Source organism: Chamaea fasciata, unplaced genomic scaffold (assembly GCF_029207755.1).
Source record: "Chamaea fasciata isolate MVZ Bird 193981 ecotype frontalis unplaced genomic scaffold, bChaFas1.0.hap1 SCAF_10, whole genome shotgun sequence".
In the NCBI taxonomy this organism is placed as follows: Eukaryota; Metazoa; Chordata; class Aves; order Passeriformes; family Sylviidae; genus Chamaea; species Chamaea fasciata.
Window position 1 is genome coordinate 19,363,252 of NW_027094095.1, and position 576,716 is coordinate 19,939,967.

Consider the following 576,716-nt stretch of genomic DNA (forward strand, 5'->3'; position numbering starts at 1 on the left):
ATCTGAACAATATCTATCTTGTTTTTCCATGGTTTATTAACTCAATTTTCAAACCAATAATCTACTGAATAATTAATTATTTTGTTTTTCCAACGGCATTTTACTTTTTTTATTCATCACCATATATCTTAATTGTTATTAATTACAAATATTCCTGGAGTTACATTTTCTTAAGAAAATAGTCACAGGATGAGAAATCTCCAAGGAGGAACTCTTGAAGGATATCTACATGCACAAAAATGAAGTGATAAATATATATAAAAGATGAGGGTAAAATTATAACAATCAAAATCCAGGAAAGTGTGGCTAAGTTTAATTTCAGTGGTTATGTGGTGTAGTTTGCTGAGTATACATGACAGCTGCAAATCTGTTCATATATTAATTTTTTTTATCTTGATGGACATGATGTAAGAAGAGACAAACCAAACGAAGCAACTGTTGAGCCTTGAGACAGTGTGATCATCCTTCTGAATTTTTCTGATAATGAGTGGAAGCACATGCTGTACTTCCACTTGGCCATGCATGACCCAGAGGTTGCACTAAGGATATAAACAAGAGTGCAGAGTCTTTGACAAATTACTGAAGTGTATCTTGATTAGATTGGACTCTGCTATTCTGAAAAAGATTTGACAGCATGGTGGGAGATGGTGAGGAGCTGCCAGAAGGCTTCAGGCTCAAGATGAGCTGTCTGAGACCTCCCTTTCTCCATCACTGAAGGACTGGATGAACACCTGGACTCATTTTGCAGCTGAAGCAAGGGCTGCATCTTTGTGGACATTCCAGGAGACATCTATCAAGCACCAAAAAATTCCTTCCAATACCTATAGAATGGCTGAGAGCAGGCTGATCCCATGCAGGGGTGACATTTTGTCTGGAGAGATCACACTGCAGGAGATATCTGAGGAGACAGTGCAGGCAGACATGAAGTGCAGGAGTGTTTTCTCCTGCAGCCTGGAGTCCAAACCTGTTTGAGACTCTACCAAGTCAATTGCCCTTGACCCAGTCTGGAGGTATATTTTACTTATTTTTTAAAAACTTTCACACACTGCTGCTGTGCTTTCCCAAATTAATGTTGTGTTGCTCTTCGATTTATTGAAACTTTGTTTTGTACCAAAACATTTGGTTGCAAGTGGGAATGTACTGACCAGCATGTGATCCCAGCAAAATACTTTTCTCCTGGTTTTGAGTGGGAGTATTTTTCTTGTTCAATTTTTTAAGAACTCTGAGTTCGAAACTTGGCATTTGCTGATATTGAAAACTTCTGGCTGAGCACTCAGAATACTGTATGTGCTAGGAGAAAAAAACAGCTCTGGTAAGTAAAGTGGTACAAATCAGTCCTGTAGGCATTAGCAATCTAATTCAAAGTCATGAGAAATCTAAAAAAGTAATACTTTAACAACCTGAAGAAGGGTTCCAGAGTTAATGAACAATTCAGTATATAACTGGCCTTAAAGAGGAGTGTTGAATACTTTTGATTAAGATTTAGAAAGAGGCTTTGGTCAGAAGGAAAATCTAATGCATGTTCTGCTCTTAAGTGTCACTGAAACAAGGCTACAATGAGTGCAAACCTGCTGGTAGCACTTTCTTGACTCCTCTTGTCATTTGCAATTGAATGCTACTTTTACATATGACTAAAGATTTCTGAATTATGGTTTGGTTGGGTTTTTTCTTTTCAGATTGTTCCTCAGAGCATAATTAACTGTTTTAAGTTTCAGATTTAAAAAGAGCACTCTTATTCAGTTGCTTCTTCCAGAGTATAAATGAGAAACTTTCACGGCTACAGTGTAAAAACGAAAACAAAACCTGGTCAGATCCATGGGTTTATTCAGCTATTGAAATGAACTTTCGCTAGCAAAGTATCTTCCCCTGGAACTGTGACATGTGTCTTTAAAAAAGCTCAAATTTTCTTTGCAAATGGAAAAGTCCAAGGATCTGTAGCAATCCTCCAACATTCTGTTTTTCATTTGTAGCAATGCCAAGAGTAAAAGGGGAGGAACTGTTATTTAAAAGTCTGTGGAGACAGTTTTTGGTTATTTTCTTTAACTCATTGATGAATCTGTTTTTAACATATGTGGAGAACAAAGCAGTTCAGACAATTACACTTTCAGAACAAAATGTCTGGAGGGAGGCAATGCCTTGTGCACCTGCTTGAATGTGTTGTTAGTAGGAAATACTTGTCTAGCACACCAGCTCTTCAGCTTGATTGTAATTGACTCCAAATATACCACACTGAAGAAAAATTTACTTATAAGTGAGGAGATGACATGCTATTCACTTCATTTGGTTAATTATTTATTTGATCATTAATTAATTAAAAAATCCTTCATGGGTTAAGCAAGTAACAAGTTATTCACAATGGAAAATGTGTGAACTTAAAAGGCACAAAGGCTCCTCGAGGTGCATGGTTGTTCTTTTTGCTCATTGAAAACCCTCGTGCAGGCACCTTTGAGTGGTGTGGTGTGCCAGGGTGAGCACAGATGGTGCATGATTCTTCCTGATCTGCATTCTCCTGGTTGGGGTGATGCCTTAAGTTTTAGCTTTCATATTTTCCAGATTCTGTACTGCATCAGTATGTAACTCTGAACTTCATACGAAGTGTTAGCAAGTTCTCCTCACAGTTTAGTCAGACAAAATAATCCTTTTCCATCCCAAGAACCAAGGACACTGCTGCAGCTTCAGGCCCAAAAGGTATAAAAAACATTGAATTGAGGAGAGCAATCTGGGAGGGTGGGACTTCCTAACCTGAAGCTGTAATTGGACAATTAATTCCAATATGTAAATGGACCAAAACTTACAAAAGTGTGAAAATTCATGACCTATCCTCCACCTTGGGCGTAGCCTCGGCCGGGCTCTTTTACTGCCCGAGGTGTATCCTTTGAAGATCTTTTAATAAATACCTACTTTATTCCTTTAACACTGTCTAGCCTCTGTTCTAGGTAGCCTCCCAAGGCATCAGTGGAAGGCACATTTTGAAAAACACTCATCAGAAAGTAGGGGCGATTATTCTTCAACACCAGATTCAGGTGCAGTTTTTGGTAGCTTGTCTTCAGCCCTGGCAAGTCACCATGGTGCTAATCTGAGGGACCATGGATAAGTTATCTTTGTGCTGTGTGGCTGGATTCAGTAGTTCAGCTGTGAATTTAAGTGACCCGTGTTATATGCCTTGGTCTATAAGATAGGTCTTTTCCCCTCCTTCTTTTCCCAAAACAGTCAAAGACACTGGCACTCCCAGTCTGGCCTTTGGGTTAGGTTGCACCCATTTAGCAAGTGCCTGATTTTCCCTGATCACACAGCAGTGCTGAGGGACCATCAAGAATGTGGAAATCGTGCCTTCAGTTGCTGTCTGTGCTTGTTGATTTAGTCCACATGCCTAGGAGGTATTTAGGATGGAGATAACCCAAATATTAATTGAAAGCAGAAACTGGAAGGCAGAATTCCATTCTCCCAGGTGAATGCTGAATCGCTTTAGGTTCTGGATTAATATTTGCTCTTACTTTAATGCTTTTTGTCTATGATTTTGCAGGTAGGATGTAACAGCAAAATATAGGGTTTAGGATTTCCTTTTATATGAGGAAACAAATAGATTCACTTCATGTCACTACAAAAATTTTAAACTGATTTTCACTGTATCTACTGATGCTGGGTCTTTTAATGGTGTTTTCACCATGTACAAATGTCTTACTAACTCCCATCACAAACCAAGAGCACTGCAGCCCTTCTTGTAATTATGGTTTAACAGGGAACATTGAGACTGGATTCTACCATGGGATTTTTTCCGTTTTTCACAAAATGCAGTCTGGAAAATACAGCTATCCGTTTTAGAAGTGTATTCAAAAGAAATTATATCAATAACTAAGATGTCAAGTGTAAAGAAATTAACCAAAGCCATTCAAATAGAGTGTTTCTTTTTGTCAGTTGGTTTGTTAGCTTTTTCCCTGTAAGAAGCAAATTCCTACTTTTGGTCATTATTTCATAAATAATAACTAAACATAAGCATATTTCCACATTATTTGAATGTTCCAGTACTGCTCTTTGCTTTGACTCCTCTTGCAGTTTACTGGTCAATATTAAACAAGCAATATTGATAGTTTTATATATAAGTGTATTTGCCATTCAGAGCTGGCAAATACACATTCCTTCATAAATGTAGTGATGTTTATATTTGCAGAAGTAAGGGATATGAGAGAAAAGTAAAGGCTACATGATGGAATTGAAGTTACAATATTTTTTAGGTAGTTATAGTGTATTTATTCAAGTTGAAATGTAATAGCATCTGGGCTGTGTTTTAGGTTTATTTTCAACTTCCTAACACTAAATGAAATGCACAGTACAAATAAAATCTCTACAACTATCAAAGTAAATAGGCATAAAACACAAACTGAGCATCTCGGGGTTCTTGTACCATCTTTGTCTTCTTCACTGTGCCCACGCTCTCTCACGTGCAAAAGGACCCATTCTCAGCACTTATATAACTTTGTTGTAGCACTTTAATTTCAAAATTATGTATACTGCTGTTAACGCTAGAATAAAATGGACATGCTTTTTATTCCAAATTAGGACAATGGTTTTCAAGCAGCCCAGACTTATCAGTGTGTTGCTCTGGCCCAGTTCAAGAAAGCTCCCTGCAGTACATGATCAGCAGTTAAATTGCAGGGTCTTGCAGATAAATTTGAATAAACCCATTTCTATGAAGGCATGAGGAAGAAACAATCGGAAGTTCAAAGGTCAGAGCTCCCTGATTAATTTTTAATGATTTCCAATTCTTTCTGAGGCTCCCAGTATCAACATTTTACTCAGTTATTTGCCCAGCAGTCATCCTATCCATATTTGATATGGGATAATTAGCAACTGGCCTTGAGAAGTGCAGCCCTTTCTACCATCTGCACAATCAATATTAGAAAGTGCTGCAGTTCCTAGGGATAGTCATGTATTTTGTGAACAGCTCTTGATTTATTAAAAGGGATGTAATGACATGAAAAGTGTTACATTTACAGCCTTCTATTGACAGTGGCTCTGTTTAGCTTCATTAGATGTGATACCAACACCTGTCCAGTGAGATGGAGGCCACCTGTTCATTTCATGCAACTTGTAAAAACCATCAGTGGCTAAAGACCCATATATTTAGTATATCATACAGTGCCAACAGTAAAAATTAAAGTATTTGTTGTTCCTTATCAACCTTCCAAATTCATCTTCTATTGCCATTGTTGTATTAAATGTTCTATAACCTTTTCTATCCTTAAATGTTTTATAATCCTTATAAACAGGCAAGAGTAACAGGTCCTTGTCCTTTCGGTCCTTGTCCTTTACGCCTCAATAAAGTACCAGCCTTAGATGGTGCTGCCAGTTTCCCTGGATGGTGTGATGGCCAGAGAATGCACAAGCTGTGAATGCTCATGCTTGTAGATGGTTTGTAGATACGGGAAAAATAAGGACATTAATGACCATGGCTTGCCAGAAGCAACAGGTAGCATATTAACATGAATTTGCAATTAATACCCAAAAATAAACCCATTTTTTGCTGGTCATGAACATATGAACGATGCTGCTCTCTTTATTTCCCTTAAAAATAACCATGACAGCCTAAACTCCTCTATACAGAGCAACTTACATCATATTCTATTAGCCAGCCGAATGATTTTTTAAAAAAACAACTGTTTGTTTCCTTCACATCTGGTAAGACCCTTTTCCTTTCTTTGAAGGGAGTTTATGTTATGATGAATAAAAACAGGGAGATAAATGGTATTAAAGCTTTGTCAACTGCAGCTAAACAAGTATCAAAAAGACAGACCACTCCTGAAATCTTAAAGGGGCATTCTTTTTCACAAGGCAGTTCCAACAAAACAGTAGAAAAGTCTCCTGCTCTTAAATTAGTAAACCCGTTCCAGATGCATGCATTCCAAATGGGAACTCATGCTGCATTAGACAACAATGCACTTATATGGTATTCAGCTTAATAGAAACAATGATCTTAATAAGAATATTAAACTGGAAGACACTATCTGAGGATACACATTTTATTTCGTTACTAACAAACTGAATTACATGCTAAAGGTTTGCTCTCAAACTGAAACCTAGTCAGTTCGTAAAAATGATTTAATAGCAAGTTCCTGGAGCACCGTATTCCTTTTGCTACTGTGGTTTTAAATCCAGTTTATCTCATCTCATTTATGAAAATGTTTCTCTCTCTTTTGGGCATTATGAACAGTGAAGGGGGTGCAAGTGTGTAGGTGAGATGGTGAAACCTGACACATATGATGACATGGAAGCTGACAGGATTAAAGTCAGCAGGAAAACACCACTGAGGGGGAATTCTCAGAGAAAGTACAGTGAGATAAACAGTGAAGACATTGAAAACAGGCAATAGCATTGTTGCTACTGTGCATCTCCTACACTAAAAAAATGAAGATTTTTAAAAGAAAGTGTTTTTGAAATAGTTAATCTTTGATTATTTAAAATGCATTTTATTATCATTTAAAATGCATTGAAGCAGACAGTCTCTTAATACAGAGAAGCCATAGAAAACAAGTGTTGCTTTTTGACTTTTTTTCTTTTTCCTGGGAGGATTCTTTATGACTTTATTGCATGATTTTGTCTTGTATTTAGTCATTGTATTCCGTGATTCCTGCTCTACCTTTCTTACTCTTGACAAACTCTAATCTTGGAACCCAGCTCCACGATTTTGATGTGCATATAATTTTACGTAGTTGATGAATCCAGCATGCAATAGTAAACAGCAGGGAGGGGCTCAATGGAAACTCATTTGTTAGTTTTCCCACTTGGAGGCTGTTATTTTTATAAATTACTTATATTGGACACTGTGGGAGTGCCCTTTTTCATATACACTGAAGTACTTCACTGGCCCCAGGAGTCACTAAGACTAGTGGATTTTAATAGTTATAGATCCTAAATGGAAGGTTAGAAATTGTTTCTTTTCATTACAATTACAACGAGGAATTAACCCCAAGGGTATCCACTTAATTTCATAATATATAGACTGGAACGCTAATAATGTGTCTCTCCTAAAATGTAATAAAGAAGCAACTGTCCCTTGGCTCCCTGGGGTAGGTTTTTGTAAAATGTATTGCAAAAAATGTAACACAAAGAAGATTTTATGTTAACAAGCTTTGTAATGTCACTAGCTCCAGTGCTCAAAGTGCTCTGGAGCACGTAGACATCAGGTGTTGGCACCAGTTTTACAGCAGGAATTTAGTACCAGCACTTTTGTGTTGCCTCGCTGGAACAAGGCAAAACTAAGTGAGAGAAGGAGTGCAGGGTAATTTACAATTAAGCACATAAAGAAGTGACAGTGGAGGGAGGAAGAGGGAGTACAGTAGTCCAAAGTAATTACTTCCTTCGAGGTCCACTTGGACCTATTCTCTAGCCAAGTTTCCTGTGTTGCTTTAATCTTTCATGCCCTATTGCAAAACAAACCTTGGCCTTACAATTGGCAGCAAGTGAACTCCTGTAGATCTGCTGTTACATTTGCGCTTGTGAGCAGCAAAGTAGCCTCTGACCTCTCAGTCATTATGGATGGTGACTGTGGAAACACTGGATCAGGCTGTGGGTTTAAATCTAGGTTAAAGACATTTCTACTTGATGATTTTAATGGGTTCTGACTAGATACAGCATCCTGGGAAAGCCTGACAGTAAAGGCAGTAAGAAAACTAGTTCACTAGCTGTACCTATTACCACTGGAAAGAAAAAAAAGTTGTAGATTACTTTTTTTGGTCTGATTTTTAATGGTAATTCTTAAAGACATTTCTAAGATTGTTGGTTTTTGGGGAAATCATTAAGAAAGAAATGAATGGCCAACATTTTTTCTTTAATTATGCATGATATGCACAGAATTCCATGTACAGGTTTATTTTGCAAATATTCTGATTTTAGCAAAAAATTTAAATAATATCCCTGACTAATCACAAGTATGTGCAAATGCTCAGCTTATATGTTTGTACCTATCCCCTAAGACTGAATTCTCCCAGAGTAACTTGAGTATTTTATCTATAATTTGTGGCTTATAGACACTTATTGGACTCCTACTTCCAAATACTGAAAATGCAAAATTATAATCTCTGAATTAACTTTTCTAGATAAACTGACAGGTCCCATTTAATTTATGTAAAACTTTCTATGCAGATGTAGAACTACCTGCCTTTAACAAAAGTTACTGTTGCTAACTGTAGGAGATACACCAAAACAAGAGGGAATAGAAGTCCAGAAGGCTGCCAAGAAATAGAATAGAAATAGAAAGAGTAAGATAGAACTTGTATTTTGCCTTTTCTTATTCTATCCCTTTTTTCCAAGGATAGTGATTTTAAAATTTTGTCTGATATCTCCATCTTAAAAAAAAATAAATAAATTTTTTTTAAAAAAAGGAAGGAAAACTAAATTCATAAATTTTGCCAGCTGGTTTCAATTAATTTTATTTAGTGGTGCTAAATTTGGCATTTCCAGGCTTTTTTTTTTCTTTACTAGCATTAAATTAAAATAGCAAAAAACATTTACTTAACAGATTTACATTTTGACAACTTTCACTACCTTCTCCATGCTGCAGTTGTAATGTTCTTATATGTATCCTGAAGCCAGTCTACTGAATAAGAGCAATAGCAACTGTAAAAATGTCAAGGAAGAGCAGGGGAGACAGAATGGAAGTGCAGCATGAAACTGAGTTAGAAGCTGAAGGCTGAAAGAGCCTCTGAAGAGAAAAGTTTCAGGATTAAAGGAAATGATTTCAGCCATTTCTCCCACTCATGAGTAATTACTTATATGCAGCTGAGTAATAATTGCAGCTGAAAGCATTTGAGTAACTTCAGCAGTCAGCACTATGATCATGGATGAAAATCTGGATCATGGATCATAACTAAGGACAAATTTAAAATGAAACACTATGGATCTCTTCAAGAATTTTTTTTGTAAATAATAAATCAGAGCTGTTTCAGTAGGTGAACTCAAGTTAAAATTGTGTGTATGTTAAGAAAGGAGAGCCCGTGCTAGGTTTCTACCCTTCCTTCCACCTATTCACTAGTGAAACACGAGCAAGTCATTTCAAGGGAACTCTGAGATAGAGCAAGATAACAAATGTGATGTACTTCACAAACAATGTTATCTCCTTCAGCCAGATAAAAACATGGATACGATAGGTTAGGTGCCAATTTATTTCACTGAAATTACATGCTGTAAATCACTCCTGCTGTATTTCAGGAATACCTGCTCATATTGGACCCAGCTTCTGAGACCCTAGAGTACATTCATTTGTAATGTAAGAAATGCATGGTAAAACATATACTATAAAAAATGGAAATAACCTTATGTGAGAGCTAGAAGCAGAAATCTGAAGCACTGATTCTTCCTTTCCCCCAAGTATTATAATTTTTGACCTTTCTGTACTGCCTCCATCTAGTGATAGATAAATAAGTATGTGCTTTGTTTCCCTGAGTGGGGGCTTTCTGTGATAGGGACCAGATTTTATTCTGAAATTCTTATTCATTTCATATTCATGTTCATTTAAAATAAAATATGGATTTCTACTGTTAATTACACCATGGCAATGTGTTAATTGTCCATTTCATTTGTTTTTGAACAGGCTTGAAAAAACATTTCATCATAAGTTCTGAGGTCATGTTTAAGTAAAGATTTGGTTTTGAGAAACAGGATGTAAAGTGTTTTATTTCTTTCAAAGAATAATACCAAACATGGACAGTGCCAATCATGCTGGATCTCTGCATTGGGGAGAGTGTGACAGCCAGGGACTCCTCCCTGCAGAAGGACCAATATATAGGTTATGAAAAGCAAAACTGATTTGGCCACTTGAGAAAGGTAAAGAGATAAATGTTTAGAATACTAGACTCAAGTGATGTTTTCCAAGAGGTTAAATTTTGAAAATCTCTCGTCATAAGCTTCCATAAGGAGCCCGTGTTAAAGTAATAGAATAAAATGTTTGCAGTGAACATGGGGTTAATGCTCAGAGCCCTGCTGATAGTGTGGTCACAGGCTGAAAGGATGGACATATAAAGACATTTGGGGTGCTCAAATTACTTTTTCCTTTGTCTGGGGAGGTGAGACAGGGCAAAATAATTGAAATTAGTATTATAGCAGTGCTTCATTTATTTAGACTTCTGGGTGTTCAACACTATTGCCCCACCTTTTTCTTTGCAATATGTAATCAGTTCCAGCTGGAAACACATCATCTTCTTCTGTGCATCCAGGCAATCACTTTTGGGGGATCAAAACCAAAACTGCTTTGCATTTTACCATATAATAGAGTTGAAAGCATTTAGGACCCAGTAAGCTTAATATTAGAAGCATGAGCATGTTATTTTGTAATGAATTGTGGGTGATATTTGCTCTAAGCACACGATGAAAAGACCAGCTTCAATGAAGTACATGAGAACAGGGATTCTATTAATGAACTTCATGTTCTCATAAAAAAAATCCTGGAATCATCTCAGCTGAGGCCTTTGAAAATACCTGCTGTCCCTGATCAAAAGTATCAGTAGATAAAGGAGGGTTGGAAATGGAGTCCTAGATGTAGGCTCTGGAAAATTCTTCCTGAGGTGACTTTTATTATGAGCAAAAGAGCACCCCAAACTTGCCTTGGATGCAGTTAAAAGCCTGGAGTGTAAACACCAGGTAAATGCCTGAGACAGATACATACATATATGTGTGTATATATATTTATTTGTTTGTTTGTTTGTTTATTTATATGCCTCTTTGTATATATGAACATAAGTATGTTTGTATATGTATATAGGTATATTCAGCACAAACTTCCAGTGTTATATGATTGAAGTTATGTGACCTTCTATGTAAACCTTTTCTCTACCTGCTCGTCCAGATCAAAGATGAAGCAGAATGCAAAGTCACAGGTAATCAAAGCAGTGAGCTCCTTTTTCAGCTGTTTAATTATTGAAGGAGGTTTCTACCTAACTTGTTTCCCGTAATATAATCCATGACACTGTAGTTTAAAATCAATAGTTCTTTGGTTAGGACTGAAAATTGTAACAGGACGTTTCAACATCACTGGAAATGACTAACTCTTATGCAGTGTCTCACCACTTGCACCGACTGTTAGAACTGATGATTCAACCATGGTATAGTTATGCCTGAAGCTTCAGTAGGATGCCATAGGGAGTAGTAAAGGCCTAACCTTTTTATATTCAATACCTAAAAGAATGGACAAAAAAAGAAGAAATAGTATTCTAGCTCTTGCCTCAAAATTAAATGTATTATCACAACAGTTGTCTGTCATTGCCCTGTGCAGTAGCAGAATTCACATTATAAGACAAATATCTGAGCCTTAAATAAATTTCTAGGTAGATGAAAATTCACGGGATACATGATTATTTTTCGGAAAATAGGAATGACACCTATATGGCTGCTCAAACAGTGAAAGGAGATCTCAAGTTACCATCATCAGAAAACACAAACCATCTACTAGAAAATGCCTCAAAATCAATTGTCTAATCTGTGGATTCAGACTGGACTTTTGTGGAAATTCAGGATCTATTTCATTTAAAGTTATTGAGATCTGTGATTCATGAACAAATTGCTGTATACAAAGTAGTGAAATTAATGCATCAGCTGCAGTCTCTTATGTGCTGTACATGCAAGCAATCTTAGCCATCTCTCAGTGCTGGACGAGGTTGGTTGATTAATGTTCACAAATATTCAAACCCATGAAAGCATGTACATGCAATGATCCTTGGGGGTCCCTTGCAACCCAGAATATGCTGTGATTCTGTGATTGTTCTAAGACAAAGTTTCTTGTTTGCCTGTTCTGGACTTGGAGCCAGTAAAGGAAGATATTTTCTGGTGGAAAAATTAAACGTGTGTGTCAGCCAACTGCATTCAATACTGGAGAGCTATTGAGATTGATAAGTGTACTGCAGTTTTATGTGAAGGGGTCTGTGGGACTGGAGCTGCCATGACTGTGCTATCAGGAATTTATAATTGTAGAGTTCTGCTAACGAACCTTTTCTGCTTCCAAAAATGGAACTCCCCAATATTCTTTTCTGCAATAATTCATATAGAAGCACTTGTTTATTTCTGTATATAGTTCTGGATATCCTCTGCCTCTTACTAATTTCCCTCTAGAAACCTCTCTTTGAAGTTTAGACATTTGAATAACTTAAATGACCTGCTATCAATGAATCAACGCCAGATGTAAGAGAAGTTACACAGGAGGCATGTTTACGGCAAACAAGCTAATTGTGTGTGAATAGGAGACCAACATTGTAACATGTTGACTGTGACACTAAATGTGCTACCCAACGTCTTTGTCTGTATTCAGTAGTCCACAAAATTATGATGATGATACCTATTAAACACAACAAAACAGTATAGAGAATTAATTCATTAATGTTTTCAAAGAACTTTGAGATCCTCTAACAGAAGGTAGTACACAATTGCTAAGTGTTAATTTATTATTCTCTATTATCAAATTCAATAGGATATGTAGTATAAATCTTTAAAAAAGCAAACAAAAAGCTAATCAGGAGTCTCTTATTCACACTGTCAAAGCTGGTAATGACCAAGCAGTCTTGTTTGTGGAAGTACAAAAAAAAGTCATCCACGCTACTTGATATGTTGAAGCAGCAATTAGTACACATTGTAGAGAAAAGAAGTGGAGCTAGACCAGAAATGAGCCTTGATGAGCCTAATTGCCTTTAATTATCCCTAAACATTTTCTTGTTGTCTGTCCTATAAAGGCAGAAGAAACCCTGTAGTTCTAAAAGGAAATAAGGCTTGGTTTTGTTTTCATCTCTTAGAGGGACATAATAGCCACCATGGAAGCATGTTCTTAATCAACGACATTAAACTCCTGGCTGCTCTGCTTCTCTTGAAACTGCCTAGCTTCATTATTGTCAGGGGGAAAGGGGAGGGGAAGGGGTTTAATCACTATTTAGCTTTTCTTAGCAAATTAAAATATTAATTACAATATGCATTATTTTATCTTTGCTAAAGCTATTTGTAAGTATTGGTGAATAAGAGCTCATTTCATGTTGGATTAATTTATTCTCAAAATATTCAGAGTTACTTTTTTCAATTCCTTTTAAAAAATCATTGGGTCATGAAATGCCGTTTTCCGAGAGCCAAGAAAAAACTAAAATGTGATTACTTCAGTACATTCAAATGCCATGAGAAGCTGAGCAATGGAAGGCCAGACACCTCCAGATCAATGGGCAGATGTTTCTCTTTTGCTCATATTTACATGATGGAATGCAGTATCCAGCCTGATTTTTTTTTTTAATTGTCAGAAAAATGGAAAAGAGGAAGTTTTTGATAAAATAAATTACAGGAAATCCATGACTTCTGCAAATGTACACCTCTCAGAGCTTAAATAATACTAATTATGTAGGTTTGGTTGATGGAATACAGAAGTATGAAGGGACCAGAAAAATGATTTATAAAATGAGCAGCTCAGCGTTATTGTGCATACTCTGAGAGCATCAGATGCCTTTTCTTGGTGAGCCTGTGCCAAGAGATCTTTAATTTCTAAGTAACTAACCATGAGCGTGAGAGTGAGTTGTGAGTGGGTGTGAGTGTACCTCTGTGTGTCAGTGTGTCTGAGTGTGTAAATGTGTGTGTGTAAATGAGTGTGTTTGTGAGTGTGTAACTACGGGTGTGGGTGTGTGTAAGACATGCACACTTTCACATGCTCACATCATGATCTGTTCCTTTCACCTTAAAAAACAAACTCTTTAAAATCTCAGGGTATGTGTGCAGAGAGGGTCAACAAACCCGAACAATATTTTTAATTGTAGCCATGGGATATTCATCTCAGAAGATAGACAATGAAGTCAAAGGATTTTCTTTTATTAATTGCAGAAGCCTTACACAGGCTTCCTCCTAGACATTCTTGCTGACCTACATTATTGATGTGGTCTGGCTCACTGGTCTTTATTTATTCTGTATGGCACCTGATTCTCCTGCCCCAGTGCCATGTCTTCTGAGTCTTTTTTGGTTGTTCTCTTTACTGTTCCTGTTCTTATACTACAAGAAAAACTGAGAAAAATACATTATGAAGCCTCACTACAGCACATCTCCTGACAGCAGAACCAAATCGTACTTTTCTTTCCTTCTTTCCTACCTAATCCCAGAAAAAACCAGCATTTGCTTAATCATGCAGGTCTACATCTCCCCAAATTCAATTTTCTTTTTTTTTTATGTGGGTGCTTTTTGCCGGCACATGACTGAAAAAATCTTGACCCAGACCATTGGAATGCCATTCTCTTCTTGCAACTTACTGATAAATTTGTGACTTAGGAGATGAAGCTGGGTCTCTAGTCCAAGGAAGTGATTTTTTGGAGTGGTGCAATGCTAAATATTTTATGTCTTGGAGGCTTTGAGGGTTTGGACCATTCTGTAGGACCATTAAATCACTTTCTGAGTTATGTTCTTCTCCCATGTTCAAATTAATTTTCCTTATTGCATACCAGCAAGAAATTTTCACAAGACTTCCCCCTGCCAAAGGGTACAGTTTAATGTTCATTTTTCACAGAGCATGCCTACTAAGAGCAGTAGCATGTGGGCTTGATCTAAGCGATGCCCTTCCCCATACTTGGGTTGTCACTTTAAAGAGTTCATTGTGTTACAGCTGCTCAAAGACCAGATGCTCCTTGTCACAGTTGCTTTCCCCTCACATTCAGGATGTATAGCTTTGTACAGAGATTTACAGAAGTGGCTTAAACACATACAGCTTCTGCTATTGCCTTTAAAATTACCTCCCTCTCTAGGTTTCCTGCAGCAACCCATGTAAATTCCTAGCTGAACTAAGAAATTAAGTCCTTAATAGTAAAATATCTGTATTATCTGCTCAAGGATGATGAATTGGTGGTTTTGTGTAGGATCAGGTACATCTTATGTGCAGATGTTTGACCCTTCTTTAGATGTCCTGCTTATGTACTTGGTGAGGAAAGGGCTTGTCTTTCCTGAGAGAGGTTGAATCAGGCCCTTTGAAGGCTTTGTTTGTGCTTCTCTGTGGCAGAATCAATGCAAGAGGGCAAATAATTGCTGCTATTTGCCCCTTTACCTGTGTCAGGACAATTCCCAAAGAGCTGAGAGGAAATCAGGAGTTAGAAGAATTTTGGGGGATAGAGGGGAGAAAAGTTAATAGGATCCATATTAGTAGAGCTGCTAGATGTGTAACATTTTTTTTTGCCCTGTGATCTTTGCTTGCTGTATATGAGGCAGCAGTTGAATGGAGGGTTTTGCCCTGAAATCAGGTGTAGCAGCCACAGAGTTCAGCTTGGATTTGAAGCCAGAAGCAGATGATTTTCAAAGGCAAAATCGAGCATCAATGTCTCACCAGTCCCACAGGTTTCACAGCCTAAGATCTTAGCTCTTCTTTTTTCTCAAAGGAAAAATTCTGTCTTCCTGAGGATACTGACTTTGAAGAATGACTCTTCCCAGGTCAGGGAAGACTGAGTTTCCTAGCTCCCAGTAAGCCTAGAGAGCCTGAACTGGGATCCAGTAACTTATTCTAGAAATGCTGAATGGTGAACAAAGCCTCTGCTTCTTCTGAGTTTCTGGCAATCCTCTTCATGTAGATTGTTGGGTTTTATTTTTTAATGAAAATGAGGGCTATATTCAAAATCTTTTGGTTTCGTATATGAGTACCTAAAATTGTGTTCAACTGACTTTGAGGCTAGGAAACCTAGGGAGAGATGAAGAGATCTTACTAAGTGATCATCTTAAGCTGCAATCAACAGTTTACTGCATCCTTCTGTGACAGTTGTTCTGCTAGATTGCATTTCTATTGCTTAAGAAATTGCCCTGAAAATAAAACAACCTCATTAGACTGGCTGTGCTAGGTCAGGCAAGTGGGGTCTGACACTGACCTCTAAATTTGATCATCAGCAAACCCTTGACCTTTATGCCATTTCATAATCACACAAACATAATAGTGTTGCGCTGTGATGATATAAAAAAGATAACAAAACAGTGCTAGCATTAGAAATACTACAGTGTCTGTAGAGTAGGCCTTTGCCAGAATAAATATGTTCTGTTCCTCATCAGAGTTGCTAAGTCTGTCTAAGTGCCCAGCAGTATGGCTACACAGCTCCCAGCAGTTAGGTATTTAATTCAGAGGTAGCTATTATTCACGGAAATGCAGGGAGCAAGATATCCTGGAACATCCTCTTTAAGTGGTACAGTCATGTTAATCCTGTTAGTTCCTTCAGAGCCTTCAAGCTGGTGAACCTGTGAAAGTTCCCCTTGAAAATAAGTAATGGAGAGTAAAAAGTATTCTAGTATGTAAGAGGTTAAATTAGAGAGTTCAAGGAAGCCTGACTCAAACCAATGCTGTGGTATGTCAGAGTGAATATTTTCCACTAACATAATTTTTCAAAGTTTTAATTTGTGTTTAAAGTGCTACCAACCATGGAAGCTTCTGTTTCAGGCAGGCTCAAATTGGAAACAGTACCACTCAGCCAAACAACAGCTCAGTAGTGAAAGCAGAAGCCTGGACTCTGGAGACTACTGAGCTGATATCTTAAAGTGTAAAAACGTACTTCTGAAATTGCTAATAAACCACCATCCATGGTCTCCAAAGAGCAATTTTGCCTTGAATGCTATGCTATACTTCTGCTTATATTAATTAGATCTGTCCTCATTTCTGATCTTTGCTGTATTTTCTTCCTTCACTGCTTCCATTACTCAGCAGCAAGCTTGTGTTTTATGCACAGATTAGAAGTTAGTCCTGTGTAAGCAGCTTACGAATTTCACTCTTGCACTGAACTGCAGGTGACTGAAAAGCTGCCAAAACTTGTATCCATTATCAGCCTGAGAAGTTTCCTCTTAGGCAATGCTGCATGGCCTATTGTGGCTAAGAATTAATGCACCTCTGTTATGAAATGAGTTCTCAGCCTGTAGCATTTTCAGACACAAACTGGTATCACCAAAATCAGTTGAATGGATGTTAGAATTGAAAATTATCTTCTGCTGTTGTGAAAAATAAAAAGATTTACTTTTTTCCTGGAAAAACAAGAGGTAAATCCAAAGCTCATGTGTGTGTGTATATCTATACATACACATGTATGTATACATATATATGTAGATATACATATAGGGGGCAGAAGTACCTCTGGTAATGCATCAGAACTCAGTAAAAGGTAAATGAGATGTATTTTTATATATTTCTGTAACTGTCGTATAAAACACAGACAATGCAGTTCATATCACCAAATGATTGTGCATGAATAGATCCATTCCTTCAGCCAGGGAGTGTCCCTACTGAAAAATCCTCCCAAAGACTTAAGTCCAGTCTCCTGTCTTCTCATTGGAAATGGTTTTCTAGTTCCTACTACCTGTAAAATCGACAGGTCAGCTTTTATCTGGCTTCACAGTTATCTAGAAAAAAAAAGGAATTTTCAATTGAAGCCGAAAGTGAGTTTATTTCTAGCATTTGACACAGGTTCAAGAAGTCCAGTTGTGATGAAATGTTGAATGCAGTCCAACCTCTACTCTTACAGTTGTCTTGACATTTCAGAGTTTATTGTATTTTAAATAACCTGCGTAAATATGCTTTCAAGATAGGTTTTCATCTTCACCTGTTTGACACTCTCAGCAATGAATGCTAAGTAGCCAATACTTCTGACCTAGGATTTATTTTGCAGCCCAAGTTTGGCTTTAAAATTTCTCCCACACTGTAAGAGATAAAATTGGGATAGAAAAGAAAGATGGAAATGAAAACTGAGACTCTAAAGATATCAGGAGAACTAAAGTCCATCTTTTTCATAGCATTCCTAAATACAGTGAAAGGTGGCAAGAGCACACCTGGCTAATTTTCTCCAGAGGACTCTTCTGCCCTTCATGATAACTAACAAAGTGTTAGTCCAACCCAAAACTTCCAGTTTGTTCTCTTGGCAATAAGAAAAGTAGTTGCAATGGCATAGCTTGCAGAAGCTCTAGAGCAGACATGTAGGTCTTGCTATCATTTTCCAAATCCCTTATTTCCAAAGAGGGTGATTTAAGTGTTTAAGTACTTGCTTCTTGTTGAGGAGGACTCAGCTGACACTTGCAAGTAGCCTGAATCTGTATGGAAAAGCAGACCAACTTAGGAAGATGCAGCTCGCAAGGAGAGGAAAAATCTCCTCCCTGACTGCTTCTTTTGAACTCCAAAAGTACATTCATGTTTGTCATCCCCAGCTCTGTAGATGAATAGGTTTATTATGAGACTGGAATGATCTGGGTCTTTTTCTGACAGGTAAATGATAAGATTCTGAGTTACTCTAAAACACTTTATCTTCCATTTCTACAAGGATTTGAGAAAGTAATTATTCCTTTTGTATCACTTGTTACACCTTCCCATCACACTTCTTTAAGTTCCTGTTTCTCTCTGTACCAGACCTTTTAAAAATGGTAGTCACTGCAGATATGCACACTAAAAAAAGCCACTGATGTTTTGAGAATAAAGGCCGGGACATTAAAAGTGATATGAGGTGTGTATATATGCTGTATTTAGTTTTGACATCGAACTGTAATATGCTTTTGTAAATTTGACAACATTAGTATGGTATAGCACTTGTATGATAACAATTTTATGCCTTTAAGGATATATATGTGGCTGAAACAAAGGTGAAGACCCATAATCCACAATATTTCCAATTTAAATCACAGAATTAAATACAATTATAAAAGGATTTTTGTCATTATCTCTTTGGTTGGTAGAATGATAATGTGAGTAAAAAATAGCAAAGGTTGTAATCTCACTTTTTTCTGCTAAACCTCTTCATAAGGTTGTGTGTCTAACAGAAAAAATATCTGAGAGGCAAGATGTTCTAAGATGAGGTTAAATAAATGAAAGTTCTTGTGGATTTTCTGAAAATTGTGAGCTTCATAAACACATATTTTACTGTCTTCAAATCAGCAGGATTGCCAGTCCTTACCTTTGCATATAATTTTGCTGTGATTAATATTAAATATTGTGTGATGTTTTAAGAATCATGGCCTCAAGTAATAAATAGGGAAACATTGTCAACTTCTGTTTTCTGTTTAAAAAAATTAGACATGTAATAGCAATTGCTCTGTCTCTTAGAATGGTCCCCTAAAGTCCCATCTAGGATGCTCTCCGGGCAGATGTCTTCACTCAGTGTCTAAAATGACACTAGATACTGTTGCTTAAGCACAGAATTATTTTCATTGTTTATTGCTTGGCTGCTCCTTGTGTCTTAGAGGGGCAGAGAAATCTCAGATGTAATTAGACAGCCTTGGAGATTTGCCCTGTGAGTGTAGATCCAGACTGTGGCTTTCTCCCAGCTGCTTCTGAGGCTGAAGCCGTAAAGGGCCCAGTGGGAAGCAGCTGTTTAGAAATCTTTTGAACCTTTAAAACAAACCTGCCCCTGAGACCTCCTCCCCAGTTTGCTGTCAGTGCTTATGCTGGTCCACCCACTCTGAGCTAAAGGGCTTTGCCCAACGGCCTTTGATCAAGAAGAAGGTACAAGAGACTTGTCTGTCTGAGCCTTTCTTCCAATAAATTGCTCTGGAGAAGAGACCATGAACAGCTAAACAAGATAATCATTAGTAAAAGCATCTGTATCATCATTCTGGAAAAGTATTTAACACAAAAGTCTTGAGGGAGATTTTTCTGCTATATGAAGGCTGTGTTCTCCCAAAAGTCTTCATTTCTGAGCTACACCACCAAGTACACATTAAATTTATCTGTATTCTGTGGATTAATTCAGCAGGAGAAGTGTGATTTTTGAAGCTTCCCACAAGCTTGAAGAAGTATATGAGAAGAGAATCTGTCATGTCTCAATAAAGATAGGTAAAACAAGAATTCAAATTTGAATTCAGAATTGAAAACACAATTGCTGCTAACCTGTATTCCTTCTGTTCTGAGCAGGAATTATAGAACTTCCACATTTTTTTGGCAAAGGAACACTGGTAAGAAAAAAAAGACAATAAGTATTGAAATCACTCATATCAGTTATCATTTATTTATTTGACATTGTAACAATCAGTAAAAAGATCTGCAAGGCTGATGTTATACATGCCTGACCATAACCCTAAATCTGAGCCAAGTTACCATAATTTCTAAGTAATAGTGTCATGATTTTGTAGTAGCAGGACTGTAATTATGACTCAGGCAAGAATTTAGCCAATAATTTTTATTGCAGTAAATACTTTGAAGCTTTTTAGCTGCCTAAAGACACCTCTTAAAATGCAGCTCCTTCATTTTGGCATTCTACCAAAATCCCAGCCAGAGAGATGCCTTTTTCAGCCTTTCGGAAGGTCAGCAAATTCAGCTTATTTTATAATAAAGAACATTTAGATAAGCTCTCTGTTATTCTGTAAGTATAGAATGACAAATTAGGGCATACTTTCTTTAAAAGTTTTCCAATGCTAACATGTAGTTAGCATTGTCAGGACTATAGCTCTAACACACTTTTAAAAGGCACAAATTAATTTTATAACTTCATTTTATAATAGTTTTATGCAGCCCTTGTGAGACTTTTTCTCAACAATGTCTACATAACAAATATTTCTAGGTACTCCCTTTTAAAAAAGTAAACAGGAGATTTTGAGATATTGACGTGAATTGACTGTTTTTATTAGAAATCCACCATGATTTGCTTATTTTAAAATATACCAAATTAGCTACAATAAAGATTTCCACCAGCTCTTCATTCTTCACACGAAAGAGGATCTATTTTGGATTCTTCCTTCAGTGCCATTATGTCTTCATGCTTAAATATCTCACCGGACAAATACTTATGTTTGTTTTACTCCACCATTAAAATTCTCACGGTCCTTACTCAGCATGCTGCAGTGTTTGGGATTTTTTTGATTTGTTGTTTCAATTTCTTCTCAAATTATTGTTTCTACTTCTTCTTTTGTGATTTTTTTACTCTTTTGTCATCCTGCTTCCTTTAGGTTCACTTTTATTTTTACAGGGGCTCATGTTATGTTCAGAGCACTCATTCCCCTCATATAACGTTGCAGCCACTGTGAATAACCTTACAGGACAGGTCTGTGATATTGCTGTCCTTTCCTCCTCCTAATTTTAAATGTTTCTGGGAAAAGAATAGTGTCTGTTGGTTTTACTTTTTGTTGTCTCCAGAGTGCAGATGACCCATTGTGAGGGAAGGCAATGAGCCGTGCCCTGTTACTGAGCGCTGCAGTCAGGGTATGGTACTGAACAAACTCATTCTCTGTCCTTCACAATGATTTGTACTTTCCTGCTCTTTATTGAATTAAATGTGTTAATAAAGGACTTATGCAGCAGCTAAAAAGGAGTTGGCTGTCATTTATCAATTAATAACCCATGAAAACTGGTGTTACTTAGTGGTAGTAATCGTACCCATGGTGTTAGGCATATGCTACATAAAAATGCAGTCACCTTGAAACAATATGGACAAATCAGCTTGTAACCTACAGAATACCATTAATAATTTAGTCCTAAGCATTGTAGGACTGAAGTTTGTCTCTTAGTCATCTGTGGATAGACTGTGAAATATTTTATTTTTTTGTTCAAGTTTTGGGTGATCGAATTGGTTGAGCTGCCTTTGATTCCAAAACCAGGGACTCCTCTCTTACATGATCTTACATGAATGAAATACCTTTAATATTTCTTTGGGGAGGGGGTGTGCATGTGTGTGTGTGTGATGGTTTGTAGCAGACAGGTGATAGAAAACCAAGTTCTAAGCAAATTGGTGGGATTTTATTCACTTCAACAGCTAATTCCTACAGCAGTAGAATGAAGGCCCTGATATGATACAGTTCTTATCGCTGTTCTCTTTTAAACCCAGGCTAATACAAGGTCAGCTGCAGTCATTTTATTGCCACAGGAGAAAAGGGCCTGTGCAGCTGCTGGACTGCAAGTGGTGTTATGAGCTCTGGGTCATTTGTGCTGCATTAGACACTGCTGCTGCACAAACTTATGGGGGGAACAGCACAAGACTGGAGAATATTTCTGCTTGGTAGCACTTTCCTGGGTTTGCTTCTGGCTTTGGAATGAAGGAGAAAACTTGGAAAGAAAGCAGCTGTGGTATACAATTATAGCAGTCTAGCACAGAGGTTGCATAAAATGCTGCTATGCTTGGCCTCTCCTCCTACAGTACCGTTTAATGAGACTCTATAACGCACACCCCCAACTACACCACTGTCATTTAGTCTTCTTGGATTCTTGGCTCTTTTTTTGACAAAGTCATTGATTCAATGAACTTTACCTGTTATGATGACTGGAGCAGATACTGACACTGTTCAGACTTTGTTCTGGAGCATCAGAAAAGGAATGCAAATGATGGAACGTCATAGTTTATGTTTACGTTTTCAACATCCATTGTCTTTTCTGTTCATACAGAGAAAGGTGTAGCACTTGCCAGAAAGCTCCCAGTTGACACTTCTGGGTGAGGTGTAATGAGACAGTAGTAAATAAGACCACAAAGTGGCTGAAGTAGTAACAGCAATGTGATGGCCTAAAGCCTGTTTAAATCAAAACCAATATGCTCATTGACTGCAGTTATAATCAGAGTCTGGAAAGATGATGCAAGAAAAAAAATAACCTCAACTAATGACATTTCAGATTTTATATATCAGGTTATCTACTCTTTCAAGAGGCTTTGAGCAGAAAACACAGTGAGTAACTCGGGAAGACAATTGTCTTTTGTTTTTGTGCGTTGTGGTATCTCATATGCATAGGGAAAAGGTTTTCATTATATCCTTGACACACAACTCCAGAATCACCCCCCCCCCCCTTGAAACGGTAGAAGCTACAATATATTTGTAGTTCAAAATGTTCCTTTCTCTGATTTTAACCTGCCACTTAATAAATGAAAAATAATATGTGCCACACTGAAAAAATTATGCACAGGCATTAATTTCAGAGTTGGAGCTATTTGGATGAAACTATAAATGCACCAGTTCTGCCAATAACTAAACAATACCTTTTTTCAGCTTTATTGTTGGAGCATTTTACACTTCAAGCATATTATATGCTTCTGATCATACACTGTGTGCTGTGTACTCTTTGTTATTATGTCAATATGACTAGTTGCTAAGGTTGAAATAGGTAACTGCCACTAGAAATCTGAGAAAGTGAATTAATTAAAACACTTCATTTTGTAAGAAAGCATTGTCAAAGTTCCTATTTTATGTCAAGTTCAGAGATATGCTAAAATGCTGCCCTTTGGGAAAGAAAGGTACTCTTATTCTTTCAGTTATATTGACCAAGATTCACTTCAGATTTTATTCCAAATTCATGTGTCTTGTGTCAAAATCTGGGCTGTAAATGCTGCTTCCTCTGAGCCATAGGACAGAAGTTAGTAGCCTTTGAAAGCACATCAGCATAAGAAGAAATGAGACAGAAGTAAAAATTATGTTGTCTGCAATGTGAAATCAGACCCTGTTACACTTTTTTTGAATAAGCTGCAGCAGGTAAGTTCTCTGATGGGATGTATGTTATGTGAAACTTAAAATTTGGGGCCCTAGGTAAAAGAGGCGTCTCTGTTGAGAGACTGATTCCCAAACCAGGCATTCTGCTGGTCATTTTGTGTCAGGGCTCAGGAGGGGAGCACTGGCCGTTTGTACTGGGCACACAGTGTTGTTGTAATTGGCTCACTCTTCCTGTAGATGAGGGATCTGTTAAATCCTTTCCAGGTGATTCAAAGTGGAGACATCAACCCCTGATGCCAAAAGGGTGACTGCCGTGTTTTTCCTGTTGTACCTCCATCTCTGACAATCTTTCCATTGGACTGGAGTGAGTGAACAACTGCTTTTTGCTCCAGATACTGCTTTAAGAATACAGGTGTAAAGTCTCTACTGACAGTAAACATGGTTTATCTGTATTTCAGACAGTGGGAAGAAAGCATGAGCTTCTCTAAAGACAAATGGTGTGTCAGCAGCCAATTGCAGAGAAGATAGAGGATTCCAAAGGCTGTGAATATTGCAGTCAACTATCCAGGGCTTATTTAATATCCTTTTATTCCAGCTTCTTTCATCACTTTCGTCTTTGCTAGCCAGAAAATAAGTTGTTTGGTTGAATACATTCACAGGGTTATGATACAATAACGGCTGCCCTATTCCAATAGAGAGTGGATTACTGTATGTCTTGCTTGCCCTTCTACACTTCTTCTGTTTCTATAAAACAAGTCTCTCATCAGTCTTTTCCATTTCCTTTTTTGATCATCATCTTCTTGTCTCCTTTGAGCTAGCGTGAACAGGAACTGAAGATAAAGTGTGTTTATAGGTAGCATTTTAAAACAGCTGCAATTTCAGTGCTGGACCAACCCTCTGATTAGACAAGTGGAAAAGCTATGATGCATACTCTATAATAAATGCGAGAGCAAAGAACTGAAAACATCCTATTAGGAGGTAGCAATACCCAGGAAATAAAAGAACCTGTGTCAAAAAAGCAAAAAATTTCAAAAGCAGAACAGAAGTTCAAGGGTGACAAAGAAAAGGATCACAGCCCTTTTGGTGAGTAAATACTTTTAGACAGGTATTGATCTAGTGGGCGAAAAACAGTGTGTGCTCTCCTTTGTGAAATAGCACTTACTGGGGGTGATGCATGTGGAACAAGGTGATGCGTGGTGAAGAAACAAAGCATTTTTCCATAGCTGGAAATAATTTTAAAAAACGGAGGTATTTTTTGCTATTATTTTTAATGTCCAATATTCAAGTCTAAGAGTCAACAAACTGAGATACGGAAAGATTCTCTTAGCAATTCAGAAGAGAAATCATGGTCTCACTGAAGTCAGCAACAACTTCTGCCATTGATTTAACTGGGGCCAGGGCTTCACTGCAGGCTTTATTGTTATGAACAGCAATCTGCTGCTGGTGGCAGAACAAAACATGGCAACAAAGAAATGTATTGCAAAAGTTCCTGTCTGCTGCTGTCTTCACTTTTCCATCAGTTGATAATGTTATTTATTATAGTCCAATGTTGGGCTTGGAGTACAAGGTACCTGTTATTTTCTACCAACTGAATGAGTTGACATGGAGTCCTTTACTCTTAGGGTCATTTGGCTAATGGAGGAAATTGAATATGCGTAAATATAAATGGGTGAGTTGTCTTGCTTCCTACGAGGAAATAACACACTAAATCTTGTCATTCGCCACCCCCCAACTGCTCAGTTATTCGTTACCTGTTGAGAGAAAATTGATTAAGTAGTGAGCATTAAATTTAGCAATGATTCTACAAGAAGGAGTGCATGGATGTGGAACAGCACTGGCTCTGTGATAAGGCAATAAAACAGGGGGTGAGCAGCAGAGAGAAGTGGCAGGAGATAGACAGCACCAGACGCCAACCCTCACTCTGTTCCCCTTAACTGGTGCAGCACTGGAATAATCTCACAGACCTCAATCAAAATATGCTAATTTTGGACTGGCATAAATTGAGTCAAAACCTTACTTGGGCATATCCTGCATGCTCTTCCACTCCCTGATGTAGCAGAACTCCCGCTTGTGTACTGACTCATAGCTACAAGGAAATGATTGTGATAATCTTTCAGTATTTCAGGGAAAATATTCACTGAGGGTTATATCAGGAGGCTGCAGTATTTTTCCATAATTCACCAAAGCTGACCGGGCATCTTCCTGATCTCTCAAATGTATGTTAGAGAATTAAATTTCATTCCTGATACCAGCTTTTTTCAGCTGGATGTTTTTAGTAAGTCAGAATCACACGATGATTTGAGTTGGAAGAGATACCTGCTTCCACCTTCCCTGCTGTGGACAGGGAACCTTCCACTAAACCAGGCTATGTAGAAATCATGACGTCTCTAGCACCCAGCACTCACAAACTGCAGAATTCTGAGCAGATCCACAGCTAACGAACCTTTGTTTGTTCAGAGCTACCACTTTTTTCTTGCCAAGAATATATAATACTTTATTCTGTGACACACAGCAGCATGCCTCTACAATGTCACCTGGAGAAACCTTAGATCACTTGTCCTGTTTGTGAGGACAAGTGAAGACTAAATATTTGATATGCAGAAGCCTTTACTCTTGCCTGCTTTAAGCATCATCACCATTCATTCAGCAGAATGTACCTTTTCTGTAAGCAAGTGGTGCCGGGTGTTGAAGATGTGAGGCTGAATTTAACTTTGTACCATCCATGGAATACATGAGTCAATGAAAAAAAAAAAAGTCCTTTAAATTGCTGCATTTGCAAATGGAAGTCCCTTAAATTGCAGCATTTTCAAATAGATACCTTCATAAGCCTGTTCCTGGCTGGTGTTGATGACTCTTACACTGAGTATGCAGAGCATTTTAAGAGCAGTCTTTCTGTATCTTTCCAATGAACAGAGACTTTGAGAGCTATTCTATTCCTGATACATTTAATCAGAAACATGTGGAATAGATATAATTTTCTGTATCACAGAGTGAAAAATAATCAAAAAGGAATTAGTTGTTATTGGAAGGAAAAGTTTATCTAAATAGTAAGTTGGCAAGCTTTTAGAATCTGATTGCAACTAGTTGCTGGAAGAATCCTTTCAAATTACTGAAACCTATGAATCAGTATGTAAAGACACCAATCAAACAAGACTAGTGTTATTTGAATAATTTTCCAGATCCCAATTCCTCTCCTCAAAAAAATATATTTGATGTTTCCTTTTTCTGATAAATGCAAATCAAATATTAACTGATTACATTTCAATGCAGTCATTATATTCTACGAAAGGGCTGAGAAGCAAGCAAAAAAAAAAAGATGAGGAGCTGTTTGTTTTTACCAGTGGAACCAAGTTCTTTTCTATGTGTATGTTTAATGAGTGAATCAGACTGCTTTAGCACATGATTGCCTAGATCGATAATTATTCAAGAAACAATACTGCCTTGGGAAAATCTATGGTAATAAAAAAGAAATCTGGATAGGCTGAGTTACGTTTTCAGGCAGATATTTATCTTCATATGAGGCTATTTTTTGTACAGTTTCTAGTCTTTAGAAAATCCATTATTGGTTGGTTAAAAAACAATCAGCTTGTTAGTGTTTAGAGGCTGGAGTTCAGGGTGGCAGTGAGATAAAGCACTAATGGATGGTATGCTCAGATTCATAGCTGGGAAGATTCTTAGGCTTTAAGTATAATGTCAAAGGGGCAATACGAGCTGAATCTATGTATCTGTACTTTAGTGGCAACTGTTACCATCACCAATATGAACAGATAGCAGGTTCTAATTAAAGTTACAAGCCAGAGAGAATGGGCATTAAGAAAGAAAAGAATAATTCCATGAATAAATAGCACTTGATTTATCAGTCCATGGAAAAGGTCTAAAAATTAGTATTTGAAATTACAGCATCTGTCAAACCACAGAACAATAACCAAGATGACCTAATTAGAACACTCACAGCTATAAGCACATTCTTTGCTTGACATGGGGAGACCAAGTAGTCTTGTAAGTGCCAGCTAATGTGCATCAAACTTTTGCTGAGACCTAGAAGAACCTCCCCTGTGGCAGCTACCTGCTTACTTTGGATGTTGGACTATTCAGAACCTAGCTTCGTGTACTTGCTGCATCTCCATTAAGAGAAATTTCTGTGTGCTCACCATGAGCTGGATCATGAAAACAAGTTACAAAGCTCTTTGTAGGACGGTAACTGTAGGTTTTCCTTCTTTATATATAGGTGTCACTTTTACTTACTTTTAGTATTCAGTCAGGACAGTAATCCTTTAAATATGAGACAAGCATCGGTCTCCGCAGATACTTTTAGAACTTCTAAGAATGGACATAGACCTGATTCCTCAAGTGATGCTGAGGAGTAGAGTACTGTGATATTTACAGCACCCCTGCATGGGCTACACTGCCTTGGTGGTACTAATCAGCCTCGTTCTCAGGGAAGCATGTATTCATAGCCTTAGAAAACCTGCCTGGATTAATTATGGGGAGCCTGTGCTAAGGCAAATCCCTAATCAACTTTCTCTTGCTAGGTGTTTTGACTGTTTCCTTCATTTTCTGTGATTTTTGTAAGTGGTAGAGTTTTAGTTCATTGAAGTAAGTTGTTTTTGTTAAACTGGATTTTGAAAGTGTGCTTTGAAAATTTCAGTATGTTGGAATGAAAAATTTCCTGACTGCTGTCTGTAAGCATATTGTGATCTGGCAAGGCTAGGTCATAAACATGAAACAAGTTTGAAGAGTTAGAAATGGCTCTCTGAAGTATTTTGTCAAATTACCCAGACAGATTGACACCACTGAGGTTTTTCTGTCTTGCCTTGAAGGGGCAGCAGCTAGTGGTGCTAAAATGAGAAAGGGCAAATTTAATTCTGCACCTCATTTGCTTTATATTGTCCTTTTAATTTCTTCTCCATCTGTCTGTATTCCTCTTCCTCCCCAGCTTTTGAAAAAAAAGTCCAGGCTCTTCTGGCAACCTCTGCTGTGCTTGGAAACCTACACTTTTCTGTATAAACTTGCACGTTCGGGCTTTGTCACTGAGATAGCCCTGTCATCAGTTATTTCAGCTCTGTTCTCCTCAGGAAGGACTTTAGCAGTAGCTTCACACTAAGCTACTCCTGCCTGAGGGCAGTGGAAGCTGAGAGCCCCAGCCAGCCTTTGCAGCCACAGCGTGGCTGTCCCTGAGCATGGACACAGTGGGGAGAGTGGCTGTGAGCAGCTGGGCAGTGCAGGCTGGCGGCTGCCCACCCTGCCCGCCCCGCTCTGGCTCCCGGAGCTCCTCAGCTGTGAGGGTCCTGGGTGCCCCTCGGGGCGGCAGTGCCCACCTTTGGCTGGAGAGCCCCTCACACCACCTGCAGGTCCTCTGGCATGGCCAGTGCCACCAACACGGGATGGCCCTTCTGCGGCCTTGTACCATCTGGGCATGGGGAGGGACACTAGGGCAAAACCGCTGGTGCTTCTGAGTACAGGCAGGAGTTGTGACCCTTTCTCAAAAGGAACAATAAACTTGGTGCAGTCTGAGCCTTCAGCTTCCATGTGATTTAAAAAAAAAAAAAAAAAAAAAAGCTGGGAGAAATTTTAGAACCGGTTTCCCACAGCAGAGGGAGACACATAGGCTCACAGAGATTTGGAGATTGTCTAATGCAGCTCCCACTGCAGTGATCTAGCTGGAGTAAGGACAGATCCATGGGTGCTGCAGAGCTCTGGTTGTGGCGTTTTCATCACAGAGTTACTCCAGGCTAGTTATTGTCAGGACTTCAGTTTCAGCAGGGGTCCTTTGTAACCTAATTCCTGGATTATGGCATTCAGGGGCTGCACTGGCAAGAACGCCAAGGCAGTGACACTGCCCATGGTTCCTGGCTGCAATGGCAGAGCTGCGCACACACAGTCACCAAACCTGGGCCAATAAAAAGGCTTTACTGACAAAAACAAACATGTCTTCCAGATTAGAATTAATTCTGCCCCTGAAGTAATGTCTCTTGTACCTGGGATTTGAGTGCCTGAATTCCACCAAAGTTTCACTTTGAACAGTGAAGTGCTTTTTGGGTCTGACATCTAGCAGATCCACATTTAAGCACTAACTGCAGAGGAAACATTGCCAAAAGAGTTGTAACTGCTTAGGGCAAGAAAATTGTGCCTCTCTAACGTACTAAAATTAAGTCAATCGTGCAGCTGTTGAGACTAGAGGGAATGGTTGACATAATTTATTTAGATTAAAAAAAAAATCCATATAAAAATATCCCCACCAAGAAGCCATTAAAGCAAATGCGTATTAAGGAAGTGAGAGCTAAAGCAGTTGTGCATTAGAAACTAAGAGGTAGAGCAGGATTAAATGGACGATTTTTTCAGTATGGCAAAAGGCTAATGGTATAGTGCCCCCACACTGTTCAACTGGTGCTATCTGAAAACGGGGAAGAACATGCTGCTGGGCTGGTGGCACTGTTTGCTGTTAGCAGAGAATTACTTCAGTTAATCAGAACTGGGGAAGATTGTGATTGACCTGGGTTAACAAAGTGAATAAATGGGCAGTGTGATGCAGATGAAATGCAAAGTTGGGCACACATTCAAGAGAATAATTCAAAGTATTTGTAGGTTTGCTGGGCTCTAAATTAACCATTACTATTTAGGTCATTACTTACTATGACCAGCCTAGTGGAGTAGTGTGTTGTGAAGGGATCCTATGAAAACAAAAGATAATGTGAAACCATGGTGGGGTGGGGGGTGGGAGGGTGGGGGGGGTGGGGGATGTAGCACAGAAGAGAAGATAAAACTCCCATCCATAAATCAACATGAACAAATCACCCATAATTTTATTCTTGCCCTATCTCTTACAGCATACCAACAAAAAGTAACTCTGAAGACTGGAAACTAAATAATTAGAGGTGGAGGATGCTGAAAACCAGGGTTTGTTTAGAAAGAAATTAAGTAATAGGAGACAGAGGGCAAGCATTTAAAACAATGAGTGGAGTTAAGAATACAAGCTAAGAAGCTTTTATTTGCATTGCTAGCTAAAAAAAAAAAAAAGGAAGCAAAGTGATATATTTAAAGAGAATTAAAATAAATTATTTTCATGAGAACCTCATTAACCTTTGGGAAACATTCTGTAAAGAAATCATGGAGGCCAAATATTCAGCAGCACTGTGTTATTTTAAAACAATTCTAATGCTACAATAGGACCGAACCGTTATTCCAATTCTATCTACAGAGAGCCAGCTTGTCCGTTAAAACAGCCCATACAGGTACTAACCTGCTGCTTCCTATTTGGGAATCTGAGCTTTTAATGTGCAACGATGTTTTTGTGCTCAGCTTTGCTGCTTAAACTCTGAACTGGTTGGCAATGGAGAGTCTACATTTTGCCAGGGCTCCTACTTCACCATTTTAAAGGAGGTGTGCACCAAAGGAAAAAATGATTCAGTAAACAAACTTTGCTGTACAAAAATTTTCCTTATGGAGCTACCTATTCTGAGTGTAATTTATGCAACTGTGACTTCCCCCATCTGGGATCCCAGAATGATGCCTGCAGCAGCTGGTGCATTATATTGGATGGTCCTTTAAAATCTCCTTGCTGCTGAGTTGAGGCTTGTGTGATTTTCAGTAGCATTTATAAGCACTCAGGCTGCACCATGGTGTGATCCGCTGCACATGCCAGGAACTTTGATGGGGAGCGGCTGAGATTAATGATGACATAATACACTGAGAAGAGATATTAATGCTCTTAGGCATGAATTAATGAAATACCATTGAGAATTTATCCTGCATGAATAAAAGGATTTGGAAGTTGTCGTTCTAAAAACCACATGAAGATTTTACTGAAAAAACCCCCAAACACTCTGTTGAAATAGACAGGGTCCTACTGAACCCTTACTCCAGACTTTTGGCAGAGCCAGGTGATCGAGCTGGAGCCATTAACTGAAGTCCTACTAATTTACAAAGTGTTTGTGTAAATGAAAGACACAGATCTCTTGCTTCCAGGGTTGTGACAGTGATAATTTTTATCTCCAACTCAGTGCAAAGGTGGATTACAAACTGTGGTGTCACTATGGAGCAGAGACCCATAAATCTGGGATCCTCATCCCACAGTGCAGCCATACAGCAAGATCCTTGTTTACCGAAATGGTAGCACTGCTCTTCATAAAAGTGGAAGGCGATTGTCACCATTTATTCTTTTTTAAATTAAGGAATGCTTTACTCTCTTGGGTGAACTTGCAGGATTACTGAAAAACTGGAGGATTACTGCTGAATCCCATCATTTTAAATTCTTCATTGTTCCCTAGAATTAGTGAATTAAAATGTTGTGTGTGTACAGCTACACATACGTATATGATTGTCTACCTGTAGCTTCTCTTGATTTTGAAAAGTAATTTTATTCAGGAATAAAACATTACATTACTGTGTGTTGTCATATAATCAAGTCAAGAAGTTTTGTTATTTTTTGAGGCAAAGTGGGATAACACCAGCTACAGTACACAGGGACTGTTTATTTTATGGTTGCTCTGTAAATGTCTGCTCTGAGTAATTAAAAAAAATCCTTAAAACTTAGGACATCAAGTATGACACATGTTTTATCCATAATTTATGGCAATTTGAAACACCTTTTATTGCCTACATAAGTGAATATATGTAAACTTTATTAGCAACTTCATCTCAAATTTAAAATAAGCAAAGGTGTATTGTAGAATTTACAGATTGAGGTTAGTTTTAACTAAAAAGGTATTACCAGTGTTGCATTTCTTCATGTTATGGTTCACTTATGTAGAATTGAGATGTATTTTATATTAAACAATGCATAGCACCATTATACAACAGTTCACTAAACGCACATCCCATTCAATCTTTTGTAGGAATTACTGGACTGAAGTTACAAGGAAGAATTGAACTGAGCCAGTAGGGTTAACACTGATACTAGCAGGAGATTACCAGCCATAAGAAAATTACAGCTCTTCTGAAAGACAGTGCCTGAAATAGCAGCATACCATGGGCACCATCATAGGAACCGGTGAACTGATGACCCTGAAGAAACACTTGTTTCCAGTAATTCTGCTGCCATTCTTTCACTATTCTTGAACTCTTCCTCTGAATTCTTCTGTCCTTCTGATCCCAAGACAAGATGGCAGGAATGTTAGAAGAGAACATAAATTACAATAAGCTGCCAACTATATAATTATACTGTAACCTACTACACTGAGAAATTACACCAACAAAAATTTGGCAATGTATTGGCTGCTAGCTAAACACAGGACACTCACCAGCTCAACATTAAAAAGAAAACAAAAACAAAATCCAGGCTCACTAAAAAGCAACATCTGCATTACAAAGAAGCTAACAAAAGAATTCCCTTATGATACTTAGGTTCAGATGGTTCATCTTAGGTTCATCAGCTACATTTTCTTGTTTTATGAATACTTGTTACATTTGCAATTGAATATGTATTTAATATCACAACGCTACAAGCCTTTATCCAGTATGTAGTTTTGCCACCTTTAGCTAGACACAAAGGAGTAATTCCTCGAAATAGGGTTGAAGATTCTGCAGAAAGTTGGAGATGTTATTAGGTCGTGTACTGTAATTACTTGAGTACCATAATTTTGAAATCCTTAAGAACACGATTTCCTAGGAAGAAGGCAGAAAGTATGCTTTTGCCAGACTGACTAAAGGAATAATTTTTGCTCCAAGGATTCTGGCTGTGTACCCTGAATCAGAATTAAGTCCTGTTTCATAGAGACTTCAGATTTTTAAAGCATCTCTACTAAACAGAAGTAAACCATTTCTGATAAAATTTTAAATGTTTCAGTGACTCTACTGCAAACACAGTAACTTTTAATTGTTAAGGAACTTACTGGCAAGAGTTACCAGTGACTGATGGTGGAAGATGCTTTTTAACTCATGAACAATTGATACAGTGTCACAGTCCTGAACAGATATATTGAGGTTACCTGAACCCCACGGTTCCATCTCAACCTGGATTTTAGTTTTTTTAGAGTTTGAACCTTCTCAACAATGGGAAGTCTCGCCCCAAACATTCTTCTGAAATCTAAACTTCTTAAAAATGCATTGACTTATTTTCCAAAAGCACTTTATATATTCCAATGCACTGGAAAGTAACGATACAGCTTTCAAGTGCATTTTTGCTGTTGTCATGCAGAAAGTCTCAGTGGCCACACACAAAACTGTGGCCTCTGTGATGATGTGGCATTCATTTGAATTATTTGAAAGAACACAGTTTTGGAAGAGGTGACAAATGCAGTCCTTGATGCTATCTTTGAAAGGCCCTGGATGAGAGGAACAAAAGAGGTTTGGGAATCAACACAACAAAGATTTCAGACTTCCAATTTAGCTACTGATTTGTAGATAATATCTTGGGCATCAGCTGCCTTCTGCAGTTCTCTAGCTTGATAAAAATAGGGACAGTCATGCTTATTTATCTAACACAAACCAGTGCCATGATGGATGAATTATTTAGATAGCACTCAGAGTGCTAGCCAAATGCTGCTTATTCGTGTTTTCCCCACTGCAACAATGTATCTTCATCACTAATAATTAACCACTAATTACTATTGCCAAGAATATGATAGCGGTGTTTACCACCTCACTTTTAATTTCAGTGCAGATGCCTACTTAAAAGTTATGTAAATATATGAATTTACAGTACATTTTCCTAATGACCCAGGTATGTCTGGGTTTGATCCTATTCAATTGTGAACAAAAGAATAGTAAAGATGACCTGTCTTCTGGAGCACTACAGACAGTTTCTGTTGAATTCTTGACACCTAAATCATGAAATGTAAAGATGCCATTCTTGGCAGGACACATCTGGGACAAACGGCTGCTGATGCCAATTATGCTTCGTACATAATAATGCACATTTTACCTATTTGGAAAAAAAATTCACATTTATTTACTGTCAAACAGGTGTTAAACTTTACACTGGATATTAGTGATGGGCTCATTATTAACAGGTTTACACAAAGGGATGAAAAAAGCAGATTTTTGTTGAAACAATTTACATTTCATTTGATTCTTTATCATAAAATAAATTAATTACTAAATATAGGCAGAAGGAATATGGAAGTTATAGTTATGTTTTATTTTTCTTTTTAAAGGACAGGCACCTTTTATTCACGAGAAAGCTTGTGAGAAGTGTCCAGTGTCCCCTTTACCCCTTACCACCCAACCCTGATTAAAGAATGAACAGGGAATTGAGTTACAATCTTTGTTAGCTACACCAAATTTGTGCAAGGCTTGGCATAATTGGTTTCTAAAACAATTTTCTCCCCAAATTATGGTTTTTTTGGCAATAAAATTCAAAACTTAAGAATAAAAACTAACTTGTCAAAGCAGAACACTGTTTACAGTGAAAAAATAAGTGAAAACAGGTAGAACTTGCATTTTAAACAAACTATCGTACTATGAACAGTGTAAGAAAAACAGCTTATAACATATGTGCAACCAAGAGCTTTCCACAATATCTTCTTCAAACTCTTTAAAATTATTTTTTAATGACAATTATATTTCAGTTGGACACAAATGTATTTATTTTACCCTAGCAATAGAACAAAATATAATTTCTTTAGCCATTTTTTTCATGAGAACGGTTCATTGTACAGTTGAGGAAATATATGAAATAAGGCCTGTGGCTTGATTGCTAGTGGTTAGACATGTATTCAATCTTTGCCCTAATGGAAAAGATTTGCAGTGAACTGCAAACTGATGCAGAATATCTCTCCTGCTTTTGCAAGTCTTGTCAGGAATAGTAAGGTACAGTAAATTTGTCCCACAGGATTTTAAAGCCTACGCCTTGTATATAATACAATGTAGGCCTAGGAAAAAAAATGGTGCAGCCATATTTACAAATTTAGTTCACAAACTGCTGCAGTAAAATGGCTGGAAAGTGTTTATTTCTCTTTTTTTCACAATTTTGTTAAATTCAGCAGCAGAAGATATCTTAAATACCTTGTTGGTATTTCTTTTCTTTGTAACAAATAATTCATTTTAGTATACTCTGTGTATATACAAAGTTTTTGTTTTATAAAAATTCACAGAACTGCGAGGTCCAGTCATCCCTGTTACTGGAGAACCACGGGGTCAACAGAAATTGTCTCTTCGAGCAGATATGAGGGAGCCTGCATGGGGCCAATTAAGTCTTTTTAATACTTGAATGTGGCCTTTAATATTTCTTTGCTACACTATTAAAGGCTTGTCACCAGTTGCATTTGTCCTTCTCTAACATCTCCTTCCGGAATACATCCTTCCTTGTTAATGGGAATGATATAGCCGTCGCTATTACCCCTGCTGATTTGATAGTACATCTGAAGCTGATGGCCAGCTCCTAGGTTTGGCATGCTCTTGTAGTAAATGTCCTCATTTTCACTCCTCCTGGAAGGAGAGAGGTCTTCTTCAACGTCGGGGCTGCTCTCTGGATAGGGAGAGTCTCTGAGGTTGGGCATGCTCGTGTAAAGAGAGTCTCTGTTGGGGGACTGGAGGTGGTCGTCAGCCTCGGCTGTCAGCTGGGAGACGTAGCTGTCAGTTCCCTCGGTCTTCACTTTCTTCTGGGGCTGGTATAGAAGGGAGTGAGTCCGCTGGGGGATGAGTGGGGCCTCCAGCTCCTTGTGGTGGAGCTCCAGCCCGGGGGTGTCACTGTGCATCAAAGAGGAGGCGTCGGCCACGATGGCGTCATCTTCGCTACTGCTCCCGCCGATCACAGCCTTGGCTGGCAGCGCCCGCTCCAGGTTGTGGTTCTTGCTGCTGCCCCGCAGGTTGTTGTGCACTAACTCTGAAATGATCATTTTCTCAAAAGCTGTATCATTCAGGCTTAGTCCACAGTCTACAACTTGCACGCTGTCATTATAGTCTCCGTTGCGCAGTGAGTAGCTGTTGTTGAAATTACCATTTAGCGGTAGAGTATCCATGGCACTTGTATCCCTGGCATTGTTCAGTGAATGTCCTGAAATGGAAAAAGACAGCTCAGGTTACTGCCTGACATGTTTTTACCACCTTTTTTTTCTTTTTTTTTTTTTTTTTTCTTTTTGACAAAGTTCTTTAATGTAGTTCAGGACAAAGTTGTACTTGGAAGTAAAACTTGAGAAAAGTTAGGTTATTGAACATTCCCAAATGTAAACAGTTGCACACCTTATAGGAAAGATGCATTCTAAAAATAGTAATGTGTGTTTCCTGTGGGGAATAGTGGCATTTGAATTTCTTAATTTAGTGTCAATTCTGTGACTTTTCCACAAGGAACTGTTCACTCCATGCCCTTGCATATGTAATGCAAAGCAATTCATTTGGAAACATCTATGTTTTGAAGTACATCACCATGATTTAGAAAAAGAAAATTAACAGAATTTGTCCTAAACGACACTAAATTAAAAAGGAATTAGATCACAGACATAACTGAAGGTAAATGTACAACATAAACCCACATAACTGGCAAGCAACTACTTTAACAACATTTCTAAGAATTTTTCCTGGTTTATTTTTTTTTTTTTTTTTGGAGATGAAGTAAAGAAAAGAATGAAAAAAATGGATAAATACAAAGAATTTATGTTAAACAAGGACAGCCATCTTTCACACTACAGGGACCAGGGCCCACAAGCACCATCCAACAACACGATAGACAGCAGGTGGAATGACTCACTTTGGACAACTCACATCATGTCTGTCTGCTCAGGCTATCTGGCCTAAGAGTAGCTGATATATAAAAGAAAGTAAAATGATTTATTGTAACATGATGAAGAATTACTGAGCTTCTCAGCAACTTAGTCAGAGCAAGGGTTCAGCAAATTAGATTACTAAGCAATAACAGCTTTTCTTTTCCCACTTAATGTAATTTTTTGAACTAATATTCTGTCTGCCAACAAAGGCCCCAGGCTCCTAAAGGTCAAAGTTTGCCTGCAGTCTGCATCAGTCACAGTGACAGCGCTGAATGAACCAGAATAGTTAATTAAGAGTTAGGCCCACAGTTACCATGGGCATGGAAGTCAAATGCAGAAATGTTAGGAATTTCTGTAAGTATGGGTCACAGAAATTAAACCAAAGAATAAATATTAGTTGTGGAATGGGAAGAGGAAATCAGCCATGGCTGATATCTCATAGCTGTTGAGGGAATGACAGATTGGGTAAGTCTGCTGAAAACATGAAAAGGAGTTTAAGAGGGGGAGAAAATGAAGTCTTATGATGATTAAAATCTTTATGCTTTGGGTTTTGGCTTTTTTTTTTCTGATAACTTGATAAAGAAAAGGTTTTCCTATAGACACAAAGACATGTAAACTACGACAGCACAGTGCTTCCCAAGCAAAGGAAAAAACAAAAAAAGAAGAAAAAAAAAACTTTGCAAGAACTTAAACAGTCTGAACCATGGAAATTAGATGGTTAGAGCACTCCTAGAAAAGTACTTTATCTACAGATATGTCTGGAAGTAAAGAAAGAATGAAGTGACTTTACTGAAATGAGACTGACCACTGTGAGGCTGCTGCATAATATGCAAGGCTTGGAGGAGTACAAGGGAAAAGTTTTTTGGAAAAGATTTTACATTTTCTCATTTTGTGGATTTTTTTTCATAATTAAACCTGCAGCTTATCCTAGAAAATTCAGTATTCTCTGGAAATATTGTTTTCAATTAAAAAGAAAATGCATTTTCTAATGAAAAGATTTTTGTCTTGAACTTTAAAAAAATAGAGTAAAAATTTCCAAATAAATTCTCAGCAATTTGTAAGTCATTTTGCATTTGTGTTATTGTTAACTCTTCTCCATGTGTACTGATTTTAACAGTGATGAGGGTTGTTTGAAAGGTCTCTTTAGACCTTGATTAAACAACTACGTAGTTTTGCAATTTCATGTATGTTCCAAGATTTTTCTTGCAATGGATTTAGCTGTGCAGAACATATGGCATTTATAAAAGTAGACAACACATGGACCACATGCTGGATTCATTTCCCTCATGAAAGAGATTTAATTCTGTAATTTTAATTTTCTTTTCCTCTGCTAAAGAGATATCAAAATACATCTGATAATCCAAAATGAGTTTTCTATGATATACTGCAGAGTTAAGCATGCTAGAATATATTCAAATTGGCTTGATGAGGCAAATTTTGTTGCCCATGATCAGGTAATTAATTTGAAATCTTTCATAGCCTGTAGCAAGATTACTGTAGGAATGTAAAAATATAAACAAATTGTTAAGCATTTCGGCATGACACTGCTTTGATTTTAAAGAGCAAATTATTTCAGCATTGCAAAACTTGTGTTACCAATAGGGTTTGCTACAGACCTCCTGGTGTTTCCCAAAAAGCAGTATGCAAGTACTTTTTGAATGTGTAAACATTTTATTTGCAAATTGTGAACCACTTGCCCGCTGAGTCTACTTCATGACCGCTAGTTATGTTTTAATTGTGCCCATTAAAAATCATGCTGAAAAAATTTACATTTGATAGGCAAAGTTAAGTTTTACTCCCATACTTGTCTCTCTGTAGGTTGCTAGAGGAAAGCATAAGGAAAGTAAGAAAACAAGAGAATGAAAATAGAAACTACAGTTCAGTTAAAAAGGAGACTTGAAAGAAAAACTGGAAACAAGATTTTATGAGCTTTTTCAAAGATTTATCATTCTATTTACACTAAAGCGAGCTTAGGACTCATCAAACAATATCTGCAAGATATTTACTGATGAACTGCAACGTCGTTAAAAAAATCAAGTAGATAATGTAACAACAAAATGTTAGGTAAATGATGACACTTCATTCCGACAGAACTAAACTGTTCTAACTGTTAATCTCAAGATTTTCCTACAGGAAAATGATCTCCCATAAAGCTGCACTATACTATAGTTTGGATCTGTTTGATGCTGGATACAATTTTCTACACCGGGGTATCCAAAGGTGCCAAGATGCCCTGGCACTGCTTTAGCATCTCATCCATCCCATAAGAAGGGTTTCCTCAGCAAGCTTTAGAGTCAACCTTACATTGCATAGACATGATACCTCTAAGTGATATATATCTTGAAGATGGGCTCTCGGACCATGTGGTGTCAGTCCTTTAATAGTATATTAAGATTTATGCCACCTGTGTTAAAAACATGGATAATTATTGGTAAATTCTGTTAGGGCAAAGGCATTACTATAATATAGTGCAGTTTTACAAGCGGACATTGGCAACACTGTATTTCTCAAATTTATTTCAGAAATTCAGACTGTATGGTTGGGGTATTGCAACTTGAGTGTCTGTCTAGGGAAAGCAGGGACTTTGGAGGGAGCCAAGAAAAGCAGTTTATTCAGGAAGTATAAGCACACCTGGTGAGTTAAACACAGGAGCTGAAGGGGCATTACATACAACTGTTTCTGCGAGCAATGTGTTATAGGGGTTGTTAGTGCCGTGTGGTCGAAGAAGAGGGTTTGTTAGTAGGTAATTGCCAGTCATTCCTAAAGCAAAAGAAACAGAAAGAAAAATGTCAGTTCCTTAATTTTAGCCTGACAGTTTCAATAAAGAATAATTTTTATTCATCATCAATCACGTAGGATTTCTAAAATGTAATTCAGCTGAAAATCTCTGGATGTATTTGAGCTGTGCATTGGAAATGGGAGCAGGAAAATACAGTCAGATTCCAGTAATTCACAGGTGCTGTCCAAATCCCCAAAGCAAACATCTAGTGAAAGTGATATTTACTGATGTATACAAAATCACTGTTACACAAGAGTAGCAATTAAATGTTTAGAGATCAAGGCACTACATAAAGCTATTAGAACTTTAAAAATGATCATAGGGAACACTTCTGTCCAGAATTGAGAGAACTGAATTTCTCAAACTGAAAGGTATTGAAAAACCTCTTATGACAGGATCAGAGCTGTTACTCACTTTATTAAAAACACACAGATAGTGGAAGGGAATTGCTGTTTTCAAACAGACAGTAGATGACAAATTGCAAGAAGCGTATCTTAGTATATGCAAAAGTATGCATGCTGAGGGGAAAGCAAAATATTTGCTCTAAGAAATCAGAGCATTCACATTTTCTCCTGGGACATTCATGCTGCAAACGTATCTGCCAGGTTTTAAAAAGAAATTCCTCAAATGACAAATTTCTTTAATCTACCAGTTTACAATGCAAGACATAGAAAAATACTACATGAACAGGCTCTCTTAAACTCAAGTTTACATGTTAATGCAACACCATTTAAACAACTCTCAGAATAATCAGAAAAAAAAAACAGCATGTTTTGAGAAGTTATTAAAAAGTCAATCTCTGATTTCTAGTTACCACAAGAAAAATGCTGTGATTTAAAAATTAATTTAAACATTTCATTAAGATAAAATTCAAGTTTCTTTTTTATTACTTTGCAAAGCAGTACATCAGGATTAGTGCATTACAGACCCAAGGACAATTAAAGAGACAGCTATATTTTTATAGTATAAATATTTTTATTTGGCAAGGAATGATATATATTCCAAATATTAATGCCTTTTTACTCCCAGAGCTACTTAGCAGAAATGAGCAGAAATTTCTAACACTCAGAGAATTATTGTCTGACTATGCTAATCTTATTTGAAAGTTTGTATTAGTGATCAACTAAAAAAATTATCATAGTTTTTTTCCATTGTAAAGTACTTCTTACTAGAAATAATAACTGAAATATATTTTCCTTGTTTTCGTTTTTTTTTTTTCAATTTATTTTGTGTACTATATTTAATCTTGGTTAGAATAATTTTGTATAATTTATAGTTATGATTTTTTTTTCAACCCAAATTTCTTTGTCACAAGAAAAAAAAGCTTAATTAAAAGCTTGATTTTTATTTTAAAGGAAAAAAGACACTTGTCATTAATTATTAAACTACCCTTATACATATGTATCACTGAGATAGTGACAATATTATAACTGAATATAGTTGATACCAATTTTTCTAATCATGGCAGAACATCTCCAGTGACTTGAGTCTGGAACTTGAAACAGGGAGAAGCTGCTGAGATCTCTGTTCAACACTGAATTAACTAACATTGCAGCACAGTTAGAGCAAACCTTAGGAGTCAAAGACAGCAAATTAGGGTAAATACCATATTTTATGTGGCTTGTATTTTTGGAATTTTAGTAAGACACTGAAGGGGACATGAAAAATATACATTTTCTACCTAGGAGAAGTTACTTAATTTTGATTTTTGCCAGAAGAACGTGCAGGATTCGTAAGGGCAGTGGGAGGAGCAGCAAGACACACAGGTCTTACCCACTTCCTATACACCAAATATCATAAATAGAATCATGCTTTCTGATACCTTTTGCTTTGCAAACACCACAGTTTTTACTACCAAAATAAATGCAAACATGCTATCAAATCCTGCTCTCAAATCCTGAATTTGAATTTTCTGTTTGAAACTTTCTGAGTTGAGCAGGAACTGGTTGCAGTGAGACCAGGGAGTGGAAGAAAAGGCTTCAAACCTGGCTTGCACAGAGCAGTCCTCCCTCCACTGCTGGCTCAAACTGCCTTCAAAACACACCGGGGAGGGGAGAAAGGGAGGGACACTCTGTCTTGGTTAATACCCATGTCTTCTGTCTGGACATGAGAATGAGGCAACAGATTTCAAAGTTGATCTGAGCTGAGAAGTTTTGAGTTTTGACTTCTCTGTGCCTGAAAATCAGGATTCTATCCAGATATTCTATTCCATGTTACAGATATGATGCTCTTTGAAATAGAAAAGATAAATGCTTTACAGACATCTTTTGCATAGAAATGATATCAATTAGATTTCACTGGGAAAATTTCTGCACCTAAAAATCAGTCAAATATGCATTAAAATGTTACTGCACTCATATTTCTATTTCAGATTTAACCTATAAAGGTTAGGAAAGATTTAAAATTATGATCTTGCTTTTAAGCTAAATTATTGATGAAACTAATTTAAATACATTCCCATGAATTGAAGAATTAAACTTCTATAGCAGGGGCCAGTTAAGGAAACATGGTTTTCAAAAGTGCTGGTGGGTAACTTTAAAACTCTCGTTTTAGAAAACACTTGTTCCAGATTTTTTTTAAACATTCTTTTCAATTCTTCTGTGTTAAATGATATAAAATCTATTAAATTTAAGGATTCTAAAACTGAAATGTTCCCAGTGACTGACCTTGATTAAGTGTTGAAGTGCTGTTGATGTCACCTGAGATAAAAGACGATTCTGATTGTTTTCTCACAGTGTCATTCCACATCCTCCTTATGCGACTCTGTTAATACAAAGCAGTGAGACAAAAGCATAGGTTTTGAAAAAAAGATTTTTTCCTGTTTATGTTTTATTATGCACATAATATATATTATTATATTTTTATAATAAAATAAACATTACATATTTGTGTTTATTTTAGCCTAAAGTAAACCATTCTTCTAGCACACAGTGAAAATTCCTTCTTTTTTTATTAAAACTTTAATTCATCAAACTTCATTTCAATGAAACATGATGGTATAAACCTTCCTATAAACCAGCCCCTAATTACAAAAAAAAATAAGGCATCTGTATTAGAGCAAACTAAATGTTTAAAAAGAAATAATTCTACTACGCAGAAGTATGTATTTACCATCCAAATGACAATAATGAGAAGACAATTAGTCTTTCCGATTGAAAGACATCTCAGTAGGCTTTTCATAAATAAGGTAATTAAAAGATGCTGCCAGGATCTCTGTTACCTGAGTGCCAGAGGAATAGCGAGCGCTGGTTCTGGTTGTTGAAGCCTTCACTGAGCTGTGGGGACTCTCAGTTGGAAGCCCTCCACAGCAGTAGGAATGTCGGAAGCATTTCCCATATTCCTTACGTACCTACGGGGGAAAAAAAAATATTGCTTAGCACACAAAATAGTTTTAAATATCTGCTGGCAGAAACACATGAACCTTGCATTGAAACTACTCACTTTTCAAACGCAAATAGATAATTCTTGTCTGTGGAACTGCTGGCTGTTAGCAGTACCACGTGTTTCTCCCTACTCAGTGGCGGTATTAGCAGCTACCCCAGGAGTTTTGAACTAATTATTTCCAAAGTATACACACACTTCTTAGAGATGTCCCTGAATAATCATTACTGAGTTAGTTATAGAATTGTTTTTACTTCATTTTCATATTGTATATTAATATCTTTAAGTTTATCTGAATTTAATGCTGGCTGAAAATAGTGGTTTTTATATGAGCTTTTGGTGCAGGAAGCACAGAAAGCCTGCACTTCCATCCTAGCAGGCAAGAAGGGCTTGAGCTTCTCAGTCCTGCCCTTTATGTGATGATTTCCAATAAAGAGTGCAAAACTTGTAATACCTGTAAAGGCATTTTCCTCCTCTGTGTAACTCACCCAGCTGCTACTTCACATGGCCACACCTGCCCTGGCACTGAGCAGAGCTCACAAACATCACAGCCCCACTCCAGACACAGCCCCAGCTAAGCTGGTGGAGCCACTTGTCAGTGTTCCAGAGTCACTTTTTGAACCATAAAAGCAGGGAATGAAGTATCTTTCACTTTCAGGACCAAAACATAAAATTCTAATTCCTGTTTTTGTTGAATCTAGAATTTTGAATATACATATGTTTGTGATTTTTTTTTAATGACAGAGCAGCAAAACTAATTAATGACTTCGGTATTTGGGCTGCATTAATTCACCTTCTGTTTCCAGAGACCTACTGGAAACTTCAGTTTTGTTACGTGTGATGAGAATTGCCATAAAAGTAATCAGGATCATTTTACAGAGCAGTTAATTCTCTTATACTCCATGACTGCTTCACTGACTACTATTTTTGGATAACAGAAGAGCATGTGCGTGTCTTGGCAGCAAGACTGCATCACTAAAAGGACACAGTGGACAGAATCTGTACGGATGTGTAAGCCTAAATTCATAAATCTTCTACCAGGTTACACGGGAACTTAAGTGTCTCTTCTACATCAGTGAGACTTACGAGTTTCTGTGAAAAGAGGGATTTCAGCTAATCTGGAAATTCTGCCTGACCTACGAGTATATAAGAGGGGAAGTCATGTGTATGCAAAAAGGGGAGAGGAGAAAATGCAAAAAAATAATAGTGAGTGTGGATTTACATATGTGATGTGCTGTTTTCTACAGGAGTTTTACAGAATACATACTGTGATGTTTCTATAAATCACAAGGATGAAAAAAAGTTGAATAATTTATGCTTTAACTTCAAGCTAGGTACAATAACTCAGCCTTTTATAAAAGTATATGGCACACATTTTAAGTCAACCCTTATCTATATCAGCACAAAAGACATGTAAAAAATGAAAACAGAAATAAAACAACTTAGAATTATAATTTTTTACCCTGGAAAACATAAGTCTATATACATCATCACTAGATGGTATAACACCTAAGAAAATACATTCCCGAACACTAATGGATATTAAATGTTCTAACCCACTACACAGTAGAGACAATAGCAATCAAAACTGTATTTTTACCCAAATACCACCCTTGAGGGCTGGTTTTGCCTAATGCCTATATTGCAGTGAATGTACATTATCTGTCAGGACTACACATTCCACTGTCATTATTTCTAAATTATAGCTTGTTGGAAACTGATGGAAGCAACAGCACTATCATCTCGTCAGAACTGGAAACATAATAGTTTTCACTTCCACATTTCTATTTCTCTGTTCAATTTAGTGACCAAGTAGCAATAACAGAATAAAAAGACTACATTAGCTATGCAGACAGAGGATAGGACAATATCCAGTCAAAGGCAGTGACACTTAAAAATCTTAAATGGCAGCTTTAACATTCTTTCAGGTATAAATCTTATTGCTCTAGGTTATGTTTTTTCACACTTGACTAGTATTTTAATATTGCTTTTTGCTGACTCCACTTTATATAAAAACAATGCACAGCTGTAAAAAGAAATAAAAAAAGAATCTGTTTCTGATTTTCAAGTCCAATACAAACAGTAAAAAGGAAACATTATATGAAACCCTAACCTAGAAATTATTTGCAGTTTGAGAATGTTTGCATTTTCTTCCCTATCTTCTTCTCTTAGGCACAGTCTTCTCCCTAAGTGTGCTTTTGTTCTCTCCAAATGAGTGAAGTGTCATGTCCATCTGGGTAATATCTGTCTGCAAGATCTTTTCCTAAAACACCTCTGAATGCCATTGTCTACACCAAATTTACAGATTATGGTAATGTTAGAGCTGGTACAGTTGAGAACATGAGCATAGGATTTTCGTATTTACACAACAAGACTTTATCCAGTGGTCTCAAACCATCCTGTAAATATCAGTTAAATATGTCTCTGGTGAGCTAATTATAATAGGAGTTAATAATTGCTTGGTCTCCAGCCTAAAACTTGTAAAAGTATTTAGAATCTAAATATTGCAAATTGGATATTTCCAAATGTAAGTTTGTTTGGGTGGGATTTTTTTTGATGTTCACCCTCCCACTCAACTCTCATTACTTTTATTTGTCCTGCCTTCTAACAAAGGCTGTCAGCTTTTTTTACGCATTCTTCATTAAAGTACCTCTAAGGCATCCTTGGAAGCAATCTCCAGCCACTGGAGAAGGGGTGCAGGGAACCCAAAAAAGGGTCCCACAGAGCTGTGCCCTTCACTCTCCTTCTCTCCTCTCCTGCTTGCTCCTCTCTCCCCTTCAAGCTTTCTCTCTGTCTCCCTCTGTCTGTCTCTCCTTCCAGCAGACTTCCTTCCAGACCCTTCTGCTCTCATCCAGTGAAGGGGAGCAGAACTAATTTAGCTCATCCCACTCCTGAGGGAGGCTCCAGCGAAGAACACAAAGCTATTGGGATTTCTGGGAGAGGCAAACACTTGGAAAAAACATATTAATGCTTCTTAATGCATCTTTTCCACCTTCAGAAAACTATTCCTGGTAGCAGCTGTCTAGCATTAATGACTACTTTTTAATAAGGTGTGTCAAAGTTCATAATAAAATTAATTTTTACATCCCACTTAATTTTGTAATGAATGAGCACACATAGTACAAACCCTGCCTATCACGCATAGCTTTATGTGGCAGCTTAATGGGATCTCAGGAGAGGTACTCTGCCTTGATCTAAGAAAAGGAGAGCATTTCCAGGCTGATACAATAACTGATCCTTTGTTTGCAGCACTGCAGTAAAGGCAGGACTTGTTTCATGTGGACATAAAAGACTTCTGGCTGTAAGTCCAGGCTAATATGTACCACATTACCAGTGTTAAACTTTAACATTTTCTTCACAAAACCTCCAAACTTTTCAAGCCCAGGTTGGAAATGCTGCACCGATGTTAGACCTGTCTGGGTCACAGAGCAGTTACATGACTCCCACTAGCACATACAGCAAGAACTGCATTGGAATTCTCGTCCGCTCCTCAAACTACTTCAACATACTTTAGTTCTTCAAATTGCTAATTTTATCTCTATTTTCTTAAGAATAATGTGTGGCATTTCTAAGGAGTTAGTGAACATTCATCTGTGGTTTTGGTAACTTACTTTCTTTTGAAGGGCACAATGAAAGATGAAAATAAACATTCCTTGGAAAGCATTAAATACTGTGAAGAGATATGTCATCACAACGGTCCCCTCATTTATAAACAGCAGACCAAATGACCATGTGAGGCCAAGGAGACACAGGAGAGCAAATGCACCCAGGACCCAGGATCTGTAAAAGAAAATTAATTTTAGTAGCATTACTTATGAGAATGTACTTCGCCAAATCCAATATTAACATTTCAGTTCCTGCAGTTGGCTTTTACTAGTTTCACATTCAAATGTAAAAATTCCTTGGGTTTAACCTTTTATCTATTAAAGAAAGAACAATTCCATTCAGTACTCTTAGACTCCAGTGAAAACAGCAAGAGTAGATATAACCTGTGTCTTTCTCAAGAACAGCATAGGATGTCAAAACTATTTTGAAATGCAGAAGTATAGCACAAGCCCCAGCTACTCCACTGCTTTATCTGCTTTTAGAGAAGAGATTGATAAATCTGGCTTAGCCACTAATCACACCATAGATTTTAAACAGTGGTGCTGCCATATGACACCAAATAACGTAACACAAATGCACAAAGGTTAAACAGCAGATTAAAAGCCTAGAGCCCAAATCATTAATGCTTCGATAAACTCAGCTAAACTGAAGCTAGAGGATGTAACTTCCGCATGAAGAAACCCTGCTGAAATGCGACAAAAATATGGATATTGCTTTACAGAACAATCTAAAAAAGATTCCATCATGAATAGGTTAAGGAAAAGGAATTGTAGTGAACAGCACAGAATGAAAGGGAAAGGGAATTTAGTCAGTGAATTCCACATCTAACTAATGATCTTACTTGATAAATGGCTTATTATCTTCATAGCTAGAAAGCATTATAAGCAGAAAAGAGAAACAAAATTATTAGACAGAATTGAAACAGAAATTAATAAGAGCATTTTTAAATTGTCTTTAAGAATCAGTCAAAATTAGGAAATTCAAAATGCAGAGGCAAGCAATTTAAAATTATAAAGGCATATAATAGTTTAAAAGTCTTTAGCAAATCAGGTATCTCAAAAATAGTTAATTAAAATTAAGGGAAATCCACAATATGACCGAGTTTGTAAAGTTAAAAATCATGCTAGAAGTTTGTTAATGTAGGGTTCTATCTTACCCAGGTAAGTCCGTATTATAGTAGCCATCACAAACACGGTAATTACTGGTGTGGATGAGAAGACAGAAAGAGGAAAAGGAAGAAAAGAGAGAGATGCTAAAGATTAGCTCTCTCTCTCATCATGCAACATGCAATGAAGCTGATACTGACCTATCTAGAACATCTAGTTCACAATGTCATCCTTACTGAAAGTCTCCCTTTGCCATTTCCAATGTTCAAAGCAGATCTGTAAGACCCTTTCACATCCAACCCTCAGTGTTAGAAAGTTGCACAATCCCTTCAGTGTTGGTAACAAAAACCTTGAATACAATGTAAGGCTAAACAGAATACAGCAAAAAGCTATCTAAAGAAGCAAAAGCTGCCAAAGCCCTGTTAGTTAGTTAAAACTTGTATTACTCTGCAAAAGGGATACTACAGTAGAACACCATGATCAAGTAAACATTTGTTAAATTAGCATGAAAACAGCAGATAATCTTCAAGTTAACAATAATAATAGAGTCAATTCTCTTGGGAGAACAGGATTACGAGTAGAAACTGCTCAGAATCCCTAAATCAAAAAGTCATTTAACAAAACAAACTTAATATAATCATATCAGCCATGCAAACAGGAACATCATTTTTGAACTGCATTTTAAATGCAAATGAAATTACTACAGTGCTGTGGCATTTCCGTGAAATAGTTTCTTGGCACTAGTTCCAGGCTGAAATTATCTAATTTTGACCGGCGTTTGTGACATTACAGCAACAATGTGACGAAAGCAGGATTGGCTCTGTTTGCTTCTAATTGACATCTGCAGTTGCTGGGAGACAATGGCATGTGCTCCTAATGGAGAGCAGCTTTCAATCAGTTCAGCAATCAGAAAATAATCATAGTTCTCATACTTGAACACAAAGCACTTACTTAATGTTTTCCAACCTGCTAGAGTCTGGTTTCAAAGTGTTTGAGTGCTTCACCATTTTGCACAATGTGATCACCAGGAAGATAAGATTCAGCTGTCAAAACAGATAAGAATGAAATTAAACTACTTCAAGTAATAGGTTGAATAATGATGATGTTACAGGCTAAACAAAAACTCTATAGTTTATTTCCAAGTAAGTAGTGAAAATTGGTAACTATATCAGATGGTCTGCAAGCTGTGACTGCAAATAGGAATGAGAGGATAAAATATTAGAAGTCCTTGTTTCACTTGATTTCCAAAAGGCACCAAATCATCATGAACCACAATATTTAATTCATGTCCAGCACTTGCCATTGCCAGTCTAGCTCTGTCCTACAGCATGTTTTGCCCATCATCTGATCACCTTTACCTGTCACCTCTGGCCCTGTTCCCCATCTCACTCTCTGAGGGCTATGGTCACCCCTTTACTGGGCTATACTAGTTGTCTTTTTATCACCCACCCTGATTTTGAAATGTTTTTCACCTTTGCTGGTTTCTCCTTTATTTTATTTTTTTTTTAATTCCTTTTTGTTCTCACAATCCTACTGGGGTCTTGAAAAGACCTTAAATGTAACTGCAAAAAAAGAAAAAAAGGGAGGAAAAAAAGGAAAAGAAACACAAAGATGTAGCAAATGCATCAAACTTAACAGTGCTATGGACATATGCTTGTGGTGCACCCTCCTGCTGCCCTCTTTCCCTTTGTAGTCTGGATTCTGTCGAAAGGGGACTGTGTGTGCCACTTGAAGGACTGTGGCATCTTGTTCTTGTTGTGTCATTCATACAGGTAACACCAGGGAAGGTACTGAAGGAAATTTTTTATCATTTTCTTATTGTGAAACAGAATCACAGATATCAAAGTTACTGGGTGCCTTTCTCCTATTGACTTCAAAGCCTGTGAAAAAGCACAGGCAAGCCAAATACAAGCATGCCTGCAGAATACAGGCTAAAAAGTGGTATCCAATTAATTTCAGTAATTAATTCATGCTGTCCTCTATCACATAGAAAAGTCAGTATCTTTGAAACCAGCAAGAGCCATGTCCTTTCAGCAATAAGACACACATCCTTGTCTACTACTACAATGGTCCACACGAAGTGGCTGGACCAAAAGCTAAGGAAGAATAAGAATATGCTTGGACATCCTTATAACACATACATTAGATAGAGAGCCCCATTCTTATAATCTTCCAGATATATATATATATATATATATATTTGCAACTGGCTACTGACAGAGCATGATTATACCCAGTCTCTCAATTTGGGTAGTCTTTGTTTGAGATAGCTTCAAAATCTTCACTATTTTTGTAACACTGGTGATACCAGTTCATGCCAGATGTGTTCATGCAGCTGTGCCTCAATGGTCAGAAATGCCACTGAAACCTTAATAAAGTACTGGTCTTAATCCTAAAAAGATGAGTGTTTTGAAGGCTGCTGTGGCCTCAAAATCAGGACAGCATGAGCTATAATGCAGTTCTCCACACCAGGAAAGTGTCTGGCAACTTTTGATCTTATCATGTAAAGTATAACATTTTTACAATTGTATGTTGAGATTAATAGAAAAAGGTGTTAGTGATACAAATAAGGAAAATAAGCTTTTATGATTGATTTCTGTTTGTGTTTCAAGAACTGGATGAAAATACTTAACCTTTAAGCTGATATATGTACACGGTGTAGGTAAAACATATTTCCATTGCTGCAAAATGTAATAGAAGTGTCAATAATTCATGATCTTGGTGATTATAGCTTATGATTCTTATAGGAAATGACCAACCAGATGAGAAAAACCATTTCATTATATCATTGTGATCTCTTTCTCTTATCTAGGTTTCCACTGTATGGCATAACATCATTGGATGAGAAAACAAGTTGCTTTTCTCTCTGGTCTTTGCACCAGACAGGACAAGGGCTCTGCAACTGACTTGACCCCACAGTTCCATGTCTTTGCACAGAGATTTTATTTTTCTCTATTTGAAAAAGTTTCCTGCACAGTTTGGTAGCTGACATAACATGAACTTCTTCAGCCTGCTTGAAAAATGCAACCTCAATTTGCTTTTTGTGAAAACAAACAGATTAAGAGCTAAGACACATGCCCTGTGTCAATCCTAACATGCACATCAACTTTGGCTGCAACCTATGCATGTGGGAGTGCACAATCCAGTTCAGAATAGTATTTACAGCACAGCTGGAAGCTAATCCTTGCCTAAGTAGCTACCCTGGAGTATCCTGTATTGTACTGGCATCATCATTCTTGGATAAAAACTCACAGATATGTCTTAGCCCATAAATGACTGCCTTATGAAACAAGAGGGTCTTACCCTCTGATTCTTTGTACAACTGAAGTGCTGGTTTGCCACATGACAAATAAAAACTTGTATTTACATACTGAGCTTCCTTTGGTGACATGTGAGCAGACATAGCCTTACCCCCAGAGCTTGAGCCAAGCTCCATTGTATTAAACAGGTTTTATACAGGTACTCAGCTCGGTCTTGGGTATATGTTCTCGCCACACCAGGGAACAACTCACAAAGCAGTTTTTTAAGTGACATTTTAATTGCAATTTAGGTACAGACCCACAAAACCAGCCCACCGAAATAATAATGCCATATCACAGCAGCTGAAAAAGTCCTTCCAAGAAAAAAGGAAAAATACTGTACTTTGAAGACAAAGTAACTATGACAACTGAGCATATGATACTTGTTTCTCCATCACTGTGAAATATTGCATAGTTTTCAGTTTCAGCAGTCAAAAGACCATGGTTTGCCACTTGTTCAAACATGCTGGCATCTCTGTTACACATTATATCATTATAAAAACCCTATTTTGCTTGCTTACAGATACCGTAACCAAACCTTTCTATAGATTTGCGTTTGGCTCCCTAACTGTTTTTCATCTAGAAATTGTTTTGGAGGAACTCATGAGTTAAGGACTTTTGGGCATCCTGCCCTTTTTTTTTCTTTTTTTCTCATGAAAGGCACTAAGCAGTGAGGGAAGGGAACTTGCTGGGAAATAATTACTTTTATAAGGAATAGCTGAATTACTTTTCTCGGTGAGAAATATGTAGGAGGGTGAGAAGAAAACACAGTTAGGGCTTTTGTATACATTTGCACAAGCAAAGCTTTTTCAGCTCTGAGCAATGTGGTCTGGCTCAGAGAGGAGGGTATTTTGAGAAGAAGGCTTGACCACAGACCTCCTGAACCTCCTTTCAACCTGAATTGCTTCTGTGGGACCTGAACTGTTACTGATCTAAGCAAATGAATTTGTAGATGTTTTCCAAGCTTGACAGATGGCCTGAGTAGGACACCTTTCTTCAAGAAAATGTTCACCACAAGCATGCAGTACTCTGAGGTCACAGAAAGGCCCACATGAATGGCAAGAGAGACTTTTGAGAGCAATCTTCTAAGAGAAAAAATGGGCCTCTGACAATGGTAGTGTTCTCATCACTTCATGTAATATAAATGGCTAGTGACTGGCTGGACCTCATCCTGACAGTTGGGCTGCATCCATCCCAGATGAGCCAAAATCTGCAGCTGAACAGTACCCCACTTATTCAATGCTAATAAAAATAAAAATACATTGTGCAAATATACACACAGATGCACAATGCCTACATCCTTAACAGCCCAAAAATTATACCCTTAATCAAGTCTGTAAAATCTCTTTCATTCTGCACGTCTGCAAATCAGACCAACATTCTTGAAGGCTAAAAATAAGAAATTAAAAGTCTGGTCAGGCATCAGGTTTGGATTTGAAAATTCTGCTATGATACCAAAGAGTGATAGAACACACAGCTACAGAAGGTGGAGCTATAATATGAGATCTTTTAAAAATATTAGCTAGTAATAGTAAGCAAAATTTTGAATTGATAGTATTTAATTTATGTTTATACTTGATTTAATCTAGTTTCTAAAACTTAGTGTCTACTGGGAGAGATGGCATACTGGGTAGAGAGCTAGCTTTATCTATAGCCTGATTTTAGAATTTTGTGTGAAGTCAAAAAACATTAGAGTATCTTCTAATATACTAGTTCCTTGTCATCTCTTAATATGACAAGTGTAATTGGATAGAACAAAGTGAAAGACAATTAATATATACTAAAAATAACAAGTTACTACTTTGAAATACAAAATATAAAGAACTTTTATGGTAATAATCCACCCTGGAAGATCATGCTTCTTTCACAGGCAACACACATATGGCCACGTCTCATTTGGAAATCAGAAGGAACTAGTCATGAAAGAAGGTATAAGTAGGAAATTTGTCTTTCTTGTCCCTGAAATCTATGTAATTTTGAGAGAGGGAGTGTGTCCAACTCAAATTAACTTTTTAAAAAACTGGGTGTACTAACCTGCACGGAAGACTAATCAATTGGAATTAGCTGCAGGTACAATGAATTAGTAGCCAAATAAAGCAACACTTTGCAAAAATTATTATAAATTTCCCCATGACTAATAGATAAATACCATTTATCAAGTGTCCACTATAGAAAGATTAATACGCATTATTTATAAAAATAACTTTACAAATACAGTCCATTTTCACATGTGGGCCTAAGTTATGTGTACATCTGTACATCCACTGATTTAGGTAAGCAATACTTCAACCTGGGTGAGAATATTTAACACATTCTATGTTAATGAAATGGGGCATCTCAGTAATTTTTTTTTTGGACAACCATTGGTAGACCAATACATGGGCCCTGTCTACGAGCTGGGAGAAGAAACTGCAACAGTTTTGGCTAAATGAAACCAGCACCACTCATTCCTTGGACATGAATGAATACAGATCTACATAGCAGTCAAAAGTGCTCAGGCTTTTCTGACCACAGATTACAGCAGTGCACTGTTTGTTTTAGTGCCATGAACCTGCTCAATGGAATCACGTCCACCTTGAGCTTAGCATCTTAAAATTCATTCCACACAGCCTGCAGTGCTGACATGGATACGATAAGACAGAAGAACAGAAACACCACTCTGAAGTAACCTAACTGAACTGCACATGTTCTGACCCTTTTTGAACTCCCTGGAGCTTTTGTTACCTGGCAAATGCAGCTCTAAAACTGCTCTTGTATCTCCAGATCTTTGCTCTTAGCCACACAGAAGCCTATTTCTCCCTGGGACTGGCAGTGAGAGAGGTGCTCTCTGAAGGCTTCTAAATGAGTGTGCACACTGAACTCTTACTGAACTGAATTAATTATTAAAGATGCAGATGGAGCTGTCCAAATGATAAGAACAGCTCCTGACGTATCATGATCCAAGCTTTCATTAAACCATTTCAGGCATACTAATGGTTTCCCACCGCTCATTACTTACATGCTCTTTTCTCATAGATATAATAACCCTGGTGCCCAAAGGCATGCCAGGCTATAGAAATAGTGAAGTTAAAAGTTCCTCAGAAGATGTACCAAGGAACTTCATACTTCCCCCTCATCCTTCCCATTCTCATTTTGTGCAAAAATGTGCACAGACGCAAGTACAAGTGCTTAAAAATTCAGAGATAAACTATAAATTAAAATGGGAAGCAATACTGTCAAAAAGGAGTTTATGTGCAGTACTATTAAACTGAGAAACATAGAAGTGATTTGAACAACATGTTAAAAAGCTCACCAAGGCAAAATTCTCACACGCTACTGACACGAAGTAAGATGCACTACAACTACAGCTCTTTGGTTACAGTGCACATGACAGATTATTTTTCAGCCACTACACTTCTCACACTTCTTCCTCTGGTTTCTCTTGCTTTCTCAGCTGGGACGATTAGAGGGCAAAGCAATTGCCAGAGAAGAATTACTCCCAGGAACTGTGCTGTGATTGCTACCTGCTGTTTCATATTTTTCAAGTTGGGAATACTGCTCCCAAAAGCCTTTTGCGTCTCAGTCTAAATGATTTGCTGGAGGATAATAATGTCATGGCCAGTAAATAATAGTGAACTATGTCTGTACATGGTCAATATGATTAAATGTCCTTCACCTCTATTTTCACTCTGACCTGGTTATGAGGAAGTGAAAAAGCCGTCAGCAAAGCCCAAGGCTTCCCATGGGAAATGTTATTTTAGAGGAAGAGAGAGAAATATAGGTGACTTAGCAAAATACCCCCAGTAAAAATAAAATAAGGAAGGAGACACAAACAAAAAGTAAAATTATCATCACGCAACCAGACTTGAGGTAACTTAACTATTGTAGCACGAAACTCAGAACAATTTCCAGAATAATTACAACAACTGCAAGAAAGAACTTTATGTTGCAAATTATTCTCTATCATACTGAGCCTACTAAATCTATCTTTCTAGGACTTTCAATTGCAATTGTGGGTTTAAGTGAAAAAAGATTCCCCATAATTCTGAGATATGATTAAATTTGATAGTATTTAGCATAAACTCTGTACAATTATTACAGTCTACACTTAAATCTTAACACTAATTTTTCTAATTCAAGTCATACACTCATAAATTTTGGCATCTATGCCCATGTCTTTGAAAATATGCCAATGAACTCTAACAACCTCCACATTGCACAACTATCTTTTCTTAAGTGACCGCTCAAGGATTCAAATAGTTTGTGATATAAACAGAGTAAATATAAACCAAAACATTGGCCAGGCGTATTTTTTAGTAGAAATGTCCATAATCAAAGTATCAATTTGTACTGTAAGTACAAAAAGTGCTGAAATAGTATGTCTGGCACACAGATCTATAAAAGTCAAAGGAATTTCTAAATTATGCCTGATGCATGTGCTTCACACTGAAAAAATAATACTTCTGAATATGGAAAAATACAATTCCTGAATTTGGAAATTCAAGTGAACCAAAGTTCTGTTAATATTTCACAACTCTACTACTGTGAAAGGGCAGGAAAACATGCAACTATTCAGGATTTCAGAAGCAGGAAAACAAATTAATTCATCCCTCCAAACTATCAGCAATTATGAGAAAAGGCCTCTATGTACATAGGCTATGTCCCCAGCCAGCATTCTACAATATTTCCCAAGAACAGCTGACCTTCGAAGATACAGAGCTAGTTGAGAATACCAAGGTGAGTCAAAGTGCACATCTTACATTCACTGTGCTCACAAACTCCTCCACTCTGTAGTGTAAGTATTGTTAGTCTGAAATAAATGGGAGAAGTTCTCTCCCTGGGTTGACACGTGGCTACATGCTTTTTACCTGGAAGTGCCCAGAGAATTGGTAATTGATGTATGAATGCAACATTCTGTGTTAAGGGGACACTGGGGAATCCAGCCGTGGGTGCACAGATGGGTGCAGGCACACAGTGACTTCAGCAATGAACGTGCACAGGCTTGCTACTGGTTACATAACAGCCCATTATTTATACTAAAACAGAGGAACTTCTATGTCTGACAGGCACCACATGTAACACAAATACACACAGAAGTAGGCATGGAAAAATGTGCATATGCAAATACACATACAAATACTGTGTAAGTGTAATGGAACATAAAATTTATTTAATTATCCTATGCATTAGAATACCCTTTTGAGATAATTATGGTGGATAATTAGCAGTTAAATTCTAGAATGTGTACAGTAGTGACTCAATTGGAAGCAATAACAGTGGTTCCTTTTAAAAAACCCCTGTGTTTTGTACTTCATTGATCTTTCATATGACTACACATGTCAATATGACCTTCAGAATTCAAGCCATTAGGAAAAAATGGCCACGATGAAGTGCCAGCACAGCTTTGACAATTAATCATTTGGTCAGCACTCTTTAAAGATTTCTACGTATTTATATAACCATTAGTCACATTCCAAATTGTTTATAAGCATTTTCATGGAATGTTTTGTGAATAAGGATGGCATTGAATGTAATTTTAAATCTTTTTTATCTGCAGCTGTAAGTCAACCTCAAAAGAAAGGAAAAAACCCAAAGTTCTTACCAGAATAATAAAGGTTACAGGTCCAATGAAACTCCAGATAAAATAATTATCTACGTGTAGCCAGCAACTATTATGGAAGAAAGAGAATGGAAAGTGAAAAAGCTGTATTAGCACCTCAGTCTGATAAATGGAAAGTGCAAAAATACTTCTTAAGGTAACACTTTGCCAGCAAACAATGATGAACATTGCACAGTACCACTTATTCCATGGACAATACCGAACCTGAAACTCTTCTAATGAACACTGCACAATAATACGACTGAACCTGAAACTAGATCATCAGGAATAACTAACATCAGGAGAAACAAAACCAAAACAAGCTCTCCTTGTAGTCAAAAGGTTTGGTGACAGGTGCTTTCATGGACCAATGACACTAACATCAGTAAATAATTTTTGTAGGTTTCCCATGTGATCTTCAAAGTCTGCTTTTAACTTTACATCATATGCTAAGTGCTCACGCCTGAGGAATGTGAGGCAGAAAACATTCAGATGCCATGTTTTGCCGAATAACAATATGGTATAAATAAAGCGCCCCACCTGGGAGTTGAACTGTAGAGAAAGAATACATAAGATACCAGACTAAATGACGTATAAACCTATTAGGGCCAACTTCACTTAGCAATTCATTTTTCATACAGCCCAGTTCCCTGCTGAATTCTCTTATTTGTCTTTCATCAGTAGCAAAATCAAGCAGCTTTCTTGTAGTCAACAGAATCTTCTCATTCTGTAACTAATTTCATCAAAGGACAAAATAAACACTACTGAAAGGCAAATTCATGCCTCCAGCAACTCAAATCCTCAGAAATGTTTTCTGTCTACCTTCTGTCACTTCCTATATACATCTGTATATTACTTTGTAAATAAAAGGGAGTGACTAATTTTAATCCCACTCTACTTGCCTGATAAAATATTATCAAAATAAAACATATAGGTTAGAATTAATGGACTGTCATAATTCAGGGTGAGAACTAGCCAGAGGGACAGCTGAACAAAGAGATCTAATGAAGCATTAGCTTAAAACTGGGTGGTTAGGCTTGTCAGATACTTTAAGTTGAGAAATTTTGCTTAATATACATCTGAGGACAAAAAGTTATTTATTTTTTCAATTTGTTTCAGGTCAATCCTTTGTGTTACAAGAAAGACCATAATTTAGAATTGGTCTCTCTAGAGTACAAATCCCCTGAAACCTAGAGAATTACAAAAGACTTGATTGTAATTTGTGCACAGCATTGCCATTCTCTTACCAATAAAGCTTTCAGATGGTATTTTAGTCTGTCAGGGACCCTCTGACAGATAATGGGCTTTAAAAAATTATTCATTTGAAAAACACTCAGGTCACTTGCAATTACTTACGCTTTCTCTGTTCCGTAGCTCTTATAGTCAATAGCTGCTGAGACACCAACTACTGTAGCAGGGAAGAGGTAGCCAGCAACATAATAGTACTTCTTTCTAGAATATTCACTTTCAAATACTTCTACTAACATTAGATAAAGCTGCACTCCTTCTAGACACATCCAGGCAAAGGCTGCCAGGAAGAAAAAGTGTAAGAGACCTGCAAAAACCGGACATGCAATCTGCAAAGAAAGAGAGAGATGGAAATGTAAACCACAAAACCTTCACATCATTACCTCTCCAAGTGAACAGTGTGCAATAGAACAGCAGATAGTTCTATTAGAAACTTTTCTCAAATTCAGGAGCATCTTCCCTACCTCAAAACACACGCTGAATATTTTAAAACCCTAATATGTGTTCAGCAGCTACAGAAAGTGAATTAGCTGAATAGTGTGAATGAAGATAAGGAAATTGCACCCTCATCTCCCAGTCATCAATTTCAGAGTGGGCTTCTTAATTTTATAAGAAGATTTTAATTTTGAAACTGATTTAGTTTTAGGAACTTACAGTTTAGATAATCCTAGACATGAACAGTTGGCTCTCTATGCATAATGTGATACTACATATTTAAAATTATGAACTGTCTGCCTCGCGATTTTTGTCTGCTTTAACATGGAAAGTTCTACTGTTGTAACAGAAATTGGTCTGAATTCTCTCCCTATTGGCCAAATTCTGGATGAAACTATGCTAGATTATCAGTTTCAACCCAATGAATCATGTCAGAATTAATTTTACCAATGCTACCAAAACACCTGCTTGAACGTGATGTGTAAAAAATGTGTATACACACATAAAAGGCTTTGTACTAATATATATAAAAATGTAGTCAATACCTGTTTGAATATATATAGAAAACATATATATGTTCTTAATAGTCAACATTCAATTTCATGTCCTCTTTCAAAAGTCTGACCACCTGCTTCGTTAAGAGTTAGTGTTTCTCAACTGAAAATGAAAAGCATATTTTGGATGGATGTAAATACTGTGTATGAATATATCTATTTTATTTGCATGCTGAGCTTTTATTTCAGCCTTGCTGTGTTAGAGTGCTGAAAACTTGTCAGTGTTGTCATGTTTTAATTCAAATCCATTTCAAACAGTCATTTCAGAGAATAAGATCAGTACACAGAGAGAAAACTTACCTTGTACTCTGTCTTATCGATGCCTATTAGGAAAATGAACTCAGCAATGAATAAGTTGATACAAAGGTTCTTGTGAATAGTGTTACGATCACTTTGCAGGCCACGGAAAAAACAGAATGTGAAGATGCAGATGGCCAGGCAAACAAGAGAGATGACAATTCCCACCCAGGTGATGACAGTGAGGAGCAATTCGTGCACTCCATCTTTGTACTAGAAATAACCAAGAATGGAGAAAATTAATATGACTCTTTATGATTATAAACAAAAACCTATTTTCACAGGTATCCAGAAAAGTTACTTGTTCATTACATGAGATGGGCAAAATGTACTCAGTAATTTCTCAGTCTCAGGTAAGTTTCCCAGAAAAGCAAGATCAAGGTAAGTAGAAGAGGAGCAGGTCTGAGAGAAAAATGTGACTATTTTATCCAAATCAAATGGCATTTTTACTTTTCCTATGGCTCACTGCAGACTGGTTGGAAATTTGAGCAGAGAAACATATTATTTTTAAGGTACCACTAGGATCTGATGAAAGGGAAGAGGAGAGCTTTCTCTGGGACTTCTGTGAAGGCACATGTTCTTTCCTACAGACCTGCAACTCCATGGCACGGAAGAAAGCAATGTTTTACACTGATCAGGACAAAAGGCAGAATATGCTGCACATGTAATTCTGGCTTCAATCTCATGTTTAGCTAAAGGAGATTCTTCACTTCAGTTCTTTGCAGTGACCTTTTCATATACAATGGCTTTATGAGAAGTCCCATATCCCTGCAAATATTGCATGCTCTGGGGCCCCTGACATGCAGAAAATGCTCTAAATAGACAACAAAATTTCTGACTGTGAAGAGGTGTTTAAACAATCAGTATGGAAGTTCCTTGACCTTCCTCACCAGGAGAGCTGGCACTTGGGCTTCCAGGGAACAGCCTGCACAGCTGTCTCAATAGACAATCTCCATCTGTACTGAGGGAGAGCCTATAAAATGGTTGTAAGGCTGGTCAGTAACTTTAAAATACGGCTTGTGGAGAACTCTTGTCCTTCTGTGTTTTCTCTTCCCTGTTATTTTGCTTGCAACTTTATGGATGAGGAAGAAAAGTCCTACAGAAAGCAAATTGCTTTGGAAAGAGTGGGTAGGAGCTATAAAGACTAAAGAAACTTCAACAGTTTTGGACCTTGCTAAAAATTCAAAGCTAAGTCTTTTAGATTTGCTCCCTGCTGATGGCTGGAAACATCATTACCTACCACAATTTCCCGACGAGCCATAAGAATTGCAAAGTTGGTGAGGTGACTGCAAGCACACGTTGTATGAGTTTTATTCGTGTCAACCAGTTTGCAGCCTTGAGTTGACCAGTATCCCATCATAGTCCTTTCTGAGTAGTTCCAGAAGGAGCAATTTGCATTGAAATAATTGTCAGGCTGGGAGATAAAAGGATAACATAAAATGAGGATTTTACACACTAAGATGGCAATAACAATTGTTTAATATGCGTAAAGGGTAATTTAGATTTAACTTTCCATGTTTTGGACAATAAAGTTTTTCATCAGCAAAACTGTGGACTATGCTGGACCAGGAAGACATCTAGTTTAAAAGGGACTTTATAGTCTGAAGCACTCTGAAGTGTAGTCTCAATTACCGTAGACACAATTTTAAACAATTACAATTTTAATGCATGGCTGATACATTGTAGCTATTTGTGCTTTCTGGAAAGTTAGGACTGTGAATTTATTCTGAAGATATTTTTTCCTGTAATTGACAATTTGAAACTAGGATCTTTTCCCTTTGATTCTCACCTTTGGTCAGGCCAAAGTCACATGAACAGATATCACAAAGAAATTCACTCCTTAATGCCTACCTACTTTGATGAAAAACAATCCAACCAGATCTATAAAAGCAGGCAAAAGATGGGAAAATCTAACCATAATTTCTCTATCACAGTAGTGATTGTTTACTTTCCCCACATGAGACATGAAAAGAGAAAGGGCCAAACTTCAGAGCAAAGAAACACATCAAATAAGATACCACAAGAAAATATACATAAATTCAAAGTATAACAAACCAAGATACCATACTTCGTTCTTTGCTGAATAAACGCAATTTGAACAATTTGTATATGCTCCCATAATTTGGTCCAAAATGTAGGTAAAACGTTAAAGTGCCAATAAAATTTACTACTTCAAACCACCAAGAATCTTAAAAGTTATTTTCTACCCTTCTACTAAGGTAAGAGTTAATTTTCAGTTAGAAACAAATTAGTCATTTACATTTTCATGTTGATTACTGAATTAGTTTTCATTAAGAATACACTTAAGTTCTAATAATCACTGAACCAGGCTCATTTAATTTTATGTTCACAGACTTTCGTCTCTGACCTAGCCCAACATTTAAAATTCAAATGGAGAACAAGGGTTGTTTTCCTGCATTGCTTTTTTCTCTCTTGCTGATTTTGTGACCTTCCCATCAATTGATTAGCATAACTCACATCGATGTGTTCCAGTGTGAAATGCACGGGATCAGTCAGGTACACCCGGCTCGACTCCTTGTTGATGGAGGCGGCGATGACGTGGGAGTTGACGGCAATGGTGCTGTTCTGCCCAGCCAAGTCGCTGCCTAACTTTATGGTTGCATTTTCCGTGCTGAGGAAACGACCCAAACTTTTGTAAATGATGAAAACCAGTTTGGCTAATCCTACAAAAGGAAAAAAAAAAAAAAAGCCCACCATCACGCCACAGAGGTCTACGGAAAGACAGCGACCTGTACTCTAATGACAATTAAGCATCAGTAAACTGAGAGGTATTTTCAGGCCATGGATTTGAAGAAAAACGACCACATTCATCAAGAAAAAGCCAGAGAGCAGCTTTGTGGTATTTTGCTTTGATGTTTTAACTAGGTAAGGTAAGTTTTATAGGAGTTGATGGAGTTCCACTGTTCTGTGCCAAGGCTCACCATTCCTGCTGTTCTGTTTCATGGTTCGTGCAGAGAGCTGAATCCAGTTGCCTCCTTTGCCAGCCTGAGGAAATCGCAAGTCCTGCACCTGGCCCTCAGTAGAAAGCACTGCAACATCCAAAACTAAGCAGACCAGAGGAAAAAAAAAAAAAACAAGTGTTAAAAAAGGAGAATGCAGAGAAAGCCGCTTGGCCAGATTACAACATGCCAGACAACAATTTTGTCCCCTCAGTGTTTATTTAGTTTTCTCACACAGCTGTCTGTAAGGCAGATTTGTACTGCATGCTTCAAACACCCAGACTTAGTTTCTTTAACTAAATCTATTGCACACTGCTGAAATGACAGCACTTTAGTAGTGATAACAAGACATCAAACCTTGTTCAAATTTATGCCCACAAAACATCCACTTAAAGACACTATACACATGTTGCAAAAAAATGTTAGTTTCGAAGATCTTAATGTCTATGCAGTATTCTATGCAGTATTCTATGCAGTATGCTGACAAATTTAGAACTTTAGGTATTGATTTAGATATAAAGAGCTTTTTAAACAGTCAGCAAAGAATACCTAAGTATACCCATGCCATGTATTTAGCTAAATCAGTATACGTAACTAAAGTTATTTCAGATTTTTTTTCTACATCTAATTCTGTATATTTATAGAAAACCATTTTATTAGGTCTGCTAATAAACATTTAAATTGAAAAATCAGACGCCAGTCAGCTGTACTTAAGTATTACTTTCATAACGCATTGTATATCAGGAAACTTTCATGAGATTACCACTGAATGCAAGATTTCCTTGGATAGATAAAATCATACAGGTGAGAGTGGACAATTGGCTAATACCATCTGTGTTATATTAAACCAGTCCAGCTACAGCTCTGAACTATAGACTGACAAAAGGGATGAAATTAGGAAATCACTTCCCTTTCTCCAAGCCATACATACATGTGTGCACTAGGAATTCAGTCTCGCATGGTATCAGAAAAGTGTTATTATGACATGAAGACAGCTTATCACAAGAAGTAATATTCAGTGTCTACTCATCTCCATGGAACATGCTTGTGTACATCCAAAGGCAGATCTGTGATTCTACCCACATTCCTTCAAAACAACTGGTGCAGTTCCTTTGATGACAGACTGTGAGACTTTACCCCATTCATTCCCAGTATCTTCCTACTCAATTAAAAACTAGGCAGAATCATCTTCTACAGCAACAAATAGGCAGACACTGAAAAGTCTCATTTCTGCAGTCTGTTCCAAGTCTCTGTCTTGGTACTCTGCATATTAGCAGACTTTCAGGTTCCTTGTACCTCACTGAGACTACATTAATCTCTGTAATAAGGAATTTTAATTTTATGCATAGCAATGATTTTTGCTTTAACACATCCTGCGCAACAATATTTGCACATCTCTAATACCAAACCCCTTCATTTCTCTGTCACCATTTAATTTCCAAATTACACTCCAACTATCTCCAGCTATTTTGCAGTCTCTGGAGCACAGCTATTCTGCATTATGGGAGATGTAGTTCACTGAACACATTTTTACCTGAAGGCAGTCATGTTTAATATAAACATTGGGCCTATGCGGAGTGCCTAAAATATTTCACTGGCACAGTACATTGCAAAAAAGTAATTTAAATTCATTAAGAACAGTTTATATTTAACAGAAAAGTATTTTCCGCAGCTCTACAGAAAGCAGTTACCTCAAAAAAATCCATACTCTGCCTTTTAAGCACTCTTCATATCCACGCGTTCTGCTAATGATTTTTCAGTGATAAATCAACTTTGTAACATCGACTACTTTCCATTTTATAATGTCCCAATGACACTAAAGAAGAAGGCTAATTTCAAAGAACCAAATAAGAAAAGTGTGTTTTCCCTGCTTTGGAGCAGTCATTTTTCCCTCAAATGTTGCACAGCTCAACCTTCAGAATATATGTCGCTATCTGGGGCACTTTTTCCTCCTTCTGTGTAAAGCAATAAACAGCACTTTAACTTATGCTTGAAAAGAAGTTTACTTACCAATATTTTCTGTGGGCATTGAGACTCTACTTGGTTCTACCAGATTATCAGCCAAGACAAAAGCCCCTTCCTCTAATGTATCAAGTAACATTGTGGCTGCGTGGGCTTGTTCTGAAGAATTCATGTCCTTCCAGGACTCCAGAGCTTCAGGCCTGAGCAAGTTGTCCACTGTATCCACAACTGCCTGCATTCATTAGAAAACTATCATTAGGTCTGAAGCCCTAGGCAGCTGGGGAAAATTCCCAATGTTATGTAGCGACAATTATAATACTTAACTGTCAGAATGATTTACTGTGATTTAATGGCACAAGAACACTATTTTCAACATTAAAATATTTTCCATCCGCTTGTTGGATTAGCATGAATAGAAGCAAAGCTAGCCACTAGCATTGTGTGGTCTCCAAGCAGTAAACATGCAAATTTGACTTGTTTTGTATCAGATACAAGCATGGTATTATTAATGTGCCGAAAAACATAACAATAAATGCCAGAAGTCTTGCCTGAAGTTTTCATCTTAATGTCAAAATGTATAACTTCTGTTTAAAAATACTAATGCCAAAATTAGCACTCCGCAGTTTAGGCTAAAATTACAATAATACTCCTCTGGAAACTGAGCCCCACTAGTGCAGCCATAGCACTATAAACTACTTGTCTATGACAAATAGAACTTCTTTATTACAGGAGGCATGAAATGAAGCTGACTCAGTGGATATAAATTAGATCTGGTCACTCTCACTCCCCCTCCTGCTGCTGGTACCTGTTCACAGATACTTGGAAGGATTACCAACTCCCATTCCTGCACAGAGGTCAGTTAGAAAAGGAAATCAATAGAGCAAACAAGATGTCCACTGACCATTCCTGTTATCAGTGACGGCAAAACTGTAAAGCTGAATAAAAGCTGCTATTTTAAAACGTTTTACTTGTAACAACTCTATCATCGTGCTTTAAGGTTCACTGAGCTGCATATAAGGTAATAATAAAAAAGGAAGAAGAATTCAGTGACATGATTACATTATTTTACAAAATAATCCAATCAGAGTAATCAGGTAATCAATTGAAGGCAGGCTTTTACATTAATGCATAACGTTGCTGTGCACCGAGTGTGCTGTGCATTGAGTACACCAGGCACTGCTCTAACACCCTGTTTACTCTGTCCCATTTACCTATTTCTAATGCGTCGTTAAGCATATATATATAATTTGTTTGATCAATTTAAAAGCATTGGAAATGGAAACAGAACACATTATACAAACAGAAAGATGTCAGTCTGGAGTACTGTATTGTGCAAACAAATGAATGGGAAAACTTGGTCAAGAGCAAGATTAATTAGCCTAATCCATTTTAATATCCTCTTCCTGTCTGCTTTGTGAGCCACCATGACCTTCCTGGCAGGTGGAAGATACTTCGAAGTGGCATTAAAGCCTTTTTTTTTTCTCTAATGGGAGACAGAATAGTCAAAATGCTCACACTGATACTGCTGCAGCCATGAATTAGAGTGGAACAGAAATTGGTCTGCAGAGGCCAGATTCATTAGTCACTAAGAAATACAGATTGGAGCCTCTAATCTGAGGTACAAATGAATTCTCTGTCACAAAGTGGGAACTTGCTTCATTTGCATAGTGTAAGTCAGCTTTTGATTTGTAATTTCAAGAGGTTTATTAGCCTTATCTAAGCAGAGAAGCCCATTTGAGACCTACAGAAAATGACACCAGTTGGAAATTAAGGTTCTGCTCTGGTTGCTCACGTATCGCCATATAGCAGTGACGTATGCATTCATTGACAGGATATGCTTTTAATTTATTATGGGATAGCCTAACTCTGCATTTTCCTTGTGGAAAATCATCACCTGCCCAGTTATATTTCTGAAGTGCTTCTCCTCTCAGACAGAGGCAAATGGGTGGGAAAAACCCCACAGCCTCTGTGACACAGCTGTTGGAGCAGCCTTGTTACTGCTCTTCTCGTGATCCTGCTTACTAATGAAAAGGAAGCAGAAAAGCCCACTCTACCCAAACCACACCTGCTGGATTATCCTTTACTATTGAAAAATATTTTCTAGTAAAAACCTATTACAATTATTATTACTTGAGAAGTGAATTTCTCTCCCGATCTTTGTCTTTTTTGTCAAATTTCTCTATAACTGGACATCTCCCATCCACTTCTAGGGCTTTAGGATAAAAGACAGAAGCGCCCTGTACAGAGAAAACTCTTTTCAGTAAGAGTCTGATTTTTTTTATTATGTTGTAAAGTATTTTTAAATTCTTTCCAAAAATAATTCTTACATTTCACCTCAGAGGGTACAAGTACAAATCAGTATCTTAAAAGAAGTTCTGAAAAAATGTGCAATAAAATTTTTCAGAGCCAGACATGTCTGTCCTAGGACTTTTTTCTCCCCTTCGTAGGGGCGAGGTGGCATTACTGGCATTGTACTGCAGAAAAGGGGCTGGCCACTGCAGGCAACCATTCTACAGCTGATGGAAGGAACTGGAAATCAGGTAGCAATGTGTTACACGCCTTCTATATAGCCTGGTTAATGAGACACGTGGCAGACATTTTACTAATGAAGTTAGAGAAATGTTTGTCTTTGCATTGTATCCTCAAGTCACTGAATTGCAACAATTCTTAAAACTGTAAGAGAGAGTGATTTTACTATGCATAAAAACAGACACAAGGCAAACTATATAACATACATTTTTCTTGCAAGCAAATTAACTCCAAACAGTCTTTGATATAAAATTCTACCAAGGTGAACTAATTTCTTTGAGTTGCAAGCTTTTTCCCCCTACCCAAAATTTTATTACAAGAGAGATGTTACTTCCAATTCAGATAATAATCCCTTCTGCTTTTTTAGTTTTTAACAAGTTAAGGTACAAAAGGTATGAACTTTGATCTTATTTTTTTTTTCTGAGTGTTATACCTGTGCAAAGCCAACATTTGTAAAGTTGATATGGGGCACAATACACATTTATCAAAGACTGAAATACATAGGATCATGCAGCAAGATGATAAAGCGTGGCAGGTTGCTGAAGCAGGGAGAAAGCAGGGTGACAGCACAGGAGATATACCTTAAGGTAAGCCCTGCACGTCTTCTCTCGTTTTTGGAGCTTTTTAATAAGGAAAAAGAAAATCAGAAGTTAGAAAGATTCTGGAAAATTTCAGAAAGAGAAAAAAAAATACTCTGGTGTTTCAAATCCTGATTTTGAACGATAGCCTGGACATCAATCTAGCTTCTGTCCACGATGATTACAAAAGACCATCACAACAGGAAACGTCTTTTTCCCAACTGTGGTTTAAGCCCAGCTGGCAACCAAGTACCACACAGCCACTTGCTCATTTGCTCACCAGCAGGATAGGGGAAAGAATCACAAGGGTAAAACTGAGAAAATCCATGAGTTGAGATGAACACAGTTCAATAGGTAAAATGAAAGCCGTGCATGAAAATAAACCAGGGAATTAATTCACTGCTTCCCATGGGTAGGCAGGTGTTCAGCCATTCCCAGAAAAGCCAAGCTCCATCACATGTAATGGTTACTTGGAAGACAAACACCATAACTTCGAAGTCCTCCACTTCTTCCTAATTCCCACCAGCTTTATGTGCTGAATATGATGTCTGGAATACCCCTCTTGTCAGCTGGGCTCAGAGGTCCCAGCTGCGTCCCCTCCCAAAATCCCATGCACTCCCAAATTCCTTGTCAGTGAGGCAGTACAAAAAGAAGAAAACGCGTGAAAGTGCTGCTCAGCATTAAGAAAAACATCTTTATATTATCCAAAATATGGAAGACATATTTCAGCACAAATCGAAAACATAGCCCCATACTAGAGAAAAGAGGCACTGTGAAGAAAATTAACTCTACCCCAGCCAAAAGCAGCACAGCAACCTTTACTCAGGTGTTTAGATATCTTTTGCCCAAATGGTGAGATTTGTATGAAAAGGTCAAAGGAAAAAATCCATGTGTGGGCACTTGATGTGTCTCTGGGAAAACTATTTTAAGGGCATCTAGGGACTGTAAATAAAACTATTGCCAAAATAAAAGAGAAGTGCATGGATCTCTCTCTCTGTAAAGGAGGATGAAAAAATATTTCATTTGTGGCTTGCTGACTAGGCTCACGCAAGGAAGAGGCTGAGAAATACAGCATTTCCTCTGAGAAAAAGAGGAAAGGTAATAACACTGTAATTTGTATTTAAACCACAAAGACACATTTTCTCTGAAATGTTTCTTGGAACATGTTTCCAGAGAAAACATTAATTCACATTTTAGATATGTGTAGTAAGGCATTTTTATAAAGATAAATTATAAGTCATGTTGGTGTCTTTAGAAGCCTAAGAAAGTGTTATTATTCTGCAGGAAGTTGGAATAAAATAAAACCCTGCACCTATGCAGAATTCCACTGATTTTATTACATGTTCAGGGTTAAAAAATCACTGGATAAACATGCTGATTTGTTACAGAATTTTTGAGAGCTAATACTCATTTCCCTCACACTAGTTATAATGCATTCCAGATTTTAATATGGGACACAGCTATGTATTTTAGGACCAGTCAGCTATTGTGAATTATATCTTATTCCCCAAAGAAGGTAATTACAACTTTCTGCTGTGTATTTACTGCTGTTTTCTCTCATATGCTTATTCCAGAACTATACACATGCAGGAACAAAGTACAAAGATTAATATTTCTGAAAGGAAAAAAATACCAAACCCAAGAGCAATTGTTATCCCAGCGGGAGGAGGTGATGGGAGGTGTGTACCTTGTTATAACTCCTTCCAGCAGAGTCTTTTTCACTGGGCCTTAGCTCCTGAAGCTGAGCATCCAAAATGTCCACGAGCTGCTCCATCAGCCTCACGGATGAACTAACATCACCAGCAAAGACTGGTCCTTTGGTGTGTTTAGCCAGTTCATTGGCCAGACTAGCAGCATTTTCTCCACTTCTGATCTGAAATGACAGTTTATATTATCTCAGCAGGGTCCCTTGTTCTGCTTGCGGCTCCTAATTCCGATTCCCTGTGTACCTTTGTTGTGGTGAAATAACCATTTGCACATACATTGAAATCTGTAACTAATTGAGACCAATAACGTTCTCTTTATCTCAGAAGATTAAAGGTTCTTAGATCCGTGACACACAAAAGCAGTTCTTAACAGCCATCAAAACCAGAAATCTGAGTGGGACTTTTGGGCTCAATCTTCTATTTATCCTCACTTTTATTTTACTGCCATTATCAGACAGTAAGAAATCTGTTTGTTCATACCAGTGCTTGAGGCATTTGAAAGTCAAGTAGCCTTGTACTGACAACAAATTATCCAGTTTTCATAAACTTTGTAAATCTCAGTAGGGAAAGAAAACACAGAAAGTGGTTCTGTGGTCTAATCATACTGTTATCAATGCACTCAGGCAAAAACCTATCTATTACTGTGTAATTTTTACTGAAGAAAAAAACTCTTGCTGCATACCACAGGTTTTGCTGTGTGTTTCACAGTATTTGATTTTTTAAGCAAATACTGCTCTTGGATTTTGAAAACAAGCAAAGCTACTTTTTTTTTTTTAAATAGTGATGAGAACATGTAATCACAAATTCAATGTAAGAATTTGGAGAGGGCATACTAAAACACAAATAAGAGCCTAACTGTTGGCCAGTGCTTTGCACATGGAGTACACATAACTCCTACTTTTAATGAAAAGTAATAAAGACAACCTCAACAAACTGAAATATTAATGCTCAGAGTTAAAATCCTTAATCACCAGTGTATGCCAGATTAAAAGGTTTCAACCAACCTTCTGAGCCAGCTGATTTACCCAGTGTGAGGTACAGTTGCTAAGATCAGGGCCTTTGGGGTTCCACATTCCCGTTAAGACCACGCAGAGATATGAGGCAGTTCCTACAACAGATGTAGAAAACTACAGTGAAATGGAGACCATTTTTCTGCATGCATTCAGGAAATTGGCTACACTGTGCTCCTAAACAACATTCAATTGTGAATGCTGCTAATGGTAGTACTTGACAATAATTGACAAAAACGTAAGGAAATAATGTAAATTACAAAGAGCAATAAAAAAAGTCAGTGAAAAGTACCAGACGTTTTTCTGCAAACAAACAAAAAGCCCTTGATTTTTCCTGGAGCTCATCCAGAGGGGAGTTCATAATGAGAAAGGCAGCTGTAAGCATATTTCACAACAGTCCTCAAGCAATGCCCTAAAATTTGACCTGGATTCACAAAAGTGCAAGCGCAAGGTAATTCTGTGGCTACGCTCAAATGATGTCTGCAGATTGTAACTTGACCATTGCCTGTAGATACTGCACTCTCTGGGTGACAAAAAAAAAATCATGTGATAGACAGCCTGAGATTAAAAAAAAATATTCATCATGAGAGAGCTGCACACTGCTTTTGAATGTCTGCTTGAAACCAAGATATATTTTTAAAGACAATACCTCGTGTTCCTTTGGGGCAAGGGCGTTCAACCATCATTCCTCTTTGTGTTTGAGGCCAGCTAATCCCCCTGGCCTCAGTCGGTTCACAGAATCTCTCTGGCAAAGGGAAAAAACTTGTCACGGGAGGAATTTTGGTTGTGGAAATGGGTGGTGGTGGTTTGGGTCCTCTGCTTCCTTCCTTTGTTCCTCCAGCTGATGTTGTGCTTATAGGACCTCTCTGTGACGTTGTGCTAGTGGTTGACACGGTGGTTTTGTAAAGCTCTGCTGAAGAAGTTATTGTCACTGCTGTGGTAGGCACTGCACAGGGAAAAATCAGAGTAATAATAAAGTAAATTACTTCAGAACTATATATACAAAAAAGTTACTTAAAAGTTATTTATGTAGCTTTCAAGGATTCTCCGGTGTCTCCTTTCCTTTATCTTAATATTACTCTTATTGCTTTTCTGGGTGCTTAAGATATAACTTTGACTTTGTTTGGGGCTCTGTTTTTTTCACTCCCGGCTCATACTGTTATGATGTTTCAGCACATTCTCCAAATAATCTCTTCTGTAATAAAAATTGATAGTTACATTCCTAAAAGCTAAAAGGCATACTAGTGAGTTATCAGTACATAACAAACACGCTCAAAGCAATTAAAGATTACTTAATCACATTTGCAGCAGGAACAACTCAATAGATAGAATCTGTTGAATCAGTGTGCCGTGAACAATGTAGTCCAGCTTTAACAACAAAGGCAGCGGGCTGTAACTAACGAGACCATTTTGGAAAAACAGACCCCAAAACTTCAAGTCACCCAGCACACACCTTCCAGGGCAATAATTGTGATAACATCTTCCTACCCAGCAGTCATTCTGCTTGAGAGAGCTGCATGCCTGATTAGCTCCAAACACAGGCAGCACCCAGCAGGTGCATGGCGTCCTCCTCTTTGAACATTTGGGGCCTTAACATCCTTTTTTGATAAAGCAGGTATGAAGGCACAACTCATACAAGCCAGTGGCAAGGACCAAGTTTTCATCTTTTATGAAACACCAGGACAGGCTTAGGCCAAATCCCTCATGCTCAGGATGTGCAGTTGCTCCTGCCGCTGACCCACAGCAGGAGCTCATGGCTGGAGTTGCTGAGGTACAGCCCAAGACATGCGAGGGTTTTCAGGCTTTGGAGAGATAATGTAAGTTAGTGTTAGTGGAGTCTGGAATGGCTGTGCAACACTTTCACATGTATATTGAGAAACAATGCAAGTGAGCAAAGCAACTACAACAGTAATAATTATTTCCAAATATCCGTTAGTGCTCAAAATGCTTTACAGGCACAGAAAACAACAGATGCTTGTGTTGAGAACAAATAAGCTCATGAAAAATATATTTGGCTTTTTTCTTTCTCTTTCTTTCTTGTTCTGCTAGGCCCTTTAACTCTGATTTACTGGACAATCCAGCTTCTCTAAATCTCTAAATTAAACCATAAAAAACCCACAAAAAAACCAAAAAAACAAACCTGTCCCCCCCACACAAAAACCCCAAAGAATATCAGTCTCACTTTTTTCAGCAGCTGTTTTGTAAGTTAGTGTTTTGCATATTAAGTTTCAGCAGTTTGGCAAATGATTTTCTCAAAACCCTTTTTAAATTATGCTTCACTTATATTAGAAGCTTAGCATATTACTTCATTTTTTTTTTATTTTCACAGGAATTTAGGGTGAAGTTTTGAGCATCATGATCTGTTTTTCAAGACTAAAAGCAAAGATGTGCCTATCATCCCTCTCCTGCTCACCAACTTCTGCAGAGCCTGTCTTCTCTTCATTCTTGGCTGCTTGAACACAGCCTGTGTAACTGTGCTGAACTTGTGGTGTAGCCAGCTACCACTGAAACCCCCAGATCTGTTCTGCAAGTGCTTGCCTGACATCTTGTGAAGCTGCTCTAATTTGCTTTTGATTACAATGCATCCAGCCTTCTAGTGCTTCCCCAATTAACATTTGTCAAAAGCTTTTGCAATCACTTGCACAAGTGTCAGGCAAGGCCTGCTGAATCAGGTCCACGGGAACAGGGAGCTCGTGGGGATGGAGAATAACGCAGGGGACAACCAATTATTACGATCCATCCCCTAATACACTCTGCTAATTAATACACATTTGAACATCAAAATGTGTATTAGCATTGTTGCAATTACTACTTACACCCTGTAATGTTTAGGACAGTTTTGTCTCAGGAGTAAAATATCAGTGTCAGAATTCATAAAACACTTCGAAGTTCAGCAGTGAGGTAACAATTTTCAGAACATATTTGGTGTTGCATCCTGAGCTAAAATAATTCTGATGTCATTACACAACTTTAATTAGTAAAATTTTCATGCTCTCCACTAAAATCAATTTTGAAGCCTATCACCCATGATTCAAAAATTACCTGCCTGGTAGTACTACACACTTAGAAATGGTAGCAGTATATAGTAGTAGCATGGTAGTACTTCATGCTTAGAAATATATTAGTAATCTCTCATTGTAAGACAAAAACTTTAAACCACCTCTCTCAGAAAAACTGAAAAAAAATTGGAGATAACTTCTAAGAGCTTTTCTCTTTAATCAAATTTAAAAAAAAAAAGAACCCAGCATATTTAAGAATGCACCAGGAAACATCAGACAGTGCTGGAAGTCTGGGAAAGAAGGTGGATGAAAAATAGGAAACCACCAAACACTTCACTTCAAGGAACAGTCTAGCTTTTAGAAGGCAGGTCATTTTGTCTTTAATGACCTGTGGGCACTTAGTCCGCTAGGCCGTTCTCCTGAGCTGCAAGAAGACACATGACAGCTGCCACCACCTGAAGTGTCACGTTCCGAGAGCTGAGGGCAGTGGCATCTGCGGGCTCTGCCCTGCACAGCACTTTGCCAATACAAGACAATGGCAGTGATGATTAATAGGCTGCAACTGAGAAGAAGAAACTCCATGTCAAGGTATTAACCTATTGTTCTAAGCAGCAGGGGTATGTAGATATGTAGTTTTTGTCCAACTCCACAAAGGCCACTTTTAAATTGGAGATTCTATTTTGACTTTTTGACTAGGCTTGATATGCTGAGGAGAAAACCGAAATCTCTTCTGCCTCCTTTTTTTTAATTAAGAACAGGTTCTTTCTACTATAAGCTGAAGACAGTCATTAAAATTAAGAAAATATGAGAAAAGAGTAATAAGAAGTAAATCTAAAGACTCAAATTGAGGCGTAATTAATTTGTATTTGTTTCATGTAGGTCCTAACAGCTGATTTAAACAGTAATGTATCCTATCTGTTACTAAAAATGAAGACACCACTGGAGTAAAACTCAACACCTGCTTAGCAGTGTGATGTCTATAAAAAACTTAACACAATTGCTGTAGGACAGCAGGGGAATAGTAACTTTCTTTCCCCAACTGACAGTGAAGAGCAGATTTAGAGAAGGCACACAAGCTATCTAGTACTCCTTGCCAACAGGTTTCTATTCTAGGCAGGCATAAAATAAGCTTAAAAAAAAAAAAAACTAAGCCAAGCCAAATCAAAAATATCCCCACCCAAAATGCAACTCTAACCTTAGATTTACAATTGTGTTAACTGTAGTGCCCAAATGATGTGCCACTTTCTGAAAATGGCTTCATTCTTCCCTCTGGCATCCAGGCCATTTGAGAAAATCAGCTGCATGGATTTTTTCAGTTAAATGTATATTCTTACAGGTCAGGTATTTCAATTTATTTGGACACATGAAAATCTATGTGACCACTTTTATTCTCGAAAGGTGTCACACCCTGAGCTGCCGTGTAAAGCAACAGAAACCTGTGCAAATCACAATTTTCCTGACTTCTGCTTATAACTCCTCTGTACCTGTTTTTGTGCTTCAGTGAATAGCAGGGAAGGTACTAAGAGTCACCTATAGGTTACTCCAGCTTTGTGTAAGCCAGTACTCTATTGACCCTGCCAAATCCCATTCAATTGAAAGTGAAATGTTTACACAGCCATTTATAAATTTATACCTTGAAAATTATAACACGTGACAAAAAAAAAAAAAAAGCAAAATACCTGTGGCTAAGAAATATGCTTTCTGGTCCCCATTATATTGTCTTTACATGTACAACCACTCTTTCATTTATCTGTAGTCTATCAGATTTGATACACCCAATTTACTTAATTTGCTGCAGGACTTTCTTGTGGATTCTTGGTGTTGCACTAGTTTCCTTTTACTTCAAGCCCTTGGTGATGCTACCCTCCGAGTTTCTGTTCTGTCCACACTCACAACATCCACTTCTTCCGGCAGTGATCCAATAATACCTACTGATGGGTATCGCGGCACAAAAGGGGAAACAACTTCAGTTTGAACAGTTAGCACAAATTGGGATGAGTGTAGATGATACTTCTCCCTAATGCACTAACACAGAACAAAAGGATTTATCTTCTTTTTGTTACCAAGGAAACCTTACAATGCAATGCTCATATTCACTTTTTAGTGGGAAAATTCCCTCATTCTTCTTGGTCTTTTAACTTAAAATTCCTCCAAAAATTCCTGTTTCAGCAAGGATTCATTTGGACCCTTGGTACCCCCTGTAGAAAGAATGTAACTGGATATATCCACTAAATTCACCAAGGATATAAAAACTCTGGTTTGTCTCAAAATTTTCAGGGGATTTTCGCAAGGCCTGACATATTTTATTTCATTTTTAAATTAGGGCTTTGATTTTTAAATGCTTTTTACACTAAATCTTAGAAAACATGCTCTTCTGCAACATCTGAGCGGTACTCGACAGCTGTAGCTCTGAAAACCATTTCTGCATCTGTACCAGCCACACCAGCTGCAGGCTGAACGTTTTACACATAGCATTGTCTTGGCAGACACCTTGCAAATGCATCTTCTTGGCAGACACAAGCACTGCAGAAACTGAAGGACCCCTTGCAAATGCAGTTGGGGCATTTGCTCAGCATCAGATGTGCAGACGTGGAGCTCAGGGACACGGTTCAGTGGTGGACTCAGCAGGATGAGCTTTATAGTTGGACTTAATGATCTTTCCATCATTCTATGATACATCTGTGTACTATAATTTCTAAGAGAAGCAAGGAGAAAAATAACGTAAAAAGAATAAGGTTAAGGGAGGAGTTCTGAGGGCAGCAGACCCCACTGTCTGAGTACTAAAGCAGTAGTCTCTCTCTAGCATCCACAGTTTTAGAAATCTGACGAGTTTCTCCTGAAGATTAAGAAAACAGGGATACAGGGAAAGTTGCAAGAAGAGAAAATGGTGTGGGTTTGCAGCAAGAGCAAGGTCAACTTTAGGTTAATGACAGTGGTATTTCAGAGGTGTCAACAGGGAGATTTAAAAATGAAGGAGACAACAGAGAAAACAAAGCCAGGAGTTTCAGGACATGGATGAGTCCAAGTTTTGGCCCTGAGAGCAGATTTGAAGGGAAAGTGCAACTCTAGTATGACAAATTCATCTTTCATCTAGGAAGAAAGACTGGTGTTTTTGAAGCACTTAGCAGCTGGACATGCCGGTGTAGACAAAAACTAATAACCAAGACAGATATATAGAGAAAAAACCTAAAATCAGTGTGTGTCTTATCTATCATTATTTCTCACTTGGCAACGGAGGGAACACAGATAACTGAGTTTTCCACAATGGCCCCAAGTTAACCATTCAAAAAGAAAGGGCCATGACTTCCAATTTTGAGACACTGACCTTGTGACACCATTAAATACTTGATATTAAAGTACTATGGCAAAGGACACTAAAAGAAAGTTCTAGTGTTAGGTGACTTACAGAACGTTACTGTAATTCCTATGTTGTTGAGTAGATGATTAAGAAATCTGAGTTGATCACAAAAAACCCAAACCAAATTATAATAAAAGAAGCACAAAAATGCCCTTCATCAAGCATGCTTAAAAGCTGATCTAATTCCGTATGAGACAAAAAATCCAAGTTTGTATTACACACATAGGTCTTTTGTATATTAGTCAAAAGACTGAGCTGCAATTTCTACAGAATTTATGCTGAAACAAAGAGGAACTGAAATATAATAGAAATAAATATAGAAGTAGACACTGTAAAGAATTTCTCCTTGCTTTTACAGCAGAACATCTCAAAGATGATTATGTTAGATAATTTTTCCTTTCATTTAGTAGTTTCTAACTACAGGCAATTGGCTTAGGCAAAAGAGGAAATGACCTGAAACATATTCTTAGATTTGCAATGTACATACCCATATAAAATTAAAATATTGGGTATTGGCTTTATTTAAGGAAAAATATGTGAACATATGCATCACATACTCAAATAAAATGAATGTCATTTGGTTTTTATATTTTAAAAAGACCAGAATCAAAAGACATTTATTGATGTCCTAATGCATTTAAAACCCAAACTCATAACTTACTCAAATATTCCTTTCCTGTCTTCATGGGTGAATGGGCAAATAGCTCAGAGGAGAGGCAAGTACCCTGCAGTGTGCCCTGGACCCATTCTTGTCTAGGTCTTGTTGGAATAAACTATTTCTGCTCCGGCCTTGCATGCCAGCAAGGAACCCAGGAAGAGAAAAGGGTGCTGGTGGATACCCCAAATCTGGTTTTGATAGCAGTTGGGATGCGGCCAGAACATACGCTGTAACTTAAGATCTTGAAGACTCTCTCATAATGAAAACATTATGAAATATCTTACTGGAGACCTTTTGAGGTTTACTAAAGTGAAGGATTCCACAAAACCTTTTCTGCCCCTGCTTTTCCTTTACACTTTTCCTTCTATGCAATGACTTAAAGATTAGCTTTTTCCACATTCACGGCAGCTGTCTGAACTGCAAAAGCTACTTAGAGCCTGCACCTCCATTTTCTCCTCTTACTCTTAAAGCTTTGGAGAATTTAAAATGCATCTTTGTCTCAGTTGAACTGAATGAAAAGTGGCATGCATTAGAATGTATGAAAACTAAAGCTTTAATTTTTTTTTAATTACATAGGTGGTTTATCTCTCTGCTAAGAGCAGTCCCAAAGCCTCCCTGAGGAATGGGCTTGCTCGATGTACAGAGAGCAAGGCCAGTCAGTTCCCCAAACACCTGGAACCCACCTGAGCCCAGCCAGGTATTGCCAGGGAGATCTGCAGGACACTGGACAGATCACCCATAGCTTTGGAGATCACTAACATACTGGTTCTACACCACCCTGTTCTGCTGCCTCACACGCAGCACAGCTGGAAAAGCTGTATGTGTGTTGCTATACTTGTGTGCATATTACAGTTTGCACTGCTGTGCATGAATCAGCTTCGCTGAAGCAGGACAGCTACTTTTCATGTGGAGAAGTCATTATTGCTACTTTCTTGAAGTAGAAAAAACGGCTGCTAAACATGCATAGCAGTTAGATGAGAGAAGTGAAGTATTACCTTCATTGCTCAAGCAGCCTTTGCTGCATACATCTTCCGTCACAGAGCATTTCTCCCGGTATTTACTCCCCTCTGTAGATGTTAATATGTGGCTGTGCCTGTTCCTGTCATTTTTAGGGATTTCTGACACCTAAAGACCTCAGTTTTTCTTTTCTCTTTTGACAGTTAGTATCTTTCCTTTTACGAAGTAGTACTAACTTCCAGTGAGCTGGAGTGCAATTGTAAGGGGCTTACTGAGAAATCCACTAAAAAGATGTCAGACAATCTTGTCTAACCCGACATTAGAAACTGTGAAAATAAGGCTGCGGAAAAATACTTATGCTTGGTATTGCACATTAACCCCATACGTCTCCTCTGGGACCTCCCAGCACACATTGCTTTCCACTGCTGGCGCCAAGAAGTTAAAAGGTATGCGTGTATGCTGTAATCAATTCAGAAGACAGGTAACACCGAGCGGATGGGAAAAGGCTTCTGGCTCAGCATGAAGCAACTCCAACTCAGTTTAGCTATCAGAGTCAAACTGACTGATGGTATAAAGCAAGTAATTCCCCAACTCATTCTCAAACACACAAAAGCTACACACTTATATTTAAAAAAAGAAATAAAGAAAAAAAAAGATAAAAAGAAAAGCACGAGCCTGTAAACCAAATAAAGTAATTCTATTTCTCCTCACAGGTTCTGCAAATTTGTCTTGCACTGCTGCAATGCTGCTCAGATCAGCACAGTGCAGACAAAAAACCCTTCCTCACCTTTCTGCCATGAGCTAAACTAAGACCAAAAATATCGTACCTCATTGCTCTGAATGGAAACACAAAGAGATCAAAAATGAGGAAAAAAAAGGAATTTTTACCTTGGGCAGGATCAGGTGGGCCGAACTCCAAGGAGTATCGCAGAATGAAGTTGTTATTCCACACATACAGCTGGTTGTCCCTGGGGTTGTAATCCACTGCGGCGATGTACTGGTACTGGTTGGGGAAAGGAATGTCCACGTGCTCTCCTCTGCTCAACCTGGTGTTGTAGATGTAATCGATGACGTTCCTGCCGGTCTCACTCTCGTTGTCCTGGTACACCGACCGCACCACGTACAGGACCCCACAGATCATGAACGCGTTGGACGCTGCCCGCTTGTCGTAGGTCGTTTCCCAGGTGGCTTCGAAGCGCAGGGTGTAGGGGTTCAGCTGGCTAATCACTATCATCCCGTTGTTTTGTTCAGTAGCATAAATTACCCACAAGCCGTTCTCATCAACTGCCAAGTCAATATCAGTCTTTCCTCCCCATCGGTACGGAGAGGTGTCGTGGTAATTGGCGTAATTGATTATGGCCTCTCCACTCTTAATTCTAGTCCTCAAGTCAAATTTTACTATGTTCCGAGTTCTCTCCTTGTTAAAAAAGACAGCGCCGTCATACACTACAAATCCAGTGCCATCCACTCGGTTTGGGAGTTTGTACGTCGTCTGCTGGCGTCCGTTCTGGAAGTCCTCTAACGAAGCATATTCTATCAAAGTATCCGTGCGATACGGAGTCCATGGCATGAAGTATATTTTATCTGCAGCCTGGAGAGGATCTTTGCACCAAGCACCTGCTTTTTGTTCAGCTTCATATAAATACGGTGAGTCCACAATTGCTTTCAACGTCCCCGGGCAAACAAAAACTAACAGTCACAGAGAGAAGTAAGACAAGAATTACGTCAAATTAAGACTGTCTCATAATAAAAATTAAAAAAAAAAAAATAAAAAAGAAAAAAAACCAAAAAGGTAGGTAAATCATAATGACTGTGTCAGGAAGAAAAAAAAAATCAATTTAATTGGCACTAGATTATACCTTATGTTATAATTAATGCAATTATCACCCTTTATCATCCACTTTTCTTAAAGTTACCATGTTCTTGCTGTACCAGTATGGAAAGTGGATGGGAACAGTTTTCACTAGTACAGACCAAGGCTCAATGGCATACACAGACAGCTGAAAATGTAGAGCTACTCTTGCATTTTCGTTTCAGACTTTTAGTGAGTACACATTAACGCTCCAGAGCTTTTAACTGGTGTGCAGCAGTGTGCTAGGTCATTTCAGTCCAAAAAAAATCACATCAACTTGTTTAGAACTTTAAGAAGTGGTGAGGCTGAAAAAGGAGGTGCCTCGATTAAAAATAAAGGAACAAAACAAATCATCAGGTATATAGAGAAAGCAATTAGGAGCAGAGAAAACAAAACACAACCAAAGCAATGAATGAAACAGACCAGGAAACCCTGTAACCATGGCATGCTATGGAGAGGGTTCTGGAAGCCAGGCAAGATGACACTTGATTAACAAGAATTTACCCAAGGGTGAGAGAAAGAGAGGGAAAGAAAGACAAAGAGAAAGGGAGAGAAAAAAGCAAGGGAGTCTTCCCTCCAGCCCAAGTACTTCAGACACTATACCCCGCCACCTACTTTAAGCAGCCAAGTCACTTTATTGCAAATAGTCGACTTCTTTATGAGGTGTACTTATGAGATCCTGCTGATTATCATAATATAAGAGTGTTGTGGGGAGGGGAAGGGAAGAGGTTAACATCCATAAGGCACATAACAAGGAGCTGGGGTTTGGACTGTATACGTTATTTACCTTTTTGCTCCACTTCTATTTTAAGCATCGGAAGAAAAATAAAAAAGTGCAAGGAAAAAAGAAAGAAGATTAACATAAATTGACTATTAGGCTAAAAGATTAAATTAGTAACAGACGCTAAATATAGGGAGAATAAGAACTGCACTATATTGGATAAAGAGAAACAGACAACAGGATAACCTAGCAGGAGAGAGATTCTACGGTTACACAAATGAACATGGATCAATTGTTTTAGTAGATTAAGGAGGGAACACAAATATGTTGGCATGTAGTTTCACTTAGTGAACCTGAATAAATAATGAATTACTTCACTAACACATGCTATATACACTATTCTTCTTCTAAAAGTATAATGCTAATCAAGTTGGTTTTTAAGCAACATATCAATTTATCATATATGTGCAACTGCACATATACATATTATATTAATTGATAATTAGAAATACAAAATTCAGTATATTAATTGTATAAGTTTGCATATGTGATTATTGAACCTCCCCCATCTTTGCCCCAGACATTTCCCTGCTTTTCTTTCTTATAAAGAAAGCAGCTTGCACCCTTTGGCTCTCCTTAGGCTTTGTTTTATTTGTTTTCCTGAATGTTAATCTTGAGAGCTTTTGCCACTTCTTAGTCTATAACTGCAAAATCAGACTAGGAGGAATAAGCAAAAACATCTAGAAAAAAATGAAGCAAAAGCACAGTAAGCAAGAGGAAAAGAGAAGAAAAGATTAACAATTAGCTCATTCAGATATTCTCCAGCATCATCGATTAAGGCCAAAACAGCAAGCTAGTATGCAAGGACAGCCATATTGTACTCAAAACAAACATCCATCCTGCCACCATACGTGGAAGACATAAACTGAACCCAATTAAGAAAGTTATATTACTAGAGCAATTTTTCCCCCAGGAAGTTTTAAGGAAGTTACAGAAAGATATATAGCTGAAGCCCAGCTAGTAAATAGCTTTTCAATAATTATTTGCAATAATACTTGATATTTCAACCTATTTCATATACTCTGTGGCCTTTGAAGTAGGCTCCCTTGGTTTCGTAAAATGACCTGAAAATGACAGATGTACCAATCTGTGTAACAGTAGCAGCTGATACCAGGGAAGTGTATCAAAACTATTTGCGCAGCTATTACATTTTCAATATTACAGTATTATCCTGAAGAATGCCTTTATAAGTTTCATATGAAGTTTTGGATTTTCAGTTTCATTTAATAAAATTACATATGATTATTTTGAGAATGATATTGGCTGATCTAATCTAGTGTTTCTTCAGGAAACAATTTCATAACTTTACAGGGGAACTGGAGGGGGTCAATATTTTCAAAATGAGCAGTAGTTTTCCTAGCCTTTGCACAGTTATGCATCTTTAGGTAAAAAACTCGTTTTTCCGTAATTTGTAATTCTGGATTTATCCGAGTAAACAGAAGATGTATTCTGAGGTGAATTCTTGGGTTTCACCATTAGTATTAATGACTTTCAGATGATTCTGTTTGTGAACTTCTATGCATGTGCTTATTTCTTGCCAAAGATCAATATTGATACTCTACCTGCTTAGAATTAGTAATAGGAGACGGGGAAAAAGATAGGGAAAACTAAAATCATTACTGGCATGTCTGTTCTGCATGCACTGGTGTACAGCTGTACATTTTTCAGGGACAGATGGGCTTATTGAAATAAACAAATGCTGCAAAGTCCAATCAATACACACACAGAGAGAATAAAACACTTTAAAATGTTTTCCATTGAATTCCTAAGTCCAAAACAGGCTTAAAATAAAAATGCACAGATATACAAAATAGCACTTTTGATGTTCTTCTTTATAAAAGGGCTGACTTCTGTTAGTCAAAGTGCCAACATACATCGTGCAGCATAAGTGAGAGAAATGTCAAGTATAGTACTCTCAATCTCTTCATAATTTAATCAATAACACTCTTGCTGTTTCAGGACAAAGCAATGCCTATCAAATTTGTCTGGAAATTTTGTTGGAGATCCGACTGAGTATCTGAAAAGTTGTTTGTTGGATTTTTTTTTGTTTGCACTTTGAGACGCAAAAAGGAAGCATTTATTAAGTACTTTCAAACTTAATTAAATTTGCAAAATGAAGTACTTTCAAATAAGCAAAGCAGCTATGTATTTCTGGAGGCCAGCAAGACACAGAGGAGCTCATAAACTGCATTTTGTACAAGGGTGACAGCAACTCCAGTGTGTAAGAACTCTCGCCTTTCACCACAAAACCTATTATGATTGCTGTTTGTCATCTCTCATGGACTGAAAGCTACCACAGTCAGTATTGCAAATTTTGCAGTCTTGCAGTAACTGCAATGAAATTCATGAAATAAATGAACTTTGGTTAGAAGTGCTGTGGTCACTAAACTCCCTCCTTTCTGGGCCCACAAAAGCTTATCTTACCTTCCTAAGAAGGCTCTTACACTGAGACAGCTGCTATTTGCAAATCTAATGATTTCAGTCATTCTGTAAATTTAGATAAGGAGCTCCGGAACAAGTAAGAAAATAAAATTTAGACTTGATAACTGGAGTTTACCAGGCTTCAAAAAAAGAGACCTGGAAAAAAAACAGGATATGCTTTGTGGGACAGGGAACAAAGAGAGTCAACAATCAAAATGGCTACTGAAGCACATTGTGATTTGAAGTCAGCCTTCAAAACTCATTTTAGTAACTGGCAATCTTTTTGATGACTGCTGGTAACGACAGGTGATGCCTCATACAATTCTGGAATTGGGCAGTGTCATCACTGTACATGCTGCAGTTGACAAACTCCAAAACTTATGGACTTTGAAAATAGGAAAGTATCCAGAATCCTGAATTATGATAGACACAGAATTACAGAGTTCAAAGGGTAGGCCAATGCAACTGACAGTAAACAGAAATAAACACTTTAAAGTTAAAGTAACTACACGTTAGAGTACAGGGTAGGCCGCGCTGTGGCACTATACTTCTGAAACTGGAAAAGAAAAGATTCCTGGAGATAGCAATTCCCAATCAGTAGAACACATCCACACTTCTCTTCCTAAAACAGCATAAGAAATTGTGTTTGAACATTATTTGCATTACGTTTTTTTTCCTCTATGAGCTAGCCTACTGGAACTGGAAATATAACTTCTTGTCACGTGACTGACCTCAGGTTTTGGAATCAGATGCACTGCCCTCTTTCTGAGAATTTGAGAATGAAAATAATGCTAAAGCAGAAGTGGTCTTTGTGGAACAAAACTTTGGTTAGATTGGGGTAAGACATCACTCCTCAAAAGTGGCACGAGAAGAACAGTTACAACAAGCCACCAATACTACACACAGGAGGAATGGTACTAGGGATCACTGTTTGCAGTAGGCTTCCAAACCTACAAATGGTACAGGGAAAAAAAATCAGCAAGCAACCATTTCACAATGACACAGCAGAAATGAAGAAAAAACAGATGATCTGTGCTTGGCCTTTAATAACAGTGAAAGTTCAGTGTGGTGAAGCAGTACAGAGTAGTATTTCAGTCTCAGAATTCCAAATTTTGCAGGAAAGAGTATGGACAGTTTTGACATAGCTTTGCTTATGCCAGAACTAATTTCCTTCCTTTTTCAATATATACTGTCACCACAGTGTTTTTGCATCTCAGACTTGGCCTGTTTCCTGTACCAACAGAAAATACAACTTTGGTTAAGGATTACTGCAGATCAAGAAATTCACACCTAGTAATAACTCAAGGGAAATGATCAGTGCACTGTTCAAATTCCATTGCAAGCACAGCTATTTCTCTGTTGAGTTACGAGGCGAGAGAGAAGTCACTGCAAAGAATGACCTTACAAGAAAGCAAAACCAGTTAAAAGTGTCAAATCGGCAGAACTTTCATGAACATGCATACGTGTCAATAAAAAAAAAGCATTAATTATTGCAAGGAAATAAGAAGGATGTCTAAAGCTACTGAACTTTGGCATTATAAAGAATATTGTACAAAACTGCTGAAGTAGCCACAACTTCACACTTTTCTATCTCATCATGATTTTACTATTTACTTTGTTTTCAGAGAAAAACTGTTTGGTAGCTGATTCAAGGCACAACTGATATTTTGTCTTTAAATTAAAAGCAAACACTTCTTTCTCACTCTTTTCCCCTTTGCTTTTAAAGAACACAGTGTGAATACCTTATTAATGAATTATTCACTCTGAATCTGTGTTCATTTATAACGAAGCACAAAATCCTTTCACAATGTCCCCCGACTGGGTCACTTGCCTCTGAATGTCAGTGCTGGGTTTTGCTGTGCACCCAAAGTCACCACAGCAGCAGGTAGCCTTTCAAGTAGATCATGATTAAAACTGAAGTCAATTCCTGCTTTACAAGTCTGTGAGCCAAGCCAATTTGTCAGCAACTGGTTGCGGGCAAAAGTACAAATTTCTATCTGGCCTATTGAATAGCTAATTTGAGTTTGTTTTCTGGAAAAACAGTAGCCTTAAAAGCCAAACACTTAAGAACACAGACAGACACTTGGCCAGCATCACACCATGGCTTCCTTCCACACTTTGTGAAGCTAATTGGAGGCCCTAGTCTGCAAGTGCTTTGCATGCATAATGGGTCCATGGGCCATAAACATATGCTTCTTTTCCATGTAACAGCACTCCAGCTTCAATTGTGAGGGCCAGAGGAAGTGAGCAAGAATAAAAAGATTATACTTACTATAAGGAACACATTCATACTGAACTTCTAGATATTTGTATGTTCCAGGACAAGGATCAGGAAACACATCTGACCCAGTAACTACTATACACTGTGTTCGGTTGTTGCACCTGTAATGGGAAAAGAAAGCAAGCTAATTAATTTTAAATTACATTTAATTTCCTAGTTCATACTTAAAGGACTACATTCAGTGCTAACTCTCTTCACACTTGGGCAGTTCAATACATAGGATAACAAAGTTAATTAATACTAATTAGCCAAAGTCCAAAAATAAGGCTTCAGGACAATATTTTAGCTCAGGCTTTATACTTTTAAATTTGGAGATCGATGCTACCTTAACTGTCCCCACTGGTGGAGACAGCTGTACCAAGTACCAAGTTTATACTGATTTGATAATACTGTTCAATAAAATGAAAACAAAATACATAGATGATCTGACTGAAAAAATGTGCATTTTTGAATAATGTATAATAACAACAATGAGGAATTCCTTCCATCTTTAGAGATATACATCCTGCTGAATGGTTTTACATCTCAGAGAGATTTTTCTTGTGATTCAAGGAAATTACTTTGGTTGGAAGCGCTATTGTAGACAAAGAACATTAGCATTTCCATTTTAATTATTTTAGGAGCAATTGTTGGACTCTAAGCTTCCTCTGTTAGGCTACAGGAAGCAGTAAAGAATGACCATTTGAGGAAATAAGAAAAACGGTTAAAGGAAGAACTGCAATAAAATTAATTCAGATGTATTTTTGAGGAGACATAAAAATTATTTGCTTAACAATGAAAGAAAATGCATTTTGTTTAAAAGAAGAACTTTATTAAAATGTCTCTAATTGTGAGGACTTACTGAACTTAATTTTTGAAGGGTTTTATCACCTAACCTTGAAGAGATGGTCAAAATGCAATATAGGAAAACAGTCACAAGGAAGAGGAAGAAAAAAAAAGAGAAGGTCAGGGAGTTTGGTGACTAAAAGGGAAAGAGCTTGGCTGATCTTCTCAGGGGTTAGTTTTGTGTGTCAGCAAACTGAATAACAGAAGTCTGAACTTAAGTAATAGACTAGCCTTTGACTCCAGCTGTACATCAACTTCTCCATTGCCCTACTTCTTCCCATACTCCCTGAATACCACATAACCCAAGCTAAAATAATCTGCCTTGTATCAGTGGCTTTCCACAGCTGTACAGCACCAACAGGTATTAGAATAATTCATGCTACCTCATAAAAGGTAGAGCAAACATTCAAAGAACTCTAATATAAATTACTTCCTTTTTTATATAGTAATCAAACTAGCACAGAGCCAGTCAGGACATGTTGTGCCTCTCTGCTGAGCAAACTCAGAGACAAAAGCTCTCTTGACTCAATCAGTTAACTCTTCATTCCCTTTTCCTCGTCTTTTGTAAATTCTTCTTTTTTTTTTTTTAAAGTTGCTTATTTCTACCATCATAAGCCTCATAATTACAGAGCTAATTGGAAATAGTCAGAGATTTCTGTACATACAGAACCATGGATATGGTCAGGTGGTGAGGAATCCACCTGCCACCTTTTCCAGAGGGTGAAGCCAGGTCCCCCGCACAGCTATTGCACAAAAAATGGTGCCCCAGTCCCATGCCACAGCACAGTCAGTGCAGCAGCTCCTGCAGGATGTTAGCGAGCCTGGAACAACTCTGGCACATCCAGGGGCTTCAGCCCCAGCCTGAGGTGGTGAAATGTGCACCCAGCCTGCTGAGAAAACCACGGTAGTCAGTCTGTTAGTGACAATGTACACACAGCTCCTGCCATGGAGGACAAAGTGCTGCTGCTGTGTGTGTGGTGTAGATGGAGGCTGCAGAAGCAGGAGGAGGCAGTGCGGCCCCAAACCTCACAGGCCTCTGCAATACCTCTGTACACGGGTTTTTCTGTGCCACACCTCAGGTACACTAACCAGCATGAGAAAATCTGGGACGTAAGATTTTGTAACAAATTTCTTTAAATTTCTGTTTCTTTAGCAGAAACCTTACACTGAAACCAAAGCAATTCCTACAAGACTTCTAGTGCATCATTCAGTATGATGGTTTCCACAGCTTTGAGCTGTATGAAAATTTTATTTTATACTCAAATGAGCAGCAATTAAGACAGAATTATTTATTTGTTACAAAATAAAACGAGTATGTGTTGGGAGAAATTGCTTGAGAATGAAGCTAACCAAGGTCATATTTAGCGGTGGGAAAAAGATAGACTGATTTCCCTGCGAAGAGCTGTTTTCTTCAGTTTCATTTTTCTCCCAGTAAAAGATTCATAATGCTGCCATCAGCCAGGAAACTGAGAAGAGCTTCATGCTAGGTTTTATCTAAAGGATGTTTAATAATAATTCAGACGAAAATGCAGGTCTTTTTCTTTGCACAGTAAGTGTCAGAGTCAAACTTCAGGCACTGAGTGGTGTTTACAGGAAATTGATGACACTCTAAAAACTTTTGACCTATTCCTTGATGAAAAATTTCACCTGCTGTGCATATGGTCACCTTTTGCCCCCCTTTGGCCAAACCCAAGACCTCAGTTACAAACCAATGATTTCTGCCCACTGCTGCAGCATACAGCAGCACTACCAGGCCCACCAGCGCTTCCCCAAGAAGTGGAATTACTTGAATAACTACACGAATAGTGTATTAGTGCTTTAAGTTGTAGGTTTGCACATTCAAACCACCGTTTTTGCTGCACTGTTGGCTGCATTTTATAAAACCTGAGTAACTTCCATACACTTCTAAGATTTCAAATTAAAGACACCTGGTTAGGATATTCACAGTTTAAAAAGCTGACATTCAGGTAATAATTTTTTACATATTTAGAGGTCACATTTCGATTAGTGTGAGACGTTTATGGGAAACCAACAGCAACTATAGCAGCTGTCAATCCTAATTCATGGGTTACAGAGAAGAGATGAAGAATAAGTGAACTTTGTAAAGACAGTTCTGAGACAAGTAATTCAGGGAATTTACACTACTGTGATTTGTTCTCCGGATAAATTAAAGCCTTCTGTCTGCTGCACTGTTTTTCTCTGTAAAACCAGGGATACTTCTCTGTTAGCTATTGGCCTACACTTCTGCTACTGTCTGCAAAAAAACATTTTACAAACTGGTAAGGGTTTCAGTTGAACTTCTTAATGACAAGAAGCCACAAAATCTGTGGCATATTGGATAAAAGGATATAGTCCACAAAATAGGACTAAGCAGCAGATTATCCTACATGGCGACAGATTACCAAAGCTACCTCATCACCGCTATAGCAGAATGTCATAATTTAAAAAAAAAAATTACATTTGGAAAATCTATGCTTAAGAAGAGGATATTGCACTGTTGCAGCCTTAAATCTGGTGATCCATTCCTTTTTGTTATGGGCAAGCACCTTTTGTGTCACAGGATTCTCCAAAACAAGGCTATTTTAGAAATAAAGTGCTTTGGAATTTGCAAAATTGGCCTAGACATTGTCAGGAAAAAAAAATAAATAAAAAAAACCCCTCAAAAACCTGAACTGGCAAATAACTGGAAGTCCCTCATTCATTTTAATCAAAGTTATTTTTTCTATACTGTTAATTTGGTCCATCTATTCAAACTCTTTTAGAATTGTCCCAGTGAAGGTGTGATACAAACCAGCTGTAATTTCTGCAAACTTAAGAAGACAAATCAGAAATACTTTGGTGTTTCAGGGTTTGTAATTTAGTGTTTAAGTTCTCTGTAGGTTTTAAATACCATTTAAGTGCTCTGCAATCTACATAACTGCATACTTCCCCAGCATATTTTAAAATACAGACATTTTCAGGGGGTTAGGTACAATCTTAAAATTCATACGATTGAACACTGAGAAATGTCTTCACACTCAAGAAGAATTCACAATATTCACAAAGATTTACGATGCAATGACTTTGTCATTTACAAGGAAATACAGCAGATCAGCAGAGAAGTCTGTATAAACTCAGTAACAGTTAATTTAGGAAAGGTAACGTATGAATTACATTTGAAATGCTATTTAGGAAAGGACTAACTGTAGTAGTGAAAGAATGGCAATTCAGGTTCTAGTGCTAGCAGCGACAACAGCTTTGCAAGGGGAAATGCAGGAATTACCATTATTCTCATGAATGCAAGGAGCAATTGTGTACTCTGACACTCGTTTCTTCTGTATTTTAGTATGAATGAAGAAAGGTTACATCTTCATAATGCACATGCATCACTTAGAGTAATCTAAAAATCAAATGGAGTGTTTAATTAACAGTTACAGTATAATGTCTGAACTCCTTTCACCTCAGGAAGAAGACTGTGCAAATGAGGAATGGCCCTTCACATTTCAGATGAATACAGAAAGAAAAAGGAAAGTAAAGCAGCTCCAGCAGGGCTGTTATTATCTTCTGCTCATGATGTAGCCCTGTCCCTGCTGCATCCATCCTCTCTGCTCAGCTATAAGGACAGCTGTATTTTCCATGATAATTTGTTTGTATTTCAACTCTAATCTTGACTTGTACAATTCCCAACAAATTGCTTTTGCCTTTTTTATTGTTATTATTACCTTATTCTTATTATTGCACTTTTTCATGTACAATGTATGGAGATGAGATTCTATGTGCAATCTATTGTGCGAGGTGTTTTAATCAATGATCTTGTTCTGCTGATTAAGCAGGGGCTTCTGTTTTGGCAAGATAACATTAGTTTCTCCTGTCATGCTCCCAAAGCTATTGGGAATCTTCAGCAGATCATTAGATATGCTACAATAAAGCTTTGGTACATTCTCTTTTCTTTCTTAAATTGCTTCTTCACTGTCCTATCATGCCTCGTCACTGCTGGCACTGCATTATTATTACAGCTCCCCTGAAACTTGCACTAGAGCTATGTCTGCAGGCCATAGGATGCCATTTTCAATTGAAGCTTCTGCTTGAAAATATAAATTAAGAAAATTTCATTATCTCCTGCCAAGGGCCATTATTCACCATTGTTCTAAGGAAGATTAAAAACGCACAATCTATGGACTTGAACAAATACTCCAGCATTAAAATGAAAAACACAGAGTATCATGACTAGACCAGAAAGTGAAGCACTGGGATCTGAGAAACAGATTCTGAAAGACATTAGCCCTACAGGGATCAAACCAGCTGACTGAGGGAAAAGGTCATCTTCGTGGGCAAGTCATATCTGACACAGAAATATATAAACAGATCCTTTTCAAGTGGTTCTTTCAGTTTGCAAAAATAAGTTATGTATGAAATAATGTCCACATCGCAATTTATCCTTCAAATGCTTTTGCTTTGCATACGTGACTTTGACAAAGATGGTAACATGAAAGAAACACCATGCTATTTTGAAAATGATATGGATTAATGTATAGCCAGGAAAAAAACTATCAAAATAATTTTGGGTATTCCTAATGCTGTATTTCTGTGAATGCAGTGTTTCCTTAAGTAGAGTGAAATGCAAACACAGCAAACAGTCACATGTAATTCACTAGTATTAAAAAAAAAAAAGATACAATATAAACCCACATTTAGTAAGTTAAATAATTTTTAATAACATTGTTGATACATTAAAAAAACTATCCTGGTATGTTTTGAAACTTCCAAGTCAGTTCTGATGATATTTCTCTTTCAGCATATTGATTAAATACTTAAAAGCCAGCAGGATGGCATGTTCCTGCATATTGCCTGCAGCAACCTGCTTAAACACCACTTGAGGCACATAAACTCCGAGTTGTAGCACCACATACTCCATATGGTCTTCTTGTTCCTTATTCACCCTGGGTGAGCTGCAGTCTGAGTGAAAAGATATGGGAATATGGGATGAATGCACTTCATGTGATGACTTACACTGAAAAATTCCTGAACCTCATTACCCAGAGTAAAGTAGCTGTCTTTACAGCTGTATTCCTAACGGTCTACAACTGCCATGTGAGATGTGGTTTTGCTTTTGTATGCATATTCACTAAAGCTCTGCTCCTGTCATTAAATGCAAAGTTACATATGTATGAAGATGTCAGATGTTACTTAAATGCTATGTTTTATTACAAAACTTACATATAAAACAGAGAGCAGATATTTTATTTTAGGGGTGTTTTGATACATAAGTATGCACAAAGACATGCCACAGTAGATAAATTTGAAGGAATGTATTTAAATTCTGGGTTTCAAATTCACCTCACAAGCCATATATTATTACGTACTGAGACCTAATGAGTTAGCAATTTAAGCCTAACCAAAGCCTGGAAAAAAGACCTGCTGAGAAAATCCTGCTTTCCTATAAAGCCTGGATTTGAAGGAGGATTGGCCAGCCACCACTGCTGTTTCCACAGTGCTCAAGCACTACCCTTCCCATGCAGGGTGAGTGAGTGCACGCATCCTACAGAGCCACACGCCCCTAAGGACAGATATATAATCCTGGGACTGGCCTTCTAAAACCCGGGAAGACACAATGACAACGTTGCTTATTCATTTGTAAGATTTTCTAAAAATTATTTTTAAGTTAGAAGCCCCAAAACTATTATAGGGCAACGAGCTTGCAAAAAGGAAATAGCAGCTATTTTACCGAGCTCCAAGAGGAAATGGATTTAGTGAGCTGTGCTTGGTAGTTATCATTATCTAAAAAAAAAAAGGGAATATATGAGCAGGTATGATAGCAGAATTTGGCCCTAAGAGCTGTGTCTAGATATTGGTGACTCACCTATGACTGCTAAAGCAGTGAGGCATCCTACAGCTTGGTTTGAAAATTCATGAACCAGCCCTGGGATTTTCTGTGCACTTGGCAACGTGAACATTACAGTAATAAATCTAGGGGATTTGGATAAAAAATAGGCAGAGGGAAGAAAAAAAAGGTGTTTTTTTCTTTCTGTTTTCTTTTAAAATATAATATTGATGATTTGTTGAATCTTCCAAATTACCAAGTAAACACATATAAGGAAGCTAAATAATGTATAATTAATATTGTAGGAGAAGGTGCACCATAGCCTTGTTTCCTTTTGCCCAATAAAAAAATGCAATAATATTTAATTGTGCTTTCTTTATACAGTGTAATCCTGTGGGAGTCTAAGGATATGCATTAAGCATAAAAACTCCAAACAGACAATAAAACACAGCATAAAATATGCAAGTCCCATAGGCCTTTTCTTAGAATTACCCAGCCTGATTCACTATCAATGAATGTGTATCAGACTTGTATGGCAAAGTAATTTAACTATATTTCTCGCTTTCAACCTCTTCTTACAACTTTAATACATTTAGTTATGACCCATTTGCCTTTTAGTATTCATGTCTCTAAGTTCAAAGCAGTCACTGTTAAAATGAGGAATCTTCTCACTTACTCACATCTAAGCTATCAGAAACAGTTTTTCTTGTTACAGTTCATCCTTGTTCTAATACTTTTCTTATTGGTGTAAATGCTATTATTATGGGGTTATCATTAACCTGAAACTGGAGCATCAGATAAAACAGTGAGAGGAAAAAAAATGAAAAACGAAAAAAAAAATTGGAATCCAGTGGAATACATAACTCCTGCTTTCTCTTGGTATTTTTAGGTGCTGTTACAATCTTGCTTTTCTATCTCTACTACTTTCTACCACATATACCGAAGGCCTAGAAGCCCAATCAGTTTGTGAGGAGATGGCTGTAAATCAAGGACAGTAAAACTAAGTATCAAAGACGCAATGAGGTGTGCAAAGTAAACGGAACAATCTCCTGGTGAGGTCTGCGTAGGCGCAAACCCAAACCCCGTAACAGTGTGAAGCAGAAGAGACCTGTTCCTTACAGAAAATGTATCTAATGCAATCCCACCTGAGGAATAAGAAATGGAAATACAGTAATTTTCACAATCATAATAATTGTCATATTATTTGCGTGCATGCATATTTGCTAGCAAGCTGCAGCATGGGATTACAGGCAGTGTACATCTCAGAACACCAACTAAGCCAAGCAGATCCACACAGCTGAAAAGTAATAAGTTCAAAAGATCCAATTAAATGTTTTACCATTTAGGCAAAATAAATAGCCTGCAGCTACGCTTACTTACTAATGAAAACTTTAGTAGTGCAGCATCGTTGTATCTGAGCAATTTGCACAGATTATTCACACCAAATGAGCACGAGTGCAGCATCATGCCTCGTGTGTTGAGCAGGTTTCAGGGGAGAAACGTGGGGCTTTAAATAAACCCAGAGCTTTACGAAGGGGCATTTATTTCAGAGGCACAGTGCTAGAGCAGAGCTATAGAAAATCCAAGAGAAAATCCTGAAGCACAGTGTCTGATCCTTAGGAATAACACTGCAACAGACTTGCAGGAGAAGAGACTACCAGGCAGAGAGTATAGGATAAGAGTAAAAACCCTTTAGAATTCTTCTTTTGCAGCATGGTTGATCTTTTTTATCCATGGCTTGGCATGCAGCATATTCATAATGTAGTTAAAAGTTATGTAACTTAAGACAGCTTCTGAGTCATTATTAAATTAGTAACTTGAAGAATTACAATATTGAAAACATGTAGCCTTATCCTTCACGTTAATTTGCACAGATCAAAAATATATTTTTAACAATCACCCACTTTAATTACTAAAATAAGGTATTTTAGATGACAGGTATGATTTGTTACTGCAACTTTTGAAACAGAAGCCTTCGTACACTTTCAGTGCTCACACTTCCAGCAGACCTCCAGGTCTGTGCAATGCAAATTCAGCTTGATTCACTATGGGTCTCCTGAGCTTAACACAGCTCCTCCGCTCACAGAAATGCATATTCAACAAAAAACTATTTTGTCTCTAACAGGAAATTAAGATTTAGTAATTTACAGAATTGGCCACTGAGACAAGCAGATTTCATAGAGTCCTTTGGTTTCCCTGTGCAACAAGCAGGCTGAGGACAACTTCAGATGGTGCATGCAGTGGGCGCAACCCTAACTCAACTTTAACACGTGTGTTCACCTTGAACAATTAAAAATATTATAGCCTGTATCATTTAGGAGAAATTATTTATAAAAATGTTCACCTATTGCAGTCGGCATATGGAAAAATGATCGTGTTTTTAACAAGGGAAATGGGAAATCGCTATGGGATGCCCTACTTAGATTAAATTAGCAAGATCTTGTTATCAGACCATATAAAAGATACACCATAATAAGATGTGACCTTGCAGAACCTTGGAGCTGATCCGTGATTTTTCCCCCTATAACCCCTTCTAATTATCTGCAAAGTTACAGACCCTTTTGTGGCAGGTTATTTTTCTGTGAATAGTGAGGGGTTTTGGGCTTTTAAATATTTAATTAGTCTTCTGAAATGAGAATTGTTGCACATGCCAACTGCTTCAATTTCCAAACTGTGTTCATCCCAATTATGTTCAGATTTAGATTGGTCATCCCAAACCTCTCACTCTTGTAATTATTTACTCCTTAAAGATCATTCAGCAGAGAAATATTTTTCACCCTTATGGCTCTTTCTTTCCACAAATGGCTTTTCTGGTCCGTTAATTACCCACTCAGAGGATTAGAGTTTGTAATAATGCAAGAGATCCTGCATGTAAGATGAGTTTTACAGGGTGAAAAACAATAAATTGTTTTCTGTAAACTTGCCTTGGGGAATAGCCCCTTTTTGGGTTATCATTTTCATCAACAGAGGCCATGTGCCCACTGCTGCATATCCACCAACTCCATAGGGCTGCAGAGTGACTCATTTATACAGCTCAACAGAACTCAGAGCAAAAAGCTGAGCAAGAGGCAAAAGACAATTTGGTTATTTTAAGAGATTTACAAAAGTGCTATCTGCTAGCAAAAAGGTACAGTCCTTTTTCTCATAATTTTTACTGCAGATTTCATGGCTTTAAAGTTACGCCTATTTAACTGATAACTAATAATAAAATTACAACTTTTCTCATTTGATCTGCTGATTTTTTCCAGAAATGCTGTCCCTTGGTAGATCTTTAATCAACTCTGTAACAGTGGTGTCATTTCCTATTAAAATGTGTCTGAAAGTCCTCACTACAGGAATGCCTGTCACAAAAGCACTGTTATTCGTTACCCACAGTGATGTCTGGATCTAATTATCATCTGGAAAGCTTGCAGGGCTTCCAGGTACAGGACTTCCCCTGCAAAAGTATGCTGCTTTAACTTGGAAAGCACAATTCCACTTTTTCTTTGCAATCTGAAGTTAAGGGATTGAGTTACTGATTTGAACTGTGCACTCTGTGGTTCCTGGAACTTCCAGTTTTGAGCCCAATGAAGATTAGGGGACTGCTTCGGTTTGCTTGTTCCCACATCTGCAAAAATCCTGTCTGTTCTGCAGCTGGTTTTCACACAAGCCAAACAGATTTACCACCATAAAACACATATCAGAAAATTCACTGGTTTAACTTTGTCAGTGCACAGATAATCTTTAATTGTGTCAAAAATATTCACGATCTAATCCTTTTATCAAACTGTCTACCACTGAAGGAGTCTCGTGTGCCTGCACAATTAAAGACTGCATGTTAGCCATGCATAATACTGTGTTACATTTGATGCAAATCCTTTACTATTGAAATAAGCACTGGGCTGACAGCAGGAAGTGGCTGATAAGAAAGCAACAAGGCACTGCTGATGGCATTCATGATAAGTGAGTTCCAACTCATACGTGTCCTGTCTACAGTACATTACCCAAAGTGCTCCTGTTTTAAATGTGACTCCAGGAGGTGTTCTTTTGCTGTATCCCTGTCACAAAGACAGCAAAATTATCCAAGAAAGCTAAATACACAAAGTAAATTATGTTTTTCATACCCACCAGTGATGCTGGCACCAGAATAACATACTGAAAGTAGTATCACTGCTGCTACATCCTAGATGAGAAAACACCTACAGTTTCATGAGTGTAACAGTACAGTGGAACTCAATGTCTGCAATAAATTCCGTAAACAGGGAAAGATTATGGGTTCAGAACTGTCATGTTATTGCTACACTTAAAATTCAGTCTAAAAGAAAGTATTTAACAGACAGAGCACAAACTCTTGAGTTATGGCAAAACAATTTTACAGTGGTGCAAAAAGGTGTATATTAAATGCATTTCCAAATTGTTCCTTCATTATATAGATATATATCACAAGAAGCAAGGTATCTGAGAAGCAATGAACAGCAAGGTTTAATATCACAGATTACTACTAAGAAAGGAATATGTGCCTCTACACCTACAGCAGCAAAATATACATCTTGCCAGATGAAACATTGCACAGGTTGGTGTCACTGAGAAGGAGTAAAACTTCTTCCTCCAAGGTGTTCCAAGCGCATGACTTTGGTCAGAGCAGCTTGCCCATTGAAATGACTTCTCTGCCTAACTTCTTTTCTTTTTTTCTGTTTTGCGTGTGAGCGTGTGTGTGTGTGTGTGTGTGTGTGTACAGTAGGACAACTTGAAATTCAAAGGTTCCTATAGTTACTGTATTACTGGGTAAACGTGAAAAACATGGCTTTCAATAGTAAATTTGTAGTAAAGCTTCTGTACTGCAAGTATATTGTAGATCAGGTTTGACATGGAAAAAAATTCCTTGTGGTAAGAACCTTTCCTTCCCATTGATATGTCTACAGTGGGCTAAAAATATCCTGAATACTGAGTATTCGGTCTATGTAACACTCTTAAGACTGCATTAACTTCATTGCAGTAACTTGTTTTATAGGCTCAGTTCATCATGACCTATAAAATGTTAAGCTGAAGTGCTTTAAATATCTGCTAACACCATGTGCAAGCCTGGGAGTACAAGGCACTGTGCTGTGAAGCGGCAAAGACAGTGCTCTTCTGAGAAAGTAGCACGCACTCTTATGTCACTGATATAAACAGGGTAAGCCTGCTAAATAATGTATGAAACAGGCAGAGCCAATCTTTTATATAAAACAGGAATTCCAGTTGAATTCTTCGTGTGATTTTATTTTACCAGTACGACATTAGTTGTTGAGATTGCTTCTTAAAAACCACAGAAGCTGAGTATCATCCTAGAATAAAGGACACACATGCAAACTCCTTTCATTCACAGTTATTACCCAAAAGGAAAAAAAAAAACAAAAACTTCTTTCATTTGTGGCAATAGTATTTTTCCTAATTATTGTTCTGCAATATGGAGAAGATAAAATGGAAAGAGGGAAATTATCTATGTCTTTCAGTAATCACGGCCCATTTATTAAGCAATTAAATTGCAATTTTATTATTAGAGAGGAAAAAAAAAGAAATGCTGTAAAATACCACCATTGCTTGTATCTTTGATCCTTAAACTCTTCCATTTCAGCAACCTCATTAATGTCAAAATACCACGGACATGGCCACCCCTTTTTAGAATGTCTACCCTGGGCACAGGCAGAATCTATGGGATTCAATAAAGAAGATTTTTCTTGTTGAATACAACTAAAAGCTTAATTGAGCCACAAAGGTCAGAAGGTTCTTTTTATTGTAAGTAGGAGATTATTCTGTGGCAGAAGGAAATTTACAGAATATGAGATCTGCTAATTTCCATACTACTCTGTAGATAGTTTTTAATTTTTAAACCCACGTTACTCTTCTATTTCTTTCCTCTGAATTAAACATCTTCACTGTAATAATCTTTAAATTCTATTTCCTTTGTGTTACTAATGAAAACTTTTCACTTTTATGGCTACTGCTGACTTTTAACACTATAAAGTACTCATAATTTACTTACATATATTTAATTCATATTAATCTGTCCTAATTTATGATCTATACCCTGCTCTGCCCATCTTCATGTACCTTTTCCATGTCAGTTCTGTTTACTAAGTGATATTCAACAGATTTCCTATAGTGCAATGAACCTTAACAGGCAGCTTTTAATTGCCTCACATAGGAAACCACATCACTATTAATTCCACAGTAACAGTATAAAATAAAACTATTGCTTCTCAGACTCTAGAGCAATTAGACCTCTCGGCTATTTGGCTAACTCTGCTTCATGATACCCAGTGCAGTTAATTATATTTTTTGATGTTAATAGTCTCTGTCAGTTTCAAGCATAACTCCTCTTTGATGAATATTTAAATTATATTTGAATAAAAAAATAATCTTGGTTACATTTCATATTCAGCAGTCATCACAGCTTAATAAAGGTCTCCTCAGAAAGGGTTGAGATAAATGGCTATAAGAACACATGTATAAAGTCCTAAATCAACTTATCAGATAATGTAGTGGTTTTGGCTAAGTATTATAGAGGTTTTATTGGGGTGGGAGGAATTAATAGGCTTCAACTTTTACATTATTATTCTATATGAACTAAATTTGGTGCAGCAATATATAAGTAAATCAGAACTTTTTAATAATAAAGTTCTGACTGCACCCGAACCAGGAACTTATATTGGCTAGACTGGAAATATGAAAACCATGTAAAAATCATGCAAACTCATTCAAGAGGACACAAAATTCAACTGAAAGTTGCTGAAGGTTAAGCAATGTTGTCTCTGTCAAGTTCTCAAAAAATTAGCAAATTACTAAGAGAGATAATTACATCCCCAAAACATATAGTACGTGACTAACTGGGCTAAATAGTGTGCATGCATACCGAGTAAAGCCAATTTCAGCAAGCAGAAAAAAAACCCACAACAAAATCACAGGCTGAAGCATGTATTTTATATGATGCTCAAATACACAAGCAACAGCATATAATACTTAAAAGTTTATGTATATATATGTATAGTTAGTTACATTTATTTTCACCCCATGAATAGCAAGGAAAGGCTAATGAGTGTGTATATACGATCCTGCCAGATAAGAGATACGCTGACTTAAGAAGAATTTGATTGTGGTTTTGCCAATAATAAAGGAAGAAAACTACTGGAATATAAGATATGAAAAGGCTAAATGGAATATCAAGCTACACCCTAGTAAAATAATGAATCCCATATTTTTTGAAGTAAACTAAATCTAAATTTTAAATGTAATTAGTCGGTATGAACCACCCTTTTGTTGATTCTTTTGTAGCCTGTCCAATGTCGTGACTAAAGCCAGGAGCTGGTGTGTGATGTGTTTGCACGTGTCTAGTAAAATTCCTTCTGCAGGAAATTAAAATAGAACACACTGCAAAATGATGATCAAGTACCACTGACAGCTATTTCCCCTCACCTGACTGCTAAGAACCTCGTATTATGAGGATTTGTATTTAATTTACTAAGTAATGCCATGATAGAACAACCCCATTAATAAAACCCCCTATTTTTAATGAGTAAAAGTAGACCTACTACTTTCATATTAAGAATTAAAGACAGTGAAAATACATAATGCCAGAAAAGGTTCTTCTCAGTCACGGGTATTACTGTTTTCTGCTGTAATAATACCAAGGACTGCAGTGTGTTCCAGGAACCTTCCAGGCTCTGTGATTATGCCTTGTTCATTAAAACAGTCTACACGTATTTCTGCTTTTTACTTTGTATTTGAGTCATAACTAAGTCTTGTGACTAACACATAGAAAGCAAAACAAAAATCAATCTGGCCGCAGCTCAGTATTGTGAAAAGCTTAGTTTCACAATAAAAGAGCATTTTAAGCTTCTGCTACATCAAAACAGTCACAGGGTTGACTGCTGTACTAAGACCTATTTCAGATTAATAGAAATCTTCATTTTAAAAGGATGCTTACGAAAAAGACATCTAATGTTGGTAATGTTGTATGGTAAATGTTTTGTGAAGCAGTTGTAAGCAAGCTGGAACAGAAAATGCTGGCATGCCAAAGCAAAAGGCTCTTTTCTGTGAGATCAGCATCAGCACGACAGAACTTCCGATGTGTGCAAATTCCAAGAATGTACCCGATCCACAACCTGTGCTACCCTGTCATCAGCACCGGGATTTCTCTGACATAAAAAGGAAAGACATGCAGAAAGCAGAAAAAGGCAAAGTGCACCTCTTATTCAAAAACACTTTTCACCTGATAGTATCTATAGCAAAGAGAGGCAACCTTCGGTTGCAGAAGGAAAAGCAAGGGAAAAAGCAAGGATAGCAGCAGGGGTCAGCAGAGCCCTTGCCTTAGCCTGGCAGACCCCCGAAGTGCAGTGTGCCATTACCTCAATTACAGGCAGCTCCAAACGGCAAAGGATAAAATCCAGCCCGTGAAAAAGGCTGTAAGTCATTCCAAGAAATGCCAGTCTGAAGTGTGCTGCAGTTTAAACACTAAATCAACACCAGGCCCTGTCTGAAGGAACTGTTTTTGAAAGAGGCTCTGAAATGCCTCTCTGGAAGTCTTGCACAGGCTGGAATTCAGGTCTGCAGTGACCCCCTTCAGGTTCTGCATCCTACCAGCAAAGCACCCCGTGCTGAGTTTCTTTTTGACTACACCTTTTTGCTACAACAAATGACATTCACTGGTTAGAGATTTTACCCAGTGTCCACCCAAGCCTGGAGTCCAATAGAAGATTTGCTTTATCCAGTCACATTACGGAACAGACCAAACTTGTTTTCATTTGAAAGGACACTAATACGGTGTGACAGTGCTCTCTCTGCAGACCTGACAAGCAGGAACAGGAAAGAGGGCTTGAGAGACGAGTCTCCTTTGGAATAGAACTCATTTTGTTTTCTTTCAAAAATGTCTCGTTTATATGTAGGATTTTTCCTATAGATGAGCTATTTCGTGGACGTGTGAATAGATGGAAGAGAATGAACATCTCCAGTCTTCCGATCCCCCACGGGATGGATTAAGAAAAGTAAGTCTCCGGAGAAGGAATGGATATGCTTCTTCCTCCAGCTTTTCCCTGGTCACTCAGCAGGGCAGGGGCATGTAGCTTACATTCTGAAAGCCCTCTGCTGAAGCACAGCTGTCTTGCACAGAGATGATGGACGTAACAGGTTAAGAGCATTGCCATGTGAGAAAAGTTCATGGTAACAAAAACCCAGGCGTGAACTGGTCACTGGTGTCATGATGGACACGGTAATTGAAGGTACATGTGTTGCTTGTGCTATAGATAGGACAGGAGAGATGCAACAGAAAAAAAACAAACACTGCTGAAGAGGATTTATTGCTCTTTTAATCCTTTTGCTTTTCTGCAGCAATGTTGTAAAAGGGAAGAGTATCTAAAAAAATTACAGTTGCCTAAGTTCATCTATTATACCTGACATAGTTTTATGTTTAAGCTTACCTATGGAAAATGAGCTTTGCCTTGTTTGTGCGTATTTAGAAAGCAAAATTATACTGATTAAATATGCTTAGCAAAGATGCAAAGTTCACAAAAGCCCCAGTTATAGTAAAAATTGTAAGTAAAAATAGCATTTAAAGGCTATTTCAGTGCAGAACTGATGTAACTGCCTTTCTGTTGCAGATCAAAAATCAGATCCAAAATAAACTGAATATCTCAACTGTAAGACTACTTTCTTTTAATGAAGATGTTTACATGGTCTGCAAAAGAAGTTCAAACATTTTGAATTTTCTTCTTTTCAGTGTTTACAATATTACTCTTGGTATCAGATCAGAGAACATATAGCTCCTATTAAAAATTCAAGGTATTTTAGCCTGTATGACAAGGGAAACAGTGTTTTCCTTCTGAATTTAACATTAATTTGGCGGTCAGAAGTAAATGTTTGAATTTTGCATCTATGTGAACGATTCCATAGATTCCGAGTTAATAGTTTCATTTTCTTTAAATAAAAAATACTAATTTTCTACTAGCCCCAACAATAGTTATAACTAAAATTGTTTGCAGTTAGAACTACCAAAAATAAGGTGTGCAGATCAGAACAGACCCGTCATTTTTTTAAATATGGGGTTTATCAACATTTATAATTATATTATTCCAAATTATTATCTGCCACACCATCCAAGTATATATTTAAATACACAGTCAATTAAAAAAAAAAATCTAACTGGACTGTCCTGGAATCATAAAGATCATTACCCAAGCATGACCACAAATAACCCTGAACTTCTAAACAAAAAAATTAGGACTAGGAAAAATTACTCCTACAAAACAACCCCTAATTGTAATTCAAAAAGAATGGTCCCAGCATGCAAGAATCCATCCTAGCATCTTATTATTCCACTACAGAACTACATAAATAAGAGACCTTTGATTTGAGATATATTTTAAGTACATATTTAGAAATATCTATTAAATAACTGTTATTCTTTCAAGCTAATAAAACAGACCCCCAAACGCTATGTGGTACCTAGGTAATGCTTAGTGCTTGTCCTAACAAAAACCTCTGGTCCAGACCATAGGAGATACTGGAGACAGAAGATGTTCATAAACACCCAGGCAGTTTGAAGAGAACTCACAGCATGCACCTGCAATCCGCTTGCCATAGAAATGGATATTACGAGGTCATAAGTAAATTTTATGCTGTTAATTTTCAAATCTCTGCCGTGCCTATAAAGAGCAGCATTAGCCTTATCAACTTCAAAGTTTCATGACAGTTTCTGGTACAGCCACACAAATGCACTTTATGAGCAAGCAACTAGAGCAATTTCCTCAGGCTGCTTTGCATCTTCTACTTCCCTGTTCATTTAATTTATTTTTAAATTAAAAGGAAACAGAGGAGATTTGTCCCTACTAAAGGACAGCAGAGCACAGAGGAGTCTGACTATTTTAAGAACTAAAACGTGCCTGAAACATGGGTCCTCTGCCACTCACTTATGCTACTTGCTCACCAAATATTCCAGAAATTAGCTTATTTCTGTACTGAACTGCAGCATGTCGTAGAATCTCTCAAACTTGATGGTATGCAAACGCTGGGGTTAATTATCAGAGAAGTGTGAAAGTGGAGAAGGATTTTCTAAAGGTCTAGCCTCTTTCTTCAAAGCTTTAATTTCAACCATGCCAGTCTGAAGTTTACATAGAATCTAAATACATCTGAAAGACTTCATTCTGGAATAATTGGGATGTAATTTCAATCAGGGACTAAAAATTTAATAACTACTTTACAAAGGTAAAAGCAAAGCAATGAAGTCATTAGTGTTCTAGTCAGGCTTCCTAGAAACGCATTAAGTTAAAAATCTTTTGAGAACTGCTGAAAAGAAAGAATAGGGTGAGGTAGAAAAGATTAAGTAGCAGCTCATTCTGAGAAAGAGGAGCTGATACATCAGTGGATAGTGGCAAGGTCTATGTGCTACTATCTCAAATTCTCTGGAAGGGGAGCAGGGCACGTGATCACATGGCTTTGTGTTAAACTGGAAACCTCATCTTATTTTTCAATCTTCAGATTTCACAGTATTGATCTCATTAAGCTAGTGTTTTCACCTTGTAATTGCAGCAAATCTAGTCGCTGTGCAAAAGCTGTGGATTAATGTTGCAAATGAATGATGAGTACTTAACAATTGCTGCGGAACTACATTTAACTGTACCTCCAAACTGAATTGAGTGGTCAAATGCCGTGGGGACATGGCCAACTGAAGTGATAAAAACAAGTCCTTAAAAGTAAACAGTGCAAGATTTTAAGTAGAAATTGAGAAACTACTGGTGCATTTTTCTAAAGGTAGAGAAGAAAAGATTTCATTGTCAACTAGAGTTCTAACCAATTAAATTAAAAGGAAAACTAGTGAACCTGATAGTCCTTCAGTTTAGATTTTTCTATGCAACTGCTGCCATCAAAATACAGCTGATGTGTTACTTTTATATATCAGATCAAGGACATGTGCTGAGTACCAAACAACAATTTGCCTGATACAACAAAAAATTACAATCACCAATGCAGCTATAAATAAATGAGATATAAGAACTTTTAATATTTCATAAGAAATTCGCAACATTCTTCTATGCTTGCAATTTAGCACAAATTGAGCAATTTTGGAAAAGATTAAGCAAGACAAGAGACACTTTTCCACTTAATGACAGGATCTAAGAAAGAAAACTATGAAAGCAAACTTCCAAATTGCTATATATGTCAGGCAAAGTGTCAAATGATCTCTGCCATTTGTTCAGACAAAAAAAAAAAAAAAAAAAGAGAACCAAAATGAAAAACTCTTTAAGCATAGATAAACTGAACCTATGTTCTACATGTGATCACAACTTTATAATAATGTTGAACAAAGCATAAGAGTAGAAGATGGGGGAAGTTCATATGTTCACTTTGCTAACATAAATTTACAGCTGATTAACTGAAAGGGAAAGATTGAAATTTCAGCTTTTCAGTAACAGTCTGATGTCACTTCAAGCAAGATTGTGCCTCTATATTTGTCCCTGACTACCCCAATCTGTATATTTGCAGTGAACATAAGGAAGACTTTGATCAAAACACAACATGCATTTTACACAACAAGGGAGTCTACAGAGCAGCACTACATTTACAAAAGCAATTGAAGGTGGTTTCAAAGGGAGTTGACAGATTAGAGGATGATGACACTGCTGCTGCAGTCTCGATGGAAATCTGGCTTGATCTAATTAACAACTACGAACTAGAACCACAAGAAGATAATTCAAACATGATTTTAGAAAGTTATATTACCTTTTTAATAGTGTAGTGACAAAGCCTTTCCCTTATTGATCACAAAACAAGCCACAGGTTCAACACAGAACAAGAAATAAAAGACCTAATACCCTCAATTTACCTCCAGCATTTGAAATTGAAGTCTGAGATCCCAGCCAAATATTTGACTACAGAAGTAGAAAACATCTGCATATTCACATAAAAATGACAAACAATTTTAAGAGTCCCACTCATGACAACTCAAGTGAATCGGTAAATCAAAAAGGAAGACTATTTTTAAGAGGTGACTACATTACTAAGTGTTACCATGTTTGAACAGAATGGAGGATATGGAGCACAGAAGGCAGGACAACTTGCATATTCCACTTGACACATCTGTGTACAAGTACCAGAAAGCTTCCAGGTTATTCCCATCCCCTTTTTGCTCAGACTCCTCACCCTAGGAAAAAGACACTGGGAGGAGAACTTCCAGCCAATCCCAAACTCATTAGGCTTTTAGTTTAAGCCAGTAGCAATGTCAGTGACTGATTTGTGCTGCCATTTTCACAACTGTCAGTAGTAGGTGACTGCTGCCTGTACATGGCTTTTAGCACAGATTCTGTGAATCTGAGCAATCATGCACCTTTTGTAATAAAAATACTTTTATTGACAGTTGGGGACATGATTTAGTGGTGGAATTGGCAGCACCAGGCCAATGGTTGTATTCAAAGATCTTAAAAAGTATTTTTCAATCTAAATGATTTTATTATTCTTGGTTGGTTCTTCAGTCTTCTCTGAATGTCAAAAGCTGTCACTAACTTGTGCTTATATGCACATGTATGCTCGTACACACATGTATAATGACATATAATCATCCTGGCGTGTAATCATTCTGACATTTTTCATTGGAGGGAACTACTATTAGGAACTATGGCAGGGACTTACTGCATTTACTGAAAAATACAGCAGCCATTTGGAAACATTCTCAGGGCTGTTTGACCCCTAGAAAGACAAGGAGATGGGGAATCTCCAGATAACTGAAGAAGTTATCTTTCTGCTTGAAGTTATCTTTCTGCTTTTTAATGTTTGTTTACAGAATTAAAAAACCCCCAAACCTCTAATTGCAACTGGTAGTTTTAATTGTCTTTAAATATCATTAGATAGAAACAATACTACCTGAATAGCAAAGTGGCAATTGTAACTCAACATTTCTTACAGTATATACCTCTCTCTGTATTAATGCAAGCATCTCTCCTCTTTATGTATATTTTTACCTTTGTGTCATAATTTTGTAGGCGTCTGGAAGGAAGCATTCTGTGTTCTCCATCTGGAAAGGGTCGGCATCACAGATCTTGTCATCTGTCCGTCCATAGTTCGCACTTTCTATCATGATCACATCGCTGCCTGGACACCGCAGGTCGATGGAGTAGCCTTCGCAGGAGAGCTCCCTCCTCACCAAACCAAATGGTAGTGCTGCTCGGCTGAAACCTGGGAGAAAAAAAAAAACAGGACAAAATGGGGTTGAGCCTAAAGGGTATATTGAATTGGGCTATTCTTTTTCAGCCACATAAGCATTAACTCTCGTGTGCTAGCGGAAGCGCACCTTTACACAGTTTGACCTCGTACCATGTTAAGTGAGGCATCTTTCATGGAACTGTCACATCCCCACACCATGGCTGCTGTGTCCTTAATCTGGGAAAAGAGGAAATTCCTTTTCACTGCCTCTAATCCTGGGCTGGGCAGACAGTGGTGCCTGTCTGCATGGCTACACTGCACGTTCCAGTTTCCACCTCTTTTCTCTCTGCTTCTGTCTCCATTCCTTGGGCACAGTCAGACAGCCTGTGTCTGGAAGCGGGAAGCAGCAGAGCAGGCAGGATTTGCAGAAGTGATTTTTAAAAAGAAAACAATACGACCACAAAAAAGCCCAAAGACACAGTTCCAACTTCCAACTTCATTAGCCTTTTTTACTTTGTGTCTCCCTTTCTCCAGGAAGAGCCAGCTACTTTTGCTTAGCTTTTTTTTTTGCTTATTTTGTGACCTCAGCATGGACATGATCCAATATCCATGCTGACACTTCACCTAACTGAACTCCAGTGCTCTTCACTGTGTCTTTTACATAAATTTAACTACATATAGACAGGATTTTGAAACAAATACAGGATTTATCAGTACTACAAATCGCAGATGTGTACTGCATAAAATCTCCCCATCTCTCAGAAAAATGATACGTTTCACAGAATTTTACTTTTTAACACAGTTTTTCTCCTTAATAGGATTCCTAAAAATAAGAAACTTCTCCAATTAAGCAGTATAAAATCCTTTAGAAACAAAACAAGGTTCAGCTATTCATCCAGATGTTTAATCTTTTAGAGATATTTCTTAATGCAAAACATTATATTACATCAGAATAAAACTATCTGCATACTACAGCTTCTTGTACACAGTTACTGACGGATTATTATTAAACAGTATTTCTGTTTCTTACAAAATTGTGTGACTTTTGGAAGACAAGCTGAGTAATACGGTGGTGTTAAAACCCTATTTTTTTTTTAATGGTAAATCCTAAATTTTCAGGAGAAATTCCTATTTTTTTTAATATCTTTATAAAACAGTAACACAAGGCCATTAATCTTTCTCTGCAGGCTGTTGGAGACCAGTGTGACAGCAAAGAGAAATAGTTCCTAAGTATGGAAAGTTGAAGCTCAGTGGTTTTTTGAAAGCAGAGAAAATAAACTTTTCTTTAAAAGTACGATGCATTGGAAGAAGCAAGGAAGCAAGTACGTAAAAAAATTAAGAACAGCTTGAGATAACCCCTTGATAGTAAATTTTCGCATGAACCAGAGGCCATCACCTTTTCTATTGAATTCTGTAGAATAAAACTCCTACTATATGCAGACGATTATCTGTTAAGATGGCAAAAGTTTTTTTATAATGATCACGCAAACATAAGTATACGGCTCCCTGGCAGCCAGAGCCCATCTTCCCACCCACCTCTCCTCTACCTGCACATCCCTGCCTTCCCCTTGCACCAGCACCAGCTTTTGTACAACCTGTGTAATGAACTTAGGCCAGGGGCTGGTCTGAGCCTCACCTCCCTCTACTGCAGGCACCTGAGGAAGTCCCAGAGGACCAGGTCTTGGACTGGGCATGAACTTGCCCAGCCACAAGGAGAACAGTTGGCCAGAGCCCAGTGACCAGGTCTGCCTTTATATTTTGTGGATCCATATCCTACAGGAAACCAGTACTGTTCTCTGCCATTATGTCTCAGTATTTGTTAACAAGGGAAGGAGCCACAGTGCTGTGGAAAGCATCAAGTTCCATCTCAGATTCACTCCTGGCCCTCAGTTTAGCTGCATATACCATGAGCAGTAACAAACACTATTATTACAGGCTTGCTGTGGTGTCACGGGCTGAAAGCTGGAAGGAGCTAAGCCACGAATCCATCACATTAATATCCTGCATGTTCCTCCCATGCAGCAAATTAATACAATGAAGACAGAAGTCACTCACAGCTCAGTGAGGGCGTGAAACGGGCACAGGGAGGGCTACATGCAGAGTCCCCACCACACGTGAATACAGCAACTCCTTTGATTAATTACCATCACAACAGCCATGGTGGGACCAAATATAATGCTGCTAGTCACTGCCATTCCTACATCCTACCACTCCTGTCAAATCTAATGCCATCCCCAGGAAGCTCATGACTCCAGCTGGCAGCAATGGTGTCTGTATCTCCTGCACTCTGCAGGGATTCCATGGCCTGCAGCACTACCATGGCCTGGCTGGGGGAGTCCATCCCTCCCAAACTTTTTGAATTTCCATCACCACAAAGGGGAACAGCACGTAGAGCTGTCCAAAGAGGTGTTTGCACCAGGACAGGAGGGAAGGGGCATGGGGTACAGCTGTTGAGGTGTCACTGGCTTCATGTGCAGCAGCAGCTCAGGATGGTTATGGGGCCAGGGCTGACAAACCCATGCACAGCTCCCTGTGACCAGCACTGACCCTTACTGTGGATCCTGCTGCACAGGCTCCACTTCTGCTAGGAAATACTCTGAATTCAAACACAAGACCTCTACAGTTTTGCTACAGAGAAATCAGCAGTCTGCAAATCTTACTCCATCATCTATGGCAACTGCTATAATGACTACGAATGTGTTTTATCCTGCAGTTTTTCCCCCTGCAGGCATCTGCAAAAGTTCTGTATTAGGACAAACATTAAAAATATTAGAGCAAGGTTAGATCACTTTGCAGGCAACAGAGGACACACCTGAGATTGTAATGTAGGTGTTACATTGCAAAAGCAGCAAGCAATAAAGCAAACAATGCAGCGTGCGTTAGGTGGGAATGCTGCTCTAAGGAATCTCTGTGGTGCAGAAAGAATTTTAACTAAATAAAATAAATAAATTCAAAGTCCACTAGCAGAGCTGCTATGATCTTTATGCTGAAGCTTTATTTGCAATTTTTTCCTATCACCAAAGAAAAAATAAGTGTATCAACAAGCAAAATGTAATTCAATCCATCTTGCAATCCTGACAATCGAAGAAAGAACTTGTGGGAGGCCCTGTAAGCGAAAAATCAATATTGCAGCTTTGTGCCGTGCAAATGTGAATACTGCCAAATAGCAGTGCTTAGGGTAAAATGAACTGTTTTGCTCCATTTTCTCCTCTCTGAACAAATGATTCTGAAACGACAGCTTTTTTTTTTTTTTTTTTTTTTTTTTTTTTTTTTTTTTTTTTTGAGCTATAAAGCGTCAAGCAATAACTCCCTGTGCTTTAGGCAAGTGATTGGAATAAATGCCTCTCGGCAACAGGTGCAATGACTTAGGACTGAAATTCATTTACATTCAGGAGATAATTCCCGATAAACAGATGCACTGCCACGGGATGGAAGTGTGAACAACCGGCATCTGAACGCTTCAGCATCATTGCAGAGTTTTTTAGACTCAAGTATGTGGCTCTGTCAATAGTTACTGTTGTCACCAGAAACTTTGTATCTCCAATGCAATTCTGCATGAGTATTCCCACTTCAGTATTTTCTTAACCAGCCTGTATTAAACCTGCTGCTTGTCTTACCATACCTCGAACAAACCTATTTTGTTTGGCTGTCCTCCGGCAGCTGAAATCAACATTCCTCCTCTTCCTGCTAATTGCTTCAAGGCAAACTGTGCCCTGGATGACACCTCTCCTGCTGTCTGCCGCCCAAAACGCTCCCGATTGCAAAGACCTTTCTGGTGCCTGGGCTGGGACTCGCAGCGCAACCTAAACATTAACTCAAATAAGCGTCTATTACCTAACGCAACATATGCTGTCTCTGATTCACTCATGCTTGTGTATATTAATCAGTGTTGTATGCCGATTTTTATTTTTTTTTTTTTAATGGAAGAAGATTAACACCTAAAAACCCCATTGTTTCTGTCCTGCTGACCGTTTTGATTATAGAAAAGCTTCCTGGCAAACATATGTTTCCTGCACATTTTATCTGCTCACAAATTAGTTGAGTGCAGGCTCTTTATTGAAAAGAGCAAATAAACTGCTCCTGTGAAATCACATTTCTAAGGAAAAAAGGCAGAGGGGATGTTTAGTGGCAATATACATTCTTTAATGCTTTATTGATCAATCCATATAGAAAGACAAACTGAAAGGAAAAATCACAATCAGAATCTCTCCTCTGATACTTTATTCTATGAAATGAAAAGTACAAGTCCTATGAAAGAACTATAACTCAGAATCATGCTTTGGAAATGTGTTAAATTCAAATTTGGCTAAAAAAATAATTTAAGTTTGCAAAGCCTTATTTAACATTCCATATCTTGGTTCCTTCAGAGAAACTATTTGTCTTTACAAAGACAACCTAAATTTGTCAAAGTGCAAAGAAAAGTTAATAATTCACCGCATCCTGCCCACTAGCATACCATCTTTTTGAGCTGTCAATAATAAGAGACTGTGCTAAGTTTGGTAGATAAAAGCAAAAAGGCACCACCACATTTGAATGTTCACCGAATGCAGAGGAAAAACAGTGGAATGTAAACAGGCTAACATCAGTACTCGACATCAGAAGCAAGGAACCTTTGATTAAAACTTAAAGCACAGAGAAAGTCAACATGGAAGTATAAAATTATTTCAAAGAATGAAGATACTGGAAGCACTAAGAATCCAAAACAAATCTCTGTAGAAATAAATATATATGTCTCTGTGGGCAAGGAAATATTGCTTCTTGTGTTATTTGGCTGTAACAGAAAGGTCTTTTGAAAAGAGCACATCTTTTCAAACAGAATGTTTACAGTTGTCTCTTTCACAATCTCTTTTATTTTACCATATCATGCAACATGGTGATTTAAGTTCTACACAAGATGAAGTGATGTGTCCTGGGCAGCATTTCAATAATATATGTTTAACAAATGCAAAGCCCAAAGAAAACTGTGCTGAGAATCCTCTCTCTCTCCACTGAAGTGCATGCATGCACACATGGGAGGGTGCACGAAGACAGCTGAACACACTTCGCCATCTGAAAATCATGCAAATGCTCAACATGGGCGCCTCAAAGCTTTTGTAATTCCTCAGACAAGTCTCAGCATCCTGCAGTTTCTAAAGAATCCCATGAACTCTGTCAAGGGAGACTCTTCTCCCCGACTCTCAGCACTGTATATATTTCACACAGACAAGCATGTTATTTTGTTAAACAGCTTTTAAATTATCCAGTCCTGGTCAACAGAACGCTACCAACTACTACAAAAGACAGAGGCAATTTAAATGACAACTGTGCTTTCTCATTCTATCTTTGAAGGAAAAAGTTATTCTGGCAAGCATGTCTATTAAAAGATTACACTGGCACAGTAAGAGCTTCTGACAGTGCACAGAGGTCTGGAGTTCCCAGCACTCAGCTCCTCTTTCAGGGAAACCCAGCAGCCGCGCACAGCCAGCGTGTGCTGCAGCCCGGCACACAAAACCCCACTGTTCAGTCGGGGTCAAATTAGGCAGGAAGTGATCATTTCAGAAATACTCTCCTACAGCTGGATTCTCTACCATTTCATGTATATACTCCTTCTTGTCAATTATGATGCTGAATGGAGCAGACATCGGGAGAAAAGAGATTTTTTGGTAAAGGAAAGCAAATTTTTTAGTAAGAGACATCTCCCTCATTTTTTTTTAAATTGATCCATAAAAATGGGATTATCTCAAAACAAGGTACATGAAAGTATCTCATTATTTGAACTTTAACAAAGAGGCACAGAGTCCTAAGAAACACACCTGACTATTTAAGTTGCACTGAAGCCAGGCAACGTCTTCACTGAATAAATGAGCTGTGAGGGGAGATTCTTAGCACTGGTTTCTAGAATACTGCCTCTCAGACATTTCATATTTCAATTACAGAACGAAAATCTGGAAGTCTGTCCCTTACAAAATGGAAATGTGAATTCCTAACAATAAAAGCTTTTAGAAATACCAAGTAACTAGTGAAGGCTTTTTATAGTTTTTTTTTACATTTTATTTGAACATGATTTAGCCTTTTAAAAAATTAAAATTTTAAAAAACTTTGACAAGTTTTAATGTTTTTCAAGATTCAGTGTGAGCAGCAAAATTAAAACTGCATGTAATTTTCTGTAATTACATATTTAATATTCAGTATACATAAACATAAAGCACCTATGTCTGCTTAATGAAATTCAGGAGAGAAGCCAGAGTTACACCCTCTGACTCACACCAGGATGGGTCCTGCCTTCCAGGTTCACTGAAACTTATTACAATTTTCCTTCTATGTTTTCAGTCTCCGTGCAATTCTCAAACATAACCCTGTGAGGCTCTCTTCAGCCAAAAAAAAAGAGTCAGGGCTTACCTACTTTCTGCACCTTGTTAAATGATTCAGCAAAACCTGAAGTGAGCAGCAGCATCTCAGCCTTTTAATCTAGCAGCGTCGATTCTTCCTGTGTACTGCTGGCAAGGATCTGATTTAAATTCTCCTAAACAGCTCTCACCCCTCATTCAGAAGGGCAAGAATGTGTCTCTCTGAGTCAGCAGAATTAAAGGTGTTTTTTTTTTTTTTATTGTGTTTTTGTTAGGGTTTGGGTGTGTGTGGGAAGTGTGTGTGTGCACTTTAATAGCAGGAGAGAACAGAGGACAGGGATGAGTGCTACACTGACACACCTGTACACCACAGTCCTTCAGTCACCTGGAACAAGAGCAGCCAGACAGCAGCCACGCACACATCTCCACATTAGCCCAATACGGCTCCTCGACCCTATTTTGAACGAATCGCCACTAGGGGAAAAGAGATGGTTTGGTCTTCATGCCCATTTAATCCTTCACCTGCCTGCCGAGGCTGCCATTAGAGTGCTAATTAATGCTAAACTGTGAAAATGGGCTTCTGCACTTTGAATCCAGCCACACTGAAACTGGAGAGAAACCACTAATTCCTTTAATGAAAGTCACCAAACCAGAGCCTGGTTCCTGGCAGCATTTTAGCAATGCCTACATATGGCAGATGGAAACCATGTGATCTAAACATGAAAGTCTAAATATCTAATAGAAAAATACGTGTTCTTCCGTTCTCACTTAGCACCACATATTATTCTTATATGCATGCACCTTTCCCAGTCCTTTCAGCCGTATGCATGAGAGCAAAACTTCACCCTCTTGATCTAAAATTATCCCAGTTTAAAACAGTATTCATCTGCCAATGCTATTTCTTTTCTTTTGCCAGCCAGATGTCTGTTCTCAGGCTGCAAGAATCTCCTTCCTTTTTCCTTCACATCACACACACTTGATCCTCTGCCAGCTCACAAAAAGCACTCTACCCTTTTCTTTCTTGTCATTAAATACATTGCATCTTCAAAATTTCTCAAGGCAAGCAAGTCTCATGGTCTTTGTAAACCCACCCTCCTGAAGGTTATCTCCAGTTTGCCTACTGTGAACTCTCTGGGCACAGCACCTGTCAGGAAGGAGAAGCTTCTGAATGAGAAACAACCTCTTAAAAAGGGAGGTAAGACACACAAAGGCTGATGTGTCAGAAATGTTGTGTCAACAGGATTTCCCGTTGAATTATTTCCTCTGCACAGGATACTGGGAGCAAAATAAAAATAAATATTATTTTATTTTCTATAAAAGCTTATCTTGACAACAACTTATATTTCCAGTTATCACAATCATTTTTTGATTGGAAACCATGTGTTAAGGCGGGGGAGAGGAAGAGGAAGAAAGGGGAATTTCCATCATCAGTATTCAGAGTGGCCAGCTGACAAAAGAACTATTTTCTTCCCATCGTTAAGAAACCTAAACCCTTAGGTTTTACCTCAGAGGCTGATAGAAGCCATGCAGAGATGTATCATTTCTTTGGGAATAGGTGTGTTGGTGAAAGCCAAACCATCCCAGCAGGTGACATGCTGGGTACTAATAATGAACCCTTAGCACCCTGTGTACATCACCTTCTTAGCAGGCTACACCCTAACCTATGTAAGAAAGTAAAACAATTAATCTCACCAAGATACCTGATAATTCTGACTCATTTTAAATATTATTCTACAATTGCCAGAGTTTAAAATACCAAGTACAGCTCTAGTGCAAAAAAAATCATAGATTTGATTACTATACAATTGCTACCGCATGGCAATATTTGAGATCACAACTGTAAACTTAAAAATGGGGCATCTTCTTGTTTACTAACAGAATTATATATACATTAGAAATGGAATCAAGAAACAATGTAAGAGCTCATATACTTTCTTTTGTTTCAGTAAAATGATGGGGTGGAGTCAATTGTCACAGTATAATTTCTAGTGGAAAAGTTATGTGGTTAATTTTAATGATGGCAAGCTGCTTAAAGAGTGCTTATGAGCATGCAAATAGCACAGCGATCCCCTTCTCATAAGTATGGCTTCAGAAACATTTCAGAGAACACAGGGGTAGAAAGCACAACCCTCAGAAACATAAAGGCAGGGATCCTGCAGATGAAACCAAAATATACAGTCATACTTTTTGAAAACAAGAAGAGCCATGTGATGAATGGATTTTAAGGTAAATGTGCTGTCACTTTAAATGTTCCCATAAATAGATATGAGACAAGAGTAGCATGCAATCTTGGAAAGTACCTGTCAGAGTGAAAGGCTTTCTTCCTGACCTTACCTTCTATGAAATATTTGTGGATTTTTGAAATACTGTTATAAAGAGGAGAGGGATGTACCGCACAGTTTTTACAATATACTTAAGATTCCGGCACATTCTGTGAATCATGAAATAATACTACATACATACTTAAGAGCATCCTCTGAACAATAAATTTCATGAAGAAAGGAAAACTATTTAATATTTTGCAAACAGCGAGGAAATTAAAAAACTCCCAAGGAATATATGCAGTTCTGACATGTTCCCTGGGCAGCAGGGAGTAAGAACGGCAACACAGGTACCATTTCCAGAGTAAATAAAGGAAATAGGCACCTTTTGCACCCTGTCAAACTGGCTGTTGATCACCTGTAAAGGAACTGCGTATCCGTATGCCTCATTGTGAACATGAAAGACAAGTGAGATAAAGGGACGGGATAATTAAATTCCACCTGGACTCAAATTCAGGGCTTCTCTGTTGGAATTCTGGTTTTCAGTCCTGGAATTTGTGTATCTTTCTCACCAACCATCACAATGTGCATGGCAAGAATGCCCTCAGATTTTAGAGAACCAGCTAATGAAGGTTCAAATGAAATAAATGAAAAAATCAGGATCCCTGAAATCTGAGTATTAAGACAGAAACTAAGCAATTCTCCATAATCACGTGTAAGAGTTCCATATTTAATACTATTTATATTAGAAAGTAACAAGAGGGATGAACAGACACTGTGGCACAACACAAGAAGGCAAACTTTGCATTTGCTGATTACTTTAATTTAGAAGCACACATCTAATAGCTGAAAGACTGTGTTTCCAAAGCTCAGCATTGATCTTAAGACAACCCACACTGAAGGCAAGGGCTAGGAAAGCTCTGCACCACGGCCAGGAAAAAAAACACTCTTAGGTGCTCAAATATAAACTCAAAACCAGCAAGATAGAAGCGCTGCACCATTACTACAGATGCGGAAGGTAATTTCCTCGGTAATTAATCTGCATGGTGCTTCATTCTCCCAGGTCAGAGTTTTCTTTTTAAAAAAACCTTTCCCCAGGTATTTAAAGGAAGTATCCCGGGAGACAGCTGTGAAGTATAAAAGATCTGATTGCTCCACTTTTTTCCACACCACCTAAACCGACGCCTTCCTAGGGAAAGCACCGTGTTCTCCCGATCCATTATTTAGGTGTACAAAGAGGCAGCCAGTCAGAGGGGATGGCTCCAGAGCTCCCTGCGGGGCCGGAGCTGCGGGTCCCCAGCCCTGCCCGCACCCGGGGCCCGGCGCTGGCACACCTGTCTGCACTGCTGCTGCTTTCTGCAGCCGGCAGAGCTCTTCATCAAGGTAATTTCCATATCGAGCTCAGAGCATGATCAAAGCAGCCATTATGGCAGCGTAATTGAGGAGGGAGTTGTTAATCTGCTGGGGATGCCGAGGAGGGAAGGAGAAGGTTAGGGGTGTCCAAAGGTGGCAGGAATGAGCAGGTGTTAGGGTAACTATTTGAATTAGGCGTCCTGACACAATCATTTATGACGGAGGCTTTAGACTCCCTGGAAAGCACTAAAGCTGGATATCCTATCTATTCTACTCAGTAAGCAAATAGCATTTCTTTTAGTCCAAACAGTGACTTTAGTAAGTCTGCAGTACAGCAAAGTGAGCTGCATTTAATTAAACTATTCTCTGCAACTTATACAATGCCATAGTATTACTGCAGTGCCTTTTCGATCTCTGCTGAATTTGACCACCAAATCCTTGCTGGGATTCAGCAATGTGGCCCACGTTATCTTTAAATGTACAACGAAGGCAATGTTTGAGCTCCAAAACAAAAAAGAACCCTATTTTCCACAACAGCTTTCACATATACAAACTTCTAGAAGATTACGAGGGCACTTTATGAATCAAATGCAAAATACAGAAATAGTATTATTTCCCAGCGAATTGCTGTAATCTCTGAAGGATGTGTTGAGATCCAACATTATACAACTCTTCATAGTAGCAATTTTGTAATATTTTATCTGCTTGAAAATAATAGGGAATTTTAGGTAAGCAGAATCTTAATTACCTCAATTAAGTTCTCATCCTGCGTCACTAATATCATTGGGAGCTTTGTCATTAACCTCAATGAGTGCAGGACAGATTCTTTAGAATTTAACCTGGATACTCAATATTCTTGTTCTAATGAAAAATGCATTAATGAGCTTCATTAGACTACTCAATTTTAAAGCAGCATCTTCCCTCAGCAGCCAGCCTCCCTCAACAGCCTAATGGGGCACTGGTGCATGAGTGAGCCAGAACTTGACACAAAGAGTGTTTAGGTCACTGTGAGTCTTTTTATTGACTCAAGGAGCTTCACGTTCAGCCCACCATAGGAAGAACAACACCTACTGACTGACTTCAGGAACTCCCTGAGGTGGAGATGCTAAAACGTGTACACACTTTGGAAATTAAAACTGGAGAGGTACAGCTGAAAGACTGTATGCAGTGAAATAAACACAATCGTAACAAGAATTCCTCCCTATAATTAAAAAATGACACAAGTTTTCTACACCGTCTGCACAGAAGATCCTCAATGCATTTCAAACGCTGCCTTTTTTCCAGTCATCTACTGGGACACATTATGGGAAAACCAGTGATCTTCTGTGACCTTCATTTCATTTTATTAAATGCAGCAGACTCCTCATGCTGAATACGAAATAAAAAATATGCAACTCAGGAAAGTACTTTGAGGAAAAAATGCCCTTTGGAGGACCCAGTTTCAATCCTGATGTATAATGATACATTTGACATTTGAATAAAAATCTCTACTATTTATATTATTGTGTTCAGACTTCTATTCTGAATTACTAAATTTAGAGCGGACACTGAAGATCATAATTCAGTCAATGCTGTATAAACATGGGAAATACATACTTGAAATACATCTGAAGTAAGAACAGACTAGCTGTACTCCCCAACTTCAGTAGCCACAATTTAGGGGATATTTTCCTTTTCAAATAGCTATCCAACTGGTAGTAGTAAAAAGGTCCCGTGTATCAAAATACACTCCTTGTTTACTCAACAGTGCCTGATGTATTGCTAATAAAGCCTTCAAGGAGAAAATAATGTGAATTGCCCGAGCAAGGGAAACTGACACTGGCAGATATTTTATCTTTCCCATAGCTCTAAGGACAATTGAAAAGTATCACTTGTTGCAGTCCCTTGAAAACCTGGGTGGGAGGAGAAGGTTAGGAGGCCTAGTATTCCTGATAGTAAGTGCAGATTAACAAGTCACCACCTAACATAACATCCACCGAATTTCGGTTATCTGCTGTCTGAGCAACCTCCTAAAATTCCAAAGGCCAAACACAGAGCCTAATTTGTAGCTGGTTTAGAGCCACATCAATGTGGGATAGGTGTAGCTGGTCACAGCAATAATGTGGGGGTATTCAAATTTGGAAGGGAGGGGACTTATGGAAATCCTGCTCCCTAATTAAATCAGAGAATGAGAGTTTGAAGTGGTAAATAATAAATCACAAAGAATCCTCAATCTGGTTGTCAAGGAAACCAGTATGCCTCTGCCATAATTGCTGTGAGCCCAATCTTGCCCTTTTTGACATCCAGCCTTATCATGCATTCTGGGCAGAGACTGAGAAAGTGGCTTTTCCATTCCTCTCAGGCAGGAGCTGGGGCTCTCCGGAGCGGGGCTGCACACGGCAACTCTCGGCACCATCCGTCCCCTGCTGCAGATGGGGATAGACCAGAGAGCTCCAGCACTGCTCCATCAACTCCTCACTGAGAAATGGCACAGCCACTGCAACGCCACAGCAGCTGTGTTTGCTGATTTTCTGGTGCTAACATCTTCAGCCTGGTTATCACAGCCAGTCACAAGTCCCGTGTATTTCCAGTTCCCCTGTGCTCCTACTCCCTTTAAGCACGTCTGGAGCCAGGAATCAGCCATTCATTTCACTCATGGACATGTAAGATGCTTATGAAAGAGATGAAGAGGGAAAGGGAAGTAGGAGACAAATATGCTTTCAAAAGCACAACAAAATAGATTAAAAATTGACTCTGTGCCAAGTCATTCAGATAGCTCAATGCATCATTGTCTTTTTCCTCTGTGATGATAATTACGTTCTATAAACATATCCAAACTTGTTTTTTCCTTCTGTTTCTGCTGTAATCCCACATGGCCACTGGACACGCACCAAACTTTGGGCATATGCAATTCTCAGTGTTTCAACATCAGGAAGGCCAAAAAAGGAGGATAGCTCTATTAGTGGCTCTATCTCATCCTTCAAGAAATCCTGAAGCAGATTTTAGAGGAAGTATCTTCAAAGTAAGGAAATAGGAGGAACAACGGGCAAGTACATTATGTTCCCAGCTGACTTTTAAGAAAAGAAAATCTAGAGACACAGGGAAGAATTATGAGAATGAAAAAAACCATAAAAGCTCCCTTTAAGAACTACAGAGAGAAAAAGACTACCAGAAAAATTTCCTGAAGATTCTTCTTTGAATCTTCTGCAACTAGTTGACTGGTTCCTTGCTGTTTTACCAATGGATAGATCTTCTTTTCATTCCTAATCTATTCCAAGGAACAACCACTAAAACCATTTCCTTTAGTGGATTTTTATAAATTGAATGTTAGCAAAACATGTTAAAAGTAGTAAGGCTGATACACCCTTGTGATTTTAATCTTCTGCGGTATGCCATCCTAATGATCTTTGTTTCTTTCAATAATGTAAAGAATGCTAAAGATTCAGCTCAGGATCCAAGTTTCAATGGGACACTGGGGATGCTCACTGCCTAATTCCAAAACTTTGTCTTGACACCACATTTGGGTAAATGTAATTTACTAATTTTTTTTATCCATTACTCAAAAGGGTGTGCTAACAGCACTTTCCTCTGTCTGCTCAGCTACTACTCAGAGACAGCTATTTAGTTTTATTGACTAGCAACTGGCATCTTTTTTTTGTTAAGTTGGTAGATAAACCAAACATCTCAGCAAAACTATGGTGTGACACAGTATTTCTGCTGTAATATTCAAATGTTCAAACATTAACTAAGGACATTGGCAAAATCCTTTGTTCAACAGATTTGCAGACATGCAATGCATGAAAAGCAACAACAGGCTCAATCAAAGCAAAATAAACTCTCCTCCAAACCCAATCGAAATCCCTTCCATATTCTTCCTCCAAGGAAATATGCTGGTGTTGGGTAGCTAAGAGCTTAAATTCAACTTTGACCTTTTTTCCAAAACAGTTCATAGTTGAAGAGTATCATGAGATAATTCAAGCTGAAGTAGATTCCTGCCTCTTCTTATATGCTCAAAATAGTATTTAATCCAAATGCTTCTTACAGCTATAAAACCTAAATCACATATAGGAAGAATTATTCCTACATAATTTAAAAACTGAAACCCCTCTAGTTGTCATCCCAGTTAAAAAGGTACAATTATGGATTAGTTACAACCAATTACAATAATGCACATTACTCTCTGTATGACTGTATATGCCTCTAAAACTTGATTGCCTTACCAGAAAAAAAAAAGATAATAAAAGTTTCCATCAGAAAAGATAACACGAAAGCAAATGATTGAGCCATTTGACTATAAATACATTCATTTGCAAAAGACACATGTACATCCATCAGAAAAACAAAGGCCTTCAGCTGATTTACAGATAATTTACTATGTCACACTCTTACCACTATTTTATTCTTATTTGAAAAAAAATGTCGGGATTCCTGAGCACAATGACAGGAACCAGTTTATTTTTATGTCTCTTGTTAAATTTCAGTGATCTTGAACCTTTAGGGCTAAACATCTCTGTGACAACCTGTTTTTATCATCCAAGAGTTCCACATACTTCAAGACTCAAAGAATGGTGTCACTGGCTTTCCCAGTGACACATCATGCTGGAGAAGGAGTTCAATATTACCCAGGATCTGCTCCATCATAATCCACTGTGAAAAAAACACCTCTCTCTCTTCTGTTGGTAGGACGCCGTAATAAGCTGATATTTCTCCTCTGAACAATCTTCCAGGTGGTCAATTTGATTTGTCAATTCTTTAGAATTTTTATGTCCTCTGAGCAGTATCTATCCACTATCTTTTGTCTTCACCTTTTTGCTTAGACTACTGCAATTTTGAACAAAAGCCTTCAAACCTCTTATTCTCTATAACACTAAACTCTGGACTTCAATAGGCTTTGCTATTATGTGGGGAGTTTCTGCAGAGCATTATTGGCTCTTCATCTGAAACCAACCTTCTACTCGCACCATAAGAACTGATAGGAGAGGCGGTTTGTCCTGCAACTGCGGGAGCCAAGGGCATCCCACCTCTCTCTGTCTGTGCCAGCCTGTGCCAGGCAGCAGTGGGATGCTGCTCCTGTGCTGCTAAAAACTTCACCTCCCTGTCTGGGCTTCCAACTACTCGGGAGCTGTGCTGCAGGGCAGTGCGGAGCTGAGCACTGCCTGCTGAGCACTCCCTGCTTTAGGAGCTTGGGCGTGGCACCACTAAGCTGTAGATAAGCAGTTTCTGAACAATTCCGAATTCAAACGCAATTTTAATATGTCCCTGTGTAGTATCATGCTGAAACATCCACAACTGTCTCCTGCTGTAGTTATGAAAAATGGTTATTAATTGTAATTGGCCTAAGCTACTTTTAGAGAAATTCTATCGTCAGGCTTCATCACCAATCTAAACACCCTCTTTCTGCCATTAGCACAGACATACCTCTGTTAAGAAATACAGGCAACGTGTTCTGCATTTCCTCACAGAATACCAACTATATAAAGCAAAAAGGACTGGAACCAAAACAGAAATAAAAAATTAAAGGCACTCTGAAACAAACTAGTTGTGAAGCTTATTTATAGGCAACTTATCTATAGGCCTCTTTCTGGGCGAGTAAGAGGAGACTGAAACTCCAAAACACCAACTATAATATTCCCCTTTGTGAAATTTCAAAAAGTTTAACTCGAGGGAAAAGCTCTGTCTGCCAGACAATGTTCCACTTTCTTTCCCTGTTTCATTTCTTTCCCTGGTCCTGGTCCTTCCCCTTCCAGGTCTCTGATAGGATTAGATACAGTTCACAATCCGCAATTTGAAACAAAACTTGTCTTGGTATCAGATTCAATATAAAAACATCCTAGCTACATGGGACTGATAGCTTTAAAGGCTACTATGGCTAATGATTTTGAAAGACAAAGCATTTCTCATTGTCATGACAATCCCGCAGACTTATAAATCAGAAGCCCTTCAATTTTTGAAGTTCTGTTTCAGGCACTTCCTGTTAGCCTTTGGACACTAACCCTGTAACAGCCCCAGGTGATGGCATACCAGAAGATGAAAGAAGGGTTTTTTCACCTCAGTAGCTAGTGAGAAGCTTTAGGAGGGCTTTCCCATCATCTTCCTTCACCTGCATAGCAATAAACCAGCCAGTGGAGCAGACAAAGGAGCTAAATTTGTGCAAGCCTTGCTCAGTAGGGCTGCAGGAACTAGGCCACTGAAGAACATCAGAGCAGAGGCAGTTTTCCACGAAAAAAACAAATTTGACACTAATATGAAATATCTGACAGTTTGAAATCTAAAACTTGATCAGTTCTGAAGGTCTGTGCTCTATGAAAAGTAACCACCAAGACACAAGCAGAATAATTCAATCAACTGGAACCTGTGGCTTCCTTTTTTTTTTTTCTGAAAATACCACATTTCTTCTTAGGCTTGCCAACAGTTTGAACAAGTAGCCTTAAAAAGGACTGATTTAGTAAACAAACAAACAAAAAATTAACTTGTGAATTATAAGTACTTGAAATAAAATCTGCTGTGCCCACAATTCATATTAACATGGTAAACTCCTACAGAATGCCTTTTCAAGGAAAGAAATACATTCCTTGTGTGTTCAAGTATAGAGCCATAAACCATATGAGACCCTATTTATTTCAAATTTCCCATGATGCCATTTACTCCAGCTTTTAACCTTTTATGTGACATTGAGCTATTTTACAATCATAAAATAGTAGGAAAAAACGACCTGTTAATTTGAAAGGGACACATTACAACATCTCTCCCCGGCACTATAATATTTTAATTTCTTTTTTTCAAGGCAAACCAGTTGGAAAGTGACCATCTGCTAGTCTCTTAGCACTATTCAAGCAAAGCAATGCACAAAATGTCCTCCTTTCCCAGCAAGAGTAGGACCATTAACTGAAAGGAATTTAGGATATTGTCATGTGAGTTTAACAGATTGATTAACAACAAAATTTAATCTCCGTGTTTTAAATCGTTGTTAAATATACTGACTATAAGGTGATGATATAAAACTGCTGCACATGGTGTGACATCTAGAGCAGTATAAGAAAACTGAACCTTTCCAAGAAATAAATCAGTATTATCAAATTTCCTATGCAAATTGTGTTCTTCTATTTTGAGTGTTAAGCTAAATGCAAGCACACTTTACAAGTACAGTTCTATTTCTCACTTCAAAATACACAATGTGCTTTGGACACTGGGTAAGTTTTCAGTATCACTTAAGGTTTTGAATATTTCAAAACAGTTGATAACGGCAGTGAAAGAGGAAACTCGACAAGCTCTCCATGCTGATAAATATAGAACTTTTTGGATGAGTAGAGCTCAATGGAGCCGTAATCTTGGCTGGCACCTGTACATGATACTATAACACATACAGCTAGAACTGCAAGTTTGTGAGAATAAATTAAATTAAATTCACATTCATGTTAGCACTTTAAAAGATGTTGTCAGTACAACTTTGTATGCATGCAAGCTACTGCACTTTTGAAAGTTTTACCCTTAGAATTCAAGCACACTGTCTCTCAGGGTTAGGAGATATACTGCCCGTATCTTAGTTGGCCTTTATCCACATTATTCACATCTGTATGTACATCCTCAACATGCCTAACTGAACTGCAAATTAGGCTGAAAATAAAGTAACTACACTTCAAATTGTTAAATTCTAAATGAGCTTATCATGTCTGAATTGTGAAATACAGCAGATGTCAAACGCCCTTACAAAATGTACTCCCCACAGTTGACTTTAATCTGCAGTATATATTACTTTAAAAACATTTTTTTTCTCTTGTTACTCCTCCTAGGCTCTCTCTTCCTATCAAAAAAAACCCCATCAAGCAATTCAGGAATTTATACCAGTAGCAAAATACTTGCTAAATATAAAAGACTGTTTCTTGCTGTTTTATGGAATAAATAGATCTTTTTGATCAGCTATTAATGACATAGTAGACATATCCATTTGCCCAATAAATGTGCAAGTCTTACCGCTTTCCTTATTTTTATTTATAAATTCCATAATGGCAGTAAGGCACTTTAAACTGTATTTCTCAGGGAATACTGCACTTTGGGGACTGTTAAAACTCACTCTGCCTTCAGCCTTTATCACCCTACGTGAGGTACAATAAACACTAAGAAATGTGCTGCCTATTGTGTGCCTTGCTATAAAGTTCCATGTCCAGCAATTCCCCTGTCCCTTCAGTTTGAATTTCCTTTCTTCCCAAGCCTTTCTCAGACATGTTCTTAGCAAGTCTAACTGATTCATCCTAATTTTGGATGACAGACTGGGTTGAGCAGTACAGGCTCAAGTTATGCAACAGACTTATTTACATGGCTAAAACCTCACCTACTGCTTATTCCATTCAGCTGTGGCTAGGGAGTACTGCTCACTCATATGCTAGATTCTGGACCTTTTTTCCTAAGATATTCCACTGTTCCGTAAGACATTTCCTGTGCTCTATCAGTGTCCAGTTTCCAGTAGCCACACATTACCAGGCTGCAATTAAGTCAAACAGACCTTGCTCATGATGTTTCTCAGGATCCAGAGCACACTTTTAATAGAAATTCAAGGAGGGTTGTACATCATTTATGTGATTTCTTTACCACGAGGTAAGACAATCTAGTGGCATTTTGCAAGGTACAGAGAAAAGTTCTAGTCAAGCAGTAAGCTACAAAAGGTATTCAGGAGACAGCGATCCTCTAAACTTGCTAGGATGCCATGCAGATGTTCAAAAGCCACATTATCTACAATTGCCTTGGTTCTTGGATTGGCTGAATCAGACAAGAGAAGGCCAGACAAGACTGCAAACTTGCCGTGAAGGTAGAACTGTTAATTCGCTACATGGCTCTAATGCTCATACAAGAAGCCAAGCACGCACATAAATATGTATTTATTTGCTGTTATGTTAATTTTGTTAAAAAACATCAATAGTTGATAAGCTGAATAACGTGTGCAATTTTCAAAGGCTTTGCAAACATAGATGTCTGACTTGACCTTATGACTATTTTCACCTTCAGGCAAACCAATATTATAACCAGAACAACACGAGAGGATGAACATTGCTGGGGAGTTGCTCACTGTGCCTGTCATACCCCGTTAATGCAACTTTGATTTGCCTTTGTTCTGACAGTAGCAAACAGCTGCTTGTAAATGAGCCACAGTCCCTGGGCTGCCTCCCATTATTCCACACTTTTGTTTGACAAGGTCACTTGCTGTGGGGATTTTGGGGAGAAAGAGTGTGCAGCCTATGGAATTAGAGTTAAACCACAGGCAACCCAGCTTGAATGCTCTTATTATATTTTTTTTCATAGCACCAGCAAAGCAAAAATAACAAAGAGAAAATCTTTTACTCTGTGAGCAAGTCAAACTTTTCTTTTTCCCAGTGTTCATTTCATAATCCCAAAACTATCTTACAAAAAGCAAGTCATGTTTCCATAAATCCCCTTTCATTCAAATCTTAACAGGATTTATATGAAAGATGTATTTAATTACAGAACAGGATTAACAAAAACAGATTAATATTGTTTTGTTCACCCACTGCAACAATTCATCAGGAGACAATACTGAGTTATAGCTAACAGCATCTTCGACAAACACTGCAAAACATGAAGAAACAATCTGATTTCTGCCAGTTTTCCCAGGAAATTGATTTATTTTTGATAGGAACCAAGGCACATTAGTCTTCCAGAAAGAAAAGCATCTCATAAGCAAATTACTGCTATGATAGCTGTCCATGTAAGGGCAAGCAGACATTCCTCTGACTGGGGTTTTATGATGCTGAATTAAACTGTAAGATCAGTTTACGAAGACATTAGGATAGTATCTGATGCTATCAAATCATCCCTTAACCTTCATTTTCCAATTTGACCCGTGAGCTTAAAGGCAGTGAAAGCTGTCATTTAGGATAGCCTGTTTCTTTGTGACAAACTGTTGCTTTTGAGGCCACGCATGAACAAGGAATAGGTAGCAAATATTCAAAGGGATGGTTGATGCTATGGGAGGAGACAGCCAGTGGCAGTCTGCAACCTCAGATGAATCACGGCAATGTGCTTTCAAAACTTACAAGTGAAGAGAAAAGAGCGACTGACTTTAAAAACGCCTTTCAGGCTCTTCAAGAAGGGTCACTGAAAACAATGAATGGAAATCATTCCAAAAACCTCCCCCACCAGCCGGCTAAGCTATTCCGAAGGGACAGTCCCGGACAGTCCCGATTGTTCAGATTTTTATCTCATCAACCCAAAAAGTGACTGAGCTCTTCCTGCCCTGAATCGTTTGCTTCCTAGCTCTTTGTTTCGCCACTGGAAGAAATGTCTTCATCACAAAGGCCTCTGCATCGTTAAAAGAAAAACACACATTTCTGGAATCTTTGACTTAACTTTTAAGTTAGTTGGTGTTCTCAACAGAAAAGCACAGAGGACTGTTAGACAAGTTTACACATCTTCCCTGGACTCACTGAAAATGCTGACTGAGCTTGGAACATTGGTTTTATGACAACAGGACTGGGACAGGCAGCCTTCTAGTCTCGTCTTTCTTCCAGCTACATCAGCTTAAATCTCACTGTCCACCAGAAATCTGTCAATGTGCAGGTAAGAGAAGTCTCCCCAAGTCTCAGCTGGAAGTAGTTTCCCTTGTCAAATGTAACTTACGAAATACATAATTTGTGACATACCTGAAACATTCTAACTGAATTACACTTGAATTATCCAGTGCTAACAAGCAGTCATCAACAACAACAAAGTCTAATGATAATTCATGGTGACAACACTCACTTTCCAATAAAGCAAGCTGAAAACACTCCAGTAGCTGACTGTCAGAGTGCAGGATGGGAGGTTGTTAGCCTCATTTGTATTCAAAGGCAGGCAAATCACTAAAACTCATTTACATCCTTCCATCTTTCTTAGTTCATGTCAACAGCAGGTGGTCTATCGATACTACCTTTGAAATAAGTAGGTGGCTTAAATTGCCTTCAAATTTCAGTAAAAACCCTGAATTATAGAATAGACCTTTAGTCTTAACTTTCCTGTTTTCTTTGTGTGGGCTGTAATAGAACATGAATAAGTACAGCATGCACTTTGTTCATATTTAATCTACATTAAAAACTAAGTTTTGCACATAAATCTAGGTGCCTTAATCTTGAGCCTTAGCAGACAGGCGCAGACACGACCATTTGTCAGCAAAGTGAGTTACAGGAGTTTATTTGTAAAGGTTTGAGTAAAATCCACAACCGATTATGAAAGATTTCTATAGATGATTTTTTTTTTTTTTGTTAAAACACACATTTTTGGGAAAAACAGATGAAGACTGACTCTTGAATCCTTCGATGCATGTGTTTAAGTTTCCCTGCTGCTAGCCCACTGGGAACTACTCCTCTGAATAGATTACGTTCGCTACACACTCCTAGGGACATATGTCTTCTATTTTTCTTTGTGGCATTGTGACTATTTCTAACAGTCAGTTTAAAAACACAAATGTCTGTTGTCAATCAGGACCAGTTTCTGATGAAGTGAGAAGAAACACTGCCTGAGACAAGAATCAAGGCCATCTTCATGCCCAAAAGAGTACACAGCCAGCAGTAAGCAACATCACAAATGTGTTATACAAATCCAGAATAGATTAAAGTAACTGAAACCAGCATTTGGTTGCTTTTCCTCTGTGATGTTTGCTTTCACATTTTGACAACTCCCTCAGAATTTGTGTGAAATTCAGTGTCCGCCAGAATGACTACTTTGATGTCTGCTTTTAAACTTCCATAAAGAACAGTGACTTTTGAAACATAGAGGTCAGTAAGAACTCAGCAGACTGTGTAGATTATGCTAAATTAACTCCCATATTTTGGTCAGCAGGTGGAGAAAGCATAACACACTGTCCCAGTATCTCTGAAAACCAAAGCTGGGGTCAGTCCCCACAAATCCGTTGCAAATTCAGAGGCTTTGTTTATTACCGTGTCTGGTTTCAGCTGAGCATTAGTAAAATCTGACATGCAGGATTCACATTTCAATATTTGAGTAAGGTTTTGTGGCTAATAAATACACATATTTGTTTATACGATTGGGATTTTTCTGTGTGAAAAATGGTAAGGATGCTGAAGGTGTCCCCTGAGCTACTAAGCATAAGGGAGCCGTACTTCACAATGAGTTAAAGATTGTTTAAAGACCAGGACAGTCATTAAGCTGTATTTACTGTCTAGACAGGAATAGCTCCACCTAACCATTCCCAAAGGTTGTTAGCATTTCTAAAAATTAAGCAGCAGCAGGAAAAGGTTAAGATCAACTTACTAATTAAGTTACACTCACAGAAATCTGGAGAGGGGAAAGGAATGTAAATATGAATAGCATCCCCCAGTCTGAGTCCCAATCCTTAAATACAGGTCTTGCTTTACCAAGGAAAACATTAGGACCGAGCATCAGTGTGCAGAGTTGATGCCCAGACGTGGGGCTGCACAAGAATGCCATTAGCCTGAGACAGATAAACTCCAAGGGGTTTCTTTTATCCAAGTTACTGGTAGACACAAGCAGTGTTTTTCTTTTCTTTCCCTACTGTAAATCTGCAGTCTACTGGTAGAGTACATTCACTGGTCTTTAGTAGCTTTTGGTGTTAAAAGGTGAATTCAAGATAACTGCCAAACAATGACGAATGTTCCAAGGCTACGTTATGATGTTAATTGTATGATAAAAGCAGATATTTAGGTCACTTCCACGGTGCTTAGCAAATTCCCAAGGGTACTTGACAGGAAAACAGAACTCATTCAAGGAGCTACACAGGCAGCAACCGAGATAAAAGAGATCCCTTCTGGTGACAAGTATTACTCAAAAATTCCTTAGCAAGTGGTGAGACTGGATAGTCTGAGAGATCCCTCAGACTCCCAGGAGGGACAGAAGCTCGGCTGCTCTGCAGGTTCTTGTAGGTGGAAACCCAGGGAGGGTTTCCGAAGCTCAGAGAGGTCTCTGCTTTCCCTGCCCCACAGCTCTCCCTGCATGGGACAGGCAGCACCGCTGTGCTTGTTTACGGACTGGAGATGAGAAGAGTCTGTTGGTACAACAGTAATAATTTGAATTCTAATCCAGGGAAGAACTGCATAAGTAAGGAGCGGGAGGCAAGCAGAGCCATCCATATCTTTGGAAACAGAAATGATGAATGTAAATCAAACTGCTCAGAATCACTTAAATTGCCATTTAAATCAAAGTCCAATGAATTAAATTGTCCGAAAGAAGCCGATATTTAGATAAACAATTTAACCTTATTTACTTTTTATGTTTTTTATTATAAAAAAGGATAACTCAGTGATTGTTAAAAAAATATATTGATAAACATAGATTTTAAACTGAATTTGCACTTCCCTTTCTCAATTTGTAGATCTTTTTACCTTAATGCTATTTCAACAGAGATTTTTCTATTTTTCCTGTTTTCTTATAAAGAAAAGAGTAAATAAGTACTATTTTTTATTATTATTAAATGAGTATCAAATCTTACTCTTATTTATGTTGGACCTTTTCTGAGAAAAAAAAAATAGATTGGAATTCTACTAAACACACAGTTCTTCAAATCTTGGGCATTATCGCCACGTAAATTAAATTACCCAACTTGTTTGCACTACAAATGGACAAAAGCACTTTTTCTGGAATGAAAAACTGAATTGTTTGAGTTTGGTGACCAGGTCACAGAAAATTTTAAAAGCAGGTTAGTCCCTGTTCAAAAAATTAGTTACAGATCAGAAGAAAAAAAAAGAAAAAAAGATTTTTCCACTTTCACTGTTCCTAGATAACTTTAACTGTTAACAAAATTGTCACGGAATTGTACTGAACAGAATAAATGGAAACTAAAAAAGAAATCCTGAACTATTTCCACACCTGCCAAGGACAGCGCTATGCCTAAAGCTAATTTAGCACCTCCCAGTCTTTTGTTCCAGACGAAGTCAATGCTTTCACCATTCCTCTTGGAGAAAGCAAACCGGTAGGGCCTGAATATTGCTTATTAAATGCAACCCGAGAAGCGCCCGCAAGGGAAGCCCAGCACCTGCAGGCGCCCAGGGCTGCGCCCGCCCACCCCTGCCTGGCCTCCCCCCGCTCCCTGCGCAGCAACCGCAGAGGAATCCAAGCAGCTCGGACTCTCCTGACATCACTGCTGCTAAGCAGACACTAATGACTTTTTTCGGGTTTGTTTTTTTTTTTTTTTTTTTTTCCTTTATTCTGCTTCCCCGTGGGAAGAAGTTGATAATGAACTCCGTATATGGCACTGGCACTCTTACTGGAGGGAAATAATAAACTGCAGTTCCACCTCTTCCCTGCCCATCTCTTTGGGCGGGTGGACTAATGGTGATGACTACATTTTCTTCTCCGCCTCCCTCAGAAAAAAGAGGTTAATAAACCACTCAGCATTTGCTTTTCATGGAAACATTATGTCTGGATTAATTAGCATTTTCCAGGTAGCACAGTAATACCATTTTGAGTGCTCAATATCAGGTTGTTCCAGAAACCTCTTTACAAAATTATAACCCAAAAGCAGTTGAGGATTCATTCGTTTTAAGACAGAAAAAATACGTCTGGCTACAACTGCAGTTGTAACCTGGCCTAGAACTGAGCAGAGACAAGACTATTGCATTGGATCAGAAGCATGACCAGAGCTGAGTGACCTAGTTAGAAACGTTTACTCTCCTCTGAGATCACTGACAGCAAGCCTTCGTGCTTTAAGACAATTTATACTTGACTGAGGTTGGAGGATACATATCTAACATCAGCAATGGGCTATTCTAGAACTGCATCTTGCAGGGGTTCTTGTACCTTCCCTGAGCAAACTATTGACAGGATGGGCATGTGGACTCACCCCTTCAACCTTGGGTGGCCTGAGAAGAGATGAATGTTCATCTTCTATCAAGTACAGAAGACACTCCCCAAATTTCCAGCTCCTGTGTGAGTGCACCCGCATGGAAGTATTTTTGTGTAAAAGGTGGGACATGGCACCAGCAGCCACACAAGACCCACTCCTGGCAGGCTGACCTCTGAAAGATGCTAAACGCAGGAACAAGTGTCCACTTGCAGATCTCAGGTGGAAGAAGATGCCTGCAAGCAGTGCTCAGTGCTAACTGAGAACTAAGTCCCAGAAAAACTCATTCTCTATGGACTAACAGCACACAGCTCCAGGTCAGACCACTGGAAACTTCACCTCCTACTTGGGGGTTCCACCACAGGTACAGGGACCGCAGTGCTCTTACAAGATTGGGACCACCTATCTCATGTTAAGAATGACCAAGGCTGAATGTCGTATCTACAAACCTCCCAGCCCAATGCTGCAAGTGTCTAAAGATTACTGCTTCCAGTAATTACTTACTGATAAAAATTGATACTGAAATGGAAAAATGGAAAGATCAGCTATACACATATATATACCAAAGAAAAAGGCCAAAACTAAAACCAAACTGAATAGAGCATCTCAATCGATCTGTACAGTCCCATTTGTATGATTAGATTTCCAGAAAGGCATAGCAAAGTTTCAGAGCAAGACATCTGCCAAACTAATGAGAGCCCAAGAGTCAAAACAAAAGTACAAATAAGTACTAAGAAATCAAAAATCCCCAAACTGTTAGGTAGACTCTCCTGTCTAAAACTACAGGTGCTTAGGAAGAAATTATTTCTTAACTGTAACATAAACATTTACAAAAGACGGTATTTCTTCATCTGGTGTTCATCAGAAACTTTTGCTCAAGTCTCAAAGCAGCAGCCCACAAGTTTTGCTTCTTCCAGCAGAAAAAAACAAAAGGGGCTGCCACCAGGGATGGGAAAAAGAAAACCTTGAAGAGCTGGCTCAGAGTAACTAAATACTTCAAATCCAAATTTTACTCACTTCAACATGTTTGGAAGCGATGCAGGTTGGCTGGGAGCCATCCTCAACCCAACAAGTGTACCTCACCAGCTGGCATGACACAGACAGAGCCCCCGACACCTCGGGAGGGAGCAGCCGGGAACAGATCGGGTGAATTAATGCAGCACTCCAGGTTGCGTGCCTGGGCAAAACTGTTTGTTCTTCGGCTCCAGTTTCAAAGTCAGTCAGTATTTAAACTGCTTGCTCTTCTAGCTCAGATTTCAAAATCAGTGTTTATGTTTTATTGTTTTACAGTTCAGCAAGACCAAGCACAATTAGCTTGTAAAATACTATACTGCCTGTCTTCAAGGTTGAAGGAGGGTGAGGAAGCACAATGTTAATAGTGAGTAGTTACACACTTGGGCAGCTCTGGGCACACTCAGCTTTATTCCACAGTGTACTCAGGCAGCTGTTGAACTTGGTGTAAACCAAGAGGAATAAAACTCTGTAGTCAACAGCAAAGTAACCCTTGTCTGCATTTGCAAGGCCGGGCCCATTGAAATGCCACATTTCTGCTGTCCTGGGAGGAGCAAGACTGGGAGGACATGTGGACGCAGCAGGGAGTGGAACAATTTACTTACTGTAAATGTTACTGATTTTATTTTTTTGTTCAAGAAAATGTTTCAAGAAGTTGTCTTGGATCCACAGTGAAGTTTCTGATCAGAGGAGGCTGAACATACTGAGCCAGGAGTTAGGATTTGAACAAGGGAGAACCGTGTTTCAGGGGTCCTCTGCTGGGAACCCATTGGGTTCTGAGGCCCCATGTCGTGAGCGGGAGGTCACAGGGGTACAGGGAGGGTCTGGAGGCTCTTGAGAGCTCCACATGTGAAACCTGCAGCCCCTCTGAGGAGAAACATCTATTACATTACAGAAATGGCTCAGAATTTGGGGTACAAAATCAACCAAATAGAGAGTGAAGAGATGATTTGTGTTTAAGTAGCTACAGGGCTGTCAAGCTCACTAGCAACCGTGCTCGCAAACTTGGCAAGCAGAACATAAGACAAAGCTCCAAGAAGCTGGGGGCATTTGAAAGCAGCACATTCTAAAGCAAAGAGAAACACTTAGCTCTCCGAACACAAAAAGCACTTCCTTCTGACCAGTTCTGAAATTCCAAGTCCACCCTGGATACATACTGTGACAAATGCATGTATGATACGAATCCCTGAACTTCTGCATGAAACAACTCAAGTGGTCAGTCCAGGACATGAAAAGGTTACTTCTTGGGGAATGAGTGTTTGACAGCCTGAGCACTGTTTTGGTAATTTATCAGATTAAGGATCTTCCAGTGGGATGTCAGAGCCCACCATTCCTAATGATAAAGTTAAAAAGAAAAAAAATAAGAAAGACCATCAGAAAAACCTCTCTCTAGCCATTTAACATATTAAGTATTTTGGTATTGTTTGTAGCTACAGCTCCGTCATTCAAACGCTATAAGTATTTTGAAAGGTACTAATCAGTGGTTCATCAATACTTATTGATACACTCTAGTGGTATTTATGTTTTTAAAAGTGTGTATGGGCATTCCAGCTATTCCCAAAATAGGGAAAAATATGTATGAGAAAATTGCTATTCTACATTATTTTCCACAGGATATGCGAATTTAGCCAGAGGCTATCAGTCTTGAAAGAACACTACTTTTAGAAAGCTTAGTCACACGTTTTATTTTATTTTATTTTTCTCAGTAGAAACGTACTTGTACAAATGTGATTGCCTCAACTCCTGGCTCCAGACCTACAGGGAAAATCCACAAGTGCGTCCATGCAATTGTTTTGTAAGATCTCAGTTTATTTTCTAGCAATTACTACTCACTACTTACAATGATGCATTACCAGATTACCCATTCCAATTGCTTATTGAAGTATGAACAGGGAATCTCAAGTCTGTTATAGACATTATCCTGGGGGTGCCTCTTCTGGTCTCTGGACAACAAAACACACATCCCAAAACATCAGTGCTCCATTACCCTTTCAGGCACATGAGGTGCCTTCTAGCTAATTGCACAATTAATCATGAAGATGTACTTGAAAAGGAAGTTGAAATCTTGTTTGGATAATGAAGTAGAGATTACAGGATGCCTAAGAAGAAATTGTGCCATAGAAGTACAAATTGAACATGTTCATCACAGTGATACAATACACTTATTACAACTTAAAAAAAGTAATTGACAAAATCTTAATTATCATTTTACAAAATAACAGCTACAGGTAAAAATGGATGTGGATAGATGAAGAGGTGTGAGGACTTTAATAGGTTCAAATCATATGCTGATGAGAATCCACATAAATTAGATTTTTATTTGTAGTTATGAACTCCACACGAATGTTAAAAAATGGCATCTTTTATACACAGATCGGATTGAAGAGGTTGAAAATGAAGAGGAAAAGATCTTTTTGACTGAAGATAGAGCACATTTTAATGCTACTAACCTAAGGTTGTAGAGTCTAAAAATACATTTCATAGTCTGTCTTCAAAGTTTCTTCTTACAATTGAAAATATTTGTGTCCCTCTGTGTGAGGCATCACTCTGATAAAGGCGGACAAGGAACATGTCCACAAGCTAACCCCGATGTTGGTCTTCTACAGAAGATATTAGATCCATAGTACTTCTTCTAATAAGGTAAGGACTTCACAAATACAAAGTAAAAAATATTATTACAGGTTTTGCAGTCTGCATTTACATCCAGCCAAGTGGCAATTTGTTGTTTATTCCAAGTGCTACCTTTTCAAGTGATTGTTTTAAACTATTCACTGGATTCAAAATAGTCAAACCTCATTATGTAGTTTCTTTGAATTCACTTTCCAGTACAAAAGTATCTGTATTTCAGTTACTTCAGTTCTTGTACTTATAATTGTCTGTATTTCAGTATTTCATTTATTCCAGGAAACTAACAGAATCATTAAAACAGGATAATAGGGATGAATTCTTTTTCCTGTTTAGGGAGTAAGCAGTCCTAATCATATAAAAGTCTTGTTCATTATAATTTTAAACACTCCTCATTGCAACAAATTGCTGGGTTTACACACCTGAATCAAACTTTCAAAACCATAATAAGACTGTTGAACACTGGATGCCTTTTTCATATGACCAGATGCAAACCTACAGTAGCTCTGGCCAAAGACACTGTGCTACTGAGTAATCAAGACCACAGCTCAACCTTTTTGTGTTGTTATCCAATTCACAAATAAAGAGCATTGAAAGAGATTACAGGAAAGCCTTAAAGTACCCAGAATTGTATATGTTTCTGCTAGCTCTGAGCATACAAACAGAGGTAGGAATTAGTGGAGGCACTACATGCTTGTCAATTCCAGGGTTTATATGTCTATTTTCAGACTCTCAGGAAAACAAAAGATATCTTAATAAGAGAAAGGGAGTGCTGAATTCACTGGTAGTGAAGGCATCACAATTAAACTTGTTCTCATTTAATGAGGATCTGTCCTGAAATCTCTCACCTGCAGGAATAAAACAACTACCATGATGTTTTAATTTTATTATTTTACCTGAATTTCATTTTAGTGGTTTTTTTTAGGAAACAAGACCTCACAAAATCAGATCTTTTAAACTACCTAACAAAAAGGGCATTGGACTACTTAAAGGGCATGAAATTCTGCACTCACATATAGTCTCAAATAGGCTGGTAGGCTCTATTTCATGGATAAGTACATCCTAAAGAGATTACAACATCTTAGGCAAAAGGCTATTGAATTACAGTGTGGATTAAATTACAGAATTTGGTAAGTGTGTATTATCATATATCAGCACATCCACCAGTTTAGTTCAGGAGATAAGTCACTGAAACTATGCAAGAAGCTGAATAGCCTCTTATGACAGTTTGATGCATTATTGATTTTTTTTCCATTTTTATTTCCAAAACAAATTTCATTTAATTTTCACTATTTAATTCCCATCAATTCAGGGAATTCACAGACTTTTTTGGCTGTTGAATGTCTTTGTGCAGAACATATTACAGTAACTGATTAGAAAATTCTGTCATAACAATGCTTTTTTCCTGCTAACTATTGGCAATTATTCTCCTAGCCCAGTGTCAGAATTACAACTTAATTTTTATATATGAAAACTGGAGAAAAAAAAAATGGGAACATAGTTATCAGTACTCAAGCATTCCAGGTTACTACTCACCCAAAGCAATAATTAGCCCTTGATTCAGCTTACCACAAAGTCACAAATTTAGTTTTTACCCCTCTGTTTTAACAAAGGTTTCATAATACAAATTTTGCCTTTTCATTTCAGTTGCATAGAGAGGCTACTAGAATGCTAAAATAAAATTATCTACATTAGATTAGTCAAAAAAGCTCATTATTCATACTTTAGGCAAGCAACACAAAGAGAGTAACTATTTTAAGCACAGTCCTGCTAGTTCTTAATAACAAAAATAATATTTCTAGGATATTTGTACACTACAGGGTAATATGAAGCAAGCCAAACTATAATAATGAAGAACAACCCATTTAAGTCTATAGAAAAGAATGTATTTTTTCTGGAACTGCTCAAACATAACCCAATCAAGAAACAACTATATTCAGCCTCTAGGAACTTTAGCTAGACACATTGTTTTACATTTATATTATAACATAAAACATAATTGATATTTTCAGAAAAAAAGAGTTTAAATTAGATGAGGAAAAGCTGCTTCAGCAGTAACTTCAAGCTGGTCCACCAGAATGCAATACTGTCTCTTAATGTATTTATTTCATATCTGGAGAAAGCAGAGTACTTCACAGAACCAAAATGAACTACTAGAAAAAAAGGAAACTTAGCACCACTAGCACAGAGCCATTCCTTGTAAGAATATGAAATTATAACTGTATTTCAAAACATAAAATCTGACAAAACAGCAATAATAAGTTTTTCCTGCTAAGAGAACATACTACAAAATATATTTTACTAGTCCACTCGGCCTGAGGGGCTGCAGGTTGAACAATGATCAGGCCTGATTGCATAATAGCACTGCAGAATTTGGGACCCCAAGATTTCTGTTTACCTGCAATAAACTACTGTTCAGTTCCTTCAATAATGGAATATTCTACTTGAATCAATGATAGCAGCTCAGGCAAACAAAAGAAGTCTTTATGCTCCATCTAGACGTTGCAAGGTGCTTATTCAATTTCTTCTGCATCAGGGGCACTGTTCTTACCTAATATGTATACATTTGCTGAGTGTTATTCAGCCTTTGTTGCTTCTGACCCTCACTTGGCATTTAATTCCCAGTCCACCAGGGTATTCATGCTTGATGCCACTGATGCACATACTGAATGCCTTATTTATTTAATGGCACAGGGAATGAAGCTATAAACTGTATTAGACAATATCCTGTTTAAAGATGCCAATGGTCGGTGTCGTGGCATTACTAACCCACGTCTGCAGTGGTGAATATGTCACTGGAATTCAGTGGACTGTAAATATGATTACCGATCAACACTGCAATAAGGAAAACAAGGCTTCAATTCAAAATTCCATTTAACATTTTTCAGGAATATTGTTATAATACTGGAGGTGTTATGCACGCGTTTATGTTCTCTATCTTTTAAAGATGCCCATTAATCTTCACTGCTAGTGGCAAAGAAATTTTCCTCCAATACTACAGCCCCTACTAAAACTGCTGATACTACAATGAAATTTCAGTTATGTCCCTGTGTAGCTAGGCAGAATTGTTTCAAAGCACAGTTCTCTGTGCCTAAAGCAGTAGAGAGATGATTACAAACAACTCACGTACAATTTGACAACTAGTGAAACAAAATACTGACCTTTATTCAGTTGAACAACTTCCTCATTTATAACAATAGAAGTAACTTCACCTACACTGGTAAGGTTCAGTCTTTCTCTTAGTTAAGGTAAGATTATCCAAACAGCAAAACCCATGAATGCTATTGAAATATTCTCTCAAAATATCTATTATCTAAACCCAAACAAACAATATTTAACAAAAATAATGCAGAAGTGACAAACACAGTTGCAACTGACTGAAACTCCCACATTCAAATAAACCCACTAAACTGAATAGTACTTTTATATAGCACACAAATGCTAACAGGCAACCATAGCAAGAGGTATTTTAGAGGCATTTACAATTATTCTGGAAGCCTGGGACCTAAGATCCATAACAGCCTATATCATCCGTTGTTTTTAATTATGTCTTTTAAAAAAGCTCCCCTGCTGTGTTTCTGAAATACTAAATGGCCTCCACAGCTACTTGGCATAACTCATTCTAATTCATGATTACAAGATGGTATTTTTAGACTATTCCCTCATTCCCAGCAACTACTTAAATGAAAAAAAAAAAAACAAAAATCATTTTGTCTTAATTCCTATTTAAGCCATCCATTTGAGGCATAAAATTTGAAATGCAATAAATGTCAAGTCACAGAACATAACATTTACATTATGTTTCTGCAGAATTCCTATCTGAAATTTTTTACTAAGTAAAGCATGATGATTTTAATATTTACTTTTAGGAAAAAATATCGTAGAAGTTTTACTTGTAAGCAGGATAGGGTCAACTGGCTTAAGTTTGGTTCCAAGTTTTATTCTGCTGTGCAAGGTAGAGCTTTAAGGTTAGAATCGTAATGCTAGAAGTAAAATGTTCTGCTCAATACAGTAGACATTTCCTAACTGCACTTCCATGTTCAAATGCTAAGGTTGATAGGTATATTTATCCTATAAGCTGTGAACTTTAACTATTACTACTAAGAAGGTTATGCCCTTAAGGTTCAAACAAAACACACTGGAAGTCACACTTAAAAGGAAAAGATGCAACCACTTTGTGTGACCTGTCTTCTGCAGGATCACTCCCGTTACACTGAGAGCTTTTTTCTTTCTTTACCTCTTCTTATTCCTAGCATACTACCGATTCTCTTTAAAAGAATACTGCCTTTAAGAATTGCATAATTTGCATAGGAGAATTACCATTGTTATCTCCCTGAGAAAAGAAGCTGCAAGGTAATGGAAAGGGAAGGGAGTTACTGAACGCTTGGGGTCATAAGGACTAAGCCTTAAACAAAGACAGAATACAGAGTATTCATGAATTTGCAACTAGTCAAAATGTGCCAAGGACTGTGTTTCCTCTCTGTAAGCTCTTTTGTGCTTCGTGTAAGCAAAAGTCAAGCCAACCTCAAAAGAAGCAGTATCTGATTTTCTGGACAGTTTCTCTGATAGGATGTAGCTGGGGCTCTGTTTATCTGAAATAATGCTTGACAGCTGCATCCCCCAAGCACATGCTCCAATACAACATCCCAAGATGGGTGAAGCATGTATAACAAAATGAAACTTAAAGCAAGACAGCCGAGTCAGAGTAAATCCCTGTTTCATTGAGTTCTTTCTTGAGTGAAAGACGTGGAGACAGTCTCTTGGTAACTCACAGAGAAACCAGCAGGTCTAGGGGGGAATACAGTGCCATTCTTTGCCTTTTTCCTCTTTTTAAACATTGATTTTGAACAGCACATTAGAAAAAAGGATGACAGAATCAATAGAATTTAAGATGTTCTTGTAATCTGGGTTTAACTTCATAGTAACACCTCTAATCAAAGGCGGGGAACCCTTTGTGGCATTTTGACATCTACATCTATCATGTGGATATGGCTTTTATTGAGCTGAATTAACAACTTTACTCAAATAATTAAAATCTAGCCGCCCAGAATGTCAGAGTAAAAGTAGTTTAACACTTCATCATTCTTGTAAAAGTGTAATTTTAATCTGTGCATTATGCCAGCTGTTTTGTGGGTTTACAATAAAAGTAATCAAGCAGTAGAACAGAAAAAGAAATTGTAAAACAGCAAAAGAAATAACATCACAGTAGCCTGCCACATGTTGAAATTAGCACCAATTTTACTCCATGGAAATTAAATCCACCTATAAAACTGATAATACCTCAAAACTGTAAGCAAGGGAATACTTAAATCATCAAATTCAACCTGGGTTCTATTTTTCTCCTTAAATAAAAAGAGTCATAAAAATCTCTCATTTCCTCCCAAAAGTGGAAGTTAAAACATCATGGGTTCTGTCCTTCAATTTTTCTCCTCACATACTGTTGCTTTGGAAGAATATGATTCTCCAACTAAAAATGGAGTTTAAAAAAACTAATGCTGTATTTTCAAATGGCATAAACAAGCATCACCACAAAAAAAAAAAAAAGAAAAAGGAAGGGTGAAAAAACGACTTTGCCTTTCATCTTTGCTGCTCCTCCCTTGTTTAGGCTAGGTGTTTTGTGGTGTGTGCTCGCTTTTTTTTTTTTCAGTGCTAGTGGATCACCCATGCTGAATAACTGATCAGGGTTCAGACCACATTTCTGTAGGGAGGGGCAACCTAAAGTAGAAGACAGGTCCCAGGGATGGAGAGATGGGTAACATGCTTTTTAAGTGGTCACACTGGCTTATTTCAATCGCAAATGAGTATAATCTGATTTTTATGACACTCAGTAGTTGCAGGATTTAGTAATTCAATTAATAATTACTGAAATATAGACAAAGCAACACACTGATAATCCTCCATAACAGAGATTCCTTTGCCTTTCCCTTGTATTACTTGTCCTGGGGTACAAGAGCATTCACACTAACAGATATGACCTTTTAAAGCGATGGAATAAGTGTGAGACAGGGCAGGCAAAGGAGATGAAAGATGATGCCGGTGCCGCAGTCATTTTATGTTAAAGGCTCTGCTTATGTGTGTAATTCATACCACTGAAGTCAGAATAATTTGAGAGCTGAGTTTTCAACAGCCTTTATAAATGATGTGTTTTGTTTCAGGAAATGTCGTCTTCACTGAAATGCTGGTAACATGTATATAATTATGTCAAAATAAAAACCACACTTTTTAAAAAACTTCAAAGCCTTAATTTTAAAAATAAGCTACATCTCAGTGACTATTTTTTTTTTTACTACCTTGATGCCAATTATTTTGAATTTTACTGATACATATCTTTGTTTCAGCCAGGTTTTTTTCTTACTAACTGCATTAACAATGTTAACAAGAGAACCACATTTTCCATGCAGATGAAAAAAAATCCTCATAGCCGTGTCTCTTTTTTTTTTTCCCATTTCTCTTACGGTTTAAAATGCAGAATATGTATTTCAAATTATAAGACTTGCATCACAGCAGTAGAGACCCTACAGCAAAACACTTCCAAAGGGCCATGCACTGTCCCCAGATGCACAGCATGGCTTCTTATTTATTTCAGTAGGAGTCTTAGACAGGTAAAGAAGGCAAAAACTAATAAGCACCTGGGGAAGAGATTAAATTTAACCAATAAAAAAAAAATAAACCCACTCTTGAAGACTTCTACTCCTTTTGGGAAGGTGCTGACACACTTCTCACCTCTGTAAAGTGAAGAGTAATGAGACAACTTAATTCTCTCATATTTTGATAATGCTAGCTATGCCTGGAAATTGCAGTTAGAATTTCCAGCAAGAAATTTTCACTCCTGAGACTTGGATCCAAGTCCGAACAAGCACCTAGGCTGATAGAACTGAGATAACTCACAGATCAAGTTTCTAGGTTAAATTAATACATCCCTCCAGTACTCACTTTAGGTTGAGTAAGGTAACTGAATTTCATTAAGAAAATCTGGAAAGTGTTGTTTGAATTGGCAAGGAAATAGGGTAGGCTGGTGGGAGGCAGAGACTAGCAGCTGAACACATCTGCAACCTAAACCCCAAACTTTTCTAGAAATCCACAGTCCTTCTGGGTGAAAGGGGAAAAAAGATACAAGAATATGCACTAAAGAATGCTCTCTTATCTGGACTGACCACTAAACCAACATTAACTTGAATGTTTTGATGCTTCTGGGAGATTACGAATTGCCCCAAAGGGAAACACTGCAAAATAAAATAGACATGAGTTTTAATTTTTTTTTTTTTGAATTATAGACAAGCCAGAAATATAGAAAAACAGCTGAAGGGGAAATTAGAGAAAATGGAAGTCCTGCAGACAATGAGGAATTGAGAGGGTTCTGATCTTTCATGAGATTATTACAGCTAACAACCCAGTTCAGAGAGATGCAAGATACATGTCACCATTTCTAACCCCTTTAGAGCATCAACAATGTAAAAAACACTACAGACACATTTTAATTGTAGTGCTAATTCAGTTGTTTTTACTCTTTCTTTAAAAGTATATTGTGTTCATATGGCTAAGTGGTTTTGTTTGTTTTGCATCAACCCCACTCAAACTGTAGAGAAAGCTGGAGTAGGTGAACAAAGGCTTTTCTCCCTCAGACACCTTCCAAATATTCCAAACCTCACAAAAATGGACTAGAGAAGCTGTAATATTTGCTTTTCATTATTTTGAGGTTCCATGTGAGAAACTGCACATTACTCGTTACAAAAGTCTCTCGCACGCAATCATTTGGCCTGAGAGGCTGCAGCTTTTCCTGCATAAGGAGCATTTTCTTCCTCCCACCCTGCAGGAACTTCTTGCCTTGTTGCAATCTGCCTCTTGCCAAAGGGGGCACCTTGCTGCCTGTGAAGCATCGGCCAGGGGAACATTTTTCTCTGGTCGACACTCATAATCCCACTTGCCAGGCTGCTGCTGGCAATTGAGCAGGAAATGCACCCCAGTGTTGTCAGTCCTGTGCCCTGAACACGTCCTGTACGGGTTAGGTAGGTAAACACTTTTAAAAACTGAGAGGTGTGAAAGGGTCACTTCCTTGCTTAGAAAACAGAAAAGAATTAAGTAAAATATAAAAGCAAAAGAGTAGAGCTTCCTTCCCAAGCAAATCGTTCCTAGCTCTTGCACTTGCCTTGGTTTACTTGCAGGTTTTTGAGCTCCTCCTTTACCCATAGCTAACTTGCTCCACAGAGTTATTCGCAGCTACATTTCTCTGTTCCTTTGTTAAGGATGAAGTCCCTCCAGGGCTGCTCACAGCACTTGCTTAGGGCTACATTCCTCTCCCTTCCATCGAAACTCTCCTATTAGGCATCTCTGTCTTTCACAATTTCCAAAACTAGTCATATCAAATTCAGCTAAAAATCATATAAATTCAAATTTATATTTCCTCCTTCTGCTTTCTGGAGTAAAAATTTATTTTTTAAAAAAGTGCAATTAAGTAGGACACCACACTTCTTGAACCTGGGCATCATGTTTCATTCGAATGAGATTCAAGATTCATTACAATGTAGAACTTCAGATTATAAATCTCATATATTTAGAAATATTTAGCACATACATAGCTTACATATTGCCTAATGCCTCTTTTTTAGTGCTTCGGCTAGCATCTACACTGCCTGTCCATTCCTGTTCTGTACCAGTTAGGAAGTCTTGTCACTACAAAATGCAGTTTCCTCCAGCTGAAACTTAAGTGAAAGCAGTAAACAAAACAAATCCGCAATTCTGCCACAGTTGTAATAACCGATTCCTTTGTTCAGATTCAGATTCAGTAACAGAAAATATGCCATGTTTAAAGGGGAAAGAATGCAGGCTGTGCTTCTTAAAATAGCTGATCTATTGCCTTCTGTATGGATCCAGCCTCTTCTGCAGGGAACAGCACAACCTGAGCACAGAAAGTGCCATCCCTGTGGTACCAACTGCTCACCATGTGAATAATGAAATCATAAGAAAATACGTGAGAATAGTGATGGCTATATCTTGAAATAGAAGCGACCTGCACAATAAAGTGCTTAAATACTTTTTGACTGTTGACAGAACAAAGGAGATTACATGTTGACCATAGGAAACACCTTTGATGAATGATGTATGATGAAAACAATGGAAAAGTTTATTTCTGTAGCTCAACCTCTATCTCCTCCTACATAATCTCCAAAACAGTCATAATGACATAAAGCTGGAGAGCAAAAAGAAAGTATAAAGCCAAAAGAAACACACATTGTAGTGCAAAAATTGAAAAACCAAACCATCCTTCAAATAATCATTATACTGGAGTTATAAGACAGCACAGTACTAAAGGCAAGGAGTAAATTTAAATTAAAGGATATAGAAGTTGAATTTGCTTAATGTGATAGAATTAGAATTTTTTTAGTATTTTTCTTAATTTTAAGAACTACTGTTCTTAAAAGATGTCATAAACATCATTCTTAAAATCACTTAATCTTTTTCCAATATAAAATATTTCACCATGACTACTTCCCATTTGTTTAACTTAGAGACATGTTTTTGTATTGTGAGTTTTGGAAAGGAGTGAAAAAATTATGGTTTTGTGAAAGCGTCCAGTTTTCTCTGAATTCAGTTTGTTTCCACGTGATCAATCTCACAGTAGAACTTATGAAACTGCTACAACAAATATCAGAAAGACAAGGAATTGCTTCCCAGATGTCTATTCATGCCTGGACTGGGAAAGGCATTATAATGAAAATCAGAGTTAAAAGGTCTGGGGCCTTACCTGGCCTGGAGGTATTCTCTGAAAAAACCTGTTTTTCCTGGTCTAGGAGTTAGAGAAAGAAGTGACCCCTTGAACAAGGTAAATGAGTTCTTCAGAGGCCCGGAATAAATTCCTAGGCTCAAGATGCTTTTTGGTCTTTGTTATTTACCCATTTCCTTCAGGTTAATGAACTTCGGCAGAAACAAGAGCTGGAAAACACCACTCTCACAGTCTCATAACTATGTTTTAGGCACCTAAAATACAGGTATAATGCCTAATGGTCTCCATTAACACACTTTCAGTAACACATAAAAACCAACAACGTGCACCTACAACGAGGCAGCTGCCTCCATCTCTAAGCATTATCAACACTTCTAAAAATACCTGCTCTTAGGACAGAAAACTGAAGCTTTGTAAAAACAAGAACACTGACGGGAGACTGAGGAAATAGTTTCAGAGTTAATTTGATCCACCACAAAGCAGCATTGCACGTCCCCATCAATGCCTAGCCGCTCCCAGGGCTTGGAAACAACCCAGGCTGGAGCTGGACTGGGGCCAAGCCCTAGCTCCTGTGAGCACCGGGGCTGGGGGCGTGCAGCAGTGCCCCAAATCCAGAGCAGGGCAGACACTCCTGAGACTGACCCCACCGAGAAACTGGGACACTGTAACCCCAAGCCCACGGAGCAGACCGACCTCCACACAGAGCATGCACTGGCAGTAGTTCAGACATGCAAAGAGAAAAGATCTACTCCACGACACAAAACCCCACACCCCGAGTTTTAAGGCAGCCTGGTTTGCATAGAGTAACTGCATGCTCAGGTATTTCTGCAGCCTCACTTCATTTGGGACTACAGCTTGGGGGGTTCTTTTTCCCTTTGGGCTGGTTTTGGGGGGGCTTTTTTTTTTCTTGGCTTTGTTTGTTAAGTGTGGGGTGTTTTTTCTTTAATTAACAAGTTGCTATGTAACACCTTCTGAGTGCTAGTAAACATTGAAAACTAGAGGCAAGAAATAAAGCAAATGTAAAGGTGCAACTACTAATAAAGTTGTCTTGGGCAAATATACATGAACTGAGATGCTCAGTTCACTTAGATTCATGAGTAAACACCATGAATTTTAGCCTGTATAGAATGCTAAAGAATGAAAACTGTAACTCCTATAGGAAGGGCAGAAAAATGCAAGGAGAAATCATAAACAAACAGATGTTGCACTTATTCATAGTAAGGAATGTTGTGTAGAGCAATAAAGAACCCTAAAAGGGCAACTGGATGACAGCAACATTTCTGAAGTTTCTTTGGATTCATTTTAATAAATATCAGGTAAAGGGAGGGATAATTTAGCTGTCTGAATTACTGGATTATGAATTAAATGGCTCCTTTTAACATTCTGTACTCAAACCACAGTCCTATTAAGCGTAAGACTCTAATGTGAATTTTTAAAGAATGAGAAAATATTATCAGTTCTGCAAGTGATTAAGTCTAGCCCAAAAAGAACATGTAAGGCAAATGCTTTGGAAAGCCTGCCTTTTTGTATAAATGACAGATCAAAGTGTTATTAGTAAAATTATATAATCCTGTTAAACTGGATCCTGGAAAAGGAGCACTGAAAGGCAATTTAGATTCTACCACTTCCTTAACCCACCACGTTTTATTTATTTTAACTTGCAGGTCCTTGCAAAACTCTCACTAGTATGTACATTCTTTTCTTGCTACTGAAATCACAAGACAGGACAATCAGGTTTGTTATCAAAAACCCCTCAAACATAACACACACATGCACACATTTTTCTTGGGCTGTGGAATAGCAGTCTTCTGCTTTTCACACAAACTTTAAAAGGAGAGAAATTCTCACAAAATTTATCTTCTGTTCTTCACTGAAGACTTAAAAGAAAAAAAAAAAAAAAAGAAAAGAGAGAAAAAAAAATCTTCACGCACAGATGGATGGAGATTTCTTACATGTTCTGCACTCTGTATTGTCACCACAGGACCACCTGCAGTCCTGCACTGTCCAGATAGGTGTTCTCAAAAACACCTGGGTAAGCTGTTTGCCCAAGGACTATGTGCTGGGGATGAAGTAATTAGCAAATGAAACTATTCCTAGCACTCCTCCTTCAACATTAAGTGCAGAGCTGCAGCAGCAAGCTGGCACCTGGTACAGGGAAATGCTAGATGTGATCATTTCAATTTACACATTCAGCACTACATCCCATATGCTTGTCAATGTGAAAGTGTCAGTGATAACAGAGATACCCTAAGAAACTGCTCTGTTGAAATGCTGACATGAAGTTTTTATGTATGAAACAGACCCTCTACTCTGGACCATCTGTAGCTTCTTCTTTTTCTCATGGGGCATGTGTTGGCCATAAAATCTTTCCATTAAAAAAAATATATAAAAAATTAAGCTTGTGTTAAAGGGAAAATTAGAAGCCCTTAGACATCGTAAACCAAATTTATATATAAAAGTATTTTTATATGAATACACTACTTGCTCAGCAAGAATAAAAAAAATGCTGAGCAGAAAAAGTTTGCTGCAATTAGATATAGCAAAATTTATAGCTGTGCTGCAAAATTAAAGGAAAGTATCCAGCGCTATGACATGTACCAATATATAAAATTAAACAAACTGGCAAATTATGACTCGTTTTGTCTCTTGACTCTTTGGTATGTTTTTCCATGCCTGTGTTCTGTACACGTCTTAAACTCACAGGTGTTTTTTCCAAAATGCTTTCCAATGATTTCACAACCAGAAATTTCATAAGTACAACAAAAGTAGGAAGCTTCTTTTGTGTGAGAAGTGATGAGTTTGCTGAATTGACTGACTAAGGCTAATGAAGACAATGCAGAGAAGCAGAATGATTTCCTCTGCACAGCTGAAGTCTGTGAGGTGGCACGGATCATCAGAAAAGGATGATGGAGAGGGTGGAGGAAGAGAATAGGATGGCAAAATTTACTAGGCAGCAGTATTATTTACTATACTCCTTAAATGATCTGAAAATGCATTGAGAAGTGAGAGATGGAGAAATATGCTCTGTGATAATGTCTTTAAAAAGTAAAGTTGACAAAAGACAAGGAGATTCATGGCCACAGTAATGCACTCCAAAACCCCAAATCAAAACTTAAATACCACTTTTTAAATCCTAAGCAATGAGTCAAGAAATATCTACTGGTACTCACTGACAGTGGATAATTAGGAAATGTGCACACTAAGCTGGCTACTTTGTGCATTTAAGTATTTTGGCACCTTCCTCTGAGACTTCTAGTACTGACTACCAGTCAAAGAAAAAAATCTGAAGGACTGAGATATAATAAGGCAATTTCTGTTCCAGTAAAAGTACATGCACCCTTTAAATGCCCAAAGTAGTCTTGAAAGGGGTAGTTTACCTGGGAAATGAACCCTTTGGAAAAATCTTGTTTCCGTCCTCAGGACAGAAATCAGATGCATGTCTGGATCTACCCAACCACACCCTTATAAAGATATTTGGGCTGTCTTCATATTTGCACTTGTAAACTCTCGCAGACAATTTGGGATACCCTTCACCATCTTCATAACTAAATCAAGAATAATCAGGCCCTAGATGCTCTGACTTTAAATGACAGGGTCCCACAAAGGAACATTAATCTCGTCAAGTGTCAAACTGGTACTGTCTTCTAACAAAGAATGGCACGTTTTAGACCAGTTTTCTGTCTCGAAAAGAAAATGCCCATTCAGCTGGCACAACAGTTTCCCAAGCTTCAGTGGATGCACAGATCTCACTGGTTTCTCATCTATTTAAGGGTGAAGCACTCTGACAGCTCCACCATGACCTACACCTCTCCCAGTTGTCAAATGCCTGGGGGAATGGTTCAGGGAAGAGGCTGGCGGAAAGTTCTTCCTAAAAGAGAAAGAAAGGCTGTCTCCTGCCATCCTGTCTCCTGCATCAGTCCACCACAGGGGTGCCAGAGAGGCCACAAGGGAGCTGATGGAGTGACAGAGCAGGAGTCAACACTTCCCCCCCACCATCAGGTGGAAATGCTGCAGCTCAGAGTCCCGAGGCTCACCCCGAGGTGTGGCTGTACCTCTGTGGTGTCAGCTCCCAAGGCAGGAACTCCTGCCCAGCTGCACGGAGGGCACCTGCAGCCTCGCCCTTGACAGGCTTTCCAAGGCTCACTGCCTACTGCAAACATCTTCTGATAATTAAATCTTAATACTTTCACTTTGGAAAGCAAACACCAGACACAGAGAAGCTGTACACAGCCCCCCATGCTCCAGAGACTTTTCTAAATAACTTGTCAGCAGTACTAATTGAAAGTGGGTAACATTAATATGTTAACGGAAGACACATGATCAAAACTACAAATTTTCCATAAAAACCTGGAATTTGTGAGGAGGGAGGAAAGAGACGCATGGGCATTAATTATTGTCTGATTTTATTGATTTAAGCATTTGTTTGGGAGCTAATTTAGAAATTGCTGTTATACATTTTAACCGTGTGTTTTATGAGTTGTTTTTTTTTCCTCCCTTTAAACAGCATCAAAGTCTTCCATTAGCCTCACCAGGGGCACTCCAAGTTCTCACCTCCTAAACACAGCAAACACAACTGCAGTGCTTCTCCTGAAGTATCTGACTGTAAGGTCTAGGTGTATGTTCAAGTGACACGGGCAAAGCTGACAGTTCTAAAACCAGACTTAATAGTTTAGGTTGCAGACATGCTATTGTGTTGTCAGCAGAATAAGCACTCTTGTAACCTTCAATATTTTGGTTGAGGAAACTAAATAAGTTGAGCTTGAAAAACAGAGGTAAAACAAAATTAAGCATTCTAAATCTGAATCTAGGGAAAATGTAATCTAGGGAAGTTAGTCTACTATCATCAAAAGGAGACACCTACTTATGCTGCAGATCTAATTTAGGAGGCATGACTTTATAAATGCTCACAGAATAAAAAGGAAATTTTAACTGAGCATGTGTGTTCACACTGTCAAAATATATATCTCTATATCTATATCTATCTATATATGCATAAAACTACCCAGGTTTAAGCTCTAACTATGCAGGTAATTTGTTGAAAAATTAATTCCCAATGAAGGCTATATATGTGTGTGGGCATTGAAATGGGAATTGATTCCAGAGGCTTTTATTCCAATACCTCCTTCACTTTTAATTCCCCCAGGTTATCTTAAGAATGTAGCATAATTGAGAACTATTTTCATGGAACAGTAATTCTAAATAAGTGGGATTTTGGTGATGAATTGTATGTCTGAAAATTATTTTATGTCTAAAACATGAAATATCACACAATGAAGACAGCATCTTTTGCCTATTTAAATGTTTAACTGGCATAAATAAATACATCTTAAAAAGTCCTTCTGAGAACAAAATTTTTAGTTATCAAGCTTCTAGAAATATGCGTCTCATGCAGGCCAAACCAAGGTACCACAAAAATATGCACTGTCTTTTTACTATAGAGATATTGTTAGTACTCCAGACAATTGCTTGTGAGCAGTTAACTAACACCACCCTATCAAGATACAAACATGTTGCCAAAAATTCTCAAAATCTTCAATAATGAGATTTCCTTGTGTTATTTCTTCATAGTGCCATTGGTAACAATTCACTGGCCCTTATCAGACAAGAGTTCCCATTTTCTATCATTCCATTTTTACCTGCCTAATCAGTTGAACAAAAGTACTTTATGTAAAATGATTCCTTTAGTTGCCTTAGCTACAAATCCCTGCAGTATTGTATAATTGAAATCTACTCACGTAAGTTAGGAATAATTAGGACCCAAAATTAAGCCAAACAAAAAGTTAATTCGAATAGTCAGCTGCTGTCATTTAAATGGTTACAGAGTTTTATTGTTGCTTAACATCCTTGAATGCTTCTAAATGCACCTTTTTTTTTTCCCTGTTACAACCTTATCCCTTACTCCAGACGGAAAGAGGATCAAGAGAATTAATTTTGAGTATGCCACAATCATTCATACCTTGACCAAAGATTTTCTTTACAAGTTTTTCCCAGTTATTGTCACTCAATTTTTCTATTTTATTTTTAATCAGCCATAGAAAAAAGGGAATAAAAAGAATCAAAACAGATGAGGCTCTGAGATAAAGTCAGAATCACTGAATCTGTTACAAATAATATTACCATGATGACAAATTTTTTAACAGCAAATATTCAAAAGTCTCTCTTCATACTTCAAAAAACCTTTTGTAAAAAGAAGGCGACATAGAAATACAGTTAAAATAGATCCACGACAAATCTAAGAGCTAGAAAATAATGCATCAAACAGATACACTAAATATCATAAAAGGAATTGTTGTCAGGACTCTGTTGATTTATCAGCATGAAATTTGAAATAATTTGTACTGCAAAATAGTTGTTATCTTGTTACATACAAAGCATAAAATAGTTGCTACATTATTAGGTTACTTTGTAACCGGTAAAGGAAAGACTGCTGTTCAGATGTGTTTCTGACTGTTTTTCTGTGGGCACTCAGTTTACACTGCGGAACAAAACACTGTATCATAAATCCTTCAAGACAGTTTACACATGGATGACTTCCAGCCTTTAGTATTGGGAATTTTTAAAAATGTACAGATGCCTTTTATATATAGGAAGAACTATATACATATTTACTTGCATAAAGATAGGGAAGATTACTGAGCAGGATTTGAATTGAAGGCCTAAACCAATCAGTTTATGTATGACATAGTATGCTGATAGACTTTTTTTTTTTTTCAACTGGTGCATTAATACATGAAGTGATGTTTTGTGGACCCTATCCATCTTTATGGGTAATAATTCACATCACAAACCACCCGTTTGCCCTCTAGTACTTTCCAGGCTTCACTCTTCACGCATGTCAGTTTCATCTGTTGCAAATTAAATGATGCAAAAGCCTAAGCAACAAACTGTTTAGTTTTGTTTACTAAAAGCATATTTATCTTAAGCCATTAAAAAGCACGATCTGTCCTCAGCCAGAAACGCAGACTTTTCCAATAGACTTTCAATGGAAAATGTTACGATGTTGCAGAATGAAGAGCCACTTAATTCCTAAAGTAACATTTTGCAATTCACAAGCCTAAGCCAAATGAACCAGGGTGGCCCCAACGGGAGAAATACTGCGGAAGGCAGACCTAGTCACTCTCACAGAACAGTGGCAAACAGGAAGATCTGACTGAAGCTCGTCCAAAAGATGGTTTAAACAGAAGCGATATGAAACAGCACTGAAGCCTGTAAAAGGCAAACATTTCCCATCGCTTTTCCAATTGGAAGGGCAGCACATAGGCGAATCTGGTTTCAGTGTCAACTTCCTCTCAGGTTTCCTAAATGAATTAGCTGATTCAAATTTAACAAGAAAATTGCTCCAACAGCACCTTGCATTAATTGTACTTTCTGCTGGAAGTGAACAAAACTACCTAACTCCTGAGAGAGACATCAAGATCCCTGACAAGGGAGAACAGAAAAGCCAGCTTTCCCTCCATCGTCAAGATCCCTCATAAAACTCGCTGAGTGCTGTATCCAACAACTGAAAGTTATGTGGTCCCCCTGGGCTTCTCACATGTATGGATTGCTCAGGCAACAGATGAAAAAAAATTCATTTTGCTTCCCAACTAGTCTCCCCCACACATCTTTTATACACCGAGAAAACATCAGGATTATTATACTAGGATAAATTGAGAAAACAAAAAGAATTAAACATTCCCAACCACCTGGACTGGTCCAAGCTCAGAAGGAACAACCAGGGAATCTCCTCTACCACTGCCAACACCGTCATGCACATTTACAGGGGTTACCTTGATGTCACTGGGACATGGATGAATTGTCTCCCTGAAAGAAGGAGCCAGAAGCAGAGCTAACATTCATACATCTCCATTTCTTTATACTTCAAATGAAAGCAAGGAGGTAGAGATTATTAGAGTTGAGTTTTGAAAGCCAAAGGAGTAGTTTGAGACTCTTTTGGGAATGGCAGAAATTTGGAACACCTCGCACACAAAAGGATTTTTTCAGCTCCAACTATCAAAAAGAACAGCATATTCAATTTACCATACTATGTCTGTGGATTTCAGGTATAGCTCATCTACAGAGGCACACATAGAAAATATATCCTGTGTTAAAAACATAAAAAATTTAGCATCCCTGGGAAAAAAAAAGAACTATGATTGGAAAAGTATCCGGCATTCCTGAGTTTCATTTAAAATATCAACACAAACATAATAAACAATCAAACAAAAAATCAAAAGGAGCAACTGTAAACATTCTTCTACAAAAACAACATTGATGAAGAAAGATGACACCAGTTAACCACTGCAAAAGGTCAGACAATTTTCAAGTGTGTCTTCGCCATTGTTAGGAGCTCCTATACTATTAAGTGCCTTTATAACGGGAGTATGGATGGACAAGCCAAGAACTTCTCTCTGTGACTAGTTTTATCTCCTCTTCCTCATGTAACACAATCTGGAACACTAGCACAAACATGGAAGCGGGCACATACATGAAACATATTTTAGAGTCATTTGTGTAAGTCGTTTTTCTGTAGTGCCTTCATCCTACATATGCTTCCTGCTATCACGACATCCACCCATGCAATATACAACTAGCACAGACTATTACTTTCTGTGCCATTTACTCACAGAGGTAGACCATGAGCATCAATGGATCTACTTGCAAATATAAAACCCATTATGTGCTACTAGAACTTGGCAACAAATATTAAATCTAAAGTCATTATACTTTATGATAATTTTTATAATCTGATCATAAGGACACTAAATGCAATAAGAAAGCCAGTGCTTAAGCATTGATTGTCAGATACTTCAGGCAGTTATAATTTACACTATGACCTGAAAGTACAATATAGAACACTGTTAAAGCTATATAAAAAACCTTCTTACTGAGACAAGCAGCATTCTTCCATTTGACAAAAAACAGAAATGAAAAATAATTAAAGATTTTTAAATGCAACTCAATTAAAAAAAAAAAAAATGTTTTCCCATATTTAGAAACAGAATACTAATAAAGCCTGTTTGCTTTTTAAAAGACATGTCCAATTTCTGCTACCATATTCCTGTAAAGGTCCCTTTATCATAATAAACTAATCTAAAATATTCCCAGATTTACATTTAACAAAAGAAAAGCCCCTCAGGCAATGCTGTCAGTGCCAGTCAGCTGAAGGTTAAATAAACCCCCTCTCATTGCAGTGGTCATAAGCACAACTCACCTCACACACTGAGACCCACCAAGGTTACAGCAACTAAAGACAGTAAATTCCAGTAGCAGCTTAGAGGGCTCTAAAAATACAGCATCTGCCCTTAGCACAACACACTGCACTTCTATCATTTTACACACTACAGGGGTTTTTTCTTCTCCTGAGCACAGAGCCCAAGAATATGCAAAATCTCCCCTCAAAAAGGAGAATGTTTTTAAGTAACTGAGAAGACAGCATATCAAAATAGTAATATTATTACTCATCTCATAGTAATTATGCATTTATACTCTTTTCTTTGCTTAAATTGTAAGACTCCTACATTAACACTTCCCAGCAAATTTTCATTTAAATTTAAGTACAGTATTTAAAACGGTTCTTCCTGCATCCTTCTACGCGGTTCTTCCACATTTTGAAATAGTGGTGATTTTGCTTTGGTTTCAGAAATGCAATGTTACAGCATAGAATCCTGCAGACCTCACTACTCTGGGAATATACAAAAGGCATATACACTGCCAGCATGTTAAAGTATCTCTGGATTTTCCGGGCAGCCTGTCAGTCTCTATTTTCTGGAAATGCAGTTGAAAAGCTTAACAGACATTCTTCTTTAAGAAGAAGTTTGGTCTCGCTGTTTAGGTCTATTTTGTTTTTCAAAGATATGTTGGGCCTCCCCCAGAAAAGAAAAGAGAGATGTCCCAGATAAGTATGCATCAGAAAGTCCCACTGAAAAATGACATGATCTTTCAGGACAGAAGACAGGGTCCAGAGCAGCAGTTGCTTTCCTCAGAAAAATTCTGCATATCCTGCATTAACCAATTAAGAAAAGAAAAAAAAAAAAAAAATTGCTAAAGAACCCTAAACCATATCAGGTATACATGATATAAATAAAGATAGCATTAAGCTTATTAATAAGTGATCTTCCAAAGGGTGGGCAATAACGGTCTGGCCTTAGCATGCTGGGTGTTCCTGTGGATGCTTTGCAACCTCTGTACACCAAGTGGTTCCTACTAACTGGGTGCCTGACAGAGCCCTCACTGTGATAAATTCCATGACTAGAAATTAAATCAGTGCTCCTATTTGCTCTGGTGTGACTCTGTAATGGATTTCACTCCTTGCAGAACCTAAATCCACTAATTAACAAAAGTTGATTTCTACTCAAGTCCATGGTACAAGTTTTTTATAATTATTTTTCTGGGCAAAGTCCTACTAATACTCCTAGTAAGCATGTAGGAAAGCTGATGTGCTTTTACAGTTTGTTCAGTACCTGTGCCATGTGCCTTAGACACTCCACGTCTGAGTGGTTTGACAGGAAGCTGAAGTGCTGAAGAAATACACTAAAATAGCAAAAATCCTTGTAGTGGCCCAAAGTACGTTATCTGTATTTAGTATTTTCTTTAGTAAATGCACTAACTTTGAATATGCACTTAGAACTGCTTCCAATTCAGCACTCAGCTCTTTGGCTGCCATAACTGGAATTTAGAGGAATATATCCTTTTCAGTGTAATGCTCATTAAAACAAACATTCAGAAGCAAAGACAAGCTGGATTTCTTTAAAGAACATTAACTCCATTTAGGAAAACAAAATTAAATAGATATGAAAGCATGCTGCTTCTTCCTTTGGACAAAGCATAGATAATAATTCATAATAAAATGGATTTAAATTGTATTAAACCTTGGTTAAAATAGCATTTGAGCAAAGAAAATGATTTCAGCGCTTCCAAGGCACTTGTGCTTTTCAAGCAGCAGAAGCAAATAAAAACAAGCAGCATCAAAAGCTAGTCAAAAAGGTGGACTTTGTAAGCAAGATAAAGCTTAAAATACCGAAACCCGCACCGTCCAAAAACCAATCTTCACCAGAATGCTTAGCTCTGACATCTTTTTTTCATATGCATATTAGTGTATCTGTCTTAACTTGCTTGAAGAAAAACCAATAATATGTATAATATGCTTTTTACTCTGCTTTGCTATGGAAACAAGACGTGTGATCTCACTCTCTGGCTTTCTGTATTTTCTCAGATAATTTTTAACTTGTTAGATGATTTCACCTAATTAGGAAGGGGGAAAAATGAGGGGAAAAAATGAGATGGTGTCAAAAGTAATTAACTTCCTAGAGTTTGTAGGAAACAGGTAAGTAAAGGTGCGGGACTCAGCTGCATGGGACTGAGCAGGAAGGCTCTCCTGATGGTGTGGGACAGACATGGGGTGGGACAGACAAGGACATGGGACAGACATTGGCATGGGACAGGCGAGGACATAGGACAGACACGGGCTCTGGCACAGTGCAGAGGGAGCTCTGCTCTGCCCCAAGTCCTCAGGCCAGGACTCACAGGGCCACCTTCCCGAGCCAAACTGCTTCCCAAGGGAGTCCCTTCATTCTGCCTTTTACAATAGAACTGTAGTTTGAAAGACATGCCTATGTAGAACGTGCTAGAAAAAGGGACAGAAAAATAACTTTCAGAAATGAAATTAATAATACTTTAGCTCATGACTTGAGCTTTTCCTTCCTTCTTCCAGCCTGGTCTCTTCCTCATTTAGGGCTGCAATGCTTGCTGTTGATGGCAGTAACAACAAACACAACAATACTAACTTGTTGTTGATCAGAAGTACCAGCACTGTATCACAACTCAGTGTGGTTTTCCTGTCCAGCTGTCGGCACTTGTCTGTTCCAGGTGCATTTCACCTGAAGGAATGGACTGTTTCAAAAGCTATCTCATCTGGACTGCATAGCCAGGGGGGGGAAAAAAAAAAAAAAAAAAAGGCAAAACCAAGACCTTATCTCAAGATACGATTCCTGTTTGGATAGGCAGCACTAAAAGAAAATTACAGCCTTCGTATAACTGTGCCTGCTTGCTAATTCCTTGGTGAGTTATAGTTAAGGCTGTGAGAGTAATAAAGCCTTTTCTTGATTGGAAAATGTTTCATTATATGAATAAATGAATCACTTGTCCACATCTAGGATCATTTCCTAGCCCCCCCCATTAAACCGTACAGAAACATTAAAATGTAATGCAGGGAATTCAGCCAGGCTTTATCTCCCCCAGTAACTGCAACAACCTTCATGTACACATCAGATTTCTATAAAAAACCCTTACATTCCAAGCAATGGAATTAAAGATTTTCTTATTTTTACCAAAAGTTAGATGCTCTTATTTTAACCTTTGTTCATGCTCATACTTCCAGGCATGAAGTGCTACTAAAGCATGTTATACTTGGCATCTCTTATTACTGAAGCAGAAGGCAATGTAATTTTGTGAGAAAGTGTAATAATGTAGTATTCATTTTTCTTCTGTGGCTGGAAGCCAACTCTATATTAATATTCATTTCCAGTATACAGAGCCACAGTATTTCATTTATTTTAAGAATTTACAATTAATTTGGTATGATTCTGTTATCTGCTCCCAATTTCCTTCCCTGTTTCTTTTAGCTGAAAAAGCAGCTCTTGTATAGACTTAAAAAAAGTAAATTCACAACTGAAGCATCAAAAGATTGCTACTGGCTACTAAAAGCAAGAAAAACTGGGAAAGAACAAAATGAACTTGAAATATTACAGATGACAATGAAAATTAACTTTCTGCAAATGGCAAAAATTCAATCTGCAGAAGTTCTCAGTTGATTTTTTCCTTTCCAAACTCAGCAGATAAAACATTTTAAAAGATTTTAAAAGATTTACAGTCTGCAGTTTGCAACGGTAACCAAACCACATAAAGTTGTTCCTGTGCTTTTCCTTTCTGCTTCCAAATGTTTTCAAGCATCACACAGTTTTAAACTGCAAGTACCTGAGTGTTTATAAAATGCATTAAGTAGAGGGATTTGAAACAATTGCAATAATAATGATAATAAAAAAAAAAATCTTAGTGCTACAAAACTTCAGAAAAAAACCCATAAATAAATGTCTCAACTTCCTACACCTTAGGTTTCACCTAGTGCAACCACTTTTGCAATGTAAGTGCATTTATAATCAGCGCCAGTTATTACCAAACCAGCCAGTCAAAAAGTTTATAACTCCAACCTCCTAATCCACATTTACCATTCTTACCTATGAAAGAGGCTGGAATGCATTTCCCCTTCCAGCTGTTTGCACTTCCTTTCCTGTACAGGTAAGATTACAGCCAGGCCCACAGCTGGGACAGACACGGAGAGGCAGCGAGTGCAGCAGCTCCCTGATCAGAGTCCCACCAGGGATGAAACCATCTGAGATCTGCACTGGGAAACACCAGGGTTCTACCACATCCTGGCAATCTTGAAGGAGGGGAGGGATGGGAAACTGACAGTGGAAGCTATTTAAGTGAAATGAGACTCCCCCAAGTTCAGACACCGCCGTGAAGGCTCCGAGGACGCGCTCCCTGAGAGATGTGTATGTTCACACATGCAGATGAAAAACCTATTTCAGCAAAGCTCGTCTGTCAGCACAACCCGAGCTCTGCAAGTCTAGAAAGGAAGCTTAGGAAATTACGCAGTGAGTGTGGAAGCCTGCATAAAATATTTGAATTTTTAATCTTGGGTTTTGTCATTTTTAGGGACTTTTTATTTATATAATAGTTCCTTTTTACTTGTACAAATTTCTGAAGAAAGAGAGGGGGAGGCAGAGTAGCTTTACAGAAGTATTTCTAAAAATCTGGCCTTAAAATTCAAGGAATTTTGACAGAGTAAGGTGCATATCTACTTTAAAAACTGGTGAGATCATGACAAAGATGCAGCAAGGAAGTCTATATATTATCTAGTGTATATACATAAATTACTGAATAATGTGAGATGGCATGGAGATGCTATTTTATTACTAAACTAATCTTTTCACCTGCAATCTAGTCAATCGAAATGCTTACACCCAAAAATAGTCTCAAGTTCTATATGATTATTTTTAATTAAGAATTCATGAGTCATGTTTTCTTTTTCATTCATTCGTGTTCCTGTTTATTAAAAGGTCCACAAAAACAGCTGTGGAGACAGACTAACTGGATGAAGTATAGTTTATGAAAAAAATCAGATCAAGATTAGACAACGAATCTTCTTTAAAAAATCTTTTTCCTTCCTCATCTCTTTAATCTAACAGCTATTTTAAATACATTTGATAGCAGTGAAGTATTCTTCCTTTTTCTAAAAAAAGCAAAAATATTTTCAAGTAGATGCTATTTCTGTATGAACTTTTGAGTTTTATTTCCTGAAATTTAACTTGCCTAGCACTAATCTTAATGAAGTGTTTGCCATTTCGTTTCCAGTGAGCCAAATTAGAAAAGTAAAACGGGTATTTCATTCAGTTGTTTTATATCATATTTAACATATCCATACATTTCTTCTAAGTGCTTGTGCAATGAGAATAGAAAAGGAAGGATAAACAGGAAGAAACCAAAAATAAGGCACCTACCAATCAAGGCTATTAATACTCCACTTGCCTGAACATTGCATTTCAATTTCTACACATGACACTATCAAACCTAAAAAACCCTATTTTCTTTTTTTCTTCTTTAAAAAGGGACAATTTGAGTCTTATAAATTAAATGTAGAATATGTTACAGATACATTTAGTTTGTCATCCTCAAACTTCAAGTTATCTAACAGAAATTAATTGTACAGTCCATTTAACTCATCTGCAAACCCAAGTAAAAAATAAACTAAGGCTTACCTTCAGTACACTGCAGGAAGCTGATAATGAGCAGAAACCAAAAACTTCGCATTCTGCAGCCAGAAGACACCATTATTGATCCCTGTAAGAATTTTCTTTGTATTCCTTAATGAATCCAGTTATAAAAGCCCAGCATCATCGAAACCAGTGGTCTGCATTATTCATCTTCATACCTGGAGTAGCAGAGGATTTGGAAGAAAAGGAAAAAAAAAAAATCTATCAGTACTTGAACACCAATAATTTGGACTACCAAATTTTACTTCATATGAAGACAGAAATTTTTAGTAAAAACTGAGACTACACCTGCACTGTAGCTGGGAATTCGGCAGGGTTTTGGGATGTAATATCTCAAGGCCAATGATTGCTAAGCACAACGCCAAATAACGATACGTGTGATACGTGATGACTTGTATTGATATATTTGCACTAAGACACAATAAAAAAACCAACAGGAGAACATTTACACCGAATATTAGAAATTAGACCTGTAGATGAGTCGGTTAAGCTTTTCTGACTCCACAAATCTGACACAACCTGCATTTCTTTACCTCAAAGAACCACAGTAAAGTTAATTCTAGGGCACTACCATATCTCTTGGGGATTTGACGCATGGAGTGACTGAGAACAAGACAGCAACTCCTCTCAGCGGGAAGGCTGAGCAGGTCTGCTGCCTGCCATGGTTCTGGCATTCCCTGCATGCTACACAAAGATTGCTCTCCTTGGATGAGAGAGGCAGTAACAGCTGCTTTGCTGCCAAAATAGCCTGCTTGGTGAGGCAGCCTCTTCATATGACTGCACAGCTAGCTGTATTTCTACACAATAAACATCTTCAGAGAAAAGGGAATAAACAATGGATGAGACCTTCTCCTGTCCTTAGCCTCGGACAAGATTTGTCTCCTACTGAGAAACAGGGACTGAACTACTCCTGTAAATGATGCACCAAAGGAAGAATTCTTAAAGCTATCATTTGCATTTGAAAAATATAATTACAGTGATAGAGTGCAGTAGCTGTGGTAGAAGATTTGACAGCAGAGTGCTCCCTTTTGCTAATGACTCTATTCTCTCACCAGCCAGCTGAGTAACTACACACATCCTCTTCCATATCTCACTGTGTGAAGCTAGGTCATGCTTCAACCCCGACTATTAGAGTTTGGGAAGCTAGAGAAAAATTAACATCCATAGAAGAACAGATTATTTTAAAGTAGAAAGCTGGGTCTGCATATTACAGATATGTGAAACAACTCTGGAGAACACTGAACACTGCACCATCATAAATGCAGAGGGCTGAGCCCAGTGTCACATTGGCTTGGCCTTTCCAGGATGAAGGAACAGGACTGCATGGATGTATTGGTGAAATTAATGTTACTTTAAAACCATGTAACAATGACTGTGTAAAAATTTAAATGGCAGGATCTAAGGGCCACTTATGATTCTTAGGAGTACTAGAGCATGTTAAGGGCTTTAAAAATACTTCTACCCTTTTGGCAAGGAGAAGCGGAAAGGATGAAGAGCACAAAATGCCAGATACAGAAATTCTATGAAAAGTTGATCATTTTTAGAAGTAGAAAGTGTATATTAGTCAACATTAATCATAATCAATGATAAAGTCAGTTCCCTGAGCATGCAAACAGCAACAAGACTGACACTCATTTTTTTTCCCACGAGGAGAGAAAGATGGGAATCAACAGAAAACATTATGGAACAATTTCTCTGGTTCTCAATGAAGGCAGCGTACATGTGGAGATTATTAAATAGCCAAGCAGGTTTCTTTACTTGGCTCCTCTTTAAGAGAACTGGAGGCATCCCTCTCACAACACAAGTGTGCATGCAATTCCTCACACAGGGAAATGAAAGAAAACTGACATCTGAGGCCATACGATTTTATATTTATTGATACATAAAAATGAACTCTTTTTTCCAATTTCCAGCTATAGACAGGTGCTCTTCAGCCACTGGCACTTTTTTTCCCACACGTGTTTCAACAAGAAGCAGGCAACAGCAAACCGAGCGCAGGACGGGCAGAGCGTGGCTCTCCCTGGCACGCACCCGTGTGCCCTGAGGTACAAGGTGTGACCTAAATTCAGATGGTGACACAGAACAACCCCGAAGCGGCTATGAAGAGACAGTCACATTCCAGCTCTGGATCTTTTACTAGTCCGCAAAGTCCACAAAGGAGGCACTGCATTCAGCAGAAATTAAAATTGCAAAGGAGCTCCTGCTGAGTTAAGAAGAAAAAATTGCCACCATGATCTCCAAAAAGAAACCCTGGAGATAGTTCAGCTAGAAGCTTGGGAAGAGTTTGGATTAATATTTCACCGGTAGCACCCAAAGGAAAAATCATAAAACTATTTCGAACACACTGCAGACCAATCAGCGTAATTTCAGTAAGCAATCAGAATAATCCAAGAGAATAGATGATGAATAATAATGGCTAAAAATGAAATTTAATCAGCCTTCTGATTGCTCCCAGTCTGTCCAGGAGATCTGGACTTCCTGAGACTCGAGTTTTATCATTATTTCTATAACATATCCCTGCACTCCCAGGTTTTGAGATACCTTCCTTCAACTTCAACTCGACGGTGACATCCCTGTGCTTTATCATCATCAAAGTCATCGCTTCCTTGTGGGCCTTTTTAAATTGGAGGGGAGAGGAAAGAGTTATGTCAAAAATTAAACCAATAATCAAAGCATTACTTGCAGTAAGACCTAGCATCTCCCAAGGAAATAGTTGCAAAATATATGCCAAACACTTTGCCTTTTTTTTTTTTCAATTGAGTAAGAGTTCTTGACCTTCTAAACTGACTCAGTAACTCTTATAAGGACCTACAGTTTCTGAAAATATATTGATGCCTTTGTAATACCAAAACCAGCAAAAACTATTCAATTAAGATGAAATTGTGAGCACTTAAAAGGACAATTTTAAGTGTTTTGTGCAATATATTGTTCTCTTTAGATTGCTGTAGCCTATAGACATAGAATTTAACTCAGTGTGCTGCTGCAAAAAGAATTAAAAATAAACTAACCAACCCCTACTAGATTACTGGTAACACATGTTTATCTAAAAACCCAAGAAAAATGAAACTGTTTGAAAACTGATGCAATAGGGTTTGGGTTTGCTTCTTTTCTTTTGAATAAGCTAGCATGTTCACAGCAAAGAAATTTTAATGGAGCCTCTGTATTTGAGAATCTCTGCATGGCTCCAAGTAAAAGAAGGGTGCAGTTCCAACCATTCATCAGCATAATAAAAGCTAAACCTGAGAAAGGCATCCAGACATGAGCTGGAGCCAGAGAGCACTCGGACTAAAGACATTGCTGTCAGCCACATCCTTCTGACCATCCATCTGTCAGTGATACAGAGACAGCCAGTGGCATCTCACAACAACAACAACAAATCCCAAACCAAACGAGTAGAAGCAGGAAAAGATGTATTAAGTTACTTCTTTGTAAACAGAAAAAGGAGACCACAGCGAGTGGCTGTCCTGTGCAAATAAGTTATTTCCCTTCAGACCTTAATAAACCTTTTCTCTGCATCGCTGACTGCTTCAGCTTGTGGGTGGGGCGGAGAGAAACTCCCTAGAGCAAAATCTTGCTTGAATTTCAGAGTGCAATAAAAGCTGCCCAGAAAATTTCAGTTGTAACTTAAATCCCTACCTCTGGGCCATACTGCAATCTCCCAGAGGGGGGGAAAAAAAAAAAAAAAAAAAAAAAAAAAAAAAAAAAAAAACCAACCCCCTGCTGGAAGTAGAGTGGTTCACCTTGTTAAGATTCTTCTCATATGCACTCTTAAAGAAGGCTCTATCAGGAATAGAAATGTTAAATGTTCAAACCTGTAACACTGCAAAGCTATTGAGCATCTCTTCATACTGCATTCAGAAGCTGTGCTCCAAGTCCCGAATATCTCAGTGCCCCCGCCTCGCTTCCTTGTTCTTATGTGCTTCTGAAACTCCTCACAGACAGAACACGACCGCTGCAGAATACATGCCACTGCTGGCCATCCCTCTCCCCGCAACATTGCTCAAGAGCACCCCAGAGATAAGAGAAAGCTGCTCCAAGCATGCTCCTTGAAATACTTTTATCTTTGAAGAGAAAGACCTCTAAAGGACTACCGCATCCCAACTCTACTCTGTTTAACCTTCCCAAGGTTTTATTTTCAAAAGCCAAAAAAGGGTCTTTTAAGAGCTTCCGGACAACTGACACAGCATGCTCAAAAGCTGCCTTTTCCCTCCTGCTCTATCCAGCTTTTCAGGCAATTAAGACAAAGGAGAACACAGAGATCTTTACAGCTAAGCAAGGATGCTTTTCTTTAGCTAAAAGTCATTCGGACTAATGCTGATGTATTTTAGACTATAGTGCTTAATTTTCCAAATCATTTTAGAAACACCACAGAGCACTTGCAACCTCAGTGAAGCTTTAACATCCCTATTACAGAAATAAGATTTATACTAGCTTTACAGATGATGAGGCACAGGGAGGTAAGTAACATCAGGCATAGCTGCACAGCTCGCACATGCCAAGGAACTAGCAGGACCAGGCAGTCCTTCTTATAAATCCTGTGTGACCTACCTTGCCACACATGCAGCACCCCCACTGCCTTTCATAACCCAGTTTATGAAACTGAGTAATTCTGTAATATATATGAGCCATTCTGCAGAGGAAAGGAGGGGGAAGAGAAGGCAAGGGTGAGTAGATATATACTCATACAATATAATAGACTACTTAGCCTCCTGAGAAATCATGTGTCCACGTGCTTTCCCATCATGAGGCTTTCCCATTAAAAAAAAAAAAAAAAAAACCAACTAAAAAGTTAAAACTTACTATAATCTGTAACACAAGAATTTAATTAGTGAACAGTGATTAGTAAAACTGTCTAAGCCGCATTAGCAAAATACTCAAATGAGACTAATACTGTTTATGATCCAAGAGCTACCATTTTCTACAGATCTGCAATGAGATCCAGCTCTGGTTTTCAACATCGAACACATCTTCAGATGCATTCAACATGAGTTATTCCTAAGTTCTCAATATGCTTTTTCAAAAATTGATTTACATTAATAACTCCACATCAGTGCTACAGTCCCAGATTGTAGAAAATCTGGTTACGAGTTTTAGCTATGAGACCTTACAAACCCCCCCCCCCCGACAACAATCAAGACTGCTGATCTAATTAGCCTCCTTCTACTTCCTATGGTAAACAACCAATGCCTGATCTGCTCCAATGAAACCAGCTGCATATTGCAAGGTGAAAGGAAAGGCTAACTCTGATCCATCTAAAATGGCTAACAAATACTTCCTTTCCATTAAAAGCAATTTAATGTTCAAAAGGTAGCAGGGAGTCTTATCTACACTTCTGTATTCAACATTCCCTATTAATTGTCACCTTGAACATTGGATTTCTAACCCAAAACATTTCTAGCCAAGTTACATGGAAAGAATACAGTATGAGGGAAGGGAATAATACAGTAAGAACAAGACTTGACCAAGGTCATCCAATCTTGCTACAAAAAAATTACTTCAATGCATTCAGCTACATCGTGCTCTGAAGTTACCTGCTCATGCCTGATGAATGCCTGAAACAGTGAGCAATAAATGCATATCCTAAAATTGACAAAGACCCCAGAAACATCCATCCCACCTCAGCCTGAGTTCCCAGCTCTTCAGTGTAACAAAAATATCCAATCTACCTATGCAAGACATGACACTAAACAGTGCACTGACACTATTTTACCAGTGGAACATCACAATTTAGTCCATCAGTCCCCAGCACCTCAGGTGCAATCATCAATTGGTCTTCTGCAATCATTCATGGAGAAAATAAATAGGATTTGAGATGAAAAGACAAAGATTTTCCATTCTCATCAGCGCTCTAATTCAGCTTGGCCTCGGTATCGTGTTTTACAGACACGTTACACAGCGGTCCATTCCCAACAAGCCAGCTTTGCCCCTTGTTAACACAGGATAAAGCCCGGACACTCAAGGGAGTTTTCATTCAATAAGCCAGCAAAGTAAACCTTTGCTAGCGCTAATAAGAATGGCTTTTTTTGGCTCCAGGCACTCTCCTTTGCCAAGTCTGAATTTCTCTTTTTGCCTTTGATAAATGCTCAGAATCAAGGAGGGGGTGGGGGCGGACAGAGGGTGTCACTCAATCCTCTTTGCAAATTCCCTGTGTTTCACCTGAATTGACACCATGCCGCTACACGAGACCACCTCGACACAAGCAATGCAGGTAAAACCCTTCTACCATTTCTGCTCTCTCTGCCACTACAGCTTCCTGGGGACTCAAAGATAAATCCCCACCATCCAAACAAGGGGGGAGGGAAAGGGATGCTGTAAGTCAATTACAACTGTTATCGCCTGTAATATCTTAGTGTCATGCTGAGCATGTTAAATATGCTGATCACTGTGGACACCAGAGGCATAGTCTGAGGCTGTTTGCCATTCTCTTCATTAAACTGCAAAACAAATAGCTCTCATTTTCAAACCTATGTAGGACAGATTTTATGAACATCAAAAATAAACAAGAAAATAATGAGTATATTTACAAAAACACTGAGAACCATATGACAAACCTAAAGAAGCAATTGTAGCAGCTGAAGAAAATTCAAAGGCTTTTCAAACTTCTCAGAGAGGAGAAATCCTCAAAATAATCTATTTATATTAAAGATCCCATTTCTTTCCCTTGGAAAAAAAAAATCACTAGGCTAACATCAACCAAAGACACAGCAGTCTTGTAAGACAGGAAACTGTTTGTTGACAGCCTTGACAAGGCTTTGCAAAGGCCCGTATTTCTCAAAGCTGTTATGCCACTTAGCTGATCTTTTTTTTTTTCTTTTTTTTTTTTTCCCTCCACTGTTTTTCACAGCTGAGAACTTGTTTGAAGTGGAAGTAGACTGAAAAATAAAACAAACAGAACTAAGTCCTGGGACTGTGGTCAGACATGTCGGTACCTGTGAAGTGACATGGTGTTTCTCTAATGGACTGCAAGGATTTCAACACACCTGATCTGCTTTATGGCCATTAGGCCCTGGGCTTAGGCAGGGACATGAGTTCTGATACTGATTACTGAATCCAGCTCTGGGGCCCCCAAGATAAGAATTATGTGGACCTTTTGGAGAAGGTCCAGAGGAGGCCACAAAGATGATTAGAGGGCTGGAGCACCTTTCCCATGCACACAGGCTGAGAGAGCTGGGGCTGCTCAGCCTGGGGAAGAGAAGGTTCTGGGGAGACCTTATAGCGCCTTTCTAGTACCTAAAGGGACACATGAGAACTGGAAAGGGACTTTTTATAAGGGCCTGCAGAGAAAAGACAAGGGGGAATGGCTTTAAACTGAAAGAGGATAAATCTAGAGTAGATGTTTGGAAGCTTCTCTTCACTGTGAGAGTAGTAACGCACTGGAACAGGACTGCCGATGCCACATCCATGGAAGTGTTTAAAAACAGATTGGGCAACCTGGTCTGGCAGCAGGTGTGCCTGGCCATGGAAGGAGGGTTGGAACTAGATGGTAATTTAACATCCCTTCCAACCCAAACTGTTCTATGATTCTGTCTTTCACAGCTGACACTGTAGAAAGACAACTCCACAGACCAGCACAGAGCCAGCAGAACACCCACACATTACTAACTTCCAAAATAAAATCAAGTTACAGGCAAGAGCAGACAAGAACACATTTTCATCATGCATGTGCAGCACTTTTATCCATGCTCTAACCAGGTTAATGGAGCTGTATAGCCCCAACACACTGCACCTCCTGGGGGATGGCTGTGCTGCAGCCTCGGCACTTGATATTCAAGCACAAACCTCAGTTTGGTAGCACCAATTCCCTGGAAACTACTGCACTGGAAACTTCTTTTCTGGGCATGTGCCAAGGAATATTATCAAAACGATTCATGAAGCTGCTGGTTTAACATTCATTTTAAAGCATCCATTTTCTATTGGTTGTACTCATGATCATATTAAGTGGTCTGTATTCAATATAAATTAAATTGTTCCAGTTTCAGGAACAAGCTTGAGTGTGCTGCAAAATCACTTTTGATTATTTAAAAAAATTCTATCAAAATCCTTTGTTATCAGAGAGATACCAACTCTTTATAAGCAACTGAAAAATATTTACCATTTTAAAAAGTCAGAAGCAGTGGGCATATAGATGTAGTCACCATGCACTGAGTGTAGTTTGGGCAGATCTTTGCTTAAGGAGGAATACTGTTCTAACATTAACATCTGTGACACTATGGCCTAATCATTGTGCAGTGAAATATGAATCAAAATCAATGGTGGCACCTAAGATGTAATCTCTGCTGTGTTTGGCTCACTGCACTGAATCTGTGACTCATAAATCATTGTTACTAGCCATTCAGTGAAATCAATATTCAGATTCCCTCTTGGTCTATACATATGACCACTAAATGAAATAATAATGACCAAGATGTGTCATATATTAGGTTATCAATATTACCAAAAGGGTTTTCTTGGGAGCAATGAGATAATCTAGGATAAAATACATCAGATGAGCATGCAAAGAAATGTGAAAAACCTGTGACTATATATAGAGAGCAGGAGAAAGGAAATTTTAAATATTTCTTCTTCCATCATATGCTCAAGTATTAGAATTTATCATAGCATCACTACAGTGCATTTTAGGAAAGACCATTTCAATAATGCATGCTTTTAACCATGTTTTAAAACATGCTGTACCTAAGCATTTTTCTTTTTTCAAATAGCCCCTTCTTACATTATTCCTAGCTTTGTTTCTTTTCTCTGAAGCACTATTAATATTAGCATGATCAGAGAGTAGTGTTTTCTTTCCAGCAGCCTAATGGTCAGGACATTTAGAAGACCACATTTTAGTTCCACTAAATATCTCCACCCCCAAACTACCAGGAGTAATTCCATAAACCTGAATTTTACAAACCATTTATAAACCATTTAGTTATTAAAAGGTAGTGGCTCATGTCTTGCACAGAAACCTGAGAAGTGCTGTGTGCTACAAACCTGAGAAGTGCTGTGTGCTACCATCCCATACTTGGCCATGAGTCACAATAAAATTTTTAATTTTGACAACAAAAGAAGGGAAGAAGTCTTTAACTGCTTCCTAAGAACACAAAAGATTCTCCAGGCAAGTATGACTTACAGGTAGAAATTCCACTGAATTTACGTAAGCCTTTGGAGGACTTCTCTGTGGACTTCCTAAGAAAACAAAACAAAACAAAACAAAACAAAACAAACAGGTAGCGCCAGAAGACACATCTTTCACGTTCACCACTTTTACATACCAGTCGCACTTAGAAGGTTGAAAACTCTAAAATCATGAAATAAAAATCAACAGACTCCTTGGTTTTCTCCCCTCATAACTGGCTTTTCTCATACCCACATTCAAGACAAGAACTCAAGGGTGAGAAGCCCTGTATGACAGCACTGCACACACCACTCTCTTCCTTGAACCTACACACAAATATACTACTGAATTACACACCTACTGTTTGCACATCATCAAGGATCTGAGATACCTGTGCAATAAATTTCGCAAATAAATCTACAGGATCTATTCAGAAAGGGCCCTATTCTGCAATGAAACGAGGGATTCAATGCTCTTACTGGGCTCTGCAAGGACATACAAGTTGCTGAGGTGTATAATACTGCATTAGTGCTGTAGTTAAGAGTATTTTCTTGTACAATTTAATAAGCAATGAAGATTCAGGTGACTATTCTTAACTGTGCAAGACAGCTGAATAAGTACCAGTCATTCATCAGAGCTGCAACATTCTTTCAGTTGGGGAAAACTGGGCTTTCTTATTTATTCGAACTATTATAAAACAGCAGGAATTATTTCAGTTACTTTTTATTCCTTTTGTAGAAAGTCTAAGTCAGGAAACTATAATGATTACATTTGGAAAAGTTACCAACAAAAAGAACTCTAAATTATAATTCAGCAGGAAGGCTCCTTCTACCTTCACGTACCACTGTTTAAAACACTTCTCCCTAGCAGCCTACATAACATTTTCTCTTCTGCAGAGAAATGTCTGAAGAGAAATAAAGAAAAAATCCCCATATATTGTAGAAACAGTGAAGGTCTCTTCCATGCACAGTGAAAAGGGAAGTGTGAAGTGATATCTTTTAAATATTAAACAAAATGGAATATGAGTTATCTCCAGCACTGCCATGCCAGCCACCACGAGCACTTGAGGACAAAGTATCCTGAAATTGCTTTCATGCAAAGAATTTTTAAAGTGAATGAACACTTTTCAAAGTATTCAAGAGAATGAACTCTTTCCACTGGAGTGACTGAAAACATTATATTTCCTGTACATTTTAATTTTTCTAATCATCCATACAGCACAGATGAAATTTAAGATACATTTTTAACACATTTTTTAGCAGCAATGTGACCTCTGATATTCTGTGGTTTCATCAAGCAGACCAAAACCACACATTCACAATTTCTTTTAAATAATACAGCTCTTGATGGCTCAATGTGACAATGACACTGTTACTTTGGAAAATATCCTATTTTTCTTTAATTAGGCTACGTTATGATTTTAGATGATAATTTCTTTAACCTTTTCAGATTATAAATACTTATGGGCTTTTATTTTGTATTCTTTTACTAGAAATTAAAGAGAATTGCTTTTTATTAAAACCCTGCTCTTCATACATTCTGCTGCAGTTCATGAACCATATGTACAAGTAATGAAAAAGAATAAATCTACATTTGTCTATCAACAGTATTTATAAGTGAGAGAGTGGAAAGATGACAAAATTTTAATAAGAACATTATATTATAGTAGCAATAATCTAGGTGTTTTACTGGGAAGTGAAGTGGATTACTGTAAATGAAATTTTTAAATGTCCTTTCCATTTTATAGATAACACAAAATGACTCTTTTCATGTCTCCAGTGATAAGGATACATGTGCCACATATATTTAAATAGTGCCTTCACCCTATCCAACCCTGCTCATGAATTAATAATTCAGTGACATTAATACAAGAAGATAAATGATAAAGAGGTTATAGCAAAAGGGCCAGTGGTACACACATACTTCTTTTAAAACAGCTAATACCTCTCTGCCAATTACAGTTAGAACTTTTTTACAGTTTTCAATGGCATTTTTACAATCTAAATAGCAGCTTATGCACACACAATTTCACACAACTCAAGCTTAATAAATCTCCTGCTGCTACCAAACAATCATTCTGGGGGATTAAAGTGCAACATCTGCTAACATTAATAAGCATTTTACATAGCAATATGTATAAAAGCAGTTGCTATCAGTCTTCTGAAAAAGCTTCCAGACTGGTTTGGCATAAATTATACCTTTATCGTTCAACTGGTAACTTTAGCTTACGGCAACAATAAGGTAACTATAATGCTATCTAGCTGGAAAACACAACCAAATTGCATACGGAGTGGTATTATCCTTTGTAGCGCAACAATTTTCAAAATACTTGAAAAATAAACAAAAAAAATGTATACATGTGAAGAAATTCAGGTAAGAACCTGGTAAAGTCACATAATTTCAATACTTAGAAGAAACCACTAATCTGTTTGCAAGAGACAATTTCTCTCATAATACCTAACTTATAACTTTCTAATCCACCTTGGGCTTTTTAAATTTTTATTTGTACTTCTACCAAAGCAGCATCTACTGTGAAAGAATGTGTGCCTTTCCAAGGAGTAAAATAAATATCGGGGGGTTTATTTAATTAGGAATTCCAGCATACATTTTTAGGTAGAATTTGGCAAATGAGCATGCTTTGGAGTCGGGAGACGTGTAACATCAGCTTGAGCCAAGAACACAGTTGGCAAAAGCAGCACAAACTTTTACTCGCAGTCCTGCCAAGGCAACTCAAGCCCTCCAGTTCAGCTGTGGACAGTCGAATGCCAGAGCCTGCCAATCACCCTCCTCTGGAGTGAAGAAAATGAAAAAAGTCATATTCTAGCTTTAAAAAAACCCATTGAGGTAAAGTATTTCAGGTTCTCACTGCATAAGCCCTACTATCCTAATATTTTTTAGAAACTGAACATTGCAATAATAGATAACACTTTGAATACCTTTTTATGGTGGCCCAAGATAATTTTGTCGTGTGAACATGTGGATCACTATTTGCAAGCTCATTTATTTCCTTCATGAAAAAATAAATTTGTATAGAAAATATTCATTTATAGAGAAGAACAGCAAACTGGATCAAATATATATGTAGAAATTATTTAATACACTAATTTTAATTATCAATTAATGTCCCCTGATTAACATTATGATTTGCTTGAACGGGATTGTTTTAACATTATTTTTTAAGTCAAAACATTGCTTTAAAAATTACTATTACCATATTCTTCTGACATCGCCCACATTCTTATTTGACACGTTTTAAGACAGATGAAGAAAATCAAAGCAATAAGATATTAAAGATTCCAGCAATCCAGTGCTTGACAACTAACACTCAGGGCCTTTTGATGATATCAGGGTTTAAAAGTACCTAGAACTAGGGTTGAAGCCAGGCTTAGCTGAGAGAAAAGCAGTCATTAAAGGACAGTAGGAAAAAGCTTAAAACAAAAGGGAAGTACACTTCGTATCTACTTTTCCTCAAACTGATGGTTTCTTTAGGCTGAAGTCTGTACCCGAAATTCCCATACAGATTTCAAAGACTGGAATCAGTGTTGCCAGAGGAAGCACATGAGGATTAAGAACCAGGTGCCTCAGTGCCACAAAGAGTCTTTCTTAAATACAGCTTGAATTTTAGATTACCATTTTAAAATAAGTCTTTATTAAGTTCCTGTGTGCTGCCTTTAAAAACATAGCTTTATATTAAAGTGATAATTTCTTCTTTTTTTTTCATTTTAGAATAAAATTATATTGGCACATGATTTTCTTTTCAGGCTATTCCTCCACTCGCACTCTAATTCTCACATCAGACATATCCCTGCCATGTGCCAGCCTTACATGTTCTGGAAGATTTACTGCTGCTGTGATAGTCTCATGGCTATTTCAAATCCAGGTCACAACTTTCCACAGTTACTTAGATTAACATTTGCAATTTAATCTATTTTAACACAAGAATTCAACAGCGCTGAGACAAAAAATGAGGCGACTTTTTTGCACAAAGACGACCGAATATTAAATATGAAATTTAACAGGTTGTAATCATAACAGTTTGTAAACACTGTAATATATATGTCTGCCCTAATTTAGTAAGATGGAATTCTCACATAACACTCATCAAACTGAGCACAAAAAAATTGTCCTGGCATTTCACTGAATTAAAATCTTCAGTCCCCACAGCCAGAATGCACAAATTTAGATTTTATTAATACCTTAAATCAAACTCACTTTTATGAAAGGCAATTTACAAGTCATCGTTTCTTCCGACAGCCAAGAACAGAACGGGGTCTTAAGCATATTTTTACAGGCACTTTGATGATAGTCTAACCTTTTGGTCTGATTGCTACTTTTAACAAAAATAGCATTTTCTTTGAAATCCAGAAAACTCTTGTTTTCATGAATATAGCTTTAAGTCTTCAGTGACAGAGTGGCTGACAGCTCAATGGATAAAAAGCAAATTTAAGAGGAGCCATGCCTGTTAAGAAAATGCATGCCATTTCACCAGCTTCTTGTTCAGCCATCTCAGAAACTCCAAATTTAATCTAGATCACCAGATTTCACATCTTGCCCTAGGATATTATACTGTGCCAAACCTTCACACTCACAAAACCACGCAATTTATACACAAGTTCAGCAAGCCACCTTGATTTAACTTGTGCCCTATGTACTTTAACATTTTAAAACCCTAACAATAACAGCAGTCAGCATTACAGACACTTCTGCAATAGATTGCACATCAGATGCACAATGAAATCATCATCATCAGGTATCCTCCCTCGTGCTGCCAGTTACCAGAAATCAGTGAGAGTCACACCATGGGGCCAGGGAAAAGAAAAAAAAAAGAAGTAAATACGTAAAAAGCTCAAGTGAGCAGGCAGAGCGGGAAGACGGCATTCCCCGCAGCCAGTTGGGAGTGCAGAGGAAGCGGGAAAGCCCTTGGGTAGGGCGCAGAAGGAGAGGCAGCAGATGGCAAGGGAAGGCCGGGGGACAGGAGCCCCGCAGCGCCGGCAGGCTCGCCCTGCCCGGCTCGGGGAGCCCGAGCGGAATGAGGAGCGGACCGAGGAGCGCTGCAAGGCTGACAGCGAAGGAATGCAAGTGAATAGGGATCAGAAAACATGCGGCAACCGCACGGAGAAAGGAAAGACCTGCTCGCATGAAATATCTGAGCGTAATTTGATTTCCTTCAAGCGGACTGCCAGCATTTAGGATCAGCTGCCGCACTCCCCCTAAGCTCACGCACAGAACTTACTCCTCTCCAGGACACAACTGCAAACTACACGGACTGCAACTATTCGCTTTGGAATCCATATGAAAAGGCCACCAATCTACATCACAGTCCACGAAACTCTCTGGACAATTGAGTCAAAGCAGTAACAAACGTGGAGACGGAGAAGGAGACGGTGCTACGAGAGGGGCCAGCACACACAATGTGCAATGCGATGGATGTCTGCATCTCTCACCTGCGCACAGATCTGTTGAAACGTTTGCCATGCTGCAAGTCATCCTTTTCTATAAATGACTGATGATTTCACAGTGCCATTGCAATAGTCTATAAGTGGCTAACGATTTTACAGTGCCATAATAATGATATTAATTAAAAAAAAGGTGACCACAATTTCAACACATCCACTGCTCATTCCGGGAATTTTGTCTTTGTTTGTTTGTTTGTTTGTTTGTTTAAAAATCAAATCCAGAAGAGGTTGTGACAGTAGCAAGTGTACAGCTTACTTATGGGTCACTATTGGGCTGAACTAGGATTTTATTTCTGGAAGAAAAAAAAACAAGACAGGAGGATGAATAATACAGATGAAAATGGACAGGGAAAAACCAAGTCGACCTAAAGGTCCATCTTCTCAGATATGTAAGAAGCAACAGACAGAGGCATGACAGAACACTTCACCCGACACTGCTTGGTTATCAACATACCCTCCAAAAGTTACTCAATTTTATTTTAATATCTCCTCAGTCAAAAGATGATTTGACATTTTTGACCTAAAAATAGCAGCTTTATAGGTCTTTAAAAATAAAAATATCTAGTCCAAGACTACCATGGTGTACAATACAAGAAGAGCCTGCAGCAAGCGAAGTGGAAGGTTTCAACAGCTAGAGATTTCACCCCAATTATTTCTTGTCCCCAAAATAAAAAACAAATTCACTGTGACAGTATTATTTTACAACAGCTAAATAAATACCAGTTTTTAGCTTTTCCACGGTATTGTTATTTACTAACTAGAACATGTAGCTGTACAGTCCAGCTGGCTGAGAGCAGAATGAAGGAAAACAGGCTCTTCCAGGCTAGAAGCAACCTTCATCCATGACTCCGGAGAAACATTTCTTCTCCTGATCTCGCAATTTTATCATAAGATAAACTGGATACTTTTTATTTTTAAATAAGTAGTATTTTAATAAAGACCCAGACATGCATACCCAAATATATACACATTCATGAGCAGATATTTACTTAGGATTGGTAAAACTTTGTTATTATTTAATTCACTTTTGAAAAGATCTGTAAAACACACAGTGCCTAAGAACAGCTTAAGATAGCTAAAATTCAAAATACATTCATCTAACTATTTTCAAATATTTAAATAGGCTACTAAATCTTGCATTTCTGTCTAGGAAGGTATTTATCTTGCAATGGCCACTAACAGTTTTAACTTTCAAACAGTAAGTATTGATTACTTCAACATCCACAGAGCACCAATTTCCTAAAACCTGAACTTACACACAAGTCCATTTCCCACTTCCCATTTTTAGCCCCACTCAATAAGCCATAATTATGATTTTGTGTGCGTAATTCTGTTACTGGTTCTGGAGTACAAGTCATTAAACTGGGGTTGAACAGGCTGTGGTGTGGGAGGAAAAGTACCACTGTTCTTCCACTAAGAACCGAAACATCAATAATTCAAGCTGATTGGGAAACACTATTCAAGCAGACAATTAATTTTTAAGAACATGGCAGAGACAATAACAAGCATTGCAAAACAATTTTAAATTTTACAAGACTCGTCAACAAAGCTTACAAATATGAAGCTTTTGGAAAATCTGCATCTCTTCCTGCTCCAGGTTAAAGGAAAATGGACTCTAGGAAACATTCTGGAATCCAGCCAGCAAAACTATGAGCATTGCCTGTGACCCCAGCTGCTGTACAGGGAGTATCCCCCCAGAAATTCACTAAAACTGAAGCACACCTGAGAACCCAAGGAAGGAATAAAGAAAACAACTGTCTACCATGCAAAATTAAAATTGCAAAATACACCTATCCACGAAGGTGGCTCCATTTCCTACACACTCATAAAACCACATGGACTCCAGACACGCCACTGCCGGAGACACTCCCGCAAGCTTCCCAGGGCCCCCCTACATTCCTTCCCCTGCAGCCCCGGACAGGGAGGGAGCACGGCCAAAGCCTCCCCAGCCCCACAAACACGTGTGCCCCTTCCAGGAAGGGAGATAGCTAAATCAGTGTTTCCTATGGAGCACAGGATGAACCTTTCTGCTCGTAAGAGCTCTTACTGTTTCCATAGTGAATGTCATTTACATGAAGGGATTATAAAGGTTCCCACATGAAAATGCATCCCTGGCACAACTACATTCTTTCAAGCTACTTTTCCTCCCACTTGCTATAGCTCCTAGGTGAAAGGAAAATATTGACAAAAACAGGACATAAGGGGGACAAAAGATAACCACATACTGAAAAACATGAAACTGTCAAGCCATTTACAATTCCTTTTTTTTTTTTTTAAAGTTTAACTCCTCACGGCAACTGGGCAGCCTGAGATCAACTACACAGGGTGAAACACTTTAATTTATAGCCTAAGGGTTCTTCCATGTTTAAGAGGAAGGCGCATGTAAAGAAATACAATATCTTTCTCAGCCCGTCTGTTCTTTGAAATGTCTTCATTAAAATGGAGATTTTGACTTTTTGACTGTGAATAACAGAAAAAGGACAAACCTGGTTTCCAAGGATCTTCATCTGCAGACAGCACACACAAAGCTCCCCCTTCACTCTCACAAGATCACACTCATGTATCGCAGGCAGGCTTTCAGGGGGAAGGGCAGATGGGACCACCTCCAGTTCATGATGATTAGCTAAATGAGTCCTAATTATACCTTCATTTTATCATGAAGCAACTGAGAAAATCAAGCCAAGAATGTGGACCTGCAGGACTGAGGGACTTATACTTTCCCAGACCCAAGTGGCAGCCAGGGCAGAGACCACCACTGCATCCAGGATGTCACAGCCCATGCCACCAGAGACCTACAAGTCACAAACCTACAGTAATAAAACCGTTCCTTTTTTTTTTTTTTTTTGAGGAGGGTGGGAAGGGGTGGAAATCTCTTGCGTACATTGGCATTCAGTGTTTCACCAACACTGCAGTAGAAGCACAACTTGTTCAATGGTCATGAGCTTGAGTGAATGTTAGAGTACAGCACCAGGAGCCACTCCTTCATGGCATCTGAGCCCCAACAAAATTCCACGCAGCATACTTAGCCAGTAAGTGTAGCAGCAGCTGATACTCCATATATGCACAAGATCTGAACAGATTTCTTTTAGGTAACTCAAATAATGGCTCTAATTAAGGGTATATTAACCCTATCCCTCAGCTTTGCAGAGATTGTGAGTTGTGAACACAGTTGTGCAAACTGCTTCACCACAGCACTGAAATAGCAGCACATTTTCTCACTGCCCCACATATTTTTTGTAAACCCTTACCAATTAGTTTTAATTATCTGTTAATGCTGCAGCTTTATTTGGTGCATTGATTATTATGTTTCTATTTAAAATACAAACAGAAATAAATTACTGGACATCTTCCAGCAGACCTACTAAAACATTTTCATTTATTTGGGTCTGATTCAATTAACATTAGGACTTTGGTAACTTTTTTTAAATATGTAAAATTGTATTGAACAAAAAGAATTGTTTTAAACAATTGTTTCATTTATTGAGTGATTTTCTGTGGAAAATACGTAAAAACTAAGAAATTTACTGATGACAGAATCTTAACAATAAATCCCATGCTGGGGGGGATATTAAGCTAAATATAATTAGAATAAACCAAATTTTTCAATTGGCTGTTAATTAGATGGACAGCAGAAAGATGCTGACTTCACTGTTAGTCCCTATATTCTTATATTTTATAAAGTTAAAATCTGTTCAAGCAGTACTTGCTCATCATGCCACGGTCCAAAAAAGACTGTAATCAGAAACAATACCATTAGAAGTGAAGGTGTAGGAAGGATATATGAATTCCTTACAGGTGACAGAAGCAGAAATAAGAATTTTATTCACAGGTATACTTGAAAGGTTATATTGGTTTTATGAGCTCTGCTCGGCAGATTTTTCAGTCATGTGCCAAGAACTGCTGATTACTTGCATCCCATTTGCCAAATACAAAAGCTTTATTAGTCATAACAGCACGGCTGTTCCAAACAGACATAGAGATATAAATAATAATAAAAAAGATAGAAGAAGAAGACTTGCCCCTTCTTCAGGGTTAGTTGTCTGTGGGCAGTTAAGTATGACTTAGTGTGGCTTCATTTCTAATGCACGCTACAGTAAAAATGACTACAGTGTGGATTTGTGCTTTGATTTGTTGTCTTGCAAACAGAAGAATACTGATTTTATGCGACCATTCATTATGGCATTTGTACAAAAAGAAAAATGGTTAATCTATCTCACAGTTATATATACACATTCTGAATATGTTTCAGTAGAGCACATAAGGCTAACAATTTGGTAAGAATATTTCTGCATATTTTTTCTTCTTTCAAATGCAGAAATTGTATTTTAAAACATTAGACAACTTTTTAAATGATAAATACTTGCAAAACAAATCCTTTGCAATCTATTTTAAAACTTTTAAAATTAATTATAAATACTTGTAATATCAAAGCAGGGATAAAATGCTTTACCTCTTACCGAATTTTTATGCATTATTCACCCTTTTATTCTAAATACTGGCTTTTTCTTAGCTTGGGTATAACAAGCCAAGCGCTGCCCTCAACAATGCAGTCACAGTTCACGCTCTCAAATCGGCTGGAGCTCCACATTCACTGGGGGTAACATTCATCCTTTTGTGTCTTCTTTTTACTTACAGACAAAAGATACGATCGCTTTCCACAGTTCAAAATGAATGAAATGTGAAGCCAACCTAAGAACCTACTGGAGTCCGTCTAAAATAGAAAATGTTATTCTTCTTCTGAACACAAAAGTAAAGACAAAGTTCCAGAATTTTGCACTAGATACAACATGCATGGGCTACTGGTCACAGATGAAGCCATACACTGCTACCATGATTAGAAAAATAATAAGTTTTGAGTATTCACTTTAATGCAGCTTTGAGGTCCCAGTTATTTTCCATTAAACCACAAAAACCCCCACATTTGAATCCTTGGGCAACTTCTCCCAGCATATTTTCTGAAGTAGAATATATCATGTCCAAAGAAACATGTACATCTTTTCTCTGATGACCAATAACAATTTAAAACAGATGGGCACAGATTCTTTCTATAGAAACCCTTACACATAGAATTAATACAAAGCATCCAGGAAATGCTGTGTCTTTACAAATTTTAGCAATACTACCCTGCAGGTCTACAATACATGGAACATGTACTGGAAGTTTCTTATACAATAAGAATTGCCATCTACATATTTTCTTAATTTGGGAATTACCTTATTCTAATTTTGGTACAGGAAATCAGGGAAAGAAAGGTATTTTGTTTAAACACTCATTATTTCCGTATTTACTCAATTACAGCTCAAGATATCATCTTAAAATATGTGGCTGTTTCATCACACTCTGCCATGCATACTGCTGTGCTACTCAATGCAGTTAGTCATAAATGACTATATAACCTAATGTATTTGTTCAGTTAGTCCCCATAAGTGTTTTTTATTGACAAAACATAATTTAGTTTTATTAAATGTGACTGGAACATTGCTTCTGCCAAGTAAGTGAATATTAATGTCTCTTTTTTGTTTTTTTTTTTTTTAAAAACAGATGGAAAAATTTAAGAATTAAGGAACAGCTTGAATGTCACTTACATGAAAATTGTACCAGTATGACATTATTGTCACTTTTGTTGCTTGCAGTAATTTTAAAAATTATCTAAGTTACTTATCACCATAAAAACCTGGCACTAGTGAAAGAGAAAATGTGTTACGCTACAGCTAACAAAAAAAAAAAAAATTACATTATTTTATTCAAGCAAGCTCTTCCAACATAGCATTTAAATTACCATTGTTCTACCTTCAAAATACAAGGCTGTTAAAAATATATCTTAATCGCAGCTGCATTATCCTCACAACAGAACTAAAGTTACATACACGTCTTGATTTTCATATTGTTCGGCAACCTCCACTGAGTGGAACTTCCGAAACATCCCTACCTCACCAGGAAAGAAAAAGACAGCCTGTGTAAAGAAAGATTATGTCCTTGCCCCTCCACAATTCCTCAACAAGATTAAATTAGCAAACCTCTTTCTTCATCGTGGCTTACACATCAGTATTTTCCCATGCAAAAAGGATGGTACAACTTTTAAACTCCTAGCACCTGCCAAAATCTCCATGAAAGACATAATTTATATATTTTCTGTAAATCTTACCATTATAATCCTATTGAGGTGTAATTGCTGTGGCTAATATTCTTACCCTGTTATGAAAATGCTCAACATAAATGTGGCACTGAGTTGTTAAGATAATGCATGATCATGCTGTGAGAGGGTAATACCTATACAATAGCCCTTGCCAATACTATAAATCTCTTTATTAGACAACAACCTATTACAGGAGATCTACTTAACTGTTTCCCTACTTAGAGGGCCATTTGGTGTTACAATAACAAGCTGACTTTCCACATTAGAAAGGATTAGCCAGTATAAATAATAAATTGACACAGAGTTACTACTCTTTTAGATATGGTAAATCTTTCCTGGTGTTTAAAAGAGAATCCAAACTCAATCCCTAAGACCACATCAGGCAGAATGTACTGGAAGTTTAAAGTTCTGTTCATTTAAACTAACAAAAAAGAAAACAAACAAATCAACTCTTTGGCCAAGTTACGCCACAGATTTATTACAGGAGAGCATATTACAGAAAGCTGCTTCTGTTTTAGGGAATGTGCATACATACTGCTTTATTTCCTAACAATATCACAGCAAATCATCTTTAAATTTACTGAAATATTTTAAAGTAAAATGATTGCCACCATTTTTCCAGAGGTAAATAGTACAGAATTCATCTAAGTACCTTTTATGCTTCTTGCTTAGCAAGTGAAACTGTATTATATATGTATTATTTTCTTCTCTGAAGTCTTAACTTTTTGAAGGATCACACACTGTCATCCTCCAGACAACTACAATACACATTATAAAGTCTGCAATATACCAGATGATTTCTTTCATTGTGCTAAATTAAGGAAATATCACTACCTAAAATACAAATATCTGATTCTTCAAGCTAGTTTTTAAGTTACAATTTACAAAAAAATTTAGGTTAAGACATTTCTTGCTCTTTGTTGTCGGCATTTATTAAAGCTTAAGACAGAAATCCTTACAACTGTTTGCCTGCTTTAGCCCCCGACTGTATCAATTCATCAATTTCGATGAAACTCAATCACCTCTTTATATTTTAAATAGAGAAAAAGCAAAATTAAGAGTTAGCCTTTCATCATCAGTCACCTTGATTATGACCCATAACACTGCTTGCATAAATAGAAAATACTTACCCACTGCTCTTTGGCTACCACACTACTCTGCACGAGATGTGTTGAAGACCTGAAAGTGCTCTGCTGTCTCTCTCATGCTGACATGACATTTTTAGAATCTGAGAAGACAGTTTATGCAACAAAAATCTGCTTCCTGTCATACAGAATACCAAAACTGTCCTCTTGCACCTTGACCGGCAAGAATTGTTTTCCTCATCTCCTTTTTAAACTTCTGACAAAAAGGCATTTCTTTAAAATATGAAGTATTTTCTTAAGTTGGCTTGTGCTTATTGATGTTTTAAAATCTTTGCCCACTGTGATTTGCTGTTACTGATGGACAACCTTTTTAAAAGCTGCCTTGCAGAGCCTTTCTGCTCTGCATATCAGAGAAGGCTCTGTGAAATGAAATTGTACTTACTGGAAAGAATTCAGCCCTGAATGCCTTGATTACTCTGATTATCTCATATACAAGCTCCCTCTGCAGGTAATAATAAGAATGAGCAAAAAATATGTGAAAAATGTGGGCAACAGCCGGCATAGGAAACCAAATAATCAGTCATCATTTTGAAGAAACTCCCCCAGAAATCCTTCTCCGATGTTATCCAGCATAAGGAGGTAACACAGAAAACATTCTCCTCTTTTATTCCCAGCTCTGTGACTCTTCTTGTCTCCTTGGAAAAGTTAAACACTCAGCTTTAGTCTTTCCTATGCCAAGTGGCACAAATTTCTCTTTCCAAAGTCATCTAAATGCTTTCAGTGGAAAAAAAAAAAAAAAAAAAAAAAAAAAAAAAAAAAAAAAAAAAAAAAAAAAAAAAAAAAAAGAAGAATGAAAATTGCTCTGCTTATCTGAACTAAACAAAAATGAAAGACCACCCCGAACAGTAAAAGCAAGTTCATTCTATCTGATGCATTTCTCTACCTGAAAACCAACCAAACAGCAGCATCCCCTCATCCTATTTACTGCTGGGAGGAAAAACCTAATGTCACTTTTGGATACAATTACACATGCACTCCACCAAAGTTTAAAAAGCAATTGAACTGAACAGCAAGTTATCTTGAAAATTAAATTATATATTTTTTAAAAATCCCTATCAATTTAAATCAAATCATGAAGTAACTGTAGTTTTCATCCAACTGGAAGTAAACTGCTTTTCTCCCTTACCTTAAAATGTCTCCAGTTTGTTTGCCATAATGGCATGAGCTTCCTAGAGAAAAATCCCTTCAATGCAAATGGGACAAAGCTTCAGTGAATGAAGCTATAAATATTAAGTACATTGTAATTAAGACTTTATCCTATCTAACCTTTAGCACACACTCAAAAAACTGGGATGCCATCAGGCAACATAATTTTTCTCTTCTCACACAGTGAGAATGCATGTATGCCTGTGGTTTTGTTTCCCTTATAGAGCAAAATCTCACTTTCTGCAAGCAGTGCCCTTAGACTCATGAAGAACATTCATAAAATAAATGCATTTGCATTGGGCATAAAGTCATACATGCCTGTTGCAACTTTAATTTTCCCTGGGAAAATAAAATCCAAAATAAAATCCTTCAAGGCTTCAATATCACCTTAAAAAAACAAACAAACAAAGAAAAAAAACCCACCCAAAACCAAAAAACAAGCAAAGAAAATAAAACCCAAACAAAAAAAAAACAAACAAAAAGGAAAAACCCAAAACAAAACCAAACAAAAACCCCAACAAACAACACAGGAGAAAAAATACTCTTAATATTTCAGTATGGCTACATTACTACATTATGGCTACATTATAGTCATTACATAGGATAAATATAGGATAAATTTTGGGTGTTCACTTCAAGATGATGAGACTGCTGCGAACAGACCTCTTCTTTGCTGATGGAATATCTTTAACAGTTGGATCATCAACCAGTTACTATGAGATACTATTATACACCTGCACCAATGAGGAAATAAAGCAGGAAAAAAAAAAAAAAAAAAAAAGAAAAAAAAAAAAAGAAGACAACAACTTTTTGGAGGCATGATACTGTATTCAAGCACGGGTAAGATTACTGCCTGAAGGGCAAAAGGATTTCTTCTCAATTTCAAATTATCTCAGCCTGCACCTCCCCTCTCTCTTCAAAACAACTCCCAGCCTCAACCCGTTTTCCTGGCACAGAAGCTCAGCCAGTAATACACCATTGCTGAGGCACTTTCTCTCCTTTAAGCACTTTATACTGATTTACACAAGAATCGGCCTCACCAATTGACAGTCTGCATTTAAGAAATACTTATTAGACTGAAGTAAATAAAAGCTGCTGGAGACACTGCCAACAAAATAGTTATGAATTGGTCTTCTGTAGAATACTCATTTTGTTCAAAATGAAGATGCAATCATTATTCATTCTGGGAAAGCAAGTTTTTCCAAATTGGTCACTTCACATTGAAAAAGTCTAAAAAACAGTGTAATAGTCTAATGAAAGGATGCCTGGATCAGATGAAAAGAATTCTGCCTACCATCAACACAGGCATCGGGAATTTGCCAGAGAAATGCAGAGTCAACAGCAGAACTTGTTCTCAGAAATATTTTCTTAAAATGTCACTTTATTTAGAAGCAACACTGCCTACTGTCAGTGAATTGTTTCTGAACACTGCTCACCCCGGCATAGACTGCAATGCTGTAAAAAATTACAAACATGATACCGTAAGAGAATATATAGAAAAGTGAATTAAAGTCTCCTTCTGGCATGTGATCACTCTCCACCACTGCAGCACTGATTTCACAGTAAGGCTGTGAAATCTACGCACACCCGAGCCCATCAACAGCAGAGCAAGTCTGATAGTCAGCAACAAGGTCGGTCATCCCCTCCCCAGCTGCCAGAAACAACTTTTAACAGTAATCGGCGTTATTATTCTGTCATCTGGATTCAGAGCAGTAATCGGTGTGAGGTGACGACTGATGGGAAAATACCAACACAGGGCACAAAGGAAAGCAGCAGCCCAACCTAAACGAGAGACTGGGGATTTTATCACATCCACAGGCGACTGGATAAACAGAAGAACTCTAATTTTTAACGCATAATTCTGCAGTGATAATTCGTTTTGCTGAGACTTTGCTGATACTATCTATTTTTCCAACAGTTACAGACACAAATGTCACCGTCCATGAAGGAGCTGCACCTCTCTAGCAGAGGTGCCCACCCAGGGCTCGGCTGCTCCCACACCGTCCCCACCACAGGAAGCAGCAAAGAAGCCCAAGAAATGGGAAAATTCCCTTCTTTACCATAAAAGGTACGAACACTCCCACACAGCTATGAATCAAGACATCCCTTAGTTAAGTATTAAACACAACTTGTATAGTATCAGAACTCGGGATCTTAAATAGCACTCTTCATTCAACGTTATTTCATTCCAGCTTTTGTAGCCCATTGCAATCAAGTAATACATCATTAACATATAAACATAGTAAAAAGCCACTCATCTGTGTTACAGTTTAGAAAAACTGCTCCCCCTTTTCCCTGTATTGCCCGTTTTGCAAAAGGAAGTATCTTTCTTGGGTGATAAACACATTGTAGAACATTGATAAAGAAAAAAGATTTCAGCGTTATTTAGTACACCAAGGAACAAGACCAAAACTATAGCATATTTGTATGAGGAAATGGCATAAAATAAATCTCTTACGACAAAACCCCCCTGCATTACATTAAAAGGAAAATATTCCTAATACCGCATCTATGTAAGAAACACAAGTAGCTTCTTATTAGCTCTAACTAGATTTTCTCTGAAGCTAGCTACTCTCACTACTGAAACACAGACAACGATACTTAAATCTTTTTGGGTAAATGTTAGTGTTTATAATGTGCTCCTAAGAGATTAAGATTAGAAAAAAAAATAACCACACAACCAAGACAGGCCCTATTTTTCTCAGCCCATGATCACTTGTCAAGCCATGATTAATGCTGTGCTCTGTAGAGGGAGACATTACATCTAGGCAACAACAGACCCAAATTTTACCCTAAGGCAGAAGTCTGATTTAAACATCTCTATTCAAAGTGACATTTGTCCTCTCTTTTCAACCAGTTTCCTCTGAAATTCCAGTAAACTGACTTTGTGACCTACAAATGGTCCATTGATTCTAACTTGTCGTGTTGCCTGTCCTTGTAGCAAAGTTAGTTTTGGTGACTGAATGAAGCAAGATGCTATGCATTCAAGAAAAACACAGGAGCTGAGTCCATTAGGTGCTCTATTAAATGCTCCGTTGGATAACAGCAACTAGAATTCATAGCTATAAGGATTCCAGCTTGCACAAAAGAGCTAGAGATGAATACTGAGGTCAGCATTAAAAATCAGAAAATATATTTATATTGAGAACTAACAATGGCCTTCATATTCTGAGGTGATGAGCAAAATTTGTTTGTTTGTTTGTTTTGTATTACAGACAAGAACACGGGCATCGTCGGAGCCACCCTGAAAAGTAATTACATTTTATCTCCTGCCTTGCACTCTGAAATGTCTGCTAAGGTATTTACATTTGTCTGCTACAAGAGCAACAAGTGAAAAAACTAGTTGTTATCACTTATCTCAACTAAATACTATTTCTCCAGTGAATGGTATTATTCCATCTATTTTATAAAGTCATTGTTAGATCCTCTGATTTATCTGTAACTGCTACTGTAGGAATAAAAATAAGACATGCTTATAACTTATAAAGAAATAGACAAACAGCAGACCTGAACCTGTAGAATAGTCAATATCCTTCTTACGGAACACGAAAAATGGCAACATTTGATAATACTAAGCAATTTAGACAGTGCTGGCAAGTTCCTACTAGCCAAGGTAATCTTATTTCTGACGCTTTTCAGGGTAAATTGATTTTTTTTCCCTCCTCTTAGCTGCTCTGATAATTGAATGAACATATACAAGTGTGATGGGATTTTACTTAGCAGACAACACACTAAGCATTCCCCAAACCTGGAGTATCTTATTCATAAAAAAGGATTTTTGTTGTAATTAAGAAAACTGTATTTAAGCTTGCCTTGTGCCACAGTAACAATCAACAGCATTTTGCTAAGAGACTGCACTCTACCTGCAGGTGTTGAGCATTGTGCTTGCTTCAGCCAGGCTGCAATGCTTTTTACTATCCCACGTTTCTAAATAATTAGGGTAAATGGCAAGCTAGAGTTGGTTGAATCATTACAGTACCTCATGAAAATCAGGGAGAAGGAATTAATGACATATGCATATTACATATTCTTTTAAAACCCATAAAATGCTCCATTTAATGTAACAATCCATAACCTGGAGATGCTATGAGTCTGAATTCGAAGACCTTTTTTTTCCTTCCTTCTTTTGGAATCAATTTCTACTTAACTACTAACTCAGTTTACATCTAGAGAATGCTGTCAGATCGCAACACTCACTAAGCAAGTGTATTTCTCTAACTAAATTGCTGATATTAAGCGACACAATCTTCCCAGTCCATGCTGTAGAAACACATCTCGTATATTACAAGCTGAAGAAACATGAACTCCTAGAAAATTATCTATTGAAGAGGGCTTTAAGCCTGCCATTTTTCACCTTTTAAATGAAGACTGTTAAAAGCAATCACAATTGCTAAATAAAGACTAGAAGTATTTTCTACATCAGGGATATATTCAGAATAAATCACAAGTTACCAATATTCCAGAGCCACCTGCAACTTTTATTTTAAAAAACTGTTGGAAATTAAATGCAGCTATGTTTGAAAACTGTTTAAATATTTAACACAATTGTTAAGACTATCGAGAATGGCCTTAAACTAGGTTGCTGTTTTTCCAGTTTTCTTGACATCCAATTACAACCATAATGGCTTAAATTTGTTACCTGTTTCAAACAGAGGGTGTTCTTAAAAATAATAGACAGCTTTTAAGTTTAAAAGCCGCACATAAATACTTAAGGAGGTGAATTTCTTGCAATTTGAAATCACTTTTGTACATTACAAACATCAATCCTAGAAAATGCTTTGAAAGAGTGACATCTCCAAGTATCATGACTGACTATGGATTTCACGAGCCTGTGCTCTGAACTATCTTGGTTCATAACTGACTACATGCTTGTCTACCTGTGCATGGATATGACTTCCATGACACACCACAGGTAGTTTAACTTCTTCACTTGCAGCTGACTAGGTAAAAATCACTACAGGTTACTTCCAGTTCCTGTATAATCAGTCATCTACAGATATTCCTTAGTGGAAATGCAGAGGAATCATAGCGCATTTTTTGATATAAAGTGTTACTGGTAGCTTATTTGGCATTAACAGTAGGCATGGCGCAATCCCCAGCAGGAGCCATACTACAAGGTAACGGTATTTTCTTACAGGTATGTCAACATTTTAGATGGACACAGGATGAGCAAGGGCTTGGAAATACAAAAACTTTTAGTCCAAATTTCAGTAAAAATTTATGACTATGTTTCTGTGCTCTCCAGATGTCAAACAGTTCTTTCTACTCTATGGTTATTATGACTTACATGAATTTATGACACACTATCTAGAAATGTATTTCAAAATAAACTTTGATAAATATTTTGCCTAACTAGAGACTTCTCTCTCCAAAACCCATAAGTGAAAATTATGGACTTCTTGAAAAAGCTGTAATTCAAAACTGTAGCGAATTTTCTTCATCACAACTACTCTCATTTAAAAAATATCTATTCATCAAAATGTCATGTCTACATATCACATTTCCAGAATAAAACCAACCACATTACATACTATTAACCATAAAGACTACAAACTCCTAAGAATATCCTACCTTGCTTATTTAAATTTTAATAAAGTGCTTCCTTACTAGAGACTAGGATTCCTGAGTAACCCCCTTTCCTGACTTTACGCACTAAAAGTGGTAAGAGATAAATAAAACATTGAGAAAGCTTCTGAAGTGATCAAATAAGAACTAACTAAGCACACTTTGGTTTTTTTAAAGCTTTCCTCTTGCTCATTTTAAGACGGGAAACACCCAGAAGCCTGGTGTTAATGTCTCTGCTGATTGTGAAAATTGCAGCAATAAAAACTCCAACTGCTTGTTTTAAATTAAGACTTGCAAGACTACATGTGAGATCTGTATCTTTACATTAGTTTTTATAACATTTGGAAGTTTGGTTGCCTGCTTTGATGTTGGTCTATTAATGAGCAGGGGAACCAAAAGCCAGAAAAAAAAATGTTTACTGGAAATTCTCAAGTCAAAACCTGAAGTAATTGGTTTGTTCTACCCCACATGATTCAACATCCTGATTCCCCCAACTACCAGCCCCCTGAGCTATCTGAACGTCTATGCTTTTTTACTGTTGCCAACACATAGTAACCCACAGTGATTGAAAATGGCAGCTGAAGTGCTGCTGCAGCACATTAATTTTTCTCTAAGTGGTCCAATTTTGTCATCTGAATGTTGAAAATCTTCTTTCCACTACTTTTTTGCCTTTAGAGATTCGTCGAATTTGGGGTTGCCGTCACATAAACCAAAGTGCAACATTTCCAAGACAATTTTTAGATTATCCCTAATAGCTGAAAGGATAATGCGCTTTCTTTACAGCCCCCTGCATTCAAAGCAGACTAGTTAACAGCAACTTAAGTGTGATAATGGCAATTACATCAATATGTTTCTTTTACACCACCAAAAGATACTGCTTCAGACAGCTGAAGACATTACGTAAATAAACCGCTGGAAATTATCTGAAGGTAATTATGTAATTTTAGGACCACTAAATACATCTATTTACAAAATGCCCAAACAGCCCTGTCCAGAAAAGAATGACAGAAATCTATATAAATTACTTGATCAACTGCAGTGTTTTTCTCCAAGACATACCATATATACTCAGTTCCTTCATTACATGAAAGGAAATTGAAGCCTGAAATTGAATATCCTACTCTAAAGGCACATCACTTTCTTGGCAGTAAAAGAAACAGCCCCCAAATGGTGAACCAGAAGAAAAAAAACTATGAAATAAACAAACAAAGCCCCGCAAACAACAGACCAAATGCTACAAATCAATGACTTAAACCAACATTTCAAAAACATAAAATATGTGTTTTAGTATCTGTATCATTCAAGTAAAAGGTTTGGAGAGAAGCAACAGGCAAGGAAAATTTAGGAAGTTGTTTTTTGCCAGAGATATAAACCAGAATACAGTTCCCAAGAAACATCTGGTCTCTGGAAAAGGTCTCAAGTTATTGATGGAAACTGGATTTTGCTTGGCTTTTGGGTTACTGGATTATGAATATTGATTTGCAAAGGTAATAAAAGGGTAGGCCAGGCCACATCCCCTTTCAAACTCAAGAAAATAGTAGCAAAAGAATAAAAAACCCTGAACGTGTAGTCTCGTAAAAGAACTTGCAATGAGATAAATGTTCTACACAGCCACCAAAACAGCACTCCTGCCAGAGCTGGTTTCAAATTATTTATTATAGGGTAATACTAACCACAAATTAGGTTATCTTAGTAAACACAGTATCACTGATTAAATGAGATTACAAGAATTACTCATTTTCACTTTTTCTAGAATGAAAAGGAAATGGAAGCATATGGCCGGTGGTGATCAAAACTTCTTTTAAAACTCTCCGTAAAAATATCTATTATTCCAGCCTACCCACCCATTAAGGAAGGAAGCATATTTGTTTCAAAGGCCTGGAACCGAGAGGTCTTTTATTACAAGATTTCATTTGTTTTCTGAAGTAATTAGAAGGTCTTCCCCATTCATCCCTCCACACAGTAACGTGTAGGCCATAGTCAGAGCATGAGCGCGGGAGAAAGGACTTTCTAAATCCCCCTCCCAGAGAGGAGGAATCACAAACCACGCCACAGTGCCTGTCATAAAAGGTCACTTTTTTTGCTCGGGACAAACCATTTAATCAATAGAGTGTAATTGTCCTAGCGCTCGCAAGGGCTCTGCAGCGGAGGGACCTTGTTTTTCACTCGCATAATTGCAAAACAGCAGAAGTTCAGAAACATAACCCAAATCCACCTCCCCATTTTACCCCTTTACAATTCCCACTGCCCTTTGGGCCTCTTCTTGGAAGCAAATGGAAGACAAGCTGAAGTTTTCTCAATTGAGCCGGAGCTAAGAAACCTTTGATATGCTAATACTCTCCTTCAAACGGTAAGAATTCACACTTGCATTAATTCAAACAATTTCTGCAGAATGATGCGAAATGGCACCTCTTTTCGTGGCAAGCAACAAAAGGAGGGAGCCGGGGCGTCTGAGGAAGCCAAACACCAGAACATTTGTTCCGCAGGATTCCTTCCGTCGCGCACAGGGGCATTTCTGGGCAAAGAAAACACACCTGAACACCAGCAGAGCTCTTTACTTTCTGACAAACCGCGCTCAAATCCCAGCAGGGCCGGCGCAGACTAACAACAAGATGTTATTTTTAGAGCCAGACACAGCAACGGTGCCTCATGACACACTGTTTTCTGTCTCCAGATGGCCCCAGATTTCTACATGTGAAAATAAATAGAAATAAAAAGAAAAAAAAAAAAAAAAAAAAGAAGAAGAAAGAAAAAAGTTGTTCTCACCCCACAGCCGACAAAGGGCAATTTATTCATCTGCCCACAACCACCCCCCACCTCGCACGGGCTGGGAGCCGGGCGCTCGGCAGAGTTACACAAATAAACCCGCAACAGGTAATTATTTAGCGAAAGGATGCAACTTTGCGCGCTGCGCGGGGCGCGCCGCGGAGCCCCGGGCCTGCTCGGCGGGCGGACCCCGGCCCGCGGCCCCGCGGCGGGGTGAGCGGCGGCGGCGGCGGGCGGGGAGCGGGACCGGCGCGGTGCCGCAGGTCCCTCCGCAGGGCGCGGGGGGGCGGCGGCGGAGCGCGGCCGTTCCGCGCGGGCGGAGCGCGGCCGTGCAGGAGCGGCGGCGCCGCCGCGCTGCCCGCGCCCAGAGCCGCGGGCTCACCCAGGGCCACATCGCTCCGCCGGCGGCGGCCCCGCGGCAGCGGCAGGCGAGGCAGACCCTAAAGTAAGTGCATCCCCGCCGGCGGCTCGGCGGGGGAACATCCAGAAGTCGGGGAGCAGGCGCCGGCAGGAACGCGCGGCGAGGCTGCAGCGCGGAGCTCCGCTTACCTATGTCTGGGAGCCGAAGGCGGGCCGGGGTCTGTGTCCCCGGCGGGACCCGCGGTCCGGGTCAGCCCGCCGAGCGCGGGGCTGCGGGAGATCGCGGCGGAGTTAGTCCCGGGGCCCCGGCGGCGGCGCGGGAGCGGGCGGGCGGGCGGGCGGTGGGCTGGGGCGGGAGCGGGCGGCAGCCGGCGCTGCGGCTCGGAGGGCTGGGGCAGCGCAGAGCAGGGGCGGCTTCTTCTCCACGCAGCCGGCCGGGAGGGTCTTCTGGGTCTAAGTCAACATTTTCCTGCAGTTCCCCACACTCCGCTCCGCAGCAAACGAGCGATGCAGCCAGGCTCCCGCACGCACACAAGAAATAAATTCAATTAAAAAAAAAAAAAAAAAAAAGGCAGCCGAAATGGAGAGGAGGACGGGCGCAGTGCAGTGTGTGTGCCCAGCCTCAGGAGTCCTTTCTGTGAAGCGATCGGGAGGCGATGCCAGCAGCTGGGGCAGCGGGGAACAACTCGAATGTTACAATGGACCCCCTCCTCCGTGTCTCTGTCGCTCGCACCGACCGGATTCACATCTCCCGGGATGACATTCTGGCCTCTGGCGGAGTGCGGGGCCGGCTCCTCCTCGGATTTTCTCCTCTTCCTCCCTGTGCTGCTGCCCCGCCAACGACTGGAGATCGGGCGCCGGGCGCTGAGCGAGTAACGCGCGCGGTAATGGGAAAAACGCAATACATACACACCAAAAAAAAAAAAAAAAAAAAAAAAAAAAAAAAAATCCCAATGAATGTATGGCAGCCTCTCCGTGCTCGTGCACCGCTCCGTCTGCGGCTGGGGAGCGCCAAGTCCTGACACGGACTCTCCGCCGGCTCTGAACTGGAGTCACCTCCAGCCTCCTCCCCCTCCAATCTCCACCCCTTCTCCCTGCGCTCCCACCCCTGGGCTCAGCTAATCATATAAACATATTATCACGTAGAGCGGCATCGGCGAAGGACAAAAATCTCTCCCTTCCTGTCTTTTTCCAGTGTTCCCCCCCACCCCCCCGCCCTTCATTCATTTGTAGGGGGGGCTGAAGGCTAAATAGCGGCCGCTCGGCACCAGAGGCCGCGCAGACCGGCTCCGCGCTGGCGCTGCCCGCGCCGCCGCCGCGGATGCCGAGGGGCGCGCACCGCCGCGGAGCCGCTCGCCCGCCGCCGCGGAGCCGCTGGGCGCCCCTGCCCGGCGCCTCGGGCCCCGGCGCTGGCCGGGCCTGGGGCCTGGGGCCTGCCGCCGCCCCCTCCCTCTGCCTTCCCGGCGGCTGCAGGCGCGCAGGCCGGCCGGCCGGAGGCGTCCCCGCCGCACCTTCGTGCCCGTACCCGACCGCGCAGCGATGCCGCGCACCCCGCCTGGTGCCGGGGCCCGAGCGGAGCTGCCCGGCCGGCTGGGCTCGCCGCGCCGGGCCGGCTCTCCGCACCGCACCGCCTGTCCCCCGCCTCCCTTTCCCCGGCATCACCCAAAAAATCCTTCACCGGCTGGGCGAGCAGCGAGAGAGGGCGGGAGGACGGGGCGCCCCGGCACCCCAGCGCCTTCAGGGCTCCGTTGGTCCTTTCCTTCGCTCCCTCGCACTGACATGGCCCGGCTTCTGCCCGGCAGGGACGGCGCGCCGAGGCACAGCGATGCGTTAGGGAAAACATGTCAGGGCAGGGTAAACAGCACTTGGGAACGATTTAAAGGATACTCAGTTGACTCACTGCTGTGCTCGGATGCAAAACGCGGTCTAGTAGCGTTGTTGCATTCTCCCAAAAATCTGCTCTTGGAAGCCACGTCTGGGATTTGTAGGGTTTGGGTTTCTTCTCTGTATGGATACAAAACACTGAGGATCCGCTCTAACCTTTCAGGATGTGCACCACGGGCAGTTCCCAGCTCTCAAGGTCAGGGAGAAGCAGCTGGGCATTAGCGAGGGCCGCTGCCAGCGCGGGGCGAGGGCCGAGCGCGTCCCACGCTCCGCGCCCGCCCGGGGCTGCGGGGACCAGAGGGAGCGACAGCCGCGGTCAAAGCAGCTCAGACTTGACCTGATAACTACCCCCTCCCCTTGTTTGGGGGTTTTAGCCATCCTCTCCATCGCTGCAGCAATGATATTAAATCCTCTCAACTGCCTCTACTCACGAAATCGCATGTACTAGGCAGGACCACTTGGGGCTTGATCAACTGTTTTAGGTCCAAAGCACGCTGACAATCCAGAGTACAACACCTACGCCACACCGAAGAATCAGGATCATTACCTTTGTTAATAGTGATGATTTATTTTCTTACTCAATCATTTTTATGTCTCTGCATACCTGTGCAATTAGTGTTTAGAAACTGTAGCATGTATTTAGAAAAAAATGACATGTTAAAAGGAGACATGGATGTTGAAGACATTGCAATATGGAGTAGTGAGAACCACAGAGCTGGTCCAGGGCTCTTCAAAACCACATTAAACTTTCAACAATACTAGCAACAATCGTGGGGGTGAATATCTAGAAGTCACTGAAATATGGACATGCCATAGCCATGCCGACCTTCCTCAGTTCAGGGTGTCTGTCCAGGGGACTGCGGTGTGGAAGAACTATCTCAAGCTTTTAGGACCAAAGGAGGAGTTCTGCCACAAGGAGCAGTGCACCTTCCTGAGACTGATTTCAACTGGGTTAAATCTGCAAAATGCCTCAAAAAGAATTGAAGGACAGATCATCTGTCTATGTAATAGTATGTAATAGTTTTGTACCTACTATATACTGTTTAAAGCATGGGTTCCTGTGAGAGCAACATACAGCAAAAGAGCAGAGTCTCTATTAAGTTCTTTGTGTATTCCTAATATAGCCAATTGCCCTTTCTTGCTATCCTTATAAACACCTGTATAAACCCTTATGCATTTCTAATGGAATTAAATTATACAGGCATTTTAATGAATCTTATTAGAAGTTGATTTTCATTGAAAGGATTGGATGCATGTGTTACAGAAACATGCTTAAAAAGAAGGTCACAGAAATGTAAACATATTGACTTGCTATGATTTTACCCAAGTTTTAAACTGTATCATTAACAAGTCCTACTCTTTCTTTCTCTTTTCTTTCTTTCTTTCTTTCTTTCTTTCTTTCTTTCTTTCTTTCTTTCTTTCTTTCTTTCTTTCTTTCTTTCTTTCTTTCTTTCTTTCTTTCTTTTTCTTTCTTTCTTTCTTTCTTTTTTCTTTCTTTCTTTCTTTCTTTCTTTCTTTCTTTCTTTCTTTCTTTCTTTCTTTCTTTCTTTCTTTCTTTCTTTCTTTCTTTCTTTCTTTCTTTCTTTCTTTCTTTCTTTCTTTCTTTCTTTCTTTCTTTCCCTTCTTTCTTTCCCTTCTTTCTTTCCCTTCTTTCTTTCTTTCCCTTCCTTCCTTCCTTCCTTCCTTCCTTCCTTCCTTCCTTCCTTCCTTCCTTCCTTCCTTCCTTCCTTCCTTCCTTCCTTCCTTCCTTCCTTCCTTCCTCTCTTTCTTTCTCTCTTTCTCTCTTTCTCTCTTTCTCTCTTTCTCTCTCTCTTTCTCTCTTCCTTTCTTTCTTTTCTTTCTTTTCTTTCTTTTCTTTCTTTTCTTTCTTTTCTTTCTTTTCTTTCTTTCTTTCTCTCTCTCTCTCTCTCTCTCTCTTTCATGTAATTGCACATAAGCATTGATAGCCCTGAGCTAACTGACTTTTGCTTAGTTGATGAGAATAGGATTTAGCCAGAAAACTGTCAATAATACAAGAATTATCTGGGGGTTGATGGTTTTCCTCTGAGAGGACATGAGAGGGAGAAGTTCTTCTGTTTGCAACAAAAAAAAAAGTCTGTTGGGTTCTCTATTTTTTTTTTCTGCCCACAAAAAGATTGAAAAGAACTGCAGAACTAGGCTTTGTGCTAATATTTGCAGAAGTCAAAGTGAATTCACCTATGTGGATTCAAATGTAGGACTGAAGTTCATTTTCCCTCTTTTCATCAAAAACTTCTGGAATCATATTTCTTTCTACATGCAGAGATGGAGTTTTACAACTCTTTTACAATGGCAAGCTGTAAAACTGAGTTTTAAACAATTGCTAGAAATGCAGAGACCTTTTAGCATTTGTTTCGAAAACACGTTTCCATTAATTCTCATTAAAACTGCATTAAGATATAAGAATACCTGGCAGAGGTGTATATTGTTTTGGCAAGTATAATACTATTATTCAAATGATTAATTTTACTTCACATGAATCAGCATATGTTCCTTTAAAAGAAAAATTGTGCACACATGTACGCATGACATACTTAAATCTGATCTTTTAGTTTTTACTCAGCCACAATTATTGCCAGATTTGAATATTAATATGTGAAAAGGAATTATAGCAAATCAAGTTCCTTTCCACCATTATGACTTCCTACTATTTGCTTTTTGACATATCCCTCTAAAATATGAATCTTATTCCATACAGACTCCACAAAGAAGTACAGAAAAGTAGATTTTCCTTAAAATCTTGCTTTGCTTCCACAGTGCAAAATATCTAGCTTGAAAACACAAGAAGAAATGTTATATTCTTGTCAAAATAATTTGCAATATTTTATTCCCGCTCTTTAACTAACATTAAATTTGTAATATTTCATGTTAAGGTGTATATTCTGTATGTATTACTCTCCAGTTACTTTCATGAAGCTGCTGGATGATGTCCTTAGAAAACTAAAAGCAAATCCATAGTAATTTTTTAAATAATCACAACAATTGTGTATCAATTAGCATTTCCAGGGACTACGTGTAGTAAGTAACAACTGGAAAAGATTGAACTGTCAGCTGTGTACCTGAAAGAGATGCATCTGAGAAAGATGATTTAACTTGTGGCAAAAAATTGGCCAAATTATGATGTCTGTAATATGATCTTATAGGCTGCTCTGCTCTAGCTTTTTTTTTTTTTTTGTCATAGAATTGCATTTTATATCTGCCTATTCATGAAAAGGTTAATTTAAAATGTTTAAATAAATAATATTTTGTATTGCCCTAAGTGTCAGTTCCCTCATGAGTAATGGTTTACACAGATTTTATGCAGCCTATTTTTTTATTACTGGAGTTTTATGACTGAACTTTAAATACTAGTGACTGACATTTCCTCTTATCTGTCTGTACTCCTGTGAATAACGTATCAATGAACCTGTAATTAGATGTAATGTTGGCAAAGACTGACAGAAGAGGTAGTAAATATATGTATGCATTAACATCAGCTAAAATTGGTGCACTGATGTAAAGACACAGTTTAATTGCTATGATGTAAAGACTTCTTTTTTTTCCCATGGAAAAGAAACAAACCATTAAATGATTTTACCATTTCAACATAAAACAGAAAAGAGAAATTTTTGCTTGTTTTATTTAGGAAAATCCCCAATTTATTTTGCAGGCAAATTTATATAGATAAACTGAGTCATTCAACCCATACTAGGAAATATCCAATGTATTGCCTTAAAAGTTAGGAAATATATCATGACAATTACTGGTCTTTTAAACTAAGTAATTGATTTTAGTGTCACTTGGGGAAAAAAAATGAAACCCATCAATAAAATAAGAGAATTCTGCAGCTGTTCCTAACAAATAAATGTAATATGAATTTGCATTTTGCATAGTTTACTTCAGTAATCAATTTTAATGACTCATAATCTATATCATTATTTAAGAAATGACAAAATCATTGACTTACTCATAACACTTGCTAATTGTTTTTAAAAATAAATTCTACACATGACTAAGGAAACACCCATTTCCACTTGCTTTATGTTAAATCAACATCTAACCACTCATGGTGATTTCATTCAAAGAAAACAGAAGGAACACATTAGCTGTGTGGTTAAAGAGATTGATGGGCTTCAAACATTTTAACCATGGATGGTTTTTTTCCAACTGTAGAGACGCATGTTTTTAATTTAAATAGCTTCAAGAAAATGAAGATCATTTTATTCAACAAAGATGTTTTTTCTTGTTTCTCAGAAATTAATTTAATTTTGTTTAATTAAGTAATATTAGAAACAACCTTGTTCAGAGAAAATGCACTATGAAACAAAAGCATGTGTATGCCATATTAACTCATATTCTGAAACAGAATTTTTGTCTCACATTAATAAATTAGAAGAGATCAATATGATTTTTGCCAGTAGATTTAGATGCAGTTGTTTTGCACAGTATTTTGCAGTTACCTCTCCACTCTCTGAGTGTTTGAGGGAGCAGTAGAGCCCAATGTTACTGAAGAAATACATTCCTTTGGAATTCAGGTATTTTGGATGTGTGTTGGTGGAGAAAAGTTTACAGTTTTATGCTGCAGCCATTTAAAAAGGCCGAAGAGTTTTCAAGACTGAGCTGTTAGGAGTAACATAGCAGGACACATTTAAAAAGAAATGAGTACAATTCCCTGTTTTCATATGAAAAGCTCAACACTGAAGCTTAAATGATCATACCAGGAAAGGAACTGCAGTGCTGAGCTTTTGGGGGAAGAGATATGTCATGAGGTCCCAATTCTCCAAATAGGTTTGCACATTCTAGGTTCCCTTTTCTCCAACTGTTAGATCTGTATAGGCACACATTCTGCATTTGGGCAGCACAAAAAATGTTTTGTTTTAGTTTTTTTAAGGAGAGAAGCCCAAGAGAATAATAAGAAATTAAATAGATTTTTCTATTTAAAATAAATGCAATTTTGCCTGACAGGCAGGGAGCTCCTTCTCCTCCTCCCCCTTACACAACTGTATTATCCAATTTGCCATGACTTTGCTCAATCTCTAATTTGCAGTGAGAGAAGTACCCCATGACTCAGACTGGCATATCTGGTGGTCTCAGCATATTGTCACCATCTCTTCTTACCTCTTGCAACCCTCCTGCTAAATATAAAAGAATGGCAATAATTTGCTTTATCAAATTCCGATTGCATCTGCACTCCAATCTAAGAATTTGTATTTATTACATAGTGCTTTTAAGTATCATGTTACCTAGCTTTCTAGCCACTCTTCTGTTGCTTCTATATCACAAAATGAAAGGTAATGCTAAAAAGATAAACAAAGAATCTGCAAAGGCAAACCATTGCATTTGCAAATATGAATCCATGAAGGCTTTTCTCTTCTTACCCAAACATCTCAATCTACACTGTTAAAATCCATATTCTTGATGGAAAGACCAAGATTTGAGGATATGTGCACAGCCTTACAAACCCATAAAGATTTAGTTGCCTACACTGGGGGTAAGGTTAAATTTACGTTCTTGAGAAGTTATGGGATAAAATACATCAAATTCTTGGACCACCGACCAGAACTGAGGTCTCCCCATTTCAGTTGAGTGCCCAAATCATTAAGCTACAGTCATGTTCCCTCTGGTGTTCTCACTTTCTAGTCCAGTGAATCATGAATCATTTTCTGCCTGGTGCAGAACTTCAACAGGAGAAGTGGAGAACATTTCCACCTCCAGTCAGGTTGTGGGTTAGAGAATTGTTTAGCTGGTGAGAAATGTGCATTTCAAGCAGAGCAGAGAACTGACCCTGCTTCATACACTGGACAAGTCTCTAACTGCTAGTTGTAGAATAAAACTACACCTTTAAAAGAAAGGGATGACTGCTGCTGGATTTAGTGGCAGACTAACTGCATTCATGGGTGTCACATGCTCTTAGAGTTTGACTGTCACCTTTAACTGCTCAGGTTTGTTTTTTTACACAGAATCTTAGCAACAATATAGGTGCAGAGCTCCTTAGTCTGGTTTATCTTGACTGAAGCAGTATTTGGCATGATGAGTATTACAGCTGCAGGAAAATTTGATATAAAAACATGTAAGGGCCTGTTGAACAGAGACATCTTCCCCAGGTAGGCAGCATTTAAGCAGAGTAGTCTTTAAACTTAATGGCTTAAATTCTTTCCATGTTTCTCTTTAGGAGTCAAGTTGCAGAAATTCTATACATTGCCTACATGGAAACCTGGTCCATAGTCATAATAATCAAATTGAGAGATACGGTAATAGGCTATGAACAGGAAAGGACAGGGTGCTCACAATCAATCAGGAACAGAAAAGAACCTCCCACTGGGACTTCCTCACCTCATGATTGCAACTTTCAAGTTTCCCTTACCAAAAGACGGGGCATGAGAGTCATATTTGCTTCCAAATTTGCATATCTCAGTTCTCTTCTGCTATTTTTCCTATGTCTCAATATGTGTTATTCTGTTAGACCAAATTAATTAGTTTTTAATTAAGGATTTTCCATTGGTAGCTTTAATGAAGGCAATGTTAGTTGTGCTTCACATACAGTTATCTGATTCTACCCATCAGTTCCTCATGCCAGTCTGGAAGTGCTTTAACCTCAGTTGATTGGTTATACTTGCTTTGATTTTGTTATGTGGTTTAACACAAGGACTTGGTACCTTATCTTTTTTTATAAGATTATATTTTTTCCCTCTTGTTACTGATTGCCATTGAAATGGTGAAAGTTATGTGATTGGCTCCCTCTGGAGCAGATACCAGAGATGCATCATGGATCATTGGTCAGAGAGCCTAGACACAGCAGCAAATTCAGTCTCCCTCCCCTCCCCATCAACTTTGCACAGCGGCACTGCTCTGCAATCCATCTCAGCTGACATGAGCAGTGCATGGAGAGGGAGACGCAGATTTGTTTCCAGGCTTACATCTTCTAGTTCACATTTTGTTGTGCTTGTGTTACATTGCCAGGTGTAACTCTGGCAGTTGTAAAGAACAGTCATTTTCCTTCACCGAAACCGCCTATAAAAGCCTCAGCTTCGGTAATCATTTGTTATATATTACAAACACCTGCAGCATGGCGAATTAATATCACTAAGTATAGGGATCAAAGATATTCCACCTTTTTTTTCTTAAATTAAATGATCATTTACTTTTGACAGACCTCAATGTTTTTGACAAATAGACTTGAATCTGATTGAAGGTATGGCTACGCCTTCCTAAAAACACTGCAGTCAAAGAATGACATTAGTACCATGCTCCTGTTTTGAGGAACATCGATTGACTGCTCAGTACTACTGCTAATTAAAAACAATAAAATGTATTCAATAATTAATTAAGATGCTATTCTTCACCTCACTGTGAGCACTGGCTGTTGTTTGTTGACTACTCAGCACCAAAATATGATATTTTTGTATTATATCTGGTAAATCATACTATTGCATTTAATATATCATTAAAACAAGACACTTAAACTTTATGACACGCTTGGAAAGCAAAGTGATAACCCTGTATACATTTACACAGGAATGGCAGAATTTTCTGCATATGCAAGCACTGAATATTACTGAAGAATAAACCACAGATTTGCATTGCACCATGTAGGTACCCAGTTTCACCTTTCGGTTTTCTCTTCCTGTTGCTTCTCTACATGGCTATGTCAGTTTAATTTGCTTTCATCAGAATTTTTGTTGACAGTAAAATTAATGTGCAAATTTCCTATCAGTTGTATATATTAATATAATTCCCTCTCAAATACAGTTCATTGAAATTAGCACTGGTAAAAGGTGGGATACATATTCATACAGTTATTTACATAAATCCCATTCAGCTTTATGCACCCTAAGCTTTAATGCAAAGTATCTACTACTGCAGGTAATTTTAGCACAAGCAAAACAGCACGTAAGTGGCATTTGACTTCCCAAAGATTGGGTGTCTTTTAATAAAGAGATTATTTGAAGAGAAAAAAAATCTATTAGAAATTACATTTGTGACATAATTTTTTAACATAAAAAATACTGTCTTTACAACAAAGAAAATGCTGAAAATACTAATGTGTTTCTCCAACAAATCACACAGAATCTGTTCTTTCCAAATTACATAAATTGTGCATGATGCCTCATTTATGATCCAGCGTAAGACATTAATAAATTAATAAACTTTTCAATAAGAACTTCATTATGAAGCAACTTATATGACAGACTACACCCTAGACCAAAAAGTAAGTTTTATAAGTAAGTGTGTACTGGGAATTGATTTATGCAGCACAGCAGTTTTATCAGTTCTAATGTCAAAAATATCTTTTAAATCAGTTGTCATATGTATATTGATCCACAGATTATTTACCTGAATTTAGAATGTTAACTATAGGAAAAGCCATTCGGTCTTTATCTATATAAGTTTAGGGAATTCAGGCCCCATCTATTCCTTGTTGTGAAAGGCATTTGCTACTAAAAATACAAACGGGAATCTACTACGTGCAGGTGCAGATTCTACTGAGGAATGCAGCTCTGTTTGTGTAAGTTTTCCCTGGTAAACAGAGGAGCTGCAAGGTCACGAAAGAGATAATGGCACATCTCGTAGAAACTTAGGTTTTACTGTACAGACTTGCAGTTTCTATACTTCCCTGAGCATAATGCTGCAACACATGACTTACAGCAGTCTCTATTTTTCACAATTTTCCAGTTAATGAAAGTAATGTTTAAATACTCTGAAGTTAGATTATTAACTTCTACAAAATAGAAACAGATGTGCGTCTCAGTATGCCATTAAATTTATGATTTACATAGTATTCTTGAATACAGCTGAGCAGAGGCCAATGATTCTAATTTGCTCTAGATTTACAATAACCTGATCTGGTTTTTGTAAGTACTGAAACACTTTAAACAAAATTAGAAAGCCGTTGTGCTTTGTGTGATTAAAGATGCAATTCCCTTTGGGGTAATGAGAAGAGTTAGAACATGTTTCTTTCTTTATGGATGTTTCTATTATAAACAAGAGTACCATATATTATGTATTTTTTTTGCTACTATTTCCTTGCTTTTAATTACAAAATAAACTGATTGAGTTGTACTGGAGTTACAAAGAAACAATGCCAAAATCTAGCTAAAAAAAATGCATATTGAGGTTCACAAAAAATCCTTAAAATTCTTCTGAGGGTCTTAAGACATTGCTAGAAAAATACTAGTTCCTTATAGTTTGCAGAATCTAAAACATCTCTCTGATTTAAAACTACACAATTTAAAGGACTTATTTTAAAAGCTAACACATTTCTCAGCTTATTAAACTATGTTAAGGCACAGCATTTTACAGGACAGAGTTTCTGAGTATTCACAGAATTTTACATCTGGAGATACAGATTAACTGTACATAATGGCAGAAATCACAACGGGAATGAATATTATTGTTTAAAACAAGGTGTATCTATGGGTAGAGATCAAGTTGTGTTGTTGTGACACTAAACACTGAAGTTTTTAAAAAGAGTCAAAATGAGATTAGATCTGTCGATATAAGCAATGCAGGAAGAATACCCTGTGTATGAATATTTAAGGTCTGTTTCAAAGATTCTGAAAATCAGAAGCTAGGCCTATAAAGATGTATGGATTCAATGTTAGCTGGAAATGAGGTATTTCTAAATTGTAATCTATGACTCTGTAGTCAAAAATGTAGGTCATTTAGCACTGTAATTAACTTTTCACAGGGAAGGGTGACATAGCAAGGAAGTAGATGCATCTATTTAATAGGGACTTTTATAAGAATTTTTAAAACTACTTCAACTATTCCTTGCATATTGCACCCCAAAATTAAATTGATTTTATGAACATAGAAGTAATGAACCAGACATTTATTTTACATAGTACCTGAATTATAATATTATTTCATGCATTATTTTATTCATTTGCTCTTTTCCATAATGCACTGAAGATAATATAGGCTCAATGTTATATACTCATATTAAATCATACTACAATATATGTATTTATATTTATCTTCACCTCTGATGAAATGTTTAATATTATTAATCCTTTCAGTTTAATTATATATAATTAACCATCATTAGAACGGGAGCATTACCTTTTAATAAAATTTTAATCATACATTTACTCAAGCACGGGATCAAAATGCTACACAAGGATGACAAGTCTTGAAAGTGATTGAATGAATTCAATTTATTTGGTCACTCACTCTTCCAACCCACTTAGAGACTGCCATCTGTGCTTCACTCAGGAGACCTCCAAGGGTAAGCTCCCACACTCTTACACTTTGTTAGACTTGGGATTGCAGCCTTAGGCAGAGCTGCAAGCCCAGTGCTCAGCCTGGCTGCTGCTCCAAGCTCCAGGCTCAGGTTTGGGTTTGGGCTGCAGCAGTGCCCCCTGACAGGGATTCTTGCACTGGCCCCTGGGTTGCTGTACTGGAGCACTGGTAGGACTCCTGACCCAGGCACACTCACGTGCACATATCTCATTTAAGGAAAACAGAAGGATCGTTAAGGACTTTTTTTTTTTTTTTTTTTTTTTTTTTTTTTTTTTTTTTTTCTTTTTTTTTTTTTTTTTTTTTTTTCCCTGAGGGATCTGGCAATGGCAACTAGAATTAAAAAAATGGTAGGAGAAAGATTTTTCATCATACATTGAGGCTGAAGTGCATACAACTGGAAAAATTTTGTGGTTTCCTCTGAACTTTCTGGGAAATTTTTCTGGTAAACACACAATAACCCACACACGAGGCATCAGGCTGACAACAAGAGATTAGCAAAAACTGTAATTAATTCAACTTTAGGTTGTGTCTAGGGAAGAATTAGTATTTGAGAACTGTTTTTTTTCTTCCTGACAGAATGAGTATGGATATGGAATAAATTATGGGTAGGAATGAATGGCATCAGGACATCAGAACTTTGTACTTTTCACCTATAACTTAACATAAGCTGAGGCCTCTCGTCTGCAAACACACAGGTCTAGGTCAGCAAACTTCTGCTGAACCAAGACCATATCTACAGTCCTACAAATACTTATTCCCAACAACAATATTAACGTAGATATCACAAATTTAGGGAAATGTGTCATCTTGTATTAAAATTAGTGGGGAGTCTTGAAGAAGTTTTTAATTGTTTTGATAAATTCATACTAACTCACTGAGGCCCAGATTGTGGAACTGTGTTTGCAGCAAACTGTTCTTCAAGAAGCCCTGTGTGATTAATTTGGGAGACTGGAGGCAAAAACTGCAGATGAGAATTCCATATGTCTGAGACAAAGCACCTGAAAGGAAAACTCACATTTTAATGACAGAGCATGGGATGGCCATTATAGGAATATATTGTATCGATAAAAAAGGAAAACACCTGGTCAACAAAGGTTTTGCAATTTTTTTTGTATTAGTTATTTTAAAGTCATATTAAGCTGTCAGAAGACTTTGGTTCATTATGAACACTCTGTTTCTAAAAGATGCTCGGTGAGTCTGGATGCACTTAGGATAATTTATTTTCCAATCAACTCTGAGTTGCCCAGACCTACTTCTATTGAAGTCAACTTTTATTTTTCCAAAGAGAATTAAATCAAGTTTAATTTTCCTTCAAAAAGAAGCTTAGTTAGGTTTCTTAACTGTCAATTTTCTTCAAACGATTATTGCATGACAAAATTTTTAATAAATTAACACCCAATAAATTTTGTGATTCCTTATATTAAAGCCCACTCCAAAAACATTTGGCTGGTACAATTACTCAACAACTCAGAATAAGTGGGAAGTTCAAAACTGTGTTTATATTAGTTCTTAACCTTCCTAATAAGGTTTAAAGTTATCTTGTCAGAAAATACATTTAAACTGAAAAGGAGACAATATTTTAAATGTTTGTGGTTTTGGGAGGCTTCATACATTGAAAAAATATCAACTAAAAATACAGTGGACTTATTTTTTTCCTTTTTTTTTCTTTTTTCCTCTTTTTTTTCTCTTTTTTTTTTCTTTTTTTTCCTTTTGCAGGAGTGCTTCATATTAATATTGACATGGGTAAGACACTTCAACAGACTTGAGAATGATAACAAGGCCGTTTTCCTGCCACTCCGATCACTCTCTATTGCATAAGATTCCGGTCAGAAAGTTTTAGTGTCTCAAACCTATGCACTGCCCATTTTCAGAAATGTCAGAATAGAGATTCCAGTAAAAATGTGTAGAAGAACCTTCCACCTTGCGACAAGACTTTTTTACTTATGAAAGCCTGTCTTCGTTGAAGAGCTGCTGTCTTCATTATTTAATTTCTTTGTGGAGCTCACAGTCAACATGATCCCGTTGAGTTTTTTTATTTAATATGTTTCAGAGCACAGGACACCTGCTGACTTCTTTAATAACGAGTTGTCCTCCGTTGGCTTATATGTGAAAACTGTTCAGCAGAGGCAAGTAAAGAATAACCTTAGACATTACGACTGATTCCATTAAAAAATAAAATAAAAGAAAACTGTGTCCAGGCTCCACATCTGAAGTCCCTAAAATATATTTGCAAGGGCTTTTCACAGCATGGAATTCAGGTGGATTTTTTTTTAATTGAATTCTGTTCTGTGTAAGTGCAGTCAGTGGAATTCAATTTCAATGTAGGCTCCCAGGAAACAAATACATGGTAAGTATTTTTATTGCTAATGTCTTGGATTTAGTTTCTTAAATATTATTTAGATTTGACTGTGGACAGAGTTGCTAATGTTTACCTTAATGCAGGGCTCTGTGACTCTCATTGGAGAAGGGACTCTTTAAAAAAGAATTGGCTAAAGCACAGAAGTTTAACAGTGAATAAATTCCAAGGCTTTGTATTGTATTAATAAGGATCAAATTCTACTTCTTTGTACAAATCCTATGAATTCGATGGAAAATCTCCATATTCCTTTTTTTGACCCACTTTAAAATATCTTCCTTACTTTGTTAGAAGCTTCTTTCATACCTTGTTAGAATTACAGGGTTATAGTGTTACAGATGATTCAGGGAAGCTCTACACTCTCAGTCCTGCAGTTTGTAAGGAAGTAACCCCACTAAGATCAATGAGCCCTGCTCTTGAGTGGATGGTAACTAAAACAAAGAAATAAGACTTTGACCAATTACTTTATCTTAATTGGCCTTATTCTGCACTCATTCACATTTCTCCCATAATTCTTTCCCTTCTGCTGAAAAACCACCACAACTCACAGAACTCAGGTGATGAATAAAAAGCATCACACAGATGAAAACTATGCTCAGCCCCTGTTAACTCACACTCAGAGTCTTCTTCAACAGAATATTTTAGAAATGCTTTTTGTTTTACAGCTATAAAGAAAACTGTTGACTGATAAGGCAAACTGTTGCAACAATTAATTGCTTTAGGTTTTTTATGTTAACTCTTTATTTTAGTCAAAGAAATGAACCAGCAGTTCAGCCTTGTTAATTATTTTATGTTAAAATCAAGAAATTAAGCAGCCTTTATCCACCTTTGGTGTTATGTGAAGGATGCTTGTCTGATGAAGAACATGTTCTCCCACGTCAGGTTCTGTCTGAGGACCTAATCCAACATATGCCCAAACCCCTATTAGAAAACAGACTCTGCCTGGTTTTAAAACTGCTTCCCTTTTCTTTAAGAGGAAATGTCTCAATTTAGTATATTGACTACTACATATAGTCTATATTATCATTATTCCCATGCGTCTATATTCTATATTATTTATTATCTTTTGCCTGTTTGTATTTTGTTGTTGAAAAATCTTTGGGTGTTGGATGAATGGAATTATTTTTTTGTAATTGAGTATTTTTAATAGATAAGTTTGTTGATACATGTATAAGGTTTATTAGTACTTTTGTTATGTTTGTCAGGAAATTAGTATATAGTGGAGATATATGTCTTTTTAAAATCCATCTTGTAACAACTTGTGCACATAACCTCTTTTCAATTTCTGCTTACGAGTAATCATTTTTATATGTATTTAAATCACATTTCAATTTTCTGTAGACACAGTTCTTACTACATAACATCTACCATTGCAGGTTTTGTAAATATGTTTTCACTATTACTTCCTAGAACTGAGACAAAACAACAGTTACTCTGCAGGATGATAGCAATGACTATGAAAGGATTCAAATCAGGATGGACACTGGAAAGCACACAGAGCAAATGGCAAACCTATCCCAAAGAACTTCTCTAGCACTACCTCCTTTTGAAACTACACAACTTTTACTTTTCAGTCTTGGTGGGGGTTGAATGTCATGGGAATAGGGGTAGGACACCAAACCCCACAGAAATCTTCAAGCTGAAGTCCAGGAAACCACCACCACCACCATTTCAGTGCATGGTGTAAGAACAGGTTTGTGGGGCCACTGTGTCCTGTACTTGCCTGCGAGCAGAATCCACTAGAGAGACGCTGGATGAATTTAGGCCTGGCAAATGTCAGGCAAAAATAATTGTGACTACATCCTGCCTAGGGACTTGTGTGCCTGATTTCAGGCCCAGCAAGGAGGTGCAGGCAATATGGGTGTGCCCGCACTGTGGGCAGGGCAGGCTCTTGGTCCTTGCCCTTCTGTGCCATTCCCACAGGCAGCTGCATCAGGACGCCTCACTCTCCAAAGATGTTTTGTCACAGTTCATCTTCCTTTTACTTTACTGGAACTCTGTGTGGTGTGGCTAAGCTGGTCACAGACAGATAAAGTGAGACATTTTTTTTTTTGCTTCAGCTCATGTCTCTTCTTCCTGTGCTCCATACAAGTATTTCATAGCACATGAGGAAAAATGTTTATGTACTGTCTAAATCAGTCTAAATAAAATGTTAAAGGTGACAATCTCTTTAAACATTACTGATCATTACTTACAAAACTATGTTTTAAAATTGTGAAAACAAATGCTTTGACCTTGTGAGCTATGGAAATATTTAAAAAACAAATCTGCTCTACTTTTTGGCTAATAGTTGTGATTTGCATAGTTGAACCTTGAATGTAGTCATAAATAGCTGCAGAATCCATCTTGGCATAATGCCCAGCAATGTTAGGGTGCCAGACAAAAAATCAGGTCAACCACTTACCAAGTAAGTCATTCTGTCTCAACAAGGTGATGTCTAACAAAGAAGCTACAAGGCTGAAGACAGCTAACATATTCAGCTGCTGTTCAGAAAGACAAGAACTTTTCATTTATCAGGATAATCTACTACTCGTAATCAGTACACCAAGTCAACTCCCTCTTGTAAAAAAGAGAAAAGCCCATCAATTTTTTTTGCTAATTAAGATGAATATTATTCCTGTGAAACGAACCAAAAAGTTCTGTATAACCAGAATCCCAATAGAGATCTATAATCTCAAAGAATAATTGCAGAGTTTTAATTGAGAAGAAAGTGAGAACCATTTTTTGTCTTCTTCAGTTTTTAGCTGCAGCTGTCTTCTGTGTGTTAGTGGGTCTTTTATGTTCTCAGTTAATCTGACATGACTTTCCACATATTAAAACTTGTGGAATTAAAAATTTATGACAAAATGTTTATATATTTGATGAAATGCTACCACAAAATAGCACATATTTAGGAATAATTTGAGGTAACAGATAATTTATTACATATATAGAAAAAGGTCCTTTTTTAGATTAAAACCTAGATGTTATGACTGCTCATAGTAATGTGCATTTAATCTTTATACATTAAGCAGAGGTAGAGTTAGAAATGAGAATGTAAGTGTATTTTCTTAAAGTGATATTAATTATATATTCAACAATTTATTTTATTCTGTGATATTTATCTTGGTTTTAAGATTAGAGAAAGCCTTGCCGTGTTGAAAAGAAGTAATGTGATGAAGCTCAGTTTCCCATTCCTTAAACAAAAGATACCCAACTTGCAAATATATTTATATTTGAAATAATATTTACATGAAGGAAATCCATAATCAACAGAGTAACCCTGGACTCCTAAGCAGGTCAGAGAAAATTCATTGAGATATACCTGGCTCTGCGTATAAAAATTATTTCGACCCAAATAATCTATTACTATCTTTGTTGAAGTAACCCTTAAAGTCCAAGCTTTTGTCCTATCTGCTTCACTTGTAGTGTAAATCACACATTTGGCCTCAAAATAAAAATAATTATAATTTCAATTAACATGCAAATTTAGAGTTAAAAATTACCTCAGATCAGGATACTGGCTGAATACATTTGTTTTCATGAAAAAATGAAATGCTGTATTGCTTTTCTTCCCTTCCCCCAAGCCTTCTTCACAAAATCAGCCTCAGGCTAAAATGGTTTTAAGTAGACTAAAGCTGCTGGTAAACACTTACCTTTGACAATATTTTTGTCTAATGAACATTGCAGAGAGGGGTGTATGCAGTGCAAGTGTCTGTGGCTGCAGCCTACGTACAATCCTTGTGCCAAGGGCCCACTGCTAATAGGCAAATATACACGAAGGAGGCAGGCCCTTTGATGGTTTAATCCCAAACATACTTAACTGTCACATAGTTAATCTTTTAGATTAAAAATGACTCTCGAGTTCTTCTTGAACATTTTTCTGGTTTTGGATGAAAGAGGTTAAATGCAGTTCTCATGCCTGTTTGGACTGTTCTTTTATTTTTCTTTTTTACATCCCCCCAACCCCTAGTTTAACATGACTTTTTCCTTTTATTTAATCACAGAGATGCCCCTGAAGGATATGCAGGCATGATTGTTCTGAAATATCCCATTCTTTCCCTCTTAGCAGGCAGGTAAATGTGCATTACAAACCTTGCCAAAGCAGACCTCACTGCTATTATCAGAGGGGTAGAGCTACAGGTCAAACCCAAGTGCATCAAAACAGCTTCACCTGCAGGTTTTGCTTTCCTACAAAAAAAGTTTTAAAGAACAACTAACCCTCCACGCTGATCAGAAATAATTCTTACAGGTTGCCACGAAACTTGTGTTTTGATACTGGTTTTCTTGGACAACAGCAATTTTGATACAGTTTCTATCAGATACAACAAAAATCAGTCCCACATATTTTAAACCATTGTTTTAAGCCTCTGATGTATTAAATTTTGTGAATAATCACCTTTTTTTTTTTTTTTAAGAAGTCTTGTGTTCTTTTTGGGATAAAATGGAAGACCTTTCAAGTGTAACAGTAAGAAGCACATTTTAAGTCAGAACTTGTGCTCCAATGAGATATTTTTCAAGTAATATTTCTTTTCACTTCAGCTTCCACAGTAGTTTCACTTCATGATGGTTTTATGTTGATTTCAGACTACATTTTTATGCAGTGGGAAAAGATATTTTTTTGTAAAGTGAATGCCCAAGACCTGATGGAAAACATTTCTCCTTAGCAATGTACTCACAGGATTCAGTAGTTTGTTCAGAAGTGTTATTTTAGGATGACCTTTACACATACAGTATGATGAATTTTTCTTTTTATTTGATTGTAAAGATGTTATGATCAAGGGGAGAAACAAATACTGCCTTTTTGGCCATTAAAAAAAAAAAGAATGAAAGATGAAACCATCTTTTTAAAACAACATGATAGCATGCAGAAGTGATGTCTATGTTTGTAAATTACATATTTTTAAATTCACATATACAGCAAAGCTCTAGTGAAACATAAATAAAGATCAATTTTATACAGTTCAAATAGTAACTCAGTCTGGAAGTCATTCCTTTTCAGCCTAAAGGAGAGAGGTAGTTATGTTTAAGGGAATTTATACATTACAAATAGTTGTTATTAAAAATAAATAGTTGAGCGTTCTGTGGTCATCAGCATTTCTAACAAGGATGTTAAATCCTCCCATATTTTCTTTTGAATAATTAACATACTGTTCTGCAAATCTTTTCTAGGTAGCTTACAGGATTTGAATATTCAAATATTTTCAGCTGTATAAGCCATATAATTATGAAATTGTACAGTACACTTATTTCTCAAACAATTTGGCAATTCTTTCTCACAAGAATTTACCTTCTGTTCTGTGTTATCAGAATCAGAAAAATCTTTTTGCTTACCATTCTGGAAAAGATAGAATTCATCATTCTGCCATAAAGACCCTAGAAACCAAAAAAGTGCTATTAGTTATTATATTCTTATCTGTAGGGATTCTAACTGCCGAACAGTGCATCAGCATCAAAACAAAAAATAAAAATACATGTTTAAATCATAGATCAATAGTTTAATGCAGTTCCAAATATGTATTACATGAACTTAGCAGGTACTGGATTAGAAAAAAAAGCACAAGTTATTGTGCATATCTGTGCATATCTGCATGCCAGCCTGAGTTTATCTGCATAGTGTTCACAAATACAGACATAGGATCTTGGCATCCAACTTGTGACTGTATTTTAAAAAATAAAACCATGAGCTTGCTGTCACTCTGCTATGGAGTGGAAAAAAAAACCATGAGCATAAAGGGTTATGATCAGAAGAGACAATTATCAATGATGTGTTAAAGGCTTTCTTCCTAATTCATTGAGGAATTTGTATTAGTATTGAAAAAATTCCATTACTGTTAAAACAATTAATCAGCCTTTATATTTTGCTTCAGAATAATACTGCTCACGAGTTCTAAGTTTGCAATGGTCAGGCTGGGGTCCTGAGGAAGTACTGAGTACACCCCAGACCTCTTCAGCATGCTTTAACCGTGGTGTGAAAATGAAAGAATGGATACCAGTTAACTCTCTTCACTTCCTTCTTTTCTGTGATCCCTTTCAGTCTGTTTTACACCTGACATCATGGCTGTTCTGTTTCCTTTAGAAAGAAATGAATCACTGCTACCATTCCCTGTACTAAAGGCTGAACGGAGAGGGAGTGATCACTTTCCCTCAGTAGTACCTACACAGACACTCGTCTGTGATTTCATGTGCTATGCCAATTGTGCACTTTGAGAATAAAAAGTTTTCGGGATAAAAGGCTAAATTCTGTGATCGTTTCTCACACAGAATACAATTTTACTCCTGCTGAAATGGTACAGAATCTGCCTCATATATAGTTTTCTGAGGTAAAACAGTTTTGTGCCAAAGGAGGAAGAACACTTACAAACCACTTATTATTCTTAACTGTTTTCACTGTTTGAGAAAACTAAATCTTTAAGCAAACATGCTAGGGAGAGAATTAAGGAATTTAATTAAATATTATGTTGAGAAAATGTTACTAGAGCCAAGAGATGCAGTCACAAGCCACTTACAAAAAAAAAAAAAAAAGTTGAGGTCTACGTAGGAGTATTACCTTTAAAGAGGAAAAGTAAAAACTCAAATAAATGATAGATCAATTCCAGGTTCTCACCATGGTCACATGTACCACTGGATGAATATAGGTATGTAAAGGTAACGGAGAGTCCAGATAGAGAATAATTCCACACTATGGTAAAGCAGTTATTTCTGTTCAAGGAGTTTACCTTGGGCAAAAGGGGAGTTTCCAGGGTGTGCAGTGCTGCAGAAATTCAGACTTGATCTAGGTTGCATGCAGCCCAAGAAATAGGGAGCCTGGCTAAGGCTCGTGTAAATTAGAACAATCCCTGAGGGCTGCTCTATTTCACATGAGGATTCATTGGCCTGCAGCAGCCCTGAATCCCGGCATCTACAGAGGTGGTGTAAAATGCCACTTTTGCTCCATTCTTCACGGGCTACACCTTCTTCAAAGTGCCTCACGTCGGATGTAGCGCAGGATATTTCTTGTGCTCCCTTTACAAAACACGGGAAAACAGGATCCCTTTCAGCCAAACAAACAATATTTCACGTAAGCTCAAAACGAATCCTTTGAATATCTGTTTCAGTGGAGCCAAGTTCCCACAAAGGACTGGCTTCTGTGTGCTTCCCAGAGATCTCTGCTCCTCAGCCCTCTGAGTTTGCAAACATGCTGTTTGAGTGAGGTACACATTTATCAACTGCCTGTCTCAAACTCTTACTAAAAAAGAAATCCATCCATTTCAGCAAAGTAATAGTTCCCTTTCCTCCACACAGCTTTTGAGTCCCCTTGCCACAAAGCTGTGATTTTTTTTTCCAAAGCTATTTGTAAACCAAGAAAATGTCACTACCTCATAAATGAACAAAAGCTCTCATTGACTTCAAAAGGAATTATATTTGCAAAAGATTTTGTCTCTAGTTCTTACCTGCTTAATTATTAAGATTCTAAAATGTGATTTACAGTGTTGTAAGATATGAACTGAAAATTGTGGGCCTGTCCCCACCTATCAGCCAGGTATGCAATCCGCCAGGCTGACACAGGAGTTGTTCAATACTTTCACACGAGTGTCCTCCTGAAGGCATTTCAGCAATGTTTGTGCTTAGAGTTAAGTATATGTTTTAATGTTCTACTAAATCACAGCTTAAGTACTTAGATGTTTTCTGATGAGCACAGTAGCTGAAAGTAAGTAAATTTAGTGTGATGGCTAATGTATGAACTCTTTGGACACAAACAATTTTGATTAATAGGTTATCTGCTGCTTTATAGAATACAGAATTATTAGTTCAGAAGAAGTGAGTCAATGGTTCTCCTGGATTTCGTTTTCACCGGCTGAAATAGATAACTGTCTGGGTATGTGCATGATCTCCCAGCTCTCAGATTTTAAGAAATACTAACATGTCTTTGATCTCCTTTTTGAAAGATCAGATTTGTCTGTTTAGGTTATAACTGTTTTCAGTGCCTCTGGTATTGGCATTACAAATGTCAAAAAAGAAAAAAAAAAAAAAGAAAAAAAAAAAAATCAGCCCTGTGGTTCCTGTGTGCTCACTCCAGTTTCTGGAACACTAAACAAAATTGCCCATTTCTGAGCACAGGCTCCTGAAGAGGGCAGCACGTTCTAGATATTATTGAACTGTAAGCTTTGAGGTGACAGCCTGGGCTTTACTGTACTGCACACGGAGGAAAGGAGAATAAAACTTTCTGCATTTGCTGTGTACACGCTTCCCACAATACAATAAGTAAGCAAAAGTCCTAGGCTTTTGACCAAGGTCAAAACTGTATTTGATTATTAAAGGGAACATTCAAATTAGCTACCTGAAGCAAAGTATTTAAAAAGAGAGCAACAAAATATCCAGCAAGGAGAACTTCCACAAGGAGTATGTTTTATCTTTAACACTGTAGATAACTTTTCCTATTGGCAGTGCATTGACTATCAAAACTACTAAAGGGGTTAGATTTAATTATCTCACTTCTTTGCACATTTCATCTCAATTGCTATGGCAACATTCAGTTGCCTGAGCAGCAATGTACACTTTAATCAGATATTTCTTCACTCATTTCTCTGTGCACTACAGCAATGTAGTCAAATTTATAGCCAAACCCTGATGCATCTGATAACACCTCGTAGGTATTAATGGTTAGGTTTCCTCTGCCCCTCACCCACAGCCACAAGTATTTCTAGAGAGTTTTGCACTCCGATGACAAAAGCTTTAGGGGCTGGAAAGTGTGTGTGCTTCCCTTTCACTGTTTTTTTCCCTACTTCACTCATTTTATGTTGCCTTCTGCCACCACTCCCTTTTCACAAGGCTTCTGCTTACTCGGGAACTCTTCCCATCAAGCAATGGGCAGGTCTTCTGGTCCCTGCAGGAACTCTTTCAGGGCTGACAACAGGAAACATAATAATTGGGCAGACAATATGGTTCCTCCCATATTCCACCCTGCCCTGAAAAGCTTTTTGTTGGATTACTCAGCCCTGATTAAATGCTTCGTCAGAGTACATCATAGTTCTTTAAAGTTCTTGGCCCAGAAACCAGGAACACGGGCTAAAATAAAAGTAATTAGAAGTGATGAGCAGATAGTAGGGACTCCTTATTGAAATGCAGACAGTAAAAAGAGTCAGGAAGCTAAAAGTACATGGGGATTACTAAATTCAGGTTATGGGAAATCTTGATATTTCTGACACAGAATATCGTCTGGTTTGCAAACATGTCACCATCAAGGTAAAGGGCAAACAGAGATAAGTTCCTAATGCTGCCTTAGTGTCCATTGTGAAAAACATAGAAATGCATTAGAAGGATTGAATTTGTTTGGATTATAGTCAAAGATTTAGAAAAGAGAGATAGGCACAAAGCATTAAAACATAATTCTGCCTATTTTGAAGATTGTCTAGATAGTCAATTTTGCTTTTTTGCATTAAAGAAAATATTCTACACTGCTTTTTGTTCTACATGTATTTTTCAAAGCTGTTCATCTGTTTGCATGTAAGCAACTATCACAGCACGCTTTTTAGTAAACTCTCTCAGATTACTGCTGTCCTGAAGATTTTTGGAAACCCTTGCCAAGTACAGAGTTGTCTTGGACCATTTTTTCTGGAGAGGTATGATGGAGTCAGTCAGAGCCATTCCACATCTTTTCAATGATAACAAAATCTGATCAGCCTCCCTGACCATGCAACATGAAGTCACTTTCTACAGTTTATCTCCATCTGAGCCAGCAGCCTTTTTAGAGGCTTCATAACTCAAGATACCAAAAAATACAGAGTGCAAATTTATTAGGAAAATACAGGAAAATGTAAGTTCATGATATATGGCATGTTTATTATGGATCTGGGGAGATTTTTCCAGCTCAGGTACCAAAGCCTAACATTTGCAGGCCTATGTCATGTGACAACACTGCCTCCCGATCAACCAGTGAAGCTGTTATTTTTTCAGGATTCTGAAGAAAAAGCTGAAAGTTACAGAATCTACAATGCTTTTTCACATCAGTTCTTCTGGAGACATACATATATAAATCTTTGAAATTTATAGGTCTAACTTCATATATAAAAACTATTTCAGTTTACAGGATGCTCCCAGTAGTTTAACATAAGCATCTCCTTCATATATCTAAGATAAGCTTTATATTTAACTATACACAATATGTAACAGACAACACTGTGCCATAGATGATGCAGAGATCTTTTAAAGTTCAGATTTTGAAATTGTATTGGAAAATAATAATAATAAAAAATAGATTAAAACCCCAAAACTTTAAACCCAAAAATTTTGATATCTACAAAAAAGTAAAGATCACAAAATGCTTGTAGTACAACTCTTCTACTTGTTGATTCATATAACTTAGAAAGAGCTAAGCTGATTTCCACCAGCTAAGAATCTGTTCAATAGTCTTTATAATAATAAATTTTTATTGCTGAAATGATCTATGTCATACAGTTGGAAATCTGGGCCAAACACTATATTCCTTGTTTGAATACTTTATAAACTGGAGACTTTGTAAAGGATTGTTGTGGTTTAGGGAGGGTGTTCTCCAGTTTGGTACTCCCACTAAATCCATCTGTGCCTTTCCCTCCCCTGTCCAAGTGGAGGCACAAAAGGCAAAGATCATGTGTTGAGATAAGAACAATTTACTGGAAATGGCAATGAGATAAGCAAATGAAAAGTAGCAGCAATATTAATAATAGAAGTGTACAAACAATACAGTGATTCACATGCAAATATGCTCACTGAGGAGCTTGTGACCTGACTTGCAGCCACACCACCCTGGAAGCCACCCTGCAAGCCCTTCCCTTCCTTCTGGAAAAGAGATTCCTTTCCCCAAACCCCTGGCAATGATGTGAGGTGGCATGGAATAACCTCCTTGTCCTGGCCATGCCCCTCCTGGCTACTGCAAAAAATTAACCCTGTTCTGGCTGGAAATAGGACAAAGATATTGCAAAAAACCCTCACAGAACAGTGTCATGTCATTAAAGGACATTTTTTTGGACTTTGTGTGATTTTGCTGTAAATGTGTAAAAATCCCAATTTTGGAACATATTTCCCTATCCTTTTGATGTACCAAACAACTACTAAGAATGAGTTACCTGTACAAAAAGCAGACTTGCTAAAGTACTTTAAACTTTATTAAGTCCCTTACCTGTTTGTATTTATGTGAAATAATCAAAAGTAAAACATCTTCAAAACAGTATTGGGTGAGGGTGTGATTTCCACAGGGTACAGTAGAGTTCAATAGAATGTAATCTCTAAACTAAGGCATCTCATGGAGTTCTGTAGAGGACACACAGTTCTCACTAGGTTTCTTATCAGCAGTTTACAAATTTTTGCTATGGTTTGCCTCTACTTTTCAGTAATAGTTTGTTTCCTTCCCCCCTTTCATTCCTTCTCTGTGTAGATTTTTCTTTAGTCTGTTTTAACCCAACCCCACCCCCTCCCTCATTCTGAGTATAATAAACTACATTCTTTACAATTTAAAAACTCCCATGTTTCCCTCCAGCACAAGCAGAGCTCCTGGCCTCCTCTCACTGCCCAGCAGTTGTCCCTCCCACTTCTCCAAAAGCTGCTGTGATCCAGGTATTCATCACAGAGTATCTTCCTAGTCAACCAAATCAAACATTTTCTTAGGAGAAGTGCCTGTTTTCCTTGGCCCTGGCTCTTTGCAGCCTGAAAATCTTGCCTTCCAGAAGAGGACATCGAGTGTGGCACCTGTAGCTGCTGCAGGTCCATTTCTCAAATGGTTGTGAAAGAACAGAGGAATTTGTGTGACAGAGAGACAGGGTAGGGTGACAGGAAAATTCAAAAGCTGAGTAAAACTCTGAAGACTTTTATTTTTTTAATTGCCACTTCCAGATGCTCAACAAATTCTCCTTCCTCTCCTTGGGGTAAAGACTCCCTCTTGGAATATTGCTTGCAGCAGTTTCTTCTCACTTCTCTAGTCACTTAGTTTCAACTCTACTTGAGTTTAAACACCCTTTCTATAAAGCCTAATCAATGTTTATGCAAGTGACCATATAATTTTTTTAAAAGCTTAACCAAGCTAGAACTACTTCCGGGCTCAGTTTTTGTGTATGTTATGCACACACACACATATGTATATGTATACACAGAATTTATGTATGCTCTTACTGCAGCACTAGAACTCCCAAAGGTATTATTATGTTGTAAGACAAATTAAAATTAAACAAGTGGTAAAAGTGCACATGAACTGAAAACTGTTAAAAAATGCCTACAGGCAAGACAGAAGTGAACAGCAGGAATTTATCCAGCTGTGAGTGTCCTGGAGTTTCTCTGGGCCAACTGACTGTGCTCTCATTTCTGCTGCAGGAAATGCAATTAAAAAAAAAAAATCATTTAGGTGGTGTGAATTTCAAGCAAAACCACGTGAATATTTTTTTCTGCCTGTAAGATAAAAATGAAGAAAATTTCTGTAAAACTCATACAGGACTGAATGCAGATGGATGGAGGGAATACATAACAGAAGAGCCCAGAAAGAGTAGGAGAGAGACTACCCAGGTCACAAATGTGATAGCAGGTAGATTTCCTGACGAGCACATCTTCTGACATCTGGAATCAGTGCAGTATGTGAGATCAACTTTGAGAACTTTTGTAAAAAAATTTGTTCTGATATTTCTAAAGCTAAATGCAAGAGAGGAGTTTTTTTGTACTGGTGGATGCAATGAGATCCTATAAAGGATACCTAAGATGTGCAGAACTGACATGGCCAAAGGTCTGCATACTGAGATCAAAAACAGAATCATAAACAACTATAGTAGTAGTAGCATGTATTAAATGTATACTAAGTTTGGATTTGAAAATCACATTTTATGCAGGTGCAAAGGGATGCACTCATTAGAGGCGAAGGTGATCAACGAAATAATTATTTATCTTTGTGAGTAAAATTGCTAGGTTTACTACTTCCCTTCATTCAAACCTTAAAACAATGTATCTCACAGTGAAAGAATTTGCTGTGTAAATTATTAGGTGTTATGCACTGAGAAAGAGAAATGACATGGCTCAATGTCACAGTCACATAATGAAATAAGGAACTGTACTCCAACCAGTTAATTCAGTTATTTTCATGACAGTGTTATACAACAGTTACCACCATGACAATGCATCTTTGTTGACTTAGAAGTGCTCAAAAATGAAAGAGCATTTGGACATAGAGACAAGGATATTAAGCCATGGTAGGAAGGAAGATTAGGAACGTAATTCTGTCTCATTTTTACAATACCATAATCCCAATGGTACCACTGGAAGTGCTCCCAATTTCCACCAGGACAAAAGAAAGCATGTCTTCCTCTGATTCTTTATACTTGGAAACTATATCTTAATAACAGCTATAGTTATAGTCCAACTGCTATATAATGAAAGGAAATATGTGAAAATGAAAAAAAAAGTATTAGCGCATGCATCGGAGTAACACAACAAATAGGATGTGGCTTTTTCCTGGTGAAAATAAAAATTAATCTTCTTTTCTGCTTTGAGCGTTTTGACTCCAAGTGCAGTCTTATAATCTAATTGGTATTATAGAATCATAAAATGTTTACATTGGAAAAGACCCTCAAGATCATTGAGTCAAACCATTTGCCTCATGCTGCCAAGTTCATCGCTAAACCATGTTCCTAAGTACCACAGCTACGTGCTTTTTTAACTTCCTCCAGGGATGGTGACTCAGCCACTTCCCCAGGAAGCCTGTTCCAATGCCTGACCACCCCTTCAGTGAAGAAATATATCCTCCCCTGGTGCAATTTGAGGCCATTTCCTCTTGTCCTATCATTTGGTACTTGTCAGAAGACCCTGACCTACACTACATCTACTACCACCTTTCAGGTAGTTGTAGCATGGTCAGGTCACCCCTGAGCCTCCTTTTCTTCAGGTTAAACACCCCCATCTCCCTCAGCCACTTCTCGTAAGACTTCTGTTCTGGCTCCATTGCCCTTCTCTGGACTAGCAGCAGCCCCGCAATGTCTTTCTTGTCATGAGGGGTCCAGAACTGGACACAGCACTCGAGGTGTGACCTCACCAGTGCAGAGCACGGGGGGACAATCACTGCCCTGGTCCCCCTGGCCACACCATTGCTGGTCCAGGCCAGGAGGCCATTGGCCTTCTTGGCCACCTGGGCACAGCTGGCTCACATTCATGTTCAGCTGCTGTCAACCAGTGTCCCCAGGTCCTTCTCCACTGGGCAGCTCTTCAGCCACTCTGCCCCAAGACTGTTGTGCTGCCTGGGGTTGTTGTGACCCAAATGCAGGACCCAGCACTGAACCTTGTTGATCCTCCCACTGTTGACCTCAGCCCATGGATCCAGCCTATCCAGATCCCTCTGCAGAGCCTTCCTGCCCTCCAGCAGATTGACACTCCCACACAATTTGATGGTGCTGCAAACTGGATAAGGGTGCCCTCAATATTCAAGTTCAGATCATCAGTAAAGATATTAAACAGAAGTCTCTCCAACACTGAGCCTTGGGGGATGCCACTAGTGACCAGGCCCCAAACGGGTGTACATCTGTTCACCACATCTCTAGGTCCAACCATTCAAGCAGTTTTTTACCCAGTGGGAGAGTACATCCATCCACACCATGGGAAGTCAGTTTATTCAGGAGAACATCGTGGGAAACTGTCAAAGAATTTAATAAAGTCTAGGCAGAAAACATTCACAGCCTTTCTCACATCCACTGAACAGGTCACCCTGTCATAGAAGAAGATCAGGTTGGTCAAGCAGGGCCTGCCTTTTATAAACCCATGTTGGCTGGGCCTGATCCCCTGGTTGTCCTGTACCTGCTGTCTGATGGTGCTAAACATGATCTGCCCCATGACCTTCCTCAGCACTGAGGTCAGACTGAGAGATCTGTAGTTCCCTGGATTCTCCTTTTCAGTCATATTTCTTGTTAATTGGGACCTCTTGGGTTAGCCATGACTAGTGACTGGACAAGAAAGAGGCTTGGTCAGCACTTTCACCACTTCATGAATATTAAATGCAGGTAGCTGAGATTCATATTGTTTTTTTTCTACATGAAACTAAACACTTTGTACATATGAAACTATTTTTCCTTCAGAATAGAGCTCTGTGAAACAAATCTAACCTTAAATTAAACAAGTCTCAAAAACTTCTGCATTTATAGGGCACTTCCATGCTTAAAAGCACCAATGTAAAATGTACTGGTTTGGCTCAACAGATCTGCTCTTTGGACTAAATCCATATTTCTAGTATTGGGACTTTTACTCTGGATCAGGCCCCTTGTGTATATCCACATTCATGTATGATTACTTCAGTGGAAAAAGTGGTTTTATTCCCATTTATGATGGAGTGAACTGAATTATCTTTTGGCATTATTTACTGTATCAACAGTGAAATTTGTGCAATCACAGTGCATTTAAATTCTGTATTATAATAAAACCACATTATCCCAATGAATGGTAGCAGAAAAACTGCTAATGTTTAACCGGGAGCATCTTTAGTAATAACAAGATGCATGAGATAGAAGGAACCCAGTCTGGTCTTTTGCAGACCATTTGAGTTTTCCAAGTTTTGCAGTTAAAAGCTGTAAAATATATTTTATTAGTGAACTGCGAAAATTAGATAAATCCTATGAGACTTAAAGCATGTGGAAATCTATTCTGCCATTCTAACAAAGTAATTTTTCATGATGCAACTGCACTGAAATAGTTCCTTTTATGCAACAATTCAATTGTTAAAGTATTTTTGAGAATGAGTAGAATTTAGTAAAATTCACTTGTACCCTTTCTACATCGTTAATTTCTTTGGCAAAATTTGGCATATACTGCACGTTGGTATTTTATTTATTACATGCAATATTTTAAAGAGCATTTTAAAGAAAGGGGTATAAAAACTTAGGTTCATGTGCATATTAGAGCTGAGACAGCCAAAGGTGAATGGAGAAACTAGATCTCTGGCATTTATTGAAATTCCATGGAAGGTAGGCTTCCCAAATTATGTAGAGAACAGAGTTTCTCAGCAGTTATTCAGGTATTCACCTTAAAGTAAAACTTCCGTGTGATCAAGTATCGTGCATATAGGATTGAGTTTTGCAATTTCCTGAATAGCTTTTATGAGGAGGGCTCGTGCCTCTGTCTTTCTCTTCCCTCTGCTGTTTATGTCCTGCTTTCCATTTTCCATTCCCTGCTTCTTAAAGCCTCCCCAGCAGCCTGCTGGACTTAGCAGGGACTGGGGTCAGTCAGTGTAGCGATCAATGGCTCAGGCTGTTGAGCATTCAGCCATTGATCACACTGAATGGATTCATAGATCTCAGCCATGCCATCACCAGCAGCTGCTTCTACTTAGCCTGCCAACTTTCTGTCACCTTGAGGATTCAATGAAGTTCAGAGGCAGTGTGAGAAGGTTATATAATTCTGTCAAGAGATCATGTCTTTGATTTTTTTCATCTCTTAGACCTACATGTCTACCCTTTGGGGGTCTATCGCAGGCTGAGAAGTTCCAATATATTACATACCATAACGCAGCAGTATAAAGAGTGCTATATAAAATATATAAATGCCCTTCCTTTGAAGAGAATAGCAGGAGCTTTCACTCCTTTTTTTCATTAAAAGAACATTACCTAATGCTGAAGAGAAACCACAGCTGTATTCATATATGTATGCACATGCTTTACTTGTAATCTGAAACACATTGTCAGATATTATCATATCTAGTGTTCCCTCTCTCACTTATATTTAAATATTCTATGCCTAATTTGTAAGAGTAAGAACTTACTTTAATTGCTTGGATAAAATATTTGCAGTTTACCAACTTTACTGGGAAAACAAAATATATTTCAGCAAGCCATTAAAAAGACACTGGGAACTCAAATGCAACTTTCTCATTTAAAACTCGTCATGCAGTGTAGCTGACCTTTTTTTGCTCCATTCTTTCCTGTTTACTTAGCGCAGGTAGTTTGTGCTCTTGCTCACACACACTGAAGTACAAAGCTGCCACACTTTGGGATGTTACCACTTCCCAGCCTCATCCCCTGCCCCTCCACTGGAAGACTGTAATCCCATGGACAGTCCTGAAGATCAGGGCAAAGGCTTTTCACTGGCAGTTTAAACAAGCAGGCGGTGGGAATGGAGGTGGCTCAAGTACAGACACATGCTCCTCTCTCTCGTCCCTGTAGGCTGACAGTAATTTCCAGCAGAACTGTAAGGTGGACAGCTGTGAGCATGAATATCTGAAATCATGGCAACGGCATCTGGCAGAGCTTGTCTGTCACAGCCCCGTGGCTGAAAGGCTGGTTGGCAGGGTGGGCTCTGCAGGCAGGGGTCTGCTGGAAGGAGGTGCTGGAAAGCTCAGGCCTACAAATCCTCCCCAAACAACCGCCAGCAAAGAATGAAAATAACCACAGTGCACAGAACAAACATGTTGTAGCAAAAGTCAGATTTCAAAGTTTTAAAACAATGCTGAAATGATTCCCAGGAGTCAGGCTGGCTCAATGCACTGGGTTGAGTTCCTGTAAGAGGAAAGGATATGAGGGGGAATATGACAGTGTTCATGGTTAATAATGACGGCTATGATGATAATATTCTCTGGTCTTCTGAATGATGCTTCCAAACATTCACAGAGGGGAAAAAAAATCTAGGTGTTTTCTAGGAATTAGAAAAAAATCCTTCCACATTTTTTTAAAAAAATGCTTAATTTGTCATTTTGAAAAAATTCAAATCGACAGTGTCCCTTTTAATGATACACTTTCAAAGCTTTATGAAATCTCTCTGTTAAATGAGGCCACTACTTTAACACATTCAAAGAGGTCTGTGCAGCTTGAAAATGGACTCAAAAGCCAGGAAAAGAGGCCATATTCTGTTATACAAATGCAGTTCCAGGGCTATAATGAATCCAGAGAATTTACCAATAAACATAGTACATAAATTAAGTTGATTTACTATGCAATCTGCAATTTAAAAACTGATGAAATAAAGACTTAAAGCTTCCTATTCTACCATCTTGCCATTTTTATAGTTTATCATAACAAAAAATGAAAAGAAAGTGATATCAGTCAATATAACAGGATTCCATATTAGCTTTTCACATAAACCAGGTGCAAGCAATTAAGAATATGCTTCCTGTATTTTTTAAAGGCTCGCTGTCTATTTTCTTTTATCCATTCATTTAAAAAGAAAAGAAATATCCAGAGCTACTCTGTACAGTTTGGGATTTTTGCTGCCTCTCTTGGCTATCTGGATGCATCAGCTCTCTTTCTCAGTACTTGGTGTCTTGTAAGGTCCATTTGAGTTCACATTAGAAGAGATAAAATTTTCATTAAAAGTTATGGGAGTGATACTGTTAACAAAACTAATTTTAATTGAAATTAACTCAAACACAAACACATCTTTCCATGTTAGGTTTGGTATACCCATTTCAAACCGTTTCAAACCCATTTCATAGCAAAATCCATCCCTTGGACTAAAACTAAGGTGACACTGTCACTTTAAATCACAACTCTGTATTTCAGCAATTGGCATCTCAAGAAGTGGTTGTGCCACTTGCAAAATATTCAAGGACAATATTAAACAACATCTACAATCTTCCCAATGTTATTTAAAGAAAAATCAGGTTTTCTATCTCTCTAATTTCTCTGCCTCTTCAAATACTGTTATTAACATTCTTTTTCACACATCCTAGTTTCTCCTCTTTCAATTTTAATTATTTTTTTTCTTTCAAAATTAATCCTTTGTTTGAATTGCTACTTTTGAGAGGAAAAAAAAAAGAGTTGTACAACAAAAAGCTGAATATTTGCCAGTTTGCTTTGGGTCTTTTCATGCTCCTTCTCAGAGGCCAGATCTGACAAGGTGCTGAGCATCAGGCAACTCACTAAAAGCTGAAGGTGCTGAGAATATCTCAGAGGAGTCAAGCATATTGCAGGATCATGCCTTGCACAGCAAGTTCTCCAAGTGATGACTATTTATGTTTCACTGAATAGACTTAGCATAAATTTTAACAGCTCTGATATGACTTGGATTTTTTTAATGGGCAAAGAGGAGGCATTTTTCATGACCATATCACTCAGCACTTTGAGAATGAAGTGTACAGCAATGCCACCCAAAATGTCTGGCAAAGAACCAGATGTCATGGTAACAAACACACAAATACTGGAATACATTAGAGGCAGTTGCAAGGTGTATAAGCTCTTTAGTGCTGAGAAGGCAGCCAGATCACTGTAAATCCTGCCTTAATCAAATAATAGTACAAAACAAACTCACACACAATCACCAAGAAACCACAGGGATGACCCCCAAAGTACTGGACACTTTGTACTGTTCAGCTGGGTTGTACTTTTTATGTTACAGATGCAGCATTAAGTAATAATCTAAATATGCATGCTAACTTAAAAAAAATTAAATCTCTCAATTAAAAATGTAATTTTGGCCTAAAATTCTTACAAATTTTCAATCTATTATACATATAGTATACATTTGCTGTTTCTTCACTCCTAGCAGATAAGCATTTCTGATTTCTTTCACAGACGCAGTAAAGAGCCACAGAGTCTGCAGCTAGACCCGAGCAGCATCTGTATCATCCCAATCTGAATTGTGCAGGACATTGTGCTGGGAGGCCATCACTGCCCTTCTGCCAGCTGCCTCACCCGGACAAGGCTGCAGCACCTCTGGGAGACTGCTCTCACTTACACAGGGCTGTGCGACACCTTCTGTCACTGCAGGACAGAAACTCACACAGCTCAGTTACCTTGGGTTAACTTTAGCAAAGGCTTACTGAAATCTTTGTTCTTAAAAGCTGTATAAATTTCCCCAGGATTTTCCTTGATATTAAAAAATATGTTTATGGCTAAGTGTTGGCAGTTACAACTATCCCTATCCTAAGTTGTTGCTTAACTCATGGATATCGTGCTACTTTTCTATTCAAATGTGTGCAGTCAGGTTTTATCCACTGTACCTACACATATCACACAATCATGGAATCACAGACTCAGAGGATGGTTAGGGTTGGAAGGGACTTTAAAGACCATTTAGTTCCAACTCCCTTGCATGGGTGTGGACACCTCCCACTCTGAGACCTTCCACACACTCCAAAACCACACTTCTACTTCCTCTGAGACCAGGCTGCTCAGAGCTCCACCCAGCCTGGCCTTCCAGGATTGGGGCATCCACAAGTTTCCTGGGCATCCTGTTCCCCTGCCTCACCAGCCTCACAGTAAACACTGAAATAAATTATTTATATGTGGACAATGATTTATGCCTACATATAATGCTTTAGCTGTACAATAACTTCTTATAATACGGAACCTTTCATCATGAAGAATCCACCCAGATTAAACTCTTACCCTCTTTGTGAAAGCTGAATCCAACAGCCCCTCCTGGTAATAGAACTATGAATACAGACAACGATACATTGCAGAAGCAGTGGGCCTATGGGCATTACGGAAAGCTGAAAAAAATTTGTATATGAAATGGGGTTTGACATGTGGTTTGTCCAATACATAGACAGCACTGCCTTCGTTTTTGTTAACTTCATGTGAACATCCTTTAAAAACATTTAAAAATTGAACTTTAGCAGTGTCCATTTGCTTCATCCACCAGGTCCTCAGCAAAGTCCACAGACCAGAAATACCAGTAATCAGGGGTGTTTCCAGGGAGCTCTTGGTAAACACTGTTCTGATGATAGAATCTCAGTACTTTGCCATCCAATAATTTGTTTAGGAAACGCTAGCAGTAGGTTTCCATTCAAAAATAAGTGTAGCCCTCACTTAATTACAGAATGACTTTCCATCTAATATATCCTCTCAAAATTCTATACCTATATATATAGCATTCATGAACCTAATATATCATAAAAATCTATTACAATGTAGCTGTGTAGACACTCAAGGCAGAGAAATGACAAGCATTTGTCCTGAATCTACACCAACAAAAGGACTAAGAAATACTAGATCAGAAACCAAAAATAACCCAACAAAAACTAACAAACAACAAAAAAAAAGAAAAGTTCCTGCTCCTAAAAAATTCTTGTTCCTTTTGAACTACACAGCTCGTATCAAAAAACATCAATAAAAATACTTATCCCTTCGTAATTTATTCAGTTTTGGCAATCAAGAATAGTTTTTCTTAACCACAGTCTTTTTGATTCTGTTTTGTTGTTGTGTAAACATAAATGTATATATATATTTTAATTCAGTATTTTATTTTGTCACATCTCTCTCATCTTTTTTGTTGGACATAATTTCTCCTGCTGCTGCTTTCCATACTTTGAGCTTTCAACTGATTAGACCTGAGGTTTGTATTTCCTCCCTATCATTCATACATGTGAAAAAAAAAAAGAAGAAAATTATATTTCTAACTTTTTGATGTCTTACTGTGGCCACAAACTTCTTTCCATACTCACATTAGAAAGTCCCTCAGACTTTCCTATCATTAACCTCTTTACTGTTCTGTATTCTGCCTTCTCTCTTTTTGCTTTACATTCACCGACTGCCTCATAAGATAAAGAAAAAAGTGAAGTGCTTTGATTAAGAAAGTACAATGAAAGCTAAAGAATGTTCTCTTTTGGTTTGGCTTCTTCTTTTTAATTATATTAAGCAAAATGAAAACCAGCCATTTGGAGATCAATGCAAGAACACAAAAAAAAAAAAAAAAAGAAAAAAAAAAGAGAAAGGAGAATGAAAATATTTTAAAACTATTTCAAAACTAATTTTTAATGAAAATATTTAATACCTGAGAGAGATATCCTTCATAATAAATTAAATCTGTCTTTCATAGTGTACTCCATATGTAGATCACGAGGCATGGTACTGATGAAGTTGGGTAACTGAAATTTCATAGAAATGGCATCAGACAAAGCTAAATGGTGCTCAGCCATCAAGTCAGGAACACTGAACCTGCAGCACCTGGATGCTGGATCTGCTTGCCAGCACTGCCTCCTCCCTGGTTTTGTTTTCTTAGGTAAATTGCTGAGGATGGTGAGATAGGAAACAAGAGGAAATCTAGACCGTATTCTAAAATTAATATCAAAGTGACATATTGAGGTCTCCTCAAGTACACAGTCAAACTGGCTGAATATGGGAGCTCAGCAAGAAACCACTGGATGGATATGGGAGCTGAATGGATGGAACAAATCCCTCCATTATATATGACTTCTATGACTTTATTGTTATCTAAACCTAATTTGGATTTTTCCAAATAATAAGCCAATCTAGAAAATTTGCAGTAAAGCTAAATTAAGATGCTCTGGAGGGCTCTTGCAACTGAAGTTTACTTAAAATTCTGTTACAAAACATCCGCCTAAAGTCGTGTAATCACTGTCAAGTCAGAGATTATACCGTGTAAATATCACATTAGGGTAAATTCACTGACACATAGTGTCAATGCTTTATTGATTTTCTGAAGTTTGGGGGAATTTTTATAAGTCTGCTGTATTCTTCTGGATTGTTTCTTGTAACATTGTATATTTCAGTTGACACCCATAAAAATCACTGTGTGGTTTCCCCTAAAATCCCCTTCTCCAAACCTGACATAACACATAACACAGCCAGCAAAGCTTCTGGTGAATTTTGTGATCCTTTTTAACAGTCATTCAGCATCAGCATGTATCTAAATATCAGAAAAAATTTCCTTTTGTCTTGTGAATTTCAGACATTAGATGGTCATCTCTCCTGGAAAGGCACCAGATCAGTTTGTTCTTTAGATGGTTCACAGTGGAGTTCTCTTTTTAATAACTTCCTAATAAGTAAATCAGTGTACTGGTTTCCGTTGATTGAAAGTGCCTTCATCAAGGTACAAAGGCAGACTAAGAAGCCTTTTCATATTTCATCTGATCTCAGGTCATTGAATGAATCCTTTATATAACAGTGAAAAGACTTCAAGATTCTGTAATTAACATTTGGGGTACTGCCAACACATGATCTTAGCACTGTCTATATCAAGGAAGTGGTAACTCCTTTTTTTTTCTTGTGGCACTGCTTTTGCTAGCTGTTCCAAAGGTTTACCAAAAAAATGCGTGTTTCTGCCCTCTGTGCTCTAAAATTGCTGTATCAATGGAATTATTTTCCTCTTGATATCACACTATGAAAACACTGGCTTTTGATCAGAAAACCAAAAGGCTAGTTTTTACATTGACTCACAATTAGCCTAAATGTTATTTTAATTTATCATCTTATATTTTTTTCTGAAGAACTCCAGGATTCTTAAGACATTACTAGGTTTGCACAGGGATGTATTTTTAATAACTGTAGTTATCATTATGTGTCATTAAAATGAAAATATCTGAAATGCTTCAAAGTAACATTCAAAAGAATTTGAGAGTAAATGACACTAATCATAAGAGCACCTCCAAGTGTATAATTTAACAATACACAAAATAAGGAAAGCACAACACAGAAAGAATTCCCATATCAACTCAAGTTCTAAAAATCTGTATTGGAGCCAAGATACCTAGTGTCTTACCTAAAGCCCCGGGAAATCAATTTCTAAACACAAAAATGTTAAAGATGAAGGATGTAGCTACTGAAACCCTTCTTTAGGGGCTCAAAACAGTTTCAGGGCAGTGAGTTAGCATTTTTGACAGGGATCTCACAATAAATTTTAATCTCACATTAAAAATCTCAAATTAAATTGACCTTTCCCAGTGAAAAGACGCATTACCTGTAACCAGCTGCTAACCCTGCCCTGACCTGCCCTGAGTCCCAAGGCTATGGAGGTGTGACTGTTTTCTTTCTTGTCTGCTGCACTTTTCCCAGCCAATGTAATTCAGATGCATGTTGCCAGCAGTGAGGGAGGCCATGTGGTTAAATGGGGAGAAGAAAGGTGTAAGAACACCCTGACTTTGATCCTGACTGAGCCACTGGAGGAATGTGTGGCTATAAGGAACTACTTGGCTTCTTTAAAACATCATCCAGGTTACTGGTTGAGATAAGAATCCCTGCTCTTAAAAGCTTGGCCTCACTGGCCAAGGTAAGCATTACATGTAAATAAATGAAGAGGAAACAAATCCCTTTTTTTTGGTGAAATAGTTCTAAAGAACACTTCATGAGGCAGCCAGGGCTCAGGAAATGCAGGTAATTGTGCTCAGCAGATATAAAAACAGTGACAGCTCCCTTCTGTCCTGAGCACCAGTCTACCGTGCAGGTAAGCTCTCAGACTCATGCAGGAGAAGGTAAAAGATGAGGATTGTTTAGCATTACCAGACAGGAAAGGTTGCCTATCCACCAGTGATTGATCCCCAGCAGCACTGGCCTTTCGAACAGAAAGAGGCTGAGGAGATATTTATAAGTTAAGCAGCCTTCTTCTTGTTCCTTGAGGGGAGCACACCCCTCAGCTGAAACATGAGCAGGTTGCTGCTAAACACCTTCCCTCCTAAAAGCCTCTTCTCAGGGGTAAAGTGGTGGAGAGTAAACAAAAAGGTATATGCATGCAACACATTTCTCTAAAATGCAATTTTATTTTGATACTCATAAACGTATGACCAAAGGTTCAGATAAACACACTGCATCAATTATAATAGTACCTGCATACTGTAGAATACACTGAAATAATAGTTTGCTTCAGAACATACTTTGAGGAAAGAAGAGAACTCTGTTCATTTTTGATCCTCACAAAGTACAGTTATTTTTGGAAAGAGAATTGTTAAAAATATTAATGTTGTTGGATGGAGTATCACAGCTTACAGTAATTGCTACTGGAGTCTTTCTCATGATTGGTGGTCGATATTTTCACATGAGACTCCCCACAAAAAAATGTGCTCTTTAGCCTGTACTAAACCAAAAAAAAATACAGAGAATTTGGGTGAGGAACTGGAGAGTATCATTGTTTCATTTACAGTGAAAACCACTGCAGTTCCAGAGCTAGCACCCTGACTATGTGTCTGTATATTCTCTGAAAATAGAGCTGGCTTTGGATTGAACCATCTCTCACCAGCTATACAGAGGGGAAGTGATGTCACTCTGAAAATAAATATAGAAATGGGTTTTCTGGAAATATTTATACTTTGTTCATGGATAAAGTGCTGAATGTACAGCCAAGGAGAGCCCACTGCTCAGCTTGCACCACTTGAAAAGAGGAAAGTTTTTAAATTTGCAAAGATTCTCACTCCAGGGACTTTTTTTTTTTTCTTTTAAAATAACTGACTCTTGACATAACCTTGTCTGTTTTAAAGGCCAAACATTTTCCTTACTCCCAAGTGCTTTGCAAGCCTTAGGGATATATTGTCCCTGGCAAAACTGGGATAGAAATATCCTGGGAACGGGTGATTTCCATCAGGGACAAGGAAATCGCTCCAAACCACATTTCATTCTGGTTACAGCATTTTAATGAGATTTGCAAGCCCTTCTGAGATGGTTGCGAGAAACATTCAGCCCCAAACCCTCAATCAGAATCCTAAAAGTTATTCTAATGTCTCAGCAGAGGATGGATCTTCGGACTCCAGTTTGGCTGTGATATTTCTTACATTAGATTTAGCATTGATTAATTAAGGGGTGACTAAGTATTGACCTCTCAATTAATTCTGAAAGAAGTTGGATGACTGGAAATACCTAACAACATTTGAGAAGTGACTCCTTAACTGTTTCCTGGAAAACTGCTTCCAAAAATCTTCTTCAATAACTTCCAAACCCCTTCAAGATATGGATTTCATCTTAATCAAGACACTCTTATTCTAATGAACACATAATATCCTGTGAGAATATGAGCAAGTATTTATATGGGAAATAATAAAATCATAGCTAGCAATATAACTCTTAATGTGCAATAAGAGTGCATATATGTGAATGCAAATGAAGGCACCATCATCTATCTCTCTGTGATCATGCCTCAGTCACTAATAGCTTGTTCCCAAATAGTGTTGCACGGATCCAAAAATTCCACTTAGAGTGAAAAAAGCAGCTCGTTGAGGACAGGATTTCTAACAACAAAAGGATAAAAAATAAGGGGTGTAAAATAACTGTTAAAGAAACAAAGGGTTAAGAAGCAAATCTTTAGGGTAAAAGGTGATTTAAATTTCATCAGAAATGAACTGTGATTCAGATCATGTTTTTTTCAGTTTACACATTTTGAATTAATGTAGCATGGATTATGTTGCATAAAACAATGACAATACATGAATTCTACTCATGGAAATTACTCATCCATCAGCCAGTGTCAGGTACATTCAGAAGCACATGCATTAAGTTCTGCACTGTAAGTTCAAGTCATTTGTATGTGAATAATGCTAGTTGTGAAAATGAAAACAAGAAGAGATAAGGAAACTGGGATCCTTCTGCACTGACTTCTCTTTGACCCAGGAAAGAACAATGAATGTTTGCTTTCCCTTGGAAGGGGTGCCGACAAGGCTACACAAACAAAGAAGCAGAAGCTCAGCTGGTGCAAATTAGTACAATTCCATTGACTTAATGGAAATGCATCCTTTTCCCTAGCTAAAGATGTGGACACAAATGTCAAAGGTTCCTCTGTTATAATTTTTTCAGGACAAGGATCAATCATGAATCCCTTCACAAATCTTCAAACAGAACTTTTCCCAAGCAGATTTTGCAGACCTGAGTCTGATCTTCTGTGCCTTGAATCGCCCCAAATATTTGATTCCTCTCATAACTGTGCTATTTCCTAGTCCAGTTTCCACATTGTTTTTCACCGCAGTGAAAAACCCCCTGTCAGTCCTTGCAGGTCCTCCTCAGTTCACTAGCAGTGTGCACTCAAGAGCAATATTCAAGGGGGCCTGGCCATGCATGCCCATGTGCTTCCTTCAGCCTGTCTCCCAAAAACTAACTACAGCCTCTGAAACTGAGCAGGCAAAGGCCAAACCTGCATTTACCTCAACAAAAAGACTGCACTCTATTTTTAAGAATTCCTTTCAGATGGAGATACCACTTCTATTCACCTACCAACACAAAACAATTATGTTTGATCATAAAAAGAAAAACATTTGCCAAATTTTAAGGCTGTCTGAAGATCTCTACTATATGGGCCTGAAGTGAAGTGATACCATGTTTGCCTGGAAACTGAACTGTTTTTAAAACAGTAAAAGAATGTTTGTAATAGCTTGCCATTCTCGTCAGTGCTATTAGTGTCCAGTAAACTCTCTCCCTGTAAATCCATAGATGTCAAAGGTTTCTGTGGATCTTTTCTAAGCAAGTGTATAGTTTGGCATAGTGTCTGATTGGGCAGAGGTGAAGGATCCTGGTGTACAGATCTTGGACACTGCTATTGTCTCCTCTGTCAGAAAGTCTGGGAGTTTTCTAGTGCTACTACTTGGCAAATGCGTTTTGGAAGAGAGCCAAAAGACTGCTCTCCTCTGGCTCTTGGAAAGACTGGTACTCCAGAAGAAATCAATAGAGCCCAGTAAAAACAGAAGAAACCAAATGAAAATGTCTATTAATGACTGTATGACTTCTGGGCTTAGAGATGCTCTGCCACAGTAGCTTTTTTTTACTCCGATTAACACCAGTGTTAGAGGAATTCTAACAAAGAAAAACTTACGAAAAGAAATGTAAAAGGGAATAGCAAAAAAAAAAAAAAAAAAAAGAAAAAAAAAAAAAAAAGAAGGCTGAAACAAGAAGGAGGAAACAAGCAGAATGGGAAGAGCAACCTGACTGGAAGAGCAGAGAGTTTCATGAGCAGACATGGACACTGGGACTGAATCCTTCAGAATAAAAACAAGACTGACCCATAAGAAAACTTTATTTTCAGGAGAATAAAAGAGCAATGTTAAGTTGAAGAAAGCATTTTTCTTGAGGCAGGAAGCTGGATGCTTTTTGTTAATAAAGCAAGATCTGTTCCAGGAAGAATTCCCTAGCAATATGTGTATCTGTCTGTATTCCCTTTGCAAAGTTCCCATGAAAACACTATTAAATTATTGCTTGCCGTTCATTCTAATTTTGATGCCTTGCTGAAGTTCAGAAAATGGCTGCCAGCCTAAACTGTGAACTGCTTTAAATCACTCCTATCCAGGTGATGATGAATGCACTCTAGATTTTATCTGTAGAGTGGAAAAAAAAAAAAAAACAACCAAGAATATATTACTCAACCCCTAAGATTTTTTAGAAGCTGAAATTCATCTAAAGGAACACTTCAGTCCTGTCTACCCCCCACTGAAGTGATTTGGAATTTCAGCTAAATAAAGAATGAAGGTGAGACTGAAATGCCCGTGTAATCAACCTTCACAAAAAATCTAATACAAAGTTAAAACTCTTTTGAGATAAGTGCAAACACGGGAGCACTGAAATAATACTGAAAGAAATGAAGGAGGCTTTTTAAAATTCCCAACTTGTGCTTTCCTCAAAGTGTAATTCAAAACTGATTAAAAGTATTAAATCCTTTTTATGCAAAGGGTTAATAACAAAATTCAAATAGTGGTGTGGTGTCCCATGGATACTCAATAATGAAAATTCAAATGCTCATTTCTTTAAGCCTTTTGTGTCCCTTTTTTAGATAATTGGTTTTTTGCCTAATTTTTGAGGCTATTTAATAACACCTCCTGCTAGACATTTCATGTAAACTCAGCAAGAGGAGGCATCGTGAGTAATAAAAAAGACTTCTGCTCATTTTAAAGCTCAAATTCATACTTTTCTTAACAAAGGAGATCCCCACTGTTAGAGTTTGGCAACCAGCAGGCCAATGGCATTGGGGAAGATTGGATTAGGGGGGCAGCTGACTGTGCAGTAAAGTCTCCACTCCAAAGCAGGATTTTTATGTAAATTCCATTACAATTCATGCTTTTTGGAGATAATGAAATGGATACAAAACACTTCAAGGTTTCCAAGTCAGCAAAATAATGAACAGGGGCATTCAGAAAGTTGATTTAATACATTTTTTTAACATGTGTGAACAGGATTGGCATCCGTTCAACGTATCACATGGAATTTGCTTTTAATGCCACTGTCTAAACCCCATAACTTTTCAGGCTATTAGTGATGTGTGAACATCAGCTATCAAGAGTTTTCCTCAGTTTAAGCTCTAATAGACTGAATCATTTTCCAAGTGTTTGCCTGAAGGCAACTTTTACCAAAGAATCAGCCAAAAACTTTTTGAAAATAGAATATATTCAATTAAACAGCTTTACACAACCATATATGAATATGCCACAGCATTTTTTATCAATGAACTTCAAATAAGAAGAGTCTGGGTTCAAGGAGGCCACTACAGTGATCTTCTACTTGCTCTCTCACATAAGGTATAGAATTAAATTTGTCAGTATTTGCTCTGATCATAGTGGAATTGGAACCTGGATGTTTTGATATATCTTCAAATTTGTATGTTTTCTGATTACACAATTAAATGCATATTTGTAAAAGTGTGTGTAGATAAACACGTGTAGGTACACACTATGCATTTTTAGAACAGAAAAACTCTCAAATGTTGAGTTCTGCCTTTCAATCCAGCTGATATGAATACGTCTGGTGCAAAATATGCAGTGAGAATACTTCTACCACACTGAAGTGCCCATGCCACCAGGTCTATCAATCATCTTAAACACTAGAAAGATTTAACACATCACGGGAGGGCAAACACAGAATATAGCACACATGCACTGCTTAAGAGCTCTGCAAGGCCTTTGGTTACTTCTCATCTGTGGTTTGTGTATTAATTTTAGTATTAACCTACTGTTAGTGATGGGTTCACAGTGCTCAACAGGGATACCTATTCAGTATCCACTGAAGGTAAACTGTACTGCTGATACTGCAGATGTCTTTATACAAAACATCCTTATTGATGTAAAATCTTCTCTTAAGGGAATGGTGAAAACATCCACTTTTAGGAGCTGAAAGAAGGAAATTATTATCAAATATGTGAACTACAGATATAGAAATATTAGCAAAGCTCAGATATTGTAAAATACGGTGGCCAGTGATGTTTAAAATAGTACTCTTCCCTCTTGGTGTAAGTTTTCCTTCAAACAAGGATGTTATTTGTTTAAATAAAAAGGAATATTCACAATACAGTTTTTCTTCAACAAATATAATCAAAACAGAAACCAACCAGTTTTCCAAAAAAATTTCACAAAAGGAATCAACCAAGATATGAACCACAATAGAGTTTGTATGATGTGAATATTTAGCTATTAAGGTTCTTTATTATGATTGATGAGGCTAAAAGGTGAGTTTATGAATTAAGGTTTGCACGCTCTGCTGTTTAATGAAAAGCAATGAGAAGCCACAGAAAGCAAAATCTGAGAAACAGCTATTCTTACTGTTTAGACCACAAGATCACACTGGTCATATTGTATCATTTAAGAGTAAATGTAATAGGCTTTTCTGAAACAAACAAAAGCAGTAACAAGTTATAAACAAATTTGATTTGTGGAGGTTTTGTGGTTCCTTTAGTTGTTGTTCATTTGGTTATAATCACATACCTTGCTTTTCCTAGGGAAATATTCAGCCAAATACACTCACCTCAGGAATAAAAATGAAAGTGAGAAGCAACACAGAGACAGAAAACATGTTAGGATCCTGCCCTGCTTCCATTGTACTAAGCAGTAATTACTCTGGAAAGTGCTATTAAGCTGAGTACTCAGTGAGCCAGGTTCAGCTACCCATATTCATGCAGACTTAACACACTGGCCATCAGTGAGTCCTCCAGGGCCGTGCTCTGAGCATCATCACACAGTGAGCAGTTACTGATATGAATAGTCCTGCTGACTTCAATATAATTATGGGGAAGAAAGAAACGACTCAGGGTGGGTACAGTCGGTATCAATATCAATCTCAACAGGAATAAGGATGGCAGAATCAAGTCTTCTGGGCACAGCCAGGTCACTTAATGCTATAGCAAAACACAGCAAAAAGAATTTATGCCTGATAGAGTAAAAACCAGGATACAAAAAAAAAATCTTTTAATTAAGAATGATAGGAGTGGAAAATCTTCTCCCTAGAAGAAATAAGAACATACCAAAGATACAAGCAGAATCAAAAGAACGATAAAAAGCCACTCTTTTTTTCCGTGTTTAGGAAATGAATAGAGCTGAATTGCTCTTTGTCACAGCGATATAATACTGTCTTCAGGTGGTCATTGTTTCCATGTCACCTTTGAACCACGCAAAAGGCTTGTCAACATGCTCCTCAAATATTCTGTTGTTTTCTTTCAAGAAGTGATTTATAACACTTCACAGCAAGGAATGTGCCACATCCATTAAACATTAATACTGAGTTACAGTTTTCTAAATCATAGCTATCCGCTTTGTAGTCTTGTGCTTGACTTGTATTCCAGGGAAAGAAATATATATTTTTCTGTTCTGTCATTTATTTATTCAGCACTGGGCTCAACTGAAATCTCCTGAAAACAACGAGAAAATGTCTTTTTGTTTGTTTTTAAAAATACCTGACTTTGCTTGAAATACACAGTGAGAGACAGTATAAATATGAGTAACAATTTGATAAAACTTGAACTGAGGCCACAGCACAATATGTCATAGCTAGGACAGCTCATGAGGGCCGCCAGAGTTCCTTCCAAAGGAAAAAGCCTACAATGACCTTATATGGGAAGATGGGAGAAATCCAAAGAATGTGAGATTTTTGTTTAAACTGGAGAAGAACAATGGTTCTGACACAGAGGAGAGATGTTTCCACTGGACAGCTGGTCTCCAGTTATCCCATCACATTCATAGGTACTCCTGTCTCTGATGCCTTTTCTGAATACAATTTACTAAATCACTTGAGTGCACATTTAAAATTATGTACAACAATAATCCCAGTGAAGTGAATGGAAGTAACTATGTGTTTAAAATTAGACACATGCTTAAACGCAAGGCAGAATGAAGCACATAATCCTCTCAACATGGTATTTTCAAGTTTCACTTGGTCAGTGAAAACACATAGAGTCACAGAGCAACTCACAACATCTTACCAGTCTTGTCTGTGACACTCATTCCAAGCCATCAGATCCATGGGGAAGATGACTGCAGCATGCTGGAGGCACAGGCTTCCTTGAGCACTTTTTGCTGGCTATGCAGCAGAATCTGCCATGCTCAGAAAAATGCATGTCTTAGGGGAAGGATTTGGAACTAATACACTCTAGAGTATTCTTAAACTCGACAAATCAAGTGGTCAAAGTATTAATTATTATTTAGGACATCAGTATTTTCCCTCACTGTAATCTAAGCACAATCTTCCAGCTACCCTCCAGTTAAAGTGGACTCCACTCTTAACACCCAGCACCCAAAGCATGGTAAAAGCCTTGGTGCCTGATAGAGCACTCTGGAATTCTGGAGACCCTGAGAAGCCCCAGACCATACCAGTGTCTAGCAAATACTGTTCATTGTCAATTTTGTAATCTATGGTAGTTATTACATTTCAAATACAAAGAAGAAGTCTGCACTATATAATGTGAAAGAGAAGACAAAGCCACTCCATCTCAACATGTGCAGTAGACAGTAAAAGCATTTCTCTACATGCACATGAGGAAATTAACAGCATTCCCCACATATTCATTCAAAGCAGTGAACATGCTGTGCTGGATGCACATATACATTAGAGAAGCAAAATTGCTTTAAATAATCAAAATACACAAAGGAGTATTTTCTGTGGGCTGGAAATAACACTGACAAATGTTAATGTTTTGCAAATGAAAAACATTCTTTAAGAAGCATCATGAAAAACAGAGCAAATTTTCAGATGCATACAAAGTAAGCTCCTGTATTAACCTGTGTTTTACTACCTAGATGTATACAGAGACCATTGTGTGATGAACAAGTACATTCAAACTCCTTTTTCTTTCCTGAATTATGAATATATTTTGGCAAGATCCAGAGAAGGTCAACAGCATGATTAAAGATATTAAGAAGTTCCATATGGTGAGATACTGAAGACGAGTGGACTACCTGAGTTTAGCAGCAGATTTTGCTGATGTATAAAGTAATGAATGACAAGGACAGACCTCTGTATTTTTCCCTGTGTATATCAACAGACAGAAGAGTTTCATCCAAATTAAGGAACAGCATTTTTAGTGTCCCTGCTATTACGTTACTCAGCATATAATTAATCAGTGAAATTCGTTGCTGCAGTAAAATACTGAGATAAATTGATTGCAAACAGGATTAGTCACACACAGATAAGACCAACATACTGATTAAGACTGGATAGGACAATATACAACTTCCACTTCTCGGGCTACCGGTTCTGATTTCTCAGAACACAACTACTGCAAAGTCCAGAAAAAAGCTTTGCACTGGAATTTTCTGGGTAGGGGAGAAAAAGCTACATATGGTCTTTTGTCATGGTCCTTGAAAGGTGTGAAACATTAAACAAGAGGGCTTACTTTACTATGACAATTTCTATATTACAGTTGCCTACAAGACATTTTTTTCTAATTGAGAATACTGACAATATATAATAAGTAAATAAAAACCGAAATTGAAAAGCAAGATTGAGTTGTAGCTAGTGTTTACAATAAATGAAGCTCAAATCCTGCTGTTACGCTTCTGACAACTTTAATAACAATAGATCATCTTGTTTTACTTGCGCACTGAGAGGGGGCTGCAAGGTATGTCACCCACAAGAATGACTAATGTGTTATGCTTATCACTTTAGAAGCAGAAGTATCTGAATTCTGCTTGCTAACTACAGGGCAGTGCAAATTACTCCGACAGCACCGTGTGTTCTTTCTATACCTTGCTTACAGGCCAGGATTGCTTAGTCCCAATGTATTAATAAGTAAGTGCAAGTATTTCAACAATCAGCATTTTAGCATTTGCATGCAAACTCTCATGCTGTGTAATTATACACAGTGCTGGCACTCAAATTAATTAAAGCTGATTTCTCTGTGACTGCAAACTGGTCATATCCCCAGACTTGCTCTAGTATGAAGTCATCACCCTATATTCAACATGACACTTTATGTCCCCAGCATTCTTAGCAATGCTAATATGCAACAACTGTAAATTAGGCAATATTTTACAGAGCAGCTGACAACCTCTGGTTAGTTGTTGAGTTCCTCCTCCCCCTCCCCCCGACACTTTCCACATAAAAGTAAGAAACCAGTTATTTCCATTGTGCTTGCTTTGTAATTATCTGAACTAACAATGTAAACAAATTACATACATTGTTTCAACAGATACTCGTCCATGTTTGATTAGGGGTTACAGAAAACTTAGAAAACACAAAACCCAACAACAACATCAACAGTGTTTGTTTGATGCTAACATGCAATTAGTCTCTGACAATTTCAATGTTAATTTAAAAACTCCTTCTCTTTCTCTTTTTCCCTGAAATGGCTTTTTTAGTTTTAAAAGGCATGCTCTTGCCAGGCAAGAATAGGGAACTGGGGAGGCAGAGCAGAAGAGCTGACTGTTAGATTTCAGTACTCCTCATCAAAAAAAGTGGAGCAGTAGAAGAGACAGTTCTTTGCAGCAGAGATCCATAAATGCTGACTTCTGGGGCAGTGCTGAGTTCCGGTCTCTTTCACAATAGAGTTGCCTGCTCTAACTTTATAATTTGGTTGAAAGAAGTCCTTTCTTAATACATGTTTTCAGCAGAGATCTCCTCTGAGAAATTAAAATATTATAGTGATCTTTTATCTTACAAATGTGACTGCAATAGGACCATTCTCCTATAACCTTCAGAAACAGAAAATAATATAATCAAACCCACTGGTATTTTGCATTTACAAAATTTCATACAGACTGTTTCTTCAGCTACAGAACTGAATTACTTCAAGATAGTTCATGGCTTTATTGCCTTGGAGCCATAGACTGCTCTTGGTGCAGAGCTGCTCTGCTAGAGCTTCCCCTATTCATACCAGTGGATTTACCACAGTGAGTGACAACAACAGTTTAAAAAATACTCTGATTCTCCCACTGAAGTAAACTCGCAAGTAGGATCAGATCTTTTTTTTTTTCTTTTTCTCTCCACATAATTTGGTCCTCAGAAAAGGCAGAGTCAAAATATGACAAAAGAGAATTGTACAAGTTGATATCCTAATGAAGTAGTTTCTTTATGCTAACATAAATCATAAAAAAGAATTTCTCAGCATAGGAAGCTCTTCTCCCTCAGCTGACACAGAAACTGCTGAAATACAATGAACAGATCAAACCCCACCTTCTTTAGCCTGAATTGAAACACTGTTCTGGCTGTTATGCTCCTTCCTTCGGTGTTGAGCATGTTGAGCTTTGCTGAATTTTAGGTCCATTTTCATAACTTATAAAAAAATTTATAAATCAGAAAAAAGGCATGTTGGTTCACATTGTTTTGACATGGTGAGAACATGGAAATGCTAGAAAGACTTATTTTGGGTTAACAAACTGGAGATATCTGAAACATAGAGTGATAAATATAGACTTGGCAAATACTTGCAGAATCAATTGAGCTTAAGCAACTAGAATATTTAGAATGCCTTTGCTAATGCTTTAAAACTTAGCAATAGCCACATATTCTGTGAGTCCCCATTAAAACCAAGGAACACAGAAACCAGGCAAAGGCAAGAACCATTCCCATATCTTTCTCAATGTTGGTTTTTTTCAAATGCTACAGTATATTCACATACTTCTGTTCTCTACTTGGACAGGCCAGGCCCAGACTTGTTTCTATTCATAGAATCACAGAATAAGTTGTGCTGGAGGGACCCTCAAGGATCCCCGTGTCCAGCTCCTGGCCCTGCACAGCACTGTCCCCAAGAGCCACACCGTGTGCCCAAGGGTATCCTGCAGTTCATACAGCACCAAAAGCAAACAGTATTTTGTAGCATTTCTTGGGTATCATGCTAGGACCATAACATTCTTTGAGCCCTGTCTACAATGCTTATTTCTGTAAGGCTGTAGTACCAACACTGCCAATACTCCAATGGAGAGAGTAAAGCCTCTTACACATGTAGCTGGAGTTTACTTCTGGGGAAGGCATAAATCAATACTAAAAAATGATAGACTAAAGGGAATTATTGTGCAATTGCCCTTCTTCAGCACTGGAGATATCATTCTTGGTGGTTTTGAAAGCTCAGGTTTATGGTACTGGCTATAAATGCTATGATCTCCATTAAATATTTCAGAAGACATTCAACGTCAGTGATAAATTCAACTTGCAACTGGGGCAGCACAGTTTCAGCAGCAAAGTAAGAACAGGATTCTGGCCACAAAATCCTTCCTGGATTAATGGTTTCTCAAAAATGCCAGTGAACTCAGTCCTCTATTTCTAGGTCTTCCTTCAAAACCTGTAAACAGGATCAATTCAGGGTGGATCCTCAGATTGGCACGCACCTCATTCTTAGCCAGATGCAGTTGCACGAGTTGGAATAGACAGGAATGAGACTAGAGGTCAGTCTCTGATGGCCAGACTTCACACAGGCCCTGTACATCCAAGGAAGGAGATAACAGATGCAGCTCAACAAAACAGAACTTCAGTATACAGCGCTCTTCTATTCTGACATGGGGAAGACCTCTTGTTAAGTGCTAAGATAAGGCGAGATACAGATAAGATGAGTCTGTTCACCATCTCTGAGCTTCACAGGCATGTCACTACCAATCAAATGTATACAAGAACTACTTGGAAAGAAGTCAACAGTCTGTGCCATCATGCTCCAGAGTGTGCTGCTTTTCTGAGGCAGCTGAGCTACATGAAAAAAACGATAGGCACTATGGGGCCATGGAATAAAAAGTATTATGTTGTTACTACTGTTATAAAGAAATAAATAGATGATCACTGAAGTGATCAAGTGAACGACAGCCCTTCTCAGGAATTGTTTAGATATGCCATGTCTGTCTGGAGAAAAAGAGAAGCATGTAGTATAGAGACCTTTGATGAGCCCATTTAATTGTAAGTGCAGGAACAGTTTAAGGTTCTTGAGAAATTACCAAAAACGTTGTAGGCAAATTTCCATCTCTTCTTGTTCATTAAAAGAGATGTTTGGAAGGCAAGGGCTTTATAGTGAAGCACATAAAGTGTGTGAACTCTCCAAAAGGATGCTGGAAATAACAACACATGAAACAGTAGTTCTGTGTTGGTTCCAGCTGCTGTCCATTCAGTTGATTTTAAAAGAACTATTAAAAATCCAGAGTCAGAATGACACATATTTTCTAATCCAGTAACCGTTATTTCCTTGCAGGTGATATGTGACCTAGAGCACAACGACCCTGTTTTTATGCTACACCTGAGAAACCTTCTATTAGACTAACTTTATGGTGAATAAGTTTAAATAAGTGAGACGCAAAAAGTTAATCGGAGGTGTAAATATCACAATAATAAATATAATCTGAAAAAAACAGCCAAGAGCAACCGTGTAGATCATGGATGCGGCCAACAACTCTACAATCTACCACATAAAAAACATGTGGAACACAGCTCTGGGAAGGACCTCTGTTTTTTCAAGGCAAAAACCTGAAAACCTCAATGTGTCTTGTACATTAATCCAAAATGTGGAAGCTTAGAAGCATGTATAGCAAAGCAGCCTTTCTAGCCAAGTAATAGAGTTCGTAATAGACTGTTTACCCCAAGGACACTCTGGGATTACTCTATTTTGCCATGTACAACTGAGAAGTTGCATAACAACTGGTGAAAAAGACATCAGTTATTGATCATTCAGATAATAAGGATTTTTGGTGAGCTTAAAGTGTAAACGGGTCAAGAGTAAAGGAGTAAGATTTATAAGACTGAGTTTATATTTCCAATGGGACTAAAAACAGCAAGCTGCTGCTCAGCTTTTATACTCTGGTTTATTTTCATGTTTTGCAGCTCAAGAATCTCAAAGTTCTACATCAAGTTAACTTCAAAGCTCTAATAAGAGACTGCTGAAGCTGACAGAGAAATTGTTGAAACTGATTCTGCAGCTCACTCTTTGTGACTGAGCAGATGCATTTCTAAATTTTCCTTCCCATCATTTACCAGCTCCTTCTTCACTAAATTTAGGATTGAATGCTCATTTTCTGAACATTTCCCATTCTGTTGGGTTTGCTCCACATTTGAGAATCAGTAGGTCAAATGTGTTGCAGACTATTTTGTTAGACTTGTTAAAACCAAATTGAAACTGTATGATTAATGATATGACTCATCTGTGTTGTTGTTTTTTTTAAACAGGAAAGTAAACAAGTACTTGTCTAAAGCTCCACCTGCTTTGCTGCTGTTATGGTGCTGTGCATATCAGAGAAAACAATTCTCCCTTCTCAAGGCTGAACTAAAATTAGACTCCACCTGCAAGATGTTAGTGAAATCTTACACAGCTGCATTCCAGAGACAAGTTCCACAGATTGCTTTTGGAAAGCACTGCGCATTTCTGGCAAAATCAAAATCAAACTTGTTAGCTTTTTTTTGCCTAACTTTTCAAAAATGTATTATTAATGATAAATGTAATTATTATCACACTAATCATGCTGATAAGTAATCTCAAAAATAGATCCATTTAAAATGTAATTTTACACCCACATCCCACTGTATTTAACCACTTCTTTGCAAATGCAGGCAGTAATCATAATAATACATAGCACTTAGACAGCACTTTATTCATTTATAGACACTTCTGTGGCACTCATCACCAGAGTAACTTTATTTTCTTTATTATGTCTTCAAAGTGCTGCACTGACATTAACAAATTAATCCTCACGGCACTTCAGTGGAAAAAGAATAAGTCTGATCATGCACTATTTACTAAGCAAAACTCTGCCCTTATCCACCCCCAATAACCTTCTGCTCACTAATAGAGTGACTATGAACATTGGAACATAGATCACAAGGATTACACAGCCCCTAAAACATACTCAAATTCCAGCTTTGAAGTGACAGACAATTGCTACTGAATTCAATAGTAGAAGGGTCTAAATATATATTCCTACCCTTTCTTACAATAATTCTTTCTGACAAGTGAATGCTAAATATTCCAATGTATGGAATTGTTGTGAGTGTCTACACAAGTGCCAACCCAACAAACCTAAAACAAATCACTATTTCACGTAGCAAATCGGAGTGTGTTACATAGAGTTCATCTATTCAGAGGTGATGGGCTTTTAAGACCTTCATTTATAAAGAGAACTTATGCATATTGAAGACTTAAGTGAAATTTGTGTTGGTTTTCATTCTCTGCGTTTGCAGAAAGGGAATTGCTTGTATGCAGCTTTTAGTATAATTTCAATGGGAAGTGAATTAACTAGACCTAAGTCAGTTAATATAGTAAACAAAAAATGAAAACAGATATTGTCTTGTAATATATTTGATAGCTCCTCCGCAGATAATTTTAATAAATGAGAAAATATGCACTCAAAATCTGGGATGTGCAGAGTCATTAACCAGTTGTAACACAATATAATTGATACCTGTAATTCATGACAGATTCACAATGGATAATTAATATCACAATTTATTTTGCACGCTAAGATGCTACCAAAAACAACTGAATCAAAACAGGCAACCAACTGCAGTCCGTGAGCAAACATTTTGTTCACCGTGCTCCCCAGTTGTTACTGTCAAAATAGAACTATAAAAGGAGGTTTAACTGTCAGCTCCGAGGTAGTGAACTCCTTTTTCTTAGCACACTATAGGCCATTAAAGACTTGATGGCCCCCTGAGACCGAGTACTTCTAGTGCACAGCATAACAAGTCACAGCGGCGGGGTGGGAGTGGACTGGGGCACTTAGGTAAGTTTCATTCATTGCAGTAGCCCAAGGGAACAGTGCATCAAGCCAGCTGCACTGGCTCAGTTCATCCTGTAACTTTACACTATTTTCCTTCTAAGTCACTACTAATCCCTCGGGTTTACATGTTTTTTTGGGGCGGCATCAGAGAAAAGCAGTGTGAAATTGCCTGAAAGCCTCTTTATAAATAAGACTTATGATATAGACCAGTTCTGTTGTTGAAAGATGGAAAGAAACGCCCTTGAGGATTGCAAGAACCATTTTACAGGTCTCCTACTGTGATGATTTTTGTCTCTGTCTAATGACTGATAGCTTTTAAAAAAACCCAACAAACAAACAACCATTCCCAGCTTCCTCTTCTAATTTAAGTCAACTCTGTCTGGTTTACTTTTGGTCAGCTACAACAATACATCCAATAGAAAATATCCTTTGCTTAGATATTTTGGCTATCTTGTTACTAACACAGTGCCTCTTTTTAAAGATTTGTCTTACTGCCTGGAAATTTTTAACACTTTGGGACAAATTCCAACCTGGCTGTGTGCTTGTGGCTGCAGTGAAGGTAAGAGAAGGTGAATCCACTAAAATAACAGTAAAGTGCCCAGGCACTTCACATGCACGTTTATGAGAGGCATATGCTGCTAGTCTTGTGTCTAATATTCTGTGCTACAAACTGAGACACAGTGAAGGTCACTAATCCAAGCAGAAATTTCAAGCTGACCCTTCATATTGTTTAAACCCAACCTCAGTTGTTTGTGTGAGTTTGAGAAGCCATTTCATACTGGCAGAATTGTAGTTCAGGGATAAATGTTCATTTAATCATGCCAACAGCTACTATAAGGTGACGGAAAAGATGGATGCTGCCCAATTCAGAACTTAGATGACCAACAGACCAGGTCTCATTTATAAGAAACAAACATAAATGGTGGTAAGAATTCTTTTAGTTTTAATGTTAAAACCCAAAACATTCCAAATTCTCAGAGTGTTTCACATCACACCAATGCATTATCTTCTGAGCTTGTGCCTGACTCTTTATCTAAAAATGGCCTTTAAAATTAACAGTCTCAGGGATGCCATCTAACACAGTACCACCTCAATGATTTTTCTGGCAGCCATGGCACCTGTTGTTGCTGCTGACAGTTCTCAAATGTACCATACAAATTCTCTTGTACCATACAAGAAACATCCCTAATGCCCACCAAACACATCAAGTACCAGTTGTCTTAGCTTTGTGAGATCATGTTTGGAAACTTTGCTTTCTCAAGGTTCACCTTTTGGGAAAGGTTTTATGCAGCAGCTGATTATACAACATCCTAATATTCTCTGCTTGCAAAATAATTAATAATACAATCCCTATTTCTGAACTTACAGTTTCTATTTCCTTAGTATTTATTTTACTTTGGATAGGGGGAAAAGGTGTTGCAGAGATAATGATATCTTCTGTCAATCAACTTCAAGAATGAAGTTTTTTTTTTCTTTTTGTCAACAAAACCTTGGTTATGGCATTTGAACCACGCTGAAACAATTGTAAATTTGCTATCTGGCTTTCCAATAAGTAAAGTTTAAAACATTCTTCTTTGAATGACAACTTTTTTTTTAGTTCTAGTTGAAGATCTTGACAAATATTTCTTTCAGCCACAGTGAAAGAATTACTAACCTCAAGACACTGTCATTTGTTTAGTGGAAAAAGCAATATGTCTTCATAACTACACCTACACGTATACCAACTTATTTGGTACCAGAAACCTTAATTGGAAATTAAGGGGTGCTTAGGATAAATTTATCCTTTAGACAGAAATACAGATGAAACAAGTGCAAAACTATGTCTACACTGATGGCTCATTGACCAATTTGATATTGATTCTGTGATAAACAGCATCAACTCCCATACATTGAAACCTACAAAGTTCCTTAGCAGACAAGCTGAAAAGTCATTGCTTTTTGATGATAATTCTTTGTTAAAGTCAGTGATAAAAATCCTGTGCAGTGGGGTTCATTCAAGGCCCTCAAAAGCAGAATGACTTGCAGAACTGATAAGTGCAAAATTAAGAGTTTAATCCCAATAAATTACCTGAGTACTTTCTTTGGAATTACTCTTTATTTTCTTACAAATTATAATCTATATTAAACAGTATGAAATAGGAAGGAACTAATATGTGTGAATTAATATAACTGGAAGACAGAATGACAAAAATCAGTGTACTTCTAATATTTTTCTGTGGAACAGACCCTCTCATCATAACAAATGGGTTGTATATTTATCTAACGGATGAGCATGTCTCCAAAAACTACACTGTTGTCAGAAAGTGCTCAAAAAGCAGTCATCATATGTGGCAAATGTTTGGATAATTCAGGCAACAGAACATTTTCCCATGTTTTTTCCAGCATCTTTCACCCACGCTACACATGAAAGACTTGTTAACTTATGTAAGCTGTTCTTTAGGGAAGGTGTTCTCCTGCTTAGACTCAAATAGCTTTGAGTTTGTCCAGAGAATTCCATGAAACTGTAAGTTAATCTGAAAAATCATATCTAGGTTTGTGGGACTTAATAGCTAAAAATGTGATGGTACATTAGTGAGCCCTCCTCCTACTTATGGTAAAATCAATCATTGCAAGGCGACCTTTACTGTTTACTTCCATTATCCCTTTTGCACAAGGATTTTCTGAAAGACATGCTATTTCATGCTGTATACCTGCCCTAAAAACATTGGAGGAAGAGATCAATGGCATGGCCTTGAATGCCTTATTTATCACAGCTTTTTCAGAACAGAAGTATGTTTCTATGTGGCAGAAGTTGCTTTTGACATGCAGATCAAGCAAGATGGTCAATACAGAGTCTTCCCTTTCGCAGCATTCCAGTCATTCCACAGTGGGACGCCTCTTCTTTCAGCTTCTCTAGCCCCTGGTTTCCTTTTGTACCTCTGTGTCTTACCATTGCCCCTTTGGCACAAATTCCTTAGCAGAGACATTTTCTGAATTTGATCTCTCAATCAGAGTTTCTTCCTTTCCTTTCCCTTCCAAAAGATTCTGTGGCCAAATCTTTACTCTGACATTCTCTTCCTGCTAAGTAGTTGTTCTCAAATGCTCTAGTAATCTGCAGATTGGTGCAAGGTTTTTTATTTTAGCTGAGAACGAATGAGGAGAATAGTAAATCTGGACTGTTCTGCTTTCACAATATACCATGGCCTTTTCTCAGGGGAGAAGAATAGTGAGGGAAACTTCGGGCCTATTCATTAGTTTGACTGATATTTTTTTCTTAGCTGACAGCTAGCACTGAGAGTACTTCACAGGTATTAAAGAACGAACAGAGGGCCAGTACATCCATTAAATCCATTTATTTAATAAACCATTAAAAGCTTCAATGCATGAGTGAGATGACTACAAGTGCATGGAGCCAGCTTTCCCTCCAACCTTTTACTTCCACTGTTAGGGATCAGGAAGAACTGGAAATCATAAGCTTTTTGAGAATGGCATCACTTTCACTTTAATAAAAGCACTGCTTATTTATAGCAATCTGCATAGAAAGGAAAAAAAAAAAAAAGCCTGGGTTTAATACAAACCAGTCAGACTTTCTTGAACCAGCAATGAGCAGATTTTGAGAGAGTCCAACACACAAGGAACATCAGTATGTAACATCCTCCTTAGCAATAGTATAAGCTTGTTTGGCAGAGAGCTCTCAAAAAGCTGTGCTTGATCAGAACTAGATTAACTTGGCTTTACTCTCCTATTTCTTGAGATAGTCACCTCCAGCACTACTATCAGCATTCACATTCCCCTTGGTCCCTTGGTAATTGGAAATTCCTGCAGGCTAAATGGATATTGGAAGCATATGTAAACTCCCTTGAAGATCTTGGCCAGTAAGACTTAGATGAATTGATGGGAATCAAGATGGTCCAAATCCAAACTTTCTAGAGAACCTTCAGGTGCTGAATTTGTGGCCTGAAAATATTTACTTTAGATAAGTTATCACAATCTATATATTGAGTTTTGCAGGTATCTTGTCTAGTGTGCTATTGTGGCAAATGATATTACAGGTCACTTTGGAGTGATGAAGAATAGTTTTTGTTTCCTTTTGAAGCTCACCCTGAACACTTACCACTGAGGACAAAGTGAATCCAAGACCTGGTCATCTATGCATCCTGTAACCAGAAAGTCTGTCACTTACCAGCTGTTACCAGCTGTTGGGCCACAGGTGTAGGTCAGTGGGGTCATTCACTCCACTAAGGTACAGCTGTGGCTTCAGGACTGAACTGACATTGACCAAAACCAGGCAAGGAATCATTTGGTGCTGCTGTCCTAGTTCTCATGTATTTCATTATCTTTTATATATTTTCTTTTGAGACTAACTGGGAACTTTCATCTTGGTTGAGGTGTGTCAATTATGTTTCATACTGCAACTATTTTTTGTTTGTTTTAATTTGACTGCTTTAAAATTCTTTGCTTGTGTTTGCAATATTTGCCAGGTGTGTGCTTGCAGTTTTTTGAGAGGTCTTTTGTTGTAATATATCAGCTGACTTTGAACTTGTCACTCTTAGACAAGAGGTAAGGAGCATACCTGAAATTATGATGCACAATCTACACCTCACACATGACTCAGGAGTTCTGTTCGGCTTTTTAGAGGAGAAAAAATCTGTGGCTTTAATTTTGCAAGGTTCTGTGCACTCTCCAGAGTGCTGGTAGCAGCTGTTAACTGCCAAATGCTATTTCCAGGGTTGTACCTCCATTAATCATTGTGCAGGTGCATGAACAAAAAATGGTTTTCTGGCATGATAAGGTGTTTGTTTCAAGAAGTTGAAGTTCGACAAAACAGCTATATTGATGTTAAGTCTATTCAAGACGAAGGGGAAAAAAATCAGCACTTTTCTCATGAAAAGAACAAAATAATTTGTGACAGAATTATAACAATTTTTAGGATTTTCATAAACAGGTTTTATTTTTTATAAGGGAAACCACAGAAAGAAAAGTTCTGTACCTTTTAATATAAAATATTAAAAGGTGTTCCTAGTACTCACTATGGTTGTAGTCCCAGATTTATATTTTGCAGGTGCTATTTTCCAAGCCAGGTCTAAAGACTGGATATTATTTTTCTCGGAGCAACTATGAAAAACTGAATACCTGTTTTCTATATTGGAAAAAAACAGCCAAAAATCCATTCATACAGATCATGTCCCATTGTTTATATAAGATAACAGCAATCTTTCATAACGGTTTGTATAGACAGCTCATTCAGGTTATTCTGAAGTAAACATCCCATTAATTGTCCATGCAGTTTTGTGTCTACAAAAAAGTATGTGATTTAATACACAACTTTGGGGCTCCAACCACTACACGCATGTAGGTAGGATACAAATAATCTTTAATCAGTGCTTTTGACACACTAGCAAGTCTTCTTGCCTTTCATGCATGGATCACGTGAGATCACCATTGCTAGCGGTGCAAAGTTTCTAGTGAAGTCTGTATTGGTATTTAACGTTTTCTGTGATAGAAGAAATGTCAATGTCCTGTAAATTGAGTGCAAAACACTGAATATTGCCCAGGATGGGACTCACAAAATTAGAACTGGAAAAACTGAGATGTGATTTCCGAGAAAACCTTCTCGAAGCACAGAACAAGCACAAAGAGATCTCCTGCAGTTGCTCCCTATTTTTGCATTAGGCAGTGGAGCTGGCCTGCCTGGTCATGTAATATCTTGCAAAGAAGCTTAAATGGTCAAAACTTTCTCTGGAGGAACTGTGCTTGCCTTTAGCATATGCCACCAGCAATTTCCTGTCACTGTTGGGCGCCCTGAGTCTGACACCTTAGAGTGTTACCTGAAAGACGAGGCTTTAGTCCTAAATGAATTTTGTCTAATTTATAGCTAATGTTTTCATGAAATACTGTTTTCTTAAATTTCAATTAGATTCCATTCAATTTTCAAAAACTTACTTGCTTGTGGCAAAAAACCCAAGTTGTTCATCAAATAGTTTTAAATGCCAGTTCCCTGCAGCAGTCCATGTCTACTATTAACAGTTAGATGTGTGGCACCATCATTGTTCAGCCTGTGTGAAGCATGTTTAGAGCTGAAAGTGATTTGGAGAGGAAAGCTTCAGAGGTGACAGTTGTTCATATCTCATCAAATACCCCACTGCTCTTCTGTTCCATGAATGTTTTACTCCTATCTTGACTCTAATATATACTCTAGAAATCTGCTGTGTCTCACAATAACCTCATGAGAGTCCTCACAAAAATACTCTGCTATATCATGGATGCTATATTAATATGTAGAAGAGAAAAATACTGAAGACAGTTGTCAGATACTACAAACTCTTAGTGAGCTGAACGATTTCTTCTAAGCATTTATCATATTTATAATGGATTGTCCCCTTTCATTATTTTTAAACATTAATTATTAAGTGAATTGCATTTTTCAGTCTTAAGAAACTTCACAAACAAAGAAATAATCTGGAGCCCACTAATCATCCATGAGCATAAAAACTCCTTTAAAATCTACTTGCTAAGTGTCACATGTGATTGCTGTGAAATGGAATGTCTCATTCTTAATCCAGCCTACTACATTATTTGCATTGGTTCACAGAGTAACAGAATCACAGAATGAGTCAGACTAATGGAAAACAATTTCTCTAATTTTTTTTTCCTTAGAGCTGCTGACAGCATACAACATGGTGTCTACTTTCTGCAGGGTTACATTCCAACTCTGCTGGCTTACAAAAGTAGCTTTAATTCATGTTTGATCTAGGGTATCCTACCACTGAGCCTGAGCTCTACCAGAATGAAAATGAAAGTTTCTGTATTTCTGTATAGCTGTATGTTTCTAGCCTTGATGTTAGAAAATTGTGACTTAAAAATAGGAATGAGAAGGAGCTTTACAATCCTTGTAGTACAACCCTCTGCCCAAGGTGAGATCTGTATGCTTTCTGTAGTTGTCAATGGATGTCTCTCCAAACTGTTTTGGAGGTTCCACAGGCAATACAATGCAGCACTTCCACAGCTCTCACTGAGACAATATTTCCCAATTCCTAACTGGCCTTTCTCCTGAAATGCATGACACACCCTTGAAAAAGGTAAAGACTTTCTTCTTCCTGTTTCATGCCCTTTGTCATGTCTTCCCTTCACTTTTTGCATCAAAGAATGTCTATCATATAATAAATGTTTGGAACTAACTTTCAAAAGCTGTAAAGCTACTTCTCAAACAAAACGGAACAGAACAAAACTAATATAGCTTTGATGCACTTATCCTATTACACCATTTCTTCTCACAGGTAAAGTGCTTAGCAGAGATAGTACTTAACTATAATAATGTATATATATTTTTATGTAATTGACATCCTGAGACAATGTCTGGGCAATAAATTTACAAGCACATAATAAAGAGACTAAACTGGGAGTACCGTTATGTAACCTTCAGCATTTCTACCCTGCATTTATAATGAACTAATTGAGAAATTCTATCTGGGAATGTCATAAAGGAAACAAAGAAATATTAAGAACAACTTTTTTCAAGCAAAACTCTGAGCAGAGAACACAAAACTGAGAAAGTTATTGCCCTCCTCCTGCATGAGTTAAAGTGAAGATTTTGGCTGAAACTGAGAAGCAGAGAGGCTTAAGCTACAATGTTGACAACACTATACCTAAGCTGAAGGAGGCAAGATTTTAATTAAAAAAACAACAACAAAAAAAGAGCTTTTACTTATTCATAATTGAAGCATATTTCCTGTGGATTTCAAAATTCCTGATGAAGGTAACTAGCCATGTGTTCAGGTAAAATATTAATATTGACCACTAAAATGGACTCTGCAAGATCCTAGAAAATACACAATATGGAATGAACATTCTAAACATCCATGGCCCAAATGAAGGGGCAACGAAAAAAACCAAAACCCATAAAGGTGAATCAACCCCTTGCATGTAATTTTTGTTTATATTTTTATCAAAAATAATTACCTCTGCAATCTTTCAGGTTAGAGTTTTTCAAGATTATGGTTCCTTAAAATCAAAATCTATAAGTTTTTACATCTAAAATACTAATTGGACAATTTTAACTGTCCAATTTTAACATTAACAGAAATATCTTATATAATAAATTAGACTCATCGGGAAGGTGATCAATCCCACATTTAGTCAGGCATAAATTTTATTTATTTTAAACTAGATATTTCCTTGACATTCTGTTACTGTGTTGCACTGATTATTCAAATAACTTTTCACTTGCACAGCTTGAATTTACTAAAAAAATCCTCCAACCTCATCTATTTAACCCATTTACTCTTACCTGAATTTTGCGCAGATAATACCACTATGAAAGAATAAGTGGCATCTGATAACAACTAACATGAAACATGGAATCCACAGGGTAAAAAGTGCTCTGCTGAGTGTTTGCTGCTGAAAAGAGAACTGTTGATGGACGAGAGACAGTCTCTGGAAAGTTGTTTGGCCAATGCCAGCTGTTAGGCAGTAGTATAAACCAACCTTTACATAAAATGTGCATTTTATGATTCCTAGTACAGAAGATCAAAAATTAAATATAAGTAAGAACATAATTAAAGGATTAATGGCCAAAGCTTCTACATAAAGGGGGAGATTTCCAGGGAGAAAAAAGTGAGCTATAAGCATTTTTTAATGACTAGGCTTTAAAAAAACCCTCGAAAATAGAAAAACAATAGTGCTCTTGTGCTGGAAAGGTCACATTAAACAATTCCACACTGACTTTATCCGCCTGAAGAACTAGGAACTGGTTTTACGTCTTTAACTTGCCAAGAAGTGATTCTCAGCCTTGTGGGAAGAGCCATGAATTAGAGTTCCTTGTTTTCAACAGGTAGTCAAAGGAAAGGGTTCACTTATTTAAAGTAGTTCAAAAATACAATGCATTTGAGGAACACATTCTATGAGCAGAACTGCCATACTTTCACTTGTAGTCTCATGCAAGTTCAAGTGGCTATTTTAACATTCTACTCTAAGGAATTTAAGATCTTCCTTAACGAAATTCAGTTCTGTCTGTCTCTCTCTCCCTTCCCCCCATGAAGCATTTTCTTGGCTTGACGAAAAGCCTTTATTTCTCTCTCATCACAGATACACAAGTGAAATCCCCAGTCTCTTGCATTAGTTCTTTTTTTAATAAGCCATTCAAAAATTGGATGCTAGCAGGGAAAAATAGTTAACTACACTTTCTGTGAGTAGTCTGAACGGGTTAGCTGGACTATAAAGTAGACAACCTTTGGGATTCAGAATGGCTGAGCCATCAGGGAGCTTCCAAACACTCTCTTTGGTAACAGATAGTAAGCTCTTCAGCTCAAACTGTGTTGTCATATGTTTTATTCATGGGGCATCATAAGGGCCGCCAAACAGATTATCATGTTGACATCAGGCCTCCTCAGAGAGATAAATTCTTTAATAGTTGAACTGGCAGGGTCAGTCCGTGCAGAGATGCCTGCCAGGCAACCAAATAAGAAAAAAGGGGACAGAAAGAAGGAAAGAAGGAAAGAAGGAAAGAAGGAAGGAAGGAAGGAAGGAAGGAAGGAAGGAAGGAAGGAAGGAAGGAAGGAAGGAAGGAAGGAAGGAAGGAAGGAAGGAAGGAAGGAAGGAAGGAAGGAAGGAAGGAAGGAAGGAAGGAAGGAAGGAAGGAAGGAAGGAAGGAAGGAAAATCAAACATTGAAATATTTAATGATGTCTTTCAGCAGTCAGTAATCAATATATTTTATCTCTTGCTGAAAAGGTTATATTAAGGTTTCATCATTTCAGTGGCATCATCCTTTTTCTGTGAAGTGAGTAATTGCAGAGGTGTGTGGAAAAAAGCAGAGTCTAGAAAAGTATAACTTCAGTGGAGCTGACAAACTTTACAAATATTTACTTAGGATGTATTTCTTTAGTGATTCGGGTTCTGTGTGTAATCAAAGTGCCACATGAAGTTTTCCTATTGTTTCTCGCTGAAAGTAAATATGTTTTAGCAGGCACAAGGGCACAGAGAATTGTTTTTTATGCTTGAGACTCTAATTTTAAAGCTGGTTATAAGATAAAACAGGTCCAGCAAACACTAGTTATCTACAGCTGCATACATATACAGCCACTTCATTGTTTTTATTTTTGCATAGAGGGAAGTATATGCAAATCTGCCAAAATGGAATAATTCTCATCAGTATTAACATATGAGGCATTTAAAGGTTGTAAAGACTGATTTGATATTAGCTAGGAATCTCTCACTTTCCATTTTTAAGGGAAATGGTGTTAGTGCCACTTAGATTTGAAGTTGGTACTTAACTGTTCCTCTTTTTCAAACCCTCCACATTCTTAAGAAAATTTTTATTTAAAAGAGAGTAGCTCCAAAATTCCAACCCGGTCTTGTTCACTGGAGTTAAAATATGTTTACAACTTTTCTCATTCTGTCTTGAGAAATCCACTTTTCTCTGTCCAGTCTCCCCCATCCCAGTTTCCTTAATCCCTCTCCCCACAAACTTAAGGGCAGACTTGAAAAAAACCTGCTGCCTTGAACTCATCATCTCTGGTATTTTCTATTTGTTTCCCTCTCTTATTCCATCAAATTCAAGTTGCTACAAAGTTTCAAGTGTACTGGCTTTTCTTTATTCTTCTCTCATGTTATTTGATTTACTTTTCCAATAGCTGCCTGTCTCTTTCCTTTTGTGGGCTTCTCATATTTTAATTTGGTTTTAATTTTTGTCCTTCTAAGTCTGATATTGTCAATTTCCCTCAACCAGACAATTGCTCTGTATTTATCTTCAGATGCTGCAAATATTTTAAGAGAATAAACTGATCATATAGGGGTGTAGAAGAAACTTCAGAGTTAAGATGTGACGAATAGGTGTTCTGGAAGTTGCATAACTATTCAAAGCATTTGGTTATTTTCTATGCTATGACACACAGTTTATGTGTAATTTTTACTCCAACGCTTAGCCTTTCAGTACTTTTGTCTCCTTTCCTAAAATGTGAATTCTTCCATCATACACTGTTTTAAGAAAAATGCATTACAAAATGAAATGGACAGCTAGAACAATAATTTAAGTACCTCAAGATTTGCACCAAAGCTTGGGTTGTTTAGCTTAAAAATTAAGTAGAGTTGATCTGTACACTGAAAATTTATTCCTTTGGAAGAGGAATTACTTCTAAATTTTAGTCAAGCAATATCAGAAACAAGAAAAAAATTGAAGTTCATAAATATAAAGGCGAATGGAGACTGTCCTTCAGGAAGGAGATGTCTGAGTTGTGCCTTTGGCCATGGGCAAGGAGGGAGGGAGACACTGGCTTAAAGATCTGTGAATAGCAGGAATATGAAGCAATGGCATGCCAATTGCTACAGCAAATGTTTGTAAATTGAAATACTGTTTTACTTTGGAGAGATCTGCTTATTAATTCACAAACAGTAGACGTACTTCACTGGGCATACAGCTTCTATTTCCCCATTATGCACAGACTCATGGCTCAGTACCTAACATGCTGGCAGATGAAAACATTTTGAAAAAATATTTTTTATACATTCTGTTGTGTTAAATTCAGTTACATGGCATCCGATTAGGCTGCTGGAAGCTAGAGTGATGAATTGCAAGGAAACATGATGAGACATAACAAGCTGCAACAAAGTTGGCCAGAGTGTAGGAAACGTGAATGAGGCAGTGAGTTAAAAAGATACAAAGGTATGAATCCAAATAATCAACTGCACCTAAGTGGCACACAACATAGCGTGAGGGGCAATGCAAGAAATATTTATTTCTTTGGTCCTAAAATGTTCCATTTTGGTCTTATAACTTTGATTAAGCAATAGCTCATGAAGGCGACAAGGAATTGAAACAGCAGCTGGAAATTGGTGAGACACAGAGAAGCTTTGATTCCTTCACTATGTGTCAGGAGGAAGGATGTTTTATGGGGACCATGAGGCTGCCACTGGGACACCAAACAGTAACAGGGCCTGTTGCCCTGAATCTTTCTCATGTTATATTGAAAAGATTGGTGAAATTGTGCTGCTGTGCATGTCACAGAATATATATCCAAAAAAGTCAGCAAAATTTGGACTGCATTTTCCCTCTCAATTTGTGTTTCAGGCATTACACTATATTTGGAGTATGAACAGTACCTTGGACTTTTTAAGAGTGCCGTATGTTTAGCCTGACAGAGTATATGGAGCAAACACCTGCCTTTTTGAAGAGAAAGTGGATTTAGGAATGATGGAATAGGCTCTTGTGGTGTGCTTTGTTTAGTTTATTTATTTCTATTTACCGATGAGGCAAAAGGCTTACAAACTCCAGGTTTTTCTGGTCTGCAAAGACAGGCATAGTATATTTTATAGGAAAAAGAAGGCATAACTGCTATATTTTTCTGTAATTCGAAGAACCTTTGTCTTCTGCACTTTGTATATCATTTCAGACACTGAAAAATTTCATATAGCTTTTGGACCTGTTTCTCAAGGCAGTAAGTAAATTCCCTTTACTACTCTAGGAAGCACTGTAAAAGGAAGAGGAAGAATAGAGGAACCTTATTATATTGTATCATCTTAACTATTTGAAGAAATACAGATGGAGTATTACAAAAACATAAAGCAAAATGTGGGAGTGGGAAAAGAAACTGCCTGTGTATATACATAATGTACATTAAGGGTGAAACGAATGTGAGGGGAGGGAACTGGAGCAGTAGCACAGCACCAGCCTTTGGGATAACACTGTATTTTAGTGAGGCAATGACTGTAGAAAGGCACTGACCAAACTTGCAAATACTAAGGGTAAGTTCAACAACTTCAACAACTACTTCAACTTTGCCTTTTAGTTTTAAGATGTTGGATGCCTGGATCAGCTGACCAGAAAAGCACTGGTAAGAATGATGAAAGGGAATCTATACTATTAGGAAAAAATACACCCCTGGATATCTCTGATACTATTCTGACACAAGTTACGTTTGGGGGCAGATGCAATGGATGTCAAAACCCTGCACAGATGGTAACTAACAGAGGAAAGAAAATGTCTGCTTTCTTTGGATGCTTTTTTTTTTTTCTCTTTCTTCCTTAACTAGGTTAATCCATATCTTGTTTGCTATTGTAATAAAAAAAATAAACAGAGCATAACCGAGGTAGACAAGAATTTTATTCTGTCAAGAATAAAAGACCATGTCACCAATTTCTGGTGCAGCTGTGTATGGAAACCCTTGAAAAGACACCTTGGGGACTGATTTCAGGTGTGTTGAGCATCATCACAGTGGCTTCCAGTGAATGTCTGTGTATTCTACATCTCCAACATAAAGAGAAAAGAAAAGGAAAATCCTAGCAAGAGGATTCCAGCAGGGCTGTATTTTCTGGAAGAACCATCTAATATGTAAAATTTATATTATTTATTCTGATTAAAAGCAACTGTAATCCAATGCTCAGTAGAAGATGCTTAGAAAAGAGTGTAACAATAAAGCAGGCGTGTAGTGCTGCCTCCCTACTATAATATTCCATCTCTCAGTCATTTACAGTCACATATTCTGAGTCAGTTCTTGGTGGATTTCATGAATTTGTCTAATTGCTTTCTGAATCATGGAAATTCTATTATCTACGGCCCCCCAGAAATTTTTAGCTGCTATTATCTATTATTATATATTGTTTGATTTTAACCTGCTATCTGACAATATGATCTGAAGCCTATTTTTCTTGTATTATGAGAGACAGTGAATAACTGTTCCCTAATTACCTTCTCTATGCTATTCTGATTTTATGGAGTTTTATTATATCCCTCATCAGTCATCTATCCCAGACTGAAAAGCATCTAGTTATTTTTTGTATTGAAAACAGTTCTCTGATCATCCTAGCTCCCTTTCTCTGTTAACTTCTTAGGTACTAACTACAGTTAAAAAAAAAGGGGAGGGTGGGAAGGAAGGTTTCTAAAATATCTGGTTTGTGAGAGCACCATGAAATAATAATTGTTCCTCTTCCTCTCTTAATACTTTTTTTCTCACTACTAGGCAATGAGTTATGGTTTTAGTTTTGTTTTGCCTAATTTATTGGGTTGGCTCTTTTGTTCTCTCCAGCTAGCTTTTGCAATTCCAAGATCTTTCCTCAGCAGCAACTACTCAGCCATTTTGCAAGTAGAGTTAGGAATGTTTTTCCCATGTGCTCTTGAGTTGGACACAGGAACAGGACCTTCAGTATTTAAGACCTGTATGGATCTTTCATGATTTGTGGGATTTGTGGTTTCCCATTTACTGCTTAGAAAGAATGGAAGAAAGCAAAACAAATAGAAAAAGAAATCTCTGGGAAATGTAAGAAGCTTTTGTGGGTTTCCTATTACTTTAATACTATGTTTAATATCAAAGAAATTAAGTAGCTGTCGGTCCAAGATGGGAAAATCAATTCTTATTTGACGTTTAATTTGTACTTTTGAGATGCAATGTAACGGTAGTAAAGTATGAAGGTTCTGACTTTCCTATTGGTTCATTTCAAAGCTTTGATTAAACTTTTCATTTTAAATAGTTTCAATTTTTTATTTGACATTTTTACCAAGGTTGCCAAATCTCTGACTGTTTTAAATGAGAAAATAGAATACAATGTCATTTCCTATCCATAGATCCCAGGTTTTTGAACAACACTTCCTTAGAATCTGCAACAACATTTCACTAGAAATTCAAAATGTAAAGGATTTGAAGAGACAGCAAAGTCAAAATACAAGTATTAGACCAGCTGTATTCAGCATCTCATCCTGTATCAAATTGAGACTGTTTGTGAGACAAGGGATTATTTTTTTTTTTACTCTTCTACAAAAAAGGCTGAACAGTCTTATTCTGTGGAACAAAGAAACACAGGAAGGCCATGCAATGTAATTGAAAGCACAATTAACCCCTTTCCAGTGAAAGCACAACAGATAAGGAAGTTTCACATCTTTGTTAAACTGTGCACTCTACATTTTTTTTTAATGCCTATTACTATTTCTTTCAGTATTTGCCTTTAGAAACACCACTACATGCTGTAAATATCCCCACAACCACATGTTAGTGGCTGCAACTCAGCAATGAAGTCATGTTCTCTGGTCTGGAGCTGAAACAAGATCTAAACTTATTCCCACTGACAGCAGTAAAAATACTTACAATGGAAAATATACTGTTAAAATTAGTGGTCCTTTAAGTATCAATTGCATTATTTAATAACTGAACTTATTTAGTCATGAGGAAAGCTGGATACTGCAAATATTTATAACTAAATAGTGTGCTGGCAGCAACCTGTCAAACTGGAATGAGCAGGACCACTGCCACGAGTAAGTGTTGCATGAAGAATGAGTGTTGGACCAAGCAAGGCTTCATTCCTGTCACAGGGATCCAGACAAGAGGGAACTGATCTGGAAGGAAGGCTGCACTTTCTCTCCTTGCCCCTCTGCCCTGGGATGCCCAGTCACCCATGTGGCTGCTTGTGGTTCCTGCCCTGCCAGTGCTGGTACCGTGCGAGGACAGGACACGGCTGCTCCAAACTGCTGAGGGGCTCTGGGGACCAATGGAAAGCAAATGTTCCTTTGAGAGGGGAGCTACGTGTTCATTTTGATAGGTAATTATAGATGACTGCTGTGACTAACATTTTAAATATGTGACAGGGTTGGGATTGTGAATAAATGCTTTAATGTAAATGGGTTTGGTAAATTCTCTCAGACAAATATGCTTTTGTTCTGTCAATACAGCACTGAGCACAACACAGCCCTACTTCTTCTTTAACTTCTCCAGTGTAATGCAAGTAATAAATAACAATATATGCTCATGGGAGGATTTAGTAGTTAGGACATCTTGTTTATTACCTTACAGTATACATAATTCAAGTTTTATTTTTGTTACTTTCTTTCCTTTTTTTTTTCTTCTTTTTTTTTTTTTTTTTTTTTTTTAGTAGACTACTTTTCCATCTTCTTCAATCAGAAGTCAATAAACTACACTTTCATCCTATGTCTAAATTGTCAGGGTCTCTAAGAGAAAATATGTTTTAAAGGAGTAGGAGTTAATGGTCACTCCTGCACCATAAATTGCATTGGCAGACACACTAGTAAGCTTGTAGAAGTAAAGATGGCTTTCTCCTTGAAAGCTCTAATGAGACAGGGGAATAATATACAATCTGTGATTCAGGTACACTGCACTGCAAATTCAGGAGCTTTTAAACAAGTTGTAACGCTTAATAATACTGGAAATACGTTCCATCCCTGGAAATACGTTCCATCTGCTTCTTTTCTGAACTCAGCAAGATAAATACTTGTTATATTTGTGGAATTTAACTGCCTTTGATTTCTATTGCTTTCAAAACACTTAATGATTATTTTATACATGTGAAAGCAAATGCCCTCAAGGATTGTCTTGAACTCAACCACAATGGATAAAAAAGAGAGACACCAAAATCTCCTGGAAACTTCTTGTCCATTTTCAAATAACAGACTTTCAACTCAGTTACTACAAACCTTTGTAATTCACATCATTATCATTAAGCATCATAAGTCTCCCAAGACATGTACAGCCAACAGTGGTATATTAGTTTAATTTTATCTGATGTGCTTTCAGACTATGTAGGCAACTGCTCACAGAAGAAGAAAACTTGAAAGGAAGAAAGGAATGAATTTTAATACTTAATTGAAATACTCTGGGAATGTCTTTTTAAAGGAATAAGACAACTTGAGACTGGACGTTTTCTAAACAATTAAATGAGTGTCACTTCTAAGGACCAAAATTTGACAGATTTTAGTTTTATTCTTGCTACCATATTCTTTAAAGCCTGCACGAAACTGATGGATAGGCAGAAATCACAGCCCTGGAATAACTCAATACGTACATTAATCCCAGACAGAAGAAGGTTGATTTAGTCCATAACGTGCCTTCATCTGTAACCTGCTCACAGCCAGTGCAACCAAATTATTTCTTTTACTCTTCCTAATCTTTAGAGAGGATCAGACACCACTGGACATTACAGCAGTTGTAGTAATTAAGGACTGGAAGTAGTTAATGACTACATATCTCCTTAGTGTCAGTCTTGTAACCTTACTCTATTTTCAAGATGTAAGTGTACATTCAACTCCCCAGAATCTGTTATGTATTCCAGACTACTGGGTCTCCATAAAAGTATTGCGAAGTACTTTCTAGTAATTAAAGTGTGAGAATTTCAAACAAGACAAAATTAATTCTTAAAGGAAACAATGAAAATTGAAATCTTAATAGTTGAAACAGATAAAATAAATATATAACATAAATACATACAGATTACTTTTTTTTTTCAAAAAAGAATATTTTGAAACTCTTAAAACATAAACTTCTGCTATTTTCATTGGAAAATGAAGTTTAACTCAAGAACAACAACTTTTATTTGGAAATAAGAAATTAAAACACTGTGAATTTGTAGTTGCTATTCTAAAATAAATTACATTAAAATTATATTGCCAGTCTCAAATTTGAACAAAAATGTTTTCTCACAATCAGTGTTTCCTTTTATCTTGACAAGTTCAGAGCTTCAAAAATTTGGCAAATATCTTATCCATACAAATCCTCAGGGAGCTCCAGTTTTGCAGTTTGATCCGTAAAATTGCACGGCCTTATTAAAACAGTAGTTCATAATTGGTTAACTATTTCTATGAGAGGTGTAGATACAACTTTATACTGTGCAGCAGCATACTTCAGTCCAAACTAACAGAAAACTAAAGAATTGTTGCAATATTACAGTCTCAGTTTTATACTTTTGGGTTTGAGTGAGGTACAGAATTATTACAGAATGGAAATCTTTCTGCCATTTATGGCTTTTACCTTGCAGTAAGAGATGCTGTCTATTTGGCCTAGTCAGTGATACCGGGAGCTATTGCCAACAAATGTCATCACTGGGAGCCGTTTTACCAACTTCTTGGAAAAGAGTACTAGTCCATCTTGCCTCATAATTCCTACTTTCAAATACTGCTGTTTATTATCCTCTCATTTTGAAATATGATTATATAAAACCTGTTATCTCCTATTTGCCACTATTAGAAGAAAATATTTCTGAGTCGTAACTCAAGAAGTACCAGATTATGCTGATTTTCAACTGCTGAGAGGCACATACCCTGTGTAACAAATTCCGACCCTTCAGTGCCTTTTATGTCAGAGATACCACGAATGAACTAAAAAGAGCTGGAAACAAACTTTGGAAATTGGAAACATTTTTTTTTTTTTAATTATTCTGTAACCATATTCTGAAGAATCAGACTTATTAGCTGCCTTGAAACTAGAGCAGAGCTTTTAGACCAGTTATCTCAACTGTGTCAGCTTTTGCAGGACATTTGCACATGGCAAAGAAGCAGCTGTTAATTGGGAGGAAAATTGTTAGGGATTGCCAGAAAGATTCAGGAAAGAAGGAAAACCAACACTGCACCTTCGATCAAGGATGTCAGTCCTTTAAAGTCCAACATACACAACCAGAATTAAAAACTCCTCAGATTCATATGTATTTGTTTCAGGACACTGAGTACAAACATGCCTTTTATCAGCATTACCAAAACAGGACATGCATTACCCTTCACTCAATTCAAGCTGTCCTCCTGCCACCTCTTGGTTCACGAGTGTGTGACAAAACCTGCAGCAGATGGAACAGGGAGCAGAGCTGGAGCACCTGTATTCCCCCTGCCACCCTCTCACACTTCAGCTCTTACCGACTTCATGAAGTTAATTCCAGTTGCTGAGTTACTGAATAGGCCTCTGTGAGCCATCACATCACCAGTGATCTGGTGCAGCATTTCACTTTATGATGGAGGTGGGCATGAATAGAGTTTTGTGTAGTCATTGTGAAAGGCACACAACAGTTAAGAGTCCTTTCTCAGGGCACTGGTGGAGGATAATGTGCAGTGATTTGAATTTATACAAGTTTCCTAAAAAGTCTCCAGTTGACATAATAAATTAATTCTCTTCACTCTAGCAGGATAATCTATCAGCAGAGCTCATTAGCATCTTCCAAAACAAAGCCTCGTCTAAAATCCTGTTGACATCCCTGAAATTTATTGCAAGTCATATCATCCTATTTTAGAAAACAGTACTGGAAAGGACCTCTGGAGGTTAATCTGATCCACATAACTCGACAGCCTGCAGACCAGTGGTGAACTGCAGGACTGCTGCCTGTGCCAGCTAGCAGGAGCTGCCTCCCAGTTGTTCTCAAATGCCTCCCGGCTGGCAGAGCCAAAACCTGGCTCCTGACTGCTGTCAATACCTGCAGGCAGGCATAATCGGGAGTTGGCTTCCCACTGCCTGCAGACACAGCTGGGAATACATATTTGTAATTATTCCAGTGAAATTAAGATCCAGCTTTTAAATAATAAAGTGTATTTTACTCTAAATTTTAAGTACTTTATTTACTGCCCTTCTTCCCCACATGGGGATTAAGAGCTGGAGACAATTTAGTCCATGGACGTTTTTGAAGAGGGTTGGATGATCTATGGATAACTGCAAAATATTGTGAAAAACAGAACTAGACCTTCTCACTGCCAAAGGCAGGATAAATACAGCATGCATCAATCTTGCTTCTAAATTTGAAAGTGATTCATTCTTTATATCAAAAAACAAATCATACCATAATTTTATTCCCAGTAAAATAGCTAACCATTCTTACTACACCTCATGAAAATTTTCATGACATTTATAAAAAGAGAACCTTTTCTGAAGTATTGCTAAAAAAGACCCTTCAATAAGCAGAACAGGACAAATTCTGGAACAGAAATTACTCCAAACTCTATGCGAAAACCTAGCTATGAGAGAAAATAATAACTTACTTTTTGCTAAGAAGAAATTATAGGTTCTAAACTTTGTTCAGTCTTACACTGAGGTCTGAGATGATGACTTCCAGTTTCCAGAATCAAAAGGTACCTATTCAAAAACTGATGAAATACCGTATTGTTCCAAACTCAAACAGAGAACTTTCAAAAATACATTTTGCCTGATTTGGTTTATTTTATGAGATGCAAATGTCACTTGGCCTTTCACATTCACTGTAGAAAGCAGCAGACATCACCACTCCCATGCAGTGCTACAAATCATCACACACCATGCTCTGGCTCTATTTTGGTCTGTTGCCCTTCCTTTTTCAGCACAGAAAGAAAGGTTTCCTTACGACTCTATGTTAAATAATGGAGGTAGTTACTGTCTTTTCTTACCTTGTATTTAGGCTTTGGTTGAGAAAGATATTGGGGGAAAATTCTGAAATAAAATGTGCTTCTGGTAGGTCCTGGTGCCTTTCCTGGAAATAAAATGCAGTTCATTGCAGTCGACACACTCATATTTTGTGTTTAGGTTGGGTCATTCTCTCCCACTCCTTTGGATATATTTTGTGTCACAGTGTGCTTTCCTATGGCCTGTGACAGTGGCCATAGTATCAGAACAGCAGCTTTAATGTGGTCTTAGGATTATTACTAAAACTACTACTATTATCATTACTATTACTAATAGTAGTCATATTATTAAAAATTAAGTATGGTAGGGAAAATTTATATTTGATGCTTTGTTTCTATTCAGGTGCTTGGCTTTGGTTAGAGAGCAATGTTTATGTTTTCAAACCCATGCCATGTGTTGATAAATAAAAGAATAAATGTCTACACTCAAGTGTCACTTAAAAAAAAAAAAAAAAGATTAATTGAAATGTATGATTCCACAGCTGGAATTCTGCCTTTATCCTTGAAAAGTCAGTTAACATTAAAATAACAACTGAAATGTTGCTCATGCTACCAAATGCTGTTCCTGCCTATTGCTACTGTGTATCAGTGAAATTAAAATTAGTATGTAGTCATTCTGAAGCAAGATGGGACAATTGCAAGCTTTTAGCTCAGAAGTTACCTTTGCAAATTTAGTAAAGAAATTGTTTCCATCATAAACTATAACTACCTCAAAAAATCACATAATGTTTTGTTTGTGACATATTTATGTCTGGATGTGATCAAGTTAATTGCTAGGTGACCAGAGACACAGGACTTGGAGGGGATTAAGGATACAAAATGAAGCATTTTACCTTTGTGTTTGAACCTCAGACCAGTGTAAAAAAATCCCAGCGACAAACAAAACACGTCTGGCACAAAAACAAAGTTACATTCCTGCCTGAAATTAACAGTGAAACAGATTGAGATTCAAATTTTTTTTTTAAAAAAAAAAAAAAAAAGAGAGAGAGAGAGAGAGAGAGCAGAGGGGGAGGTGTTGACAACACGTGATTTTTCTCGGGGAAAATGACTTTGGCAATCCTGTTACAATAGTTCTTGTTTAGCCAAAGACTTGTCCAAGCATGAACCAACCTGAGATGGTTTGGAAGAGCAGTGATAAAGAATGGGTATTTCAACAGAAGTACTGAATATACTACTAAGGTGAACACTTTCTGTTGTTAAAAATTTACTGGTGACACTTTTATTTTTCCATTTTGCCATTTCAGTCCTAAAATATCAATATAAATCTGTGAATAATTAAATACACTCTCTCCACAGATATTTCCCATAATCCAGAGAAATAAATCTAGATATATGATACAGCACACATTGCAGCTGAGCTCCCCAACTTACATAACATTTTAAAGGAAAGGCAGAGTAGAAGTGACATGACAGCTCTTTGAGGTCATGGCCCAGTATGTTGATCCTACTATATTTAAAGGGTAAGGTTGGGTCACTAACTAAATAAGAGCAGCACTGAGATTTTTTTTGTTGTTGTTCATTTTGGTCTTGATGACCCCGTCAGAGGTCTCACTTATTAAAGTGTGTTTGTGTATGGAGGCAGGTCCAGAGGGAATCCCTTAGATTATGCTCTCAGAAAACAACACTGCTTAAGGAAACATCATGATGCCATTGACGCTTCATTCTAACCTGGTGCACAATTAATACAGTCACTAATTAAATATATAGCTCTGTCCTGAAAAGAAGCAAAAAACTGGCATTGTTCCATGGAACGGGAACAATATTATTATATTGCTCTATGTGTTCCTGAACACTACAAAAACAAAACAAACAAAAAAACCAGACAAAAAACCAACAAAACAAACAAACATGTAGGTTCAAAAGACATTAAATATTCTTATTTTTGTGTTATGTTCCAACCAAGAGAGATCAGATATTTATTCCAACATGTATGATATGTCAGAGGATATATAAAGGTATAATGCTAGCTTTTGACATTCATATTCACATCAATTAGGGGTACCCAGTGAAATACTGTGACCACTGGTGTTAATTCCACTTGTAACATTTCCCACTTTTCTTCCACTGGAACATGCTTGCATCTTCCTCTTTCTTACTTATAAATAAATTAAAGAGGGGAGAATGGAACTTAATTGCACAATATTTACTTACAAAACTTTATTTAAATGACAGAGACTTAGAGAGTTTACAAAAGCTGGGGAATAGATCTGAAAAACAAGACAAAACAATCCTCAGTAATTAAAACTCAAAATTCAAATACTTAAGGGAAATAATCTCAAACACAAATATACTATGGAAGGAAGATAGTGTTTGGAAAGCATTAAAAAAAGAAAGACTGAGGACTAGTAGTGAACAGCAAATTAAATACGGGCTTGCAATGTGATACAGCACTAGGAAAACAAACAAATGTGATTTTGGCCTATACAAAGGGATCGCATTCAAAGTGAAGTAGTGGAACTGCATCAAAGGAGAAAAGCATTTGTGACTATGCTGCAGAAAATAATGGATTAATGTAGGAGTATACAAGGTGATTTACTGTGTTAAAATTCAAAGCTATGTGAATAGGTGCAGCTTCATAAAATTTAATAAAAATTTACCTTCTTTTTCTAGACCTGAGTTTGATTCACTTTGTTCATGAATTCTGTGCCTTTTCATTCTCATAAATTTAGTGCACTCCTTGGAACTCACCCTGAATGTTTCAGAAGACTATTGGAGACCAGCAGGTCAATGAATTGCTTTCCAGTTCTATTCTTAGTTCCATTCTCACTTTATGAACACACAGATCCTGCCTGCACTCCTGGCTGCTCTAAGGTAGACATCAGCAATCAGAATTGTAGCTAAAACAATTTGCTTGATCTTTAGCTCTTTTGTTCGTAAAAGTTCCAGTCATATGACATTATTTATATGGAATTTCTGAAAGCTTCTTATACCATTTTCACATGACAAGCCCCTGCTTAGGCTTGTAGATGCAAGGATTCGGGAAAGAAGCACTGGAATGGTTTCAGCATTCTTTCAGTGCAGAAAACAGACCTGGTGACACAACAACTACAGAAAGGCTGGGATGTGGGCTGTAAACTCCTCTGGCGTTGCTCTGTCCCCAGCACAGCTAACACACCTCCTCTGCTAACCTGTGCCTCCTCTGATAAGCTACAGCTGCACATGAAGAGTCCAAAGTATTGGTGCTGGTGTGCTTGGAAATTCTGCATGTGTATCACTGAATTTGTGCATTGCACTCACTTTATATCAATAAAAATACTCCACAACATGTTGGGCAGTAGAGGAACAGGCCAAGTGTTTGCAGTTTGGGAGTACTAACTCTGCACACCGCTGCAGGACCCTCGTGCCCAGCCAGGCTCTCGCAGTGCTGGCCAAGAGACCAGTGGTCTCACCAATTTGGAGGGAAATGAGCAAGTTAATTGCTAACAGCACAATGAAAACAAGAATAAAAGAGTCTGCAATCTACTCTAATTAAAAGTAAACCCCAACAACCTATCTGCTCTGTTAGACTGGGTAAGCATGTGCAAGGCCAATGCTCAGTGATCATAAGCAAACAAACAAACAAATTCACAAACACAGAACAGATGTTTGATTCATAGGAACTTTAAACTGGTAGGGTCACTGCTTGGATGTCTGCCACTTTCCATGTGGCAGTATATAAATAACATACAGACCCTGTAATCTATATAAAAATCTATATAGCCGAGACAGAGGAACGGGCTACAAATTTGTAGCCCAGGGAAATTTGCTGATGGCATAGAGCATGGTGGCACATCGAAGAAAGAACTCATTTCAAGTTTAAATAAAAGTTTTTAATTTGCAATTTACAACTTGGCTGCTGTCTGTCCTGTATGTGTCTTTCAAGGTAATAAACAAACATAGTGTATACACAGGTGGCTGCAGTGGAATTACAGTGGGATTATTTAGAGAGAAATTGTAAAAGAGGGGGATCTTTTCATCAAATATCAGTTAAATGTGGAGAAGCATTTAAAAAGAAGAAGAAAATCCACCAGGAGAATTCACTACACAGGTGAAAGAGTTGAATGAGTGTTTTTCAGTGCTCTGAGCCAAGGCAGAAATGTCTGCTTTTACTTCTAAATCCCTTTCCCAACAAGCTGTTTTAGCACTTGGGAAGGCACAAAGAAGGGACAGAAAGATAGAGAGAATGATGACAAGCTATAAATCTCAAAGCTTAAATTAAGTGGTAGGGCTAGAAATACAGTACAGTGTGTCACTTGTTATGGTGTGACAAATGGTGCTCCATTTGCTAAAGTCATTTACAACTGGCCATTAATAAAGGGGCTGGGACAGGGGATGCCACTTGCAAAAGTTCTAAAAGGAAAGTGATTAGAAGTAGTGGAAGTCTGAGTGTACACTTTGCTGTATTGGCCAAGAAAGGATTTAATTCTTACCCTTAAACATAAACATTTTACTGATAATGTGAACTGCTCCCCCTAGGATTTTAAAATCTAACCATAACAGACAATACTCCAGATGTGTTGTAAGGAGAAATTACTGGGAAAACCTTAACACAAAGTAGCTATGAAGAAGCTTTACACTTTTATTATAAGACAGAGGTTTGTGGAACATCCCCCTAAGAGTTTATCAAGACAATCGTAGCGAATGTGTTCATAAAACAAACTCTAGATAAGATCTCAGTGGAAATCTAACTACCTTTCCCAGTGCAAGAGCTTAGATGTGCACACCCTTTACCTGATTTCCTCTTGTTTCTCTTTCCCTCCATCACCTGGAAATAAGAATTGAAGGAGAATTCTCATCCTGATGCCTAAATAGGTCACAAATTTATTTCTTCTTTCTCCTTCAATATCATATATCCAGATTTTTGGTGTACACTAGTAATGCCTCTTTTTGCAAATCGTTTTGCAAGGTTCTTAATTTTTAAAAAAATGCTCTTTGATAGAAAAAAAAAGTGTGTCTAGCCCCCCCCCCCCCAAGATCCTTCATTCAATTATCTCTCAGAATTGCAAAACCTTCTGAAATGGATACAGATGGATGAAAAAGCATGAGCCCATTTCCCCACATTGGCCAGAGACTCGTGGAATCATTTGACTCATACTGGAGACTTTGTGGTCTGTGGTCATAGAAAATTTCACCTGTTGCTTCTCTGGAACACCAGTTCTGAATCTGTTTATCCCGTAATTTTAATTCAATAGTCTACTAATATTGAGTATTCAAGTGGCTGTAAATGTTATGGGTGCCCATTTCTACCACACTGTTAAAGTTGGATTTGAGTGTAAACCTCTAATTTTTGGAGTCCAAACAGACATACAAGCCACAAAATACAGGAAAACTCTGCAATAGCTTCACTGGAAGCTTTTTTTTGGGAAACAGAGGAATGCCACTTTTACGCAAATGAGAAGAAATACTTACCAAGTACAGACAACACATACAATTTATGAGCTACATAATAATCACCTTAAATTCTAACACCAGGGTTATCGATATATTATTAGAAACAACACATGTATTTTTAACTATAAAAGAGTGTTAAAAGGGGGACAAAAACCATCATAAACCAAACTGTTTGAATAATGTGTTTCTTTTAAACTAATGCACTTAGTTTACAAATCACTATGCTGCACTTTGCTCTATTCCACGGAAACGGAACTTCTTTCCTGATCACTTAGAGGGGGAGTACATTAGAATTGACATTGCTCTGACATGGATCACTTTTGAAGTTGCCCGTTTTCTACATTATTTTTGGTAACCTTCCAATTATTATGGTAATTGTAAGCAAACAACTTGAAACAAATGGTAAGAATCAGCACAGCCAAACTGTGCCTTACTTTGTTTCTTTTATGTTCATTTCAATGCTGTTTGGTCAGGATGGCATTTGATTTGAATTTATCAGTCTTGGAGGAAAACCAGCAGAAGCTAATGTTTTATCCAAATGCAGACAAAATAGGCATGTAATTACAAGTTGTTTCAATGCATTTATTTTCAACAGGTAATTTGATACTCCTACTTTTCAAGAATTAAGATGTCACAGATAAATAATCACAGCTCTTCAAGTTTGCCTCTCAAAAGTACTTCAAATCTTCTTATGCTTTTTATTTAGATCTCAAGTACATATATAATTATAAACTTGAACTTTAAAAATGTTATATAGATAAACTTTTGTAATGAAAATGAAGTTGAAGATAATAGAGCAGTTAAAATAAATGGATGTTAAGTGTAATATTTATCAAAGTCTACATAACTGGAAAGGAGCTTTGTGAATATTCTGGTCTGCCACATTTGTATTTTTTTTCCAAAGTACCAGGCAACACATTGTCTGCATAGTGGAGTTTGCTTGTTAAGTTTTAAAGTAGTGAAACCTATGAATGTATGGGGCTAGTTTGCCACTATCCAGTAAAAAAACTGTTATGTCCTAACTCTGATCTGTGTGCATCATGGATAAATAACTGAAGGAGCTTGAAAGTAGGATATGATCTCTGCAGTCTGAATTTAGTGATGCTAAAGAGTAAAAAATGAAGAAAAGGAAAAGGAGACTAGGAAAATTATGGTTCTGTTGATAAAAAGCAGGGAAGAGAGACTCACCCTAAGTAGAAAAGGGAACTCGTAAATGTCAGGTGTAAAGCTGGATCTTACTATAATAAAGAAAAATGTGTTGTTAAAGGGACTTCACTATTAGTTTTTCTCAGAAATATTAGTACTAGAACCTGTTCATTTAAATATCAAGAATGACATGCAGACTGTCAGTACTGTATATTGCAGGCAGATACAACTAAAGACATTATGGTATCTGTATAAATTAAACTGTAAGAGATGTTACATGATGGAGGAAAAAGATCTGAAGGAATATCAAACAATTTGCAAGTTTATTTTTTTTCTGGAATAAAGTAATTTCATAAAAATTAATATTTTTGTGCCCTTAAAATGGCAGCATCCTCTAGGCTACCTTGTTTTAGATAACAATGAGCTGTTGAGATGATCTACCACAAAAAGTATAGTAAATAAATCTGTCATATTTTTCTATCAATACACAAAGAGAGAAGTTGTAACAATATTACTGAGAGATGGACACGTTTCACAGATGAGCAAACAGATGCCAATTCAATTAAAACTTCAGCTGTGGGATGAAATTATATTAGAATTTGACATGCTGTACACAGAAAAAGAATTGTTTTTTTGGTAAATATCACACATGTACGTTTTGGTAAGCGCAGTTGATGGCAGATTGAATTGTGAGTAAAAGAAGCTGAATTGTACAAAGTTTCTCAATTAGATTTGATGATCTTAATTTACTGAAATCTGATAGTGAACTTAGAGACATTTTTTTTATTGAAAGACCATGAGAGCACAATCCTATTCAGAACTCCTTTCCCAATGCATTCTTTGTCTAAGAGTGCCTGACAATTTACAATCTACCTTCATATCAAGGGCTATTGTTGAGGAAGAGGCTCGCTATTGTAGGCTGATAAAAGATCATGATACTTTTGAAGCATGAAACTAAGATCCTAAAAAGACAATGAATGAAAGAGTATGTACAGAGGGATTAGAACACAGGTACAGTCATCACTTAAACCACATAGCTGGAAAGGTGTTGTGAAACAATACTGGCTTGGATTGGCACTGTTTATGCATCCATTAATGCATAAGCGGCAAGGAAAGTGTAGCACAAAGGTTTAGGTGTATAAACAGTCATCTACTAGATAATATAGGCAAATCAAAAAAAGGCCGTTTCTTTAGGAAAGTTGTTCCTTGGGTAAAATTAGGTCCTGGTGATTTTAGATCTAGTAAGTTAGATATAATGGGAAAACATGAAAATTTAGAAAGAAAGTAAAATAAATAGGTTCGAGACTTAAAAGACAATAACAGATACGTAAATTCCCTGAATACTGAGCATCTAGATAACTATTTTTATATAATACTTTTCTGCTCCCTACTTGCAGATGCTCAACCCTCTCTTTGTTTTCTGCAGCATGGCAGTTTTCAATTTAATGATACAGATCTTGGGTTATGACTCTAAAGTGTAGCTGTTAATATTTTTTGGTAAACTGAATGTCCATCTAAAAAAGGGCTAAAAAGACTATTTGAATAGTCTATATTCTGTTCTTTGGTTCCCAATTAGAACCACAACAGGCATACTAATTATCTGAAAAGATCATATTACTTTAATCTCCTGGTATCTTCCTATCTATCGATTTCTATCTTGGTGTATCATTCCCTTTTTAGTCTTTCCAGATTAATCCAGGCTGTTACATGCCCATACATGATGCGAAATACACAAAAATATTTTGTAGAGAAGACAACAGAAAACATTAGTCCTTAAAACTTAAAGTCAGACTTAGAAAAAATATGAATTGGCGCAGGTCTCTTAGCATTAGCAATGTTTTCTGATTTTTGGTAGCTAAGAAGCTGCTGTGATATTGCCATTTCATTCTTGATATTCCACTGGCTCCTTTATACTGCATATTGCAGCAGAGGATTGCTTTGGCTGTGAACAAACAGCAATGCCTGTGAAATAGCATTCATATACTCTGGCAGTGTACAGATTAGATAGGTTTAGTAGATGCAAATCCACGTCTGTATTTTTTGAAGGAGGGCGAAAAGAAGAAAGAAAGAAAATGTGAAATACTGAACAGCAGGACTGCAGTGATTCATAACTTGCTCTCCACATGCTGTGACTTGTCACTGGTTGTTCATGACTTCAGCACAGTCTCTGGGGATTCACAAGAGTTTATGCATTAGGACAGCATTATTTCTGATCCCACTGAAAAGTGCACAGAAACGTGCATGATTCAAGCCTTTGATTCCTTTCACACAGCAAAAGATGTATCCTGAACCGACTGAGCTGCATACAAACTCCTGCAATCAGATGGGTATAGGCCACATCCCTACTTCAACTTCAGACAGGGGTAGCCAGGCTGTGGGAGTGAGTGTGCAGTGCAGACCCTGTAGAAATGCAGAAACAGTTCTGTATCTGGATTACCAAAAGAAAGTATGAGGACTTGTCTTGTAAATACACAGACATGTTGCACACACAAATGCGCTATCTGTAAACAGCTATGGACAAAATCTTGTAAGTCTTACGGGTAAGTTACTAGAATCCTTCTTCTGGAAGGATGGCACAGAATGATGCTTTTCATGCCTAAGCTTTTCAGTTGTTTCGCTGGAACAGTACACAGAAGCAAACAGCTGGTAAGGTGAAGAAAAATGTGTGGGCGTGGGTAGGGAATGAAAAAGCAGGTCAAATATTACAAGTACTTGAAAAAAGAGCTTTGTATCAACCCATTCTACCAGTTGAGACAACTAGTGGCTAATGTCCCTCGTTAGCTGGCAAGGTAGGATAGACCCACTTTGGAGGTCCTGCTGATTAGGGGGAGTTTAAAGACTTGCATTTTACTGAGGAAGGGATGCATTAAAAGAAGGAAGGAAAGAAAAAGGCTTTCCTCTTATCATCCTTCTGTCATCACCCACAGAAAGGAATTTGACCTTTTGATTGAGTTGTTTTCTTGCTTTGTTTAGTAGTGAATTGTCATTTGCAACGGGTCTCTGCCATCCATGAAGTCCCTAAGCTCTCTCCTATAGAAATTTATGCTATGGAAGGAATGCACATCAGTAATAAAGATCAACAGGATTATGGTTACTTAATTGGACTCTGGCTAATAAAATTAACCAATAGATTTAAGAGAGGTTTTTTTGTTTTCTTTCGTTTAGTATTACCAACAATATTTTCCCCCTCACTACATGCCAAGGAAAAGATTTCCTATTTTCCTAAGCTTTTGGTGAAGTTTGCTCCTTTTTACATCATGGCTCTAAATTTTGGAAGTGTAAATTCTTAATAAATGTTCAAATATAAATTAAGCAAAGTGGTAGCTCCATTTTGCAATACAATCCAGTTTAGGGTTGCTTTATATTATCACAGTTTGATTAGAGTAACAATAACAGAATTCATAAAGATTCGTCTTTGCTTTTATAGTTTTGTCTCTTCAGGTTTTATCAGAGGAATTCCATAGAAGACAGCAAGCCTTAATAATTCCTTGTCTCCTCTAATATTTACTTTTGCCCAACCCATTTCACATTTGTATACCACATTAATATACTTGTAGTTATTTGAACAGAAATTATATTATGTATTTTGATTTCTGAGCAATAATTGGAAGTAACAACAGAATCTTAAGCAGTAACCCAGCTGTCTCCCAAGCATTATTAAACCTAAAGAGTTATTGTGATTGCACAAAACAACAAAGGAATTGTAAAGAAATTATTTCATCTGTATATGATTTTAATCAAGCTTGGCTTGCTGTTAAAAGGCTTGTTTAATGAAGACTGCATTTCCCTTATGAGAGTCCCGACCGTGCAGTTCAGTATCAGCCAACCAAGGACTATTGCCATAACAATAGCTAGAGGGTTTACCACAAAAAAAAAAAAAAAAAAAAAAAAAAAAAAAGGAAAGTCATTCCCAAAAGACCCAAAAAACCCACACAAAACAAAACAAAAAAACCCCACAACCCTGCATTTCAGTCTGTTTCTGATCACTTATTTAGGGACTGGCAGGCAACTAACAGACAAAAATAAGCTAACTGATAATTAGCAAAAAGTCTGCTTGAACAAATATAAACTTATAGAAGTTAAACAGTATTTTATTAATACAATTTCCAATCCAGCTACTTAATTAAAAGTATCAGCTCATCTGGGATTTTCTTCTTTTGCTACATCATTATTTCCACTACCATAAATTACTGATTTTAATAGGTTTAGTAAAGCTATTTGCTGCTAAAGTCTTAAAAATGTAATATGTGCGTACTGGTTTTCTTATTTCTAATACAAATACAGAGAAGTCCTTTACAGAGCTATGAAAACACAAAAATGATGATTTTGACTAAAGCAGGCTGAAAACTGAAACAAATGTCTCTATCTTCTAATTTTAGGACATGCTCCTGCAAACATTAAAACCTCATAAAAGAATACTAACAATACCAATTCCTGATTTTAATGGCATTAATAAAATGAAAACTTCTACATCTGTCTCAGTGTTTGCAGTCAGGATTGGTGCGTTAGTGCCAAACTTTGAAACTTCCAATTCACACAAATTGTTGCTTTGAAGTTAATGAGATATTTGTATGAGTAGGGGCTACTCACTTGAGCCCGTGTTTTCTGGTTTGAGCTTTAGTCCTTTCTGTTGCCAAGTGTACTTAAGTTTATAAGACCATCCATTTCAACACATTTTGTTTAGTTAAACTGAAGTACTTCATTTTTAAGGAAAAAGTTATATTGCCAAAAAGTATAAACAGGGCTAACTTTGACTAATATAAATATTTGAAAACCAGAACTTTTTTAACATCTTATAGAAACAATCCTAATGCAGATGACAGAGGGAAAAGGGCTTTTATGGAACAGATAGTTCAGCTGAAGGATAGCACAGAGGAAATTTTAAAAATAAATGCAAATAAAATCGTCTTCTAACATCCAGCATATTTGAATCCAGTTCAGAATATTTTTGCCTAACAATTAAATGCAAATGTTTTACATTTCCAGTTCTGCAGCATAGTATTTAAACCTTAACCCGCTCTAATTAAGAGAAATCAATAAATTTATTTCTATTGCCAGATTTAAAGTTTATTTGCTAATAAGCAACTGGACAAGGGATGTGTGAAATGAATAGTTGAAGAAAAACTCTGACAGCAAAAGAGAGGTCCAGAGGGTGAAGTTGGTTTATTAGGCACCGTTTGTCATGAATGGCTCTACTGCCCGTACAAAAGCAAATCCCACTACCTTAGAAGATTAATTCTGAAGGAGGCACTCGTGGGTCAAAGTATACATAAGCGTGTGCCTAATCTCAGAGAAATCAGGCTATTTTCTCACAGCAATTAAGCAGAGGTCTAGGGTTTCACCCACAGTGTATTTAAACACAGGATACAATTAAATCCCAAAGTATTAATATCTGTGCTGTGCAAAATTGCCCAGGAAATAGATTTTGCACTCTTTCAAATGGAAAGCAAGGCAAATTAAGGAGGGTGACTTTATTTGAGTAAAAATTATCCTGAAACAAATGTAAGTCATTCATTTTTAACTGTTAATTCCTTATGTACACTTTTTTCCCTTTCTTTTTCCTGCTCATGTAATTTACTCTGGAATGTGCAATGTTCAGTGGATATAAGCAATCTCATGAAAATAGTTTTGCTTTCAGGTCTACTGAAATATCTATCTACATGATAATGGTTCAAACAAAAGCATTTTAAAAAAATTTTGAACAAAATGCTGCTCTGTACTGGAAATCTTTAAGATCAAGGGGAAGAGTGACCGCCGCATCTTATTCAGCAAAAAGCCATTACAAAAGACCTCGCTCCTCCTTCATGTCTAGGGATTATGGAGCAGTGTGAGTGAAAGGAACACAGCAACTTAAGGAAATTTAATGCCAATTTAAAATGTTTCTAGAGAAACAGGAAAAAAAATCCTCTACAGATGCAACATCATTTTTATTGCTTTTGAACTTCTCTACATAAATGTAGTAAGAATTAAAAAATAATTTAAGTTATCATTTTAAACAAACTCTTTTTCATCTCCCTAAGAATCCTCTCTGATTTTATGGTCTTCCACATTGTTATTTAAAATATGATCCACTTTGGTCTATCTATCACACCTACGTAATCTATTTCACTCCCAAATCACTTGATGAAAATAAAAAGATCAATCTTCCCCCGCACTGTAGACAATTGGCATATCCTATCGGAAAAACTGTTTATATAGAAAGTAACACACTCTACTGTGATAAATCTCATCTCCCGTATTTTACATTTAAAACTGTTGCACCTGTACTACCATAGCAATGCACATAATAATATAAACAAACTAATTCTAGATCTCAAATCTTCTATGTATCAAATTTTAGAAATTCTGTGAAAAATCATGGTACTTCAAGCTTTCAAATCAATTATGTGTTACACAGGATGCTAATAAATATTCTACACAGTCAGGTAACATTGAGACATTTTTTAAAATAAACAAAAAAATTTGCTTCTTGCTGATCACACTGGTCAGTGAGAAACTATTTTAACCTTTAAAAATGCAGCATATCCCAAAACAAGTTGCTACTTAAATAAATGCTCTTCTTGAGCGCAAGTGACCTTTTAAATGATTATATCTCAGCACTTGCAACAAGAAGAATTTCACCTATCACCTTTACACTGTTGATGCACTGCACTGGGTGAATCCATAACCTTTTCACAATATGTAACACGCTGCAGAACACAAAATTACTTGCTACCTTTAATTAAATCCCTTCAGAAAAGTCCTGCTGACCTCTTTGGAAAGAAATCTCACTAAATGAAAACAAAAATGAAACAAAATTCAAATTTCGCCACATTTGATAGCTCTAAATGAACCTCCAACCATTTCAGAAAATTATCTTTTTGAGCATTGAATATGTTTGCTGCTCTGAATTTTTCATAGCAAGGGTTTTAGATAAATTTCAGTAAAGCTTAAAAAAAATCTTGTTTAAAACACATAACTTTTTGCTTTTCTAGCACTCTCTAAGGGCCTGGTGGAAGTTTGATGAAGTCTTTGGAACAGGCCTCAAAATAGTAATCTAGTTTAGTCCTCCAGATTCTGAATTTTCAGAAAAGGTTTTGGGAAACAAGAAAGAGACAAAACACTTTATTCGCTTTACTTTCTAAAGCATCAGACTTCCTTTTTTTTTTTTTTTCCTGAGAAAAAACAATCTAGACAAAAATAATAGATATAAAATAACTCTGACTAACAAAACAAACAGCAAAACTGCTCCTGAACCAAATTAACTGCTGTCATATAAATGATTGTAGCTGGCACAGAGCTGTGACCTCTTTGCTCAGTAAAAAATGACAACAATGATTTCAAACTTTAAATTAAGTTAGGAGCAAAATCAAACATAATATATGCTACCTTCAAAATCCATGATTAATTTAAACGGACACAAGAGTTTGCAAATTTTTTTCATTCAGTTCAAGTTAAGGATCAGCCTTCTAAACACAGTTAATGTTTTCTGATTACAGAAAGAAGTGCAGTAAGCCTCTGTCTACACACATGTGGAGTAAAAGTGGTTAAGCATGTGTTTAACATGAACACACACTTCAAACCACCAAGAGATACATCTCTTCAGTTCACATGCAGCCTGAATTTATAAACACTTTGTAGTCATCTGCTGTAAGACAGCAGTGCTACAGTTCACTTTTGATGCTGAGATGATGGTAATTATTTACTATCTTCTCTACAACGTGAATTAAAGAGCAAACATAAATCGATGTGTTTTTATACTAAAAAAATCTTTATGAAGACAGTAGATTTTAAATGAACCATGTGATGCATTTTAAATAACATTATTTGTTGTTGTCTTCACCATATTTTTTTAATTCTGTTTGAGACACTGCTAGAGAGAAGCCTATTTATTTGAAATGAAATCTATTGCCAGGGAAACATGTATTAAAATTAAAAATAGCCCTCAATAATGAAAACAGATTTACAAAGAATTTTTCTTTTTTTTTAATGTTCTGGGTTAATAAGCCAGTGATCTCAAAAAGGATTACAATCTCCTGATATAAAATAAAAATTATTGTCCAATAATAGACGGAAGTACTGGAACAAACAAAGAAGGTGAGAGACATAAGAAATATGGAACTTGCTGTGGCTTTCTCTAGACAAAGGAGATGAGTTATCTGATTGGTGTGTAATCACAAAGTTAAACAAACAGCAATAAGGCTAAACTAATTCACTGTCAAGTCTACATGTCATCCTAGCTGGTTCATTATGTGCATTTGTGACAAACAATGCAGAAGAGACAACTGTACTGAATCAAATAACTTGCAACAGTTTACACTCCTATAAAACTATTTACATTTTGTCAAATGAATATTTATAACAAGTGGCTTTCCCTTCACAAACACTATAGCTCAAGCAGCTCCCATTCATTATCGTATTTAGGAAGTACAAACACTAATTCTATGAATCAGCGGCACAGTCTGTTGTAACTTGCCAGAAAACAAGGCCTGCAATACTAATATAAAATCTAGGAGAAACGTGCTGTTGCCTCCAGTTTTTCAAGTGTCCCAGCATTTTTATGTCTCCCAGTCACAGGAATTCAGTTTCAATATTCTATCTGCCCTTCAGCATAGCGCACCCCAATGAAACAGCCGGTGGAGTTTATTTTGCACTTTATCAATACAGTGTAAACCAGCATGTGCTTACCTCCGTGGGGTTACTGAACCCAACTTGTCTGTGTGCACAGACAGCACTTTGGCCACAGATGTGACTGGTTAACTGTACAAGCAAGGAGGATAAATCCACACAACAATACTTCATTCACCAAAGAAATCTGCTGTGGATTACAGCTTCTCTATGGTTACGTCTGTTCTTAATTTACTGCTTTTATTCAGTTTTCAACCATAAATGAGCCCCTTATGAGGTATTCACTATGAAGAATTGACAACTCTTTTTATCTACTCGAAAAATATTTTGGGATAATAATTTATGGTTACAAAATATTTTAAGCAGTTTGAATAGTTACATTATATTCTTTCAGTACTTAATGATGCAGTATCCCCTATAAAAATGGAGACTGGGCCAATCTATCGATTTCACATATTTATAACAAACCCAGCAGCCTCGGCCATACAGAAATACAAATTTTAGAACTGCATATATCATGGGAATGGCATTGTGGTTTTTTTCAAAAAGCTCTTAAACAGCATCTCATGTGGAAATCCTGGGCCAGAATTGTGACTAAGGGCCCTGTGGATGGGAACATAAAGAAAGCCTTTTTGCAGGCACAATATTTTGTTTATGGCTTTTTTTTTTTTTTTTAAGTTTGCGATAGATGTAGATTTTAAACAGTATTCAACAGAGAAATTGTGAAGCTGTCTGTTATGCTGGGGAGGGTTACTGCATTATTTATGTTTTATTTATGAAACTGAAATGTGAGCATGGGTATTTTAATCTTGTTTCACCATCAAAGATAGTCTCTCAATTTGTATGCTGAATTAATGTGCTATCTACTTCGTAAAAGCAATCTAAAGGGACTGATTAGCATTGGGCACTCGGTGATGCTTGGAAAAGAAGGTTGTGAGTAAGCAGAGCTGCCTAGGAAACGTGCTGCAAAGCTACTGGTGTGCAGGTCTGTTTTGTCACACGCCGATATCATCCCTTCTATCAGCTCCGACACATGTCCGCAGAGGGACATCATCCATTGAAACTGTAATTGGCAATGGAGGGAGGCAGCCATGTGAATGATACTGAGTATTTTTATTAATTGAGACAATAGCGATGAGGCTTTAAAAAGCCTTCCAAGATGACAAAGTCCCCTTTGCATTATTTCAGATTAATTTAAAGTGTTGGCACACAAAGCTTTACAACTTTATTCTTGGCAGAATATGAGTACTTTCAGACTCATTGACACTCGGGGATTCTTCACTATTACAGAGTAAACTCCCTGTAGATAAACAAAAGAAAACATTTGAATGAGGTACTTGCAGTGTTTTCCTCATTAGCAGCTACAGTGTCTTGAGCAGGGAATGAGTGTTTTGGGAACAGAATTCTTGGCATTAACAAGAAAGGACATTGCTTTTACAGGCAAGAACACTTTATGGCTTTCTGATACATCCTATCACAATACCATATGTAATCCAAATAAAAAAATACAACTGAAAGCAAAATTAAGTGTTAGGGTACTTTAAAAATAAGTGCACTTGTATATAAATACAGCAGAGAAATGCTGAACTGATTTTAGTTTGCTTGCTTTAAATATTGCCCCTGATGTTTTATGGATTCCAGTTCTTTCTTTCTTTGCTATTTAATTGCAACTGGTTTTGATTTCTTTATAAAAAAAGAAAATGCTTTGTTTAAGACTGAATATCCTCATTTTCATTTAGTGAATGCAGTAAGAATGTTAGGTGAAGGCAGACATTTTCCGCATGCATTTGAGATTCCCCTGGAGTGGCTGGATAAAACACTATGGCAGATACTCAGCTCTACAATCAGAGGGATTGTGCCAGTGAGTCTTTAGAGCCTTTTGAGCACAAAACTTCTCTGAGCTAGAGGTTACCTTTTAATGGTGTGTGCACGCCTGCAGACACATTTGTGTGCTGGGACTGCCGCTGTGCTGTAACAATCTGGGTGCTCTCCTACTCTGCATTTATGAATGAAAGTTTTAAATTTAGCTAAAGTCAGCAGATAGCCCCAGGGCTACTATCAGTTATGTTTGGTACCATGATCCAAACTTAGCACTTACATCTCACTTATTATGTAGAGATGTAATGGATGGCAAAATCTCTAAAAGCTTGATGAGCCTGAGAACTCTGCAACTTCTTTTGCATGACAGATGCATATGTCAGAATAAAAAAAAAAAAAAGAAAAAGAAAAAGAAAAAGAAAAAGAAAAAGAAAAACAAAGGAAAAAAAAGAAAGGAACACCAAAGCAGTAAAAGTTGCTGCTGTTCTGAAGTGCCAAATTGGCTTGAAAGGAGCCACCTGGATTTGTATTTCTGAACAGCATGGGCTGCCCTAATAATCTGCACTACTTCTATCGCATACAAAGACAGGAAAGGACTTCCTCCTAAAAATCAAATCCTTGGATACTTGCATGTGTGCACCAAGTCTGTGAGGTGGCTACTTTTCATGGAAAAGTAGGAGCTGAAACTGCAGGTAGAACATAAAACGCTTTTATAGATTTACGCCATATAACTGAAATTGTGGAGAGGACACCCCAAAGTAACTGGCCATTTCATTCAAGACTTTGGATGAGATGAAAATTTAATTAGCATTTTTGTCTCCTTCTTTTTACTCTAAGGGATACTGAACATCACACTGCTCTAAGCTACACAGCCGTTTTTTTCCCAAAGAGTGCAGTTTCAGAAACAGGAAGCTAAATCACCTGTGTTTTCCAGCATAAATACTACAAATCACAATAATTTAATGCTACAGGTCTGAATTAAGCTGACAGCGGCAAGGACACTGCAACATAAGATCCCTACTCCAGCGTGAATTCAACTTCTACTCACATGTCTTGCAGCTAAGAATGGATCTGTATTGGAACACCTGACCCAGGCAGCTGATCAAGTGTAATCCATCTGACTCATCTGGCACCGGAGCCAGCCTCTGCTCTTGCATAATTTAGATTTTAGGGCAATGTACTAATCTGAATCCTACACCTTACCTGTAGCACCTGTATTAACAGGTGCCTGTCAGATGACCATTTAGCACTAAATTCTCCCAACATCTCCCAGCAATCTCCTCCTCCAGGTCACTGGTGAAGATATAAACCAGTGCTGGTAAAGGTCACAGAGGAACTACACTTCCCAAGCACAGAAGCAACCGTGGCCTATTACCTTTTGAACTGGATGATCCAACCAGTTTTCCACCTTAGTAGTTCCCTCATTTAAACTGTGATGTCCCTACCTGGATGCAAGGGAAGTTGTTTTGAAACCCTTGCTAAGGTCATTCTAGATGGCACTTATTATGCCCCCTCCACCTACACACCTACCTGTTTCATCATAGAGAGCAATCAAGATGATAGGCATTATTTACCTTTGTACATTTTTGTTGGCTCTTCCAAATCACCCCCTTCTCCACGTGCCCAAAATCTAACATGACTCAATTATTTTCCCAGGGACTGAAGCAACGATGACCAGCCTAGAGCTCCTTGGGATGTCTTTCTTGATGTGCTTGAAGGTTGATAAGAATTTTGTCTTCCTGCAGTAATTATTGACTTTTCTTGATCTCCACGACCTCTCAAAGATGATGGATAAAGGCCAGTTCATCCACATACTCTCTTAGCACTGCTGGATGCCTCCCAGCTTGTCCTGCAGACTGGTATGGGTCAAGGTTTCTCAAGAGAATTCTGACCTGATCCTCTCCCACTGCTGGTAGTTTCTGTCTTTCAATCCTGCATGTCTAGTCAGAGGCGTGGGAGACTTTGTCACTGAACAGTGGGGCAATGAGTTACAGCCTTATCTGCATCTGCTGTTACTATTTAGCACTATTTACCACTTAGCACATTATCCCTTTTTACTTCTAATACGGCTCTAGAGGCTCTTGTTGAATTTGATATTCCTTGCCAGGTTAAACTCTAGCTTTACTTGCAGTTTCAGTTTTAGCTGAGCTTTGGTTTTCCTAACACCTTCTCTGCTTGTCTAGGCAAGGCTTAGTATCCCCTTTTTCTCTTTGTATGTTTGCCTTCTGTCTGTGTCCTTTCTGCACAGGAATTCAGCCACAAGAACATCCAAGACGTTCTCCTGAGAATTAACATTCTTCTGGATATTGGGATAAACACTGTCATGCTTTAAGAAGGCAGTTCTTAGAAATCTGCTAGCCTTCCTGAGCTCCTCTGTCTTTCAACACTGCCATCCATGGGACCCCTCCTATCAGTTCCCCAAAACAGTCTTCCCTCACTCAGCCTGACACCTCTTTAGAAAAGCTCCTTGAAACTGCTTCATGTAAATGGTTATTCCCCCTAGCAACTTCTTCCATGCCTACCCCTCCAAAGGAGGCTGTACCATTCACCCTAACTGCATGTCAGTCCTATTAGCCATTCCACTGCATCAGTCATCCCAAAGAAGTTCTGGGACCTCCAGGTTGAGCTCCTCCTGTTCATTTCCCAGGTTGTGTTTTCTGTGCACAGGCACTTGAGGTTGGCCCTCAGGGTGGGATTTAGCCTTTCTTAGGATGGTTCATCCTATCTACCTACCCTGCATACTAACTATAACCTCTGTTCCTTTATTTAAGTACAAGGTTGCTTTCTCATATCCTAGTCCACATAGTTTAAAGCCTTCCTGATCAGGCTGGCAAGCTTGTTGTAATTGTTTTTGCTTATAATCACTGTCTGCAACAAGATGTAGTTGTCTTCTACTTCTTTCTTGAATTGTATGGAACAGCACAACAAAGCTCAGTTATGAATGCTGGACATTCTGATAACCAAGGAAGAATCTTTTTCTACATTAATCCAAATGTCAATAAAATCCCTTTGCTTCGCTATGAAATAATAAGCAGAGATGACACGGCTAGAGGGAAGGATGACTTTGCACCTATATAGGCTTCAGGCTGATGCAATGACTTCTTGATGCCACTGAGCAGCTCAGGAACAGGTTTGACATGTTTCACAATAAGAATACTTCAGGATCAAAAAGTATAAAGACTTAAAATCTCCAAGCTATGCCAACTCCTTCTACGATTGAAGATCTTGGTCTATAAGCAAAGCATCCAGCTGTCAGTGTTAAGAGTTAACAAACCAGACTTTAAGTGTAAGCAGATAAAATTGCACTGAAACAAAACATTAACATACTGAAATTAGGTGTGTTTATTAGCAATAGATCAGCACAAATGAGAAGGCAAGAGGAACAAGCTAGATGAATACAAGATTGTCCCTATCAGGACATCAGAAAAGTGAACTCATGGAGCTGGTGAGAAGCTGAAGCTTCAGATTCAGAAAATGTCTCTGGTTGTAGAAGTCCTGTTGTTTCGACTGGGACCTTTATAGTCTAGAAACAACAGCTTAATCCTAAAGCCACACATATCTTCACTGATAAATAAATGGAGCACCGGAATGCTGAATGCAATTCATTTTACCTTGCGTCTAGGATATATTGCTGGCATGCAGTGTGTGGGACAGTGCCAGATGGCAGGGTTGGCATCCGCAAAGTTGCTCAGTGGGCAACTCACTACTATTTTTCAGGAAGCAATTCACCATTTCTTTCTAAGATTGAAGTCTGGGAGAGAATCGGCAGCTAAAACTTATTCAGCTGTGTTTTTATGGGTATGATCTGTAACATGCCACTTCTTGGCAACAACCTGCTATGACTTCCACACCGAAATATATTAAGAAGAACCAGTCTTTTAGGAAAGTCTAGGATAGTTTTGAAAATGGGGATTCAGATGACTAAGGGCATTTACCAATAGGCTGCAGCAAATATAATTGCGGAAACTTGCCAGATACCTTCTACCACTATCTGCTTTGCCCCTCTGCTGAGTACAAGGAATGGAATGCATACGTGTTCTCAGCTGCTTAAATGCAAAGTCCCAGGGCTTAGATGAAAGGCACCTTGGTCAGCAGTTTAAAGTAAAGCCCTCATTCTCCTCCCTGACAGGATGGGGATGTGGGTGTGTGTCCCAACTTGCCTGCTCTCGAGTGGGAGCAGCAATCTCCAACAGTGGGGAAACAGTGGGAAATGATAAGATTTCACACAGCAGTTGTACTGCAAAGAGAATGTGTACCAAAGACTTCAGGGATGATACACATAGCATGGGAATTTACATAAAGTGATACACATAGTATGGGAATTAAAGATACACACAGTATGGGAATTTATTTAAAATTCTTAAAGATACATATAGTATGGGAATTTGCAATACATCCACTTGAATATAAGGCCTTTGTCTTTCACTGAATCAACAACTATTTATGAAAAATATCAGCAATCACCTCTCTAGGTCTCTAGTTACTCAAGCTTTTCTTTAAAGAACTAGTTACGCATCAAGTGTGGAAAATTACTAATGAGCAGACAAACTGACTTAGATCCTTTGAAAATGGTTCCCCAATGGCTGTGGGAAAAATATTCCCATTTATGGATGGAACTCTATTAACGAATGGGAAGTAGAAAATGAGGGAAAAATTACATTCAAATAATTATTTTTGTCATTTCAGAGGAAAAGTGTAAAGCTTGGATCTTAGTCAAAACTGAGATTGAAGCTATGGATTAGGTACAAACGTGCAAGTCTATTTCAAATTAAATTCCTAGTTGATTCTTGCCTTAAAAAGTCCAAAAACGCTATGAGGTGCAGAGACTATAATTAATGGAAAGCAATTTGTAGATATCCAATCACACTTTTTTTTTTTTAAAACATGCAAAACTAATCTCACAGACCTAAATGCAAAATAACAATTGAAAAATGTGTCCTTTAGACTTGATACGAATTTAAATAAAAATGTGTATTGGATCTGCACATTAATAAAGCCTGTTAAGCTCAGTAGAATACTTTTTATTCATCTGTGCTTCATCAAGCAGGTTCACGACCTCTACAGAACTGCAGCAGCTCCCTCTGTTCTGAAAACCGCATGGGGGAAGATGGTAAATATTATTTTGTGATTAGAAAATGTTACTGGAATTGTCATAGAAAAATATTTAATGTGGAGAGTGTGGTTCAGGAATTAAAACATACACAGCAGGAGAAAAAGCAGCATGGAGCAAATTTTACTCCTGGTGACAGGCAAGGAAAATTTAAGGATTGTCTATGACATTGAAAACAATGTGCCATAGTTATACAGTTATCACTGAGCTCATGAAGATACTTAAGCACCTGCCTAACTTAAACCATGTGAGAATTCTCATTGTTTTGAATGAGACAAAATGGACATTTTAAATACAAGCAGATGATTAAATATCTTGCTGAATTGGTATTGGAGAACAATATAGCTGAATGATTTTTGTCGCTGTCAAATAAGCATACATCTAAATAACCAAATGTGTTAAATATCCACATCAATGACATTTGATGAGAAGCACAGGAAACACTTTGTGCAGAACATTATTCTAACATAATACATTAAATACGTGATGCAATACTTATTAAAAGCTCAACACACCAACTATGTAAGCAGTTCCTTTCCTGATTTCATTGCAGTTTGCAGGAGTATGTGTATCCATGCGTGCTTTACTAATAACCAATCTGCCTTGCTCTTTTCACAGATTACACACCGACCTATCTTTGCAGATGTGAGAGTCAAGTGGGTTGGTTAAAATATAAAAAGAGAAGCATGGTGCTGCGTCTCTCATTAAAATCCCAAACATGACAAGGATAGCTAAGAATGTCAAAACAGCTCCTTAACAAAATCATCTCCCATAAGGCTAATTCAAAATCTCTTCTCCTTTTCAAATTACCACCAGTTAAAGGACTCAGAAGACTCCAAGCTCTATTGCAGTCATGGCAAACATTGCTTCTGACTCCCACCAACTGCAGCAAGGTCAAGCCTTAACCATTATTTTTCAAAGTTTTGAATTTGAATGTTTCAGTCCAGCTTGGTTATCTCAGCGATCTGTTGATATAATCATTGATTCTGCAGTGTAATTTTTTCCCATTGGTGAAATATTCTTGATTGGCATATTGTTGCCATATACTTGTATTACATGTTCTGTCATTATCAAATGGAGACAAAGGTAGTAATGATGCCTGTGTCAGCACACACCCACAATTGCTTATGCTCAAATCCTCCTCATCGAGAAAATTCAAATCACCATAAAGGTTCCCTGCAGCTAAATATTGCTTTCGCATAATTGCCAGGAAAGGGCTCCCTAAATTACAGGACAGAATAAATTATAGGAGAATCATGTTCCTTACAATTCAAGGGGGGAATTAACACAGTCTGTAAAGACTCCCAAAAATTACTAATCTGAATTTAAATTCTACATTTAATTGGAGCAAGTTTAACTCAATGAAAAAGTTCTCTGCTCTTAAGAATGTCTGTTCTAGAGAGAAATAATATGAGCTTTCTAGACTTTTAATAGATGCTTTAAACAAGTGTTCTATTGATTATTTACTAAAAAATGCAGTTTTCATTCAGAGCAAAACTTAACAGGAAAATAATATGAACCTCAACAGACTGTTTGAGTTATCTGTCCCTTCTTTAATCTGAGAGATTACTCAACAAAACCAATGCTCATTCAACAACATTCATGAAATCTGTTGTGGATTACCAATATCATCAGTTAAACCTGTTTCAAATTTATTGCTTTCATTCAGGTTAAATAATAAAAGAGTCCATTTGTACCACCACATGTATATACATGAATTCAGCTTTCATCATTCTCTACAGGTTTAATCCTGTGATTTATGTTTTTTAACACAATTTTGGGCAAATCTGTTGAAAAAAATCAGCCAGACTGATAGAAGAGTTAGACCGGATTACTGTGATGTCTGCCATGTTTAAAACCAGCCTGTTCTGTTTGAAGAAAAGGAAAAGTCAAGTATTTTAATACAGTAACCCTGCTTGAAGTTCTAATAATTTTAATGGCTTTAGCAAAGGAGAGCTGAGTAAGGTTGGGCGAGTTCAAAGACAATAATCTTTATTATTAGAAATACGTTAGAACAGCAAAGAAGCAAAGTTTCTTTTTTCTGCTTTTTCTTTAGTCACAGCAGGAATCACTGCTTAGATTAGAGTTTTCTGACGTTTAAACAGTTAAGCAGTGGCTATATGTTAATTTTTTAAATTCATCTCTGTTTTGACTCTCCATCCACCAATATTAAAAAAAAAAAAGGTAACAGAAACAAACACACGCAGAAAATTAAACGTAAAATGCTTCTCTAATGTTTCATATCACAGCTAAATTTTTTCATTTAAATTAAACAAAATTGAATTGAAAGGCTGCACAACATAGCTGAGGGTTTTGCTAATAAGATACAAACCTTTCTGTCTTTATGTTACTGGTTCAAATCCAGGCAAGTCTAGAAACAGCTGAAAGCTTTTAACCACCTGATGGCTATGCGATACTTTAACATGAAATGAGTTTGTCAATCAAAATCCAACTCCAGGAAGTAAGTGTTCCCACCATAAAAATAACCATCACACAACTAGAATTATTTGCAGTCTTCTGAAAGTTCAAAAATTAATGACTCTGTACCTTTTGAACTGATATTTTAGATTAAATGACCTGCGTTGAAGTATGTAAAGAGTGAAATATGGAAAAGTTTACATTGCTGATACATTTGTAAACATAGCTTTCCTAGTAAAAGAGGCTTAAATGACTTTTCTTCCTTAAACCTCCTGCCTCCTCTCTCATTAGCATCAGGTAGTGTAGCGTGTACTAGACTAATTTACACAATCCTGCTGGGGGGTAGAGGAGAGACACACACAAAAAATAGAGTCCTTTATCTGCCAGATGAAGACAGAAAATATTTTAATTTCCATGCTAACAAGCTCCTGAAGAAAAATAAAACTTCTAAAACTTTTGAAGGAACGTCAGTAACCTGTGACACCCTCCTACAATTCATGTAGTATTCTTTTGTGCATATAAATAACTCCTCGCTTCCAAGAATAATTGATCATACTTGAAAAAAATGTTTTTACGAAGTGATAGACACTGAACTTCACCTCCTCTACCAATCAAAAGGCAGAACGTCAATTTAAACTAAAGAAAATGGATAATTTAAAAAATTTGCTTAACTGGAATTTTTTATAATCTCATCAACTTTTTATATTTTAATATAATGAAGATGCCAGAAGCTCAAACAATAAGAGAATGTGCTATAGGAGCCAAACCCAAGCTCAAGAACCAAATTTAAAGGTATTTCCCATCCTAGCACTGAAACAAAACCAGATTACTCTTCCTGGTGCTGATTTTTAGTAAAAGGAGGCTGAAAAATTTTGGCAGTTGAATCACTTTTTTGCAGGTTGGAAACAAAGAGTTAGAGTGAATGGGGTGACATCAGACTGGTGACCTGTGGCAAATGGGGGTTCCACTGGGCTCCATCCTCAGCCCTGTGCTCTTCAACATCTTCATAAATGACTTGAATGACCTTGACTCAAAGGAATACTGAGAAAGACTGCCCATGTCACTAAAGTGGGAAGAGCTGTTGACTCCCTCAAGGGCTGAGCAGCCTTGGAGAGAGACCTGGACAAATTAAAGAGATGGGAAATCACCAGGTGAATTAAATCTAGCAAGGGCAAGCACTGGATTCTGCACCTGGGCCAGGGCAGCCCCAGTTGTGTGTGCAGACTGGGGAACGAGATGCTGGAAAGCAGTGTCCTGGGAAGAGACCTGGGGGTCCTGGCTGATGGCAAGTTGAGCCAGCAGTGCCCTGGCAGCCAGCAGGGGCAACCGTGTCCTGGGAGGCATCAGGAACAGCATCGCCAGCCAGCCAAGGGAGGGGACTGAATACATTTTAAATAATGTCACAGGCTGGAGCTGGGTCATTTTGGAATTCCAAGGAGGATTTGGAAATCAGTCATCTAACCATTCTCTTCCCTTCTTTCACCATGTGAACTCAGACCAGACACTCTCTTTTCAGTGGCACCATTTACCTTGTAAAAACCAGTGCTTCTACAAATCCCAATACTACAATATTTATGTTTAAAAGCTCAGAGAAACAGTGATGCCATTTCTGGGAAAGAGAGAGAAGTAAAATCTAACTTGAGTTCTTATCAGACTGGAGCAAATTAGAGTAATTAACATTTTGAATAATCCTATTATCTTCAGAACTGCACTGGTACTTATTAAGAATCAAAAACCTATTTCTGCTTCAATACTCTACTTCTTGTACATTAAGTGAAATTAATTTCATGGGGACAATCACAGTCCACATTAATGCACATGGCGCAAGTGGCCTTTAAAATGGTGCAAAAACATTTACAAGGTTGCAAAACAACCCTGAATTTTCTGATGTGGCAATTTATTTCTGAGGTAATAAATCCTGCAAAATTATAGAAGATGACTTACAGTGAATTTTCAGAAGATGTCTGAGTACAAACCATACTCTACTCCTCTGAACTAACACAAGATTGGACGCTCCAACTTCAAAAATACCTTTTATTAAGTTTTCCAGCAAGGATGCTCAAAGAGGCAATGATGACATTAATTTTAATTTTCTTCTTGAGTTCAGATTTCAGTTGCTTTTATGTCTTTTATGATATGTTGCTATCAGTCTGACTTTAAAATAAAACAGATTCATTTGTTTAGCTTTTGATAAGCACGTGGCTATAACAAAATCATACAGTCTTACTGGAAGTTAGTGGGAAACGTGGCCTTCAGAAAGAGACTGGGATGTGTTTTAGCACTTGTGCTATATTTCCAAGTATGTTTACATTGCACAAGCCAGCTCAAGTGATTGGCATCTACATCTGAACTCACAGCTTAGCTCAGCCTAAGTTTAAAGATTTCCACAGCAAGGTCTTTCTCTGTTATACACCCTTGCTATTTCTGCATATCCAAAGGGTGTAGCAAAGTGGTTTTTAAGATAAAATGTTCTCAAATTCTTTCCCAACAAGAAAGTTAATTTCCATGGTGGATGTCTTGCCCAAAAGATTTGCTGAACAGAGGCAGACAATCAGCACTCAGAAAATTGCCACTTGTTAAGTAACCACCCTCAATAAAATACAGCTTGGTCTTTAACTTAAACCCTCCAGTTTCACAATCAGTGATGTAAATTGCTGTGAATAGGGGCCAGACCACTTTGCACAATAGGAAAGGGGATGAACAGAGTCGTGCTGGTGCTAAAACTTTAAAGATGATGGTAGAGATGAGATGACATAATTAGGGAGATATTGTGGAGAGTCTAAACAACACGGATGGGTTCTGAAAAATCACTCAGTTGTACCAATAAACTGGCAGAACAAATCAGTTTAAATAAGCTGGAGAGGCAAAGCACAGCTGGAACGACCAATTGATTCATTGGGTCATGATGCACTCATTAGATCAACCTTGTCCCAGCTTTCCTCAGCTCTGCTTACTGAAGCTTGGAGACCTCCCTAGAACCATGCCCCAATTCACTAAGGCCTTTTCCAGTCATTCCTTTTTTCCTTCTGCTCAGTGGAGGAAAAGCATTTGCTTTATTAAAGGCTCTCTGTAGCACTAAGGGGGATAAATGTGCCTCCTAGACCCTAAAAGCAAGATTGAACTTTTCAGTGCAGACATGAATAAGACATAACATGTAATAGCAGTGTATTTTCCAATACTGAAACTCTGGAAATAAAAGATCACAGGTTTCTGAAAGATTTCTTGCAGTTAAGGAGGGATCAGTTCAGGGATGTTCTACAGTCTGTGTTACACAGAGTCGTCACTTCTAGCCGTATAATTAACATAGCAAGACAACTTTTACACAGCTAAGACAAAAATCATGCTTCTTCCCTTCCTTTGCTCCACAACAGCTACATTATTGCAGTTATCAAAGTCAGTTTTTTCCCCTTCCCTGGCTTGCTAGCTGTTCTAATCAGCTATAGAACAGGACTTATGTGGGGAAGGGAAAAGAGTGCTGGTACAAAGGCCAGGTTTGTCCTTCCTTCCTTCCTTCCTTCTTTCTACACAGTAACACATAAAGAAGAAATGGATGTGAGGAAATAGCCTGGCTCAATGTACAGCCTTTAGTTTGGACAGCTGGAGCAAGTAAGTGAGTGAGCAGCATTAGCTTTTGTTCCCTTACTTGGCTGATTAATCAGGACAAGAAGACATACAGAATAGGTGTAAAGGCATATGACAAGAATTTGGACCTGCTTTCCATTTTCCTAAGAACTGCAAAGATGGGAGTGAATGAGATTTAGAAATATGTTGATGCATTGTGCTCTCTTGCCTCCAACGCTTTGGAAGCTTTACTGACAAGTTGTAAAGTCTTTGCTGGAATTCAGCAAGCTGTGATGAGAAGACCTTGCTTTCCAAATGCTTGAAAGAAAGACTGACAACAGACAGACAGAAAAAAAATTAATACACTGCTTCCTGTCAGTCCTTTGAGATTTTTGAATAGCAATTTGGCATCCTTTGCCATTTTAGTAAACTGAGAAGAAATCTAGGTTTGAAAATTGAGAAAGAACTTGAAGCAAACTTGCCTTGGACAAATCTTTCATTATAGAAAATCCAAAATGTGGCTACAAATGTTAGTTAAAGATGCCTTGCTGACAAGCAGAACCATTTATTATCCACGTTCTGTATGTAGCACTTACTGAATAAGGTGTGTGCTAGTGGCAAGAATGTTTGATAACGTTAGGAACAGCTGTGAACATCAATCTGCCACTGCCCCAGGACAGAGGAGTTTCTATTTCTAATAGTTGGCTCCACAACTAGCAGCACCTGTCTTGGGCTTCTCACTTATACTGACCCTTGAGTGGCCCACTTAATGAAAAGGGAAGGAATTCAGCAGGACTCTTTCAGGAGTTAATGAAACTACCTACACTGATGCAACCACAATTTGGGTGGCATGAAGTAGCATAAAAAAGACAATTATATATTATCTTCAGCCTGGATGAAAGGAGTTTTGCTAGTCTTGCTGACTTTGAGTCAGTGAGTGTACATGCTTTTAATCCATAGGCATTCTCTGATGCACTGTGCCTTATTGTGGTGAGCAGAGGGACCACAAAACTGATGCACAAGGGCTGATGCAGCTCTATTAAAGCAGTGAGAGTGCTGGGCCTCTTTGGGGAGAGTCTCCATCTCCACGGAGAGCAGAAGTTCTCTGCCTTGCAGCTCCCCAGGGCCCAGAGTCTCAAGCAGAGCAGGGCAGTTAAGGTTATGATGTTTAAAGGACACAGCAGCTATGTGGGAAAGGAGTCAGAACATACACTTACTACCCAGCTCTGGGCCATCACTGGGCTTGGCTGGAGTTTGCCAGCAGATGTTAGGTTTTAAATATTTGACAGCACAGCCAGGGACACCTGTCTTGACGTCTCACCCTTCATTCACCCATTTAATGCAAAATTTGACCTTGTGTCCTGAATATGCCAGGAGAGACAGGCATAACCCTTTGCTTAATACAACCCTTCTCTGTAACCAGATGTTTTAATACAACCAACACTATTCAAAACAACAAAAACATATCTCATTATTGTCTGAGGAGAAAAATGGGCCTCTGTATAGCACACATTTATATTCTGCAATAAAATTGGCACCTGGTATAGCAAAAAGGAGATCAATGTGCATGTTACATGACTTTACAGACTTCATGTGAATAATGAAAAGAGTATTAAGTAAGAGAAGCACTGAAATTACCACTGTCGATAATTTTTCAAGAGTACAGAATAATTTCTTGAGAAAACAAGAGGCACTATTCATTCCATTCTATCACTTGAGCTCTGCTCTTTTTTTTTTTTTTTTTTTTCCCCTGGAATTAGTTTGGAAAAATTCAAGGATCCCAGCTGTTTAATAATGATGTTGTTGTATTCATGCAAATCCCCCAGACCTTATGTCAACATTTAATTTTACAATAAATATAAAAATAAGGCTAGTAGCATCTGTAGTCCCCTGGGTTGTAGCTGGAAAATCATCCAAAACATCCCTCTCCCTCTTCCCTCCTGAACATCCCTGCTGCTTAGGAGGTAATAATAGTCAAAAGGAAAATGTTAACATTCGTGTGGTGTATTGAGAGAACTTTATAGATATTGACAGTAGTGCTCATGAAATAGATTATATCAAAACACCAAATATATTACCTTTACCCCAGTGGTAAGCTTTTGTAAATTGAAGTCAAATATGTAATCGTTGAACTCTGCAAGGACGATAAAGGCATCACAGAAAGAACTTCACGCACTATGAATTTAGAGAAGAAACTGTTCCCACTAGCCATTTGCTCTTAATGAATTTTAAAGAAAAAACATACTTATTTACTGATTGATACCTCAGAAAGAACTTATAAATTCTGAGCTGTTCGCATAAAGAATGCAGCATCTGTACCTCCCTCTAAAAGATTTGGCAGTGCATTGAACCCCCCGAAAAGCAAAGAGAATTTTAATTGTCATAAAAACAGATGCTTAAATCCTAAGAACCAAGTATGTCACTGAAGAAAACCAATGGATTGTAAATATAATTGGGCAAAAATTACTCCAAAACAAATAAAATAAAATAAAATAATAAAATCAAGTTATATCAAGAATATGGAATTTTAAAGCCACAGTAGAACATTTAATAGAGAAAATTCAATTTTAAAAATAGTCTTCATGCAGTCCAGTAGGAATTTCTTGTAAGAATACATTTCTTCAAAATACAATACTTGTTCCTCAAATGCCAACACAAGAGATTGTTAGGCAGAGTATTAAAAAAAAAATCACTCCTAATTCTGAACCTTGAAAGACCAAAGCAACAGTAGTAGGACTGCCTACTTCAATACACGCAGAATGCTAAAACTAGACATGCTGGAGTCAGTGAGAAGTGCACCAGCCTCCCCCTATGTAGCAGTATTAAAGGGAAAACACTTCAAACACTGGGATTGCTGGTAGCTCCTGGCAGCCCTGATGAATCTCTTGTTTCACCACATCAGTGGGAACTTCCCTGTTAATGTTCAAATGGGTCAGGATTGTACTTCATGCATAAAAAGATGACCTCCACAGTAGGTTTGAAAGGTCGCACCTCTCAGGCAGCCAAAGCCCGAATGGGTGAGTAGGCTCTGGGAGGGACAGCAGGGATGTTTCCTTTGGCTTGGCCCCATGAAGATTCACAATGTGTCACAAAGTCTTAGACTCAAAAGCAGATACAAAGACACATCTGCTGTCTCAACCTAAAGCCTGTAGCAGTAGTTGTGCACCATTTATACAGGTGCTTTGGAGGAAGAATCTGTCCTATAAACTTCTGTATGTCTCAAGCTAACAAAGCCTTTTCTTGCACTCTCAGCTCAAAACATCAGCACTTAACCTTACAAAAGACCTTTCTGTTTCTTTAAAAGAACCAGTAATTTTTGTTGTTCACATTCAGGGACCCCTGTAAGGATTCTAATCCCTGTGCATCTCTTTTCTGGCTTCCTATTGCTCCCCCAGACACTCCACATTCACTCTGCAGACCCCACCCTGTGCTGTGCTCCATTTGTCTCTTTGCAATTTTATATTTTCTCATCCATACTGCTGCCTCTGCCTCAAGCAGTCAACCCTTCTCCCCATTTCCCTACTGCATCCAATGACCTCATACCCCTTCCATCAACTCCTCATTTTCTTCCTTAAATTTTCTTATCCTCCCTTCCCACCTCTTATCATCGCTTAAGAATAGCCAGTAATATTAAAGCAATTGGGCTAATGAAAATCAAACCAAAAAAACATTTCCTGGAAAAACTTTTGTTTTCGCACATTTTTCCCCCTTCATAGAGCTACACATGTTTATAGTAGCTTTGCTTCAGATGTGATTTGTGCTGATTAGATTAGGTTGCAAGATGCCAAGGATAGAGGCTTTGGATTGACTTTTATATTTGAAATGCCAGTCATGTAGGTACGTGTTATAAATGAAAGAATACTAAGACAATAATGAATACAGCAGTTGCATCTCTGTCATATCCTTCACCTTGGAAATGCTGTGAAAGATTTTGAATGGGACTGTGAGTGAAAGGGTAAGTTTATCTTTCTAGTTCCATGTAGCTGGGGTCCCTGAGGAAGTTCTCAATACTAGTGAAAAGCGGAACAGTTTCTCTAAAACCTTAGGGAACTTCTATCAGCCATGCCACATGTACTCCTGCTTTGTAAGTCATTCTCTTTTTTGTATCATTCTCTACTCTGTCTTACTTGCAACTCCCATTGTATTAATTACATTTAGTTCAAGCATTCAGAGAACTGTGTAACAGACATTATGTGTAGAGATATATCAAAAGAAAGTGCATGGATGAGAGACTGGAGATGCATCTGGTTTTCAGCTGCTACAAATGAAGTGCAAACACTGTAGATTTTAGTGGGGCATTAATGATTTCCAAACAGCATCTTTAGCACTGGAACACTGATCCCAGCACAGTTACTTTGGCACCTAACTAAGCTCTCACATAAACTTGGGCTCAGAATGATAAACTTGATCTTGTGGATACCTTTAAGACATCATCAAAACATGAGAAAACAACCGAGTAACCCAATCGGCTCTGAAAAAGTGTGTAAGAACTCCAATAACTGTTAAAAAATAACCGACATTAAAATGTTTGAAGGAAGCCCAGTAAACCTGAGTGCAATATTCCAGCCTGGTCATGCATGTTTGTTCTTTTCAGTATTTATAACTTAGAGGAAAAACGCACAAGGTAATCAAGGAAGGAGTGCACCTTTTAAAATGCAGACTTTAAGTTGATGTCAGGCATGCAGAATTTGCTCTAGCTTTAAACAAGAGGTTATTTTGCAGATCATTTACAGCTGTGCAAGAGATCACAATGCCATAATTTGCCCTGGACTGTAAATGCACTGGATCACACCACAGTGGAGCAGCGAGACCAGAATTTTCTCTTGCACACACACAAAATTCAGTCTCCATAGCCAGCAGTCCCTGCAAGGCTGGCAAAACTTGGAGGTTAGCACACCTCCCCCAGTTCCCAGCAATGCTCCCCAGAGCAGGTGCACAAAGTCTATGGCTTAGAAAGTCTATTCACACCTGTGCCTCCTAACTAATGACCCTTTTTGATTTCTCCTTTTTTGATCTCCTGAGTAGGAGAAATGATGCTGACACAGCAGACAAGCAGGTGTGGCAACCCCAAGGAGAGGATAGAGAGGGCATGTGCCTGTGTGTGTGCCTGCCAACAAACCATTGATTTTGTCCTTTATCTTTTTGCAGGTGACTTCTCAAGGGACTAACAAAAATACTTGCATTTTTAGAAGCTTGTGGTTTCACTGGAGCCATACATACGTCCATGTTTCTTTGAGGCAGGAGGAACCAAGAGGTCCTTGAACCAATTCAGTTAATCCTGATCCTTATATCTGCTTAAGCCTGATCCTAAGTATTTTCTCAAGTCCTTGCACACTGTGATGTCCACGGGTGTCAGCACAAACACTCTCAGCTGAGCTGGATGTTATTTGGCCCGTGGTCTGGAGTGCTGTGGAGGAGCTAAGGAAGGCTATCCTGAGAGATCTGATAGCTCTCAAATCTTGGTCAATCAAGCAAGTATGTGAGGCAGACAGTATATACAGTCTGCTTCGTTTATCGCATACAAATAATCTTCTTTTGAATCTAGCTTTTATTCTGCTTATAACCCTTCTGTAAGTTATTCCTGATTTGTGGATATGTTTTCTGTTTTCAAGATTAATCTCGAGAAGTAGAAATAAACAGTTCTCCCAAGTGTCATCCATAAACTTCTGAATTTCATTGTTTATTCATTATTCTGTCTGGGAGCCATGTAAAAATCCTTGTTGTTTGGTAAGGGAGCTAATATATTTCACACAAAATAATGATGCATACCACATGATCAATAGTGTGTAACAAATATTTTTGTTTGCACAAATACCTGCATTTTTACCAAGAAAAGCCATGTAACAAATAGGCAGAGTGACAAAAAAATCCTGTTTGTATTTAATAGCAATAAACACTCCTGCTAATGTGGTTTGACTGGATACGGATTCTGAACTCAATTGGATGTTTATACTCACAAATTCAATGTTGTGTGATTAATGTATAAGATCCTATGGGCAGAATATGTCATATTTGAAATAATCTGAATGGATTCAGTTTAAAGTCATTTGCCAATAACTTGTAATCAGTATATAATCTTTAATGATGATATTGCTGAACTTTGCCCATAAACCAATAAGCAGTTTAAGAGCTACTTCTATTTCATAAATTAAACATTATCTGGATAAATACATGTCAGTACAGAAGCATTTGTGTCTCATATCTTTTCCTTGATTTAAATGGGTTCATCCAATATCAGCTAGGTAGTGAACTTTGAAGCAGAGTCCACTGTAATAATAGTAAAGTTTAATGATGCATAGCTTTGTGAGACTGACAAATTCCCAGCCAAAGTATTGATTCCCGGAGAATTTATGAAGCACAGGCTCTGTTCTATGTCATTATGGTCCATTTTTGGCTGAAAGAATCATGTAAAATAGATTTTTAAATGAGTGGTAATAGCCAGACATAAAGAAGGTATTGATGTGTGTCATGAAGGGTGAAATAGCATGCCAGGTAAAGGCATATAACAAATTGCAAACAACAGTGCTGAAACTCCTGCAAATGTAAATTTGTTTTTAGTTTTAATCAAACCTTTGTTTCAGCAAGTACAAATTTTGCCATGGAACTGAAAAAAGCCCACCCTTTGAAAAAACGTAATTATTTACAGTTCGATTTCATGCTTCACATTGGACTGTGTCTATAAAATGCATATCTCTCTTACAGACCTGTTAATCAATATGAATTGTGTACTACATTACAACAAAACTACATCTGAGATTATTAGGGAAAAAATCAAATGCACATAGTTCTGCTTACTTGAGCAATATGTGAAAATTAATAGCTTGAACCTCCACAGAACTGGCTATTAAAAGACAGGACACCTTCTTTTTCTTGATTTCTTTTTTTAAAAGAGTTTTAATAATACTCTCTGAGGTATTTTCCAACAAGGTAAAACCAAATTAGGGCACAAATCTGAAACAGGAATAAAATCTGAAACTGCAAAGGAACTGACAAAAAGATGGGGAAAGAGAACTTGTTGATTGGGTTACTGGGGCTTTAAAAGAAAGTAACACTGCATTTTAATTGCATTCCAGCAACCCCTTTTTGATCTAGCAAGAGGTCACCTAGGTCTAACAATGCAAGGGACCTTCGTGGTCCAGATGTAAATATATCTCCCACACACCCAGAAGCACCCTGAGAATTAGCTAAATCCTCCTCAGAGCAGCTGCTTTTCAACAATTCAGGAGTTTACCAGCCTAATAAAAAAAGTAGCTAGCAGGAAAAAAGGCTGACAGTCTCAATAGGCTCTTCTGTGCCCTAGTGGGGCTGAAGATCTCTTCAAGGTCTTACTCAACACAGAACAGAGGGCTCTGAACTGGCACACATCTATCCCACAAACAAGCTGCAAAACCCACAGAGCTCATTCTTTCCACAAATGGTTTTCCCAGGCAGAATGCAAGTTGATTCAAGGAAAGTAGGTTGCATCCAGGTGCAAGGTTAGAACAAATAGACTTTCAAGCTCAGAGAAGCAGGGGGGAAAAAGCTCCCCCCTGTCATACAGTCTAATAGTAGTACTATTTATTCACTTCCAGTTCAAATCTTACTACTTTTGTATTCCATACGTTCACTGTGATTTCTAAAAGCAGATTTCTAAATGCAGCATTTTTGTCTCATTTTTTTTACAATTTCAAGAGTCTGACTGGACATACCGAAAACATGAATGACAGCAATTTCACTGCCTTTTTTAAAAAAAATTCTTTTTTAAATTAAGTTTTCACAGGACATTTCACTTTAATTCCCATCTCCAAGCCTTTTGCCAGTGAATACTTTTAAAATTGCTGTAATAGAACAACTTTTATGCATTAATGAGCAAACATGTAGTAAGAGAACATAATTATTGTACCTGACTGCAACAAATCAACTTTACTAAAACAGAACTGTCCTTTTATCAACAACTTTAACTGCTGAGAGGGGAAAATAAGTCTATTTAATGGCATATTAGATTCAGTAAATAAGCTATTCTACAATTACTAACTCACTTGATGACAGGTGTCCAAAGAACCACCTTTGATCACTGACAAGGCCCCACAAAATCATATGAACTATGATAAATACCTATAATTAACAGTATGAAGTTATTTCTGACCTACAGCAAATGGATGACATCATATTCAACAGAATTTTCAGTCTGTTTACTCACTGATCCATTTGTTTCATTTGGGCTTTAAGTTTTCTGGATTGATTTTCTAAACTTCATGCATCCATCTTCATGTATAAAAAGAAATTTACAGCATAACTTAATTTTAATGTATAACTACTGCAATTTGAACATGCATTTTTATTTTAACATTGCCTTTGTAATGTTACTGTCCAGTTTTTACATTTGACTGGCCACACAAAAAAATAACCCTACTGAACACTCAAATGGAATGCATATTACTGAACTACTTGTATATTCCCACATCTTTGCTGTCAGGATAGATCCATAACCATTTTTTTGCTATAAGTGAAAGATACTCTAGCTAGCAAAATAAAAACCTAGTCAGTGTTCCTCACTTGCCCCAAATTTCACTAAGAAAGTGCTCTGGGAATTTATCCTTTCCAGGCTAAGCTAAACTGGATTTACAGTTTAAGTGCAAACAAGTAGACAGTTATTACACATCAATAGTCTGCGGATGTAAAGCTCCATATGTCATTTATTTGTGTGTGTAAACTCTCAGTTATTTTCCTGAAAACCCAACTTCAGTGGAGTTATCACAGATTCATATTTCTGTAAATACTGTAATTTTACATCAGATTTTAACACACCAAAAATTTTTTGGCAGGGTAGGAAAGAAACACTAGTGATAAACTGAAAAGTACCAATGGCTAGAATGAGTAAATTTCAAGTTTGAAGAAAACACACAACCTCTCTGAAAACGAACTGCAGGCCCAGCACAAAGAGGGTGCATTGGAAAATACCCCTGGTCACACTTGTAGGAAGTAAAGCAGAGCCTTCATCCACATGAACAGTCAAAAAACCCCTGTCTGGCTTTAGGGTATTGGTCAAATGAAACAGCTATTTAAAGATACCAGTGTTGAAACCAAAAATGTTTAAATATTCTTTGTCTTTATAAAACTGTCACTTAAAAAGGCAGACTTCACAGTTAACATTAGAAACAAAGTCTATTCCCCTGCAAGTTTCCATTGGTCTGTATTTTATTTATGGACATAAATGAACAGAACAGAGCACTCAATCACTGCACCACAATGTCAATCTTTCACTTTTACTTTGTGCTTAGCCAGACTTTTTTAGTCTGGACTGATGTAATGCAACCTCCAAACCTTCCAAGGTTCACCATGCTCTTGTCACTCAGTAGCACCAACAAGCAGAGTGGTGTCTGAACACACTTGCTCATTGTTGTTACAGCTGGTGTTGCAAATGCAAGCCCTGAAAAAATGCTGCTTGTCTGGGAACTCCTCATTAAAAAAAAAAAAAAAAAAAAAAAAAAAAATTGTTGAGTATGTTGGGCCATTGATTTCACACATGCTGTACTAGGTTTAGGGGAGAACAAAAACTACCTTCAGTGAACAGAGCTGCTTTTAGCTGCAGCTACAAATCAAGGGCACCAAGCAAAAGTGTAATTCCTAAAACCTCCAAGGAGAAGAACACCGTGCATCTCACAGGAAAACACAGACCTTTGTGAGGAAAGGTTTCTTCCATCTGCATTCTAAGGTACACAATATGAGTTTTGGTAGAACCTACCACATAGAAAATTCTGTTTGATATATGTTTACTTCACATGACTTGTACCTCCTTTAGTGGAAATAATGTAAAATAATAATTCCCACAGGATATACTTTTACTCTCATGAATGGATATAAGCAAGCTGCTTTCCAAAGGAAAAGCAGGTCACAGCTTACCTAACACGATTCACTACAGAGGTTAAGGGGAATGACTGCTTTCTGCATGACCAGCTTTTCCCTGTTATTTCTCATATATACTGCTCTCATCAAACTGGAATGTGAGATCTAGATGATGCTGTCATGGGATCTTCTTTGATTACATAACTCAATAAAAACTATAGCTTAAGCAATACACAGGAAGTACCACACCATACGGCTATCTATCATAGTTGAACAATGTTAAAATTATATACAACCATATCAAAGGACCAGCAAATTCTGTTAAAACCTTTGAAAATGAAGACCTATATAGACTTTTCAGAATAAAGGATGGAAAAGACCAATATAAGACACCTAGCCCTTTCTGGTTTGTCTTTGTTGTTGTTTTGGTTTTTGGGTTTTTTTGTTTGTTTGGGTTTTTTGTTTTGTCTTGTTTTTGTTTTTGTTTTTTTAGGGTATTTTTGCTTGGATTTTTTGGTGGGTTTTTTGGTGATTTTTGGCTTTTTTTTTTGTGGGGGATTTTTTGTTGCAGTTTTTGGGTTTTTTTTTGTTTTGTTGTTTATTTGGTTTTTGGAAGGGGTTAGGGGTTTTTCGGGGTTTTTTTGGGTTTTTTTTTTGGTTAGTTTTGTTCTTTTTTGGTTTGTTTTGTTCTTTTTTTTGTTCTTGTTTGTTTTGGTTTTGGTTTTTTTGTGGGGCATTTTCTTTGCTAGTCAATAATAAAGGTATGGCCTATAATCTCTGCTGAAAATAGGAAGTCATAAAAACTGTAAAAGTAAAGGAGTAAATACAAATAATATTTTATAATACCATAATGCTAGGGTACACTTAGTCTCCCCAGGAATGTATGTGAAAGAAATTTACAAAACTGGTTTAAAATTATTATTGTTTATTTTCTAAAATGTTTCAGAGTCAGGCTTAGTAATGATGATGAATATATCTTGCACAAATTACAAATATTCAAAGACAGAATACCTTTTATATTTTATTTCAAATTCTCTAAATATCTAATGTATGGAACTAAAATAATAACAATGAACTCTTCAGATAACATATTCCAGTACATATGTTCCATGTAGCTACACACTCAAAGCATGTATATGCATGTATATGCATGTATACATGCTTTGGCAACGTATACAATAAAAAACATCGAGAATATTCACAAACAAAAGAAGTTGGAAGATTCACAAACTTGTAGGAAACTCCACAATAAAAAATAAAGTGTGATCACCACCATCTCTTTAAAAGTTATTTATGTGAAATAAAGCATTCTGTTTTCCTGACAAGTGGAACACTTACACATGCAAGGTTCTCAACTTTGTTTCGTCATTTTCAGTTTATTACAAATGCTAACTTCTCTTTTACTTACAAAGATGTACTCCAGACATATCATACTATATAAAGAATATCAAGAACATTCCTTCACTGATATCTGTATCTATATGTCAATACAATGGCTTTGTAATGAATGTGTTTTAGGATGTGTGTGTGTTATGGGGGGCAATTATCTTGTCAAGCGTAAGACATACTGAAGAGAAAAAGAGTGCAAATTGCACTCGATAGCCTTAAATGCAGTATTCTGCTCATAACACATTACACGTACCCCTGGAAATGGGCCAAAATGAACTCTTCCCCGAGGTCTGCATTTTGTGCATGATAAGGAATTATCAGTCTCACGTTATATAAATGCAGGTGACAGCCTATGTGCTACAATAATGCAGATATAAACCAAAGTGATGATACAAAGCTCTCTATTAGATGTAGATTAATGTCACTAAACATTATTTTCCTAAGGTCATGGTCTCCAGCATACTTCTGGTTTTGGCAAGGCTACATTATTGATAAAAACGCTCCCACTCAAATATTATAGAAGACCTACTACTCAGCTTGACTTGCTATTTTTGCTTTCTGAAAGATAATGTGATGTCACTGTAAATGCAAATCTAAAGCATTCATTTCTGTTGAAAAACACCCAAACATCTTTAGACTTTTTACAAAAAACAAACAAGCAAACAAACAAAAAGTGTATTTCCACAGTGCTCACACTGATGAAGTTTAATAAGGACTAGAACAAGCTTTTCAAGTATAACACTAAGTACATCCACTCTGGAAAGGATGAGTTACATAAATCACCTACCACTGCAAACACAAGATTTTGTGTGCAGTCCTCCCTCCACCCATCATCATCACTCTATCAGATCCTTTGGCCCTGGACAAGGCTGTGACCATCCTTCCCCACATCAGTGATGATCTGGAGAACGGGTAAGAAATGCATGTGTGCAATCACAGTGGTTAGCACAACTGGGATGAAAATCCCAGTGACCTCACCATTGCCACGTATCTTTGAAATATCATAGCACAAAATGTTGAAAGAGAGTTAAAAGAAGGCTAGTGAAATACATTTGGGATATTAATTGAATGTCCTCTGAAGCGTAGGCAGTAGTGTGGTGAAGGGCATGAAAATTTCTATTTGCAGAAATATCCACAAGGAAATAAAAAAATTGTCATCATGGCTAGTTGGAGGCAGGATTTCACACCTCCACACAGCAATACTAAAAGTCTAAATCAAACCATTTAATCTATTAGGACCGTGTTCTGCCACTGTGCAATGCACAGAATTGTTCAAAGTTCAGGAGGTATTTTATAAAGAATATCAGTGTCAGAACATCAGTTCTTACCTGGCAAAAGTTTTAGCAATCTCATTAGAGAACTACTGAATATTTATTTTTTAGTGTCTGTCTGGTTCAGGAGGTAGAATATTAAGCAGTTTCTCTCACATTACAACAGAGTATTTGCTTATTCTTCAAGATAAAGATTTCAGTAATGATATTTCATATTCTTTTCAAGTCATAAACATGGATGTTGGTTCCCTCTTGAAAAAGCAAACAAATTTAATAGGTGGAAAAGCCAATTAAACCATTTCCAGAATGTCTTTTTCACCAAAACAGATCTATAAGACTCCAAGGGCCTGATTCTCCCTTGATATGCCTTGTACAATTTCCCACTCCCTTTATATACATTAATAAATGAGCAGCATGACGCTAGGTTGTGACAAATAATTCTGCTCACCATCAAGTAACATATTACATCATCTTTTGGACTATTTCTCATCTTGGCCATTTTGAATGGCAGGATTTTGGCAACTTGTCTTCTACTGAAATACAGAGCAAACACAACTGTGTCTTTCCAAGGGTATTTTTTCCTTCAGTCTTGTCAGATGCCATAACACCTCACGGTGCAAGACAGACTAAAGTCATGTCAATCTCTCAGTTATTCACTTCTAATCACACAACTTTATCTTGGTTCCCAGACTACAGCTGCCTGAGAAGCCAACACAGCGCTCCCGCTGTTCCTGTTCCCACATGAGCAAAGCAAAACCGGTCCCTTATCTCCACTTAGGACACTGAATATAAGCAGGGTCGGCACATGTTGGAGAGGAGGAATTTAATTTTTATGTGCTTGCAAACTACTGCAGTAGTTTACCAGTCTCAGTGCTGTATTTTTGATACCTCTTTGTTCTTCATCCCCTGGAACTGTAAAGTTTTCTGAGGTGGTTAAAATGCTTCTTTTTAAGTCTGTACTTTGTACTTGACTACAGTTGAGAATTGTGATCTTACAGTGACTAGATAAGAGTACTGCTGCCTCAGTTCAAGTCCAAGATAGGTAGTCTGATAATCCACAAACTCTGAGTAGCAGGCAGCTCTCAGAATTTAATTCCAGAGATCAGTGTGTCCAGGCAAAATGGGCTTATGAATCTCATCAAGGAAATAGTCACAGTTACTCTTGGTTATCAGCGCTACTGCAAGTTTAATTGTTCTCAAGGCGTTCAGTTTCTATGTGGATGACTTCTAATTGCTGTTGCATCAGAATGAATAAACAGTTCTTGGGCAAAGAACTATGATCCCAGACAGACAGATACTGCTGAATACTGCTCAAAGCAATCTGCACTGCACACCTGCATCTATGGAGGGGTTTTAAGTGTTTTATATTAAACACCATCAGTAACCCCTTCTTTGAATCCACAGGCAATAAACAGAGTATTTGAAATAACTGAAATTTCTTTACGTGTTCCTTCACCAATCTGTCTACAGGTTTGATGTATAGTCTTTAGCAAATAACCCTGATGGGAGCGGTTCATCAAGTTAACTATTTTTTTAAATTAATTTGAGCTTAGCTTTGATGTTTTGCATGTTTGCATCTGTTCTTATATTGATATTAGAGAAAAAATTAGGTTCTGGGAGCCTGGCTATGTTTTGTTTCTGTTTTACTTTTCAACATCTATTGCAAAATTGTATAAAGTTTTCTATTAACCATGTGAACTAAAACAATATGAACTAGAAATCAAATAATGTCAAATGCATAGTTAACTTTTTTTGTCAATATCAGTGCAGAATGTGAACAATTGATTCAACATTTGTAAAAAAGCAGAAATGAAAGCAAAGAGTTAGGAATTGCTGCTCCGAAATAGAAAAATTAATTCTTATTAAGCCTCTCTTACCCTTTTTTTTTTTTTGTCTAGTTGCTTTGTCCAGCTTTTTGATGAAAGAGTCATGTTGAAAGAAATACATAATTCAGACATCCTAAAGAGTATTTTCACAAGCAAACTTTCTTTCCAGTTGTGTCAGTCTTTCAAAATCTCTCTGCATCTGAATATAAACCAGGGATAAAATCCCATTTAGTCTTAACTTTAAATGAATCCACTAAAAGAATTTTAAATGTAAAACCTGAACTTGACAATTTCGAATTTTGGAACCTGGTTTTAGCCTTCTTCTGAAAAGGTCTTAATTCAAGGATGGATGTGAAGGTCTAGAGAAGAAGTTTTAAATAATTAATGGGTGTGGGACAGGGTGATACCTAGGAGGAAGGCTTCACAGTCTGCTTTGGGGATGAGTCAGTCCAACCAAAGCTAAACAGATGATACAAACTCCACCAAGTGACTAAGACTTGGTAAATTCTGCTAGTGTTAAGATTTCCATTGTAATTACATCTTCTCCTCAAATAAACAGTATGATGCTCATTTAAAATAAATTAACCTGTTATTTCATCTAATGCATTTGAAACTGGAGTACTCTCCCCAAGTAAGCAATTGTTGCTTTACTTGAGCAGTCTGTATATCTTCAGTGATGGCAGAGAGGAAGTGTTCTGCCTGAAACATCCTGGCATAGTCTCAGCTGCTAAAGTAAAATAAATGATAACCTAAAGGACAACTCCCTTTTTTTGCACCTATGAACAATTAAATGTACTGCTGGCTGCAATGCTATTGCTCCATTCCTCCCAGAGCAGCACTACTTAATGCCTCCTAACAATTACAAAAACAAGTAAGTCAGGATCATCCTGAACTGGATTGTGCTAACACACAGCTGAGGATAAATTTGGCCTTGATGAGTCTCTCTTTACTCAACACTTCATGTTGTTTTATTCAGCCTGTCCCATTTCTTGCTTAATCTCACCTGGGATTATTCTGACTCCTGTAGGCTGGCCCGGAGAGAGACACCAAAAAGTAGTTTTTGGTGTACTGAATGCCATTTGTGTGCTGTATATTCGTACTTGTTCACATACTCTCTTTCACTAGCCAACAGTTCTCCAAGGGTTTCTGTATTTCCAGCATTCCCATTGTCTGCATCCAAGGCCCATTAAATCACTCACTAAAATTTGCCTTCAGCTACATCTTACTGCACAAACACACACTGCAAATGACCTTTGCTTAAAAGTGCACAGGACCCTTTATATATATCAGAGAACTACAATTCTGCACATGATTTCTTTAATATTGTACCCTTGACCAGAAACTGAAAGTCATTTGTCCACAGTTTGAAGCTACTGGTCAGACAACACTGCCAAAAACCCTTGAGTTCTGTTCAAATTGGGTTCAACTCCCATTTCCTATTACTGTGATTGATACATCCTGCACGAGGAAAACACAGCTGAAGCATTAACTATTTAATGGGAAATGGTAGTTCAGCTTCACATAACTTTCCTGCTTTCTGTTTCTCTGGTTTTGTTGGTGGCTGTGAGTGTGAGTGTGCATGCACACACCTAATCTCTGCAAGATTTCAGAAATTCTCTCCAATCCTCCTGGTCTACTCTAGTGAGCATCTCATTAAGCCTCTGAAGGGCTCACGTGTGTTTTACTAACCTTGACATGTTACACAGTCTTAGGAAGGCAAAACACAAATTGTCAAAACCATCAAAGGAATAGTTTTTTAAATTTTATATAATTTGGAAAATTTTAGTGGTAATTAAAAACTCAACCCTGCCTCCTCCCCCCCCCCGACCCCCTCAGCCCCCCCCCAAAAAAAAAAAACCCCAAACCAAACAAAAAAAAATCCTAAACAAAAACAACCCAAAACAACAAAATGTCTTGAAACAGGCAGGAACTTTTCCTACTCTCACAAACCCAGAAATGAAAATTCACTTTTGAAAGTCCACTTTGTCAGCTTTTCATGGTTAACAGAAATTATAAACCATGGACTGTCTTGCAAACATGTATACACACTTCTTTTCATAATGTCTGATTCAACATTCTGTCATCTGGAAAATCTCCCACTGACTTCAACGCACTTTTACCTAAGCAAGGTCTGAGTAAAGAATGTAGAATACAGTCCATAAGCTTTAAAAATACACTGTGTACCTTTGAGGAGGATAATCTTTCTCCCTTTATACACCCTGTGCCAAGTTGGACCTGGCACTGACAGGATTTTTGCTATCAGACAATAGGGACTAGGTTAAAAATAGTGTAGCCATGAGAAAGCAATGATTCTGATTAGGTAAATTCCATTGAACTCTTTCTAGTAAGCATTATTCAGGTCATGAATGCTAATTTGTCCTGCAGGGGGCTGTGGGTAATTACCCAGAAAAACTATCAGCTTTATTGAGTTGCTACAAAATAGTATTACTGAATGGAATGCTCTGTAAAGGGACACAACCTTGATATGCGCCTGTAGAACTGAACAGCCTTTTGCTGAAGAGATCATAAGCTGAACCAAAATAATAGTAACTTAACTTTGGATTAGGATATATTCTAGGCCACTTTTATGTTTCTCTTAAGTAAAATTAACATGCAAAATTATGCAGCACAGAAGTGCCACTATGACACCTAGAGCAAATTTAGCGTTCTGCATATTTAAAGTTGCGTAGAATCAGAACCATCTTAAAAAAATTAAGCAAATGTGGCACATTGGCTGCATTCCAGCAGTCACATAGAACTGCTGACATTAGTAAAATCTAGATAATTTAGTCCCATATGGGAATCCATACCACAATTATATTGTCCCTGTTCTGACACAGTCCTGATTTTGCACTTCTTTAAACCTAGCTTTTTATAATTTTAATTCCCTCCACCAATAAAGCAATTTGCATTCACACAGCCTTCTCTGCTAAGTGAGAGTGAAGAAGAAATCTGTTACATGACCTTGGTCTGTTTTGCAGTTGATTACAAGGAAACAAAGTCTTCAGCTAAACTGTTCTCTCATCTGTTTTTAATTGATGTAGAACATTGCACTCCAAACTGTAGCAGAGAACTAAACAAGTAGCATGCCATGGTAGGTGACAATTCACTTTCAGTTAAAGAATGCATATGGGAAGCAAATTCTCTTGCATGAAAGGAGATGCAGCACACACAGTGGAAGTTTCCCCAGGTATATACCTGGGAAACACATACACGTGCTGCTCACCTGGCTTCCTAAGGAACTACCAAGCGCCCCAACTGAATCTTACAGCTCTTTAAGCATCAGCCTGACTCACTGGGCTCAGTGATAGCATGCTCAGGGTAGAATCAATCCTCAATCCCTGTGTGTCCTCCAGCCACTGTCTGGGCTCCTGGAGCCCCTGGTCAGAAACACTGCTATGATCCTTCCTGCAGGCATCCAAAGATCGGTTGGCTATTGGTAAAGTGACATGGTACTGCCAGAAGCATTAGAATGGGTAGGTTTATACAAAGGAATGGCAAGAATGCAGAGAGGGGTACAACCAGATATTTTACACAGCTGTACCAAAGTAAATTAAAATAATTTCCTTTTCGTTTTGACTCAGTATAAACTTCCAGGCAATAAGGACCACACCTGAGCACTGTCATGCTCATCACTGCACAGGCAGTTGGAGTCCTCAGCTAAAGGATGTACCAGCAGAGACTGACATTTCCACTCAGGTTCTCTTCTTTGACAACTGAGATCTGCTCCATTTTAATTTGACAAATCTATGGCAATTAACACCCATTGATTAAATGGCCCTTATCCTAAACATTTAATGGCAAAAATTAGTTGCAAATAGTTCTTCAAAAGCACTCCAGGTAGAAATGACATGGATCAGATTTTATTTGTTACTACTTCTGACATTTTTAGGTACCATGACAGAACAAAAACAAAGCATGTGAAGAGTATGATAACATTAAAATTTAATATAAGGAACATAAAAATTATCCTCATGATTCTTCTTAATTTCTGGCAGTGCTGGACACAAGACTTCTTAAAATGTAAGGCTGTGGCAGATAAAAGGAGTATTTTTTTTTTTAAATTTCAGTAACAATGAAGAAACCAGCAGCAAAGTTTGCTTATTATTTTAATAAATGATCTGACACTCCCTTCTTTTATTTCAATTTCTCTTGTTTTCCATCACTTTGCACTCTCCAATTATTTTTTTCTTTTTTTTTTCCACACAGTCTCCAAATAAATTCATTTCCTTTACTCAACAAAAGATTAACCTTCTCACAGAACCAGCACTGCTGAGATTGGCTACTGTAATTTGTTTGAAGGATTGATTTAATGTTCAAAACATTGGAACAGCAATGTTTGTCATTAAAATAAAATATTGAACATAAGTTTGTGTTGGACATGATATTAATTAATAATGTTTTTCAGTGCCTCGCTTTCCATAAAAGGTATGAGGTTTGAATCAAATATCAAAATGTAACACTACACATTTTGCTGAAAAAGGTTCAGTTTTGTTCTAAGTGCTTGAATGTAGCTGTAGAAGTTTCCCATTCTATATTTTTACATTTGATTTTTAAAAAATATTACTTATTTTGAAAGTTTTCCTGCTTTGTTTTGACAAAGAATTAAAATCGTTTCATCTTCACAATTAACTGTTTTATAAGTGTCATGAATAAAATCAGCTATGAAGAATGACAAAAAAAAAACCAACTATGAAGTTAAATTTTTCTGGTGTATTAAAAAGGAAATACTTTTTTCATTCTTTTAGCACCTTGACAATAACAGAATTGAAAAGCAAAATTCCACCCCAATCTGTTGTGACTACTGGCAAATCTCATTTTCACAGTCACTAAAACCCGTAAGCAATCATGATAATTCTGCTGCTATTTTATTTTTTTTTAATGCATGAGATGAGAAATGCACAACCACCCCATATTTATATTCTTAAAAACATCATATTGTTTCTTCTTGTGGTTCTTTCAAGAGAAGATTAACACACTACTTATTAATGAAAAATACCAGCTATGAGGAGAGTGGACAAATATAACATTAGTTAGTCCCTGTTTCCAAAAAGTTTTCCAATAAACCTTTTTCTTACTCCATTTACATGTGAAATATACTTTCCCCAGTTTCCAGCTTACAGATAGGTGCTCCAAAATATAATTATCATTGTGTATTTTGTCTTCACAGTAATATTAATTTCCCAAACAAAGATAATACTGCCAGAGTACATAAGATTAATTTTACTGTTAAGTCATTAGTCACTACTTTGTACTCATTCTAAAAAAAGGCAGGAAGCATTAATCTGAGTGTATCACATGGGATTGTTGCTCATTTTAAGGAAAGGTTAAAAGAAGCTTTTTATTTCCTTAGGGGCATTAACATAAAGAAAATATAAACACACTTACAGCAACCCCAACAAACTATAAAAGTCTGGTTTTTAATTCAGGCTGTGAACAACAGAGAGCCATTTCTCATCATTCCTGAATGTCCTGTGCAGTAGAAAGAGTCTAACAAGGATTAAAAAGGCCACCATACGCATGCACTTTGCTAAATCCCTGCATGCCATTCTAGGGTGACTGTACTGTCTGAACAAGTTCTTTCTGTTTTCCTGTAAGAAATAGCTGGCTCAAACAATTCATCTGATCAGGGAGGCTCAGACAGAGAGTGTGCCAGCCCAACTATATGCAGTCTAATACTCTTTCCATGAATGACAGTTAAAAAAAACCTTTTTTGCCTGAATGGTCCTCCATAGGATGTGGAAATAGGCTCAGCTAGGGAAGGGAGGTAGGGAGGGTAGGAAATCAGCACCAAACATCACTGTTTAAGTCCTACTGGCTACCTGTCTTTTACTACAGTGCAAGCAGACAGATTTACAGTAAATTAATATGAACTCACCTGTCAAAAAGCTCTTTATTCTGCATCTGTTACAAAGCAGTTATCTGAAAAGGGCAGGAGGTCAATGAAATTGCACAATGGCAATAGGACGGTGAAAGAAATGCGGGGGGGGATCCTTGCTTCTTCTTATGATCAGCCATTTCTCATGTGTTCAGCTGTTTTGAAAGATTAAGATGTGGAAATGTCAGAACTGGTCTGCTAAATAAAGCCACCAAAATGTAGCTTGGATAATAATTATTCCACTAAGGAAGAGAGGGGAAAAGAGGCATTTTACCATTACTATTGCAGAACCTGTAGACAGACAATAACTTCACACAAAAGATACAATAATCATACTGTACACATATATTGGTCTGACTGCATTGAATACATAAGAAACCCATGTAAAATTTACTGAGCACAATCATTATGTATGTTCATATATATGTATATATAACATCATTTAGTATGTTCAAGAGACTCAAGTTATTCACATCAAGATCTGAAACCAATTGCAAACTAATTCAGCTTCATATTTCACCTTGCAGAGGTTATATGAGTAACAGACATACAGAAATAAATGAGAAATCCTATTTTCTATATGCCAGTTGAAATGAAGACTATCTCACTAAGAGTTTCCCTGTACTCCTCTGGCAGTGAACTCAGTGCTTGGCTGGAGAGATACTTATCTACAAAAATAAAAGTTTTACAAGTCTTCCAACCAACTGGCCTCTAACCTATCTTTCTTTGAAAAGACAGAGTAAGCCTCAGGATTGTGAAGCTTATACACAGAAAGCAGCTTTCAAAGTATTTACAGGCCATGTACAAAGCAGCAAGTTGTAATGTGAATTCCCCATTACTATCCCACTGAATACATTTCTGCTTTCCCACTGGAATCTCTTCTTGGTGACAAATGACTCATTCTTCATGCCTACTCAGTTCTGACCTCACCTGAACACATCATTTGCACCAAATACTGCAAAGCTTTCCTAGTTTTGTGATGTGGTCAAATTTCAGACAGCTCAACTGTCTTTACTTAAAAGAAGAAGTGATGATGTTCGAGAGACCTCAAAGGCAAGATGCTTTATACAGCAAGACATCCTGCCCTTGGTGTAAGTGTCTTGTGATTTGCCCATTTTATGAATTATGCTCCATCATGTGTGCCTGTTTTTATAATCTGACAACTGTGCAAGGTGATCTGGATATTATTTCATGACATTTTTGCGAGGTTTTTTTCTTCAGTTTATAGAGGATTTTTTTTTTTCCAGTCTGTCTAGTGCTGAAATTTCTATTCCAGGTTTCCCGTAGATATAAAAGATACACATGTGCATAATATTACTTATTCTTACCCTGTCAGCATCAATGAGGCATACTGTACCTGGCCTTTCCAGACATACAGAGAATAGTAATTACCTGGAAAACATTTCCTAACGAAATTTCCATAGTTTTTTATTACTCTTCCCTTCTATAGTCAGATTGCCATCTCCGGACATGTATGAGACTTACATTTGGGGAAGAGATATTACAGCAGCTCAGGGCTTAAAAGACTTATGGGAAAAATCAAAGCAATCTCTGGATGTGATAGCTGGTAAGAAGTTTCATGTTGTCATTACATAATATCTTAGGACTCCAACAGTCCTCAGGTTGTGGGAGATGAGCTTCCTGTGGGCTATTAGTTGGAAGATCTCATTGCCACTGTCATTAGATGCTTCATTAAAATTAAAGCATTCCACTTTTTTTTTTTTCTCTTGGTGATTGATGGTGCTTAAAGAGCAGAAATCTCAGTTTCTCCATGTGTGTGATCTGCCAACAATCACACAAGCCCACACTAGCTGCTCTGGTCACTGCAGGAACCTCAGGAGGTTGCTGGGTCCAGATGGCTCAGTTTATCACAGCACACTACTGAGTCTCTTAAAGGAGATGCAAACCATCTGGGCAGATTTAAAGCCAAAAGGAAATATGTTGGATCCTATGGAAACAGGTCCCTTGCATACTGCCCTCACAGTCTTTGCCATCTACCTGTTCCTCTAACTGAGGCACAGACAAGAAACTTCATGGGAGGTGCAATTACAGGACGTCAGTGAAATAAATGCCTACTACCATTATTCTTTTTATTTCAATGTTTCTCTTTCTATTTATCACTTTTGATGACTGATTAAGGGAGAACACAGCAAATGAACATATGTGGGGCTGGTCTCCTTCCCTGTCATGGAGTTCAAAACATTTCTAACTTTGTGGAAGCACAGTAAGTGTACGTAGTTGATGTTTTCTTGGGTGTATGTATACATGTGCATCTACTTACAAATCAAAGACAATGAGAATACTAAATTAACATCATCATTTAGTGTTTAATTTTTGCAGCATATTAGCTACTTCCTCAAAGATTCTAGAGCCTGGACAGCTGCATTGTTCTCAAGCATAACCAGAAAGCCTATTGAGACAATATCATCTGTGCTAGAATCACAAGCAGCACAGTTTGAATACATATGCAAGTGGCTCCAGAATTTTGCAAATCTCTTTATATATCTTTAAACTCTACCTTCTCATAATTTAAGTAGCTAGGAAGTATGTGATCAATCATTCTAACATATAATTTTATGCACCGCTGTACAAAAGGCACAGCACAGGCCCATGTGACGATGCATGTGAATCACAGCATTTACACCGCCTAGGGCACACGAACACTAAGGAGCAGTCTAGGCCCAGCTGATTAAGCTGTAGTGCAAAACAACATGCCAGTACTCAGAGGTATGACAGCCTTGCTTTATTGGACCAAGGAATATAACACTGTAATTTACTTCTTTAGTACGTGTCATGTTCTCTCCTATGTTTACCCCTTATAGAGTGAAACATATAGGTAAGAGATTGCTGCAGTTTTATGTGTTACGTCCCTCCAAAATTAGAGAGTAACAAACTGTCTTTATTAGCCTGTACATTTGGTATAGTGCAATAAATCACTGAAAGTGCAAGTGAGCATCTAGTGGTTTAAAGAGTCGAGAAATCTAAAAGACTTCATGTATCTGCTGAAAGCTATTTTAGAGCTGAAGCACAGCAAGACAAAATACTACACTTCCTAACCCTGCCTATTCTATTGCTTGTTTCTAGTCACTATTTTTTGCATATTGACAGGAAAACCACAGTTTACAAAGCTTAGCTCAGAGCAGGTATTTAAAAGAATTTTTAATTCCCCAAGCATAATAATACAAATCCAAACTAATTTTTGTACCTGCTTCTCTTTCAAAACTGGAATCTGCAGCCTTACTTCAGATGACCAAAGTATTGGTCACAGAGAGTCTATTAAAAAAGCTTTCTTGTTTATGAAGCAAACACGTGTAAGACTGATGAAACTATTAATGTCACAGTGTTAACTTTCTTCTCATAAATACAGTTTAACAGTGCTGACATTGCAATTACAGTCAAATGTTCCGGCTCTTTGCTTATTTGCTCAGTCTGTCAGTCCACCATGGGGGGAGACAAATTGTAGTGAGCATTTGACAAAGCACAAAAGAGATATAAGACTATTCTGATTAAATCTTGGTGAAAGACTAAATTACTCTGAATACCTTCCAGATTTTTCAGATATGACATTTTTAACCAATACTACTAAAATATTCTGCTCACCACAGGTACAAAAACATTTAGGGTAAAAATAGTGTGTGTAGCTCACAGACTAGTTGGGTGTTGTGTTTCAGAACCAACAGATCAACAGCTGCATTCATATTATGTGTCTCAGTGATTTGAACTGTATTTTCCTGGATCAAAAGCCATAAGTAACTCATCCATACTCAGACATCTGACCCCAAATGAATGACTCCTCTGACAAAACCTTCTCATTGACATCAGAGCAAGAACATCACAGATTTGACTCTAAGTTGTGAAGAAAAAAGAGTATTAAACTAATTTCAAATTCAGCCATGCATGTAAGAGACTATAGCTCAGGCAAATTTCAAATATACCAACCCCATACGTTCCAGAGTCAGAACATTTATTAACACATAGAGTTGCAATGTTTGTGACTTGAAATGCATGGTAAGATTTCTACAGACTTCAGCTGTGCAGGAGTAGGTCCTTACAGATTTTGGCACATAATCATAGAAACAGATTATGTGAAACATGTGAGCTAAACCTACTTGTTTACATTCCTACGGCTGATTAAAGGTCTTGACTTCTCAATACAAAAGCCTAGAAGAAATGGAAGACAAACTTTTCAGGGCTTTTACTGGGAACCCATTTAACTTTGGCATTAAAGTTGCTGAAGATAGTAAAATGGGTTTTTTTCTAGCACATATTTTATCCATATAAAAAAAAATTGGTCTACGTGTTGTCACAATATTAGAAAAAAGCCACGTAAAATGTAATGTTTCCTAATCAAGGAATTGTAAATGATGACACCAAATGTAGGAGCATAAAGAATATGAAGTCCTCATTTCTAGATCTATATTCTGTATTTATAATGCAAAACACATGTGTAAATCTGTTCATCTAGACTGGTTTTATATCAGGTGACAATTTGGTCCTAAATTTCCATTTTACTAAGACTTTTCTTCTTTTGTTTTCCAGACTGATGCTTTTGTGAAAGGCCCAAATAGACAGGTTGGGCCTTTCATTTACAATTGATGAGACACATATTGAAACTGAAAAACATAAATGACACATTTCAAAAATCTCTAATAGACATATGTTTACCTTTTGAGTGAATGAGAGTATTGTATTTGCTTTCTCTTTCATTAGATCTGAAGGTTGAAAGAAGTCTCATATGCTCACAATGAAAACATGTTGATTTATGATTTGCCAGATTTCAGTGATGACTTCTTTCAAAAGAGAGAGGAATCCTCTGTATGGGTTTCGCAAAATATTTAGATAGCACGGAACAAAAACAAAACCGACAAAAATGCAATTCTCAAAGTTTACAAAAATAAATTGAAAAAAAACCCTAAAACTATTTTGTTAGAATTCTGCTTTTATATGCACCACAGATATCCACTAAATGATAGGAAATGGTGAGCTAGGAAAAACCTAGAAACTGGAGACCTTTTTGTTGACATTATCCTGGTTAGATAAATCGAAGTAACAACTGTCTGCCCCAAAACTGTTATTGCTTGTAACTCCCTAGGCATTCCTTTCAAATTTGCAGTATGTGAAAATTTTTTTGTTTAATTTTTATACATGACAAAAAAAATACACAATTTTATACTTTTCAAATGTGATAAATGAACAAGCAAATAGAGATTTTTAAGTCCACCTTCCAGCAAATACTTAAAATACGTATGAGTTCAGCAAAGCAAGCAATCTCAATCAAAGTCAATGTGTCTGGCAGAGCTGTGTGTAAAATGACAACCTTACAAAAGATCCTGTAAATTTACTGCCCAATCCTGACCTTATTACCTTCAGTGGTAAAACTCCAGCTGATAGCAGGAAAAGCAGAATCAGGCCCCTACAGCTTAGGTTTCTAAGGTTTTCTCCCCCTTCCTTCCCCCTCCTTCTACAACAGCTTGAATTCCTGTATTCTGATTAAGATAGATGGAGTATTTGCATCCTATCCATATTCATAATCCTCCTTTTCAGTGTCAACCCAAAATACCGCGTTTGTTGCCCAGGCAGACACATGCAATGTCTTCAGAAGGTTTTGCATAGATGGATAAGGACACATCCCTTTTCAAATTTTGCAGAATAGGTGGCCACTAGGTGAATTCATGCTGTTAAAGTGCTAAAAGACCAGAACAAAAAAACATGTCTTTTGTGTGTGACAGAAACTGTAATTAATGATTTCTCCCTTTTTTGCTAAAGAGAAAAGGGAGATGTGCTGTTGACAGGCATTTTATTAATGGTTTCTACCATCTTAGTATACATAAAAGGCATTACTGGCTGCAGAGCTAGTTTAAAAGATTTTTGCTTTTTTCAGAAATGTTGAAGATGTTTCATGGATGAAAAATGAAGGCAATCTGTCCACTGCCACTGAAAGTTTGGGCTTCAATAATAAAATTGAAACTATTGTGACAGTTTCCATTGAATCCTTTAACCATTTGCCTCCTGCTGGCACAATCAATGATGGCATCTGCAGGAACGTGGTCACCCTTACCTAGTTTCTCTCTTATTTCAGCAACAAAACCTGTCAATAACATGTCTCATGGTTGCTTTTCTAAGGAGATTTATCAACCATCTAGGTGATGGCACTTATTTTAGCGACTGTTGGTCTGTTGTTGCATTTGGAACCAATAGGAGATACACATTCATCCTGGCGCACAAGAAATTAGACATGCATTTTCCAGTTTCAACAATAGCAGCTGACTGCCTAATCCAGAGGCCAGAGCAGTGATGATTTAGACTTTGCCTCGTGACGAAATTAAAGTGAATGAGAATAACACAATGTTACATTACTTCCTTAACTATATTAAGTAGAAGAATGTGACAATCCCATGTGCAATTCCTGAATTTGCTCTCATTTTGAAAGATGCCAAGCGAAAATCCTAATTCCATATAAATGAAAGGCGGCAGCTTGACTGTTCCGATAGCGCTATGCTCATTTACACTGGCTAATGGGCTTCCCATTGCTTATGGACAGACAAGAAAACACCCATTTATCTAGGTTAGTGCTCCTTCCGCAACACTTTGAGAAAATGTTTTGCTTTGCCACTGATTTGTGAACAACTTAATAACTTCTGTGAAGCAACAAGAAAGCAGACATTTACCACACGCGTTCACAATAATGCAATCAGAAAACATGTCGGGGAAGGGATTTACAGCAGTTTGCACACGCTCTCCAGACAGGAACAACCAAGCAGGAAAAGGTTCTCCCTGTATTTTATTGAAGGGTTGCTGATACCTTAATTTTAAGCACAGGACACTTTTCAGAGTGCTCAGCTCAGCATCACAACTGACACAGGTGTTAAATATAGCTGCATTGCTAGGTTAATAAAATATCCATCTCTTCGCTAAGCAAATGTGCAATTCTTTTAATTCAGTTTTTCAAATTTCATTTCTAAATGTCTTGGAAAAATCTATGTTTTGGGAGGCAGCTGGAAATGCGCTATTTGCACACTGATCTATACTAGCAGCCATTCATTTTCTCTGGGAATTTTCATGTAAGCTCCCTTATTGGGAATATGCTAATGGCAACCGCCATGATTACTGATTTTCTTTGAATCATTATTCCTCTGTGGGCAAAGCAATCAGAAAGGGAGAACAGGAGATTTACTTCTTGCTTGTGTGCCTTCTTCAACCATCTGCTCTATCCTGATTCATTTGAATAAGATCTGCAGTTTTAGATTCTTTACTCTGGCATTCTGAAGCATTTTAAAGCTTAAAAGGAGTTAATAGTTATCTATCAGTGTCACAAATGTGGTACTGTGATGCATTCTAAGAGCAAGTTTGCCTTCCAATGGTTTACAGGGCCAGATTAATTTTATTAAAGTAAAAAATTACAATGTTCTTTAACAGCTTCATTATTTTAGACAAGTCTTTTGTGAGCACATTTATTATCTGGAGCGTGGAGTATAAAAGCTGAAAGAAAGGGAACTAATTTATAAAGCAAGAACATTTTAAAAATGGAAATTGTTAATCTACTCCACCCCATACATGGAAAAAACAGAGGGCAAAATTGTGATCAATTTAATGAAAATACAACCTTGTAAAACACACTGCAGTTACTGAATTCTTGTACCTGTTCTTTTACCTGGGTGAGTTTCTAAAGTACATTTACACAAGGTCATTTTGATTTTAACAAAAGGTGCTATTTAGCTGCATCAAAATTCAACTAAATTGTTCTCTCAAATCAAGTATTGGCCTCATATAACCAGTTCCCCATGCACAGTGATAATGATGTGCATGATTTTTTTTTTTTTTTTTTTAGTTTGATAACAGTTTTCTTATAGGTTTATGTATGTATACCAGGTTAAAACCTCTAGCACTGTTAATTGCCAAAAGACAATTTTGTACAACGGAAATGGAAAATAAGCAAGAAGACATCACAGCAAGACAGAACTAAGCACAGATGAATGATAGCAGAGGCAGCATTCAGAGAATTGTAGTGAATACTCAAGTGCAGTCTTTTCACAAGTAAGAAACCTTTGAAATGTTAAGAAAAATTAGTGTTTGAGAATCAAGAACATTTTTACTATACTTATTTCAGAAATACTGTTATGATTAACACAAGAAGAGTCTTTCTGATCACTCCTGTAAATTATTTCATAATGCCTATGAAAAAAAAGGCCCTTCTATAAAACTAGAGAATCTTTAGACTAGCACGCATTTTACAATGATCTTCAAACCACAAGATGACCCATTTTGTTACTTTTGGAATCAGAAACCTAAACTAATGCAGAATTATTAAAAGAGAACCGTTTGTCAGTTCCTTTGGTGAGGACACAGACATTAAAATCTCTGCCTAGCTTTTCTATTTTTTTTTTTTTAAATATCTTCTTCTGGCAGCCTCTGTTGTTTAGCATTCTGATTTCTCCTCATCTTTTAAAAATAGAAAGACAATACAAAAGACTCAAATGGCAGTGCCCTCCCAGCTAGAATTAGTTATGGGGAGCCACTTTCTATCAACTAATTTCAGGTCCTTTCAGAGCTCTCAGAGCTGCAACTTGTGTGAAGAAAGAAGTTATTTAAGAAAGGGTTTGCCTGTTCACATTCAAACAAAATGAACTTAAAAATACACTTTGTGCTTCATTTCAATTAGAGCGCAAATAAACTACACCATAAATTACAGAACTCTCTGTATTTGTGACTTGGATATCCTAGAGATCAGAAACAAGGACTACACTTTTTTTTTGGTTAACAATGCATCAAACTTTGAAATTCCTTATCCCATAGCTCACTAGAGGACTGGAAATCCAGATTTTTTTATGGTGTATTTCCAATGTCAACGTGTTTCCATGAATTTCAAGGATTGGTCGCAACCTTATTTTTACTTTGATGTATTGTACTAAGCGAGCAGTTCTGAGAAACATGAATAAAAATGTTCTATCTTAATAATTCAGAGGGCAAAATTTTTAACACCAGGTTAAAGATAGGCAACTAGCCAATGCAATAGAGAGAAGAAATAACAGAAACATGAAAATCATATACCTTTATAACAACACAGGCACTTCAATATTTTGCTGTCCAAGGGCACTACACATTAAAACACATAGTGCAATATTAAGTCCTTTTAACTGAGAAACATTTTGTCTTACATTTGTTTTTCTCTTTCTTCCTAAGGAAACCGTTTTCATTGCTACACCTTTGTGCAATGCAGCTTGCTTATTTCATGGTTAAAGCCACTTACCACATGAAGCTCTGGCTCTAAGTACACAGCCTCACAATGAAGTAGGAATATTTTAATCTCCTCCTCAGTGTATCTCTGTGGTCTTAAACATTTTAAGGTTCTTTTTCTACTAGAAAAAAAAAAAAATCCAGCAACCTGATCACCTATCCAAGCAAGGAGTTCCTGAAAAAACAGAGCATCAAATGCTAACCCCTCGTGAAATGCTGAGGAGAAAGCAGGGGAGGTAGTATGTTTACTCTTGACAGAGAAGTGAAGAATATCTCCGACTGAAAGGTAGAGTAATAACACCAGTTAATAGGTCCAACCGCTCCCATATTAACAGCCAGCAAATCCAGACCAGGAAGGTCTACCAATTACACTTAACCCTGTTAAAAATACCACATCTTCCCTCCTGCAATGACAACTGTACAGAGTTCAGCCTGGGCTACCTGGGGGGAAATGCAAAATACTCTGTGTTAGTTCTCCATAGGCTGCCTTACAACAAAGTCTGTTTATGGCAAACTTGCAGCCCTTGTTAAAATACTCAGCTCATGAATACACCATTTGTTGTAGGCACTTTACATAATCCTAATCACAATAAGGCTCGAGAGCATCACGATCTTTACAATTATTAACTCAAGCATATGAAATGCCAGTGAAAAAGATAAGTTGTATTTTTTATCCAATTTTGATGATTCTCTATTATATAATTTACCTAAACCAAACCAACAAAACAAAATAAATAAAATAAAATTAAAAAAAAAAGAAGAGAAATTGTGAGACTAGACCTGAACTGTTAGTGAACCCTGCTGAACCCCAGAATATCTTGTAAGCAGTAGACAGGTACTAGCAAAACATTCTACAGATTTTCTCTTTTGAATTTAAGGTAGCTGTGTGAAGAAGATTTTCCATTGATTAATAATGCAAAAATTACAAAAAGAAAAAAAAACACAAACAAACAAACAAAACAAAACAGGAAACACACCACAAGAAACTACAAACTATCTTGAAATCTACAAATGAGATCTAAATATACTTGCTTTATGAGTATTTCCATAAATATATTAGGATAATGTTGAATAATATCCTTATGCACAACTTTAAATGGTATGTATTAGTTTATGTTTTCCAGTGTATTTTTAACACTCAGATTCTAAGATAACACCACCATGCATAAACATTGTAATAATTCAATTTCATGTAAGTTTTCTTTTATTGTTGAGAGTTGATATATACAGACTATGAAGTCACTAGCATAGCTGCATTTCTGTTTCTTTTCAGAATGTACTGTATTTCTCAACTGTGCCATAAAATAAAATTATAAAAAAAAAAATTCTTTTCATTTGCATATGATGTTATTTGGAACTGTTAATCTATCATGTAGACACAGTCAAATTCACCTTGTAATTAACACAAACCAAATTCACTGCACTTAGGTAGGATGCTAGTTGATGTACACACAAGACAATTGTTCACACAGCCTGCTCTGGAAGTTGAAAGCCTTTCATTTAATGCATACAACAAACCTAATGTGATTTGTAAAGAGGCAGTTTTTTTAAATAACCTGAAGAATGGAAAGGGGTGGGGGGAGGAAAGAAAAATAAAATTCTTGGCTTACAATGCTTCAAAACAAGTGTTTCCTAGACAACAAAATGTACACTCTTTTTTTGTATTAAGAATGTGATCAAGTGGTGACAAAAATAAGACTTAATTCCGAATCTTTTGAATGGTTTCGTAATTTGGGTCTACTTCCAGATAAGATTAAAATATTCTCAGATTGTACCTTTGGGAACTGAAGGAACCAAAATCTGGTCATTTTTCTGATGATGGATAAAATTTCTGAATGATACATATATTATCCTCTCAAATATGCACTCAGCACTGAGATGATCTAATTTATGCAGCTGTTAGGGAGTTTCCACAGAATTAATTGGTGACATCATCACAAGAAACACATGCAGTAAATCACTTAAGTTGAATCGATGGAAGTTACACCTTTGTGTATGTTATGGCCAGTCACTGACTGAGAAAGGAAACTCTGACTTTGGGAGTGGCAGAGAGATGTCAGGGTAACCAGCAGCTTGTAGGCACAGAGAACACCAGGTTCAACGTGTGCGTTTGTGACAAACACTTCAGTCCAGAAAGAAAAGGCTGAATAGCACAAACTTGGCTTGACTTCTCCCAAAAAGAACAATCCAGGATAGTGAAGGTAATTACAACTGTCTCTCTTTGCCATCAAAATTTAGCAAGCACCTAGCTATCTCCACAATATATTCTTGCAAATGTCTGTGCTGATTAGGCAAAGAAAATCTCACATCATAAAAACTGGTTAGCTACAGCACAACTTAAATAACTTAAGTTTAAACAACAGGAAGCAAAGGAGCAGAAACCAAAATGCTGCAGGAAAACATGATTGAATTAATCATCAGCTAGCACTCCTACAGATTAATACAGTGATCAATGAGCTTTCATTAACTACTAAGGAAATTATTTGTATTTTCTTGAGTCATACACTAGTGTAAAAACAAGGACTAGGAGGAGCTTCAACCAAGCTTTGCATTTGAGTTAATTAAGCTTTTGGAGTAATTGTCCTCTGATAAACCTCAACAGATTTCTCTCAGTTCCTTTCTCAGATCCTGGATTCCCTAAGGATTTTAATTTCCTTCTCCAGTTCCTAATTACTGTATCCACTCAGGTTCCAGTCATCTTGTTTTCCCTCTGAGTGCTGTTCTACTCCTTTCAGCTCCTTATGCCTTCTCCACTGGATCTAGTTTCCCCATTCAACCTGATTTACCATGTTATTCTGGGTAGTCATTTAGTGGTGGGTTTTTGGTTTTTTTTTTTTGGGGGGGGGGGTGTTGTGTGGTTTTGGTTTTGTTTTGTTTTCTTTGCTTTGTTGGTCTTGGTTTTGTTTGGGGCTTTTTTGTAGTTTTGTTTTGTTTTGTAGGTACTGATGAAAACACGTCACTATTACTAGCCTACCAGATTCTGGGGTAAAAATAGAACACTATTCTCAGCACTCTGCATTAGCTAGTCTTTTTTTTTTTTTTTCTTTTTTTCTCCCAACATCGTTTCAGCAGTATTTCTGTGCTAGCTAGTTTATGCTTTGGGGTTACTTTACTGAGAAATAAGCCCATCTGCTTACAAAATTTTAACAACAATATTACTTTAGGTGGAAATGCACAGATCTAAGATCTGCAAACTGCATTCCCATATAAAACTACTGCCTAATTTATCTTTCTCCAGAAGGACTTGAATGCTTCTTCCAAAACAAAGACCAGAATCAACAACAAACAAAAAGCACCAAAATAAAGAAAGAAAAACACACTTTCCAGCTACCATGCAATTTCTTTTCAAGAATGGTACAATCTCTATCATCTTGTCTCAAAACTTGTTGGCTAAGAAAGTTTAACTTTGTAGTCTTGCTCAAAATCATCTCACTGCTTATGGAATAAAAGAACACCGTACATTTTATGGTACAAAAATCAAAGGTTGCTCTTCCTGCTACTGGTTTTACTCAGCAGTAAAGAGAAAACCTTGCAAGTGATGTTTACACAGTACTAAATCCTTGTAAAGTCATACTGAAACAAGTCTGCTATCTGACCTAGCCCTTAGGGCTACTTAAACACCTGTGGATTTATAGAGTTCAGATGTCTACAAGGTCTGTGCTGAAGTTCATTTCCAAACCTGTGCCCCACGTGAAGTCCTTTGTTGGCACAGTTAAGCCATTACTACTTGTTTCTGGTTTGTAAGGCAGTCACATTATGAAATAGAAAGAGTTCAGAATTAAGATAACTTACCTTACTGTAAATGTACATAACAGCTAAAAGCTCAACATGTAAGTTTTTATTTGCAAAAGCTTAACTTCACTAAGATCAAAACAACACAGGGCAAGAGACGAGTTATCCTCATCTGTATATGTATAATGAATTCCCCAGCAGGACTTACACATGTAAAACACATATTAGACCCTCAAGTTCAAGCAGAGAATGCTTTGTTCTAAAAGAATAAGCATTATGGTAGAAAACACAAAAGCTTCTCATCCTGCTCGGAAAAAATACACTCTCCTGCACCCCACATCCAGTAAAAATAGCATAATATAATTCATAAGAGGAATAGGACAGAACATACTCTAAACTTTTCAATAATTTGGCTAGTTGGAAGGCTTACAGGTTAAATCCTGGTCCCACAGAAATCCATGTGGCTGACATAAGAGGACCAAGACTACATTGTCCACTGGATTTAAATGAAGTATACCCTAAGTACTATGAAATGCCAAAAGCCAAAGCTGTTTGCTTTCAATTTAATTATTGCATAATCATCTTACATTAAAGTTTACAGTTAAGGTCATGTTACTGTTATTCTGTATAACAGTCCTTTAGATCCTTTATTACTGGATGTATGCTTATCATAAGACAAAAATAATGACAACTGTATGTTTTGGGTGTGTTACTCATAACTCTGTCCACCACAAGTGGTAAATGTGGAAAAGGTTTTCTATGAGGTCTCCCAGGTTTCAGAAACACAAAGCCTCACTTGGATGATGCAGAATGGCAGCGACTCTGGAAGCTTGCACTGCCCCAGGACTCACAGGAGCATTTGGCCCACTTCAGCTGCAATGTGCATTGAAGACTCATGGGTTTATTAAGATATCACAATCCTTACTATTTTTCAGAATCCTAGTTTTTAAATTATGAGGTCAGGAAAAGTTTTAAAATACTACTCTAGTACATTCTAAAAATTAATAAAAATGAAAACAAAAAATTATTAAAGAGAAGAAATATAGCCCTTTTCTCCCCCTCTGGTTCTGTAATTTTATGATTATTAAGCCAATCTCATAATGCATAAATGTGTCACCTTCATTTGCTAATGCTGGGACTGGTTAAGATTGCTTCCTGGAGCTCTGAGCAAGTGCATGCTGAGAAAGAGCTTCAGGAAAGCATGCAGTTGGGGATCTTTTTTGTTGTTGTTGTTAATTTTTCTTTTTTAACTACTAATCTAGCATCACGACACAAAAGAGAGCAAAAGCAGCAACTGTATTACTGTCATCCCATCTCTCTGTGATGGCTTTAGGCAGTTCTGTGCTGCCAATAAAGAGCCATGAACAGGGGCTGCACATCACTATGCCAAAGCTGGCTCTTGCACAGGGGGGACAAAGGACACATTCCTGTTTCTATTCCCTGTTTAGTGGTGCACTAACCCAGGCACAGCAGCACACACACCTTCTCATACAGACACCTTCTCATCTGTTTAGAGTTCATGTTTGTTCCTTGATGAATTAAGAAGTTACATAAATGTTAAACGCTCTTAAAATGAGACTCACAAAAAACTCAGAGCTCTTGTGAAATGCAAATTCCAAATTAGATCTCTCTTAAAGAGCAGAATAATAAAAACAGCCATCACAATTTACCACTCCTTTCTCTTTTACATTCTTCTCAGTATGACTTTCAGTTAGGTAGGTATGTATAATAAACTACTGCCATGCTTGGCCTCTTGTGGATCTATCCTGTTTACACATTGCTAAATCTTTTTTATTGCTTCTGACAATATGTTGTTTCATACCTTTATATCTGTACTTATATTGGTTATATTGCTGGGTTATCATTGTGGTGGTGAATTACACTGAAAAAAACCATATCTGTATATCTGATAGGGTTTGGCTCACACAAACATTTCCATTACCATAATATTTTTGCAGCATTTATTTAATACACATTTATACACAGATACATGGTTATCCTTTACCAAACATACTAGAACAGAATAACTCCCATCAGTGCTATTACCAGGAAAGGAAAAACTGACACTTTCTGGCAAAAGCAAGAGATGACACAGCCAATGCAAATTATTTATCTTGGTTGTTCCCCATGCTGAGTCCTTGAGGTCTGAGGATGAATTAAGTGCCTAGCAACTAACATATAGTCCCTGCCACCCTTCTTTTCTTGTTTCTCTTTATGTGGAGAATTCAGACCTCACCAGGAAATACCTCTTATCCCAGTTAATAAGAAGATCCTCATTTATCACCAATTGTCAATCCATGCAGATATCTCCATCCAGTTCTACACTAGCCATTCCCAGAAATGCCGACTGCTGTGCACTACATAGGGAAAGTCAAAATATGTGAAAACTGCAATCAACTCTTAGTCACGTAACTATTTATACAGCCAAAGGTTATAAAATGCCTTTGATCTGACAGCTGCTGGGCAGAACCAAAATGAATATAACTAATGTTCTGTTTGAAATTTTTGGGGAAATTCAGAATTGCCATCCACAGGGTTTTACCAGTGGCAGAAAACCAAGACAATACAGAGGCAAAGAGATGCAGATCAGCCAAGTCCCACGTATTGAATGTGAGATTCATGCACTTGACAGCCTGAAACTCCCTGTAGGTAAGCCTTCATCAAATGCATTTTCTAATCACTGCAGAGGCTTCCCCGTGCTCCTGCATGTACAGAATCAGTTTTGTCTGTCATCTGGGGTCATGAAGCAGAAGGCAGAAGCCAGGGGCTCAAAGTAAAAACCCCTCATCCTGTGTCACAGGTGTCTCCCTAGGATATACCCTGGCCCATTCCCAACCTCTCAAGTGCCAGAGGAGGAGGGTTAATGTGAGAGCCCGGGGTGCCCAAGTCAGGGCTAGTCAGGCTAGTCAGTAACAAGACAAAGGCAATTGCCAAACTGGGATCTGGGGTATTGAGGTGGGAACACAACAGCCAAAGCTCCATAAAGTCTGTGGGATCGAGAGAGCCCATTTGCTTCACATCTACTCGGCACACAGCACAAGGAGGCTCCTCGTGGCACTACAGCAAAAATGGTTTTACATCGCTGGATATGACAGCAGTGTGAGGCCACAGCAGTAGCTGCTGAAGGGTAGGGAGGAAAAATGAAGGGTAATGGGTTTGAATTAAGATGAATGGAGCAGCGGACAATTAGCTAGTTCATCAAAAGAGCAAACAATCATTAAGAGAAGCCTTTCACAATGTAAAACCATTTGTAGCGGGGTTGCTGTAAAGAGGACGCCAATTCTTCAAGACTGCAATTGAGCTTAATCGTATTCCTAACAGGGCTGATTCTCAAAAACTCAGAGAAATAATCAGTTATTTCCTGCCTTCAGTGGAAATGGAGCACTAGATCTTTGATTAAACTTCATTCCTAATATTTGGTTTGCTTGGAAAAAAATGGTCTTCTAAATTATTAGGGTACTTTGATGGAACATTTTTTTTCTTCTGTTTGAAATATTTCCTACTGCAATAAACTGCTGAATGTAAATGCTAAAACACAGATTTTCAAAGAGCTATAGAGATATTTTTAGGTTTTCAAATATTAAGACAAAATGGCATCATTTTGTATCTAAATCTGAATTTTAATGAGAAGCTCTATTGATAATCACAGAACATCTATATTTATAGAAAAATGGAATATCATAAATACAGGATTGTGCCACTATCTACATATGTTGCCTCTCTCCATACATACAGAAATCAGGGTTTAATTTCTATAGCAATGGAAATATGGCAATTTACACCAGAACTATTAGTCAGAATGCAAAAAATAGATCTAAGCCAATGTGTTGGCTCAGTTTTTAAATGTTGGATCAAGCTAAATTTTTAGCATGTATGCTTTCATTTCTGCCTCACTGAAGACAGGCACAATTCTGTGCTCACTCCATAAGACCTTTAAAGAAGCTTCTCAGACTTTTAATGCCATTTATTGTGGTGTTGCAGTACTTACGACCTAAGTCTCAAACAGAATTAAAATGTACAGCAGCAAACCAGAAAAGCCAAATACAAAGAAACTGATAGAAATTTTGCTAATATAAGTTTTATTTCTAGAGATTAGTAAAAAATGTTGAAAGAAAAGAAGAACACTAGCAAGCATGATTTTTGATTCCATGGCAAAAAGAAATACTATTTTTAACTGTGAGCTTGAAAAGTTCCCCTAAGTAAACATACAATAGCTGCTCTCTTGAGATGGAATTTCTCTAATTTGGTTAAGTGTTTAACTAAAGTTGTGCATACGGGGCACATACTCAGAAGAAAAAAAGCTTTAGATAGTAATTCGAAAATGTTGAAAATAGAAAAGTTGATGTGTAAATTCTTAGTCCCTTTTCTTAAATCTATACTCATTTTATCAAACACTTTAAAGAGCAGAAAATGTATCCATTAAGCAATATACCTTCAGATCTTAGCAGTGTGAATGTACACAAATAAACATGTAAGACGAGAGTATAATGGACAAGCTAAAATGTTGAAAGCTGGCTTTCTCAGCATATTTCTATAAGCATAACTATTTTGAGATAAATACATACCATTGCTCATTAGCTTTATTTCATAAGTAATATAACAATTGGATAGGCAGAAAAAAACCCCCACGTTATAAATTACTGGTATATGTTATTGCATGAGCAATAGAGCAGGATGTGAAATCAATAAAAATGAAATGTCTTTTTCTGTAAAACATGTGTTACAGAAAATGTAAAAAAAACACCCAGAACTTGCAAAAACCTGACTCCTCCTTCTCCAAACATATATATAAAGTCCATATTTTTGCCATTTTTCTAAATTGAAGCTTAAAGGAGTTTTGTTTTCTTTTAAACTTCAGTGACTGTGGGAAAAATTTATACACTGCACAGGGTATTCTTTTAGGTGCATATTTTCTAGCATTGTTATTAATAATAATAATAGTACAAAAAAGTGTAGCAGATCAAACCAGAAGGAGCCTTGAATATATTTACTGGGAATTGCTTCAGGCTAAACACCAGGGACATGAAACAAACTGTTCTTATCACCTTTTTCCAAACACAGCGATTTAAATTTACAATGAAAGTGCCAGCACCAGCTGCACTTTAAGAAAGCACCACATGTCTTGATGAGCTCCAAGAAAATGGAAAAAAGCCCAGTTCAAGTTGGAGGTGTCATCTTCCTCTAGTCAGCTGGGTGACACAAAGCTGAAAGCGATGAAGTGCTAATTAGAGGTTGATGAACAGAATCTCAGAGTGGAAACTTGTCGAAATAGCCTCTACTGAATCATAGCCTTATGAGTCTGCCCTTATCTCCCCATACAAAGCACTGACAGAACCAGAAAAAGGCAGTGTGAATCCAAATATCTGTATGGTTAGGTTACATGTTTTATCTCTTACCATATGTCCACTTTATCTTGGGAGTTATTTAAAAATTACCTTATTTTTTCAGAATGCAGATATGACTTTTTCCTAGTTAGTTCCCTTAGAATGTCTAGACTGTATTGCAGAAGGAGCAATCAGACCTTTTTTTTTAATTAAAAAAAGCCTTTTATACCTAATTAGATAAGTGAAAAAAGTCTTCCAATGCTAAGTGATAATGAGAAAATAACTATTTCTTAATCAGAGATATGAATAAAACCACATGAAAGAAAAAAAGAAGAAATGTACTTAAATAAGGATCATGCTTAGAAGAGGTGTGAGCTTAAAATTGTTCTTCACTAAAAGCAAAGGTGGAGAGAGAGGCTTTAGCTGGCAGGAGAGTTTGGTGGGGTTTTTTTGTTCTTTATATGTAATATTAATGCTGAATTGACAGCATTTTTGGTGAGTATCTAGTTGTAATGGAACCAAAAGCAGAAATGTTTAGCAGTGCTGACGGGCAAGTACAGGCAGAGTGGTTGCACTTCTGGCAGCAGCAGGAGCTGCTGCTCACACAGCAACAGCGGATGCTCCAAGCTGGGCTGGCAGGACACTGGAAGGTAACACTGGTTTGCACAATCGTGTCTCTCTTGCTCTTCCCTCCACCCCACAGACCCCCGTTTCCTCCACATTATCCACCCAGCCTCACTGTGCTGTCCTCACTGAGCCAGTGCACCCCTCCAGGTCCCACAGCAGCAAAGCCAGCTGCAGTGGCAGACAAATACGTGCTGAATGTTAAACACAGATTCAAAGGTTCTGTTTAATTCTGGATGCCAAATCCAATTAATAAGAATGAAAATCTGAAGGTAGAGAGGAGGGTTGAAACCTTTCCCACACTGATGCAGCAGTGGGACACTGCAGCAGTAACTACTCTGTGCATGTGTGCACTACGCTGGAGACACCCTGATTTGGGTCACCAGTTTGGCACCAGAATATCTTACCTGGAATTTTTAAAAGCTTTTTTTCAAATTAGACTGCATTGATACCCAGGAACTAGCTGATTTTATGGAAAATTCCTATTTTTTATTAATAAAAGGATTTTTCTTAACTATGCATAGTAAAATAGTCACTTCGTGAACATTAAGTCATTTGTGAGATAAAATACCATCAGGACTAAATTTCATCAATTTTCAAACATCTTTCAGCCCATATGCTAACAAGTCCAGAAAAACTAGACTACATAGAGTGGAAGCATTCACAAAAGTCCAACCCCCTGTGCTCTGAATTATATTCTTGAGAGGCCTTATGCATTTCTGTGCAATGCGTGCTAGCTAATATGACGGAGTTTTTAACATAACCTGATTGTACTAAAATATAAAATACCAAAGTTACAGACCTTTGCTGATATCAACAGAGAAGGAAAAGACGACAAAACCCTCCAAAGTTTAGTCACAACACAAAAAATGCAGCCTTTGCCCTGAAGAGAGCACAATTTAAGAATAAAAATCCATGACTATGATCATTTCATGTAAACAGGATGTGCTCTACAAAATCGTACTTTAAATATTTAATACCTTGTGAGCACACACATCTATAATTTCAGTCAGTGCTTTTTCTGTTAGCCTATTGCTTCAGAAACCTAGTTAACATTAATTGTTGTCTCAAAAAAAAAAAAAAGGAAGAATCCATGCTCTTTTGAAAATGTCAACTCCCATTAAACCAGCTCTCCAAAATAATGATGTTCATCTGATTTTTCTCTCTTTGATTAGGCTTGTATAATTCTGTATTATCTTGGTAGCTTTGATGCCAAACAAGATTAAATTGTCATGTACAGTATATTAAATTTACAATCTGAATAAAAAAAAAATCACTTGCAAAGCGCTCAATCAGTATCTAGAGACATAGCTACAAAATTTACATAATCTACACCACTGACGTGCCATTATTTCCTAATTATTTATGGCCAATTATCAACTGCTGGTCAATGCTTGAAATCAGTCACTATAATTATTTCCCTACCACCTCTTGTTTAGATGCAACAGAGACGGTTTTATCAAGCTTCAGTATGACACCAACATACATATTTCCCCCACAAAGTGATAATATTTTTTAAATTCAGCAGTATTAAAAGTATTTCTACTACAAACTGTACTCTATGGTTTCTATTTACAAACTTAGAGCAGCATTTTGTACAAAACACTTAAGAGAGGATTCTCCAGAAAAAAAACCACTAAAAAATGTCAGACCAAACAAAAAGAACAAAAACAAAACCAAAAAAAACCCACGCCCCACACTAAAAGTGATAGAGTGGGAGAATCTTATTAACAGTAATGTGATCCTATTGTCTATCCTATTCTCTTTTATTTCTTGCTATTTAGCACATTTTCATCTTTTTCCTTTTGTATTTTGTCAAAATGGATGAAATAATAGCTTATTTCTGCCCTCATATCTAGATTTCACTTCTACACAAACCAGTCCTAAAGCATGCAAACAAAAATCTGCATTTGAATTCCTAATGATTCCTCCTATTGTCTCATTGCTGCTACAACCTGTCAATCACTGCTGAAAAGTGCTAATCACTCTCAGAAATCCCAGTCTCAGAGACAAAAGTACCAGTCACCACAAAAATAATACCAATTGGTCATGGGTAGAAGGCAAATCTCACTAGGGATCTAAGTGCACAATGGAGTTTATTAAGTCCGTTTTGCTATAGTCTAGCTCTGCTAGTTGCATCCGACGGTTTCAGACTTTAATTTCAAAGTCAACTAAAATCCACTAAAGTAACTTATATTCATTAGCTAGGCTTTAACTGAACTGCTGTGAAATCTCTTGGCTGCAAGGGCTTTTAGTAGAAGTGGCAGCTTTCATTTTCAATTTAAGGAAAATAGATCTAGTCGGATGTTAGGTACTTCTTTCTTAATCAGTTTGATTTTTACAGGCACTTAGTTCTTTCCAAAGTTGTTTCTTTAACTAATTGTACACATCTTTGGCTAATACTGCACATGAAAGAATACCTTACAGTTAATACCCTGTGCCTGATCAATTCCCCCCTGTTACAACATTCAACTTTAGTAGAAAGGAGGAGTAAGAATGAACATATACAATGCATTATAAAGAACTTTTGCCTCAGGTTACAGAAACTGCATTTTCTATTAGAAAGGGGAAGGTGCCTAATGCAGTAGTCTTGACATCTAAACTGCTGTATCCTAAAATCCACTTTTGCTAAGCCTCAATGCAGGTTGCACTGTTTGCATTTAAAACTATAAACACAGACTGTGTTTTCCTGTTACATCAACTAAATAGTGAAGTATGTTTGATCTTAATAAACTATAATTAAGCAATAGACAGTAATTACCTTTTAGAAATCCCTCTAGTGATCATTACCTCTGGAGTTGACTAGAGAAGACTAAGAATGTGCAATAATTCAGTTCTGTTGGTTATATGCATTCTACTTCCTTTCCCTTGGAGAAGCAAAACACTCTTAGTGGGCAAAACTTCTTCAACGAGTAAGGTTCATCTGGCTTCAGGCAGAAACTACTGCAATCATTAACTTTTACCAAAGTTGCTGTTGAGTTACATTTATCAATTTTATTGCAGTGGAAGGACTACCCCTGAAAAATGATAATATTTACATTGAAATAGGTTTGGAGAGGCATAATTTGTATATGTCTTTGGGTAATGTGTGCCTACCTGCTTGGGATAGTTGGATTTCAGTAGTTACAGAATGCAATTCTGAGCACTTCTTGATTCAAAAGGAACCCACAGCTCCCAGCCTTAGAAAGCTCCCACAGCACACTCAGTGCCCAAAGTGCTGGCAAAGTAACTTTTTAAATTCAAAATACAACATGGGAAAAGCTTTTTTGTTTGTTTTGTTTTGGTTGTTTTGTTTTGTGGGGTTTTTTTTTCTTTTCTTTTAAAACAGTGTTTGCAGTTTAGGTGACTTTCTCTTTCTTAGTTAGAATAAATAGCAAGCCTCAGAACAAAAGCAAGGTCTGCAAAGCAGTATATAACTCCAAAACACAGGTTCATTAATATAATTATCTCATGATTACAGTGTATATTATTTTGGATTTCTGATTTTTATATAAATAATAATGCAATTCAAGGGACTGTACACATAATGATCCAGGAAGGGAAGCAAGCTTGCATTTCAGTTATACTCACTTTGTGATACAATCCACTCTAGGCACATTAATTCAGAAGTACATTAATCCACAGTGCCACCTAGCCACCTGTGTGTATTTGGTTTAAATGTGACAAAAAGAAAAGCCTTCTAAAGTGTAAAAACTGTTAACCCTCTCCCCTTCCCCTCCCTTCCAGTTATGGGATGTAGATGGAGTAGAATAATAATAAAAAAATAGTCCGATGTGTTTATAGCAACTGTTACTGACCTAAAGGAAACCTGCAAATCTTTGCTACAGCTCTGTGTTACACTGTTATTACTCCAAACAACATAAACTGGGATATTAGCTTCACTGAATTAAAATGAAGCGTTCTATGAACACCTGCCTTATTGCACCAAACTTGTTTCACTGAAACGTGGAAGCTCTTCCCTCCTCTTTTTCCTTCTTTTCAGCTTTAACCTTAGAACTAAATTAGATTTTACATTATGTTTGTGTTGCAAGAATGTTTTAAAGCTTCAGCAAGTATCTAATTTATTTTAGGTCTTATTATTGCAAAAATAATAAAGTCAGGCTAGCAGATATTAAAATACATCCCCTAAATATACATCTAATAGATATTCTCAACCAGTAATATTCCCACAGCAATTTTAACACACACCATGAGTACACCAAACCTCTTTGACAGAATGCTCAAAGCACCATGTAGATCCCAGCTCAAGGTGTGACAGAAATGAGCTGCTTTTAAAACTTTTTCCTCCTTTGACAGAAACTACACAATATTCCCTGACAACCTTTTACAATTTGCATAGGAAAGGAAAGACAGCACGGGAATTGCAATGTCCCCAACAGCTATGCAAAGGAAAGCCTGAGGCTGGTGCCTGCCTCACCCAGCAAGAAGCAGGAAGCAAGGAACTTTTTCCTCCGTGGCATTCGAACCTCTTTCAGGCAAGACAGAGTTTTGTTGGCCCCTAACCTACACAGCACAACTGAGAGTGTAACAGAGTGCACTGAAGGTACGCTCAGGAGCCCTCCCAAACACACTGGGTTTTAGCAGACAAGCCAAAAACTTTCCCTGTGCAGGACATTTGACCCAAGAACTGTTCTCCTCTTAATTCTTTCCAGCTCTCAGGCCTTCACATTTTCCCTGGTCCACCAGGGTAAAGAAGGGCCAGTAGGCCAGTCTACTCAGAGAGTAATTCTAAATACTACCCTCTATGCATTTATTTAGACCCCTGCACAATGATGGCACAGAGAGAAAGACGAGGGTGGAGGAAAAGAGAAAAAAAAGGGAAAAGAAGTCTTTAATAAGTTTTCCCATTTCTATACTGAGAATTTTTCACCCTTGTTTCAATTTCCTATGAGGAAAACCAGTGATCCAGCCATGCTTTTTGCCTCTTTTAACGAAAGTAAGTTGATTAAAAAAAAAAAAAAAAAGGCACATAAAGGACACTCTTAGTTTATCATAAAAAATAAAAAAGTCCTATAGAACAGGCTACCAGAAAAAAAAAAAAAAAAAAAGGAGACATGGGCTGTTCCTAACGCAGAATAAAATAAATAATTCTTACTTCACAGTTTTCTTGCATGTTAAATGTCCAGTTTTGAGTCTCCACTCTTGACACCAGACCTAGGCTGGTTTCAGGGGACTGCAAAGACTTTTTCTTCCAGGTCTGGGGATTTATTTATTTATTTATAAATACTCTTTATATCCTGTTTTGAGGATTCTTTTGCCAACCTCTTCCTTTCTTAGCACACAGTATATAGGGAAATATATGCTTATGCCCTTCTCCTTGGTTACTTTCTGAACCTTCACTAAAAACTTTTTCCTGACAGTATAAATCAGAACTAATAAATCAAAATACACTGAAAATTTTGACAAGAATAAAAAGAAAGAAAAAACAGAGAGACTTAACTGGTGAGAAGTAAAGGACAGATGCAAGAGGACGTAAAAAACCGCAAAACAAATCATGATTTGAAGGCAGCCCTTCACCCCCACCTACCTCACTCTATCTGGCTGTCTACCACAGGCTTAATCAATTAAGGGCATGGGCTATTTCAAAAGATCCTGCTTGGTTTTGGTGAAAGTAAAAAACTTAAAATTCAAGGTTTCTTTTAAAACCTAATCTCACCCTTCCCAGCGGAGTGCCTGTCCTTTCTATATAACTTCAATACTGGTTATTTCGTATCAAAGTAAATGTAGTGGGCAGGACGATGACTGACACCTGATCCAAGACAATGGGGCAAGGACCCAGTGCCCGGCAGCCTTGTGCTTTGACAGGCTTTTTCTCCTGGTGACTGTTAGCCATTGTTTGATAACTACAGACTTCCCTTCCCACAGACCTTTCTGAACTCTGCTGTCTTTGAACGGCGCACGAAATGAGAAGGAAAGTATTTACCAGCCAGTAATTACAAGCCACCCCTCATGTAAAGGTAAACGGTAATGAGGAATGTGCAAAGAATAGCTAGCACTGTCAAAAGAGAAAAGAAAAAAAAAATAAAAAAAGAAAAAGCTTGTAAAACGTAAAGCCATACAAATGCCTTATAGACTTCTCCGCAGTAACTGTATCAATTAACCATGCTAAAAGCCCTAACTCAGATGGGCACTGCACACAGCATGTCTGCTAGTGTTTTATTATCAAGTCCATTATGATGAGTTCTTGTCCTAGACAAAAGGAGAACAGAAAAAGAATTCAGGCTGACAAATTAGACTTGAAATCAGTTTCATTTACATAACGACTGGAAGTTCATTAATAACAGAGTTTTAATTATTCATGCTCTTGTTTCACTAGATACAGCAGTTTTCCCCCTGCTGTGCTGGATGTCTGGATTAGGTAAAATGAACCATAGCAAACTGATAGACTGCCCAGATTTCTTAAGTTCTTTGCTGCTTTCAAGGAGAGCACTTGGGGGTGGAAGAGTAGGAGAGGACAGGGGGATGGGATGAAAGCCTTTCCTTCAGCTAAAGTTATAACATGCTAGTGAAGGAGATATTTAAAATCTCCTTCGGATGTAAACTTTGATTTGATGGAAACTCCATCTCAAAATTCAAACGATAAGAAACAGATGTCAAATTCTGTGTTGATTTGCCAAATTCTAGTTCCTTATTTAAATCAGTAGAATCAATGCTATAAATTTGTGTTAGGATATCTGGTGTGAGCAGAGAGTGTTTCTGGAGGAAAACATTTTAGTCTCTCACCAAGAGTTGTTTAACTTCTACACTAAACTCATGGCTATTTTGTAAATTCAGTTTTCTCACATTTCTTCTGTGGGCTTTTGTTTTTGTATTGCTTTTTCCTTTTGGTTAGCATCATTTTTAATTACAAAGTGGAATAAAGAAGGTCAGAAGACAATATATTTTTTATAGGAAAAAGTCTAATTACTAGGATCTTTGATAAAATTAATCAAAATGCAACAATGAATGAACCACTTTATCTTATAAGGGTAAGTTTTTCTCATCACAGCGTCTAACAAGTAACTCCCATTGACTTCAACATACCCTGCCGGGAAAGAATAGGATCCGTGGATTTTACATGACTATTTGCTATTCAGTGAAACCTGAGGGCCCTACTCTCCCGCTGCAGGATGCATGTAATACCCATTGAGATCAATGGGAATTACCCTTATGTCCTGCAGCACAACCAGGCCTCACAGCTACATGTCATGAACTGTGAACACTGGCAGGTGGACAAAGTGAGATTTGAAGAGTGGTGCTTACTAAAAGATGTAAGTTATACTTTGAGATTCTTCTTTTTTTTTCATAGCCTGTAACTAAGGCATGTGACCACGGGTCTGTTCTTTCAAAACATGAAGTTTTCTGAAAACAAAACAAGGAATGGAATTTAAAAAAAAAAAACCAAACAACACAAACAAACAAACAAACAAAAAAAACAACAAAAAAAAAAAAAAAAAAAAAAAAAACCAAACCAACCAAACCCCCCCCCCCCTCAAAAAACCCCAACCAAACAACAACAACAAAAAAACTATAGAAATTAAAGCTAATGGGTAATCTCTTAAGCTTTAATTATTCTTCCTTTTTGCTGGAAGAACCAGTAGCTTTTTTGCCCACTGTCTCTCCATCCTTGAATGCTTAATAATGTATCTAGAAAAAAAAAAAGATGGAAAAAACCCTAATAGGACAGAACTGTAGAGATTCAATAGACATCTGAACCATGTTTGCTCTGGTATTGGGTTATGAGTCTTCTGTTGCTGCTGGGGTTAGGTAAGGAGGAGAGATGTTTACATTTGAATTTGGGCACAAGTATACAGACGCCAAATTCTTGCCAATATGTTGCATCTTGCAATTCTGTTTATTGGTAGGTAGTGTACATAATAAATACCATGTCCATAATAAATATCATTGAATGCTCACAAAGGGTTTGTTTTCTTTTTTAATAGAAGACAATACTAATCTAAGAGGAGCAATATGAAGTTGGAAGTCAGTAAATTTAGACTACATTCCAGCTATATCACTGTCCTTCGTCACACAGCCTACCTTGGGCCAAACCATAAATCCCTCAGTCATTCTGATGGCTAAGGAGTGTATTCACATATTAGCATTCACAGGAATTGTTCTGCAGGGCTAGACAAAAATCTACGAGTCAATGTTCACCCCTGTAAAGAAGCAGCACTTAGACTGGCCTCATATTTTCTGTTCCTCTCCCTGGAAATAAGGAGGCAGCATTTCCTTGACTGATTGGTTTACTCCATTAATACATTCCTCAGTCAGGTTAGTGATGAACACAGTAAAAATCTGAAATGAAAAGAGCTGCTAGATTCCTGTTTGAGAAGATTTGGTTGATGTGAACAATTTCCTCTCAGTCTGAGAGTGACAACAGGAACATAATAAAGGCATGAGAGGTGTATGGATGCATTAACCGTGTAATGTGTTTTTGATTGGACTTTATGAGAATAATGTGAGTTTCTTACTGCCAGCTCCAAATATAGGTTGTTCATAAAGAAACTAGTGCTAACCTGACAGACTTGATAGGGTCTAGTGGAAAAAGAGGTCTGCTTACCACAGAGGTCAAAAGGGACCAAGGTTATTCCAGCCTGCGCTATGAACACATTTCATTTTTATCCTCACCAAGCTCCCAGATATATGATGTCTCTCACATTCCTGTGGGAGATCCTATGTTTCTAACTGTTCTCCTAATCTTTTAGGAAACATAGCAGGCAGCCCCCACTGCACAGATGGCATGCAGTGTCTGACTGAACCAGCAGACTTGGTGCTGTCTCAATGCCTTTTATTGGCAAGAACTGATTGAGTAGCCCTGATTGATACTCTTAGTAGTAGCTGGACAATCTGCCTTGCTGTGTTTAAACCACAGACCATGTGGCTGTTGGAAGACACTTTTTTTAACAGCTTTTTAACAATTTACAAGGGCAGCTTTTTTGAGAAATTATCTTTCCTGGTTTTAACATGTTGCTGTCTCTACATATTCTTTGTCTATCACTGGATTTTCTAAAAAAGAAAACCCTTCCCGGTAACTCAGTGTGGTTTATTTTCAGTTGCTTTCAAGTTTTAGAATATAAAAAGTGCAAAATCCTGGAAAAAATCTTAGTGAGAAAGTGTCACAGTGAAAAAATACAGTCACGAAAAAATATGGACACACATATCACTTCCTTGTCATTGACAAACCACACTGCTGAAAAACCTAACGAGATAGAAGCTTTAAACAACACGTTAAGGCAAATTAAACAGACTGAATGACTCTCAGATAGTTGTTCTGGCTCACATTTTCAGATATCCCAGATTCAAACCTAGTCAAGACTTGACTGTCTAAGACTGCAAGCTTACAAATAGAGCCCTTAATTTTACATAAAAAATTAAAGATTAAAATTACCTTTCTTTGATCACTTCTTTTTGAAACAAGTGACCTACAGCACACATTTCTGAGCTTGTCAAACCTAATAACTGTCTTTGATTCATCAGAAACTCAATGCCATTTGGCCCACTGCACAGTATGTGATGCTGTGAACACACTTTTTCCCACAGCTAGAAGAATTATGTACTGCTTCTTCTTTAAGGAGGATACTTTGGTGAAGAGACAAAAGAGAGCTGTTTTTCAGATCTAACCCTTGTTATCTCCATTTACCACACTTTACCTGTTCTCACCAGGTAATTTCCAGTTATTCACAAGTTCCCCTTTAGCCTTAATAAGGAAATCTTCAAGTTAGGTTAGTGCAGAAGATTAAGACTGTATTAAGTCTGAAATGTTCTGCTACCAATTAGCCCTCTCGTATTTCTGTAAGCCTTGAATTTTTGATGCGATCAATGACACCAAGTGGAGCCATCTTCTGTGGAGTGGTTATTAAAGATATAAAAATCAATACAAAGATGATACTTGGAAATCTATATCACAAGATAATGAATCATCATGAGAGCCAGCTAAGAAGGAATGTCAGCAAACCAAACAGAAGGTTTGTGCATAACAAATTATTTGATGCCAGCAGAGTTTAAGCTAAATTTTGCATGAGACAGAAGTCTTCAGGCAACACTTATGATACATTTGCATGGCAAGGTTTTAATGAGATGGAGACACAAGACCAACCATGCACAGGGCTTTTTGTGCATTAAAGAGAGACAGAGGGAGAGAGAGATGATTGAGACATATAGGATTAAGACAATAATGCTATAATTTGACTTTAATGACAAAACAGCATCAAAAACTTTCTCTGTCAGTAATCCTTATTCAATTTCTTTTAAATGAAACATTATTTGCCTGCACCTTAAGTGCTGATTGTTATTGGAGTTGTGTATTGGAGCTTCACAGGATACTCCAAATTTAATTTGAACTAGGGATTGATTTGGTTGGCTTCAAAGCCAGGTTTTCCTTTCCAAAATTGAACTAGTGCATGACTTTGCAAGTTCATTTGGGTTTACTGCCTGACACAATTGTATAAGACTTTACAGCATTTAGGGCACGTTTTGCCCTGCTGATCTCTTGTTCACTCAACTGTCCAGACCCGACCCCCCTCCCCCGCACCCCCCCCCCCCCCCCCGAACTATTAAAACAAACTGTCCTGTTGCCCCTCCCGCATTTCCCCGGGAAATGCATTCCTCACTAAAAGCTAAAGATTCAGGAGACTCACACAGTTCAAATTCATATTATATGAAAAACATCATCACTTTAAACTTATATCAAATAAAAGGTTGTGAGAGCATTTTACTATTATTAGTTTTCCTAGAACTTTTCCGAAATATGAGAACAGCATGTTCTTATTTTAGAGATTACTCATTTTACTGAGGTATGTAAAAAACAAAATGAACTAACATTAACATATGACAAGGTCTTAGGTAATTTGATCTTCTTTAGTTGTGGGACATTTGCCTGCTAATTGCCTATCCTGTCTATTTAAACTGTGAGTTCTTTGTGATACAGCTACATTACTATGACTGAGTCTAAGTCAGGGTCTCTGAACACTAATGGAATTCAAATGACTGATATTAATAAAATCAGATAATAGTATCCCATTGGAAGTCTTAGAAGATCCAGAATGGCAACAGGTCCTCTAATGCATCTTAATCTGCTGTAGCTACAAAGCAAATCACACGCTAAAATTTACAGCTTTACTCCAATTTTTTTTTTTTTTTTTTTTTTTTTTTTTTTTTTTTTTTTTTTTTACAAACTACATATATTCCTTTTTCAAACTCTGTATTCCCTTCCAAGTGGTATTTGCTCTTATTCAGTAGGATTGGGACACTCTGAACACACCTACTGCAGTACAACAAATCCTCTGTTTCCTCGGTTTTCCCAGGCACACACAGCTTTCACATTTGCAGGCAGTAAGTAGCAAGTGCTTGCAGATAATCATAATCTCAGCACACAATCACAGCTTATTGTGCTTTTAACAGGACACTATATGCAAGCCCGTCATTCTTTGTTAATCAGTAACTGTCTGTTGTTTGACAGCCACTAGACCTTTATTTAATTTTTAGTGTGCAATTTCTTCCCTTCTATATTTCAAAACCTCTTCTCTATTTCAAATAAAAAGACTAAAAGGCAACAGCAGTTCAGATCCTCACCAGGGTAATATGCATACCTCCAAAGGTTGCATCTATTGAGGATCAGTCCTTTGTCCTGCAAGCAAGAATAACACTGAAACATAACAGCAACTCTACTGCTGCCTGCTAGAGGCAGCTGGCAAGTTAGTGAATCAGCCATCCAGTTGTATCGCAAAGCTACTTCAAAACTAAAGAGACAAATAAAGAGCAGCCATGACATTCTTCGTGCAGTTTTCACCAGCCATTGCAGTTTTGACTTAATTTGTTTCCCTGCCTCTTTGCATCTTGAGTCTTTGAAGGCAAATGAACCAGTGGGTGTCACAAAACAAGGAGAACTAGAACAGCCTTCAGTAATAACAAAAACTAACGGAAAAAGCAGATCTTTTGCAGGCAACATTTCACATGGCTCAAAACGTCTTTGCCGCTGTTTCAATTCTGCAGCCTTGCGATTGTTCTGACACCTCTTTATTGTTCCTTTTAAGTGCAAATGCCTAGGTAGCATCACTATAAATGAAACAGTAGTGTTCACAGATTGCATTCAACGGCTGTTAGAGCTTCCTCTCCTTCATCTACACAATTTGCATCTATTACAGGCTCAAGAATACAGCATTTGCTACTTCTCAGTGGCCTCAGAAGGGCACAGGAACCCCCCCACTAAAGAACGGCAGTGAGGCTGATCTTTAAAGCCCTTCCTAGAGGCAGCCCCTCCATGGTGCTTACTGAAGAATGGGAGGGGGGGAAGAGGCTGGTGCTGTGAAGACTTTGAAGGACAGCACTATGATGCGCTATGCAGGTTCTCTGAATGATCCCACCTTGGGGTACCCACCACAAAATTTAAGGTGTTCAACAAGAATTGCTAATAAATACTCAGAGCCCTAATCCAAGTACAGGCATTCAGGGCTTCCCAAACGTGGTTTAGAGGGGTTTTGTACAGTGATTTGTGCTGTAGTCTGTCTCTGGGGCGCAAAAAAGTGGTGGGCAAGTACATTTTGTACCTGTGAAATTCACTTTCCTTTCACAGCACAACGGGGAAAAGCAGCATATAGAGAACAACCTCTCTTAATAGTCTAATATCAGTTATGTGTTGAGACTATTTGAACAAAATTAACCAGTATGTCTTCAGCTAAAACCCTGTATGGAAGCTGGGCAGTGTTTTCATGCAAAGCAAGATACAACACAGGAGGTGCTGTGTGTTTACTTTCAGGTTGCTCAAACCAAGAGAGGACAACCACTCTTAATAAATCAAACATACAAAGTGCAGAAGCTGCTTATTTTTTATTTCTGAGAAAATAACAGTTTGATGATTTGATTACTCCTCTTGGATACTTAAAGAAAGCTCTGCAGACGAGATTCAGAGCTTTTCTCTCTTTCAGGGAAATGTTTGCAATAATAATTGGCAGGAGTGGCATATTTCAGAAATGAAAGTACTAAAAATGTGAGTTGTTTAGGAAAGAAACTTATGCTATTTATGTTTAGTACTTGAGTAGACCTCATTTAGGACCTTTAGGTGTGGTACCAATTATAACTAGGCTAGAGGTGATTGCATACTCAATGTGGTTTTAGTACAGTTATTATAACTGTGTAGTTATTATCACACAAGTCCAACATTTCAACAGAGTCATACTACAGCATGTGATGCCATTGATGTTCAGGTAGTGCACACAATTATTTGTCCTTTCCGTCATGAGACTCCACTGTTGTAATATTCACATCAAACGAAAGCAAAAATACTACTTCTATTGTTATGGTTATTTTTCTTTGTTGTGTCTTTCAGGAATCAGAAGATAAGCCAAAGCCAGGAGATAGGAATTCATTTTACTAGGCCACCCTGCTGATCAACTAAAACAATAAGCTACCATACGCTTTATCTCTGTGACAATGCAATGGGATTATATTATTTTATCTTGTTTTACTAGCAAAGCGTAATTGTATACAGCCTCTCCATGGAGCACACAAAGAACTGAGACTGGAAATTTGAAAAAAGGAGATCAGTGTATGAAAATACATTTTCTTCAATTCTGATCAATAGAATGAAAATCTGAAGAATCACTGACACAACATCTTTCATATTCTTATTCTTTTTCGAGATAGAGAACATATTTCACTTTCAGAATTGAACTATTACAAACACAGTTGGAGTCTGCATTATCTGTCCTTTGGATCCCAATCATCGGCTTAAAATCTTTGTCATAGTTTTTTCATTTAAAAGAAAAGAATTAGGTAAAATCTCTTAAATGACCATAAGAATGTATAAGCAAATACTCCATTTGCATGTCCCGCTTCTGTAGAATGCAAAGTAAACCTCTCTTCAAACACACAATAGATACATTTTCCCGAAGACAGATACTTGTTTCATATCATCTTTTGTTCAATAGTTAAAAAGATGAGATTTTTGTCAAATAACCTACAACAAAATCAGTGCTAGGGAAAGCCCTAAGCACTGACTACCCACCTTTCTGTTTAGAATGATATTTTTCCGTTACTGCCTTAAACACCTTGCAGCACGACTTCAGTGTCCCACTATAGTATGCCATCAAGTGTGGTTCTAATATTCTCCTATAAATTCAAACCAGAGTCACAGGAGAGCAAATCACAATGCCTCAACCTTCTACAGCAGTCAGTGGCTATACAGGACACAGATTTTCATCCACTCTAAACACTCTAGAAATTCATTTCAGCTACACCTATCTAGCACAAAATTAATTTATATAACATACTTTGACCCCCCAGATAAACTTATATAAAGGCGGGTTTCCTCCTAGTAAGAGAACAGAAAAGTCTTTAAGATGAAGTTACAGCACAGTGGTGGTTGTACTCAAAGGAAAGCAAGTAGTATTGTAACTTAGATGAAGCTACAAAGCTCAAAAATTCTGCAGGCCTACATTTCCCATTAAACTAGTTGCCCCTGCCCAACGACTTAGAAACTGTCCATCATTACTAGAAAAGAGAAGCTGCGTACAGGTATCATAGATAATGCAAACCAAACATAGCATATGTTTATGCAAATAGATGAATTTCACAGTTTTATATTTCTCTGCATTTCCCACTAAACCTGGATTTGAAACAACTTAATTAAATTAGACCACTGGTAAAACTCCAGGAGAAATTAGCTCAACCAGACAGAAAAATCGCAATAGCATCACTGATAATTGGTTGCACCCTTCCAGACTTTGCCTTCCAGAGAGGCAGATACAAAATAAACAGATGCAGCACGAAGATAACCACTTGGCAAAACCTGGATGCAAGAGCACAGTAGCCAGGTGAGTACAATCATCCAAGTAGGAGAGGAAGCACTGAAAATGGTTCATCAGGAACTATTACAAGGCTTTTCAGCCCCACATGGCACCCTTTTCAGCCCCTTGACACCAAACACTACCGGCCTCTCTCTCAAAAGCAGCATTTTTAAAAACCTGTCACTGTGGCTGCACAGGCAGTGCCAGGAGCCACCACACTCGCTTCCTCATGCTTCCCACCACCTGGTGCTGGCAAAGATCCCTTTGGCTAGCAAGGCACTGGGACTTCGTTTTTTCTTGTGGCTCTATTGTAAAGGGTACAATGTGGATCCTTGTCTCCTTAGGTATAATTAAGTGCTTAAGTGGCAGCATGTCATGCTGCAATTTTGTGATTTGAGCCTGGGTCCTGAGCTGGCCTGAAAGCTCAGAGGGCAGACAAGCAGCACTGCATTGAATAACTGGTGAAAATTGCCAAAGATAACATTAATTCAGGGGATGAATGCACAGGAAAAATTTAGAGGGGCCTACCTTCAACTCAACTTCATCAGCAAAGCTTTAAGTAAAGAATGAAAGGAAACAGCAAGGAAGAAGCCATCAAATTATGTTTGTCACAGTAGCACCTCCAAAAACTTACAGGTCTCTTACCCAAGATTAGGTTTCATTCTGCCCATCTTCAGGTAAGGTGGTGTCACTGGAGTACTGTTACCTGCAAAAAAACCACAAAATATTTGTGAATTTAAGATACAAACATTACAAGCATTAAAAATGTAAAACATGATATGTTTAATCACACTGCTTATCAGAAATTAATCCATATTTATCTAGCAAAAAAGCAAAGGACAGAATGAATCCAGAAGCTCAGTTTGGTGGCTGAGAGCTGGTGAAAAACTGATGAATCTTATGTAGCAGTGGAAGGGCAGTAATAAAAACAAAGTCCCAACTGAAACACCAAACCAATTAATTCTTAATCTTCCAACAATTAGTTATTTGATGAGAGCATTTTTGCCAACTGCCTGTATTGATCATGAAAATAAAGGAAGGCTTCCACCATCATTAAAACTACATTTCTTTCTCATCCAGAGAGATAGTAGTTGCCTTTGGAGACTGAACAAAGACAGGTCTGAATTCTTCCCCTACACTCTATTCTTCCCCAAGCATGGATCCAGAGAGAAAGACAAAGGGGTTATTTTGATTTGCACACCACTGCTTCCTTTCATGCTTTTTTTTCCTTGAAGTGGCATGTGCTCCTTTAAAAGGAGCAGACTCCCAGCTTGCCATGGGACCCCATTGTTTTGTATCTGTGATTGAAATAAATCTCCTGAAATATGTTTGGTTTCTCTTAAATTTCAAAGTGATGGCCAATACTCAGCTGCAAATGGTTTCAAACTGATCTTAGCCACTGCAGATTAAAACTCCCTCATCACTTGCTGTGAAACAAAACACAGTTAAAACCCTCTCATCATCATCTGGAAAATTCTGGTCAAACTTTCCTTTCCGCTATCCTCATTCATATCTGGAGACATTCTTTGGAAATCAACACAGAGAATTTAGACTTCGAGGTAATGCATGCAAGTTCCCACTGGATTTAGCAAAGTTACTTCAGGATTTAGCATTATTTCAGGCTAAGCATGTATTTCCACAAACTGAACTGAGAGCAAAGTGTCCCCATCTCTACATAATCTTTGCATCCACCTCCCTCTTTTACTTTCTCATCTGGTCATGCCTGATATTCAATTACAACTCCAGACTTACTCTTTGCCAAATTAAGCAGGCAAGTGTTTCATTACTTCTCCTTTTTTTTTTTTTTTTTTTTTTTTTTAAACTTGTTTATCTTATCTCTGGCTCTCTCTTAAATAAGTGATTTGCATGTGTCTTGAAGCCAAGAAATATCTTCTAGTCTTTCATACATTTCTGATCTGATCAAAAGTATTTTATTGGGAGAAATGATTATGTAATGGTTATGGGGGAGGAGAGTTGTGAAACTAGAGTTACAAATAACTGAGTATTCAAGGAATTCTGCAGCCTAAATTGGCTACAGAAATTTGATTTTAAGCTGAGATAGAAGACATTTAATATTATCAAAGGAAACAAAATTAACAACAGCTTCGCAACAAAAAACCAAACCTATAAATAAAAGCTTATTTTGAAATTGATACCCACAGTAGTAAAGGAGGAACTAAATCAAGATCACAGCTAAGACAGAGGAGCTCTATTCTTGTATCAGTTTTGATCACTGTGCAGCCTCAAGTAAGAAACTTCTTTAGTATCTAATGAATCAAATTCAGATAGTGATACCATCTTTAAAGAGCTTTGACATCCTCAATCCGAAGTTTTATTACTATGGCATGCCTGGGTCTGTGGCATAGTTTTTGCAAGAAAAAGCTAGTAGTTTCATGCAGAGAAGTAGCATATGTTCAGTTTAAAATTCAAATGTATTTATAACTGAACGCTAATGGCAATGTCATTTATTCATTTAACAATTTTGCAATAGGCCATATGAGGCAAGCCATTTTTAAATGCATTGATTGGTACTGTACAGAGAAAGAAGAGTTAAAAAGTAGCTGAAACTCATCAGAAGTTGCAGAGTACCTTAAGGTGGTGAATGCTGCACAGTGGTCACTTATTTAGAAATGTTCTGTTTTCAAGGAGTGGGGGAAAAGGAGAGGTTGAGGTTCAACAGCTTTCCTTAATATTTTGGTCTGCAATAGTTGTATTAAAAGTCTCCATGCCTGAAACAATACAATATGAGAAAGACATTTCCTCAAGGGTTAAAGCACGTAGTTATTTTTTAAAATTATGTTTTTTCAAGAATCTCCAACACAGAAAAAGAGCTACTTTCTTTTATCATCGATCTTGAATGGGCCATATAAAAGAGTCATGTCAGCACTAAACTTACAGGCCTTAGAGGACAGCTTCTTTTATGCAGATTTTTTTTTAATAATTCAAGAATAGATTTAACTTATTTCAGTGTGTTATTTTACAGTTTTAGACACGATTTAATAACAAAAGAAAAGCACAGTACTCTTTATCTGTTCATACAGTGAAGGAAAGCTTAGATTATTTCACTAAAAGATAGTGTGATTGAGATGTGTATGTCTGCAGCTTAACCATACTGGCTTTAGAATTTGCTAAAGATTACGATTGCATTTTTCTGCTGTAGATACACCTTTGCTTTTTAAAAATGTGTGAACAGATTTTTAAGAAATAGAAGACAATTAATTTATTGTGCTCCTTCTAGAAAATGGGGACCATTTTTCCCCTTAAAAGTTACACCTTCCCTTCTACTACCCCACAAGTTTAGTTAGTCGGAAATAATGGGAAATATCCCTCACTTATCAAAATGGGAAACAATTTCTTTTACAGAAGGTAGATGTAAGGTGCTGCTCCATTGCCATACCAAGTGTTCCTAGCCCACAAGAGCCCCAAAGCCAGCCTGTCTTGCTGGTTGGCCTCTTGCCTGGCAGGTTGATCCTCAGCAGAGGAATGTCAGACCTGATGCCCTTCTGAGTGCAAGGCTCAGTTTTATTTTCCTACCTCCTCCTACCTAAAATTCAGAGCTTGAGGAAGTGTTTGAAGCAGCATGGAACAGAATAAAGGGTTACAGGCAACATGCAGGTCCCCTTCAATGTGCTCTTCTATGATTTATGAAACCCAGCCCAATGACTAAGTCGTAAAGCTCACCTTTTTACAATATGAGCTAGAAGAGAGACTGGATGCCTTTCTCTTAGGATGACAAAATGCAGTATTCTGCATATGAGACAGTATTTCTCCTGGGAATATTTAATTTTGGATAATAAACAGTACTCTTCTATACCTAACGAGAAAATTTTGTTTTGTCTTGAGGGAGAAATTTCAGGATAGCTTTGGGAACAACCACCTCAGAATAAAATTGCAAACAGAAAGAAGTTGATAGAGCTTTTCGTACACTCATAGTACACATTGGCATAAAGGTAATTAAAAAAACCCCAAACCAAACAACTTTATTATATTAAAAGAAAAAGGAAACACTAAGCAAACTTTCAAAGGAAGGATTTTTAGAAGTTATGAATACAATACATGGTTTCAAAAGACCCAGGGGAATCAGGTAAGGAGAGCAAAATACACTGGGAAATCTCATAATGTGCTCTCATCTGCATTTAACAGTGAAATTTACACTCAAAAAATGAGTTTTAAGAATTTTTTTTCCTATAAAAATCAGTAAAAACAAGGCAACTTGCAAATCTTCTGGCTCAGGATTTTATTTCTGAGAAAGGCAAATGTTGCACTAATTCCATATCCCTGTAAATAAGGAGATACAGAAAACCTTTTAACAAGGAAGATACCTCCTCTGCTTATTTATTCAGCAGGGGATATGTAGAATCAAGTGAAAATCACTGAAAGTGAACCTGAGTCTTTCAGCAATAGAATTAGCTCTGTGGAAAAATTAGTTTCCATGTCTTTAGCCACTACCATGGCTTCTGAGAAAGCACCTGTTTTGAGAAAGGTCACGTAATTAGAACTGATGGGAAGATAGAAAATAATTTTTTTCAGGTTTTGCAACTTGTTGCCCTCCTTTGAGCACATAAAAAGCCTTTCAAAGATCTGCAGAAACAAAATAGCATTAAAGCAGTTGTTTTGATACTCAATGTAGCCTGCTGGGTATGCTCTATTCTGAGGAGTTTTCATACTGAATTTGGCAGAAGATGAAGCTGAGCCTAGGTCATAAATTTCCCAGGCCAGGGCCACAGCCCACAGAACATAAGAGTCTCTAGAGTTTGATGACAGTGTTTGGGATTTTTATGAGGGCGTGTTTGGCCTATATTGCATGTGACAGAGAAGTCACTGGTTCAAGTTTTTCCTCGGTGATGTAGCCAAGAATTCAAGTGGTTGGTATTGACATGGCAGGAGCGCTGGTATTTTGGAGGTGCTGTGACCTTGAAAAGATCTCTGTGCACATGGTGTGAGCAGGCCAAAGTGCTTAGAGCTGTCCTAGGGAAATGCAAGAGGCTTCGGGAATATCTTCTTGTTTTTTCTCTGCAACAGCATCTATTCCCTTATTTACATTCTCCCAGATTCTGAGAAAATATATCAGTAGGAAAGAGCAGATAGAGAAAAGCTGGAAACTTGACAGGGAGCTTGTGACATCACCAGGTCAACAGAGTTGAATGTCCTACTATCTGGAGCTAAATGTGAAAGTGCTGCTGAGCCTACAGGGTTCACATCTTATGTTAGGTCTGACTGAGATGGATAGCACAGCCCTCGCAGTGCTGAGCTTTGCACTGGTAGCTAGAAAATTGTTGATAACACGGCGGTGTTCTGGCCACTACTGAGCAGTGCTGGCACAGCATCAGAGCCATCTCTCCAACATTCCCGCCTCACCAGCAGGCTGGGCAAAACCTTGGGAGGGCACACAGCTAGGACAACTGGCCTAAACTGACCAAAGGGATATTCCATACCATATGACATTGGTCATATATGTAAGCTCAGAGAGAAAAGCTAAGAAAAGGAGGAGGAAGGAGGGTCATTTGTTATTTCCATTTGCCTTCCAGAGCAACCACTGCCTGTACTGAAGACCTACTTTCTGAGAATGCATGGACATCACTTACTGATGGAAAGTAAGGAATAAAATCTTGGGTTTTTTGTTGCTTGTGCATGCTTTTTCTCTAGTAAACTGCCTTATCTCAACCTATGAGCTGTTTTCCATCTTATTTTCTCTCCCCTGTCCAGTTAAGAAGGAGAGAGAGAGTGGCTTAGTGGGCATCTAACCAAGATCAACCCACTACATATCTAAAGTCAGCACTGCACAACTTTCTTCTTTGATGGTACAGACAAAATCCAGTCTTTGGGGGGCTTCCACATCTGTATAAAGATATCCTTGTTCTTCCTGTAAGGACAGAGTCACTGAGCTTGACAATGGAAGCAAAAGAATATAAGAAAGGCCCTCTGCAAAGCACGGATTTCTCATCCTACTCCCACCAGCCTTGGTGCTTCCCTGACCTTTTTTGTCTATGGAGGTCCCAGATGGATCTGTAAACAATGGGATTACTGTATTTATACAGACATTTCCAGATCTAAAATACAAAAAAAAGAAGGAAAAATTTTTACACTTCCCACACATTTATACTCCAGATAGAGATTCTCTGATCTTATAAGTCCACCCATATATTTTTAAACAGTACATTGCTAGAAAATTCCTATTCGTATTAACTTACTTCATAAAGCAAGACAAAGGAATAACTAATTCTCAAGGAAGAATGATGGTAAGTCACATTTTGAGAGTTGGTGCTTTTTCTCTCTGATGTTATATTCCAGAGACATGAGTGCACAAATACCACACAGCTGAGATTTTCAAAAGGCAAGGAGTGAGTGGCAAGGACCTCAGCTTCTTCCAACCAATTCAGCAGAAGACATTGCAATATATCTTTCCATTTACCTGAATAAGAAGCTATGTTACACAGCATAAAAACCAAACTTTTAGCTTCCCTGATGAAAATGGGAGGACTTGTGCTGGTCACAGTCAACACAGAAGGTACAAAGTGAAAAAGATATGCTAAGTAAAAAACCTGCTTCTTTCTTGGTGAGTTTGGATCTCTCTGCAGATTTCTTTCATCACCTGTGAATCTTTTCAAAAAGACTCTAGCAGCTCCTTTTCTCAGAGTGACAATACCTAAGTGACTTAGCTTCTAACATCACACATTTCATTTACATCAGAGCAGAACAAGCCACTACTACAAAAACTGGCAAATATAAGATATTTCACTGCAGGGAAGCAGTCAGGATGCTCATGAGCTTTATGGGGGTAACTGTTTCACCTCCAGCATTCAAAATGAACTCTTCTTTCATTTGTTTTAAGTAGCTTCTTATTTTCTGAGTGATTTTTGCCACAGGAATTTGAACACATTCTCAAATTTAGAAAAATTGAATAGTAAATCAGACTGTAAGACAAATAATAATATTTCTGCTATTAAGTATCACTAAAAGTTACAATTAATATGAATTTTGATATGCAAGTCAGCTTCCACTCAAAAAATCCAAAAACCCGGCCATAAAAGGAGAGCTCTGAAACAGCTGGGTAGCTTGAATCTGATATAAACTTTATCTTTCAGAAAGATGCGCTGCACATCTTGCAGCTAAAGACACAGCTTTAATTTTCAAGCCAAGGAGAAGAGAGAACACACAGGGAGAATTCCTCATTACCGTGTCAAGGGAAACTGAGAACATTAGCATAGACTCCCAATAGGGGTACGAAGATATGTTGGAATTTGGAGGTTAATAATAGTTACTGTAGTCCTTTTATGAGTTTTTATTTTCAAAACATGCATACCTGAAATAAAAGAGTTCAAGACTTTAAGTGAGATTCAAGTGTATGCTTTGGAATGGGAATAATATGGGAGTAGATGACACTTACACCATCTAAATTAAAAGAAAGGAATGAAAATGAGTTCATATCTAAAGTGAAGAAAACAAAATTAAGCTAATCATGTAAACCTGAAGTTATTTATGCATAAATGTCTGGACAAAAGAATGCAGCAAAAACCAGCTTGTTAACAAAGACTATGGACTTGAAAGGAAACACCTTTCAAGTGTTTCTTGAAGGGTCCGTAGGAGAAAGAGGACAGAAAGGAGAAACATTCCCTGTTTACTGTGACATTAGATCTGCAGTGGCCCAGGAACACTTGGTTGAAAATGAAGAACTAACTCTTTCCAACAAGATGCTAAATGTTGACTGACGGCTAACTGGGTTGAGTGAAAGGTAAGAGGAGAATCACATTAAGTATAATAACATAAATTATGGGTAGTTTTCACACTTGTAATATCCATTTTAACCATTATCTTTGTATCAGTATCTAATTAATACTTCTGGACTAGACCTTGTATGTTGGTAATAATACCTTTCGTATCATTTTCATTTGAATTCTTCTTAATGTTTTCTTTGTCTGGGTTCTCTGCCTTAATGCAAATTAACTTTGCTTTTATGTAATGCCCCTGGCAGAGTTTTTGAGACTCATAGCACAGAGTCACATTACACTAATCCCTGGCAAATGTGGAAAACTGCTGAGAGAACAGTGGCATTTTGGGTTTGGTGTTTTGGTTTTTGGTTAGTGTTGTTTGTTTGTTTAGGTTTTAGTTTGGTTTGGCTTGGTTTGTTCTGTGGGGGTGGAGGGACACAAATGACACAGAGGGGATGTGTCTTGCTTGGACTTGGTTAATTTTGTGTCAAGCCATCCTGCCAGGATTATATGATCTTTAAACTTGATATCAGTAAAACAGGGATGGGACTTTTGGGATCAGGCAGCAGTTACACTGAATTAAGTATAATGTGAAACTGCACCATGAGAAGGGAAAAGTCACTTCTGGGCATTTTAGAGAGCTGTGAAATGCCTTCCCAGCTTAAGAGAGAGGTATGAGGCTACAGGCCTGTCAGAAGAAAAGAATTTAAAGTGAGGTTGTGTCTGAGGGGAAGGCAAACCCAGCCAGCGTAGACGCAGAGTTTGATCCACAGCTCTCTGAAGTCAAATGTTTTAGTTTACGTCAATGGCCTTTGATTAGGCCCAGAGAGAGCTGTAAGATCCAAGGGCTGCCAGGCTTGGTTACAGTCATCAATACTATAAATCCCTGAGAGAGTTCCCTTACTAAACTCTAGGCCTTTTTGCTGCAGGATGCTAACTAAGGGCATGATCCTGAGCAAACTTAGTCCCATGGGCTCCAAAGGCCATAAATTCTTTTGACCATCTTGCAGCACAGATTCTCTGGTTTGCTGTAACTATTTAAAACAAGCACCAGAAAGGACAAGAGAGTAAGAGAGAGTTTCTGGTGAAGAGAAGCAGTTTCTATTGCCAGAACTGGAGCTCTCTCCCAGAGCAGGGTGCTAGGAAGGCACAGCCTGCTGTGGGCTGGTCCCAGGGGCTCATTCACAGGCACAGCTGGAGTTTGGCCAGGAGCTCTCCCTGTGCAAAGCTGGACCCTGAGGCTGCCTGAGGGAAGCCTCCAGGTCTATTTTGTACCACTGAGCCCAGCAAGTGGCCCACTAGCTTTAACAGTCTGTACTAGTTTGCTTAATTTTTATAGCATCTTGTGAAAGAAATCTGATTTTTCTAATTATTAAACCTTTCTGAACTGAGACAAGCTCACATGGAAATCATTTCTCTTAGAAAACAAAAGCCGTCCTTGCTGCAAGAGCTGATCATAATGTCGTATACTTGGGAAATCTTTATCTGCAAATCAACCTTGAAGCTCATCATCTAACTTCCTCAAATTTACATTACTTGGTTGTTTGGGGTTTTTGTTTTGTTGATTTTGGGGTTTAAAATAATTTTTTTAAAAAAATTGGTTGCAGGATAAGCAGAAAATAAATCGACAACAACAGAAAACCAGCAACTTGATTCTTTCTTCCTGCTTCTGCAAAAAAACCCATAAAAGCTCAATTGTCCTCTCAGGGCTCCTTGAACGTCTTAACAAAAGTCTCTAAAAAGCAACTAAATGAAAGACCAGGGAGTTAGCAGCAGGGCAGATCTATCACAGACAAATCAGACAAAACCCTCTTTCCTTCTGACCATATCTAGGCTTAGTTCTGATCTCCTTACTCACGCTGAGTAATAATTCACACCATAACTAGCCCCACCGGAGCTGCTAAAATCACTTGGAGTAAGCCATAAGCCTGTTTGACAAATATCAGTCTGATACACTAAGGCTAAAAATCCGAAAAACTAATTCAAATATTATTTTTGAAATTACATGGCCTCAATTTTTTTTCTTTGTTTTTGTTACCATGGCCTGTTATCTTCCAAAGAAAGACAGAAAGTTTGCAATTTTCTTTCTTGTTTGTTTTGTTTCTCGTCCGAATTGAGAATCCACCTAGAAAAATAATATTTTGTCTAACCTAGAAAACGCAATGAATACACAAAGATATATGAAGAGCATGCACCTTTTTGAGAGAGGTATTAAACCAGAAAACCTGAGGCCAAGTCTACAGTACAAACTTCTGTCTGAAAAGTACATTAGTCAGCAATGTAACAGGACACGATCTCAGCCATTAACCCAGGCTGAGCCTACCCAGTGATTAGCCTGACTCAAAGGCCTTCCTTATTTACTGCGCCTTCACGTTGCTTTGCTCACCCAAGTGTACGTGACAGTGACACTGCTGCCAGGGAGACTTGCTGTGCTGCTGCAGAAGCGCACACTGTAGAGTTTTTTCCTACCTTTGCAAATTGATCTCTTCTCTGTGTCTTTCTCAGTAAGCCCTTGCAGAGTGTATCCATGTCTCTATTCATATGACAGGGAGCCGCTGGAAAGTGTCAAAAGACTACTGACAATCAAGCAACTTTTCCTGAGTTTCAGCCTCGCAAGGCTGGACATCAGCACCAGTGGAAGCCCTCCAAAAGCTGATCAGGATCGTTAGGAAGGCTATTCTGCTCTTGCTTAAAACACCGAATTCCGGCTAGTGAGTTCAGCCTTGGGAAGTCCCGGAGGTGCCAGCAGCCTGTTCAATGAATGCCATTGCTCAACACACCCCAGCGGTCCGGCCAAACTCCTCCTCCAGCAGGAAGCCTGGCAACAAGGCACTCAACCAGTCGAACAAAAACTACAAGCTTTGCACCACGCGAGCTATTTGCCAACAACCAGTCGCCCGCAGGCTGGATACTGTTACCTAGTTATTAATGAATGCTGCTGATTAACCTTTTCAGAGCACTTCGTCCACCACACCTACTGCTGGGAACCTGCAGGGATAATGCTCAGGGGATGTTTCTGACATCGGACTGACACTGGGGATAGTGAAAAGCACCCCAAGAAGTGAAAATGACTTTAAGAGCTGGATATAAACCAGGAGAGTTCTTCCAGAGACATCTGGGAAGAACAGGGTGGGGAGGGTAAGCTTTTTAAAAAGCTTTCTAAAAGTAATTAGAGTACAGATTTCACCATAATTTACACTATATCTCAGGCTGCTGTGTTTTATTGAGAACAAATCAAAATTTTGTTCGGAAAGCTTCTTATTATGCCCTAGAATTAAATCTGGCAGAGATCGTGACACCCTCCCCCACCTATTCTCACCCACGTTTCAAGCCCAAAATTCTTGAAAGTAATGTACTGCTGAAACATAGATGAAGGCATCTAAAGCACTCAAAATGATGTGACAAGTTTCAAAGAATCTAGGGATTGTAAAGCTGTGGAGAAAAAAAAAGCTTAAAAAAAAAAGTACTTTTGCATCTGCATTTCTTTTAATTTTTAATTTATGGTGGTAGTGGTCATACCTCCTAAGCATTTTGAAGCTTAGTTTTCTTTAGAATATACCAAATAAATAAGAAGTCAAGACTCTGCGAAAAGGTCATGAAATAATATGAATATAGGGCAAGAACATCAAGAAATACAAGATTTTGAAATATAACAAAGTTTGCACTAAGATATTGAAAGCTAACAATCAAAACGAAATCTTAATCATGAATAGCAACGAAGGAGGCAAAACAAACAAATTCTGAAAGAAAAGTATTGAAAGGACAAATATGAAAAGGAACAGATTGCACAAAAAAGCATATTAGAAGGAGGAAAAAAAGCCCAAATTCAATAATATGTGTTAAGAAAAAACCCCAGCCTCACTTTGCCACAATAAGACTGCTTATGCATACCTTTGCCAGAGGCTCTGCTGAACAATTTTTAAAATTGCTGTTTTCTCAGTTTAACAGAACTGTTACTCTTTAAGCTAAAAGCATAGAAAAAAACCCCCACAAACAAAAAAAACACAAACAAAACCAAACATCCCCTGCCCAACCCCCCCCCCAAAAAAAAAAAAAAAAAAAAAAAAAGAGATTTCTTGCCTAGGTCCTTGCTATGACAGAGATTTCACATAACAATTGAGTCAGTTTGACATCTTGCCGCTGTTGACTGGGGAAGCTGCCTCACCCCCCTGCTTTGTTCCCAGCCATGAGGTCTTACTCCTTCCCTTGTGCTGAAATCGGCACTTGCTGACACCCCAGTAAAAAAATACTCCACTCAATTAAAAATAAAGTCTTTTTTTTTTTTCTGCAGATATTTTTGTTTGTTTTTAAGAAACACTGAGGAGAGATACGTGAAACTGCGTAATAGTTCCAGGAAATCTTCACCATTAAAATTTTCCTGGAGCTATGGAGATGACAGACATACATCAGTGTTTTGTGCCTGTTCCGTTCATTCTAAAATTACCTATTTCATTTCTTGGAATAAAAATATTAAATGCAGTTCCATTCCCCTCATGAATTCAAAAACAAAACCAAACTGTTGCAAAGGAGCAAGTTATAGCCCCCTGTGCAAACCATACCAAAAGTGGGACAGGAGAACTAAAGTGAGTTTCCCTCTGACTTCCACACTATGAACTGACAGTGCATGAGCACAGACCAAGGCAGGCTATCTGGAACCAGCTACACTGAAGAATGAGAACAGAAAAAATTACAAATCAGTTGCCATATTCTGGCATCATTTGCACTCTTACAACCTGGTTGACATTCACTGTTTCAGCAGTAGAATTTGGGTTTGTGTATACAGATTAGAAAACAAGGAATGTCTAACATGGGGTTACTGATATTATTTAAATAAAGGATCTGGAGGTTTTTTTCTCTTCTGTTTTGGGGAGGACAGATTTCTTTTTGAGTGGTCTTATAATGGAAAAATCTGTGCTAGTGCTATACTTCACAGGCCACAGAAGGATGTCCATTACTTTGCATTAGCCAAAACATTTTCTTTGGGCAACATTATTGCCAGACACACAAAAAAACATGAAAACCCAAAATACAAAAACAAAGCACCAACTTATTGCTGAAAACAAAGCTTAGTTTCTAATATTCAGCTCCGATTCTAACTCATAAAAGCAGTTTCATTATTATCTGTGGTACAAACAGGACATGGCAGCATTCAGGCTATTAAAACCACAGATTATTCAAAAGTTAACATGTGGTTTTTATTTTCAGAAACAGAACAAAAGAGAGTCTAATTGAAACAGATCATTTAAATAAACCCAGCACAGTGCTTATGCAGATAGTGTACTTATGCAGATCCACACGTGCACGCACATGCACACCCAGCCAGAGCTTCCAGTGTTTTCTGGCTCCTGTATAACACACAGGGACCTCGCGGGCCCAAAACTCTCCCTGCACATTCCAGAACTTTCTGGGTATCCAGGCCCCCTAGTACAGATCTGGGAGTCCCTGGGCATGAACCTCTGCTCAGCTGCCTCTCAGGGAATCTGTGTTTCATCAAATTCAGCATATCCCTGAGAAATATTTGAGGATATTTGATGTAGTGATATTTTCCTGATCATTTCCCTTATTGTTCCTTTTTAAGAGACAGCGGAAATTATTTAGATTGCTTGTTAAAAGAAACAAACACAGGAAATTAAACCGGGTGAAAATAATTTCTTAATTTTGAGGGTGCATTGAGGTGGAACAATCCTTACCAAAGATAACTGAAAATGTAAACACACTGATTTCAATCAAGAGCACTTTTCATAAGAATATTTCAGTCACTAGTTGCTGCTGATCCTTTTAGAGGTGTGTTACCCATTCTGGAATATACACAAGAGTTCAAGTGTTGCATAATTACACAAAACAGGCCCTATACAAGAATATCCTGTTTTGCTTCCTGTACACTCACTAGGGTGGCTCAGCTGAATCCTTGACAACATCTAGCTCCATGAAGAAAACATCAAGACTCCTTGCTGATAGGAGGTTTTTTACCTAGAGCTTCTCAGCAGTTGGGCTGTTTAGCCCCAATGTGTAAGCAGACAATCACCCTATTGTTTACTTTCTACTCAGAAGGAGCATTACTGCTTTTCCTCACTGTCCACGATCTCTGTAATCTTAGCAGTCATGTTCACTCAGCAGTAAGTCTAAATATGAGCTTCCCAAAGGAGTTTCAAATCCATGACAGAGATTAGTATCACTGTGGTTTGATGCTATCTGTGACAAATACCACAGTAATTAACATTTTAAACCATGGTCAATACCGAAATTATTTGACGAGGACTCACTCTATCCCCCAAATCGTGAGAAATTAACAAATTTAAGGGGTATTATTACGAAGTGAATAGGCTGTGGAGGACAATGTATCTTTCAAAAACCCTGTCAGCATTGCTTCATCTCATTACATATCGCTATATCTTTAAAAAAAGGAGCGACTCAATTGTGTGATGGTGAATCATGAAACTTCACAAACATTCAAGGAACACACATGCCACTACAAATTAACCATTAGCACTGCATGGCATTCATCCTTTCTGTCACACACTGTGGGAAGCACGCCTTATTAGCATGGAAGCATGGAGCAATAGCATCTCAGTGTACTTAACATTCGCTTACCTTGGAAAAAAGAGCACACAATTGCAGTCTTAAACAAAAACCCCAATCCTCAAAATGCTGCAGATCTATTCCTTTCCACATTTAATCCTTGGATTTAAAAATTGCAAAATTGAATCCTAAATCCTTTTCTTTCCTCTTTTCCAGTTCACTGTTTTTTACAATGAAATGTACTTTTTGCATTTTTAACCAGCTTTAATCATAAACAAGGCAGGCATCACAATTGCAGCTATTGCAGGGTTCCCCCTCACACACTTCTTTCTTGGTTTTGAATTTCAATAGTATCCTCAACTGGGGGTCTTCCTAGACCCCAGATGTCGAATTATATGGTCTGTCCTATTCTTCTCAGAGGGGCAATCCCATTCCCAGTTAAGTTTCACAGGAATCTGAATAGCTATTCTGCAATCACCCATTTCTTCCTTAATTGTATTACAACTGAACATAAGTTTGATTATTAAGAAATAGTTCTTCTTGACTAAACAGTTTCTTTGAAATTTTTAGAAGTATCTGCTGACTTTTCTTAGTAATATGAGGCACTCTGTGCAAACCCTTAAAAAAATAAATCTACATTTAGCATCATTGTTCCTGTTTGAGGTCCTGTGCGGTCTATAAAATCTCAAGAAAGGGGCCCACTTCCCATACCCATCCTACTTACATGCTGTTTTATTTAAGAATCAAGAGTACATTTTACAACCACTTTGCCATGTTAAAAAAGCAAGAAACATAAAAGTGACTTTCAGGGGGAGGGTAGACCTATGTTTGGTTTTACTAGCTTCTTTCAGAGTAAACTTGTAAAATAAAAAGATGTAAATGCCAAAGAATTTTGTAAACGCTAATGTAGCAGTAAGCCAGAGCCTCCCACTGACCTAGAAGCAGAACTGGCATTTTAAAGGTGCCCTGCTCTAATGTACATTTTATACACATATGTGTTTGAAATGTCATTTTCTCTCAAGTGTGACCCAACACTACGGAATCACACACATCTCAGAAATAACTCCTACCCACTCCTACTTCAAATAGTAACAGAGGCTAGCTGGCAGATAAGGTTAACATTGTGTAAGGTATTTAAACTAGCAGAGCAGTTCAGATATGCAGCAATGTACCATGAAGGCAAGTCATGGCCTTTGGCACCCCTTCTCATATTATTATTAATTATGTATTTCCTCATCTTATTAGTGTTTGAATGGATGTAAGAAATAAGCAAAGTTGCTCTAAAGTATACTGCAGCCATACTACAGCCTGACATCTTTCTGGGATTAATAAAAGAAGAACCAGTACTACAAGTGAACTTTGGCTTGTATATCCTCAAGGCAATTTTGGTTTTGGATAGATTACATGGTCACCTGTTATCTGGATCTGGGAGGGATAATTTCTTTAGAGATATTGAGGACCCTGTTGAGCTACATGGAGGCAATCATAACCTCCCTTGTTCTTGCAAAAGAAAAAAATAATCTTTTGAGCTCGACCATATCAGCAGCCCATTGAGTTGCTGAATAATCTCAGACTACTGCAGACTCAGGCACAGCTCTTAGAATTCTTTATGCTATGATTTACTTTTCATAATTTACTTTTAAATCATGAAGATCTAAACCCCCTATATGTATAACAGTTGTATTAGTACCTTATCAAGTAAGTTAGGTGCTGAAGTTCATCTGACACTACCTAAACTTGCCTGTAAAGTTGTAGACATGTAAAGTTATCTGAAATTGTGCAAAAGTCTCAGTTCTGAACTTCAGATATGTTTACAAGTAATGTATTTTTAAGCAACTCTACTTCCCAAGCAGTATGCTTTATTAGCATTATCAAAGGGATGAACTAAACGCCCATTGTTCATGCTGTACCACTTTACAGCAACATCTGCTGGGTAACCCAGAGCTGTAATAACAGCAACCCTGACATACTGGAGTGACAGAACAATATGAGACACGGCTATGGGAAGGCAAGGGTTAGATAAGAGGATAAGAGAAGGCTTTCACATCAAAGACTTTGCTTCGCAATGACACCTACCCTTTGCTACTGCCTGTGCCATTGATTTCATGTCCGGGTTGCCAGTTCATCTAGAAGCCTCCCCAGCTTATGAGAGTTTGTATCAGAAACAATAAAGTCAGATGGCAGTTTTGTATGCCTTGGGGGAGAAAGTAGATCCATACGCTGGGGAAAATGATAGAAAAACCAGAATGATTTTAATCTATTCCACAGTCATTTATTATTTCAGCTAGCATTGAGTTTAAGTGCACCTCATAGTGTTAAGACCTGAAATTTCATGGCCACAAGTTCCCTCCTCTCTAAGAGGAAAAAGGTTTAAAAACCCTACATTCCCATCAGTAAGTGAATAACAAGAATATTTGGGTTGACAGTCCTGTTGACACAATAGTTGAGGCAGGGGGGTTTTTTGTTGTTTGTTCGGTTGGCTTTTGTGAGGTGTTTTTTCCTGTTGTTTGGGTTTTTTTTTTTTTTTCTTCTTTTGTTGTAGCAGGAGTATCTTTAGGGCAAAAGTCTCTGGGAGAAACACTATTAAATACTTAGCCTGGACAAAACCTTCTCGCAGAGGAAATTTCAATTGCTTTTTAGCTGCACTGTGGTTTATTGTTTGCTTTAACTGAGGCCAGAGCCTAAGCTACATACTGTGGTGTCTGTTAAAAGATCATTATGATGCAATTAAAAACAATGTTTAAAGTGGAATTCCCCCCTCCCCTTCCTCTGTATAACTGTTGTATGCTTCCTCTGTGCCTTTCATGATTATCTGCACCAGCTCTGGTCAGGAGATACAGCTGTCATGAAACACTCAACAGATGGCAGTGGCTGGGTGATGCTTCATCCATTTTTGGATGCTCTACTGACATTTGAGCTCATGCCTTCTATAAATGCTGTCATGCCCCTGACTCTTTTGAGCCAACACAAGCCTACAATGTGCAATGACAATATTCATCTTTCCAAAGGAATAGAGATAAATTGAAATGCCCTTATGAAAAGCAATATAAAAAACTTAAATTTAGTGTCCTTTAAAACTTTTAACCATTATAGATAGATATGGCTAGAAAATAGATAGACTGATAAATTGGTAGATGGATCTCCTTTCTTACTGCTGTTTCATCCTTAAGCTATTTTATTTTTGTAAGGCTCTTCAGAGATTGATTTAGCTTACAAAGAACAGAAATTTCTCTCCAGTTTTAGGAAACTGCTAGGAACTCAAGTGCTTTGAAAAGAAATGGATTAGCACAACTTCTTTAAAAAGAAGCATCTAAAAGATACAGAGTATTTTTAAACTTCTCAGGTAGTAAAGGATGCTTAGCTTTCAATCTTACATTAAGTGTTAAAGTTTATTTCTTATATCTAGTGCATTATTATTATATAGTTACTTCCAGTAAACTGGAAGATGTATCAGGTTGAGTACTGAAAGATACCAGACAGTCTTTATGTTTTTGGGGTGGGTTTTTTTTTGTTTGTTTGTTTCAAAACAGCTTTATAATAGCGCCACCTAATATGATTGTTTGGTATGAAAAGACTGTGACAATCCCTGTCTGTGTCCCACATAGGGACCTTTCATGCTTACCAAGGTTCAATCCCAGTCACTGTGGCTCCTGATACAAAAACAAACAAGAGATAAGAGATGGAGGGAGAAGAGGTGGATAAATTCATGTACTTAATCATAGGGATTAGGAAAGACATCTTGGGAATGGCGAGTACTGGTGTTTTGTCCTGACCTAGGAGTGGTGGCTACATTTTTCTCATGCTGTTTCCAGTGCAACTCATTCTAAATGTAGGATGTTCAGAGACTATCACTGCAAACACAGATGATGTGTTTAATTGCAAACATTTGATGATGCCCTTCACTATGAGGCCTATTTTTTCATGTTGTTAAGAATGATGTGCTTTACAAGTTAATTTATACCTTATCAGTGATGAAAGAAAATGTATGGGCTACGTTGCTTTGCCAACAGTCCTTGCTGAACAGCCTGGAGATAATTAACCACGTAGTTAAGCAAGACACACCTTCTGGTGTGATGAAAAGGAAACTAAAGTTAGGGAGTATGATCTAATTCTTCAAGCCTGAACTTATATTTAGCACTGGAAGTATCAGCAGAATGATGGCATGACAGTGTGAGGGTACAGTGAGGTAGGACTCACTTTTTACAGCTCAGCAATAGATTGTGCCCTGTGTGAAGTGATTGAGATCTCATAGAAACTAAGTCTACAACAACAAACACAACTCATTATTTGCTAACACTAGCCATGTTTGGCTACTACACAACACAGCTGACTGATGTAACTGCTTACAGTTTTCAAATTCTCCAAAGGACCTTCAGACTGCTGCCTGTTCTGTCAGATTTAAGGACAATGACTGGAGATAGGGCAATTTCAATCACTTTTCCTGCTGTATTTCTGTTACACATCAACTGTTAGGATGGTCAGGGAAAGGGACTCTCAGTCTATATCTGAGCCTATAATTGATCAATAGGATCCCAGCCACTTATTTGCATCATGAACTACATGGTCTGCCTCTACAAAAGTTTCATTTATTGAATATTTGATTTCCAAATTTCATCTCTAGAGACAGTAAAACTACCAAGAGAATCTGAAGCTGACATCTTAATGTAGCAGTGACTATTGTTTCATTATTCTTGGGCTTCACAGACAACATCCTTCCTAGATCAGAACAGTCAGATATGGCCAACTAATCTGCACTAAACAATTAATAAGCCTTTAGACATCAGAGAGCAACAGGTATATACAGGGTTCAGGCTTGGCACCATCACACATATAACTGTATGTCTGAGCATTGGAAATGAAAGAGATGCTAATGCTGTAAATCAGAGGGTTAATCTTCTCTCTCAGTACTTAGAAGTCCTCTAGATCCTATTTTCACTATGTACCCACACCAAGAATGCAGACAGCAATTCTCATGAATTTCTGCCTTTAAGACAGCACAGTTCTCTGATGCCTCAGCAAGTATCAAAGAATATGTAATACATGCATTTATCATAGTTTCACATCCCATTAAATACTCTCTTATTTAAATACTATTAATGCCATGTTGCAGAAAAGTATGTTCTCTAGCTGTAGCCATATCATTTGCTATTTTGCTGAATTGTGCCATTGCATTAATTATCTAATGTATGAAGAGAATAAAGTAAGAAAGTATGGGGTTTTTGCAGCACTGACTTGCATTTAGGGGCTCTTTTGTACCAGGTTCAGACACTTTATCTTACATCAAGAAAAAGGATAAGGATAGAGAAGTAACTAGAGCAGGATTTGGAACCCTTCTAACTTCTAAACTTAGGCTGTGGAGAAGTCTGCAGTGCATCTGTGTATGTCTGGATAGTATTACTGTTTCCTGAAGCATTTCCCATCCCATAAGTTTATCTCACACAGTTTCATGGAGCTGTATTAATGAGTGGAACATTACTAGTGGTTATAGTTTCATTCAAGTTAAAACCCCAAGAACCACCTGTTGCACACTTCATACAAGTAACAGCGCAACACTGAAAGTTTTCATATGAATTCTAGCTATGAGACAGCTCTTAAGACATTGATTTTCCTTGTAAAAAAGGGTAAGAGCAAGCTCTTTCTTTCATATGTACATGACTGCCTTATTCCAGCATCATTAACTTGGGGAGTGGGCACTTCATGTCTTGCTTGGCTCTTGGAATAGATGAGGTTATAGAAGTTTGAGCTGAGAGCCATATGGCAATGGTTACTTCTTTTGTTATATTATTCTTGACTATATAACAATATAAAATGATAACGGACTGAGAGCAGAAACACTGGAAAAAGCAGTAACAAACACCCTGCAAACGCACTACACAGGAAAGCTGAGCAAAAAAAAAAATCTTGCTGCAGAGATTCAGAAGCCACAGCTGATCTATTTGAGCACTCTAAGACTACGCACAATAGGGAGCTTTCCAGTACTAATCTGTTGTGACATTTTATAGAAACTAATTCTTTCAGACAAATAAAGGTCTAGTTTGGAACAATTTTTATTCAGGCCATCAACATCATTCCTGATTTGACGTGATTTTTCAAATAGCATATGTTTTTCTGTTTGTGGTCTTCAGATCCCGCATAAAAGCAAGATAAGACTAGCAAATTCAGCATTCACAAAAAAGCCAAGATAGCAGGCAGGTACAATTTTACAGATTTTAAGGCGGGACAAGCACATAACAGGGAGAATTTTGAACAAGAACAGAGCTACCAATTTCTATATATTTGGTATATGTATGTCTATTCACACATAAGCACACACATCAGGAATTTTAGCATAAAGTGATAGTGTTATCACTTCCTCAGCTGCCTGTATGTCTGTATGTTGATCATGAGTAACAGGCTGAAAACCTAAAAAAAAAAAAATAAAAAACAAAAAAACAACAACAACAACAAAAAAAAAAAAAAACAAACAAAAAAAAAAAAAACAACAAAAAAAAAAACCCAAAAAACCACCGAAAACAAAGGTTGTTTGAGAGGGTTTTTTTGTGTGGCTTGAGGCTTAAGTAGTAGCGCTTCTGTCAGTGTTTCACTGTGTAATTCTGAAGAGCAACTCTTTGCATGTGAGAAGGCAGACCCTGGTGATTTAGGCAGGCCAACAGTACAGTACTATTACTCAGCTGATAGTTAATGATTTTCCATTTAATGCAGTTCATTTTTCATAACCCAGGGTTCAAACAGAAGCAGCTGCTATTAGGGAGGTAACGATATTGAACTTCAGACCAAAGGCATAGGAAAGCTTCTTTTGTAACTGTAGCTACTGGACCCATCTGGCTCTTCACTTAAGTACTGCAAATGAAGGAGAGAAACACTTTGCTTCCCATCAGCGAGGTCCTGAACAGAATACACAATTATTCAGAATAAAGGCTTTCCAGTAAAAACTAGCTGCATTAACAACACACTCACCAATTTGGTGGATGAAAACAATTTAATCCACTTTATTACCTAAAGAACACTGAAGAAATTAGAAGCATATAAAAAGGGAAATCATACTTTGAATAATTTTTAATACCAGAATCCCCCAAGTCTCATCATGAGGAAACTGGGTCAGTGTTCCTAAACAATTTTCTTCTGGAAACGAAAGATTAATTTTTGATTTACCTCCACTTAGAAACAATAAGGGGGAGAGAGAAAAAAGAGCGTTTCTAGGCTTGTGGGACACAGCAGAATATCATATGCGTTGTCTTTCTGGTAAGAAACTTCCAATATTGAGGCATGAGACTTGCTGTTTCCCAATACCCCATATCTCTGAGTGCTTTAAGTAAAGTAGTATTCCCCTTCTCCTGCAAAATCTAACGAAATGCAAGTCTTTAGACTTGCTTTACATCTTTGTTTCCATCACTTTGAAGGAGGCAGCCTTCAAGTACTAGAAATGCTATCAAACTGCTTACTTTTAAGAAAAGATCTTTTAAATAAAAAATCCTTTCCTTGTCCAATAATCTTCTATTTTCATTTCTGTTGTGGAGATCTGACAGAAAGTAGATTATGACAGAACTACATTTACCTCCAATTTCTACCAACATCTGTAAATTAGGATTTGCAAGAAAAGAAGTGGATTATGTACTTTCATTACAATTACAGGACTACAAAACAACAACTGTTGCCTAGTTATGATTATAGCTAATCCTTTCATTGCCCACAGTGGACCAAAAATAATTCATAGCTTAAATGTAAAAGTAGGTGTCTTTTGTTATCAGCAGCTTTTAAGGCAGAGGTATCCAAGCACACTGCAACTTTAAATTACAGGAATCTATGTCAGGACGTATATGAAGCATCACATTTTTTTGGGTTCCCTCCACATCTAAGAACACAAAATCACTTCACAATTATTATAGAATTCATTCTCAATATTGACTGTAATTTCGGTGTTATCATATTTACTTTTGAAATCTCTTAAGACCATATGACAGCAAGCATTGCTAGAATTTATGTCCACATACCAAAATCAGTTATGGATGGATTCTCCATGGCTTGTAATACCCAATATTATTATTGTTCCAGAACATTAGGAAAAGTTGAGTCAATTCACCTCCCTCTTCCATAAAGTCCCAGTTTTCAGTCCTTCCTTTATCCCCAAGAATGCTAACTCAAATAATTTCACTAAGATATAAAAATTTATAAAAGAAATTAATAAGAAACTTGGAAATAATTTTGCTAGTTCCAAAGTTTGTTCTAAACTATTAGAATATATTTTTGTAGTCTAGGTTGATTCTCAAAGACACAACTTTACTTCCAAGTGTTGATTTCCCTTAAAAGTTAAACAGGATAACCACACACAACTCCTTGTCAGGATTTATCAATTTTATACTTCCAAAATCAGGTTATGTTAAACTTGGCCTTTTTCCTTGCATTTTGTAAGCATCTTCCTGTCCTGTCTTTCCCTTTATACTTCATCCTTCAGACAGACATACAAATGAACCATTGGGGAACCACTGGAAAGTTTTTTCTTCAATAAATATTAAACTTATTGCCACACAAGTTTATGAAGTTTCATTCAGCATCCTCCTTGTTTTTTCCTCTGGTAGCTTCCAAAACTCAGATGCTTCTTTAAATGTATTTTCTTTGTGTGAATAGCAGTTTCCACTGGATAGCTGTGGTAAAAGAAGCACTTACATTTGCCAGTGTTTGTAAACAAGGATGGCAGAAGAAAGCAGAGCCTCTCCTCCTCCCTGCTGTTTCTTGGCATCCCAAGGGTCTTACACAGCCAGTCCTTCTATGCAAGATGGACTAATTAACAGCTTAATTTCTGTTTTCTGGTTAGCCTTGTCCAAAACTTCAAAACCTGCTCAGGTGATCCCTAGCCCTAGGAGCAAGTCTGGAGGCATTTTCAATTAAAGCAACAGAAGTCCACAGATGCCAGAAGGGTTGTGGTTTTTTTCTTACACAGGTCAGACAGTGCTGGGAGCCCCCACAGGGAATCCTGATCTTTCAGATTTCTAGTCAAGGCAATTCATGAAGTTTCTAACAACGGAACTGAAGTACCCTGATACTCTAGAGATTTCTAAATTTTCTTTATGGACAAGGACTCCAAGTTCTGACTCCACAAATCCTTCTGATTCAGCAAAATACCCTCTCAGTACACACACAACACCTTTTTTCAGGGTTCACAGAGCCCTGGTTGCCTTCATAACTGCTTACTTTATAGAAATTTTGGTATTTTCCAGACTTTGCTTGCCACGATTACATACATTTAAGATGGACTTTTGAAGTAGGTTCTTCCCAGCTTCCTATCTAGATGGGCCTAGTAGATTTACACGTAGGAAGTTACTTTAAAGGGGGATAACAAGTCATGCCCTAATTATAACAGTCACCAAAACCAAGTCAAGTCTACTTATGTTGTCCTCAGCACAGAGAGACAAACTTTTACCTCTGCAGCAGCTTTAAAGAAGAGAGCTTAATGTCTCATTCATAGGGAGTAAAAAGGCTGGAACTATTGGATAAGAACAGGGGGAAAGTGCCACAGGGATAGAAATCATTTTGCTTTTAAGGGCCCAGACATTTAATTCCGGAAGAAGAAGCAAGGCTGCAAATGCCATCTGGTAAATAGTACCCAGGACCAGGATTACCTGTTGCAAACTGAGACATAAATACATCCCTATGATACAATGAGTAGGTGTGAGCTGGGAGAGATCATCTCAGCATTGTCACCTGCTTTGACACACATTCCAATGGCCGCCCTGTGACCTGGATTACATGTACCATTTATCAGGATCTTCTCCTATGCACATTTCAGTGGCAGAAGTATGGATTTGTTTTTGTGATAGTGGCAGATGCTACAGGAGGTGGGGGAAAGGAGAGATAATATTCCACAGGCACACAGGCTATGAGCCTGATGGAATCACCAATCCAGCCTCCAGTTTTTCCCTTTTAAATTCTGTGACCTTTCAAAGAAGCAGGCCAGGAGAATCTCGCAGGCCAGGCAGTCTCAGTGCTTAGGCCTGACCTATCTATGACAGAGCAATTTATCTCGTAGCGTACTCAAATTCTTCTTCAGACACCTTTTCATTTGCTAATGCATTTGTTGTGCTGATTAAATAGTTTTGGAGTTATAACAGAGACATTGTCACCCTTCACAACCCTGCTACACTGACACCAAAGTGTGGGCAGACAAATATGACTCATTCCTTCCTGCATACTCAAGTCTAGCTCACTTTTCACTAATGTCTGAGCATTTCTTGAACTTTCCAGTACTCTTGTGGTGTGTTTTATTTTTGCCAGATGCATCAGTTCTAAATTACCCGTCTGATTTTTACACTGCTACTTGAAGTCCTTAGATCCTATTCCTAAGAACTATTCACCTGTTCTTAGCAACATTCATGACATTTGCCCACCAAGTATATAGTAATATAAACTTACAGACTAAGCTACTGTTCTTTCCTCATGAAAACAAAATAAAATTACTAGCCCACCATACATCATGTAAAGCTTTCCTAGAGACTTTGTCAAGATAAACTCAACTTTTCACCCAGATTTCATTAAAAATATGTTTCATTAATGCATATGTGATTTATTACAACTATTGATATAGTTTTGATTTCTGTAAAATACAGCCTCTGAAAATTGACCATCACACTAATGCAATCACAGCAGTGAAAATATATAGCCTAGTTTTATAAAGAACTACATCTTGTATAGCATTTTCTCAAACTTCTAATCACACTGCAATCAAGATTTTGCCCACTGCTTCACTACTTGGTCCTTTATTTTTCTACACTTAGATATTAAACACAAGAACTAGCACTACTAGAATTACAAGACAAGTAGCATGCTTTTCCATTTTCTAGGAGAAAAAATGAGTCCTAAAATAAGCTCATAGAAGCACTGCCCAAAGAACATGGTTTCTTAAAATTTATATGTGCTAATGTTCCACCCAAACTAATTATCTTATGTGCTAATTTTATACAGAGATTCTAATCAAAAGAGAATTTTTTTGTATTATACTCAAAAACTGTAAAGATAGATAAAATGAAATGGTGTTTAACATCCTAACATTTAGATGTATCCTCCTCCCTTCCACTAAACTGACTTTCCCAAATATTAACTACTGTAAGTTTAACTTAATTAACTACTACTTCTCAAGGAAAAAAAATTGCTCTATAGTAAGATTTCTTGGAAGCAAAAGGGGAAGTAGGGGTATTAAATTTTTTTGGCAATGCCATCTCTTAAGGCTGACTCTTTGGATCTTCAGTCTAAAACAAAATGTGGCTTTTGATAAAAATAATCTGACATCTCAGTTTCCATAGAAGACCTCAGTTCTGTTGTTATCTCCTCGAAATATTAAAATCGACCCATGACCTCAATAAGAAAAATATGGACATTGGAAGAGAAGAGGATCATAATTAAAATTGACTGTAGGGGAAAAAATGTGTCCTTAATTACACTTATGCAAAGTATTTACAGGCTGAACAGAAGTCATACTTGCCTGCTTCATATCAGATTGTTTCTAAGGAAGAAGCTAGCAATATTTGTTTGGCAACCACTTATTTTGTAATGAGGTCGACATGTTCACTTCATTTGCTTTTCTCATCGTAATAGTTCCACACCTTCAACTAAAGGCCAAAGACTATTATTCCATAGTATTAACAAGAAGATTATGAAAATATAGAACAGAGATTGCTTAATGATGGACAAAGGCATTTGACAACACTGAAAACTAAAAGATTTATAGCTAATGGTAAGTATTTGATTACACACAAGAAATATCCTGTAAATATATGTAAATTACCTAGCATACTTAGCTGTATTTGTAATAATTTACATTTAATCTGACATTTCTCATATGCTACCAACAGTAGATAATAACTAGTACTGTTTCATTATACTTAAGAGCATAGTGCTTTGGGAAAAGTTTGGTTAGGTTTGTTTCATATGTACAAATTCACATTACTAATAACTCAGGAGGTGTCCTTCCTCAGTGCTGGATGGACGATAACTTGCTTATGATGTGCATTTTGACTGAAAATGTTATTTGTGCAGAGGAAATTGAATGCAACAATTTTCATCTCTAGCTGACAAATGTTAGAAACACTGCAATGCAATAAATACTGTTACCTTGGAAATACTGCAATGTAATAAATGCATTATTGGTCAGTAGTGACTGGATAAAAGCAATATGGTCAGGCAGGCTTTAAGATGCAGTAAGAATGGGGGAATGGGGAAACCAAAACCAAGTCAAAAGACTTTTTCTCCTCTTTGAGTACCAGGTCTCAACCTCAATATGATGAGCATGGGAAATTCTATTTGTGATTGAATAACAGTGATACCTCTTCCTTTATTTAGGGTCCTTTGATCTTTTTAGATCAAGTGTCTTAAAGGCTTTAGATGAAGATTACTCCCTCACATCCACCTACCACTGACATGCAATCAGCCTCTGGGATGCCAGCAAAGAGTGCCAGCAGTGCCAAATAGCTGGTTCCAGAAGGGGAAGTAAAAAAGAATTAATCCAGCTGAAACTACAGGGGAATAGCAGAAAGGACAACATAATGACCCAAAATGGAACTTGGCCAAGATACTAGGCTTAACAATCATGCAAGGAGCTGAGCAACTGTTAGAGTTTAGTTTTGTGTCTCATCAGCCACAATAAACCGAGCCAAAACCCCACTGCTGAGCCCTGTGCTGATGAACTCATTTAGTCCTCCTCTTGCTTCTCATATGGCAAGAGGTGTCATCTATTAATTTGCCAACAGCTCGGACTGCAACACCCAAGTCTGTATTGTTCTCCTTTCCAAGCCATGCACAACCCAGTTTACTTAATAGAGGATGACAAAGTTGCAAGGCAGTATGGCTAAAGAGACAGGCATTTGAGAGGATAATGATCTGTCAGCAGGGTTGTGGCAAAAGGAATTTACATGAAGATTAATCAATGTTTACAGCTCTTTCATTTATGAGAACAAGCTGCTGCTCCTACCTGCCACCAATTCTATGATTACAACAAAAAAAAAAAAAAAAAAGGAAAAAAGAAAATGAGCTTTGCCTTCTTTTCTGAGGGGTGGGAATATTGTTCTCTATGCATTGCAAATGCCAGTTTTAGTAGGTATAAATCCATATTTACTCTTTAGTGGGGGATCAATGTTTTGCATACAGTGGATGCATCATTCACACACTACTTTAAAGTAATTGCAAGCTATGGTAAGGTTATCTGAGGAAAAAAAAAAAAAAGCCACCAAAACCCTGAAGTCCCAGAAGAACTTGCTCACAGTTTGCCTCTATGAGTTACAACAGCTGTCATGATTGATGGTGGTTTGAGAAGTGAGAAATAATTTCTTTCAGGGTTTCTCTAATTCAAAAAAAAGAAGTGAGTGCGTATTTTTAAGAGGCAGCACAAATTTAGAGGTGATATGACAGAACACACAATAAGATCTGTACAAAGTAGGCTATGAGGAACTTCTTAATAACCTGAAAACGGGAACATGAATTTAAAAATGAACTTATTGATTTCTACATCGTATTTACAAGCGCTACTGTTGTGAAATATGAATTATAGCCTTCTATGCCAGGGGAAGCCCTGAGTCCCAATGGACTCCACCCTAATGAGAACAAGTGGGTGAATGCTGCTCACTTCACTCAGTCATTACCCCATAAGGATGATAGGTTTATACTCTGTGTCTGCCTAATGGGAGTAACTCTCACTGCTACACGTCTCAGTCTTTCTTGGCCACAGCACCTGGGTAGGTGGCAGTGCAGACATTAAAGCTTGCTGCCTTCACCCTTCCCTCCTCCTACCATGAGGGAGGATCTGCACCACATACCAACCTCAGGGTGGAACAAATCCAGGATAACCCAATTACAGATGATAAAGTTACTCTAGATCTGCACAGCTTTCATTAAGACAGGAATCCCTCTCAGGACAAGCCAGCATGAAATGGGACTGATTTGGCATGGGTTCAACAGGCAGATCCACCAGTTGGCAATTTCTATTTTCCTGTCTGCCTCATGGGGCTTGTAGTGCCTGGGTAGGATGGTGGCTTCCCTGGGGAATGCCTGCAAGCCTCACCCGGCTGCTTCTCAAAGGAGCAGCCTCTTTGCCCGCCCTTCCCTGTGATAAACTCCTCCGCAAACACGGAGTCAGGGCACAACAATGGCAAGTGACAGTGACTGAACTGTATAAACATGTTGACAACTGATTAAGCAAAAATAAAACAAGACTCGAATAGCTCTTCTGCATAATTCCCGATTTGCATAACCAAAAGAGTGGCAAGACTCCAGCCACCGTTCATTTCCTGCAGCAGCCAGAATAATGCAGTTTGGAGTGCTCCTTTGCCAACAGGAATTTCAGAACTCCGCAGGGCATAAGAGAGCCTTGCAGCCGGCCACTGAAACAGCAAAGCCTCCTGTCATGGTCACAAAGGGGCAGCAGGGCTTTGTTGAAGCTGCTCCTCAGGAGACTCACAGGAGCACAAGCAGGCTAAAGGCCACAACAACAGGCAGCGGAGACACCACATATTAGAGACCTGAACAGGAGACAAACTGCAGTGCCCCAGCCGCGGTCAGCACTTCATCTAGGAAATTACCTCAGCTAAAGGAAGAACGCATCCCAAGGTGTAATAAAGCAAAAACGCATGTCTCTTGCTAGACAAAAGTCAGTGAACCACTAACCTTGAGCTGAGAGACTATTGAGATTATCTAATACTATTCTGTGGTTTCTAAAGCATCTCTACTTTCAGGCAGTAATTGCCAGCTCTGTTCCAACAAAACCAAAGCTGGAGAGAATTTAATCACTTTGCCTTGACTATGAACTGGTTTGGGCTGTGCTTCTTTGGTTTGGGTTTTTTTTGGTTTGTTGTTTTACATTATAATTTCCACATGATCCAATATGGAAACTGATGTTCCTATAACAATAAAAAAAGCAATGCCAACAAGGTCAATATTGTGGCATTATTGCAATTGGAATAAACTCTGGCTGTCAAGACAGGAGTGTTGCAGGTTGATTACAAGACCACTAGGTTGTATAAATGCAGAGGTCAGACTGATGCTTATTTGAAGGCAGAATTTTAAGTCTGTTTATATATAGGCCCAAATAAGCTCAGCAGAAATATGACCATTTTTCAGGGTGTGAACATGCATGCACTATTTGGCCAAAGGTGTCTTCCTCCTCTAAAACTGCTTGAAGCTATTTAGGAAACTCAGCTTAATGGAGCATTATTGAAAACTAGTAGATTGGTGATCTCTTTCCTATAAGGTAGTTGGAAAACATTCCTGCTAATACCATATCCACAAAATAAATTAGAACAGGCCACTTCCTGATGCTGCTAACATGGGCTCTACAGTAGAAGAGTTTGCAAGGTCACAACGATATAGCAATCTTGATTAATTCAGTTCTTCTGGACAATGAGTGAAGGACTTTTAAATTTTTTGTTTGTTTGTTTTAGAGAGGATTTTGCTTTCATCCATAATTCCAAGACCTCCTTTATGTGAGAGAAAGAGAGTTAGGTTGAGTTTTTTTCTTCAGACAGAGGTAATGTGTTGTCGTACTCGTCTGCTTTTAGGTTTTGGAAAGCTGAGATGTCACAGCTTGTCTCCTCCCCATGCCTACTGCAGCAGGACCAGATATTGAAACAAAGTTAAAAATAGTATTGAGTTCTACTACTAGTCTGTACAGGCTGCCCTCTTTCCAAGTTTCTGCTTTTTTAAGAATTCTGCTAAAATTTAGGATCGGGGCAGTTGTATTCAAAGTGTTTAGATTTGGTTGGCCCTTCTCAACAGTGGCTAATGCTGCCCTTTCCCTGTACACATCCTCCCCTAACTCTTGCATCCCAGTCTCCAGCACTCAACTGCTGTCACAAAGAGCTGTCTATCCCCACTCCTTGTGCAGGGAGTTCCATAAAACCAAACCTGGAATTGTTCAGCTGAATGTTTCCTCCTCCTCCTCTCTCCCAAAGCTCTTAGCACAAGTTTACCCGCCTTCCCTAGCTGTTTGCCTATATTGTTAGTATTATCCCCTGCAAGCACTCATATTCCTAGTGCACTTCATACTTCCCTTGGCTACTAATTCCTGAGGAAGGATAGCCTGCAGGGATATCACTTTTGTTACCCCACCTCAGCTGTCCCGAAAAGCCTGGACTTCCTTGGAAGCAGGAAACACAGACAGCCTAAGGGTTTTGTGCATCTGCATAAACACCACAACTTCCTCAATCAGATCCCACCATATGCAAAAAGGGGTTCTAACAACTCAGGAAACAGCATTTGGTTGCCTGTGAGTCCACTGTGTTTTCTCCTAAAGCATCCCATTTTTTGGTTGGTCTCCCATCCCTTGCTGCTGCTCCCACAATTGGTCAAAATATGTGCCCCCTGGGATCACAGACTCCAACCCCACTCCCTGCCAAATCCAAGCCAACAACTCTCAAAAAAAAAAAAAAAAAAAAAGGGAGTGGGAAACAAAGAAGATATGGAGGGAGAGAGGCAATGGGTAATGGAGTTCCTTGCAACTTCCTACCCCCATCTTGACAGGTTCCAGGACCTCAGAGGATACTTTTGCCCTACTTCTATGGTTCAGGGTCAATTCTTAGAAAACGAGTGTTAGAGCCCTTCAGTAATTCAAATAAAGCTATGAGATTATGGTAGTGATGACACATGACTGGGGCAATAAAGATGTTTCCATAACAGCCATGAAATATACCCAAGATTTCCCGTTTAAAGCTAGCATGAATGACCAGTATTGCTGATGGGAAAGACAAGCTGATAATTCAAAATAATTGAGGAAAATTGCTTAAACTCAAGTATCAAGAGACAACTTCACCAAGTGTTTTTATCAGTGATCTGTCAGTTCCTGAAGAACAGCCACTAACAGTGAGATAAGAGCCTAAGATAAGAGATAAGGCAAACCCCAATTACTGGATGTGTGTGCATTTGCACACCAATGCCTGCAAAGAGCTGCGTGGGTACCCACACACAAACCCCAGAGCAATAAGGTCCTGCATTAGCACACCTAACTAGTGATCAAGGTTTTCTTCCTCCAGATTTCTGATTATCAGTGTCTATGCTGCCACATTGGAGTTTTTACATTTAATTGGCATGAAATCTTTGGAGCCCTGCTTTCTCATCTCTATTATCAAAACACGGCAAAGAAACTGACAGTAGATCTCTAACAGCCACATACGTACGACCAGTAGAAATGATTAGATTTCCATGCTCTTTAAAAAGCAGAGTTATTAGACAAAGTTCATTTGGGTTTCTTTTAAGGAAAGAAAAACCTCTTAAGCATGAAAATATCTGTTATTGCTGAGCAAAGTGAACATCTAATTTGGACTGTAAATAACATATTGACATTTTCTTACTACTTTTTCTTACTACTTTTACTCTAATTCTGTATTTCTGAAAAAAAAAATTCAGAGGTGAGAAAGTGAAATAATTGGAAATTCTTGATTTGCTAGGATACAGCCCTAGACACCAACTTAATTTCTCTGTTTCCATATCCACAAACACTTATTTCACTTTTGGATCCTACTTTGGCTGAAGAAAATATACAATCCATAATGCAGTTTGTTGTGGCTTGATATATCGCATAGATGATTACTTTGACCTGCATCAAAGCCAGCAATGACTTGAAGTTATTCATAGAACACCCTTGGACAATATGATTGTACATGAATTCAGCCCAGAGTCATTCTGAAGGCAGTGATGACAAAAGGTGTCTGTCCTATTTTTTTTTTTTTAATTTTATTTTTTTTATTTATTTTTTTTTTTAATAAAGAAAACTGGCATCCAGTTTTCCCTTGGTGTTAAAAGAGCCATGGAATAAATCACACAAAGCTGAAGTCTGGCTGTGCATGTAGCAGTATACATTTACTGACCACAGAGAAAAATCTGAATCCAAACAGACGCCAGTACTATTAAACTCTTAATAAATTACCTTGTTGGTAACTTAGGCATTAGTATATAATTATTAGTAAAATGGCTTAGTATTTAGTCTTATCAGAAACTGAAGACACGGATTCCAGTATGTTATTCCTTACTGTTATTAGCTACAGGCAAAACTTTGGGCAATCTTTAAAATGCATTTTTTAGGAGAGGCAGCCCAGGAAGAAAGAAGGGAAGGAGATTTGAAACATCTTACAACAAGCTGTTTGTATTTTCCTAGTGCAGAACTAAGGCAGCCCTCTTAAATTTACTGCAGCTCTTGAGGGTCTTGAAAAGAAGTTTACCACACCTCTGTGGCCCAAGATACCATTGCAAACACCCATCATACAATTAGTCCTAGACAGAGAAAAAGGAAAACGCACCTTTTGTCCCACTCCAAACCTTTATTCTGAGAATACCATTCAGGGCTTTGTGAGCAGGAGAGAATTTTTATAAAAACAGGAAGAAATAAAATAGCCAGATAATCTAAGAGACTATCTTCTTGTGAGGAAGAGTCCACACATAAGGTACAACCTGAAGTGTTTAAGTTTGGATATCAGAATATTAATGATAGGAAAAATTAAATTTAGCCAAATAACACTGTAAGAATCTCAAAAATGTAAATCTTTCATCTACAGAGAAAAACAATAAATCTGAAAAATGTCTTTTGTTGAGAACATACCCTTTCAATCCATCCAGAATAAATACATTCAGAGCAAACAGTGCAAGGGATAGAAAATACATGGCCTTTTTCTCCCAGATTTCTCAAAGAAGAAAATAATGAGGCACAGGAAGACAGATTTATGTTGTTTCATGAGACATTATTCTCCTTCTGCCTCTCTTAAATTTGCTTTACTTCTAAGAACAATAAAAAGTCACTGAAGAGTTGGCAAAAGGTTGCTCACCAGATACACAGAATTAATCAATGAACAGGACATAGGACTGGATTTCAAGGAACACAGTTTTACTCTGTCCTTTTCTGTCAGTTATTTCACCTCTCTGTGCCTCAGTTTCCTTGACTATAAATAGGATCAAGTCTTAGAAAGCCATTTCATATCCAGGGAATATAAAGTGCTATTATGTTCATGCTATAAATGGAAGAAATTTTTGATCTTTAAATACAAGTCTTCAGAAAAAAGAAACAATGACAATTGTCTATTTGAAAATAGCCTCTTTATACCTTTAACATCCCAACAAAAATACAGAATCAAAGCCTGGTTTTGATACATGTGCGGTATTACAATCCCTTGTTGCTGATAGTACATTTTAATGTTAAGAGCCTGGTGGCTAACTTATGTTTCCTCTGGGTGCATTCCCATATTCCTCTCCACTTTGGGAGGCAGGCTCTTGTTGCTGCTCAGATATGTATCCCACATCTTGTAATCATTAATGTACTCAGGGGAAAAGGAGGGGGCAAGAGGACGTTGTTTCAAAGTGTGTTTCTGCCCAATTCATTTTGGCTTAATTTGAAGACCAAAGCAGAGCTCTACTGAAGCACGTCCTTCCTCAGTCATTTATCATGCTTCCCCTTCCCCACTGCTGAGCTCAGACACTAAGCAGCTATAATACAGCTTTGGGTAGATTAGAGAGTAATTTCTTTGCTCCTTCTTATTCTAATTTTTGTTTAGATTTTGAAACTTTAATTGTTACAAATGTCAGTGGATTGGCAACATAAAGGTAACTAGAATTATTAAACTTCTGCTTTACCTTGCAGCTAAGTGAACAGAAAGAATATTCCCCTAATGGCTTTAAAAAGCAGGCAAGAATCTAACTCAAAGGTTCCCAGTATGGGGAAGGAGTAATAATAGAAAAAAAAAACCTAAGAATTTCCATCCCTAGGATGATGGGATAGAATCAGTGCCAGCCAGTCCAGACCTGATAAGGGTAATGAACAAAGTAGCAATTTTCCCACCCCACTCCACTCCACCCCCAACCCCCCCTTCCCACCCCCCCAGACTATTTTTTTCAGTGACAAGTCTGGTTTTCAAGGGGTTGGGGACAGACAAATAGAATAAAGAACTTGGCTAATTCTTCCTCTAGGAAGCCTTCCTGCCCTAAGCAACCACCTAGTTTGACTCTATGTGACTCTGGCCCCAGGAATAACTACACTGGGAAGGGCTGGGAATGTGGCTGGTTAGATTTTTACAGCTGGTGCCCAAATACATGACAGGGAAGCTTCTGAGAAGTGCAGGATTACCAGAACTAGTGCACTGAACCAGACAGGTCTTTTGGTGTCTCATTTCGCAGTTCTGAGGGCAGCTCCTGTGCCCATGGTGTGAATCTGTTCCCCCAGCCTTGCTCTATTTCCTGTTGGCAACACACACATCCCTGTAAATATCTGCACCTCTCTCATTAGGCAAAAATATTTAGCAGTGAGACTATCAAGAAAATATCAAGTAAATCATTCTTTTAAGAAGCCAAACTCATCCCTCTCTCCAAAACCAATGCACTGCATAGGCCTACTGTAAGAATTCTTGTTGAAGGAGGCCTCTGTGCTTGTTTGCCAATAAATAGGCTTGTTTTTCCTTTCCTGGTATGATGTGTTTATGCCAGTAACATGAAATATCATCAATAAATAAACCAGAGGGAAAAAATTAGAGTCCTTTAAATTAAACCAGAAAGATTTTCCTGATTGCTTATACCCCTGTGCAGCGTGTATAGAAACTGGCAACTACCTGCAGAGCATGTCTACTCTGAATATGCAGTTATAAAAACTGATTTTTTTTATTTGTGCATTTTACTACCTGAGTGACTAACAATTGATTCTTATATCTCACTCCAACAGGTTTTTAGAAACTGTAATTGCATTCTTCCCATAAACTGTCTTGAATATTTCCCCACAAGGAGAATTTAATATTTCAGATAAAAATCATAGGAATTAAGACAACAGGCTAACATTTGTCCAGATATGATCTTAACTCCTGATAATTTGAGGAATCTCTCTCTTTATTTTTGCGTTCACAGTTAGTGCCAGATCCTCACTGTGCAGTGAAACCTTTTAATGTTGAACTGTGTTCATTCCAAACTCAAAATGTAACAAAGCAATAGTTCTGTGGAATTGCACCACTACCCATTTAAGCTACTCCCAACTCTCTGGCACTGTCTGGTACTGCTAACACAGCAGACAGCTGCCCAACCCCCTTTTCCTTTTTCTCCCTGCTGTTAAGCTGCACCTATCTGTAGATCATCGAGCCCTTCTGGACTTATAAAAAGATTTGTGCCAGACTATGTTTCTTGGCTTTAACGGTTAGCTTCCCTTCCAGAATATACATGCTGCTTTACACATACTTTTATTACTGACATCATGAGAATACATGTCTACTATGTTTAAATTTGGGTGTTAACTTGATTTTGCTTCTTCCATATGTGGGTGATGTGAGACTAAAAAAGCAAATTAAGAAGCTGTTACCTGCTTGAACCATTTCCCCTTGCCCTTTCACAGGGGAAGTGATAGTCATCTGAAACAGCAGGCAGCCTCCAGTCAGGACAGTTTTACAGAAATCTGAGTTTCCATGTATTTGAATCGTATCACTAATGCAATCATATTCACTTTGCATTTTATTAAGTGATTAAAATATTACTAGACACAAAAATAGCACCCACCCAAACTTGCTTGATTCTCAGTTGGACATACTAAGAAGCAAGTTTTTAGAAGTAACTACTAACAGTTGTAGGTTCTTGCTGAATTCTGTCTCATCAGGACTAAGTAACAGATATTTCCAAATGTCAAACACACAAGACATGGGGTGGTCCCTATTAATCAGGGCACATTTAAAACCATTACTGTTGCTCCCTATGAACCTGCGCTATGAGAGTTTCTAAAAAATGGTCGGAAAGAAGCAGTACCCTGTATAAATCCACATTCTACTGAGCGAAACCAGATGAGGACTCAGGCATTCAAACAGAAGATCCCGGTGTTCTCAATGAGCCATACGGGAAGGTTTATTTAGTTTATTTCTATTCAACACTGTCTCTATACAGACTATTTCTAAGGATCTCACTACATTTGCCTAGACGTGGAAGCCAGAATTGGATTTAGCTCCCAGAATGGGCCTTTTATTTATCGCATTCTGCAACCACATGAGTCCAACCCATTTATTTCCCTGACCACATGATTTATGGGATCAAGCCTAGATCAGCCAGTGGAAGACCAAACTCCCACTTTCTTCCAGGAGAAGACTATCATTCTGTACAATCAGAATTTATTAAAAGGAGAAGATATTTTTCTTACTGTCCTTTGGAAATGTACTCCATGAACATTAAGAACATAAGCAATTGGCTGTTTATAGGCAAACAAAGCTATTTCTAGAGCCATGATTAGACAATATGAAATGCTCGGCAGCAAAAATGGTTTAAATTTTATGTCATCCTTTTAGTAATCTTCCCCTTTCCCAGCTCTTTCTTGTAAAAATATTGTGTTAGAAAATCTAGATCAGTTCCCAAGTTCAGTTCTCTCATGCTGATACTGGTTCAGCTGAGAAAAAACCTGCAAGGGCATAAACAGAGAGCAAATAATAGCTAAAAACTGTTTACACTGCTATTGACTCCAACTATTTCATATGAAAGTGCAGCCTAAATTTAACTTCTTATCCTGGCTTTAATCTGAACCAGCCACCCTTCTTGTGTTTGTAAAATTACTCAGGAAATGTCTGAGATTAAATTTACTCCCACATAATTCTCTGACTCTCCAGCTTGCTGTGGAACAAGACATATGTAAGAGTAGCCCTTTAGACAATGCTTGAACATTTCTTTCTCTGGGAAATTGTTGTAGTGGGAGGTAGCAGGAGCATTTGAAAACAAGAAAGACTATTTAAAAGGAAACCTATATATCTGAAATTAACAGGTGAGTACTGGGTTAAGTCTTGGATTAATTCTGCTCTGCATTAACACCCAGGATTTTCCTTTTACATGTACCGCCTTGCCTGGCAAATACCTGATTCCTCAAACTAAACAAAAAAATTCAGTAATTCATTAATTTATTTTCATGAATTCGTGGGGAGGAAAAGAATTTAATAGCAAAGTATAATATTAACACAAAATATAAGTATTATGATGAAAATAGATTGCTGTTTGAAGATTGATGCTATCATTCCATTATACATAATATAGGCTTTTTATGGTAGGTTACCTAAGGACTGTGGAATAACACAGATGAATAGGGTATTAGAAGCTAGCAGGATCTCAAATATAAAATGGATTATGGTAGGGCTGAATGTTTGTGGTTCCCAGGCTATTGGCTGTAGTACAATCCAGAAATAAATTGAGCCAGTACTAGCTGTGCTATGGCACAGACCTTTTTTACCAAGAAAATACCTCTTGAAACTTAGTTTGAATTTAAACAAATTTAAATTTGTACCCATTTGAGATCTTGACACAAAGACAGAAAACATGTCAGAGAGCAATATGTAATCTTGGAAGTGTTACAGTTCAGGTAATACTGACCATGAGGCGCGATAGCTCTTCACACAATATAATGGAGAGCATGGGAGTCACAGTTCAAAGAACTACATTTGAAAGAATAAAATTAGGCAATTCTTCCTAGCTATAATTAGTGTACTGAATCTCAGTTAAATCAACTTCTTCACCAGGTATGCAACTCTCCCCTTTCTCTGTGTCAACCCCTCCCTGCCCCCCTCAATTAAAAAAGAAAAAAAAAAAGCCAACATAGAAATATTCCTCTATATCTAAATTCCCAAATCCTGGAGCTTTAGAAGACCTTCGTTTCATCCTTCTTTGTATTACAAACTCAAAGGCAGAACTAATAAAAAGAAATCAAACAAGATGATGCTATCTGTTTCCCAGTGGACTTAGAAGTACTTCAACTCAACCACAGACCCACATCACATTACTGGGCAAGGCATCTCAAATAACAGACTCCTCTAGGGAGGACAGAATAAGTCTTCTGTTGCGAATTTACCTCCTGCTTATTTAATGCAGACTGCTAAACCCAAATATGCCCCTTTTTGGAATGTGGGATTAGTTCTGAAATGCCACTCTAACACAGATAATTCTTTCTTGCCTCCTTGAGGGTTTATCTGCCAGGCTAGATGCTTGGTTAGCATTCAGCTGGTCTGCTGGCACTTGTGAGTGGAAGCTGGTGAAAATAGATGAGACTGGGTTGCAGAAGAACCCCAGGGGAAAAAAGTACTATTGAATGGCATGTGAAAACTCAATTAAATTTATGCCCAATCATTGTCAGCATATGAAAAGAAAATCCGGAGCCAAGTGCATGAACTCCAGTTCTCTAGAACTATCAAACTTCTGTGTTAGCAATGTCTGCTTTCCATATACTATGAATCCTCAATTCCCCTACCATAAGAGAAACCAGACAGTACCAGTCTAGAGATAATGACTGAAATCAGCATGCAAATAATGTGCTGATAAACTGATCAGGGCTACATGGCTTAGATTTTATCATCATCAGTCAGGCAACTAGGTAGAAACATAAAGATCTACAATCTAATAGCATTAGATAATTTAATAATCTAATATTGATGTCTGCCACATAAGGACTGTTTATTTTATGCAGATATTGAGAGATACTGCTCTTAATTGGGTGTTGAAAAATTCATAATGTGGTGGTGTACCTTTTGGTTGACTTTCTGGTAAAACCTGAGATTTTTTTCCATAAAAACAAAATCATATTGCCATAATAATTTGACTACATAATACTGTCCTGACACTCTTATACTAAGTATTTAGAAATGAAACAGTATTAAAATATTGCATGCATTTTTCCTGTATCCATGCAAGATCCTTAGAGCCAGGAGTTATTTACAAAAGCAAAATAATATCACATTAATTACTACTGGAAGCTATCTGTTTTCATACTAATAACTGCACCAAATACAATATTATGTTGTATTAGGAAATATTTGATAGAAATATACTTTCTCCAGAGTTAGAAAGAGACTATTAAGTGATTTTATTTGTAAAAAACCTGATAGTTAGAAAGAAAGTATAATATTCTGATACTTATGTGTCATGAATGGCTTTTAAAAACCCTGGAAAAACAATCCTTGACTGAATTTTTGAAAAAATTATTATTTGATTTGTACTTTCAGTTCAACTGTGCAAATATTATTTTCCAATAATTAAAGGCATTACGGAAAGTTATTTCAAAAAGTTGTAGCTGCTTATATTACATGTACAGATCCAAATTTCTAATTCACATATGAAACAAAATCTTGCCTTAACTGCTCTTGTATAAAGAAAAATTAACTGCTCTGATTGCAGCTTTTACACATCTGAACCAACCAAGAGAATAACTACACAACATTATTTTGTCTATAGGACATAGCACATCTAAACCCTTCTACAAGAATATCAAGACCTAACAAAAGTCCTGTCTCTCTAAGCCCAGAGTTTTGAACAGGTGGCACCCGTGAAAATCTGAAGAAGTCAGACCGCGTACCATCTATTGCTCCTATGAAAACCAGCAAAGCCTCTGAGAAAGTTGACCTTAACCTTTTATGGTCTCTCTTTATGAAGTCAATAAATGGTAACACTTGCACTTCTACTGCAAATACTGAAGCACCTATAAATCATTATAAGAAGCATCATTTTACTACAATAATATAACAACTGACAAGAAAATCACATTAATATTTTGATGTTGTCATTGCCATTTCTGATCCTTGGGTGAAACAGATGGCAAAGTTCTGTTCTAAATAAGCCAATTTCTTTCAGAGCTTTAGGTAGTGGATGTACAAGCCCACCCTTGTTACCAGCAGACACCTCCTGCTGCAGGTGATGCTCCCCGTGCCCAGCACCCATCCCAGGCTGGTGCTCCCAAGGGCACTGCCAGGGTGCAGGGCAGCAGGATGTGCCCTGGGGACCTGTGGAAAGCCTGAAGGGCTGGGAACTACCGCACGGTTTCCGCCAATAAAAATACATAAAGTAAGGCACATCACTGAAACCCAGGACTGTTTCTGCCCTCAAGAATGGTTTTAAGGAAAATTTGTGTTTGGGTTTAGTTAAAATCTGGTTTTAGCTATTTAAATGGAACAGTCTTTGAAGGTCTTAATCTCATTTATAATAATTTAAGACTATTTAGACACTGAAAAACCTTTGCATATCATAAGAAGCCATGCTGATTCATTCTGTAAATGTCATAAGCAGTACCAGATATACACTTGATTTACAAAATAAGCTCTAGAAGATGTTTTCATGTAATAATGTCTCTAGTAGATGGAGTCGTATGAGAAATTGCATGATAATTTACAATTCCAGTCCTTCTTAGCACCTCTATTTCAGCTTTAAGTGTGGGTAGTGTTTGGGTTTTCTCCCAACCATTGCGTTTCTATTTATTGTTTCCCTCCTTAGTACCAGAATTAGTTCTGTACCATAAATAATTGAACATGGCAATTGTTGATTTAACATTAAAGGACTTCACTATAAAAAACGTAAAAAGAAAACAGTTTTAAGATAGACCAAGGAAGAAAAATCATAGTTAGTAAAACCACACTATAATTTTAATACCACCAAAGACATCTGTAGAATAGCTAGTGTCATTTAAAAAAGACTTTTGAAAGATGTTGTGTCACAACATTGCTGAAGAGATCGATTTTAAACAGATTTACATGTAAAGTATAGATCAACTTTCTCAAAGAAAATGTTTTTCTTTTTTAAAGGAAAATAAAATCTTGCATTATCTAACAAGAATTGAACAAAGAGGTCACTATCAAAAGTTACAGAAACATTCCATTTTTGTAGGAAATTGATAGCAGTGACTTCAGTCTACTTAGTGTGCAACAGCACTTTAATGAACAGTTATACTATGAAGGTCTGTGTCACAGATAACACAGAAAAAAATACTACTCAGGCAAGATTGAGGTATTTTTCCTTAAAGATGTTTCTTTTTCAAACAGCATGGCAATGGAAAAGACTAATCTAATGGCTCCAGCTTTAACAAACAGCTCTTCAGCCCTTCGTCCTGTCCCATAACTTCTGCTAATGTGCCAAAGAACAATTTCTATCACACCAGTTGCCCAAAAAACCCCCCAAAACTTCACTTAAAATCACATATTCTAGAGACCTGCTAAATACATGGAAATATTATTAACTTAGAATCTTTGTTGTTTCTGGCAGGAATTGTACAAGTGGTGTCTAAACCACTTCATTTCACACAGAATAAAGGAAGTTCGGCATTTCTTGTTTAAGCAGGTCAAAGTACAAATAATATTGAGAATAACTTCTGGGTAAAATTTGGTGTGCAGAATATGTTGCATAACCAATAACACCCCCATTTTGAGGAAACCATCCAGGAAGTCTGAACAGCCTTCTAATCACTGGTATTGTAACAGCAATGGTCACAGTAATAATGGGATTGAAAAAATTTAAAATATGTAACTCCAATATGAAGCCTGGTCCAACTCTCCCTACAAGATATATCCTCTACACTTTAATTATACACATTTAAGTGATGCTTTATTTAATGTATTTTTCTTCCATGCACTTACTCTGACAGTCCCCTCCTCACTCCAGTTGCCACCCTTTATTGGAAATAAAAATCAATTTAGCCTGCCTATGCCCTTGTCTTGGAGAAAAACATTCACACACACCTCCCTTCTTTCCTGACCTCCTACTTCCCTACTTCATACCCCCCCCCCCCAAAAAAAAAAAAAAGGCAAAAAATAGCAAACCAAAAAAACCAACCCAGGCACATGGTTTTTCACATGAACTGACACTTTAGAATAAGCTCCTCCACGAAGGAAAACTGCTTTCAGGGTTAGAACAATAGTTTCAGTACAATGACAGATACACTCTACCAGACAGAAGACACATTTGAATGTTTTGCAGAAAAAAAATTGTTCAGTCCCAAATGGATACAAGATTCAAGCAGCAGAACAATTTGCCACTCTCAAGAACTGCTGCATTTGACATGGGAGGTGGCACATTTTGCTTTCCCTCCATCTGTGACCTTTATATAAGGTGTATAAGCACTGTAAAAAGATTTAGTTGAATGCATTAATGCCTTCTTTTGAAGATTGCCATAATCTCTTTTATTTACTTTTTAAAACAAAACAAAAAAAAAATCCAGGGGCAAGCAATCTATCAGGTAGTAAATTACTGTCTGAAAGTAGATAGTGAAATAAATACTATTGCTGCTTTGGAACACCTGGCATCTTAACTGAGATGCCTTCTGCTTTTGTAAATCCTCAGTTCAGCATCTCATTCTGCAAAGAATAAATTTTAGCTTCAAAACTTTTTAATAATTATTCCACAATGTGGCTTCTTACATTCCCAGAAGTAGGTAGTGCAATTATTCTCAGTCTCAAAATACACAGCTACGGTAAAGAGCTAAATTAAATTTACTCTTGGTTTCTCCTTTTGATCCTTCTGTATGTACAACATTTATTTTTTTAAAACAAATCTGTATTAATTCTCCTGGAGGTAGGAAAAAAATGTGTGAGAGGTTCAAAAACCCTTTCCTATTGTAGGTGAGAATCAAATCTCTAACACTACAGCTCTTCCCATACAGCAGTGTTGACAGTACCAGCTGTTATTGCAATAACTACTGCTGAAATAAAGCCATTTCTTCAAATTAGAGGATGCTTACACTGCAGAATGATCCTTTTCTCTTGTACATGAGCAACAGGAAACCACCAGTGAAACAGATCCAGCCTGGCAAAGGTTTTGCTGAGTGTTGAAATGACTCCCTTAAAGCTCTAAGTTTACAGTCCACTGTCCAAGTCCCACAGATCACTGATTGTGAAAGAAGTTTTTTTAAAAAATTAAAGGAAAATTTATTAAATATAATTAAATACTGGTTCTATTACATTTTAATTCCTATTCAAAATAATACCATCACACTTATGTGAGAATCATACTGCAAGTCTTATAAAAAGTCTTGTACCTTTGTCATCTTGGAGTACATCACATAGAAACTAAAAACATCTTAAACAGTAAAAAAGCTGTAAAATGTGAATAACCTAAGGTATAGAATTTCTACATAACTGCAAACATTAAACTCCACAAGACTTTTGAACATACGTGTTTCCATCATTTCAGGGCTCCAGCATTCACATTTAATGCTCCAAGCACATTCACACGACTCTTGAAGTGATTTTGTTTCCACTTTCCCTGCAGATTTGGTTCCCGGAGCAGGAGTCAGCTGCACAGCATTGCCAAGCCTCTATCAGTACTCAGAGGTGAGACACTCTGGGCAACCAGAGGCTGCCCAGCAAATTGCTGGCAAGAGAGCTCAAAGACAGGTAGGAACCTTCTTTCTACAACCTTACTCTTTGCCTGCTGAAAACCAAGAGTGAGACTTGTTACAGACTCTCTCAGAGGATTTCTCCAATGCTGAGATGATGAGTCCTTCATCACATCCCAAACTAAGTGGTGCTGACTGGGAGAGACTGTGAGATTGAGCAGCTGAGACAGTTTCAACACAAGGGTATTTGTGAAGGAGCAAATAACAGCACAGACTGCTCCTGTTTTTAAACGGTTAGAGCCCAAACTAACTGCAGTGCTTGTCCAGGCAGGGCCAAATCTGGGCCCGAATTTGTCATGGCAATTATTAGCTGATCATTGTTACCTTCTGCTGTAATCTTCACGATTGCAATGTATTGGGAACTTCTGGCTACATTTATAAACATGCACTGTGTGTTTTTACAAGATGAATTGCTGGGCTAACAGACGGAGGCTTTTCATTGACATTTTGGTGTTATTTACTCATTTTTCCTTGATGATGCAAGGCATAGTTCTATCACTTGGTATTTTATGAAAATTATATGCAGTCTGTTTTCTCTTTACACACAACTATTAACCCAACAATGCTAGTGGCAGGAAAATCTTTGTGCCAAACACTATTGACTATAGCGCTCTCGACTCATTGCCAAAAAAAGCACTTCAAGCTTAAATACCAAAAAAGGACAGGTTTGAGGCCAAAGACGCTGACCATCAAACCATGACACCACATCAGCTCAAGGAACACTGGATGTTAACCAGAAATTTATGAGTACACATGTATCTATTCAGATATTACAATGAAGAGAATTTTAAAAAAATTTAAAAACTATTAAAAATACAGTCTGAAACAACAGCAAAATATTTTGCCAAAACTTGGAAAGAAAATGCAACATTTTGTTACACTAAACAAAAATAAACACAGCTATACAGACAAGGAGAGACCACAGACCAGATCTCCAGGAGTGGATTTTCCTGTAGTGTGGGGACACAGAGGAGAAGTAGCTGTCTTTAATCACAGCAGCCCAGGACTGCAACTAGTCATTTCCTTAGCATTCTAGTATGAGCAGACACACAAACTTTTCAGTAGGTCAAGTAATTTACCTCTAATCCCACCAAATATACATATAAATATACATATATGCATACATATATACATATATTAAAGATGCAGTATTTCTTCTGAAGAGATAATTATATTGGTATCCAGTGATATTACATAATAACAGGGCAAATTTATTACCATTTACTGCACCCAAGCAAAGATATTTTTTTGTGGCCTTTAAATGTATGTTCACCTAACAAATGTTAAGCTATGGGAAATCAGAAAGCGTAGCCTGGCCTTCCATTTCACTGTGAGCTTTACAACTGAGGTTTCCTAAGGGGATTTTGTGTCAAAATCATGTTCTGCCCATGTACCACACCTGCAGATAAGCCAGGAGCTGGTCAGATGGAGAGAGAACAAAAGTCATCACAAAAATGTTTTATCATTGGTCCTTATATAAAACAAGGCATTACTCACCTTTACTCCCCCACAGCTCACAAACTCCACATCCTCACCAGAGGAATTAACTACTTTGGCATTCCAGCTGTCAGTGTCTCCAGAGAAAAACAGCACCTTTTTTTTTTTTTTTTTAACAGTCCCAAGGCAATATGGATTGAGCACCCCTTCCTGAGTTACTCTTGATGTATCTGTACATTGTTTTGTAAAATTGAGGCCTTTCCTGAATAAAAATACCCTAGAGGCGTTGAACATAAGCTTTCCTACAGGCTTTATAAATATTAATTTACTCAGCCATATAAACTGCCTGAACGAATTTTTAATCGCCCTGGAACAGCACAAACCAGGCAGAATCCAGGTGCTCTGTGAACTTTTGGCTCAGTATTCCTGCCAGAGTCACATATCAGGGGTAAATATGAGTCACAAAGAGAACTGCAGTTCCGTTTTCAGTCAAAACAGGAAAAAAACAAGGAAACAAGCAAACAAACAAGGAAACAAAAAAGAAATTGTTGAAATAGACTTCATGGTCACTATCAGTCTACCCAAGAATATCATGCCATCTTTGTTTATTTCCCTGGGAACACTGCTTGTTTTCAAGTTTTGGTTTGGGTTTGGTTTTGGGTTTTAATTTTTTATAATGGTACAGTTCAGACTTGCTGACCTCAATTCTCTATGTGCCTAGTGTTTGGAACTGTTTAGTTCTCTTACTCTGAAAAGAATACAATCCACCAGCCAGAGACACTAAATACACAGACCTAGCAGATAACTGTCACACATTGGGCCATAACATACCCCAAACATTTGGATTGTATCTGCATAGTTTAGTCTCCTTTCTTTCTTCAGTGCAAAATTCATTCTGCGTTATTTGTTCCATCTTAATTCTGTTTCTCTAGAGAAATACAAGCTGCAGTCACTCATCTTCAGACTTGTAGGACCACAGGACAGCCAGCCAAATCGGGGGGATTATTTACACCACTATAGGGCTACATACTGCAATGTATTTCAACACCTGAAAATTCTGCCACCGTTTTTCATATTGGCTGCATTCACACGGAACTTCTCCATGTAAACTTTATGAAGCTGGTGATGTTCTGCTGCTTCTTTTTTTAAATAGGCCACCAAATAGTATGATTAGTTCCCCAAAAGGTTTCAACCTTTCCAAAGCTACTCAAAATCCATCACAATCATACAAATGCTCATACAAATAAGAGTAAAAAACTTTACTCTTATAATTTGTTTAGAGTGTTAATATATGCCTAAAGAGAATACTGTGTTCAGGTGTAATTAGTGATGCCAGAATTCCACTTATTCCTGGGAGGTTTGCACAATCAGATGACATATTGCAGTACCACACGAAGAGAAACTGCATAGCAGAAATGTGCTAAACGCTGCTGTTGGGCTCTCTTCCCCTCCTCAATAACAAGTCTTGAGCACCCCGAAGGGCAGTTGTCAACTTCTCTTGAAGTTACCAGTGCTGCATTTCCATCTTAAACAATGAAGACCAAACTTTACGAACACCTTTTTATGCCTATTTGCCTGATCTTTTTTTTTTTTTTTTTTTTTTTTTTTCCCCTCAGCGTTCCAAAAACTCCAAAAACTCCAAAAACTATTATGGTCTTTGGGTGTTTTTCCCTTACAAGGGAAGAGCGAGCCGCGACACTAAGCAGCACCTTCAGCTGTGCGCCGCAGCCTGCCCGGGGGAATGCCAGCCTCGGGCAGACCCTCTGGAAAGAGGGAAAACTCAGAGATGAGGAAAGGGAGGAACACAACTGATTTCTGCAAAGTGAATGACAGAGGAAGAGAAACCAAATCTAATGAAAGCCAGTCCCTAAATTTAAAGTTCAGTCAGGAAAAGTATCTATGGGGAAAAAAAGGTGCTGGCTCTCCTTTACGCAAGCTAGTTCTTTCACAGGACAAGAATTAAGCCGACAAAGCCTGTAGCGGAGCCACCTTCAGTGCCTCTTCCAGTACCTTTCAGGGGACGGTTTTGCACATGCAAAACATCAAGTTTGTTCTCGAACCACGCACATTGCCAAGCAGTGAAACGCACCCCCCTCCCCTCCCAAGGCAGGCCGCTTTCCCCCCGGGTACTCAGCAGCCATTTCGCAGCCCCGAGTCACTTTCAGATCACACTCCTTCCAACGTGTTCCCAGCCTGGGGCCCGGACATTACATCCCAAGTAGCAGAGAAAAAGAACACGGCACAGACTCACTCATCGTCATGGAAACAGCCAAGCACCAGGCCCGAGCACAGGGGAGAGCATTCCTTTTCGCCGTGCCTCTGGGACACACAGCCTGCAAGCCAAGGCAGCTGGACCACAGCTCCTCCTCGGCACCCCGGACCGCTGCCCACTCCCAACTCCTCCTAAGGCATTGAGGCTTAGGAAGGAAGAGGCTTTTTTCAGCGGAATCTCTTGTAAAACGCTTTCTGTGGATGCCTCTGGCAGATGCTGTTTATAATATGCCTCTTCCCTAAAGTCATAATCTTACCTTAAAGCCCCTTGCTCTCCCTGACAAATTTATAGTAAACTGGATTGTGGTTAATACAGCTCAGGTTCTCTGTGTTGTTTTGCTTTATTGTCTCTAGGGTTGGTTTATCCTTCATATTTGCCTCTTCTAATGCAGCCACATAGAGAAAGACATCAACTTTTTTTTTTTTTCCAGTAATCTCCCAAATCTCTTTCCTTCGTGTCTTTCCTTCTCCAGTATGCTGCATGTTTTTGTCATTTAATAGGTTAGTTTTTTGGTTTTTTTTTTTCTGTTTTGGTTCACTGCTCCTAGACTTCATATTTTACATCATGTAAAATATCACTAAACTTTGTTTTCATTTACTGGCCCAGACATTTAGGAGATGCCTCTATCTCTGAACCAGGTTATGTTGCTCCTCATTACATAAGGCTGACGGCTAGAAAAATGTCAAACATTCAAATTAAGTCGTTTTTACTGCTTTGGCAAGCCTACCTAGATGCATTTTTCTGCATTTAAGTGGTTTACTGATAGGGAAGATGTGTGCCAATGTCTTTATCAACAATTCGATGGGTGAAGGTATGGGTGTTCATGTCTTTGGAATGGGTGGTATGTCCCTGCTGACTGTGGGCAGCAGGTTTGCTGCAGGGCCCGGGCAGGCTGGCTCCTGGAACAGACAGCTGGGGTCTGCATAAGCCTGAGCTGCTGAACTTTGGGGTAAAGTGGCAGCATCAAGGGGGGATATGTGGCAACAGCATAACCTGCGTTTTAGTAACTGGGTGATAGAGAAACTTTGCTACCTGAAGAGGTGAGGGGAGGCCTGTGCAGAGCCAGCTCCACCAGCCTGTGCTTAAAGCTTTGCTTGATGAAAGTTAACTGCCATTTATGACTCGGTTACATCTGATCCATGGAAGTCAGTCAGCAGAAGTCTGTGTGTGCTAGAAAAATGTAGACCTACATTTTGGTTAACATGCAAACAAACAATAACACCAAAGCTGGGCATGCTAACAGACACAAGACATCGAGATTGACAGCTTGAATAAGTTTCAGACTCACACTGATACTTTGCTTTCACTCAAAACTCTGCTTGCAAACCACTCTTTAAAGTGTAATCTCAATCAAATTTTTCACTGCTAGATTTAAGACAGGCCCTCTGACTGTGGTCTCTACCAGCACTGCTAAAGGTTTGCCAGTTACTGCCAGTAATGGTGATAAATTTAAAAGCTGGAGCTGCCTGCTCAGTGATCCATCAACGAATTACGAAAGTACTTAATCTGATACACAGTAAATCCATAGAAAAAAAACCCTCCTAACATCAGTGAGCCTCCCTACAGTGAATAAAGATAAACATGTGTAGGAGTCAGGTAAAAATCCATGTTACCTTAGTATGTTCCAAAGACAGACAATGAGCTATGTGATAACTCATAGATAGGGGCTACAGCAAAAGTTTACATCCAAAAATTTTGAATCCTGAAATAATATCCATCTTGGCTTTAAATGCGTGTGGTAGAAAGAGAGACAAATTTAACATAGTAGTTCTGGGCTTAAGTAGCCTTTAAGGAATGCCGTGGGTGTTGGCTCCCGCACTGTTTCTGAGGTGAGAACAAAAAGATTCTTCTGTTGCTCTAACTCCTGGTTTTCACACTGAGTTGGTAACCAAAGGGCCGGGGAGGCATCTGGCTCCTCTGCCTTTGCAGGTAATTTTGTGGAGCAGGGAGGAGAGTGCTGGCTTTCACCAGCCGCTGTGGTTCTGCACGGAAGGCTGGATGCTCATGAAGCAAAAGGAACTCTTCTCACCTTTTTCTTGTCCCAGTTCCTCTTCCTATTGTTGTACTTTTTTTCTTGGTCTGTTACATATCTTTGAAATACTTCAGCAGTTTATGGTATCACGGGACGTTTTTATTAGCAGTATTGTAAAGAGTTGAAATGATCATCATGTATCCAGGCCTGAAAGAATGTAAATACTTCTTATTTTCTTTCAAAAATTGTGAAGCTATGGGCCTCTGTTAGAGTAAAAATAATACTTACTACAACACAAAATGAAAAGATTCCAAACAACTATAGTAGGACCATCCCATGCTTTTTTTTGTAAACCCTTCTCTTTCTCACCTACTGAATGTGAATGGCTGTCTCAGTGGAGGACAAAATGTATCACTAGGATAAGGTCCAAATTTAAGGCCGAGGATCTGTCCCTCTGCAAATTCAGAGTTTCTTCTCCACCTCTGTATTCCTACAAAAAAGTCAAACTGCTTGAATGAACTGAGCTGCTGAAATGATAACAAGGGATAAAGGGTTAGTCTCTACATCATCATGTTGCCATTCTGAAGGTCATTTATGGATTTTGGCAGACGAAATACACAAGGAAAAAGCATAATTGAGGATTGAAGTCTGATGGAGTGTTTTCATTTGGCTCTTTGTGATTCAAAGAGCTTTCCATACTTTTCCCCTTTTTTTCTTTAAAGTGTCAACCCAGTTCAAAATGGGGTCTGGGATTTAAAGGGACTTACAACCTGATGTGACAAGTTCCACATACAATTAAAAAGATATATTGACCTGCTCAATCTCTGCTATGTGTGAAAATAGAGATTTAGCAGTAAATAACAAAATGTGTTTAGCGTTCTAGGGGATTCTCTCTCTCTTTCTATCATCTGCTTGGGAGATTGAAAAGGACTGTGAAAAAAAGAGGAAAGAAAGCAAGACAAACAAATGTTTCACAGTGCTCAAAGTCACAAGCAACTATGCTGATGCCATGTTGAAAGTATTTCAGCCAGAAAACCTCCCCCTGCCTTATTCTCCCAGCTGCATTTTCTCTTGTGAGGGAGAAGTTTACTCTACAAGTTATCAGAAAAGCAAACAAACAAGGAAGTTTACACAAAAATCAAGGGGAATGGAATGATAGGACAATGACAGAAAACAACAAAAGCAAGGAAATACACAGATAAATGTCAAATGCACCCTCTGGACCCTTCCATTTGTTTTACAACAGCTAATTAAAAGACTCCTCCTTCCTTACTTTCAGGGTGCCTCCTGCTGTGTCAAGGTTTGAAGGCATTCAATGGTATTTACTTTTAGTACCTGGTGTGGATTTCACCAGCACTAATGGATGCACATTAGGGGTGGGAGAAGACCCTCTTCACAAAACTTCTGGGGACAAGGACAGAAGTTGACCTGGCATAGAAATCTGTGCTCCTGTTTTTAAGACTCAAATTTTGCCACAAAATTCCTGCACAGATCTGGATGATAATGCTTCATCTTTTTCTGCTTATACTCTCTATCTCCATAACAGTAAGATAATACATTTGCTTGGTCTTTGTGGGTGAGATTTTCAGTATCACTGAGAATCAGCTTGAAACAGAGAGTAAAATCTCCCTGGATTTCAGCAGGAGGATATTATTTGTATGCTTTCATTTGTATGCTTAGCTTTTCCCCAACTGTCTGTCTGGATCATAAGTGCTTTGGGTCAGAGATATTCAGTGTATGTATTTTAATGTCTGTGTTAACCCCAATTCACACAGTGGAGCTCTGATTTTGGATGGGCACACCAAGCACCAATGAATAACAGTAATTGAGTGGGGAGTGTGGGCCACTGTCTTTCAGCCAGGAACCTGGGGTACTTGGTTGGGTTGAATCTGAATCAAAGGCAGATGAATTTAGCCTTGAATTCTTTTATTTTATTTGTTTCAGACAGGATCCAACATGCAAGCATGGACTAGGCAAATTCCACTACTCTTTTCTGGATAGTGGTGTGAAAAATGGGAACGGCTTTGTTCATGAACAAAATTAATGGGCTTGGGATGTTATTTTCAAATTGTGGTAAGAAGTTTTTCATAACAACACTTCTTTTACAATTTTTTTGATTGCTCGGGAATATTACTTTTCTTCTTTAGTGAAAGGTCACACAACTATATACTGTCTCTTAAAATCAGTGAATGCATAATGGCTTCTTCTGCTCTAACAGGAATCATTAAACAGATTCATAAATCAATGAAGCACACCAATGCATTACTTTAATTACCATTTTTGTTCAGACGGTTGGTTTATGTAATATAATTGTTTACTATGTCTGAGTATTATTCCGGAGAAGCTCGGCTGGATCTTCATTTCAAAATCTATTGTAATTTCTTAAGCATTTTTATGAAAGTAACAAACACTAGGCTATGGAGTAGACCAAAGAAGTTCAGTTAAAGGAAAAATACACCCCTCCTCCCCTCCTCTTTTGGCATTTGTTATGAGATAATTTTAAACATTCTTGTCATTCTCTGTGTTTTCTTAGAGATGAATGCTGTCCTTAGATTTGTCAGTTAAACCGCCATAACAGATTTTAGGCACTACAAAGCATTACATGTCATTTGATAGGCAGAGTTTATGGGTTGCGCCTCACTTTATGAGTTGGCCTCAATAGTACCACGCTTAGGGTGTAAGACACGACCAAACAGAAAATGGTAGACGTTAATAGCATGAGGAGAACTGACATTTTTCTTTGAAACACAAGGAATAATGAGTTAAGATGAAATGCTATAAAATTCATTTTCTTGAAATAATATTTTCCTAGCTGAGTGGTACAGAGTAGCTGAGTGTTTAACAATCATGATTTATGCTTCTATCAAAATCAAGGGGTTGTCTCAGAAATAAAGAGATTAAAACCCCTTCAATAACCATACTTTGGATTATGATTTGATTCTCGTGTTTTCAGCTTTTGGGGTTTGTGTTTTCACAGAGAAATGAAACTCTCATAGTATGGTAATCTTGGGCAGTGGGGGTCTCAGAATAAACTAGAACTAAGAATATTATGAAGACCCTGTGATGGGATTTACAAGTGCCCAATGGCCTGGATGAAGTTAACTCAGGCAGCAAATTAGGGCCCTGCTCAGGGTATTGAACAGCAGGAAGTGAGGATATTCCTCAGCCAAACAGACTTTGAGAGATCTGAGTCAAAGACTGGGATTTCAGGGTAGCATAAAGGGGAAATCTGGGCTGGAGGAGGGAGGCTGAGAAAGGCTGTACGTTTACAGTGTAGAACAAAGGGCTGTATTAGATGAACAGATCACCTGGCTGAGAATGAGCTTTGCATTTATCCCTGAAGACAGTATCAGCACAATTCTTTTGTATCCCTGTAGTCTCTCAAATTGGCTACAGTAGGACATTTGTGATTTTCAGACCTTCAAAACTGAACGGATTGAAAAGAGTCTGTGACTTTTCTCACCATGTATCTCATAACCTACATATTACTTCAATGACCAGGCATGAGAATACATATTTCTGTCCCATGTCTTTTTTTAAGTAAAGAGTAAAAATGTCTTCAGTTTATTTTTTATTACATACAAGATGTTTAAATGAAAAGTGCTATCTAAGTTTCTAATTAATGTTAACATGTTTATATCAGATACAGGTCCCCTGAAATCTGTATCTCCCCCATATGCTGTACAATCCATCTTAGGATCTAAAGCTAATAAGTAGGTAATAGGACAATTATTTGATCTTTGCTTATTTACAGCTGTTATTAAAGTAATTCAAAAGCAGTAGTGAGGACAAGAAGAATATATTAAACCATATTGCTTTATAAGTGAAAGAAGGCTTTTGCATAAGATGACTAGAACAATAAAATGTCATGTTTAATCACATCAGGGCTAGATCTACCAAAATCAGGGAGCTTTGTCACAAGTTACTATGGTTATGTCTTACCGTGTTCAGATTCTGTGGACCTTGCAGCTTTAGGAATAATAGTATAGTATTTAAAGGGTCATATTAAAAATCATTGCTGATAATTTAGAAATGAGACACAGAAATTTATTAGCAAAATTTAAAGAAAAAGTAAATTGTTGTTTCAGCTGCTGTACCCAGGTATCCTTGATGTAATCTGGAAATTAAAATATTTATGGATTCCATTTCTTTTGTAGAGTGTGACATTTCAAAGAAATCTTTAATTTTCTCTACACCCCCCTCAAACCACACCTTCCACCCCCCCTCCAAAAAAAAAAAAAAAAAAAAAAAGCAAACAAACCCAAACAAACCAACCCAAAACCTCCAATAATAATTCAGCAGTGTTAGGGGTCTTATAAACTTCCACTGTTCCACATGTGTAATGTTTTCTCCTACTGGTGGCATGTTGCTTCATAGATTGAATTATACTATCACATGGGCTGGAAATCTCAGGGTGTCTCTAGGGGATAGAATTGGTCTTGAAGAACGACCATTAACACAAACTTCTCCATAAGCTGTACCTCAGCAGGCCTTATGATTTAACAGTCTGTTGAACTTCTCTAGTATTTTGTCTTTGCCCTTTCTAGAGTGTGACTTTTGTCCCAGTCAGAAACTAGCTGAGTTGCACAAACGCATGATAATAGGCAGGGCAGAAACCTGACATCCTGCCATACTAAGAGGCTTCTGCTGCAGGTTGGGAATGACCAGTGGTGTACAATTTCTTTGTCTATGTGAAACTTGTGAAGCACTGTAAAGGAGTTCTTACTATTTTTAATCATTTGTGAGAATCTGTAATCAAAATTACAATCAGTTGCTGATGTGCTCCATGTAATCTTAATTCAGAACTATGCTATCATTAATTGTGTTTTGCTAGCATTAGGAAATGAACCTTTTCAGCAGATACCAAATAATATCTATCAAAATACTTGGGACTTAAATAATGTAATGTACCATTTGAGCTTCGGAAAGCTAAAGGTTGTTGTCTGCAGATTTACTTAAGCCTGATTTTTCTGTATATTACTCTAAATTAGTCTTCCATATGACCTCTCTGAGAAGTACCTGGACACACCTGGGCTTCCAGAAAAATAACCAGCATCAATCCAGCTCTGTTTTGGCTAGATCTGAGGTTGTATGGCATGTCTCTCATCAACAGCACAGACCTTTTTTCCCTTTCTTGTAGGAAAGATTTCAGTGAGTGATTTTGTTCATAAGACAGGAATTTTTAAATTCTTAAGAAACACACAGCAAAAGCCATGTTACAGAAGGTAATGTTATGAAATAAATGAGAACTTAGGTTGCACAAAACAGAGAGAACATGGTGAGGGTTATGTTTTCAAGTGAGTTTTTTACTTATAATTCATTTACTGTCATGATATGTCAATCTGATCCATTCATAGACCCAACTTAAAAATATACAAAATGCTTAGGACTTGAAAGGAGTTGAAATTTTATTGCCACTAGCATGAACACATTTGTTTATATAATTTGGCTGCCTGCAAATTGAACAGTTCACTGTTTATCCTTAATCTCGATACTGGTTTTATCAGCAGAGATAGGTTTGGCTGTAGAAAAATGTGACCTTGTACCATAAATTAACTACCTGTCTTTATGAGCAGCAGTTGCAATGATCTTTTTGGGGGTGAGAGGTATCTGTTGTTGTTATTGTGTTCTTCGGGTTCTTTTTTTAAAATTTAGTTATCTCTTGAGCGCGGCAATGTGTTCAGCCTTGTAGTTTGCACTGAGGGCTGTCCAACAGGACTTCTGTTTTTGGATAGTGCAGTTTGGGCCCACAGATTTAGCCTGCTGATTTACCATGTCAGAACAGATTTTCCCTCATCCTTTGTCCTGTCAGACTGCAGTTCTCTGTTATCTGGTGGAGGTAGTTTCTCTCCTTAGTGAGCCAGTCAGCCACATCACCGTTCTCTGCAATGTTTCCACAGCTCCCTGTTCAGTCTAACTCCGCACTAAAGCTGGGAGAGAAATACGCATTATCCATATTATTACTGTTCCATCTAAGTAAATCGCCATAATCTTGGAGAAGAAAGTGAGAGCATGGCCAGTCACTGGTGCACTAGTGCAAGATTGCACCCCCAGAATGATGAGGTCTGTGTGGCACTGATACAGGTAAGCAGCTGAGAAGCTACATGGGAGGGAGTTTTCTTTGCACTGTTTTCAGAACAGGTCCATGCCCTGAGGGCAAAGCCTGCTCTCCAGATGGAGTATAGTGGGGTAACAGGGCTTCAACTACAGACCAAACAGCCAAATGTCTTCTCCAAAGCTATCGTGATTTATTTATTTTTACAAGGTTTTGATTCATTTTGTTTGAGTGAAATGGCTGCTATTTCTGCCTTTGCTCAGTTTGAACATGTTTTAATAGAGGATTAGTCTCCTCAGGCAGGTGCAAGGAAAGTGCTTACAGGGTACGACAGTGAAAAGAACCGGCCGGTAGGGAACAAAATCTCAACACGTTGTGGTATAATAAGCCCATTTAAACAGAAGTGAATGTTTGACATTTACATTTCCCTGTCTCCTGTACAAGGCCAGAACAATGTTCTGAAAATATGAAAGTGGTGGAAAATATTTTGCTTAAAACAACAAAAAATATCCCTTTAATTTTTTAAGCCTCCAGCCCTGACAACTTGTCATGGGAAAAACTGGATGCGCTCCATCCCTAGGGACAACTCTGTTCTCAGTTGTTCCACAGATCAGCTCTGGTGTCACTTTGGAGAAAAGACACCTGCTTCTGCCTCAGCCAGTGGTAACAGCTAGCGCTATTAAAAAATTAACAAAAACTTAAAAGAAATGGCAAAAAAGAGAAAGTGAAATTGATGAAAATTAGAGACTGAGGACAGGAAAATTATAAGAGAGGGAAAAAATTAATAAAGCCTATGTTATTTACTCTAACTTTCTAAAGCCATGACTAATGCATAATTTAAATATGTTTAATTAATTAATCCAGTAAATGGATACCTAGCAATTTCAGGGAGCTAGCAAGTAAACTAAAATAGATTACATTATCAGAATAGGCAGAGAGCATGCCCAATAATATCTGAGCTAATTTGTCCTTTAAATAACACATCATTGTTCCACTTCAAATTCCTCCTTAAAAACCTCTTTGCTCTGTTGCACCTGTGAATGGTAAGGCTTATGGTTTGCAAGGAATACTGCTGATTATGTTGATGAATTCTGTCTCATTTTCTTTTGGTTTATACTATTTGTACTATCTTGCACTTAAACACAGCACAGGAATTTTTCCAGCCTCTTTAGAACGATTTCAGCAGAGTGGACTTCAAGTAAGAGCAATTATTATGCTTGTAGACAGCATACTAATACTACTAAAAAAATTAAGAATAAGAATGGCATTGAGTAGCTCATACTTTGGCTTAGTTCTTGAAAGTCACTATCAAAATTAAAGATACATTTTCTAGTTAATTTTCTAAGAAAAGTACAGCCTAAGAGAGACTTTTCATCTCTAGGATAAATGTTATCTGCAATATTTTCATTATCTTAACGGTTTTTAGGAAACTGATGAATATGTAAAAAAAAAAAGAAAAAGCAACAATAAAAAAGGAATATTTGATATCTATATGAATAAAACTATTTAGATGAAATAAACTGGGTGTCTGCCAAAGCTTATATCTAACACAGATCCCTTTAGGCTCAGCTAACCTTCGTTTTGATGATGGAGAGAGAGAAAGAGGGCAAGAAAAGGGATATAGTTTTGTGTCAGCAGAAGTTATGTACGCACTTGTACAGGAACAGTGTCATGGTGAGAATTGCATAGAATGAGAATGAAAGTGAGGATGTCTGAAGAAAGATGCTTTTCGACCTGCATGTGAACCAAAATGCAACTAATTAATAATAAGATGACAAAGAAAAGTTTTTATCTAAAACTACGGAAGACTTCATAAAGAACTTTAATCCCATCTGCCTCTCTCCCAGAAAGATTAAGATAAATTCAGAAATTATTTTGATCCTTCTATAAAGTCTTAAACCTTCCTAATATAACTCAAAGCCTATCTTGGCTTAAATTCAAAAGGCCAATATGCATTTTTCAATTGCTGACACCTGAATATCTCATTAGTATGTTGAAATTATCACTCAAATGACTTTTATTTGCCTAAGTGCTGATTTAATAGACCAAATCCAAGATTTGGCAGTATTGTCAAGGCACCCATGTTTGAAAAGTGAGTTCTGACTTTAAATTATATGTGACAATCTTTGTGCTGCTGTTCAGTGCAAGCAAGCCTTCAATCTATCCTCCATGGCAATTCTTATACCAAAACCTGAGGTACTATACACAACCTGTTAGATGCTACAATGCATCCAGATTTTGTCTTTGGGGCTTTTTTTTTTTTTTTTTTTTTTTTTTTTTTAAGATTTGATTGTTTCGGGTTTTTTTTTCAACTTATTTGCAGAAAAGCACTAGAGTTTAGCTTTTTCTTTCAATTTTAACTGCTCATTTATAATCAAAACTTCATTTCCTGGGTATAATAGCTGATGTGAGTTTGGAGGAAAAAGACCAGAGAACAGCCCCATAGGTAGAGAGGAAGTGAGAGAGACTAGAAGCTTAAAGGTTCCAGAAAGGATGAACAAAGGAAGCGTTAAGTGTACCCTGAATGACACATTTGCTGATGACAAGTGGATGATGACTAATGAAAAGCTGTTAGATAACTACCTTCCATTGAATCCTCATTCTACTTATAGGAAACTATTGAAAAGGCAGATTTTTAGGTTAAATTCTCTCTCTTAATCATTGGACATGGAACGGGCCAATCTGTGAATTTTGGCTCTGTTGCTGAATGTCAAAAAGTCCATTGTAAATTTAAAAGAAACATCACAGCAACAACAAACAACAAAAACCTCAAGACCTCCTGTTATAAGAAACTCATTTCATACTGCCAGAAAAGTTGTTTGAAAATACAGATGAATTGAAATGTATAATATCCTTTTAAAGTGAAACTGAGCATGTTCCATTAATAAACAGTTTATCCTTGTGAGAGTGTTACAGTAACGTGGCACAGCTTTGTGGAATAGAAGGCTCCTTCTCTATGGCTTTTCTATTATTATTAACTGCAGGAACACATAAAAGGTGCTACATTTGCAAAGTATTATTATTCAAACCTATCAATGTTAAAAGTCCTTTTTAGCTAATTTGCCCTCACAGCTTGAAACACCCTGGCAGTTCTTGAAGCTCTGGTGTTTTCTCTAGACAGCCTTTGGCATAATTCCAACAGTGATTCTGACCCTTAAAAGACCTGGGACTTCAGTTAGGGCCCGTCAGTCACACCAAACTGTGACAGATCTGTGGTGTGTGCAAATACCACGGAGAGGCTCTGATGCTGTCCTCACACTCATTTTAACTAACTCCCCTGAAAAGTCTTGGATCACGTTTACAGAGCAGTAACACTATCGTTTCAAGAAAAAGAATAGGTATGGTTTATTATTGCAGGAGGATGAACAATGCAAAATGGCCTTCAAAAAGTGAACATATATTTGTCCCCATGAACCACAATCACAATGGGATACACAGATATTTGAGTGTGCAAATGTGTGCATGCAAAATTAGAAGGAAAATAGACATGTTCATGAATGAGACATTTTTATTTTTGAAATTGATACTGCCTATTACGTGCAAACTATTTTGCATTTTTACAGTTAGGAAATGTCAATAAATCCATGGCATGTAAAAGGGCGCTGCTACTATGGCAGTTATTGGAATTCTATACTTTGTCAAATACATGTACCTCTTCATTCAATAATCTTTAAAAGCAATACTCATTGTGGTTTACAGTATGACACCTGACCTTTTGTTAATGTCAAATACCATTTTGCTTTAGCATGGAAAATTATTATATTTCTATAAATATAATCATTATTCTTGGGGAAAATGTATTAAAGAAATAGAATAGGAGACTGATCAGGTAATCAATTATTTCACCTGACAGTGATTTTATGTATTATTGTTAACATTTCAGTAAGTACCCTAAAAATGCCCTAAAAGAGAACAGCAACTCTGAGTTAAAATTCTGCCTGTAATACTGGTCTATTAGCTAAAAGTAGAGAAAAACCCAAAAGTTCTGTTGTGCTGATTGGCAGAAGAATGTAACATTAGGTTGTTTTTCCAGCCAAGCTCCATAAAATTTCTGGCAACGCTTATACATTATGTGGTTTGGACTTCTCCTTAAAGGTAGCAAAGTACAATTTACAAAATACCTATTTAGTTGTCAGAGATATGTCCAGTTCTGCCTTAAAAGCAAGCTAGCAGCAGAGGAGATACAGAATTCAGTTCCACATCATTAGGAGATACAGAGGTTTTTTTGCTGCCCTAAGCAAATATACTTGCCATTGAATGAAACATATCAGTTAAGCTTGAATCCACTGCTTGACCAGTAGATTATCTATCATGCAGATTATCTATCAATACATGCCTTTCTTTTCATGTTGACAGAATAAATCTCATTGATTCATGTGACCATTTGTGTTAAAGGGGGAGTATAGGTTAAAAAAGAACTCTGAAATATGTGTAATTTTTTACATATCTCTACATATGTAAATATGGCAAGAGATTCATTTCTACTGAGCAGCTGGACTTTACTGAACAATCTTGCATATAAGTGCATTGCTCTTTCTGTCGAGACAGACCAAGGCACAATTTTGGCCTGTGGAAGAAAAGCAATGCAGTTTCTTTTTGTTTGTGATGTGCCTCCAATGGTGCTTCATGTGCCAGAAAATTATCCTTTAAATAGCAATCTTCTTCACCTTCCATACTTGGCATTGACATTGTTTTCTTTATGAGGTAAAGTGTAGAAAGATACAACACAGTCTTAGTATGACTTAGCAAGAGAGTGGTGCCAGATTTAGACTTTGTTTATGACATAGTTCTTCTATGAATATGCAAGCAAAAATCAAAAGACTCTCTAGCTTGTGAAAAGGAATTCATTATGAAACCCCACAACAAACCTAATGAGAACTTTAACGATTCCTTATTCAAACATTATATTAGAGGGCAAAAGAGTAGCTGAGATGAATCAGTTGCCCTACTAATGTATGAAATAATGAAGACATCAGCTAAATCCATGTATATGGAAAACATGGGAATATTTTGGAATATTTATGTGGACATTTTAGGTTATTAGACTTTCTGCATGTTATTTAAAAGGAGGAAGATGGGTTAAAAACTGGGAGTCAGAAAAGGGCTGTTTGAAAGAGCCTTTCACCTCCAAAAGTTGCTTTGCTAAAGATAATAGAAGACTCAGTCACCTAGACAGTAATTTTTAAAAATGAACCACCATCTAGAGAAGAGGGAATTTTCCAGAGACAGCATTTTACTACTGCTGTAACAGACTTTGCTAAATTTGGCCTGGACATTTTGGCCCTAGACATTCAGTAATTGAAATGACCAATAGAGGCTATGGCCGTAGCTTTGAAAAAACCTGTGTTGCCTACTTGTAATTCATTGCCGGTTGCTTAGCTTCCCCTAAAAGTCAACTCCTCATTTACAGTTGATATAAGTCTTTCTCTAAAGGCTGGAGAAAAGGTAATGTGAGTTATGAACCTGCTTTTCAAGACACAGACAAAAGTCTTCTTCAAGACCTCACTGAATTGGTTGGTGCTGTTTTCCATCATGGGAAGCAACTACCTCAGGGCGAGAGAGGAAGGAGGTCATGTGAGTGCTTCTCAATCCATTTCAGACAAAATGAGCTGGGTTAGCTCATGCTCACCTTCAACAGTCCATTAAGCTATCCCAGTTCACTTTGTCTGTAATGCAAAGGAATGTGCATGCAAACTCCTCCACACACAGAGCTTGGAAGATGGCAGCTTGTGGTGGAGTTAGGTGACAGACCACTGGGGAAAAAGCCATTTTCCATTGCTTGCTCAGGAGTGCTTTCCCATGGAGTCTAAGTGAAAGCAGGCAGACCGTCACCTTTTTTTTATTGCAAGGCAAGCTAAGTCTGGCCCACTGAGGCTCCCTGAGATAGTTTTGTAAAGACTGGCACTCAGTGGAGAAACTTTTAGAAAAGTCAATAGCTAACCCACAACTATTTTAAACAAGAGTTGACAATGAAAACTTTGGAAAAAAAAAAAAGTGAATGCTTCATTAAAAATCTTACTTGCACCTTAATATATGTATAGGAAAGCAAGTGAATCTCCACCTGATTTACTAAAACACGTACTTTAAAGTAAATGCCTTTGAGAAAAACTAGATATTTAATTACAGTAAATTAATGCGAATAAATTGCAAATGTCAGGATTTACTGGAAAAATCAAGAAAATCTCTGACATTCTTAAAAAAAGAGCATAGAATATCTGAGAACGATGGATGTATCCGCTGGACACTTTCAAAGACTGAAAGACAACAGGGAATAAAAACACAGAAAGTGCTCTGGATAGATAAAGACAGAGAGCACTTTACGTGCTTGACCACAACCCTACAAACCAATGATGCTTGATGAAAACTTGCTTCCGAGTCTTTGGACAGAACCATATACAAGCATTTAATTTCAAAATCAGGTTGAAAACCATCTGTTATTTCACAAGAATCGTAAACCTATGGTTTTGTCTAATAGGACACTATGGCCTGTATTTAACTTTTATCAGATGGATCACTCCGTACCCTCTCACCTTAAGCAAATTAAATAGTTCAGTTGTGGCATTTCAGGGCCTATAAGCCAAAGTATGTAGACTCCTCAGGGCCAAATATATTCTTGGGAGGGGAGTACTAATTTTAAGATATTGTAACATACAGCCGTCACCTTCTCTTTTCAATTAGAGATTTATCTCTTCTAATGTGAGAGAATGAAGTATGGAAAGAGATAAGGAAAGGAATATGACACTGGGAGCCTAACTGGTTTAGCTTAAAATTCAGCGGCGTCTACTGCTTTGCTGAAGGAATGTAACCTGCTGGTGACAGCAATCATGACTTGACAGAGGATCAATCACGAGAGTTACAAGTGCTTTGCCCTTTTTCTGATATGTGACAGTTTTGGAAAACAGCATCCTAGATAATCCCTTGTGGAACAACTTTTTGGATTATCTCTAGTGACCCTAGTTTTCCTACACAAACATAAATGTGTTTCATATTATTAGCCCCAGTTAGGATAATAGCCTTGGTAACAAAGAGGTGCAGAATAACTGGGGAACTTTGTGTGCTTGGCAGATACAAAAGGCACCTTGAACAAACAGAATAAAACAACAACAACCTCAACAAAAGTGTAAAGCTACCTGCAGCTGCACTGTGCAGCTCTGGTGGGAACAGTTTTACTGACTGTGAGGAGTTTATTTCACTCCTTGCATTTCTTCTGGTTTTAGCCAGTAGAATTTTAATGAAATAGTCAGTTTAGTTTCCTTCCAAAATTTACACATTAATTTAAAATTGGAATACCACAGCTGTGAGCCAGACCTCTTTTACTTGGCCAGTGTTCATCCTGTAACTATGTAAGTGGCTCCTGCATTAGCAAAGTCTTCCATGCCCAGAGACTAGGAGAAGATTTGGAAGATTAGAATGCACAAAGTTTTGAAAGGATTTTCCAAGTTTGATATTTGCACCTGTGTAACCAGCAAAGGACAAAGTTTAGCCCTTAATATTATTTTATCCTGGCAGCATTTTAATATATCCTGGTTTGATTTTGCATCAATTCCTAACTCCTTAACAGTTTTAAATACGGTTGTGACTTACAGCTGGGGTCACTGAACAACGTTAGCCAAACATCCAGAGTGTGATATTTTATTACAGCTAAGCTTTTTCAAAAGCCAAGAGGAATCTGTGAAGGAAATACTAGAGATGGAATTTTTAAAGTCTATATGGCTGCAAAGTCATATAACTTATTTACGCATATTTTAAGGATATTGATTCCAAGTAAGAAATGCACCCACAAAAAAGAAAGCCAAGTTAAAGGCTAACGTGTAAATTGCTTTAAAAACTGTAGTTGCTGTAATTACATGGAGCATTTTACAAGCAACTAGGGACTGCTTTGGATAGATGACTGAAATTTAATCAGTATCTGGCACAGATTGCCTTTCTTTCACACCTCACATTTCTGAAGTACTATTCTAGGGGAACCTGCTAGAATTGAGAGCCTTTGTTATCACATTTATCTCTCTATGCAGCTTCCAAAAGAGTGACTTCTCCAGATCTCCCAGAAGCTATGGGTCTGAGTCCTTTTTCAGGAGCATATGTCTTCTTTTTCTCTTTTCATTTTTGGGCAAAGTTCATTCCACTACCCAGGCTCAGGTTTGTAATCACATGGAACTTTGTGTATCCAATATACAAAATATTGTTAATGCTGCTACCTGATACTACAGGATAAAGGAAACATGCACAGCTCTTGGTACTCAGAGGACATAAACACTTGTGCTAAACCTTTTATTAAATACAACTTATTTCTTCTTCAGACTTTATTTTATTGTTTGTATTAGCTGTCGTGAAACTGTCAGTTAAAGAAAGGGGCCCCCCCAGTGATCTATGCCTTTTAAAGTCAGAAGGAAAAAGAAAGTATTTAGATATGGTAAATGTGAAAATTGATCTATCTGAAGAGTGTGCGATTTACAAGCAAAAAATCAATAAGTTTACACCATACAGATTAAAATAATGTATCAATGTTTTAAATGGTTCAAGATGTAAAGGTCTGAAAGTCTAAATAGAATTTGTGATGATTACTTTTATTAAAATCCTAAGTATTGGAAGATATACAATGACTGTCTGGATTCATTACTATATTGTCTGCTTTGTAGAAAAATAATATCCTTTACTTGCTGCTTGTTTGTAAAATCCTCATTACTATGCCTAATATACTCTGTCCCTGGAGTAAATTAAAGCATTTCCTTCTTTGGTACTATACTTTCCCTTAAGTTGGATTCTTTAGGGGAATTCTGAGAAATACAGGGACTATTCTGTGACATCTGAGTTCTGGAGATCAATTTAGAGCTGTTAAAGATCATAAAGAATTGCCCATTAAAACAGTTACTATTTGACAAATAACATTTGTGTTTAGCCTGGGTATTTATCAAGCAGACAGCACTTATTCCTGATGCCTGAATGAACAAACTTATTAGTCAGTTAGGGTCTGGTTTTAAACCACCTGTCCTATTTAAATAGAAACCACCAATGTGCACTTTTGCATATATTAATGCTGCACTCCTGATCTGATAGCACTAGAATGTGCCTGTGTTGAGGTGTCGTAGCCATGGGCCAAACCATCAACAGTAAAAGCTCCGCTATAGAAATCCTGTTTTCCTTTTTCTGACAAATGCTTGCACTCTGTTTTGATCTGAAACCAGGGATCTGGTGGATTACACATATTGCATTTAGCCTTTTAAGACCTCAGATTGTGTATTTCCTCACACACAGTGGCTGTGCTGTGTCACTGAAGTCAATGGGGACACTGCTACTGAAGTCATTAGCTTTTCAAAAGATGGAAACTGATTCAAAGAACACCTCACATTTTAAAGTTCTAAACTAAAAATGGGCTTTGGAAAATTTCTTAATTATTTGTGAGGAAAAACTTTCTACTAAGCAAAACATTTTTTCAAAATCAAAGGTGTTCCAAGCAGCTTAGTTATTGAATCTGCAGGGGAAAAAAAGAAAGCTTTGCATAGGTCCCAGTTACAAAGAGTTGACTATTTTCTAGTAAGGATCAGCTTAACTGAAATAAAGAGGTATGGATAAGACAAAGGTTTCTAAGGAAAGCTTTGTGGTTCATCATCTTCCTTAATTTCTTTGAGGATTATGTAGGAGTTGTTAAATGGTGTGGATTTCTGTTCGAATTGAACACAGTATGAGACTATTTAATTTCTGTTTACTGTTCAAACTACTACAGGTATAGCATATATTTTAACAGCAAATGATGAATTTGGCCCCTGTGTTTTATTTTATGTATTCTACGTGCAGTATCAGGTCTGTTTCTTAAGGACAGGCTCAAAATCCATGGAACTTGTTTCAAAAAAGAAATGAATAATTATAATCTATGTTTACAGAGCATTTATTTTTCAAAGCTGTATACAAATACTGACAAAACAATCATCTCAACATCCTTGTGTGTCAGGTTTTGAATATAGCAAAATAAGAAAAAAAATATATATAAAATATAGTGCCTAGCACTTTAGTCCTATAACTGGGGTGCCAAGCTGCTAAAGTAATGCAAATAACAATAATGGTATGGGAGAAACCTTTCAAGTTTGAGTCTCTAACTGGCTTGATTTTCATAGGTTTAGACTTCTGAGAACTCACAACTCCCTTTGAAGTCAATTGAAAATGTGAGTGTCAGCATACATTAAAATCAGACCACTAATTTGGATGCTTAAACGTGAAATTTAAATTCACAACTTTAAGTTTGGAAAAATTTGCCTAGGTGACTTTTGCAAAGGTACCTTATAAACCAGTGTTAGACCTAGGAGAATCTTGATTTTCAGCACCTTGTTTTCACAGAGATTCCAGCACAGAAACAACGGATTAAGAAAATCACAATATGCTAGATCTGTGCAGCTAAAGGAAGCTGGCGTGGGCACCACAGTCCAGATATTGCAAGAACCAGAGAACCTTCCCTTCTTCCCAGAGCAGCCTAATTACAAAAATAGCTGAGACCACACTGCTTCATGGAGAGGATACTGAAGAAATATGGTCATTTTATATAAACTCCTTCTCTTACCTGCTTGTATGTTGCCTCCTACCATGTTACACAAAATTGACTGGAATACCTGTGGGTACAAAACTCCTGTGGCTTAGCTTTATTTACACTTTTTAGAAGTTATGCACCAGATCATCCTGTCCGGCATCCCAAGGTCACTTCCTCAGCTTCAGAGGAGCATGAAGAATTTATCTCAATTTTAGTTGTTACTGTGCAGATATTACTAAGAAGGGACACTATGAGAGCAACTTCCTCCGCAGCTGACAGCCACAGGACATGGTGACATTACAGAATGAGTGTTTCTTCATCTGTATGATTTCCTAGGTTTGATGAGGCAGCCAAAGTTCTTTTCTATATTAGGTCTGCAGCAAAACTCAAGAACTAATGACTTGAACACACAGAGAGTTCCTAATATTGAAATTAGGGGTGGAGCTGGTGAATTCTGCCTCATGCCAGTTCTCTATGTAAATATTTCTCAGGATATATCTACCTTAATAAGCAGTGCCACTTGACAGAAGTCAGTTTGTAGTGTGAATCACCGAACACTAAGAACCCAACACACATGCCATGTGTCTGAATATGGGCCAGTTGTGGCTGGCTCCTGTGGTTCGAATGCCCGTGACTGCTGAGGTCCCACCAGAGGCATTCCTGAAACACATCCTCTAGCTTAGTGATATCCAGAAGGAACAAGGCTGTTTTGTCTCTGGGCTGCAGCTCAGTGTTTTGGGAGGGAGGGGGGATTTCCTTCAAGAGTGCACTTGTAATTCATGTACCCCCTCATGGAGGTACAACTGGTTCTGTGCCTTGGTGGTACTTCCAAGGCCAGCATACATCAGCAGTTTGCCCACAGTAGAACTCTGTAAGGTGGGAAGTAGTCAAATACCTGTGGCTTAGAAACCTATGAAGGAGAAGTAATGGAAGTTGGGAGCTACAGGAAGCTAAACCAGGTTATTAGAAAGAATTGTTTCATCCTTTTAATGATCAGGAACAGATCCTACAACCTCACGTACTAAGCCCCAGCTGAAAGTCTTGCTCATACCCAGCTGACTTTCAAAGGATGAAATAACAGAGTAAAGCTATGGCTGTACTAAAATTGCATAAAATGTAAACAATATTGTAAATAAAGAGAGTTCTATATGGTTCAGTGTATTTCCATTCGGTTTTGTGAGAGAATGAGGCCTATGAACGTCAGAAAAGAGTCAGCTTGTACTGTGATGCTTGCAGCTTTAATTATGAGCAACTCCAATTCTCTGTGTTTACAGAAGGGAGATTACCTACATCTTATTTAAAAACCATTGGGTGTAAGTTTATAGTGGCAACAGCCAAGTCTAATTTTCTTTCATACTTAGGATTTAATAGGTATAGAATGCTGCCCAAGGGGAAAAAAAAAGAACAAGTAGTAACTTGATATTTATTCTACACAGACGTGAAGAAAGCTCACAAAAATACACAATGTCTGAAACACTGACATGTATACCTATTTTAATTGTAATGTTGATTTTCTAATGGACCATTCTGCAATGGTAGACCTTGAAATAGTTGCAATAATTTCTAGACAAAAAGAATAAACTCTCCAAAACCAACCCCCAAGTCCAAAAGACCACGACAAAAAAATCCTGTTTGGAAGAGCTTATGGTGGAGTCATAAAAACTGCACCAAGTTTATACAGTCCAAAGTTGAGAATATAGCATTATCATTTTGTATAATTGATGCTGTCTTTCCTAGGCCAGATTTTTTTGTAAGTGGGGTCTTGTACTTCTGATATTTCTTATCTATGCTGGAGAATGTTTGTGAAGAATCCTCAGATATTTTCTAGTGCAGTTTCCCACCTCTGCCAGTTTGACTGAAGGAAATGACCAGGAATATGGTGTAACAAATAGAGCAGTGGTGGAAATCCTAAAATCTTAGCCCTCCTGGTCACACCATGTCTGCAGACACAAGAATATAAGCCCTGTGCTATTTTTCATTTATGCAGATGTGAGTGGCTGTATGGTCAATGCTGGTGATTTACCCAAGAACAGGTGGAAAGTTTGTGGCAGAATCAACATGTGAAGCACAAGCTTATCTTCACCCTTAGTTCAGGCTCACTTGCACCAGGACCTCCTCTTGACACTAGATTTTGAAAGCCTGACTTATCACAGATTCTTTTATGTGCTCAAGCTAAAGCCTATGTGAAACATACAAACTATTATTTTAAATTAAATTCTCTATTTTTACAGTGGATAATTTTTATTCCACCGATATTTGTATGCACAGCAAATGTATTTGGTGCCTCAATTCCTTTTTTCACATTGGAATTGTCATTTCTGTCACATTTTAAGACAAATTAAATCATAAAAATACTCAGTTATGTAACTGCTACCACCATAGTATTTCTTCTTATTACGGTGACAAACAAGGAGTATATTGGAAAAAAAATTGTGAAACTCATTTCTGATCCTAATGAAGCAAGTAACCCATTATACCAAGGTTAATTTGTTGACTCATGATTTCCACTTATCCAATGATATACTGAATCATATGAACAAACCTCTACATCTAATCAGGTTTTTTATTGAATCCTGACCTTTTATGCACCTTCTTCTTGATTATGAATGACAGTGACCTTTATCTAATTTAAAACACACATACTGATGCAAAAATATGCAAAGTACACATGTAAATTCTGAATTAAGATGAAGATGTGCATAATCTTCCAGGGAGAAATTGCTTTAGAGAGAGATGTTTATATTAGCACCAATTGAGGGTATATGGGGAGAAAAAGTGAATTAGTCAGAACTCAGATGGTTATGGAGGACCAGCTGCAGAGATACTGAGGACTGTTTAGATTTTCTCTGATTCTATTTAGAATCCTGAAATGTCAATATAAATATCAATTTTTATTATGCTATCCAGCTTTTTATGGCATTCATGAAATGATCAAAACGCAATAAAGTCAGATAAAACACCTTTTCACCTAAGGTTTGACAAACTGTACCTCAGTATTCCATTTATGATTCACTCAAAATACATAACAGCAATTTTCCACAACACAAAATCTGGGTCAAATTCACAAAATTATAAAAGCTGTCTGGTTCATATTGCCATTTACCTCATTAAGAAGAAATGGTTTGAGCATCATATGGAGATAGTCTTTTTAGTTCAGGATATAATTAGGAATTGCTGTAAATGCTGAAAAATAAATAAACAAATTTAGGAGATGTGATTCTGGGGGAAAAAAGAACTCCCTAACTTTAGTTTTGCTTTTTTTCTGCTCATCTCTAATGGGTCTGCACTGAAATTACTACAGATGAACGCACAATGGGCACAGTCTGAACCACTGTGTAATCCTATAATCTACTCTCTCTTTTCACAAGTCATTCCTTCCTCTGAATTGCTGTGAACCTAAGTTGTAGATCAGCAGCTTTGTTCTAGCCTGTGTATTAAAAAATATGTGAAAAAAAATACACAGAAAATTTGCAAAACTCGGTGTAAAGACTGTCAAAGCACAAATTTAACAAACACATTCCTTTGAGAGGCTCCAACCAAACAGTACCTGGTATTAGCATGTACTTTCATGATTAACAACAGGGGGTTGTCAGACTGCTATTTCTGAAATAAACAGATTTATCCTGACAGATAATCAGCAGTTTGCGCTACCTAATACATGTTATCATCCACCACTGACATCATTACATTAAAAGCACACTTAGTATAATCTTTTGTATGAAATTAAACAGGTTTTGTGGTACACTTTAGGTGGGTTTTTGGTTTTTTTGCGGTGGATAGAGGGGAGCCTGGTGAAGAGACTTCAAGGTTAGGGAAAACATCCATGACAAACAACACAAAGAAGATCCCCAGAAATGGCATGTCGTATTTTTTTTTCCCGATCTATTAATGTAATTTCTAAATAAATGAAACCCCAATATTCTGACTGTAAACGATGTCTTGTACTTCTAAACAGTCTTCTGTAATGTCCCTCATGTTACCTCAATACTTCCCAGTGTCTCTCTGTCTGTCTGTCCTGCTAGGTTCACATAAAAACTCACCACATAGCAAGAACTTATGAAGCATTTTTGATCTTCCCAATTATAGACATATTTTAGGGCTGGCAGGTGGACTTTGGGAAACCATCAAGCAATGTCTGCACAGATTTCTGGCAGGCTCAACATTTATCTTTAACTTTTGGACATCTCTTTGTTGACAATCTCTTCCTCCCTTGAGAAAGGAGGCACCAGGTTACACATTACTCACTGGACAGGTAAAATTGAAACTTTTGAATCTATGGAGGAAATATAGAACAAAGTCACTTGAACATGGGATGCCTGTGGATCCTCCCTTCCAACCTGCCTGCTCACTCACCTAGCTCTTTCTGCAGTGATCGAGTTTGTACTCAACATGGGCAATGAACTTTTGGTAAGAAAAGCTAAATATACATCCCCTCTGTGTGTGTGTATATATATGTGTCTATGTATATGTATGTATATGTAATATATGTACCTTCCTCCAGGTAAGCAATTCTTGCCTTAGCTATAAGGGTAATGGGAATGATATACTCTCAGGTTTACTGGAGAAAATAGTGAAATTTCTTCCCTTTTTAAAATTTTAGGTTGCCAACTGACTATTACCATTTTGTGAACTCATGTAACATAGCCATGGCAAAGACAAGGAACAAAAATTGCATGGGGACTGTTACTTGACTTTAACAAGTATTTCATCTTCTTCCTTAGAGCACAATTTCTAAGTCATAGACTTTTCTGCAGGGACAAGTCAGATATCAAAGTCCTGGCTCCAGAGGCCTGTTGTGACTAGTCTTATTTCTCCAGAGACAGAACCTGTATCCCTCTCTCAGTCCTTTGTCTCACATGGAATAAATTTTGTCTTTTCTGCCTTCTTCCTTCATAACTTGGCAGGAAGAGAAGTAAGAAATAATGTCTAGTGAGTGAGAGATTTTTATCCATTCACAGTCATGCATTTTCACATGCCATTCCCCCTAACGATAAAAAACCAACCAGCCCTCCCAACTAAAACAGCAGAACTGAAGCAATGGGAAGGATGAAGTTCCTTACATGACTAGTGTAATCTTTGAACAAAGAAGTGGCAGCATCACACACTTTAAATGCATCTTAATTCCTATGTACTCTTTGTGTCCTATAAAACCTAGCTTTTGACAAAATTATTAAGGATCTTTTACCCTCCTTTTCCCCTGTATTCTTCTCCAAAACCTTTCAGCTGCACTTTTTAAAACTAATGCAGAATTTTGCCACAGATATTTTGCCTCAGGTAAGCTGGACAAAAATTCAGCATCTCGTACTCTGATGTGGAATAGAGAAATAAATATTAATCTAACCAAGTGATTTCAGTGGTTTATTTTGTTTTCATTTTTAAAAGTGTTGAATTTCTACTGACCCACATTCTATGTATTTCTTGTACTCAGTGATTTTTGAGGTTGGTTAGATTTTCATTTGCATTAGATATCTTGTGTCCAAAGGTCAAATGAGCATTGCTTTTGAGTCAGATGCCTACTGGCTGCATTTCTAATACTTAATCTTTTCACACTGAGAAAAATAAAAAAGTGGGAGGCAGTTCAAGCTATCCCAAATAAACAGACAGAAGTGAAGCAACAATTACTTTTCCTGTGTGGACTGCTCTTGCTCATTTCTCCTCAAGAGATAACACTCACTGACATAATGTCAGATAACCATGTTCAGTGTTTCACAGACTTGCCATTTAAAGATTCATTTCCACTCCACTTATTTTCTTTTTATCAGCTTCTCTTTTGGTGCATTTCATCTGTGAAAATTTTCATGTAGACTCCCAGAACAGGTATTTGGGAGAGAAAGAAGCAAAAGGGTTCAACTTGACTTAAAACACCTCTAGAAATTATAAAGAGAGTAAGATAGGACAGAAAGTTGAAAAGTTCTCATGAGAATAGCTGTTTGCATAAAATTCTAAACTCTTACTAAAGCTTCAGTGCAGTTCCTGGGGATGATGGATCTATAAAGCCTCAGGTTAACTTCAGTCATTACCAAGCATTTTACATCTGCTGAAGAATTCCAAACATATTAAAGGTTGTCAATCCAAATCTTTAGACTAAAATAAATAAATAAAAACCAACCAACCAACCAAATAAATAAATAACTAAATAAGGAGCAACTTCAAAGGCTGTCAGTAGGCAAGTTATAGATCTGATTCAGCTTTTAACCCCTAGAGGTATAAGCACACTATCTGCAAAGATATGCAATGTCTGTACTCTGCAATATTACATTTTAATAATCTAGAGCACAAGGCAATAATAAAAAAGGAGAATATTATATAATTGTGCACGTAATTTGATGAGAAGCTGTGGGGAACATAGTCTTCCTACGTAATTATAGAAAATACTAATAACAAATCCTTGAGGACTTTGTTGACAATTAAGTTTTCTATTTTTAGCCATGTGTTTTCTTAAAAGCTCTACAACTTACTTTTTAGGATTCCCTTTTTTTCCCCCCTCTCTAGAATGCATTTAGAATGCTGTTTAGCTTAGAATTGTAAATACAGCGTTCAAGAAGTTGGCTGGAATTCAATAACAATCTCTAAAGCATTCTTTAAGATGGTAAAACCCGCAGAAAAGAGCCTGATGGGAGCAAGAGCCCTGCATTACATACAGCTATGGGGTTTACTGCATCCCATGGACCCTGTGCTGCAAGGCACACTACAGTAGAGCACCAGGTAACTTTTCTGGAAGAGAGGTTTGACTGAGTTACTACAGCAATGGCAGGTTTGCAGAGGAAGAGGGAGAAACCAAACCAATGGAAAAAAGGAACTGGCTGCAGAAAGCCTCTGGCAATCTTCTCTAGAAAACTCCATAGCATGAATTGGCCTGAAATGAAACACAGGGTCTCACTCCTTTGAGAGTTTACTGAAAATATCTTCAGAGGCCTCAATTATATTTCATCTCAACCCGGTTTCATCTCCTTTATTTCAGTGTATTAAAAAATTAAGCTGAGCTGTGTCAAGTAAACCTGGTGAACTTAAAGGAAACTTGAGTACATAATTTGGAAGTAACTGTATGAAATGCTGCTGATGACTCACTAAGGACCACTTTTTTCCCTGTCAGACATTGGTCATTGGGTAAAAGAGGGAAAAGAATCAGGAAATAGCTGTCTGCTCCAACAATATTTTAATCCACTTACAAAAAATCTTCCTTGGAAAGGCCTTTTTCATATCTCCAGTGGTGACTCATCTAATCTCATCTCTGTATATTGCTAAACTCCACAGGGATCACCTTTACTTCCCAACTTTACCCTGGCCAGAGATTCAGTCAGACAAAAGATCCTTAATGTCTTTCCTTAAGTTCAGCTCGCTCCTCTAAAATGCATTTTCCCTCTCTTTCACAGAGTGAAAGAAGTATTTTTTTAAGAAATGCTTTCTATTTTCCACCTTCTTTTTTGTTTTCTTTTTTTTTTTTTTTTTTCTTCCTTTTGGGGAGGCAGGATGCCAGAATCAAATACCTCTTTTCTATAAATCAAAATTTCTTTGTGTGGAGCAAGTTGAGTTTCTGGGAAGAATATATGTCTTTTTTTCTGTCTAGAAAGGATTCTCAAATTTTACTTTTAAAACTCATAAATTAAAAATGCATGTTTGTTCCTCCACGTTATATATATGTTTGTTCTCTGTAACATTAATTTATTCAAAAAACTCTGCACTTGAAAGAGTTAATAAAAATTCTAATTACAGGATAAGAAAGAAAGGTCAGGCTCCACTTACATCATTGTGAAGGGCTTTTATTACACACTGCTATAAAACATATTTCTTTTTTTCAGTTGCCATCCTCACAGGGTAACCTGCATACCAATAGAATCTCCAAAATGCCATGAAGCAAAAGGTATTTATCTGTTAAATTCTATGTACAGTAACCTTACAAATGCCAGGGAAAGAAAGATTGCCCTCTGCACAGTAATACTTGTGTAGATGTCTTCTTTATGCTAACAATGACAAGGCTCTCTAGGTTTGTACTGTACTCCAAAATCAGAATGCATTTTTTTTTCAAATGGCAGGCTGTATATCAAAGAGAAAAGATGCCCATTTTAGGCACTGAAATACTTAATATAGTGAGCAAATACTCTCCTGAAGCATTTTTAGAAAAAAATATATAATCCAGAAACATAAAATGAAAATGTATGACCCAAGTGTTCTTGAAGAAATTAGACAGGATATGTTTGGGAATATCTCTCTGTCCTTGCTGGTTAACTAAATTTTCATTTTGAACTCTGTTTGAAGCCTCACAGAACTGTTATTTGATTAACTTGACTATGTTAGATAGCAAGTTAGCCAAAAGCAGGGTGGCTCCAAATCTAATTGCTGTCATTTTTTAAATCCAGCTGTGCAAAACAACAAACAAGAACTTTACTGTGGGACAAGTACAAGTCAGAAAAATTCTAATTTTTGCAATATATTAGTCTTCAAATCCATTACTTGTGATTTAACATATCTAAAGTTGTTTATATAGTTATTTACATAACTATTTTCAGCCCTGAATTCTGACAGTGTAGTCAAAGAAATATACATTAATAAATGCAAGATTTACTGTCTGCTTTCATAAAACCAGTGTGTGCTGTCAGATGTATTAGTTCAATATTTCAAGTGATGTATGCTCAAAATTAGAATGTAGCTAATGACGTAATGAATGACTTTCCTTTTCTTAAGGAGTTTTTTAGGAATCACATTCAAATAGTTGTTTCAGAGTTGCACTTTGTTTGCAGGGCAAGCGCTGCCTATCCAACCTTTCTAAACAACAGATATTAACACAGAATAGTGAGGGTTCCATTTCATCACTTCTGCTGGTAATTCTACTAACTATATGTTTATCTTGTGGTCTAAATTTATGACAGGCCCATTTGCAGTGAGCCTTGGAGTTTCCTTGTTTACAACACTGCAAAGTAAAAGGTGACCTTTTTATTTTTGTTTAAAACCTTTCAACAGTTTGTTCTGCTCCAGAGATAGCACCTTAATAAGATTTCAGGCCAGAAAGCTCTGTTGTTTTCTTTTGTGGGGGTACAGTTCACTGCATTTACTTACATAGGCATTAGAAAACATTTTTAAAATAGAATACAAACTTGGTTGCAGATTACATTTGTAGATTAGAAAGCTGCTGCACTGAGATCCTACCTGCCATTATGTAAGGGAAAAGAGAACCAGAGGGTAGAGGATACATAGCTGGCTAAATAAACAGTAAATGAGCTGTTTAAACAGTTGTATCTATACACACAAGTAATAAAAGCATCAGGCACCTGGTGCAAATCTATTAGGACCTAATTCTGACAACAATATACATCATTATAGTGGGATCTGATAAAGAGCAAACACTGGAGGCATTACACGTCTTTAGAAGAATCAGACTTCCTACCTTAGAAAGAGTGATAGAAGGTAAGTCCCCCTTTAAAGAAAGTTGTAAGTAAAGCCAGGCAGCAGTTGCAGTGAATTGAGTCCTTTCAGTCACTGTATACATGCAGTAGTTCTGCAATAAGGGAAAAATATAATGGGAGGAGCAGCTGTGAACGAGTGACCTCCTGAAGCTGAGTTCTCTTTGTGAATCGAGCACTGGGAGCCAGTGCCTCTGATTTGCATGGATTATCTCCACTTGAACAGATACATTTAAATTATCTGGCACAGGGGCACGGGGATAAAAAAAAAAAAAAAATAAAAAAAAAAAAAAGAAGAGGGAAAGAAAAAAAAAAAAGGAAGAGTAAGTGGGTGAGTGAAGGAGCGCGGGGAGCGGAGGCGAGCGCGGAGGGCGAGCGGCGCGCTCGGCTGGGCGCGCTGACTCGGCAGCGCTGCGGCTCGGAAGAGCTACAGCTCCCTCTTCATGCCGCAGCCGTAAGGCGAGGAAAGCTGTCTTTATGGTCGGGTTTAACACCGAGCCCCCCCACTCCCGCCCCTGCTCCCCCCAGCTTATGATGGTCCATTTGATCAGATTTCTATAAACACTTAATAACTCAGCCTGACGTGCACCCAGGGTTTTGGACTGCAGGCTTCAAATGATTATAAATCTGGTGAACCCTGCTAAGCGATTTTAAACACAGAAATATTTTGAACGTAGTAACTTGTACAAGTGGAGATGGGTTATTTCCAAGTGTGCCGTGACAGATTTATTATTTGTGGGTGTACAGGTGCCTTTAAAATAGTTAAGGGATGGCAGCATTCAAAGCATGCTGTGCGGGAAGATCCCTAACAGGATGATGGTGTGTGTTCCAGCCGGTGGTTTCAATGTTATCTAAAAATCTGTCAAGACAAAAGAGAGACAAAAAATTTGCATTCAACCACTTCAGATTTTCTCCCTTATTACCATAAATACCACAAACATTACCTGTTGCACACTCCTGATTTGATTTAAATGCAGTACTTAAGCTGATTAGAGAAATATGAGAGTATGTTCAACCCTCTTGAACCTGCATCCAATCCAAGAGGATCCTGAAATAAACTTTGTTTCTTTTGTTCAGAATATTTAAAATAAGTTCTCTGTACACAATGGTGTAGAATTTTGTGAACCCCTGCATGGATTCATTCTGCTCAGAAATTAGACCAAAAGTCATGAAAACATAGTAGAATGGCTGGTCATGTGTTCTTTCATGAACATCTGAAAACAGGAATGGATGCAATTGCATTCTTTGAGAATTATTAACTGGTGAGACTTGGTGGGACAAAATGGCCTGAATTAGCAGTCAAAAGACTCAAATGTTGCCTTGTAAGATGTGTGCCTTACTGTAAAATATTGCTTGTTCAGAGATAAATAGAATGAAACTGTGTACAAAGACAACCACAGCTAAAGTCTGTTTCTAGCTCATTTGCAAATCAAGCTGAGTCCAACATGAACCTGTTGGGTTTCACATTTCTGGGGATGCCAATATTTATTTGTAACACAGAATCCAGAATGGTCCCTTTATCTGAACAGAATATAGGGTAAGTACTATACTTAATTGAATGAGAAACTGCTTCTTTGAATAAACTTTGCTACAGATAAATGATCCCATAGACATTGGTAAAAGTAAAGGAGGATATATTTGAGTTTTCTAAGATATGCTATATCACATAGTTATTGGTGTATCATTGGTGTTTCCTCTGAGAAATGCTCTTGGTTCACTGGAGGTCTGGAAGTTTGTTTATTTTATTATGAGAGGGGAAGAAACCTTCGACTAAACTCTTGTCTCTTTGAATACTTACCCAGAAAGTATTTAACCTGACTGAAATATCATCCTTCCAGGTGCACTGTCCAGAACTTCTCAAATATCTTCTCTGGTAATATCTTACTTGTAAGTTGGACCCCAAATTTTATTTCTTATTTTCTCAATTGTGACCACTCCACTTCTAGCGACCACTCACCAGGTAATAACAGATGAATTTGACTCCAGCAGGGCACTCAGAAGTCTAGTCTCAATATCAAACCTGTATATGATAGCTGTGTAAAGCAGCCTCCTGGTTGATAGATGGCTTTGAAAAAGATGGACTGTGAACCAAATTTGCTCTTATTACTCTGTACCCTGCAATACACTCCTCAGTGCTGCAGCATCCTAGCTGATAATGGCATAGCTATTCAGTCCCACCAACCTGTATGTCACCGACAACAGAGAATCCTAGAAAAAGAAAGAAATAATCCAGCAGTGAGAGGGATTTTCACCTCAAGGCATGAGACAGCCACGGAAGAAACAAGAAAAAATCCAGGGACAATGTGCACTGGATTCAGAAACTGTAGGGTGTATCTTGTTCTCTGAAAAGATACATATGCCTGCAATGTCATCTGCTAAAATTAATCAAGAGAAGACCTTACTAGAGATGTGCCTGGAGGTAATGTTGAATGAATATGTGGATTTGAGGAAATGGTGTAAGAAAGAGCAAAATGAATGGGCAACTGGAGAATTATGGGCACTGTTGAGTGAGAGGTCATATAAGAGATACCTCAGGGGAGACTGGTGAGTCAGGGAAGTCTGTAAAAATATAACAAGTGGAGCAATCTGGGAAACAGAGGAAAGCAAAATAATATGCTTGTTGTCTGGGAGACTCAAAAACTACAACAGAAAAAACCAAAACAGAAGGTAGAAAGGAAGTGGAAAAGTTAACTCTAGAAAAAAACTGTATAATCCAAAAAGGAGTGGTAGTGGTAGAGAAGTTAATGAGGAAGGAAGAATGAAAGTAAGGATCATCTGTTAATAGAAGGCAAAATGGACTAAGAAAAAATAGTGGCTGCTTGAATAGAGAGCCTGTGTTAATCAGAAACAAATAAACTGTCACTGAATCAATTCCACAGAGCAGGATGTGAGGTAATTTCTCAATACGGAAGATGTGGGTGGAAAAGGAAAAATGTATTCCGCTGGGAATAGAGAAGGATCTCTTTTTTTAATTTAATTTTCTTCAATGGGAAATGATGCTAAGAAATTCCCAGTGGAATAAATCAAAGATGATTAGACTAAATGATTTCATTTTAGGTAGGGGAAAAATGCCTAAAAAGGGAAGACTCATGGGAATGGTAGCTGGCTGAGTATCCATGGAAAAAAATGGAACTGAGATCCACATAATTTAAAATAAAAATAAAAGACCCTATATATAGGTTCTATATAAATATAGGGAAACCTTGGTAGAGTTTCATGTCTTCTTGCTCTACACAAAAAACTAAATCTGCTGAATGAAAACTGAGCTATAGTTGAGGAAATACTAGTGGATGATCAGGAAAGAGAAGTAAAATTTACATACTGGGAGCAAGGTACAGAAGTGTTCAAACTGCTCAGGAAAGGTTTGAAGGAAGAAAAGTAAACTTAAAACTTATGTAACTGCCTTCTAATAGTCTGATAGATTAGGAAGGAAAAAGTAAGTATGGCATGCATCAGATAAGAACACATTTGGACCTAATTAAAGCAAATTTTTACCAAGCAGTAACCAGTCAGTGAGAGGTGAGACTACCATTTTCTTTCTTCTGATAAGCAGTACAGATATTATCAGAAAACTGGTGCAAAACCAGATCATGAGTGAAGCTTATTTAAATGAAAATGGAACTATCAATAAAACCAAGTCTTTGTGACTCAAAGGGAAAATTTTGTTAGCCTAAAATATCTTATTAGTAAAATAAGACCAGATTATTCAAGACCTTGAATATGGAAGACCCTTGGAATTCCTTTAGATTAAAGAAGCTAAAGATATGTGGAATGTGTAGAAGATGGAGATGAGACAATGCATGAAAAATTGGTCAAGCTATTCCATGAAATGGAAGAACTCCTTCCTTTTACAAGAGAATGGCAATCACAGGATGAAAGAAAAAAGATGGAACAATAGACAGATGTGTATTAGAGGTCAAAATACAAAGTAAAGTGAAATTTATCAGCAGCCAAACTGACTTACAGTTTAGAAGAGCTATTTAAACAAAGAGGAAAACAATCTTCATGCAGATGGGACAAAAAACCCCATAGGGCTTCAATATGAGCTAATATAAAGAAAACGTATCTACAATTAAATACTACTTCATGTACGTTTTCAGAGGAAGCAGGATAAATTGAGAGAAAGAAGCTGTGATGACAGAAAATTTACAAAACCGGCAGCAAAACTAAAAAGCACAGTGTATTCAGGACAGGGAGAGGTATCAAATAAAGTCCATTCCACAATCTGACAAGAGAGGGAACGTGAAATCCCAAAGCTGGTAGAAAGCAGCTCAGACATGATACTGGCTGACTGGAGAAGAGCAAATGTATTATCCATTTATAAAAGGGAGACCCATGCAGCTACAAACCCATTAGTTTGACCTTAGTTGCTTTAGAAGAAAATTTGAAGGAAAAAATAATTGAAGACAGGGAGGCAAATGGAAAATGGGATAACATACAAAAAGGATTTACTAAAGATAGAATGTACCGAGTGAATTTGTTACCGCTCTTTAATAAGATAACTGATTTTCTAAACAAAAGATTTGTGATACATCTTATCTATATCTGCGCTGCATATGATACAGCATTACATAGGAAACAGGGGATTAGGAGAAGAGTTGTAAAGTGGATAAGAGATTGTCTAATGGATTGATGGCAACAGGTGGCATTGAAAGAAGCGGCACCAAACTGCTGGAAATTTACTAGCCGAAATTCTCAAAAATCGGTTGTTCGATCAATCCTTTTTTAACATTCAGGCATGAAGAGAAGAGGTATGGAATCTATAGCTTCCATGAAGCTAGGAAACGAAGTCCTAACAAAAGAGGATAAGTGGGGTTTTTTTAATTACATAAAATACAAGTACCTGAATATTTTATACACACGTAAAAGAAATATGGTGCTATATTTTTCTGTGATAATAAAAAAAAATCTATATATTTATGCCATGTAAAGACTTGAGAGTGGGGCCTTATCTGAAATTCTGTACATGGTCTTTGTCACTTGGAATCAAAAAAACATGCAAAAACTGCGATAATTGCAGGAAAGTGCAACTGCAATGGCTGGCAGACTGGAGAGCCACCATTCATGGAGGAGAGTAAAATACTTAGCTGCTTTTGTCTGACTGAGCAAAAAACTGAAAGAGGATATGAGTGGTGTCTGTAAATGTATTTGTTAGACAGCAGACTGGAAAACAGTTGAATAAAGCTATAGAACAAGGCTGACAAATGGAACAGCAGCTCATGCTTAGATAAGAAACGCAGTGAGGGCTTCAACCATAAGGAAAGTGAATTTTCCAGACTCCCAATAGCTGTAGTAGGGGTAAAAAAAATTTAAATGTGTGTTAATGGAGAATGATTCTTCTGTTATAGATGTCCTTTCACCTGGTTGCCTATGCAATTAGAAGACTAGACTTGAGAGATTCCTCATCTTTTGTTCCCAACTTCTGTAATATATTCCATTGAACTCGGTGCCCTGTCATGTGTCTTCTCCCTCCCCTTTTTTAGTGCCAATCAGTGTCTCTGGTGTTCCTGAAGACTTGAGCAGACTCAATGGTGTATCTGTCATGCTTCAGAATATGCTGTCTGTAGATGCACTGTGCATTCTTCCCTCTTCTACCCTTCATTTTGAAACCTGTCTGATAAGGAAAGATTATGTCATAGATATAACAATTATTTTAGCATCCAGTACAGAATCTGCTAGGTACTCCATCCAAGATAACTAAGAAAAAGAAAAGACACGTAGAAAAGAGCAAGACAATGTAGCAGGAAAAGACAAGAGTGTAGTTTACCAGGAAAATATTGCTGGAGTAAAAGAAATGAAAAAAGCATATTAACTTTTAGCCGTGTCTGAAATCACAGAGCAAGTCTTCACAGGCAGAGAGAGTGAAGGATGTAGAAAAGATTAGTGAAAATGGACAAAGAAATTCAAGAAAACATTTTTTAACTTTACAAGAGGCTTGATTTTGATTCACTTATAAAAGAGGTCCCTTTGATTTATTTAAATCCCCCCTGAACATCCTTCCTCTGCAATTGTACACCCTGTTACAATTCTCTGTTGATTAGACAATGGAAAAGCAGAAAAGAACCAATCATGGTTATAACAGCAGAAAAGGCAAATACATTCTAACAACTGGCTATCACATTATCTACTGCATCCCAAAAAGAAAAGTCCAGGGAATATATCTCAGTACCTACAAAGTCAGATTAATATGCAAAAGCACCAATGTGATTGCTCTTGGTGCTATTTTTGTTTATCCCTGTTCCCCATATAGGCAGATGTGAGCAGCAGTAGCAAGCAAATGCATTCAGATATAATAGGAGATCCTGGATTTCTCGTAACTTATTATAAATGCATATGCCAGCTGTAACTAAATCCCAAATATTCAAAATAATCAATGTCAAAAGGTTCTACCTGAAGTGCTTCCAGCAGAGCTGATTAATTCCAGAAAGAAGAGCCTATGATCTGGTTTCCTAAGGAGAAATGTAGAGGAAATCAGATCCTTGGTGACCCTCTAAATGAAGCCTTTGAAGGAGGCCAAGCCAGTCAGAGATTTTCTGGCTGAAGACATTTCGTTGAGAAAAGCTGCTTTGTTGAACTGGGGAACTTTTGATAAAGTGTTGTAGATGCCAAGGAAGGCTCTAAGGAAACCTTTGATCCCTTGCAGGTCTCTTTGTAGAGGTGAAGAAATGTGGTGCAGCAGCAGTGCAGCTGGCTGCGGGTTTTGGACCCTGCTTTCCCTGTCTCAGGTGTGAAACTGTGGGCAATATATTCACTGTTCTGCTTAGATAAACTCAGTGATAATAGCAAAGGTGGGGACAGGGATGGAATTTTCATTCAGAAGTTGTAGAGTCAAGAAACAATAAAGAAAATAAAAAGTCCTTCTATTAATTTAAACAAATAAAGAAACAAAGCTCTCTTAATCCTGTGAGGCAGATACTAAGTTTTCCAACTACCTGCTGTAAGTCCAAAGGGACTATTCTGTAGAGAATCTCCAATTCTGTAGGTTTGAGAGAAAAAATAATTTAATTAGAAATGAATTCTCCTTGAAGAAACCTGAAATTTCTAAAAGCTTTTTTTCTTTTACTTCACCTTGTACCAAAATTTTCATAAAAGACAATGATTAACCTCAGAAGCAACCTGTCTGAACATCAGCCAGTCTTCAGATTTTTGCTTGGAGGAGGCTCAAATTTAACCCTCCAGGGAGATATTAGGTTATGCACGTGGAATTCACCCGCTGAATAATTACTCAGAGACTGAGAATCCACAATCCAACGAAAATTGAACTGAAAAATTGGATTCCATGGATTTTTCACAAAGTGTGCAATCTATAAGAAAAGCAAGTTGGTGCCTGGTGAGAAACTCTTTCACTGGTGAACTCCTGTATGACTTTAATTGTCCTGTATGCTTGCAGACATGTATGTTTTTTTCTTAATTTAAAGATAATCTCTGAAATAGTTTCATACTATATTTTTTAAAAAATGTAAAAATGGATGTTCTGGATAGTTTGAGGTTTACCTGTGATGTCTGTAGGTGATTAAATTGCTAGGTCAGCTTTCCAAACCCCACATCAAGAAATGGTGGAAAATGCATTTAAAACATACTTAGTAACAGAAGAAAAAGGAATAAAATAAAACATTTCAGAGAACATTGAAACAATTACTGGTGTTTTACTTGTAATGACAGCTTTCCCACACTTTATACAAAGAACAGAGTGTTTGTTAGGCCAAAATGTGCTGGATAATCTTTATGGAAGAAGGGTGAAATTTAAATCCAGAATCTAAGACTGGATAGTGTAATGAGCAATAGACAGGCTATGCATTTAATTCCATTAAGTGAAATGTATTTCATTAACAAAAGTGTTAGCAGAATTAAAACCTCACACTAAAGGAATGTGAAAATCGTCAGTGGCAGCCAAAAAGCTGCTACAATATGGCACATATTGCAGAAGAGCTGAGGCTGATGTGGGATTAAATACATATGAAATGAATAAAAAAACCTGACAAAATTGTAGCAAAATTTGAATGCTAATTTGTGTCACCTAGTGAAAGAAGCAGGACAGCAGATCATCTGCATATAAATGGCCTCAACACATTTTTTGGTGCCAGTCTGTTACCCTGCTCAGAAGGAAACAAAACACATTTCTTAACCAGACTAAGACAAGAAATTGCCAAACAGGAGATTCATTAAATTTCATTAGTTAAACGGGAATAATAGAAGCAACAGGGTTTTTTAAATAAAGTATAGTAAAACTAGGAAATGGTTGAAAATGAGGTATGGAATAGAGAAAGCGAGAAATGAGGAAAGAAGAAATAAAAATAATACCTCCGTATTAAAGGTAAAATGGTTTCACGTCGACACCATGTTATGCATAATTGTGCTAACTGACTCTGAGAAACAGTTTTATGTCTTGTGAGGCTCTGGGTACTGGAAAGAACTCTGAGGAACAATGAATAGGGAAAGAAAATCTACCATAAATGTCAGGTGACAAAATAAGAGATAATACCACAGACTTCCGTAGAAGAGAATGGAACAGGTCCATCCATAAACATCATCATTACAGAAGCAAAAAAGGCAATATGGGAAAGTTTATTCTATTCACAATTATATTGTTATCCACTTTCCAATGCTTTTTAAAAACAATTTGAAAACAAATACTACAAAAATCTATGGAAACAAAATGTACATCTTTTTTAATTGTTTAAAATAAAAATTATTTTAGATTTTTATTTTCTTTTCATATATCTCTTGTGTCTTTATTATCCACTTCAAAGGACCATCTCGTCCTTGCAACAACTATTATTTAAATTTCTAAAGCGCCTGAAGTTTTTCTTTTTTAGATATATATATATGTATTGTATGTATTTAGATAAATTCAGCAAGAAAAAAATTAGGAATCAGCATGATGAATGATAAATAAACAATCCAAGACATTTGATTTGTTTTATGTGGGATTCTGTTTTACCAAGATTAGCAAAAATTTCAGAAGTCCTCTATATCAGAAGTGTGATCTACTAGTATTCAAGATTTTTTATCAGAATTCACAGTGAGTGCTGTAATACTGTAGCCATCACATGTGATTACATTGATTGATATCACAGCATAACGTTTGATATTGCTCTGTCACATCTCTTTTTTGAATGACCAACTGTAACAAATCACATCTGCTAAACTGTGTGAAAGAAAGGGATCAGTGAGTTTTTGTCTAAGTGGAGTTTTGTTTTCAGAGTTACTGAGGCTCTTTCCACTTGTTTCTTATGAATACAATGTCATCAAACAGGACAAAAGAGTGAGTCTGTTGTCATTATAAAAGACCCAATGTCTCTTCTCTCTGTAAATATATTAGTGGTGTTGCCTGTAATTGCTGGTATGGTTCAAGGGGTGAGCTGGATATCTGATAATTCCCTGACAATGAAATCTAAATCATCCTCCCTGGGTCTTTGCCTGCTTACCTGAAGCAGGACTTCCCCCATGTGTTCCCCTCCAAGCCTTTAGCTCTTCACCCTGCTCCAAGTTTTGCATCCCCAATCGTCTCCCTGGAGCACCCAGTTCCCTCCTCCCGGCATCTCAGGGCCTTTTCTGCAGCTCAGGACTGCCTAATGTGCAGCAACTTCACCACTTTCTCACCTTTGTCTTTGCAATTGAAAAATTAGATCTGTTGGCATTAAAGATAGATGTTTTCAGTCACTGACTCACTTGGAGACTTTCAGTATTTTCCTGGCATTATTTCATGTTGTTTCTTTTCCTGTTTCAACCCCCTTTAACAGAGTCTGTTAGTTTTGGTCTCTGCAGAAGAACAGAAGATTAGTCAAGTGAACACAAAAATATTTGTACCAACAACATACAGCAATCTCCTCTCTTCTCCCCAGTTACCAATGTAGTGTTTTAGGACATGAAATGTTCATTTTTCAAGCACCATTTTGAGATTTGCTATTTAATTTGAGGAACAGTATGATGATCAAGTATATTAAATAACACTCAGCTGAGAATGTTCCCATTTCATACCTTGATTCCTGAAAGGTTTAAGGCTGTTCTTTAGTTTCCTATTTTCTGTTTCTAGTAATTTCAGTGTAATTGTGCACAGTACATAAAATTAATCATTAAACAGTAGCTCCACAGGCATTAAAATTAAACAGCTCTGGGGTCCCCTGCTTAAGGACATGGAGCTGTTAGGATGAGTTCAGAGGAAGCCACAAGGGTGAGCAGGTGCTGGAGAAGCTCTCCTATGCAGACAGAGAGAGCTGGGGCTCTTCAGCCTGGGGAAGAGAAGGCTCCTGGAGGAAGCTGCCCAGAGAAGCTGTGGATGCCCCATCCCTGGAGGTGTTCAGGTAGGATGGAGCTTTGAGGAATCTAATCTGATAGGAGGTGTTCCTGTCCATGGCAGGAACTAGATGGCATGGAGCTAGATTGTGACTTTTAAGGTCCCTTCCAACCTAAACCCTTCTATCATTCTGTGATTCTAACATTTATTTTAATAGCGCTAAGGCCAAAGACGTAAATAAAAATATTTTTTGAAAGACTTAGAATTTTAATTTCTTGCTAATCCTGTAGCATATTACTAAAACCCAACATTAAAAAATTCATTTAAATACAGCACTAGGAGCCTCATCTTTCGAACTATCTGTGTAGTCGAAAAGGAGTGAAAGAGCCTCTCTTCCTTCAAAGAGCAATGCAGGTCACCTGGGACAGGCTGGGCCCCCAACCTTCCATTTTACCTTTGAACTGAGGTTTCACATGTAAAGAAACAAGAGCAAGTTTCCACAGAAGATGGATTAATTAAATGGATCTGTGGTCCTTTATTCCAGCTGAGTATCAGGAGTGCTGTGTTTGCAGTGTCAAAGATGAACACATTTATTTTGGGAACTCTTCAACAAGCAGTTAATGGATGTTGATACCCATTTACCATTACAGTAAGTGTCAATTTGATGTCTATGCTGACATTGTTTTGAGAATCTCATCCCAGGAGATTTGAACAGAAAATCTAGCAACGTTTTTTCTTTTTCTTTTTTTATTTTTTTTTTTTAACCAAGGACTCTTGTTTCCTGAGTATTTTTATTACTTCCTCTCACTTCTTCTAGCAACCCAATTTCTCCCTTTCAGAAGTGAATGAAAACAGTTTGGGCAACATCTGGATGAATTAAATTTTTCAGTTCTCTGACTGCCTTTAGGAAGCTCTTTTCATTAAAAGTGATTTGCATACTACCAAATTTATATATTCCTTATAAGTGTCAAAGCTGATTTGAAACAGGGGGCTGATGTGCAAAAATCAACAAAATTGCTACGGAAGAGTTAATAACGTCAAACAAATTAGTTGATCGGTCTTTAAAGAAATCTTTCTGGACTAGTTTTCTATTTGCTCAGGAATTCAGGCAAACCTATTCTTCATGCAAGTCTTACTTTTTAATTCATCACATTTATTTTTGCAGAGAAGCAATATTGAAGATTGAATTTAAGCAATCACTTTAGCCTTTTCCACTGGGTTAGGTAATGCAAAGAAATTACTCTATGAAGAGTGTAAAGCTTATCCACCTTTTCCTTACTGTGTCACTCTCTCGTGACACCTTGTTGTATGCTTTGTCCTGTTATTAATATTCATGGTTTCATTACAGTACCAGCACTTCATTCAGAAGATCTGATTTATGCAGAGAAGACATCTCTTTGGAAAAAAGCTGGGAAGAGGTGAGGAGTATTATGTCCATTTGTTCACATCCAGAACCCTTAAAAATATTTATCATAGCAAATATAATTTGGATTACTCTGGGTTGGATTGTCAGGGGTTTTGTAGTTTGTGACAGCACTGAGCAGCTGAAAGAAGCTGAGGGCAGGTTCAGTCATGGCTTGTGTAGGTGCTCTTTCAAGCTATGGAACTGCACAGCAAAGCTCTCTCCTCTGCCAGTCCTGTCTCAGGTTGACATAACCCAGCTCTGCTTCTCTCCCTTATCTATAGTTCCTCTGGATGTGCTGAGCAGGTTTTTAAAAATTTGGTCTCGAAGGAATTGCAGCCATCGACTGTGTGGGACAGCTGGGAAAAGAGGAACATTTCAATCCCTGGAGCAGGTGACATAAGTTTATTGCTGGCATTTTCCTCTATGATGACAGGGACTTCTGCAAGCTGATGACAGCTAGAGGCAGCCAGGTTCCACTTGTGCAAAAAGAAAGCATTCTGGAGATTGTAGATATCACCTGCCCCAGAAACCCCTGAGAGACACAGGCACATATGTGGACTCAGGCTAGTGTGCAGCGTAATTCTACATCTTGCCCTCCAAAAGACTTCTAAAACCCATTTTGGATTTGCAGGGCAAAATTGCATGAATAATAGTTGTTACGTGTGCGTGGTGAAGAAGGGAGAGGAGAGAAAATGGTGTCAAAACCCCGAAAGATCAATCAAATGCAACTTGCCACAGATCTATCCAAGACCACTAAGGCTGGCTCTGGCAGTTGGCTAAACTCAATATTTGTACTATTTGAAGTATTTCCTGGGGTAATTATGGAGAAATAAAAGGAAATACTGTATTCTGAGCCTGATATGCTGGGAGGTAATGAGTGCTTCCTTTGAAGCTGGTTTGAGTTCCAGGCACTCAGTACCTGGCAGGATCTGGCCTGTGTGGAGAGCTCATTTGTCTTGAATCACACTGACATGACAATATATGACACACACAAGGATGGAAAGAAAAATCCCTGAAATACAGAGGCAGCTCTGTTGACTTCAGTGGTATGTCACACATGTGAATCAGGCTGTACTTGTTCTTGAGGCTATAGACTGTATTTACAGGAAACTGATTACAGAAAGTCAAGTAGAAAATGGAACAAAAGTCTTTGTTATAATTAGAAGTAAAAATATTTTTTTGCCAAAAATAGAAATTCAGCAATATTTTTCTGCAGTTTTTTCTACCAAAGCAAAATGAAAAAAAAAAAAAGTAGTTTTTATTTTAGCTGTTTATTACTTTTTTCATCCAGCATTTAGTGAGAGTGAAGACTGAAAAGCCTTGGAATTATATTTATAGTGACTCCTATCTTCCTTGACGCAAAACTTTAGACTGATACAAATGTATCCATCTGTGTTCAATATTCCTGAATAAGGCATGAAACCGAGGCAAACTCCCTCTCGTATTTCAGGAGAAGTATAGTATATGGAGAAGAATTATGTAATTTACAATATAATCAAGTGCTATCAGCTTTCTTACATGCACACTGCAAATTTTTCTCTCAGAAATGTGCTACGTCTTAACATTTTTGCAAACTCAGTTACACTTTTCTGGCCAGAACCTCGTACATCTTATTTGATGAGAAAGACACTCATTCTCATGAATATCATGTAAAATTCATTAACATCTCTATGAAATTGCTGTCAGTGATGTTAGAAACTGACAAGAAGTGAATAACATTAATTGGAAAACTTTTGGGCATCTTTTGTCAAGACTTTGGTTTTGATATTAATATGTAAGTAAATAATATTTAATAAATATAATTGGAAACAATATCAGAAAGTTTAAAATTATATAACGCTTGTATAAATAAATAAATAATTAGGAACTGTTATGTGCGTATACTTTTCATGTAACACTTTTCTTTAGAATTTCCCAACCTTTAGACTTCCCCCAAAAACAGATTTGGTATCATGATTCCCACTCTAAAGGTGGGGAAATTTGGTGTTTAGAAAAGGCTTCAATGAATATTCTCTGCAAATCTCAAATTACTTTACTGCATAAAGAATTCTGGAAAGGATTCAGCATCATAACTGAATTAAACAAATTTAAAACAACAACAACAACAACAACAAAATGGTATCTGTTCCCATAATCTTATTAAGGAAGTGAATTTCAGAGAAAATTCAAGAGCAGGGTTGGGCAACTATTATCTACATAATCCTCTTTCCATCAAGAAGCCCCTCACATTCTTGCAACTCTCAAAAGAAACATTTCATTTCTATCACTGGTAAAATACTTTCTTTTACAAAGATTTTGTTTTTCAGTTCTCTGGCTAAATAACTTATCTGAGAGGGGCGCAAAATGTTTCAATTAAAAAATTTGGAACATTAAAATAACTCAAGAGTTCTTGATTTTAATTCACACTCTTTCAGACGAGGAAATGTGTCACTGAGTATGCATTCTGCTGTCTCTAAATCGGAATGTCAAAATATATACATACTTAATGTGGGATTCTCTAGGAACAGAAGTTGACTTAAGACTTTACAAGCCAGCATTAGCTGTGAGAGGGCACTGGGAAGAATTGACTACCCACTTGTGGGGCCCAAAGCATCTGTTCTCATGACCTGTTCCTGAGCTCTCAGCAGTGCCGGCGTTCAGCAGACTTGCAGAGTGGAGAGGCGCAGATGGCAGCTCAGTGGTGGCCATATCCCGGCTCTTCAATATCCAGTCCCCAGTTCCTGGGACAAATTCTTGCCACACTGAAAGAAGGGTTAAATAAGAAGAGCACAGCAGTTAGAGGCACTGGAGTGCTTGCTGCCAGTTTTTCTGCTTGCATTCAGAGTGTGCAGCCAGTGCCCTGCAGGGTTCTCTCCTAGCTCTGCCCTAACAGAGCCCTGTTCCACGCCAGCAGAGGTGAGCAGTGCACACTGGACAACACCTCAGTGATGAACAACTTGTATTTTGATACACCACAGACTGAGAATTCCCTTTCAAAATACCCCCCTCCTCTATGGAAAAAGACATTGGGGACCTTCAAATTCGAGAGTATATCAACTGAATCAGCTAAATCCCACCCCTCATCCCTTTCTAAATTCAGTAATTCTGTAACTTCCTATGCTGTTCTTTCATTGGTTTTTGTTTGGTTCTCTTCCTCACACCCTTTCATCACTGAGCATTACTGATTAACAAAACTTTATGTGATTTTTTTCTCAATCTTTATTAGTCAATAAGAACTGCTTCTGCAAGGTTCTGCAGACAATTGTGTAAACTTTTCAGAGTTTATTCCTCCTTGGATGTGCAGTGAATTACTCCACAACCCTAGACTGCTCCTGGATATCCGAGGTGCTAGGGGCTGTATAAAGACACAGAAGTGCTTGAGAACCAAAGGTCCAAGATCTGACAGCATGTGAGTGAAATACTCCCTGCCCCTAATGAGCATTTTTCCAGTGCATACAAACCTCTTTGGTCTGATCTGAAGAGTCCTGGCACTGGATTTCACTCTAAATATACTTCCTGTATCCCCGTGTTGCTCTCTGGTTCCTAGGGTGGAAACTAAAAATGCCATAATCATCATTAGTTAATTTAACTTAATTTATAATTTGGCTAAATTTCCCCCCTTTTCTAGTTCCTTTTCCCAAAGAAAACACATTGGAATTAAAGGTAATCTACTAACACAGATATTCCTCTTTCCACTAGTAATTATGAGATTCAAATATATCTTGTGAGTCCAGTCTGACAGATAAAGCAACAACAATCACTTGGTATGACCTCCTTCCCTTTAAAAACAGATTTTTTTATTATTATTTTCTATAGAAAAGCTTTTGTATTTATATAAACATATGGATAATGCATTAATGTGGCCAAACGCCCTGACAAGGTCCCAAGTCTGCTGTGAAATGGACGACCACATTGTATTCTGCTCATCCTGAAGTGTGTTTGGTTGGTCAAGTCTCCATCTCTACATGGTAAGAACAACAAACTTGTGGTGTTTAGGTCTCAACCCACAGCAAACCCTCTCCTCCAGCTGCACAAGGACAGCTTCACCTCTCTTGAGGACAAAATTACAGAACCAGATCTGGCTGTAATATTTTTGTCTTAGCTATGCCCATGTAAATACCAAAGGGAGCTCTCACTTTATCCAGTGGAAACCATAATTTTGTGACAAGGGTGAAATCAGATCCAGTTGATATAAGCAAGCAGGGTGGTGTTGTTGCAAAAAAAAAAAAAAAAATTTGGGGGGAATAATGTCTGTTAAACACTAGTTTCAACACATGCCTTCACTTTGGGAACTGATGAAACCTTCTTGTTTAAAAATATCCAGGATTACAGTACTGTGACTAAAACAGTAGTGAAAACACTACCTTCCTGCAGGCATGTATGAGCAGGTCAAGTGATGTCCAAAATACAGTTTATATAGTGGAATGTGCAAAAAGTACTTGGGAAATAAATACATTAATGTGAGACCCTTTTAGACATGAATATGAGGTTAGGAAACAGAAGTAGAGGATTGGTCTGTGTTCAATGCAGGTTATAAAAGGTTTTCATTGATGGATGTTACGTAGTCCATCCTAATAAAATGATTTCTTGTTTACTTCTGATGTATTCAACCAAGATTGGAAGTGAGTTGAAATATTTCCACTCTTTTATGTCCTCTCCTGAAAGAAAGTCTAAGAAGAATTTATTAAAGTACCAAAGGAAAAAAAAAAAAAAAAAAGAGAGAAAAGAATAGATGTAATGGCTTTCTAACAGCAATGGAGTAGAAAGCCTAAGTCATTGTTACTATATCCAAAGCATTTTAAAAGTACAAGCAAGGAATGCATCTCTATCATCTGAGTTTAATACAAAATCATGTTCCTCTCCTGTCACACACAGGATTTGTTATAGATTTTATCTGCAATAACAGCTATGTCAGTAGTGCCACATAATACATTTGTAAAGGTTAGAGATATTTTAACCCACATCTGTGACCAGAATTTTAATGACAAGCATATCCTCTGAAGCAGTACTAGGAGAGGAAAACTCTTCTGTAGATATTAATGCGAATCAGTGTAGAACAATGCCTATGCAACATTACAATGGGGTCATTGTGAATCATGTCCTTGAAATTACAAATATGTGACATAAGTAAAAATATATTATTAAGAATTCTGCCAATCTCTTGTGCTTGTCAGGGGTTTCAGTTTTGCAATCCAGAGAGATTAAACTATTTTATTGCTTAAACTGTCATGAAGGCCTGCAAAACAGAACTGCAGAATTACTTTAATGACTTTTTGAAATATGCATTCTTACAACCGTGCATAATGAACAGCAAATTCACAGATGTATTGTTTCTGTCCATTTCTATTTTACTTTCAAAAAATTCGTTTATTTCCACCTTCAACTTTGCTAATTAGGGGATAAAATGAAGGAAGAAAACACCCCATCAACAGTGGTTTTGCTCACATCCAAGGGCTTCAAGAATTATCTTTGAAACTGGAAGGAGGTTACATGGGAAATTAAAGTTTTGATATTGAAAGGTGATGCTTCCTCTTTAATCATCCTCTCTATTGATAAAACTTTTCCATGGGATTACATCTGATTTAATTGTTCTTGATTCTTTTAATTGCTTTGAGATGATGCAGTTTCTGCAAGATGCAGCTCATTAATGCCTTCTCAGGAAAAAAACACTATAGATGAAGTGAACAAGAAGTTTATCATATGGGTTTGACTAAGAAAATGGAATTGATCATTTGAACTTGTTTCACTTAGGTAGAGGAAGAGATGCAAGCAGGACTATGCTTGAACAAAAAGTTACGTATCCAAAATAAACTCTTGGGTTATAGGTCTATGACCATAACTACTTGTGCTACTTAAGGCTTATTTTGGCATCTGATCATCTTTATTGGAACTGCAAGACTCATTTGGGATAAATGATAATTTAATTAGTGGTCTCCATACAAAGTTCAACTTTTACCTTTTCCACTTAAAACAACAAGTTTCTTAAAAGCACAGTCAAAAAGTCTTGTTTTGATTAACCTTTTATCTTCCAGCCTTAGATCAGTATCAGGACTTTTTTTTCTCTTTTCCTTCATAATCATTTTTAGAAAATAATGTTGCTATTTGCAGCATTACTGAGCCTCCACATTACATTGTGCAATTATCCATTAGATTTGCGGAGCATGAAGCAAAACTGTTTGCTTTTAGAGGACATCTGCTATAAATAAAATGATACCATAAATTTTCCAGGACAGCCATCACCTACCCAGTTGTTACAGAGGCAAAAAGTCTTGGCTTCCCAGAGCAGGTTTCTTTTCAGCCTCTTGTCAGGGAGGTCAACAGCATTTACTTTTGTGCTTTTTCTGAGTACCTTCCCCCACTGTAATGAAATTAGAATGTAATGCTTTCGACGCCTGTACATATCAGCTTTCATTCTTTGGGGAAACATGTGAGCATCATTAAATACAGTTTCTCTCTCTGTTTTCAAAAATGTTTCCTTAACAAACTTTATGAAATTCAGACTCAGGGAGTTCATTCCGATGCTGTCTTTAATAAAGGGGCATCTGCTAATGCTGGTGAATGTAAACATCTGGTATCGTTTCTGGTAGGAACCCCTATCTTCATGGACAGGGAGATTTCAGCACGGATGGCATTCCCTAGGAAGGTGCCATCTCTGGAGCGTGACTGGGTATTTGCTTTATCCTTCGGAACATTGGTCAAATCTGTTCGCCCTGTGCTTTGTAAAGTGAAAGAAATGAAAGGAATTTTTAATTATATTACTGCTGCCACTTAGTGTTAATAATAAATGCTGCATGGTGCCATGCATAGCTCTTGTCTCCTGAGAAGATTCACAGCACAGCTGGGGAGTGGGGTTGCTGTTGGTCTCTCTGTAAAGCACACATTTCTCTGTAGTGCTTTGCTCTATAAGCTCGTTAAGAGCGGAATGAATTAGGCGTGAGTTGATGACTTGCTCACCTCAGAGACGCAAGAATTATGTTCTTGCATTCTTTGAAAAGTTCATGGGCAGCATCTACTCAGGTTCTCTGTGTGCCTTTTCTTCATGAGGCTCTCAAATGTCTGAACTGTGGTAGGCCTTGGCATTTTTATAGTGTATTTACCTTCCGGTATGTAAAGAGCAAAGGTGCTTTTTAAGTCATGCAGGATATGAAGGCTCCTTCTCTGGCAAGATAACCTCAAATGGGTTTGCAGCTGCCTGAGACTGAAGTAAGTGCTTTTGATGAATGAGGCAAAATGACATGTTTGGGGATGAAATAAGGTGCTAGTCACAGGTTTTTGAAACAGCAGCCATGGTAAGTGCTTGAAATATAGCTTTTTTTCCAGTAAATTTCTGTTGTGTGAGCTAGTTACACTTCTGAGCTGTTGCTTGTGCTATCGAAATGCCTTATTGCTATTAGATAATGATATTAAAGTAGGTTAGAAACTGTACCAGCAACACAAGCTGTGAAGAGTCATGAATCAATTCACACTCCTAAATGAGTGCAAGAGCATTTCTGTCTTACAGTGAAATTTGGGACTTGAATACAGACACATGACCATTCGAGTGGGAAGATAAGGAAAACCCTAATGTGCTGGGACTTGTGGTGTCTCACTGAGAGATGATAAGACAGAAATAATAGCATTCCATGTGGGACTCCCTTGCTTTTGTCATTGGAGAAATATCTCATGATAGCAATGAACAGGCAACATACTTTTATTCTGCTTTATCATTTTATTCTGTAGTACCTTATTTGTACTTCACTACAAAAGGAGCTGTAAAATTGCATTTTAAAGGTTTTTTTTGTTATGACATACAAGAAGATGCATGCTTAATAGCACCTCCCTGATGAGAATTTACTCCTTAGGCATCTCTGATATCTGTCTTGTAAGGGACAGCTGTCTAGGACACTTGGGAAGAAATAGATAAGATAGCATGAATATGGTTTAATTAGGCTGCAACTTTATTTACTATCTCATTTGGAACTACTGATAAAGGAGTGCAAATATTAATACTTTATTTAATTATTTTCATTAGTTAAAGTCTGTTACGTGTCCTCTGTTCTTCCACAACTGTTTCCTGAATTGGAGGAATCGGTACGCATGAAGTTATATTGGGAATTCTAGAGAATTTTGGAATTCCCAAATGCTAGAACAATGCTAGAAAGTGCTGCATGGTGCTGGGGGTGAAGAGGATGAAGGAGAACAACAGCTGTATAGTTTCCATATGAGACAAAACTAATATTCAATCTGTGAAAATCATGTATTTCCTATTGCAAATCAGGTCCAAAATTCTCTGTAAATATTTGTTTTTCTTTTAATTTTTCTTCAGATGAAACTTATTTTAGATTTATTACCTTCTTTTCTATTAATAATTATTTTCAATGAAAGATTCTAATTTAGTATCTTTTGTTCAAATCTATGATTTTTAAGCATATTTTTTTCAGTCTGAACTAGACAATATTGAAAAACAGCATTTGTATGAGTCTTGAGGGCTAAACCAAGTTATAGACCCTGGAAAATTCTTAATTGTGCAAATTTATGACTTGATCTTGGAAGGACTGATTGCTTATACACACCATGTTTAAATTATTCCCATGTTTGTATGTATTTTCCTAGAATACAGACTTTGTAACTTTCACAGGTCTTCATTATGCAGTCTCTAATGCAGTCTCTAAACAGTCTACAATAAAAGATAAGGGCTACAAAAAAGCTTTTTTAATAGATTTCTTTAAAAAAATAGTTTAGGCCTAATCACTGTTCTCTAATATATCCACAGTTTGTGAGCCATTTATTAGGGAATATAAAACAAGAAAGGACAATATAAAGGCAGTGGAGAAGCAATTCCTAACTAGATATAGGAATTCCTAACTAGATTGTACAACTGTACTAGCAATTCCTAACTAGATGTACAATTACTGCAAGTAATTTGTTTCTCAAACAACCCAAATCTTGCTAATTTTACATCCTTACCACCATTCAGATCAGCAGAGCTTTTAACAATAGAAGTTGTTAGTAAAACAATGATGCAAATATTTAAAGGCAAAACTAGGAATTAAACATAACATTGCTAGATGCCGAAAATGACTCACCAGCAGGGAGGAGCCCACCTATACTTCTGCATTTATAATACCTTTATCTTTTGAATATTCATTTCTCTTGTGTTGTTTGTTTGTGGGTTTTTAATTTTTTTTTTGTATTTTTGTTTGTGTTTTTTGTAACTTTGATACATATGTTGTTTTCTATACATACAATGGTAGGATATATTTTACAAAAAATGTACTGTGAACTCAGGATTTTTTCCTTCAGATTTTGTTTCCTAATGGTATAGATGCTTTAGGATCAGTAAAAACAAATCTTGTTCTCGGGGGACTTGCTTTGCTTTGATGTATTAAGCTGATAACTCCTTCAATGAATGAACCCCAGTGAAGCATTTCTTTCAGATACTTATGTATTTCACAGACTCTTATGTTTAAAAACCTTATTCTTTTATGAGTTATATTGTGATTTTATGACAACAAAATATTTTGTTTTCTTTAACTGATTTTCCGTTATAATACCTCTCAGCTTTTAGCACACTGGTGCTTTATGACTATCTATAGGAGAAAATGAGCAAATTCCATAGCTAGCTTCTTAAATTTCAAGGAGAACTGATCACTGATTATAGTCATCAGCCTTGTAACATATTATTCTGGCTTTATGCATCTCCGTCTTTGTCTTTTCTGGCAGCAATTTGAGACATTCTTAAAAGAAGAGACCCCCAGAGTGCCCTGGAGAGTTCCCCTTTGCAGGGGGGTTGCACTTGGTCACTGCACTGCCAGGGCAGGTGGCAGCTGCGGTGCAGATGGTGAGGGCAACTCCCAGACTTAGCTCACAACAGAGATACAAGGAGGCAGAGAAGATGAAACCTTACATAATTACTTGCTGAGTACAGCTGATTGACTGGTTATTTGTATGTTCTATGTGCATTGACCCTTGCTCACCCACTGTCAGACTCAGAGTGCAAGTTTTGAATGGTTCAGCTTAAGGTGAATTATATAGTCCGGCCAATGTTAACATAATTAAAACTTTTATACCAATTACTTTCATGTAGCCTGTGGTCTAAATATTTGAGAAGTGTTTTGAGCAGGTTTTTTTATGATTATTTTTAATGTATTGGTACTTAACCTTTTTATCTCCATCATCTGTAATACAGCTCTAATTATAGTAGTTAAAGGTGAAGAAACAATTAGAAATGTGGAAAAATGCATCCAACTTTATTTTACATAAATCTAAGTCAGAAACTTAGGCCATAATAGAGTTAGGTTTTTTCCACTAGGGGAGAAAAAAGATACTTTTGTTTCCAGAGTGATATTTACTCTAGTCTGGCTCAATGGTCCATGGATATTCAACCTTAAAACTGTAGCTGATCAACAACTCCAAAATCATTTGGAATACATAATTTTGCTTTCAATTTGAATTTCTTTCTTACAAAGGTTCCAAGAGAGGTGCCTGACTGATACAGGAAACAGAAAAGGCAACATAAGAAATATAACAAACACTGTAACTAAAACCAACATTCTAGTAGGCAACTCTATACATAAATAATAATTTTGAAAATCTTGTTTTTAATAAGACAGGGTGTTTTGTTGATCCGTGCATTAGGAACATTGCAATAATTCATGCACTAGTTGCCTAGGGAAAGACTGCCAGACTCCAGGACAAATAGTCATGAGGAAAGTCCCACAGCAAGGAAGACAGAGGGTTAGTTCATTAATCAAAAACTTTGGGAGATCTGGGAGATCAAAAGCACATTTTGTAGAAATAGGTCCAAGAAGTTGGAGGCACGCACAAAAAACCTGCCTGCATCCAGCTACAGCTACAGCCTTGCAGCTGCAGCTCAGGTAATGGGACAGACCTTGTTACTGCGCGTTTACTTTCGGGCAAAATTTGGTGAGCTTTTAGCTAAGGTTTCAGCAGCCGAAGCCTTGGTGATTTTGGATGTAATAGAGTGCTTATGTAATGCTTGGTTTAGGGAAAGCAGAATGAGCTTCCAGCTGGCTGAAGACAGAGTCTGGGAGCTGGAGCACTTTGATGTTCCAACCAGTTGCAAAGCGAATGTTTGTATATGCCTTACTCACAGAAAAAGAGACTTTGTTAAGGTTTAGGGTCCAATAGTCCTTAAATCCCCTTATGATTTCTGGTCTTATATGCCAAAAAAGCACTTCTTTTTCTTTTTCCCCCTACCTGGCACATCTTTAAGTGTATCTAGAGATGCATAGTTCCCATACTTTGGAGAACCCTGGTAAGCGAGAAATCTCTCTAAGCACCATCAGAAACCAAAAACTAGACAAGGAAGCACTTAAGTTCCTGGGAACTATTCATTTCCACACATCAGGAGGTTTACAAGCCATAATCACCACAATGAGTGAGTCATCAGACTTTCTGGTATTAATATACACCTTCTTTCTTGATAACATTGTATGATAAAAAATAATAAAAACAGAAAATAAAGCAAGAGTAGCTTCATCAGCAGGAAGAATGAAAGATAATACACAGCTCTCAATTTTATCAGGGCATTCAGCTGTGAAAAGGGGTAAGTGTTTTTCAGAATATGTTCCCAGTATTTATTTTAGATTTTTTTTGTCAATATTTATTTAATATGCATTCAACAAGTCCTCCAACGTCTCTTTAAAGACAAAAAATCATGCACAGTTCATTCAAGGGATACAAACAAATGCTTCTGCCTAGAAGTTTTTTCCCTCTTACCTGGAGTTTCAAGGGTTGGCTAACAGATTTTTTTACTTTGTATTTCCTAAGGTATCCCTCATCCATATGCTGGAGACCTGATGAATGTGTCTTCTGGCATTTCTTCTCGTGAGCTGTGAGAACCTTCTGACCTGAAACAATGCTATGTGACAGTGTTTGTTTTGTGACAGGCCTGAGCTAATTAGGCATTTATTTCTCAGTTATTCACAGAGTTTCTGCTAAAAAAATCCAAAATCATTAAATGGGCTTTTTGACTAGATGTCTGGGGAAGCCCAAGTTTTGTTCAATATGTAGTGTAAAATTACTCCTGTTGGCTTAGCTCAAAATAGTGGTCTTGATATGTTACCTAACTAATTCCACCAGAATATCGTAGTGAAAAGCTGAACACTTAAGTCTTGTCTTGAGATCTTATTCTACACGCTAGACACGGGGCTGTTAAAATTCAAAGTCTCTAGACCTCACAGAGGCAACAAAGCTTAAAAGAAAATGACCTTTTGTCTACTGGAGTCCAGGTTTGCCCTCTACAAAATGAAATATTCCTTTTTCCTACCTTATTGAGGTGGGTATCACAGACCTCCCTTAATGAAGGAAATCTTTGCTCTCTAAGAATCAATGTCAAAATGCACATTGAGTCCAACGTGGCCAGATTTTATCTGATATTTAGGATGCCCTCATTACTGCCCCATGTGAACTGTTACACACCCCGAGTGTTCTGCATGTGCTGTAAAGTATAACCATCCAATGACTCTCTTTGTCGCTAACTTTTGCCCCTTTCCTCCCCACATACAGACATTTAATATGTCTATAATTTGCTTGATGATTTTCATGCCTTCTTTTAATATTGCAACCATATTTGCTGGCTTTCTGCCTGGTCTCTTGGACTTGTGTGACAGTGTGTGCTTTCATTTGTTATTCAGCTAGTTTACTATCCTCTATGATTTCGTTTCATATCCCTTCCTACATTCTTTAGAATGTTGCCCTTGACTTCTCTCTTCCTTTGACAGAACTAAACCACCAAAACTTCTTGGATTAATGTGGTTTGCATTTCCAGCTGTAATGTGTCTCATTTGAAAGTTTTTCTTAGCATTTGCAATATCTTTATCTGCTCTGAAGCATAATAGAGTTTCAATTTATGTACTGCTTTTAACATCAAGCAGACAGTTCAAAGTCCTTTATAAAATGGGGAAAGAGGAAGCTAAACCTGAATAGTTGATGCAGAGAGAAAAGTTTTCAGGCTAGACTTAAACTGAGATAGCATAAGGGCATTCTACATATTATCATCTTTCTTGTTTACTCCCAGTGCTCCCTGCTTGCCGATTTTCTATTAAATATTATATATTAAGTGATATTTGAATTCTTTTGCATCTTCTATGTTACTAATTGCTGTACATAGTTGAGGGAAGTTGTTGGGCTTTTTTCATATAGGCTTTCATACATAAATTTTTGGGGCTTTTGTTATGGCTTCACTGTTATTTTTACACATGAGCCAAAATGAGTCCTCGTCAGATAGTTGCCTGGATGCTCCAGTTTAGCATCACATGTAAGTCTCTAGAGCAGCTTCATTCTCTGGCAGAAATTCAGTTCCTATCCACTCTCAGGAATGTTAATTTACCACAAATTGTAGCTCATTTCTTGAAAGTGATTTGCCTATAATAGACAGTCCATGGAGAATTAAAAAAAGACCTTTTTTTTTTTTCTTTTTTTTTTTTCTTTTTTCTTTTTTTTTTTTTTTTCTTTTTTCTTTTTTCTTTTTTTCTTTTTTCTTTTTTCTTTTTTCATTTTTCTTTTTTCTTTCTTCTTTCTTCTTTTTTCTTTTTTCTTTTTTCTTTTTTCTTTTTTCTTTTTTCTTTCTTCTTTTTTCTTTTTTCTTTTTTCTTTTTTCTTTTTTCTTTTTTCTTTTTTCTTTTTTTTTCTTTTTAAACTAAGATTATCTGACACAACTAGGATTTGCTGTTCTGTCTTGAAGCTACTACAATAATACAAACTCAGCCTGATTTTTCTAATGTCATGATGAGACACCTTATTAAAGCTCAACACAGACAGGGCGTTGTAGAAAACATTTTGATTCTATAACCCAGAGACTTTCATAGGCATGCTGTGACACTGCAAGACCTTTTCCTCTTGTGATTATCTCTCTTTAATGTAACATTATTGTACTGGAACTCTTAGTGTCTAATTTCCCAGAGTATTACATCACTCTATTATAAGGAATCCTCCTTACTGTCGTTCCAAATCAGGATTATGCAGAAAAGGCTAATGAATACTCAAGGATTAATCATTACCACAACCATGAACTGAGCTTTGGGAGAGGAAGAAGTAGGGAAACATCCACGACTGATCATTCCAGAGGGATTGGTGAGGCAATTCTATATCCAGAATAAAGTGCAAGCTAAGAAAAAATTAACAAATGATAATAACATAAGGTTATTGTTATGTTTTTATTTTTAAAAAATAAACCTCTAAGTTCCCAGCTTCTGGTTTTCATTGATAAGATACTCCAGCAGACTTCTGGCCACAATGACTGATACACATACCTTGAGGATGTCACTGACATCTTTGGGCTGTGCTTCATGCTGGTTTTATGAACTGCTTGTTGTCTTCTAACCTGAAGATCATCATAGGAAGAGTGAAAGCAAAATAAAAGGTGTTTAAACTAAAGCACAAAGACCCTTGCTACATGGATCATTATGCTCTTACAGAAAGCAGGACGCATCCCCCAACACCTATTCAGAGAAATCTGCTTGTTGCTCATTTGCTATTCAACATTTAAAGCAAAGAGTTAACTCTTGCTTCAATGCAAACTTCTGAGTTATAAAATGGAAAATATCTTCTTTAGCATACATGAAAAAAATACTTTAAACTTTTACTGCTTGTTACCATTTGTCTGTGACCGAACAGTTAGAGCAATCCCCTCACTTTGCTTTTGCATCATACTTTGTAAGGAATGGAAAGAATTGCTAGATTACATTTCTCTCAAAATCATTCCTCAGAAATTCTGTGATTACATGTCTCTTCTCAATGTGCCATTGGAAGGCAGAGGAGAGGGCAGACATATGGATGGAAAGCAGATACCAATAAGTGAGAGACACTTTTTGAATCACTGATCTTGCTGCCAGTAGCATCGATCAACAAAAATTTTCACAAGATCTCTAAGCTGTGCCTTCATCCCCTTTTTTTTTAGCAGTCTGCTTGCATGTCAAGCTATTTTACATGGAGTACTTCATGGGTTTTGATTCTGTTTCCAATCTAAAACTGCTTCTTCTGGCATAATACTTACAGTTCTTTCCAATCAAGTAATATTGATTTTAGGCTTTTCAAGTGCTGTTGCTATACTATTCTCTCCTCTGCTGAGTATGGTCTGATTCTCTCTTTAAAACAGGCTGGCTTGTTCCGCTCCTCATCAAAGGAACAGTTCTTCTCAGCTCTTCTTTTCCTCCTCGTAGACTTGGCTCATGCTCCTTTTCCCACTGCCAAAACTATTGGCCTACTTTGTTATGCTCCAATGGAGCCATCCTACCCTACTTGGCTGCAGTTGGCCCGTTCCACTCTGCTCAGACTAAGCTCTCTAACTCTGCTCTTTTTTACGGTCATTCTCCTGTAATCCTCTGTGCTTTTCTATAATCAGTCTGCTCATCATTTGTAGAAAGCTGTCTCGATAATCAGATTTCATCCGTATGGAATTTAATCCAGGTATTTGCTAATGACCACTAAGACTGGTAGCTGCCTTTCTGCGGCATATTTTTGACAGACTACACTGTCTACCTGTCATCTGTTCTGTAAAAAATGTACACTTCCACATTAATGTAAAATGATCTGTGTAAGGCATATTAGTACAAAGCTTGTGAACAGTCCTTGCACATGTCTTGGGAGCCAGATAGAAATGGACCCATGTAAATTCCAGTTAAAGGCTTATTATTACAGAAGCACATATTACAGAGGCATGAAGGAATCCCATTTGTGTTATTAAAACCCACCTGACTAAATCCTTCACAGTGTACCAACATCAGTGAACACGCCTTGGGAGCTGTGCAGAAAATTTCCCAAAATGTACATAAACTTAGTTTAAGAGCATTTCTAATCCTACATTGTTTACAAGTTGCTAATTATGTGGTCCCTGATTTGTTTTAAATATGGAAAATTTTAAGTCTCCTTTTGTGGGTTACTACTGGCATGTTCTAGCCATTTCTTACAAACAATTGTTTTACCTTTCTGCTTGTTTGATGTAGTGATGGCTCAAAATGTGGCAGGAGTTGGGTTTTTCCCCACTAATCTAGAAAAAATACCCAGGTATTAAACAAATGAGAAGGTATAATTAATTAATGAAAGTCCTTTTTGAAAATGTTGGCCCACATTAATCTGCCTTTTTCTATGTATTCATTTACTCTATTTCTTAATTCACCTCTTCTGCATTATTAAAAAGTATAAATTCATTACTGTGAACATTTATTTTGTCTGAGGCATCACCAGTTTTAACCAGCGTGCTTGTATGAATCAGAGCATGATAAAAAACATTTGACTTCATAAATCTTTTACTTCTGAATGACTGATGAAAAAAGAGTCTATAAAGCCATGAATACCTTCTCAGTAAATGATGCAAAAATTTATATGAAAAGTAATTGATAATTTTGAGATCAGTGAAAAAAATTATAAATCCTTCTCCTTTATGAAGTCTTTTGTGTGAAATATGGGATTGTTTAGGCTATAAAATTTATACTTACCAGCAGGATACTCAATCAACAGCTTTAAAAAGATATTTAGACATGACAACAGAAGCCAATGTTAAAGACAAGCAATCCAGAAATAGTATTTATTTATACTTTTATTCTCTTGCTCAGTTTCACTTTAAAAAAAAAAACAAAAACAAAAAGTAAAACTATTACAACATTATACACAGTTAATTACTTCTGCTGGAAACTAAAATATTTAGTTCCAGCACCTTTTCTCAATGGACTTGCAAGACACTATTTAGAATTTGTGTATATGGTGTGCTGCACATATTAAAACCATAAAGACCATGTCAGGGGCTCTAAGGAATAATAAAATATTAATTTGATGGCAAAAAATTAAGTGGCTTAAAGCAAGAAGCTGTTGTTTATCCCATGAGTGGCTTTTAAGACATTGATGTCTGGTTTGATTGTGTCTATTCTTAGCCAAATTAACCACACGTAATGAGACCTAAGTAACTGTCTGACTTCAATCAAGCACCTCACATGTGGAAAACCACCAATTTTCCCTCTGTCAAGTCCTGAGTGTGAGAAAGGACATTTCCTCTTTCTGAACTCATCTGATTTTGATAACACTGTAAAAAGGCCTGTTTCATCCCTGTCACTCACAGAAAATTCATGTCCTTACAGAAAAAACCCACTCTCTTTACACATAAAGAAATACATGGAAAGAAGGCCACAGAACGTGTACATCTTTTGTGTGATATCCCAATTTACTGAGAAAACAGAAATACCTAACTGACCGTGAATAGGGAAATGAATAAATTAATTATATGCTTGTTAAAATAAATGAATGATTCTAATGCTCTGCTGCTTCAAGAGAGTTAATTCAATTTACAGCACCTAAGAATGCAGCCTATATGTTGGTAATGGTATATATATTGTCATCAGATGTAAATAAGACATCTGCAGATGTAGTTTCCTTCCAGTGACTGCCAGAACCAGGGATAATAGTACAGTGAAAACACCAATTCACACAAGAAATGCTGCACCATAAACTGATTTGCAGTTAACAAAAGACTATTGACTATGAATTGCATTAACATTTAAAAGCAATATAAAACATGATAATTAATAATTCCTTTTATGAAAATAAAAAAGAAAAAAAAGGTACTTCCAGATCTGTTTTTGTAGTGCTTTTGGGATGTAATGGCAACTTATCAATTTTCTTTTTTTATTAATATAATTCGGAGTACATCATAGAATATATGAACCCTAAAAAGTAAATTTTTCAAAAGCATCTTTTGAGTATCTAAGGTTCTTCACCACCCCCTATCTTCTTCTTTCTTCTGTTACATTTTCTTCAAAGCAGAGCAAAATGCTGAATACATCATAAGGAAGCATCAGAGAGTCTAAAGATTTTAGGCAATATAATGTGAAAGCATTGGTAAAAGGGTAGAAGTTGGGAGAAGCAGAGCAGGGAGACGCTGGCAGCACAGAGGTGAGCGGAAAAGGATCAGTTTCACGGCTGAGAGAGGTACAAAGACTAGGAGTCACTGAACTTAACTCAATACTGTAATTCTTTTGCGATGTTCTGCCGAAATCATTCTTCTTATCCTGGAAGTTAATGATCAGAGTGACAAGATGAAACTGTGACCCATGGTTCTTGGGGAAAATTTAAAAAAAAAAAAAAAAAAAGAAGAAGAAGGAGAAGAAGAAGAAGGAGAAGAAGAAGAAGAAGAAGAAGAAGAAGAAGAAGAAGAAGAAGAAGAAGAAGAAGAAGAAGAAGAAGAAGAAGAAGAAGAAGAAGAAGAAGAAGAAGAAGAAGAAGAAGAAGAGGGCAGAACAGCTGGATGTACTTTTTGCTGACTCATGTAATTGGTATGTATGTCTTAGACTTGATCATTCTCACAATTAGTATCAGAGAGTGATTATTATTTTGAGAGAGACAATTGGCCTGTGAATGCAGATGTGCCAAGTATGGTTGGTTATGCATACGTGTCAACTATTTCAACAGAAATGAGGAGAAAAGTTGACAGACTTGGATGCTTTGTTTGGCTTTTATGTTTTAGATGCTTTGCTTTGGTGCTGTGTTTCTGGTATTCGCTTTGTCACATAATTACACTAGTTCTCATTCGGCTTGCAAAATCAGGTTTATTTTCTTTTTCTGAAGAGGGATGACAAGTGCTATTTTAATCTTTCCAAGCAATTTCGGTATTAAGCATTCCTGTCATGTATCAGTTCAGGAGGGGAGGTTACAGCTTTAAGTTACTGCATCTGGAGTTTTGTCCACTCTCAGGTGGACGTGACTGCCAACAGCGAAAGAGAGAGAGGGGTTTGGAATCAGATTGCAATTAAGGTTATACAGCGTCAGTGGTGTCAGGCTCCAGGGAGGCATTCAGCAGTCTCTATCTGCTGTGCAAACCACTAAACGCCTCCATCTGACAGCTTTTCAAAATAGCTACGCTTGGCACCACTTCTTTGGGCACAATATGTCCTGGATAATTTATTTAGTTTATATATTCAGCTGTGTACTAATTAACTCTTTGTCTTTTAGAGTTCTGATTTCCTGTTTAATACATTTTAAATTGTGTCTGTGTAGACCAAGGGGACAAATTCTTCTGGCGCTTACCTGGAATGAATTCAGATGGTTTCAGTGGATTTACACTGCCTTTAGAGAGCAGAATTTGATCCTCTCAGTGGAACTAGCAAACAGCTATAATTACCTCCATTTTAAAAAAAAGAATACAAACAGATTTTACCTCACTTTCTTACCATTAGCTTTTTGTGTGCCAAAGAACATTTAGTAGAGGACAACATAAAGCTTTTCAAGGAGGTTCACTCGTGTCATTGGTCAGCCATGAAACAGAACCTGAATTTTGAATTGGACCTCCATTAAAACTGCACAAACAACTGTGATTTTCAAAATTTTAATTTTGTAATTTTAATCTGGAGCACTGAAATTCACAACAGTTGGTTCCAAGAAGGTCCAGTGTGCAGGAAATAAGAAAAAACAGGCTTGTGCTGTTTTGCAGGCCTCGCATTTATTGAATTAACAACCAATGTTTGCATGAATTTTCATCTAAGGGATGTGAAAAACCCTGTCACCATTAGAAGCCTGTGTTTAAAAGCAATTTGTAACAAGTTTGATAGAGTGCAGCACACAGGATATTCAATAGCAAGCTGAGAAAGACATAGAAGTTGCCTATGCATTCCAAAGAAAGGAACTGATTTCCTGAAACTTCTGCCACGTTTTTGAGTTGTATATTTCCCCTATATTTATTTTCTTATGTATTTTTAATGCTGAATATTATTTTTTTTCCCAAGCTTTTTTAAAACTAGATCCCATTTAAACTACATTGCATATAATGTAAGATTTAGTGTTTGTAGAGTGTGAATGTGTGCTTGTGTTTATATTTACATTTTTGCACTGGAACATTTCGTTTAAAAAATCACACTGCAAAACAGGTTGAGAAACGCTGAGAGTTTTGGGATATTTTCAGATCTTTGAATGCATTTGGTGACTACCTGGGTTTTGCAGAAAAAGGCTTTTGATTTGTTGTTCACTAATGTTCACTGTGAGACTAAACTAATTAGCTTAATTTGCATTCTTTTTATGATCCATAATGCACTGTATAGCACATTAAAAAAAACCTTAACTGCAAATGCATTCTATCAAGTGCATTATTTCCAGAATATTTCTACCTTTATATTCAATCAAATAGGAAATATTAGACACGTGATAAGCATCTATGGCAGCCTGTACAAGACGACATTTCACTGAGATGTGTATGAGAGCCCTCTCTGCTTAGAGTTTCCTGGATCACATGAGAACATTTTGTCTTATAAAAACATTTTCAGTTTAGAAAAAGGCAAGAAATTTCCCCTGAGTTTTCTGAAAATAATTTACAAGTAAGAGTTACTTTTATTTTTAAAATTTATTATAATAAACATTATCATTAATCATATAAATCATAAATTTATAATAATAAACATTAAAAGTTTGAAAAAAACACTGTTAATATTTGATTACCATAACATTGACAGAAGTGTATTCGAGGCTTTTTTGGAAAGTTAATTTTGACAAAATTAGAATTGACCTTGTACTGTGATAACAGACTTGAATGTTCCAGGGGAATATGATTCCAGCTAAATTTCTCTGACCAGGGCTACTAATAATTAATGAAAGTTTTTGAAGTTCCCATCACAGAAACATATGAACCGCTGGGAAATTAGAAGCCAGAAAAGAAATATAGACATTTCATCATTCAACACGCAGAACAAGGAATTTGATGCTGTTTGTTGGCTGACAAACTCAGTTCTCAGATTTTTAAAAAATCTGAACTTCATAGCAGGATTAAGCTGATATGCCTGACTGCAGAGTGATGAGCTTTGACTGACACAGCATAAGTTTGAATGGTGTTCCCAGGCACAACAGAGGAAAAATGGTTAAAAATTCCCTTGTCTTAGAGAACAGAGAGGAAAGAGAGGGCTGTGAAGGAGAAGAAAACACATAGGCATAGCATATGTTACACATTTAAAAGAAAAATTGCTTACTGAACTGCATGAAATAACCATTAGGGTTGTTTTTTAAGTGTAGGATTCACTCATGTGGGGTGCAGCGATACTGTGGCAGCCGAAGTGCCAGAGTGGAGGTCAGGCCTCCGTTGTCACTGGTGCTAAAGGCTGGGAAGCTCCAACTGCATGAGAGACTGCTAAGGAAACCAAAGGCAGAAGTTTCACACCAAACCCATCAGTCTGGCTCATAAGCAAAAACATTCCCCAGAAATTTACAGTCTGGCACTTCCTACTTGTGTGCATCAGTCTGCTCCGTATCCAGCTCCCCGCAAGATACTTTTCACTTTGGGATTCACAGTAAGCATATTGAAAGGGATGGGAAAATTCTCATTGATCTTAGGGGCCTTCCAGACAAACCTTCTGTGAGTGTGAATGCTCCAGACACCAAGTTAGAGATGCTAATGTGAGTTTGTCATACACTGAGGTTGTTACAGAATTGTGTATAAACAGTGTATTAAAGTGTGGAGCCATAACTATTTAGTGAGTGAGATGAAGTGGGGACCTGTAAGTCACAGTAACATATTTTAGTAATTTGTTTATGTAAAGCAAACAAATTGCTATGAGTTTTAGCAATTACCATCAATTTACGAGCAATTATTAGCAATTTTTTTCCATATTGGTTGGAGGGATTCACTCTATTCTGTTTATTTACTTGTACTCTGGTCTTCTTTTTCATTTTATACCTCTGGAATAATGAGTAGAGACAGAGATGGCAGAGAATCAAAATGCCCACTGTGGAGCAGTTAGGAGTCATGTAGTGACCCATAAGGGAGATAGGGAATGACCTGCATGATCTGGGGCCTCTTGGTATCCTACAAAGAGAAATCCAACTGATATGAAGTCCATGTTACTAATACTTTACTTTCTTTTTTTTTTTTTAATAGTACTTTACCAAATCTGGCTATCAAGATGGAAAAAACTCAAATAGTGAACCTGCAGTTATCAAGGGTTCCTGGTATCCCTAGGGATGTATGCATAACAGGCAGCCTGCCCCATGTAACAGACACCTCGAGCACTCTTGTACTCCACCACCCTAAAGCAAACACAAGCCTAAACCAGAGCCATGTGTATACATAAAAGTCTAAACAGATTAACTTACTCAGAGACAGTGAACCGAACAACAAACAAACAGAAATTAGGATAAAAGAGATCAATACACAGCAACACAAGGGGAAAAGTTAGCATCTAAACCTCAGATTGCTGACAACTAGCAGATTCATGGCTCTTTCAAAGGAGAAATAGCTGGTTCAGCACCTGCAGTGAGAGTGTAGGCAAGAGCGGCATTTACACTTTTGTGGCTCACACAGCCATCCTATGAGAATGGATTATTGCATTCTGATGAAAACAAACACGAACCAAGCTCCGGGATTACATTGTGCTGCTAACTGCTTTTCAAAGAAAATGTAGACTATGAAGATTGCAAATATAACGGGTCCCACATCGCAGTGACAAACACAGTATACAAACAGTGAACCTGGTGCTGTGTTCAGATAGTCCTGATCAACAACACCAGACTCTTGCTATCATGTTTTCAAAGGGAATTTTCTGAAGGATAATAGGAATGTGTGTACATGAGAGACAATCAAATCTACCAACATCTTTTAAGTAACAAACATCGCCTTATGCATTCCTCTTGAGCCTTAAAAAGAAGTTAAAAAAAAAAAAAAGCCAGGTTCCATATTGCAGCTGTTTTCCTCAATGGTTCTAGTGGCATTAACTTTTAAAGCTTTAATCTTCCAGCCAAATACCAAACATACCTGAGACCCCTTATTACAGACTTGATTGCCCATGTCTGATTGACATGGTAACCATGGCATCTTTGCTGTGAAGAGGAATTCAATTTAAAAAAAGGAAAAACCTAAAAGTCATTCTATTTTACAGATTCACACAATGTGATAATGAAGAGGGTAAATGGTGAAACCTGACAGCACACTGAGCTTACTGCGTAAGCTGGACAGCAGAAAAGGCAAGAAATAATAGTGTTGTCACTGGACTATTTCACCTTAACACCATATAAACAGAAGTTATTAATTGGTCGCTCTCCTCAACTGCATAATCCCAGAGTATCACTGCTAAACATGCTAAACATCCAGTTTTTCTGAGCACAAAAAGTATATGACTGCACAGCAGTTTGCCTTGGTCAAGAAATTATTTCAATGTTGAAATCAGGACATACACATGTATAATGAATACTTACATAGTGCTTTACTTTTTTTGGTGCTCTTTATTGTATGCAATACTCAATTTCTACTAAAAATGGCAACTAATTTTACTGGTACACAAAAGGTACAGAATAGACAGTGAAACTGTATGAGAAATGGCTGAGGAGTAAGAGCTCTTCTTGGCTTTTCCACAGACATTCTATTATAGAAGAAATATTAAATCTGAAACAGCTTTTAAAAAAGAAAAACCTACACACTTCTTAGGTATGTGGTCTTAAAGAGTAACTGATCTTTGAAGAATTGTATTTTTATTCTGGAAATGCTTACTTCAATCTCACCATTTATAGGTATAATTTATTTTTCAGTAATACCTAGCCATGAGCTTCTCTGATATCAATTGTACAGCCTGGATAAAGAATGATACTGAGATAGTTTTAATGTAATATCAGTGTGCTAGTCACAGCTATTTATACTGAGTATTAATCACCTTATATTATTTTTATGCATACACAAAGGAATGGTTTTTTGCACTTTTTCAAAAAAATAACAGAATCCGTGTTTGACTTGAGGTTCTGAACTAAAATATAAATGCAACAAGGTGCTTAAAAAGCACTTAGGTATCAGTAACTCAGGCTTTTTTTTCTCCACAATTATCATGTAAAGACCAATATAAAATGGGTAGCAGTATCTTCTGTACAGTTTAGCCCAAAGGAAAGGATTTTATCCCCAATCTTAGTTAAGTCCCTTGTATTTCTTATTTTTCTACATACTTTGTCTTGACTAATTGGGGTAACATAGGCTTGCACTCTTTTGGTTATTATCCACCGTCAGCATTCTCTGTTGAATAAACTGATCTCTTGAAAACTTACTTACATAGCACACGGCAGGAGAAATGGAGGAGAAGCAATCACTGTCCACAGAGAGGTGGAAAGAAGAAGCTGAATAAAAAATAGATAGATATGGATCACACATGCCAGATGCTCAAGTAAAGCCTGTTTATCCCTAATAAGTTGGTGAAGTTGCAGAGGAGAGTTTATCCGTGTGAATATAGGATTCCTGTAGTATTGCCAAGGTCAGTGATAACGGATGGTGATCAGCTCAGTAAATGCTGGTTGTGCACGTTAAACTTGCCTAGGGACTGCTTTAACCTATGAACCCAATTTTTTTCCCAAGCCTACAAAACATTTCAGAAATGAAAACATGCATAAAATGCCTGTATGGGCCATGTGTTCTTTGTTTCCTACCTTCCCAAGTAAGCTCTTGTTTCCCTCTATTTTATATTTTCTTTCTGCCCTGGGTTCTTAAAGATGGATGTGTAATTGTAGTTTGAATGACAGATTGGGGTAGTGCCTTTCATTCACTTCACACAAACCTCCGGGATCCTCAGGGTGTGCGAGTAGGGGCAGAATAGAGTGCTTAGCTTTTAATGGATGGTTAAGAAGTAATGAAAGAGGAATCAGCTTATCTCGGGGTGCCCTGTGGGCTACATTGTTTTCAAATAGCTTTTAGCTGGGACTTCTCTCTCTGAGGTTATATGTTGTTAAAGTGATTACCTCAGGAAACAAGACTATTTCTGATACACCCCTTAGATACCACAGCTGTGGCCACAAGTCTAAATTGTGTTAAAACCAGTTTGCACTGCACTGATAATGTCAAAACATTTTACTGAGCTCTGTTATGGCAAAAATAAAGCATCATTTTACATCTTTCAGCAAAGAAGGTGGTTTAGGTTGGCCCAGCAATGCATTTCCTGTGTCTGGTTTATGGACAAACTGGCCAAGACGACAGCAGATGTGGGATTTACGGCTTGCTGGGAGACTCGCAGTCCACCCTGAGGAGGTTATTCACTGCCCTGTTAGGGACATCGACTATCCAAGACTTTTTAGATTCCTAGACTTGATAGAAGCTGCAAAAAATTGTTTCTTTTTCTCTCTCAAAAGAGCACTTCAGTTATATTTATGCAACATCCACACACAAAATTATTTTAATGGACAAAGTGAACTATGGTTCTCTGAAATTGTCCAGCGATTAAACTGAATACTTCCTTGAACTTAAAACCATTTCTGCTCTAAAAATATGGTGGGCTGTGTTAAAAGGGCGATATTAGGAAAGATCATTCCCATAAAGGGTAACTTTCATGGAAGAATCAACATTTTGCAGCAGATCCAGAACATTGCTATAGTTCAATTGCAAGTCTGCAATAAAAACTAGGGAGCTTTTCCCTGTGTTTTTTGGGAAGGAAATTACACTTGCCTTCACCTCCGTTGAGTGGACAGGATGGTCACCTTCTGGATATAATAAACCTTTGACATTTGTAAGAAGTTTCTGAGCTGTTTCTGTTTCTGTAGAATTTTCAAAGAGTCAAGAGAGACAGGATGTCCTATTCCATCTACCCCTCACCTCTTTCAGGAAGTCAGAGCCCTAGGGTGCAGAAATATTTGAATTTTAAAGGTGGGATATGTGTGAATGTGTGTCCTTGTGTCCTTATGTCCTTAGTAATGTGTCTGCACGAGGAGTCCTTAACTCCCATATGGGACAGTGTGTACAGTAAATGTTTACCAAGAGCTTGTTTTCTCCTGAACAAATGGATTCCTCAGAAAAGTAATGAAAAAACTTGTCTAAATAAAATAAGAAATACCAAAATGCTTATTCAAGGCAAAATTGAGCAACTTTTAAAGTGTTATTTTTATTTTCCATATCAATTCTTTCAACACCATATCAATTCTCATCTTTCTTATTTTCTTTTCTGGCGTAAATTTTTGCTTCAAAAGTCATTTACTGCCCAGGGAATTCAAAGAAAGTATGTGGTCTACAATTCATATCAAGAGACAAGAATCTAGTCCCATCTCTTACAATCACCACCCTCCTTAGAACTGAAAAGATAAAACTAGGGAACTTGAATCTCATCTTCTGAACCAGGAATGTATTTATCTAGGCTGTAATGGTCCAGCTTCTGCTGAAGGCAACAGAAAGAGTCCTGTTGATTTTGGGTCATGTTCCAAGCATATTGGATTGAAATATTTGGATATATATCTGAACTCAATAAAATTGCTATGCTTTTTGTGGTTTGCCCAAATCAGTGGGTATTTAAGGGAAAAATATTTTGGATAGCCAAGGACTTAACCTGCTTCTGTCAGGTAGCATTTTCTTGCCACAGATTTAATAACACCTTTCGCAACTGATTTTAACTGGCATTAACAAAATCATGACTTTAACTCACTGAAAGTTGTATCCTGCAGGTGATTTTTTGCTGAGTTGCATTAATCAAATTCATCAAGACAAGGAGATCTTGAAGTTTCAACATGTCTTTCCAGTTTTATTTTTATCCCTGATGTCAGAGTTCAATTCCAGGAAATTTAGCTTTGAGTATCAAAAATATTTGCAGTTCACATGCCAGTGATTTTTTTGCAGTAGAAGCTGTGGAAATCTGGAGGAACAAACAAGCTGAGCACTAAACTTAAACTAGAGTTGTTAGCAGTTTATTATACATGTTCCTCTCCATCTGACCATTCAAACAGCTGATTTACCTGAAAACTAAACCATTATACTATTATATACATACATACATATATATATATGTGTGTGTGTGTGTGTGTATACCCAAACACATGTATATGGAATATGTGTATAATGTTCTAGTTGTCTGTGTCTGGGGAAGTACTGCAGGTAGTTTACATGAGTAAGTGGAAAAGTGTTAATACACACATATGAACACCCTCCACACAGCTATTCAAATGCCTCCTCCTTTCCTTCAAGTTTTACAAGAAGGTACATTATTTTTTTAATGACATTTTATTAAAAACATGCTTCCTTGGAAAGTGGTTGAAATAAAATCCTGTTTCTGCTTGGCAGCAAAAGCAGTACAGCGGGTACTGTGCTGCAGGTAAAGTCCATCAGAATCTGCTTTACCACAGCTCTGAGTAGTAGTCACACACACTTCCCAGGATAAATCACTCAGAGTCCTTCCTTGACTTTTGATTTCCCTTTTTTTTCCCTCTCTCATTTGAACATTTTCAGGTTATGTTCTTTTTCCGAGAGGATAAAAAGCGAGCAATGGGAATTTTAACTATTAGGAAGACAATCTTTGTCCGAACTTATATTGTTTTAGCCTAGAAACTTGTTTTCCTGGAGTCTGGTACTATAGTTAAATAGAAGGGGGTCACATTAAGAATAAAGTTTGGGTGACTGTCATTTGTTAGAAATAAGACAGCAGAACAACTGACCTTCAGTGTCTATTTAGGTCAGTAGACAAAAGTCACAGCCTTGCTTTTGAAAAGTGATCCATTTTGCTGTTTAAATAAGCTTTACTGGGGCTCCAGTTTTTAGAATACATTTCCCATGATTAACCGTAAGCAGTCAGCAGAGGGTTTTTAAAGATGTATTTTAAACGGTGGAGCAACAGTACATTCAGATGTCCCTTATGTTAGCATTTCTGAACAGGTATGAGAATTCTACTTTAATTATTTATTCTTCTCAAAATCTAGCCTCTCTTTTTATTAAATATTAAAATGCATGAAATTTTTGAAAGGCACTGTTTTCATTGATAATGGTGGTTCTCTGAATTACTTTTAACTAACTTTGTAATTGAAAGCTGAGTTTGAGAAAGGTGCGTTAAGCATCTTCTGGGAATGGGATTGTAACAGTGTTTTTCAAGGTTACTTTCTCTTCATTAAAAACTTTGTAAAATAATAATGAAGAGAAAACCATCTCATTAAGGAAAGAATAAGATCACTCGTCAATTTTACTGCTCTTCTCATCTAACTTTATATCAGTAGGAGTATAACAGTGCCTTGCATTTCTTAAGAATTCTTTGCCCCATATTCGCTGTAAACAGAGAGGAGCCATAATTATACTTCATTTGATCCATATCAAAGGTACTGATCCATGTATCAATTTACATAAAGCACATAAAACATTTTTGCTTTTCACCCTTACTTCACCACTTTCTAACAAAAGTTTTCCTTTGCAGACTTCATTTGAATATAAAAATCTCCCGGTGAAATTTGCGATGTTAAACAAACCATACCAGTCATTCAACTTTTTAATTAAGGATTCAGTGTTCCATCCCTTTTCAGACATTAAAATTCAGGTGCAGTCATTAATCTTTCTAAATGAATTCACCTGTGGCTAATACTGATGTATTTTCTATGAGGCTTGTCATGGACTGCATACTGCATGCATAACCACTCTACAGTTAATTACACAAGGGATTATCGTTAGTGTCATAAAGATAAAGCCTTGCTAGAAGCATTACAGACATTTTTTGAGCAATGACTTATTTAATTTTTGTTAAGAGCTACCTAAGTATTTAAGAACAATAAAAGTTTGTTTATATCATGGAAGAGTGAATGGCAAAGTTCAGAGAACTCTCAAAATGAGAAATCGTATCCAGAGCAGCTGACCACCTCTTTCTTGTTTCCTTGTGTCAGTCTCTCACCTACTCCTCTAAGCAGCAAGAAACAAAATAATGCAAATACTGCACTCCTTTTAAGGTCTGTACGTTAGAGTTCAACTATTCCTCTCTTAAAAAGATGAATAGCACAGCTTATGAGAACTGTAATTTATAGCAGTACACACCAGTCTGCCTAACAAGACAAAAGTTCAAAGGTTGTTAGGGAACAAAGCAATCTCTGAAGAGCAAGCAGTGTATTTTACAGGACAATTCATCAAAACATTAATGGTGTGGTGTTCCAGCACCACCCCCTCCCTGCAACCCTCCCAGAAAACCCCCCAAAAACAAGAAAATAGCCTATAAACCTCAGAGGTTTTAGTATTCTAAGATTTGGATTTATTAATTAGATATTATAAACCAGAACTGCAATTCTGTTTAAAACTGCTGTGTCGTGTAGCAGACAATAATGTGTTGGTAGAAGATTTGCAGTATTCAGCAAGTCTGGGAAGCACTTCCTATCAGCTGAGCTCATAGGCACCACTCCTGGTATAACGTGAGCAGGCTTGTTTCAGCCATCCAGAGAGATCTAATCAACAGAGAGCAAACATGAAACAAGCTGATGTACTTAAAAACAAGAACAACAACTTTATTTAAAACATAATACAGTAGAGAAGAAGATTTGATTTTCAAGCCCATTGCATCTGGTTTAAATTAACTTTGGTTGATTTACTTCTGATTTACACTATTAGAAGACAATCCCCAAGACGTTCTCAAATTATTAAAGAATTTGAAATTATATACATCAGTGAAAAAGAGAATGAAAAAAAAGAATAACATTGTGAAAGTCTCAAACCAGACAAAATTGTGACAGAACCATCTTTAAAATAGGTAATTAATGAAATATAAGTTATAATTTAATTTTTATTTCCTGATAAATATTTGGTGGAGGAAAGAGGGAAGAGGAAACAGTGTTATTTTTCCAATTCAAATATTAAATGTTCCACTGAAGGATCTGTGAATTTTAGTCTGAGTTGCATTGCAGCAAAAAATAAATAAAAAGAACCAATGAGAAGCTTGATGTTAGAATTTACTGTGTGAGATTCAGAGTTTGTTTGGGCCTATGTTTTTAATTTCCTGTATTTTTGAAAAGCTGAGGGGCAGTGGAACAGAACCACCCACTTCAAACCTCTCTTTTTTTCACACTTTGCTTTCCTGTCTGTTGAATCCCTCTGGGCTTGCTTCTATAAACAATAGCAGATAATTTAATTTATGCATGTAATTTGATTTAAATTGATTCTAGTGGTTATCCAGTGATGTTACAGAAGCCGCCAAGCCAGTCAGTGGGCACACACACACACCCACACAGACACTGGAAACTTCAGAAATATCATGAAACTACCAACCATTTTTTTTTACATATAGTTTTGTAGATGCAATAAAAACACCCCAAAAAACTTTGTAAGTTAAGGAACTTTATTTATATATGAAACTTAAATTTCATTACAGCTGGAGTTTTCCTCATGCATCCCTCTCTGATCTATATAGGTCTATTTTTTCATTGTTACGTTATCAAAATTATATGGATGATGGTCAAATAATGGCAGTAAATCAGTTATGAATTCACCAAATCTTTGGATTTGAGGCTAGGAATCTAAGCTGGCAGAGTTTTGGGGAAAGGGGCTGTGTGATGTGCTAGGGCAAAGAGGGTGCAGTTCTTGCTAGGGTGGAAAAGCTGCTGGTGAACATTAAAGTTAATTTGGAAAGTAACCTGCATTCTTGCCCAAGGTCAATGGTAGCCACCGAAACATACCAGATTAGTGTTGTTTCTGTGTTGTCAGTGGAATAGACTCCCTGTTATACAGAAAAAAAAAAAAAAAAAAGTCTTCAGGTAGCCTTTTACCAAAAATACTGTACATATGAAATTTTAATTCAAAATGAATTCAACTCATCATTGCAGGAAAGTAGAGACTTTTAAAAATTGCATGTTTTTCAGTTTTTCATCTTTCCTTCTTTCTCCATTTCTTTTCTGACCACAGTTTCACTTATTATGGCAAGGTCTCTTTTCAATCTTGAAAGTTTTTATAGAAAGCCAATTACCTCATCAATGTTCTCTGCCTCTAGAAATTTGAATTCACCCCAAGTGCAAAGAAATAATTTTTTATTGAAAGATAAGTCCAAAGGGTAGGGAGCAATTCCAATGACATAGGATGTATTTTTCTCCCATTTTGATTTAATATGATAATAGGTACCATCAAAATATAGTGAAAGTAAAAGACCCTCACAACAAGAAAACTCTCAATCCATGAATTTTACTTTATTTTCTGTCTTCTTTCTTGGTTTGGGGAAAAAACACAGTGTTTTGGTGAAAACTAAAGAAACTTCAGGCATTTTTTAACGTTTTACCCTTTCTCCTTTGTTCTTGGGCAAAGCATCCAGAGCTACTCTATTCCTTAAGTTGCCCTTGGGAGAAAGAACACCAAGATGTTATGTTTTATTATTTGGGAATATCTTAGGCATGCTGCAGTAAATAAATAGCGCTGTCAAAGGCTATTATTTATTTAATTTTGAGAATGAATTTGGTGTTAATGAGGTTGAGGGGCTGATAGCAAAGTCTAGAGTCAGGCACAGCATGGGCAGGTGCTCTGAAAGCTTCTTCAAACAGCTCTGTCAGCAAGTGCACTTTAATCCTGCTTTGCAATATCCCTGCTTGCCATCAAAGTGCCAGTTCCTGCCAGGTGCGACTGCCCTCGGCTCTCACCAATGACAACAGCAGAGCAGTGAGCTCAGTGCTTGGCAGAATCAGGATCAAGGATCCAAGCTCTAGTGCAGGGCTGGAAATTAAACCGAAAACGAACTTTGTCAAATGCAGACATTTGTCCTAAGGACAAAGACATTGGCTCTGAAAAACCCTTCATTATTTGTACAGCCAGTACTGAGATTCAGATTCTCCAGAGGTCAGCTCGCTGCATTGAACAGTTGTGATATTTCCTACTCTATAGATACCTAAATGATGTAAAAATTAAATATTACAACAATTGTTAACTATATGATAACTAGCCATATTATGTTGGTTCATAAAGCAGAAAAGCCACAAGATTTGTCTGAATATACGAAATAATGGACTTACACTGTTCGAGTGCTAAAATTAAGCCCTTAAATACTTGCATTCTTTATACAGACCAAAAATGACAGGGCTCCTGGACTCTGAGTTACTCTTGCATATATTTGCACTTCTGTCTCAGAATCTTTTTTTGCAAGAAATCATTCAAATCTCATGCTTTAAGGGCCAAAAATTTCTTTCATGCTTTCAGATTTGGCCTGGGATATTCTTCTTTTAAATATTATTTTAGCTTTGGTTTTGGTCTTTTATCCCCAGTCTTAAATAGCACATAGCTTTCCAAGCTCCTACACATTCAGCTGCTGCTCTGTCATAATTTTATACTTCTGGTACTGAAGGCCCCCAAATCCTCAAAGAATCTGTCCAGCCACAGAAGGCTGTGCTCTGGGACCTGCAGATAGGGCAGCCTGGATTTCTACAGATTAGTTAATTTGGGAGGTCCAAGACAACATGAACTCAGACAAAACCATCTCCCAGGTCTAGACATCTCTAAATCTTTTCTTTTTATGGATTCTCTGATGCCTAATACAGGTTTCATGAGATCTTTCCCTCCTCTACCTGGCCTCTTACCATCACAAGAGCTGAATTAATTTTTTCCAACCATTGTGGAAAAATGTCAGCTTCAATCAAATCTGCCAGGAAGGTTTCAAAAAGACATGTAATATAACTGCACTACACTCATGTCACTCAGAAACAAGGCCAAAGAGTGAGCTGTTCATTTAGGATTTTGCATTATGAGATGTACCAAGGCCTTGTGAAACAGCAACAAATTCAGCAGAAAGGAGCAAAACTGGAGGGGAATGTAGAAAACCATTCACTGCCTTATTGGTTTTGGATCAAATAATGGACAAAGGAGAAAAAAGTAAAACATTTAATACAGCCAGACTTGGCATGCTAGGTAGAAGGTAAATTACAAACTTCTAAATACTGTATTCCGAATCATATAAAGATTATATGATTCATGTAGAAGAACAGATTCTTTAAAAAAAAGTAAAGAGCACAGAGTAATATTCCCAGAGAGGCACAGTTCCATCCTCACTCTTGTGATAATGAGAAAAAATAAAGCAGCCTGTCTGTGCTCCTATAATGAATGAGAGAGGATTCATTATAGCAACTAGGACTTAATTTCTGTTTTTGTGTAAGCATACAGGTAGAGTCTAGTCATGCTACCCAATGCATGTACTTGTGTGCATTAGCACAACCCCAGTGAAGCTCTCATGTGGACTACACAAAGAAGACATATGTTTATGTCTTACTCTGATTTGGTAGAACTTGAGTTTTATTATAGCCAGGTCTCAAATGTACTGACAAGAGAAAGCCTAATTCCATTATGACACACTAAATTACTACCAAGGTTAATATAACTCCTGTGATGCAGATCTTTGACCACTTTTAATAGTCAGATTATTATTCCATTACTCTTCCTAAACTCTAGTTAAATTTGGTTCCCCTAATTTGTTCATATTAAATATAATTTACATAATTAATCTCAGCATAAATATGCAGATTTCTGAAATACACTTTTTGTGATTCAATAGTACAACTCTTGCAAAATTGAGAGTGTTATGCTTAAACTAAACCGCCAGCACTCTGCGAAGCTTTCCCTTGCATTTCTGGATATATGCTCCATTTCAGCTCATGGGCAAGCTGGTTACTGGCCTGATACAAAAGCCATGAAAGGCTTCATTTCTCTCATTTATTGGCTCAGCAACATGCCTTGTAGAGTATATTTGCAAGATGTCATATTCTAACAAGCATATAAACAGGGCATGGAGTTAGAAGCAAATTTCACAAAAGGGCTCCAAAGCTAAAAGCCCAGCAGGACCCATCCAGTTTACAAAAGCTCTTCCTCCTTGCATGCAGAGTGTGCTTATATGTACCCACATCATCCTTACCAAATGTCTTTTTCTGGCTGCTCAGGTCATATTTGTCACTAGCATACAGAAATGTTAAGTGTAAAGGAAGCGTGAGCTGCTTTGCATCACAAATCTTGTTACTGTAATGGCTATGAAAGTATTCAACAAAAAAGAAGCACATAAGCCAGTCCACATGTACATACTATGCACAGCATGTGCCCCAGTGAACTATGGATGTTCTCTGGCTCCCTGAAACAATGACAAAACCCAGTCATTTTTATGCAACTCCTCACATTCAGCCACAAGTGAAAAATACCTCTCCATGCCTAGACAAAAGGGCTGCTGACAGTTCTTTCTACCTTAAAGACAGATGAAGCACTGTGATGGGAATAAAAAGTTCACCAACCTCTCAAATCCAATTAAATATTTTTATCTTTAGAGTCTTTGGAAAGAAGAGAAGAGGCACTCCTTTCCCTCTCTCTGCCTTTCAAGCTTCCATCTTGTCTTTTACCCCCTCTTTAATTTGGCATATAAACCCCCCAAGACTTCAACCCTAAGTCTCTTGAGACCAAGATTACATCACTACTGTTATGGCATGTTATACAGTAATCATAACCATTACCATTTACAAGTTCACAGCTTCATTCAATTAAGTGCCTGACATGGATTTTTCAGTTAATTCATAGTGAAGGTCACCAGTGGTCAGAATGGCAGGTGCATTCTGCTTCCCCTTTGAATGTTAATTACCAGTCTTAAGCAAGTACTGGAGAACACAAAGTCAACAAGTTAATCAAAAGGCTTAGAACTTAAGACACATTTTTATAGGCGTGTCTAATGGTCTGTAAAATAATATAGCATAATTAGCATATTCAAATGACAGCCACATCATTTAAAACTCTAATTTACAATGAAAGGCAGTTAAAGATTCTTTCACGTTACTTTTTCAACAGAAAAAGAAAAAAATGAATTCATTCAACTGTGTTAGAAGCCACGTAGCACCATGCCTAGACTTATCACAAGTCCTTATGTACTGTAATTAAATATTCAAAGGTACAAGTACTTCTTGATCTACTGTTAAAAATAGGCCTGCTTGCTTTACTGCTGAGAGATAGACATTATCCAAAAAATCATGTATATATGCTGGTATAAAACCACAATCTGGTTTCAACTTGCAAAACAAATTCCTAGAATGGTTGTACTAGAATGCACGTGAGGAAGCAATCATATAAATAAAGAATTATTTGGGAATATAGAAATATTAAAGACATGGTGCTTCTCAGGTGGAGCTATTTCCAGCTGCAGATGGCTGAACAGTTTATGCAAGAACTTGGATCAGCCACACCTGGATGTGTCAAGATGAACCTAGACATCCAGTGGGAGAAATCAGTCACAGACTTCTGAACCTCTTCCTTGAGTATCCAGGAGAAGAGTGGAATCATCTTTTTTTGGAGAATACCCCACGATCTCATGTGTTGGCAGTTCATTTGCTTTAGAATTTGTCCGTGCATGAGAACAGTGGACAAAATCTCCATGTTTATTAAACCCCATTTTCACAGTCTAAGCAGAAGTGTAAAAACAAACTTTCTCTAACTCAATGAGTCTAATCTTCCCTGCAAGGCCCCAGTCTAACTATATTGATGCATGATAGTATTATGTATACAAAAATATATTCTATATCACAGCTATGCACACACTAGGCAGCAGAGTAGAATTAGATTAGGAAGTCCCAGTATAGAAATTTAGATACCCTATTTAAAGAAGTTATTAGAGGTTTGAATTGCTGAAGAAATTCACCTAGCTGAAGGGGGAAAATCCCCACAGCCTTATATTACAGTTCTAGTAAAATTTCCTACCAATGTTAGCAAGTTGTAAGCTTTCCTAGTGCTAATATATAAAATTAATTTCATGCTTGTCTACTCTTGTAAAATCACTGACAGAATACTTCACTTTTTAAGGCAAAATTGGGGACTCATATAAACTCAACATTATTTTAAGCAAACTAATATTTGGGTTATATGGCTGCCCAATTAATTGAAATAATAAAGCATAAACCAAGTGAAGGTTCCTGCTAAGAAGGCAAAAATTTGTCAACAGACAATAGTGCTTTTTTTTGTCTCTGTTCCCTTGCTGACCAACACTTGATGTGATGTTTCATGCACATAGAAAATGACAGTGAGAAGTATGTGTGTTCTGTCTATATGTTATAGAGAGTGATAAATACAAAAGAACTGAGAAAGATGCCTTAGGTATAACATTAGGAGGATGGAAATACGACCAATAATTAAAGCAGAACATTTACATGAGTAACTCTTCAGATATATAATTTAAAAATCATAAGCCCCAGGACAGTTTCATCAGCAGTGTAAGGATGCTGGATCCACTGCTACCCTAGGCCAAACAATACAGAGGAAAGGTGTTTATATTTTGTTGTCCTGACAAAATTTGAGTAACAGAGCAAGCCACATCCAGGGAAGAAAAGGAGATTGAATTATTTTTTGTGCTCAAGAACGAGTAAAATTTCTTAATATTCCAACTATGACTAACACCAGAACAACCTCCCCTAGATCAGAGGGCTATTAAGCAGAACTAATCAACAGGAAGGTGTAAAAGCAGAGGAAGGTACAAGAAAACAATAGGTTGGGAAAATTTGATAGAATTCAGTACTCTACCTGCCCTGGGCTATTCCAGCAGGACAGAGAGGCTGCTGTGGCAGAAGTCTCCTCCTCTGATTAAATTTGCATGTAGCTTATTTGGTCTAAAGTTCATATGTCTGTCAAGGACATGTAAGTGTTGGTCAGGATCTACTTGGAGCTGCTGCAGTGATCAGAGCTCAGTAGGGCTGCTGGGGCCCCTCCAGCACTCCTTCTCTCCACTGCTAAAGTCAGCCCAAGGGATCTTCCTTTCAATCTTACTTTGCTTTCTTTGCTGCTGTGAGCTTCACCAAAACTATTCCTTCTCCTTTTCCTTCAGCAATCCATACATCAAGTCTACAGCTATCTCTCAGTTCTCTCTATAACACAGAACACCTGAAAGAAAATTCTTTCATCCCCCTCTTCTTACTATTTCTTTTTTGCAAACACTGAAGACTTTGATAGAGCTTTCGATGACCCCTCTCTCCCAGAAACATTGTACAACACTTCCAAACATGAATACAAACATCATGCTCACTCCAGGGTTACCTAGAGTGATGTTTTAACAAAAATGTCACAAATACTTCATATCCATCATACAAATGAGGTCTGGCATATCCAGGCAGCTCTCTTTGCTCTCCAGCACATTTCTTTAGAGGACTTCCCCCCCTTAGGGCTCCCTGCTCATCTGACCTGCTCTTCTCTCCACATACCATCAAGACCAACAGCAGTCTCACTATTCTTTTGTTGACATCTCTCTGTGAGACTTACCTTTGATACTGTCAGTATATCAGCTAGAGGTGGTGCCAACACAGGTACCCAAAACAGGCTGAGTTTGTACCCAGTGCCGCCCCAAGGCAGCCTGGCTGGCTGATGCCAGGAGGAGCCTGCTGTGTACTGCTACAGTGAACAGAGTTGAGCTCCTCAGAGACTGATCACTTCAAGGAAGAATCATTACTCCTATCTGAAGCTTCTTTCATGCACCTCAGCTCCTGACAGAGCCTGAGCACTTCTGAAAGAATGGCTCTCTAAGCTGGGGCTCTCCAGCTCATATTAACTGCAATAAGTGAGAGCATCCAGGGACTGGTTTGTGTGCAAGGGTGACCTTCAGAGGAATCTCTCTGTAGAATAAAGCAAATGATTCTCTGTGCCAGAGGATGGACTACAGCTTGCTGTAATTGAAGAAATGGTTTTCCTTTTATAGTCCAGCTAAACAGCCCCTGTAGTAAAGGCTGATTTACCTCAGCCTCATTTTTCTTCAAACAGGAATTGTAATGTTGCATAATGTCACATAGACTATGTTGAAGTGCAACACCAGCCAGTGTTGCAACCCACACCACACTGACACAGGGACATTGCATGAGAAGTGATAGAAATAATATAAAAGAGAAACTTCTTTTTCTTTGGATCAATTACATGCTGTTCAGACAACAAACACCTATTATACAAATTATGGAAGTAGCTGTGACATAAATATGTCATACTTTGCCCGGGTTTATTTGCATTTTAATTTCTATTTGTGGTAGGGAATAACTCGACACATTTCTATGTTTAAAACCAAGTTTGGCAGGAAGTAAACAAAAGATTTTGCTGAATGGTTCCCAGTCCATAGCATCTTTTTCCATGTCAAAAAAAAAAAAAAAAGAAAAAGAAAAAAGAAAAAGAAAAAAAAACATAAAAAAGAAAAAAAGAAATAAGGAAAAAAAGTATTTTTGTTATAGAATTGAATGTACTTTTCCTAGCAGGTAAATGAGATATCTTATCATGTCACACACACATATCCAGCTACCTTGCCTACTGTCAGAAACACTTGCTCTGATCCTTGGAGTATCATCTCTCAGAAGAAACAGTTAAACAGTTACAGCCTCATCCCAGGGAAAAAAAGATCCATCTTTGCGGTTCTTCAGAGACTAACTTCTCATGGTGTGCTATCTCACTGTTCAGCTACTGGAGATGAATCAATGCAGAGAAACTTAGTGGCTGGACCACATGCCCAACACAGACCTGTGTGGAGCTGCCTCCTGTTTTTCCTTAAAATATGCACATAAAACACGTAGATGTCTTCCAAGCTATAAAAAAATGGCCAATAAGAAGCTGCAACAAAACTATCAGACAGTAAACACTTCAGATAAAGAAATCTTAGACATGCCACAAGGGAAAGACTAAGTAAGAAAGATAGGAAACCAATCTTTTCCCTGTCTGTCTGTCCCCATGGGACCAATCCTTCACTCTTTCAGCTGCTGTAGAGGTTGCCCAAAGTCTCCACAGTATTCACTGAGTTTTTAGAAAAACGTCCCTTGCTATTACCTTGTAGGCCTGGGCATGTGCCCTCTCCCTGACTCTCACACAGCAGCTTCTCTGCCTGCTCAAGGAGTGCCTGCTCTGCACAGGCACTGCTGCATGCAGGAAAGGAAGGAAAGGAGCCCTTCCCTTCTCCTCCTGTCACTTGCAGGGCCTTTCTTCCCCAGCTCCAAGCAGACAGAACATAATATGCAATACGTACGCATTGACCTGGCCTATCCTCAGTTGGCTTAATGTAATCACTGACCCCAGTCACTCTAATTTCCTTTTGTCAGTCATTTTAATTTCCGTAGCAGATATGTGACATATGGTCCCAACTAGTGGCTAATTACTAATTGTCAGCTAGAACAAAAGACATTAATGTTTGGTTAATTGTTAATTGTTTTTGACCAATTCCTTCAAAATAGTTGGTTTTATTCCCATTGTAATTCAAAATTCTGTTCTGTCACTATATATATATCAAAATAGCAACACTTATTGCAGTTGTTTCTGGCAACAAGAGGTGGGGTTTCTTCCTACTGTAGGATTAATTTCCCTAAGTGTGGCAAATTTCTTCTGTCTTAAAAAAGAAACAAGGAACATTTTCTGAAAATTAAATTCCACGAGCATTCATAAGCACACATGGCTGCAAGAGAATCAGTTAGGCCTTACTTTACTTGGATGTATGACCTGGCTTGGTTCTTTTTTCAACCACTGTATAGAGGTTGCAACAAAAAGATATTTATAGGGATGCTCACATTCTTCATGAGGATTTGCAAATTGTGCAGTTATGGGTACAATATGATCCAAAACCTATTAAAAAAACCAGAAACAATTGTTTGGTTTTAATAAGCTTTGCTCATCACTTTTTGATCTGGTCAGTTTATGGGATTGTGTGTATGGCTGGTAAATAACACATTGTGTAAAAACATCTTTTGCTCCCTCTCCCTGGCTTTCCCTCGTTTGCCTGCCACAGCCACGCCAGGGGCAGGACTTTCCTCTGCCTCAGGATTCTTGTTAAAACTGCAGGGAAGTCATTTACTCTCTCTGCTTCAGTTCCCCATCTATAAATTGCAAAGAATACTATTTCCAGGACTATGATAAAGGAAATACTTTCCATTACAGACTGGGAAGTGCTTAGGTGTAAAGGTGCTGATATAAGTACCTTAGATAGGTAAGTATCTGGGGTACAATACAGGCAGATAACAAATAGCTTAATCCAGCTCCTTATCAAGCTAGTCAGCAACTTCTGCAGAAGCAGGTTGTTGGACACAGGAGAAACCACTTGAGACTCAGAGTGGAATCTATTAGAGAGGTATGAACTCTACATTAAGAACTGCTCAAAATGGTGAAGTGCTATTAGTCCCAATTTATAGATGAGGCATCTGTGGTAAGAATTTCCAGGAGTGCTTCTTCCACTGCCTCTGCCTTTCCAAAAGGACAGGGTGCATGGCTTTGCAGTCCCTGCTGACAGGGGAATGAAAGCAGCAGGGTCATCAGCCGTGTGTGGCTCCTGTGATTTCTGTGCTGCCCTGCAGTGCATTCAGAGTTGGCATAAATTAAACGCTGATAAATTCAGACAAGTGACAGAGTGCAGTTTTGCACAAATCCAGCATTATGTTTGAATGGAAGCTCCAAGCGAGCAAAAAATGAGGATCAGGCATCTAGAATAAACTCTACAACAGTTATGAAATTTCAGCATCATGTTTTTTTCATGCATTCAAATGGGATCTGTCTCCCTGCGCCTACTCTACATCATCTGACTGGACTGCCTGCTGGGAAGCAACAGTACCATGGCAGCTCTCACTGAGAGATCACTCAGTCATACCATTTACAGCTATGGAGACCGTAAATCTTTTAGGGAGACTGTAAATAGGGTGGCTGTAAAAAAAAGCTATGCTGATTGTTTGTTAGATTTGTTTTTAAAGTACAGTGTTCATTGCTATTTAGCAAACATCTACAGCATCCACGGGATCATAACGAACCCCCCTTCAGAAAAAAAAGTTACTTCTCTTGGGAAGATACATTTTTCAGGGGTTTGGCTCTGCCATTCTCTGTTCTCCAAATTTATGAATTGAACCATAGCTGTCTTTAGTTTTTAAGACAACACTGTTATTACTAACCTGATTGTGTCTGACTGCAGTAAAGCAAATTTTACAAGTATGTTTTGCAGCTTTTTTTTGTTTGTTTGTTTGAAGTCTGTAGTATTTTGCTGACCCTACTGCATTTTGCAGACTGTATTGCATTTTAATGCCTTCACTGTATATGTAATTAGGTCAGTTGTTTACTCCGAAAAGTTATTTCAAGGTCCAAACCAGACTAAACTGAGAAGCTGTATTAGTCTTTTTCAGTTTTGTGTCTGAAGTACACCAGAACTCAAAGACAAAAAAGTAAATGAAAAATGTGCTAACTAACAAGAGATCAGACAGCTGCAAAAACAATGTTTTATAATCCCCCATTTAACATGCACAAATTTTTTCCATTTCACAGAGAAAATTTCCTAGATTCACTTATATAGGAGCTAAGAATTGTGCAGAAATTACTTAAAATGAGTGAAAAGCATACACCACTATTTAAGCTGCCACTAGCCAAACAGCATTTTGCTAATGACTTTTACTTTCTGACTACAAAGCAGACTTGTTTGAGTAGCTAAATTGCTCCTGCTCTTATCCATCATGAACAGATAACAAAGTATCCTGGAAGATAGTGCTTTGGGTGGGAAGGAGGAGGAAAACTAAGTAATTTCTTCAGTGCCTGAAGAAACTCCTGAAAATTTTTTTCCATCCATTGCAGATGAAATTATTTTGAGGTTTAGGGAACTTGGACAGTCCCAGAAGGTTTTATGTAATAGCATGAGTGGAACTCATTTCATAGATTCACATTTCACTCTAGGGCGACCTTCAGATCTCCAGCTTTAAGAATTGGTGTGCAAAAACAGATTAAAAAATGTCATTGTATAAACACAATTACTATTATTAAACATTTATACAAGCACTCCAAACTCCAACAGTTTAGAAAAAATACAAGACAGGGAAAAAGTTCTTTGGTGATTGATTGAACGGAATCTGAAATTTAAACCTACACTAAATTACTATTATTTCTGATCAATTCATTGATTGTTTTGATTGATGTCAGTAAACCAGAAGTTTTCTATGTCGTAGCTAAGCCAACTTGCCTTTGTTTAAACTCTAAATTTTTGGTAATGGACTTACTGACTTTTGTATTTCAAAATTTTTCTTTGAAGATTCTTCTGCGTGCTTAAGATGCAGAACTTTTAGCATCCATGACATGCTAATTACAACTTTGCCAATTCTCTTTTGGGAAGCAACAGGAATAAAATTGTTTTATTTTTCTATAGGTAAAAGTGCTATGCGAATAACTCTTATTTCTGTGTTTCTATTAGGAATCACAAAAAAAATCAGCTTTTTAGAGCTGAAACAATCTTTATTTTGAACAAATTATTAATTGCATTTTTCCTTAGGTAGCAATCTGTTACTAATATATACATTTCAGTAAGGTTTTAGCTCATGTTTCTATCAAATAATTAACACTTCTTACTTATTTTCATAAGGAGCTATTTAATTTACAAGAGGCCTATTAAGAGTTATGTTTTTCCTCATTAGATATAATTGAGGGATGTGACATTTTGTTCAAGAGAAACTTTTTAGCTTTAATTAGTCAAACAATGCAACATCTCAAGCTTCCGCTGAAGTTAGTGTGACATTAATTCATATAAACTAAAAATAGATAAAGAAAACAATAAGGAGAAAATTTGGAAAATTATGACATAAAATAACATTTACATGCTCTGAAATCAGAAGTTTCATAGACCAAAACTGAGACCGTGGTCTTGCAAACATTCCTGTATATGCTTAATTTTAAAGCTGAATTGTTAAACTGTTTATAGGATTGGGACTCAATGTAAAACATATTTAATCAAACTAATGACAAGAGAATTGTGTCAAATATAATTGAGATCAGAACTGATGTTCCAGATTTGTGATTTATGTGTGCTAGTGAATGTAAAACATGAGACCTGAAGTCTCCTGAAAGAATGATTAATGCTTTTGAAACATTCCCATGAAGTTGTACTCCAAGAGCGTGCAAAATGTGCAGTTTCTCTCACTTTTGACACCAAGCCAGAAAAAACTCATTGGTTTTGATGGTGTTTCACTTTGCAATTTTAAGTTTGCTTGAATTCAAAACCTCATAGTCAAATTTGAGGGTGGAAGTGGGTGTGAGCCCACACAGGTTGAAACCTTGCTTTCTGCTTGCACAGAGCCAGGAAGTTGTGCAAAATCCAAATGCAAACTAAAAGTGGGTCTGCATGAATATGAATGCATGTGCAACTAGGCCAGAGCTGAAAATCACAAAGGCCTTTGTCAGTTCATGTTGGATTTCGGTGCAGTTCCTGATTTGAAGACATGCAACGAACCTGTGCAGGTTCCAGTTCCCAGAGCCTTTTCCCTTTCCTCTACCATGTTGTGTGTGTTAGTGAGGCGATTGGAGCTGTTGAGAAGGCTGAACAGTACACTTTGCATACTCAGCTAGTCAGGAGGTTCTCAAAGGTTGTATCATTGTAAAAGTCAAGTAATTAAACGCCCATTACTTACTGTAAAAAAAAAAAAAAAAAAAAAAAAGAAGGGGAAAAGAAAAAAGAGAAAAAAAAGTAGTGTCTTCTGGGAAAAGGATGGATTCAGAAGGTCTAATTTAACACAGAAGATTTCAGTGGAAATAGAGCCTTTTACTACATTCTGCTTGACTTCATCCAAAAGAAAGGGATGAGAGAAAAGATTAGGAAAGCTATTCAGTACTTGCTTTCAGCAGTAGAGCTTTGGGAGGTGACAACAGCTACTGGTAATTCTTTCCATAATCTTTTTCCCCAAAACAGTATTTAGAATGCTCTTCAAAATTTGGCTCTGGATCTATGGCTTCATTATTTTTACAAAATACAAAGGCACCTCCCTTCTGTGCTCTTGGCTACAGATTAAATGTTTCAGTTCCCCAGAAATGTCTCATTTAAAAAAAAGCTGTTGCAAACCCAGGGAACTCTGTTCCACCTGATTCCGCTGCCTCCTTGAGCGCTAGAAAAATCCTGCCTTTGCCCTGAACCCCTCTCAGGCTTCTCCCCTTAGTGCCATCAAAAGCTCAACCACATTTTTGTGGCTGGCTTGCCTTTGCAGTGTCTCGAGAAAGAAAAGGCCACTATGTTCTTTTCTATCAGCCACCACTTCCCCGCCTCTGTTCCTCCTGCCACCTGTGGCACAATGGCTCTTTTCATAGCACAGGCATGATTAAGAATTAACCATTAAAATCTGCTACGTGCCATCACAACATCAGGGACTTGGTCTTGTAAAACATTTTGTTGGATTTCTTTTATTACAAAACCACTGAGAAATGAAATATTTTCTTTGTAGAAATTTATCTGCTTCGAGCTTCTCAAACACACATTAATATTGTTTATTGGAAACAGCAGAATGAAGGCCTCATTTTCAACACACATCAAGTTGATTACTTACATCAATTGTTGTGATGGGAAAAAAAAAGTGCTTCATTTTCTTGGCACTGAATATTGGCTGAGTTTATTCACACCTACTGAAATATAAACAGGCTTATGTTTACATTAGGTACTTTGGGGAAAACATCCTGCAGCCAGAACTCTGGAGCGCTTCAGGAATTTTAAATACAGCTATGATATTACAACCAAACTAAATAGGCTTTTCTATTCACTCTTCTCTTTGCAATTGCATTTCACATGTGCATTGTATTCTCCAAAGGTTAAAATCCAGACAGAAACGCATTATTTAACAAATTGATGCTCATTTACCCCACACCCTTCTTATCATTACATTTTGTCCCTGCCCAGGGGTCACTGTCAGAGTAATTATACGGCACTCAGGAGGTGAATGCTAGTTGGGGAACACAAGAATTCATCTTTGGAATTGTCTTATATTTTGCCAACTTAAATTAAACTTTTTTCATTTACATTAAAGGAAATTCTGACTCCTTATGTAGAACCACCAGAAGAACACCTCTGTTAAAAAACAGCAGTAAAGGGGTGGAAGTAACAAGCAATATATGAGAGATGGAGAAGGAGAATCATGTTGCAAAGACTAGGCTGGGATTTGGGGAACACACTGCCTGCCTTGGTTATGGAATTTCCCTACCTCAGGCAACTGCAGCTACTTACCATTGTCTCATGTCCCCATTGTCCCCATCTATTCTGCTTTGTCCCATCCTGCCTGCCAGTGGCATGACCCTCAGCTTAGAGAGGCTTTGTACTGCACCTAATGTAAAGAGGCTGCTCACTTAATTTCTTAGATTTTAAATGCTATTTTCCTTTCAAACAGTTAATAGATTATATAATCATAAAAATATACTCATGAGTAGACTCCTAGGTGAGTTTATTACCGTATGTGGAGGTCTTTTTGTAAAATCTAGCAGAACTATCAACATATGGAGACCTGACTGGTGTGTACTGAACTCAAGTGGTCAATATGCTACTGAGGAAAGAAATTCTTTTTAATACAGGCAAGAATCAGTAAGAAAAATAACCACATTTGATCAAGCAAGTTGAAAGGAGGAGTGATGCAGAGTGACATGCTTAACTGCACCATAAAGAACAATTATCTGGGGCATCAGAGAAATTGCTGAGTGAAATGTGCTCAGTAAATGAGAATGATCGAGATTGGTACATCTGAATGGCTACTCTGAGTACTTTTAACTATAAAGATATAGCTTTAATCAGGGTGGTATTTTTATATTTTTAATCTGTTTTAAATCACTCCCCAAAATAACCAGTATTTTGAGTGGATAAAGGGGATATAGGCCAGGGAAGAGGATAGATACCTCTACTCGGGCTTTACTTCAATTAAGTCCATTCCTACAGAGAAAACACACTAAAGCACTGTCTTAATTCCTCGCTCTAAAGGTTCTCATTAGCTCATCAGACTTAATCCAAGCTTTGACTTAAATTTCAGCCTCAGTTTCCAAACTGTTTTGGAGATTAATAAATATCAGTTTGAAATCACTTTACTTCAATCATATGATATAAGAAACCTTACTATAGATCTATTTCACTAACACACATTACTGAGGTATGATGAAAGCATCAGAATGATACCAATTTGAGATAAGATTATACATACACAGCTATATATATTAAAAGATTCACAGACACATGACTTGAGAGGCATCCAGGCAAGATTTGTCCTTCTTTTATAAAATATTTTTTTTTTTTTATATTCACAAGAAAAGCTTTTTGTTTCCCTGTCTCATAATAAAGCTTTTTCTGTTTTCCCTTGGAAGGCCCATTTCGAAGGCAAAATCTCTGTTGAGGAGTGTAGCTGTAATATGTACACAGGTGTAATACACTTAGCAAGAAACCGGCAGAAAAGTGAAGGCTGTGAGAGACACTTGCTTTTTTCAAAAGTTTTTTTACTAATCAACACAATAATGTACACTTTTTCATCAAGTTCTCTAAGGAGGGGCAAATCCTCCCGGCCTCTTCACAGCCAGGTGGATGGTCCCAGGTAAACAACCCTCCTGCATGTGAAAGTCTCTGTGTCTGTGCCTCTTGTTCATGCACATTTTTGTCTCCCAGACCAACATTTATTGATTCCATTTAATCCCTGACTTGAAAAGCTGCTATCTTTGAAAATGACTAGGGGTGCTGGGAACTGCGTGCATTATAGCAGCTGCATAAGTTTATATGTGTTTAGATTAAAAAAAAAAAAAAAAAAAAAAAAAAAAAAAAAAAAAAAAAAAAAAAAGGAAAGAGATTTTTTCACAGAATAGTCAAGGAGGCTATTTAGTCTTCACTGGTAGCATTAGACTTTCCTGCAGTGAGGAAGAAAACCAACATTCTCTTAAAATTTAAGTCCTCCCCTCTTATGTTACTTAGAATTATGATAATATGAAAAAAACCCCACGTTGTTCAATCACCCTGGGCCATGCTATAGGCCAATTTCTATGCTCAAAACATTCTCAAACTAGCAATTCCACTGAAATAAAAAGGATTAATTGAATGAATAACTTCTCTCTGAGGACTTTAGGTCTCTTCCCAGGAAACAACAAATATTTTACTTAGAATTGATCAAATTTTTTAATGTCAGCCTGACCTATATGGAAACAGAGCCTGTTATTTAAACTGTGCCCAGTCACGATGGTGTGGAGTTCAGGCATTACTTAAAGGAGCAAGAGGGAATGCTAGAAAAGGGAAACATATCTGACCAAACAATCCCAGGATTTTTATAGTCACCATTGCTGATGCAGTGGTTGGTTTCACTAAAGCAAACAATGAACACAGTGACAAGAATTCAGAAGAATGTTTGGAGCTTCCCATGAAACATTTTTAATAGACCTTTGATCTTTCTTGAAGATGGTAGGAAAACTATAGCCCTGTTTCTTGAAAAACTCCATTCGTTTTAACTGAGACCTTGAAAATCTCCAGGTTTGGCAAAGGTGGGAGCATTATTGTTAAAGAGATGTCTGGGAGGTTTTAAACTGAGCAATTAGGCTGTAAATTATTGATAAGAAAAACAGTGACCGGTGTACACCAGGTTTTCAAATACAGTGGAGCTGTAGTAATAACAAAAATAGTGAGAACTATAAACAGATGTCCCACATTGATTAGATTTCTCTGATTCTATAATTTTCATAGATTGGTTCATTTTTAAATAAATAGGGAAGGAAAAGAGCATGGAATAGCATACAGCTAACTAGCTGTTGCAGATAACAAGCAGGACTTGTGCTAGTGAACTATCCTGTAGAGCATAAGGGAAAACAAACTGAAAATCCCATTCCTGATTTATTATATCGGGACATGACAGAAGCAGCACTGAGCATGCAAATTTGAGTGCATGTGTGCGTGTGTTGTGTATGTACATGCTCAAGAGCATATGGGCATATTTTCTCTTTCTCATTGTCCCTTATCCTAGCAGAAATGAATACCTTAACTTTTGCTTCTATTTACAAGGAATTTCATTCTCATTTCTTCCACCTGCAATATATATCAGAGTATATCTAGACATCCATCCATCCGTCATCATCCTGCACTGATATCAGAGCCAGGAAACATCCAGGTAAATCTTTGACTGTTTTTCAAATCCGGTCAGTCCTGTTCAATAGTGCACAGACTTATGGGCAAACATTCAGATTTGTGTTGTCTCTAGTCTATCTAGAAGGTGCAACTGTCCTTATTTGTCTGTAGCTTGTGCCAGTGGGCTTGGAAACCCTGGGATATTCCTTGGGCATACCACACTGTCCCTGCAGTCTGCCCCGCTGCTGGGTGGGAGTCAATCTTCCATCAACCAGCTCTTTCCTCAAGATCAAAGCACTGTGTAATGAACTGCACTTTACTCTTTGTTGTTCAAGTTTTTCCTGTACGTGCATTTTGTACCTTTGGCATGTAAATGTCATGCAGGTGTAATGATGTTTGAGGGGGCACATAAAGGCAATATTTCAGCATTAACATCAGCAAGGACCTCCTGCAGCAGAGACGGAGCCTGTGCTGCTCTGGTGGCCCCAGTGCCTGGTGTGGTGGCACATGGCATGGTGGCCAGGGCTTCCCCAGAGAGGGAGCAGGCAGCCAGCCATGGCAGCAGATGGGGAGGAGAGTAGGCAGCCAAAAGATGAGACATGTATGAATGCAGCTACTGAAATGTACCTCTCAGCTGAATTTTAAAGTGTTGACCTGTCTCTTTTAATCCTATAGTCCAGTATTGCTAAGCAGCAGAGACAGTTTGTGTCTGTAGAAATTAATACTCCTTTTTTCTGTCAATAAAGGATAAACTTTTGATTTATCTGATATTTACAAGTTCTAGAAAAAGTATAGGCAGTTGATTTTATCTTATAAACATATGCAAACATGACAGATATAAAAAAATACACAGGTTTAAAATAGAGAGTTAAAAAGACTTAGCCCCCCTCTCCCCTTTTATTTGTATTTCAGGGATTTATGCCCTTATAACATTAATTAAACCCCATGTAACTTAAGGAATGCCGTTCATAAATGATAGAAAACATACTGGCAAACATTTCAAGTCATTATATGATTCATTGATAAGCTTTATGGTGAGAAAGTTTTACCAACTCCGTTGGAAAAAACTGAGGTAAAGAAGAAACAGGAAACAGTTGGCAATGATTTCTGTGGATAACTAAAGGCATGCAAAAATATCTGTGAATAGAGTAAAAAGAATAGGACTGTTTATTTTAGAGAAAATATAAATTCAAGGAGGCCAGATAAAGCTTTATAAAATAATATATGACATAGAGAGAGCAGAGAGGTTTCTCATATTACACAGAAAAAGGGATATTCAGTTAAAAAATGAAATTTAAAGCTGAGGAAAAAGTATTTGTCTTCACAACAAAGAAGAATTATACCATGGAACTCTTTGCCAAAAGGCAGCACTGGCTTTAGCAGAATTAAAAATAAATTAAAAACCCATCATTTGAATGGTGAGAGTATCCAAAGTAATTGTGTTGAGGTTTAAATCATATATAAGTCTAATTTCAAATACATTGCATTGAAGGAGAACAAGCAGAATAAAAACATATCTGTTTTGGGTAAGGCATCCTGAAAATGCCTCCTTCACCAAATCTCCCTCTGAAATGACAGACCTGTTGGAGTAAATGACACACCAGTTAATTAATTCTGTAGTAATAAGCAGGAATAATAAAGAATAAAATCACTTTCTCTATTTTTTCAATGTTTTTACTTTGAAGTAATAAAGAACTATTTTAAAAGAATATCAGATGTTGTTTAACTTAGTTGAAGTCATAGACTGTCATTGGGAGATAAGTGGCACAATAAGAGTGGAAAAAAAATTCAAGATGAATGCCACAGTTTTACACTTGGACATAGGCATTGCTTCATGAAATGGGCTGGTTGCCAAAAAATTTAAGTGTTAGTGATGGTGGTGAGGAGCTAGAAGAGGGCTGGTAGTGGCTGGGAGAAAATGCATGAGCTGTAAGGAAGCCCCACACTTACTGAAATTAATGGTATGAATCAAAGACCCACTCCATCATCAAACTCCTATGGAGAAGTATCATTGCTACAGGTGCTTGGGTATTAAAGACGAAAGTGCCCAAACTAGACAGCTGAGATGGATGTTTACCAGTTTTAGTTACTGAAATTTGAATTACCAACTGAAAAAAAAAAAAAAAAAGTAGAATATGGATTAAGATCCCATATGCTTTTTTGGAAGTGTTTCTTAAAAATCTAAGATACTGCAATAAAAATGAACACAGGCTACTGCTGGCTGTGTGCAGCTGCCTCTCCACCCCAGTGAGAGCTGTTGCATGACTATCTATTTTGGCTGCACATCTGCCTTTCCTCTCAGAGGACTGTGACTTTTCATGACATTATGACACAGGGGTGAGCACAGACGCCTCTCCCCGTGCCCGTTTCAGGCTGTGTCCCCGCAGCCCCTGTGGCACAGCTGCTCACGGGGTGGGGATGACACACAGGTGCTGAGGCAGGAGGGAAGGTCCCCAGCCTGTTTACTGCGGGGTAAGAAGGGAGCTGGCCCTGCTGCAGCCTGGCTCTGCCCAGGGAGGGTGAGCTGCTGGAGAGAAGGCAGCCCCAGCCCTGCTCCATCCTCGCAGTGTCCCTGCCAGCCCGCAGCTGTGCCGCGGCCAGCAGCTCCTCCATCCATCCATCCATCCATCCATCCATCCATCCATCCATCCATCCATCCATCCATCCCTCAGGCCCGGCTTATCTCGAGCTCATCAGGCCCTCACTGCAGCCTGCACAGTGCAGTCAGACCTGGTGTGGAGGCTGCGTGTAACTTGAGAGCCATGATCACACACTAATATGTTAATAGGATTAGCATTACACTTCTTGGGGAAGAAAATTACATCTTTAGATAAGAGGTTTCTTCCACTTTGAAGATTTTGAGCTCTGTACCTCAACACTGCTGTAGTTGGGGGTGGGGGAAACCCACTTTCTTTCTCACCGTCTCCCTCCCTGCTTGCTGTTCAGTGGTGGCAGAAGGTTTTCCTTCCATTTTTTTCACAGCTTTGCCACGGGGTGTTATGATATTATCCTTCCACCACAGAAGGGAAAGCTAAGGAAGCAGGGTAGTAGTTTACAATAATTAATGCTAGGATTACTATCCTACATGTTGATTAGCTACAGAGCTACCATGCTTGTGGTCACAGGCTGCACGACTGACGACTGACAAGGTAATTTGAGGAGACTGAAGAGTTGGGAGGGTGTCTGTGGCCCTGCCCATGCAGGGGTGGCATTCGTTACTTAGAATTGTCCTCTGTTTTGCTGTACATATCACCGTGCCACACAGAAATACCTTCATTTGAGAAAGGCATACCTGGTGACACATGAATGCAACCAAGGTACAAATAATTTTCGAGGCTATCTTGCAGTGGCATTTCACCTTAATTTCTTTCAGCAGAAACCAACATTGTCCTCAAATTTCCCAGTGTCCCTGAATTCAAGAAATTGTGACCATGAAATCCAAAGCATGTTCCCATTCTTTCATCTCTTTAAAGTGCTTAGTAGAGAAAATTGCCAAGTTAATACTGCTGGATGCTTCTTTACTCCTAATTGGGAAAAAAAGTCCAAAAAATGTGTTGATTTCCAACTCAGGTCAAAAAACTTGTTGATCACTGAGTCTTAAAGCATGACATGCATGCAAATGCTGGCTACAGTGCACTGTTAATTTTTTTCAGAGTCAACCATTTGAAATATGTCATCAGGACAGAAAAAAAATCAAATTCACCTATAAATGTTTGTTGCATAAAACGTTAAAAAGAGAGATGAGGACCTTTCTAAAGTTTCTCATTATCGTTAGGTAAGACAGCATAAGGAAATGAGGAAGTTTTGACAAAATGCTTTCTCTTGAGAAAGAAACATGGGAAAGAAGTATCAAAATATTTTAGTTATAAATGAATCCAGCTGAAAACAGTGAGATATCATATCCATCACTATTTTTTAAGCAAAAAAATTGCTTTCCATATTATATAGCTACCGTTTGTAACTAGGAAACTGTCACCTGGCTTGGTCTTATGCTGCCTCCCCACCAGCCTGTCATGGCCTTGCCACAGCCTCACTTACTGCACCCACATTGTTTTGAAACATTTAGTGGTTCAGAGGGTAGTTCACAGGTGCAAGAAAAAATGTTCCAACAACAGAAATACTGTTTAGAGGGATGACAGTGTGCTATTTATTGTCTGGCAAGCCACAGTGGAAGGAGCAAACAAATACCAGAAAAGACAATTGTAAACAGAACACTTTAAAGCAATCTATCAATATTTTATATTAAATCATCCGTTAAAATTTCCACCCAGACAAGATGACTCTCTGGTTTGGAGGACTGCATGAAATGATATGTTAGAAGACATGAGTGAGTTTGTGATTTCTCTGAGTTTCATGACTGAGAAAATTATTCTGAAATAATCCTGTGCAGAAAACAAAATACCACTAGTCATCTGCACATATACACATGACTTTTAGAGAAAAGGAAAACTTAGTGAAGTGGCCTGACCTATCTCCTATTAACCTGTTGTTTTTCAACAAATTTCCAAGATAGCCAATGTAGTGTTCCTAATATTTAATATGATTCTACCTTCACTTATGGCCCCCTGGTAGAATTACACTCTACTTTAAATGAGCTCTTCCTAAGAGACAGACTCAAAAGGATTATATTTATGCACACAAGGCTTGAAATGAGACATATCCTAACCTTTAATTATGAATTACTCTCATGGTTTCAGAAAAGCAGCTGAAATCCTAGTGATGTTTTAAGAAGGTAAAATCCTGAGGTTTATTTAAGAGGGTTCTGTTGCTTTAAATGTCATATTCTGAAAGCTCTTGTTAATAAAGACTGACACAGGTCACACTGTCAAGGATAAACAATCATTCCTAAATCCTTTGTTTCAGGCTACAGTGAAACCTAATCCCCATGGTGTTCTTGACTGGCCATGCATGCATGTAGATATGCAACACTTTTATACTACTAGTGCTTTCTTTCAAGCACGTTGCTCCTGACTGCAAGGCATTTGATTTCTGGTAATTAATCAGCTCATCATACATGCTGTGTTTCTCCCTCAGGCCCAGCTCAAGTTAGTGATCCAAAACTGGCCCCAGGAAAAAAAGAAACCATTTATGTTCTTAGTGCACAGAATAAAACCCTGACAAACAGTTGGCTTGGCTAAACATTGAATTCAGATGGCAATATTTTTTTTTTTTTTGCCGGATATAGGTCTGGGTTTGGAGGTTGGGAATTTTAATTTTTTTTTTTGCAAACTATAAGCCTGTTTTTCCTTTGCAACTTGTAAGGCTGTTTAACCTGTCTGCCCCTGTAGAATGCTAAAAAAGCCTGGAACTGCCAAGTGTGCCCCTAAATGAGACATCAAGATCAGCATATTATTTTTGAGGTTTTGTGCTTCAGCATCTGAAGTCACTGTCTGAAATATTAGTGTTCATTTTTTAAAAAACACCCTGTCACATGTTTATCTGTCATCCTTCATCTTTGGTTCTTTCATATTTGGCTTGTCTGTATAATAGCCTGGATACTGTTAATTTTATCAGATCCAGGAAACAACTTCAGCTTGTGTTGGTAATTCTTCATGCCTGAAGAGATAGCAACTCTCATTCTTTTCAATTAGGTACCAGTTGGCCTTAACTGCTGTTTGAAGAGTCACACATTGTTACTAAGGATCCACAAGAACTAAGGATCCATTAGAAAACTTAACAGGCATGCTCTGACTTTTTATTTCCTATGATTAAAATAATAGCCTGTGTGTTTACCAATGCACCATGCTCAGCTAGTGAAGACTACTGGCTCCCACTTCTCCCTTGGCTCATGGATTGTGGTACCACTCTTCGTTCTGCTCATGCACAAGGGTTTTAAGTACTTGCTTTCTGCAGTGATGAGATACAACCCTGCCAGCATTTATTCTAAGCTGTATTTTTTTGGCACAAGCTAAGCTCTTTATGCCGGCTCTTTTCCCTATGGCAAAGGAAAGAAACCGAAAGGAATTATTTCACCTAATAGCTCCTTGCCTCACAGGGCTGTTCTGAGACTTAATTAATTAATGTTTGTAAAGTGTTTTGAGAGCCTGGGATAAAGAGGTGCTATATAAGCGCTGATATAAGGATAAAATATTGTTATTATTAACTCCCAGTCTGATCTAAAGCCACCGAGTGAATCAAAAATGGAACTGTAGTCCCCAGTGCAAAAATGGGGATAGTTTGTCTGGCATAAGTAATGGCAACACAGTATATATTTATTTGCAAAGAATTATGTGTAGATATGTGTTTAAGCCATGGGTCAGTTTGACCAAGAATTCTTGCAAGACAGGAAAAAAAGAAAAGGATTTTGAACACTACTACTGTGCTGTTTTTAATTTCCCTGTCTTTTCTTGTTCTTAGCATACCATCCAGATAAGGAAAATAAACCACACTGGGCTACAGATTAAGTCAAATATCAAAATCATTGCATGCTGACTGTGAAAACTCACTCATGCTGAACATTTGTGGGTTATCAGGATCAAAGAGCACTTCAATATTTATCAAAAAGCATAGCCCACCATGGTTTAGTCTTCATTAACCTGGTGTGTATTTGAAGAACTCAATAGAGCTAATGCAGTCCAAGCTAAAGCTGACATTTTTTGACTTAGGAAAACATTTATCCTCTTGAAGAGATATGTATCAGTTTGTAAATGTTGTGAAAGGGCAGAATAACCTAAGGCTCACATATGCTATTGGGTTGTCTGAAAGCAATAAGCTTTGCAGAGCTGAATTATGCTTTGTACATAGAGTCAAGAATGAACTTGTCATTTCTGTAATACCAGTAAAGCTTATTTCACGTATAATGGGACATCCCGCTGTGCATAGATGATACAATTTTTCTAGTTGGATTTAAAAATATTAAAATGAAAAAGAGGTTAAATTAGGCTGTGAAAGCTTGGGTATGTGTGATACGAAGGGTGTGCAACCAGCTGTAGGGAGTTTTGGAACTACACAGCTTTACTCCCCCTGCTACTTTTGGCTGATTTGGCTTCATGTCTGAACAAGACCTCGAGGTGTTTAGCTCATATAAAAGACTTTCCCCCATATATAGAAAGGAACATGGGTCGTATTGGGTGTTAGCTCTGATTCCCTGGCACTGTCTCTAGCTTTTTCAGTCTGTTCTTACTGTGCAACTAATGCTCATATCCATGATGTTCATCTAGAAAAAGATCATTTGAAAACTCGCCGTGCTAAAGCAGTAAGTTAGCATTGCAAAATTAAAAGAAAAGAAGGTATTTATGCCGATGACATAGGATACATATGTATGTCAGGGAGAGAAATAAAAATGGAGATTATGGCACAGAACCTAGACTCCTGGCTTGGCTTTTCTGTCAGTTTCTTTTCATGACTTAAGAAAGTTGTTTCATTTCTCCAGATCACAACAAGGTGTTGCAAATCTTTTGTTTTATTTTCTCTGTATGAAACAGCAGGAAGAGAAGCAAAAGGAGAAGGTATATGGGACTGAGAGGATAATGAGAGTTGGAATGGATAAAGAGGAATTGGGAGTTTGATGTTTAAAGAAAAATAAAAGCCAAATTCCAGTCAACAACTTCTTACTGGTTGGAGCTCAAGCCTGAGAAATGTTTCAGGCCAAGGGAGATAGGCACTCCCTTGTTTGCTGCTGATTTGCACCATATTCTTTCTGAACATCTGAAAATTTTCTCTAATATGTAGTAGCTTCACGGAATAAGAAAGCTGGCGAGCCTTGGATACCCATTCCAGCAAAAGATGCATGTCTTTTGAGTTAAACTGAGTCATAGTTGGACCCAGAACTGGTAAGAGGTTCCTTCATTATCTCCTCTTTCATCTCATATTTATTGCATTTTTGTGCTTCTTCTGCTGGGATAACATGGAAATAAAGTACAGTAGTTGGGGACCATCTTGATCACAGGTGAACAGTGAAGCATTGCTGTTTACTATTTAAGCATGCTTTATATTTAATTTGGTTTAACAGTGGTTTTTGCATTTCACTTCCTAGTGGCTGAGTTTCTACTCTCAAATCCTAATGGGAGATGGTTTAACCAGACACTGTCTGTAATCTGCAGCCTGTGCAGACTGCCACATTTTCACTAGAGCCAGGTTCTCTGGAGCTGTGTAACCCTTTCACCCCACAAGGCTTGTGTCGCCTCTGTCTGCACTAACAAGTTGCACCAGACCACACCACAGACATCAGTCAGGGGCTGGGGTGATAAGGCAAAGCAACAGCTCCTCATCCACAGGCTTCCTGCTGTAAGACTGTCTGTCAGCAGGGAGTGGCCTGGGCCACATGGAAGATGGAAAACTCTGTAATTCCATGTATCGTTGAGGAACACATTAGAGTGCTGGTTGACACTGATCCAAAAAAAATCCAAAATAACCCAAAAAACCTCTGGGCATTTTGTAACACCTGCAATAGAAGCCTGTCAAGGGAAGAAGAGTGAATATCTGGATCTGCCTGTGTTTAAATGCAAATTAGAAGGAAAATACCAGCTGCAATGGGAACAGAACAGTGGCCTCTAAAGGTTCAGTGGTTCAGTCTGAATACCTCTCTTGTGTAACATAAGTGACTTACTTTTCAAAGGACCTGTGCACCTGTAGATCTTATTGTTCTCTACTGTTTGAATTGTTTATTCTTCTAAAAATTTTATTACAGTAGACATAAATTGATTCTTTATACTGAGCTAAACAGGAAAAGGAAAAATATAGCACAAATTAGGTTGGGAAAAAAGGAAGAGACTGTTACTGGAAGTTGTTAGACTTTTTTTTCCCAGCTTTGACATAGGGTTCAGCTGGGTTTTCCTTACCGAATTAGTTCCTCCATTGCCACAGAAAAGACAGGGAATCTAAGCAGCTTCCCAAATTAATCAAGTAGAGGAGAAAGCACAACCAGAATCTTATCTGAGTTTTCCCTCTGGCTTTTCCACCATACTATCCCTTTACTCCATAAACTTCGAGCAAGTTCAAAGGCGCTCCTGCAGCATAAATATTAGTGGGTTGCCTAAGATAAGGGACACTGCATGGAATGGAAAACGAGAAAGCAAGCATACATTGAAACAGCCATCTGCTCAGCCTTGGAACAGGGACATTGCAGAGCTCATCTCTGCATTAGTGATGCCATTTAATGCAGTTCCTAACAAAAAGAGTTAATAAAATTCATGGCTGTAGCTGATTCACATTATAATGTCCTTCTAGAAGAAGCCTGTACCATTGCTCTGTGAATCTGTGCACAGAATAGCAATATGTACCATAAGGCTAACTAAAGAGCCTCAGGTTTCTATTGCTGCAGATAGGCAGACTAGGAGTTTACAAGTGAGTTGGAAAACCCTTCTGGATTGGCAGCAAGAGGCAACTTGTGTTCCTGAGGCAATCACGGCCAAAGCTGTCCCCAAGGCTGGGAACCATGTGTTCTTAATACCCAACAACTGTGCCAACAGAGTTAGTACTGAAGAGGAGGCATGGAACAACTGTTATTTACATTACTGGAAAATTGTTAAGAAATGGGATATGAGGTCAATGGAGTCTTAAAACACCTCATCAGCGTTATCTGCTTCTGTGCTCAGTTATTTTGCACATGGTGGCCCACAATGGAACCTTTCAACATTTACCTTTTGCTTAAGAGTTTACTTGCTGCGTTACTTACCAGGAGAAGTAAGTTGATGACACATGGCAATACTGCAGGAAGGGTAATTACATGCAAATAGATGCTGTGAGGCTGTTAAGAGCAACCATTGTATACAAACAGTACAATTTAATAGCTTACCCTACAAATCACTGCAGTTATTTTAAATCTGTCATTCTATGTAGAAATATTATTTCTATAGGCTGGCTCTCATTCTAAAGCCTTTAAGGGGTATATTTGCTAAGAGCTACTTCCACTTCATTAACGTTATTAGATTAGGTTTCTCAAACAAATATTGTCAGTAGTATTAGTAAGCAGTTCTTTTTTCACTTACTGAAGATGGAGCTGTGAATTCTCTGAATGAAAAATTAGAATCTTTGAACATATGCAAAAAAATTTGGAGGGCAAAATCCATAGCATCAACTACTTTCTCTGCTGCTGCTAAATGTTGTTTTTCCATAGTTTAATGCTTTACACAAACAGAAAGATAAGAATTTGGAAGTTTTTAAGTACAGAAAAACTGCAAACCAACATATTTCACAGTTTACAAAGCACATTCAAGATGTACTTTGTTTAAGATATTTAGAAGACAAGATATTTAACTGCAAGATATATTAAGTAAGTGTTCAAAATATATGAAAGTGAATGGAAAAATTCTGGAATCTTTCAGATTTGGGGGCTGATAGGCTTTGTGCATGTCTGTGTGTGCATGCATGCCTGTGCTCGTGACGTCTTTTATTCAGCTGCCAATGTAATTAACACACTACCGTGGGAGAGGAGGGTGGGTCTTATTTTCCAAATCACAAACTCCTTGTTGTTGAGCCCAGGACTGTCTCAACTGGGTGTTTCTAAACATCTCATGCTGAATTATTTAATTTGGCATAGATAAGTAAATAGTGTGTAAAGAAGGGGTTCTGACCCCACACCTTCCTCCTAGCTGAGCTCCAGATGTTAAGGCTATTGGGCTTGGACAGCAAGGATACGTTGCATTGCCATACCCAAATCTTTTTTCATTTATTTTCTCCTAAGTGGCTCAGGGACCATTAACTGTGAACCAAAATCTCCTTAGTGCTTAAACTGTGTTTGAAAATAAAACTTAGGCTCCTAAGGTACTTGGAACCTTTGGAAAATTTGATTCTTGCGAGGATTTATGCCTGTTCGCTGTACCCCACACATGGAGTCCCAGCACTGGAACTCTGAGTCTGAGAAATGAGGGTTTACTGAGACATTTAATTGCTGGATCTCAGGTTACATGAAATAGGGTTGAAATCACAGTCCAAATGACACCTGTGACAAAACTCTCAACAATTTTTGGATTTCATTGAAGGATGTGGGATGAAATTACAGGGGGAAAATACCAAGCTTTAAAGAGAAATGCATAGACTGGAGCTAAATGCTTTCTTAGTGTAACACAAATAAATGAATTTGGCTCAAATAAAATGAATGTTGACAAGTGCTTGTAACACTGGCAGTAAAGGGGTTTTTTTTTGAGTAATAGTATATTAGTATTTTCTACAAAAACAGAGGAAGTAGGAGATCCAGGTTCCCTTCTTCCTGTCTCAGGCAAACTGAATCTATATCTGTCATCGATCACTAGATGTTGGACTGGATAACAATTCTTGTTGGCTTCTATTTAAAAGTGCAGGACAAAACACTGTGAAAATTCAATAAATGGGATCCACTTTTGAAATTAACATTAATTGAGACATAGAGGATAACAAAGCTCAGTGGAGACTTACTTGAAACAAATTCTCTATTTCAGAAATTGTTCATTTTCTTGATTTTTATCCTTCTAAAATGGAAATATCAATGAAAATCTGAAATACATTCATGGAACAAAACATGTGTTATCTTGTATTATTTGAGTACAGTTTAGATGTGACAGGGTTAACGAAATTGCTGCAAATCAATATAATACAGAATATAAACAAGCAAATATTTTAAATAGCCAGGACTACTAATTACTGAGTTAAACTGAAAAAAGAGACCCAAAGGTTATTTCCTCTTGAAAACAGTCTCCAACATAACTAGCAAATGAAGAACATTTAATCTTTTCTCTCTTCGCTGTGTGGCGGTGCTGACTAATCTGCCTTTGGTGTGCCATACTTGGCTCTCTGTCTGCTACAGTCTTGCCACAGTCTTCTTGCTTGAAAGCCATACAGAAGTTTAAATATCAGTGCAAACAATCTTTAAATGTGCCCAGCTAATCACTGAAGGCATTGTCACAGAACAGAGGAGCGATGCAGACATATCAGATGCTCTGGCAACAGTAGCATAATCTAATCATTCATTAACATAAATTAAAGCTACAATGCTGCAGGCCTAAGAAATAAAGAGCAAATTGGAAATGTGGAAGTTAAAAGAACCTGGTTTGGGGGGAACTTTCAAAGCATTGTCCTACACAAACCATCTGCCTTAGCCAATGGACAAGGAATTTCATTTACTGAAAAATGGAGGCTTTGAAGCTGCTGATTAATACAGAGTTCGGCCTGGTGTTACAGGCTAGCAAAATGACTAGACCAAGCCTTTGTTTTGAGACCTAAATAATAATGTAATTGCATCTTTTTATATCATATATTTTTTTTTCTCAAAGAAAGACGTTATCTTAGAAGTAACTAAGGCACAACTCTGGCTTTTGAAGCCTGTACGTTATACTCATGTTTTCCCTTCCATTTCCTTCTAGTTGTGGTGAGCTTTCTGAAAGGCTGAGAAGCATTTCAGAGTGACTGAAAGGCAAGTTTGTGCTTAAAGACCAGAAATGCCTTTGCTCACAGCACCACACATATTGGGGTTGGAGGTTTTCTCTCTGCCTAGATTGCACTATATTTTTAGTCCTGCGAGAACTATCGATGGCAGCACGTTTTTGTAGCATATGAAGTGTGTTATGCAGGAGGATTCCACAGTCCCATGCAGAGAGTGAAATTCTCTCTACATTCTTGTGTCATAGGAAGTTTCCATTGCATCTGAAACTGAGAAATTATCTTGCAAGCATTAACATATCTGAAGCAAAAAATCCTAATTTAGACCAAGTGACAGATGAAACGTTTGTGTTTTGAAGAATAATTTGATGGTACATATTTCATATTCTTATTACATATTTTATTTAGAAGATGCTTAATCAATGCATTGTGCTAAATTCTACCTTTATTTTCCAGAAGAATCAAAGATTCCATTGTGTTATTGTACATAGCATCTAAATACACCAAAATGCCTACATTTAGTCTTTTTGATACAAAGATGTATTTGATTGGCCAGAATTGCTGGCACTTCTCTGTTTGCTGATGTAACAATATCTGTGTTTTAATCTATTTCTGATTTCAGTCTCCTTTTATTTGCAGCTTTTGACACTCCAGTGAACCTATTGCCTTCAAAAATGCTGTATTTGAAATTATACAGAAAAATCATGTATGTATGTAGTTTGTATATACTTGATTAATATAAACCAGATGAGTAAAATTATTCATGGACTTTTTGGAGAAGTTGCAACGCTTCTCAATGGGCCTGTATAAATACATTAACCCCAGTGTCCGCATCTTAATATAATTTAAGTGTTTACTGAGTTTTATAAAACTTTCATTTTTCATTAATATACCTGCTTTCATGTTGTAAATGCTTTTGAATTTAGCTGAGTGTTTGAAAGTCTCTCTCTAACTGTATAATGTCTCTTTACCTTCCCACTGCTCATCTTGTTGGACCGTATGAATATTTGTACAGTGTCCCTCAGGTTGAACTCAATCAAATGTTTATCATGCTATTAATTTAATACTTTTCAATCTAGCACATATTCTTCAAGAGATTTCTCCAGCTGTTTTCACAATCTGAAAAAAAAAATTAAAAGAATGTAACTGGAAAAGCAGCTTGGGTTTCAGTTGTTTCTAGTTGTGAATCACAGCTTCCCTCTGTGCTTGACCTTGAGGGAGTACTCCATAACACAGAAAGCGATATTTGCCCTCCCTGGTGGTGCACAAGAGCTTTCTCCCCTCTTGTTACAGGATGTACTAGATAACATTTGACTTCAGTAACTGGTTTGAAAGACTTTTTCTGCCCTTAAAGAGGAAGCTTTGCTTGACTCCAAAGGAAAACGGCTTAGAGTCTGGTGGGTCTGACTTCAGATGTGCCTTATAGAGAAGACAGGGGCTTCAAGAAGAAAGCACAGCATCCTCTGACAATGCGTTTGGGCAGAATTTCAGGTTTGGTGACAGGCAAAAGAGCTACTGATAACAAATGATTTCTAAAGGACTCTGCGTAATGGTTCCTTATATGTTTGTCATCTAAAAAGTGATCTAACCTGACTTGGCACAGGATATCATTTCAAAATTGCACCAAATGCAAAATCATATAGATATATATTTAGGAATAAATACAGTGATATAAATAGTGATAAAATGCAATATGCTTAAGAGTCTAGTGTAGGATAAAATCTGCATAGAAACACTTAGCCATGGGATTTATTAATGATTATTCCAAGCATGTGTTAACTACAGAAACAACACCATGAGCTACTCACTACAAAATGAAGAAGCAATCTAAAAGAAAATGTAATTATATGAATTATTAATAATGATAATAGCTTTCACACAGATATCTCCTTTTCCCTGGCTCTTTGCCTTACAAAGGGATAGTTTCATAGCTTGCAACAGCTTGAGGCTGACCAGCTGCAAGTACGTAACTTTTATGCAGTTAAACATTTCAATTGCCCTGTCATTTCTTCTAGATTCTCAGCTGCCTAGAATTCCTATTTTCAGACTTTAGCCCCTAATTTTGATCTTGAATATCTAATAGTGATGCATTCCGCAGACTTTTTCCCCAAAGATGTGGGATACATTTTTTTTCCGAGGCTTATCATTTTCCTGGAGCAAGACATCACTATTTCAACAGGAAGGCAATAAAACATTTCTGAACACTAGAAACAGCAGTCTCCCCTGTAATAGATTCTTATTTATTTTTAACAGAATCAATAGTTGTTTGCAGGAACTTGCACACTGCAGTCTGTAAGTAAGGTAAGATTGAGAGTATGCAGCTGTCTCGTCATTCAGGTAGTGTAATCTGATTGAAGTCTGTGGCTACTTTCTATGAAATCCACAGTGCCAGCTCTTTCAGCAGGTTCATAACACTGACCTCTTTCCAGATGGCTCCGTATATCCCTCATGAAATCCATCAATACAGTAAACTTCCTTTGCCTAACCTCTGCATTGATTGAAGTTAAGTACTACATTTGCTAGTAGAGCTCAATGAAGCTAATCATCACACAAGTGCACATCAATGTTTCCTATTCAAGAGACTTCAAAATAGCTGACTATCATAATAATTGGTCTGTAGTTGAGTATGTTTCTATCTTCATTTTAGAAGAGGATGAAGCATTTCATCCCGTTTTATACTCACATAACTCTGTCATCATACACAAGGAAACAACAAAAGATTTATACTAACCTGTTTTTTCCTGTTATGAAGTGGATATTTGAAACAAATGTTGCCAAATCTCAGTCTTACTTTTCCCCTCCAGTTACTCCACAATCCACAGTTGCTTTGGCATGGGTAGCAGTTAATTGTATGAAAATTACTAATTTTTAGTCCCCCCCTCCTCCTCCGATGACATTTCTACCAAAAACTGGAGTATTGTCTCTGACTCGAACTTGACTTGAATTAGAATTTTGACTGGCACTAGAATCTAAAAGTAAGAAAGGCACAGTGCTGGCAACTTACAAGGTTTATGCTTTCAGGAAAGCAGTCACATTATTCATTCCTGTTCTACTAAGATATTCCCTTGAGAAGGGTTGGGGTATATGTAAACTTAAATTCTTTAACTGAAAAGAAATTCCTAAGTATATACATCTCTCAATGGCATAATTTTTATTTATTTTTGATTTATGTTAAGAGCAAAGACCCACATTTTGCATGCTTTTAGAGCTTTATTACTTCTGATGCAAGAGATATATATACAAGCTATGCAATGGAATTGCTAAAAGGATGTTCATAACATAGAGGACAAGAGAAAATAAATGACTTATAGCACTGATTTGTACCGTATGCAGAGATAACCAAAGGAGTTTTATGGGCACCCCTCAGGTGCATATTCAGTGTTTTATGAAATGATGTAATGTCTTGGAGAGTCTGTCAAGGGGGCAAATGTTTAAATCAAAGCTGTGCTCAGGAAAGCAGCACAGAACAAATTTACAGGATTCAGAACTTTGATGAGCTATGGAGGAAGATATCACCACAGGTCTTCTAGTCTCTATCTTCCTTCTGTGAAAAATGACTGAAGAACACTGCAAATATCCTAAGCGCAATTTTATTATATTTATCTAGGCAGAGTCCTCCAGCAGCGGGTCAAATCCTGATGAAAATGTATCTTCTTTGAAGGCACCTGTCCTTTATTCTGTGCTATTGGTCTTTTCAAATACTTTCCAAATCAATGGTAAAAACCTCGATATTTTCCAAATAGACAAATTCATGTTTGTGAGGTGATACTTCATAGATTTATCTAGCTAACCCATAGCATAAACACGTGTGCACAGAAATGGGGAATGTGCTCAATTTTAATTCAAAGAGTGGCCCAGTCACTGCCCCAGGTGTGGCACAGACTTTGCTGTCACTGCTCAAAGCTGCACGCTCCCGGAGAAAGAAAGGTGTTTTCTAATGAGACACAGCACACGCTTCAGGTTATTCACATGGCACGAGATCAATAAGCAAAATCTACAAGTGCCAAATTGAAGATATTTCAGGATGTCTGAAATGTAGAGAAATGGTTTATCAGGAGAGAAAAAACACTTAGAATGTTTTTGTGAAGGCAAAAGTCAAATAGATTATAATAAACTAAATTTAAAAATAATATTATGTCATAATAGCTTTTAATGAAAGAGTGATGACAAGGTATTGCAGGGGGATCCTTTTCTGACAAATCCCTTGTATTTTGTTATCTTTGGAATCTGCTTCCTTCCTTGCTCTGGCAGAAGCCGGGTGTTGACTTCTAGGAAGTGTAAAATAGTCTTTTTATCTTCTTTTTTTTTCAAGAGTAAGTAAGACCATAGCTTAAATTGCAGGAAATATGTAATTTCCTTTTCTTTTTGGATTTTTTTTAATGTTTATTTGTTTGATTTGGTTTTTTTTAGGTGATTTTAATTATCGCTTATTGTGTAGTAAACCTTTTTCTATTTACAAAAGAATTCAGATATTGCAACTTATGAATGAAAAAAATGAACCAATTTATCAACAAAAGGAAGGATAAACCAGGGTGATAATTCCTTTTACATAATGCTAATGATGCTTCAAATAATAATATAAAAGCCAAACCCAACAAAACAGGAAGGCTCCTTATTAACAAAAAAATAAATTTGTGTAGTACCGTGTTAGAAGCATATGAGCTGCATCATTCTTGGTGAAGAACTTTTCAAGTCTGGACACAATAAACCACTCTTTCTCTTCTGGATAATGATTTTCTCACATAAAAATCCTCTTTCATATTTCAACCACCTGCAATCCAGCAGCAGTTTAGTGCCGTGGTATCTGTCATCACAGTTACTTGCCCCAGTGTCAGCTGTTTCAGCAGCAGCTCAGAGCCACAGGCTGCCAATTGCTGCCTCTGCTGACACTTGGGGTGAGGCTGCTCCCAGCGCAGCTCACAGGCTATGAAAGTGCATAGGAGTTCCAGAAATCAAAGCAAATTAAAAATATAAATAGCCCCAACATGGAAAAAGCTACTTACAAAAGCATTGCCAAACCTCTCTGAAAACAAAAGTTTACTTAGTTTCACTTGGAATGGACTTGAGAATGTAATGAGCAGGAAGAAGAAAGGAGAATTGTAGTGGTGGTCATGCTGCACTACTCCACTTCCTAAACTGACAGCGGAACTTCATTAGAATTCTGTGTAAGAGCACATGGATTTGACACCCACATTACAATAAAATGGTACTGCACTAAGCTTTTCTGACATCCACTAAATACTGTATTGTATTAGAAAAATGAATATTTCAGATAATGAGCAGTAATAAAAACTGAGGAGTAATGTAACTATAAACAAAAGCTAGCCAAAGAGCAGGGGAGAAAAAAAATGCTTTCTTTAATTCAAGGCTTTCAGAAATTCAGAATTTTTTAAAAGGGAAAATGGTTTTCGCCAGTTACTCTGAATGACATAACCAGTTTCCATATTCTCACAGAATTTTGAAATTTAACTGATACTCCATTATCACACAACAAAACCTAAATTAAACAAAAGTAAAGCTTACAATTGATTTTGCTGAGAGTGCCTTAGTATTTGATACACTTTGAAGTACTTAGGTGCCCCAAATAACCTCAACTTGCAGAGCATAACCTGTTCACTGAACAGGCCAAGTTCCTTTGTAAGCTTCAGGTTTGGATGAGTATACTGTATTTATTCACCTGGAAGTATTTTGTGCAAACATTATAAGGACTTCAGTTCCAAGTCAAGTTTATAACTATTTGTGTACATATTTGTACCATGTTTTAAGAAAACAGTAGCTTTTTCAATGCTTAAATGCTGGGAAATGTATTTCACACTAGCCATGTTTCTAAGTCAGCTGTGTAGCTGGTTTAGTATTTACAATATAATGGTTTGTCTCCATTCCACTTTAATACATGTTAGTGAAATAACATGGATAAAAATAAAAATCTTTTGGGTAACTATTTGTTGATTTAAAGATACTGTCTTCAGTAAAAATACTGAAACGTCAAAAGACTAGAGTGTTTCAAAAGCAAAGCTATGTGTTACATTAAAAGCTGTGTTTTGTCAGAATGGTTTTTGCTTATAAAATCGATTTTTAGGTATGTTAAACAGCTATGATGTAGACATGTAACTGGGGCATGAGCATCATATTTCTTTCTTATTTAAGTTTGCAAAGTCAAACACATGACTTGTCTGTGTACATCAAAAGTATACAAATGTCTGTGTGCATCAAAAATGTCGGTGTGCATTTTTTCTTAAGCAAAAAAAAAAAAATTTTGTGATCTGAGTGTTGCAATGAGTTAATTAGATTTACTTTGTGTGATAGCTCAAACATCAGTGCGCTCTGACAGCATTGCTCTTTCACTCACTGAATTCTAAAGCAGCACATAGAGGTAAATCTATATCTGTTTATTCCCTTTGGCCTGCAGGAGAATCTCCATCAAGCATAGTCAGATGGGTTTGTTCCATCCAGTGTCAGAGCCTTAAACTTTGCCCACAGGGTGCAGTGTCCCAGGGAATGCCTGGTCAGCTCTTTAACAATATTTGAGACCAAAGACATCCACTAGGGAAGGAATAAATACCAGGGGTGCACCTGTTACATAACTTAGGTTACAACTTTCATTCAATTTCTGCCACAACCTCCTTTACCAGCCTTCACCTCTATTTCTCACCATGCTAAAATTACATTTCTGAATATCAGGATCCAAAAGCTGCTATATAGGTGTATATGAAATGTATGGATTAATGTGCCATATAATGGACAGTATAAAGAACTCCCTAATCACCTGGGCTGAGTGAATGAAGGAAGACATATTTGCCTGCCATCTATTAATGTAAATGGTGCAGCTAATTTAACAGTATTAGACCTGAATCATCATGCTATTATTCCAGTTTTACATCACTGTGAAACTGGAAGTGAATCATTAATATCAATGAAATTATACCAGTGTCAGCCATGGAGTAATCTGCAGAGGTGATCAGGTTCATTAATTTTAATAATTTATGATGCGGTGTAGGCTACACAATTTTACTAAATCTGCTTTTATTTAATGTGACTTACTGATCCTTGCTTGTATTACAAATCATCCAATGTACTTGATATGTCTATTAAAAGCACTTTCTGAGGAAGCATGACTTTTTAGCTGAGTGTCCTAACTTCCGAGTTTATCTGGGAAGACCACTGACCTGATCACTAAAATATTCTCCTAAGTGCTAGATTCTGTCCAATGAAGGTATCTTTTGGAAAACCACCTTCCTCAAAGCACTCTCTGCTTCACTTTCCATCTTGCTTGGTACAGTTAACATCAGCACATGAGTGGGCAGAAGCTGAAGAACCAGAGCTCTATGAACACAATTCATCAGGAGAGCACCTACAGAGTAGCTAAAAGAATCTGAAGAATCAGAGCTCTGTGAATACAATTCATCAGGAGAGCACCTACAGAGTAGCTAAAAGACTATGACTTTAGTCTGTTGTATATTTGTTGAAAAAAAACCCAGAAAATTTAGCTTCAGCTTCCTCCCAGACTTAGGAAGCATAGACCATATATACACTGCTTGAGTTAAAACTGTTTCTCTAATTCAATGTCAACAGGTTGAGCTACCAAAAACATGTGTATGAGAATCAAATCAACACCAACTGATCTTTCAAGTCTGTGGAAACTTCAGCTTTCTTCCCTTCACAGCATATTGAAGATAGTCACCCCCTGGTATCCTGAGAATGGGCTTGAAGGCATAATGTTCTGCATCTGATCTTACAAATATGGTTAGTTGCCACGCAGTAAGTAGGTAGAAAATACAGAAAGTCCACGTGAGACATTAGAGTCTGGATAGAGTATCTGCTGTGAACTGAGGTTTTTCTGCTGTCTCACTTCTTCCAGCCCTGGGGAAGGCTCCTGTCCTTGTAGTTGAACCATCAGAAGAGATGGATGTGTGTTGGTGCTGTTGCCTCTCCAGTGCACAGCTGGGTGCCCAAATGCACATCCATTCTCATCAGTTGTTGAAGCTAATACAAAATAAGCTCAAGAATGCTTAATTATCAGCAGATGGCAGCTAACCTTTTATGTCCTGAAGCTACTGGTGCAGGAGAATATTTCCCCTGGATGCAAGCAGTCTGCATTTCTGGGTCTTTCCAGAACTCTCTTTCTGACATCATATACAAATCATTTAGCTGAAATTAGGCTGATATTCATGTGGTTACCCCTCCGTGATTTTTTTTTTTGTGTACTCAGACTTCAGTACTCTTTCAGCGTAATAGGTTTACCTCTGAGATTTTTCCTTGTTATTTCAATGCCACTTCAGTAGATTTCTCAGATTAACAGGGTAGTTATTGTCATTGTCTTGTTTACGCTGTGGAATTTTTACAAACCTTGCTTTACACCCTTTCTGTGCTTTGGCTGATGCCTGCATTTATAGGGACAAAATAACACTTAGCAATATTTCTTGCACCCTGGTATATTTAATTAGTATGTCAAACTTGTGCTTGTACTTCTATTTCTATTTCTAAAGCAGAAGCACTTTGCTCATAGTTGGGTGTCAGAATGCATGAAACCTCCTTGGCATAATGTGAATTAGAACCAGCAGCAAAATGAATGAATGATTAGCATTGGGCATGGATCCAGTGTTTGACATTCCACTCATTAGAAAGTCTACTCTAATTAACTTAATTGGAATCTACTGGGTGTGCCATTGATGGATTTGCTTGTCACCACAATTTTGTTTTATGTTCCATCAAACTCATTGGCGAAAACATGATGTATGCTGAGATTACCTTGTAAAGACCTAGTTCGTCAGAGGGATCTGCAAATTGCAGCCTCTTGCTCCCACATGGGGAATTAATGAAGTCAATGGGAGGCAGGGTGCATGCTAGCGAACTCCTTTGCATAAAAATTATTTTCTCATAGTCCATATGAGTTACATGTGACATATAACTGTGCACTTATATAGCACCTGGGGATTTCAAATGATCTTCTAAACACTGAGGAATCAATCGAGCCACTTTTCCTAGTCCTAATAGCACCTTTTCCTACAAGGGGTCACTGGAAATACTCAATAAATTCGTTGGGGCTACTCAATACATCATCAGAATCTGTCTGTAATTAAGTGAACCTTGTAAAAACACTTAGAAATAAAATTATATGCATGTTCTGACTGGTATACTGGGAATCCAATATTTCTATAACCATACAGTAAATGATTAGCAGAACAGAATGAGGCCAAGGATTCTATTGAATGAAAACAGCCTCTACAAGTTGCCACTTGAATGACTAGAACTACTAACTTACTTGAAGGATTTTATTCTTTTATCTATAATCCAGACACAGCCTTCTCAGCTGAAGTGAGAGATTTCACAAAGAACTTTTGCTTTTCAACTTGAAGGTGTACATCGGTGCTGACTTTTCATCTGTTTTATATGCATATGCATATTTCATTAGATCAGGGCTCTCATAATGGTGGGCAAATAATCTATTGCAGCTCTAGAAAATAGCACTGATATTAAATGTAAATGGGAAGTTGGATTTCCATTACACTTCTGTGGTCTAAGTCACAGAATCCTGTAAACAAAATGGAAGGAGACATATGTTAAGATTTGAAAGCATGAAGTGGTTAAATGGATATCAGTGGAAGGAAAATTTTCATGATGGGGTAGATATATAGACAAAGCTAAATCTCTTTTATTAAAAAAAAATATCTGTGGTCTTACTTGGAATGAAACACATATCCCCTGAGAAGTTTAAAGAATACATGCAGCAAGGAAAATACCATTGTTGCCTCATGAATAATGGGGTTTCAATAGATATCATGACAATAAGTATATTTTAAGAAACAGTATTGTTTATAGCAGTCTGTTGAAAGATTAAAAGGATTTAACATTTCATTTACGCTGTCTGTTTTTTTCTTGTAGCTTGGAAAAAAAACCAGGCCTGTAGAATGTATTACTTTTTTTTTTTTTTTACAGAAATTTCATGAGAACAGAAATACTACTGTTGTCATCAGCTGTGATTATTAATATGGGACTATGGAAAATTTCTTTTTACCTAAAATGAGTTCTGTGAAACTGATTTACATTTGTTTAAAAATATTGTGAAGATTTACAGATATTGTTCTGAGTGAGAGAAGTTAGTGTTGTCTGATGATGCAAATAGAAAGTGAGGTAGAAGTTTCTGCTGACCTTAGTGATTTATAAGCCACTCTTTGAGACTCCCTGAATTAAAAAATACGAAGAATTGCAATAATCAGTGGAAAACAAAAATGGCCTCGCAGTTAATCTGTTTCCAAATATATTTAAAAGAAAATAATGCAAGTGTTTATGTAGCACCTGCCTCTAGAATCCTTAAAGGATTTCAGTTTCAATGAATGTAAAAATGTCTTCTCAAAAAACTTACTAACCCTTTTCTCATACTGCACACATCCAAGGCAGTTTGTGGTAGCAAACGTACCACGTAGCCTGCGAATGTTGGAGTATGCCCAATTTGATTAGAATGATAAACTAGTTTTGCTGGAAAGTTAAGTTTTGGTGGACTACAGTGAAAACTAAAGACTAAACAAAAGGAAAGAAGCCAAGGCATATTCCAAAAGTCTTTATATTCTGTTAAACATACTGTGAATAGCTCAAATTGAGGAAGAAGTGAGTCATATTTTTGTGACAAGTATAGTTTTAATAACTGAAGTTGGTTTAGTGTTTCATTTAAAAAAGCAGCTTCTCCTTAATAGCTTTCATTAATCAAACAAAATTTAACCTTTTAAGGTTCAGAAAAAGAAAAGGTGCCTGAACCTAAGCCTTCATATGGGTCATGCATCTTCCAGTGGTGGCTCCCAGCCTTTTACTTCATTGGCCATTTGTGACATAATAAATGTTTGCAGGCAGTTGAGAAATTGGACAAAAAACAAACATAACCCATACACTGTCCTGGAAATGCAAATTCACAATACTGTATTAAATACAAAAGCATTGTGTTCTAAAAAGTCATTTTCCAAGTCTACGTTACAAGACTGAACAGAAAAAAATCACAAAAAAGGAGCATGAGTTTATAATTTAAAAAGTGAAAAAAAAAAAAAAAAAAAGAGAAAGAGAAAGAGGGAGCCAATTAAAATAATTACCCCAGAAAAGTACTTCTATTTTGCAAGTCTCTATCTGCAAGTCTCTCTGTAAGTGTGCATCTTCTGAACTTAAATGTGTTTTGCAATCTGTTTGTATATTGGTGGGGTTTTTTTGTTTTTGTTTTGGTTTTTTTTTTTTTTGGTTTTTTTTTTTGTTTTTTTTTTTTTTTTACTTGGAGCATATTTGTAAGGAGCACAGAGTTGCTTTTACTCTTTCATTTCTTGTTATACACAGCTTGTTTCTGAAGTAAGTGTGAATTACAAAAGAGGCCTGGGTTTGGATCAGCTAAAGATCTTTTGCAATGGTTTGCTTTTTGACCTGAGGAGTTCCCACATATTTCAGTTTCTGAAGACTTTCTGCTGAGGACAAGTTTTCTAGCAGGATCTGGCTTATGTTCTCTCTGCCATCAAGAAGCAGATTTTCTTTTTTCCTGGGTTACTGAACCAACAGAGTCACTCACTGTGGGGAGACACATCTCTTTTTCATGGAAGACACCTCAGTTTTCCAACAGCAGAAGGGATTTGCTCTGGAATTTTACTTTGGCTCCCATGAATACTGGATATTTTGATCTCACAAATCTACCAGTGCATAAGTATTGAACAGATAGTGCAACATAGAAAAGGATGGTTAAGTTTGGGGTTTTTTGTTGTTTGTTTTTTTTTTTTTTTTTTTTTTTGTTGTTGTTCTTGTTCTTTGTTGTTTGTTTTTGTTTGTTTTAATTCTTCTGTGAATATTTTAGGCTCAGAAATTGTCCTGAATCTTGCTAGAAGTACATTAGTAGTATGGACACTGTACACTGACACTGTGGTTACTTTCAGTTTTTCTCAGCGAATGCCACTGTTAGGGAGACCTTATATTTCTGGGATAGCTCAAATCTAGACAATGACCTTCATGAGCCCAGCATTTAGGCTGATAGGGCTTATCTCTGCTTTGGTCAAAAGAAATTTAGACCATTTGTTAAGTGTTAGGTTTTCCACATAGTTTCAGCAGAGCTGGCAATCTCAGTGGCTTAAAATGGACACAGGCAACCAATCCTGCTGATCAGAAATAGCATGAGGGGTTTGGAGTACAATAAGGGTCTGTGCTCCTTATTGATAGCTCTTCCTAGATTACTTTTTCCTATTTGTACTGAGAGGCAGAAAGAAAAATGACAGAACCTCATCTGGCAATTTATATAAGGTATAAACATATACGACATATATAAATCTTAGTCTGGCAGTTAATGCAATATATATATGTGTACATATATATATATATATATACACACATATATATACATACATATATATATATATATATATATATATATATATATATATATATATATATATATATATAAAGAGATTTCTTTTAGTAGGCTAGTCTTCTAAAAGACATCATGCTCCCTTAAAGTTCCACATGGATATTTGTATTCCTACATCACGTTTTGTACATAGTCATTCAAGATTACCTGTAAATAAAATTTCTTTGAAAATTAACCTTCTCTTAACTTGTTAAGATCGAATGATTAAACTACAATTAACAATTTGTGGTCATTATCCATTGAGTTCATACTTGTAATCTGGTAGTTGCCTCAATTTACTTTTCAGCAAGATAAAGTGGGGAAAAAATTATCTTGACATTTTATAAATGCATAAATAACCATAAATATACGCAGTCCACTTTTTTACAGCCTTTCACAACTCTCTTTCTCCTCTTCCTAACTTCCCCCCACCTCCCCAAAAAAGGAAAGGTTTATTCAGAGTTTCATAAAAAACAGTTACCAAGGTCACCTGACTCAGAGTTCAAATTTGGTCTTGAGCAGGGATAGGGGTTTAAATAAGTTGGTGTCTTGCATCATTAAAAAATGCAGGTTCACAGCATCAGCGCCCCATTCCAATCTCACAAATTCTGGCTTTAGAACACTGTAATTTTTGATTTATACTAGACTCATAAGATCGCCTACATTCTGAACTTATGTGCATTTTAAAGCTGTCCTGTAACTAAACTCTCGCACAAATGAGACCATTTCTTTCCCCAAACGTAGTAAATTCAATTTCTGCTGCTTTAGACAGACTTTTTTTAGAGAACATGACTAGTAACCATTTTTATATTTTTTCAGTCTTAGCTTAATATGTTTTAAGTTATTGCATTCCAATTTAATTCCCTTTTGATAGTAAAATCTGCAATAATACATTTATAATGTGTTAGATTTTACACAGACTTAATAAACACAGACTTTTTTCACAGCTTTATAAACTTTTAACCTCTTAGCTAAAACAGGTATTGTACAGTAGCAATTGTCTCTGTGCCATTGTGTGGGAGCCTACCTGCATGGCTCAGTGGGAAATAAGAGGCAACCACTGGGGAGCTGAGCTGCCCTTGGTCTAATCCATAGGAAATAGATGTCTCAGAGTGGCTTCACTTGGGTCCATTGGTTCATTTCCTCCAGTGTGAGGGGAAGGCAAAGCAAAGTTTCCTCATCTGGGACAGAGTATGTGAGTGACACAACATTGATTTGTGGTTCCTGACATGTGTGACCAGTCTGCATCTCCTCAGCATCTCCAGTCACTCTGTGCCATGTGCACCACAACCTACAAAAGGGTAGACAGTCAGTGAAGTTATCTTTGCAGGATTACACCCAAAAAATGCATTATCAAGTTTTCTTCCAAACTGTAAGGCAATATCTGCTAGGTTCAAACATCTGAATAAATAGCTCCTGGCTTGTTGACATAGCAGAGGAAAAAAAACCCCTCCAATTTATCAGAGTTTATCACACACGTTTATCCTTCCTTTTTCTTTTTTTTTGTCCCCCAGGATAAGTATGTAAGACTCTACATGGTGAATTTATGCCTGTTTGTATGAAAATTGGATAAAAAACTTAGACGCAGATGAAATGCTACTGACTTGTTGAAAATCCATTCTCATCTATATGTTCTTGCCCATCAGATTTTGAACCTTGATGCCAAGAAGTTTAATGTAAATTTCTTTACTTTAAACACCTTATTTTCTTAAAGTTCTCTGAAGCACATACCACTTGTACAGCAGAAGTTGCATTATGTGCAGCATGTAAAGAATTCTTGTGGAAAGGACTGTTTATCTCATCAAAGTGGATTATATCTGTGTAGACATAATGTATAGTAGAAATATATTTATGTACATATATATATATATGTATACACAGTATCATGGTGCATGTTAGAATGCACTTTAAAAATTTCTCAGAATTTAAAAAATAATTTTCAGTATGACATACTGCCAACAAAAACATGGCACTGCAGCTTAAGACTCGGTGTTATTTTGCTATTTCAGTTTTCTCTTCTCTTAATAATGAAAAAAACAATATTGATTTTGGATATAACCATGAAAGAATGATGATTAAGAATTACAGAAATCTTTTGTCCTGGCAAGGTCCATATAGCTCTCATAAAATTTTGAACCAGTGTACTTTGTTACCTCATTAATATAGGCCAGCAGTAAATTGTGGGTTGGCACACTGCCCAGCATAGCACCACGATCAAGCCTCTGCTTTCTAGTAAATTAGAACCCAGCTTTTTATATCTGAGGTACACACATTTATGGAGGCATTAGATATGAAGTAATCTTTCATTTGCCATTTGCTTTTCTACATGGCTGGCTTTAAACTAGGTCATGTAAAGGAAGTTATTTGTGGAATCAGGGAAACCTACATTAACTAGACCTGTAAGGTCCTTTCAACAGCTAGGATGATTTGCTGAGATACATCTGAATGATCACCTGAAGAGGACCTTAGCTCTTATCTGGGTAGTTGTAAGATATGTAAATCAATCAAATACGTGGGCTCACAGGACCATGCATTTTTGTGCACGACCACAGAACACAGGGCAGGACTGGATCCTGTTGAAGAAGCAGGACTAACCCTCTCTGCAGCAATGCACATTAACAAAATTCAACCACTGGAATGAAATAGGGAAATATCACACCTTTAAAAATTGTTGGAAACACTTCAATCCATTACTTGTTGTATTCTAGTCATTAACAGCAATTTCTTAATCATGGTTTGTGTAATTACTTGCCATTTGCTTGTATTTTAAAAGAATTAGCTCAGATTGTTTCTAGCGAGTCATCAACATTGCTTAAAAAAAGTAGTTAGACAGACTTACAGAGTTCGTGATAGACTGCCTTTCGTGATCAGTAGACATGAAGATATTTCATAGCAGCCTGTTCAGGTAGTTATGCAACAATTTCCAAAAATTGTTCTTTTCCTTAGATCTCTGCTGTATTTCAGTGGGCTTTTGGCTATAGCTTTCTCCTCAGTATAATTACTTAAATGAATATCTCTTAGGGGTATCAAGGGAAAGTGATAACATGGCTCCTGTAAATGTGCAGTTGTGACTAGTAACAATCTAGGAAAGGCAGTCCTGGAAAACTGGGCTGCAAGGAAGCTTCACAGATTTCAACTCACCTGTGTACTCTTCTTCTCAAATTGGTAGAACATACTGCAAGCCTGTGCATTTCACTGGGCGCAGGCAATTACCAGCAACAGTCCTAACTCACAGAGCTGGTCCCCTGAGAAACGTCTTGGCTTCTCAAAGGAAAAGTACCCTCTGATACCCTTGACGCTTAGACCCATCAGTTGCTTCCACCTCATTCTCTCTCTGTAAAAGCAGTATGCTCCTAATGACTGATTCCTACCCGCAGAAGAAATGTTTTAATTAGGAGTGAATGTTTCCTTCCCCAGAGAGCCTGTATTATGCAATATCTCAGGTAGGTCTAAATTCCTGGAGGCTGAGACACGGACAGGGCCAGGGGACAGTTTCCACAGACTCTATACTTCAGCTCATCCATGCTACACCAATTGTCACTGTCCCCAGCAGGACAAACTTCCATGGGGTGAACAAGCAGGCGGTCAGGGTTTGTGCGCTGTACACTTGCAGACTGAGGCAGACAGCAAACAATGCTTCAGTTTCTGAATGGACAAAACAGGCCTCCATTTAGGTGCCAGTGCTAATAAATATGGAAATTAAGTGTAGTAAACCCACAAGTGGTGAAGTGAATACAAATAAAGTAAATGAAACAACACTTGCTTGTACCACCTTTGAATTTGGCAGAGTGTAATTATTCCAAATATTATTGTAAAATCACCCTTTCATGTGTATGCCCAAAGATGGATGTATTCAGATATAGACTCTTTGGGTGGCTGATGGAAAGGGCCTTCTTTAAGTGCTACAGGCTTTTCATATGCAAATATTTTCTATAGTTTCCCTCCTCAGACAGAATAATATTGCTTCAGCCAACATAAACATGTGAACTCACCAATAGGTGGAAAATGGGAACTTAGAAGTTAAAAAAAAAAAAGAAACAAACTCTAAGAATTTTGACTTCAAGAATGAAATACAGAGATTTTTGCCTTAGAAACAATTCTGAAAACAGCCCATTAAACAACACACTAAATATAGGAAGAAGAAATTTTTTGCGGAGTTCTTGAAAGATTTTTGTGCCACCTCATAACTGTTAAGAGGGAAAAATTGGCCAGGGAGGCTGCAGCTACAGGGAAACAGCAGAGTTTGGGGTTCAGGTTGCTTCTCTGAGCTTCCCTTCCCCCAGAATTCTGAAACCTGGGCTTCTCTCTTTGCAGGTTACATGCTGGAAAGAGGCAGCAGGGCCCGAGGGAGCTGAGATTCATACTTTGGGTGTGAATCACTATTTCTACACAAATATTACTAGATAAAAAAAAGAAGCAACTGGTATATTTCATAAGTAGAAATGTTGGTAGTTTGATTATAATGCAGATGACCAGCTCTAGAACTGTCTAGATCACTGATGTTTTATTGCTCTGAATTCCTGACTACTAATCAGAAATCACCTTTAATTGATTTAAAAAGAGAACTGTAGAGTGATAAGCTATAAGAGCAGCACCCTGTATCCAGAATACCAAATTACTCAGGATTAGCCCACCTCTGCATTTTGCATATGAAAATCTCACATTCTGGAAAAATATCTTTATAATGCACTGCATAAAAAAAATGATGCTGGGACAAGGACAGCACACTGGTGGTATTATGTCAAGTGGGGTTTTACATTTCTTCCAATTAATTTGGGATGTGGTGGCACTTAAGATAATAAAATTACAAGCAAATAAATGAGAGCTACAAAGAAATGGGTTATCAAAAGAAAGGTTTCAACAAAGGTTATGTATTATATTGCTGAAAGTGAGAACAAAAAACATCTTAAAGAGTAAAATATGCACTAAGAAAGGAACATTTAGAAGATTGTTGGAAACATTTAGAAAACTGATCAAGTAAAATGTACTTATTTACACAAGGCTGGAATACATGACCCTGTTTGATTTAATTTTCTTGGAGACCATGACTAAAGATATTCCTCTGGTTCTAGCAAAGGCACAAGTCTAGGACTACTAAAAGTACACACTTGATGGAAAAAATGGAACTAGGCAATTATTTTTGAGGGATTGCTTATCATTATTATGGTGTGTGGAATGACAGTTCATAATCATAAACCCTATTTATGCTGTGCTCTCTACTAGTATTCAAAATATTAAAACACAACAATAACACATCACAAGAATATATAGACAGAATGATCTACCCTAAAGGATTGATTGGAAGGAACTTTGCAGAAACAAAGAAAAATTATAATTTCTACACATGTCAGTTGATTTGAAAGAGAGGAGAGGTGACAAGAGTGTTCAAGGTGCTTAGAGAAAGAGTTTGGCAGTTAAGAGTGCAATTGTTCAAGCTAATAAAAATATTAAGAACCAAGACTGCAAAAGAGTTTAGCAAAGTAGAACATGTATCTACTCCTGAGTTTTTCATGAATATTAGTATTCAGCGGTGCTAGGCTATATGAGACAGTGATAAATCAAGCAAGATTTGGAAAAGTCTCTGAAATCTTTATGTGAATTTCTGAGAATATAAGGCAGTGCTGGTCTTGTAAGGAGGGCCCAGTGCTCAGCTGGGGAGTATTCTACAGTACATAAGGGAAAGACATATGTTAAACACAAATTCTTAGAATTCTTGCTTTATATTTTTTTATTTAAAGCAAATTAAATAGTTTTCAGAAAGCTAATCTTATAAGAAGGCAGGAATGAGAAATTTCTTCTTAATCGTTTGTAAATGAGTAAGAGGCAGAGAAAATAAAAGCTGGCTCCACAGGAGTAACCACAATCTGCAGTTAGCCTTTGTCCTGCAGCAGTGTTGCCTTGTCTGACAAAGCCCGCACCAACTCATGGTGCTCCGAAAACTTTCCTGGCTCTTCCTGACTTCAGTGCACAGCAGAGATTCTGGAAGCTGTAATTCCAGGTTTGACAATTAATGCCACTAACATTTGGCTTGAGTTTTCACCCTCAAGAGCAATATCCCCAGGCAGTGGTGTTGGCTCTCTTCTCAGCCCTGCCATGAGCTGAGGAGGAGTTGGTGTTCCCTGGAGCCTGGAGCTGCCCAAGCCCTGCAGGGCCAGAAGATGAGAGACCTGCTTGCTCCCTGTGTCCAGGCAGCAGGGCGACTTCTTAGTGAGACTGCCAGCTTAAACTGTTGGAGACGTGTTAGCCTCCAGCAGAAAGTCTCAGCACCTCTAACATTCAATGTAGATTTTATTCATGGCATGTTAGATGCCAAATAAAATATCTGATCAAGGATTAAGTTTCAAGGAGGTGGAATCCACCATATTACTTATAATATGTAAGTAGGAGGAGATCATTTGAAGAGGATATTTGAAGAGGATAGCCTACTTCTTTTGTAAGAATAACTGTGGGCACTAAAAAAAAAAAATCTTAGTTTTATTATTCCCTACAACTGAATAACAGAATAGTGTTTAATATGTTATAATATCAACACTTTTGCATAATTTTATGTTTTGGAAGGGTTATACATACATTTTTCCTCTCACCTTTATCATCCAGGCTGCCAAACAACAGGGGAACCTTTGGCATATTCCAGGTGCAGAGTGTCAATGCACACTGATGCCACCTAGAAATGTATTTTCAAGATGGGGCAGATTTTAAAGAAAAAAATGGGAGAAAAAACTGGATACAATTAAAGGACCCGGATATTTTTCTTTGTAATTTTTAGCTGTTCCATATGGAAGGATTTCCTCTGAGTAAGTCTGGGAATGAAACCATCCCAATTACAGGATGTCAGTTAGATATTAGGGATAAAAGTGCATAGTAATGAGCATGATGAATAGAAATGGAATTTATTATCTGTCTTTTTTGTTTTTTAGTTCTGGAAAGACAAATAGAATTTTGGATCAAATGAACAGTTTCACCAATCAGTAGTGGAATTTAATAAATTTTATCTAACAGTCTATGTCTTATTTAAAAGGTATTTTGTTTCATATCTCCTATTTAAACAAACAAAAAGACCTGAATGCTCTGACAAGCACAAGCACACTGTATTTCCCCGAGTAGAGAGCAACATATGTACATTTATTTTAGTATTGTGGGAGCTCTGAAGGGCTTGACTCGTGGAAGCCACTGTGCCGGGGATATAAAGTGATACTTACTTGAGATTAAAGAAGTGAAGACTCAAAAAAAAAAAAAAAAAAAAAAAAAAAAAAAAAAAAAAAAAAAAAGTGAAGTCTTCAGAAAAAGCAGAATGTGTATGTGTTTCTCTAAGGTTTTCTAAGTAAGCAAGCTGTCACTAAAAGTGAAGACCAATAGACAATATGTATTTTCACAGTTGAGGTCTAACCAGCAACAAATAGAAATAGAAAAGAATATAGGATTAGTTAAAAAAACATCCCCACCTTTCCTTCTAGGGCAGAGAGTGTTTTCCTGCACCTAGGGTAGGTACTGTTTCTCTTTGGACCAGCCAAATGAAACAGGCTGTACTACCAACAAAGTGACAATGTATATTATGAATAGTTTGGTTAAAATAAGAAGTGATCTGAGCCTTTGGCCATCCTTCAAACCAAATTGAACTCAAACCTTTGACATTTCAGTTACATTGTCTTCTGCCTCATCCTACATTTCTCATGGTATAGTGTCATGCTGAAATGCCCAGAGGTCTGATATTCAAAAAGGGCAGCAATAGGCACCTTGCCACTTCCTGCTGGACTATGGATTTGTCAGAGACAGAAACTTAGAGCGGTGGGGAGGGGGCAGTTTCTCCTTCAAGGCAAATATTGTTGGTAGAGAGAGGGCAGGCCCTTTCTCCATGATGCATGATAACATCCAAGGAGAGCATTGATGATGGATGACTGCCAAACTTCCACAAAAGAATGTTGTTATGCCCTAAAGAGAGAGCAATATCATGCTCAACCCAAATTCAGAGACAGTTCACTTAGTTTGGATATGACAGACCTAATAAAGATTCTAGTAATAAAACTACCAATACATTTTCTATATTCAATTAGGTCTAGCTGGAAGAAAATCAACAAAGTATTACACAATCATTTCCCTCTGGATTTGAAAAATTCAGTCATTAAATTTCCTTTCCCAAATAAACCCAAGACATTTGTAGTTGGATCTAACAAAACAGAAACTGATCTCTGGCTTGCAGTAATGTATCTTTAAGCTCATGAGAAGTATTGACTGGAAAGATACCAGGTATTCTGTGATTAGAAGGGTATTAATCATTTACTGAAGATTATTGAATGATTCAAGATGAATTGTCTGTTTATATCATTGATGCCAGTATAATTAATTCAAATCTTCTGCTAGGTTTAAGAGGACAGAATTAGAGATATAACTACAAGAACACTGTTGATCCACAGTTAGTATGTCAATAGCTGTTGCATCCTTTAGCTAAGTGAGTGGTGGGAAGTATTTCAGTAATTTCTGGGTTATTTTCCCAACAATGGAGTTTATATAAATTGTTAAGGATGTGAGATAGGAAATATTTGATATTTGTGACATATACACACACAAACACATACACACATTTTTCCAGGCAGAAGGACTCTCCAGACTGACAGTAAAGTACTATGGGTTTTATGCAGGTGCCATTACAAAATAATTAGGATGCGCAGGTATGGAAAAGAAATGCTTTTCTGAATGAATATTTAGACACTAACAGCCAGAAGTTTATCTTAAATTGAAGAGAAAGCCAGCAAAAACCCAGAGAGGGTAACTTAGAAACTACAGGTGGATCTTTACAAAGTATGTTAAGTTCAGATCTAAAGCCTTTTTTTTCTTTTAATAGTTCCTGAATCAAAAATTTAGAACAGACTGGCAGCTAAAATGTGTCACAAAATCTGAATTCTGCCTCTTTCTATCATCGATCTTCCTGTGCAACTTGAAGCAAAAAGTTTAACAATTAGTGTCTCTTCTCTGTAGCCTCTAACACAAGGATTGTAAAGCACTAGGTGCCCGAAAGTAGGGTAAAATAATTTGCTGATTCTTGTGAAAGATTGGGAAACTTCAGCAAGAGGCCTTTAAAGAAGTACAAAGTATTGGTGGCCATGTGATAAATTAAGGAGAAGGTCACATTCTCAGTGAAGTGGAAAAATTGTTGATGATAAAATACTCACTGATTTATTTCTTTCTCTGTGGAATTTAGACTCATTAGAAAAATAAATTGCTATTATAAAAAATATTTACAAACTTTGCATTTTACATAAATTGGAATGTTTTCATGAAGAAAGTTCAACATTCTTACAAAAGTATAGAATTAAAATCAAATACATTATTTACTTTTGAAATTGCTGTTTCATATGTGATGTTACTATCACTTCTTCTCCACATTCTTGAGTGTTGCATTTGTACATAAATTTAAAATGCATTTATTAATAATTTTCATTTATTGTCAAAATGAGTATTGATTTACTTCTGAAATTTAGTTTATTTCACATTACTGCTAACATCAAACAAGATAACAGGATGCTCTTGGCATTGCTGAAAGCCAAGTGTAGGATTATTCCTGTTTATTATCTTGAGCAGCCATGCAAGCTAAGCTACAATGAGTCCTACACAAGGAGCAATATTCATATATTAAATCTGACGTGCAGTCCAGATACCACAGGGGGGAAAAAAATCACTTTATCTTTATTTACATTGGTTTATGTGTTCTTTGTGCCTATATTTTTCTGCCTTCCGCCCAGAAATTTATGACCCACTTGGAAGAAGGTGTTTGTTATCAGGTGACCATGAAAAAGGAAGGTACAGCTTCTGAATGTGCCTTTATTACTGCCCCAGCCAGAGGAAATTTTTAGGATCCTGCCTGACATAAAGTTGTATGTTGAAGAGACAGATGATGGCTTCTAGGCTTCAGGTTTAGCCCCCACATTCAACAGTCACCATTATCATTGGCAGAAACTGCTGCAGTCACTGACATGAAGGAAATTTCTTTCCTCTGGCAGTCTCAAAGGGCAAGGCAACACTTGTGCATCGTGTGTTGCAAAACACAATATAAGCAAATTAATGTTCTCTGTGGAACTATAACCCAAAAAACCTACTTAGTAAAAACTTAGGATCGATATTTTGAAACAATAGCAAATTGATTTCCAGTGCTAGTTCAGTATTTTAATGGTTGTAATGTAATAAATAAATAACAGAGTTGTTTAAAGTTGTTTTTTTCTATGTATTCCAATTTCAGTGCAAATACCTTCTACAACCATTCATTGTTGATACAAAACCTGCAGTGCAATGTACAATGAACAGGGTCAACTTAAACAAGCTAAAAAATAGGACATGTGACAAGTGCTCTGTATTTCAGCCAGTGTTTTCAAAGGGATGAAGCTCTCTTAAGCTAAGCCCTGAATTTTAACTGAAGGCAACAACTCCTGTTACTATGCACCACTCTGGTGTTATTTTTGCTCTGCGAATACTCTTCTGCAGCATTTTATAGTGGCAGGAATGTGTTGCAGGGGTCAGCATTGTGGTCATCTTGAGCTCATTCAAATGAACCCTGCGTATATGTCTATTAGAACAGAGCTTTCCAAAAGGGTCTTTTGAAATTCTTTTCTAAAGAATTATAATTTCACTTTTTCATTTCATCAGACACAGGAAAATGCCACATAAAATTCACTGTTATCAATATGTGCAATAAATCTTCTCATATTCGCACTTAATCATTTGTATATTTTAGAAAATTAATTTAATCAAATGTTCATTAGCAGTGATAATTAATTGTAGCAAAGTTCATCAGACAACATATACATGTTGCCAAATGATCACCATGATGTTCTTTTGACAGAGTTGTTACAGCACAAATGTTCACACATTTTTATGCAGACATTTCACTAGCACATGACAAACTGGCTATAAATCTGCATTTAAAGCTCTATAAATTACAGATGCACTAGATATTGTTGAAATATATTTCACTTTCATTAATTACATCATTCTGAATTATAAATGCATATTCAAATACTGTATAGATTATGTCCATCGTGAAAAATCGATTAATGTTACTTATTTCTAAGAATATCGTAAGAATTGCCCAGAGGCATCATCATGTTTACTAATCTATCAGTAAATTGAAAATTCACTCTTTTTCAGAAAATCTGCATATTTTATGAGGAGTGGCATGACTTGAAATTCTTGCTGCCTGAAAGAGGGATAGCTTTTTATTTAGGGCACATGGCTTGGGGGAAGCATATTCAGTCACTTTGTTAGAGATTTCCTGTGACTTTGGGTAACTCATCCTCTCTGTCAATGGTTCATTCTTTTATTTATAAAATAGCAATGAGAGTCTCCCCCATGAATTACTGTTTGCTTTACCCGTTTGCATTTTGGGGCAGGAAGAGGGGGAACATCATTGTGTTTTTCTCCAAGGCTCAACAAAATGTGGCCTTATTCTTGGTTGAGGCTTTTAGATACTGCCATGCTATATTGTAATAATATAATTATTACTGTGCTGAGAAAACCATTAATTTAATTGCTCTTTCCGATTCTTGAAAGCACTGCTGACTCCTGAGTATTCCATACTCTAATCAGGTAGATGAAGACAGAATAGAATGCTCCAAATAAATCCCTGCTAAAACTGTGAGGAGTTTTTCTGCTTCCCTTTCCCCAATATTCAATGTTTCCATATGTCTCTGGGTGAAAAGTCTCACTTGTGCAGTCAAAGCCGTGGTTTTCTTTGAGCTATACAAGAATATTTCTTGATGATGTAATAAAATATGTTGGAGGATGGTGACAGTGGGCAGCTAATGCAGCTGTCAAGAGTGTTTATAAATAATTAGCAGCAACTAATAATCTGGGTGACAGCACTGTTTTTTGGACCTTTTTCAAAAGCTAATAAGAGATGAATATACCTGAGACATCACAAAAAAGTTCCAGAAAGACAAGCAGGCCCATTTCAGGTTGTCTGTACCAAAAGTTACCAGAGGAGTTGGAGGACAGAGGCATGGACTCATCACCAAAGTAATTACCTTGAGTTTGGCAGGTCTGATTTAAAGAGTTAAATCTCTGTGTGGACTTGGAGCTGGGAAACCCCATGTAGCAAATTTGCCTAAGTATTTGTTGAAACCCAGCCAAAGAAACTAAGTATATTTGGCTTAAATCTGTACTGCTCCTTCACAGTACAGTGACAGGTTCGTCTGTAGTTAAATTCTGGCACTGTTAGAACTGGAAATTTAATATGTTAGTTTCCTTTAGCTCACCCCCCAGGAGGCAAAGATACATCATGGCTCTTCAGAGAACATTTTGTTGTATTAGAAAACCTGCAATGCCCAGACACAACATGGAAAAAATAGACTAAGGAGAGTCCTTTGGCTCTCTACATTTTCTTGCTTTTGTTGGTGTGACTCAGAACCACTGAGCATAGTTTTCTTTTGGAGATGTTTTACAGTCGTGCGATGTTGTTTTTCATCATGGACTCAGTGTATGGGAGAGCAAGCCAAGAATAGCAATTAGCTACTTAGTTTGTCCAGTTCTTACTCCAACTGGAGTGTAAGATCAGCCTTTCAAACAATGGTGACAACATCTCTATTAAATTTGGGGCCCGGTTCAGTAAAAACAGGTCGCATACATCTGTGTTAAGTCATCTTGCTAAGCTTTTCCCTTTTTATTACACTCCTCGAATCATCCCACTGTCAACACAGAGCAAACCAGCAGATTCCACGTGCAGTCCTGGGAAACCTGCCCAATTTTGCTTACCACAGTGACAGCTTATAAGGACAAATCTGGTTGGTTTTTATTTATTTCTTAAAAAAGAAGAAAAAAAAGCCCAAATGAAAATTTGTGATGAGGGTTTTATTAAAATGTCAGGCCTTCCTTTAAAATTAATTCAGGGAAAAATCCTGCAGTTTCAGAGCTCTCAAAAGAGTGGATAATGCTCACAAATTGGATATTCTTTTCAGGTTATCAGACAGAAATCTATTCTTTCTCTCTGGCAGAGGACTTCAACATTGACAGTTCTTGTTAATTGCTATAATCTTTCATTAGGATTTTTCTGTCAGCATGTGTTATTCAGCAACTGTATAGACCAACTGTGTTTCTACTCTGAAACACTAAATTGATACAAATGCTAATTTTTTTCAAAGGGTTTCAGTTTTGGCTTGGAACTTTGGGAGGACAGAGAAGAAAAACAAGTAACTGAGTGGAAAAAAGAAGAGATTAGATCTAAATGACAATACCAGGCACGTACATTTGCATAGTGTAGAGTCTAAGACTTTCCTTTTGTGTTGTTGTACAGAATCAGATAAGGGAAGATACTGTGCAATAGTTGAGATCCAACTATTCAGGTGCAGACTGAGCTTAGTTAACTCAGCTTTTAAAAAACCAGAACTATGCAGGACTAAAAGTAAAATGTTCACTTGGTTTATTTGGTCTTGTCCTGAGAGAAGTAAAAGTTTGCAAATTTGGCTGAGCAAAAACAGAGTTAAAGGTGGTAGTGTATCACTTTCTTCTGGCTGAAGACAACCTGCACTGCTCCCCCTGAGCCGGGAGCCCTGCGTTGCTGAAAACTCCTTTCATGTATTTCAGGAGCATCTGGTTGCCAGTTACTGGCTGGAGATAATGATCAGTTACATTCTCACCTGTTCCTCTTCCACATCCATGAAGTATCTTGTTTGTCCAATTATGAGGCTTTGCCCTGTCCCCCATGGGCAGGGGATGAAGAAGAGGCCCTTCTACTGGGGAATTAACTGAGGTCACAAGATTGTCAGGCTGCATCTTGACTGGATGTAGCTTGTTAAAAAAGAACAATTCCTTCCACCTTTGTTTTGATTATAGAAATCTCATGTCTGATCACCAAGAATCCTAGGAGAAAAATGTTGTCTTATGTTAGAAGGCAGGGAAAGTAAATTTGGGAGAGATAAAGAAATAAAAAATGCTAATCAACCAGTAAACATAACTTCGCTTCTAATTTGCAATACAGTATACACTCTCCCAAAATTTACTCTCCCTCTCTCTTTTTTTCCCTTAATTGTGATTCCTTCATGTAGTTTTGAAGGTAAATGCAATTTCTTTTACTAGGAAACAGTGATTTGTGGAAGGAAACGAGAACAAGCATGGGTTAGAAATAAGTTCAATAACACAAAGTTCATGCTATTAACTGTCAACGTATCTACAGTCTGAGCTGAGAATTTCTGGTACAGATTGCTTGCACCTAAACTGAGCATATCATGATGAAATTTAAGATCCTAATTCATGTTTTCACAGGATCCTTGATGTCAGCAAGTACTAAGTATAATTAGTTCTAGTGGTACGCAAAAGTTTGTGAGTGCCTGGTACCATTTAGAAACCCCTCTTACTCCTATCACTGGCCTCTTCTAGGAATATGCCTCACTAGAAACTGTGGGTTATATGTTACCCATGTTTCTGTGAGTGTCTCATATGTATCTGTGAGCTGGAGCTTTTTGTACATAATTCAATGCTATTTGTTTTTTACGGTGACAGAACTTGTAAACAGCCCTCTGTGTCTAATAAATGAGTTAAACTCTTAATGAGTATTGCAACAGTGAATCCATAGAGAAGGAAGTGTCTTATTTATATTGTTACCAAATGAAGAACATCATAAAAAAAGCAGTTAAGTAAGGTATGCAAAAACTACAATTATTATCATCAATCACTTCCTTATGATGGCAAATATACAGAGCATAGAGAAACCCTCCTGTGCCCTGAAGAAAAGCCTCACAGAGACAGGTGCTAATAATGAAATGTATGGCAAGATTATTTTTCAGGGAAAACAAGGTTGGAACTTCTGTGAGAAAGTAAGTTTTATGGAGGGATTAGAAGGTGATAAAAGGTGGGTGTGAGGAGAACATGAGTTGGTTCGCTGTAGCCTCAAGAAGGGGTATTAGAGAATGCAATAAAGAATGCTGTAACAAACAGAAATGAAGAAAGAGTAGAAAAACAGTCCAGAAATGAAACTGAAGAGACAGCTTTATTGTGTGATTTATAACGAAGTTTTGTGGGACTTCAAACAGGATGTGATCTTGAATTTGATACTGTTAAAAAAAATAAAAAGGAAATTGAGAAAAAGATTCAAGAAGTGATTTGATATGATTGAAGCAGAATGGCTGGAGATAATTAAATCGGTGGTGTTTTATACAGACACTTCCAGGAGTGGGGAGACATGAGAACAGAGAAGGCCGGTGAAGAAGATTTTATTAAATTATATCAGTCAAGTTGGGAGAAGACAGGATGAGACCACCAAATTTTTATCTGTTGACATTCGAAGTGAGAATGAGAGTCACTCATGCTGGACAAGACAAAATGGCAAAGTTATTCCAGCCAAATTTATTTCAGCTTTCACAAGCTTTATCTTTATTCCATGTCTTATCTGAGGAAAAAGGTTCATTAAATACATTCATCAGTATCTGCACAGCTAATGAAAATGGCATGCTTTCTAGAAAGGTTTTGTAGGAATGTACATCAGATCATTCCTTCCCCTGAGAAAGAAGGATTTAGTAAATAACACTGAGGCAAATCTTGTATAGCAGGCTTAGTCTTCCAGGTTCTCTTATTTTCTATCTCTGACCACAGAGGGGTTTTTTTGTTGTTGTTTTGTTTTGTTGTTGCCTCCTCCTCTTCTCCCCACAGGGCGTAAGAAAGAATATATGTGTATACTCTCTTGAGTCAGGTTTTGAGCCATGTCCTTTCTGACCTTTGTATTCATGAGAGCTACTTATGCTTACAAGGAGGCTGGATATAATGGTCATGGGTTCAGTGAGGAGAGAACTTCATACGACATTATTTTATAAGACATATTTTCTTTCATAATCACAGGGAAATATTTGAAATAAAAAGGTTCAGCTAGGTCTTATGAGTCATAACCACAGTGGAGAGCAGCCTACACGTGTGCAGGGCTTGTAGTTTTAAAAGTTATTGCTCCACCTTTAATTTTGAGGTCATATATGTGACTTTCCCTGTCCTTTGTTGAAAATGTGCACTTGTGTAATGCAGAGGCCTATGTCTGGTGCCTGTGAAAAGTGCCGGAATGGTAGTTCTACAGGGCAAAAGTAGGTCAGTTCTGTGCAGCAAGAATGACTAGGGGAGCAACATAAAAACTTCCCATGGCCTGCCTGTATGTTCCAGGGGAAGGCAGATCTAATCTAATGGCTCCAAGGATAACCTGTAGAAGTCAAAGGGAAATTTTGAGGGGCGCCCCGACCTCACTGCTGGGGCTGTGAGAGTGGCCACACCAGGCATTGCTGCTTTGGACCTTGTTCTGCCTTTGCTGCAGCCCACAAGTTTTACCAGCTTGCTGCACTCCTGGCAGAAGCCACAAAGCATCCTTACTTTCCTGACTCATTCAGCATTTATTCCACAAAATTCTGAAAAGGAAATGAGAGCAGGAACAATACTGAAAGGACATACAAGAAACCAAAACATTTTTGTGACCTATTTTTCCACTGTAACTTTTTTTTTTTGTAATGCCAAACATGGTGACATTATGTTCACATCAAGCATGTGCTGTAAAATTGCACTTGTCAAGCATTTAGTTTGGCAGAAATGCAGAGGAGGAGATGGTGAGCCAAGAAATGTTTCTTCTTTTCTCCCTCATAAAATGGAGAGCTCAAGAACAAATGAGGGTCTGTTCACTGCGGTGTATTAGTGTGTGGGGGACTGTTAGTTTTTCCAGCACGTCCTTTCATTTTCAGATGGTTTTAAGTTAGCAGTGGACATTTGATAGGGACTGAAATCCCTTAAGAAAAGGGCACTGAATATATGATACAACTTCTGGTAGCACATTACTTTATGGACCAAGCTTTCTGATCTCTGATTTCTTGACCAGTGTCAGACTGCAAGTTTTTAGGAGCAAGAACAGTCTTTTAATTCAGTTGGAGCCCATGGCCCACTCTAATCAATGGCCAGAAGCAAAAAGACAGTGTAGCAATATAACAGTAAGGTTAGAAGCTGTGTAACAATCACTCCTCATACCATGCAATATTTGCATATATCAGAAATAGCTCCTTTCCTCTACTGCTGTTTGAAAACACTTAACCAAATCTTGCATCTCAATGTGATTTGGGTGGCTGTTACATCCAAAAAAAGCACACAACATGAGCATGTGTTAATCAATGTCTGGAGAGGACAAAGAGAGCAATGGTAAATCACGTCCCACTCCTGCACCAGGAAGAATTGTACCTGCCTCTCAGGGACCCTCACCAGGGCTCGCTGTTCCCAGCCAGATGTGGCCAGGCTATTTCAGCCATACAGGAGTTAACACAATCCCAAACTACATCTTGATTGGACAAATCAGCAAATCCTGGCAAGGGAAACTCCCTGAGAAGCCCAAATAAACATCACTTTATTAGTGCCTGACAATACCAGCAAACTACAACTCTGAGATAGCTGTGTGCTCTGCGGACACACGTGGTGTAATATTTTTGTAAGGAGTTACAACAAGATTTTTCATGGAGTTGCATTTCACTCATGATGAGTGTCTGTGACATATATTACAATACTATTTTCCTTTAGGGACAAATTGTCCTCTCTTCTGGTTTGTCTTACAGGTTTAACAATGTGTAAGTTTAGTCACCTGAGCATTCCATTTAAACACATTCATAATTTTTCAAAGATTTTGCAAACCAGATTATAGCAACTGAGTTAAAAAAATCACAATAACAATTTCTAGCTGGGTGAGAGGAATTTAAAGCACATTTATCTTGAAAGAGTATGAGAAAAGCATACATTATTGTTAAAAAGTCATAATTAAACATTCTCTGTCGTATCTGGAAGTATAAACCCATTATAAATAAAGATAAACAAGTACAATACTGAACCCTGAAACATTTATTATTTTTAATGGACTTTTAAGTCAGTTTCTCTCGTTGTTGATGAACGCAATTAAATTAAATTAAATTACAAGAAATGTCAAGAAGAAAACAAATTTATAATTAACAAAGCCCACCATTAATTTGCAAATGCTTGTCCATATGAAGGTCTTGGAGAAAGTTCATTTCACCAAGGATAGAATTGACACTATTGGAGTTTCAGTAGGAACAATTATTATCATTGCAAATTACTTAAACTATTAAACTGAGAAGAATTCAGAAATATCATTAGCAGTCAAATTACTTAAAAAAAGCTTGTTTCCTTTCTCCTTTGTTTAATCTAAACTTAATGTCTGCTTATTCTCACACAAGCAGAAAATGCTGATAAATAATTCCAGAGCATGCCTAAACATCTCCCTTCACAGCTAGCTTCTAATTTGATCTCAGGAGACCCTTCTTGGTAGCTGAATAAAATATTTTCATTTATTCTAGAAGAGCCTACATCACCATACGTTTCTAATCTCATGTTGCTTGGTAATGCTGCTAGATGAGGTCCTCAGAAAATCATTAAACTTGTTCAATAACAACATTACAAAACACAAGAGATTTACTCTTAGTGAAACAAAGAAGTTTTTCAAACAGGGAAAAAAAAAACCAACCCAACAAAAACCTTTAATAAGCAACTTGAGTTTCTAGGGTAGTTTCAGATACTATTTAACATTTTAAACTTCCTGATGTGTACAGCAGAAGACTAAGGCGACTTCAGTGCAGCATCAAAGTGGTTTGAAAAAGCCATACATTCACATTGCAGAAAATGCAAGAGATACTATTTTCCTGATACGATCAAATGTCTTGTCTTGGTCAGCTCACTGTGCCCATTACATGTTCCCTGCATTTGAACAAAATAAAGTCCTTTGAAATTTAAGTACTCAACCTCCCAATCTGATCTTTCTAACAACTATGTTTCCTGATGATATGATAATGTAAATGACTTTGCTATGGAATTCATGAATCATCAAGATATGATTTGAAGAGAGGAAATTAAATACTTGATTCAATTAATCATTCTTATTAAGCTAGAAATTCATGATTTGCACTCTTAATAAATATGATGTGAGATTTCATATGCATTAATCACATGAGATTAATACCCATTATTATTCTTTATAATAAATAATACTAAATTCAAGTTACCCAGACACCAGCATCCTGATCAGGGAGGGATGGAGAGTACTGTGGAAGTGGTACACTCTCCCAGAGGAGAAAAGACTCTCATTGCTTGACAGATCATCCATCTTCTTTCTTGGCTTTATTGTATTTCTTCCATATTGATGGAAAGGCTTTCTCTCTGGAAAGTTTGTTGGGTCAAGTGTTGAAAATCAAAGCCAAGTTCCCTCATGCAACAGCAGGGGATGAAAGCACAGTGGAGCAAAGTGAAGCTATGATTCTGGATTAATTGAGGTCTGCTGAGCTTCTAATCACCTGGGAACAAAGATTTTTAAATATTACATCATTATTATTATTGTTATTGCTATTATTATCACTACATTGTAGAGACTAATTAATTTAATGTTTTCATTATTGCTTGAAGATAGGCAACATTCAATTAATTTTTTCCTATTTTTTCCTTAAGAATGCTATTTCATATTATTTTATTTATGCATAGAAATGTACACTTTTTCCATCTATTAATGAATCCACCTGCTCACCTATCCTTCCATTCCTCTGTAATTTATACATACATAATTCATACATGTACATAAGTGATTTGGTCAATTGTTTTCCATCTGGCCAGTTCTCTTCCATCTCGCCATTCTTATGTATGTACCTTTGCTATATATACACACATATGCAAATATACACATTTTAAGATGGATTTAGAAAGTTGCAAGGGAGTAGGGTAGATGACAATATCTAGACATTTATCAGTTTTCAGAGGCACAAAACAGCCTGGTGTGTGTTGCAGACACATATGAGTCACAGCTAATAGCACATTCATCATCTGGTTGTCAGGGCAAGACCACAGCAATCCCCTGGGAAAATGTCCTCTTTCCCTGGTAACCATGAGCCCAAGTTCTCATTTGCTTGCCTTGTTAGAGCTGCATACCCCTAACTTTGTGTAAGGTTACAGAGAACATTCTTTTCAGTTGAAACTTCGAATATAGCTAATTTTACCTTTATTAGGAGAAAGCACATCTGTAAGGGAACTATCTCAAACTTATGAGCCTTTGGAATTGCCCTTGAAGAAAAAGACAAATTATTTTCTCTATGATTTTTTTTTCTGAGACATTTTAAGAAACCATTTATTCTAGGCTTGGCTTACCTGATAGTTTCTTACAAAAAGAAACTGCCAACATATTTATTTTTTGCTTTTGATTAAGATAAGTTATTAGTACAAATAATACTTTTGTAATGGGAAATATTTAAAACTCTTTTAAAGATTTTTTTGTGTACTGACTGATATTTAAAAAAAATCATCATAATATCTATAATCTTATTAAAGTAATTTTTGAAAATGATAAGTTTTAATACCCTTAGAATCTTGAGAAATTGAAAAAATATGTTCATGTAATGAACTAGAAAAATAACAATTATTTGTAATTCTTGCAAAAGACTTAGATGCAAAATGTTGGTGTATTCCATAAGGATTAGCATGTCCAGGAAGAGACACTTCAGTGAAGGGCAGAATATCCTCTGTGATGGTGGACTCTTTTCTTCTATTTTGCATAAACCAATTTACCTTGATAGATTTTTCTAGTTTCTTAGAAATGTCTCTGGGTTGAGAGAAATCAACATTTTTGTATACTCATAATAAGCTCTTTTCCACCATGACTATTTCTTTGGTTTGGCTTTTTCTCCTTTTCCAAAGGACAGTGAAATTGTTATATATGAAGAAACACAGTTATGTTTTGATAACGTGTTAGGAAGACATACAGAATTTCCCCAGCTTTGTCAGAATAGTTAATCTATTAAAAAGATGCCTGGTAAAAATGTCTGCATAAGGTATTGAATCATGAAATAGAATTTTCCCTAGAAGTATCTGCATTTGTTTGAACTTTTTATGCTTTTACTTCTGCCTGCAGTCTCTGCTGGGTGAGTACGTTTTTTAGAAGCCTTTTTCTTTGTTTCATTGGGGAAGGAATGTGGTTGGTGCTGGTGTACAAGAACAGCGACTGTGAGGGAAGAGCAGCTTTCTGTTTGTTCCTGCCACGTCTGGGTTTGTCATTGCATCTCTGTGTGACTTAATGGTGATGGCCATCACATATAAAAAATGCCAATTTTTCTATCACAGACTACCATTGTGCAGCTACTACAGAGTTATCATAAAAAGTAGCATCACTCTGCTCCTACAAATAGATGACAAAATAGAGAAAAAACAATGAAGCTTATATCACCCCCATTTTTGTCTTTTTTATGCAATATTTTTTACCTGTCTTTTTTCCCAGGGAGATTTTCAGGACTCAACATAATTGTGACCATTAAAAGAAAAAAAATCTATTGAGTGAAAGGAAATGAAATGATGGGTTAATAGCACACATGATATCTCTATATTTAGAATCTCATGCTAATTATTGTACTCCTTGCATTTTGTTTGATACGGTATGCCAAAAGGTCCGAGTGAATTTTACTTCATGGAATGTTTATTGAGCAACTAACATGTCTTTGTCTTTGAAAAATAATTAACTTTGTTCATTCTGGTTTGTTTTCTTTTATGTAAAGTGTAATAATCTGAAACTGTTTTACAGCAGTTCTGTCCTTTACAGTGCCATTACATTGCACCTAAAATAAAACTGGCTAGTTAAGCTTTAGTTCATATGCATGCCTTTTTCACTTTCCGTTTTAATTTAAAGAATTTTCTGCAAGGTAAAAACGATGAGGGTGTCATAGATGGAGATTCCCTGTAGTCTAAACTGGCAGTTTTGCTGAGCTCTAGGTACAAGTCACCTCGGAGCAATTTGGAGGGGGGTTTTGTTTTTATGTTGCCGGTAACACAGCCTGACTAAGAGCAATTTGAGGCAGGAGGGTGGGCACCTGGCAACTTTTATCTTGGAGGTGACAATGCAGAAGCTGCTAATTAGTGAATGTTGTTTTTTATCAACTGGATGTGGAATTCCAGTCTTGCATGTGAAAAGTGCACAAATTTTATTTGTGCCAAATTGGCCTCCATGTGAGGATTGGGTAGATCCAATTAATGTCAAACAGCCCTGTGTACTGTGTTTCTCTAAACTAGATTGTGATACATGTGGCATCCTTTTCAGATGATGTGCTCAACTATGAGTAGAGATGGGATAAAGAACGCAGAGTACATTTCTTTCATTTGAACAAGGCTGAAGACAACTTCTGTACTAGATCACAAACTGCTGCAGTCACCTTTTTACATTCCTCCTTACGTGCTGTGAGGTCTCAGCCATTCTACCCCATTCGGTTTGTGCTGGCCAGTTACCCTGTGGATTTTAAAATACAATTCACTTAAAAATAAGTAGTATTTGCCTCATTTCTGGAAATCAGGATTATTTTTGAAAGAGTAACAGATAGCCTGCTACTCAAAGGCATTGACAATCACCCACTTTCTTCATGTTTCCCACAAAACATATTTTCCACAAAATGCAAAATACAGCACCAACAGTTGTATTGTTTATTTTTTCACAATCCTAAGTGAAAAAAAAAAAAAAACAAAAAAAAAAAAGGAATTTTTGTCTTGTTTTGCTTTGCATTGGAGAAAAAGAGCTGGGCAAGAAGAATGTGATGCTGAGATCATCATTCAGTGTGAACCAAGATGAATAGTACCAGTGTGATGTATGGGCTCAAATTGTAAACAGAAGTTGACAGAACCAGCACAGGGAATTTGAGATGGAATCTGGACAGAAGTACAGATTAATGTTAACAAATCCAATCACCCACAGAGGCTGAGGTGAAGCTTTAGATGGTTATTAATTGTTTAAGGAATGTTGCGTATGTGGAGAGATTTACAAAAAGAAAGAGAAAATGGCACATAGGGTCAAGACTATTTTTTGATTTGGAATTAGGCTGTGGGCTGCATGGTTAAAGGGTACAGAGAAACAGGTGAGAAATTTCTGCCACACAGAATCATCCCATGCGTGACTCTAGATCCAGGATTTCAGCACACATCACAACGCCTTATTTTCCTGCTATCTCTGTGTATGGTTGGATTTGGATACTTTCCTGTGAAATCTTTTTAACTACAGCATATTTCACATGATGTTGATTAGGAGTAGCATTTTATGGGAAATTTGTGCCATATGCATTGTATGCAGCCTTTCAGTGAACCACTACTAACATTCAGGGGATAAAAACTTGCCTGTGGTTTCAGTAAGGCAGGGGCCTGGCTTTATGCCTGCATTTGCAGAACCAGATACAGAATAAGGACTATGAATGAAGCTGGTGCCTTTAACACTTGCTTCATTCCCTGTTAAGATAGATGGTTCTGCTGGTGCATCATGGAAGTGCAGTGCAGTGCAGCTGGGCTTCCAGGGTTTGTCAGCTCCCAGGAGACATCAGAGCATGCTGTAGTATGAAGATTTGGAGAAGAATTTAGAGAAGGTCAGAAAAAGCCGGAAGAACATTTATTTTCAACACTGAGGTGTTAAAGTGGAACATGTTTAGTACCTGATCTGTGGCCCTGAATCAGAACTCCTTGCAATGGTGCGTATTTAAAGTGAGAATAGTGTGGTGAATGTGAGTGCCAGAATCAGAAAATTTTACTTTGTCAGTATGTCTTGCATGTGATAGGTAAGACCTAGCCAGAAAATAAAGCTATTGCTGAACTGTGGTTGTGTCCTCAAAGTTGTAGTAAGCTGCACAACAGTGAGTTGCTACTGTAGGTTGGAGCAGGCTGGTGTTGGTTCATGTGCCCTTGTACTATGCTTCATTGTGCATATGAGGCAAGACCTACATCAGCAAAAGAAACTGATAGGGTTAATAGAAGCAAAGTTTCCCTCTCAGATTAATATATTTTAAATAAAACAGTAATTAGAGGAGATACCTGATATTTGTTACCTCATGTGACTTGTGTTTTGTTTTTTATCATTTAGATATATAAGGTGCTAAATGCTTTATTCAAATTCATCAGGTATAACAAAAAGAAAGCCAGATAGACCAAGTCTGTTTCTGTTGACCGTGATTTATCTATCTTTCAGGAAGCCCTTTGGTAGAGCTGAGGATAATCCATTACCTCTATACTTTTCTGAACATCTGAAGTCCCGAAGTGACTGAATTTTGAAAAATGAATGAGGGGAAGAGTGTGACTTACATCCTGTATGAACCTTAAAACCATTACACATGCCAGTATATAAAATGAAGGTACTTACCTCCGCTGTTAGGTTTGCCTTTGGTTACTCTATCTTTAAAATGGGTACAGAAAGAAAAATACCAATTCTTCAATTGCTTCAGTCTTCATTTCACAGCTGATTTAAGTCTATTCTGATGAGACTGAGGAGTTCAGCACAACTCTGGGTCTTCTGTCCTAACAGCTATTGTGTCAAAGCCACAAGGAAATCAAGTCAATTAGGGCTACTTAGAAAATTGTGAAGAACCTGGAGATAAGTGCAAAACGCTTTTTTGACATATCTCTGACACCAGTAAAAATTCTTTTGCCAAGAAATAGGAATGTATTTGTGAATTGAGATAGCTAGATTATAAATGAGTGTGAGATGACTTGCACAGAAAGCAATTGAACGGTGATAGTTAGTTTGTTTGCTCATTTGGTTCCACAAGTTTTGTGCATCTTCTGACCTTGAGGTTCTAGTAAGAAGCTACAGGGACAGAATGGCTGTCAGCACTTGTTTAGATTTGAGAAGTCTGAAGAACTTAGTATCTATTTCATGTATGCCAAAGCAAGAGTTTGAAATACATGCAATGACTTCCTTTTAGAACAAAAGGCAGCAGCAGTGCCAACAGGAATGAACAAAATCCCTCAAAACTGTATGAGAAATCATCTCCATATTCCTTTCTTAAAAATGGGTCAGAACACTTTCCAGAAAAAAATACAAGTTTTTCATTAATATTCTTGAATGTTCATATCTTTATGTTTTTTTTTTACTCCTGGAAAGCCACCAAACATATTTAACAACCCTTTTGTGGGAAAAAATCTGCAATTTTGGAAAAACCTTTTCTTCTCTCTTTTTGTTAGGAATAGCCTGGGTATAGCAGCTGCTACACAGTGAATGAGTTCAAAAGAAATATATTTTGTTGAATTCAGTACCTTAATCTAACTCAAGTGACTTAGAGCAAAATGTTTCATGTGGTATCTTGCTTCATAGGTCTTTGTTTGGAGAGCATCCAGACATGTTGCTACTATTATCTTAAGTATGCTCTTGATAAGTGCTAATATTGATATCTATGCCTCTCAAAAGAGAGATATATAGATGCAAACAGGTTTTCCCAGTATGTGTCTCATTGAAGGAGACTTAACAACCCTTTTTTACCTGACCTTTTAAAGTAGCATAGTGGGCAATAACCATTAACTGATCAAATATGAGAAATGTCAGGTGTGGAATAAGCACTGACAAGGAAATATTTCATCTCTTTAAGCTCATGAACAATCATTGAAAAATCTTGGCTCCTACTAGGAGTACTTTTTCTCTTCCAAATATTCAATAATGGTTTGATGGGTTTCCTCATGAAACATTACTTTATAAAGCTGAATTTAAAGCTAAAAAGAGATCAAACAGGCTAAAGTATGGTGTAAGTCTGAGAAATTCATCACTGTTGCTTACCCAGATAGTCTCATTTTCATCACAGAGTGCCAGGTCTCATTTAGTAATACATTTAATAATTCTAACAACCCACTTATCTACTTTTCTTTTACATGTACTACATAATCACTCTCAGATCATCATGTGTCACTGTAGATTGGTTTCCCTTCTGTTAATCCAAATAATTCAAGTGAATAGTGATTTTCTTTTAAAGTGAGTTCTTTGTACTTAAGGCCTGGTACATGCTACAAGTCTTTGATTAGACAGACATGGATGGTATTTTGTAAGAATTTTCTGGCATGGAGAAACATGATACGGAGTTGAGATCAGAAACCGCTGTGTAGGCTGAGGGTACTGATGCCTCATTAATAGTGTTACTTTGTAGTGTTTGACACTGACAAAGTCCACCAATGTCACTGCACTTACTCTTTATGACCAACTGCAAAAAGTTCTGGGGAGGAGAAGTATAAGACTACTCCTTCCTCAGGGCAGTCCTGGGCAGAGCAGACTGCACCAAAATCAGTGTCTGTATCCAAAATATTTGCAATGTCCTGGATGAGTTCTCCTGCTCCTAAACACCGTCCGTTATGCTACAAAACTAGAAACAATCTCTATGTTAGTTTGAAACTTATGAACATGAACTCTCGGGATTTGACTGTATTTCATATTTTATGTCTGTTTATAATGTTTTCAAAAGCCTATTTATTATTTATTATTTATTATGGAAGAAAAGCTTATTAAAAATTAGGCCTTCTTCATAGATTCTGACTCCAGCTGTTCTCTTTAAAGCAGCTGCTAAACTTCTGTAAATAGTCCACCAAAGATTAAACCTGACAAATGAAGACTCTTGAGGTGGGAGTCATCATTTCAGAGTACAAAGTTCAATCAACAATTAACCTTGCTAACAAAAAGAGGGATTGAGTCAGGATCTGTGACTGCAGTATTGAGATGTGAGAGACAGAGCCAAGTCATTGTGGAGTTCTGTGCCATACGCATTTCTGGAGCAGTCTTTGGGCTGCTGGAAGTTCACTGCTTTCACCATCACACCATTCATTCACACCATCAGGAGTGCACAAACAGGCTGTAGAGACCTTGGATTTTCTTCCATGGAGCATTTAAAAGATAGAACAACGTGACACAAAGACCTACAGGCAAGAAACCTTTTCAGCTGCTTTGCAAAAAATAAAACTGACTGCAGGGAGAGAACCTCAAAAGAATAAATTCCCAGACTTTGTCATAGTTGGTGAATGTCGTCCATCAAACATTCTGTCACATCTCTCATTATCTGCAAGTGAAAATATGGCACAGTTGCAGGGCAGGATCACTGTGCACTTAAAATATGATAGAGCAAATTCAAATTGATTCTGCATTCTGCATAGGGGAGCCAGGCCTTGCCAGAAGTAATATAAAGTAAAGGTCTTTGGGGTACCAGTATAGGTTTGGGTTTGGCACCAGAAAAACCAGAGAAGTGGGTAATAAAAATGAACAGTAACTTGAGGATATTTTAATAACAGCTGCTCTGTTTTCTTTCTTATTGCACTTTTATTTTATTTGCACTTTTGTAGTTTCATCTTGATGACATGGCTATTATTTTATAGCAGTTTCAAGCAGTTAATTAATGAATTGCACACATGTGACATGACACCACCTTGCCCAATAATTTTTGGCATCTATTTTTATGGTACAAAGCACTGTTGCTTTGTGAATTGTTTTAGATTGTAAATTGGTATGGGAAAGTGTTATTTTAATACTCAAAACAATACAATAGTAGTTCTAGATGGATGACATGCATCAAGGACAAAGTGCCATGCATGATCTCATGCAGTCCACAGACGGACATGGAGATATTGGTTAATGCTTCTCAGCTCCTTAGATGCAAATTTTTCAGTTGTTAAATCCACAACACCTTATGAAGTCCTTTAAAAACAGATTGCCATATTGCTGACAACCCATAAATGACTGAATTAGGAAGAGAACGTATAACATAATTTTGGACTCATTTTGCACTACCTTTTTGCTGGTCATAGTAGACAAAAAAGGTCGAATATGTACTCGAAATTAAATGCAAAATAAAGACAAACATTTTACGACCAAGTTATTTCACGCCCTGTGTTTTCAACTTTATAAAAGGAAATGCACTATAAATGGGGGGAGCTTAGATCATGTCCTGATGTCCCCCATCCCACTCCTCAAGGGTGAACTAGAGGGATAAGAAAAGTGTAAATCACTCTGCTTTCTCAACTGCATCAGAAATAAGCTATGACTGGATGATGTGGTGCACCCTGCCTAAAACTGAGATGTCCCAGTAGTCTTTTGTATGTGTTGTGGTCGTCATAGATGACTATACTGCCCTGTCAGGCTCATACATCAAACCAAAACTCAGGGCCTTTCATGGGACCTGAATTTGTCTTGGAATTCACCATGCATCTCTCAGAAACACTTTTTTCCTCCAGATTTCTTTCTTCAGAATGGCACAACTTACATCCAAAGCTTTCCTCTAAATTAAAGCTGTAGCAGAAAATTTGCTCTGCTTTGGTAAGCCTGCTTGAAAACATTTCCAAGGATATGGAACATCTGCCCAAAGGAAAGCACTTGTAAGCCATCACACACTTGTTTGACCATTAGGAACCTCATTATCAAATTGTGTATGCTATCAATGAAACACATCACCTAAATCTTTTTTTTTTTTGTATATTTTATATATATATTAGCCAGTTAGTGTGAATAGACATAGAAATGTTCATTAACCTAAATTTGATGAAAATATTTTCCCCATATTAAACACATTTTAATTTTGATATAGAAGTGCAGACTCTGTTCTGCAATTTTACTCTACAAGCTGACATATGCTGAAAAATTAATCTCAAATATGTGCACAAAATGCTGATTATGTGTAAGAATGAAAATATATTACAGCTGAAGGATGAATTCCTCTCTTTGCACATAATGCAGAGGAAACATTCTCTGTCTCTCACAAATGTCTCTTTCATGCACAAATATACACATTTATTTCAATACTTCCACATGCAAAAGATTCTGAGATAGAAAGAAATGACAATAATAGCATTTTCAGTTTAGGATGTGATCCTTTAATAGGAATTTATCATTGTAATATGATTCTGTACTTGAACATGCTGATGTAGCATAAAAATCAGTATTACAGATGCTAGCATCTATTCAGTCAAAGTAGCAATAGGTAGAGAAAAGCTTCTGTATTATGGTAGCAGTTTGGGACTCATTTTGGATAAGAAACCAGAAGTTCAGATGCATTCCCAAGCTGTCTCATTTTTCAATATCACAGGAGCTTCCGTAATTTATATCCATTAGCCAATCCAAACCTTCTTCCTAGATCCATGACAGTCCCTCACTGCCATTTTCCATTTTACCAAACTTTGATGATCTACTTTTATATTTTTCTTCCTATTTTAGATTTCTTTTTTTTTTTTTTTACAGCTCCCATTACTGTAGTATCTGAGCATTTCATATTCTCCTCTCTACTCATCCTTACAATACCCAAGTGTAACTGCATGAGAGGCAAGGGAAGTACAATTATCCCCATTTTATAGCTGAATAATTGAAAAAAAGAAAGGCTCACACCCATATCTGCCATGGTATTTAGGTAGCCAATTCCCTTTGAAGTTGATGAGTCAGACACCTAACAGAGCCTGTGATGGAGAGAGAGCTAGAACAAGACATTCATCTAATGATCTGCTCATTAGGACATCCTTTCTTATATCATTAATTCTTTAAACCAGACACTTTGTGCCCCCTTTTTATATTTGCCCATCACTCATAAAAATTATGTATTTCTCATCTGCTTATCTTACATAGATATATCTTCTGAAATATAGGTAGTCTTTGGGACTGCAATAGAATTTGGGATCCATGAGGGGATATACTTAACTAAACAATGGGGAAATTCTAGAGTCCATCAAAAAGCAACTGCTACTCTTAATTACTCTGCAGAAAAGAGATTTTTAAAGCCAAAAGCAAGGGAGAATTGGCCCCTGAAACTGGGAGTGGAAATGATATAGATGCTTACAAAACTGAATGGAAGAGAAATCTTTTCAAAGAACTCTGGAGTATAACTCACAGTGCTCCGTATAGTTCCTCTCTCTAGCAATGATTTAATTTTTGTAAGTTGTTAAATTAACACTTTGTGAAGTTTAAGTCAGGTCAAATGAGAGGTGAAACAAACTCTAAAGATGTGCACACTGACCAGAAGGAAAAGAAATTGAAACTTTTGAATAGAAGAATCTTCAAATTATTCTATATTCATAAATAATGGGTTACACAGATAAGTTATTTCAGTATAGAGCTAATTACACTATTCTTTGGAGAGTTCTTTAAGAAGAAATAAGCACATGTGTGGCTGGAAGCATTTAAGGAAAAAAAATCAGACTATTTTAATAGTTGTGTTTGTAATGCATCTGGTTTAAAATAGAAGAAATAATACTGTTCAGATGCAACACATCTGCTTGGACATCTCTGCTTTTCAGCTTGTTAAAGCAATTCAGATGCTCTAAATTAAGACCAACTATTGTGCTTGGAATCATTTGAACAGGCCCCTGGTATCTAAAAGCAGGAAGTCTGTTTCATCCTTAGAGATTTTGTGTTTAGGTCAATATTATGCTCAGCCTACTCAGCCTCACCACAGAGAGGTTTGGGTTTTTTGTTTGGTCTCATATTTTTTCGTATTTGTTTTTATTTTATCTCTCTCATTTGAAGAGACTTAGAATACTTTGCTTTTATTTTCATTACAAAATTACATATAACAACTAGCATCACTGCATGCTAATGACAGAGAGGCTGAATGGACAATTTAGGAATAGAAAGCAGCAAAGTGGGAAATGTCTAGTACAAAAAAACCCACCCAAACACAAAAACACCCAACAAACTAAAACCAAACCAAAACTGTTTAGGACAGTGGTGTCTTTTTTTCTCTCCCACGCTGCCAGTATCAAAGAATAATGTACAGAGTTAAGAAAAGAATTCAGTTATCTCCGTACTCAAATCATGTTTATCCAAGTGAGCATCAAATGCAGTATTAATGGAAATTAAGGTTCCTATATTTGCTTAAACAAATTTGCAACCATTCAGACCATGAAAGACAACTTCAGAGTTAAGGAAAAGTTTCAGATAGCCATGAATTAAAACAGGTAGAATTATGAGAGACTCTGAGTATGGACTTGGTGTGATTTAATCATAGATGGATTTGCAAGTTGAAAACGAGTTAGTTATGGAGGGCTAGGAAAAATGTAGATACCAAGTAATACAGAATTAGACTCAGCTTTCAGTTAATGCACATAGTGCCAAAAAAGTCTCACTTTCAACAAAGAAGTAGAAAGTAAACACAGAGGAGAAAAAAAAATCAACTCTGTCTACGTCTTTGGAAAATGTTAGAAGTCATTGATTCAAGATTATTCAAGTTCATAAACAGAAGAGCTTAGATAAGATCAACCGGATAAAAACTGTGATATTTGTCATTTCTAATTCCAGTAATTAAGTGCTGTTCTAATTCTACTTGAGAAGGCCTCAGTGGGATTATAATAATGGCATAATGATGGAAACAAAGACAAAGAAAGGATCAGAACTGCTACAAAAAGAAAGGATATTGAAAAATTCATCATGTACAGGCAATGATTGTCCTTAAAAGGTTAACCTTTGCTGAGAGTTGTTGTAACAAAGGTGTGCATGAAAAGTTGTTCCCTATGCGTTTTACAAAAGGAAAAAAAAAAAAAGAAGAAGAAAGACAAATAATTCTTTTATATGATGGTGATATTTTCTGCAGTTGCTACTAATGATGTTTTCCAAAATTACCATAATTTTTTTAGGTGGTTGATTTCTAAGAAAAAAAAAAATTGGTCAAAATATAGCAGTTTAATGAGATTAAACCTACCAGTTTTGAAAAGCAGTGTAAGAGGGAGAGAGAAAGAGAGAGGAAAAAAGGTAAGCGGCCTACCTCACAATTAACTCATTAGGACAAGCATCAGAGTCAGTATACTCAGTGTAGCATTCATGTCCTCACGATAGGGAGAGTGCTTTAACTCCTCCACATGGCTTTACCCCAACAGGTCCAGATTCATCTCCATGAGGAATGGGGAATTTGAAAAATCTCTGAGCCTCTGGCAAGCAGAAAAAGAATTTTCCTTGCCAAGTCTGGCGCAGAAAGGAATCAGACTTGTTTGTCTCCAAGGACTTGTGAAATGGAATTCCGTTCCCTTCACACCTTGAAAGTCACATTGCTTCCCACCACCATATTGCTGGGAAATCTTATTGTATGTAAATTTCCATCATTTGTATTCCACTTTTCTTCCTTTCATTCCATCCAAGGTATTTTGTCATCTCTACATTGAACCATTATTCCATGTCCCATAGAGGGTATAACACACAGTCCTTATTAAGATACACATGTTCTGGAATAACCCAAAGCTCATTAAAAAGATAAAGTTATATTAGAGTATTTGGTGCTATTCTCAGAGCATGCACAAAATATGGAGCAAATATTGTTCTTATAATTGCATTTTAATTGAGCTGTATCTGGTATAAAAAGATAGTTGCATATGGACTGTCAACTTGAATAATATTTTGAGGTACATCTTTTAATTTTACTGCTTTTATTGTTCCTATTACAGTTTGAGAGAATTTCCCCACAGCTGTTTTTATTTTGTGAAAATCATTCATCCCATGAGCATGACTGTAGCTGTGTGCAGTATCCATAAATGGTTATGATCATTAAACACGTGTAGTTAAGGACTGTTGTGTATCCATACATGTTTCATTTCCTTGCTTTGTGTTCAATTTTCAGTTAGTGTTTGTACTGTTTCTATTCCTCAGCTGTAGCACAAAGGGGGCTGTACAATTAGCACATAGCTAAGTGCCATCCTGTTTGCTGCCCCTGTTGTTTAAAGCTTTTTGGATTTTTTAAATAGATTTACCAGTGATTTTTGGCTCAAAACAAAGGAGCGTTGCTTACTCCTCATCACTTTTTCCAGGCAACTGAATCCTGGTGTCAACAGTCCTGTTCCACTACCACATCATCTACAACTGCATTGGGGCATCACTCTCACACAGACTCTCTGACAGGTCTCTGATCCCTAAGTTGCCTTTGCTTCTTGCACACAGGCCCTGGTACTATCACCTTTTTCTCCCTTTCACAGAACCCCTAGTACCTTTCTCTTTCCTCCTGCTGCTCCCCTGACTAACTTTTCCCAGCTCTACTGGCTTTTATTCCAGTTCCTCAGCTCACATAAACACCCTGAGTTTCCTTCCTGCACTGCTTCTTTCCCCCCAAACAATCCTAGTTATTCATCACTTCTTCCCAGGCTCTCACTTACTTGTCTCCCCTTCCTAGAATTCCTAATATTATTTGATGATCCTCAGGCTGAAAATGATTTTGACATACAAAGAATCACATTTTCTAAGCAACAACCAAGTGAGAGGAGCTAAAGTTTATTTGGCTTCACATGAAAACCAGGTGAAACAGAAAATTTTCCTGATTTCAGTGCAGAACTAGAAAGCCCCCCTAAAATTTTCCCTTAAGCAGGAGTAATAAAAAGAAGCGAACCTTTTTGTGAGTGCTGCCTGAATTGATACTGAATTCAAGTAATTTTGTTTTCTTTCAGATTTTGCAGAAAGATATTTTACACAACTCTCCTTGGTTGTTTTCATGAGCATAGTCATTCCAGCCTGAAGAAGCCGCCTCCGTTAGGCTTAAGCTTCACTAATTTAGCAATTAACATTTAACAGCCAGATTGTTTTCCTGAGCCCAAGGGCACTAGTGCAAGAAAATATCTTTTGATCTATAACCTTGTTGCAATCTCAAAGCTCCTAAAATCCAACTTTTTTATTCTAATAATTTTTGCTGATGCAGGAGCCAGTCATAACTATACTGCAAGTAGCACAAAGCTACACAATTCTCTGTAGTCAGACAGCATTTATTGTGCTGTAATTTGCTCTAAGACAATAGAGAAGATGCAAATTCTAGAGAGGCGTATTAATCTGTAGGTCAAACAATAACAAAATATTGAAAAACTGTCTTAATGATTTTTTACATTGTGGCAGAAAAGCAGGTGATTCCATAGAGGGATGCTGGTGATCTCATAAACCAGGAGAATAAAGCTGAGAGGTTTATTAATGCCACCAAGGCACCGAAATAGAATTAGTTTTATATCATGTACAACTGTATATGTGTTTATTATTTATAACACATTCTTCTCTTTTAAAGGGCTCCATTCTAAGCCCTCTTCTGATACTTCATATCTTGCTTTTCCCCACTGGTTTTAAACAGCAATTGTATTCCAGATGCAGCTTTAAATGGTGCTGTGTTAGCTCCCACCTTTCACTTTTTATTACAAAATTTAGTCTATTATACCGGCAGTATTTTTCTTTGAAAAGTAAAACTTCAAAACTGCTGACTTCCGAGGAGGTGTGCGGGAAGAGGCCGCTCTGTGCATGCCATATGGCGCTCAGCACCTGTAGGATCCGGCCCTAAGCCCCAGTAAATCCTGATTCCCCGACAGCGAGCACTCTGCAGGCACAGGCAGAGCGCAGCTCCTGCCCAGCCCGGGCAGGGAGAGCTTCTCTGGCTTGGAGCAATCGGTGCCGGCACTGTGAGCACCCAAACTGCTGTCACTGCTGCTCCCTGCAGTCACCATTCCATGGGGCCAAGGGCTTGACAGGGTGGGTGAGATCCCAGGACTGTGTGATGGGAGTCCAGTACTCCTCAGAGCATGGAGTTTGGGTGTTATTTTTGTTCTAAGAATCCACCACTGGAAAGAAAGTGGTAGAGAAGTGCCAGTGATGAAGTGGTAGGACAGTCTTCCCTCACAGAACAGCGGTGGTGCATCCGTGAGAAACAGCACTCTCCAGCATAATGGCTTGGTACTGTTAGTCCCTCTCACACACAGGGCAGCAGAGCACCTCCAGCAGGAGCCCCAACATATCCATCTCCTCCTGCCCACAGCAGAATTGTTGATGGCAGAGTGAGAGCCAGCCAGCACCAGGCACACAGAGCAGTCCCTGTCTGCAGGGGTTACAACTGTCAGCCTGACCCCACACCTCCCACACTCTTCTGCAGCTGCTTGGTCCTTATGGTGTCAATTCCAGGCACCACCATTTCCTCTGTCATTCCTGCTAAATTAATTATCTATTTCCCAGCAAGCTGTTGTTATTGGAAAGTTGACAACCTTCAAGCACGGGACCCCTAAAACCCTACTGCTGCACTGTTCATACAACAGCTCCCTCACTACCCCTTCCCAAATTACTGGAGGTCTAACTCCTCACCCAGCCTCCAGGAGCTGAACACCAATGAGTTTTGGAGCCTGATTTCATGGTGTGGACAGGCTTATGCAGGAAACAAGGGTGCTAACTGCTCACGGTTATGCCGGTGCTACATGGGAACACCTCTCCAAAGGTCTGTCAGGTGGTGGTTTCTGCTAGGGCCAGGGGTTTGCAGTCTGGAGGTGAAAGTGAGAGAATGAGGGGCTCTTTACAGAGCTGTCTAGTGAGCTCACAAGCCATTTAGTCCTCTTGAGATGTGGATTTTAATGTTAAGCTTTTAAATATGAACTAATAAAGGCTTACTAAGAAATTGTTGATGTTTTCAAAAGTTATTTACAGCAGTACCATATTTTCTGACAATTGTTTTAGTACCAGTACTAAGTCATCATAGCTTTTAGAAGTATAATTGTTTGCAAAATATTTTCTCTACCAGTTGTACCATAAATACAGGACACTACGATAACAAGATCCTGTTTGGTTTAATATACAACTAATTGTACTAGTCCTGGTTTTATTTTCCCTCTGCTTTTCTGCATAATCTGTTGGGAAGGTGTTGATCTGTGGAGAAAAATAACTATAAAAAACTCTACGTACATATAGTAGTAATAGTAAAGAGCAGTGTGTCTTAATAGAAGCAGAAAAAACTTAAGATCCTAAGTGTGATCTGAAACATCTATACTCAGTTTCTGTGGTAATTAGCAAGGGAGGATTGTGCTGATCATCAGTTATTCTCTTAGTATTCCCTCATCTGTGGAATATGTGAGCCCTTAAAGAAAAAAATTGTTGTTTTTTTTTCCCTAGGAAAATTGATGTCTTTTTTTGTGTCTCAATCTACATCTTAAATTGCACATTCAGTTGACAGCTGGTACATACAAAACACCAATTCACATCCTCATTGCTAAGCAAAGACATATTGACCATGGAAAAAGTAAGGAAGGATTTGCTAGGACAGCCAGCAGACCACAGTAGAACTTCCCTAAAAAGGCTGCCCTGGCTGACTAACAGCAAATTTTTCTGTATTTCTCTTGCCCCTAAATCTGCTGGGGAAAAGCAGTAATAGCTGTGCATACGTACAGGGCTTTCAAACACCTCTGCACAATGAGTCTTTGAACTGTATTTCATACTGTTTCCCATCTCTGTAATGCCTCTTCCTCTCCTGCCATCCTTTTCCTACCTTTTCCAGACAGCTCATTTGTTATGCATCATGCTGCTGTGAGCTGGCCCTTTGCACTCCTTGAGTTAGGGCAGGATTTGTCCCAGATTCTGCTAGCATACCAGCAATATTAATGTTTAGTCTCAAAGTTTTAAATGGCAATGGTTTCCTTTATTTTATTTTTTTTTTCTTAACACCGTTGTCTGCTCATAAGAAACACTAGCAAGGGAAAAAAAAGTATGTGACCTATTAAAATGAAAGATTGCCCATTCTTGTAATTACAAGTAACAGGAAGCCTGGTAGTACCTTGTTTGTTAAATTCCTCTGACCTCTTCCAAAAAAAATTGTACAAAAAGTCACAGTTATTAGTACATCTAGAGCTAAGGTCCTGCTCTGTGCACATGTGTTAGTCATTTACCAGGGGTTTTTTCCCCCTTCTTGCTAGAAGTGCGGTGAATTGATAGCTGGATATTCAAACACTGGTGGACAATCCCCTTTAGGCTTCCTTGGAAGAACTTGCTAATAACTAACTGCTTTTCCTCTCTGGCTCAGGTTCCCAGTTGCTGTAAGCTTATAAGGGGGCCCATTTCAACCCTATGTGATAAAAAGGAGCTATGAAGGAGTCCCAAAGATGCACAGTCCTGGGGCCACAGCAGGTTTAAGTCTAACTGTGGAAAGGGAGAAGGAGAATTAAAACTCCTGTTGGTTTTCAGGGTGGGTTCCCTTGTGAAGGTTTAATGTGAAAACACTGGATTTCCAGGGCCTCTTCAGACCACGGTGGAAGAGGCTAAGCAGGCACACTGCTCTGTCCCCAGGCCTTTGTCAGGGTCTGTCAGGTGTGAAGAGTTAGCTCCTATTACAGGGAGTAAAGGGATCAGCTGCAAATAAAATATATTCTGTGGATTAGAAAAAAGCCCTGTTCCTTTGCTATGCACACATCCATGCCAAAAGTTAAGTACCTCAGAGGACACCCCTCAGTGCTACTCTGTGACTATAGTGTTTTTCTTAAGCCCAAATTTGGAGTCTCCTCCACTAATTTATTTTCTCCCTCCTTAGCACTGAAGAAGCAGTTTTCTAATGTGGACTTTCATATTTGAAAGACTGATCACATGAAAATGCAAATTACCATCATTTGACTCAAATTTATAAAAGCAAATGTTGTCAATACCACGGTTATGAATCCAAAATATCAGGTAGTTGCAATCTAGGATTTTTCACCCCTGCCAAAGAAATCGTCAAACTTTAATTCATATGTATAGTGCACCTTTTCACAAAGTTTTATGTTCTGATTCTGATCTTCTGTTAATAGGGTCTTACACGCTGGGAATGCTTATCTGCAGAATCACAGCCTAACTTTGGGAAACCTGAGGGGAAAGAATAGCAGGGGCAAAAGAAAGGAAACTGACTTTGAAATGAAAATGTAATTTGTTATGGCTATAAAACTAACTGAAATGAGGAAACAGAAATGAGAAAGGGAAGTCAATGAAGTTACATAACCTGTATGCATAGAACATAAATGAACAAACAAGCTGGTGTTGTATACATCCTTTAGTATAATATGATTGCCTTTTGATACATGTAGATAAGCACATTTAAAGCTGACTTTAAAAAATACATCAAAAGTGCTTGACCCTAAATAAAGCAGAGGTTGTAGTCCCTCAAGATAGTTAAAAGGACTTTTTACTTATTCAAGGGATCTGTATCTGTGTTAGTGAACTTCAATATCTTGGAAAGCAACTCATATGTATAGGCACAGGGAAGCAATGATTTTTATGTATGGTGAAACTTGTGGGTTTTGGTGCTTCCCTTCTAAGTTATCACATTCTCATATCTGGAAATGTCACCTGTATGTTTGGTTTTTCTTTCCCCAAGAGAACTGTGCTGTCATTTCTCAGATAACCTGTATTCATTCAAGTGACTGTTCATTGAAAAGAAATCCTTGGGTAACCTGAATTGTCAGACAACTGTGTAAAATTTCATTAATGAGGGAAATATAGTGAGAAGGATCATAGATGGGACAGCTATTAGAGAGGAGAAAAAATGTAGAGCAAGTGCTGATAAAGTGAGGTCTCGGGAGTAAACTTCCCCTTACACACTGATAACCTGCAGTGCTACTGAATCACTGCTAATAGCTGACAGAAAGGTTCTATAAGTGAAAATAGAGCAATAAATATTCTGAAGATGATTGGTTGGCAGTGCTTCCCTCATTGGTTTGAAACAACACTTGAACTGGGACTTGGGGAGGAGACTCAGCCTGGTTGCTTGTGCCACCACTTTGATTTCTCTCTTGCAAATCGTCATTCATATCACAAACAATCTTTTATTTAAGTCAGTTGCTGCATCCTCTTGGGTTCTTGTTGCTAATGGAGACAGAAATACTATTCTACTCTGGATTTAATACATTTCACGCATAGATTCATGGTGTACTACTTTTTTCATCTGAATCGGAATTTCAACATTTTTGTGACTTTTGACACGTCATCACTCATGATGAGGCCTTACTTACAAGGAATAATGAATATATTCTTGTGCCAAAGTTGAGGATTTCTTGTTCACAAGCAGTATTTGTGGTTTTCATACCACAAAATCAAATTACTTCATGTAAGGGGATGATTATTAATAGTCCTGTCATTCTCCAGTTTCTAATAGTGCCTCTAATAACCTTCAAACCACTCATTATTTCTTTTCTCTCTGTGCCACTGAAGTCACATTCAAATATGCATCTAAATATTTTAGAATAAAGATGACAGCATTAAAGAAAAAAATAGTGGTGACTGACAAATTTTCAGAGTCGGGCCTTCATGAGGACCTAAATCAATGGTCTGATTGCAAGAAGTATTAAGTGTCCGTGTGAGGGCACATACATATATACTAGAAGAAATATCTCTGCCCCATCAATATGCCCACTGAGAAATCCAGATTAAACTAGTAGTGTTTTTAAATAAATTCAGGACAAAAGTGCCATCCCAAGTCTCAAATTTCTTGTGGAAAATTCATTTTGCATGACAAAAATTAAGAATCAGAGTATAGTATTCATGGAATAAAGCAGGACAAGGGCAAAATTCTCTGTAGATGGAAAAGTGAACACACATGGAAAGCTGAATATAAAACTTACAGTACAGGTGAGCCCAAGGAATTTATCCTTATGAATGAACAGGGACAGATCCTTAATGGGTGTAAATGGCAACAGTTGAATTGGGGAATAGCTGAACTGGGGATTAATTAGGGTCAAGAAATTTTAGTGTGGGAACCGCAGCTCGCGGACATGGGCTCCGTGATGGTCTGTAGATTTAAAAAGCTTGAGGGGTCTTACAGGACATGCAGCTTCCTCCACACTGGTGAGTGCTTACGATCAGCCCTGTGGTAGCAGCAAGGCGCTGTTTATGTAAGATCTCATGAGCGTAAATGAGATTTGCACTTCCAGCCCAAGGAATTTTTGGAAATATGTTTTGTTTTCCAGCAGGCTTCTGAACATCTGGAAATGTTGGCATCGTAGTGTCTCAGCATAAATCATAAATGACTGGAGGTGACTTTTTTATTCCTAAAACTGCTCCTATTAGGCATTATTACACAACAAAATGAAATGAACTCCTTTTTCTTTTGCTGTAGGAGGAGAAGGAGCACTTGGTCTCTGGGGAAATCCCTTCCATTTCTTTTTCCTAACTTCTGCCCATCAAATGAGGAGATAAAGAGAATTTCTTGGGCTGGTACAAATAAGGGCCAATTTTTGAATCTGTTCTGGTCAGGTAAAATTGCTTCTGCTGCTGCTGTTACCCCTTCTATTCTTAATAACCATTCTGTGACCTTCACTCCCCATCAATCTATCCCTGAATAGTTATTCTATTTGCAGCTTTTCCTCTAGCTCCCCGTCCCTTGAAAGAAAGCTGTGAGGTTTTTCAAGCACTGACACAGTTTCCACTGCTTGGCTGATCTTCTCAGAGGTGTCAGGCTCTGCCTAACCCTCCCGAGGCACCTCACTGGGCTTCTGCACTCAGGCTGTGTTCCCACACCCTGTGACATGTCTGCATGTCACTGGCCGTGCCACCAAAGACTGTTACTGCACTGGGGCAAATTCTCTTTTGGCAAACCTCTTTACATTGCTTATCTCAGCAGACTGTGATAATTACCCTGAGAAAAGAAAGATGTGACAGGGTACCTGAGGAAACAATCTCTGGTTGGAAATGAATAGTAAGTATTTCCAATTGTATTTTGCTCTGGTATAAGATGATGACTGAATCCCTCTATCACCCTTTCAAGTACTTGATATTCTGTTCTACAAAGAAAACCTAAGTGAATAATAAAATCACGTTCAACCACTAAAAACCAGAGAAGGATATGAACAAGATCTGTAGATCAGAAGCTCCTGAGATTTGGAGCAGTTCCAACTGTGGGTCCTGCATCAAGTGCTGCAGTCTGTCTTATCTCTCACTCTCTGCTGTCAAGCATTTGCAGAACTGCTTTTCTAATGTCTTAATCCTTCCACTTTTGCTGATTTGTAAATGATGCCAAACCTGGTGTTTGATAACAGGCACCTAGTGGTTCCCATATTTGCACATCTTGGCATATGTGGAAAGTTGCTTTCTGGCTTCTCACAGGGGACCTCAGCTTGCTTCCACAGAAAACTTAACTCAAAAGACGACTAAGAAAAATCCCATCAATATACTAAGATGGCTAATTAGTATTTGGTTTACAGTTACATGCTGACAATGATTAAACTAATTACAAGGCATACTGTGCCAAATTGCTAGCTCTTTGTGTACTTCTAGTGTAGCTGAGAACCAGAGAGGTTCTGGTTCAAACTCTGAGTGTGTTAAAAAGGTTCCTCTTAAGATGACTTGCAGAGCTGTCGGTGTGTATGCACACACGCATGATGCCTGTGTGTGTGAAGTTTGTATTCAGAGATAAACCTACACAGAGTTCATTCTCTCAGTCAGAGAGAATGGATAACAGTATTGTGCTCTGTTAAACCTTTGCTGTGTTCCTGTTGAGACAGCCTCAGTGAGGAAACCAAGTGATTCCTTTGCCCAGAGCATGTCCTCTGCAGTCTCAAGCTATGACTACACAGATCCAAACAAACTCATTCAGAAATGTAGGAAGCTTTTCTGCCCGTCAAGAGATAACATTACCTATGCTGTCCAGGTATGAAAAAACTTAATAATTATCACTGCAGGATTGCTTAGCACATATTTCTACGTCATTTTCAATGGCTAGACAGGAGAAAAGATGTTGCTCTGGCAATGTCCTTTCAGGTGAAATTTGATGCTAAAGGCCACTAGCCAGGAGCAGTTTTTGTATAGTAGAAATACCAGCAAGGGCATCTTTTCATCTCCTAGCTCTTATGAGACTGGCAGAAGTAATGGATGAAAGTACACAGGGTGAAGTTACACAGAAAAATAACTGTCATGTAGTGGAAACAAGAACTAGAGGTAAAATCTGTATGAAAATGGGTCTCTCTAATTTTACTTATTAGCTTAGTTTTTGCAACACAGGTTATTACACTTGTGGTTTTGTCTTCAGCTATGATCTGGATCAGTTTTTATGTGTTAAGTGTGGTATTCTGATATTTAGTCTTTTCTGGTGGTAAGACAGCTGCATGTATTATATTTAATAATTATTGGGATATATTTAATAGATTTCTGCTATCTCAAGTACATTAATATTCAATCATTAAAGCTAGCTAAAACTGAGTAGCCATTGTTACTCATATAATGCTAATAAAAACCATAGAGAGCCTTTTAAAAAACTGTCAAACAGGGTAAGTCACATTCATCCACTACTGTTTATAGACGTAAAGAGGATGTCTTCCAGCTTTCAGTTTTATTCCTCGTTAAAGACAGGAATTATGTCCCAGGGAAAGGGATTACTGTCAAACTAAAGACCGTCAAGTGATATGGGGGGCTGGCTTAAAAGAGTGACCACATATGTGAAGAGATCTGAAGGCATTCTGTGTGCTGTGCAGAGAGGAAAAGGACCTAACACCTGCATGAGGCTCTGTGCTCAGGACACAGGGACTCGTAAAACCACAGGTATAGGAAGATGAACTCATGTACCTGAGAACAAATGCCATGCACTGCTAGATCAGGATTCTGCACCCTTCATTTAATACAAAAATCTCAGAAATCTACAATAGTTTTGAATAAATAAATTTCTTACAATATTGTAATTCATTTTCTAGTCCCATCAGGACTCAGGAAATCAAGAACTGACTGTGACAAGTGACAACAGTCAAAAATTTACATTTGGTTTTTTTCAAGAAATATGGTGGGGTTAGCTTCATTTAAAAATTTCTGCCTTTTCCTTGTTCTGTCAGCTTCAGCTAAACCAGAATGAGATTTTGATAAAGCTTAAATAAATTGTTTCTTGCCCTCTGCATTCAGCATAAGGTCTGGAAACACTCTAGTAAGGCAGGCCAAGTTCTCCCCTACATCAGGCTGATTCTAATAACTGAGCCTATTGGCATGTGCCAGCCTTCTTACCACTGTGAGTCACTGTTCTTCCTCTCACAGAGTGCAGTACATTCAGTCTAATTTTTGCTTGTTCGACAAGTGCAATGTATGGGTATGAAAATTACTTGCTCTCAGTTGAATTCCAGATTGCATATTCCCACAGAGCATTTCACAGCATGGGAGGCCAGACTCAACAAATGGTCAGACATTTACAAGCTGGTTCAAACCTTCAAACTTAGAGCCCCCCAAATGCAGACTTTGAAAATGTAATAAAAATATAATTTAATTTGAATATCCATTATTTTTCTATTAGTAAAACTATAACATATCATGTCTTACGGCAAATTTAGAAAATTGGACCAAGTCAATGTCTGTATGGGGAGATATAATTCAGAACAAGCTGACTGAGTAATTAAATGAGAAACTGAGCTCATGCTTGAGAAACTACAAAGCGCAAAGATTGTAAGAATGATTATGATATCAGAATTTTTTAGACCATGAATGGATCTAATCGTTCCAATAAATTGTGCTTGTTCTGTTTGTTTGCATATTTTGTATCTTGCAGGAGTCCACTGTAAATCCCATGCCAGCACCATCCAGAGTGTTGAGAAACAACAGCTCTATGCTTGCTGGCGCTGCAAGGGCAGCTGGGCTGAGAGTTGTTACTTTTGGTTCAGTTTTTCAGTTCAGCTGAGGCAGTGTGGTTGAACACCGTGAAGGAAAGAGGTCCAACTAAGTAGGTAGGATGTATTTTATTAGTGGTCATGATCTCCTGAATTGGTTCCATTAGTGAACGGGTCATGATTACTGGGCAATGTGCCAGCTTCCCCCAGTGCTGAGTGGCAATTGGCAGCTCTGCAGGCTCTCAAAATTGGCTCAGAGAGGACTGCATGTAAGTGCTCTAATTTGCAAGGTGATATGAACAAAAAAAAAGTAATTTCTCTCATTGACAAAATAAGGCCAAAAATAATTGCTATAAGTGAAACGTCAATTTCTTTCTGAACTAGTGGCATGACCCGCTACCCAGAGGTGCACCCAGTTTACCTTCTTCTAGGGGCTTCCCTTCTCCTCAGCACTTTCCCAAAAGTGATGGATGGAAACTGAAGAGATAGCAGTTGAGAGAGAGTTGAGATGAGTGAGACACATGAAAGCAATTTACTAATAAATGCACCAGAAAACTCAGACCAGAAAACTCTGATAGTTTGGATATATCCAAGCAAACTACATTATTCATCAGTACCACATCTGCAAGGGAGGCAAGTGTAAATTGTGAGAACCTATGTGTCATTGGTTTTCATCACTGACTTACTAATTGTGTTTTAATGGTATTTTCTCAGCAAAATGACCAAAATAGATAATTTTAGAATGGTAGATTGGGAACATCTGTGTTTTGCCAACAAAATCTGACCATTGGGAAACTGCAGTTTCTTTGTATTTGCTGAGACAATAATGACAACTCAAGCCAAGAATCAATTAAGCTGAAGAGATTGTCCCATATTCTTCTTTTATGGGACAAGAACAGGTGTTTAATAATTTACATAAATTATACAAATTCTAAAGCATTTACAATATCAGAACACTTATCAAGGAAGATAAATGAAGAAGTAACTCAGTTGATGAGGTTTTGTATTCCAGCCACTGCCTCTTTGGCACTTCTGTGCTTATAGGTCTGTGAGGGTTTTTTGTTATGTATCCTATTTTCATGGCTTCGTAAAGCAACCCAGAAAAAAAATCTGATTTGCATTTGGCAGGCAAAGATTTTAAACTGAGACTTGATTTTTTTTATTAGGTTATGGGAAAAAATGTCAGTTTAATTGTCTCTAAGTTATGTAAGTATAAAAATGGAATGTATTACTTTCCGACACTATTTTATGCTCAAAACTGCTACGCTTTTTTAAGAGGAAACTTTACAAGCCATTAGTCTGAATTGTGGACTGGTCCATTTGTGAAATTTGGAAAAAGAAATGTAGACATGTTCAACTTCTTACCTCTTTATAATGCCGTTAGATATGTAGGTACACTCCATTCCTTCAGCCAAATTTTTGTCAGGATGCAGTGCCTCGCCGTGCCATCACTTACATGAGGCAGCTCAGTTTTATTCCTTCTACATGTTTCCTATGAATGGTTTGAATCTGTTATACAATTTACATGAAATTCATATTTACCTTTCCCCAAACCTTCCACACTCCTTAAAGAGGTTGGCAGCTATGCCAAGGGAATGGTTAAATTTATCAAGAAAAAAACCACTGCAAATTGTGCAATGTGCATTCTATACCAAAGGTTAGATTCACCCTGAAAGGAAAGTGGTTGGTAGGTGATCAGAAAATGCACATCTCTTTGTTCTGTATCTTTCCTAAGAGCTGTTAAAGTGTCAGGCTTTAGAGGCAAAGTTATTTACCCCATGATAGGCTTGTGGTATTTATGAAAGATCTGAACTGTGCCATGGAATCCTGCTAGATTTTGCCAGTTTCTTTCCATGTGTATCAGTTTAGGAAGTAGCATGCTTCCTAAAGTGACTGGAACAACCAGATCCAAGTTACACTTCAGCTCAAAAATTCCCCACAGAGCTGGAGGTTCCTGTATGTTGAAGTGTGTTACATACAATAATACTAAATAAGATAGAAATGTGATATGTGACAATTTCAGGTCGATGCATTGGAGCAATGCTAGTGTAAAGAAACACTCACATAGATTGAATACCAAGTTTGGTGTGTCAGGATCCTTCCTTCTCTCAGGAGATTCCTCCAGCAGGAGGGAAACCTAGCTCCTGTAATTCATCCTACAAAAAATCTGGCAGTTTATTCGTCAAAACTCTTTTGGATCAAGGAAGAAAACTTTGAGGTACCAAGTCAGTCAACACTCTCATCCATCTCAGTGAGATCATGTGTGAGCTTTCATTTCTGTGGGTGTAACCTACATGGAATTGATGTACATGTGAAGTTTTGCACGTATATTACAATGCAAGGGTTTTAGACTACCCATTTGCGCTGCCAAAATTTCTTAGTAAAAAATTCTGTAACACATTTTGAAAATTTACAAGTTAATTGGTTCCTAGATCTTAATGTGAAATAAAAGTGCACATTACAATTACCAAGAATATCACCATAAAAATTCTCAAGAAATGATCAAGCTCTGTTCTTTTTCTCCTGTTCTATTACTCCTTTTTGCCTTTTGTATAAATATTCACACAACAATGATGTGGAGATTAAAAGAACCAGCTGCCTATGAACAAACATTTGTATTTAGAGGTCAGAGAGCAAACCAGGCAAATGAGTGTAAAAATTGATCTGACTCTTAACTGGCAAATCTTAAAAAAAATGCTGTTATCAAATGTTTTTTCAGCAGTTCTTCATGATCTATGCTCAACCCACTCTTGCCAAAGACTCAACGTGCCAATGAGGAAGGCTGCCAGGTGACTGCCCAGTTCAATCCACCCTACGTTGGATGATTGAAGAGCATTTATGCTGATCTAAACAAACCTATTAGAGTTTCCAATAATATTAATTAAGGAGACATGTTTCTGCAAAAATATGGAAATTTTCTGGAGTATAACAGAGTGTATGTAGAGCAATGGGCTAAGAAATGCAGAGCTTTTCTGCAGGTCCTAATGGCATTCTAATGGAGATTTCCTTGATTCCCTGACAGCACATAGCTGACTTAGCAAATCCCTAATTGCAGGCCCTGAAGGCAAACTGTACTTTTCAGCTTTCTGTACTGGATATATATGTGCATATATAATTTAGTGATTCCCTCAGGATTTTAGAAAAGGGTAAGAGTAAATGTCATCTGAATACCAAAGGCAATAAAGGAACAGCTAGTTGGGTCCAGTGGCATTCAGTTCTCCCCATGATCCCCACACTCCATTTTATATTTTTAAGCTGAGATGAACTTTAATTCCTACTTCATTCTGGAATGTATTGTTGTGAAAATGTTGTGTTGTGGCATAGGACTCTGAAGCCTACTGGAAAATTATTTTATTGTTCATCTCTAAAATTCCAGAGGCAAGGAACACCATTGTTGTCCTTCCATTATTCATTTTTCTGTAGTTTTCCACTTAGTATTAATTTTCTAGGTTCTGCTTTAAGTTCTCTTTTAGTTTTCTTTGAATCTTCTTCTGTTCCTGTTTGCTTCTCTGTCCATCACATCCACCCAGTGCCATGTGCAATACCTGACAGTCTGTCTTTGGTGTCAACAGCAAAAATCTTTGTGAATCCTGCATCTTTAGGAAAATAGGGATGTCTTTTCGAGGGTCTTTTATGCCTGAAGTGATTTCAATGGGAATTAAATTTTAAGAATGAGTATGTTATGTCCCAAAGTATATCTAGATAATAAAAGTTTCAAGAAAATATTTACCAAACATTGCAAATGAGGAATATGGAAGAATTCAGGGAATGTTGTCTCTGTGGTGGGGAAGCCAATTACTGTAGCTTGTCCCAAACATATACTTGCAAAATCCTCCTACAGCATTTTACATGCCATTGTATATTTCAGTTACAGCACTTCAAATCCAGGAAAAAAAAAAAGAAAATTAATTATTTAGATTTTTATTTTTAGCAGGCGCTTCATTTCATTTCCCCTTGCTTGGCAGGCCAGGTGCCTTTGTTATGAGGAGCCCACCAGGGCATGGCTCAGAGGAAGATGTAAAAAATGACATGCTAATCCTTACCTCTTTGGACATAAACTTGTAGCAGTTTTAAAGCCTGTTATTCTGGGACTTTCCAGGGCTGAAAGTGAGTACTGGAAATTAACTTTTTTTGCAGTGGTGTAGGGGTCATTTGAAAATCTGTGGCTCATGAAACTGTGGGCTTAGAGGCCACGTGGAAAAAATATTTGTTTGATTAGGATACTCATGGTTAAAAACCACAGGTGTATCCAGGGTGAAGGAGAAAATATTAATATTATTCTTGGATAGCAGAGAATGTCATAACTTCCTTAAAATATTTTAGAATTTTTAGATTTATTTATTTTTTATATTTTTAGAAAAGTAGCAGCTGTCCAAAATATTCCTGAGACTTGGAAATTAGAATAGGTCTTATAGGTCTTAAGAAGATGAGCATATTTTCATCAGATAACTGTGCGACACATTCCTTATACTAATGGCTTGAAAATGGGAGAGAAAGAGTGAGGAGTAGTTCAGTAGTTGGAGCTCATCAGTCCTGCCTTGGACAAAGACCTAGAATATAATGTAGGAAAATCACTTCACCTTTTAGCTTCTCTGAGTTCTCATTCCTCATGTCTTCACTGCTGATATAATTTTCCAGAGACTGATTTGTGTTTTTATGTGTTTCTTCATATTTTTATACATGCATTTATTAATGTAGAAAAATACAGTGGTACCGCAGAAAGTGTCCAGAGACCTGCATTTGTAAGATCTCATCTGTCCTCTCTTTCACTAAGGATGTTTCATTAAGTCTGTAAATATATCAGAATGACTTTTCTGGGCAGTAGGATATCATACTTGTCAATTCCGTAGAAAATCTGGTGAAAAAGCACTGTCAGGAGCCTATTTAACATATCAGATAATCTGAGGAACAAAAAAAGAGAAGAGTACTTTAGAATTATTTTTGTATTCTCTGCATGGAGATACAATTTAAGCACTTATTAAAACTGAAAATTCTCTTTGAGCTATAGCTCAAACAATGATAATATTGACATGCAATCTTAAGCCTACAAACACTTGTGATTACTCATATTTTGTATCATGGGGGTTTAGAAAGGGCATGGATTTATTTGGGCTCTCAAATTATCTCTGTCTTACTTGTCAGTGGATTTTCAATATCTTCCTTGTGAGGGTGCCTACCCTAAATACTCAGTGATACTTCTTGGACTGTTTCATGTGCTTCTATACTGTGCATCAGTGAATAACAAGAAACTACAGGAAAGTTTACATCAAAAAAAATGAGTAAGACATGTCCTGCTACTCTAAACTCCCACAAAGCCACTTCAACAAGTGTCTGTAGTTAATTTTGACTGGGGTGTGTGTGGATATTCACACCATTTCCCTAGGTTTAGATAATTTTAAAGCCTTTCCATGACAGAAGAAAAAAAATAAGGGATAAAAAGTAAATGTGTCCTCAAAGGGACTATATTTTGGTAAACAAGTAAGTTATGGCATTTTGAGATCTTTGTTAGGTCTTGTAGCTATCTAGGCTTTACGATACCATACTGAGTACTCAATTTGATTTTATTGTTTCTCTGTATGAAACATGGTGTGTATGATGTGTGCAAAATAGGAATATAGGATCAGATCCAAGTACTATGTCACCCAAGAATAGAGCAGTTGCCAAGAGCAGAAGCAGAGGAAAGTACAGGTCAGAAAATATATCATAGGCTAATTTGGCACCCATGTAGATATTTTCTTGATTTCTAATAATTGTTTTCTATTTTACAGAATTTATTCACTAATTATACTCATCATATTTGTGTTGCTAGTTAGGCTTTCTGATGTTTCTCTGCACAGGCATTATATTACGACCCAGATATTTACCTTAATTTTCTGTATGTGTTCCTGGGCTACAGCTGGATTTCTTTGATTTAACTTTTTTTTTTTTTTCTTTTCTTGATTGTTCATGTCCGTGTAAAGTCATGTAGAAACTGCAAAACCAGGAACCTTCATCCCTTCCAAAATCATTAAATTTCATATGCCTTCACAGTATTTCATTACGAGAAATTTTTCTGGAGAAAATTGACTTTCTACATAACTTAAAAAGACTTATACGAGTAAAACTCAGTGTTTTTCTTCAGAAATGGTGAAATGTCTTTCCAAATTCTTATCTTCATTACTGTGGAAACCCTCCTTTCTAATAGGATCTGCAACATGTGAGAAGAGTAGGTGTTCATTTTAGTACAGGCACACTCTCTACAGAAAGTCCACACTGCCACTGCAAGACCATCAGGGCAAAACCCACGAGACTTTGGAAGCTCAGGGATGCTATTTCTCAGCAGATATATAAGCAAGTGGAGGCAGAATGTGGGAACAAACAAGATTAGTCATCCAATCTACTCCTCCACATGAAGTATTAGTAAATAGAGTTGTGTGAATAATTGATTTTTTCACTTTGCTGGCTGAGTGGAACATTTAGAACAAAACATTTTTCCAGATTTCTCTTTGAAATGAAAAAGCCGGGGAAATGGTTTGAGTGTAGTATCTTTTTTAATTTAAGGCTTTTAGTAAAAATTTTAGCTTCTCATAAAATACTCTTCTGAAACAAAATGCAAAATTTTGACTAATTACTATTTTTAGTTGAAACTGCTAACTGACTTTGACATAAATTTCTTAAATAGTGTGGGCTAGGATAAATCTACATTATTCAGTGAGTAAAACCACTGATCAAATACTCCCCACTCTAACATAAAATCTGAAAGTTTCTAATTGCTTTCTTCCTTCAGCTACATGCAGTGTAAAAGAGTGTTAATGAAGCTGTTCGCTATGGTGGAAACATAAACTTCATCACATTAATGTGCTGTATTTTACTTTTACCATACACTGCTGTTGCTATGCAGGTGCAATTTGCCAGTATGAATCAGCTATTACTAATTATTACTTAAGAACTTCTCCTCTCTTTGACCTTGTGCACACCGAGTCAGTTCTTCACACCTGTACGAACACATATTTCATTATGAAATTTCCTGGCTGAACTCTGTAAAAGGTGAGATTTACATAAAACCTCCATCCATTCTTTAAACTACTCTAAGCAGAAAAAATTCCCCATGAACTTTATGCAGTTTTACATACAATGCCGCATCTCTCTTTTATCCCTGATGAAATGCTTTCTATCAAATTATATTTCAGCTGGGGAGATGATGAGAGTAAATGGTTGTGGCTGCCCACTGTAGTAGAGATATAGGATATAGGTGTAAAAATACATTCATCTGTTGATGTACAATAGTACTCTCAAGAAAACTTTATTTACAGCTGGGTGTCAAAAACACTTTATAATAATTTTATATATCCTAGATTTCAGATTGATTGTCATTGTCACTATTATTCTTGTTGGTTTTGCTGTTATTTTTATTCTATGGGGCCCTAAAGGCAACAAATGAACATTTTGAGTTAGATTCATTACAAATGGAAGTATCTATCTCAAGAGCTCATAGTCTGAAGAATCTCAGAGTGATTTAGAATTTAAATCTTTTTTTAAGGTTTAAAAACTAGATAGGATACTGAACTAAAAATTGCCATAGTAGACACATAGGTTTTTTTCTAAGAATCATTATGTTTCTTTGCCAAAGAACTTACATTTAGTTTTGGCTAAATTTTTTCCCTCGATTTTTAGGCACAGTAAACAAAATCTACTATAATCTCATTGCCTGAAAATAAATACTAAGTTCTTACATAACACTGACTCTTTCCACTCTGCTAATGATTTTCATTAAAATATTTCAGGACTTTCTTTGGTAAAAGAACATTATTTAAAATTAAAGCAAAATCTAGTTGACATTTTAATGTATATATATACTTCCAGGACTTTCAGTTCTTTGTTGAGACATACTGGGTTATTGTATCTAGTCAGGGTTTAGTCTTGAAATTATTGATTTTTGCAATTTTGATGACAGTCATTAAATATCATAGGTTCTCAATCTCCAGAATATGTTCTTTTAATTTTCTATAGATAGCTTTGCAAGTTTAGAGAAACTACTTTAATCTTAATTTCTGGGGGGAAAAAAGTTATTTTCAAAGGCTTTCCATCCTGATTAAGTTTCTTTTGTCATATGTCAAAGCAATCCATGCCTTTGTCCAAACCAGGAGATATATTCCTGATCAAGCATTTTCTCCTGGAATGTCGTCTGCTTTGCAAGCGACAACATTTGTGTTACTGAAGAGTGAGGTTGTCCAAGAAGGCCCTTCACCACCACCAAATACAGAGAATGGTGATGCTATAGTCTTTGTGGTGCCTGGACAGCTGATGCCCCAGGACGGTTTGGTGGTCAGGGACAGCCCATCCCTCAGCTGCATCACTGCTCCACAGCCCATCACTGACATTCAGACCCATGTGCGGCCAGTGACAGGATCCAGGCTGGGCCAACAGGAATATACTGCTTAATCCTTCAAAATGTGTAGGACTTTAAACTCCAATCTTATTTCAAGCACAAAGAAACCAAAGCCTGTCTAGTATGGGAATTCCATGTCTGTACCTATTAATGTAATCTGACGGAAAAAGTGAAAAAGAAAATTTAATCAAGCAGAAAGATGTTGTTTTTAGCCGTTGGAGAATGGACCATACACAGATTAATAATAGATAATAGTAAATGTACATTTTATCCAAAAACAAAGCAGTTTAGGCACCTTAACATTGGCGAATAAGCCTTGGAAACTTCAAAAAAAGATATTCCACCGCATCATTCTGCCTACAAGTGATCTTGTGCTGACAGCACAGTACGGCTTACTCCCTTGCAAACTGTTCCTCGTTGTATGCAAATTCTTGAAACCATTTAAAACGTGGGGAAACTCCATCATCTATTTTAAAGAGAGTTTAAGGAGATCAGATCTGGGTATCCATATGATCCATATGGTGGATAGGGTTCCATATGGAATCTATATGATTTCAACACTTTGAAACACTGGCTTTCCTCGTGAGCAAATCTGATAATTTATCTGAATAAATCATTAAATATAAAACGAGTTAAAAATTGAGTTAATTTCAGCACATTAATTTGAAAGTTTGGACTATGTAAAATGGGACAGTAAATATTTATTGGGAGTAATAAAGAGAGTGCTCAAAAAAGTCATGTATATTTCTCAATAAGATGTTCAAACAGCCTTATTAAAACGATCTCTGTTGGTTTATGCAAGGCAAGATGCTGGATTGCTGTCTTTCATCCATCTTTTTAGAGACCTCTTAAGAAACAAGTAAACAAAGAAACAATTAGATGTTTTCTCATTATAGCATTATGCTACTATTATAATAGTTATGCCTGACAAGGCACTTCCATTATTGCTTTCTATTGTCAGCTGCCACTAACTTTCTGAAACAATTATTCTTTCAGCTGAAATTTGTCATGCTTGTTCTTAATCTCAGAGGTAGATTGTTTTGTAAGGTTTATAAAATTACTTTTGGCTGTTTTTCTGAAATATCTAAGCATGAAAAATTGATGTGTTTTACCAGTTACTGTATTTTTTCTTTATATCCTAAGTTCTTCTGGACAGGGATTTTATGTTCAGTATGTTTTATTGCAATAGAAGCTAGACTGCAGCAATGATACTATATAAAAAAAAAAAAAGCTAACTAATTTTTCTCAAGCTTTCTTTAATGATTTGGTAAGTCAAGCACATTTCTGTTTAACACTTCAGGGACTATGGATTTTAAAAAGTATTAGTTTGTTTACAAATTCTATGTTATACGCATATAAGAATAATAGCCCAGATTCTCAGCTGAAAAGTGCTTCATGAAACTCAGTGCGGAATAAGAGTCACAACCCTTGCTATATTTATTCTCCCTAGGTCAAGGCTGTTCTCATGCATTCAATTACCTGTCATTTCTGGTGATAACTGTGGTTTCATAGTGTGAATGAACTTCTTTGTAAGCAGCATTGTTGGAACTTCTCCTGTGAGGTGGCCTAAATTACGTATTGGAACTTTCCTGGATTTATAGCAGACGAAAATCTTGTCTTGTGCATGTCTTGTCTTGAAAATCTCAGAAATCTCATACCTTCCCTCCATTCATGTCTTTCAGCAATGGGACAGTTTTTGTAGTCAGAAACTTTCCATTCCCCTAAACCTGTCCTCCTGAAGGACTTTTTGCAGCTGTAGTTTTACCTGTCCTGTACTGATCAATTCCTTTCTGTGATCTATCTCACCATGACTTTTCCACAACTCTCAGCTTCTTCTCTGTCGTTGCTTGGTTCTGTGAAATACTACTTGAGGTTTTTAACTTCCTTCCCCAGTCTCATTTTGTTTGTGCCTCAATTTGTTTGTCTCTTCCCTTCTGAACTTGTTTTACCAATGATGTCTTCCTTACTAATAGAAGTTTCTTTTTCTTGTAGTTTAATCCATTTTCTATTCCTAGGAGACTGCTATCTAATTTCTGTGATGCTTAGAAACTGTTTAATGCAAGTATGGGCAGTAGAAAAACTTATTCTTTGGCCAAGGTTATCAGCTTCATATGCAACATGAGATCCATTTATCTTCTGGAGAACTTTTAGCAGTCTCCTAGTAACTGCTTGCACTTTCCTCCAAAAGAGAAAGCTAAAATCTGTATGTAGAAAAGCTGATGGTGTATCTCCACTGGTACATTGTATACCTTCCTTACCTTCTCTTTTCTTTAATTCCATTCTTTTATTTTTTCCAATATATCCACAATCACCTGATGTGTCCCTTACCAGTTTTTTTAATCACTGGCAAATTTCAAGCACATTAAGAAAAGAAATGAGAATCCAAAACTACTTAAAACTTCTATAAAACTAAATAAAGAGGGATAAGAACTCTGTATTGCTTTGCCTGAGTGGAAAGGTTGCAGTAAAAGATATATATAGAAAGAAATCTCTTTGCAAAGTCTGTTTTGGAAAATAAGCTTAAATGTGAGCTCTCTCTTCGACATCGTTATCAACCTTGAAAAGATTCAAATACTAGTAATCATTGAATCCCATACCCAAAAATCTTTCCAGATAGTTTCAAATGTATTTGAAGCATTTCAAGATCTGCTCCTGCAACTTTAGCAATGGGAATTGTAGGGGTACGGTTGGGGCGGGACACCACTCTGTTTGTGCACAGACACGTGAGTTGGAGCTCAGACTGAGGTTGAAAATTTGCCTTTCCAGATGTAATGGAGGAGGATTTCAAGTGTGGAAGTCAAGAAGTTCATCACATAGAGCCATTATACTCTATTTGAGTTGAATGCTGTGAATGCAACAAAACATTAAAAAAAACCTCAGCATCAAGTGTGGATATGCATGTAAGTTTCCCTGGAAAAGTATTCTTCATAGTACGAGATTGCTTGGCATCCAATTACTTTAATGTCTCTTATCCCCACTTTTCATGTAAAACACCTGCTAATAACACAGCAGTAATATCACTCTCAAGGACACCGTTGTATTAGGGGTGAAGAACATGTATATATTTATGAGATGTAGAGACCTTTTCATGTGATAGTGTTCCACCAGGGCTAGGTTCATCTCTATTAGCTTTGAAGGCTAATTCAGTATCATTTTTTTCACCAATATGAGTACTTCAAAGGAACCAGAAGTAGATGTTTTTAAGACACAGATTTTAGAAGTAATTTAAGCATCTGTGTGGCATCACTAAAAACATTGTAACCCCCCCTTTTTCATAATTAATTTATTTCTGAATGCATTTAATGCAATATTTTTATGCTGTCAGGCTGCATTGTTGTTGAATACCACTTTTCACATCCCATATTACAGAAATATGGATCAGACTTTAAGGATTTACAAATGTGAGTTAGGGTGGAATAGTTATTCAGAAAAGACTACTTTTCCTTACCTTTTTGTGTGGATTTTAGAAGTGCATTAGCCTAATCTGAAAAAAAGACACCTTTGTCTTGGAATAATAAGGTCCAAAAAAGGAATTATTGTTATCACACTCTAAATTTATAAAGTGGTGGTTTTATATTAACTTCCTCAGTATCCTTATGTACGCAAGCCCTGTATGGGAACATGATTGTGAAAGCACAGCTCTCTCTTTTTATAGATAACAGCAGAACTGTGATTTGGGGAAATGAATTTAAATTAAAAATATTTGGAAGTATGTTTAAAAACTATATATAAATAGATGTTAAAAAGTATGCTTTACAAATCACACTTTTAAAATATAAGCAATGATTCACCAATGGTATGATAATAATTAAAGCTAATATTACTGAAGATAAGCAAAGAGAGAAACAGAAATCCTTTTATTTTTTTAAGTTCTCTGCGACTCTCAAGAAACACCAGTGGTTTTTTTTCGGATTTCCAGCTAGAATCTGCAATTTAGGCTCTTGTTTCTGCTTCAAGGCATTTTCTTTCAGTGCCCCTCACCTAAATTCCTGCCCTTCCTTCCAGCACTTATTTACTATGACCTGGATTTTAATAGCAAGAGAACTATGACTACACTGTTTTCAGATTACCTGAAACTGAGATCACGTCTAGTACCTAATAAATCCTCCCTCTCATTGCTAATATTGTGTGGCCACATGGTGCCTTAGAACATCTTAGTCAAAATACATAAAGGGTAAAAATGTACAGACCATTCCATCAAGGTTCACTACAAGAAAGGTCTTTGGCTTCTGAGCCTGTGAGCTGTTTGGTTTCCTGTTCTTGAAGAACATGCCCGGAGGAGGGAGGATGATTGCAGCAAGCAGCAGGAACTGAAACAACGGGCTGAAACACAACCGGGAGGTTTGGTGCTGATGGGCAAATGAGCACAGAAAAACTAAAGGGCACTGTCACAGGACGGGACATTGGCACTTCAATAAAATAAACCATCACATATATTCCTATTATTTGGCCTTTCTGAGTGGAGATACTTTTTCCAAAGACATGTAAACAGTGTTTCAGAGATGGCTCCTATCAATGAAACCTAATTACATATAAATGCATAGCATGACTTAAGGTAGGCATACTAGATGAATTTCAGACATTTGTAAGACAGGAGTAAGGATGCACCTATGCAAAACTTTTCCTAAAATCCCTCAGCAGTAGATTCTGCACAGAATGTTTCATGTACACGTCTGCGGACCTTCAAATATTAACCAAAAATTCCCCACTATACATGCTGGGGTAGAAATGACACACATTGTCTTGATTTCTATTGTTATAATTCTATTCAGATGTTTTCACATAATTAAATTATGTTACCACTATTTTCGTATTTTGAATGTAAATTTATATGCTTTTATTAGTGAATATGATGTACATTGAACTCTTGTATAGGCTTTCATGAGGTAGGGACCATTAAGACATACTTTTATAACTCAATCCTTAAAAGCACATTAGGGCAAAAAGCCCCTTTCAGTGTGCACTCTCTCAAGTTATTTTACATCTGCGAATGTTTGAGTGTTGATGGGCGTAAGTTGGGACTCCTTGTTTCTGTTTAGTCTGGAGTAAGCAAATTTCCTGCTTCGTGTTTTGAAAATACCACCAATCTATTTACATCAATCATGGTGAAGAAATTGGATACATGTGTATCTACATTACATTCTGCATATACGACAATCATTAGAGAAATATTTTAGCACAAAATAGAACAGATTATGAATGCTTTTTCATTAGAATCTCAAAGTGCGAATTTAGACATAATTATGTTTTGTACGATCAGTAACACACAATCGTATCATTTAACTACAGACTAAATTTTGAAGTGAAGGCAAATCAGAGCTATCATAATTTATGATGTGAATATGAAGTAGTCAGCAAGTCCACACAATTGCACATAGCTAAGGAAAACAGCTACTTTTCATACATGAGTCAAGAGTGGCAAATATTGCTATACTCCTATACCAATCGGTTTACTCCTAAACTATTTCAGAACCATAGAATCTTTAAGGTTGGAAGAGACCTTAAAGATCTTTGAGTCCAACTGTCAATCAGCACCCCCACTAGTTTTGATAAAAAACTCAGCAGATTTGAACAGACAACTGAATTATTTTTCAAGCCCATATTAGAAGTGGTAAACAGTACACACATTCTACAGGTTAAAGTCAATCTTCTTGCTTGCAATGAAATAAGTTACTCTTGAAACATGACATGCAGTCTTTTATCAAAAGAGTGGGAGGTAGGTAAAGGAACTACAACTGCACAGAGGAAAATAGGTCATACTCAGTAATTTGAAACTATGTTTTCTAGTTACTAGTGCAGTAGAGAGATTAATTACTCTTCAGCTTCCTGAACTAATCAACCTAGAAGAGATTTCTTAGAACACACAGAAGAAGAGAGTGATCCATCCAGTTTTCTCCCAGTAACCCTGTTCAAAAATCTTGACTTGGACAGTCAAAATTTGGCAAGAGGTGTACAGGACCACATACAATTGAAAACCACACAAGTGCATCATGACATTTATTGTACTTGAGAGAATACAAAACCTCTATCTGAACTCATTGAAGAGGAACAAATACTGTTTGCAATAATATGAACTAAGTTTCCCAAACATCAGGGTGTACAGAGATACAATCAAAGCCAACAAAACACACATGAAAAAATGCATTTGTTATTTCAATTCAGGGCCTCATTGCCACTTCTATTCTGATTTTACAACAGGAAGAGTAAATGCCAAGAACTGTAAGAGTGAATAAAATCATTTATTAAATGTACATGCATGTTTAAATGGGAATGGAGTATCTTGTCCAGTAAAGGAAATCAAATTCCACTAGAAAGTTATTACAAAAATAGTTATTGTGCCTCTGTCTACTGAACTGTCTGAAGGTCTGAAAAATTACATTTTGTTTATAACTTTTCACCTTTTTTGTTTTAATTATTCCTGATCCTTTCATGTCATGTGAGCATTACATATGCAAGTAGGTTAAAATTTCCTTTATCGTCACCAAAACAGTGTCGAGTGTGAGTTGGCTGTTGGCCTGTGTACTCTATTATCTACATTTAAATAGAATATGGCTGAATTCTGCAGTCAGACAGGGGAAGAGCAGCTGTGACCTTTTCTGCTGAAACATCCTTCTCTTGGCAGTTCTCATGTGCTCCTCCTGCTGACCCTGCCTACAGCAAGCCTGTGGCCATGGCTTGCAGAACAGGCTCCTACATTTACATCATGGCTGAGGCAAGAAGAGGGAATTTTTTCATGGTTATCTGCCTTTGACATAGAGGAGAGACTGTGAGATTCTGTGGTCAATATTTCCAGCAGTCCTCTCCTAATTCAAATGCTTATGGACTACCACAATTCAGTAAATGCAGTCGTGAGGCTGTATGTGCAGTGTTACCATTCATCTGTTAGATTAACCTGCAGGGAAAAGCATCCACGTGACACAAAGAGGTCTTTCATTTAGAGACAGAATTCTACTCCCTTTATAATTTTTAATTTTTTTTATACAAATTGAGGAAAGAACAAGCTGTTCCCATGATTTAAAATTACATAAATTTCATGTAACTGTATTACTGGAGGCCTTTGAAATACTGCTTTCAGATTATCATCCTCATATCCTGATTGTTCCATCTCTTGAGGAAACTAGTCTGAAGAATTACAGAGATTGCAACCTCTTGGGTAAATTGACTGCAAAATTCAGTTCAAAACAAATTAAAGCACAATTATTATGAATTCCTGAATTATGAGCTTTGCAATTAAAGTAGGAACTCATCTTCAATTTTGATATAAAAAATCTGGAGTGCTAAGAAACATTTGATGTTCATTCTTTATCTGTATTGTCTCACAAGGTAGTGTAAAAATGTGTGATTTGCTAACATTAATTGTATAGACTTCAGCTGTCCTACAGCTTTAGAAGGCCTCTCCTCAGTAATTAATGATCCTTGTCAGTCCCTTCCAACTCAACACATTCTGTGACTCTTCTGTGAATTAAGCAAATAAATTAATTAATTAATCAGTCATTGTCTATTAGAGTCAGGTACAATATATCAAAATACATCCTTTATTTAAGGAAAATAAAAGCAGTGTAAACATTAGATAAGTATTTATCTGAAGGATCATGTCTTAGCATCAAAAATTACTTTTCATTGGCCAACCAGGGCTGTAGGACCATAGAAGTTCCAGGCTAAAAATATAGTATTATCTTATCCAAATGATACATTTTTTCCATTACCCCATGCAGTGGCTTTTTGTAAAAGTTCTTGTGATGTTAATTCTTGTCTTGAGCTAGGTTTGATAGCTTGTGGATATAACCAGTAGATGGTATTTAATTTTACTATATATGGTTGATTTTTGCCATTCTAGACAACTCTATGTCTTGCTCCTATTTTATGATTTCACTTTATTTTTATTCTAACATCAATAAGTGCCTTGTATTCTGAATTCTCTTTAAGACTTTTAACAGGTAAGTTTAGAAAAATAGAAGTATCAGAAATATTATGAAGGACTATTAAAAATCTCTGTGAATTACAAGCCTGTATACAAAAAAATGTAGGGCATTTTGGTGCTATGTCAAAAAGATTTATTACCCTTAGAAGCAATAATTCTTCTAACGACTTATACAAAATTTATCTTTTTTTTTTTTTTTTTTTTTTTTTTTTTTTTTTTTTTTTTTTTTTAATGCAAGCACCTCGGGAAAATCAGAGGCAGAACAACTGAGCAGAAATCCTGGACACACTATAGTTCTCATTATAGTTGGTTCCAGCCTAGGATGAGAAATGTGCAACTGGCTTAAATTGTTTGCCATCCCATTGAATAAATTGCACTACACTGAATGAAAGAAAAATACAAACACAAATAAAAATGTTAAGGGTAATTTGATTACTGAGACTCAATGTTCCTGCCATCTGATGGTTCTGGGACCGTTTGGGTGGTCTTCAGCTTAGCCTTGGGTTTAGAACTCCAGGTAACTTAAAGTCATTATAACAGATTGAGGTCCTTGGATGACAAAGAATCTAGACTGAATGACTAGAGATTTATATTGCTTTAACTAGTGATTAATGAATAGTCACTGTCTGAGCTTATAACTAAGACAAGTCCTTAATTAAACAACAGGTTAGCTAACACATATCAAAAGAAAGATGCTCTGTGAGAAAATAAAGCTATGCTTTCACAATGGATGCTCAACATGTACCCAGCTGATTGCCAAACTATTTATTGGAAAGCTTCAGGAGTATCTCAATTCCACAAAAGTGTTAAAGGAAAAGATTTCCTTACCAAGATGTTTGGAAGAATATTGATATTTGACCATGTATATCTTTCCATACTATTAAGATATTTGCTGAATATCTAATATGGCTAACATAAATTGAAATAGTATATCTGTATGGCTGTAAAATCCCAGTATTTTAGAAACTAATTTATATATTTGTTGATTTTTCATTTTTCTTTTTTTCTGTCCAGCTTTGCCTGTGTCAATTTATACAAATCAGGTTTCTCTTATTCCTCAGCAACAACAAAATCATTAGCAAGGCTTATAATATAAAGTTATTTTCTGTTGCTGTCATTATTGGTAATGAGGTATGAAACATTTCCAATGAACCTAAAATGCCAAGAGCAGCAAACAGCTTGGTTAGATTTTGTTTTCAAGCTAGACTACTGTAATTCTCTCTCAACTACTAGTCTCCCCATGGGCAAGTACAATACCTGCTAGTTGTGCAAAATTCTGCCTTTTTTTTTTCTCACAGAGGATCTCACTAGAAAATTCACTTTTACATTTAATCTGCTGTGTTTTATTCAAAGTCCATAATTTGCAAACAGATTTTTACTAGCATTTGCCTGAGATCTGTTCCCAAATATAGATAGCTGACCCTGAATTGCGAATATTGCATTTTGTTCTCAGGTTACTTGTTCTCACATAGTCATTTTATTTTCTTCTTCCATTTGACTCCTCCGGGTTATCTCTGTTGAACTTATGAAAGATGTAAAATAAATTGAAAATCAGTGCCCAACCTTTCAATGAGAATATTGTTGTCCAGTCCCAGAAACACGCAAGAAGTAGGTTGTAGTCATTGTAACTGCAGTTGGGAATGCTTTTCAGTTGTTTCTAATTACTGTCCTAGGACCTTCCTCCAGCATCATATTGGGCTAGGGATGCATACTGAGAATTAATTGCAAGTATTACCTGCCTGTTTAATTTTAGGCATAAGCTAGATGAATTTGTATTGAATATTTGCATCATGTAGCCATGGCAGAGGCTGCTGGTTGCATATAGTATCTGAAGCAGTTTAAAGTACTCATCTTGAGAGCTGCCAGCAAGGTGCTTCTGCGGAGCTTCCCTCTGGCTGGTGACGTGAAGGTGTTTTCAGCTCTGGGAGGCCTGGGGAGATGGCTGTGGCACAGTCTGGATTCTGGACTGATCATAGTTGACCACTGGGTAACCTGCTGGCTTGAAACCATCTCTGGCACATTTACATGAATTCTGCCTAGAAGAAGTGTGGTGGAGACCCACCCTTGCTTTAGTACTAGCCAGGCTGAGTAAATGATTTCAGCATGAGGCAGTGTACGAACTCAGGAAAGGAAACAGGTTTGGTTGTCTTGCTCAGCCACACAGAAGTAAATGTTATTAAGGACATCATCCAAGTAGAAAACTGGACTAGTGAATGATTTAAAAAATCATATTTTCTGTATAGATACACTAAAAATGTCAAGTCTTGATCAGTTGCTTGGATATCTATGACTGTATCCATGGGTCCATGACATCATCTGTCAGTCTCAGATAAGAACAAATTTTTTTTTATTGGCTGGCACAGTTTCAATTTGCAACTTTTATTTTTCTCCCTTTAATTCAAAGGGTAAAATCCTTGCATTACTCCCAGAGGGTAAAAATCTCTAAAATTTGCAAACTTAAAGTAAATTTCAAACATATGTTTTCTGAACTCATTACACTCTTCTCTGGTAACTGGGCTCATAGCACATTTCTTTTTTAAAACCAGACAAGTGGGACTCCATTAATAAATATTTTGTTTGAGAGTGTAAATCTTGAAGATTAAAAAAAAAAAAGGGAAAAAAAAGACCTTCCAAAGGAAGTGTACAGACCAGTATTGTCCCAGCTGAGCTATAAAAAACAGTCCTTCAAATGTTTGACTCTGGAAATACGCATGTTTCTGCAAACGTCCCTTTTCTCACCCCTGTTCTTTCCTTACCCCCTCCTCTCTGCTAGGTTTTATAAATCTAAAAGCCAAATATTCCATTTCTGTAATGAACTTCATATGCAAAGGTAAGAAATTGCCCTTTCAGATATATATAATTGAAAAAAAAATACTTGAAAAAATTTATTGGGGAAAAAATTAATATGCTACCTGCTTTCTGTTTACTATTGGCATTTTGTGCCCTTTTCATTCTCACTGTATGTCCATTTCATCATTTATGACACAAAGAGATTGGGTTTTTTACTCTGAAAAAACCCCAACCAATGGGAAGGAGCTCATTTTGAAGTAATTCGTTAAAATCTAGTAATGAAAACAGGGAAATGGTTTTGATTTTCATTATACTTAAGGTCATTCCCAGGTCACGTTTAACACAGATTCAATGTTCATATAAATTTAATAAATTCTCTAAAGGAAATTCAAGTAACAGCTGCGAAAAAAATGTGATTAATAGGAGCCAAAATAAGTGTCACTTTGAAATTTGCCAACTGCTGATGGATAGTTAAATGAATAAAACTATAATATCTCTACCAACTTTCAAGATCAGAAAGCCCTGGGAAATCAGCCACTTAAGTGATAGAAACTTTGCCTGCTAGCAAAGCTGTAACAGTTACACTGTTCATTTTATATCAGATTTCCTACTCAGGGTTTAAATCATACTGTGAGTTATTTCATCACACCCCTGGTCTTTTGAAAACAGTATAGTGATAAAGTTATGTTAAATAGCTCTTTTACCACAGTAACTGATTCTCCAAAAATACTTCAAATATACTCCTTAACCTATGAATTCAAAGGAGGTATTAATCTTCTTGTAAAACTATTCAGCCTTCATCTTAAAAAAAAAGAAATCCCTTAAGGATGTTTCCTCCATTTTCAGGTGCCTCTGTGCTGTGGTGTGGTGGAACCAGAGGCAGGGACTCTGCCATAGCTGAATCCCCAGCCTGAGTGACAGCAAGGAGCTGAGAGGTACATGGTCCACTACAGTCACAGGAACAGTCAGCATAAAGGTACACTTAATATCAACCTCACTTGTATAAGAGAGAAATAACTACATTCATATAATCTTTCAAGTGCAACTGCATTTATATCCTTTTATTTGTGTGTCTACTCTTTAAAAATAGTTGTATCAGTATATTTAAAACAGCAAGACATCTCCTCACCAGTTATAGAGCTTTTCAGCTTTAGTTTAGATGTAGTAAAATATTCTGAGCCATTCAGGGTCAAGAGAAATTTCAAAGAGAAATTAGAAGAAATTTCAATACTTCAGAGGATTTGGACTGAAGCGCTAAAGCTCTAGTACTGTAGCCTCTACATAAATCTTCTCCAGACACATTGTTTAAATTGGTTGTAGGTGAATAGAAAAGCATAAGCAAAAAGCAATGGTGAGTGGTTGGGGATGTTGCTGCTGTAATAAAAATAGCATTTATAGTAGTAAAATCTGTTTGAATTTAATTTCCTTGTGTTTTATTACTTTTGTGGTTATCAACTGTTATGAGCAGCTAGATACCACTCAGAAGTGTATCACGTGATTGACACTTGTCAAGATATGAAAAGTCATTCAGCTGCAGATGAACTATCCTTAATTCCACTAATGTAAATGTATGTGTGTGTGCAAACTGTAGTGACCCCAGTATGCTTTCCTCAAGGAATCAATAATGTTACCAGAAGTGCCCTCAGGGCCCCAGCATGTGTTTATAATATGCATACTTCCAGCTAAAATCAGCATCTGACTTACTGAAATATGCTGCATTATATCCTCAGATAATGTAAATCACCATAACTCCACTAGAGTCAACCTGGGAAAGCTGATTTGCAACAGCAGAAGACCCAGCTTGCTGTCGCTCTCCTGTCGCATTCTGCTTATTTAACCCATTGGTACATCATATTTTGTCTTTAGCTTCAGAAACAGATTTTTCAGGGGCTGAACGAACTTGTACCCACAAAAAGGAGAATCAGAAAGCTTAAAGAGTAATTGACTGAGTTCAGAAGATGAGTAAGAGAGGTCAGTAAGGCTCCATGACTAGTAGCAGGCAGTACAGCCCAGCAGGAGAGGATTGAGAACAAAACTCCTGAATTTGTTTCAGTGAGCTGTTTTGGAGCAGGTCTAATCTGATACTGTGAACTGAGTGAGCATGTGAATCACATTCATGCTGTCTTGGATTATCTCTTCCAGTTGATTTGCCCTTGAAAGAAACCCAGTCTGTGTATCCTGAGACCACTCAGAGGAGTGAACCAAAGCACAGTGGCTGGGGCTGAGGGAGATGTGTGCTTCCTAAGCTCTTGAATAAGTCAAACTAAAATGTCAGTGTAGACTTGCTCTAACCACACAGTCATTGCTTTTTTCCCCATTTTTCTTTATTCTCCCCTTCTCTCTGTTTTATTATCATGATTTAAAAAAACACAATTGTACTACATTTAGAATGACAGCTGACTCCATCAGGGACTCGACCCTGTCCTCTTAGAATTGCAATATTCACCACGAAATAAGTGGAAGCTGATATGACTCTGAAAGGAACCTAGGGCTACACAGAGAGACTGTTTGCTGCAAGAGTTCGCATCAGTATGTTTGTGGCTTGACAGAATCTGTTCTTTTTACCTTGTAGAAATACTATGTGTGTTTGCTATACCATTACAAAATGTGTTAACTGTGATCTGTCTGAGATATGATGAATTTATGGATGAAGAGACTGGAATCTATGAAATATTTCAGTGAAAGTGCACTCAGCATGATAGAAAAAGCATTTGATAATTGGGCATAAAATATAGTCATCTTGTTATAGTTCTCTCTAATTTGGGTTTCAGATCCTTGTAAAAAATATCATATGCTTAGCGGAAAAAGCTTTCTTTTTCTGCATAGTCGATACTGCACACGCTGTGTTCTTCAAGAGCTACTTACACCTCTTAGGAGAGGATCTTAGCAGTGGAATATATTGCCATGATTAAACTGTACCAACGGGGATGGCTGCGGACTATGTACATATATTTGGAGTACCACTGGAGATGCTAGTCTAGAGAAGAACTACGACACATGTATTCTTCTGGGCAAACCATCTGGGCATTTACCCAGCTGCTTCAGTGAGTTTGAGAGCTCATAGGAGGCTTGACACTGTTGTGGCCAGTATTACAAGCAGTACTAGCAACAATATTTGCAATATCTTAATTAGTGTGATTACACTAATTCAGGCTTTCCTAGGTGATCTGTCCCACCTAGCCTGTGTCTGTATGGTTTGGAATGGCCACAATGTGATACAATTTATGCCCTGTCCAAGTGTTACCTCAGCATCTCATCTCAATATTTGCACTGCTGGCCGCATGAAGCAGCCTTGTCTGTGGGCTCACAAGACCTACCTAGACATCTGATCCTGCAGCTGAAGCTATCATACTCCTGAATATTGACTGCAGCTTATCCATAACCTGTGTCTTTTTGACTGTAGGAGAGAAAAGAGAAAAAAAACCACTGCACTTCTTGTGTAGTTTCACAAGTCCAACTCATTATTATGAAATGATGTCTCATAACTAGTTTTGCTTTTTAAAACTCAACCTCCTTGACAATTACTCATTTAATTTTCTGTGGAAATCAGGGTAATAACAATTTTGATTCCTCTTATGCTGCGCTCTTTTGAAGTTATGCTATTGTAGAACTTCTTAAAAGTCTCAAAATATGCAATACATGAACTAAGTGACTGCACAATAGCTGATTCTAAGATAAAATACACTCTGTTTTTATCTGTCTATGGAAAGTGCACTCAAATTTATTAGGAGAAACATCAAAGCAGAGATGGACTGAATTAGATTTTACATATCAATAGATATCAGCTAATGGCATTCTTCTTCAACCTATTTTCCTATTGAATTCCATGTCAATGGGATCAGGATTTGGTTGAATTTCCCTCTTTAATCTATTCATTGCAAATCATACAGATGACAAAGGAATTTGCATGTCCATGCACAGTAGCCCATGTTGTAGTAGGAGACGGAATGATTGTTTCGTACTGGCTAAATGCCTCATCTGTGCAAGATCATGCCAAATGCAAAGTGAAAGTATATCTGAGAACACTGTGAATAGGAGTTTCAAAAGGCCAGTCACAGTGTGGCTTCATCTTCCAAGTTCAACTATATGGTGGTTTGAAAGGTCATAGACATATATTAAATGCAGTTAAGTTTAAGAGATGTAGTTCTTTACACAGACATAAATATGCATTTTATAAAGCAATCATCTTTTGTTCTCTTTGGCATCCTGACAATTATCTTGGAGATTCTGAGAGTTTCCCATGAAGCAGCGGTTCTCATAGGCTCTACTTTGCAAAGCATTCAAACTTCAGGCTATTGGAATTGTGGTGGTCAGAGGGTGGTAAAAATAAGAAAGATTTTTCATTTTGTAACCTTGACACAAAAGCTGCAGTGCAAGAACCTACACCTCTATCCTGGATGCTCATAAAAGGTATGAAAGGGCAATCCATGATATAAGTGAACCCGTGTCCATGTGCTCTTGCCCAAGAGATGGCAGACTGCATGGGGTTTGTAAATCTAATTATAGTGTTAGTAACTACTTGGGGCTGCTATTGCCATCAGCATGGTTTATAATATAAGCATTTGTAAATAACAAATGTTTTAGGTCCTATCAGGTTTAGATTTATCACTAGTCCCAACGTCTGCAGTGTAGGCTGTTGAGGGAATTGGTAAAGCTGTATTAGTAGTGGTGCTTCGTATTGAGTGTTCTTCCAAAGTCTCCTTTTATCACACTTTAAAAATCATTCCCTTGTTTAACAAAGACTCTACCAGTACTCTTTTATTCTGTTCAATTATGTGGAGCACACTTTTTTTTCCCCTCCTTATTTTTTTCAAGGGGGTTAATCTTCAGGGATGAAACAGATTACCAGCTTTTGAACCACTTTAAGTAGAATCTCCAGAAACAAAGCCAGGACAAATAATTATTGGCAGTTCGCAGAAGGCATTCTGTGCCCACAGCTCTGCAGGATGCCATTAAAGTCAGTTCACTTGCCTTAATGGGAAACACCTGTAATCTGGAACACAAGAAGAAAAATCAAACTAACTGTGCTAGAGACACTGAAAATAAACTGAAAATAAAATCTTCCCTCATGACCCTTCCTTCCTCCTTTCATCTACACTCTTGAGTCCCCAGATTATCACTGGTATCCCTCCCTTCTTTTAAAACAGATAGGAAAGCCTGTCTTGGAAATTATATTCCTTCATAAACACTGAAGGATATCAAGCAATTTCAGTTGTGATATTAAATCAGGAAAAAACTTACTACAAACAAAAACATGTTTCATAAAGGCTCAGATGGAACAAGGTATTAAAATGAATGCAAACCATCTGAAAATGTTTCTCATAAATAATGTCTTAAAACATTAAAAATATATTAGTCTCTAAAATTCTGAGATTTTTTGCCTTTCTATAGCTATCTGAATACATGTTTTGGACAATGCATTTCTCTGGCTATTTGAACAGGTTACTGATAAATTATAGGTGAGAAATATGATATTCACACAGAACAAAAATTACATAATTTTCATAATTTCATTTGGAAAATCCAGCCGCATAACAATCATATTTAAATCCAAATGTAGAGTTATGTCACTGGATTGGAAAATAAATCACATAATGTCACAGTTTGAATTAGAGAGGCTAGCAGAAATTCAGGAACAAATTTTAATTGAGACAGTCTCTGGTAAGAAATGAACATGCAGGCTTTTTGGCTGTTTTTATTAATGCATCCATGAATAATTTTGATCTTTCCCCTCTCTCTATTACTTTTAATTTTATCTTTTCAACAGAAATATCAGGAAGAAGAAATCAGAGAGAATAAAATTTGGTTTTAAACATTTGCCGTTACAAAGAAGAGGCCATGACATGGGAAGATGTTGAAAGAAGGCAATTCCTCAGCCACAGATTTTTAGAGGTCTAAAAATACACCAGCCTATGAGAACTACCAGCCACATTTGCAATGTGGTACAAGTTTAAAAATGTCACAGCACATAAAAAATACATCCTTTCTACCTTAAAGGCTGGTGGATGTTATGTTAGCTTCAGAGTAAAGCTACTGTGGGTAACCTGAATACTCTGAATATGCATTCACAGCATAGAAATATTATGAAAACTGTCTTTCATCTAACTTTTCATCTGTCCAGGAAACAGATTTATTCCCCTTTTTTAAATATTAAAAGGAACTGGTTTTGAATTCAGAAATTATTTTAATCAATCTTCCCCTATTTAAGGTGACCATTTCACTGTATTGTTAACTTAAAAACACCCAAACAATAAATCTGAAAGATAACGAACACAAGAGTGGCATGAACAGGGAAACTAATTCTTAAATACATAAAGATACCCAAATTCCAAAGAATATAGGGATCCCTGAAGGTATCCTGTGCAGCTGGAATGCCTCGTAGTCAAAGGGATTTCCTTTTCGGTATTATTCACTGTATCTCATTGTAGAAAGAATTTTCCTTTTATTATAGGGCCACAAACAAAGGGATCAGTGTTCCACGTTGCTCTTTTATAGAGCTTTGAGTTTTTTTAGGCCAGAAGGCAGGCTGCAGTGTAGTGTGTTCGTTGTCTGATACACCCCATCCTGTCCGGGGAGCTGGTGCCAGGATGTTCTGTTACCCAACACTGCAACAATCCCCAGCCTCATGGTGTCTTGTGCATAGTGCCCTGAGGCTGTTTTGGGTTGCCTTCTCCTCCCTGTCCACCCAGTCAGCATGGGAGCTGAACTGCTTAACAGGATAATACTAATACAGAAAATGCCACTCAAATAGAGAAATGGGGCTTAATGTGAATGCAACCATTCTCTGTGTTGGGCAGCTCTCCCCCACCCCTTTCCATCTTCATCCCATTTCTTCTGTGTCCCTTCCAACTCACAGTGAGCTAACCTGAAACTGCAAAGCCTGCAGGGAGGTAGATGCAAGGAAAGTTGCATCTTAGGTAGGTGGGATTCCCACATGGGATACCAGCAGTCTGATCTATGGGGATGTCACAGAGTACACTTCAAAGGCTGTTCTGGGACAGCCCTCTGCACTTGGTGGGCCAGCCTGCGTGTACCAATAACTACATATTGCAGAAGGATTTATATGGACCTTGACAGAGAGTAGAAAGACAGCTCTGGAAAAGGAGGAATGTGCCCTATAGAAATCTGTTCAACTCAGTAGTAACACTACAAGTCTTGTTGTGGTGCAGTTTGTTCTATTTCAGCCAAAATGCAATGTTGCTTTGCAAACCTTTGTGGAGGGTTGTGGGAAGATGAGTTAGGTCTCCTTAGTGTCAACATTCCTGTACCATTAGGTGTCCCATGTTCGCAATGTCCACATGGTCGAAGAGAAAATCCAAATGTCTTGCACTGTTCCAAGGCCACAAGAACAACACCACCTGATATCTGAGGGCTTCCTTGGGAGTCAGATATTTTCCTTCACCTTACTGCAGGGATGTTTTGTCTTGGACATTAAACAAAGTCTTTGCTAAGCAAAAGGTTATGCTACTTGCCTCCTGAAGTATTTCCTTAATGTTTAAAAATCACTTTGCCTCTCACATCAGCACATACAAAAATCAGTTCTTCTGCTTGTAGGCGCCCTACAGGGATATTGCCTTTGAAGCAACAGTCTCAGGATGGTGCCAATAAATTCCTTGAGTTCACCTGAATCTTAGGCACCAATTGTATTCTGTGCATGTGTTCAGGTGACCTAACAGGCCGGCATATTCTCTGTGCCCTTTGGGGCTTCCGAATATGGCCCAAAGGCCCTGGAGGAAATGATGGATAAAGCCTGTAGCTTAGAAGCCAGATCCCTTGAGGAATCCAATCTCTGTTTGCTACTAACACAGAGGATTATGACAAAAAAATGTCACTCTTTTCACCATGATGTAGTGAGATCATTGTGTTTTGATGGATGTCCTGGTTTCAGCCAGGACAGGGTTAATTTTTTTTCCAATATTCAGGACCCAAATGTTATTTTATACCACTTCATGTCATTGCCAGGAGCACGGAAAAGAGACTCTTTCTCCCTGAGGAAAAGGGTGTTCCCTCTGGAGGAGAAAATGTGGCAGGCAGAACAGTCCATTGTCAAGGTCCGTGTAAATCATTGCTTTTTCTCATACCTTTTATTAAGATTGTTGCTGTTACTGTTCATTTTCTTGTCTCACTTCTACCAGTAAATTGTTCTTATCTCAACCCGTGATCTTTGTCTTTTGTGCCTCGAGCTGGAGGGGGAGGGAGAGGGAGCAGCATGGTGGTTTTAGTGGGAGCACTGAATTGGAGTCCATTCCTAAAAAATGACAATGGGGCAGCCAAGTGAGGACAACAATGGGAGTATTTTATGACGCACCTGCAAAAATAGCGTAGGATAACAACCCTGGGGAAGCATGCAGTATGGCTGTACGTGGAACAGCTGGGGACAAATTTATGGCCCTTATTTTCAATGTTTCCTGGGACTCAGACATGAAATTTCATTTCCAGCTTTATCTCTAACATGATCTCAGAGGCAGGAAGATGCTTCCTGCTCCCTCCTGCAGATGGGGAACAAGAACAAAACTTGCTCATTTGAGAACCAGAGTGAGCCGTATATTCAGTTTTCATCAGGTCATTTCAGTGCTACATGCCCTTTATTTTCTGTAACCTCTCTCTTTTCTCCTAGGAAGTACAAAGGTGTAGTGGCAAAGCCTGCACAGTGCTGAGAATACAGGAATGCTGCAGTGGGCGTTTCAGAAACCACATGATATCGCTCGCGTAGGACAAGCTGTTGCTATAATGTAAGACCTTTCAATTCTTATTGATGCTTATGGTTTACTTTTGTAAATGGTCAGCACCTGGTAAAACTACTCTCTAACACCTATTATGCCACGGACACCTTACCCTGCAGCTCTTTTTTTTTTTTTTTTTTTTTTTTTTTAAGGAGGAGGGGAAGGGTGAAGAGAAGGAAAGGAACAGTATCATAAAAAGGAGAAGGCTGGACACAATCTGTCAGATCCTGCTACTTCTGAGCAATTAAAATTGAAAGTGTGAGGAGAGACTTAGCCGTGACAAAAATTTTGTTTATCACAGTAAGTTCAGCAGAACTGTGAAGACAAAAATGCAGTAGGGAGGAGAGGACCATTGCATAAATATTACCTGAATGTAAAGAGTTTTTATAAAGTTTTTGTGAAAACACTGGAGAAAATATTTAAGAAATTCTAATCCGTGTAATGGACTAACACAACATTTTGAATTAATTATCATTTTATAATATAGAATAGGCAGCATAACTACAATTAATTTCAAGATAGCTGAAATTTATCCTGCTCCAGAAAGTCTCACTGAACCATGGTCCACCTTTAAATCAATAATCAAGAGACATGGCCTTAAC

General features: G+C 37.5%; 1 protein-coding gene and 1 long non-coding RNA gene across 3 annotated transcripts; one reads left to right on the plus strand and one right to left on the minus strand.

Moving 5' to 3' along the window:
• Window positions 1-34,199: 34,199 nt before the first annotated feature.
• Window positions 34,200-347,874, minus strand: ADGRL2 (adhesion G protein-coupled receptor L2). Of its 2 annotated transcripts, XM_066192572.1 has the most exons (25): window positions 347,725-347,874; window positions 347,233-347,293; window positions 312,909-313,063; window positions 158,960-159,132; window positions 105,902-106,115; window positions 85,304-85,413; window positions 80,617-80,631; window positions 78,866-79,666; window positions 70,655-70,951; window positions 70,000-70,103; window positions 68,977-69,162; window positions 67,293-67,331; window positions 64,231-64,414; window positions 62,203-62,325; window positions 61,739-61,944; window positions 60,501-60,674; window positions 59,264-59,473; window positions 58,083-58,303; window positions 56,730-56,796; window positions 48,801-48,892; window positions 46,749-46,917; window positions 42,977-43,105; window positions 42,423-42,519; window positions 39,609-39,737; window positions 34,200-36,271 (listed from the first exon to the last, which is right to left on the minus strand). In XM_066192572.1, the coding sequence occupies exons 4-25, from the start codon at window positions 159,030-159,032 to the stop codon at window positions 35,517-35,519; spliced, it is 4,395 nt and encodes a 1,464-aa protein (XP_066048669.1). In that variant the 5' UTR covers window positions 159,033-159,132; window positions 312,909-313,063; window positions 347,233-347,293; window positions 347,725-347,874; the 3' UTR covers window positions 34,200-35,516. The 2 variants fall into 2 exon arrangements, with proteins under 2 accessions (XP_066048669.1, XP_066048668.1); XM_066192571.1 differs by lacking the exons at window positions 312,909-313,063; window positions 347,233-347,293; window positions 347,725-347,874 and adding an exon at window positions 190,832-191,126.
• On the plus strand, window positions 100,704-107,350 carry LOC136294644 (uncharacterized). The gene is made up of 3 exons (XR_010722472.1): window positions 100,704-100,936; window positions 105,923-106,094; window positions 107,270-107,350. It is a non-coding gene; the product is annotated as an uncharacterized lncRNA (long non-coding RNA).
• Window positions 347,875-576,716: the final 228,842 nt, after the last annotated feature.

Coding starts and splice junctions, on each gene's coding strand:
- ADGRL2 (XM_066192572.1), bottom strand. CDS start 159,032: ATGGTGTCTTCTGGCTGCAGAATGCGAAGTTTTTGGTTTCTGCTCATT. Junction 58,304..59,263: donor TCGATAAGACAGAGTACAAG/GTAAGTTTTCTC, acceptor CTTTCTTTGCAG/ATTGCATGTCCGGTTTTTGC. Junction 46,918..48,800: donor AGCAGGTTGGAAAACATTAA/GTAAGTGCTTTG, acceptor TTTCTTTTACAG/ATCCTGGGTCCTGGGTGCAT.